The following is a 473,690-nucleotide window of genomic DNA, read 5'->3' on the forward strand; positions in this document are numbered from 1 at the left end:
GGATAGCTTCCTGAAGCCTGGAGAGCGAGAGGGGTCGGTGCGCACGGACCCCTCTCGCTCTCCAGGCTTCAGCAAAAGCCTGCATTCGCACCATAGGACGCACACACATTTCCCCTTCATTTTTGGAGGGGAAAAAGTGCGTCCTATAGTGCGAAAAATACGGTAAAAATACTAAAATATCTAAGCCTAGATCCACTATTACTATTGATATATACGTTAAAAGGAGAACATTCAGAACTATTCAGTCACATGCTAACAGCTGCCTGATTATTCTTTGCAAAGTATTGCAAACGATAAAAAAAAAACAACCAGAGACAGATGAATGGATTAGGAAAATGCCGGAATATGCTGAAATGGCTAAACTGAACTATATAAGGCTAAAAGAATGCATCAGATGAAGCAGTATGGCATTTCTTTACTTTTATTTTTGTAAATGTCATTTATCACTAGATGGTTTTCCTATGTACATTTTTTAACTGTACTCTGTCCACAAATCAACTGCTTATTCAACCAAGCTATGCCTAAATCAGATTCCGGCATTAGAGGGGTTATCTGCCACTTCCAGTAACTTATTACTGTTCTTGTCTTCAGTGTTTATTTGAAGCCTGAATTATGCATTCTGGCTTGTTTCTCGTCTCCTTCCACACTTCCTATTTCTGAGAAGCTACAATTCCCAAACTCGCTTAACACACAACGCCCAGACCACCATCAATGGAAATGAACGAAGGAATTGGCAAATTGTTTATAATGCTTCAAAAAGAGTTGAAGGCCACCCTATCACAGCACTGAGTAATACTGAGGAAAACTATTAACACATTATGAAAAGGCCAAAAGAAAAGTAATCTGCCAGATATAAAGTATGCAAACAACAGAAATTCTAATGACACCACAATAGCTATTTAGATAGGAAAAGGGCTGACTACATTGGACAAAAAACATGCCAATGCTGGAAGTGATAGCGGGATACCAATGAACCCAGTACAAAAGAACAAAGAGGCACAATTTACCATTTGCTTATGACATTTTATACAACTATAAAAATGTAACAGTTCTTAACATTAGTATTTTGCCTTCTTTCTCTTAAAATAATGTAAACTACAAAGAGCCAAAATATCTGTGTGTCCTTTAGAAGAAAAAGTTGGGGTGGCTTTTCTCAGTAATTACTCCGTGTGTCTCTTGGTTATTTCACACACTTGTTAACTCCTCAAATGTAGGCAAAGTTACGTCAGTATCTCAAATATTATTGTAATACGTACAGGACCACCTCTTGCCATTCTCCTTAAGGTATTAGCAAAACATTTTTACATTAATGCAGATGGTTAATACCATGGTTAATACTAATTCCACATGTGCACATATAAAAACCTCCATTTCACCAACCTGCTGAGCCAGAACAGGAAGTTTAAAAAAAGAAAACTTAGTCCACAGACTTACTTGAATGCTTTGCATGTCTAGTGTTGCCACATCTTCATTCTTCATTTGCTTATTGTTGAGCCAAAATATTCTTCTGAATACAGAAAACAACAAATGCTGCCTACAGAGAGCATACGCAGCAGAAGCAATCCACCATGAATAAAGTAGAAATAATCTGTTTAGCATGTAGAAAGCCAAAGTTCAAGAAGTCTGCTCCTTGGACTCTTACATAAAATCAACAGGCCACCTTTGATAAAGTGTTTTAATAACAGTGATACCAAGAGAAGCTTTCAGTGTTCAGTGTCTTAAAGGCGCCACGATCATGTTGTCTGGCTAGCCACAATAAAAGTAATCTGTGGATGTCAGCAATTTGCAATGCACCTCTAGCCTCAATATCATATTTGGCCACTTAAAGCAACTGAAATCAAACAGATTCTGTTTTCATAAGCTCCCAAGGTTTCGCTGTCTGCAACAAAGCATGTATGGGCTACCATATTCTAACCAACAAATAGAGTCTAAAATGGTTAGGGTACCTAGTAAACTATTGTATAAGGGCAAATTGTATAAGGGTAACTATCACACATGGTGAAGTCATACTCCTTTAGCATTACCTCTCACACAGAAGCTAGATAAGCTCCTTGGAAGAAGGTCTGAATAGAAAATGTAACACACATTTAAGTCTGGCATCGGGGGGAACCATGCAATGCACCCCAATATAAGAAAGCCCATCTCAAACCACTCTTTTCTTGAAAAAGCTTTGTAAACCACACTGCTTTTACTCTCTCTCAGGTTAGCTCAACCAGATAAGAAATTACTCAACACTATAAGAAATTACACGCAAAACATTTAGGAAACAGGGATGCCTACATTGATAATATACTTATACTAGGAAAGCAATGCCTCTAATTACACTCACTAACAAGTTCACACAAAAATGGTTTGTGCTTCACTTAACACTTGAGATTTATCTTGGGATACAATCTTTTTTCTTTTCTTTTCTTCCCTTTTTTTAAAATAGCACCATATATATGGGCTGTACTAGATGATCTTCATGGTCCCTTCCAACTCTACTCTACAATTCCAAGATTCTATGATATATACATGTCAAGGCTTGCAATGTGCACCAGCTTGTTTCCATTAAACCATAGTTCACACAGCTGTTCCCAGCAAAAAATTAAAGAAATCCCCTTCCTCATTTCCCACAGCTTAACTTCAGTGAGTTAGTTAACATGTATTAGCTGCTTTCCTAAGCGCATATTTATCCTAGCTTAAAATTTGTGTCACACAACAGAAAACTAAATGAGATTCAAGTCATCTACTAATGAGAATGAATGATAGCCTACAGAAGAATTAAGAGTCTTAGTTCTTTATGCTGCTGTGAGGCAGAGACGGGGCATTTCCAGCCCTGAGGGACTGATTTAGTTCATTTGGCCCATGAAGCTGATTCATCCAAGCCACACCCACATGTCCTACACCTAATGTCATATCTGGTGTAAAGGCAGAGCTTGCACAAAAGGGACTTTGCAAGAACCACTGATCAACGGTGCATGTAAAGCACCTTGCACATCACATCCCAAGTGCCAATTATCAGCTGATGATTGTTGGGCTTTGGGAAGCCCTGCACACACATTTTTGCTGACGCGGTTTGATTTCAAACCATGTGGTCAAAAGCAGGTCATCTGAAAGCACTGTGACATCAGGTGATTGACAGGTGCACAGTCCCACCTACCTGTCCAGCATAAGTGTGTGGAGATAAGGATTTGACCTGCTGACCAGATCCAGTTTCCCCCACTCTTCTTGCAAGGTATCAAATGATGCCATGACTACATCAAATAAATTTTAATCTGCAAATCTAAATGTGTTTCTTAAGAATTTGACTACTAACTAAAACTAATAGATTCAGAAACATACAAGACATATTGGTGGACAGACTTTTATCTAGCCTGAATTCCAGTTGAACCTTCAAAAGCAACCTATGAGTCATTATGCATATAAAACAGTTCTTTCATGTAGAATCAAGTTAACATTTTGTTCATTAAAAAACAATTTTAAGCTAGATTTAGCCAGAGAACTTCACTCCCATTTAGTTTTGGTTGCAACCAAATGGAGTGTCTTCTCTCCATCCCCTCCCCCTCCATCTTGTTTAATTTTATTTTCTTTCCTTTTGTAGAAGAACAAAAATGCCAGATTAATAAAATGGAACAAAGAATAAAGATAGCAACTGAGAATCAAGGATAAGTAATGAGATATGAAATCTCTATGCTTTCAAATCCATCATTCTGATGCATAATATTATTTGTGACAGAAAGGGACTACCATCTGCCACTTGGTACAAGATAAAGGATGGTGCTCAACTCAGTTCCTCAAAGCCATATATTAGCATCAACAGGTTTGAACATAATTAGCAATCTTGTTCACTCATAGCACAAATTTCAAATATAGGAAGGAGTTTATCCAGCAAGTGATATAAGAGCAAAAATATACTGTTTATCATAATAGGTCAATACCCTTTGAGGGCCATTAAGAAAGGTAAAAGGAGATATGATACAGGCTGTGTACGATTATGCAGAGAGAAAGACATTTTTCTCCTCTTACGCTACTAGAACCTGTAGCCATCAAATTAAGCTGAATGTTGGAAGATTGAGGACAGACAAAAGGAAGTATATAAAAAGAACTCTTGAATTTGCTCCTACAAAATGCAGTGATGCCTACCAACCCTGAAGGCTTTCAAAGGTTAGACAAATTCACGAAGGATAGGACTAGGCATGACGCCTGTGTTCTACCATTGCTATGGGAGGCAGTATTCCTCTGTATACTGCTTGCTGGGAAACACAGGTGGCGAGTATGCTAGTGCAGTGTTTCCCAACCTTTTTTGGGCAAAGGCACACTTGTTTGATGAAAAAAATCTCGAGGCACACCACCATTACAGCCCCGTGACGTCAGCGCGCAGCGTCACGCCGGGAGGGACGCACGAAAGTATAAGTTTCAATTTTTTTCCCTCCCCCTTGCCGGGGAACCTCCAAGCTTTGGGGGTGGGGGGGAGGAGGCAGCAAAGCGAGGCAGGAAGGAGAGCGCTGCTTGGCTGGGTGAGCTTTGGCAGGGGCGGGCGCTGCGGACAGAGGCGCTGCCCGCCGAGCTCGCAGGCAGCCAGGCAGGCAGACGGCGAGAGCCCCGCGCTGGGCGGCCTCTCCTCGCCGCCGCCGCCCCGCCTCTCGCCGCCCGACTCGCCTGCCTCCCTCCAGGCAACATCTCGTGGCACACCAGGCAACATCTCGCGGCACACTAGTGTGCCGCGGAACAGTGGTTGGGAAACACTGTGCTAGTGCACTCATTTCCTACTTGTGGGCTGGCTTCTGATGGGATCTCATTGGTCACTGTCAGAAGAGGATGCTGGACTAGATGTGTCTTTATGTTCCTGTAGGGTTCTATCAAAATTAAAAGACGCCTGCTCCTTGGGAGAAAGGCGGTGGCAAACCTAGACAGCATCTTAAAAAGCAGAGACATCACCTTGCCAACAAAGGTCTGTATCGTTAAAGCCATGGTTTTCCCAGTAGTGATGTATGGAAGTGAGAGCTGGACCATAAAGAAGGCTGATCGCTGAAGAATTGATGCTTTTGAATTATGGTGCTGGAGGAGACTCTTGAGAGTCCCATAGACTGCAAGAAGATCAAACGCATCCATTCTTAAGGAAATTAGCCCCGAGTGCTCACTGGAAGGACAGATCGTGAAGCTGAGGCTCCAATACTTTGGCCACCTCATGAGAAGAGAAGACTCCCTGGAAAAGACCCTGATGTTGGGGAAGATTGAGGGCACAAGGAGAAGGGGACGACAGAGGACGAGATGGTTGGACAGTGTTCTCGAAGCTACAAACATGAGTCTGACCAAGCTGCGGGAGGCAGTAGAAGACAGGAGTGCCTGGCGTGCTCTGGTCCATGGGGTCATGAAGAGTCGGACACGACTAAACGACTAAACAACAACAGGGTTCTATCCTGTCCAACCCACCACCACCACCAAAAGCGACATTTAAAATCTGTATGAGGGATGAAAAACCTGAGGCCCTGCAAATGTTGATGCATAACTCTCATCATCCTGGACCTTTGGCCATGCTGGTTGGAGCTGATGGGAGGTGGAGTCCAACAACATCAGGAGGGCCATAAGTTCCCTATTCTTGATTTATATGAAACCACTGGGAGCTGTCATCTGGGGATTTAGAGCACAGTGCTATTAGTATGTAGATGACAATTAGCTCTACCCCCCATCCCATCTGAAGAGGTTGTGCAGGTAGGGGACCAGTGTCCAGAGGGAATGATGGTTTGGTGCAGGCCAATAAACTAAAGCTGAATAAGATGGAGGTCCTGTGAATATGGGGTTCTCTGGTCCAGGAATTAGGGAGCCCTCCCTGTCCCTGAAGCAGCATGTTTGTTGCCCTCACTGGTGGCCTTTAGGGGTCAACTAAAGACACAGTCAACCTGGGCTTTAAGGAGATAAATGCCCTGGGGAGCCAGCTGTTGAAATATGCTAGTGTTGTTTTATGTCAAGTTCTGTTGCATGTAGGGAGGTTTTTAAAGTGTGGTGTTCTTGACTTGATTGTATTTTACTGACGCTGTATACCACCCTTTGCTCCTGATTGGAAGGAAAGATGGCATATAAAGAAAATTCACCACCACCAGAGGCCTGCTTGGGGGTGTGGGATCAGCCATGTTGACAAAAGACACATTTTAAATACACTTAATATGAACTTGAGGGAGACAGTCATTCAAAAGAGATATTTAAATATGTCTTACGGGTGTGTGTTTGCAGTGTTACAGATTTTTGCAAGGTGCATATTTTCAAGGTACACCTGCAGTGGTAGGAGAGAGTCTGTTTGCAAGATCATTACTACACAAGATTCATCAAAGCAAGACACAGCCTAGTGATAATCCCTCTAGTGCTTCAGTTTATGCAATAGTCAATTAGTAAAGAGGATGAAAGACAGAGCAATCTTTGCAAATAGGTCAGTGCCTATATTTGTAATTATTAACCCAACTTGCTACTTATAGCAACTTCTCTTTAAATGATACATTAGATACAAAGTATGGGAAGCATTTAAATCAGACATGAACTTCCTGTACACAACATACGAAGATTACACTGAGCACCTTCACACAGATTTTAAAAGTTAATGAGCATATGTCACCATAACAGTTCTACTCAAAGCAAGCACATGTTTTAAAAGGGAGACTAGAGCATTCCGTGTGCAACAGTGCCCAGAGTTCCCTCTTAAGATCTCTGCACCATCCCTACTGATAAGGACAGGTGGCCACAAATCCAAAAGTCCATCCTCTGGCACGAAGCATGTCCAGAAGCTCATTTCCCCTCATGCACTGCAGGTTGAAGAAAGAATTTCATTGTTACCTATTGTGTTATAATTTTTTATTTATTTCAACAATGTATATACCACTTAATTACGGTTGTCTCTTAGTAATGTACAGGAGACCCAATACAATAAACCTAAAAATGAGTAAAACGGTATAAAATCAGAATTCAATTAAAAAGCTTGCTGGAATAAATTCAGAAGCCCTGTACGTTCAACAGGGAAAGGAGCTTCTTGTGGATATGAGCCATGCATCTGAGCCATGGGAGGCCACTAACAGTGACTCCCACGAAGACCTCATTGATTGGGCAGGGATATAAGGGATCTGGCGGCCAGTCTCCAAGGTATCCTAGACCCAAGCAGATGCAAGGATCTTGAACCTGGCCCAGTAGCATATGGGGAGTCAGTGCATGCTTTTGATCACTGCAGGTATCTGCTGGCAATCATCGGTCCTCATCAACAGTCCAGCTGTTGCACCATTTTGCACCAACTGGAACTGTTGGACCAGGCCCAAAGATAGCCCAACATAGAGCTCATGGCAATAATGGAATCTTGAGGTGGCCAATACATAAATCACTGTGACTACACTACTGATTTCCAAGAATGGCTACATCTGGTTTACTAGCTATAGGCACAAAGAGCACAAAGAGACAAAGAGCACAACCCCAACCCTAGCCAACTGCCTAGACATGGGAACCACCAAACCACAGTGCCTCCATGTTCCCATGGTTCAAGCACAATTTACTGGTCCATTTCTCTACTGCATCCAGACAATGGTTCAGATCATGCACATCCTCTCCTGGCGCTGATGTTGTAGAGAAGGGTCAGCATACTGATGACCCTTTCCGCCCCAAAAAAACTTTGAATGACCACATCCAGAGGCTGCATACAAGTATTAAACAAAACGAGACAAGATTGTACTAAGATACACCATAGCTGAAATACAGTCTCCCAATGCTACTCTCTAGATACAACCCTACAGGGAGGACAGGAACCACTGTCCAACAGCACCCCCAATACCTATTTCACAGAGCTTGCCAAAGAGAATACCATGGTCAATGGTAGCAAAAGCGACAGAGAGATCAAGAAAAAGAAGCAGAGTCCCACACCCCCGTCCCACTCATCATCATCATCATCATCATCATAATAATGATGATGATGATGATGATGATGATGATGTTATTATTTATACCCCACCATCTGGCTGAGTTTCCCCAGCCACACTGGGTGGCTTACAGAATATATAAAACATAATAAAGCATCAAACATTAAAAACTTCTCAATACAAGGCTGCCTTCAGATGTCTTCTAAAAGTTATGTAGTTCTTAATATAGTTCATTCATCAGGGCAGCCAATACTGATTCAGTCCCAAACTGCACCTAAACCCAGACTGATATGGATCTAGATAATCTGCATTCTCCAGGAACTCCTGCAACTGCACAACCACAACTCTCTCTATCCCCTTACCCAAAAATGGGGTATTTGCAACCAGGCAGTAGTTGTTATAAACCATAGGATTCAGGGTGGGCTTCTTCAGGAGTGAACACACTTTCACACCTGTTTAAGAGCAGAATGCACCACTCTGTCGTGTAAAGACACATTCACCACATCCTGGACCTATCTAATCAGCACCCTTCCCCCAACTGGCTTTCACCAAACATGATAGGCGTGAGGCAAGAAGGCAGGAAGCTGACTGCATTATTGTGAGAGTCCTATCCACAACAACAGGCCAGATAAACCAAAATTTGTCCTACAGAGATTTAACATTGGTTATATATACTGTATATTCAAATAAGGAGCTGCCTAACGGTCACCTCACACTCTCTTCCTTCCCCAAATTAAGTACTGCTTGCTTCAATGTACATGTTACATGAATTCATGGTTATGCAAACTAGATTTAGATTATTTAATAATTTGACAATTAACAACAATCAGCAAAATTCTTGCTTTCAAAACAACAGCAAGCATTGGTCACTTTTAATTTCTATATGAAGATAGGGAACTGATGAAGAAAATAATCTTGCCAAAGTTCAGATGAGTCTGTGTGGCAGAAAAGTCTTCAAAATGCATAGTGTTTATTAGGGATCTCCTATGCAGCTGTGGAACTGAGACCAAAGGAAAGCGACTGTGCCCACAATGAGAAAACAAGGCTGTTGCAATTAATCCCACCAGTCACAACAGCAAGTAAGCAAAGGCAGGCCATACACATCCTTCCCACAGAAATACAGATAGCTGCTGACAGCCACAATAAAAGCAGTTCCATTGGAACATAAGGTCACATAACAGAGTGAAATGAGAATACATCCTGTGGTGTTACCATTCACCAAAAGAGGAGAAAGGAAGCATAGTCACTTTTTGAAAACACTGAATCTAGTATCATTTTTTTTATTGAAGCTTGTGTATGCTTGTGCCATTGGGTATTCTACATTTACAGTGAGAATCTAACACAGATCACGCAAAATCGGGGACAGAAGGCATGTATATGCCCTGCTGCACAACCTATTTAATGAAAATTCAATCCCATCCCCCCCCAGTAAAACTGATAGGAGGCTTCTCATAGGTTCAAACAAAGAAAACTGGAATGCATTCCTACAACCCACAATGAGCTGTTGCACAGACTCTCTTGTGTACAACAAACACAAACTTCTTTTATAAAATGCATTTATACAGACTTTAAAATGTGCAAGACACAGACAGCAAACCCTGTTAAAAGTAGGATCCAATGAAGAAAGAACGCTCTTCAGCCTCCACATAAACTGGCATAAAGACAATTGACATCTCACATTCACTGTATAGTGCTAACACTCACTTAGCTTAACACTTGTTTTCAAGGTAACCATACGCAGCCTGGAACTTCATGTTCTGGCAACAAACAGTCATAAGAACAGCTTGCAAAGACCTTAATTTCTACCCAGCTGATTTCTGCCGAACAATGGTCACTATTGAAAGATTTTAAAAAAGCAGGAGGGTAGTTCAGTAAAATCTAGCAGGCATTTAAATCTCTAGATCTGCTTGATCTAGAGGAAACAAGTTTGCTTGTTCTTATTCTGATCTACTAGCCTGAATTTTTCTTTCCATTTTCAGTTCCAACAGACTTTCATTTAATGGTTCTGGTTTTCCTCAGGGATGAGGTTCAGTCCAGTTTTGGTGTAATTTGATTTCCTGAACCTAAACTCTCCCAATCATAATTTTAATGTACTTTGCTGAAGTTACAAACTGAATAATCACATTATTACAATATTTATAGTTTACTACATTCTGCAGGGCAAAGAACCAGGCTATAGGGTGTCTTTCTTGCTTATTAAAATAATGTTGATGTCTAATTGCTATGACAGCTTTTCACCACTCATAGCTATGTTGAAAGTAACATAGCTTGTGGGCATCATACCTAGATAAAATATTACACCCATTTTGTAATGTTACAGTTTCAAATTTCTAAGACTGTTGTCTAAGACTGTGACAGATCTGTTTCTTGCCTAGTGAGAATGAGAGAGAGCATTCTGAGGCTAGACGCTTCCCCACCCCCAAGCAGCATGGATATATAGCTGACACCTGAGTACCCAGTAGTAAAATTAGGTCCAAGAGCCTTATCCAGACTGCAAACTGGCTCTACAAGTGAGTGTTGTTCAAGAAGAACTGCTTGCCATACTTTGTTTGACCTGTTTGAACTTTTCATTTGTTACATACTGTATTGCATATAACAGGTCTTCTTGAATTGCATTGGGTCAGTCCACAGGGAGCTGGTGGTTTTCATCCAGGACATCTGTATAACTCCTGCATTCTGATTATAAGTTTCATCGAATTTGTTCAATACAGTTTCCCTAGTGCTTCTATTTGGAAATACCAACATCAGCCAAAGTCACTAAAAAAATAAAAAATGCTGATAAGAGCAATTGGGGATGTTCCTGGATTCAACACTGTCACTGGATTCTCAGGCTCCTTCAGTGACTAGGAGTGCCTTTTCTCAGCTCCAGCTGGTTCACCAGCTACAACCCCATTTGGATAGAGATAACTTGGTCACTATGTTCCATGCTTTGGTAACTTCCAGAATGGATTGCTTTAATGCACTCTATGTGGGGATTTCCTTGAAGGTGATTCAGAAACTTCAATCTGTCTGAGGTTTCAACGTTTTAAAATAGCTACACTCATTGCCAGTTTGTTTCTGGGCCCAAGTCAACGTGCTCACATTAGTGTTTAAAGCAGGGGTCAGCAAACTACAGCCCAGGGGCTGGATGTGGCCCACCGGGCTCGTAAATCTGGCCCATGGACCCTGCTGCCTGCTTGGTCAGTCCCCGCGCTAAACCAGCACGGTGCGGAGGCCTAGCCCCGCGGGGACTGACTTCCGCAACACTGACACGATTTCGGATTGGCTGCACAAAACTCCTGCAGCCAATCCAAAGCCATGGACGCCTCTGGGCGGGCGGCGACACTAGCTTCGGATTGGCTACAGGAAGCTTCTGCAGCCAATCCATAGCCGCGGATGCCTCTGGGTGACGCCCCTTCCTTCCCACTGAGGCAGCCGCATATGGCCAAGAGCTGGGCGGGGAGGCTGCCTCCACTGCCCAGGCCAGCGGCATGGGCTCTGCACCCCGCAGACCCCTGGCCGAGGCTGAGGACGGCGACGATGCTGCAGAAGACGAGGCAGCGTCAGTGGCTGTTCAGTGAGTGGCGGCAAGGGGGGTCCTTTCGGGAGAGGGTGGGTCTGGCCCCCCACAAGGTCTGAGGAAAAGTGGACCAGCCCCCCTCCTGAAAAAGTTTGCTGACCCCTGATTTAAAGTCTTAAATGACTCAGGCCCCAACTAACCAAAACACAACCTCCTTCTCTACAGACCCCCTGAGATGGGAAGAGGGAGCCTTATTGGTACTTTCTCCACCCTTGGAAGTTCAGGGGGTGGAAGCCTGGGAGACTGCGTTCTCTGTGGCATCCCTAAGCTGTGAAACTGCCGCCCCACAAAGGCACATCTTTCAACTTCATTACACAGATGAAGTTTACACAATGTTGAAGATTAATCTCTTTACCCTGGCTTTTGACACTTGAGGGGTACATTTTGAGAACACCCCTTATTTTTGAGGTTTTAAGTTGTATTAATATTGTGTTTTTAATGTTGTAACCAGCTCTGGGACCCTAGGGTGAAGGGTGAGTAATAAATAAATACTCTTTTAAAAAAATGTGAAAGTGGTGCATGTGGTGGTTGTCAGCTAATTTGGATTAATAACATAAAAGTGCTATGAAGATTATGTTCACTGTTCAGGGCACATCAATTTATCTAAACCCTCGTAGGTAATTATCAACTCAAGGAGTATCAATCATCACTGATGGCTGCTACATCAAAAAATAACAAGGATGACATGAAACAGCTAGCATCCATTGAATGCATCTGTACTACAGTTGTTGTTGTGGTACAGCTCAGGGACTCCTAAAAATAAGCTGATAAGAACTACCACAACCTCTGTGAATAAAAATGGCATGTCTAACCCAGTGTCAAGCACTAATCACCCAGATACGCTACAGAATATGAAAAGCTTTCCACTCTATTGGCCATTTGAATTTTCTATCAATTTAATAAGAACTTCTGCAAGAGGCTACATATGTTGACCATAACAGGCTAAACTGATCCAATCCTTTCCATCATCCTTCTCATGCTTAATGAACCCTTCAAAGAAGGGTTAATTTCTGAAAAATGGCAAATCAATGGATAACTGCACAAAAACAAACCACCAGGTGGGTGTCACCAGAGAAATATTAAGTGTTCTCTCACTATTCTAACACACAGTAGCTGAGTGAGCTTAGTTCTTATACATTTAGTATAAAAAGTTTGTGTACATAAACAAGCTTCTTGCTAAATTGTTACTTCATACCTTTTTTTAAGACACAAAATAGTTCAAATTTGACTGTGATGCATCTCATCTTACCTGTACTTGTTCTGTGGAACTGCTACTGAGTTCATCTCCAGATTCTGAATCCTGGTGGATTTTCTCTGAGCCTTCTCCTGCAGAATCACAGGACTGTTCTTGCGAAAAGCTGGTCTTTTCTATCTCCACACATTCAGAACAAGAAAAATGGGACACAGAGAATGTTCTGTTCTGATTGGAAACTTTAGGGAACTGAAATTCATTCAATTTCCCATTATTCTGGGAAAGGTCCAAGCTCAGGCCAAAATTCTGACCTGGGCTAACGTTTGGTCCCAAATTCTGATTGGCATCCCGAACTGTGCTAGACACTTGGACTGGAGAAGATTTCCCAAAACTAGAAAGCTCCGGAGACTTATTGACATTTTCTGTTGACCTCTGTAACCCATGCATAAGTTTTAAAGAGCTGTTTGGCAGCCCACCCAATTGCTTGATAGGTGGCATTAGTGCTTTGCGAGTTACTTCTTTCACATACTGTGCTGGCACATAGAATGGCTTTGAGTTTTCATCCCTCTTGACTTGCCACCAGTCATCATTCGTCTTTTTCACTAAAATGTATCTCTCCCCTTGTTTAATCACAATCCTTTTGTCTTTTGCTTCATATTCATAGTCATATTCAACTTCGATGTATAATGGACCTGAAAGAATCTTTCCACTCTTGTCGGCCATCTCTTGGAAGAAACTGTATTCACCTTTCTACGTGAAAGGTAAGCCACATTATGGTCTTTCTTTCCCCCTGTTAAAGGAAAAAAAATGTTATTACCACAAAGGAGTTTCAGCTGCATGCTGTTTATTGACTAGTCTCATATTTGGGATGAACTGGCTAATCAAATCTTTCGCAAAGTTTTTTCTCTCAGACCATTACTAGAAATTTCCCCAGAAACCTTTCTGAAATGTTTCCCCTTCCCTAATTGGCATACATTTAGGCATACAAAAGCTGTTGTTTTTTAAGTTTCACATGCAGTATACTGTAAATATCTGAAGAGTTTTTCCAAATTGTCAGAATTAGTTGAAACTGAAATATAGGTTTGAGGGAATTCAATAAAATGCTATTTGTATGCTGTGCTATATCCCAATAAATTCAGTGCTTTAGACACTGAATACCTCCACATATTTTAGTACATTACAACACATTAACCTAGGATTCATTTTAAGAAAAATTAAGGGTACTGAAAACTCTGATCATGGATGAATAGCAGTGTACATAAATATAAGTGCTTTCTAGGCATAACCATATGAAAAATGTTAACTACAACTTTAAGTGGGACCATCCTGATGACTAGGTGTGCTTTGATGTTGTTCACAGGGGGCAACCATTTTGTGCATGTTCAATTGATGCTGGAATAAATTCAGAAGCCCTGTACGTTCAACAGGGAAAGGAGCTTCTTGTGGATATGAGCCATGCATCTGAGCCATGGGAGGCCACTAACAGTGACTCCCACGAAGACCTCATTGATTGGGCAGGGATATAAGGGATCTGGCGGCCAGTCTCCAAGGTATCCTAGACCCAAGCAGATGCAAGGATCTTGAACCTGGCCCAGTAGCATATGGGGAGTCAGTGCATGCTTTTGATCACTGCAGGTATCTGCTGGCAATCATCGGTCCTCATCAACAGTCCAGCTGTTGCACCATTTTGCACCAACTGGAACTGTTGGACCAGGCCCAAAGATAGCCCAACATAGAGCTCACGGCAATAATGGAATCTTGAGGTGGCCAATACATAAATCACTGTGACTACACTACTGATTTCCAAGAATGGCTACATCTGGTTTACTAGCTATAGGCACAAAGAGCACAAAGAGACAAAGAGCACAACCCCAACCCTAGCCAACTGCCTAGACATGGGAACCACCAAACCACAGTGCCTCCATGTTCCCATGGTTCAAGCACAATTTACTGGTCCATTTCTCCACTGCATCCAGACAATGGTTCAGATCATGCACATCCTCTCCTGGCGCTGATGTTGTAGAGAAGGGTCAGCATACTGATGACCCTTTCCGCCCCAAAAAAACTTTGAATGACCACATCCAGAGGCTGCATACAAGTATTAAACAGAACGAGACAAGATTGTACTAAGATACACCATAGCTGAAATACAGTCTCCCAATGCTACTCTCTAGATACAACCCTACAGGGAGGACAGGAACCACTGTCCAACAGCACCCCCAATACCTATTTCACAGAGCTTGCCAAAGAGAATACCATGGTCAATGGTAGCAAAAGCGACAGAGAGATCAAGAAAAAGAAGCAGAGTCCCACACCCCCGTCCCACTCATCATCATCATCATCATCATCATCATAATGATGATGATGATGATGATGATGTTATTATTTATACCCCACCATCTGGCTGAGTTTCCCCTAGATTCAGTGCTTTAGACACTGAATACCTCCACATATTTTAGTACATTACAACACATTAACCTAGGATTCATTTTAAGAAAAATTAAGGGTACTGAAAACTCTGATCATGGATGAATAGCAGTGTACATAAATATAAGTGCTTTCTAGGCATAACCATATGAAAAATGTTAACTACAACTTTAAGTGGGACCATCCTGATGACTAGGTGTGCTTTGATGTTGTTCACAGGGGGCAACCATTTTGTGCATGTTCAATTGATGCACAACCACTGACACACACATCATTTTCAGCCCCAGAAGAGGGTGGAACGGGGCAGGCTTACATGAGACCGCTGATGTGCGCAATGACCCAAAATGCAACCCCGCACAAATGGGAAGTTGCCTGTACTGTAATTCTATTAATGTATTCTGATTGTATTTGCAAGAGGATTTGTATCCTGAAAAGTGGAATAAATAAAATATAACAATTTCCATTTTCAGAAATATCACACCCACTTACCAATTTTTCTTGAGCTACTAGGTCTCCATTACTACATTACTCTTTTGAGAATCACTGCACTCTTATTCCATGAAATTAATACATAAATATTCTACTAAAGTGGTATACAAGAGGGGTTTTTTTGTCCACAAGTTGAATAGATAGTACATTAAACATTAATACAGTAACTTTTTCTGGACCCTCATATCTGTTCGGCTCTTGCTCTTTGCCTGTTACTAAGCCTATTGTTTCAGTTACTTAGCAAAATGGATCAGGTCTTTTTTTAGTTCAAGACAATCCTATGATTACGTAGAGGATTTATTTAGTTCAGGTATTATTAAACCTTGTGGGGAATAAAAGAATGTTTTTGCTTAATTTGGCTCCCATATTCTGCTCAGATATCCCTTTAGTATTACTTCTCCTGAGTTCTGTAGTGCCATCAAATTAATAAATCACAAATCATTACCAAACATCTTGGAAAGTGTTCCCTTCAAGTTCTGTTACCTAATCTTATGAACCATAGAGGTCAGGATACTGTTAATAAGAATGTATACTCTTTAAGCATGCTTCCCACATTTTAATAAAACAGCTTTGCCAAGGTCACATTGCAGATATTTCAGCTGTTACATATATTTATTTTGGTGTAGGGTTTCTTTCCTCTTAAATTTCTTAAATCTTTAAAGAGGGTTAGGAAAAAAAACCCCAGCTTATACATTTAACATCTAAAGGGGGTTGTTTCTGTTCAAACAAAATAACAAAGATTAATCCTTGATTAGGCAACAGACACTGATAATTCACAATGAAGGAAATTATTTCAACTGAATTCCAAAAGATGGTTTGACTATACGCAAATGAGACTGTAAGAACACTTGGGCTCACAGACTCCCTTATCCTTCTCATGCACTGTAATTCATTTCCTCCCCAGTTTAAAATAAACCAGTTAGTACTGTCATCTGAACTGGCAAGATATGGCTTGCACTTGCCCTCCTGAAAATCAAGATTGCAAACCAAAGTGTCATCCTAGCTTCCAGACTTGGTTTGCATGGCAAACACAACCAGTCTGATGGAACAAACAACTATGGTTTGCCACAAACCAGGAAGTAATTCCAACATGCAAGGTGAGGAAAGGGAGCATGCAAGCCAAAGTATCCTTCCTAGGTCATTTATGTACCCATAGTTCTTAGTGAACTGGTTCAGAAATAACACCATTAGAAGTAGACAAAGGTTTTCTGCATGCTTACAGAAGGGAACCGCATCAAGTCAGCGCTAGACACAAAGGATTTGTTGTTCCCAGAATAGAGATGTACATTTGAATGTGGATATCTGCATATCTTATTAAGGACCACTTGGGCCCTTATATCCCAGCTTAATCATCCATGTTAGAGGCCCAACTGGCCTCAACTAGAAGTTTGCTATTTAGTGATCTCAGTCTTGTGCTATGGAACACTCAGCATCAGTATCAGTATCAAACTTTAGTTCGGTCACTGACCAGCATAAGATAAAACATACGGATAAACAGAACACATAAGACTTAAAACAGGTAAGGCGTAAAAACTAGTAATTAAAAGCTGATTATATCACACATACTTAAAAAGGTGGGAAAAGCGACAAACAGCTAAAAGCGACTATAAGGGAGGGAGTGTGAAGGAGCACAGGTCTTGCATTTGGGCCTAGTTTGTGGCACAACCCATCCTTTGATGGAACACTCTTCCAGCAGAGATTTCGCAGGCAGTGTCAGGTGTCTCTTGAAGACCTTTTAATGCTAATAGGCCTATGCAACTGTTTAAAACTTTTTGCAACTATAAGTCGCTTTACGTTTTCTTTAAAATATCTTCATGTTTAAGAAGCCAATTGTAATGTAGAACAAATGAAAGAAAATACATGAGAAGTAAAGGAAATTCTTCAGCTCCAGCGTAGTGCATCTTAAGGATCTTGTTGGACTGAGACCAAAATTTGTAAATGAAGAGGGAATAGAAAAGTCAGCTCTAGGAATAAAACATATGTGCCCTATTAAAACTACAAGAGAAAGACTGTAACTTTATAGAATACTGCCACCAATAATTAGTGTTTTATCCAGTTTTTGCTTCTATAAATTATTTCTTCCTGTCACTTTAATTTCCTATATAAATCATCACAAGAGATAGAAGTACTACAACTGGGGAATAACATCCGTCTACCTAACTAGCTCAAATAATTATTTATGCTGGAATTACCAACCAAAGTGTTTTTTAAATTTGTATTCTGTTCAAATGTTGAGCAGCAGCTCTAATTTCACAAAATCCATCTCTCAAATGCCATTTCTCAAAAGCCTCATCCCCCCCCCCCCTTTTAAGCACTTAAATGAGCATCACCTGCTGTAGCCAATGGTTGATAAAGACAACCAGACTTGTGAGGGGGTAGAATAAAAATGAAGTGGCATCCATCATTAGCATTATGAGAATACTAAGGCTTCAATCCAAACTTAATGGCTGCATTTGTATATCAAGCTAAACCAGGGGTAGTTAATGTGGTGCCCTACAGATATTTTAAACCACAACTCTAAACATCCATACTGTTGGCAAAACCAGCTGAGGCTGCTAAAGTAGTTCAGTTCCCATCAGCCTCAGCTAGTATAGCCAACAGTTAGGGATGATGAGAGTTATACTCTGAAGCATCTGTAGCACACCACATTGGTTCCTCCTTTTGTTAAACCACTGTTTGATGTGTGCTTGAGCAACAACAAACTACAAGCAAGCCTTGAGCTCAAGTCCCCACCACTCCCACTGTCAGGAGTTTGCTTCACTTTTGTTTTGTCCAAATAAAAAAACCCCATAGTTAATGTTAATCATGTTTTGCTTTTTTTTAAAAAAAAAAAAACACAACAACTTGCAACCAGCTCATAAACACTGTGCCAATGCAGCCAAAGGGGATCAGTTCTGAGTAGGTGTGCTGCAAGCATTAGAACAGTGGATACGGTAAACTGTATTATACACTAAATTTGCACTTTTCAAAGAGTGGATGTAATGTAGGAGGCAATAAAAGTGAAGTAGCATGACATTAAAGCCCACACACTTCACTAAACCAATGTGAGTCAACAAAGGGTGAGCAAGATCTGAAATTAGTACTAGAACCCAACCTTACTTTCAAAGCAGCAGTAACTGTACAAAAAAGGAGTACAAAAAACATTTAGAAAGTTAGAAAGCAGTATAACAGAATCATCATAACATATCTGTGTATAATTCCTATCCTGGAAACTATTTAAAACCAATTATAATTTGCTTCACTCGGTGTAATAACTGAAGCTCAGAATCAAAAAATCATAGCACGGTCCAAACAAAAATGGGAAAAAACTATGCTACTATTTATGTAACCAAAAATACAAACAAGCTCTCTCAGTGTCATTTGGTTCTTACCGCAGACTATTGTGCTGGCAAACATTATCCCCTACAGCTGCAAGGAGCACATTAATGATGTTGTGATACAAACAAAGTTAGTCATTGAAGTCGTATTGGAGGACATTTAGATCCCCATGTCATAGGTTCTTACCAACTGAAGACTAGATGAAATAAAACCCAGCCAACTGCCCTCTGCACAATTGATGTTTTCTCCTATGCTGTTACTTGTCAGCATCTCAGCAGCAAGCTTTAATTTAAGCACATTTTCATTAAGCCCACAATTTCTGGATGCCTATCACTTGAGAGAACATAATGCACACCCCCTGGCATAAACAGTTTTGTCTTTTATGCAAATTTTTCTGCAACCTATAAGTTTCACTTCAGGCAAGAATTCTGTCCAGAGGAATGTGAAGGCTTGCATTATTCTTGATGTTTAAGATCAAAATTTCTGACAAGAAGAAAGTACACCACAGTCATCTGGAGAAAGGGTAACAGAAACATTTCTAGTCACCATGGCAGAAAAGCAAACACGCAATGCAAGGCCAAGTCCATGAGTTTCATAACAACATTCTCTTCACATTTGCTGAGGGAAATCAATTTCACACGCTGAAATTTCATCAGAATAATTTTGCTTGACAGCTGGTATGACTCATTTGTACTCAATTTTATATGAAATACTTTCAAAATGAGCCTAAAGATTTAAACACATAGAGAGATTGTAACCATGGACAGTAGTTACCAATTACCAAAAAAAGGTCAGCTCCTTTTTGCGCACCTACACTAGGGAACATTTGAGGACAATGGGCTCTCCAATAATATGGTATTTAAAATAAAAGCCAAACTGTACCTTTCTTGAAACTTGATTACAAACTCAGTTTCTCATAATCTGAATGCATAGTGTACTTACATGCCAAACAGCTTTAAAAAGCCAATTTCCCCAAAGTGTTTTTTTTTATTAAAAGGGGGAGGGAATAACATCATATCAGTTACTTGCCTCTCTTACTCTACTCTTTTGTTATTGTGCTGATTACAATTGCAAACTATAAATAGCTAGAAAAGTCTGTGACTGATACATTGTGGTTAACTCATACTAACTAAGGCTCAAATCATTTTAAGGCCTGTATAGACAGTTGGCAAGGAAGAGAGAATGCAGAACTTCCGCTCAAGCTGGTAACTAAGCTATCCTCCTCCTTCATAATTTGTCCTAACTGGAGAAGTGAAGTTACACAATGTACTCTCCTTTAATGTATCTATGTGTTTGTATTATTTGGTCAACTATACATACATCTGCAAGCTGTATGTTGTATGTATGACTCTGTTGTAAGTCACTTTTGGTTGCCCTGGGCAACCCTGACAAATTTATTATTATATTTTTTATTATTGTTGTTATTGTTATTAATAATAATATCATATAGATTGTGTATGCATAACACAAAATAACTTATAACCAAATTATGCTTTTACTACAGAAGCAAAATATACCACTTTAGGACTCTTCTCCACACAGGCAGCTTGACACAAGGCAAAATACAGAGAGATAGCATCGATCTGTGTATCAGTTGCACAAACATGAATGCTTCCAGGCATGAAACTGCCCTGACTCCCGAGGGTAAACGAAACACTTAAAGTTAGAATTCATATATATTTGCAAAATCAGGCTGTACCAGTCAAGACACAGGGAACTACAAATTAAAACTGGGCCCAAGTGCGGACAGAGGTGGGGTTGCCATTCCTCCCACCTGCCCTTACAAACCCACCCATATATATACACACGAGAGTTACCAAGTGATTACTGTACAGGGAACCAACAAGTCATCCCCCCATCCCATCCTGCTCATGTCGCAGAATGAAAACACCCCAAGGTCAAGCGGGGGGGGGCGGGGGAGTGTAGCGAGGAGGAAACCCGACGCAGTACGTCTATCAGCATTAGGACTTGACACGGTCGTGTGCACATGACGCACCACCGGCTCCCCTTTAAACTCCGGCTGTCACGTTTCCCCACCGGAGTAGCCGAAAGTGTGTCTTAAAGGGCTTGCTCCCCTCCGTCCCTCCTCCTCCTCCCTCCGCACACCTTTCCACGCTCCACCTAGGGGTGGGGCGGAGGCTACAAGGCGCTTTTCTGATAGGGGGCGCAGGCGGGGGAGGGGGGGAGAGGAGGAGGAAGGGGCGGCGGAAGAAGAAGAAGAAGAGTTGCTCCGGCTTAATTAAACAAGAGGCGCAACAGTGGGGGGGGGGAGGCAAAGGACAAACAGGGAAACCGTGTCTCTCCGTTCTTCCTTGCAAACAAAACGGTTGTGGGGGGGGGGGGAAGAATCCCTGTGAAGCCAGCAACGCCCCCTCCCCAAACACGCACCTACTTCAACGCACTTCTGGCAGGCGCAGCACAGCACGCTGCTCCCCCCCCCCCCGAATAACGGCCCACTCACCCAAACCGGAGGTCCAGGTCGCTCCGACTACAAGGCGGTATCCCCGCCGCCGCTGTTGCTGCTTCTTCCTCCTCCTTCCGCTTCGCCTCGCTCGCTCCTTTCTTCCCTCCTGCCCGCCTGCCTGCCTGCCCAGGAGCCCCGCCCCCTCCCGGCCTCAGCTCCGCGCCGAGTGTCAGCTCCAGGGCACCGCGCCGCCCGGCGTCAGAGGCCCCCATCACGTGCCGGGGGAAGGGAGGGGAGGCGGGGCAAAAGGTGGAAAGGAGCGGCGCCGTTGGGAGGGGAGGCTTGGAGTGACAAGAGAAAAAGAGGCGGGAAGAGGGGGCGCGAGGGAGAGAAGGGCGCCTGCAGTTGTTCATTTGAATTCCGCTCTCCCCCCGCCCCACCTCACTCTCGTCCCTTTTCTCTGCCCAGGCTGCTTGTTCCACAGAACAAAAAAAGGAATAAAAATAAAGCTCATGTGAAACACGCCACAAGCATGTGTCTGTTATTATATTATTACATTATATATTATATTATGCATCTCGACCGAGATTAAGCTGTGTCAAAACCTGTTGCAGGGGGAGAGGGAGGGAGAAACTTTTTTTTGAAGGCAGAGGGATGCGTTTATTGAACCTTAATCCTCAAAACGGAAAGATTTCAAGGCGGCGTGTGCGGCCGTGGGGCGCGAATGGAAGCGACCCCCGCAACAGTTGGTTAAAGGAAGCGTGTAAATCCGACAGACGTGCGTTGCAATCAATATACGGATAAAATGCTAAAGGGCAGCAGGAGGAGGACTATAGGAAAAGTGCCCGCGAGCGCAAGTCTTGAGACGTCTTGGAAGCCGGGGAATAGTAAAGGTTTTGGGGGCGGGAGAGAGACCGGTTCTTTTTTGCACACACACACAAAAAGAAAAGCCCTGGGATGCAAGAGTTTAAGCTGTGGGCATGTCCAAGCTAGCCGCAGCCTTCGACGCAGCTGCCTCGCGGGAAGGGCTGGGAAACTGCATGGAAGAAGCTTCTCGACAGACCTTCCTGCAGTGATATTGCAAACCCTGACGCGTCACTAGGAGTGCTTTGACATCAAAGCCTGAGGGTGCAAAGGCAGGATGTCCCAAAATCAATTTATGCTAGGTTTTAAATGCCTGGGTGTTTTTTTTACCTGCCCTCGGATTTACTTCTGAGGATACACGTGTAGTACTGCACCATTAATAGCCTCAAGGTTAAACCACAAGCTCCAAGTCAGTAATACAGACACAAGCCTCATTTGTTTGGGATCTCATGGCTTAATACCTCAAATTTGATGGTTGGAAATGGGATACCTACCGTATTTTTCACTCTATAACACGCACCAGACCATAACACGCACGTAGTTTTTAGAGGAGGAAAACAAGAAAAAAAATATTCTAAACTAAATAGTGGATATATGATTTTTGTGGTTCATGCTGTGGCCACAGACATGTGATCTGACAGTGAGTTTGGAGTAGCCCAATGCAAAAATCCTGAGGATCCATGCTTTGTAACCACGGAGGAGGGAAGGAAGGGGAACCATGGATCCTCTGCTCACGACTGCAGCAGATCCCCCCCATCACCCGCAGGCATTCGCTCCATAACACGCACAGACATTTCCCCTTACTTTCTAGGAGGAAAAAAGTGAGTGTTATGGTGCAAAAAATACGGTAATTAAATGGTGTTTTCGGTAATGTTCACACTTTGCAATCCATTTCCCCCCTCATGCAATGCATTTTGTTGTGTTATTTTCGCTGTTTCAACGCACCTTTTCCCTGCAGAGTTGTGTCTTTCTAGCCATTGTTTCTTGGTGAACTGCATAGCTGGTTGTAAGTTGTTTTGGGTTGCCCTGCCTAGACAAAGCAACTAATAAATTTAATAAATAATAACGATGTAATAACCATCATGAGGGGACACGGGTGGCGCTGTGGGTAAAACCTCAGTGCCTAGGACTTGCCGATCGCATGGTCGGCGGTTTGAATCCCCGCGGTGGGGTGAGCTCCTGTCTTTCGGTCCCAGCTCCTGCCCACCTAGCAGTTCGAAAGCACCTCCAAGTGCAAGTAGATAAATAGGTACCGCTTTATAGCGGGAAGGTAAACGGCGTTTCCGTGTGCTGCGCTGGTGCTGGCTCACCAGAGCAGCTTCGTCACGTTGGCCACGTGACCCAGAGGTGTCTTCGGACAGCGCTGGCTCCCGGCCTCTTAAGTGAGATGAGCGCACAACCCTAGAGTCGGACACGACTGGCCCGTACGGGCAGGGGTACCTTTACCTTTACCTAATAACCATCATATGCATGTTTACTCAAAGGTAAATACAACTGTGCTCATTCCAAATAGGTGTATTTAAGATTGCAGCCTAAAATGATATCTCCAATATTTCAATATAATCGTATACTTGAAGATTATAATCATTGTTAACAATAGCTAAGATAGAAACTTTTGGATTTGCCATTATTACTGATAATTGCTGTGATTTTGTGCATTTTCAATATACATACATAATTTTATTTGTATGCTACCTTCCCACAATTCAAACCATGCTCAAGGCAGCTTGCAACATGAAAAAGTACTTAACTACAACATAACAAAAGTAATCATGAACAATAAATGAAACATGAAAAAATGCACAACCAAACTGAACAATTTCCACAAGGATTATTCTCATGGTATTCAGGAAGCAATTATTTTTCCTCTGTTGTGTTTTACTATAAAGCAAATAGGAGGAAGTGTTTGGAAGATTCTCATATGAATAATTTCTAGTGCTGTTTTTCCTCCAATGCTATATATAGATGGGGCAAATATGTTGCATCTATGTGAGGAGACATTTTTTACATGGTGGAGCATTCCGCCATATGTGTCTTCACCTATAGGCAATAAGCAGCTTTATGACCTCTAAGAAGCAAGCCTGAATGCAGAGAGAGGAAATAGGTCATTCATAATAGATTCTGCATCAACAGAGAGGAGAAAGAATTGTGGTAAGGGAAAGCAGTATTCCCAGATGGAATGCTATGTCACACAGTCGCTGTCTTCCTTTTCTAGTGCAATCATTGCTTGGTGTCAATAGGTACCAATTTTTTACTCCAACTTTGTAATCCAGTTCTCATAGAAAATCCAAAATAGAAGTCTGAAATACACTAGGAACGACCAACATGGTTCTCCAGCATTTTAGCTTCCCACTGTACGTTCAGCTATATGCCATGCATTGCTTCTGGGTGTAGTCTACATTCTGTGGGCCTCAAGGTGCTTAAACTGTTCATGTTTCATTCAAGCTGGTAAGGACCCAGTAATGGCACATTGACAACTTTCCTCTCAAATAACAGTAGTTTACTGCATCAACAATGTCAGCTGTAAACAAAGTCTGTTTTGTATTCTCACCACCAACTCACTGTGTTGTAAATCATTTGTCCCCATTGGCGCGTCTTTCCATCTTCCAAAATTTAGTATTTTACTGCTATTGTTTCTGCTGGATTACAGCTGAGCAAGAGGGTAGATACGAATGCACCCAGAGTTAAATGAGACAAAAGCAGCTTAAATGAAAAGGCGTGGATTTAAACAGCTTTTGAATTGCATTGTCCTTTCAGCACTTATTTATTTACCCAGGCCTTTTAACATTTGACAATATGGTTTTAATGCCAGAAATCCATTGAATATTTTATTCTTTTGTGGTTTTATGGTTGTTTCAGTTTTATCCAGTATTGTTAGCTAGCCTGGAAATGTTTATAATGAAGGATCAGACAGATTTATAAAATAAATGACTAAATAAAATATTATTCCCCAGCTTATTGTGCCAATGCCCCCAGACATTGCCAACACAACCCCCAACATGTATTGTAGCTTATCTTCTTAATGCTCATTCCTGTTACCAAGGCTTACATATGCATGTGCAGCAAAATGTGCCCAGAGTTTCTTTCACTGTGTATGGGTCACTCAGTGATAGATGAACAGGCTGTGCATGCGAAACAACCCAGGTTCCATGCCTTATCCAGGTAGGGTTTGGAAAGACTCTCCAAGTTTGAATCTTGGACAGCTGCTGCCAGTCTGTGTAGACAATACTGAGCTAGATGAACCAGGGGGCAACTCAGTTTGAAGCAACTTTCTCCTCTGTTATTTCACCGCTAGATTGTCCTCCCTTTAGGACCAGGGACCTATCTCATATTGCTTATCTCTCCATAAAGTACTGTGAACAATTATAGCACGCTCATGGTCATCATCACTAACAGGGTGTGTCTGTAAAGTGGGGCCGGACTTATTTCTCTGCCAGCATGGCACTGAATATGTTGTGGTCAAGTAATATTTTCAGGAAACTAGATATTGTGTAACCTTGGTCCGCAGGTTTTATATATGGTCAATTGCATAAGAGTCAGTTCCCTAGTTTGTTCATTCTCCTTTCATTTTTCTTATCTGTAGTCGGGTGTTGCAATCTACATTGCTAAAATATCACCCCCCTACTCTTCACATATGCCTTTCTGCTATTGTTGAGGAACAGAGGCAGGAAGTTGTGAAGGGTATGTGAAGACAGCTCCAGTTTTGAGGAACAGAATATCCCTGACAGCAGAAATGTGAAAAGCAGTCTCCTTCATCCTTGCATGCAAGTCTGCCATGACTCCGATGTCTAAAATGCTAACATTCCCTTCTATTCACCTCCTCCTCTCTCTTTTTCATTAAATTCCCTCCTACTCACATTCCCTGCTCTAACAAATTAACTTAAGACTCAGCTCTTCAGCACCCAGCATCCCACCACAGTTGAAGGCCATTTAAAACCACTCTTTCCACACACACACACATCCATAATGACCTCTTCACAATTCCCAAGGAATGTTACATCAGTGGTTATGACTTGGGAGGACAGCACTACCAATGTAGCCTGACCCTAAGCACATTTTCTGCAAGTCCCACTTAAGTTAGTGGGAGTTCATTCTGTTTTCTATGATAGCAGCTGGTGTGCATCATAGACACAATCTAGATTTGTCCATTTTATATAAATATATATATTTCCTCAAACCTAAACATCACAAACCATGTGAGAATATAATTACTTCCATCATCCTTTATATATATATATATAAAAGGATGTCACATTGTCAAAATGCAGAAAAAAATGAACAAACCTTAATGCAATATATCTGGATGTCACAAAAGGCAAAATACTAAAATCACCTTATTTTAAAATGTTCTCTATGCAATTTAACTTATACTTATGTAATTTTTAAAAAAACCCCGCATTCAGCTGGAAAAAATGGCACATACCCATAACTGGATTTTAAATTATTTAAATTTTCTTCCAGTTTAGCAGGCATTCATAATTATTTCAGCTTTTAGCTTATACAGTATTGCCTTTGATTACATGTCTGAACAAAGGTAACGTATTGCACCTTTTAAGCCAACCCCTGCTTAAGATGCTTCAAAGTATCTTTTCCCTTTGCAAGATAACTTAGGTCTTCTGATTGGGAGCCAATATTCAGACATTTACCGTATTTTTCACTCTATAAGATGCACCAGACCATAAGACGCACCTAGTTTTTGGAGAAGGAAAACAAGGGGGGAAAAAATCTGAATCCCAGAAGCCAGATCAGCAAGAGGGATTGCTGCCCAGTGAAAGCAGTGTTCCCTCTTGCTGTTCTGGCTTCTGGGATAGCTGCGCAGCCTGCATTCGCTCCATAAAACACACACACATTTCCCCTTACTTTTTAGGAGGGAAAAAGTGAGTCTTATAGAGCAAAAAATACGGTAAGTCACAGGAAAAGCAGAAAGTGGAACAAAATATTTAATTACTCGATCCATACAAAAGTTGCTGGATTTACCAGGATTCTTCAGAATGCATTGTTTTTCTTTGGTACGAGTTCTCTTCCCTGCTTACACACGCACACAATCTTCACTCCACCCCAAAGAATCACATAGTGTCCGCCTTCCTGGACTATACCACTGAGAATACAATAAGGCAGGCATAGGCAGGTTCGGCCCTCCAGATGTTTTGGGACTACAATTCCCATCATCCCCCACCACTGGTCCTGTTAGCTAGGGATCATGGGAGTTGTAGGCCTAAAACATCCAGAGGGCTGAGTTTGTCTATGCCTACAAGGATGCAGGTGGCATTGTGGGTTAAACCACAGAGCCTAGGGCTTGCTGATCAAAAGGTCAGCGGTTTGAATCCCCGCGACGGGGTGAGCTCCCGTTGCTCGGTCCCTGCTCCTGCCCACCTAGCAGTTTGAAAGCATGTCAAAGTGCAAGTAGATAAATAGGTACCGCTCCGGCGGGAAGGTAAACGGCATTTCCATGCGCTGCTCTGGTTTGCCAGAAGCGGCTTAGTCATGCTGACCACATGACCCGGAAGCTGTACGCCGGCTCCCTCAGCCAATAAAGCGGGATGAGCGGCGCAACCCCAGAGTCATCTGCAACTGGACCTAATGGTCAGGGGTCCCTTTACCTTTACAATAGGGTATCATGTTTGTATGCATCCTCAGACTAGCAAGCCTGGTATTAGCTTAGGCAATGTTTGTTCATTTAATGTGCTGGGTGGGTTTCTTTTTCTTTTTTAATGTGGGAGAACATTCAAAGATGTGATCTGCCACCAGCATTCTGAAATTCTGCTGCAGTCCAAAGAAGTCTGTAGCCTAGCCCTAAAATAACCCTATATTCTTCCAATATGCTCCTAATCCTACAGTACAGCTGGCCAAGCAGCACACTGATTAATTATAGGCATCCTTTGCTGAACAGCAAAGCGAAAGAGGAATATCATTTTGGAAAATGACTTCAGCTATCATCAGAGATGCACCACTCTAATACTGAATACATATATATATTTATGGTTACGGTATATCCATACATGTACACACACAAGGGCTCTGCTAATAAATTTAATGTTTTCCTAATCAGAATTCAAATTATTTCAGTCTTGATATGCTAACTGCTGCCTACATGAACAAGGGAATCCACAAATTTCAGCACCAGCCCTTTACTGAGTGTCTTGGGTCATTCGCAGGTCTCTGCCTTTATCTGTGAAAACATTGACTCCACCCACCCATCAGAGATAACAGGCCTACTATTGTTTGCATGAACACTTATTCCTCAATGAAATGGCTAAGAACCAAGACTTGTTGCTGACATTCTTCAAAAGTATCCAGATTGCATAAAGAAGCCTTCAGGCATTTCAAGTACAACCTTTATTTCTCTTTGCCTTGAAACACACAGAACAAGTCATACTGTTATGAAGTTAAGAATGCCTTTATATTTTCATTGTTTTGAAACTCTACATCACACAACGCCACTCTCGCCCACTTCTATATTTTTATTGTCATCTATTTTCTCTTGCTTCCCGCATTCCCGCCTGTATTTTAATTAATTGACTGTGTGATTTTATGTACACTGTGCTATTTTTACTTGTTGTTAGCCGCTCTGAGCCCAGCTTTCACCGGGGAGGGCGGGATACAAATAATAATAATAAAATTATTATTATTCATGATCTGAATCAACACTGTTGCTCTGAATGATCCTAGATGCGGTTTCCCACTACAGTGGTACCTCGGGTTAAGTACTTAATTCGTTCCGGAGGTCTGTTCTTAACCTGAAACTGTTCTTAACCTGAAGCACCACTTTAGCTAATGGGGCCTCCTGCTGCCGCCGCACCGCGGAAGCACGATTTCTGTTCTCATCCTGAAGCAAAGTTCTTAACCTGAAGCACTATTTGTGGGTTAGCAGAGTCTGTAACCGGAAGCGTATGTAACCCGAGGTACCACTGTATTGCTGCCCTTACATATTCATTGCACATTTGTATCCATTTTGTATCAGCTTCTTATTGCTTCTCACTACAATAAAAACATTGGAAATTGTAATTTGGTGATGAGTGTTCATGTTGGGAACGTAAGAAGAACCCTACTCGATCATGTCAGAGATTAATCTAGTTCAATACCCTGTTTCTTAAAGTGTCCAGCCAGGATCAGTGATGATATTGTTATAGGAATTCTAAGGTCTCAAATACAGAATAAATGTTGATAATTGCACAAGGTAAACACACATACATAAGTATATAAATCACATGACTGCTGCTGCTGTACTGTGAGTTGGGAAGGCCGCTCCCTCCTCAGGCTGATTCCACCAGGCCCAGGGGGCGGGGCCAGACTGACTCACCACTGCCACAGCTTAAGAGGCCGCACGAGGCACCGGAACACCACTGCTGCTGCTGCACTGTGAGTTGGGAAGGCCGCTCCCTCCTCAGGCTGATTCCACCAGGCCCAGGGGGCGGGGCCAGACTGACTCACCACTGCCACAGCTTAAGAGGCCGCACGAGGCACCGGAACACCACTGCTGCTGCTGCACTGTGAGTTGGGAAGGCCGCTCCCTCCTCAGGCTGATCCCACCAGGCCCAGGGGGCGGGGCCAGACTGACTCACCACTGCCACAGCTTAAGAGGCCGCACGAGGCACCGGAACACCACTGCTGCTGCTGCACTGTGAGTTGGGAAGGCCGCTCCCTCCTCAGGCTGATTCCACCAGGCCCAGGGGGCGGGGCCAGACTGACTCACCACTGCCACAGCTTAAGAGGCCGCACGAGGCACCGGAACACCACTGCTGCTGCTGTACTGTGAGTTGGGAAGGCCGCTCCCTCCTCAGGCTGATCCCACCAGGCCCAGGGGGCGGGGCCAGACTGACTCACCACTGCCACAGCTTAAGAGGCCGCACGAGGCACCGGAACACCACTGCTGCTGCTGCACTGTGAGTTGGGAAGGCCGCTCCCTCCTCAGGCTGATTCCACCAGGCCCAGGGGGCGGGGCCAGACTGACTCACCACTGCCACAGCTTAAGAGGCCGCACGAGGCACCGGAACACCACTGCTGCTGCTGCACTGTGAGTTGGGAAGGCCGCTCCCTCCTCAGGCTGATTCCACCAGGCCCAGGGGGCGGGGCCAGACTGACTCACCACTGCCACAGCTTAAGAGGCCGCACGAGGCACCGGAACACCACTGCTGCTGCTGCACTGTGAGTTGGGAAGGCCGCTCCCTCCTCAGGCTGATTCCACCAGGCCCAGGGGGCGGGGCCAGACTGACTCACCACTGCCACAGCTTAAGAGGCCGCACGAGGCACCGGAACACCACTGCTGCTGCTGTACTGTGAGTTGGGAAGGCCGCTCCCTCCTCAGGCTGATTCCACCAGGCCCAGGGGGCGGGGCCAGACTGACTCACCACTGCCACAGCTTAAGAGGCCGCACGAGGCACTGGGACACCATTGCTGCGGCTCCACCGTGGGGGTTGAGGAAGGCCGCTCCCTCCTGTAGGCACACTCTTCCAGGCCTAGGGGGCGGGGCCCACACTCGCCACCGCTACTGTTTTAAGGACACTGATGTTGCCGCGGCAAATGCTTAATATGTTTTTATATATTTTAAAATGTTTTATAGGGGTTTTTATTTTTTACTTTGTTGTCCCACCATGAACGGTGGTTTTTATTGATGTATTTCTATTTTGTTCTGTTTTAGTTTGGTTTGGGGTTGGCTATTGAGTGGGGTAGGGATTTGTTGTGTTGGTACAATTGCTTTGATTTGACTTGTTTCTATTCTGTAAATGGAGGTTGGTTTGAGGCTTGGGATTGCTACCGTAGTGGGGCGAGGGAGGTATGGCGGTGGGGGCAGATGTCATAGGCGAAGGGATCGAGATATGGATATGCTCGTACCCCTTCCAATCTGCGCCCCATCCCGAGGGACGAAGGTAGGGTGAGCAAGGATTACTCACCTCCGTCACTGGTGTTGTGCAATGCCAGGTCTATAGGCAAAAAAACCGCCACCCTGCGAGACTTCTTCACCTCGCAGGGGGTTGACCTGGCTGGTGTGACGGAGACCTGGGTGCGCGAAGGGGAAACTGTTACCTTACGAGAGATGGCGCCCCCAGGTTTCTCCGTCCTCCACCAGTCGCGGACTGTGGGCCGGGGGGGAGGGGTGGCATTATTAATCCGAGAAGATTGTTCTTTCAGGGCTCTGCCATCGCCATCGATCCCCGGCATTGAATGTGTTGGCCTAGTGTGGGGCTCCGAGGTGAGCTTGGCTGTCTGGCTGGTGTACCGGCCACCTAGCGCACCAGCAGCCACCCTGTCAGGCCTGTTGGAGGCGGTGGCCGGCTGGGCCTTGGAGTTCCCCAACCTATTGGTACTGGGGGACTTCAACATCCATGCTGATGCCACTCCCTCCTCACAGGCTCTGGACCTGGTGTCTTCCATGGCGACACTAGGGCTCTCCCAGTTTGTTTCGGGCCCCACACATCAAGCAGGCCACACGCTGGATTTGATCTTTGGCGCCGGTATAGATGTGATCATGTCTCCCTCGATGAAGGTGCCATGGTCTGATCACTACGCACTGAAAGCCAGGATTGATTTTCCACCCCCACCCCGCTTAGGTGGCGAGCCAATTTGGGCTCGCCCGCGGAGGCTGATGGACCCTGATAGATTCCGTCAGGCCTTGCGGGACCTTGCTCCCCCTGGCGACTCATTGACTGAGCTTGTTGAGGGCTGGAATACCCAGCTCCTGGCAGCCATCGATGAGATCGCACCTAAGCGCCCTCTGCGACCCCGCAGAAACCGGGCCCCCTGGTTTACCGAGGAGCTTCGGAAAATGAAGCGGGACCTCAGACGGCTAGAGCGAGTATGGCGGGGTGCCCGTGACGGAGCCTCAAGAACATCTTATAGGGTTTTTATGAAAACCTATGAGATGGCAGTGAAGGCCGCTAAGAAGTCTTACTTCTCGGCCTCCATTGCATCCGCTAGCTCTCGCCCGGCGCAATTATTTAGCATAATTCGGTCTCTAACGTCCGTTGAAGGACAGCCAAATTTAAATAACAATCTGACACACAGCTGTGAGGCATTTGCGAGCTTTTTTGCGGAGAAGGTCCTGTTGCTCCGCCATGACCTCCCTGCCAATTTGGATACAATAAAGGAACTGGAGGCCCCTCGACTGTCCTCGGGTCCAGTATTGGACCACTTTGACCGGATATCTCCAGCCGATGTGGACAGATTCCTCCAAGCTGGAAAGCCCACCACCTGTCCTCTTGACCCGTGCCCGTCATGGCTGATTAGAGCGTGTCCAGACGAGGTGCGGGCCCCCCTGGGGGATATCATCAATTTGTCCCTTGGCACCGGGATATTCCCAGGGGACCTGAAGGAGGCGGTGGTGCGTCCGCTCTTAAAGAAAACATCGTTAGATCCCTTAGATCTATCCAATTACCGCCCGGTCTCGAATCTTCCATTCCTGGGTAAGGTGATTGAGAGAGCGGTTGCTGAACAGCTTGGTAGGTTTCTGGATGAAACATCTGCTTTGGATCCATTCCAGTCCGGCTTCCGTGCTGGTCATGGGACCGAGACGGCTCTGGTCGCCCTAACAGATGATCTCCGCAGGCAGCTGGATCGAGGCGGGTCGGGGCTGCTGATTCTTCTAGATCTGTCAGCAGCCTTTGACATGGTCGATCACGAACTCCTGGACCACCGCCTTGCCGACGTGGGGATCCAGGGCACAGTCCTTCAATGGCTGCGCTCGTTTCTCTCTGATCGGGGACAGAGGGTGGCGCTTGGGGGGGAATTGTCATCGCGTCACTCCTTGGTGTGTGGAGTGCCTCAGGGTGCGATTCTCTCCCCGATGCTTTTTAACATCTTTATGCGCCCCCTCGCCCAGCTTGTCCGGAGTTTTGGGCTGGGTTGCCATCAGTATGCTGATGACACCCAACTCTATCTCTTGATGGATGGCCATCCTAACTCGGCCCCAGACACACTGACCAGATGTCTGGAAGCTGTGGCTGGATGGTTACGTGGGAGCCGGTTGAAGTTAAATCCTTCGAAGACAGAGGTCCTCTGGCTGGGGCGGGACGATATGGGATCGAGGGGGCAACTCCCATCTCTTGCGGGGGTGCAATTAGTGCCAGCACCGTCTGTTAAGAGTTTGGGTGTAATCTTCGATACCTCCCTCTCTATGGAGGCGCAGATTACAGCTATAACAAAGGCGGCATTTTTCCATCTCCGCCAAGCTAAGCAGTTGGCCCCTTATCTCTCTCGCCCTGACCTAGCCACTGTGATCCATGCGACGGTCACCTCCAGACTGGATTATTGTAACTCGCTCTACGTGGGGCTGCCCTTGAGACTGACCCAGAAACTCCAGCGGGTGCAGAATGCCGCAGCGAGACTCCTTACGGGGTCTTCGCTGCGGGATCACATTCATCCGGTGCTATACCAGCTGCACTGGCTCCTGGTGGAGTACAGGATCAGGTTTAAGGTGCTGGTTTTAACCTTTAAAGCCCTATACGGCCTAGGACCCTCGTACCTACGGGACCGCCTCTCCTGGTATGCCCCACAGAGAAACCTACGGTCTACAAATAATAACACCCTCAAGGTCCCAGGCCTCAGAGAGGTTAGGCTGGCCTCAACTAGAGCCAGGGCCTTCTCGGCTGCAGCTCCAACCTGGTGGAATGCTCTGACACAAGAGACCAGGGCCCTGCGGGACTTGACATCTTTCCGCAGGGCCTGCAAGACAGAGTTGTTCCGCCAGGCCTTTAGTCAGGGCGCAGCCTGACCCCCTCCTCTGGCAACCTGCACAGAATTTTGTTTAATCGGTTGCCACCAATGTGATTTTAACTAATTTTTATAATGAAATTTTTTTAGAATGTGTCATTATTTGATTGTTTATTTGATTGTTGTTAGCCGCCCTGAGCCCGGCTCAGCTGGGGAGGGCGGGATATAAATAAAATTTATTATTATTATTATTATTATGACTACAATAGTACAGGTGAGCAATCCAAAAGCCATCTTGGCTCTTCTAAAGACTATAAATATTTCCTCTGCCTCCTTAATCCCCCTTGCCTGAGAACAGGTAGGCAGATAGCAATTCAGGGGAAGTTTCTGAAGGCATTTCTCTCCTATCTATGAACCTCTTTTGTATTAATTGCCAATGTTTGCCCAAATGCTCTGCATTGAGGGATGACCAGCATTCTGATTGTCTTATCAAATGCTAATGTTTTGTGTAAACTGTGTCTGGAACTATGTGAAACTTGCTAAATCCTCAGGAATATCCCACCTTGGCCTGCCTGAGCCACAGTAACCCCACCTTATGTGTGATGTAATTTCTGACTGTTTGTAGAGGGGATGTCCTTCTCCATGCCAAAATGCAAACCCTTAAGAGAGATGTTTCTTCTTGGTTCAGGGTCTCTCTTGCCTCCTTGGAATTCTGTTGCAACAGAAAAATACAGATCTGCCTAGCTTTCACTGCACCCTGCCTCCATCCGTTCATCTCTGATCGATCATGGACTTAGGGGACTGCAGCCTAATAACACCTGCAGGACCACAGGTTCCCTAACCCTGCAATAAACAATGATTTATCATTATGAGCATTATGTGTGTTTATCATTATGCGCTCCTCCCTCCTCTTCCAGCACACCTATGAGGTGAGTAGAGTAGAGTCGTCAACAGGCTCATCTCAGCTATCTGCCAATCTCCCATTCCCACCACCCTTCTGAGTAATACCCCTCCCCACCTTCTCACTATATAGAAGGATCTGGCAACTTCTTTTTCAGTGTATCTGAAGAAGTGTGCATACACACGAAAGCTCATACCAAGAACTAACTTAGTTGGTCTTTAAGGTGCTACTGGAAGGAATTTTTTTATTTTGACTATGGCAGACCAACACGGCTACCTATCTGTAACTGAAACCTATGAGGAAGTTTCAGTTGTGATTTCAATCAGCCACAGTTTAGCGTTACATCTGAACCCTAAAGAGTGAGTGGCTGATTTCAGCCGTGCTTTATAGAAACAAGTCAGCTTCATAAGCCACAGTTTGAAGTTAGCTTGCTTCTGTAAATCATACTAGAATAACTAGAGTTTGTCTAGGTTCAGACATTAGTTAAAAACAGAAGTGAGAGCTTTTGATCTCCTTGTGGCCACACAAGAGGAGGAGGGGTACACTGAGCACAAAAGCCCTAGGCTCGTCCTCATAACAACAAATAATAATTTTATCATTATGTCTGAAGAAGGCCAATGCCTTCTCAAGCATCTAAGCTTCTGCTTGTATTTCCGTAAGTAAATTGTGTGGTATGAATGTTGTAAATTGTGTGGTATGAATGTTGTATGTGCATTTAGAATATGTAATGTGGTGACACTGCGTAATACCACAGCCCAGTATATTTGACACTGGTGTGTAGTGTCTGCTCCTCTTTTGAGCGGAGAAAAATCAATAATAGTTTTTGACATAGGAAGTGAAAGAGGATAGAACTATGCGTCGTGGTTTTGGGTAGGAACCAAAAGAAACCACTGAGTGGTTTCAGGTTCAACGCTAAACCAAAATTATAGAGCTCCGAAACACCATTATCTTAGTTAAATTTTAATTACTGTCCATATAGATCCACAGAAGCAGAGGTAATCTTGCATTGCATTCACTGCATATTCATGTTGGAGCAGTTAAATATTCATACTGTGCTGCTTTTCAGATAACATGGTACACTAAAAGGAAAAATTATAGTACAATCCAATCTGGGTCTACTAAGTAAGTCCTCTTGAATTCAATGGGGTTTGGGGTAAATAGAGTTAGGATTGCAGCCTTAGGTCATGTTCCTTATGAGATAATAAATTATATTAACTTAAGATTTCTTATCTTCTCTAGAATTAATAAACTTGATTAAGTGTATTAAGAACTGAAACTGTATTTACAGGCCAGCACAGCAGTTAGGTAGCCTGTGGCTGCAATCTTGTTCCAGACCTAAGTGTTTCCATTACACTAAATGTGTGTAGGCAGGATTTCAAAGGTTGTGGAGCACCGGCCACACTTGAACAAGCAGTGGGCAGGATCCAAAGGACATCAGCACATCAACAGAGCATGGGTTGGGAACCTATGGCCCTCTAGATGTTACTGGAACACAATTTCCATTATTCCTGGCCATTGGCTGGCCCTGAGTTGAAGCCCAACAATGTATGGAGGACCACAGAGTCTCCACCCCTGACCTAGAGCTTCTGAGGCCCATTCTCTTATCACAGTAGATCCCTTTGCCAGCAGTTCTTAAACTGTTTCCCCCTGCAGACCATTTGAAAATTGCTGGGGATCTCAGCAGACCATTTAATGAGCTGGGGATCTCAGCAGACCACTTAATGACCACTTAAATCCCCCCCCCCCTTTTCTTGATTCTACAAATCAAGGCACATGCTTTGGGTTTTTTTCTTCACTGCCTGGATCACTGTGAATTCTAGTCTCATTATGAAAACCACAAGCTTTAATGCAGGGCATTATTCTGCTTTGATAATCCAGCCCTGGTAAAGAGAGTCTCATTCTCCATCATATACCCGAAGGAGCGTCTCCACCCCCATAGGTCAGCTGAGGGCCTTCTGGCAGTTCCCTCACTGCGAGAAGTGAAGTTACAGGGAACCAGGCAGAGGGCCTTCTCAGTAGTGGTGCCCGCCCTGTGGAGCGCCCTCCCATCAGATGTCAAGGAAATAAACAACTATCTGACTTTTAGAAAAACACCTGAAGGCAGCCCTGTTTAGGGAAGTTTTTAATGTTTGATGTATTTTTGTAACTTTTATATTTTGTTGGAAGCCACCCAGAGTGGCTGGCGAAACCCAGCCTGATGGGTGGGGTATAAATAATAAATTTATCATCATCATTATCATCAGAATTAATAATAAGTGCAATAATAATTATTACATGTTCCATAACCTTTCCATGGAGTTGAACCTTTCCACAACCTGAGTGGAGCTTATGGATTAACAATGGTCCACGGATTACAATTTGAGTACATCTGCCCTACTCTATCCAGTATAGAAATGAAATGTATAAGAACAAGAAACCATTCCTGGAAACTGAAGGGAGAAGCCTAAGGCAGTATGAGGAGCTGTAGTCAGAAGTTGCAGACGCCCCACTGTATGAGCACAAGTCCTTGGACACACACATTGGGGTATTTGCATACTATAATTAATGTGGGCAGAAAGGAACAGATGTTCTTCTTTATCCCCTATATCTTCCCTTTAGGGAAGAGGAAACTGCTTTGAACTGCAAAACTTGCTGATGAAGATATAAATAAATTGGTTCATCTGTTTTTCAAGTACTTGAGTTGCATAATTTTAAAAAAATAATTCATTAAGCCTGCTCCAAAATACAATCCCTTATTCATTTATAGCCCTTATATTTATAGCCCTATGGTTGCTTTGCCCCACTGTGAGTGGCTGAACTGCTATGATGTCACAGTGATGCATTTCAGGCAAAGGTGTAACTTTCCCTCTGTCTGCCTGTCAGGATCTGGAGTCAGTAGTAGGTCAGCAATGAAAACACCAGTGTCAGTGAAGTTAACTCTTCATTCAAAAAACCCAAAACACCACAGGCCTAGTGAGCACAGCAACTCTTCCCAGTAGGTGTTGCCCCAAGGAGGCAGTTTCGAGGACTGAAGGTCCTTCCCACTGCTCTCTAAGGCTCCTCCCCAGGTCCTTCCCCTCTCTTTGCTCCACCCGCTTCATATCTCTGCATGTTTTGGAAGACCAGGGTGAGGGGAAGACTCCCTAGGCTGCCTCCTTGTTGCCTCTTGGCCCCCCTCCTCTCCAGACTCATCTCCTGCCTCTGAGCCTGAACTGCTCTCTGCCACAGCCCCGTCCTTCTCACTAACCCCTGTTACCTCTTTAGCTTCTGACACTTCTTCCTCCTCCCAGCCTGCTCCCTCTTCTCCCTCTGGCCACGCACCATCGTCCCACCACCAATCCCCCAGCTCTGAGACTTCTTCCCCTGGGGGTTCCCTAGCTGGTTTGTCTCCCACCACTCCTCTGCATCCAACCAGTCTATGACATTGCCTTAGAGCAGGCTTCCTCAACCTCGGCCCTCCAGATGTTTTTGGCCTACAACTCCCATAATTCCTAGCTAGCAGGACCAGTGGTCAGGGATGATGGCAATTGTAGTCTCAAAACATCTGGAGGGTCAAGGTTGAGGAACTTAGTAGCTCTGATGTTACAGAGAGCCTGGCTAGCCTTGGGGTAGACAGCTGAGGGTCAAGAGCAATTTGGATATGAACTTCAAGGTTGAGAAAGTAACTTGCATTAAATTAAACCATGTGACTATGACTTCCGCTGCAACCCTAACCCCACTTACCCATGACTAAACCCTATTCAGTTCAACAGGACTTACAGTGGTACCTCTGGTTACGTACTTAATTCGTTCCGGAGGTCCGTCCTTAACCTGAAACTGTTCTTAACCTGAAGCACCACTTTAGCTAATGGGGCCTCCTGCTGCTGCCACACCACCAAAGCGCGATTTGTGTTCTCATCCTGAAGCAAAGTTCTTAACCCGAGGTACTATTTCTGGGTTAGCGGAGTCTGTAACCTGAAGCGTATGTAACCTGAAGCATATGTAACCCGAGTAGACACCATTAGGATGTCAATTATTTCAGTTCTCATGATCATTCAAATGAAACCTTCTGAATGTGGTCAGCTAAATGTGTTTTTAAATTTTAAATGCTGCCAGACAGAAAGGAATACGCGTGATGATATTTTGCTAGCCTTTTGTCTCAGCTCACATATGTCTAATGCCTGCCTGACAGACCAGACAAATCCTGCAAAATGTATGTTTTTTGAGCCATATCACATATTTTGTTTGCTTAATCTTTTATTGATGTCCTTTTGTAGGCTAGGCCACACAGCTGGGGGAAAAAACCTAATATCTTGCTGAACGTTTAAAATGTGGGAGTTAAGAAAATGGATAGCAAGATAAGTGCAAAAGCTTTCAGATAGTTACAGCAATTAAATTGAAAGGGTTGAACTGTGCGTGCTCCATTAATCTCATCATACCTCAAATAACAGCATTAACATCTTAATTGCTCATGATCACTAATAAAGTAAGGAAGAAAACAGGCAGGGAGTCCAAGGAGGGCGACAGCTGGGTCAGGCAAAACAGCCAAGAGGAGAAAATATATGGAAAGATGGGAAGAACAATCACTCAGTTTGGGGGTTGGGGATCCTAAGCATGAGCAGGTTTTCTCTGCAAATGCGAAATAACAGCTGACCAAGAATTTTTTTAAAAAATTAATTTCTTAATTAACTGTATTTTGCAGCTCATGTTCTTTGTATGCAGTCTTTCCAATATTATCAATGATGTGAACTGAATTCTGCAGTGAGCACAAGTTAAACAAAAATAATTTCATTCCACATACACTTGGCTGGCCTCCTGTTTCTCACAGTAGGGGCCAAACCACACCTTACAGTAATCATCCTTGTTGTTGTTTTTAAGTATGCTTAATGTTGCCACTTTTATTTTGAAAGAGAAGCAAGCATAGGGTTCTTGATGTGGCCTAATCTGGATCAGGGCTTCAAGGTAGTTTCCCACTGAAAACTGCCACCCCTGCTGCTATTTGCTCCCAAAGGGGTTACCATTTATTGCAAACAGCAGTTTACTCAGCTTATTGAATGCTGTCTGGTTTGGTTTCCTGAATGGAGTAAGACAGGACATGTCTGGGAAGATAGACAATAAACGTTGTCATGTCATATGCAGAAGTACAGTATTTGTAAGGCAGGCATATTAATTTATATCAATAATAAGGAACTTGTGTCCCTCCAGCTGCTATGAACTGCCCTGAGCTCTATGGATGAAAGGCAGTATACAAATTTTAATAATAATAATAATAATAATAATAATAATAATAATAATAATAATAATAATACAACTTTCATAATCTCTGGCCATTGGCCATGCTGGCTAGGACTGATGGGAACTGAAGCTGAACATCCCTGGTCTAAATTAGATGCCTTTCCTTGTGCTTAACACTATGAAGTATGGTTAGGTTTTCCCTGGGAAAGTTAAAGAGGAGATGAACAGAATCTTTGGTAAGAAACATTTTATTGCAACAAGCTTCTTGAAACTGGATGCATTTCCAAGTATAAAACTCCTGTTTAGGAGCAACCTTCCTTATTAATTTCTTACAAAAAGTGGTGCCTCTATCATTTTAGATGGTCTCTGCAGTGCCAGGTAGATAAGTGAGTGGTAAGAAGAAAGATCAACTACAAAACCTATTAGAATCATAGAACTGTATAGTTGGAAGGGACCACAAAGGTCATTTAGTCCAACCCCCTACAATGCAGGAATATTTTGCCCAGCATGGGGCTTGAACCCACAACCCTGAAATCAAGAGTCTCATGCTCTACCGACTGAGCTATCCCAGCAAGATATTTTATTTATTGGATCCTCCTTTATACACAAGCTACGAAGGCTGGGACACACACCACAGCTGGGTGCATGCTGAAAGCAACCGTCAGGGTTGATACTCTGCGTGCACAACAGGGTACAAAAAGTTTACTCATCGTACTGAATGGCAATAGGTAAGCGGTGAAGCAGCACAAGAACCAGCTTGCCGCAGGCTTGCCTCTGACACATGCCTGTTGGAACTCTCATGTCAACATGAGCAAAGGTTTGTGGGAACTGGCACATTATAGAGGAACGATTGGCATACTGTTGCTAAATACTGTACACCAAAAGATATGGGGAGGACCTTAGATGCCCATGTAAAGGTTTCAGAGTACTTTCAGAGAACAAGAATTCCCCAGCCTCCTCATATCGTTCTGAGGAGGTTGTTGAGGGTATTATTATTATTATCAAGTACTCTGAAACATTTACCTATGCATCTGAGGCCCTGCCCATATAAGTCAGTGCATTTAGTGAGTTGCGCAGACTTCCAAGAGAGAGACCAAGTATCTGGGCAAATCCTCCTGTGGGGCAATGGCAATGTGGTTTGGCCCATGCATGGCCTATGTGACCCTCATGGTCCCTTCCAACACTACAACTCTATGATTCTATGTTAATTCTATGCCTAGGAGAACTTCTCATCACATTAACGTTTCCTCTAGAAAAGCAGGCTATCTTCTTCCAGTGCTGTTCTGGTGAGAAGTATATTCTCTTAACCCACCGACATGGTATAATACATAAGCTTCTAACTTCCTGGCCTTTCCTGGAAACAGCCCAATAAAATAATTTAGCAAGTGAAGGATGGCTGTCAAGTTAATTCCTCAGTGCTGGCTGTTCCTTAACAAAAGGCAATGATTCAGGTGTCTACACCCAGCCATTTAATGCCCTCAAACCATTTATGCAACTCCCACTGCTGATGCCTAAATTAAATCTAAAGCCCTTTGGGATGAAAAGTGCTGTATAAGAGAAAGGTGGTTTTTTAAGGATATAAATTTTTAAGGCTATAAAGATCCATATGCAAGAGTGCAGTAGCAGGCCCACAGGGATATCTTTAGAGAATTTTTTAATGACTTTCCTTTCAGTTAACTTTCAAATGACCTGCTTTCCTTCTCAAAAACATAGGGTGATATCCAAATATAGTTCTATTCAGAGCAGACCCATATAAAATCAATGGTTTATTTTGAGCATGACTAACTCTGGATATCACCCATAATGTCCAGAAAGGGTAATCTCTATTTTGGTGGTTTGCTTCCCTTCTCTCTTTTTTGTATCTTCATGTTGTTCTAGTGGTACCTCGGAAGTCAAACGGAATCCGTTCCAGAAGTCCATTCGACTTCCAAAACATTCAGAAACCAAGGCGCGGCTTCTGATTGGCTGCAGGAAGCTCAGTCAATCAGAAGCCACGTCGGACGTTAGGGGTTCCAAAGAACGTTCGCAAACTGGAACACTCACTTCCGGGTTTGCGGCATTTGGGAGCCAAAGCATTCGACTCGCAAGGCGAACCAAGGTATGACTGTATTTGTAAGGGATGTCTTAAGATTTCAACCTTGGGCTGAAAGCAAGAACTGAGGTTCATGTAGTGGTCTTCTCAGTACTAGAACCTAAACACAAAGGGCCAGGGTAATCTCAGAGCCGGTAGCCAAGATGCATATTCAGAAGCAGGAGCAGTGCATATTCAAGGAAGACTCAGAGCAGAAGGGCTCAGAGGACCAACAAAGATTTATTGTGACAGAAGCTTTCATGCACTGTAGCCCGGATATTGTTGCAGGCAGGCTTATAGTTCAGAGGGTTTCCTTTCTTACTTTTTCTTTTTCTGGAAGAACTCCCAATTGCCTGTCTCAAAGTAGGTTTCAAGGTACAGCCTTGCAAGTGGAGTTCAATCCATTGAGTCTAATAGCAGGATGAGGAACAGAAGAAAGAAACAGCAGCTTGTGGGTAGGGTTGGCCCTTCGTCATCAAGATGATATCTGCTGCTACATGCATGCAACCATCAGCGGCCAAATGGTATGTTGTCATGAACTAGCAATGAGTTGAGGCAGCAGCAGCAAGTGATAAATCTCTTTTTCTTCCGATAGTTTCCACTTTTTGTGGTGAGCAGAAAGGTGGGTTTTTAATTATTATTATTATTATTATTTACTTCTTCTTTTCTTCCTAGGGATTGCCAAACAAACTGATTTTGCATAGTTTGTGCCTGAACTGGTATTAAGATTTGGGAAAGAAACTGAATCAGTTATGTTAAATAATCTTGGCCTTAAAATGAATTCTATTATCTATCTTTGTAAGCAACATCTGTGAAACTCATTCTGGAGCTGGTGGTCAAATACCTATCAATTAAACGATTCTTAAGTGACCGCACAGTCCTTAAAGAACAGGGGTTTTCCATAGTATGTACTGTACACAATGTACTTCACTGTGTTTTAGACAACAGTTGCATAATTTGTGACAACCATTCCATTCGCGTCCCAGAGAAATAATTGGATTAGTTACTTACTTAAAGCCTGTTTACCACACTCTTCAGCCAAAAAGACTCTCAGAGGAGCTCACAAATCAAGGAAACAAGCAATAAAACCACAAATGTATTTATAGAGCTTTAATTGTATGTCTTTAAACCAATAAATACCACACAAACACACTCAATAAAATGAGTGAACCGGTGATGCATGATGCAATCCTGTAAAATATCAGAAGCAAGTCCCTTTGAGCCAGTGAGCGTTATATGAAACAAGTGATATGAGTTGAACACCTCATTATCCAGAAAGCCAGAAACTGAATCAATGTTCGGTAACTAAGGGTAACATACTGCTTACTAATTCTAGTCACCATTGTTTTCCTTGTGATTTTTTCCTAATAAGAAAGACTCAGGTTGATCCTCATTGCGACCTGGTGCAAGGTCATCCGGTAAACCCACGTCTGAGCAGGGATTTGAGCCCAGGGCTTCCCAGTCCAAGCACACTCACGGGCCACCGAATTCAGAGGAACTTGTTCCCAAAGTAAGTTGCCTAGGATTTCAGCTTTTGTCATTATTTCTTAAAAGCCATCTCGTAAGCCTGACATGCAAGCATCTCCAGGCAAAACGCCTCTCCGCTCTGTTCCTTAGTTCAGTTCCTTGTCAGCTCCTTCCTACTCACCTCTTTTATAGCAATACTTTTGCCACCTCCACACATAAAACAATACAAATGCCGCCTCCTCGGAGCTCAATTGTAACAGCACGAGGAAAACATTTCTGGTTAGATGGGCACACTCCCATGATTTCTAGCAGAAAGTTTTCAACAGCTTCCCATCACCTGCTGCAGTGAACAATCACTTAATGCTGCTTCTTTTTTGCCAAAAAGAAATTGTATGCTTTGTGTATGTTTTTAGGCACCGGTTTGGCCAACGTCACAAGACCCAGAATCAAAATGGAGTGGGCCCTACCGTTCTGTGATGCTTCTTCCTTGTAGCTTCCTTCTGAGACCAGGTTCTGTTACGATGGTGCTATAAGGAAAACAGGAAACACAAATGTCAGGGAATAGGAACATAGGAGGCGGCCTTATACTGAGTCAGACAATTGGTCCGTCTCGCTCAGCCTTATTTACACTATTGGGCAGCAGCTCTCCAGGATTTGAAGCAGGGTTTTCTCCCAGCCCTGCCTGAAGATGCTGAGGGTTGAAACAGGGACCTTTTGCATGCAAAACAGATGTTCCACCTCCGAGACAAGGCTCTTCCCCACGACAGACAGCTCATGCCATCAACTAATGAAGGGACCACCAAGCGGCTGTTTTATTTGCTTTTCTAGCTTTTGTCTGTTTAATATTTGAACATAAAACAGATAGATGGCAAGTAAATAATGGACAAACTCTGCCCTACCAAACAGACCATGAATTTGAGCAGACAGAAATGAACAACAACTAGCACAACTTTACTGCGCACACACACACACACACACACACACACACACACACACACACACACACCATTTGGTGGGTAATCTGTTGTGGGAGATGGTCAAAGCCAGTGTGGTGTAGTGGTTAAGAGCGGTAGTCTCATAATCTGGTAAACCGGGTTCGCTTCCCCGCTCCTCCACATGCAGCTGCTGGGTGACCTTGGGCCAGTCACACTTCTCTGAAGTCTCTCAGCCCCACTCACCTCACAGAGTGTTTGTTGTGGGGGAGGAAGGGAAAGGAGAATGTTAGCCGCTTTGAGACTCCTTCGGGTAGTTATAAAGCGGGATATCAAATCCAAGCTCTTCTTCTTCTTCTTCTTCACTTATTTAAATGGCTCTTTGAAAGAGAGAACAGAGAACAGGCTGCAATGGAGGACTTCGGGCTCTCAAATTTCAGCAGCGCCCTGTGCAACGCTTAAATTCGTCCTCCCTGCCAACACCTCCCATATTCTGTTCTACAGCATTGTTGTGGTGCCCCCTGCAGTGTGGCCACACTGGCTGTGCTACCCTAAAACTGCCTATGCAGCCTGCAATCCCATAACCACTCTCAGTGGGGGAGTCATCTAAGTTGCACTCTGTGGGACTTACTTCTCAATGGACATGTATAGGATTGTGATGCGAATGCACTAAATCTCCCTTAGTTTGACCCTACAGGACAGCTCCAATGCCTCATACTATAATTAAAATTCAGTTTGCTAAGTATGTTGGATAGGTTATGAATGCACATGCTTGTTATGTCTGCATGAAGTTCGATGTGGATATGGCAGCTTCCACCCACTGCAAATAGATGGTTAATAAGTACCTAGGTGTGCCAGTATGCACTAAGCTAGAGTGAAAGCATGTCTGATGATGAAGCACAGGAGGAGAAGCCCTTCAAAACTGTAAATTGTGAAATTCTCTTCTGGTTAAATTAAAATCCGAAAAGCACTTGGTGGGCTTCTAGAGCTTCTTGCTAAGACACTGTTACGTGGATTGCTAATGAACTTTGTTTTATGCGTAAGCCCAACATTCCCTTTATTCACAAAACATTACCTTACAAATCTCCAGCAGCCTCTGTTGTTCTCATCTCTTGGACTAATCAAAGTGATTTTTGTTGCTGACTCTTGTTGAACTGGTTTCCCCCCCCCCTTCTTCATTCGCAGGGCTTGACATTATTTACATAAGTTCTTTGGAATTCTAAAAGGGAAAATGACACAGAAGTGCAGGGTATGATTATTTTGTTTGTACAGTATTAGAGATCCCAACCCTTCTGTGCTGAATCAGCACAGTAAACAGCAAACCTTGCAAACATTATTAGCCTGAACAATGAATGAACAGGAAGCAAGGCCTCTTTCACTTGGGGAACCTAGTTTTCTTCTCTGTGTTATGTTCCAGGGACAGCAGAACACAACATCTGAGACACTTCAGCACTTTCTTAAGAACCAGTGCCACTTTCCTAAGAACCAGTGCCTCTTTCACTTGGGGAACCTAGTTTTCTTCTCTGTGTTATGTTCCGGGAACAGCAGAACACAACATCTGAGACACTTCAGCACTTTCCTAAGAACCAGTGCTCTTAAAAAAAAAAGGGGGGGGGGAGATATCAGTACTAGGGTTGCCATATTTCAAAAAGTAAAAACCAAAATACCCCAAAAGTTGTTAAGCTTTTTATAGAAAGACCCCAAATATATTGAGCTTCTTTTTACAAAAACACCCCAAAACACGATTTTTCGATTGATCCAGGAGAAAGTGCAACCTTTTGGAAATCCCCCACCCCCAGACATCAATTCTGCCTTTGAAAGTGCCATACTTTAATTTTTTTTAAGGTGCTGGTACTGCATACCCTTCAGTACCCCCACAAAAAAGCACTGCTAGGAACTATTTATTTGTTACAATACTGTCATAAGAAATGCCATTGGCAGCACTGTGCCAAGGGCCAACAGAAGTCTGACACTGGCCCTCTCCCTGCTCTCCGTACTGATGGTTGTTTAGCTTAAACCAGAGTTGGGCCAGAGAGCCCTCCTAATAGCATCCTTTACAGGGCATCCTCTGTGAAGTAGGGCATCCTAGTTTGGATCTAAATAACAGTGAGCAGAAGGAATAGAGCCAGCAATGGTGTTTTGCAAATTCTTACACAGCCGCCTGCACAGGAGTTCACAAAGTGCTACAGTAGGTGAGTTCTACAGCAGTCCTCATGCATTTCTGCTTACTCAAGAGATTGCACAACCAAGAGAACATTTTTGGAATTAGTTTTACTCCCCGCCCCACCCTCCAAAGTGATGTAGTGTGAAGAATAAGACAGCCTCTCCATAAGAAGCAGCAGATTCAGGCCAAACTCATTACCACCAGCTGCTTACAACAATAAGAACCATTTAAAACCCAAATAATTAAGGCTGTGGTCATAATATACTCAGTTACACGGGAGCAAATGCTACAGTGTAGGATTGCAATGTAAGGCTACAGTCCTGTGCACATTTATTGGGGGGTAAACCCCACTGGACATGGCAGGATTTACTTCTGAGTAAATATGCTTAGGGTTATGCTGTAAACTGCAGTCTATAAAATGCAAGAAGAAGAAAATGTTTTATCAAATCACAAAAGAAGCAGAATAAGCACCACAAGTTTTGCTTTTGAATTTTGAGGTATTATTTTACCCTGCTTTTCTGTCATGGGCAGACAAAATGATTTACAACCTTTTTTAAAAATAAAAAACAGCAACATTGAAGTATGAATGACAAACAGAGAGTTTAAGACAGCAGCAGGTAGAAAGCAAATTATAGCAAAAAGTCAAGCACCCAAAGCTTCCCAAAACAATAGTAGTTTTCAGTAAATGTCTACATGTCAAATGACAAGGGGTCAGATTTCATTCCAAGGGGAGGGAATTCAACAAGCTCACTGGAAAGACTGCCTTGGACACAGCAGTACGATGTCACTTAAGGCAAGACCGCAAGCAGGTGTGCCTACAACAGTTTTAACTGGCAAGCAGGAATCTACGGACACAGATAGCCCTAGAATTAACCAGGTCCCAAGCTGTTGAGGAGAGGGGAACACATGGACCTCCAGATATTGTTGGACTACAACTCCCATCAACCCCAGTCAGCACAACCAATGATCAAGGATGGTAGTAGTCCAACCACAGAGGACCATAGGTTCCCCATCCCTGTTTTAGGAGTTCAAAAGCAGCATTCAAGTTGAGCCTGCCAGACAGCCAATGCAATATGCAAGAAGAACTGACATTGCACCAAAAGGGTTTGACAGGATGCAAATGTTTTAGCCAAGAAGGAGGTAGCCATATGGGCTTGATAAGAGAGGGCATTCCACAGAGAAGAGGCCACTGCAGGAAGGCCCTGCACCTAGTGCTGGGCCAGCCAACATGGTGCCCTTCAGATGTTGGACTACAATTCCCATCATCCTTGGCCATGATGATCGGTGCTGATGGGACCTGAAGTCCAGCATCATCTGGAGAGCACTATTTTAGCTACTCCTATATATGGATGCTAGATATTATATAGCTATGCGTCTTGGTCTGTTCCTTTACCCCTCTCTCTCTCCTATGTATCGAACAGGGAAAGCTGTTAAACCAGCCAGCCCAGTGCCACTGGTTTAACTTGAGGTCATCAGCCTCAGTTCACTTGTAGCCCTTCTAAGTTCCACTGAAGTTGATGGGAATTGAAAACATGTACAAATGTTGAGCTCTGTAGTCAAAACAAGGCAATGGGAAAGACTTATCCTGGAACAAATCGAGGAGGAGGAGAATTGCCCTTCAAAGGTTGACATCATTATGCTTCCTTCCCCATCCTAGTTTTGTTGGGGTTGAGCTTTTCCTGAACGATCTGAGAAAGACCTTAGTCTATCCAAATAGCCTTTTAAAAAAGAAAAATGTCTAAAGGGAGAGGGGATTTAGGTCACTTGGCGAGCAGATGATAGAGAAACACTATTTTGCTAACATAAAGAAAACAGCTTTTATCATGATCAAACTGCAGAAACAACAGAACACTGAATTACCAAAGACGACTATATAAAAACCTGAGTTGCCTGCTGTGCTTAATTCTAAGGATTACAACGAAACTGAGAATGAACGGAGTCTCTTAGTTATGCTTTTCGCTGTTCTGAGACCAACACCAGGACAGCACATTGCCTTAGCTAAAGAAGCACTGAAGATAAACAGCTTTAATTTGATGAAGCTGACTTCATATTAAATTGAGCTTCAGCCTTAAGGGTTTGCTTCTTCAGACTATTAATGCCATCCATTTGTGAGCTGATCAATGGACAGGCATAGCCCTGTTTCTAGTCCTGCTGTGATCTGGCTTTCCTGGGGCTCCAGGGCAGCAATGTTGTTGGATACTGCTGACTGAATGCAAGGCGGGGGTGCAGACAACTCTCTGACCCCCACATTTCTTTGCTCTGGGGTTGGGAGTCTGGCCCCCAGCCTTAGATTTGCTACAGCTGCGCAGTATAAGTTGTTCACTATGTGATGTTTGTACACGTGGAACAGCACAAATGAGTGGATCCTCTGCAGGAGTCCTATTTATCATTGCTCTGATGCATAATTCATTCTAGTTATCATACCTCTGATGTATAATTTATCGGGCCACTTTTTTCTCTGTTAGGTTTCTTTGTGCTTCTGCTTGGTCACTTGTGCAAATAATCAGGTTCTCTTTCCAATATTTGAAACAAGAAACAGGTGGTCCCTGCTTTTAACACTTGGAGAAAATGCTTATTTAGGAAGTATGGAGGTTAACAGTATTCCTTCAGCAACAGAAATTTTATTCAGAGTGAAATGTTCAGAGGGACGTGTGGGTGTTGTGCCGTGTGGTTCTCTCCAGTCACGCAGCAAGTCCTTATCACTCACGGACAGCAGGATGATAGACACTAGAGATACTGGATTGTGCTCCTTATAGGGGGAAACATTTATCTGGTTCGTGTTATAATGTGCACTTGCCGAATTCGCACAATAAGTGAACCAAAACATAGCATAGCTGTCCTTCAAAATTTGCACTTCTGCACATTTTGTAACACAGTTCTCCAGCTAAAAAAGTGCGTACAAGCATGCAGCTACTCGTGAGAATAATATACAAAAGCTACATTATATTCGGGGAATTTGCTTGCACAAATTTATACATTAGTCAGAATAGCATACAGAAATGCAGATATCAGGAGAAATGCTCATGAAAGCAAATGCAAATTCCATGTGAACTTTTTTAAAAGTGAAAAACACAACTTAATGCAGAAATGTTGCAAAGCGTATTTAAAGCTTGGAAAGATGGGCAAAACTAATATTTACAGATTATTCAATCTGTAGTGCATCTCCTTGTTTCATTATCGCATTTAATTTGTAGGGTGTGCACCGGCAGGTTACTCAAAAGGACTGGACCTCCAACTGTCCAACACAGGTGAAATAAGAGCTTTGAGTATGCTGAAGCAGCCTGGGATCCCGTGGTTTTAAACATATGTTAAAAAAATCAGAATGGTTGGATATCTGAAATGATGATATTAGAGGCAAGGCAGCCAAAGCAAAAGAGAGGATCAACATGTGCAGATTGGGTTGGCTGCTAAACAAAGGCACTTGTTAAAAATGTATCCAGCTGAGCTGGATTTTCATTGTTGTTGCCTTAGCATCCATTCTTAAACTAGAAAATACGAAGCGGCGGTGCCAGACTGGAGCTTTCGTAATATTGCAGAGGCCCCTGCGAATATCCATTCCCACTAGGCCACACAGCTGGCTGAACATTCTGACCAGAATCTTTTTCTGTGATTGCAGGGTGTCGCGTACATTTCTCACATATCAAAACAAAACAAAGGTCTGCTTGCTGGCTTGCGTAGTGTTCCTGTCAGAGGAATATGCAGCTGCGAGTGCCCCACCTGTGTGTACTTTCCTTTAAAAACATAGACGTGGAAGGACTTCTGTCCGTCTGTTCTTTGGCCACAATGCATTTTTCAGCTTAGTGTTCCGTGTTTGCTTATTCTGTTTAGAAGGACATGCCTAATAATCCCATTAGGGAACGAACGAGAGAGTCTGCAGTGAAACGCTTGAGATACTTATGCTTAAAATTGTGTTCTAAAAGGGGTGATACAAAATATAGAATGTCAAACAGGGTGTTGGCTGGACCTGGTGTGAAAAATGCATTGAGGCCAATGAAGTAGCTCTGAAAATGTGAGGGACCACAGTTGTGTGAGCAGGCCAGGTTTCAGGTGTCAGCACGGTCAGGAAACAGGCAAGGCCCATAGCCCCAATCAGGATGCCACTGCTGCACCTTTCTGTCGATACCTATTCACCTGCCTTCTCTCAGTGAGAGAGCCGTGTTGTCTGGCAGCTAACTGTAGTTCCAGCTAACTGGAACTCCTATTTGGAGACTTCCCTGGCTTTTTTCTGGCCCACGTAGGACCAGCCTGGATAGTTGGCCTTGGTGAAGACTTGACGTTTTCATCCCCCCCAAAGTTTTTGATTTGAGTTCCTACTGAAATGAGGCCGCATTTTAATGTTGTCTTTTAATCTTGTTTTTAAGTTGTATCTCAATCAATTGTTTTTATATCTGATGTTAGCCGCCCTGAGCCTGGTCTTGGCTGGGGAGGGCGAGGTATAAATAAAATTTATTATTATTATTTATTATTAGATGGACAACACTGAGTCTCCTCCCCACCTCATGGTGTTTCTTTGACTTTAAACTAGACTTGCACTACGCATCCTTTCAAGCTGAGGACTGTTCTCTGTGAGGTAGGGCACATGGTCGCTATAAGTAAGCCAATGCAGGTGGTAATGTTCTGCCTTCACAGCTGTAAACCACAGGAGGGAAGAGTGCTCTGGTAAATGGGTCCTGCTGCTTGTGGGTTTCCCACAGGTATCTGGGTGGCCCCTGGGAGAACGGGGGGCTGGATTAGATGGGACACAGACCTGATCCAGAAGGCTCTTCTTATGTTCTAGCATGTTTTCCTCAACTCCTACAAAAACTTGCTTGCTGCTCCGAGCAACTGGGTAATTCTTCTCATGCCTTTGTCAGCAACAGGCCACCTTAACACTCCTCCTCTGCCTTTGGCCTGCTCCACCCCACTACCAACTTGATAAGGGCCAGGTCTAACAATAGGTAAGATTCACTGCAAGAATGCTTTCAGATAGAAAAAACCGAAGTATCAACATTTCGGAATGAAAAATTATTCCACTTTGGATCAAGTCAAACAGACAAGCAAAATTCTCAAAATGCAAAATATTGAGAGAGAGAGAGAGAGAGAGAGAGTTTAGCAGCCCAGCTCCAGACAATCTGAGCAATAAACAGGAAGCTCTGTGGGCAACTGGTTCATGGGGTACCATGGACAAGGCATTCATATCCCTGTTCCTGGATCAAGCTTACCGTCACTTCTGTACAGGATCTACCAGAATCCAGCTGTTGTTTTACTTAATGATGTTATCATGCTCTTAATGCGCAAAGGTCCGCTGTCCAGAAATATGGAGAATAGATGGCAGCCTTAATCTTGTGCACCTGGTGTGCCTGGCCTGCAGGTTTGGGTTGTATATAAGACATGAAATGTGTTTCCTGTATGAAAGCCAGTAAACCACATCCTAGCAGAATGGCTTTTGGGGGTATGTTTTAATAAAATCATGCAAAAAGCCAAGTGTGATAAGCCATGGCATGGTTGTGACACACAGAAGAACTTCTAGTTTGCCACCCCATCTTGAACATCTTCTGCTAACACCCCTCTCCCCCCCAAAAAAATAAATTCCAGCTATTCAACCACCATGGGGTTGGGAGCCTGAATTTTGCAGCCTAGAAAGCATCTGTTATTGGGTGGCATATAAACAGTCAAACGATGAGATGCTCTACATGTCTTATTCAAAGTCCAGTTGGAGTTACAGGTAAACTTGTATAGGATTTCAACCTAATTTTTTTTAAAATGTGCAACAAAAAACAAAATGATATATACATTTATATTATGTATATAGCTAACTGTTGCAGCCTAAATAAATGTGAGAGAGTTGGACTACTAAGACCTGGAGACTTAAATTCAAATCCCCATTTGAACAGAACCTGGAAAACAGGACTATCCTGTTGGCTGGAGTGTTGCTGTGGCTGTGATCTGAATCAAGCTCATAACTGTGGTCAGAGTTAGAGGAAAACCTGAAGACCAGTTAATGCAAAATAAAAGAGTTATTCTCTCTCAAACAACAATGCAGATGTTGTTATGTCACAAATGTCTATTGATAAGAGAACAGGCTGCCCTTAACAACAGTATTTCTCTGCTTTAAATGTCCAATGCATTTTGCAATAATTGTCCTACAATCGGGAAGTCCATTAAAAAAAAATATAGCAGTATTGTACAAGTGAAATTTAAGTAAAACATACTCCAGGTCTGCTTTCCTAATTCTCCTGCATTGGCAATTCTCAACCTGACTGTCCCCAAACCCCAAAAGATGGCCTCCAAACCACAACAAGCCTACCCTAACAAGAACATTAGCACAGATCATATTTTTCAGATTCTCTAGATACCCTGCAAATAATTTGGAAAAGCACAATGTTCATCTTACTTCATCTTTAAAAGCCGACAAGATGGTGAGAAACCTGCCTACTCTAAATCCCATCAAGAGGACGATTGATGAATTATGCATTCCTTCCTTCCTTGGTACATGCATGGCTCTAATCGTTTTCACAATCATTTATTTATTGTTTCCGTATCTCGGTTTCTCTTGGATGGTAGCTCCCCCTATTACAACAGTGGCAGCTCCTTTTTTCATTACAATGTCCACACCCTACCCGACTGCACCATGACTAGAACATTCCATTTGTCCTGCTCATCCATTATGACTTATTGCCATCTGCCGGAAAGACAAGGTCAACTACCACATAATAATTTCAAGATTCCTGGAAGTCAAGTCATAGATCTCAAGCAGTAAACAGAATGAATGCATGTCTTCTTTCTTGTCACCCAGGTTTCAAAATACAAATACAGCAGACTGCATAGCCTGTGAGTGCACCTTTCGTTGGATTCCAGTTATGTGAGTCGCTCTTCACAAAGTCACATGACTGGAACCCAACAGAAAAGTGCATGCAGAGACTCATTTTGCAAGGAAGAGGATTGGCGGCCGATTTCTTCTGCTATATAAACAGAAAAATATATGTGTCCTGCGGGACTGTGAGTGACTCACAAAAACACCCATTTTTCCAGAGTGATGGGGTCACTCCTTGCTTTCTCATCATGGCACATTGTAATTTAATAAGGCTGGAAGGCAGAAAATATTTCTCCCCCCCCCCAATGATCTTTTACCCAAATTATGTAAGTGAAGGAAGCATTGTGAAACTGCCCAAAACAAACGTAAGTTTGAGAAATATAGCTGGTTTGTAAAAGCAAAACAAAAACAGCCTGCAAACTCATTTTGCCTAGAGGCACACTGGCATAACCCTCCAGACACAATGCCACTGTTAATTTGCCTCCTTAAAGGGGGGTTATTGCATTCACACACAGCCGCCACCAGAGTTACCACCTTGTAGGGTTGGTAATTATAACTTGCCAGTTGGGAAAAGGAAAGGAGACACAGCTATTTCTGTAGGGACAGAGAACAACGAACAAGACAAAACAAGTTGCTGGATGTATTCAACATCCAGCTGTGAAAAGACATCTCTTGTAAGACCATCAGCTTTTCATGCATCATGGTGGTGGTGGTGGTGTTGAAATAATGCAACCACACTCAATCCTTTCTCCAGTCAAAAGAAGGTAATATCACTTGCCTACCAAAAGCCTCCTCTCTGGTTGGCAATGTCAAGACAGGCACTGTTGCAACCAGATATGCCACTGGGGTTAGATGCTGATTCACTTGGAGAATGACTGTAGCTCTGTGGTAGACGGAAGCTTTACATGAGAGAAGTCACACATCTAGTTCCTGGCATCTTGAGGGACGGCTGGGAAAGTACCCTGCCTGAAACCCCAGAGAGAACTGCTGCCATGCAGAGTAAAACATAGGAAGGCAGTTTCCTCTGCTCCAATCCTATTAGGTGGATTGCCGTAAAATGTTTTCACAGGCTGCTAGCACAACACAATGCCCCTTTGGCAAAGTGTGCTGAAACTCGCGCATGAGCCTTTAACTTTCTCTGGGATTCTGTTTCCTCAGACGTGAAGCCCCAACATTGTTATGTGTGTGATGTTTCTTGAAAACTATCCATTTCTCCCAAATCAGCTTCTTTTCATTTCTGCCCTTTTAATTCTTGTTTTTTTAACGCCTTAATGGTGTTTTTGTTGTGTGTTTAACATTCTATTTCTATCCACCACCTTTAATGCTGGCTAATTGTTTAGTTGCGCTGTCTTTTCTACTTTAGGTGGAGCTGATTTTTATTGGAGATTGTAAACGGCTTTGTGGAGGAAGCTCCTCAAAAACTACGGTGCCATTAAAAATATATATATATATTTTAAAAAAGCCTCGCCACATTCCAAAGTACTATCTCATTGCTTGTTCAAGCATGGCTCTCTCCACCCACTCACCCACCCACTTCACTATCTTTCATGGATGGTACCCAGTTGTAAGTGTGAGGATGAGGCCAAGCTGAGAAGGGAGCATGAGGAGAAAACAGTCCTTGGAGAAGGGTGGACTTCCTGGTTCATCTGCCTTGGCCATGATTGTTCAGTCTAGGAGTGTGACTATGTGAGCTCAAGTGAAGGCAGGGACAGTCATTTTCTCCAGCATCTCTAGGGCTGTCATATACTTGACCATCTGCTTTTTGGATGGATAAACATTAGGAATTCTGAAGAATGAACATTTCTGATCTGAAACAAGAGAGGATTATCAACTGTTTGTTACTAGAACCCCAGGTAATGGAGAACCGAGGTTTGCTTCCACAAATCCTTAAAATATATCAATATTTAGATTATATTTGCAAATCTGCAAATCACTGCAGTGCCAAAGTAAGTACCCTTCTGAGAGTGCTAGAGAACAAACAGATTTTGTAGCAGAGAAATGAGATGTTTGCCTCTCAAGCTGAGAACTTACTCCAGAGGATGAGAAGCAGAAGCAGCTCAGATCCATGTTGCTGTTTTCAGCAAGTGCTCAGCATGCAATCCAGTATCCTGTCAGGCAGGGATGGAGAACCCCTCCAGATCTTGCTGGATGACGAACCCTGTCAATCCCTGACCACTGGCCAGAGAACCCAACACCTGGAGGTTGCTCACCCCCACAAAACTCAGATATTCAATACAGGACTTGGATATGCAACACTGTACCAGCAAAATGTGGGCACAGTTGAACACCCTCGCCCAGGCAACCTTCTCAGGGTTCAGGCATATGAACATCTGACTTGGCAGCAATGTTGCCAAAATACTAAAACTCTGAATTAAATAAATCAATGAGTGCTCAAACTAGTCCTGCCAGGTTCCGTTCCAAGGGAATGTGTTGTTCTCTTATGAAATTTGTAGTGCCTTCCACACATTTTAGAGTCTCGCCCAAGAACATAGTTTCAGGTCCTATCTGTTCTTCACACTCTCCAGTTGCAGGTTCACAGTCCATAAAGCAAAGGAAAAGGACAAACGGCCCTTTCAAAAGCCATGTTCCCAGATTGTTTACCCTGAACATCTGCTCTCATTATCTGGCTCTTATGTGTGAAAGTCCTTGGAACATCACCATTTATTTTTAATCTCCATGAGAAACAGAAAAGGGTGGGGAAAGATATTTATTAAGAGAAATCGGACTTGATGCATCGTAAGAATTTTGTTTCCTTCCAACGCTTCTATTTCTATTCACTGGGGAGAACGGTGTCCGGATGGGAGGACCTGGTTCTCCACTGTGCTACAACAGCACAAGACACACACCCATGTGGCATTCTTAATTGGACACTTGTGGTGGCGTTAACCATTAGGCTATGCCAGCCACAGAGTGGGAGTATAGCTAAAATGGGAGTTTTGATGTAATTATTTGGGAATTTCCCAGTGTGCTTAAAAGGGGGAATTTCCCTAGAACCCTAGAAAATTGTCTGGAGGTGATAGAACTGTGGCTGTGGAAACAGACAGGCTGTATCCTTTTGTTTGGGCTGATGGCAGCAAAATGGCTAGGTTGTACTCTTGGCCAATAGCAAACAGAAGTAGGAGGTGAAGCAGTAGATGGCAACCAGCAAAGCACCACCACATGCATATAATATGGCCCATTCACACAGTGTGGTTCAGTGCATCCACATACGGATGTCCACACATATCCTTACTGGACTAACAGGTGGCAGTTCTTGGGAAGAGGTCTTTCACATCACCTGCTGTTACCTGGCCCCTTTTAACTGGAGATGTCAAGGACTGAACCACAAAACGTCTTGTCTGAGTTACGATCCATTCCCAGGAACAATTAACTCCCCAAACTTAAGCAGATGTGAGAGGAGGAAGCAATGGGGGCTGCGTTTTCCCACAGAGAAAGGATTTCAGCTTGAGAGCAAAGAATTGGATTCCCTGGAACATGGAGGTAATAACTGTGCCTTTACTTCACATGAAGACACTCATCTGGAAAGTCCGCCCACCAGTCATTCCCACAACGCTCAAATGCCTCTTCTGAAGGTTCGTCACGTGTTGTGGTCTCTCCTGCTTCTACTCCAGGTACCAAGCCATCAGAGAGCGTCAGGGAAGCAGTGGGTGGAGTTGCAATTTTATTTCCACAGCAAATAAAATCCATGTCAGTCTTATTAAACAGACCAAAAGCAACCAGTCAACCAACTGCTTTTTCAGAGACAATAAAAAAATTGTCAGCTCCATTTAAAACAATCTAAGTGATCAATCGAATAATGAGAGGGAGACTTTGATTACTGTTGTCCAGCTGGGATAGTACAGCACGAGACTCTTAATCTCAGGGTTGTGGGTTTGAGTCTCACGTTGGGCAAAAAAGATTCCTGCATTGCAGGGGGTTGGTCTAGTTGACCTCCATCAGCCCTTTCAGCTCTACAGCTCTGCGTCTCTATTAATCTATGGCAGCATACCTTCTACTGAGTTTTTTTATTTACAGACCTGAGATGGGGAGGACATTCTTCCTTCCTCACAGCTTTATAGGCCACGAACAGAAAAGGATGCAACCCAGCAATCTCCCTGCCCTAGTTACTGTGTAGGACAATCCCCCGGTCGCTCCTCATGCTATCTATAACACATTCCTTAAGGTACAGAGGCTATATAAAGAAGTGTATCCCTGCGCTACCTCTAAACCTTGGCTTAAAATTATCTCCAGGCAGAATTAATTATAAGTGAGTGATGGGCTTTGTGATACATGCTAAGCAGAATAAATAGGATCTAAAAATGCAGGGCATCTCCAGTGCAGGTTGCAGGAGACATCTTTAGCCATCGGACACAAAAATATTTGGAACCATTAAAGTGTGTTTTTTAAAATATGGAACAATACCCAAAGATGTTATGATGCACATGTGTCCACTCAGATAAACACCAGGGACTATAAAGCAGTACAATGTTACCTCATAAGTCTGTTCGAATTCCAAAACATTTAGAAACCAAGGCGTGCCAGCTCCTGCAGCCAATCGGAAGCTGCGGAAGTCGTGTCGGACATTCGGGTTCCAGAGAATGTTTGCAAACCGGAACACTCACTTCTAGGAGCCAAAACGTTCTGACTTACAAGGCGTTCGGGATCCAAGGTACGACTCTATCTAAAATATTAGATTGCGATTTATAAAAGGTGCAGTAGCAAACCCTTCATTTGCACACATACACCACAAGACACAATACTGAAAATAAATTATGTATTAAAATACTGCAAGGATCAAGGTTCCGAGTGATCAAATTTAGAAGACCCTCTAGAGTTCAGGGCTCAGGCTGCTCAAAAAAGTCCTGTGCTGTAGGTACACTCCAAAGGTCAAAGAATACTGTGGTTAAAAACTCTACATGAAGCCATTCCACTCAAACTGTATGCAATAGTAACCAAACAACTGACAGTATTCAATATACTGTATTCATCTCTTGCAATATCCCTCTGGGTAAAAGAAAAAAGTCTGTTCCAGTTTTGCATTCTGGGAAGCCAGGCCTGAAAGCAAATCCAGGGGGATGATAATGGTGGAAGAAATAATGAGGCCCATGTCTTGGATGCTTCAGTGTATGCCTGTGGGGGATTAATATATCCACACACTTATTGAATAACCCTGGAAATGGATGATGGCAGCTCTCTCAGAGACAACAAAAACTTCTTTTTAATTCCAAGGCCCTGGGCACATGCATAAATGAGATAACTTTCTTCTGATCTCAAGGAAGGAAAACAAGGCAATGAGATAAGTGCTTGCGCATTTTTTGTTCAGAGGCAAAAATAATAAGAAGGAAAAATAAACAAAACCCCTCTGACCCAGTCCACAAAAAAAAAAAAGCACAAGAGAGCAAAAACATAAGTGTTGCTAGGGCTGGTTGCAAAATCCACTAGGAATAAAACATCCATTACATCAGAAAGAATAAGTAATAAGTTTGCACTTTAATAAGGAGCTTATTAAAAAGGGATTTAATGTGCTCCTCACCATGGTCTCAAATCTTGCAGCTGTTAGCACAACTGGTTTGTTAGAGGCTCTGACATCAGGTTTTGAGGACTGAAGCCGCCCTGTAGCCAAGGATTATAAAGGGACACACAAGCATTTATATGACTTGGGGCTGAATGAGAATCACATTGTGAGGAGATGTCATGTTTTGCTTCCTCTACCAAGTGGCTTGTGGTTTTAGCATTTTGCCAGCCTTATCTGCAGATTTGCAAGGTGAGATCCATGTCTTTTCTGTCCTTTAGCCTTTCTTCCTGTTTCTGTATTATACCCATAAGAGAACAAATGTACACCCTTTGGACTGTCATTATTTAAAACAATTCTATCCCACTCTTTCATCTTAAGATCCACACACGAGCTGGCTCTCAATTCATAGTAAAACCAACGCAAATGCAAAGTCCCCCTCCCCTCTAAAAACACTCACAACAATGAAGAACGCAACAAAACATCAACAGCAGGACTGCAATAGTATGCTATCAATTAGCCCCTCCCCCATATTCTCTACAGAAGAGCCCTGTTCTTGCACCAGGGCTGGGCCAAGACTTGTGGCTGCCTGAGGCAACGTTCAAGATGTTCCCCTCCGCAGAGCCACATATAAAAATCAGCCCCATCAGCTGCTGAATCTTACTTCAACACTGGGCAGGGTCCTCCAAAAGCAGTGGCTAGCTTGGGGTGTTTAAAGCAGGCCCTGTGACGCATCCTCGTGTCCTTCCCCAGAGTGGAATACCTGCCCCCATTAAACATGGACCACAAAGACAAGACACATGACTTTCTTGAGCCGATGAACCAGAAATGTGCCAACAGAGCTTCAGTCAAATATGAGAAGAATGACAAGCAGCTGTGCCCAGGAGGTTCTTGTTATCCCATCTAAGAGTTTGGAACGAAACCAGAGCGCAAAGACACCACAGGGCCAGTTCAGACTTCTTCATCAACCACGAGCCTTTCAGAAGCAGGCAAGTCATGATCCCCTGGAATTAGCCAGGCAGTGGAATTATTGAGTGGCATTTACTGCACACCAGTCTAGTGCTAGACTGTAGGTCAATAGCTGCTTGCGGCAATTTCCAAATGGTAGAACACACCCGAGCTGGATTTTTGCCAGCAATTTGTTAAAATTTATTTTACTAATGCTCAGGAATACAGGAAGCAGCCGCTATCAGATGAAATTATGAGGCAGTTATAATACATGTAGCAATACACAGATAACGCGTTGCTATAGTAGACTCTTCTAAATAGTTCGCTCCCTCAATGAACTCAGAAATACCCCGGTGAACAATTCCATGCCGGCATTGTAATTCTAATCACCTAATTCCCTCTTTCAGCAAACCAGCAAGTGTACAGCTGAAGGTGACTTGGGACCATCAAAACTCATCACTTTGAGTAGCTAAGGGGGATTTCTCAGCCCCTAGTTTTGATATGGAGAACGCAAGGATTGTTGGACTAAAGGGCAGCTGCCTTGCCTAAGACAGGAGGGACCTTTTCGGATGGAGGTCCACATTGCATTCTGCACAACCTTCTGAGGACCACATGCCAGTGGGGAGGGTGCAACAAATGTTAATTTTACCTTTGCACAGGAGGCTGCACATATTCACAGCCCTTTCTTGTCTAATATGCAGGCAAGCTAGAGACATCATCAGAGTTCAAGGACACAATCCAGACAGGCAAAAACCCTTAAGCAAGCAAAGCAAGGTCAGTTAGAGAATGGCCCGGAGAGGGGCCCAGAGGGCCACACCTGGCTTCTAGGCCTAAGGTTCCCTACCCTGGCCAGAGGTGGCCAACTTGAATAAAATATGGGCGGCAGGTAAGCCTCACTCCACATGTTCAATCACAAGACATGGTGCATGCACATAATTTTAATGTCAATGCCCATAAACTTGGGGAGCGGCCCCCCCCAAATATTTTAATGGTGGGGTGTGTGCAAAGGGACCTCAAGCCTTGGCTCCTATGCCCCTGGCCAAAGGGAAGGTTAAGAACATTGCTTAGACACAACAGGGAATGGAAAACAGGGACAAGAGCTTAGAAATGAATGAGCTGGATTTCTCACAAACACATATTCACATGCTATTGAAACAACACACACAGAAACATAGGAATCTGCCTTGCCATTGGTCCATCTAGCTCAGTAATGTTGACACTAACGGTCAGTGGCTCTTTCCAAAGGCAAGGATTCTCTCAGTCATACTTGAAGATACAGCCAGGGATTTAAGGCTGAAGCCTCTTGTACTCAAAGCACGCGCAATGCTAGGTGGCTGGGGAAGAGGACTTACCATCATAGCCCTCCAAGGACATTTCCCTTTTGGTGCTGCTGGTCTCCTCTGGGGGAGAGATGTAGGTGCTTGCTGTATGTCACCCAACCTAGTGAGACGACCTTGTGCAGTAAGACCTGCCCCAGCAGGTGGAATTTCCCAGTGGCAGGCGAAGAGGCCTTCCCATCACTGCCGTCCCCAGCATTTCCTTTCTGCTGCTGTCATCATCCCCTGCAGCAGCCTTGTGAGAGTCAGCTGAATGCCATCTAGCCTGCTGAACTGCTGAACTGAGCCAGGTGACTGAGGCTCCTTGGAGGGCAGTCATACCAGAATCTGGTACTTCACTGTTGGTTAACTTTTGCTTTGCTTTGTATTGAAGTCTGGTTCCCTTTACGACACTGAATTTATTCTACATTTGCTAAATTTGTGGGGTTTGGGTGTGTGTTTTTTGTCATTTTGGTTTTACTGATTTGTATATCGACTCTCCTCCATCATCAAGCTCTGTATCTTGAATGTTTATTGTAAGCCGCTTTGGCCACAGTTCACTGTTGAAAAAGGGGCATGTAAATAAATACATGTTTGAAGAGTAACAGCAAAATGCTCATGCTTTGAAGTTAATCATCACTTACCAAACCCCATGAGGAAGTATGGTTTCCCTTCAATGACTGAACCTGTGCCTAAGTAGAGAAGGCACCTGGATGGGAGGCATCAAGGGTGTCTCATTTAAAGCACTTGAGGTAATTACTGAAAGAAGACAGCAATAATGATGACAAAGACAAAGACAATGTATGTGATCAGAGCCCTGTAGACAAAACGGGACATAAATAAAAAGAGGCTTGAAGCTAATTAATAGAATTGGAGATCGAATCAGTTTTTAAAGGACGTGGCACCCCAATACACAAGTCCGTTGCCCACCCCATACATGCCACCTATGCCAATCAGGCTGCAGAGTACCCCCCAAGCAGAAAACAGGCTCATTCCTTGGTGGAAGGCGATGAAGGCACTGGAGTCCCGATGCTGGATCCCAGACCTAGCAAAGTGGTCAAGCCTCCAGAATAGTTGAGAAACAGCCAAGTAGAAAAGAAGTATCAGCACTTTTATATGTCAAGGTACAGTAAAGCAAAGCAAAACAATCCTATAGGCCAGCCCAGCTCTTACAACACAGCCCAGTTTTGCTGTACAAAGGATGACAAGTATGCACATTGTGACAGTGAGCAGATCCAGAGAACAATCCCACTGTCAGGTGCATTTGTTTTGGATGGACATTGCACCAGAGGGCAAGAGAGCATTCCTTATGAATCACAGCCATGCCATCTGTCAAAAGCACATGCACCTCCCTGACTCAAAAAGCTTGTGAAAATAATTGCCCCATTCCCTGGAGTTCCTTGTGATCCCTTGTGCAATTAAAATTACTTCCCTTTTGTCCCTGGGCCTGTACACAGCTTCGTCATGAGTGGGAAGGGATGATGTAGAAAGGCTTGCAAAGGTGCCTGCCCTGGAATATGCACAAGCCTTTGCCATGGGGGAAAAATCTTATAGCATACGAGTGCTCTTGCTGCTCTGGGGGAGACAACAGTGGTTTAGGCTGTGCCCACAGATAACACCTTGGGAACCATCAACATCCTGATTAGATAGCTTACTGCAACTTGTCTTTAGGACTCTCAAGGACTTATAAACCAATGCCTTTTTGTGCCAGAGGAGGAAAATCCAGATGATGAAAATAAATTAAGGAATTGACAGTTTCCTAATTGATGATGGCACCCCACAATCTGCCACCTGAGGCACAATCTGCATCGCCCGGTCACAATGAGAGAGCACTAGCATTCTTGCCTGAAACTATTTTAAACCAAGATGAACTCTCCCCTTCAGTTTTCCTTTCCTTTTGTGTAACCTCTTACTCAACTTTTGTGCAGCTGTGAAATGGTCAAGGGTAACCTCATTTGAGCTACACATTATCTGAGACTGTGTGGAACAAATATGAGGAAGGCAGAGAGAGGGAGAAACGGGACATCTAAATAACTATGGATTTATGCTAAAATAGAAATTGTGTTCTCTAATCTGCATTTATCTCCTTTCCATTTTTTTCTTTTTGGACAATAAAATCACATATAACCTGAATCTGTCCAGCAAAAAGGCTGCATTGAGACTAGGTGTATGTATATCTGAACTGTGCATATTCTCCAGTTACGTAGCAGAACTTGAGGGAACAGCAATGAGAGGTTGACGGATATGAAAAATGGTACCAAGTACATGAGCAGATGCAGAGCGACAACTAAGGCTGCAGTCCTAACCCACTTACACAGGAGTAAATGCCACTGAACTCAGTAGGTATGGTGATGGTTGCACTGCATGGCTGTAAGCCTAAACATGCTTCTTTGAGAGCATTTCCATTCAATGCAATGGGATGTTTTTGAGTAAACATCTTAGGGTCGTGTAGCACCGTGTGAGCTGTCAGCTGTGAAGTCCATGACTCAAATTTAAGCTCAGACATGAATGTACCAGACAAGCCACTCTCTCTCACTCAGCCTCAAAAGAGAGTCTCTCTTTCTGCAAAGTAAAGAAAAATATAGAGGCATGGGTGTGCCATATATTCAAGGATGAACTGTTAGTTAGCACACTGGTCTATCTTAAAAGGTTGTTAGAAGGATTACTGAGATAACATATACTGTATACACACAAAAACCAGTATAAAAACTAAGAATTATGTGTCCCCAAGTGCTACCTAATGAACTTTTTATTTTTGTGGCTAAAGGAACACTAAGCACATATCTTTGACCAGCTATAGCTGTGTCTGTGTAACCTAGTGACCTTATCCTGCAAGTTGTGCTGCAAAAAGGGTAGGATACAGTGATTGCTGAGTCAGCCAAATTTTACAGCAGCATGTTCCTTTGGAAACACTGCAGCCATACTATCATGCATTTGATTTTTATTTATTTATTTATTTATTTTTGCATACTCTCCTTTCTTCCCCCTTCCCCAAACTGCTTTTCCTTGTGTGTTGTATTTACTAAATTCTACGTCTGCAGGTAGGGCAACGTTTCCTAGCTTTTGTATGGCATCTAGTACAGCAACAGGTGGGTGTAAGTGATTGAAAACGACCACTATGGAAGGCATTTAGTGCAGTGCAACAGAGAAGGATGTTGGGCTTTGATGCAGGAAACCTCAAAACCCCACTCAAGCAGAAAGTACCCTAATTGGGCATTCTTAGAACAATGTTTGCATTGTGTTAAAAAACACCCTACCTAGGCAAAAGCCACGTGGCATTTAGCTTGCTGCAACCATCACAACCATCTTTCCCCTTGAGATCGCTATCTGTGAAGGAAAAACAGATCTAAATATGTAAAGAGGGTTGCAATTTTTTTCATGCCCCTGAGCAAACAAATAATAATGAACTTCACAGAAAATATCATTCGTGCTTGTGTAGGCACAGAGGCAGGAGAGGTCCACAAGCATGCAGGATTGAGATGCTCTGGCCTTTAAATCTCTATTTTCATGTTGGCACTCAGAAGGTATTCCCTCAGTGCTCCATTGTCAACAAAGTTTTATCCATTCATCTGTCTTAATTTTCCTAGTATGCATTCCTTCACTTATCTATAGACAGTTGAGAAGACAAAATCACTAGCCTTCCTAAATAAAGTATGTATAGGCTGCCCAAACACTTTCCCAGTGTAGTGGGAGAGGTAGTGTGGTGTAGTGGTTAAGAGCGGTAGACTCGTAATCTGGTGAACCGGGTTTGTGTCTCCGCTCCTCCACATGCAGCTGCTGGGTGACCTTGGGCCAGTCACACTTCTCTGAAGTCTCTCAGCCCCACTCACCTCACAGAGTGTTTGTTGTGGGGGAGGAAGGGAAAGGAGAACGTTAGCCGCTTTTAGGCTCCATTGGGTAATGATAAAGTGGGATATCAAATCCAAAACTACTACTACTACTACTACTACTACTACTCTTCTTCTTCTTCTTCTTCTTCTTCTTCTTCTTCTTCTTCTTCTTCTTCTTCTTCTTCTTCTTCTTCTTCTTCCCCCTTGTCACACACAGGCCTCTTGTCCAGACACTTATTCACAGCCCCCTTAAAGGTAAAGGGACCCCTGACTGTGAGGTCCAGCCGCGGACAAGTCTGGGGTTGCAGCGCTCATCTCGCTTTACTGGCCAAGGGAGTCCTCGTACAGCTTCCGGGTCACATGGCCAGCATGACTAAGCCGCTTCTGGCAAACCAGAGCAGCACACGGAAACACCGTTTACCTTCCCGCCGGAGCGCTACCTATTTATCTACTTGCACTTGATGTGCTTTCGAACTGCTAGGTGGGCAGGAGCTGGGACCGAGCAATGGGAGCTCACCCTGTAGCGAGGATTTGAACCGCCAACCTTCTGATTGGCAAGCCCTAGGCTCTGTGGTTTAGACCACAACACCACCCGCGTCCCTGTCACAAACTCATATTCACAGGCTATTGAATCACCACACACAGGAACATAGGAATCTATTAAATCAAATGTGCACTTTTCAATTTTATGTTTTGAATGCTAGTTTTGCTGGTTTTAAAGACTGATTGCAAGTTGGTCCCTAGTAGTTCAAGATGTGGCTATATAGTCAATGAGCACAAAGTATTCATCATTACATGCAACAGAGAATCAACAGGATATGGCAATCCAGTGCAAAGCTGAAGTAGAATTTCAAGAGTCTGCAGAACTGCAGTCTTGCGCAGCACAGAATAAGCCAATAGCAGGACATTCCACTCCCTGCCAAGCTGGTCAGATCTTGTTACTGATGAACTGCTCCCCCATGTGGTGGGATTTTAAAATACAATATAAATTAAGCGCAAGGCAAAAATTTCAGGGCAAGAGTACGCTTCCAATTTTACTGCGTGTTCATCCTTTGTCTGCTGAAACCAGGTACATCAAAGCACCTATTACAAGCACACTTATTTGTAGTTAAGCAATTTTCATACTATCTATGTCATTTTTAAATTCAGAGCACTTCCAACTCTACAATTCTAAGAGTCCAGCAGAGGGTTAGTCACACAGCAAATGTTTCACAATGACTTCAATGGGACCTCAGTGCAGTGGCGTAGCGTGGGGGGTGCAGGGGGGGCCGGCCGCACCGGGCGCAACATCTGGGGGTTAGGGGGCGCAAATCCATGGGTTAGGGGGCGCAAATCCACGGGTTAGGGGGCGCAAATTACTTGCCTTGCCCCGGGTGCTGACAACCCACGCTACGCCACTGCCTCAGTGCAACTTGGTTTGATCCAGCCCAATGTGGGGGTTTTTTTGGTTTAAGTTTACAAAGAATGTGCTTTACACTCAGAGGGTTTAAGATTACCTAGCCAATTCAATGAAAAATGTCAATCTACCTTGCAGAATCATCACCAAACTCTGAGACCTGCAAGTATATACAAATTTAATAAATAATATTAACAATCTGACCCCACAGGGATATAACACAAACTATGAAAGTTTTTTAAAAAATGGGTAAGACCAGATATTTGGCTGCTATGGTTTGTTTTAGTTTTGCATGGCTGTGCTTACAAATCAAGTCAGGGGGGTCTGCAAACTTTTTCAGCAGTCCACTGTCCCTCAGACCTTGGGGGGGGGGAGGACTATTTTTTTGGGGAGAAATAAACAAATTTCTATGCTCCACAAATAACCCAGAGATGCATTTTAAATAAAAGGACACATTCTACTCATGTAAAAAGACGCTGATTCCCCAACTGTCCGTGGGCTGGATTTAGAAGGCGATTGGGCCGGATCCGGCCCCAGGGCCTTAGTTTGCCTACCCATGAATCAAGAGATGCGTTTTTGTGAAAGCTTCTGGCACAAGGCAACATCCTTTGGCTTAGTTACAACAGGCTATCCGTAAGCTGAAATAATTACATACTTCTGCCCCTTTTACTCCTGCCTCCTTCCACTTCTGTTGGCGTCTCCTTGTGTTGATTTTAAGACAGGAAAGTGTCGTGCATATAGGTGACCATTATATTTTAGTTGCCACAAGTCTATGGTCAGATGTCCTAAGTTTTGCGCAGTTAAAGGCACTTCATCCTTGACCATTATCTATGCTGTCTGGGGGCTGGTGGGAGCTGGAGTTCAGCAACATTAAGAGGACCAGAGATTAGCCAGCCCTACATTAGAATAATTTGTGGACATGTGTTAAGGTTTCCCAACCAAAATATTACTGATTTAACAGCACATGCATAGAAGAAAGCATATTCTGGGCTTTTTGGAACAATGCACACCAACTTTTGTTGTTCTTTTCCTTTTCTAACAATAAACATCACCTCCTTCCAACACCCTACTCACACCTTCCATCATACTTCTTTTGGAAATGTACCTTGAAAATTAGAATACTTTACAATGAAAGTGCAGAAGTTGCATTTTTCACATATTTAAGTCACGTAGGTCACAGTCTTATACACAGTCAACTTATGAGCAGATATACATAGGAGTGTACTATCAATTTCAGCATATTGATGTGGGAGAAAGATCCTGCCTACAAGGTAGCTGAACTAGCAATACTGGGTCAAAGTACTTTCTTTATCTAATCTCTCACAGTAGCAATTAAAGGTTATTCTGACCATCATCTCTATTAGCATTTTTAAAAATGCACACATATGCAGACCCACCCTAGGCTGGTGCCACTGTGTCAGACAGAAAATCAAGGAAGCAAATCATACCCCTTAATACATGGAGCCTCAAGTTCATAATCAATATTGCACTGAATGCTAGTTCACTGAGCTACACACCACATGTTCCAATGTGCCGCAGCCCTAAACTTGCACATGGTGAATTAGTAGTAAAGCAGCAGCCATGCAGTTAATTGTTAACTCCTTAGTAGTGTGAATTAGCGCATAGCTAATTCCTCCAGACAATGCCAAGAGGCATTGATGAGCAGCTGCTCACTTCTGCAAATGGGTACACAGAAAATATCAACAAATGGCTTTTTATGCGCTCCAGTAATACATTCCAGTACTGTAGTGCAAGAGCTGTACAACCCTCAGGATGATTTTTTATATTTAAAAAAACCACACAGAAAAATGCATGCTATTTTCCTTTCTGCCACCTTTCCCAAGTGGGCATGATTTGGTTTTGATCTTTATTCCTTGCATTTCTCTCCAAGCTCCTCTTGTCCCCTAGAGGAACAATGCTTGCCTTGTTTCCATTCAGTGACCTGATGCAAAGATTAACATGCTTGAGTGGCTGTTCCACTATATTCCATTGTGCTCATTCCCTTCAAGGGGTGATGCTGTTGGGGCAGCAGGACTGGCCTTCAGTCACCATGCAGGGCACAGTGGCTCATTTGATTTTGTCATTTAACCACACATAGAGAGAGAGAGATCAATGCGGCGAGATACAGAAAGCCTGAAACTAACAAGCAGCTGAAATGTGTCACGCTAGTTGTGTCTGGAAATGATGTTTGCTATGCATTGACGATGTAGTGTAAACTCCTCAATGCAGAGCAAGAAAAAACATGTGACCTGCCATCTTTGTGCAGAAACTAGCACATCCCAATGTTTCAGCAAACAAAAATGCAATGGCTGACACAAATATATTTATATATGTAAGTTCTCGGCGTGCCAGTACTCATATGGCCAAAACAGTACCATCCACACACAATGGGATGTATCAGCAATCTGGGGTGTGTGTGTATTCCCATGGTTTGAAGTACAATACATTTATTTAGAATGTCCACTTAGTAAGAGTTTTCCAAATAGCAGGAATATTGACTGAACATTTTCCTAAGACATCAATATGCACTGACATATTTGCGGTGGAATTCAATGTTCTAATCATTTCATCTGGCAGCGTCCCAGACCCCTTGCACCACCTTTTCAAAAGCCCAGGGGCGCCTTCCTTACCAGCCTCTAGGAAAGAGGTGCAAGGGCTCTGTGAGTGTCCTAGAAGCCGGCAAGGAAGGCACTGCCTTGCTTACTGGGGGTCTGGGAAGGTTGCAGTTCCCAGAGCCCTCCCACAACCTTCCCAGACTCTGGTAAGCAGCCCTCCACTGGGGTGGGGGGACAGTTCTGGGGTTCCTGACTTTGAACAATTTTGTATTTGCATAGGAACCCCTCCCCCCCAACATAACAGAACCTCTGTATAAGTGGCAGGCCCACTGCATTTTAATTAAGACTGGGATACAAGAATGCTAAATGAATAAAATATTAGACAGCACTGCCCTGCAAGTTGTGTTATGCTTCCTTTTGGTCACAAGTGCCAATTTCCAATATGAAGCAAGCAGAACAGCTGCTACTTAATTGACACACATTTTTGTTCAGTTTTGGCATCCGTCTCTGAACGAGACCCACAGTAGAAGCAAAGTCAGCGGTTGGCAGAATCAGAGGGCGATATCCAACAGAGCCGTCCCATTAGAGCAACATATTCTGCTTGCACAATGGGACTTGCTCTCCTGTCCCCAAGTGTCTGCCTCCCCCCAAATCTGCTCAAGGGTTCCTTCATTCCTCCAGAGCATATGGGAAGTCACATGGAGATGGAGAGGAAGAAGACATCCCATTCTGCAGGCCAAAGTCATTGCACTAATAGGATGATTGCATTAGAAACAACCCAGAGTATTAAGTTTACACACCACAACAGGCGTGGAAGAAAGGCATTGTGTTCATTAGATACAGCATTTCACACCAGCTATAGTTAAAGCAAGGTGTTTGGGCCTGCAATTCCGCCCCCGATGCGGCAGTGGCTTCTGAGAGAGTAGAGGTTGTGGGACGTGGGTGGCGTTGTGGGTTAAACCACAGAGCCTAGGACTTGCAGATCAGAAGGTCAGCGGTTCAAATCCCTGTGACGGGGTGAGCTCCCATTGCTCGGTCCCTGCTCCTGCCAACCTAGCAGTTTGAAAGCACGCCGGTGCGAGTAGATAAATAGGTACCGCTCTGGCGGGAAGGTAAACGGCGTTTCCGTGCGCTGCTCTGGTTCACCAGAAGCGGCTTAGTCATGTTGGCCACACGACCCGGAAGCTGTACGCCGGCTCCCTCGGCCAATAAAGCGAGATGAGTGCTGCAACCCCCGAGTTGGCCATGACTGGACCTAATGGTCAGGGATCCCTCTACCTTACCTATAGTTAAAGAAAGGTGTTTGGGCCTGCAATTCCGCCCCCGATGCGGCAGTGGCTTCTGAGAGAGTAGAGGTTGTAGGGTTCCTTCCAAAGGACAGCAGATTCAACTACAGCAGACTTGACATGATTAGAATTTAAACTGCTGCAGCAACTAATTTTCCCCACAGCCACATTTGACCAGCACAGCAAGAGCACCTCAAACTTATTGATCTAATAAAATCTATAGAATGCTTGTAATAAAAACTCTTTAAGCGGTTGGGGAGAATTGAGCATCTCAAACTTTTCCCTGCCATAGCATTAGCATGCCAGGAAAAGCCTCAGCTGCTTTTTTTTCTTATCTGCCATGCTATTATTACGGGTACTGCAGCCGTATCCCAAAAGGGAAGGGAACTGGACACCTCTGTTCACCTTGACTACAGGCTTCAGCTGTAGCCTAGAGATAGTATTCTAAAGATCTAGCACAACTGAGGGACTTTCAAGGTCTTTTGGAGAAAGTTTAGCAGTTTGCAAGGCTCAGTGTTTTGTTCCCATCCATTATTTACCGTCTCCAATTAGAAGAGAGGCGGCCACGAAAGAAATGCTTTTTAGTTCTTAAATAATTTAATCAGCTTGCTCCTTCTTTGGCTACTTTCCCCAAAGATGCTGCCAGCATTAAAGAAAATTCTGTTTCTATGGTTACAAAGACCTGCTTCCAGATAAGTTATTATAATCAATAAAACATGCCAGATGCCTCTTGAGGCACTTTGGCTAACATGTACAATACGGATCTTAGGGAAATTTCATTAGCTCTGCTAAAAGACTAGCTCTCTTGGGCTCCTACAATCCTTCAACTGTCTCAGTTTGAACTGGTCAATATAAGAAATACATAACTTCAATAATGGCTGCCTGAGTTTGCTCGTTTTTCTTTTCCCTTCTCATCCCAATTTCCTTTTGTGTGGTATGTTCTAATCTAGACCAGTGTTTCCCAAACGTTTTTGGGCAACGGCACACCTGTTTACTGAAAAAAAATCTCGCGGCACACCACCATTAAAGCCCCGCCCCGTGACGTCAGCGCGCAGCGTCACGCCGGGAGGGACGCACAAAAGTGAAAGTTTTTCCCCTCCCCCTTGCCGGGGAACCTCCAAGCTTTGGGCAGGCAGGCAGGCAGAGCTGGGAAGGGGGTTTCCAGGGGACACGGCAGCTCCTCGAAAGGCTTCTCTCAGCTGCGCTCAATCCTCCTCGGAGAGGATTTCCCCTCCGGTCCCATGCCTTCGTTTGGGGCATCGCTCCGGCTGCTCCCTCTCCCGCCGCGCAGGAGCGATGCCTCTCTCTGGCTCTCCCTCCGCGCAGGCTGAGGGAGGGAGGGAGGTGCGCGTGTGACCCGTCTCTGCTGGGAGACCAAACCCAGCGAGGCAGAGTCGCACGGAGGCGCCCAGGCAGCGCTGCCGGCTGCGAGGAGGAGCGCCAGGCAGCAGCAGGAGGCGCGGCCTCTCCTCGCCGCCGCCGCCCCGCCTCTCGCCGCCCGACTCGCCCGCCTCCCTCCAGGCATCTCGCGGCACACCAGCCGATGTCTCACGGCACACTCGTGTGCCGCGGAACACCGGTTGGGAAACACTGATCTAGACTATAAAACTGTGGGTAGGGACTAGCCTTTTGTTATTGATTTTACCTACCGTATTTTTCTGTGTATAAGATGCCCCCATGTATAAGACCCTTATTTTTTTAAACCCAAAATTAAGAAATTGTTTAGCTTGGGGGGGGGGGAGGTCACTTCTGGCAAACACTCGCCCACCTGCCCGCTACTGCCGATCGCTTGCCACAGCCAATTGTCTGCCTGCTAACCGCCAGCAATAGCCCTCCCACCCACTTGCCACAGCCGCCAATCATCTGCCCAACTGCCACAGCCAATCGCCAGGTGGCCTTGCCACAGCTACCAATCGCCTGCTTGCTGCTGCCATTAATCACATGTTCCCCCTCTGCATTCACTATCCATGTATAAGATGACACCCAATTTTTGCCAAATTTTTATAGCAAAAAGCATCGTCTTATACACAGAAAAATATGGTAAATCACTCCAGGTCGACGGAAGATCCTAGCGGGGGTTGTAAACATGACTGGGACACACTGGGCAAAGCAGTTGATGGGGAAGGAAGTACTCACAGGGTGACAGAGGACGGGGGTAAATGCACAGGAACCAGAGCAGCAGACCCCATCAGCAGAGTCAGAGGGGCCCCTCTATCCACAAACACAGCAGGCTCTGAGGCGTAGGGAGCAGCAGAAGTGATGCTCCAGGAGGTATCTCTCTAGCTGGCTAGGTGGAGCTCACTAGCTCTGGGAGGTGGTGTGAGATTCCTCAGCTGGAGGAGGCTTGGAACAGGTGAGGGTCATCTGTCTCGTCAAGCCCAGATGCTGCAATCAGCATGCAAAATACAAAAGGTAGCAGGGCTGGGGTGCTGTGATTGAATAGCCCTGGTGATATAATTCCCTCCAATAGAAACAATTCTCCCTCTCCCCAGCATTTTCTTCTTTTGGCAACCTTGGAAGGGAAATACTTCAGCTTTTTGTGGACCCATTATCTGCATTTTTTTTAAAGTCCAAATTGCTTCGGAAATCCAAACTGTTAGCAAAACTACACTTTTTAATCACAGTGAAACAAAATTTACCGTATTTTTCCATGAACAAGATGACCCCTCCTTTTTTGAACCTAAAATTAAGAAAATGAAACCCTAGAATAGAAGTGACTGCAAAAAATCACCTCGCACCTTACTTTGCAAGGAGCAAAGAACAATTGCAGACCTGTCCTTGTGATGCGCAAATGGCCAGCTCTGAGTGTAAGACACCAAAAGATTCCTGAAGCATCTGATCTCTGACCATTTGCACATTATAAAATGCATGTCTTCAGGCCGGTTTCTCTTCACACTGAAGTAGAAAGCAACATTTATGCTGCCATTCCTCACCTTCCTGCTTTTCAGTAAATTAGGCTCAAAGATTTCCAGACTGTTAATAGAAGTGATTGTTGCACCCCCTAGTGGCGAATATTTTTAGATGAATTCATTTCTGTTCACCCAGCCAGTTGGTTAAGATGTAAGCCATCAGTTCTACCACATTATCTGGAAATGAGGTTTAAACACATTTGGATACACTTGGAAGAAGGGTACACACTAAAATGTACAGGTTGACTAGCAAACAAAGCATAAGTTTTTTCTTGGTGTGGAAGTCAGCTTTCCTAAGTAAAAAAAGTAGGACACCAAAGCCAGCCAAAAGCGCGCTGCTTCTACAGCAATCTACATTACTCCCCTTCAAGCTATTCTGACAAAGCTATCTAGGCTGACTTGTGTAAGGTCTTAATCAGGCCTGAGGCTGACTTTTTAATTATAAAAATGAAGGATATTTAAATGCAACTATTACACTGGCAAGATGAGATTAAGAATGTAGGACTTCACTTCCCCAGCTGGTTCACGCATGATCTGGGCATGCACATGGAAGGGACAAGGACTGAGTTTCAGGTTGACATCCCTGCATACACAACAGAATACATGTATCAATATGAAGTATCCATGCAATACATTATTACCCAGGCAGCTTGCAAGGGTGGGATGTATCCATGTTGAAATGGTATACACAGACATCTAAGGTTGAGTCCTTCTTCCAATGGGGAAAAACCCATAGTTTATAAACTGGCCTTTAATGGGAAAATTGTGAGCTGACTGATGAAGCCCCCTTCCAAAATGCTCATGCTCAGTATAGAACCTCAGTACAATATATGGAGATACATAGGTAGAAAAAACGTCATCATCTGATGGCTACGACCTTAAAAGGTTATATAGGTCTCAATGAAGTTCACTAAAATTCAAAGATTTTCTTTATTTAAACACAAAAACATTTACAGCATGCAGGTAGTTAAAACTATATGGCATCTTCTCCAAACCAGTTATTCTTAAATGCATTCTCATGCACTGAGAATACATAACTGTTTATTCAGTGGCAGATCCTTGCCACAGGCAGACTCTTGTCATTTCAGGTCTAATTTAAAGTAGTTAATCAGTAATGTTATGCAAATAATTTAGTTTATCTCCATGAATAAATAGTCTTCTTTCATGTGTCATTCAATTCCTGTGCTAAGCCATTTTTAAAAAAATAGCCTAGAGGAATAAAAATTCAAGAACTGTAAATTGGAACAGTAACACATTTAAAATTCTATTGCGGATTGCAGATTCTAAATTTACAAAACCAAAAAATTGTCCTGTCCATGCAACCTACCATAGGAGAGCCAAAGAACATAGGAGTCCTTTTGAAAGTTTAAGTTGCAGTTCTTGGTAAACTTCATAAAAGGTTAAAATAAAAAAGCTTAGGTATAAAAAGGATGTACATGTTGAGCTACATGCTAGTTACAGTTTATTTAACTGTTTAATTACACAGCCATGTCAGCACCAAAACCCGTGATACATTACTTACAGGAATGAAACTAACGTAAACAGCCATGAGAAAATATCCTGCTTCATTTGCGTAACTGCCAGGAAACCAGATTGAACTGTGTAAACCGAATCCAGACTGAAATTGTACGGCTATAGTTGAGAAACTGACATAGGCCAATGCAACTGAAAACACAACTTCAAGCACTTAACAGAGATTCCTTCTCCACCATTTTCCCTTTATACAAGTCCCCTCTTATTTCATCTTTTCAGTTTGGAGTGTTTAATTCAAGCACAAAAGAAAGAGGTTTATCTTATGACAATTCCAAACTAACAAGGGTCTGGCTGATTAAAAAAGAAAAGAAAACCCCCGTCTCTAAAATAAATGCATTAAAAAAGACACTAATCAGAACTTAAGGTATTGGGGGGGGGGTCAGTCAATTTTTCTATTACTAGGCTCCGTCTTAATACAAATATTTCAATTTGTACAAAAGGTAGTCATAAAGTTCTACAGAAAACCTACTCCGCCCCCGGCAAGTGCCTGTGAATGTACTTCAGTATAATATAAAACTGGCATCAACTTACTCTGGAAAAGCAGTTATTCAAAATCTCTCAACTGTTGGAAAGCATTTTCTTTCACTTCCTACCAGTCAAGTGACTGTAATGAGAAAACCTTTCAAAGCCTTTGGACAATATTAAACAGTAACTTCCTTGTCAAAGGTGTTCTTTTGAATTTTGTGGCATGTCGTTTCAAGTGCTTTTTGCGGGACAAAACTTTAAACTTGGTCTCAAAACTTTGCAAAAGTAATGATGATGATAATGATGTCCAACAGGATTGTTAGAGAAAAACACATTTACAGAACTCTAGATTTACAAATAAGTTACAGTACAGTTTCAGTGTAGCACAATTTCCATATCCATCCTACATTTCTGGCCATTTTATGCACTTTCTTTCCCCCCTTTATTCACTTGGTTCCACTTATTCAATCAATTCATTCTCTTAAAGTCAAATTTGTGGTTTGAATGAAATATGATGCACTGATAATACAAGGGGTTCTACAGTGCCCCAATTTCTCACTGGAAAAGTTAACCAAATTTATCCAGTTCTGGTGACCAATTAACAGGCTTATCAAGATGAAGCAGAATGTTTTCACCTCATCACACTATTCTGGGTATAATCAGGAACAGGACAGATGAAAAGTCATTGCCAAAGTCTTTCCATGTAAACTTACATTTACTACTTGTTATACAGTATTAACTCATTAACCTGATAACAGATTTAATCAAACAGTTAAGCAGCCTCGTCAAAAAAGGAAAATTTTCAATCCACGTTTTTTTGAGAGACTTCAGTGCCTAAGGGCAGTCGTCATAAGCACACCTCAGTAATTGCAAACTGTACACATAATTTTAGTCTTATGCTCTATACAGCCATCCAGGCAAACTTAATGTACAGTGCTGCTCTAATTCAAGAGTGGGTCAAGTAGTGTTATTAAAAGTGGTAAAATTAAAACTTTACTTCAACATTGTTCCACAATCCCTAAGACCATTAAATATACATAAATTAAGCTAGGAAATTTTAACTAAGATGTTGCTTAACATACATTCAACTTGGCACAGTGCAGACTAAATTTAAGACGTGAAAGACAGATCAGGTAATGAAAAGAGCTACGTTTTAAGTTACACGTCAATTTCCCAAGAAGAAAGTTTTTCCTAGTTTTGTTTGGAGTCAATTAGCCAAATTTGTAGAATGAGGAGAGCTGTACAGACCAGTATAAGTTTATACAATTTTCAAAAAAATAATCCTACAATCCCCAGGGAGAGACAGATAGACGTCACTGTCACGGAATGACTCTCATTGCGCAATATCCAATCCTCTTCATGCTGTGTAGCTTTCAGCATCTAGAAACAGCCAAAGAAACAAATGTTCATAATTTTATTTTACTCTAAAAATTGTGAGATTTACACAATTGTTTTCATCTACATTTACTCACTGAAAACTAGTCACCATTTAAGTTTGTGCCACAATTTCAGTAGAAGATGCTGTACCAGATCTAATACAGAATTAAGGTATCAATGTTTTTCTAAATGCTACTTGTTTAGCAATCATTTTAAATCAACTCCTTATATTTATCACTACCTTTACGTCTTACTCTTTGCAATTTCTTTTGCAATTAATCTTCCAATCTCAACTCTGTCTTCCTTAAAACCCATGAATTCTGGTCTTTCTTTAGCTTGTTCCTCAGTTTATGTACTTTAATTTGGAGGCAGCTGAACTGGATTTACCCCAGTAATACTGAATTAAAGTATTCCTCTCTTATCATTAACTTTCCTTATAACTTACTGAAAGCCATCCTGGTCAGACAGGCAACTGCAAATGCTGTTTAGTTGTGGTACGGCAAACTGGGGGGGGGGGGCAATGTGTGGAACATGGTAAGCTATTCTGGAACCTATCTGTGTCTGAACTAATTACTGTATTTTACGCTCCATAAGACGCACCACACCTGACCATAAGACACATCTACTTGTTAAGAGGAGGAAAACAAGAAAAAAAATATTCTGAACGAAACAGTGGATGTATGATTTTTGTAGTTCATGCTGTGGCCACATACATGATATGTGATTTGACGGTGAGTCTGGGGTGACCCAATGCAAAAATCCAGAGGATCTATGTGGATCCGTGCTTTGTAACCACATTTTTGCGCCATTGCGGTCCCACAAAACAGTGGATGCGTGATTTTTTGGGTGCAGTCTATAGCCATGGACATGCTATGTGATCTGATGGTGAATTTGGGGTGACCCAATGCAAAAATCCTGAGGATCCATGCGCTTTTACCTCCCCACTCCCAGGCAGCCTCCTTTATAGCTAGCGTCCCTTATCTCCCTCCTGATCGCTTGCCAATCAACTACTCAGCGGCTTCGTTTCAACACCCCCCTTCCCTCTTGTTTGCCTTAGTGTCTTTTCCTTAGCTGGAGCAGTTGTTTGCTCCTCCTTTTCTAATTTCTCTTCTCATTGCTTGTTTTAGTATTCCTGTCTCCTCTCCTTGAAAGTTTGCTGTCTTTACCTCCCCCCCCCCCCGCAGCCTCCTTTACCCACAGCCTTATCTTAATCCCGATCGCTTGCCGATCAGCTGCTCAGTGGCTTCGTTTCAACACCCCATTCCCTCTTTCTAAAAAAAAGAAGAAAAAGCACAACCTGCTTTTCACCCCTGGGCAATTCGGCTCCAGGGACCACGAACTGGCTCCATAAAACACACAGACATTTCCCCTTACTTTTAGGAGGAAAAAAGTGTGTCTTATGGAGTGAAAAATACGGTAGTTTCACACAGCGTACTTGTTCAACTGAAGTTGCCCCTAATCACAAATACTCATATGGACCTGCACTCTTATCCAATACAGTGGTGCCTCGCAAGACGAAATTAATTCGTTCCGCAAGTTTTTTCTTCTTGCGAGTTTTTCGTCTTGCGATGCACGGTTTCCCATAGGAATGCATTGAAAATCAATTAATGCGTTCCTAGGGAAACCGCCTTCAGACCAGGTCCGGGGACAGTCTGTCCCCCGACCTCTTCTGAAGGCTGGGGGGGGGGACAAGGGCTTTTCTTCCCACCGCCAGCCTTCAGAAGGCTGTTCTGAAGGCTGGCGGTGGGAAGAAAAGCCGTTCTCCCCACCTCCCGCCCCGCAAGCTCCGGGGACAGGAGGGCTTTGCTGCCGCCCGCCAGCATTTTAAAAGCCCCCGCTGTCCCGGGGCGATTTTAAAATGCTGGTGGGTGGCAGCGAAAGCTTCGCTGCCGCCCGCCAGCATTTTAAGATCGCCCGGGACAGCAGAGAAGTCTCCGCTGCCCCGGGGGCTTTTAAAATGCTGGGGGTCGGCAGCGAAGGGTTCTGGACCTCTTCTGAAGGCGGGCGGGGGGCGAAAGTCTTCCCCCCCCTGCCTTCAAAAGCCGTCCGGGACAGCGGAGAAAGGCGCTGCCTTTCTCCGCTCTCCCGGGAAGGCAGGCAGGGGGGAGCAAAGACTTTCGCCCCCCGCCCGCCTTCAGAAGAGGTCCAGGACCTCTTCTGAAGGCGGGCGGGGGGCGAAAGTCTTTGCTCCCCCACGCCTGCCTTCAAAAGCCGTCTGCGATAGCGGGAAGCACTTCCCTGCTATCCCGGACTGCTTTTAAAATGCTGGCGGTGGGGAGCAAAGCCTTTCGGCCCCCGCCGGCCTTCCTGGACCTCTTCTGAAGGCCGGAGGGGGGGAAAGGCTTTGCTCCCCACCGCCAGCATTTAAAAGAGGTCCCCGGAGATTTCCCTATGGGCTTTCGTCTTGCGAAGCAAGCCCATAGGGAAATTCGTCTTGGGAAGCGCCTCCAAAACAGAAAACCCTTTCTTCTTGTGGGTTTTCCGTCTTGCGAGGCATTCGTCTTGCGGGGTACCACTGTACAGTGGTGCCCCGCAAGACGAAATTAATTCGTTCCGCAAGTTTTGTCGTCTAACGAATTTTTCATCTTGCGAATCACGAAATCCCATAGGAATGCATTGAAAATCAATTAATGCGTTCCTATGGTCAAAAAAAGTCCAAACAAAGCCAAATTTGGTACAACAACAGTTTATTAACTGCTCTTTAAAGTCACACATACTGTAAAGAGCAGTTCAAAAATTGAAGGGAAAATAAATTAACTTTATAAACAAAACATGTCTTTGTTTTTAGACAAAGGAAACAAAGTCGTGAGACGTTTTCGTCTTGCGAAACAAGCCCATAGGGAAATTCGTCTTGCGAGGCAAATCGAAAACGGAAAAACCTTTCGTCTAGCGAGTTTTTTGTCTTGCGAGGCATTCGTCTTGCGAGGTACCACTGTACTGTATTTAAACAATCATATTCCCTATTTTCCTTGAAACTACCAAACATTTTAAACTGAAGACAGGATATTAAATGGAATAGTTAACTGCCAACCTTGATAATGTAAATTCATGCCTTCTCCTGCCGCGCTCCACCTCCACGTAGGGCCACTGGCTGGCTGTTTTGAGTAAAAGCACCTCCCCCACGAATTGCACTTGGATGAGTTGGAGAAGCTGCTGGATGCTGTCCAGGGCGAATAGGTTTAGCTGCATGAAACAAATGCAAATGTTAAAGGTAAAGCCAAGTCAAGTTTTTAAACAATTCAGCTGTGCTGGTTTATTGATACGTCATTGTTATTTTATTTCCAAAGGAATATGCATGTTTGTTGTTTTTGCTGCAAACTTATCGTCTTGTAGTAACTTAATGACCAAAAAAGTTATTATCGTACAAACATTTGTGCATCATGGTTATTTCATACATCTGACCAAGCAGACTTAAATCAGTGTAAGTTTTTGCCAATGAATTCGTTAACACTTTTAAGGAGCCAAAGATTTTGCAACTCTTTATTGTTACTAATATTTACTATACTGCCTTCTAAGCAAGTTTTCTTAAAAAAATGGGTTCTCTGGGCAGGAATCACCTAACGCGCCCTTTCAGGAGAAGCCCTGTGCAAGGATACCTGCTTGCTCAATGGGACTTTCCCACCCCTCTCCTCCCACTGTGTGCCCCTGCAATTGGCTCAGAGGGGTCAGAAGAACCTTTAAAACAATACACTGGGGAAGGAGTGGCGAATTAACCTGGCTGGCAAGCTGCATGTCTGCATGGATAGAACGCTCATAATAATGCTGAATTCCACCCTAGATCTATAAATATTTCTTGCACCTATAACAAACACCCAACCACGATGAAATTCTGAAACTATCATACCCATTCCATAACTGTGCAAGAATACAAGTTACAAATTTTATGTCCTGTAGTAACCATCCTGATTTGTTTTTTTTATAATGCTCCATAGTGATTTGATTAAAGTATTTTGATTTTACCTGTAGAAATATTTCTATTCTGAAAGGTGGAATATGCATATACATAACTATAACAAAACTTATTATAGTATGCAATACTAACAGGATCAACAACCCTCACATATTAAGCTTGTGAAAGTTTCGTTGTAACATGTACTTGCACTCCAGAAGTATCTAAATCCTAAATTGTACTACTTCAAGCAACTAATGTCCTAATTTCTAGACTATACAAGTAACAACTTCAGATAATCTGGTCAATGGACAAATCAATAGAATTTATGGATATGCAAGTGATCTACCTACATTCTAAGATCCAGGTGTAGCACTAAGTGAACCAAGAACAAGGGATCAATAATTGAATTCAGGACCAAACTAGCACTGTTAATGCTCCCATTTTATCTACTAACCAATCTGCGCAGAATGTGCCTTTCTGATCATGTTCTTTGACCTCACAGCTTCCTTAATACGATCTACTTCCTGTTGGTAACGCTTGCGATCACGAGATGCATTCTCTTTGGCTTCCTTTAGCGCTGACTCCAAAGCTTTAACTCGCTCAGCTGTAGCTCTAAGTCGTTTCTCCAGTTTCGGAAGCTCACAGCGAAGATCTGCATTATCACGTACCAGCTGTGCGTAGAAATATATGTTTCATATAGAGCTATGTTAAATCTGGACTGCGGGAATTAAAGCCTTTGCAAATCCTTTTACTCCATAGTTACTTTGAACAGCACTTTAACTAACAAAGAATTCCAGGTAAAGTTAAAGTATCCAGAATAAAAATAAAATATTTTCTCAGAGCTAACCCCTACCTAAATTTTCCATAGTAATAGCCTCCTTGAGAGGCATGGGTGCAACTAATTGCTGCAATGTTTCCTTGGGATTCTCTAGGGACGCAAGTGGCGCTGTGGTCTAAAACCACTGAGCCTAGGGCTTGCCGATCGGAAGGTTGGCGGTTTGAATCCCCGCGACGGGGTGAACTCCCGTTGCTCAGTCCCAGCTCCTGCCAACCTAGCAGTTCGAAAGCATGTCTAAGTGCAAGTAGATAAATAGGTACTGCTCCGGCGGGAAGGTAAAAGACGTTTCAGTGCGCTGCTCTGGTTTTGCTAGAAGCGGCTAAGTCATGCTGCCCACATGACCCGGAAAAACTGTCTGCGAACAAACGTCGGCTCCCTCGGCCAGTAAAGCAACATGAGCGCCGCAACCCCAGAGTCATTTGCGACTGGACTTAACTGTCAAGGGTCCTTTACCTTTTTTAGCCCTCTTCTCTCTTCTACTGCATGATTAGATGTAGTAGGATGTTGGCAAGTCATATGAAAGAAAGCATGGCAATCAAGGTAGTTAAATTTGGCCAAAGAGTTCTTGATTTTTACTCAGTAGCACGTTTACTTGAATAGGGCAACGTGTGGCAACTTTAAGAGATAAAACTTGTGAGCCAAAGAACTTCAGTATGTACAGCATGGATAAGCTTTTATAAAGCCATGGAAATAGATCAGATATAAGAATATATTTCAGTTTACCTGTTTGTGGACTTTTGTGAGCTGTTCAAGATTATTCTCAAGAAAGGAAATTTTCTGTTTCTGGGCAGCACTGCCCCCTGTGTCATCTGAGTCAATCTCTGCACTCTATGGAGATAAGATAGGCAATCTGAGTTTCGATCCCCAAGGAATTAGCACAAAAAATAGCAATAGTTTCTAAAATGAAGAACTGGGCATTACCTTCTTAACTCTGGTAGCCAAATCTTGAACGAAGAGTTTCCTAAGATTGTGCAAGGTCTGAAGTTCTTTTGCCTAGGAACAGAAAGATGGCAAACTGTAGCATTTTTAGGTGATAAATTCAAGAATCTGAAAGATACTTTCTGAATATTTAGCTTACCACAGTCTCTTCTAAGCCTTTCAAGTCTTGCCTTGCTTGTTCTCGCCTATCTTGCATAACCCTAAAGTGAACAAAAATGTATTACCTACTATTCTTCCCGTATCTAGCCCTAAGTAGAATAGTTCAAAGCATCTAAGAAGGATGAAACATCACACATAGACAGCTGCTTCCACTTTTAAAAACAGAACTATAAAATAAAACTTCAATTGGACAAACAATCTCTGCCCACATTCTGAAGCCCAGAAGTGCTGGGTTGAAGTAAGTCTCAATAATTTGGAGGCCACAATCAAAAGAGGAACAGAGTACAGTGGTGCCTCGCAAGACGAAATTAATTCGTTCTGCAAGTCTCTTCGTCTTGCGAGTTTTTTGTCTTGTGATGCACGGTTTCCCATAGGAATGCATTGAAAATCAATTAATGCGTTCCTAGGGAAACCGCCTTCAGACCAGGTCCGGGGACAGTCTGTCCCCGGACCTCTTCTGAAGGCTGGGGGGGGGGGGACAAGGGCTTTTCTTCCCACCCCCAGCATTTTAAAAAACCCCGGGACAGCGGAGGACTTCTCCCCTGTCCGGGCGATCTTAAAATGCTGGCGGGCGGCATTTTAAAATCGCCCCGGGACAGCGGAGGACTTCTCCGCTGTCCGGGGCGATTTAAAAGCCCCTGGGAAGGCAGGCAGGGGGGACAAAGACTTTCGCCCCCCGCCCGCCTTCAGAAGAGGTCCTGGACCTCTTCTGAAGGCGGGCGGGGGCGAAAGTCTTTGCTCCCCCCGCCTGCCTTCAAAAGCCCTCCGGGACAGGCAGGCAGGGGGGAGCAAAGACTTTCGCCCCCCCGCCCGCCTTCAGAAGGTGTTCCCTCCCCGCCGCCCGGCTTTGGAGCACCGTTCCGAAGCCCGGCGGCGGGGGCGGGTGTTCCCTCCCCGCCGCCCGGCTTTGGAGCATCGTTCCGAAGCCCGGCGGCGGCGGGAGGAGGCGTTCCCGCCCCACCGCCCGGCTTCAGAGGAGGTCCGAGGACAGTGGGGAAGACGCGCTGCGCTTCCCCGCTGTCCCGGATATTTCCCTATGGGCTGTCGTCTTGCGAAGCAAGCCCATAGGGAAATTCGTCTTGCGAAGCGCCTCCAAAACAGAAAACCCTTTCGTCTAGCGGGTTTTCCGTCTTGCGAGGCGTTCGTCTTGCGAGGTACCACTGTATACCCACTGTATTTTAACATGTGGTGTTGATAATGCACAATGTAACAGGCAGGCAACTTGCATCTTATGTGAGGGTTCAGTTCTGGGGGTCCACGAATATATGCAAAACCATGTAAAACCCAGAACCCCTGAATCACACACACACACACACACACACACACACACGATGGAGGGCTGCTTGATTGGCTTCAGGAAAGAGGCATGAGGGCCTTGCCAGAGAAATCACCTCCTTCTCAAAGCCTAGGAAGTGCTTGCCCATCTTTGCAAAGAGGTAGGAGGGATCTAGGATGCTGCCAAAGCCCTTGTGCCACTTTCCAAGAGCCAGATAAACCCACAATCACAGCTTTGCACAAGTGTGTGTAAATAAATAAATAAATAAATGGAGAGTGCGTTTCCTCAGCTCCCCATTTATTTATTTCTCCCCCAAACTGTGCAAAGTTGTGATTGTGTAAGTAAGATATACGTGTAAGATGAAAAATATTTGTAATGTGATTAAAAACTGTCTGACCAATTATCCTTCAAACAAAGAGTACATTTGTAAAAGCCAACTAACCTGTTGGCTCAGGAGGAAGAAGGCTTATTGGGGAAATGAACTTTTATTTTAGTTTTGGGAATGCTTCAAATGCTGAGCAAAGCATGTGAAAGTGGCTGAAATGGAATTAACCTTCTTGGTCACTTTATAAACATGGAAGTGGAGAGTAAATATTAGATGTGCCTCTTTCACTTCCTTCCTCTAACTCTTTATATATAATTTATTAATATGCTGAGCTCATCAAACACAATATTACATCTATCTTTACACAGGACAGGGGAAAACTATGAAAAGAAACTTCTAAATACAGAATGTTGCAAATGCATACTATAAACTGTCTATATACTAAGATTAATGGGATTTTGAAAGACAGATATTGCATTATACAACTTATATAGCCTCTATGCTTCAAGCATGTCCGTATTTAAAACTTTAGACCATCCTATCCTTCCAATTTCATTTCAGTAAATATTGATCTAAGATCCAAATCTGCATCTAACAGCTCTTGATTTTTGAGAACAGATGCTATTACAGTCGTTGGGAACTCCTATACAGGGTCGCATCAGACTTCCTAATTAGCTTTTATTTTTTTAAAATACCTTTCTAAAAGTTGCTAATGTTCATTCATAGGTAAATTACATAGGCAAAAATTATGGAACCTTTCTGCTCAAAACAGTATGCCAGAATGAATACACTGTGTCCACACATCAACGTTTGATTTGACCAACCAGATTGTCCACATTATTGTTCTTACTTACGTTAGTTCATGCAGTTTCCTGCTTTTATCTTGATCGGTAGCTTTCAGTTTATCATGTTCAATTCTGAGCCGTTCCTGCTCAAGCATCATCTTCTGATTTTGACTAACACAGAATAAAAAACATGTAATTATGATGTGAGAGATTTCCACAAAACCAGCACTTCAATCTTGTGACATATTATTAGTTGCCAAAACATGCACATTAGACTGGGATGGGATCAGATTAAAAATTCTGTTGGAACCCACAGTGTACCATTAGAATTGACAAACAATTCTATAACTGATAGCCAAATTTAGAAACCCTAAAAATAAAGCCTTTCTAAAAACACTATGTCAATACTGGAATGAATTTTACATTTTTGGCACTAACATTAAGCTCCTATCTCATTAGGAAAGAAAGGTGCAAAATGAGCCATGAACCAAGGCTTACAGTTACATAAAATAAGGATATTTCTATTCTTGCTGAGGTACACTGCATGCCTGAACACAAGCTGGATTTTTATGTAAATAAATGAAAGTGAATAACACATTTATAAGACTTAGGTTGCAATCCTAAACCCATTTATCTGAGAGAAAGTCAATCTGAATTCAATTTACTTCTGAATACACATAGTAAGGACTGCACCTTTAGAAGTTTATTTTTGAAAAAGCTGTTCTCTGCCCTCCCACAAAGACACATGCAGTAGTTGCAAAACTTACTCTTGCAGTTCAGTAATTAGTTTCTCCTTCGCCTCAACCTCATCTCTGAGGCTGCTAATCTGCTTCTGATGAGTCTCACGGTGACTTTGAATCTGCTGCTCAACAGCTTGCTAAAGAACCAAATATTTTGATGTTACATCATCATAAGTGACTGCATTTTTGAAGAAACTACTTTTGAATTATTGATTAAAACATATCCGAAGTTTACTTGCCTTGACTTCATTTGCTGTTTGAACCTTGTTTAGATGTTCCTTCTCCATTTCATGAACTTTTTCTAGTGAAGAAAAGAGCATTTAGTTAGAGGACACAGACAAATTTACTGGATTCACAACCTCAGACTGTTGCAAGACCATAGCATGCCACACCTAAAATATTATGCACCTTACAGAAGAACATAACAACTGTACAGGATCAGACCAGTGACCTATCTTGTCAGGTATCCCAATTCCAATTATGGCCAAGTTGATGCCTCTAGGGAGCTCTCAAGTATAACTTAGCAATGTAACGTTTTTACAGAACCCTTTTCATAAGTGATCAAAACATTTCACAGGTACATTTAATCCTTACATACACAGCATATTTCTTAGTATCTTCCCCATATTACAGAAGTGTGAGACAAACAGCTTGCTGAAGACCAGTTCACAGTTCATGCTCCTTAAACATTAAGCATATAGTAAAGCAATTAATACCTTGTGCTCGAAGTTCGACTAGCTCATCATTAAGCGAATCCACAGACTCTTCAAGCTGTCTTTTCTTCTGTTCCACATTCTGAAGGTACTCTGTAAGTGACTTGATCTTGGCTTCATGCTTTCAGGGTGAAAACAAGAATTGAAATTATAGAAGCTACATGTGAAAATAAACTTAATCAGCTTGTAAACTTCACAGTTACATGGCAAGACTAGGATATATATCTGTAGAAGCATATACTGAAGTACTATATATGGAACTGCATATCACAAGCTGCAGTCATTTAATTCTCCAAAATAATAAAGTTTGATCAATTTCTCTATCTCAACTAACATTTAAGGTACAACTAGCTTGCTTCAATATTAAAAGCTTCAAGAGTAAATGTTCTTTACATGATGTGGGCTGACATGGTGGCAAAATCCTATACATTGCCCAAAATATGAAAGCCAGTTCCTGACACAGTTGACTTCTAGCTGCCTTTTGAAGTTGACCAGTGGTTTTGATGTTGACTGCATGTGTTGTAAGTAGTTTGCATCTGATATAGCTCTTGCCTTTGTATACGAAGCATGAGACCCACTATATCAGCAAACCTTTGCATCCAAGATGGAAAACTAGTACCTATAAGCATCCGGTCACTAGATATAAATTTCAAAATTCATCCTGAAAAGCTGTTGAAATGTTGTAGCCCAAATTAGTCATGCATATTGTAGAAAATATATGAAAGCAAAGTGAACTGCTTATATTAATCAGTTCACTCTAATGCTTATTGGTCAAGCAAAAAACAATTCCTATTATTTCCAGTGTTGAGGCTGTGACAGTCATTGTTTCGGCAACTAAAGTGGGATAACTCACACACAAGAGGGAGGTATCAGGAGATTTGGGGCTTGCAGAAGTACAAAAAAATGTTTAGGAAAACCTCAAAAATAGCTCCATGAGGACTGACTGCTGAAGGGGAAAAGGGAAGGGGGAATGGAACGGAGCAGCTGAACTTCTGAACAACAACACTTCACAACAGTACATTTTGTTATAGGTTCCACTTGTGATGATTATAATTTAAGAAGTGCACTTTTACTTACTTATAAAACACATAGCTAAGATTGGAATAAAGAAGCAAAAATGACATTAACTGTCAGAGCCAAACCATTTCATTTACCTGTGAGATACGGAGCTGACAGGCCGCTAGTTCTTTTTCATTTTCTTCCATTTTCTTATTGCTCTCCGTCTGTGTACTTTCTAACTGCTTACACCGTTTTACCATAGTTTTCACTTCAGATTTCATTTTACTGATGTAGAGCCTTGCAACTGTGAATTCCTCATCTATCATGCCAGTTCCTTCTGGTTGCTGAGAAGGAACAAGTTTTTAGTTCAAAACATTTTTAATATTAGAAAATCATGTGACACATTCACAGTTCAATATATTATTTAGCAACTAGATCTATGTGCATGCCAGATGACTTATTTGTAGAAAGATCTGCTTTAAACTAGGATTGTGACAAAATGACACCCCTCATCACAACAAATGTGCACTATTTTTGCGTATCGTGAAGGTCTGTATAAACAGAAAAGGCAGGAGCAGTTCTTGCCAAACTTCTATAGGCAGTGAGCTCCACAGGGCACGGCCTGCCACACACTAAATGCTTAGTCTCTATGGGGTGTGGAGAACCACCAGAAGTGCCCAATCAGGTTTTTAATGACCCTCAATGTACTTTGGGCCAAATTATTTAAGGGTTCATGAACCCTGAAGCAGACCAAGTAGCAAGTCAGCAACCAGTGCAGCTCCCTCAGCAGTTGAGTTATATGCTTCCAGGAATCTGTTCCTGTGAGGAGTCTGGTTCAAAGAAACTGCTGCTGCCACAACTAAGCAAGCAAGCAAATCTCCCACCCACCCACCCACCCACCCAATCTTTCCCAAATACCCTGCTTCAAATATTTGCTTGCAAATTAATCAAAGTCAGTACAATTTTACAGAAGAGGAGCCCAAGACAGCCATTCTTTATTAATTGTAAGCACCAGCTACACAACAAACACTCACGGACACTGTCACGGTTGTTTTAAATGCTTGAATGGTACAGAAGGGACAAGGAAGCACATGCTTAATTTACCTATATAACATTTTTTTAAAAAAATAATCTCAGGAGAATATAATATAGCTCATCTTACCTTCACATCATTATTTCCCACAGCAATTCCTATTTCTGCAAGATCTTTTAGAAGAGATGCCATCATTTCTGTTGCTCGTTTTTTCTGGTGATTGGTCATTTCTTTAAGTTTCTGAAGTTCTGTATCTATACTAGCTAAAGTTACCTGGAGTGAGAGAAGTGTGGATCAAATAAATAACATATGCCAGTAATAATAAGAATATGTGTATGCTTAACCAGAAAACAATTTAAATAACCAGAGTCAACCAAGATATCTGTCAATCTCAAGAACATCAGTAGAAGTTGAAGAATGCATATCCTTAACCAAAAGGAGTGACCTTTTCTACAAATACATGCTTTCCAAATTGTAGTGTTATAAGTAGTAGTGTCAATAACCTTCTAGGACAGAAATGGGAATCTGTGGTCATCTAAATGTTGCTGAACTACAACTTCCAACATCCCTGACCACTGGCCATGCTGGCTGGGGCTGATAGAAGTTGGAGTCTAACTTACTCCTGATGCTGCCCTAGGTAGATGCAGATACTATGGTGTGTTTCACAGCTAGGGAATGGAAATCAGACAAGACAGAGCAAGTCCACTGTGTTATACACGTTTACATTGAGCCAACCACATGGGGATCTCAAGATAGGATGACAAACCTTGAAATGTACATGTTTGTTTACAGTTGTTAACCTTCAATTTTTTAATCAAATTGTGTTAAAATCATGTCAGAATATAATGGCGTATGAATATAGAATCATACAATTGTACAGTTGGAAGGAATCCAAAAGGTCATATAGTCCAACCCCCTGTAATGCAGGAACCTCAACTAGATCATCCATGGCAGATGGGCATCCAAACCTTTGTTTAAAAAGGCAGGAGAGTCCACTACCTGTCATGGGAGCCATTGTGTAGCAGCTTTTACTGTCAGAAAGTTCTTCCTGATATTTAGTCAGGATATCCTTTATTGTAACTTGAACATTGAGAATATGGCATGTAATTATCTTTTTAAAAGCCCAATGAGAAAAGAGTTTCAGTTCATTAATAGCTGTAAAACCATTTGGACCGGCAACAAAAAAAGGTGGTTTCTTACCGATTTCTGATTCAGCTCCTCACTAAGCATCTCATATTCTTTTGCCTTGTCTTCCACTTCCTGAGACTTTTGATCATAGTTGACAGCCAGCTCCTCAAGGGCTTGGAGAACTTCTTTTACCTCCTCCTTAGAGGCATCGTTTTCAGCTTGAAGCCGATTTAGTTCAGCTTGCATATTGTCTTGGTCCCGCCTGGTAGATGCTAGAAGCTACACACAAAAGGTTATGTTACTTGTGTTTTTTTAAGCAGTTGTTTCCTAGACTGTAAAAATCATCACAATTTGCTCATTTAGAAATCTTTATGTAATTAGCTGCTTCTGATATTTATAATTTTGTTGTTGTTGAGCCCCACCTATGCCTACCTGTAACTTTTGAGGCCCTTCTAAAGGTCCTCAAAAGATCCCCAAATGAGGTGCAGCAGGTGGCTGATAGAGAACGGCATTTTCACCATTAGACCCCCAGCCATCTTTCCTGTGTGGTCTTTCCAGCATCAGGTGATGAGCTTTAGATTTTCCCAGACTTCTCAATCTCTTAATGATTTATAGACCCCTTGGATACTTCTGGAGTTTTAACAGCTGTGAATATTTAGTGCTTTTTATTTTTGCATTTGTGTTCTTAACTGTTATTGCAGGCCACATAGAAAGCTTTGGTGATCAGGCAGCACATAAATATGGTAAGCAAACACCACATTTCCTTTAGGCTGTAACTAAGCAGCGTACACCAAAATTCAATAAGGACACTGACTACTCCTTTAAATCCTGGAAGGCTCTGATATTTTGTGACTGACAGTGATGCCCCTGAAGACACTATACAGAATAACAGAATCCCTTTTAAAATCAGTAGCCTAATCTCAGGATGGCATACCTTTCTGAAGTGTAGCAGTTACTTTTTTGTATTTCAGTAACAGTATTATTCCTAAGAGCAATGAATTATATACACTGCACTTTTTTGCTCTGTATTCTTGCAATATGCACAATTAACTAAAAGATCAAAGCTCACCTCTTCCTGATCCAACATCTGTGTTTTTAGCTTTTCTACCAATTGGCTCTGCTGATTGATTTCTTCATCCTGAATTTTTAAAGAAAGAAAAATGTGCTCACTCTAGAATTCAGTAAAAGTGTCACAGATTGTTATGGGTTGATCCTGCCACAAAATTTAGAGAGAACAGTCAAGATCCAAAACACTTTGTGAATAATTCAGCACAAGAGGTCTTTGGCATTTGGCATCTCCTCGTGCCAAATGGCAATCCCCTTTTCAATCTGAACTGATTGATATGGCATGGAAGTTTTGTTTTGTAACCAACAGAAAACCACAGGAGTCAAGAATGCCACTGTATGTGCCCAAAAGATTGGGTATAGCCAAAATAACCTGGGAGGGTAAAAACTTTTCCATAAGGAGGACAAAATTATTTTCAATTCATTAACTTTTAGCCACTGTATTTTTTTAAGCCAACTTATTGTATCCTTAGCATGATTTTCACAATCCCTCTACATGATCATGCTTAGCAACGAAGTGCTAAAATACAGTTAGGTTACAATCCTAAATACAGTGCCTGGCAGCAAATCCCTCTGAACTCAATAGGGCTTATTGCTAAGTAGACATATACAGGATTGCACTATCAATTTCAGATCTTAGGCTGGCAATTTACTCTTGACAAAGAGAAATAGCTATCTGCTCAATTACATTGAATGAAACAATTTGATTTCTGATAAAGTATGGCAGTTCTTAGTTTAAAGTACATTAAAATTTAAAGACATACCTTGTCATCTAGCTGTTTGTATAATTTAGCTATTTCTTCCTCACACTTTCTCCTTTCAGCATCAGTAAAGTTTCCAATCACTCCAACAGTAGCAGTTGGAGTTTCATTAGTAACAGTAATATCCTTATCCACTGCAAATGCTTCCAAGTTAGCCTTTTCTTTGTCAAACTGCTCATCAACAGGCACAGTCTCTCCTTTAAAACAAAATTACCAAATGCATCATCACTCTTGTCTGAAATATCTTTGCAAACTAAGTCAACATTAGGTCACCTTAGGTAGCATGAGAATTTCATTGAAAATTGTGTACATTTGGACACAAAATACGAGTCCACTGGGTTGAATACTGCAACTCTGATATTATCAATAGATATGATGATTTTATTAAACACTAGTCTACCTAATTGTATCAAAGCAGTGTACAATAAAAACAGCAAAAAGTAGCAGATACAAAGCTAATACGATACAAAATAGATACTCATAGCCACAACCTAGTATGCCTGTTGTAACAAAAATGTCTTTGGCTGTTTTGGGAAAGTACAGATAGTGGACACCTGTTGTACCTTGACAGAATTGCTATTCTATGGAACAGGAGCAGCCATAGAATAGCTCCACACTGTGGAGTGGGCTTCTGGGGAGTTTGGAATGTGCAAGAGACACATGTTAGTACCAGAACCTTAAACTTGTCCTGGTAGCAGAGTCACATGACAGCCAGTGCAAATCAAGCCAAAACAGTCCCCTCGAGCCAAAGTGTTGTATGCTGACAGTATTTTGTCTCCACAAGCAACCAAGTCACCACGTTCTGCCCCAGATGCAGCTTCTGTTCCAATCTCAAGAGTAGCCCAACAAATAATGCAGTTTTTGAAATACAAAGTTATTAGAACTTGGTCCTTAATGTAAAAGATCTTTAAACTGATCAATTGTCACAAGAACATTTAGCCTCAACACTAAGCTGGGGGGAAATCTTGCAGTATTCCAGTTCCCACAGGTCTGGGATTTTTCCAGCTTTGCGATCAAGACTTTAGATTAATTTGCTGTACGGTGACCAAAAGTGGAATTTACTGCCACACATTATAATAATGTATAGCTAACATGGCTGTGAAGATCTGTGACATAACTCACCATTACGCCATCTATTCAGCTCATTCTCAAGCCACTGTATTGTGTTGCGAAGTGTCTTGTTTCTCTCCTTTTCCCTTTCATATTTTTTCTTCCATTGTTCTGCAGTTAGTTCTACATTGACACACACTGTGTTCTTGATAGTTTTGGCTCTATAAAGGTAAAGTACATGTTAGCCATGCTAACTGAATACAGGGTTACTAGTCAGCTCACAAGGTAATTAATTTTTTTCTGTACAGTGGTGCCTCGCAAGACGAAAATAATCCGTTCCGCGAGTCTCTTCGTCTAGCGGTTTTTTCGTCTTGCGAAGCAACCCTATTAGCGGCTTAGCGCTATTAGCGGCTTAGCGGCTATTAAAGGCTTAGCGGCTAAAAGGCTATTAGCAGCTTAGAAAAGGGGGGGGGGAGCGGAAAAAAATCGGAACACTCGCAAGACGAAAACGTCTTGCGAAACAAGCCCATAGGGAAATTCGTCTTGTGAAGCAGCTCAAAAATGGAAAACCCTTTCGTCTAGCGGGTTATCCGTCTTGCGAGGCATTCGTCTTGCGGGGCACCACTGTATAGAATATTTAAACTTTGATCTACAGCCTAAAGACCTTTTCTAAGAAATTAAACTATCATCCATATTCCACCCACCCACAATTTCAGATACAGCTGCTATATTTTCTTTCCTTAGAAAAAACCATTTAGACACCAAGTTCATTTTGCATGTGATTCAAGCAGAGACAGAAGCACAAGGCAGTCATACAGCAGGAAACATTAACCTTAAATGTTATCTGCAACTATAACTTATCTGCAGATAAGAGTAAGATTGCAGCTGTTAATAAGCTTAAGGTTAGGTTTGGGGTAATGTATTGTTTCCCACTAAAAACATTCTGAAGCAATTTACAATCAAGCAAAAGTTGAATAATAATACTATCATTGGTGCTGCCCAAATTCCAGGGGAAGCAAAAACATTTTTGCCTGGTACCATAATGATGACAGGTTTGACACCAAGCAGGCCCCCTGGAATTCCTGCCCCATAAACAAAGAATGCCTATTCCTTCCCCATACTACAGAGAAGACTCACTCTTTCATAGTCACCCTCCGGACCTGCTTTAGAGGTAGCACACAGAGAAGGCATCAAATGATCTCAGGGCCCAGGCAGGTTCATATGCAGAGAGGTGGCTGTATAGGCATAATGGCCTTTAACTATATAAGGCTTAAGTTAAAGGTCAAAGCCAGCATTTTGTTCTGTGCCTGGAAACGAATTGGCAACCAATGCAGTCAGGCCAGAACTAGTGTTATATGTTCCCATCTTCTTGCTTCAGTTACAAATCTAGCAGACATGCCTTTTTGCGCTGGCTGTAGTCTCAAAGCCATCTTTAAGGACAGTTCCACAAACAATGAACTGCAGAAGTCCAACCTGGAGGTTACCAAAGCATAGACAACTGAAGTCATGCTATCACTGTCAATATAAGAGTAAGAGACGATCAGAATTAGAAGGCACTCCATGCCACTGAAGCCACTTGTGCCTGCAAAGACAGTGTTGTATCCAAACTGCACATCTGCTCCTTCTAGAAGATCGTAACCCCATCTTGAACATGATACATTTCACCCATCTGAACAGAGGAACTGTCCACTAAGTGTCCCAATCTGAACAGCAGTTTGTTGACTCATCCAGACCATTAATGAGTCCAGACACCAACTCAGCAAATCAAACAATGTCAACAATGACTCTGCAGGGCAATAATGCATCAATCTCCAATAATATATTCCAGAAAGCACATCATCAGTCCATTTGTAGAGCTCTATAGTGACTTATATTAAGCAAAGCATTGCTTGCTTTCAATAGCATATTGGCTGTGGAAGACCTGCTGGCCTTTTACACTTGGACTGGGAGGGAGGGCCCCTGACTTCAGCTACAAAAGCTGAGGCTGCTGAACAGATTATTGGGCTGGGGTGTTGTATTGGGGGGGGGGGATTGTGGGGGATGGGTTGCTGATGTTTGTTTTTTGTATCTTTATTTTAGATATTTTTATTTATGTGGAAATGGTTCAATTTGGTTGTGCACTTTTTGATGTTTTATTATTTATGGCTACCTTTGTTATGTTTGTAGTTATGTATTTTTTCACACTGTAAGCCACCTTGAGCATATGGAAAGGCAGCATACAAATAAATTGATGTGTGAATGTATATAGCATGCACATGGACAATCATTATGAACAACAGCTTACTAGAACTTTGTGGGAAGTCTACAGTTTGTTTCCATGGGTTCGCACTTTGGACTGTGCTCTAGAAGTTAGTTTTAACCTCATTACTCACCTTTGACCAAACAACAGGGTAGATTTTGTTTCAGATTCATTATAAGATGATGGAGAGCAGCAAATAACAATTGTGGTTCTACAGTTGCCACCTAATGAATCTTGAAGGATTCTGGTCATTTTACTATCACGATATGGAACATAATTCTGCAAATAACAAAAAAGAAAGGAAGATGGCCTTAATGTGATTTATTGAACTATTTTATGAACTAAGTTTCTACATATGCATTTTGCTTTGTAAAGCTAAAGCAGTACCTAATATTTTTATGTTCATTAACCAAGAAAGCCTGAACTTCTATATAACATATTTTTGGTCAATACAGTATACATATGGTTGATTCGCCCGTAATACTAAACCATGGTTTGGCACTATGTGGACAAGCCTACTTGAGTGAAACATTGAACTTACACACTTTTCTTCAAAGCCCTGTGAAAGTGGAACATCAGAGTTTAGCTTCACTTTTAAAGGGTCCTAGTTTAGTTTTAAATTCAGGCCAGAGGTCCGGGTTTAAAACAAACCCTGGTTTCATTTCAAGCCAACTTCAAACCATAGGTTCTAAGGCTGGCTTACTAAACTAACCATAACTTTTGAAACTAGGATCTATGGTTCAAATGCCATAAAAGTGAAACTTAACTTTGCTAAGTCCTCCTTATGGCCTTCTTCAAGGGACAAAGGGGAGGAGGAAGTGTCCAAGTCCGACACTGCTCAGACTCATTCAGGCACTTCTGCTTAGTGCTAAACCATGGCCTAGCATTACATGCAAATGTGGCCCATGTCACATAAATGCTGCTGTGTATTTAACAACTACAACATCACTGAACACTTAATCTGCTAAACTTCTTCAGATATGCACTGTGCTCATCCCGATGAGTAATTTCATCAAATGTTTTCAGAATAGAAATACACTTACACTGTTTTCAGCTAAAGCAGAAATTACATTTCCAAGAGCCGATAAAGACTTGTTGATGTTCTTAGCTTCATCTAGCACAGCACCTTCCGCTCCAGTTTTACTAACCTGCAATAATGTAGGCAGTTGTAAGAAAGTTTAAACAAATAAATTTTACAACCCCCTGCCTTGGTTCAAAGAAGCCTCCACACTATGTAATGGACTTCCTTATACCCCCTTCCCACTGAAACCCCTCAGCCTCCTCCCCCTGCCAAGCTTTTATGCATTCCAAATGATAGAAAAATTAGTAGATTAAATTAAATAAGGTTTCAAATCTTGTGCAATTTGTTCAAGACAATAAATGGATTTTCATGAAATTGTAAAAAAAAAAAAATCCCTGAGTGCCAGCATTCTTGTAAGTGAAAGCAATTGTCAGACTCTTGCAGACATTTTAATTTATACTATTGAACCCATGTAAGAATATAATATGTAGTCTCCACATGAAATAGCTGCAGCTGCTAAGGTCCCTGTTAAATTATTATGACTATAGGACTCAACTACTAAACAATCTGCAGAGGGAAATAGGAACTGCAAGATGACAATCAATTACACTCACTCTCTTGTTCAATATAAATGTGAATAGATCACCAATACTGCTCCTTCTGCATTTTCACTGGTATAGATTCTCTGGATTTATCACTGTATTCCTCAACTTTCATGGTTGATAATGGAAGTTCATTTATTATAGCTACCAAGGCATTACACAATTCTAAATAATCTGTTGTAAAAGGAATAGATGGAAAACACAATACTTCCCAGATGTCAAGCAAAAATGACTTGCCTTCACAAACTGGTAAAGGGATGTAAATATATTTACATTTTACCTGGAAGAATATTAAGTTAGCTGAACTTGAGTCTCGTTGATTTCAAAGGGAACTAATTTAGCCTGAATCCAATTCAATATGACCACCTTACTCCGGAAGCAGTAGAAAACTAGGGCGTGTAGTAAGATCAAATACTGAAACTGGGAACACAATTTATTTCAATTACATACTCAGTTCAATCAGCTTCAAAATATAAATGTATTATTACCTTTTCACTACCTGCCAAGTCTACAAGGTAAAGCTTTCCACTCAATTTCTGTTCTGTTTGAGTATTTTCTTGCTTTACATTAATGAGAAAGATGCTATGGCTTCGAGAGCTATGCTCATTCATGTCTGTAACGAAATTTGAGTTGTGTAAGTATGCATTCTGGCAACAAACCTCACCTGTTTGTGCATTACAAGTGCTTAATAATCAAAGGGGAAGAAGCCAATTGTTAAACCTATAGCAACAAACTACATGTCCACATGGAATTAGTCAGCAGTGATCTGCCTAGTACATGAAATTATGAAGTTGCTTTTATACAGCCACACTGATTAATCCTTATGACAGTAAAAAAAGGAACTGGGCTTCAGAAGAAGTGTGAAACATAGCTGCTATCTCCAAGCTGCTATCCAAAGGTGCTCCAAGCTCTTTCCTGTCTTGGACCATGAATTTTCAACAATTGTTGACAGAATAGTTGCTCTAGACAGAAAATTAAACCAGTGATAATTTACTGTAGAACATGTATGTCCACATCCAGCACACACCAGCATTTTCTCCATCCAGGTGCCACATTTGACTTGCAAGGTCTTTTCATTTTTAGGTCACATGGCTTGCCACCTGAGATGCTGGCCACAGGTCAAAAGGAGTACAATAGAGTCAAAGTCCCCTTCTTTCCCTGCTAAGAGGCACCCCTCCCCTCAAAAGCTTCTTTCCAAGTTCTCTTAATTTATTGATAGAATGGCAATCACCAGCCAGGAAAGAAAGAGCCTATAAGCAAGATGCGGAGACTGGATTTTGAAACTATCATTGCCAGTATACTTTCATCCCCAAGCAACTTGATGAAAACATAAAGCCCTCTCATCAGCTGGGGAATTTTGTCTCAGTCCATGGTCACTTGAGGGCTCTGAGTATTCCATGGAGGCTGATTGTGCTACTAAAAGTGGAGGCAGGGCCAATGCTGACGCAATCGCTGAGTGCTGCTGTACATTACAGACAGTCTGCACAGGTTTTGTCCATTCACTGTTGGCCCATTTAGTTGTTCCCTTCTGTTGGCCATAGCAACTGGGGTTGGGGGGAAGTAGAAAAGAGGTCTAGAGGAAAACAGTGAATAAGCACTAAATGGAGGAGGAAAACTCAAAGTTTGGATTAAAGATTTTTTTAAAAAATGTTAATATCTGAAGAAAGGCACTGAAGAAAATGAAGAAGGGAAAATCATTGAAAAATTAGAATTGGCACATGCCAAAGATATGTGAAAAGGATCCTGAAGACAGGGGTTCAATTAGGCATTCTGAGCAAAGGCAGGAAGTGAACAGAAGCTCCAACAGGAAGAGAAGAGTTACAGCTTCCCCTGAAGTCACAGGATTTCCTGCCTTGCCAAGCAATTGGAAGAACTGAACACACTTCGGAAGGAAGAACACCAAGGGGGAAAGGAACCATTTGAAGCAAACTGAATACCCAGTTCACTGATATTGTATGTACTTACAATTTTATAGTTATATGCCCAGAACAAGAACTGGCAATTTGTTAATAGGATAACATGAGACGCTCTTTAAAAAAAAAAAAAATTCTTACAAAGTAAACAACTTACTTGTAACTGCTACATGTCTATTTGATTTTCCTTCATCTATAGTATCCATAACTTCATCTGGACTACATACAAAACGTTCAGTGCAGCCCTGTGAAAACATAAACATAAGGTAAATAACATATACAAGATTTGTAAAGGAGGCCAACATACTTGTGTAGTCTTTATACTCACCTTCACATAAGGTACTCTGTTTTTGTCCTCATGCACAGAAAGATTGGTCTTAGAGACTGAAAGAAAAAAAAGCATTGAGAGTTACCCTCGTCAGAAGCTACAGAATGAACAAATAAATAAAACTTGCTATTCCGGTGTTCTTTTAACCGCAGAAAGCTCACAAATATAGAATGATCACAACGGCCATCTCCCATTATTCCTCAGCAGTGATACTCAGCAAGCACTTCCTTGCAACCTGGAGGTCTCAATTAGCAATCCTCGTTAACAGCTGTTGATTGACCATGAATTTGCATAGGCCTGTTTTAAACCAGGCTAAGCGGTCATCACTATGTACTGTGGAAATAATGTCATAGGGCAATTGAGTCACGTGAAGTAATAATTCCTTTTATCTGTAACAAACCTATTGCCAGCCAGCTCCACTTGGCAATTCTTAACTTCTACTGTTATGCAGCAACATTTATCCATTTACATTCTCCTTGGATTTTATCACTGTCTAGACTTTGTTGTTCCTTAGCTCCCCCCTCCCCCCCAGCTAACCCAGGAAGTTTTTAGTCTTTCCTTTCAAGGCAGACATTCCATAGAGGTATAGATTCCACACAACGAGCCTTTCTGCAGACGCAGGGGAGTGTGATTGGTTTGTCCGCACTGGGCGCTGAGCTGAGAGTGCGCCACAGGGGGCGCTGCAACAATGACACAAGACAGAAGGCGAGGGATGGTGCCAAATTTTGGTATTGCACAGGACATCGCTCAAAAAAGCCCAAAGTTCACCACTGCTTTTTGACATGAGGTGACCAGAACTGTCCTACTGAAAATATGATTGCATCATGGATTTTTATGATAGCATTGTATCCGTCATTTACACATAGTCTGCTTTCTAATACTTTTCCATTCTGAATTTGCCTTCTGCACTACTGCAACCTTTTAAGCTGTTATTATTGAGCTTTCTATGACAACACCAAGTTCTATTTTCTGGTTAATCATCAAAAATAAAGTTATATATATGTATATATGGTAAAATAATTTCACCCAAGTGTGTGCTTGTACAACATTAATACTCTAACACAGTTTAATAGATAACAAATTTAATTTATATTAAATTACAGATAGTTCCTTGCACTAAACAAAAACTAGTAACCCTGGGTGAGATGTATAATTCTGAACACTTCTGTCTGCTGAACACCTTTTAAACCAGACATAAACCACCTGTAATGTTAGAAAGGTTCTGACCCATTATAAACATTATAAAACTTACAACTGTGTCCTGCATAAGGGTTGCAACAGTAAGCTATAAAAGGCCTTCAAGCAATATTTTCAGAAATTTGAATAATTACTAAACCAATACAGATGCTATATACTTATGTAACATCCAAGAGGCATAAAATAAACTGCTATTTACTAAAATTAATTTTACTATACCATTATCTTCCACAGCCAGTCCTCTATATTTATCACTGTACAATATACATCTAATATCCCAATAATACTTAGCCTCTAGGCAATCTGCCAGAAATCGTGGACAGAATAACTTCCTTCTGGTTTACAGCCTGAAGTATTATTTCCTTAATTTATATCCTCTAATTATTCTACCCTTTTGTCTTCACGTTTCATTTGCTTTGTGGGCCCATCTTAAGAAAGACTCTTAAGTCTTTCTTAATCCTCAAAAACTCCCTCAAATTAGTGCCTTCATTATTCTGGTTCTTATCCTCCGTTGCACACTTAAATCTGTTTTTGTGTACATACAGCTGGAACAGAAATCCAACTGATTATGCTTCCCATTCAAACTTTTGGTTCAGAAGAAGATCCAAGTTTCATTACACCTTGCTTGCAACTCAAACTGCTCCTATTCTCCCTCAAATGAAAAGAAATGTACTCACCATCCAAAAGGTCCCTTATTTTATCCAAATAAATTTCAAAATATGACACCTGAAAAAATATAAGGGGGGGAAGGATAGTAACCACTGCCCAATCCAAAGTCCACAGCAACTTATATTAATGATCTATCATTGGGAGGGCAATGCAATCCATTTAGAGATCTGATGTTATTCTTGTGAACCACTTTGAGAATTGTTGTAACTGAAAACTAGTACACCAATACCATAGAAAGGATCTGTAAATATCTCTATAGTAAACTATCAGGCATTATATCTCTGAATAACATTTGCACACGTCATACAGTTAACATATAAGTCTAGTGATGTGTCTAAAGAGATCACTAACAGCCCCAAATATAACTAAGATACAAAGCTTCATACTTGCAGCTGAAGAAATACCATTCAACACAATGGCACTTTGCAGAATTTTAAGTATTTATATCTAAATGAATACTATGAAAGCCTATAATGTTGATGATCAACCATGCCCAAACATCTGTGAAAATGATCTGTTTTAATCCCACAAGTAATGACTATTTGTGCCCTACCTACCATACCCAAACAATATGCCTTAATCACAGATCCCCAACTATAATCTATTTCATTTTGCACAACCTTTGAAAGAGCTTTTCTAGCAAACTACAATGTTCTATTCCATACTAGATTTTGAAAGAAAATAAATTTTAGAAAGTGCTGACACATAATACTACATAATATAGAAATTATTGTACCATTCAGTCTTATTAAACTAATTCTTTTAAATAGTGAATCAGCGATGGTTTGTGATATTTTAGGATGTTTTTAGTGGTTTATTATACTTTAATAATAATAAATAATAATAATAATAAATTTTATTTATATCCCGCCCTCCCCAGCCGAAGCCGGGCTCAGGGCGGCTAACAACAATAAAATAATACAACATTCTAAAATCATTTCATTAAAATTAATTCAACTCAAAATGATGGCAACCATTAGGCTGAAGTCCTGTGAAGATTGCCAAAGGAGGGAGTCAGGCTGTGCCCTGACCAAAGGCCTGGTGGAACAGCTCTGTCTTTGGTTAATTATAGTCTAAATCATTTGAGAGTCATACTTTCAACCTAAACTGTCTTGGGCTCTCCAGACCAGATGGAAATTGTGTATCTCTTAGAATACTTAGAATTCTGTTGTCTTGAATTTGACATATGTATAATTTAAAAACAAACTTACCTTAATATGAAACTCCAAATTCTCATCCATGGAATAAATATAATTAAAAATATCTTGCACAATCCTTGGAATAATCCCCATTCCATCCACATCATGTAGCTTCCCCTAGATTTAAAAAGAAAGAAAGAAAGAGAAAACAAAGACCACATACGTTACAGATTTTTAGAACACTAACCAGAAAGCCTTTAGGAAATGCCTTTATAACAAATTAATTGTCTAACATATAAGCATGAAACCACTTTGAGGTTTTTCACAATCAAGCAGAGTAGATATTCTTATGAAATAAATAAATAATCCAAACAAATTTAATTAAGTATGTTCCAAAGATTTCAACTGTGAGGAGAAAACAACTGTTAAATCACACACTGCAATAGGACTTACAGCCCAATCCCAAGTATGTTTACTCAGGAGTAAGTTCTATTGAGTTAAGTTATATCCAAAAATACATTAGGTAATATGCTAAACCTTGGGTGAGACAGACCATATATTGGAATAAACTGATTTGCAGTTATCATTCTTTTTGTAAGTTCCTAAAATGAGCAGTCAACTATCCTAAGCTGCTGACTCAGGCCACATTTAATGTGTTGCCTTCTGAACTGTTTTGAGGTACTTACGCTATCCTCCTCTCCTAGGTTGTCTTTTAACAACCAGAAAGTGATTTTTATGATAAAACTAATCAGCAAATGATACTTACTTTACTGCCCTGACACCAGCTCAGTACGCTAAATACTTGTTGGGAGAAAAAAATCCCCATGTGTCATTGTAGCCAATTTGTTATCAATGGCAATAAGCACAAGGCTGATGCCGGAGAGATAATTGTTGGAGTATACTTAGGACTTATGTTATCTTGTATATATGTATATAAGCCAATGACATCTGTGTTATACTCTGCTAGCTCTACACATTTTTTGCATTAATTTAAAAAAAGCTTTTATTGTAGAAAAGTCTTCCATTTTAAAATATATCACATATAGCAGAACTTGTCAGCTAACTTTGATTTTCTCCCCGCACCTGGAGGCTTTACTTCCTGAATATGGAAACAGGGTTTAGATATGTTTAGAGAAATGAGTCCCAAGTACGCATGACCACAATATCTTACCTCCATAGTGTGAGTTTTCCCAGATGATGTTTGCCCATAAGCAAATATTGTACCATTGTATCCCTCAAGTACATCTAGGGTGAAAGAAAATGCATACTAATGATATACCCACAACTCATGTGAACCACCCTGAAACAGATACTATCTTCCAAAAGTATTTGAACAAATTTTGCTAACAAGTACTTAGTATGCAGCATGCCATAAAGTAACCTTGCATCTGGTGAAGCCTTGTAAACAAGTCCCATAGCATGAGGCTGAAAGAGGGACAGAATTCCATCCCTCCTTTGGCAGCCCACTGCATTTTGCAGTTGGGCAAGGGGATGTTCCCCTGAGGCAGCCGCATGGTTTCCATGCTGGGCAGATTTGGACAACTCCACTACATCTCCGCTAGTGCATGCAATTCCCTGTCAACTACAGCTAATAGGCTTGCAGCTATACTGATTCATGAGAAAGGCTTCAGGTGTAAACCCAGAGGAAAATTCTGTACCTGCTGTCTTGTGGGACATCTTTAGGAGAAGAAAAGGCTAAGGAGTAAACCCTACACAACTCCAGAGTGGAGTCCCAAAGACAGTTGGATGGCGTATTGCACACCTCCTTTTGACCACTCCTGCAGCCAAACTGGTGCCAAATGTATTGTTCTGCTTTCCTCTGGACCACATCAGCAAGGCCAAAAAGGGGGTGGGTCTTGCTGTTTATGCAGTTCTGGACCCCCATAAACACTGCCCAGGCTTGTGTCCCAGAGAGGTCACTTCAGTGCTTCTAATACAGCAAAAACAACACAGTAGGCAGCAGTTACGAGATACTGGTCTCTGCAGCCACAGCAGGCGCTGCAATTTTCCAGTGGTTTGACTTCATCCCCGGAAATGCACTCCACTGTCTCTTGAGACAGATGCAATGTCAACAGCTAATAAGCAGTTGTATAAATTCAGGGTATCAAATGCACAGGTAGCAGGAACGAGCAGATGGTGGGAATCAGCTATTGCCCTATCTAAAGCTCCAGAACAAGGTAACTAGTAAAGAGCCTGAACTTATACTTGCTCCTCACAATACAATGTTCACAGCTGGGAAGACTAAAGACATCTTACAATTATATGTGTTGCCAATATCAAAGTCCCATAAGCAGATATATCCAGATGTAGCAAAGTAGCCCTAGACCTTGCATACCTATACTTTCAGCCGATATAGGCACAGAAGGCCAATCTGTCTTACTACCTGTTCAATTCTTCAGCCCACACCACATTCACAAGATTTTCAGTACAATAATCAAAATAGAACAGACGGGGGGCGGGGGGATGAAGCCTGAAGAACGCCAGAGATTTAAGAACCAATGTCATTCTTTAACCTGAACTATATAAATATCTTCCTGTCTGCATTTTAATTAGTACCTCAAACGCATGTTAGGTGGAAATACGAGATGAATTACATTATGCCCAACAACCCCATTGCGATTCATTAATTAAGAAGTCTCGTCTTACCTTTGACAATCTTTTTTGCACAGTCATTATATACTTGCTCCTGTGATGTGTGTGACTGGAACACGCGGTCAAATGCATAAGGCTTGGACTGAAAAATATACAAAAATAGAACTATAAAAATCAAAGTCAGAAATTAAAGAGACCAGATTTTTACATCTCCACTTTTAGCTTTGTGCCCTTTCATAACCCTATAAGAGCCGCAGCAAAAATGAAGCTATATTCTTGAAATACCATCTTGTTCAAATAGTGAATGGTGGTTTTTTTGTTACCAAACAGAGATATTAATGTACCCCGTGCTAAAAGACTGTGAAGTGTGGAAACAGATTCCCTAACTGATGAGGAAGGAATCCATTTTAAGAATAAAAATAAAAGTATTGCCGAGGGGGAGGGGCATTAAGAACAATCCAGCCAAGTCAGGACCCACTGATTTCATTTTTAAAAAAAAGCAATTGTTAACGCTCCTTAGTCATAACAGTAATATTATTAAGTACTGAAATTTGGCTGGATCACACTCAAAACCTTTAGAGGCTGAATTTCAAGCAAATAAATGGCCTGAAAATAAGCCTCAAATGTATATCACACGATCCCTGCTAAAAATGACTACAATACACTGAGATTGGGGAGAGTAATTCCTGCTAAATCTACTCAAAAGTAAATCTCATTGAATTCAATGGGGCTTTGATAACATAAGGGAGAAAGCTGATGGAAGTACAATTTCACAACTTAAGTCTGAAAAAAAGTTTTAACCATGACAGGTTAAAAATGGAATCACATCTTGCATTCTTATATTGTTACAGAAGAGGAATACTTTGACAAACTGAACCACATCAAGGGAAACAGCTATAAACAGCAACGTTGATTCAAAATCCTTTCCATTAATATATGTTTTACTATGCATTACAGTGGTGCCTCGCAAGACGAAAAGAATCCGTTCTGTGATTCTCTTCGTCTAGCGGTTTTTTCATCTTGAGAAGCAAGCCCATTGACGGATTAGTGGATTAGCGCTATTATCGGCTTTTAGCGGCTTATCGGATCAGCTGATAAGCGGCTTAGAAAAAGGGGGGAGGGGGGAAAAACCGCAGGAACTCGCAAGACATTTTCGTCTTGCGAAGCAAGCCCATAGGAAATTCGTTTTGCGAAGCACCTCCAAAACGGAAAACTCTTTCGTCTAGCGAGGCATTCGTCTTGCGGGGTACCACTGTACTACCAAATACAGTCTACTGTTAAGTCAGTTAAAACCCTGTCACCACAAAGTTATGCTATTTACATGTCTGGACACCTGCCACTCTACAATTGCTGGAGAAAGCCAACATCTGTGAATATGGAACATAGTAAGATGTCTTATACCAAATTAGAGCATTGGTCATCCAGCTCAGTAACTGTCTACAAAGACTAGCAGCAGCTCTACCACTGAGTTACGGTCCTTATAGATTTATAAGCAAAAGAGTACATAGGGTTTGGGGGGGGGGTTGGAAGATGCCTGTGTGTGAATTTGTTTTGTGTGTGTAGATCAGTGCATGCTGATCAACACACAGTCTTCGCAGTAGGGCTCTGTTCTGATGGAATGAGTAGTCACGACAAACCGGTAGATCCTATCTGCAGCAGCCTTCATCTACCTTCACAGCCGTTACACTCACTGAACTACACATACAAAACAAGTGTTTAGATCTGGTTTGCTTCTTTTTCTGCAGTCATTCCCAGATTATTGATTGCAGTTGTGGCTATCAAGGCCCCACAAATACAGTTAACAGTATTGCAATGGTTGAGAATGGCAACCAAAACAATGTTGCGATACCAAGGCCAGCCAAATGTGTAGACTCCTGCCAGGTAAGTAAACAAGTGGTACTCAACTTTATCCAAACCTAAGGAAGGGACAAGTTCACACAAAGAGCCATGTGAGCGTAGGTAAACTACAGCCCACTTGGGCCTTTATTTTTTGTATTGAATTCCATGTAACCAAAAATAACTATAATCCTTTTGTCAGCAAATATCTGATCACATGCTAATAAGTTCTGACTTTGTCGCTGCTTGTTTGTGTAAAAGTGCTATTTGGATCCATAGAAGTGTTAATCCTGACTAATTCGAAATAATAGCTGGAGCAGATGCTTTATGCCATTTTGTTTTCTCAGTATGTTTGTTCTTTGCTCTAAAGTAGATGCTGGTATAAGAAGCAATGTAATCTTCTTGTATAGTTCAACATACAGCATTACAACTGCATATGAATATTGAACCAGCACCTATGTTTTCCCATTCCAACACAAGCATGCTTAAAAATAGAAGCCTGCCCTATACCTGTTTCAGGCTCCTCCCTTCCCAAACCAATTAATTATTTTGTTGTTGATGGCTTTTGATCTAATTTCATTCTGACCCATCACTCCATATTTACTTCTTAAAATTGAAAAGGAAGAAGATAACAGTAACAGACTTTTGGTTTTCCTTTCATTTGAGCATCGTGTTGAGTTTTTGCAGCTGTATCCATCTATGTGTGTGTATCACCACAAATCTTTTTCATAATCATGCAAAGCTGTAACACACCAAGTTTTAGAATATAGAGGAATTCCCCAACACCAAGTATACAAATTTACAAATCTTTTCTTCTTTGTGCTGTCCAGGAAGGGACCATTTAAGTCACCTTCTTTTAATATGTCAAGAAGTTGATCTGAATGCAAAACATGGCTAAATGTTTGTAAACAAAGTGCCAGAGAAAGCAGTAAGAATATCTGTCCGAGAGTTTCAACCATTTTTTTGGAATCTGCTACAGTATTCTGCCTTTTTAAACCTACTTAAAATGTACTTTTAATTCATGTTGTCCAGTAAGGTTTACAAATGATGTAAATTTCAAAGTCCATCAAATATACCCTGAATTATTGTTTAAGACCATTAAGGCATTAAATAATCCCTCATTGCTAAGATAAGTACTATAAACATCTGGTAGCTTTCGTTAAAGCAAGTATGAAAGTGCATCATAATTTGATATGCAAAACCCAAGTCAAAATAGATTTGGAAGACTAAGACATGCCTCAAGTTTTGTATTAGACAGTGTAATATTTGAGAGAAACAGATATGCAATTAGAAGATAGACTGCTCACCCATGGCAGGTAGTATATATTTCACGCTAGCCCTGGTTCACTTGCTCATTGAATACTTTGAAGCTCAACAGCAAGTATACTGTTTCTCCCATCTGACTCTGCTCCCATCAGAGCTGAGCTTACTACTTCCATTCTATCTCCCTCCTCTAGTAGCCAGTCACTCCAGCCTACTCACCATTTGGAGAACAAATGCTGTGGAAGCAAGACAGACAATAGGATTAAGCCACTAAGAAAAAGGACAGGTGACAATATGGGGGAAGCAAAAGACAGCCAGCTACGGCTAACCCAAATGTCAAAGATGGGGCAGAAACTCTGCTAGAAGAGATAGAAAAGAAGCGCAGACATTGAGTCAGAAGGAGAGAGAAGGCATTAGCTTGTGGCAGAAGCACATCCTGTGATGTTTTTCTCCATGCGTTTCTGTTGATGGGAGACAATAACAACCCATTTTGCACACACAAACCTGATCTCATTGTGCCTACTAAGGCCTACCATGTACTTGGGCTTCCCTATTTCTAACTATGAGTAGGACTCATTTCAAACTACTATTCTGTTGCTGCATCTGGATGTCAAACTAAACCAAAGTTTCGTGCAACATAAATAAGCCTATTTTACCTTGTCAGATGAACCAAGGTTCAAGGTTTAATTCTCCTGGTCAAACTGTAAGTTTTAAGCCACAAGACAAACCTGGGTTCAGCTCATGATTAGTTTGGGAAGAGCTAGACCCCATGCCTGGGTTCAGACAATATGCGAAACCAAGTTGTGACTAAGCTCAGCACAACAGGATAGCAACTAGTGAAGAGCAAAGTGATAATGATTTCCTATTTGGAAGCCCACACATACCCAAAGTCATAGTTTGGTTTAGTGTGACATGCAAACCAGGTCTGTGTCATAACCCCCATGCCTTGAAGTTGGGTTGTTGAAAATCACCCATGGCTGTTAACCACTGTTTGAAACACTGGATTTGACAATCTGCAGTTAAGTGAAGGCAAACGCTTCAACACACCTTCTCCCAGCTGCAGGGTGGTGGGGAGAAGATTGCACAAGTCCAGGAAGGGACTAGGTACTGTCCTGATAAACTATGGTTTAATATGATAGTCAAATATATTCTCTCCTTGAGAAAAGCTGTGGCCTAAACTGCATAGGTTTTACCTGTGAGGAGCTTGTAATGTCTCAATGATGGAATGAACAATAAAACCATCTAAGTTGCTTAAAAATGTGCATTGTGGCTTTAAAACACTACCAGAAATAATGACACAGACTGTTTTCATACTCAGCCATTTTGATAAAATGTTCCCAATTCAGTCTACAGGATGGGAGGCTAAACTGGTTGCAATTAATTCAGTTTTTCAGTGCAATAACTGGATTCCCTCCTGGATAGACTGGCTTACCACAGTTATGAAAACTCTAGTAACTTTCAGATTAGACTTCTGTAATGTATTATACATGGGGCTGCCTTTGAAGACTACCCATAAACTGTAGTTTGCTCAGATTCTTGAGACCTAACTAAGCTCTGGCATTGGGAGCCTAATTTACCAATCCTAGTACTTTTACAAAAGCAGGGCTCAACACAGGAAAGTTAAAATGTTTAGCAGCAGAATGCTGAATACATTTTACACAAGGAAAAATAGGAGAGCAGACTAATAAGAATGAATTTGCACTACAGTGGTACCTCTGGTTATGTACTTAATTCGTTCCAAATGTCCGTTCTTAACCTGAAACTGTTCTTAACCTGAAGCACCACTTTAGCTAATGGGGCCTCCTGCTGCTGCTGCGCCGCCGCCGCATGATTTCTGTTCTCATCCTGAAGCGTATGTAACCTGAAGCATATGTAACCCAAGGTACCACTGTATAGCAGTATCTTACTAGCTCACAACTCAGAGGCTCTGCACTCCTACCACAATTCCTAGTTGCAGGGCCTCAAACACTAATTGTTCACTAATATCAACAGCATTTTAACTGCTGCTCATCATATCACTCATCATCTTAACGCTATATCATGAATCCCATCCGGGTAAGAACACCCCAGGTGAAATTACTCTTCCATGCCCAAGGATTGGGGAGGACACAATGTATTGTTTAATCTCTTGGAAGCTTGCCATATGCTTTAAAGACTATATTGTTCATCTTCACAGCAGCCAAATTGACGATTACCATAATTCTTGTTTTAGAGATGGGCAACAGAGAGTGAGATTCTGAGTGCCTGAAGTCAATCAATGATCTGGGATTTGACTAGATATTTTGGGGCTGCTGGCAACACTGTTACAATGTCAGAATCACAGTATCGTAGAATTGGAAGGGACCCAGAGGATCATCTAGTCCAACCCCCCCTGCAGTGCAGGAATCTCAAAGTATCCATGACAGATTGCCATTCAATCTCTGCCTTAAAATCTTTTTTTTACAAGTTTTTTCATTTTACAAGAAAAATCTGTTAGATATTATTAAACCCTCTAAATAGGAATGCTAGATTGTAAAAGGAGACACATGACTGGCCAATAATGGCGCACTTTCTGTATATGTGTGTGTGTCTCCACACACAGTTTGTTGACCATTTAGTGACCCAAATATACACACACACGACCCAATTACTAACATGTTAGTCTGCTCTAATGTCAACAGCATGCTGAGCATTTTCTAAGTCCAAGCTTAATTTATCAAGATAAACAAACATTAATGCCCAGCATCTTTTAAAGTTTTGAAAAGTAAATTTAATATTGCAGTTCAAGAACTTGTTTTACCAAGTTAGTTGCTTGAGCTGCATGCTAGTTTTTCAGATGTCTGATGGGTGGGGCTTTGAAACAAAAACAATCTACAGCACTACAAAAAAGCTTTTATCAAGTCAGTTTTAAAATGAGACTCTAGACTTAGTGTGACATCATGCTGAAGATCAGAGGATTTTTAAAGAGGTACCTGTCTGAGCGAAAAAAGGAAGTGCAGTCTTGTAGAATAAATGCTTAACAAACAAAAAAGCTGTGCACATTGTTATGCGTGCTGTCAAACTGATACCATGAGTTTTGCCTATGGAACTCTTTTTCATCAAGTCACTGTTCTCTCTGACAAAAACCCTTTCTGAAAGTGCTGACTTCTATCCAAAGTATTTAAACATCAACAACTATTTCAGTTACGTTAACAAGTTTGTCTTCCCAATATAAACATGTGCAATGTTCTTCCTTCAGTAAAACACCCATTCATGTGATTTTTGAAGTACTGTATTCCGATCTGTGAGTTCCATTCGGAGGTCAAACTTACCTTACAGAGAGTTCTAGTTATTAACTATTAGCTGTCCACCTACACCTATTTTCATAGTGGCACTGAAGTTTTACTATAAATGACATTGCTACAATATCATAGCCACCATTAGTACAGTTCCAGTGTCCTATCTGTAACGTGTTTGAACTCTACTTGCTTAATACCGCTTTATAGTCTGGCAACTATCCCAGTGTATGCAAGGTTCATTATTCAATATTTTACAGCCTGTTAACTGCAAAGGTGGAAAAAAGAACCTTAGTACAAATAACTGTCAGCTGATTTCTTTGGAAAAGGCTCAGTGGCAGAGCACATGCTTTGCATGCAAACAGACTCAAGTTCAACTCCCAGCATCTCCAGGTAGGGCTGGGAGAAACTCCTGTCTGAAGCCCCAGAGGGCCGTTGCCAGTCAGCTGAGGCAGTACTGAGCTAAATGGACCAATGGCCTGACTTGGTATAAAACCATCTTCCTATGCGGCTGGTGTCAAACCCCCTGAGATGGAGGGCGGGGGCTGAGAAACCGCTACACCACTGCTCTCTATTGCAATGTGCATTTTACAGCATCTGTGTTGTTGTTTTTTCATGCAATAGAGCCGGCACGCCGGGTAAACACGAAGCAAAACAACAACATCACTGGAGCGGCTTTTGTGTGGAGCGCTAGGAGCGCCTCAACTCCCTTACCCAGCAGCTGGAATTATGACATTAGGAAGGTTACTGTTTCCCCCCATTTCAAAACCCCACGGCCAACAGATTTCACAGGCGCGGCGCAGGGAGGGAGGCAGAAGAGGAGGGGGCGCTCCTGCAGCCAACGCCCGACCCCTCAAGACGCCCCTCGGTCCTCACTGAGCCCCCACTTCGACGCCCTTCCCTCCTCTGCTCCCTCAGCCCCTGTTCCACCACCGGCTCGCACGCCCCCTCACTCACCCCGGGTGAGCCCACCCTGTCTCTCCCCTCCAACAGCTTTCCCTCCGCCCTCCCCCCACCCAATTCCTCACCCCCCCCCACCAGAGGTGCTTCACACTGCCGCCCCCGCCGCGCTTTCCAGAGTTTGCTGGGTCATGGAGCCCCCACCTCCGGTTCCGACCACCCGGCAGGGGGGCTCCGGCCCCTCCTCGCCGACCCCCCTCGCCCTTACCGCGATGACGACTGTGTCTTCGCCCTGGAACTTGGCGATGTACTTGTCGCCGCGAGTCACCTCAGAGTCGTTGAGAGGCCTGAAGCGGCACATCACTTTGATGTTACACTCCGCCGGGTCCGCCATCTTAGGCCAAAGCCGTCTCCTCCTCCTCCTCCTCCTCTCGGGCGTTCAACGCCTTATCAAGCGGCCGCGTCTCCAGCCGCCCGCCGCCGCCTCCGGCCTGCCCTTCCCCTGCCTCTGGCAGTGGTGCGGGGAGACTCTCGGGTCGCAGCCGTGAGGAGACCCGCCGCGGCCGAGAAGAATGGGGAAGGGCTGCTCCGCCCAGGGCCGCCGCTGCTGCCGCCGCCTCCTGCACTCACTTCCTTTCCAATATGGCAGCCATGGCGGCGCCTGCAGCCGGCGAATCCGGGCCCTCCCCTTCTCCGGGCAGAGGCGGGGCGGGCGGGCAGGGCAAGGGAGAGGGGGTGACGTCACCCACTGCAGAGAACGCCGCCGGCTCACTCCGCCGCGCGACGCCCCGCCTCGGACTTGCTGCGCACGCGTGGAAACGGCCCTTCTTCCCCCCCCCAACCCCGCCCTTTCGATAAAAGAAGCTGCTGTGCTGTATATATAGAACAGACTTTCGAGCCGAAGCGAGCTTCCGTCGCCTTCCGACGAAGAGGCCGAGCGCGCAGGCGCACGTGGTGGAGGCCGGTGGGCGGCAGCGGGATTGCGCCTGCGCGTGAGCCTCGAGGAGGGAAAGGTGGAACGAGGCGCTGAGTAGAGTTCGCAGGAGGTGCAAAGCAAACAGACAAAATTGAATCCTGCGCTGGCCGTGCACCTGTTTGTTATTCTTTCTCGGATTTCTTCCTGCCTGACCGCTTTTGCATTGTGTGTTACTAGATTATAAAACAATGCTCTGAATTACAAACTGACATATGTCCTATAAATGTGTTTGTGGGAGAAGATGTTATGGGTTTGTTATCATGTATTTTTTGCATTTTTATGCTGAGATCTAGCCCTGAGATGAAGGACGGTATACAAATTTAATAAGCAAATAAATAAAAATAGTATTCTGGATTATAAACCTGTTAGAGGAAGTTGTTATATTTATACAGCAAATAGAAGATGATACACCACTTAAAGATGAATGTCACACTGAAGTGTTCTTTCTTATTTAAATTATTGTATTGGCATCAACTTCCGGAGAGTTCGTGGTGGTCTCTCACCACCATTTATTTTGTTATTATAAATTGGATATAATAAGTTGTTTTATATTGTACTGTGCTTGGATTTGGAGATTGTATTTCATGTATATTGTGAGTTGTGTTCTGGAGCATACTTCTCAGAATGTGAATTTTAAATCATGTAAAAAAGTACGCTTCCTTCAACACTCCATTTGACCACTATTCCCATAGTCATGTAAGATATATTTTTGGTGAGATAATTGTTTCTGTTGCATCAAAATTAACTGCCCCACTACTGAAATGTATCCCCTTCCTACCTTCAAGAAAAAATAAATTTTACTTGAAATAAGTCCTGTTTAACAGAGCTGTGAAGCACACCAGCTTTGTTTCATTCCACTCCCCTTGTATTGTGCTTGAAAGAACTGTTTCTCCCCTCCCACCATGCGTTCAAGCATCGATAATCACCTGTGTATGACCAACATTTGAATTCTTTGGCCTGTTTTCATTGTATAATTTTAGCTTGAGGGTGTGTCTGAAAGACAGCTAAAAGCTTTGGGGCGGGGGGATGGAACCAGCTAGTGAAGATCCCTGAAAGTCTACCCCACCTATCACTGAAATGATTTCCAATGTGGTTTACCAACAGAGTTGGACATTAAAAAACCCTATTAAGTGCTTTTTGTTCCTCTTGCCCTTCCCTGTACTTCTGGAGTCTGAGGGCAATTGGTTGGTCGGAGAGCCAAGTGTTGTTTCCAGCCGAGAGTGGGGAAGCAAAGTTCTCAGCAGCTATTCCTTCTCTGGCCAAGCTGTTCTTCCATTTATCATTATGCCCTTTCTTGAAAGGGCTGTAGCTCCGTTCCATATCACATGCTTTGCATGCAAATGGTCCCAGGTCCAATGTCCAGCATCTCCAAGTAAGGCTGTTGGAGAGCTGCTGCCAGTCAGTGTATACCATATTGAGCTAATGAGCTAATGATATGACAGTACAAAGTAGCTTTGTATGTTCCTATGAAAGGCAAAAGGTGCATCTTGCCAGTAGACCTTGGATGGAGACAGAGTTTGCTTCTCTTCTGGTCCTCAAACCAAGGGCAACTGGCAGTTCTTTCTGACATGGAAGGCACAAGCAAGCTCCCTGCAGCTGCTACTTCTCTGATGGCTGGAACCCGGTTGATACTCCTCTTGCTGGTGCCATGGAGTTTTTCCTGGGATGCAATTCGACCTCCCAGTGGCAACTTATTCAGAAAGTGTTGAAAACCAGCTTCATCAACAGCTTTATCCTAAATAAAGCCCCAGATACACAAACAAAGAAATGGGCATTTACCTCTTAGTTCATTTAAGGCCACTCCAAGCTGGCACTCTACTGGAGCATCTTTTAAATGGACTTGAAATCAATCAGGTATAAAAGAGGCTTTGCCTTAGCAGAGCAGAGCTGCTCTGAGTGACGCAAGAAAAAAAACACAGACATTTTCGCAAAGCAGTTGCATTATTTATTAATGCTATATAGAAAGAAGGGGCTGTGATTGTAGGTAGAGCTGCATTCATGATAATTGTGTGAATTAATGAAATTTTGCTCTACTACACACTACATTCCTCAAATGTCCCCAGCAGCTCATCTGAAGTATTTATAAGGGTACTGCTCTTACTATTTTAAAATAGATATGATTTATTACAATAACAATAATAATAAAATTATTGGAACTGAGATTAATAGCTCATGCTTATAAATTTTATGGATTAGAAACTCTTGACAAATATGCTAAACACATTCATTGTAACTGTATAGTGAAATCAATTGGGAATTAGGGTTTATTTAAGATCACAGCTATGTATATTATAAAAACATCTGGCTTTACCAACCAACATGCTTCTGGAGTCAGTCAGATTTTTATTGTTTGTATAGTAGCCAATAGCCGTTATGATATGAATCACTGGGGGAGGGAGACAGACAATTGAAGAGTAAGTTAAACCATATCACATAGAAGTGCAAATTATCAACGCTTGAAAATGTAATGTTCCCTAACCCATTTAGGCTTTGCAAAATCCCCATGGCAATCAACATTGTCTTGGGTTAAAAAGTAGCCCATAAACTTCCTCACTGCTTGCGCATATAAAGGTATTGTATAGGTAACAATCTTATCTATATTTGCAACCATCTTAAGTGTGAAATCATCTGACTGACCTTTGAGAAAATACTGAAATTAAGAAAGGACTCTTCATAGCTGAATTGTATGAATGAGATTACAGGATACAGCACCCATGTATTCTGTCTGATCTGATATTACATTTATTATCTGCCCTTTTAAGTACATTAACATACTGTACATTTTGAAAATGATGAGTAAATAGGAATGCACTTTTATAGTGACTAGCAGCACAGTCCTATGCATGTAACTGAAAAGTAAGGTCCATGCAGCTCAAAATTCAGATTACTCCCTGGTAAATGTGTTTAGCACTGAACCTTTAATTATAGGATTTGATACTTTTTTAAAAAAGCATCTGTCAAAAGACATGAAAGAAAGAATAATGGTATTTATCAGTTTATGTTTATTAGTGCTTTAGGCATTGCTTGTTAAATAAAGGACCTTTTATATAAAATCTCTAAAACCTCAATAGGTTTATGATTCTTAGTTAATAAATATATCCCTTCAAGAATACTGTTGGTCTTCAATGCAGACTTGAAGACAGGAGAACCAAGGTGACATTCTTAGAATGTTGAGAATACTAAGAATTCTCAGATAGGTGAAATATGTTGTTTAAGTGCAAGGGAGGCTTTAAAAGAAATTAAAAGCATAGGCAAATTATTCTTTAGCTTATAGCTGTGGAATGTTCAGGGTGTTCAGTTTGTTTATCCAGAAGTTCTTTTGAGTCTCTTCTTGCAGGGATAGTCAATTACCTTGTCAGGTATGTTGCCTGTTCTACTCTGCACCCTGCTACTCTGGGACTATATCCTGTATGCCTGGTATGGTGGCTGCTGGCTCCTCAGTTTCTGATCTCTTAAGGTCTGCCAAGAGGGATGAAGAGGGTGGAGCAAAGGCAGGCACTGCGTTGAAGTCTCAGATTGCTTGGGAAGGACCTGGAGCAGGTGGAGGAGGAGACTGAGGGAACTGTGGGAAGGCAGGGACCTTCAATCCCCACAACTGCCTCAAAGGGGCAAAATCTACCAGGACAAGTTGCTGTGCTCACTAGGGCTGGCCTCCAGTCAACCATGTTTCCTTGAATAAAGAGTTAACTTCACTGATGCCATGTGATTTTTTGCCGACCTGTTTCTGACTCCTGCTCTACCATGCTGAAGTTAATCTGAGTGCTATGTCAAATTGGCTAGAATACAACGGGGGTTCAGGACCATGCCTTCTTGTTATGTCTTCTAGCAAGACAAAACCCACCCTCTGGCCTGTGTCCACCTGACATCATTTTATTGCATACCAGATTCAAATAAGAATGGGCGTGAGTTGACTTCAACACACAGAGGCCTGTTTCTTGTTATGACCTAAATTTGATGGCTAGCAATTGTGCCGACTGGTGACCAAGACCTTAGTGGATAGTCTCTAAACTGAACTTGAAGTTTTTATTTATTTTTCTTAACATATGAAATAATTATTTTAAAGTAGTTCAGTGTTGCAAGACAAGTTTTCAGGCTTCCCAATGAAAATCATGTTGTAACAAGTCCCTCTGTCTTAGACTAGTGTTTCATCTTAATCAGGACAAAAGCAGCTCTGCTTCTCAGCCACAGACATGCTGTAGGCAACAATTATTCACTAGGCTAAGGATGTCAACACAGCTTTTAAAAGACCACTGTTCTTTGATGGAGTCTGACGTCAGACTCTCAGGAAGAACATAGCGGTGCTGTCAGGGCAGGAATTTAGGGCAGACGTCCAGGGCCCCACTCTGCAGAATCAGCGGAAAGGGCCCCAAATGTAGCATGACTGGCTTACCTTATATTGATGTAAGTGAAAAGTACATAATACACATTACCTTCTAAAGAGTCCACCCACCCAAAACTATTTAAAGTCCAGAGTGCATTACTACACCACTGGAGTACATCATTCTAAAGATGTGCCCATGCCATTATGTTTAAATGCTCAGAAATAATCACCAAAAGCTGCACTGTGGCTGCACATGCACAGATGAGGGTTTCATTGAATAGGGGGAGTTCAGGGGGAGTTGCAGGCATGGGGAATCAAATCAGGTAATACACATTAGATCAGGGGTCAGCAAGGTTTATCTTGCCTGGGCTGGATCAGTCACACACGCGCCTGCGATTTTCGGCATCTGCATCTGCGCAGACGCAGTTTTCGGTGCCACGGAAGCAAGTCTGTGCACTACGCTGCACTGGTTTAGCGCAGTGCACGGGCGGGCGGCTTGGTTCGGGGGCCGGTCAGATGACCTCCACATGCGACTTCTGACCCATGGGCCTTAGGTTGCTGACCCCTGCATTAGATGAAGACATTCCCGCCTCCTCTCTGGTGTGTACATAGAAATAACCTCTGCATTTCAAGCAACAAATATATACATAGCCTAAGTCCTATGTTCAACAGAGCTTGATCCAAATAGATGTGCATAGGACTGCGGCCTCAGACTCTTACAGTTTCTTTCCAGTTAATGCAATAAACTTTGAAAAAAAATCTGTAATTTCTGCTGCTATTATGTATTATAGAAACAGTCACTTTAGCACAGGGGTTGTGCCAACTCCGAAGCTTACTACATCTACATAATGATGTAATTATCCTGTCAAAATTGGTTTGGCATCAGCTAGCTTGATTTTATCTTTTTAGAAAACTCCCAATTTGACTAAATTGTCAGTGCAGGTGCACATGCAGAGTCAAACAGAATTTGTTTTCATCAAATTTAAAAACCAGGATGCTAGTTTAATCACTTGGCAGTGGATGTGGAAATTCAGCATCCTTAAAGCAACCGGTGCTCTTCTCATTAAAGGCAACTGAAAATATGCAGCATGGGTCTTAACAGCATTTCAGGCATGTTGAATTTACTTATAATCTATGAAGCATAATGCAAAGATATATAAGTGAAATGTGGCTGTACTCATGTATTTGGTTAGCCACCATACATTTTGTGTGATTCCACTATTTCTATACAGCATCGAAGGTGAAATTGGACTATTGGTTGTGCCTTTTTATAGAATGTGCAGTGCACTTTGGGGGGGGGGAAGTTGACAAATCAAAGTTTAATTTGGGGATTTTATAGGCTAAAAGGAACATGATTTCATAAGGGGAGATTATTATTCTGAATAATGTTGTTACAATTTTGGGGTCTTCTTGAAAAGAAGTCTCAGAGGAGAACACAGACCAGTAAAATGCCAAAAATGAAATCAATATTGTCTAATTAAGGTTACTATAGTGAAAAAAAAATATTCCAGAAGTAAGGGTCATTAAATAAGAAACACCCACCTTTGAAAGTCTAAACTTTCATTAGGTCCAGATTGAAATGATCTGGAAATTAAATTAATTAGCACATAAACCTTGAATGGAGATCTAGAGTGTTTGTGCCTTGCACTGGGCATTCAGGGTAGATTAGGAATTCTGCTTATTTAACTCCCCCCTGCTCCAAACTCATGTTCCAGCAGTCTCCCTACCTGAGCTGACAAACATGATCTTGGATGTGGTGTTGAGGACCCCCAAGTTGTTGCTCCTGGGGTTCTTCAACATTCATAACAAGTCTGGGCTGGCTCTGGACTTAATGGCCACCACGACAATGGGACTGCTTCAACATGTGGACAACCCAACACATGGGGCAGGACACCCTCTGAGGGTGTGGGATTTTAACATCAAACGCTTCTCACCTCCTACTGAGATTTCGACCTTCAGTAGCATCTCCCCTCCACAGAGGCAGGGAACATCCCCCTTGGAGGTTGATAGATCCAGTTGATTTACAGATGGCTGAGGGAACAATTTTCTGGCTGATATGACTGGCGCTTTTGATGCAGCCCTGGTTGAATGATCTGTGGAACACATAGTAAAGGAGAAGAACTTCACTGTTTTCATCACATCCTTGCTATGCCTTCCAGTGGAGCTTCTCCAGATAGTGTGGAGCCATTTACCGTCTGGCGTAAAGGAAATTACAGTTGGTGCATAATTTAGCAGCCAGATTACTAACTGGGATTGGAAGGTCTCTCTCATTCACCCATTTTAAACTACACAGAATGAACAATGTGCCCTGTTTTCCTTTCTCAGCATAGTTTTATGCAGCAGTGTGTACATAACCCAGCAAAAAACAAAAGACAAAAGAGCACACAATATGGATTTGTTTGCTTTCTGGGCCAGCCTGTTTGTTTCCTTCTTGGATTACATTTGTGAGAAGCAGGTTTTATTAAATGGATTAAGAAAAGGGACACTCTTCTCATATCTCCCTCTCTAAAGATGGCCTTTCTTCAGTCTCCAGGGATTCATCAGTAGTTAATTGGTGGAGCAGGGAGTATGGGAAGAGAGAGTGAGTAGGGCAGAGAGCAGTGGCGTAGCGTGGGGGTGCAGGGGGGGCCCGGCCGCACCGGGCGCAACATCTGGGGAGGCGCGCCCGCACTCGCAGCTCTCTGCCCCTACCTGGCTCACTCACTCTAGGGGGCGCAAATTAATTGCCTTGCCCCGGGTGCTGACAACCCACGCTACGCCTCTGGCAGAGAGACAAGGCAAATCTATGGCCAGAGTTATGAGTTGGGGAGTGGGCAGGCTGTATGGCTTCTAATTCCTGGATTCGATTCCTGGAATAGCCAGGTTAGCTTCCTGTTGAGGTGATGGACCTCTAAGTAGGGGTCATTAAGGTAACAAAAGAAGTGGCTCTGTGCCACATAATCTTAAAAGGGTGGGGGCTCTCCCTCAGCTGGCTGGTAGTTAGAAAGGCAAAGACCAGACTGAGAGTGGATTTATGTGAGCTATACACTAGAAGCAAGGCTGAAGACTGGTCAACTGGGAGAAAAAGCCATGCCTGATTTCTGTTGGAATCCAAGGCTGTGGCTATAGGAGAAGCAAGACCCTTGGCGTGTTAATGCTGTGAACCCTTCCATCATAGGCTCAGGTTGTATATAAAATCTGTTAATAAAATCTGCTTTCCTTGAGTATGTTCCTGGAACCCCTGGAATCTCACAATGCTTGGAGATTAGGGTGGTGTGAACTTGTTTATTCAAGACAAGACTGTAGCCGGATTGTAACCAATGGACTAGAAGCCACCTGCATGCTGTGAGGGGTTTACAAAGTGCTCTCCGGGAATCTGATCCAGGATGAGCAGTTTTGCATCCTGTTGCAGGAATCTATTTGCTTCCTCTATGCTCTGTTTGTATGTTTGCAATTACATCAGGTATCTTTTCATACAAAGGAAATTAAACTTTGTTGTTCTGCTCTTGGATTTTCCTCCACTGGTAAAGTGGAGAGGGCTGTATAATAGTTTGGAATAGTAACCCCCACACCCAACTTGAATAACATATTGAGGGGGGTCCAGGTAAGCCCCGCCCCACATAATCGAACACAATAAGCGGCACACACCCATACACAACATTTGAATGGCAATGCCCATCAGCTCGGGGGAGGGGCTCAGCCTCCTCAAATATTTTATGGGGGAGGGGGCATCAAAGGGACCTCAACCCCTAGGAGCTGGCTCCTATGCCCACACATAAAATGCTTCAACTATTTCTGCAAGGGAGGAATAATACTTAATCAGAAGATCTGTGTCTCATTGGTCCCTTTCTGAAGTAAAGACAAGCAGGCTTCTTCAACAAGGAGCAAGCATGTTTTGCTTTTGCTCTTACCTTAATTATGCAACAGCTTGAGCTGAATAATAAATCAGGAACAAAACAAAACCTTCGAGTACGGATTACATCATTATGACTCCCATGAGATATAAGCCTTTATAAGGTGTATGAAGAATCTCTTGAAAACTGGAACTCTCCAAAGTGCCATCAGTGCTGTTGCCATGTTGTTAGACCACAGATAATGTAAGCATTCAAAAAGGAATGGTGTGACCTTCTGATATTAATAAAGGCAAACTTGCTTGAAAAAATGAGGGATATTTTAATTGGGAAGAAAAACAATAAGCAGTACCTTTAAAGAATATTTAGCTGCGCAGTAAGTCTGCCAATAAGGCACTATTCATTTGTCCGCGAAGTTCCAGAAACATCATTGCTGATTCCAGCCCATTATGAAAAGATGCCAGGGTAAAAATAAAAAGAAACAAATATAAAAAAATAACCTCAAACTGCATGCTAGTGCATTAAAGCAGTCATCCTGCATGGAAATAGTATTATACAATTTAAGTGATGTGCTATATACCTAGCAATTTGGCACTTAACAGTATTCTAATTCAGGTATTCATCTGGAAAAGAACAACAAAAGCAACAACCATAAAGCAATTCTGCTTTGTCTGTGTACTGGCTTGTTTGAGACTTATTTTAATCTATAAAGATGGTGGTAATTATGTTGTTAACAGTGACCATTCGCACACACAAAATTGTATCTGATAACGCAGACATCCGGATTACACAGACCTCAATTGCTAGGGAGCAGCAGCAGGAGAGGGCTAATGGCTGGCAAATCTTTGGTACTCCAGATGTTGCTGAACTGCATCAGCCCCAGCAAGAATGGCGAGTAGCCACAGAAGATGGCTGCTGTAGTTCAGCAACTTCAGGTGGGCCAGAGGTTCCCCACACCTGCTGTAGATGGACATTGGGTTGGCTGCTGTAGGAAACAGGATGCTGGGCTAGGTAGATAGGCCTGGCTCTTACGTTACATGTAGAAATCAGTTGGCAGGGTTTTGTTTTTGTCTTTTCAACCCGTTCGTTCCTCCAGAGAGCCCTCTTCTGAGGCCTTCTGGGAAGCAACCAGCTGTGTTAACTAAGTGAGACCTGCGGATGATATCGTTGGATACGTTTCTAATGAAGCACTTGGAGATATACCACGCCGATTACACAGGCACCAGCTGCAACGACGACTTGACCCTGTTTTAAGCGGACTCTTAAGTATCTCTCATAGAAATTATTTACAAATAAAAAGGTAAAGGGACCCCTGATCATTAGGTCCAGTCGTGGCTGACTCTGGGGTTGCGGCGCTCATCTCGCTTTATTGGCCGAGGGAGCCAGCGTACAGCTTCCAGGTCATGTGGCCAGCATGACTAAGCCGCTTCTGGCGAACCAGAGCAGCGCACGGAAACGCCGTTTACCTTCCCTCCGGAGTGGTACTTATTTATCTACTTGCACTTTGATGTGCTTTCGAACTGCTAAGTTGGCAGGAGCAGGGACCGAACAACGGGAGCTCACCCCTTCGCGGGGATTCGAACCGCCGACCTTCGGATCGGCAAGTCCTAGGCTCTGTGGTTTAACCCACGTGTTCAAAATGGGAGGTAGGACTGCTAAGATATATTGTTTGCATATATTTTTTAAAAAAATAACATTTATTTTAGATGTGCAACCCCCTCCCTCAAGATAACATCCATTAACAAGTAAACTCAGGTTTCCAATGTTTACATTTGGTGAGAGCATAAATTACCTTTTGCATAGCTTACCTACCAGTAGCACTGCTGCCACCATGTACTTATTTTATCTGAATGCACGGAAATATAAACTTAGGGTATTTTAAAGGGGAGAAGAGGCAGTTCTGAGTCCATTCTTCTTCTAACCATTAAGGAGCATTAGGACGGACATGGATTGGATCCTCATTATTGAACTCCAGTTTTCTAATGTAAGATATTTATTAAATTATTCAAGACTAAAGTGAGTGAGAATTGGTCAATGGCATTAAAAATAAAAGACAAGAAACACTGTCTAACTATTGCTACTAGAATCAGTTCCAGTAATTCACAGATACACAAAGTGTCCTTTGGCACAGTGCAAACACGGGTTCCGCTCTGACAGGGAACAGTTTCCTCAGGCCCATTAAAATGAAGGCAAAAGACACATGCCAAATTATCTCTGAGTTCAATTGGATTGTTGGATGGGCAAATGGTCCGCCATCCAGTCAGAGATAATCTTGAGGGTCACTAAGACTACACACACATCATACATCAACAGTACAATATTTCCCCCAAAGAATCCTGGGACTGGTTGTTTAACCACACAGAGCTGCAATTCCCAGAACACTTAGCAAGCTAAAGTTCCCAGGATCCTTTGAGGGAAACAATTGCTTAGTTACTTCAAGAAAGCTAGTACAGGCATAGTCTTAGCATAAATATTTCCATTGTTTATTAGAAGGCAGGTTTACAGACAAGGCAAGTTGAATATAGTTATTCAGAAGTAAGTCTTATTGGTGAGTGTGTTCAGGTGTTAAATATTACTGGAGATAGGACCAGGGCTTTCTTCAGCAGGAACTCACTGGAACTCAGTGCTGGCGCCTCCCAGGTAGGCGCCATTGCCATTATAAGAAAACAAGAGAGGTGTTCATGGTGAGTTCTGGCACTTCTCTTTCTATTACCCAGTGCTATTTTTCAAAACCAACCCCAGAGAGAGGATCCGAACCAGTTTAATTGAGTCAGTTCAGGAGGATAGCATGGTCAGTGGTATCACAAAATGCATAGTTATTATAACTGGTAGATCATAGCTGTTTCACAGTCAAATTGCCATGTAGACAACATGAGCTGAGTGAATCTGCTAATAATTTGGAATACAGGGAAACGGTTGCCTGACTGTACCCAGTTTCCGGTGCACAGGCTGACATGTGAGCTGTTCATCACATGTGCTTGTCACATGCCAAACTCTGAACCGATCCACCCAATCCACGGCTTAAGGCAGTAGACTTCAAACAGTGTGCCATGGAACTAAATTTCTCTTGCTGAAAACAATACAGTGAAAATCAATGGGCAGAGAGTTCCAAAGTGTAGGCACTGCCATGCCAAAATATTGATTTCTTACAAAATTTAAAGGTTAAAAACCCCTATCTCAATGCCTCCATATTTTAACCAATACTCAACCCCTTCTTTCTCTCAGCTTTGCTAACCCCCCCCCCTTCACAAATTGCACATTCTGTGGATGGCCCCTAAGGCATTTCTTTCATCTGACTTCTGCCGGGGTTAACAGATGTCATTGGCGATTTGCTTCGCCAATGGCCTTAGTTTATACTTGGTGGAATGTTATTAAATGTCTCCAAGACCACATCTCATCATTTTAGATGGGATTTGGAAGCGTGTGCTAAGCTAAAACTGACTCTGAATAGCCTACACACTTGCCTCTGTTCCCCCCTTGGGTCCATTACTGCCATTCTTTCCGTGCTGGCATTCCAGAGCTGCTGATTCACGGATTGCGTCTCATTCCAAATTTTGTCTTTCCCACACATAAAACGAAACCTAGTACACTGTTCAGCTCTGGTCATCCAGCTGTTGCCTGCTTTTTAAGAGCTATTCAGTTTGCGGTGTTTGTTTTTAGCACGTCTTGTGTTTTCTTGCTGCTTTGTCATTTTGCAACTATTTTTTCACCCAAACGTCCACAAGGCCCTTTTGCCACTGTGTTTCTTCTGCTGTTTACTGCTGCGTTCAATCTTCAGTGCATTCACTCCTTGGTTTACAACATAGACATTTAGACGTTTAGAAGAGAAACATGGCAATTGGGCGACATGGTCAGTTGTTGTCATAGGAAAATCCCTGCGGTTGCTGAAATGTCAGTCTCTTCGGCTAGTGGCAGCTGGCAGAATATAGCAGGGCTCCACTGACTGTTTGCCAGGCCTATCCATGTTTATTGGGACCATAAGGACCATGAGTTTCAATGGAAATAGTGTGAATACGCAGGATATTGGAAGACTTTATTATCCACCCTTTCAACATTCTGCTGGCCACTGAAAGCACAGAAGGCTTTTGTCTTATTAGTCATGGTTAGAAGCAGAATAGGTCAGGAAATTGGCAAACACAAAAAATATACATTTTCTGCAAAAAGACACAAAACTTTTGATTCCCTCTGTTTCTTCTAGCTGGATTTGATAGTCGGCGATGGAGTCCACTCCCTCCAGCCCTGTTCATCGCTGCTCAACTGTAAAACAGGTTTTGCGATGTAGGGATTACAGTAATCATTTGTCTTAGAAAGGTTCTTGTAGGAATTTGTTCTAAGAGCAACCGTTGCAGAATGTTCCCTGTGATCATTAATAATTTGTAACGTCAAAATAAAAAAAATCCTTCCAGTAGCACCAGTAGAATTCCAGTAGAATTTTTTATTTTGACTATGGCAGACCAACACGGCTACCTATCTGTAATTTGTAACGTGTGATATAATCACCTTCTATAATTATCATATATTTTGCCGCTTTCTGGGAAATGAGATGTCCTGAAGTATAGAAGTCTCTGTAGGCTCTGGATGGAAGAATCCCTAGATGAGTTGTAATTTTTGCCTGAACCTTGAAGCCTTGATATTTTAGGATCATGGATAGTACAATAATAATGATTGATCACGTTCATATTATTTTTTTATTAGATGTTGGCTCCCATGGCAAGTTTTAAAATATTAAAAATGTATCAAAATTACACCATAAGTAGTTTCAATACAACAGCAACAACAAATTGACAACATATTGCTAGAGGCAATTCATCAGTTGGTAGGAGAAAGCTACCAATGAGTAAGACAGCCACATTTTTACAGTGATTCCATATCCCAGGTGCCACAACAGAGAAGGCCCTGTCCTATGTCACTGCATGACATGCCACATTGTCACTTTAGTTTTACAATAGTCCTGTAACATAGATCAATATGATGTTCATGATGATTCTTTCATTGTATTTATATATCATCCCTTCTAGTATAAATACACCAGTCAGGACAGCTTACAATTTATAAAACCAATTACAAAAATGAGACAGGGTCAGCAGTTCAACTAAAATTCTAACAAAAGCCTCTTTCTCATAAAATAAAAGCCTGCTGGAATAAAAAAGGGCCTTCCATAACTGGTGAAAAACAGAAGGGGGAGTATTATCAACCCCAAATTGCAAACAGGGGTTGGGGCTTGGAGGAATAGTGGTTTGTCACATAGCGGGTTTGGGGCTGAAGTGAGATTTGAAGCAGGGGCTGACCAGATCATTTTGAACACAGGCATTACTTGATAAAGTTCATTGTCATCTCAGATATTTTTTGTATGTGGATTATTTAGGGTCAGAATGACATATAAGCTAAAAATAATCCCTCTCCCAGCAGCTGGAGTTGAAGTTGTCAGACACCACATCAAGTGACCATGCCCAGAATAAAAAGTCATCTACTTCAACACCATGACATTAGTGTGCTGTTTGCACGGCTGGCTGTCACCACAGTGACATCTGTGCAAATAGCTATGCAAGTAGCTGCACCACAGGGGACAGCGACCAGCGGTACTCATTCACATTGCCATTCCCCACAAGCTAAGCTAAGCAATCCATTGCATCTTCTCTCATGAGCGCATTAGACAAAATTTAAATAAAAAATAGTAAGGATGACTTGAGAATTGTTTGTGCCATAGCATTAAAAATGTATTTTAAAATTATTGTAAAAATGAATGTGATTTTTCCAAAACAAAATATGTTCTTTTTAAAGCAAAGGTGATATTTCTATCACGTAACAAAAAGATCCATGAAGGAACTATGATGTACCGTACATCAGTGCTCTGTGTTCTAAATCATAAACCATATTTGTTGTCTGGTTCTTCCCTGGGGTTAGTCCTTACCATACATGATTAATGGTTACCAAATAATTACTGAAAAACTGCTAAAGCATCTCACAAGTCCCCATAGTAAGTGTTTTTATTCAAGTGGTTTTTATTCAATTTACTTCCAAGTCCAGTCCAAGGTGCTCATGGTGATGTAGGTTGGGAGGGTGTATGCAGGCAGATGGGCCTTCTCTGCAGTGGCTCCTAACTTTTGGAATGACCTCTCTGAGCCGTGTCAAACACTTTTCCTCAGCTGCTGAAAATGCACCTGTTTACTCGGGTCTTTGGGAAGGGCAGAGGTTTTGAGCTACTCAGGTACTTTTTTTTTAATTGCTTGCTTAATATGTCATTGAAGCTCTGTTTTTTGTTACTACAGTGGTACCTCAGGTTAAGTACTTAATTCGTTCCGGAGGTCCGTTCTTAACCTGAAACTGTTCTTAACCTGAAGCACCACTTTAGCTAATGGGGCCTCCTGCTGCTGCCACGCTGCCGGAGCCCGATTTCTGTTCTCATCCTGAAGCAAAGTTCTTAACCTGAAGCACTATTTCTGGGTTAACGGAGTCTGTAACCTGAAGTGTATGTAACCTGAGGTACCACTGTATGATATTTTATAGAATAGAGTTTATATTTTATGAGGGGTTTTTTTGTGACGTACCTCCATCCAAGGATCAGATGATGGGTGGCTAATAAATCAGATAAAATCTATCATAGGAAAATGATGGCTGTGGAATTGCACCTTACCAAGGGAAATGCATCTTTCCGTGCTTGCTGAGGTCATGCAGATTTGGGGGCAGAGGAGAAATTTGCAGAGGATGATTGACCAGAAGGAGGATGGATGGTTAAAGCCTTGTCCTTGGACCCCTACCAGTTGTCCCTTGCAAATGCTTACTTATGAATCCAGCTGCTGGTGGGAGAGAGTTAAAACAGCTTGGGGACATTTGTGGAAAATAATTGGCTGGTGGGGAAGGGTTAGGCTCCCTCCCCCTTCAATTGTTCCTTTCAAACCATTTCCCACATTTGCCTCACATCAAAAATATGGGATTGGGAATCCTGTATGGTACCAGCCATTGCAAATTAAGGTGCTGAAAATCATGCATTTGTAGCATAACAATGGGATTTCTCTTCCCAAGTGCCATGGCAACCAAAAGGTAGGATCCCTCATAAGCAGGCCGCAGTGATGCCCTCTCTGATAAACAAACCAACTTGTCAAGGACGCCAATTGTTACTGACAAGAAAGGCAATTTCAGAAAGTGTTTTCTGCTCTGATTTTCCTGTGTGACAAGAAAATAAATTGCCTGTGTAAATAAGGGTTTGAAAAAAGGCACAGAGTTGGCCCAAGGCATTTTTGCTGCCTGAGGCAACGGGGAACATGCTACCCCTCTCAATTCCATATACAGAAAGAAGCAGGACTGGCCACTTTTGTGACTCCAAATTTCAGGACAGCTCAACTCCACATCAACAGCTCCCAGGCAAGCCATAGCCTTTCCAACATTTGCAGGTACACTACTAGTTTCATAGTTTTAGTGGAGTCGAATGTTAGCATAGAAATAACGGAGAGCCAAGCTACATGTTACATTCATCATACTGTTTAAAAGGTGTGCTTGATGCCACCACTTTTACTTTGGAGGAAAAGCAGTTGTAGAGCCCCCCCCCCAATTCAGCATGACACACCCAATCTAGATCGGGTCTCCACACTTGGTTTCTCTTGACAATTGACCTCTCCCTGCGCTTGCTACTATTTACCCCTCAAAGTGCAGTTTACGGAATATAGCAGAGTGCCAACAAGTTGGGCAAGCTGCCTCAGCACAGGATTCACTCCTGCAACTGGGAATTGGCCCCCAAGCAAGAGTGGGGGGCTGTGGGGATGAGTAAGGTATACAGGGATTCTCTTCCAAAACCTGGAGCTGGCTGTGGAATTGTTCACATGATATATTCCTCAATTCTTCCTGTAAACTGATTTGAGGTTTTATTGCCGTCAAGTGGTATATAAGCGCTGTGGAAAAAAGCAAGACGAAACAATTTGAGAAAATAAAGCTGATCAAAAGCTTCAGTAGGCCGACTTTGTTGTTCTTCCAGATTCTCCTTTGACAAAGCTTCTTCCAACAGAGGTTATTTTCCACTTGGCGTGTGCTGCCAAAGAGTCCAGAGTCTGCATTAGGCACATAATATGATTGCCAATTTTAATACTTTAATGCACATTTCCTTGATTGTTTTTTTTTAATGCAGCCAACAAAAAGCTCTCGTGTAGACGTAGGCTTTGGCAGCGGAATAGGAATGCTACCCAGAAACTGAGGCTATGCCCATGGGTGGCTTCTGCCCCAAAGAACTGAGGGGGAAAAGAAAGGGGAATGAGAGACATTGCAAGAACCAGCCATCCTCGTGAGCTAGTGAAGAGGTGGAACTGTGCCAGTGTCATACCCAACAGTGTCATACCCAACACCTCTCAGCACATAATTACAAGCTGTTACTTCTCCACAAGGTATCTTCTGAAGAACTGTTTGAGAGGTTGTACATGGAGATGGGGGAGCTGCTGAGGAAGTGGAAGATCTGGCTTCCAAGAAATGCAGACTGTGGCAGCGGGTGATGCATTCCTTGGAGGCCGGATCTGCTGCCCCTGTGGACCTTGCCACCTGAGGCACTTGCCTCAACTTGTCTCATGGGTGGGTGGGTCAGCCCTGATCAGTGCCTTTCGCCCCACGACCCCCAACACCAGGCACGTCTGTCCTACTGGACCTCTGTCTTCCCTTCGCCTGTGTCCAAAATAGATTGCCAAGGGCACCATGTACACTTTCAGCCTCCAGATGGCGCCGTTCCTTCATTTCTCAGCCACTAGGCAAGGATTCTCTAGTGAACAACGCTATGTGGTGAGTTAGCAAATGGGGAAAACCTCCCTTTCATTCTTGGAATTGTGCTGTTTCCCCTTTCCCTAATGGTTTTTGATCCACTCAGTCTCCAATCAGCCCAAGAAGGCAGAGAGCAAACAAAGCATGAGAGAATAACTTGTATGGCCATATAGGCACTTCTCACGGGCTTTTAGTAGCCAACTTAAGCAGCCAGCAGAGAATGGGATAAAATGCACTTCAAGGTGACGGGAATAATTCTGGGTTTCCCCAGCCACTCTGGGCAGCTTCCAACAAAGATTAAAAATACATTAAAATGTCACACATTAAAAACTTCCCTGAACAGGGCTGCCTTCAGATGTCTTCTAAATGTCAGGTAGTTGTTTATCTCTCTGACATTTGGTGGGAGGGCGTCCCACAGGGCGGGCACCACTACTGAGAAGGCCCTCTGCCTGGTTCCCTGTAGCTTTGCTTCTCACAGCGAGGGAACCTAAACATTATGCAGAGAACAAAAATTATCATGGGTGCAATAAAGCCCTGGCATATGATTATCCTATTGACTAAATGGAGTGCTGTGAAAATGGGAGAGGTTCAACAATACAGTTCCTTCCTTTATCCCCCTGCAAAAATGGCTAGAGATCCACATTCCTGTTCCTGATAACCAAAAGGTTTTAAACAAATTCATAATCAAAGAATACAAATTTATTTTTCAAACCTTTTAGAAACCAAGGTAATTATTTCCTCTAAGTAAAAATGAAATACTGTACACTCCCCATGTTATTTAAAATTAAAGGGGTCTCAGCCAAGAGACATCATTGCTGTGTTGAAAAATTGTTCTGTAATTGTTCTGCAGTCACTGGCAAAGTTCCAAAGAACCACCCAACTAATTATCACCCACCTATATTCTGTCCCCAAGTCAATATGAGAACATTGTCTTCAGAGGGAACTCCTCAGAGCCCTCCAAAGAGAGGGTGCTGCTGATATAGAAGTACTGTGCAGTGAGAAAATGTGAGAATGAGACTCACTCATCTTTAAAGATGCAGCAATCCTGTCAGAGCAGGTAACCTAAATCAGTGCCTCCTAAACATCTCATAGCTGAGGTCTGAGGCTCACCTTTCTTTTGGTCTAAACTAAAACTGGGGACAAACTTTATACCTGGGAAAGTTTACTTCTAGAGCAGAGATGGGAAACTGTGGCCCTCCAGATGTTACTGGACTCCAACTCCCATCAGCCTCCGCCCAGCATAGCCAGTGGCCAGAAATGATGGGAGCGGTAGTACTGCAGTATCTGGAGGGTCACAGGTTAGCCTTCCTCCTTCTAGATCAGGCTTCCTCAAACTCGGCCCTCCAGATGTTTTTGGCCTACAACTCCCATGATCCCTAGCTGGCAGGCCCAGTGGTCAGGGATGATGGGAATTGTAGACTCAAAACATCTGGAGGGCCGAGGTTGAGGAAGCCTGTTCTCGAGTGTGAAATAGCAAGTGCTGCTTACCCCTTCCTTCCAGCTTTCTGTGCTGCATGCATTTTTTCATGCTGCAATTCCATCAAAATCTATGAGACAAATTAGTCATGATCTGAGTTGAGTTCAATGGGATCAAAGCATGACTAACTTAATCTGGAGGATGCAGCACAATGCATCTTGCTTGGAAGTGGGCCAATCCAGATCTGTGACTCATTCAGGGATCAGAAGGCAGTGGGAAAATCTGATGTGTTGCTGAATCATGAATGACTAAAATGTTCCCACTACACCTGATGTAGAGATGTGGCAGAATCAGGCCCTACAGTGTAGGCTGATTAGGAAGAGGTAAGGATAAACTGATGAATTAAATCAGAGATGCATCAGGCATCCTCCTCCAAAGCACAATTGTTTCTTTCTTTTTCATAGCACGTGTCATAGTTCTCTTACAGCCTAGGCTTAGCCCACAGTATGGAAATTATTGCCCTAAGCACAAATCTTGGAAACTGTGGGAATCCTAGCTGCACAAAGAATCACACAAGAAAATATTGAGTGAAAGCTACTGGCAATTAACACATGCATTGGCCACAAGCCATTGTAAACTCTTTAATTAGTGGTTGTGCCCAGAGGTCTGATGCCAAGAACAAACTTAAAAGATTATGCAATCTGATAAATGTCTAAGTACACTGATTTATAGCAAATGTAAATACATACTAAAGTAGCTATTTTGATTGTACCATTTCTCTAGAGCGTAACAGTTTATGAAACAAGGAAAACTTGTATTATTGCTAAGATAATGCTAGGCACGGCTGTAATTTCCACCTGCTTGTCTATTGTGACTTATGCTACAATGAAGTAATTTCATGCTACATTAGCAGCGTAAGAAAGTATTTATGGCAAACAAAATCAAATTGTTGTGATTAACGTGACGGAATGCCCAGCACTTGAGTGATAATCGTAATTAGGGAATGCTGACCTTGTTCAAAGAATCTTTCAGCGCCACAAAAAAAACCCCATTTAAACATCTGTTGCAGCTTAATTCATTGACAACACTTACCATATGTGAACAGAACATTTGATTGCGCTAAAAGCAAACAAACTTTTGAGTTGAGAGCAGGAAACTAAATGATTCAGATGTTATTCAATGCATGGGAGTATAGCCTGCTAGATAATGAAGTAAAATCCTCAGAATGATACTGAACTTCAGGTTTTGATAGCGGCATGACAAATGCAAGATTCCAGAACACATAAAATTAAGAAAACTCGCACTATTTCTTATATTTATTGATTCCCCAGGCATCTTCTTTCCATTAATATCAGCACACTAGTTTCTGAGTGGGGCATCAGAAAGAAACCCCCATATCTCTGTGTAGGTTGCTGGGCATGAAAGCAATTACAGCAGATTGGTATTTTACCATTAACCATGCTGGTGGTAGTTGGGAGCCCAACATCTATGAGGCCATTTTCCCCCTCCCTGCATCAAATACATCTAGAGTGACTCCTTCCAGATTGTAAAATGATTCCAGAATTATTGCTCTGCCTTGTGCTTTCTGGTGTGAATTGCGTCTTTCTGCATTGGGAAGGGGAAGATCATGAAGGCTGCGCTGACCAAATTTGCTAACTGGCTCGCTAGCAGCTCCAGGACAGAACGAGTTGCAGTCAACATTGTCCACTTCTAGTTGAAGAGTCTATGCTGCAGATACCAGATGCTGAAACCTATAAATCCCTTGGTTCCCATTTTAGTGAAGTGGTCGGCACATACACTATGAAATAAATGAGTAAATAACAAGCCTACCCAAACGTTTAGAGAGTTGATGCGAGTTTTAATGTTTTTAGTATATTGCTATTTTTAACTTTTCAAAAGTTCTATTTTTTTTAGTGATAAGTTTTATTATCTTTTTTTGTAAACCACTTTGAGTGAGATTTTTTTACAATCAAGTGGTATACTAAATTTTATGAAATAAAATAAAAATCCACTACAAAGACGTTTTAGGATTTATCCAGACTGGAGCACCCATAACCACCTCTTCAGTTAAGTGAAAGTCTGCTTTATTGCCCATCCAATAAAACTAGGTCCATATTATGAAGCATGGGACATCAGGCCAGTTATCTTTTCCAAACAAATGGAAAAAGGGGTGTCTTCTGCTTGAATGGTAGCAATTTCATATATTCTCAGTCTCCCATCATTTTGTGTCACAGCTCCAGTACATGCATGCATGGCTATGCTTTTCCATAATAGAGCCACCATACTTCTGGTGAACCAGGTTCGTGTCTCCGCTCCTCCACATGCAGCTACTGGGTGACCTTGGGCCAGTCACACTTCTTTGAAGTCTCTCAGCCCCACTCACCTCACAGAGTGTTTGTTGTAGGGGAGGAAGGGAAAGGAGAATGTTAGCTGCTTTGAGACTCCTTTGGGTACTGATAAAGCGGGATATCAAATCCAAACTCCTCTTGTTCTTTTCTCACCTGGTTAGGATTTACAGCTTTGCTTTTAGTCACTTACCTAGTTATTGCTTTTACAAATATCCTGGGCAGTTTGTATGCACTTTGACAAAGACTTAGCACCTAGAAATAAGTCTTAGGGCAGAACTGGTCCAACCTCTTGAGACTGCCAGACTCCAACTCCTATCAGCCACAGTAAACCTGACCAATGGCCGAGAGACAATAGTGGTGCAACAAGATCCAACAGTAGTTAGATAGAGTACTCCAACAACATCTGAAGAGCCACATTCTCAGGACCTGTTCCCATGTTCTCTTCAGTTTTGCAGATGCCCTTGCTCTTTTTGTGATTGGAGTAGCTTCAGTGGGGACGATTCTCAACCCACCATAGAGGTGACAAGGCAATGTCTTAGTATGTTTAAAACACTCCAACTCAAACCCCTGTTATTCCCCAGTAACAAATCTATTTTCCTTCAGGATAGGTTTTTTGAGATTATAAGATTCCCACTTTTATGTTGTTTGATTTTCTATTTACAGTGTTTTCAATTTTGAATTGAGTTGTGCCGTACTGTAGTATGTGAAACTGCATTGGGGGCCTTTAGGTCAAAAGGCAAGATATAATAAACTGAATTACCATATAGTATAAAACACACCACACATTTGTCTGTCAACATGTAATGCCCTGGGTTTATTTTGTGAGAGTTCTGTCACAATTTTCCAGGTGGGATTAAAAACCTTAAGGATAATGTACGCCATTGGAGTGGGCATTCAGGCTTCGGTACTGACAAAGCACTAGTAGTAGAGTCTTAAGTACCATTCTCTTCACAGAAGAGAGGGCAAATATTTCCAAAGGAAGGCACCCGACAGTTGTGGTTCTGGCCTTGCAGCCTTCTGGAGAATCTTAAAAGGAAAAAAAGCTGGCTGTTTTCAGAAACTGGAATGATGATACACGTACAGCAATTACTGCATTCTTCTCCCTTATAGCCTTTTTCTTAACAAGTAAAGAATGAAGTCTTTAACAATTATACAATAAAAAAATATAATTTGTGATCAAAAAAAGGGCAAGACAACATAAAAACTCCAGTTGTAAGGACTCCATTTGCATACTTGATTTGACACCTTTTTTTTTTGGTGTGCAAGGAAATGGGACAACAGAGGGGGCTGTATGAAGAGCAGCAACATAACTTTAGTGCTTTAAGTACCAGAAACTGCACACGTGTTTGTGAGCTAGTCAGTTGGTAGAATCCATGAGACTTCATTTTTAGCTTGTTACTTGCCTTATGATATTAAAACAGGAAGATCCCATTGAATAGTACATTCCCCATTTTAAACTGATGCCTTTAAAAAATTCTGTATGTATGTCACCATTTTTCACATGATACACAGAAAACTCAAGGACCCAGAGGGGGAACCAAGTTATGTTAATACCATTTACAAAATACCAAGGAGTCCACAGCTACCTAACACATTTACTACAGCACAGGAACCAATGAAGGTACAGTGTACAAAAAACTGTAAACACGGCACAATAAATAGATAAAACAGCAGGTTCCGCACCATGCACATGATGTGATGACACTTCATCTCTATACAATCTCACTTCTCACACTCTTACTTTGTTGCAATTCTCCCTCCCTCCCCTCCCTCCCCCAGCCCCAAGTGCAAAGCATCACAAATGAACAGTTCTGTATTCAAGTAACATATATACAAGGGTATTACAAATATGCAGTACTGTACAGATAATTGCTGTAGTCTTAATTTACAGTTGCTGATTCTTTCCTATTAACAGTAAGAAAAGAAAAACCAAAGCGTGAGAGATGTGCATTGCTGTCAAGTCCCCACAGCTGCCATGGAAACGCAATAGGCTGCATTCCATCATCCCTTGCATTCAAATTGCTACTGATGCATAGCACCTAAACAAGTTCCCAAAGGCTGAAGTTCCATTACTATGGAAACTACGTCACCTCCATTGCTACTGTATTGTCTGCTATATTGTTCAGTGCTGGCTTTTCTGTTTCATGGTTTTCCCTGTGAAATAAAAAGGGGAGAGGGGGGAAAAACACCCATAAATATCCAGGAAGGGCAGAAGAACCAAAGCCATCTGTCAATTCCACACACACCCCTTAACAACATTGTAAAAGTGACCCCCCCAACACACACTGCATCTTTAATATGGCATTTGTGTGTTAACACATATTGTTTTAGTTTCCTTTGGTTATTGTACACTTTTATCTCAAGGATTCAATTTTCAAAGGAAGTATACTATCCCAGAATACTTTATCATATCAACATAAAAGAGGGGGTAATATTTCAGGAATGGGGGGGGGCGGAGTTTATATAAAAATGGATTCTTGCATTGTAAATCTCACACAAAGAGAAATACATGTAGGAATACTGAACCAACTGGGCTTTGGGCCTGTGTTTCTCTGAATTGCAACCAGCAAGCCCACTTCCCCTTCCAAACAACTTTCAAAACAGAGAATTTAAAAAACACACTTTCAGATATGGAAAGAACCCCAAAGCTCTTGAGAGAATCAAGCAAAGCCCTTGGATGCCAATAATTTAAGAGATAAATCCCATCCAGATCAATGAGGCTTACTTTCACACATTTAGATTTTGGGAGGGGCAGGAGGACGGGGGAAGAGATTTATTAATGACAACATGAAACAAAGCTTTACTGTTCAATACATTTTCTTCTCTCTGTAATCAGACTCTAAACACAGTAAAATCCAAAGCATGCAAGTTTTCATATTACAGAGTCTGGTCCTTTTTAGGTACAAAAAACGATCAGCCTCCACTTGCAACTTCAAATGCATTTCAAGAGCCTCTACAAGATTTTACTATTTAGACTAGAGATGCATAAAGCAGAAGTTAGGGGCAGGTTTCAAATGTATGTCACAGAGATAATCTTGTGAGACAGACTCACAAATGCCACAGTGACAGAATACCAGATGCGAATTATCTCCCTGCCAACCTGAATTCCAACACAAAGGCTTACCTTGGTACTGTGTCCACGGAGGATGAAGCTGGCACCTTGGGCACCTGACAGTTTGCTGCAGCCAGCTTTAAGGCAGATGATGGAACAGCACTTAGAGTCCTAGGTATGTGTCGTGCATTGAGCGTAGTAATAGAGTTTGCAGTGGCAACTGATGAGGGTACAGTTAATCTAATATTGTTCCCAAACAGAACCTGAGTTGTTGCAGAATTGGCAGCAGTTACTTGGTGACTCAGTGCACTGTGGGAACTTGAAGTCTGTGTTATATTTGAAGGCTGTAACAAGGTTGAACCTGCTGTTGATGACGAGCTTGTATGTACAAGTGCTGTAGGCGTAGTACTACTGAGGTGTAAGCCCTTATATACTCCTGTGGAAGAAGAGAAACACAAGAGGTATAATTCCAAAATGCCAGTATCACATCCATTACTGGTTTAAGGTGCACATCCAAAGCAAAATCTGGTCACAGCAATCTTTGCTGCTTCTTACCTGAGGCTTGAATGATGCCATTCACCCCAATTCCAAGCACCACTTCATCCTTCATTTTGAATCCCATGAGCTGTTCTGATGTAACCAACGCTGAAGCAGCAAATTGAGCACTAACAGAATCCAATGTCTTGGAAATAAAACCCTTTGAAAAACAAACAGAAAACAGACCGGGTTTAAAGAAGGAAGGGGACAAAAGGTAATCAAGAAGCCACACAGCAAGTTTTAAAGCATATACTACTACAGTAATCTACTAAACGTCCAGATCACCTTTCCTTCAACAGTTCCCTGGTTAGTTTATATCATATCACATACTTAAAACAGTCATGTTAAAAGCCACAGGAGGACACCTGTCTCCTAAAGACAGAGAGGAATAAACAAAACAAATGACAACAAAACCACTACACTACCAAAACGATCATACTCTCATTTGTACTCTAAAAATGTACATGAACAGATGCATCTTCACTTCCTTAATTTTTATTGTTTAAATAGACCTTGCCTTTCAAAGCTCCAGAGGGAATTAACTCCATGGTGTTGGGAGCCACACTAAAGGCCCTGACATATTGCTTGAAAGTTGCTAGAACTGCGCAAGCATTACTAATACATTTTACAGTCAAGTACTGGTAGTTTTATAAACAATAAAGGAAGACCTTTTTACAAGGTCATGCCCACAGTTTATCTGGAAATACAGAACTGTTTAGACTTCTATAAGCCAAGTGCAACATATCTCACCAAAATCTCTTTGCCAGGGATAAAGAACTTGTAGTCCCTGCAGATGTTGTTTGATTACAAACCCCCTATCCCACCAGACCCAGTCAACATGGCCAGATGATGGAGTTGTATATGGGCAACATCTGGAATGCCACAGATTCCCCATCACTGATCTATTCCTTATATTTATTAGTAGTCTTAATACATTAAGTTTCTAGAGACAATGAAGTGCCTGCACTTGCATTAAGCAAGGTTTAAGTTTGAAACTCAGCTTGCTGGATGGGAATGCACATGTGTGTGTGTGTGCGCGCGCACACACACACACACACACACACACACACACACACACAATTCATGCAGTCTAAATTAGTGGTGTTATCTGGATTTTTTAGTTCAGGTATACCACGTCATTACTGACAGAATCACCTCTTTTCTGTTAGGAGGGAGCAGAGGCAGTGCCTACTATACTCACCTGTAGTGTCCCTTCTAAACATTCTAGAGTATGGCTAAGATGTAGATTCGAGCGAAAGCCACTTTCCTGCTGGTTAGTTGCAAGGTGCTATGGCAACAGTTGGCAATTAGAGATGAACCCTGGTGGGAAAAATGAGGGATAAATCATAATACAGACAACTCCCTCACCTGTGAAGCGTTCGCAGAAGAATTACTATTTGCTTGCTGTTGATGAATTTGTGCAAGCTGCTGTTTCTGCATTAGTGCCAGTTGCTGTTGATGATGCTGGTATTGTTCGGCTGTAAATGCTGAACAAAATATAAAATAAGAGAATACCATATCAAAATACATAAACCTTGTGTGTACAGCCCTTATACTAAAATGGAAATGCAACATGTGCAGCTCCGAATCTCAGTACATATATTCAGTGTTCCTACTTCAGCGGGAGCTGCAATTAGCAGCTCTTACAAAAGGAAGTGTGCTTCTAACACTATAAAGCAATAAAAATGTGGCTTGTCATTCAATAACAGCTGATTGTCATATTACAACCGTCATACTAAGATAGCAAAAGTTATCAAATATCCATTTGAATCCCCCGTTCCTATTTTAGATAATGCCTGCATTCCATCCCATCAAATGAACTTTTAATTTTAAAATGAATTATTCAAAAAAATAAAAAAAGCTTTTTGAGGTTTTCATTCTGTTTCCCTCAATTAACCCACCTGATGTAGATAGAATGTGGGTCAAGATCTGATCTATAAGAACAGCTCGTTATGTTGATTTACAAAGAAAAACTATGTTATGTCACTTATTCATCTATGAAGAGTTCTAAAAGCAGAAACTGAATAGCATTTTGCTGCAGTTTTCATTTCAGTCCATCTTAATGAAAAACTCTCCACAGCCAACTTTTAAAGCGGTTTAGGATACAGAATAAGGTAATATTGTAAATCTAATCTAGACAGCACATTGGCAGGATTTCTTGATTCCATTTTTTGGTAGAAAACTCAAATCTGAGTATTTTGGATGCTTTAGATTTTTGTTTTGAACATCTTAGAATATCAAAATAAACATTCTGCAACAGGAACTGGCTCTACAGAACATGGTCTAGTTTATCAACCCAGACTCCAAACTACAAAGAAATGCTCTGCTACTGTCAAGTTTCCAGAAACAAATTAGTCATGCACAACTTCGCTCAATGCTAGTTAATACACATATTAAATTAAGAGTATTAATCTGTAAAACTCTTAAAGCGTATTACTACATTCACACTATTTTTGACCAGCAAATATAATTCACAGCTATAAACACTGCAAGTCTAAACAAATCTGTTGCCAATATGCAACAATCACCAAGTGTGTTGCTCTTACTACAAATCTGAAGATTGCCTAGGCTTTTGAGTTCCCCCCCCTCCTATCCAAATAGTGACATTTAGACCAGGTTTTTATTTTTTATTATTAATTAAATCTGCATACCATCCTTCATCCAAATATCACAATATAAAGGTTGAAGCACAAGGACAGACATTTAAAACATGAAATACTACAAAGACAAGACTTGCCTAGACACTGATCTGTGGGGTTCAACTTCCACCAGTTTTCATGAACTGAATTTGAATCTCACTTGCAACTACACTTTTAAACAAAGGACATTCTTTGCTATCAAGTTAAGGGGTTTTTAGGTATTGTATCAACATATTGCTATGCATATATATAGCCTGCATAATTGTATGGCAAGAAGGATATACACAAGCTACCGCTACAGCTCCACAAATAACCTTAAAGGGTACACCAGCAAGTTGGTCCACCCAATTAGTCAACAGTTTTATTTGATGTTCAGCTTGCATTCCTGCATTCTTAAACTCTACCCAATGCAGAGATTAAAGAGGAAAGCAGAAATATTTGGTGGCAATTGCAACATTAATGTAGTAACAACAATGCATCAGTTGGAAGCTCTGCCAGATTTTTTAAATGAATTTCTCCAGTAATATATAGGTACACAATGAGTCAGCAAGCAGTGGTGATGATGATGACGGCAGACGTTTTTCACATAAAGCCTGGTTCACAATAATATCTCTTCTTCTCTACCTAGTTGTGTACCTTGAGCTTCACATGACACACTGAAGGAATACAATAGCACAAACTGGCATTTATATGGGTTAGGTTCCAATTAGCTTGTTTAGAGTAGTCCAATCAATTCCTCCCCCATGTGGCATGTGAAGCTGCTGATTGAGAAACACAAGCCTAAAACCACCTGCAGCATGAAGAACTTTGGTACAATTCTTTGGATCCCTGTCCACTAGATATGTGGTTAGAACTTTGACCGCAATTGTGCATCATTTTAACACTTCAAACAAGAACTCTTCAACTGCCTGAAGGTGCATTTGAGCTTGTTAAAATTATACTGAGCTCTACAGGAGGCAATCTGCAGATATTCCTGGCACTCCCTAGAAACTCTCGTCTATTTGCTCTGTTTTAATTAGGCTACAAGTTGCCTCAAGAACTTTTGTTAGTAAGGTTAATAAATGCATTCAGCTTGTTACGACAAACACAGGAGAAAGTTATGTGGCATCTTAAAAACAAAGGGCTATAAAACAATGTAGTTGTCCTGTTAGCGCAAGAACTTCTGCCCCTTAGATACCCTGTGTTCCAAATTTGTTCCAGAGTAGACGGTGTGTGTCTGTGTGTGTAAATGTGGGGAGAAAAGTCCAATTGCACAGCTAGACATCCTTGCACTAATTGTTGAACTCAGTAGATACAGTCCCAGAACATTATTTTCCGTAAGGGTAGCCAAGGGCCACTCCACACATGCTGTAAAAATTCTACTTAAAAGTCACATCTTTGCAGAGAGACTGAACAACTCCCCTAGAGTGTTAGCCACAAGTAACACACAACAGATTTAAGAATCATAACGTTTTCAAAAGTAAAAGTGAATTCTGTACAGAAAACTAAGTCTTAGTTCAGTTAAAAATGCCAGATATATTTAAATTTGCTTGTGAGGATGAATTTTCATTCACTCTTGCAAGCACACTACCAAGTCAAATAGGGCAACTGAATCACCCTCCATGTTTGTATTTGTAACCTTGCAACTTACTGAGATTTAAGTGAAATTTTCTCCCATGAATGAGTAATCTTTTCACTTCTTTTTTTGCCACGGGGTAAGATTTATGACATAATGGACAACTACCAATGTACAGCTTCAAAAATTTCAGAATGTATTCGAGGACTTCAGGGATTTCAAGAGTTACAAAAGGTCAAGCAAGCCTTTCAGAAGTCTCTGTGCTGTGTCCTATATATGGATTATATGGAAGCCATGTAGAGGAACCTAAACTTTTGAAGAACTCAAGTGTGGGTTTCTGAGATCTGCACATTCACAAATTAGTGAGGAAAGATTAACACCCAATTTCTTCTAAAGGTAAAGGGACCCCTGACCATTAGGTCCAGTCGTGGCTGACTCTGGGGTTGCGGCGCTCATCTCGCTTTATTGGCCAAGGGAGCCGGCGTACAGCTTCCGGGTCATGTGGCCAGCATGACTAAGCCGCTTCTGGTGAACCAGAGCAGCGCACGGAAACGCCGTTTACCTTCCCGCCAGAGCGGTACTTATTTATCTACTTGCACTTTGACGTGCTTTCAAACTGCTAGGTTGGCAGGAACAGGGAGCAAGCAACAGGAGCTCACCCCGTCGCGGGGATTCGAACCGCCGACCTTCTGATCAGCAAGTCCTAGGCTCTGTGGTTTAACCCACAGCGCCACCTGCGTCCCCTCAATTTCTTCTAAGTAAATTCTTAATGATAATAACTTACTCTTGTAAAGAGTTGAAAGCCGTGCAAAGCTTGCTTTATATAAGCTGCTGGGGAAATTTCAAGTACAGGACAAAATTCTTGTTTTAACATCATGGGCTGGACTATGAATCTCCTAATAAATGACAACTGACTCCGACCCATTGAACTGTGTGGCAAAAATATGAGACTGCTTTCTAAAGCAGCTACCCACATAGCTCAAGAGCAAACCCAAGGGGCTTCTGATAGCCTTCGATTTTTGAGATGGTTGAATTTCAACAAAGTTAGAAGTCCATGACACCAAAAATATATAATTTCTACATGCTTAATTCCCACACCTGCATACTTGGATGTGATGCTTTCTCAAGGCAGGAAATGGGAAGATTTCAACTCTTCCTCATGCTCCACAGTTCATTAGTGAGTGGTGAAAATAAATCAAAAGCATGAATAGTGTAAACTGCATAAAACAGAGGATGTATTATTTCATTAAAATGCAAAACTTAGGTTTTGATACCCAGGCTTTATGCTTTGATACAGAAAAGAATTATAGTGCAGATTTTATAATCCTTTTGCTGCAGTTCATTTTTAAGAGCCACATAAAAAAGGTAAAATATGTTGTTGTTTTAAAACTGGATGCACAGTGCATTCATTTCCATATTGAATATAGCCAACCTTTTAGATTTCTATTAGTCAGACTCCTGTTACGCTGTTGTCACTCTGCATACTTTTGCTGCAACAGATTGCTCTTTAAACTGCAATTTATCTAATTGGCAATTACTTATTTTATATATGTTTGAGAACTTTTTTTGTTGTTACTTTATTAAAAGACATTTATGAGTATAAAGACCTAATTACCCATATAGTTAAAGTCATTAAATGCAATTAAGCACAATGTTAAATCTATATTGTTTATTCGACTGAGTATTTATTGCGTATTTTATAGTTATATTGTGATTTTGGTGTTACATCTCTTTGCAGGAAATGTATATGCTCAAATTGTTGTTGTTGTTTAATTGTTTTTACTGTATTTTGTCACTGTAATTTTATGAGCCACCTGGAGAACTACATTACTGGGCAGCTAATATATATTCCATAAATAACAGAATTAATTTCTTGCAAGAAACCTTCAATAAATCATTAGTAGCAAGCCACAAAATCTGCCTTAACTGTGGAAGATTGTAATGCTGCAAGAAGGTATGAGAAGCTTACAGAATCACCTGAAAAACACTGCTAGAGAGATGCAATACATCTCAATGCTATGCTTCATGTGTCAATGTGAATCACTATTCCATGCAATATCCACAGTTCATGCCTTAACAACTTTTGAAATGATACAAGGAAGAAAAACTCTACACAGGTTGGTCAATTTAGGTGGCACATGATGTTTAATGAGAAATATTACTAGCAGTATGCCAACTGATACTATCAGTACACAGAGGCCCTTTCATATCAAGCAATCACACTTGTTGACAATGGTTGTTGGAATTGAATCATGAGAAACAGATCACTTATCTACCATTTTCCCTGCTATACTTTAGGTCACATTTATCTTTTGTATAGTAAAAGGAGCATTTAGAATTGGTTCTCCATGGCGATCATGTTTAAGAACAATGTTTAAGAACCTCCCCATGATAGTACAATCTGACTGAAATGTGTAAAATGCTCTTGTATGAAATTCACCTTCAAAAGAAAAGATTCAGTAAAATAAACGAAAGGTTACAAAACCAGGCAAGTCACTGAACCATACAAAATATAATGCTTCTCAAAGCTCTACACAAGTTTTTACTTTCCTAACATTCCTCTGAAAGGCCACTTACTGGCAAAAACACCATGTATTAGGCTACCAGACAAATGGGATGGGGGAAGTCATTTAGCCTATACAAAATAGGTTGTAAGTGCCTGAAAAACCACCCCAAATTCAAAGATTTTCACTTCTTTCTATCAACCCAATGAAATTATAAACTTGTTCATGTGTTTGATTTAAAAGGCATGCCAGCCTTACAATAAAGGTAAAGGTAAAGGTACTCCTGCCTGTACGGGCCAGTCGTGTCCGACTCTAGGGTTGTGCGCCCATCTCACTTAAAGAGGCCGGGGGCCAGCGCTGTCCGGAGACACTTCCGGGTCACGTGGCCAGCGTGACGAAGCTGCTCTGGCGAGCCAGCACCAGCGCAGCACACGGAAACGCCATTTACCTTTACCTTCCCACTATAAAGCGGTACCTATTTATCTACTTGCACTTGGGGGTGCTTTTGAACTGCTAGGTGGGCAGAAGCTGGGACCGAACGACGGGAGCTCACCCCGCCGCGGGGATTCAAACCGCCGACCATGCGATCGGCAAGTCCTAGGCACTGAGGTTTTACCCACAGCGCCACCTGCGTCCCTGTAGCCTTACAATATTATCATGCAAATGCTATGGAACAGTTCTCAACAGACACAAGTGCTCGCCAAATCAGTGAGCCTTTTTCTATGCAAAACTAGCTTTCAGGTATCCAAACTAATGTTATATATTTCTAATTTTTCATCTTTCATTGCTTACAATGTAAGAAAAATAGTTAATTAAATAGTTAGTTGTTCTTTATTTGATGGTCACAAATAAAATATCGTCAAACCTCGAACGTAATCCGTTCTGGAAGCCAGTTCTGAAATGTTCGACAACCAAGGTGTGGCTTCTGTTTGATTGCAAGAACTTCTTGCACTCAAGTAGAAGCTGTGTTGGACGTTCGGAAACTGGAATTTACTTCCGGGTTTTCGGCGTTCAGGAACTGAAACGTTAGAAAATGGAGCCGTCCGACAACCAAGGTTTGACTGTAATCATACCACATACTCAATATGGCTTGAGACTTGTGTTTCTGGAACACTTAACCCAACACCCCAACTTTCTAACTTCTCAAAGCAAGCCACTGTTATAACTGAGTGAATTCTCAGAAGTCTGAAATGCACCATGCTGGTAGACCAAAAAAGAGAAAAAATGGTAGCAGTTGATATCCAATGGACGCAACCTGATATGGCTTCCAAATTTGAGGCCCCCTCATTCACAGCAAATACTGTCAGCATATTACTTTGCACTAATGTGCATGAGGGCGGGGCACTATGAAAATTATTTCTGCTTACACTGAACTAGGCATGCCTCTTACAGTAATTATATATAGAAATGACAGTCAATCCACATCTGAGAGAGGTGTGTGTATAAAATATGTATGAAAAAGAAACACACTTAATGATGTTGTCATCTCTCAGTTGTAAAATACTCTATAAGGCTGCAAACCAGCCCTATGGAGAGGTTTCTAAGATAAAGAGCCTGGTTTTCATTCTGTATTTTATTTGAAGACATATTGGATTTTAGGAAAAACAGGAACACTATTAGTAAGGTATGCGTATTTTTGTCAAATAGCTTTACAAGTATTCCAACACCGAAGTTGCTGACAGTATTAGAATATCACTTAACATAAATGGATTTATGCCAAGGTCACAAGAGGCACTAACTAGTACAAGACCAGAAGTTTTGACGCAAGTGTTTAATGTCTGACATTGCTATTTCCTATAAGAATTCAGCATAACTTCAAGATTTTTAAATGAAAAAACTTAAAATATTCATAGTTTGATGTAAAACACAATAAATGATATAGTAAAAAAGGCACCTGGCCTTCAATGCATAGCTACATAACATGCACATCCTTTTACTTAAAAACTTTCCCTTCATAGTGCTCTGTTGTCACATGATACATTAATAAAAGGACTGTCAGATTATATCCAGAATTTCCATCCAACAGTAGGCTTGCTAAAATGGCCACATCTCAGATTTAAGCTATAATATTATGAAGATTTTATTTTCTTCCTTTCTATATAATTAGTGTACATACAGTCTTTCCATTAGGGATGGACTGAGCAGCCTAATTTTGTTCTGCTTCAGTTTTTCTGGGACTTTAATAATAGGTTTGTCCTATCTCACTTTGTGCAGATATTTTGGAAGAACACTAAAAACTCTGTACAGATTTTTTTAGACTCCCCCCCCCCCTTGCAAAGTAAGTTTGTGGGCATCAGAACTGCATTTCAAAATCTGGATAAGTACATTATCTGTTTGGGAGTTGTCTTCTGATCTGCAAGTGTGTTGCGTTGCTCTGCTGTGAAAAGTTTAATGAATAAATTATTTCTCCATCCTTACTTTCCATATTACAAAAGTTAAGCGGTTATGAAACTTGGGCTGTACTTCTCAACATACAGCCGATGTTTCTCATTTAAACACAAAATTTCCAAGACAGTAGTAGTAGTCTGAACTCTAGTGAGAGATAGCTTCTCCTTTTTAATGATTATAGCTCAACTTCCATTTATTATATGTATTCATAAATTTTCCATTTATTGTACATTAGTAACAATCCATAAAAGTATAACTGACAGATTATTAGGAATTCTGTCTCATTCTGAAGCTAAGCAGATCCACTCTTAAATCCAACATCATCACTGCTACAGAGAACACAGACTCCCACACAATTAGATTAGTAGGAAGTATCCCCAACTCATCATGCTGATTTGTTCTCTACCATGGCAGATTGTCTGGTCAGCAAGTGTGCCACCTTAGGCTGAACTGAAACAAGTCTAGAATGCAACGGTGAAGCTGTCCTGACAAGCTTCTTCCCTTATTCTACAAAATTTCTATAGTGCTATTTTTTTCTAACCAGCACTCTAAACAAAAATACAACCCAAGTAACTCTTTACTTGTCAACAAATGCTCTCTTCTCAATCAAAACCTTCTTAGGAAATGATCAAAGCACAAGCATAGAGTTGCAAGGGCAAAGGAGGTTTACCCATCAACCATCATGGTTTTTACTATTAGTCACCGACTATAGTGTTAGCTAAGCTTCAGTTAAGAAGCTAAACTGCACAGAGCCCAATGCACACCGTATTCCCGAAAGGCTGCTCTGAATCTCTTTGCATATTTGGCTACTTCAGAAGGGTTCATGGCTGTGAAAACTAAAGGTAACATAATACGGAGAATATAAACAGAGTTTTTAGGAAGAAAAATAAATGAATACGGCAGGGGGTGGGGTGGAGCGAAGAGTTAACAAGTCCAAGGCTTAGACTCAATGATCAAACCATGGCTATGGTACTGCATCAAAGCCAGCCAACTGTACCAACCTCAAAAATCCACCTATGAATCATTCTTAGATAACATTTATCTTAAGACTTCAAAGAACCTCAGACCTTACTGTCAACTTTTAGATTTAAAATTTTGCAGCAGTAAATATATGCAACTATTGCTTGGGCAAATCAGAGCCACTTGTTACAACTACAGTCAAAGGTATGGCAAGACTAAATATTTATTCAACTGGGTGCTAACGTTTGGTAAGTAGACAACTATAAAGATTTCCAGCAACTACCCAAGGACACAGTTAATTTCTATGGCTGGAAATCATTTCCTTTTAATACTATATACTTTTGCACCTGGAAACTCTGAAGTTAATGACCACACTTATGATTTGCTCAGTGAACCTTAAAAAGCAAAGGAATGCCACAGCCATAATGCTAAGTATAACAGAGATTGGTATTCCAGGTATGATGAACCTGGTCCTGCACATTGTACAGGCGACAACCATTTTGCACAGGGGTTCCGTTCCTGGCCCTGTGCATGTCAGCAGAGCGTGCATAAGCATGTCCTGCTCCCGTTCTGCCCTCTTCCAGGTCCAAAAGTACCCACACATCATTTGGACACACCTAAAACAGTCACTGCCTGTACATAATTTGGTTCTCTTAAAACAGCCCAGTACAATTTGTGACTGACTCATCAAAACTAACATGCACAGCCCACCAAATCCTGATGTTGCTGCTTATGAATAGTAAGACATGTCTGTTGGGGTACATTTGGTTTGGTAGGTCACAAGGTGCTAGCCCAATACTATACTGCAATGACCACACAAGTACATATTTGCACTACAAACTCTTTTCACTATTAGAATGGATAATAACATGGCCCTAATGGAATAAAGAAACCACTAATAAAACTTTATCTAGGTCTAACACTACTTTGAATGACTACAGAGATAATAAATATTGATGATAAATGCCATGAATGACTAATGTAATTAGATCATCAAATATCTTAATAAAATTGCTAGGGACAACATTGTTGATATTCTTTTATTCCACAATGGTAGAGTGCTGTTTTTTTCCAAAGAGACAAACATGCATTGCTACTGAAGAGTTCAACAGAAGTTAAATACCATGGTTGACTTCTGGGAGTCTTGTATCAGAAAGGGACAAGTATACTATGATCACACCATAAACATTCCACAGCTATTATCTATTTGCAAGTTACACAGTTAATCAGTAAATCTTCAATTCTGGCAACTACTTCCAGAAATCATTCTGTAGGACAGCTATTTGAATAGGATGCAAGCAGTATCTTCAAGCTGTTCACCTGGTACAAGTGTACATTTTGGAAAAACAATTTTCATTTGACTTACTGATAGTACTGATTTACTTAAATTGTATACCTGTTATTCTAAACAGTGGACTTCAAAGTTTAAGCTTAGTATACCACATGTGTTAATTCAGGGGAGTAATTTTCTTTTTGTACAATTCGATGAGTTCCTTAAGATCTGGTACAGCAGGTGTTATGGCATCACTGTCTATTAGGCTAATAGCCACTACCAAATTATTATTTTTTACTGGTAGACTAAAAATATTTGAGAGTGTTGAACTTTTCAGTCAAAGTTAAGAATGTTTGTAGGCAGATCTTTTCATGGTTAGCTGTTTCATGGATAATGCTGGCTCTCTGGTTTTAAACTGCCCCCATCTTTCAGGTTTTGCTGTTTTCTTATGCTACATTTTAATTCTTAATTTTGTATCCCATCTTGAGAAGCCCCACCAAAAAGCAAGCTAAATTGCTGAAATCAATAAAGAATGTCAAATAGTCATAACAAAATTAATTCTGCATGGAAGGAGAGATTTGTCAGACTTTATGCTGCTGAGAATTTCAGCAACTGCACTTAAGTGCACAATGTAAAATATAATTAATAGCTGAGAAAGACATGGAGGAGCTAAAAAGTTGGATCATCTTTGCCAAAGACAATTTTAGTATTAAGTTTGTCAAAATCAACATACCAAAGTGTGCTGAACCACTGCTACTTTTACTTTGTATAGAGGTACTGCATGTCTGGGTCCCGGGTTGTGCTGTGCCAGTTCGATTTACACTCCTGTGTAATTTCCTATAGGAAAGTTCATCATTGTCACTGTCATGTAGGGATGGTGTCCGAGGCCTAAAATGCCGCCATCTACATGATTTGATATTGACTAGTATTTGACTGAGGTCTTTAGAGAAAGATCTGTCCGAGGTATTTGTTTCTGAGGTATTGGCAAATTGATTGATTGACGAGTGTAGTTGTGAAGAAAGCATTTCTGAATCCAGCTGGCAAAATGCACTGTTGTTCTCCGAATAGGCTCGGTCCAGTAGCACCCTAAAAATGGGAAGATTGTTGTTTTTATAGCATACAAGCTGAAGTGACATTTACAACCCCTTTTTATATCAGCCACATTGGGGAAAAAGAAGCAGAAACAAAAATTTGAGAATCTTGCCACAAAACTTTCCAAATCAACTGTTAACTCAGAAGACCTCCAACATTTGAAGCATTAAGAATTGTGTTAAGGGCCATATGTGAAAGAGTAAGTCAGCATAAAGACTTACGTTATTATTAAATAAATAAAGTCAATGTGATAAGATAACTTATTTCAACATTCAACATGTCACTTCTATTTGTAATAAAGTATTTTTAATGTAGTTGCTGGATCACCCTTTTGCTATCAGGTTTTCCACAATGCCTTACAGAAATCTTTAAGAAATTACTGTAAAATTACAATTAAAAGCACTGGCAGATCTACAGAATTCTGAATGGGAAAAGATGAGGATACAGTGTCTTTTAAAGACATATTTACATTTGATTAGGAACTGAACAGGCAAAACAGAAAAGGAAGCAAAAGAACAAATTAAGTTAATAATTTTAGACAGCCTATAGTTGCACTTCAAACCAACAATGAAGAGCTTGTTCCAATACAATGCCAAGCCATGCTTTGGCACTATGTGAACAAGCTGGAGAATCTCACTGCACACAATTTTCTGCTTCCTGATAACAGTTTATGGCAAATGAATCTGACTGTTTAGATGCAACGACAGACCACGGCTTTCCTCAAACCATGATTGGGGGCAGGGAATAGAAGTATGGGGGAAGGAATAGCCTGTAAGCCTAGTGTTACTCAAGTCTTGTTTATGTTAAACCATGGTTTAACATTATGGCTTAGGCCTGTGCAAAAAATAAGAAAAAAACCAAGCATGCTTGAAAATATAGCTGTTTGATCATCATTTTTTATATTAAAGAAAATATGCACATATTTCACCAGTTTTAGACCAAGCTCGACTGCCTGCAGATTAAGTGACTTCACTTCAGGTTTGGCTGATGGTTGAAATATTTTTATCTTCATTGCCTGTGACATGTTGCAAGATTTACAGAGCATGCCAGCCCACCACTGGTAGAGAAGAATATTTGCATTCATTATTTCTATCAAATGAGAGCCCCCACTCCTTAAACACTTGAAGAGAGTAGGCTGGAGTTTTCTGCCTGCCTAGTCAAGAGAGACAAAGTCTATTACCCCCCAATATTTGGGTACATGGGAAAAGACTTGAGGAAGGGCGCATCAGCAAGAGACGTACTCCAAGGCAGCAACAATCTCTCAACTCTTAAGTATTGTACAGTAAAGCACCAGCTGAATTAATTTCCTGAAAAGAGAATCAGACTCTCATCTCATGCTGTGCTTAGGGACAGCTGGAAGTAGCAAGAAAATTTTCTCATAACTTCTGAGTGTATTCCAAGCTTACTTTAATGAGAGTTGTTGATACACCAGCCCCTTCTCCTGAAGTGCTGAAAGAGGAGTCTAGACTGCTGACCACAGGGTTAGCAATCAAGGCCAGACAATAACTTGTGGACTCCTCTTTCCCATCTCAATACTTTCATTGCTCAAATGCTTCCAAACTTTCCTGCAGCAGATGATTTAGAGAATTATCTTAACCAAGGTATATGTAAAGGTAAAAAAAATCCTTTAAGGGCTAGTTCGTTTTTCAAGTAAGTACAAAAATCTAAGCCTTTCAACTTCTCACCGATACCTATTGAAACTTTATGTTAACCACATTAAAGATAAATAAGCCTACCTTCCACCACGTCCAACCCGTCTACGTGAAAACCCAATGCACCGCTGGGGTATAGTAAGGGTTGTTAAGCAATATCTGTAACGCTCATCTCCTAACATTCCCCCTTTAGGAGTACTCCACGGCCAGTCACCAGTTTGGTCTACATGAGGCTTGAAGAGAAAATTTTGAGAACAAATATTTTAGAATGTTACTTTCATTGTTAATATCAGTATTATTTGTTTGTAGAAACTCAAAACTTACAGCATAATACTGACAGCCTGCTTTCCTACGGAAAGCAAATGGACCATCAGGATCATTTTCTTCCTCAGCTTCAGAAGAACCAGATAAGACCTTTGAACATACAGGAAGAGAACACAGGTAAGAATCTGAGGGCACAATTTTCTTTCCTCTCCTAACTATAGCACAATTCTAAATATCTCTATTCAGAATTAAGGCCCACTGAATTCAGTGGGCTTAGTCCCATGTAAGTGATTATAGGATTACAGTTGAAAATATGAAAGTCATACTTGGGAAAGCGGTTCCTCATCAGAGCTGGGAAAGTCATATTGATTCATATCTTTAGCATTGAAGACTGGCAGTGCAGCAGGAGTTGTCTGTTGAGTAGCAGCAGTAGCCGAGGAAGGTACAACTTTGGGCTTCTTCTCATACTTTCTTTTGGGTCGTATAATGTCCGCTTTCTCTTGCTGCAAGGAGAAAACAGATAACCCATTAAGAAAAGGCAAAAAAAAAAATATGTCTGGGCAACCAAAATATAATAAAATTGGAATGATAATTTTTTATTAAATTTACTTTACACTTATCTAGGATTCTTCTAGACTTGGGACTCTAAACATTTTGGCCCCATTTTTAAAAGCTGAATAAGTACATATATCTTCAAAGATTTAATCACCTTGTTGACTTTGAATTCCTTCAGTTCCATACTTTCTTGGTGTTTAAACTGAGTGCTATTAGGAACAGGAACAACGGGAATAGCATAGGTTGGCTTCACGGGCTGCCGCTGGGCCATTACCTCAGACACGATCTCGCCATTATAATCGCCCAAATTATATCTGAAAATTATAAAAAAGCTGCTATAATTCTTTTTAAGCATTTAATACTTTAATATTTATGCCTACACTTTGTTAAATCCTTTATTATCCAGTAAATACAGATATTATTTCATCTTACACACACAAAATAGTCCTATAGCCTTCCTCAACCTGTTGCTCTCAATATGCTTTGGACGACACCTATTGGCCATGCTGGCTGAGGCTCATGGGGAATTGTAGGCCAAAACCTTACAGGGCGCCAGGTTGGGGAAAGCTGTTATAGAAAACTACAACAGCTTCCAAAATTCTTAAGTCACGATTTCAGCAAATAGATTAGAAGTGTGGGAATTAGGTGGCAAGTACTGATTTTGAGTCAGTATTATCTACGCAGCCAAAACCACTGGATTAGTTCAAGAAAAGCAGATTATGACATGGTGGTTTTTCTCAATTGATGCCACAAATTTCTACAACGGATACCATGCAACAAACTGAATCCCTTTAACACTGAGAATAGTCCATTTCAAGTGCTACCATTACAAAATTTAATATATTTTCCTGAAGTTTTCAATAAATCGCCAATATTTAAGACAGTTACAGAAACATGCCAGACTCAAATCCCCCTTGCCCCCCTCTCTTTTTCACAATACAGTGGTAGCTCCAGTTATGAACTTAATTTGTTCCGCCAGCACACGATTTCCATTCTCATCCTGAGGCAAACTTCTCAACTTGAGGTAACTCTTCCAGGTTAGCGGAGTTTGTAACCTGAGGCGTTTGTAACTCGAGGTACCACTGTACTGCCTTCACCTCAGCCTCTCATCCATCAACAAATGAATAGTAGGGAGCAACTTATGCTGTGATTTTTAAAAGAAGTATTTTTCTAGACACCTGCCTTGTGCTTGCCTCAGTGTCAAACTTACAAAAGGTGTGCTTCAAAAAGATAGGAACCTGCCTTATACAAAGTCTGACTATTGGTCCATCTAGTAATGCTTGTTCTGCCTGGCAGAAGCTTGCGACTGTCTCTCGTCAGGAATCTTTCCTAGCCCTAACTGGAGTTGTCAGGATTGAATCGGGGTCAGTGACAATTTGTTAAACTTGCCCCCTCAAAGACTTATCAAAGATATCAAACTAAAAGCATGTGAACTGGAGCAAGCGATCTAAGAAGCAGCTATGTTTTTACACACTGAGAGCCATAACTGGGAAAAATGCCAGGATGCATGATGCCACAAGTTTATGATTTGTAAGCCCACATTATTTCTCAACTTGTAAAAGGAGAGCTCATTAATTTTGACTGGTTCTAGGTAGAAACATCAGCATTCCATCCAAGTGAAATTGTAACCAACTGATGAATACATTTGTCACGCAGTTACTCCAATAAGGCAGATAGGCTCTCATGAAAATACGGCATTGCTTTGTGACTAGAAGTGATGTTCACTACAGTGGTACCTCGCAAGACGAATGCCTCGCAAGACGAAAAAACCGCAAGACGAAGAGACTCGGGGAACGGATTAATTTCGTCTTGCGAGGCACCACTGTACCAGATTCATAATGTTAAATAACTACTGTACTAAGATACAAGTAGTGAACATGCAAAAAAGAGCTGCATTTAAGGAGACCTTCCATACAGAGAAAGCTGCCTACCCTATGACAGAGTCAGACCTTTACAATATTGCAGTGCGGTCCTAACCATGTCTACTTGAAAGTAAGTCCTCTTGTTTTCAATGGAGCTTACTCCCAAGTAAGTAAAGTTAGGACTGCAGTCGGTTAAAAAATCTGAGCAAAATAAATAGAACATTATCTCTATTATTTGTATTTAATAGTAACATTAACAATACTTTTTTAAAAAATGAATATTTCAATAGACATTAATTCTTTACCTCTTTTCCATAATTTCCAGTGTTAAATGCAGTAACTCCCTCTTACTTTTTTCCCGTCTCTTTATCATCTCTAGAATTGTTACTGCACGACTCAAATCCCGACGCAGCTTAAGCATCTTTTCATATGATGCCTCATCATTTTTCCGATTCTGCAAAATAAATAAATAGTCACACAGACCACACAGACACCTGCATTTTTATAAACACAAACTCTTCTGGGCCATAACACAATCCATTATCCTTATTCCTCTTGCAGAGGCAAGCTCTAAATAGTGTACCTGTTCAAAGAATTCATATAAATATAAACACACTCACTTTACGAGTCTGCATCTTTTCTGTTCGCCTTCTAAATGCAACGTAAGGATCATTTGTGCTGGAACCATCACGCTTCTCCTGTTTTACTGCTGGGATAAGAGACGGACCTCGACAGTTTTTCCTCTTTTTAATCCAGTACTCATATACTTCTCTAATCAGTTCATCATCTTCTTTCAAGAGTAGCTTGGCCTCCTGCAGGCTGACTGGCTAAAAGTAAAACACAAGTGTGTCACTTTTGTACATTTATTTATTTTGCAACAGTTGCAACAGTTTCAAACAGTGATGTGGAGCCGGCATTTCCCCACTACTTTACTTTTTATATAGAAAACATTTTCATTTCATAGAGTTGCATGCAATGTTAGCTCTACTCCGAGTAGACTCAATGAGATTAAAATTAACGGGCCTAGATTAGATGAAACCATCTATTGGGTTTCTCTAAAAGAACTTTGTTGGATACAACCCATATGCTCATTAGTAACAATGAATATATGTCAAATGTAAATGCAGTATTAGGCAAGTTTCTCAGATTCAACGTTTTTAGTTATGTTTAATAAATACAAGTAAAACAAACAGGGCAGGGATGGGAAACTTACCCTCCAGAAGCTGTTGGGACTCCAATGCCCAGCAGCCCCAGTCACTAAAGATAATAGTTGGGGATGCTGAGAACTGGTTTAACAACATCTGGAGGGCATCAGGTTTCCCAACCCTGCTCTAGAACATAAGAAAATTTTCTGATGGAAGCTAAACATTTTCAGTTGAAAATTAACATATGCAAATTTGCTTAAGATTTTCTTTTAAATTCAAAATTTTCTAGCAAACCCAGATAAATGCTTTCAAGTATCTGAAACAATGCTGTACCTGCTGACCACTGCCTTTTTCCAGCCGATCTATCATTTCTTCAAATTGCAAAGGAGAAATATCAATCTTTTTCTTCAGCTTATTCACAAAGGCCTCATCTTCTGAATCCAAGTCATAATCTGGCTGCTCTGCATCCAAACTAAAAGCTGGAAGGGGGGAAAGTATGTTTTATGCTTTTGTTCTCAGGTGTTCTGGGGAGAAAGAGGTAAGGCAGGGCAGACAGCTATTTGGACATTGGCCAAATTTGGATGTAATACTCAAGCATAGTTCAGCATCACATGAACAAGCCTTGTTTCCTTCCAGGCCTACACTTCACCCTCACTTCTCCCATATCTAGGTTTAAAATGATTATGATTAGTTTCAAACGCTGGCCCACTGAAGCTAATCAGTTAGTGTTAAGTCACAATTCCAGTTTGAATGAAAATGTTTTATGATATACCTTATACCATGGTCAAACCATTATTCCATTTAGCTCTTTACTGTAATCAATGACAGAGTGAATGGCTGCAACTCACAGAGGATTCAGACAGAAGTCTTTCCCACCTCTGCCTGGAGATGCCACTAACTGACACGGGAACATTTTGAAAGCAAAGCCTGTGGTTTCCCATTAAGCTATGGCCCTTCCATACTCAGCTGTGGCTATGAGAGAGGGGCCTAGGTTTGCTCATGCAGTTGTTAGCCATCATATTGTTATATCTGAACATAATGTTACAGCAGCTTTAAAAAGAGATTAGTTCAGTTTAAGTACTGGTTTTTACAGAGACCAAGTTAAAATAAATATCCTCTTTAAAGGTCAATTTTAATTTAGAAATCTGCATACATGTTCCTGTAACATGGAATACTACCATCATTTTCTTTACCGCGTCCTGACAATGTCGACTTAGGATAACTGGCTTACTTGCTTGTCAGGTTATACTAAGTTTTAATTAAAACCGTATCCCAAAATGACTATAGGCATTGTAATGGTCTTGTAATGTGGACTTCACCCACTGTATCAATTAGGCACAAAGAGCTGATTATCTGCATCATTTTAAGTATGATACTCTGAACTCTAGATACTTTCTCCAAGTCAGAAGCAAAAAAGGAGTTATACTGCATTCTTGAGACTATAAAGTTATGCTGGAAGCCAAATGGAAAATTCCCAGCTCACTGGTTGCCTGCCCCTAAGGTAGTAGAAGCTAAACAACTAACGACACGTCTGTGTGCGGTGGTGGTAAACAATCCCAGAAGACAACTCTACTCTATTAACCATAGTTGAATCACACACACTCACAGAGGTGGTCAATAGTTTGTTTCCAAGATGAAAAAGAAACACCACATTAGGGTTCCTTAGAAACACAGTGGTAGGTTTAGGCAGAACAAACATGTTACTTTTCTGGAAACCACTGTAGTTGTGCTAACAGACAAAACACCCTAATTTCAGATACCTACAGTAAAGTTAAGACAAATATAACAACCATTCACCTGCCCTCAATTAATCCCACCCACCCCACAAACCCAAATCTTTTTCCAGTGAAGCCTGGAAATTTATTATTACAGAAGGCACAGGGTGTATCAATCTACAGGAAAACAAGATTTTATATCATTGGTCTGCCCCACAAAGGATTGAAGCCACAACATTCTGTACTAGCTATGGTTGCTGAACAATCAGAAGAAACTCCACTGAGTAAAGAACAGCAATTAATCCTGCTTTGGGGAAGAGATGCAGTCAGCATGAGAGATATCAATGAAAATGGATTCTCTGGCCAAAAGCACTCCCAGGGAAACAGACTTGCTCTTTCAGAGCAATTCAGTGCATCAATTACAACTATACATATCTCTTCAAGATCACTTACCCCACCCCCAATACAGCTTTAGTTTTGCCTGGATTCAATACCAGATTATTCACTCCAAACCAAGGTAAACTTGAGACACGTGTTACAATGCCAACCACTGCACCCAAAATCAAATGGGAATGTAAAACAGAAGTGGGCATAATCAATGCTGAGAACCCTCACCCTAGCCTAGGTTTCTCAACAGTTCATAGAATCATAGAGTTGGAATAGACCACAAGGGCCATCGAGTCCAACCCCCTGCCAAGCAGGAAACACCATCAGAGCACTCCTGACATATGGTTGCCAAGCCTCTGCTTAAAGACCTCGAAAGAAGGAGACTCCACCACACTCCTTGGCAGCAAATTCCACTGTCGAACAGCTCTTACTGTCAGGAAATTCTTCCTAATGTTTAGGTGGAATCTTCTTTCTTGGAGTTTGGATCCATTGCTCCGTGTCCGCTTCTCTGGAGCAGCAGAAAACAACCTTTCTCCCTCCTCTATGTGACATCCTTTTATATATTTGAACATGGCTATCATAAGGCATCGTTTCCAGGCCTTTGACCATTTTGGTTGCCCTCCTCTGGACACGTTCCAGTTTGTCAAGTGTCCTTCTTGAACTGTGGTGCCCAGAACTGGACACAGTACTCCAGGTGAGGTCTGACCAGAGCAGAATACAGTGGCACTATTACTTCCCTTGATCTATATGCTATTTTCATTTATGCTATATTCTAGTTCATTTATAAGATGCCAGTTATGAAGTAGCTCCACTCCTATATGACATTTCTCATTCTCCTGCACTGTCTTCTGTGACCAGACATGATAATACTTTCTTGCAAGTACAGTGGTACCTCGGTTTTCGAACATCTTTGCTGACAAACATTTTGGTTTTCAAATGCCGTAAAACCAGAAGTAGATGCTTCAGTTTTCAAACATGCCTCGGAAGTCAAATGTGCTACACGGCTTCTGCTGAGCGCAAGATCCTGAGGCCTAGCTGTTGGCTATTGAGTTTTCGGTTTTTGAACGTTTCAGAACTTGAACGGTCTTCCAGAACAGATTAAGTTCAAAAACCGAGGTACCACTGTATGAAATTTTTTTACCTTTACTGCAGTCACTATTTAAATTTTCTAGTTTCTGCCAAATTATTTTAGTATGCAATATTATGTAATAAAAAGGTAAAGTATTAACACTGTTTTGAGAAAGTAAATTTCAAGGTGTCACGGCACCTTTTGTCATCTTGAAACTACCAACTCACAAAGTTACTTTTCCAGAAAACAAGAGTAAGGATGGCACTGCCCAAGAAACCCAAACAAGAGTCACCAGTGGAGTTTAGATGTAAAGATATACTCACGCTGTATGTGAATAAGCTGCTTTGGCATCTTAAATTCTCCAGGGTATATAGATTCATAATAAGCAATATTACTTTCCGCTTCCGGGACTGGTATAACCATATTATCCCTCTTCTCGCCATATACCTGCTGTGCTGAAATGGCCCGCTGGAGATGATGTTCCTAAAATTAAAAGAGGGGAAAGAGAGAAAAAGTTGAAAACCACAATGCACATTATTATTATGGGGGGGGGGGAGTATTTTAAATGTTTTAAAACTGCCTCTTTGGAAAAAGTCCCCTCAATGTAAGAAAATATAAACATTACTTTCATCAAAAATTCTACCATTAAGATTTACAGGTTATGTGAATTTACAGTAGGTTAAGCTCACAATTACAGGATTAGTAAGTAACTAGGAACAGCACAAAGCAAGTCAAAATCTGTCACTAATAGTAGCACAAGACCACCAGCAACAGCAACAACAAAAGAATTAGCTAATAAGTTGGCCAAGTCCATTTTTTTAATATTTTTTATTTTATTTATTGGTTTACTGCACTTGTTGATATCAATAGTCTTTAAAGAGGAAGGTAAAAATTAATTTTCATCTCTCAAGTGAAACTGTCTTAACAGTTACTAAAGTAACCAAATAATCATAGCATCAACAGGGTGGGTTAGTGCAGATGTATTGATGGCTCTCTACTAAACAAAATAAGGAAACTGGTGGCCAGCCTCTCAAAACTTCTCCTCTCCAACCCTTCTCCTTCCTGGAGCAAAACTGCCCTTCTCTCACCCTTAACTATAATTAAGTAAGTAAACCATCTACCTTCATGCCCACTGTAGACAAGGTGGAAATTTGCTCTATAGAGGGAAAGGAGAACACTTTCAAAAGGCTGGTTCCCATTTCCTGTAAGCTATAGTTAGAGATCTATTGTTCAAATGTAGTTCCCAGCTCTTCAGACTATGGCTCAAAGCAGCCTTCCCCAGCCTGACTCTTTCCAATATTTTGGACTACAACTCCAATCAGTCACAACTAGCATGGCCACACTGACTGAGGCTAATGGGAGCTGTAGTCCAAAATATATTGAGTGCACCAAGTTGGGAAAGGCTAGTGTAGAGAATCTAGAATATCCCTTTCCTGGTTTGTTATTTTTTACCACATATGTCGGAATTCAGCAAACTACAATTGTACAGCCCAAAAGTTGCCTCCAAACAAATTGGAGGAGGAGTTTACAATTTGAGGAGGAGGTACAAAGCATGGTTTGGAAGCAATTCTTAGTTAACACTAGACAAACTCTGGCCAACCCACACACCACAGTAATGAAGTCTGATGATCACTGGCTTGTGGTAACATTAGGGCAGGCTTTTTTGGGGGGCAGGGAGGCACCAAAGTTATAGAATGCCCTTCCTGCTGAAATACAGGAGGCTCCATCCATAGAGACATTCCACCTGCTCTTGAAGACATGTTAGGCATACATACCGCCTGATCCAATTGTTTTCATCATTCTTTTAACTATTTTAATTATTATGATTTCTGATTGACTTGTTTTACTATAAATTTTAATTATGGATGTTTGTAATGTTTTGATGTACTTGTTTTATTGTGTATTTACTTGTGAACCACTTAGAAGCCATTTTGGCATGTAAGCAGTACATAAATTAATAAATAATAACAAGAACAACAACTGTTATGGTCAGAAAAACCAAGAAAAGTAGGAGAGAAGGATCTGTGGGAGAGGGAAGCACAAAAGCCTGTGGCCAGTATTATATCCATACTAGCTTCAAGTTTTCATTTCTAACCTTTTTAACATGTTAAAACAGACAGCAAGTCCCTTTGGCAATTTCCCATTCCTTTTTGATGGTATAAATGTTGTTCCCATTTCTCAGGGTCTCTAACCAGACTTGCTCACACTGGTTGCAATAATTAGGTGGCTGCTCATCACTCCAATCTGGCAACCACACACACTGGGCATCAGTATTTGGAATGACATTTCTTCTCTTGTCAGTGGCGTAGCGTGGGGGGTGCAGTCCGCACCGGGCGCAACATCTGGGGGGGCGCGCTCCATGGGTTAGGGGGCGCAAATTACTTCCCTTGCCCCGAGTGCTGACAACCCACGCTACGCCACTGTCTCTTGTTGTATTCAAGATGAATGATCAAGAAACACACATATAAACCTCTGCAGTCAAATGCCACTATACACAACAATTAGAGAGCCGTGGTCAAGGTAAAGGGACCCCTGACCATTAGGTCCAGTCGTGACCGACTCTGGGGTTGCGGTGCTCATCTCGCTTTATTGGCCGAGGGAGCCGGCGTACAGCTTCCGGGTCATGTGGCCAGCATGACTAAGCCGCTTCTGGCGCACGGAAACACCGTTTACCTTCCTGCTGGAGCAGTACCTATCTATCTACTTGCACTTTGATGTGCTTTCGAACTGCTATGTTGGCAGGAGCAGGGACCGAGCAACGGGAGCTCACCCCATCACGGGGATTCGAACCGCCGACCTTCTGATCAGCAAGCCCTAAGCCAGTGTTTCCCAACCACTGTTCCGCGGCACACTAGTGTGCCGCGAGATGTTGCCTGGTGTGCCGCGGGAAAAATTTAAAAAAGTCAAATTTTCGATTGGGGCGCCATCACTAGATGACCCCTGGGGTTCCCTCCCTCCCGCTCTGCGCCTCCCTCCTCCTCCTCCTCCTCCTCCGGGGAGGCCCTTCCTGGCTTGGCGGCTGCCACTCACTCACTCGCTCGCCCACCCGTCCCTCCATCCCTGCACCCGGCCTCTCCCCCTCCGTCCCCGGCGCGGGGGCTGCCGGGATCCGTAGTCCCCTCGCCCTTGGGCTCCGCACCCGCGCGGGGTGCGCGAACTACGTTTCCCAGCGTGGCCTGGCGGGCCGGGCGTTTTGTTTGAAGCGCTCTTCTCCCGGCCATGGAATGAGCGCAGCGGCGGCGGCCGGGCGGGCAGGGGCTCTTCCGCGCAGACCCCGCGCAGCCTGCCTGCGCCCCCGCGGAGATCGGGTGGCAGGATGGAGCCCGGGGATCCCCGCGGAGGCGGAGCGGCGGAGGCTGCCCTCCAGGTAGGGCTGCGTCGGGGTTTTTTTATTTTTGCAATGCTGCATCCGCGCCGGAGGGGACGCATCGGACCGTGGGGGGACCCCTTGGCGGGCGTGCAAGGCAATGCATGCGTGCAGGCGTTGCATAGAGTGCAGTGCAATGCAATGGCAACGCGGCGCCCTGCATGCATGCATGCAACTTCCACCGGCGCTCCGGACTTGGCAGGTGAGGGGGGTCCCCAGTGGGCGGCAGAGAGAGCCGGGAGGGCGAAGGGGAGCCGGGGGGGAGCAGCGCTGCTCCCCGAGCCGAGCCTGGGGGGAAACTTCGGCGTCGTTGCGCCGGGTGTTGGAAGCGGAGGCTGGCGGGGGCCCCTCACCTGCAAAACCTGGTCGCCTCTCATATATTTTGTGCATTGCATTCCTCGCCTGCTTTCTCCCCCAAGGAGCTCCCGGGGGCGCGCGTGGTTCTCCCCGTGTTATCCTCGCAACAACAGCCCTGCGAGGTGGGTCAGGCGAGTGGCCCAAGGGAGCACCCAGGGATTGTCCTGGCCTGGTGGGGTGATTTGAACCCTGCTCTCTGCCCGGTCTTCGTCCTCATTTAGCCCCCACATGTGCATGACTGTGCATGACTGAGGTTTTTCCCCCTCGTCTTGGCTATGGTGTGAGTCTGTGCTGTTAATTAATGGGGTTCTGCCTTCGGAGAAGATGAGCCAGCCCTCAAGGAGGTGATTATGTAATTTGCTAGCAATTCATGTCCCTCCCGGCGTGACGCTGCGCGCTGACGTCACGGGGCTGTAATGGTGGTGTGCCTCGAGATTTTTTTCATGAAACAAGTGTGCCTTTGCCCAAAAAAGGTTGGGAAACACTGCCCTAGGCTCTGTGGTTTAACTCACAGCGCCACCCGTGTCCCTTAGAGAGCCGTGGTTCTTACTCTTAAAGTAATATATTAAGGCATTGTTTGACCTTGAATAGCAGCTGCCCATTTTTAATCTTAGTCAATTCAGAGAATTCATATAATTGCCTTTTATAATAATTATACCTTGGCTAAACAGAGAAAGCTACTAAGTATAGACAGTGGTTAGCAGCTGCAGGAATGTCTGAACTACTGCTACCTTGCCAATCATGAATGTGATTAAGGCTTTGAGAATCAACTCGGCCAACTGGCACTTCTTAAGTATGATCCCACACACACTTGGGAACATTTTTTTATCTATATTTTGTAGTGTGGTGTAGATAACCAGTATGAAATACACCCCTGATAAAGTCTGAAAGATTTAAAGAAATATGTGACCAAATGTACAACATAAAGTACAGTGGTACCTCGGGTTAAGAACTTAATTCGTTCCAGTGGTCCGTTCTTAACCTGAAGCACCACTTTAGCTAATGGGGCCTCCTGCTGCCACGCAATTTCTGTTCTCATCCTGAAGCAAAGTTCTTAACCCGAGGTACAATTTCTGGGTTAGCGGAGTCTGTAACCTGAAGCATCTGTAACCCGAGGTACCACTGTACTCTGAATGGGTGACTAGGAAATAATTGGGTCCTGTTTACAAGTATTCCAAATGGAGGATCAGGAACAAGTCACTGTTTCAGAAGACATTAATATGGTTCAAATACCACTTAAAGGCATTTTGAATTGGTGTATCCAGAAACTGGATGCTGAGACAGTTCAAATGTATTTCAGAGTTAATCTACTGCAGAGATTCTTCTGAGGTTAAAGTTTCTAAACATAAAAACTATTAAACACTAACTTTTCCAATATGCCTTCAAAATTTTGGTTTGGGAGGGGGACAGAGGTGGAGGAAGAATATAATTTTAAGTCCAGATATATGGAAGAAAATGGTGCTTCAGGTAGGCCTGGGCCTAAGCACTCCAAGCACCTGCTGAAGCCTGAAGTATTTACCGGTAAGTCGAGAAGGGAATCCAGAAGTTTCCTGCAAGCCTATTTTTTGAGAAGAGTATAACCTCATCCCTAAAGGGCTAAACTCAAATGCCCTGATCTTTGATTCTATTGACAAGAAGCACTTCTGCCTTGTCTGGATTAAGTTACTTTGTTCACCCTCAACCAGTCCATTACTTATATTGCACACTAATTCAGAATATCAGCCTTGGCTTGTGATGAGGAGGAGATAACAATTTGATGTCGTTCATAAGCTGACAATACTGAACTCCAAAGCAAAGCCCCAGGCAACTTCCCCCTTAGGTTTCAGACAGACTGGTAAAATAGAATGAAAAAATCAATAGAAACCTGTGGAAAACCATACACTAGTGACCAAGCTGTCTAACAGGAGTTACCCTGCACCACCTCTGATATCAAACCATCACTTAACAGTGCCAGCTGGTCCATCACAGCTAGGTGTTTCAGAAGGATATAACAGATAATCATACTGAAAGCTAGGCGATCCAGCAGAACCTTGCATTCTCCAAGGGGTCACATATCAGGACCTTGCCTGTCCTCAAAAAATTCTCAAAGCTTGTAGACAAAGGCTCTGAGATTACAAGCTGCTTTAATATCCTTGGGTGCAGCTCATCAGGCCCAGGAATCTGAATTCATGTAGTTAGGTTTCCCTTACCACATATTTTCCTATATTGGACTGAAGCTCCCTACTCAGAGTAGGCCCACTGAAGTAAATAGATATGGCCAGCTATCATTAATTTCAATAGGTCTAATTAAAAATTAAAAAGAAAACTCAATTTGTAAATATTGTAAATACTGACTGAATAAATTGAATTTCTAATACTAAACATGTTCATTTAATGGCAAATCAAGCTATAGATACTTAAGGATTCTTACAGAATGCAAAATGTATCAAAGTGGCCTTTGTTCTGTAAAGGATGCTAATTTAGAAATACATAATGGTACAAGAATATAGAAAACTTTGACAGACCCTTCCTTGTGTGAAAACTACAGTTCAAAATGTTTCTTACACACCACACTTACACAAGGAGGATTTAGAAAGGGAGCGAAGGGAGGAAGAGCAAAAGCGATATTTAGTAATTCAGAAATAGGTTTCACCTATTTCCACATGCTCATAACCTGCAAGGTGGCGTAATTTTTCAATTGAAGAATTAAATACCAAAGGATTTCAAAACATTCAGGACTCCTGGCTAGTAGAGACTTGTATTTTGGCTAATACCCAAGTACAACAGTTTATTTAAAACAAATAATTTCACATTAAAGTAAAAGGTAAAGGGACCCCTGACAATTAGGTCCAGTCGTGGATGACTCTGGGGTTGCGGCGCTCATCTCGCTTTACTGGCCGAGAAAGCCGGCATACAGCTTCTGGGTCATGTGGCCATCATGACTAAGCCACTTCTGGCGCACGGAAACACCGTTTACCTTCCCGCCGGAGCGGTACCTATTTATCTACTTGCACTTTAATGTGCTTTCAAACTGCTAGGTGGGCAGCAGCAGGGACCAAGCAACGGGAGCTCACCCCGTCACAGGGATTCGAACCGCCGACCTTCTGATCGGCAAGCCCTAGGCTCTGTGGTTTAACCCACAGCGCCACCCGCATTCCTCACCATTAAAGTAAGAACAACCATATAGAGTAAAAATAGTACCAGTCACAATCAAGGCATCTAATCACCTTAAGAGCTAAAAACAATAAGGATTGTTTGTAAAGGGAACACTCAAGTCTTGTTACCCTCCCCATCACAGAATAAATAGCACAGGTGGTTAATACTGCACATGCTCCTAGAGCAGAGGCAGGGAACATTTTTGGCTCTATGGGCCAGGTCCTTATCAGGATCTGTCTTACAGGCCACATTTGACAGGTGAGTGGGGCCACCCACCTGCAAAGCACATGGCTTTGCAAGTGAGAAGGGGGTGGATGCTTCAAACAGCACTTTTGAGAAGCCCTTTACAGAAGTTCCTTCAGCCCAATTTCAGCTACAACAGGAGCATGGGGGCTCTTAAAGTACTTCTCAAAAGTGCTGTTTGAAACAGATCACAAAAATCTCTCCCCATCCTCCCACACATACCCCACCCACATGCAGGAGAAGTGCAGGAGCTGTTTCACACAGCACTACAGAGGTGCTTTGATCTCCTCTCGTCAGGGGAAGAGCAAGGATTAAATCCTGCTGCCTTGACTGTGCAATTCTTTTCCCTACTGGGAACAGGACACATTGCCAATGCAGGATTAGCTGCTGTCCTCCTGCCCATCAGTTAATGTTGCCAGTGATACTGGCTGGTGGGCAGGTGAGCATGGTTTGAGGAAAATAGCCCTGTGGTCCAACTTGCCCCCCTCCCCAACAAGGCAAGGTTAGCCTGCAGGTTGAGGGTTCTCCACTCTTGTTCTAGACCAGGGTGGTTCAACTTTTACCAACGAGTGGGCCGCAAGAGTACTTTGTCATAGAGCCTGTGAGCCACACACTGCCTTGTCACATGGGGGGTGGGAAGCAAGGCCAAAATTGACCCCCCAGCCCTTGTGCTACCTTCTCAAAGCCAACTAAGCAAGGCACCAGGCTTTAGGAAGGAGGCACAAGACTCCCACTTCCTTGCCAAAGCTGGGAAAGCACTTCGAGGAAGAGGCTGAAGGACTCTAGGAGCCTCTCAGAGCCTCCTTCCCAATGCTAAGTGCCTCGCTTAGCTGGCTCTGGGAAAGGCAGCCCAAGGGTTCCAAATGTTGCTGAGGGCTGCCAGAAAAGGCCTTGAGGGCTGCATTGGATCACCCTGTCCTAGACCAACCAAGCAGCCAGCAAGTAATAAAACTACAAGTACTGCCATTATGCCATGGAGGGTTATCTGGCACAGCCAACAATTCTACAGCAGAGCTTTACTCATATCACCGGTCCAGTGAAATTAATAATAATAATAATAATAATAATAATAATAATAATAATAATAATAATATTTATACCCTGCTCATCTGGCTGGGTTTCCCCAGCCACTCTGGGCGGCTTCCAACGAAGTATTAAAATGCAGTGGTCTATTAAAATACACTGATCCACTATAACATTTGTGTAAACATACACCAAGATAGAATTGCTAGTGTCTCCCTTAACATGACACATGATGAACCTGGTATAAGAAACAATCCCATACTGTTTCTACCAGGAATGAAAAATTAAGATTCCCTTTTAAATTCAAATCCCCTCAGGAGCTTAACACTGAGTCTCTGTGATAGCTTCTCAATTCAAAGCAGAACATATTGCAACTGAAGTATTTTCAGAAACAAATCCAAGACTTCTCCCCCCTCCACGCAATACTGTTAAGATAGTGTGTCAGGGTATTATTATTATTTTACTTTCCAGAAGGAAAATTGGTTGGCAATGTTAATGCCTCCAATGCTTACTCCTAGGAATTATCTTGAAAGGCAGTATTTTTATAGTCAGAGGGATAGATCAGTCTATTTCTGGTCCTTGGCAATTTTACATGTGTTTACTCATAAGTCCATTCAGTTTTGTTTCTGCATTAAGTTGATGGGAGAAATGTATTTAAATACAACAGGGTGCGGAACCGTTTTCTGAAGGCCACAGTTCCATCTTAGTAGCCTTCAGAGATGTCACACGTGGAGCAGTGTCAGAGGCAAAAGTGGGTAAAGCAGCAAATGTAACTTTTACCTTTGTACAGTAGGCTACTTTCTTGACACAGACCCTTTATCCAGGCAACCAAGCAGCATTAACAGAGTTCAAGGATACATTTCACCCAGGCTAAACACACAAGGTGGATGTAAAGGAGGGATAGTGAGTAGTTTGGTCTAGGGTGAATACCAAGGGGTCAGACAAAGAGGGCTGGAGGGGCAGATTGGGCCCCTAGGATTACAATTCCCAGTCCCTGAAATATGGTTATATATTTTGTGCTTTTTTCCACAATGTACGTTATCCCAATGTATTAATTTCTAAACAGGTTTTGTCCTAAAATGAGCATTTCTAACACTTTTTGTATTTTTTTGAGCCAAGAAACAATTGCAAAAGAAGTGTAAAATGTATAGGTTAATTAGGTTCCAATCCGTGTATTAGTCTGGGAGGTACAAATGAAGACCAAACAAAACTCTCCTCCATACATATATAGCAGGGGTGGGGAACCTCTGGTCCATGGGCCATCTGACCCACCAGTCCTCCTCATCTGGCCCACAAGGCCATTTTCCTCCAACCACACTCACCTGTGGACAACCGCCTGTCAAAGTTAATCCACAGGGTGGAGCAAATAAAAGATCTAGATTCTAGGCTCCTAGGCCTAAAAGGCTCTCCACTCTGCTATACAGCAGGCACGTCCAACTGGTCGATCGCGATCTACCCGTCAATCGTGGGGTGTCCCTGGTCGATCGCGTGGTTATCAATCTCCCCCCAATAAAATAAAAAGAAAGATCAACAACTTTGGGTCCGTCCCCCCCAAAGCTTTTTAATAGTGGGTGTAGATCACAGTCACTTGTAAGTTGGACATGCCTGCTATACAGGATCTATCCAGTTCCACAAGTAAGCATTAACCTCTGCACCCTGGAGCAAGTGGCCTTTACAACTGTAGGCCTAAGAACCAAACTGCAGAAAGGCTAATGCAAACACATCCCACTAGGCCTTTGAAACTGGAGAAACAGACGTATTTCAAGGGGCATGTTGTCAGTGAATGATGCTTACAAATTTGACCCCTGGGCATTACTAGATAATAGTGTTTCTAATTGTAGCTGTTGGTTTTAGTTAGTATAACTTAGTCTTCATTGTGCAATTTTAGATTTGTAATTGTGAGCCACCACATGAAAACACAGCAAAAATGTATTAAAGAAAAATACGAGGATTAGCTGTTGCTGAGCTCTTGGCACATACACATCTACTGCTTCCACGTATGGAAATTTTAGGTTTGGAGCTCTGTATGGTAGATCTGTCGTCTGAAACAGTATCTCTTCATGACAATATAGATGCACATAGTGGGGTCCAAATGAAGCAGTGATTTTTATTTTATTTTAATAAGGTATAGTAGAGGGGGGATATTTTAGACAGAAATAAGGCTTTGTCAGAATACAGGATGACTGGTGGCTGTGTCCATTAGTTATAGCTCTCACAACCATTACTCTTGAAAATTAATTGTCAGTCTTGAATTATGGCAGTGTTGAATTAAAAGTAGGGAAGGGGGGGGTTTAAAGAAATCCATGAGGGCAACTCTCCCCAATTTTAGCCAAGCCATGCCTTCACAGTCTTTTTAAAACAGTAGTGCAACAGCCATCACAGAAGTTAAACAGGAAGATTTCACTGTAATTCAAATATTGATTAGTACTTTGGTATTAAGGAAGATCCTGAATGCAAAACAAGAAGAAATAAACTGTTCCAATGACACAGCTGCCTAGAGCAATTAAAGTACAGACAGATACAGGGGCAGCGAGAACTGGAAAAGGGCTCACGACAGAAGTTGGCAGTGTTGGTGATATATCCCGCCTTTCCTCCAAGGAGCTCAAGGAGTTCTCCCCCTCCCCAATTTTATGCTCACAACAACGCTGTGAGTTAAGTTAGGCTGAGGATCAGTGGCAGGCTAAAGCTCACCCAGGGAGCTACATGGTTGAGTGTGGGTTCGAACTCTGGTCTCCCATGTCCAGCAGCCCAACCACTATACGACACTGTCCCTTTCAAGCAAATATAGCAAGGACTGAGACTCCACCTCCCTTTTTCTGCACGGCTGGAAGTGGCTCATAGCAGCATAAGACTTGATGCCAAAATACTTAGGAGTCTGTTATACAGCAAGCACTCTTTTCTGCATGGTCAAATAGAATGTTAAGGCAACACCCTTATGCCAATACATTCACAAGAGTCATGAGCCTATCAAGACAGAACAAGATCTCCCAACAAGTTTTCCATTAGAAAAACATATATACTTCTATTCTAAACACTGTATTACCAATGGCAACTGAGAGCACTTAATGTCTTGTGTCACTTATGCAAAATTAGCTTGAGTCATCCACCTCTGGACATTACTTGACTTCCATTCATTGGCACTTTTCTACTTAAGCAGAAATATTTAACTTGGAAACCTTGAATAGTTACTGAAGTCAATTGACTCTCATTTGTTTAAACTTCTAAGGATGATAAGGAGGAGGAGAGAGATCAATGTGTTAACAGTCCCTAGAACATAACCTATTTTAAGTTGAACCCAGCCAGAATCATACTTTCATGGCTCATGGATCTGTGTTAGCCAAGATAAACATTGAAATTATTCTTAGATGCAAGGGAGAAAGATGAATCAACTTCAAGTCAGAACTCAGGCAACAGTTTAAAGACAAAACAGAGCCACTTATATATAAAGTCATGCTTCTACATACTTGGAGCCCCCTAGGAATGCAAAAGTATGTAAATTTCTAAAGTAAAACTGAATTTTTTTGGCATGCCACTGACAGTGGAGCTTAGATGACAAAGAAAAAAGGGCTAAAGAAAACTCAGGCATGCAATGGTTGAGATACAGACTATCAGGATGTCAGTTGGGACTCAGCTACAATGGCAAAGGTAAAATAGCTTTATATGCGTTGTATATGCATTATAACGGGATGCGGGTGGCGCTGTGGGTTAAACCACAGAGCCTAGGACTTGCTGATCAGAAGGTCAGTGGTTCGAATCCCCGTGACAGGGTGAGCTCCCGTTGCTGGGTCCCTGCTCCTGCCAACCTAGCAGTTCGAAAGCACATCAAAGTGCAAGTAGATAAATAGGTACTGCTCCGGCGGGAAGGTAAACGGCGCTTCCGTGCGCTGCTCCGGTTCGCATGCTGGCCACATGACCCGGAAGTTGTACGCCAACTCCCTCAGCCAGTAAAGTGAGATGAGTGCCGCAACCCCAGAGTCCTCTGTGACTGGACCTAATGGTCAGGGGTCCCTTTATAACAGTGTGACACCAGATGGCGCTGTGGAGTTCCTTTTTTTGCCAACCCAATTTCTCATACAAATTTTAACTGAAACTCTTCTTTGATTTGTCTAGATCCAGCCTTGAAAAGAAATCCCCCACCAAATGGAATATGGAAGGCAGGATGATAGAGGAAACCAATTTGCTCAGCACTGCACATCTTTTACCTATTGCCTGGGCAGGGAGGGGGAGGATTAGAATTGGGGAGATGCATGCTGATAGATCCTCTCCAGTCCTATAGTATGATGATTCAGTCTCTAGAGCTGATTGCTGCCCCCATTATATAGCTAGAAAATGCTCAGGTTGCAGGTGGTGGCACCCCGACCTATATGACACAGTAAGTCAGGGCTGGCAAAGGAATAGTATAGTGTTGATTATCATTCCCTGAAACTCCCTCTCCCCACCTGCACTTCTCTTAGGAGTGGGGATGCAATGGAACATTGTTCTGCAGGCCCCACTTGATTCCCCATTTTAGCATCTCGTTCAATTTAGCAGTGTAGCAATTCATATATATTACTCTGGAAACAAATTGTATTATAGCTCATATTTTTAGTTCGTTCAATAAGGTGCAAGAATCCAACTGGACTGCATAATTTGAGACTTGATATAACAGTAGGACTGGCACTATTTCATGCACAAGCATTTTGCAGCTAACAAAAGCATATTTTCTTGTAAGCACTTTTACTTGGAGTATACAGTAGATTCTGCCCTTGAAGCAATTATGCTGCTGTTGCTGTGCACCACTTCCCTTACTCCAGAGCATTTCTAATGATTCAGTGAGCACTTTGGCAGGGTAGCCAATGTGGTGACTTTCAAGTGTTATAGACTCCAACTCCCATTAGCCTTAGCCAGCATGGTCAAGGGTCAAGGTAGTCATACTGCACAAAATCTGGAGGGAACGACACTGGCTACCACTGAGTTATTGGTTACAGGCAAGTGTCCTTAGAAGTCATAATCTGATTCCATGCAGTTAGGTATAAATAAGCCCATCTAAGCTTTTAAGCGTGCCTAATTCTGCATAAAACCAGGCCTTTTGGTGCAAAAGTAGCAATTTTCATGCACCTGCTACAGAATATCACACAAGGTAGTTTGTCACTGTTTATGCCCCACATCTTGGATGTCTTTGAAGCTTTTACCATCAGATTAGCACAAACCTTTCCATAACTGGTCTGAATTAAAAGATTTATGAATGAAAGTATTATGGTCCCTTCCAACTCTACAATTCTATGACTATGTCTTGTTGTCCATTGTAGCACTGCCCTCTCACCTTTGCATTAGTTTTTTCTGTTTTTGTTTAATTTGGACCAATGCACCCACAGACGCATTCACCTCCACTAATTTAATCTGCTGATTTGTCAGCAGGAGCGCAAGCCTCGTGACTTCCTAATCCTCTCTTTTTCAAGTGCAATTACATAAATTCAGCACTAAGAAAGCACAAGCCTAAAATTCAAGGAGGCTGAATTACATAGACTAGTCCCAGGGCATTAAGGCTCAAAAGGGGGAGACAGGACAGAACAGGTCTTGCTGCTTTTTTGTGTCCTATTCATGCTTACTCAGGATTAAGCCCCATTTCTTAGGTTGATTTCACAGGACTGCTATCTTAGCTCTGGTACTTGTTCCATCACCATCACATATACCATACAACAGACAATGCCAACAGTTGCTATTTAAATTGATTTGGCATTTTGTTTACATTCACCACACAGTACCATTGGCTGAAGTAAATGCAATGCAGACAAATGTTGAGAGGTTAAAAAAATACTCATTTCACACGAGCTAGCTACCTTTCTACCTCTGTTTTAAAGGTACCTATACCGTGCACTTGTTATAGCTTGAGTTTCTAAGAAGAATTTCAGGAATTCCTACATACTTAAAAACTATTTCCCCAAGTGTCTTGGTATGCCTTAATTCATAAACTCATGACTCAAGAACTCTGAATTCTGTTATTAGAATATTCTTACAACTCTTCAAAATCTGTCACTTGACTGTATCATTATAAGCAACAGCATCCTTTCAGCTATAAACTTTATTTTGAACAAGCACATACTATTTAGAAACAGCAGGTTTCCTCCCTAATCCTTTTTCTCTATCTAAACTTAAATCTCAGTCTTTATAGATCCTATCTACTAATATAGTTTGCAACATGCCTTACCAGAAAAGCTACTGCCCCACATCTGCTTTACACAGGTCTTGTTTTATAAAGCAACAGGAGAACCATCACCCCTTGCTTAAATTGCTGTTAGCTCTACTAAAACAAACATTTAGAACACGTGCATTCAGAAAAATCAGGTGTTCAGATAAAGGCTGCAATCATAAGGCTCCTTACTAAGGAATAAGGACCACTGAACTTAGTGGGACTTCCTCCTAGTAAGTATGTATGCACAGGATTGCAAGGAAAGAATAATAGTGTTGTGACTCCTAACCACTGATTTATAAATCTACTAATACTAAAACCTTAGCTGTACTGTCAAGCGTCCCAAAACAGACTTCAAAGCATGAATAAATTTATTCGGAGCGAGTAGGGAAGATCGTGCTTCATTCTTAACTGCTATTTTATCAATGAGATGACAGATGGTTATCTTAGTAGTAATAATCAAATCACTTTTATTTGGAAAGGCCGTACAATCAAAATAGATCTTCACTTAGAAGACACCAACTTCTGTATTGCAGAGCTTGCTTTCTGCACCACTTTTCAATTAACAAATCATGTCACTAAACAAGCAAATGTTAAACCCCAGCCTAAAGAAGAATGTGCAGGAGCAAGGGCTTAAGATTCTGCGCTACGCTGCCAGGCCAAGCTAAGGTAAGCTAAGCTAAGCTAAGCAGAATTCCAACTGAAATAAACTCTCTGGCGCGCTTCTAGTGCTTTTACATGCAGCCACGGCCACGCTACTAGCGAAGCCAGAGAAACACGCTGGGAGCACACATGGGCAGCCGCAACTTCCTCGCACCTTTACCCGCCCCCGCTTTTGCTATCCCGGCTTATTGCAAACGCAGAGACGCCACCTAGCGACCGGACGGCGGCACTTCCACCTAGCCTTCTCGCGCCGCCGCCGAGGCTCGCGCTCTCTCGCACAGCTGCCTGCTGCACAAGGCCCAGCCCAGCAAAGTCGAAGCACAACAAAATGGCGGCTGGCCGCCGCGTCACGTGACCCCCTTTGTGCCTTTCGGGGGGCTGAAGGGAGCCGAGCCGAAGGCCTCGGCGCTCCAGCCCAGAGCGAAAACGAACCTCGGCCAGGTGGGGTGGGGGCTCCCGGAGGGAAGGCGACGGGGCTGTTGAGGGACCAACGTCGCCCTCTTCCCTCCCCCCTCCCGCACACCCGGGGGGAGGGAAGCGGGAGGAAGCGGGGAGAAAATGGCGGCCATTTTGTGCTTGCGCAGAGGCGATGGTGGGGGCCCGGGTGTGGGGCGATGGCGGGGCCCGGCCGGAGCAGGGATGGGAGGGGGTCTCTCACGTACCGACTCCTCTTCCTTCTCCATGCCCGTGGGCATCTGCGGCACGGCCCGGTTGATGGAGGCATACTCGGCTAGGTCGGGCAAGTCCTCGCAGCGGAAGACGGGAAGCGGCTTAGACGCGTCCAGCGCCCGGGCCCGAAACGACAGTTTGCTCATGTTAGTCGTCGGCGGCTGCGACTGCTATGGCGGCTGCTGCTCCAGCTGAGGGGGGGGAGGCAGCGAGAGCGCTCCGAGCTGAGAGCCGGACCCCGCCGAGCGCTCTCATGGAGGGACCGGGGCTCCCGCGGCGGGGCGGGGCTCGCTCCGAGGCGGGTCCCAGCGGCGCCGGCTGGCGCGGCTAGGCTAGGGCGCCGATTTCTCTCCTCCGCCGCTCCGGCTCTGCTCAATACGCCACGGCCAACATGGCGGACATTAAACCTCGACTGGCCGCCTCTTTCAGCCAACCCCAGCGCCACAGCCATTCCCACACTGCATCGCGCAAAGGCGCGGGCACGGCGCTGCCGGGGGGGGAGAGAAGGGGCGCGCGGCGCGGGCACGGAGGCAAACGAGCGGGAGCGCTCGGGTTTCCCCCCCACTTTTTTTTTTTTTTACTGCTTCTGCTCGGGGATGATGATGAAGAAGAAGGTGGTCCCGTCTTCGTTCCCCAAAGCTGTCACTGCTCGGGAGTCTCCTTCATTGTGATGCAGCAGCAGCAGCAGCACAGAAGCCGACCCAGCCGCACGCAGTTCCCTCGCACCACGCCGGAGACTGGGGAGAGGGGAGGGACGGCGCCGACGCCTGGAGGAAGGCACGAGGCGGCCGGGGATGCCTCAACCCCAGCGAGGCGTTAAGGAGGCGAAGAGCTTCCCCTCGGCACCGGGCGGGCAGCTCCGCGCTGAGGGCGGCATGGCACACGGCGAGGCACGGGCTCCCGGCCAGGAGCAAAAGGGCACAACACCTAATTTCTCTGTAATTATTTCGGCTACAGGGCCCGAGCTAAAAAAACACCAAACCAAACAGCAGCAGGACTCGCCTCCCCTGTATTGTCGCTAAACCATAATTTATCTACACACACTCCACCGAGTCACTTTGTTCTTTACTCTGGAAGACCGGGGCTCTGTGACATCAAAAAATTCTATAGAATTGACTGGGAATTGGGATGGATGTGCATATTATACACAGTTATTTGGAACGTTTCGTCTGAAATTTTGAACTTAAACCATTTCCCTAAATTTTTTGTTCACCACACACACACACACACGCACATTTTAAAGAATGCACCAGGGATGAATGAGATGCATACAACAGAACATGCACCTTGGAAAAATTTGCCATCACCGTCCGTGTTAACAATACAGTGGTGCCCCGCAAGACGGAAAACCCGCTAGACGAAAGGGTTTTCCGTTTTTGAGCTGCTTCGCAAGACGAATTTCCCTATGGGCTTGCTTCACAAGACGAAAACATCTTGCGAGTGTTCCGATTTTTCCCCGCTCCCCCCCTTTTTCTAAGCCGCTAATAGCCTTTTAGCCGCTAAGCCTTTAATAGCCGCTAAGCCGCTAATAGGGTTGCTTCGCAAGACGAAAAAACTGCTAGACGAAGAGACTCGCGGAACGGATTATTTTCGTCTTGCGAGGCACCACTGTATTGAAGCCCTTGCTTTGTAATGGCTTGACTGTGATTTATAATTTTTTTTTTTGGCTACTAACTGCATCAAATTATACAGCAGCACTTCTTAAGCTTTTTGAATTTGGCTACATTTTAAACTTATCCTTCCTTCGGCCACCCCCAATTGGCTAGCTGTCACAGGTTTTGACAAGTGAGTGCATGGGATTCTCAAACAGCTGTCTAGAAGTACCGGTACCTGCTGCATCCCTCAATAAACAGTAGCTATAGTAGTTTAAGTAGTTATAGGCTCCACACTTCAAAAACGTAATTTCCTGAACGTAGATACAGCATGCAAAGGTGCCAATGAGATTTGCTCCCATCTAGTCTTCTCTTCAACATCCTAACTTTCTATGTGAAGGAATGTTTGTTTATTGGGGACATCTTTCATCATAGTGCACCTGAAACAGTAGCAGTCTAGCAGTTGTGAAAACCAAGGACCACAAGCCTTTTTCCTAAATCAGCCAGCCAGGAAAGGAGGCAAGATGGGGAGAAGCTGCTATGAACAGAACACAGTCTGTGCTTCTTTGCAGCTTTCGTAATTAAAAAGCAGTTTGGATGGCTGTAATAGTAAATATTTGCAGTATCTTCCCTTCCCAACTTTTCCAAAACTTTACATTTCCTGTGTTGGACATTCTGTTGGACATTCTGTTGGGGTTGACTGGAGAAGGGAAATCTACCCCATACTGGCCTGAGGAATTTGGTATTTATTGTAACACTAAAAATGACTTTACAACTTAAGCAATAGTCATTGTAGACCCTTAAATGCTGTGAGGGCAAAGGTCAGATACAGTAAATTAACAGAAAAGTAGGTATAAATACTAAATGTTTTAGAAGAGACTAGGAAGACATGAAGGCCAAGTGATATAAAACACAACCACTCACTATCTATCTGTGCAAGGCTACAAATGTACTAATAGCCATGTGATTTCTTCACATGCAAGCTACCAGCTATCGTTCAAAGTGCAATAAATAAAACCCGTTCAACAGGTTGAACAGATTTGGGGGAATGCTTTAGGTGTCAACAGATGGTCACCTATCAGGACCCACTGGTTTGTTTTCAGACCTTACTTGAATACTCTCTTTTTTCACATTTGATCTGGAGCCTCCAATTACATACTGCAGTCATTTGCACTGAAACACTTTCTGCATGGATTGCAAGACCACAGCAGACAGGAATGAATACAGTCGTACCTTGGTTTTTGAACAGCTTAGTTCTCGAACGTTTTGGTTCCTGAACACTGCAAACCTGGAAGTGACTGTTCCAGTTTGCGAACTATTTTTGGAAGCTGAATGTTTGACAGGAATTTCAGTTGGCTGCAGGAACTTTCTGCAGCCAATCAGAAGCCGTGCTTTGGTTTCCGGACGTTTTGGAAGTTGGACAGAGTTCCAGAATGGGTATTTGGTTGGCATGCATATCTGTGGTATGATAAGGTTAAAGCACACAAAGCGTTTAAAAACCATATTGTTAGAAAAGCACTGTTTAATGTCTGGATAAGATATAAGGACTTGTTAGAAAATAAAACCCCAAGATGGCTGTCACCAATGGAAGCAAAGACTCAGAAAAAACTCAATATGGAGGCCAAATGGCCGAAGTATTGGGAAATTCTGGAACAAGAGGGAGACAGATTAAAACTGCAGAGTTTTGAAAAATTAAAAAACAGAGTGCGAGACTGGCTCCATTATTATCAAATAATGGAGGCATATAATTTGGACAAAAAGCTAGGCTTCCAGGTGGAAAAATCAAAATTGGAAACAGAATTGTTAGACCCCAAAGTTAAGAATTTGTCAAGAATGTATAACCTGCTGTTGAAATGGAATACTCAGGATGAAACGGTGAAATCTGCTATGATTAAATGGGCACAAGATGTTGGACATAACATTATGATGGCTGACTGGGAACAGTTATGGACCACAGGTATGAAGTTTACGGCATGTAATGCCTTAAAAGAGAATTTAATGAAAATGATTTACAGGTGGTACATAACACCAGTCAAGCTTGCAAAAATCTACCATTTGCCCGATAATAAATGCTGGAAATGTAATGAGACTGAAGGTACTTTCTTCCACCTTTGGTGGACATGCCCAAGGATTAAGAATTTCTGGGAGATGATTTATAATGAAATGAAAAAGGTATTTAATTATACCTTCCTGAAGAAACCAGAGGCCTTTCTCCTGGGCATGGTCGGCCAATTGGTGCCAAAGAAGGATAGAACTTTCTTTATGTATGCCACAACAGCAGCAAGAATACTTATCGCAAAGCATTGGAAGACACAAGATCTACCCACCCGGGAAGAATGGCAGATGAAGCTGATGGACTACATGGAATTGGCGGAAATGACTGGCAGAACCCGAGACCAGGGAGAAGAGTCGGTGGAAAAAGATTGGAAAAAATTCAAAGTATATTTACAGAAATATTGCAAAATTAATGAATGTTAGAAGGATGCTGGAATGAAGTTATATGGCTTTAGGAGAAATGTTATAAAGAATTAAGCAGAAATAAGATTGTTAATGGGCCAAAGTGGAAAATTTAAGGTTAGATTGTGTTAAGATAAATTATAGAACAAAAATTGAGAAAGATGGAAAGGATTTGCTGAAATAGATAATTGAACTAGAATACAAAAAAGGGAGGTGTGAGGAGGTCGATGAAACAAGTAAATGAAAGGTAAAGATACGGAAATATTGGATGTGTTTTTAAATGTTTTTGTTTTTCTTGTTGTTTTGTATTGTTTTTTGTTCTTTTTATTTTTGATGTATTGTAAGGTATTGCTTTGTTTTCTTTAACTTTTTATTGTTTCTTCTTTTTTCTGTAACCATTAAACCTCTAATAAATATCATTTAAAAAAACAAAACACAACAGAGTTCCAGAACGGTTTCCATTTGACTTCCAAGGTATGACTGTACTGCAGACTTGGAGCGTTTGGAGAGCCCAGCACCTTTGCTTTAAGGAGCAGCTGCATGTACAGAATACATATTCTTGGGAGGGGAAGTTGTTCTACTATCACTCTGTGGGGGTGAACTGCGCCAAATGATGCATACAAATTTTCCATGAATAACACCAGTGAGGGAAGGGGAGGGGAAATCTTTAACAGGGTTTATCTGGCACATATTTATCATAAATTCAGCAAGTGCTTTATGAAAAAATAAAATGGCATTTCATATGCTTTAATAACATCACAAATATACAAAAGTCATCCCCCCCCTCACTTTTTGCTAAATTACAATCTGGCACTGGATATCTACTTGGGAGTTCAATCAAATAATATATAAAATTTCTGTCTTAGCAAGCAACAGTTTTTTTGAGAAATTCGTATTATTTTGCATATTGCATGACATTTTCTCCAGTGGGAAGCTAAACTCTTTCAGCATGTTTGCTCAAACGAATAAATCTAACAGAGTTCAGTGGGATTTGCTCTCAAATAACTGAGAATAGGACTGCAGCTCAAAGTACAGGTAGCTCTGCGAGTTTGTTTTGTGGATTATAAGGAAATGCTACATGGCATGGCTTCTCTCTCCAGATCTTCCTTAGTGTGTTTGTGCTGCTCTTTCTTGGGCTAGGCGTATGTACAGGCACTACACTTACAGCTGTGCAGAGGAAGTGTGCTATATATCGTAACATAGATTATGATATATTGTTGAGTGACCATAAAGAACTTCTAAAGTGCAGCACATATAGGCACTACACTTACAGCTGTGCAGAGGAAGTGTGCTGAGCGGTTAATGCAGTTATGAGCGAGTGTATAGCTAGGGATAGGACGAGTTTCCGCCATGCTTTATCTGAGCAGCATTCGGAGGCTACAAACAGCCCCATTCTACACAAAGTTCTAATGGTACTGGACCCAACAATCTATCGCAACATAGATTATGATATATTGTTGAGTGACCATAAAGAACTCCTAAAGTGCAGCACATAACATTCGCAGGACATCACTACAACTTAGGAGACGCATGCCTGGAGTCTGGTGTGAAATACCATCACACATATATACAAGACATTGGGGGAGGACCATAATGTCACGGTTTTCCATGAGGATCTAGGGAAGAAGCTGGTTGAATCAGCCATTACAACAAGCTCCCGCTTTGGGCGGGGGGCCCTTTTTAAGAGGAGGTATAGATGTGAGACAACAGAGATTGTTCCAAAGAACATACAACATGGGCCCTCGTTGCTTTCTTTCCCGGCAATACTGCTTTAGGTTGGGCATCCCTATTTCCTTACACTCAAATTCCTTTTGAGCATTACCAGCCCCAGCAGCCTGGCAGGAAATATGGAACGCCCAAATAACACAGGTACAATCATAGATGCTTGCAGTGTAGAAGACCCTGGTTTGGAGAGTCAAACCAGGGAAAGCAAAGCACTTCAGGACTTGGAAGAAGCCGCCACTTTCTGTGAAGCCAAAGAAGACCTCAAAACTTTTCCTGCTTTTGATAATGATGGCAATGAAGGTGCAGCGGTTCCAGCTCCTGCAAGAGGTTATATGACAAGGTGATCACCAAGTACATTCCCATTTGAGAGCCAGGTCAGCTTTCCTCCAATGAAGATGAAGAGCAAGGCGATGGAAGATCTAAGCCATGAATCTACTGCAAGCTTTATTGGGGCAGCTCGTTCACAATCTTCAGAAGTTCCTGGGTACAGCAGCTCCTTGGAGGCTGAAGTGGCCGGTTCAGAAGAATTCCCTCTATATGGTTACCTCCAGGAGGCTATGGTGAATCCAGCCATCTCAAGCACCATTGTTCACCCTAATGCATCTTTGGCCTTTTCCTCCACTATTGAACATTTAGCTTCAATCAGCAGCCCTGTATCTGCATCACACTTTCCAGTACAGCCAGCCTTCATACCATCTTCTACATCAAGTCCAGATGTATTTATTCCTGTGCAATCCCGGTGCCAACCACCTTCTGTTCTGATTGTGTTGCGGGGTACAGAGGGGGAGTTATTATTCCTCCCTACTCCTGGCCCCCAAACACATGTGACTTGCCCAAGGACCTGAGAGTAGTGCAGTTCTTCTATATTAAAGACATTCAACATTATCGCCAGAACTGCTCGATTCCTGTGATGTGCATCACTCCATCCAACAATCAGTTTTCATCCAGTTGGTGCACACACTGAAGCTGCAGTATCCTTTTCAGAACCGTAAGTTCCTGTTCATAGTCAAGTTCCCCCCCCCCCCGAAGAAACCCAGAAGCCTATTTTTGTACCATAGATGGAGCCCACTACCAGTTAGTGCATTTGTACCCTGATCCTTCCCCCTTGGAGTATGCTGTGCCGTTCCATGTGGTCAGATCCAGTGCACTGCATGGTGCAGCTAGCTGTCGGTAAAAGAACAATTTTCTAGTTGCCAAGCATTCCTGTGTTTCTTTTTCCTTTTTTCATGTTTCATTTGACACAATGATTTGTTATATAGAGGAGGGGGAAGTCTGTATATTGGGAAGAGGGGTTACTACACTGCACATAGCATGCTCTCCACATAAAAAATAGATTTATAAATTTAAAAGCTGTTCTCCTTTGCGTATGATGATAGCAAGATGGAAGAATTTCCAAAGCATTATTTTGGTAGTAGTGAATTATGTCAAAATGGTACCGCCTTGCCTTTTGACTTATGTCTTTTTAAGTTGCAGCAAAAAGCTGGAATGTACTTTAATGAAATGACTCCTTTTTGTATACAATTGCATTATGATGTTCCTGGGAAGAAAGACTGGCTGTGAATTGGGTCATACATACAAATACACTGTCTTGCCAACTAAGGCCAATACTTCTTTCTTCAAAAACACTGAAAATCTTGACACATACTTAACACATTTTCCAAATGTAAACGCTGTACAACATACAAGCAGACACATCTTGTTTCAATCCCATTTTATAGTAAAAAGGGCATGAAGCTGCCCAGCAAAACCTCTCATTTAGTACATTTCTATCCCACCCTTCTTCCATCAAGGAACTGAAGGTGATGCATGTAGGATCTTGGGTGGTCTCTCATCCAAATTGAGTAGACTAAGATCTGCTTTGCTTCAGCAAAGTTCCTGTCCCTAAGACCATGTGCCCTGGGATATACTAGTATTTACACTATGCTAGGCAGAATATGATCAAAATAAGGGAAGAAAGATAAATGAGCTCAGAAACACTGAAATGAAAAGGAACAGGATTTGCAAGGCAGGACCAAAAGTCTGCAGATATATGCAGAAATTCTAGGAAAGCAAGTTCTAGGGTTATTCAAATGCTGTTCCTGTTACCAAACAGAAAGCTACACACAAGACATATCATGTCATATAATCAGAGATGTAGGATGTGTGAGGGCTTGTAAAGAATATTACATCTTTTGCAAGATTTGTATTAATTTCACAATTTTACAGAACTAAGTTATTACAACAAGTAGCAATGGCTACTACCTTAGATGGCTTTTTAAAAGGATTAGAGAAAATCAGAGAGGATAGTCTATCAATGTGTATTAACGATAAAAGCTAAATTGACTCCCCATGTTCAAAGGCCATCTCTCTGAATACAAACTGCTGAGACCAAATAGAGGATAGCTATTAACTTCATCCCCTGCTGTTGAGCTTCCTGGCAGTCTCTGATTGGCTGCTATTGAGAAAATGCCAGATTAGCTGGAGTTCTGGTCTGAGCCAATGGCCTATTTTTATACAAGATGGGGATAAGACCACTGGCTATTATATGGTAAGTTTAGGTTGAACTAAAGAAAGGAAAGGCCTTTGTAGAGTTTGCAAAGGCTTTGCAAGGGACTTACAACAACATGCTGCGGCGTCTCCATCAGGGTTCCAGACAGCCTGCTATGCCCTCTCCTAGGACACTCCATTCCTTTGCTTTGCTCACAGAAAAGCAACATTCAGTGGTACTACTGTGTAGGCTCAGTCCTCTTTAGGATGATTTTTTTGAGGAGGGGGGTCACTTCCTTAGGCTACCCCCTTAAAATTATCCCCCGTGGTTCTCCAGAGCCTGCCAATACACCCCTCTTGTTTCTCAGAGGCTCCAATTTGGAGTCACCTCTGATAGCATTTACCCACTGAGTTTACTATTAGAGGGAGTTAAGGAGGCGAGGAAACCAAAAGCGGGTTGGGAGGATAGGAAACAAAAATGTGTGGATGTTTTGCATCCATACTGAACCTTAAAATGAGTTTATGCTATGTCTGAATATCCTTTCTGGACATCTGTTACATAACTGACTCAAACCTTGGTTGAATGAAAATATATTCATCCAACCAGGAATTGAGAATATCAACACCATAATCAATGTGAGAGGTCAACCCTTCTTCCCCTTACCTTGTCATTTCGTTTTTCTTAAGGTTAGCTGAAATGACATGAAAGAATACTCAATCATTATATTTTTGCTGTCATCTAAGAAGATGGCCATAGATGGAATTAAACCGCTTAGGGAAATATTCCTCAGTTTCTAACAAATCAACCAGTTCATTAAGGGATTTTGTAAACAAGTCTTCTGTCTCCTAGCTTTCCCTCATTTACTTCCCAATTAGTTGGCCCAATTTTCACAGGAATTCATTATAATGGATGCTCAGTCAGTTTAAAGAATTAGGCCACTTTCATGTATGGCAGAAGCTTGAAAAATGTATTATGTCTTCAAGTATTAACACTCCTGAAAATACATCACAAAGGGACACTGCAAACAGAGCTCTGTGGAAAAGGACGATATCTAGGGCTTTTTATTTTTCTACATCCCATCCTACTCCCAGTTATTTACCCAGGAAGCCCGGTATTATTAATATCAATTAAAATGATTATTGTGTATAAATATGTTCCTTGCTTTATTCAGAATTTCTACATAACATGGATTTTTAATAGCAAAGAATAGTGTGCTGTCCAGGTGGAATGGTAGGAAGAAGGACAAGAGGGGCTTATGGGCAGGCAACCAATTTCTAAGTCAGAATCAATGGACTAATAGCAGTACAAGTCACAGGCTCCCTGAACCAGCAAGATTTTCTGCAGACTTTGTAAGTCTTGCCGTGGAGATACAAAATTGTCCTTTAAAAAACAATCAGAATGTGCAGTGCATTGATCTACTGTACATTGCTCCACAAGATTCTGTAGTTAATGGAAATATGGAAGAAGAAAATCTAATCAAGCTCCTTACATAGTACTTTATTACCTGCAAGATTACCTGCAATTAAAAATATCAAAGCATTTCACGCTTTTATTTTAACTCGTGTAACCTAAAAACACACACAAGCACTTGAGGCCCTTTGAATGTGAACAGATGGGTTATTTTCTGTCTACATTTGCAGCCATCTTAAAGACTATACAAAATTATTCAAGGTAGTTAAGCAGAAGCTGACTAGAAAGTGTCATAGAATGATCTCACATAACCAAGTGCTTAGAGAATAAAATGTCATATTGCCACACAGTGTTGATAGGTATGAAGTTAAATTTACTGGGGAAACAGTTCCTTACTGCATACGACACTATGGTCACAAAAGCTCCTAGAGTTCAAGAGAGCCCTGTTTCTCTCCTCCATCCACTGCGCTGTGTGTGTGTGTGTGTGTGTGTGTGTGCGCGCGCGCATATGGAGACACCTACCAGGACAGCCTAGAGCAATGGCCTTCAAATGCAAGATCTACCTCTGATTCACAATCTATAACATGGGACTCAATTTCACATTTTCACTTTTGAGTTATAATTAATATGCACATTATTAATCCTAAAGTGGCAATTCACCATAGCAATACTTCCAAATGAAAAGCAGTTATTTCTGCACTTAATCTTAGCTGAGAAGTGAATTGTAGGAGAAGTCTAGAAAGCCATAAAATAGACTAGAAAGTGAACAGAGTGCCCCTGCTGCTCCATAGAGAGGTCCCTCACTAGAGGCATAGATATAGAAAGGTGGGACATGTGGTTGGCCAGAAATATGTATCTTATTTAAAAATGGTTCATGCCTTTCTCCTGCCACATTGCAGCCCTCATGAAAAATTATAAAATAAGTGTCTCAACATGTCCTAGCTCAGACCCCACTTGTACTGCTCCCTTTGGCCTAGTCAGCCTTAGATGGAATCCAATATGGCAGCAACAACTTTGCTACGTCCCACCTATAGGTCCTGACCCACTGGCTGAAGACCTACAGCCTAGAGAATAGAGGTGTGCCTACAGTATGGATACAGAATAGCCTCTGTGCATAGAAAGTCTAAGTCTGCAATCCTATATATGTTTACCGGGAAGTAAATCCCAATGAACACAGTGTGGCTTTGTAGTAAGTAGACAACACGTAGGATTGCACAGCAAGGCTCTTCAGCTTAGAAACATAATAGTACAATGGGCTATAGTAGAGACACATTAATGGGATGAATGCAAACAGACCTGCAATATATCTTATTCTTGTAACTTAACTATGAGCTACTCAGTTAAATTACCCAGTATCATTAGTCAAGATGACCATGGGATGCAAACCAATGCCCTGGGTACCACCTGATCCTCTGGCTGCTAAATCCTGAGAAAGGATATACAAGGGTGAAGCCTCTTGTAATTTACCTTTACTTCATCTCCTGCAAGTAAGTCTGCACTTACTCTGAAATATCTAGGACTAACCACTGTCAAGCTTAGGACGGGATAAGATATTCTTTTCCTTGCCATTTTTTGTTCCACGCCTCAAAACAGATGCAAAATGTGTGTTTTATCAACACAACCATTACTTGAAAGTAACTTGCATAAATTCAGACCTTACATACTCATCATTATCCAGAACTAGTTCATCTTCAGAAACAGTAGCAAGCGTAAGTTTATCTTTGTACCAGTTGAGTGATGTGGAAAAAGCATGGTAGTTTTATATAGGGTTGTATGTTTTTAGATGAGCAAAAACAGACTTAGTATCTTAGACCAGGCATAGGCAAACTCAGCCCTCCAGATGTTCTGAGACTACAACTCCCATCAACCCTAGCTAACAGGACCAGTGGTCAGGGATGATGGGAGTTGTAGTCCCAAAACATCTGGAGGGCCAAGTTTACCTATGCCTGTCTTAGACTAAGCACAACTTCAACTATTCAACTATAAGCTTCAACTATTCATAGATATCACTCATTCATGTCTTGCTGAGGGCTTATTTTCTAAGAGCTAAAGTAGCAGGGTTCAAATTTGTCTCAAAATAGTCGCATCCACTGATCACAAGCTTTACTCCATAATCCTAGATGTGTATAGGCTGTTTTGTGGTTATTCAAATGGAAAGGCAAACCCCTGCCACTAAACAAGCGAAAATGCTGAAATTTCTCCTTCCTGGTCTTACCTCCTGCAATATCTCCACATACGGTAATTCAGAATATCTTCATTAAGCTACTATTCTCCATAACTATACACAAGGTCACCTCTTAGCTCAGACACTTACATCAGCATGGTTTTATTTAGCTGTCAAGTTTCCTCTAGGTTGCCACTTCTCTGTCTTCTGTTATATGGTCTCTATTGTTGCTTTGCGCTGCACAAAGTCATTAACTCAGGGGTCCTTGCATTATCATTTTGAAGGTACCACTCATACTTTCTGTCATGTTTCGTATGCTGAAGAAAGAGTGCCCACCTCATCTATTCAAGAAAGTGTTAAACTCCTTAAACTCTTTTTTTCTGAACTGCCCTAGCATCATATCAGCTCTTGCATTGCCTTAGGAATCTCCCTTACCCCAATCTCACTACTCATTGTCATATTCAAGACTCCCTTCCTTCATTATTGACTTCGCTAGCATTGGCACCATGTCTGTTATATTCTGTAAAGAACCTAGAACATGGCCAGTAGTAGACAAAGTCACTGTAAATTTATTGTCTGGTCTGTGGCAATGAAGAATTGGTAACAGGCAACCAAGTAAAAAATGATTGGTAAACTGTGGCAGTTGGGCTTCCTTCCATCTATACGCCATCAGGGTGCCACAAAACAACCACAAATATTTATTTCTTATATATTCTCTCCTTCCTCCAAGGTCAAGAGCACAATTTTAACTTCACAACAACCCTTTGAAGTTAGGCAGAGGAAAGTGGCTCACCTAAGGGCACTCAGTCAGCTTCATAGTTCCATAGTTCAACAGTGGTTTGAATCCATGCTTCCCATGGGTTCAACAAAATGGTGCAGGGTGGTAACTTCTGTGGGCTTATTTGCAAGGTTGACTTACAGTAATCTAAATAGATACTATAAAAATGCACAAATGTATAAGCTGCATAAATAATAAGATTTCCCTTCCAGCTACAGTGGCAAGAAAATCTAGTTTGGCACACAGCTCATGCCATTTGGCACCAGCAAACTACACCTAAAAGGGGTTGTAGCAATACATCATAGAATCATAGAGTTGGAAGGGACCCCGAGGGTCATCTAGTCCAGCACCCTGAAATGCAAGAATCCTGCCCACAGCTGTCCCTGGGTAGGTTCTAACCACCAAACCTCTGGTTAACAATCAGATGCACTGACCCATTGCCCCAATATCTGCAGAGGGACGACTTATTAGAGGATAGTATTTAAGAGATATACCCATGGATGAACTGGAGAACAACCTGGCAGCATTTGATTTAAATGGCCAGTACCACACTAGAGTGACCCAAATCTGGGGTTAAGGTATTTCCTAGTCCTTTTAACTGGGAATGTTTAAATGGAAGTAGCAAGGAATGAACCTCAGACCTTTACATATGCAAAGAATATGTTCTGCCACAAACATGGACCTTCCCCATATACTGCTCTGAGTTCCTTGGAGGAACAGAAGTATAACAAAGAGCAAAATTCCACCTTATTACATGTAGTGCAACTGTGAGCAAATGGATGTGAATACTTTCCTATCAGAATGCAGAAAGGACTAAGAAGTCGTCTCTACTTATACACAGATAACAGCTGTTGTATGACTACCAGCCATGGCACATTCATATGCCTCTTGTTTCACAACAGCTGTGCATAGAATGCATCCATGTATCAAGGTGTCTGTAGCACTGTATGGTGCAATCATGTGCTGCACTGCCACATCTTATTGAGATGGAGGCTGCATGAGTTGCATTCCTAGATCTGTAAGAGTACATCCATGACTGGCCTTTTCAGGGAACCATTATGGTTACACAGTAGGGCCCATAACTAGTGAAAGCATTTTCTGTTGCTAATCTGCCCATAACTGTTAAAATTTTTACTTATACTGTATGCTCAAATGTGGATTTTTTAAAAAAGCTATTTACCCAAGTAAATTGCCTTCCTCTTCTTTATTAAGCAAATTTACTCAGAAATCTTCAGATACATTCTGCAGCATCAAACTCCTTGTAAAGAGATTTCTTTCAAGGGTAAGAAAGAACACATTCCCTTGAGGTGTATGATATAAATATCTGTGGTACAGCAGAAACACATACAAAAGCAATGTCCTCTATGATAATGTGTGTGCCCAAATAATTCCATACCTAAATTTCTAATACAAAGAAGTTCAGAGTATCAGCTTGAAGAATTCCTAAAGAAAGAAAATTAAAACATTCCTTTACAATACTTTAGTAGATTTCCTAACCTGTTGCGTATTCTAATATATTTTTTAATCATTTCAAAACCATGCATTTATAAGATAATGCCATTTATTTCATGATTTTGGCATGTGGAACTACATCTTCCCAGCCATCTTTGCATCACATTAACCACTTTTTGTTTACATATGAACAATAAATATTTTTGCAGGGGATGCTATATATTTGTGTTCTTAATATGTGATATATACACAAACACTTAAAATAGTTTGAAGACTACTTGGAAATTTATAAGCTTTATGCCACATGTGTCTTGCACTAGTTAATTTCCATGTTGATACAAATAAATCTGAATATTCCTAAAATATTTTGCAGGAGTTGAAAGAAATTGGCCAATCCTAATCTGTAGTTCATCTATCAATGCTTTTTTAACCTTTTAAATCAGGGGAAATGAATTAGGACTTTTAAGGCTGTACCAGCAATTATGAAAAATACTATCGCATAATGAATATATAAACACAATAAAATTATATAGACATATATGAACCCACTACACACACACACACACACACACACACACACACACACAGTTTTCAGCCACTGAGAAATAATCCTGGAGAAGGGATAAAAATTATTAAAGAATGGCATAATTCTTCACATACCTCAAGAGGATTTTTTTTTAAGCAAGGGGAAAAAATCCAAACCCTGGCTCTAGTCTCACAAAACAACAAAGGACTGTGACGACATGTCTGTTATGGTGTACACTGTACTTCACGTATATGAATTTTAATATTTTATCTATCTATATTTTTACACACACACGCACAGTATGGTATAAGGTTGTAGGCTGCATTTCGTTAGAAGAAAAGAGGAAATGATACAATAGATCAAATCTTGCCCCACCTTTTCCCCCACCTTTTCTTGGTGAAACGAACATAAATTGTTTAGGAGCACCACAGCGCCACCAACACAGATCAATACAAAACAAAAAAGATTTCCCACCGTGTGCAAAAAAAAAAATCGCCTAGAAAAATGCCAAAAATTACAAAATGTCTCCCAAATGCACCTTCTCAAAAGAAGAACACGACACCTAGATGAGGTATACTCCTTAGGAACCTTTATATAAAGAATGCTTTGAGATGAGTGACCAAAAAGCAGCTTACTGGCGAATAAAAAAGGCCAATGTTTAGTAACAGGCATAACTTAATAAAAACCCAGTTTTGTCAATACCCTCCTTCAATACACGAAGGGCAGTTTCTCTAGTACTTTACACCAAGCCAAACCACCCCCACCCCCACCCCCTAATTAGTCACAACCACTAATATCTTAAATATCCTATTACAAACAATACATTTTCTTTCTTTCTTTTCTCTCTCTCTCTCTCTTCTCTCTTTCTCTTTGTATTATATTTTGTTCCGCACGTATTTATTATTAACGTTGGAGAGTCCAACTCCACCTTGAAAATATCCGAGTTCTTGATGGCGCCATAAAAAAAAATCAAAGTACAAATATATAGTTAGAATACAGTCACTCCTAGGGAGAAAAGCAACATAGGTTTATAATACTCAGAAATAATGAGACGACGTTTAGTGTGCTTAATTAGGAGAGCTCAGACCTCGGGGTGGGGGTGGCGCGGGGGGGGGAGGGAAACAAGCCTACATTGGATTCATCAACATTAAGGAACATGATTATTATTATTATTATTTTGCGCTAGCCGATTGCCGCGAAAAAGAAAATATAAACATACATATTTGAAAGACTGAGGGAAACTTACCTCGAAAGGCAAGCAGACAGCTGCCTCCTCACAACGACGGGAAGAAAATAGGTTGTGTATAGTTTCTCGCTTGCAGATAGCTGCCTCCACGCAGCCAAAGGATCCCCGAACATCTTGAAAAACCTTTGCAAACGACCACCGAGACCCTCTCCCATGATCGGCGGCGGATCCCGGAGGTTTTTTGCTCGGGATCTGTGGGGGGCGTTTGGGTAAACCGGAGAAATATCCAAAGAAGATTAAAAGCAAGAGGCGGCAGGAGCCAGAAGACTCTGGGGTTAACAACTTTGTAATGGCAAACAGGCGTGTTCTGATTGGTTGGGAGGGCAGTGTCCCTCCACAGTCTGCACTATCCCCCGCTCTCCCCCTTCTGCAGCCTGGAAAAAATGCAGAAATGCAGTGTGCCATTTTATACAGGCTTTAAAAACACACCCCAAACCCAGCCACCGAAAGCATAGGCATCACATTTTTTTGTGTGACACTGCAAAACAAGAGCTCCCCCAAAAGCTTTACAAAAAAAAATATTAAAAGGTCTCCTTCAGTACATATAAACGTGTCCTTGGGGTGCAGAGAAAAGAGGGAAAGAAAAGAGACGCACAAAAATAATCCACACAGGGGGGCTGGGCCATTTCCCCCTCCCACCTCAATTATTTCTTCTAAAATCACGTCCAACTGTGAAACAAGGCAATTGCCCAGCCGCCCCCACCCCGGTCAAGGAACCTAGAACCATTTTTATTATTATTATTTTAATGTAAAGAAATGAGTTTGCCTGAATGATATCACCTAAAAAAGCCAGTCACGCCTGGAACAAAAATCCATGACTCCTTGATACAGAATTTGAGAGGCTGCTGCAACAGTAGGAAAGGTTTCCTTCCCCCCTCACAAATCTGCTTACCTACCGTCATAGGCAGAGAGCCAAGAATATTAATTTCAATAGATACATCCATTGTGGTAGGCATAGTTATTCTACAAAGAATGTTTAAAATCCCCTCCTTATACTGACTGACAGAATTCTACCATGCTGCCCACAAACAAAATGGCTGTGGCACTGAGTTTTTTTGGATCCTCCCACCGTGCTTCTCCCCCCGCGGCCTCCGGGAAGTGGTAGAAATCCAAAATAAATCAGTACTCCAAGTACAATGCCCAATCCAAACTCCCCATGACATCAGGAAAGGCGAGGGGCTCTGAGAAGACGCGGTCCTATCTTTAAGGGGTTTTTAAAAATTGTTTTAAAATGTGCATCAATCATTGGAAATTTACATGGCAGTGTAATCCGAACTTCCTGCTTTACATATGTATGAGGTCTTTCACCTATCTTGGCAGGCTTTCAAATTAAGTGGGCTGGGAAATTTGATGCTGTGTATCTTCAGTTGCGAGCTGAGTCAGGTACTCAGTCGCTGTGTGCTGGTAAAAATGAAGGCGAAACGCCTGGCCTAACAAAGAAAAAAAGAGAGAGAGAAATCAAAATCTGGCAACCCCAACCCTCCACTTCCCCTTTCACTCTTTTGGAGGGTATATTTAATTAAACAAGGCAAGTTATTATGAATGTGGACTCTCTACAAAAGTACAAACATTGAACTTTGTGTCTTAAGTGTTTTGTATAATTATTTGTGTGTATGCTATATGTATTTACTACTTCAACTAATATTATTTCTTTGTGATCAACCATTAATGTTAGTTCTGTTCAGTTCTTTACAATAAAGGGAAATACTGTTTATTCAAATTTAATTTACTGGCAATTTATTTCAAACCTTGAAACATTAGATATGACACCTTTCAAGTGCCAGTTCTCCAGAACCTGCAGTGCTCCCAATTGAGTTCTCATGGGTGTTGTTTACTTCAGTGAAAGGTATTTTATTAGAAAGCCTCAAACCACTTATAAAATAGTCTCCATTGAAGACTACTCTTGATCACAAGAATTGTGACTTTCTAATGCAAGCTATAAACTACTTAAGCCAGAATGTTTTCACTTAAATTAGCTTAACTCCACTGGTGGCAGTAATAAACTTCAATAGGACCAAGCTGGTTTAATAGATTTCAATGGAATATACTTACAAACAAGCATTTTATTCAAATTTCAGTTTTGCAACCTAATCTCAAAAGGCTGTTTTAGCTGAAACAGTAATACCCACATTACCCCCCACATTTATACTACTGTAGCATAAACTACATTGTATCCTCTGAGCCCCCACTCTGCTCATGACATTTCAATACACAGAAAGCCTTTTAATTTCCCTTTGTTTGGAAAATTGCTGGTATTGAACAAAAGATACAGAACCTTTTGATTCTGTGATGGGTCATAAGTGGAACCAAATATTTATTGCAAACTAATCAAAAATAATAATGTTTTAATACTGTTATGAACCACCATGGGATTAGTAACATGAAAGGGCAGGATATAATTTAATAAATATGCAAACTTATTTCACAGCAGTATGGGTGGTGGCTGTGCCAGCTCTCTGGCACTGGTGCTTTCATATGTTAAATCCCATTAGATACTGCTTTAGTATTTCAACACAAAGGACTAGGTCATATGTAACAAAATCAAAAGCTTGAATATACATTTTTGGATTGATTTATGCATGCAGTGCCAGCCCAAGACATTTTGGCACATGAGGTGGACCCCAAAATCGGGCGCGTGCACACACACACCACGCCAGGGAAAAAGGGGTGAGAGAAGATCTACATCATGAACAACCAGAGAAGGAAGATCAACATAGGGATCTGTTGCCATGGGGAATCCTGCCACCTGAGGCACACACCTCACCTTGCCTTATGGGTGAGCCGGCCCTGAATAAAGATCTACATCAAGATCTACTGCCCCTGTGGATCCTGCTGCCCGAAGCAGTCGCATCACCTAACCTCATGGGTGGGCTGGTTCTGAATAAAGAGCCTGGATTGGTTAGAGCTTGGTGCTGATAACACCAAAGTCGCAGGTTCAATCCCCATTTGTGACACCTGCATATTCCTGCATTGCAGGGGGTTGGACTAGATGATCCTGAGGGTCCCTTCCAACTCTACAATTCTATGAATCTATGAATCTACTTTGGGATCTGCTACCCAGTGGCAGAGAAACCCTCTCCAGCAGCCGGGGCAGGACACCAAGGGGCAGGGCGAACTGCCCAGTGACGCACACGCGACGTCCGTATGGACTGCACATGTGCGGCCACCATACATGATGCCGCACAAGCGCAGTCTGTATGGGGTGCCGCTCGCATGCAGCGGCTGTACGGGCTGCCACTTGCACGGTAACCATATGCTCGTCATGTGAGAGGCAGCCCGTATGGACGCCTGTATGGACTGTGCACGCCCTTGGGCTCTCTACAGCTGGGGGGAGGCAGGGGCCAGCTTGTCACCCCCCCAGTGGAACCCAGGGTGCTCCGCCCCCTCTGCCCCCCCACTTCGTACACCCCTGCTGCTACCTCTGTGGATTCTGTTGCCTGAGGCAGTCACCTCACCATGCCTCATGGGTGGGCTGGCCCTGCATTCCTATTTATATATTTACAAATGTCTCTAAACAATGTACAAGAAATAAAATATTTTAAAAAACTTTCTGAAGGAAGGCTGTGATCTGACTGAACAAGGCCTTATACTGTATAAATAAATTATAATGTAGATTGTGTAGTTCTGCCCCAAAGCATTCAACATGCATGACTTCACCGACCAAAATTGTAATACCTTTGAATATAATTCTTATATGTAATATAAGAATGGTTACCAAAAGCATTCAAAATTATTCAGTCGACCTTACCAAATAAATCTCAGAAAGCAATGGGAAGGGGTTCTGTGTATTCTGTGCCACTTTTTCTTCTTCACATTGGATTTTCCTATACAATTTTAATAGCCATTGGTACCTGAAGGCAGACCTGGCCCAAGACATTTTGGCACCTGAGGTAAACCACAAAATGGTACCCTCCTTCCACCGGGGAAGAAGTGAGGGAGTGAAGATCTCCATTGAAAACAGGGGGGGGGGGAGAGAGAAAGATCTACATTGGGAAAGGGAGGGAGGGAAGGAGAACAACAGTGCTTCCTGTTCGCCAAGAGGCTGCTATAGGGTGGCATGGCGGGTCATGCTAAGATGGTGAAAGACCCAGCCTCCAAGGAGTGCACTGCAGCCATCGCTGCCACTTCAGCAGCAGCAGCAGCAGTGGGTGATGCATTCCTTGGAGGCCGGATCTGCTGTCCCTGTGGATCATAGCTGTCAACGTTTCCCTTTTTTTAAAGGGAAATTCCTTTATTCCGAATAGGATTCCTCACAAGAAAAGGGAAAAGTTGACAGCTATGCTTTGGATCCTGCCAAATGGGGTTTTTCACCTCAGCTTGCCTGGATGGATTGGCCAGCTGTTTGACCCAGAAGGTGAGCTGTTTATTTATTAAACCCTATACCTAGGGTTGCCATATTTCAAAAAGTAAAAAGCAGGACACCCCCAAAGTTGCTGCACTTTTATTTTTTTACAAAAATGCCAGAAAAACAACAATTTTTCAATAGACTTGCCTAAGATCCAGGACAAAGTGCCACCTTTTGGAAATTCCCCCTGGATGTCAATTCCGCCTTTGAAATCCCAGTGATGTCTGGGAAAATCCAGACGTATGGCCAGACATACCTATACCTGCAGGTCTCAGGGCAGTTCACAGAATAAGCTGGTCTGGAAGCTCTACTTGCAGCATATCGATGGTCAAGATGACCCCTGCCTAACTGTTAGCAGCTGTAGTGCTGAGCTCATGTGTGTTTCACATGCTTTAAGGTATCCACAGGTCCCAGGCATGGCTAGAGGAGGAGATAATGGTTAATACCAGACACCTGTGTTCCCATGTGACATAGCCTGCCTGGGCTTATAGAGATCTTTACTTGGGTGTGGACAAGCCATCTTCTTGCTGCGTCCATCCCACAGAGTGCTGTGAGCAGGGGCAAGGAGGGAGCCGTCGGACCTTTGCTGTAAGTTTGTACCCTTCTTTAATAAATCATTAGACCTGATCAGTCTGGTGGTTTAGGCATCTTTCTTTGGAATTCCTGCGTATCTGAAATCCTGTAGGCCCTCCCTTGACTCTGAAGGGCATTTCACTAGCCCTGCCTGAAAAATATGTGGTGATTATCTACTTGGACCTGATATCAATAATGGCACATAGGGCTCTACTTGCATTATTGGTTTGTTAACACGTAAGGACTTCATGCTTTCTTAAGGGAGGCGACCCAGTCTTTTGTAATTATTTCACCTCATGAATACCCAGAAAGTTCATGACTGTGTCAGACACGAATAACCCAGTAATTATGTAGCTGATACCATCTTGGAATCCTTAAGATGCCATCACAAAGAACAGTGATAAGCTTACAAGCCCTGTTTAGCACACACACAAAAAGCCTTGATAAACGGGGTAGTAAGTGCTTTAAAAGTATCTGACTGTTTTGTGCTATGGCAGTATAGCTTGTAAAATGTCGTGCTAATAAGTTATTAGTGTGTGTTTGGGTTGGTTTATTCTAAGTAATTTATGTGAAATAAGCCAGCCTGGCTGCTCCCACCTGTCAGTGTTTTAAACCAATGAGTGAACTCAGAGCTGTGACTGATAAGGGGGAAGGCAAAAGAGAAGCAGCCCAGGCACATAACCACCATCTCCTGAAGGGACCAGCAAGGGAACTGTGGGGTAGCCTAGGAGCCAACTCCTAGGGGCACACAAATGGTGTTAATGCACCACTCCTTGTGATTGATTATGCGGCGCAATTCCTGCCCCCACCCATACTTTGTTCAAGTTGGCACCCCTGCAGGATAGCCCTGCCTCCACCTTCCCTGGGACTACTTAGGAATCTGTGTGCCCTACACAAAGGCAGAAGCTAGGAAACCCTTGTGCAGGGAGCTGGTTTTGACCAGCTTCTGAAGTTGCCCTGATAATATTTTGTACTGTACTGTTTGGGGAAGGGATGTGGCTTAGTAGTAGAGCATCTGCTTTGCATGGAGGAGATCTTGGGTAGGACTGAGTTTCCTGTCTGAAACCCTAGCTAGACCAATGATCCTACTGCATATAAGCAGCTTCTTATGTTCCTATTTTTGTGTTAATAATTTAAACTTTAAATTGCCCTGGGTGTCTTGACAGAAACGTGGTATATATTGTTTAGAGTGTTTTTTTTAAAAAATGTAAGCGTTTTATAAAGGTGTAAGTAAGTAGGTAAATAGTTTTTCCAGACCACTGATAATGTTGGTTCTATCTTTTTCCAGCCCTACAAAATCATTTTTTGAGGTGTGATGAGCAGAAGTACACAGCATTCCAAGTGGAATCAAGTTAGGATTTCATGGCCCCACCCCACCCCGGTATGTTTCACTTTACACTTACACTAAACTGCTTTTGGCATTTTAATGCCTATTCACTCAGAACTATCATTTCGTAACTCATTGCAATTTCATGTTCTTTTTTCTTATCTCTTGTTAGTGTATTTTTATATTGGCATTGTGCCCTTTCAGTTCCATGCCTATGAGTTACTCAAGGGTTTCTTCTCACTTCTGAGCTCCTATGGAGCATCTCTTACCTACACAGATAAATCTGCTGCTCTCCATTGTTTGGTTCCTCATTCAAATAACTTATCAAAGTGTCCCCCATGCAATGCCTCAAATCTAGCTAACCCCAGAGGATCTATCACACACTCTGCCATTAAAGTTTCCACTCTTTGCCCTTAGTGCCTTTGATAGCTTCCTGATATGCACCAATTCTGTATGTGAAGCTCTGCATTTTGTACCTTGAAATGCTACCCCAGTTGAAGGGAGCTGTGGCATTCTACCTCCAATGTGAGCACATCTCAATGTGAGCTCTGTCTGTGGTCAGCAGGGTTGTCACTGTTTTTTCCTGACAGAGATCCTGTTCTTTTAATAGCAACATAGTGGAAAATCTGAAGTGTGGGCGCTCTTGATGACATGGCTCTTTGAAACAATGCAAGAAAAATAAACTTTTGGCAGGGATTATATATTCAATACCTAGTCAGATTTTCCCTCACACACGCACTCTCCATTTAACATTCAACCTGATGAAAAGTTCTGGCTTGCTCACTGTTTTGTGACCTTTCGACTGGACATTATAAAGAGATTTTTGTTTTTGTTTTTCATAATAGAAGTTAGGTTAACATGTTAGCTATGCATGTTACCATTTCCTAGGCTTGCCTTGATGGCTTCTGAGAACAAAATTATTTTGAACACAGAGAACTGGCAACTAGTGCCTCTAATTACATAATTATCTTTGCTGTGAAAGAAGCAGTAGCACTTTGACCCTGATCCACTACATCAGTGGCCTTTAACAGCTGCATGAAACAGAGAATTGTCAGAGGAAGTTCTTTCCATCATTGTATCTTCATGTACTTGTTGAACTCCAGCTGTTAAAGGCAGAGAACATTGTGTCAAGAAAAAAGATTGCAACCCAAGCAGTTGCCCAGAGACAGCACATGTATGTATTTGTAAAATGGTATCATTTTATGTTTCTAATATAAACACTAGGATACATGTTTGAAAGGTTTGGTTTTGGGTGGCAGCAGCTCCTAATATAGATCTATATTTTAAATAATTAGATAGGCACAATGTTGATAATTTTATTTGGTATGTATTTTTTGGCGGGGTATGTGTGTGATTCTACTGTGGTGCTGATTTTGTGCTGTTATTCAACTCTATATAACCCATGGGATGGGCAAGCTAAAGCTGCACTTTTAGACTCATTTAGCTGAAAGCCTTGTTAAACTCAGCAATGATTAACTTCTGAATAAGACACCATCCATTATTATTTGTGTGATCCTTGTCTCCCTTTCTTAGACTTGGGGAAGGGAAGAAGTCAGACTTGACTAGTGGGTTTTATTTATTGTTAAGAATCTTTTAGAAGCCTTTTGAGAGCCTGTTGGGGCTATGAAGTGGGATACAAATATTCTAAATACGGTAAATAAAAGAAGTCTCACTGGCTGCAGTGGGAGATGGAGCAAATAGCAAACATATAAACATTTCAGGTAGCCCTGCTGGTCTTTGGGCGGGGGGGGGGAGGAATCCAAAGGTTTTATCGGGGCCAAATAAAAAGCTCGCAAAGAAATGAGCAAGCCTTCCAGTTCAACAACATTCATCAGGTTAGATGGTAAGCAAAGGGAGGAAAAATGTCCAGAGGAGAAAAAGGACGCTGCTGGGAGGTTGTACAGTATAGGAACATCCTTCTCTTCCCCTCTTCACCACTCTTCGATGAAGAGTTGAACTCGGAAGCTTGCGAATTTCCTTGGCGACTTTTGTTTAGTCAGTCTCCTCATGAACATGCTACTCCCCTACTGCGTTTTCTTTTGAATCTTGTGTCTGGGGAGGGTTGCTCAAGAGGAAGAGAACCGTCATCATCAGGGCCAGATTTAGGTTTGATGGTACTGAATGTAATGGGGCCCTTTATATGTCCAACTGTCCTTTGTCAACAACAAATTGCCCCTGTTTTTGTTTGTTGAATAGGTATCTACAGCAATTTACACATAACAAAACAAAACACAACACAAAACACTGTTGCTGTATGTAGGTTTTATTTTATTTGTTTTTTTAATCTTATATTTTGGAATTATACATCCAGTGTTTTTTCCCTTTAATTTTTTGGGGGGCTCCCAAGAGAGTGGGACTCATCCTTAACCGGTGTCTAGGGCGGGTGTGTGACCGGCACGGCGGTAACGGGGCGGGCGGGAGCGAGCCAAGCAAGCGAGAGAACCTCTCACAGCGCGCGCGCCACCAACCGCCCTGTCTCGCGCCCTCCTGAGGAGAACTCGCGGCCCGTTTGAAAAAGAAATGGCAGTTGACGACGCCGGGGAGGGGGGGGGGAACTGGCGCGCGCGCGCCCCCTCCCTCCGACGACGACGACTCATTCCTCGGAAGAGCAGCAGCAAGAAGCCAGGAACGTGGGCGGGAGGGAGGAAAAGAGCGGATGGGGGAGATGATGAGGTGCCTGGGTAGCTGAACGTCTTTAGGAAACCAGTGATTGAGGACGGGCAGCTCGGCCTTCGCCTAGGTGGGTCTCTGAAAGGGAGGCGAAGAACAGTAACAACCGCAAGAGCTCGGTTTCCATATATTGGGGCGTCTCCAGAGAGCAGCTTTGCCTCACGCCTTTCACTGGGGGTGGGAAGTGGGGCGTGACCCAAACAACAACAACCACCCACAGCTACAGTCTCCCCCCTCCCCGGGAAGCTCCTTAAACTCTAATAATAATAATTAATAATATATTTTTATTTATACCCTGCCCTCCCCAGCCAAGACCGGGCTCAGGGCTGCTAACAACCAATAATAAAAATAAGTTGATTAAAATACAATTTAAAAGATTAAGATACAACATTAAAACATTAGGGTGCAATCTCTTATGGACAACTTCATTATTTCACATTAAGGGTATTGCACTTTTATATCACCAAGAAGCTCAGGGATGCGAGTTCCCTGTTCTTCCTGGCCATCATCTCCTCACAGCAACCCTGTGAGGTAGTAGTAGATAGGTAGCCGTGTTGGTCTGCCATAGTCAAAATAAAAAAATTCCTTCCAGTAGCACCTTAAAGACCAACTAAGTTAGTTCTTGGTATGAGCTTTCGTGTGCATGCACACTTCTTCAGCTATCTGAAGAAGTGTGCATGCACACGAAAGCTCATACCAAGAACTAACTTAGTTGGTCTTTAAGGTGCTACTGGAAGGAATTTTTTTATTTTGCCTGTGAGGTAGGTTAGACGGAAGGAGGTTGTGCCTTTCTTTGCCCAACTTTTAGTGGACATCTGGTTCCAAGTTCCAGCATTTCCCTGCCTGCCAGCCAGTTAATTAATGAATGTAAGCTATTTGTATCCTCCTTTTCAATTTAAACTAAACTAAAAGCTGCTAATGATGTAGCAGTATATAGATAGATAGGTAAATTATTTTTAAAAATCATTGTCATTTGGGTTAGGGGAGCCTCTTTTATTGATGTAAGGAGCCAAGGTAAGAACTCAGATCTAAGATTTATTTGTTTCTAGAAATCGGTGCGTAGTAAAAACAAAAACAAAACACAGCTTTCATAGTATCAAAGTAATATAACATCAGTGGAAGTGAACTCAGACACAAACTGAATATACAACACAAACTGAATAACCTCGGTAGGGACATTCTACCCTTTAAACATGTTTTTCTACTTTTAAACAAATATCTAAATAAAATATGAAAACGGAATCATTTTACACAAATACAAATAAAATTATGTAAAAGCTAAGGGTTGGGAATTCAACATGATATTATTATAATGGTTCAGTCAGTGTAAACGTTTCTGCTTCCAGATGGAACAATCTTGTCCTATGTGCTGCTCTGGGGTCCCTCGGTTTTCTATTATTTATTATACCTTATATATCTCACCTTTTTCTGAATCTTCTTAAACAGTTTTTAACTGGGCTTTGAAAAAGGTCACTCTGTCTTTCAATTTCTGCAAATCTTTTAACATAACAAGGTACAGAAGGAACCTAGAATTTATACAGGACATTCTTATACAGTGGTGCTGTTTTATAAATTAATATGCTTACCCCATTCCAAAAGCTGTTCAGCTAGGTCTTGGGACCTAGCAACCCAGCAGAAGGTAGGATGGTGTAAGTCAGACCCGATTTTAAACATTTCTTTTCCCTTAGGTTCAGTCTGGCTCAGCTGGCAGTAGCCCCATTGCTGAACACAGTTTTGTTAACGGAGAAATCTGAGGCCTCCCTTGGACAAAAAAACAAAGACACCAGCCAGGAATACCAGAGCAAAACAGCAGCCAGTAGGCTTGGTCTTTATTGAAGAGTGTCGTGACAGGATTCACAGTTACATCATGAAAGGGGAAGTCTGGTGGCAGTAATCTGAGCATCCTGGACCCTGCCCCATGGTTCACCTTGCCTTCCACCAAACACCCATCAAGTGTAACAAAAAAGATATTTACATTTCCCTGCTAAACCCTGTCTGTGGTGCCTACCCCCCTTTTCTCAAATTATGACACAAGAGACCAGAGTATGGGTTCAAATTGGCCACAACTTTATTGAATTTTAGAAGTGGGAAACTTGGCACAGGCCTTGGCAGGTAACCCTCTCAGCCCACCTGGCTGAGGATATGCAGACAGTTGAGGCCCAGTGAGAGGGGACTGCAAAGCGCAAACTTAACACAGCATGCCCTTCCACTGACCTCGTCCGGGGAGTTTGACCTACATGCCGCCGCTCTAGGGCCAGGGACTCCCGGTTTTTGCCCTTTAACAGGCCCTGCAAGTGCTGCCGCATGGGGAAAATTCCTTCCCGGTTCTGAATACAGCAACCACCTTACGACCGCAGCAGCGCCCGCTGACCTCGAACGCAAAATATTAGCCTGTAAATAAGAAATCGTTAAATTGAAGATCGCTGACCTAAGCTGAAATTAAAAGGCAAGAAATATTAATTGAGGGAGGGTGGGTGGGTGATCCCAGAAGGAAAAGCAGCAAAAGAGGCTTGAGCCCACGAGTCAGCCTCTTTTCCTTTGGCCTTAGGCCCACCCCCAGCCGGCTGTCCATTGTCCTCCCTGGCCAGGGGCGGGTCAAAGGCCAGCTCAGGCAGGTGGGTGGCACCTGCCCAGGTGAGCCTCGCTTGGTGCTGCAAACCCCGCCCACCTGTGGGGAAGGGAGGGCGGATATTCCCTGTTTCCCAGCCAAGTTAATCACACCCTTTTGTCTTCATCTGGGTTTGCTTTTTCTGGAATGGCTACCTGTCTGGCACTCAGGTACCAGGATGCCAGGAATTATCATTCAGGCAGAGGGGCTTCTGAGTAGCTGAGCTCACATGTCTATATGAATTTCTGAAGTTTTCCAGTGAGCCAGTACATAGATACATTTATCAGTGAATTGTTACATTTGGTGTCGTGCAGCAAAGGTCCCTTGAATAGATAGGAAGAAACTGTCATGGGGTATTTTGTGGGGACAAATCACAAATGTCACTAAAGCGATTGTGCTCGTTTTGGTAGTGGGCTGCATGTGCATGATATCTGCTGGAGGGGCAACCCCCCCAACCTATACATAAATTCCTGCAACAGTTTGGAATAGAGGTAAATTACCCTGGGTTAAGTTAGGCCAGTTTCCTGTAGTTTTGGATTGCTTTACAGAGCTAGGAAGAAGGTTGGGATGTGTGTATTTTCTTTGGTGGGTTGAAAATAAATGAGTGCATTCAGTAGAGAATGGTACAAGGAGAAAGGGCTAAAAATACTTTTCTCCTGTGTTATTTTTGCATACTTTATACAGGGTGAGTCTTTTAAAAGAGGCCCCGTGGAACATGTGTGCTCTGTATCCATGGGGCCTCTTTTAAAGGACTCACCCTGTATAATATTTTAGTCTAGGGTAGGGGTAGACAACCTAAGGCTCGTGGGCTGGATGCAGCCCAATTGCCTTCTCAATCCGGCCCGCAGACAGTCCAGAAATCAGCTTGTTTTTACATGAGTAGAATGTGTGCTTTTATTTAAAATGCATCTCTGGGTTATTTGTGGGGCATACGAATTCATTCACCCCCCCCAAATATAGTCCAGCCCACCACATGGTCTGAGGGACGGTGGACCTCCCCATAGCTGAAAAAGGTTGCTGACCCTGGCCTAGGGGGCCAAATCATATCACTGGTCCTGTCACAAGCCCCTTCACTAATTAGAATCTTCTAGCCTGCTTAAATGACTTTCACCATCTTGTCCTTTCTACATGTCACTAACCCTCAACTTGTTCACCAAACCCACATTCCTGACTGAGTTAGGTCAGGAGCACACCATTCATTCTTCACTCATTACTTTGAGGCTGGGTGCATCCAGGAATGTTATATATCCAGGAATGTTATACAGTGGTACCTCGCAAGACAAATGCCTCGCAAGACGAAAAACTCGCAAGACGAAAGAGTTTTTCGTTTTTTGAGTTGCTTTGCAAGACGAATTTCCCTATGGGCTTGCTTCGCAAGATGAAAACGTATTTCAAGTTTGTTTCCTTAGCTTCACGATCTGTCCTTCCAGTGAGCACTCAGGGCTGATTTCCTTCAGAATGGATAGGTTTGATCTTCTTGCAGTCCATGGGACTCTCAAGAGTCTCCTCCAGCACCATAATTCAAAAGCATCAATTCTTCGGCGATCAGCCTTCTTCGATCAGCCTTTCCCCCCCTGAAATGTGCTGCTGCTATGGATTAAGTCATTCTCCACCTATCCCCACCCCCACTCCCCAGTATCCACCAGTCTACTGAATCCATTGCCATGTCCCTGAGGGAGGGAAGCAGTCCATTAGCGAGCACGTGATTCAGAATGCCTCTCTGAGGTTGGAAGTCGATAACCTCAATTTGAGGTGGTCGGTGGCTCAGGAGAACGGCGCGGACCAGCACCAAGTTGAGATCACGTTGGCGGCCGCTATTGGCTGACGTGGCAGAATCCGATCTAGCTGCAATGCCTCTGTGCGGAGCCCCCGCAGCAGACGGGAGTGCATGCGCTCCTGTGCAGCTCTTCCATTGCAGCAGCTCCTTGCCAGAGTGGAGGCGGTGGGCGGTGGGCGGCGGTGGTGTTGAGGCGCAGAGAATTGCACCAGCTCAGCTGTTCTGCAGGTGCATCCCTCTTCATTGGCCAGCCTGGGCCTGCTGCTACTGCTGCGGCGGGAGGGGGAAGGCGCATTTGCTGCACTTTCTGCAGTTTTCCCTGCCCTCGTGAAACCACTAGCCAAGGGAGCAGCTAGAAGGCAGCCGAAGCAGCCGCGGGCCTGACGGTGCCCCCACCGTCGCTCTTTGGCCGGAGAGTGCGGGAATGTCCCACTAACCGTGCTTCGCAAGATGAAAAATTCGCAAGACGAAAAACCTCGCAGAACGAATTAATTTCGTCTTGCGAGGCACCACTGTACTGCAGGAATGTTATACTGTCACTGGCAACAGGAACATTCCACTTTTGACATTGTTGTTCATCTCCCCCCCTGGGGGGGGGGACAGGGAAGACAAGCAGCAACACCTCCCAGAGTGCCCCAGCTCAAACTGAGTTGTGGTGGTGGTGAAAGTGGAGGGGTGGGCGCAGTGGCATGGGAGGCAGGGAGTAGCGTATTCTCAGGTGGCAAAATGGTATGGGCTGCCCTTGGTACTTAGTACCCTTAAGAAAATGGTGGTGTGTGCACTCCTGAAAGAACTCTCCCTACATGCAGAGATTGTGAACTACTGTACAGTTGCTAGTGTTCCCTTTTTGGGAAAGATGCATAAGAGGGTGGTGGTTCAGCTGAAGGTGCTCTTTAGATCCATGTCAATCTGGGTTTAGGACTGGTTTTGGAACTGAATCAGCCTTGATCGTCCTGATGGATCATTTTTATCAGAAGATGGATGCAAAGTGTGACTGTTGCTTTAACTCAGCCTCTCATTGGCTTTTGAGGCCATTAGCCATCATAATTTGCTGGACCAGCTCTGTGGATTTGGAAGGCAGTGTTTTGCAGTGGTTCCACTCCTATCTGTGGAGCTGGTCTTGGAGGGTGGCATCAGGTGACTATACCCTGGCAATTGTGTTGTGGGGTGTCACAGGATGCAGGGGGTGGTCCCTGTCTGCTTGAAGGAGGCTGTGGTGAATCCACTCCTCAAGAAACCCTCCTTAGATTCAGAAAATCTAACTAATTACTGGCCCGTTGCTAATCTCCCCTTCTTGGGCAAGGTTCATGAGCATGGGTTGTAGACCAGATGCAGGCACTCAGTTGGGGCTTAGGTCCAGTTTGGGCACAGAAACTGCTTTGGTTGCCCTGTATGATAACCTCCATTGGGAGAGGGATGGGAAATGTGTCCCTATTAATTCTCCTCACCTCTGCGGCTTTCGATACCATTGACCATGGTATTCTTCTGGAGTGACTGTCCAAGTTAGGTGGATGGCACTGTTTTGCGGTGGTTCCAGTCCTACTTCGATGGACACTTCCTGAGGGTTGTGGTTGGGGAGTGTTCTTCAGCCCTATGGAGCCTTCAATGTGGGGTTCCTCAGGGTTCAATTTTATCCCATATGCTGTTTAACATCTACATTAAATGGCTGAGTGAGGTTATCTGGGCAGGTGGGAGTATGCTGTCAGCAATATGCTGATGATGCACAGCTCTGCTTCTCCTTTACATTTGCAGGTGTGGCAGTGGATGTTCTGGACCACTGTCCTGCCTTGGTAGTGGACTGGATGAGAGCCAACAAACTGAAGCTCAATCCAGATAAAACTGAGAGACTGTTAGGGGGCAGTTCCCTAGACTGGTTGAATGGGAGGTTGTCTGCTCTTATGCTCCCTCTGAAGCAGTGGGTACACAGCTTGAGGGTACTTAGATCTATAGAGGAAGGGTGATATACTAAATGAATGAATGAATGTAAAATAATAATAATAATATAATAATGTCCCACCATTCTTTGTTCTTTCAAACGAAGGAGCAACATATTACTTACCTGGGAAACCCAGCCAGATAAGTGGGGTATGTATGTATGTATGTATGTATGTATGTATGTATATAAATAAATAAATAGCAGGCTGAAAAATTGCTGCTTGCCATGCTACTTTAAAGTGATTAACAGATGCACAAATTTTCCTTCTCTAAAGTGCCCCCCATCACCCCATTTTCGATACCAGATTTTCTTATTAAATTCTTTCTGCTTCTATTCCCTTATCAGTTTAGGAACATTAGATCACCCGAGAAGCCACTGAAACACTGAACAGAACTCTTCTGATGCAGGTACATTGAGTCAAACAGAATATCGGGGAACATACAAACATATATAATTTGAGCAGAAGGGTCACTGAACAGAATTTGAGCAGTAGCCTCCTTTTGTCCATTATGAAAAAAGATAACTAGGACAAGATTTACTCTTGTGCAGCCTCCACCTCCAGCTTGAACAGAATGGAAGAATCATAGAGTTGGAGGTAAACTCAAGGGTCATCTAATTCAATCCCTTCAATATAGGTATCAAAGTTATGTTATCCCCAAGCATTTTATGGCATTTTATGGTGTTTGTGGGAGAGGGGTTATTTGTTTGTTATTTGTTTTTGTTTTATTATGCAGTTTGTGTTCTCATTTTGTATTTTTATGTTGTGAACTGCCCTATATAAAAATTTAATCAATCAATCAATCAATCAATCAAATGACTGGGGCTCCTCTGCTGCCAGCAAGGTAGGGACCCAGCCTGAGAATTTTTCTAAGGCATTCCCTGGAGACAGACCTGCTGAGTTCTCTCCCTGGATACTAGAGTCTCTGTTTCCCTAAGTCTCGGCTCTGGGAGGTTTGGACCATCAGCAGATGATGAGTTATCTGGGTTTGGGTCAGGGGTTAGTGTGACAGTTCCTTCAATTTAGTACCAGTTTAATACGGAGTTGCCATCTTTGTTCATCTGGTTTTTTAATTGAATTCAGGTGATGATTTTACCAAGCTAGTTCTGATGTTTTCTGAGTTGTCCTTCCATTACCCCACCAGATTAGACTTGGGTGTGTGCGTGTGTGTGTTATAAAACACAACTGCAATTTCAGTGTCAGATATGGATGGCTAGCCCACCATTTTCAGGGCTATTGTACCATTAATTTGAAGTTTCCTTTTTATAGCTTCTACTCCCGTAATTAGTTCCTATTTGTTCACTTATGGGACCATGGTATTCATTACATGGCCTTTAATAAATCCTATTCCTGAAGGGTCTTACAATGGCCTTTAATTTGTCCTGTTGATATGGGATTAAAATGCCCTCTAAATAGGTGGAACATTTTTTTTTAAAAAAATATTTTATGAGTGCAATTGTAATGCCTATTTAAAAAACAGCTTTTGGTCTGGCTGCAAAGAGGAAACTAGTAATTTAGCTAGCTCCTACTTTCCAGGACACAGAAACTGACTGCTTAAAAGCCCATTAAATAATGCCATGGATTTTTGAATGGACAGAAGCAAACCTATTACAGGGCAGAAGCTGAAAATAAGTTTATGTGTGCAATAGTTCTGAAAGTCCTTATAGTGCCCACATGAAAAATGAAATATTATTTTTTAAAAAAAGTGTTATTTTGCTATTTTATTTTTTAATGATATGAACCAATATTGTTTTATTTCTTCCTAAAAAAATAACAGAAGAAGAACAATGAAGCCAGCAAAAGTGAGAATTAAGGATCAACCGCTATATTCCTCATTTAATGAAAAGAGGAAAAGTAAACAGGGCTATGAACCTGGGCATATGCTTTTATTGCCTTCAGCTCCAGCAGAATCTGTTGCACAGTACTCTTTAGCCCTTCCATCAACAAATAAAGATAGAGTACTAGATGAAATGGACGTGCTTAAGAATATAACTGTTCATCTAAATGAGGTAGGACAATCACTGAATTTTTGCATGTTCATTCCATCTTGACTGTTGAATTCAGTATGCCAACATAGTTTGCATCCTAAATTCCTCCGTCCAAATGTTTCCTTTAACTAAATAATTAAAATTGCAAGAATTAATAGGAATTCCTATCTGAGTGGACAATATTAACTACCAAGGAGTTCAGAACCCTGAAAAGCTAAGTTGCTCATTAAAACTCAATCTATTCCTGGTAATATACCAAATCATATGCATCCTAAAAACTTGGTGCTAGTATCATGGCTAGGAAGAATAGCTATTATAAAAATTGTAAAACCTAGAATCAGTTTCTTCTTTTGAAATTACCCTATCATGGTTCTTCTCAGTGTGGAAAGAAACAACTGATCCTAACCACTGCTTTTATCTACAGAAAAGAAATAATTGAATTAAAAAACTTAGTTTCTGCTGTGATTTATTTTGTTGAAATAATTTTGGGTATACATTTTTTATTTGTATTAATTATTATATAATTTTTTATTATACATATACAGTTTGCTGATACAGTTGTACCTTGGTTTAAGAACAGTCCTGTTTACGAATGATTTGGTTTACAAACTCTGCAAAACTGGAAATAGTGTCCTGGTTTGAGAACTTTAACTCAGTCTAAGAACGGAATCCGACCGGTGGAAGGGCACCAGTGGCGGGAGGCCTCATTAGGGAAAGCACGCCTCGGTGTAAGAACGGTTTCAGTTTAAGAACGGACTTCCAGAATGGATTAAGTTCGTAAACCAATCATGCTGTTTGCCAAAGTTTTTGATACCAGAATTCTGAATTGTTTTTGGAAAGAGATAAATGTGTGTATCACAATTATTAGTTAATCTGTCAGTTGTTGCTAGAGCTACTGTTGTCATTTGAATTAATTTTTATTAATTTTCATTAATAACAATCTAATGGAGGCCACATTAATACAATACTAAATCATGCCAAATCACAATACAATAAAAAAGTCAATTAATCAGTTCTGAATTCAATATTTTTGGATGACTTCCCGTGTTCTGGTTCTGGAGTTGATGTTAATCCTTGGTCCTGCTGCAGTTCTCTTAATTAGTCCAAATTCCACAATGCCAATCTTAAACCTTTGTTTTAGCAGTCACTAGTGTGATGACTTTCATTCATATTTAATAAATCCATATCCATTAACTTGCAGAGGGATTTTATATCCTGTAGTTTCTGTGTGAAATTATTGTTTACCTTCTTCTTTTCATATTGTAATCAATCAAAAACTCATTTCTAAGCATGCCACAATTCCATTTTCCCTCTCCAAAACTTGAAAGCACTCCAGCTTCACTTATGTAGCGTTCCAGTTACGATAGAGAGAGTCCTCTCCAGATCAAAACCTTGGCACTGATTCATTTAGCGGGTTATCTTTCTCCTTCATACAGAACATGTCTGTTTCTTAAGTCCAAATTCAGATCCATCTTAAAAGAAACAGAAGTACTTCCACTCATGGTGACCGCATTGGAGAGTTTCCAATACGTACAGTGCTACACATTCTGCGTCCCTGCCCTCGCATTCCATCAGAGCGGGAGGCAGTTATTGGATGATCTGCGAGTGAAAGCTCTCCTACCCCAACCTGGGGGGGTGTGTGTGTGTTTCCAAGGATAATTACTGCCAGATTATCCTTAATTAACTGCACGGCTGGCATCCGCTATTGTGGGATCCATTGTTTTCCATGGTGGGAGCGCCGGAACAAGCTACTATTGTCAAACATTGGAAAGATTTTAAAAACAGACATTCCTTGAGTTTCTGCTTTTATGCTATGCTAATATTAGAAATATATAGCATTGTAGGTAGTCTAAGGGAGAAAGATATAGATATAGATTTGGACATTTTGTTGTTTAGCCATTTAGTCGTGTCCGACTCTTCGTGACCCCATGGACCAGAGCATGCCAGGCACTCCTGTCTTCCACTGCCATTTGGACATTACTAAATGATTATTGTCTGCCCTGTAGTTGAAAAAAATATGGAAGTCGCTATCTGTCCTTGCAAAGAAAAATATGCTTAAAATTGACCACAGATGATTCCAAACCCTACTTAACTGTATAGTCAAAGGCATATAATCACAGTGCCACAGAGGCTGTCTGGAACAACTGTCTTACCTCTGTATGGCAGGGAAGTGCTGCATATCTGACAGATATATTATAAAACAGTAGCGGGCAACTTCCAGCCTACATGCCTGTTTAGGCTGGTGAGGCCCTTTAACCTATGAGTCTCTTTTGGCCAAACCACACCCACCTGCCCTATTTCTGAAGTCATCTATGACTTTGTTATCTATGACAGTTAAAGTGGCTGGGGCAAATGGGTTTCCAGGTACTGCCATTCAGCTGACTGGCAGTGCTTGAAAATCCCTGCTCTCGGTACTTGTGCATCTCTTTGCTTGGTTGATTACCTGTGCTTGCAGAGAGCTGTGTACTATCAGCTGTTAACTGAATCATAGAATCACAGAATTGTAGAGTTGGAAGGTGCACCAAGGGTCATCTAGTCCAAACCTCTGCAATACAGGAATCTCAATTTGATCATACATGATAGATAGCCATCTAGAGTCCACCACTTATTGCGGGAATCTGTTCCACTGTCAAACAGCTCTTACTGTCAGAAAGTTCTTCCTGATGTTTAGTCAGAAGCCTTTTTCTTGTGACTTGAATCTATTGGTTTGGGTCCTAGCCTCTGGAGCAGGAGAAAACAAATTTGCTCCATCCTCCATTTGACAGTCCTTTAGCTATTTGAAGATGGCTATCAATTTTTCAAAATATTTCCCCGTGATCCAACTGTTTGTCGGTGTGGACAGAGAATCCTGAGGAGTGCTTTGAAGCTTCCCCCCCCCCATCAGCTGACAGGGCTTCAAAACACTGCATTGGGCTCCCTGGAAGCACTGGCAATCAGCTCCTTGATGATTCTTGCAGGGAGCCCTGCACAGTGCTTTGAAGCCCAGACAATCAAATGCACTTTGTGGGGTGCCTGATGATACTGTGATGTCAGATGATTGAAAGGTGGGCAGTCCTGCCTATCTATCATACTTGGGCTAGGGGAATAGGAAGGTGATAATTGGTTCTGGCTGATGGCTCTAGTTCCCACCACTGTTGTAAATTGTTAGCAAATGATGTTAGATCCCAAGAAGTATAAAACTATTTTTCATGTTCCAAACTAACTTATGACACAATATTATTCAGCAACTATTCCACCTGCCTGAAACATAAACATTTGTACAATATACCACTGTCTTTATCATCAGGTAAAACAATGACTTTTGGCACCAGGCTTCTAGTATAATACAAGTAGGGGGTATGACTAGTGAGAGATGATAAAAATCATTTGGCACTTTCTGCAGCTTGTACAGACAATGGAAGATGTGTATGCAAATGAAGAAATGAAAGAAGAAGAGGCATTGGCGGCGGCGGCAGGGGAACCTACAGTACCTGTATGTTTATTGAATAATTTCACATATTCTTTGAATAGGTTTCGTGTATGCTAGTTGTGTATACTGTATTGATATACAGTCTTACAATAGTATATAAATATAATAGTTCTTACAAATAGTTGCTGAAGGATGGATAACTGTTGACTTCCAATTATGCCGTGGTACTTTTTTGTCCTAAACCAAGGATGGGAAATGAAATATCTGGGAGCAAGATGTGTCCCTCCAAGCCTCTCTTCAGCCTTCACTATTCTTCCCAGGTCATGCCCCCTTCCTTGGTCACACCCCTCACTGGTCCTCTGTGTCATCCTCTTTGGGGGTTGGCTGGAATTTGTCCTTGAACTGTGACAATTCATCTTGCTTATTAGGATGGTGGATAGAAACCTATGACTGCAGGTACAAACTTCAGAGTTCTGTGTGAGTGTAGCTTACTGAACAAAAGCAAGTCAAATTTGTTTGCATCTAGCCCCACCCACTTTAGTCACTTGTTCTGCAAACCACTGGCCTATGAACTCCACTCCCATTCTAAACGATGCAATGGTGTTAAATATTTGAACAGCACTTTGTTCAAAAAGTAGATGTTACACAATTTCCCACAATATTTCTCCCCAAATACTAGATTCAGGAAAGGGCAACCAAAATGTTCACGATGCTAGAACATTTCCCCTATGAGTAAAGATTACAAAATTTAGGGGCTTTCTAATTTAGGAAAAAAGACATGTAAAAGTTTATATGATATTGATCCCTCTCAAGTGCTAGTATCTGATGCTAAAATCCAGTGTCATCTGATGAAGCTTAATATTAGAAGATTCAGGACAGAGAAAAAGAAGTACCGTATTTCTTTTTAATTCAGTACGTGATGGGCATGATGGCCAGACCTGCTGCCAGCACCCACCTCGTACCCTTAATGTTGCAGGTCTGGCCATCATGGCCAGCACTTAATGAATTCTGTAGCTTGATTATCAAATTTGGGAAGAAATACTGTAAGGTTGCAGTGGTGGCAGAGAATAACTATTTATGCTGCCCTATAATAGGCTCAATAATGCATTTTATTAGTTTTTCAGTGAATGCCACTTCATTTTCTTAACTTGCTTTGTTTGTTTATACCAGGGAGCTAAATTAGATTTGCTTAGTATAAGGGATGTGGGTGGCGCTGTGGGTTAAACCAGAGAGCCTAGGACTTGCCGATCAGAAGGTCGGCGGTTCGAATCCCCACGACAGGGTGACCTCCCATTGCTCGGACCCTGCTCCTGCCAACCTAGCAGTTCGAAAGTACGTCAAAGTGCAAGTAGATAAATAGGTACTGCTCTAGCGGGAAGGTAAACGGTGTTTCCGTGCGCTGCTCTGGTTTGCCGGAAGCGGCTTAGTCATGCTGGCCACATAACCCGGAAGCTTTATGCCAGCTCCCTCGGCCAATAAAGCAAGATGAGCGCTGACACCCCAGAGTCGGCCATGACTGGACCTAATGGTCAGGGGTCCTTTTACCTTTACCTAGTAGGAGAATTTACATGAGAGTGATTGTCTCCACAGCTAGAGTAATCTTTGAATTCCACAAAGTGACAAGGGAAATTTATGTTTTATCATACAAATGGCAACAGGACCTGGGGAACAGGAGAATAACTTACTTCCTGGTTTGGGAGCTTGCATTTCACTGATACTTGCTGCTAAGTAGACCATAGGATTGAAATCTAATTGCCTCATTCTTTTCATTTTACAGAAAATGCAAATATTTAATTTGAAGCAAAATAGCTGGTTCAATATGTTAAAAAATTAAGAACTGAAACAAAGCTAGTATGGGTTTTAGAAGTATTTCAACCAAATAAAGATTACATTTTAAAGAAATTAAAGTCAGAAAATGCTGTAGAAATGTTTTTCCCCTTTGCTAGAAGGAAGAACATGAAGATATGACTACTTTCCTGATATGTTGTTCACAACTCAGTAACCAGTTAGATTGTGCACTTCGTGAAGAAAAACAAGTATGTACTATGAAATATGAACAATAAATATAAATTTATTTTGCTGTTGGATTTGCTTTCTCTCTGTACTTGGTAGGTTTTGTCTTATTCTAGCCTGTTCTCTTACCAAGTGCATCTGGAACTCAGCACATTTCCCAATACTATGTGTGTAATTTGACTCTTCCCTGAGCAATGTGAACACAGTGCTATTGTGGTAAACAGAAAGAGAGTCTCTCTCTTAAGGTGAACTCACTGTTGATCCTAGTACATACCATTCACAAGCAGGAATTGGTTACATATGTATGATGAAATCCCTGGTTGATGCCATATCCAGTGCAGATGAGACAACACATAGCCATTAATCAACACACAGCAATTAATCAGCCCTTGAGAGTGAAAGGTTACCACCAGCAAGAATATTCTGTTGTGAATAAGACAAATACCCTCTTTTTCATTTAAGCATGACCCTTATGGCAAGGACAGAATAAGCTTATTAAAACAGAGTAGCCAGCTAATCTTGTAATAGGAACATTAGCTGATGTGACTGAGGATGATTCATTAAAATTCATCATCACTTGTTATTTTGTTATTGTCAGCTCTGTTCCATCCCCTGGTCCCAGCAATTCTCAAAACCCAAGGTGGTCTCAGAGTGCCCCAGATGGGGAACTCACACAAAAGAGTTCAATTGCCCCCTTTCATTATAGTACTGCACTTAAGTTCTCATTTGATCTTGAAGTCATCACAGAATCAGTGGTGTACCTAGGGGTTGGCTAGATTGGTCACTGCCAAGGGCACAGGCCATGAGATGTGTGTGCAAAATGGCGGCTCTCCACTCTGCCTCAAAGTGGCTAGGAGCCCACTGGCCCACTTTTGTGCTCCCTGGACCACTCATCCACTGCTCTGTGTGGTCAACATTTCCTTGCCAAGGACACAACAGACAGGGAGGGAGGCACCGATACAGCTCCTTGTAAAGGGGGCAAGGGAGCCTAGGTACACCTCTACACAGAATGAAATGCATGTATGAAAAGGGTAGTTATTTACTGTGAAAACCTTGTGTTATATGTACAAAGATAATTTTTTGGTGTTAAATTGTAACAGAAACACCTAGTGATTTTAATTTTCTTTCTTAGATATTAGACTCATTGCTTCAGGTAAGAAATTCATTCATTCATTTATTAATATTTCTAAAACCTGTTGTATTTTTTGAAAAAAATGTAATTTGTAAATGCCTAATTTTCTTTTCTTTTCTTCAAGTGGTTTGAAAAGGAGGTCCGTGAGATGGAAGAGGTAAACTAATATTTGGAAAGTTGGTTGATTAGTTTTGATAGGAAATATGTGGAATATATTGTTGCAGTATAAAGCATTGTTACAGTGAAAAGCATTTCTGTATATGCATTGCTGCTGCTTATTTATGACTAACTTTACAACATCCATTTCAGTGGAGTTTGCTCCCATGTAAGTTTAAATAGCTTTGCTAATTTAGTGATTGCTATTTAGGTTGCATGCATCTCTTGAGTGTGCTCAAGTAAAATATTAGCATTGTAAATATGTTTGCTTGTTATACATATGAAAAAAACAACACAGAAATGTTCAGCTTTTACATAAGCACTCCATGCAGTGCTGGGGCTTGGGATGCCTCTCCCCTATCCCATTCCTGCAACCTTTGCTAAGTGGTTTAATAGTCTGCTGTAACAGCAGCTGTGCATCAAGTCAAAGATAAGAACATGCAGAATAGAAGGGGAGCTGTTCAATAAGGTTTCACAGGGAGCAGAGCAAGATTTGTTTGTTGCTTTAGCCTGGGTTAGGCTTCCATTGAGAAGTTTTATAGTTGATCCACCTCTTCCTGACCTGTCATCAGGGCTTTGAGCTGGATCATTTGAGGAATGATGCATCCTCCTCATGAGTACGGCTTAGTGAATGTTGTCCTCATGAGGGCCAGGCAGACCTGAGCTTCTGGTTTTGATTTTCTTATAAAGAAGAGCCTCTGCTCCTGTAGTCCTGGGTTTGAACTTGATGGGTCTGAGCCCAGTCAGGGTGTAACAGTTGCTTTAACCCTGTAGCCACTTTGATTGGGGTATCTTCTAAGATGGTGGTCTCAGGAGAGTTATTGTTCTCAACTGATTCAGAGGTTTTCAACCTTTTTGAGTCCATGGCTCCCTTGACCAACTACATTCTTTCTGTGCCATCCCTGTGAGGCTCAGGAGCCCAGTTATGTCACCCCTTGCCTGCAGAGCTGGCAACCTCTAATCCTTTTTTGAACCCCCTTTTGGCGTGTTCCCTTAGTCTCCTCTCCCCTCTCCTTAGGAGGCCTCTGGGCAGCTGCTGTTGCCACGCCCCCATGCCCCAAAGAGATGCCTCCTCACACTGCCCCACAGGGGCCTTGGACTTGTCTGTCCATTCCCAACAGCAAGGACTGGAAGCCTGGCTGGCTGGGCTCCCTCACCCGCTCGCTGGTCAGGGGGTGCTGGTTGCCTCAGCTCCTGGCAACCAGCATCCCCTGACCAGCCCCAGAGGCACCATTCGCCTGGCAAACTTGTAGTCAGGGCTGCTACAGTAAACAGCACACAACCCTTTGGGAAGCAGAGACATGAGAAGGCATCAAAGGAGGGAGGGAAGGAAAGAGGGACAGAGGCTAGTGTTGCCAGCAGCACTACTGACTATCATTCAAGGCACTCCAGGGTTGAAAACCACTGCTCTAACTTTATCAGTACTGGGGTCAGTACCTCTGAGGACTTGCGTAGCTCAGGTCTGGTCCCCCAGTTAACAAATAACCTAAGTTAATAGGATAATATATTGTGCTAATATGTTTATATCTGTCCCATTAAACTTTAATTAGTTTAATGCTTATCAAATGTCCAGTGCGCTTCCGATACGACAATGTCCCATTACAGCAGAGCTTTTCGCACAGCGGCTCAAGAAGGGCTGGAGAGTCAGCATCTTTTCAATAAAGGAATCTTGGAGCAAGCGGTTTGGAACTCAAATAAAAGGTTTATTTACACAAAAACAAAAAAACCCTGGTGAAGAATCACACATTTCAGCAAACACGCCCCAAAGAAAAGGGAAGGGGGAAGGGGCAGCAAACACACGAGTGAGTTGACTATTTATACAAACTCACATTCCTGGAAGCCTAACTACCTCCAGCTGCTCAGTGATTAGAGCGTCTTGATTAGAGCTTCTTAACCCTTTAATACCAACACCCCCTCTCGCTCGTAACACTGAGCTGTAACAACCTTAATTCAAATTTAAACCTGAACAGAAACATTTATGAGATTGTGGACTCAAAGCTTTTGTAAAACCATCTGCGAGATTTTCTTTGCTTGGACAATACTTTAGTTCAATTAAACCTTGTTTTACACTTTGGCATACATTTTGATAACGGATATCCAAATGTTTTGTGTGTGCCTTGAATTGACCTGATTTAGCTAGTTTAATACAAGGTTGATTGTCTTCCCACACTCTGATAGGTAGGGAACATTCTCCAAACAATTCTTGTACCAGTTGTTTATAAAATTCCAGTTCTCTACATACATCTGATAATGCATTGAACTCAGATTCAGTTGAACTTAAAGCTATAAGTGATTGTTTTCTTGATCTCCAACCAATTAGTGCATTTCCAAATTTTATCGCCATTCCTGACACTGATTTTCTATCTGGTCCAGCATCAGCCCAACTGCTGTCAGCCCAACATTCAAGTTGTGTGCTGCCCTCTGCTGATAGTTTTAAGCGAAACCTTTTGGTAGTTTGGAGATACCTTAAAACTCTTTTTACTCCTTGCCAAGCATGCATTGATGGTTTTTCAGCTTGTCTACACAGCATGTTGACAGCATATGTTATATCGGGCCGAGTCCACTGTGCAATGTGGAGTAGACTGCCTATCGCTGACTGGTAAACCCTGGGATTACAGAACTCTGCCTGTTGCTCAGTTTGAGCATCCTTTGTGTAACTTAACTCCATTGGGGTTTTAACACCAGCACAGTTGTCCATTTTAAACCTTTCCAGCAACTGCTGGATCTTAGCTTCTTGGCTGAGCCAATAGTTCCCATCTTCATCTTGCTGAATTTTAACTCCTAGATAAACAGATACATTGCCTAGTGATTTTATCTGAAACCTTTCTCCAAGCTTTGTGGCAAATTGTTGTGCAAGTTTATCGTCCTTTCCACTGTATAATAAATCGTCAACAAATATCAAGACTGCTTCTTGTTCACATCCCGAGCCTTTTAGATAAAGACACGCATCTGCTGCGCTCTTTCTGAACCCCATGCTCTCTAGAGCATCGTTTAAGCAGGAATTCCAATTACGGGCGGACTGTTTCAACCCATAAATGGATTTGTGTAAGCGCCAGACCTGGTTTGGCTTGTCTCCTTCAAAACCTGGTGGTGGCGTCATATAGACTTCCTCCTGTAAGTCTACATTTAAATAAGCCACATTGACATCAAAATGAAACAGCTTATTTCCCTTCTTAGCTGAAGAGGCTAAAAGCATTCTTAATGACTCCGATCTTGAAGTAGGGGCATAAATTTGAGAATAGTGAACTCCTTTGCGCTGTGAAAACCCTTTTGCAACTAGTCGGGCTTTATATTGCAACTCCTCAGTAGTTGTGGGCTTTAAACGATATACCCATCGACAACCTACAGCTTGTTGGCCTTTTGGAAGCTCTGTACTTGTAAACACACCGAGAGACTTCATTGAAGCCATCTCCTTTTCCATTGCTTCCTGCCACTTTGCGGCTTCTGAGCTTGGAAGCTGTTGTACCTCTACATAGCTATCTGGCTCACACTGTGCCATATTTACGTATACACTTGTCACCTTAAACCGCTCTGGCGGCTTGCCCTTTGTGGCACGTTTTGACCTGCGCAATTGCTCCTCTTGTGCCCCCTCTGACTGTTGGCTGTCAGAATCTGTCTCAGACTTTACGTCTAGATGTGCCTCTAGGGATAAAGACCTCCGTTTAGATACCTCCCTTGGGCTTGGTGTTGCAGGCGACCTGCTTCGCTTTTGCTGTCTGCTAGGCCTAATGACTGGCGATGTTGGAACACTTTTAGATTCTGGCTTTTCTACCTTAGGAGAAGAACCTTGTGCCTGGTCAGAATCTGCATCTGAACCATGTGCACCATCCCCTTCTGGCTCATCACCCTCTGGACTTTCTTTCTCAGCATAAATGCCTAAATCATCTCTCAAAATGTCAGGGTTAGCATGTAAGTGAGTCCATCCGGATTGCTCACAAAATTCAGCGCTCCTACTGAGGACCACTCTTGTAGTATCCCCATCTGGGTTCACGAATCTCCAAGATTTGGCATGTGGTTCGTACCCACAAAAGATGAGTTTCCTAGCCCTTGGACTTCCCTTTTTCCTTAACGCTTTTGGGATAAGTACATAGGCTTGAGATCCAAACACCCGAAAGTAATTAACTTTGGGCTTCTTCCCATATAAAGCAAAATATGGCGTAGTATCAATTACCAAATTATATACTCGGTTCAGAACATGAGTAGCCGTCTGCCAGGCTTCCGCCCAGTAACTTTGAGGAAGTTTAGCATCAAACAACATAGAGTTTGCCAACTCTTGCAGAACCCTGTTTTTACGTTCGGCCACGCCTCCCTCTTGGGGGGAATAAGGTGTAGACAGATGATGCTTAATTCCCTTTTTCTTAAAGAAATTCTGCAACACAGACCTGGTAAATTCTGACCCTCTGTCTGTTTGGAAAGCAAGAACTCTAGTACCGAATTCAAGTTCTACTGCATGAACCCAATTTTTAACTGTTTCTGCAGTATCTGCTTTTGTTTTGAGAGGAAAAAACCATGTGACTTTTGTTTTGTCATCTGAGAGACACAGTGCATATCTCGAACCTCCCATGCTAGCAACATTGGGCCACATAGGTCCATATGCACAAGTTGGAATACTTTGTCAGATTTCCTATTTGAACTGGGATAGCTGCATCTATGAACCTTCGCCCTTTTGCATGCAGTACAATCCAAATACTTAGTACATTTGTTCAATTTGCACCCTTCTGATAATTCAGGTTGTCTTTTAACATACTGAAAATTAATATGTCCCAAACGGCGATGCCATAAATGAACACAAGAATTATGGGTAGGCAAGTTCACACAACCAGCATGAACCTGTTCAACTTCATCTGGACTTGTCTCAAAATAATATAACCCATCTCTGCATTCCACCTGCAAAAGAGATACGTTATTCTTTGAAATAGTGCAAACCCCATTTTCAAACACAGTTTTAAACCCATTTCTATCAAGTTCTGACACAGACAAAATACACCCCTTCATTCCCTTTAGCACGTAGGCATCAATTTCTGTTTGCAAACACTTCAAAAACACTGTGCCTACAGTCTCTAAGGAACGTTTAGTTGAATCTGCCATTGTCACAACTTTAAGGGTTTGCAAATGTCTGCAATTCTGCAAACGGACACTAGATGGCGCCACCAGGTGATGAGATGCACCACTGTCGATCAACCAGCGTAGATTGCTGCCTTGGCCACGCCCTTGCATCAACGCCATTGCTGAAGCCATGTGCTGTGTGCTGTGGGAGTAGCCACGACCTCCTCCTCTTCTTCGACGTCCTCTGGAACTCCTTGTCTGGTAACTAGGGGCAACGGCCTTGGTGCTATCTTGACCAGGTTCACGTGTACAATTCCTGATTAAATGGGAAGAGGAACCACAGCGAAAACAGTGTCTAGCTGCGAAAGCATTTACTGTGTTCTCAAACTCAGCATCCCCACTCTTAGGCACAGCATAACTCCCCTTTGAAGACAAACCTCTTTCTCTTTGCCTTTTATCCTGTTCATCAGCAAGTCGAGAAGAAATGTATTCAAGGGTTGAAGGCATAGCTTCCAAAGTTAAAGCTAGAGTCTCATAGCTTTTATCAAGAGAAGACAACAAAATGTATGACTGCTGCTCCATAGAGAAAGGAATGCCCAGCTGTCTTAGTTGATTAAAGGCAGACACCATTTTGGCAATATGTTCTTTCACACACGCTCCCGGTTGGAGACGTAAATCAAACAAACATCTTGTAGCATGGATCTTGGCCCCCGCAGTATTTCTGGAATTTAACCGCTGCAGAACCGTCCAGACCTCATGCGTGTTCTTTAACTCAGAAACATAAGGCATTTGCTCTGGTCCCACTGCCAAAACTAGTAGACCTTGGGCTTTCCTGTCGCGTTTCTGTGAAGCTGCCGCTGCTGCTTTGTCTTCTGCAGATGCGTCTGCAGCTGCCTGTAAAGGCGGTGCTTCAGTACAACTCCACAACTCTTTTGCTTGCAACCAAACCCTTACTCTAGCCTTCCAATCTTGCCAATTTTTCCCATTGAGTCGCGTAAAGGGGACAGTAAAACTTTCCTGGGACTCTGCCATCCTCCCTGGGGCTTAGGAACGATACTCACAGACCTGTAGACCGTCTCCCAGCTGCTGAGGTGGCTCCTCGAGGAATAAGGCGTCTTCCAGCGAGTACAAACTGCGCAGTGCCTCTTTAAAACTTTTCCTAGGCACGTTGCAGGACTCAAGCTGCTTTGAAGGCTTTCGTTGTCGGCAACCGCTTCTGTCTTCGCTCCATTCCTTGTATAAATCACTCTTAACTGCACTCCTTATCTCCTTCTTGACGTACAAACAGCCATAACCTGTCCCATTAACCTTTAATTAGTTTAATGCTTATCAAATGTCCAGTGCGCTTCCGATACGACAATGTCCCATTACAGCAAAGCTTTTCGCACAGCGGCTCAAGAAGGGCTGGAGAGTCAGCATCTTTTCAATAAAGGAATCTTGGAGCAAGCGGTTTGGAACTCAAATAAAAGGTTTATTTACACAAAAACAAAAAACCCTGGTGAAGAATCACACATTTCAGCAAACACGCCCCAAAGAAAAGGGAAGGGGGAAGGGGCGGCAAACACACGAGTGAGTTGACTATTTATACAAACTCACATTCCTGGAAGCCTAACTACCTCCAGCTGCTCAGTGATTAGAGCGTCTTGATTAGAGCTTCTTAACCCTTTAATACCAACAATATCTATATTTCAGATAGGCGAGGAAGAAATGATTCCAGATTGGCAAATTCCAGTAGCTGATAAAAACATATCAAATAACATTACTAAATTACGGAACCGCATCCAAAAGCTTGAAGATTTGAAAGGCCGTATTCAAGAACTGCCAAAGCTTATCCAGCTTTCTGCTCCTAAACAGTAAGAGTGCTGTGAAATAGTTAGGTTTAATAGCAATAAAATATAGATTTGTTATATGGATTATTGAAAAATATTTTATTAGACCTTTCCATTTCCTGAAGCACAATCAAGGTGTTTGCTTAACAATCATGAAAGACTAGAAACTATCACATTATCACCATCTTTGTACCTCCTTAAAGGTCTAACTTAACAGTATGAGGGGCTGAAGAATTCTGAACCCCCCCCCAAAGTATTTGTTGTTTGGTTGGCTGATTATATCTTGTTATGAGTCTGTTTCCAGAACACTAAAGATTAAGCATGAGCTGTTTCCTATGTAATATTATAGTGGATTTTATTAGTAAATATAAGAATGCATTTTTTTTTACCAAATGTAACCTAATTATATAAAATTAGAAATTTTATTTTTTTTCAAAAACTGACTTTCAGATTATAAAATTAGATTTAATATTTATGATATTTCACATTTTGACAAATACTTCATATTTTGACAGTGAAAAGAAAAAAGCATTAAGCCCTGTGGCTCCTGCTCCAAAAGACCCAAAACGTATTATTGAAGGTAAGGATTGTGATTTAATATGGAGACAAAGGAAGCAAAATATATGTTTTGGGTGGAGTATGAGAAATAAGTCGTGGAGCATGCTGGACAGGTCATAAGGGGGCTGAAGGAAGCTAGGCTAACAAGGTAGGAAATTGGGGACATGGAAAATAATATATAATTTGCCTTTAAAAAATGGAGTGTAATCTTGATTTATTTGAAACTCTCTGCTTTCTTTAAACAATTATTGTATTTATATTAATTTGTTTCCTTATTTTCACAATGATATTTGTAATTTCTTCATATGTTAAGGATGGAAGAATTTGTCAGTTTTGCTTCTCCTGGTTTTTCCACATTTCTTTAATAATTTGCATATTTGTATTTTAAAAATCTTTACAATTCCCCCCCATGATTTTGTTTGATGTTCTCTTAATATAACACATTTTTAGCAGTTTTGAATAATGTACACATTTTCAAGCAATTTCTCATAACATAAAGCACATTGTATTTTATTTTCATTAATATACAGTATTGCATTTTCTGAAAGTGATAAGCACTGCACATGGTGTGTGTGGGGTTATATCACTGTCTTATGTGCAGAGAGAAGGCATGCAACAAGGTCTCAGTCAGTTGGCTACTCTTCCTTAGTCTGTTGGCTTTATATGCAAACTGAATTGAATTTATCCCCCATACCTAGTATATATATGTGTGTATGTATTCTTTGTATTAAAAACAAAATTAAGCAAAGAAAACCACTTTGCTAGACTTGGAACTACAATATTTGGTTGAGGCTTGGAGTCAATGAGATTTACTAGGAGTAAGTTTCATAAATGGCTACTGTCATCTAGAGGAGCACTGTTAGTTGTCCCTCATGCTACAGCGGCCCAGCCGGCCTTCGCTAGATATCAGGCATTTAGTGCTGTCAGGCCCATGCTCTGGAAAACACTTTGGTAGGCACCCATGGTTTTGACTTGAAAGCTTTTTATGCTGACAGACCTTTGCACCTGTTTAAACTGATTAGCCATTCGCTTTAATGATTATTTGTATTGCCTTTAATGCTGTTTTGTTGATGTACACCACCCTGATACTATGATTTGGCGGTATACCCATCTTACAGCACCAATCCCATTTGAAACAAAACTGCAAAAACTGCATGTCGGCTGAGAAAATCAGAGACATTTCTTCCTTTTCTCCTCTTTTGGTAGCAAGAAAGAAAGGCTCCCAGAAAGGTCCTGATGGCCCTTAGTTTCTCAATGTTCACCAGGGTCATTATTTCTGGTACAGTCTCTGTATGCTGAAGGGTTACAAAATGGAGTCCTTTCCTGCTTCCTGTCGCTGGAGCACTGCTGTTGCTGTCCTGGTTGGATAAAGGATGTTTAAGGAGAAGGATGTATGTGTTGCGGGTTAGGGAGTTGTAGAGCTGGGTGGGCGCAAGGGAGGGGGTGAGTGCAAGGGAGTGGGGCTGGGCAACTTCTGAACCTGGAAAATAGGTGGTTATTTATTAGTTTTTTAAACAAACAAACAAACAAACAAACAAATATTGACTTATTTCTAAGTCAGTTTTTCATGAGCTGATGAGAAGTAGCTTGAAATTTAAAAAGGAACATTATAACTACCCATTTCTTTTTTATTTTGTTCCCAAATCATAGCCTATTTGGTAACACTGTTTCAGAGAAAGGTCAGTTGGCACCATCATTTCATTGATTTGTTTTAGGGTTTAAACTTAGCCAGCATGGATAAGAAGAAAAAGCTTTCTATTTTACAAGTTTATTTATTTATTTCACATTTGCTAATGAATTACTGTATATACATTTGAAGAACTGCTACAATAGTTTAAACTGAGTAATAAAATGTTTTGTTTCAGAACTTGCTATGAAACATGCAACTGAGGATGTAATGAATATGGTACAAGTTTTCCAAGATGATACAGGCCAACGTAAGTTCTTTAGAATTTGAAATGGCAGTGGCTGAAATCTCAGGGCATGATCTGGTCAACATTAACCACTTTAATATCCCAGTGGAGGAGTGGAGAATCAGAACCATTGGGGGTGGGAAATTAGAATCAGGAAAAGCCAGTCTGGGGCTGGAACAAATGGTGGGAAGAACCAGAATGAAAAGTGTATGAAACGACCCCTTTTCTTTCATGTTTTGTGGCACCCCTTTTGTGAGTCTCCCTCTTTCTGTTACTTCCTTTCTCTACTCCTTTCTGCTACCTGCTTCTAGATGCCACCACTTCCTCTGCCCAGGGGTGTCAACTTGAATAAAATATTGGGGAAGGGGGCAAGTCCTGCTCTGCATGATCAATCACATGATGCAGGACACCATTTGAATGGCAATGCCCATTAACTGGGGGGGGGGGTCCTCTCAAATATTTTACAGGGGGGCTGAAGACCCCTCAGCCCCTAGGAGTTGGCTCCTATACCTCTGCTGCTGGTGAAGACTGCCATTTCATGCACCCTGCAGAGATCCACTGGCCCTACTCATCCCTACATTTGCATGGTCAATATGTTTATACTCTTACTCACATGACAATGAGCCCGCATATTCTGCCCTGAGTAGATGTTTGATTCATCTATAAGAGATGCCTGTGATCCTCCAGTTAGCAATAATAGTTAAGTGAAGGCTAGGATAGATCCTTGGTGGAGAGAGGCAGTGATGGTGGAAGCTTGACTCTGTTTCCACCAGACCTATTTGTGAGTAATTGAACAGGAGTGGCTGATTTTATAAGCCCCCCTTTTCAATTACTAACAATATCACCAGAGTAGGATGTGAAGAATCCTTGCCTGTATGGGTCATGGCACTGGAAGACCAAAAGTTTCTGTTGAATTCTACATTTATATGTGTATGTTTAGATTGCATTAAATAATAGAACAAATCTATGTCCTGCGTAATAAATATTTAAATTGTATTATTAACTGGTGCTGGTCACTTTGGATACCCATTTCTGGGGCAAACTAAAGGCTATAAACTTAACTAACTAAAATTTTGTTGTTGTTGTTCAGAAACAATGGAATCAATGAATAATCGCATGCTAGAAATAATGAAAGTGTTTGAAAGACAGACAAACAAGTTACACAGGTACATAATCTATTTGATATGTTACATAGAAAAACTGTACAGTATTAATGCATTACAGGAGTACAGGCAAAAACCAGGTTCCCAGAACTTTGAGCTTTTAGCCAAGATGTGCCACAAATTCCAGGTGCATATGCCACTTGTAATCCATGCCCAGGTTGGACAATAATATTATAGCTTGTAGAAACTTATATTTCCAGTTAATTATATTTTGGCACTTTTGTAAGGAAATCATCTTCAGTTCCCAGAGAACTATGGCTATCTGTGGATTGTTAAATAAACCTTAATGTAAACACTGCATATAATGAAATCTCACACTGTGCTAAATTTAGAGGGTGCTTATGTCCCTTATCTATATGGGGTTGTGACATATATGATATGAGCAGGGTCTTTCCTGCCAGATGTTACTGAAGTTTATAAAGTACAAACTAAGAAACATATATTTCATACTTTTCAGAGTTTCAAATGAACAGGATGTGCTGGAAGGTGTGAGTATAATACTTAAAAAACTGTATGAGTGTTCACAGCAGTCACTGGATGCAAAACACTATAATATAGAAAATACACACACAATCTTTATTACGGTCCAGAGACCAACAAAACATTACAAATCAATACAGAGTTCATACAGCCTACCTCCAGATTACTCAAGCACTTTGTTTGGAATATAGGGCTCATTTGTTCTTGCAACCACCGATAAAAACTTTGCCACTGCCAACGTTCTAGCTTTTGTCCGGTCTTCCAGTAGAAACCTGACATAGTGAGACTCTGACTTTCCCGGGAAAGGCACCAGCAAGGGTAGTATCAGTTCAGCCCTGGCCTGCACATACTTCGCACAATGTAACAAAATATGACCTATGGAATCGATGTCTTGGGCACACGAGCAAGTATTTGTATTTTTAAGGTGATAAATGAGATGAATTTTAAATACCTAAAAAGAAAACAGGAGAATTGCACCAAATTTCAGATAAGTATCTTGAATTCACTGAATTTTAATATCTGACAAAATTTTGGAAATATATCCAGAAATATTGAAGTTAGCAGATGGAAAAGAGAAGTAGAAATGAATGTCATCAGCATGCTGATGATGCCTCACCCCAAACCCCAGGATTACTTAGAGCAGCGTCTAATGGGGGATGAGACATTCCCTATCAGAAGACCTCCACCAGAGTAAACTGTTTGCGTGCCATTATGCTGTGTCAATGTTAAAAATGGCTTCACCATTCTTTTTTAATTTTTAAAATTTTCATTCTTTTCATTTCTTAATTTCAATTTTTAAACATTTCTTCAAATATGTTAAAACTATTTCCCCTCAAAATGTTTATTCTACCTAGAAATTACAGAAGATTCAACAAGAATTTCGAAAGCTTGCAGAAGAGAAGGAGATAATGGAGGATGAACTTCAAAAGATGAAAGGTTCAGAGGTAATTATTTTTCCAATACTTCTACTTAGAAATTACAGAGGATTCAACAAAAATTTGAAAGCTTATGGAAGAGATAATGAAGGATGAACTTAAAGATGAATGCTTCACAGGTATGATTATATTTTACAGAAGCTGCATTCCTAAACAAGCTTATTGGAGAGGAAACCCATTGAACACAGACTTAATTCCAAGTGAACCTGCATAGAATACATGCATAGAATACATCACTATCCAAACATTTGCTTATCTGAATATAAATAATTATTCCCAAACTTCACTACATGCACAGCTGATTCAGATATCCAAACAGCTGGAGTTTGTTCACTTATTTTCCGTATTTTTCGCTCCTATAGGACGCACTTTTCCCCCTCCAAAAATGAAGGGGAAATGTGGGTGCGTCCTATGGGGCGAATACAGGCTTTCGCTGAAGCCTGGAGAGCGAGAGGCTCTCGCTCTCCAGGCTTCAGGAAGCTCTGTGCGACCCTCCGGAGCCCGGCGCCAAGCCGCACCAGCCTCCGGAGGGTCGCGCAGAGCTGCCTGCGCTCCCGGGCTCCATGCAGCTCTGCGCGACACTCCGGAGCCCGGCGCCAAGCCGCGCCGGGCTCCGGAGGGTCGCGCAGAAATGCTTGTATTCCGAAGCCTCGGGCACGCTGAAGAGCGCGCCCGGGCTTCGCACAGCTGTCCGCAAGCCTGGGGAGACCGGCATGGCTCCCTAGGCTTGCAGATAGCAGGCTGTTCTGGGGGCTGGGGTTGGGGGAAGCTCGGGCTTCCCCCGCGCCAGCCCCGTGCCTGGGGGGAAAATAATTTTTTTTCTTTATTTCCCCCCCCCCCCCAAAAAAACCTAGGTGTGTCCCATAGGGCGGTGCGTCCTATGGGGCGAAAAATACGGTACTTGTTTGTGATTTGCTGGTCAACGGGAACCATTTTGGGGCAGAAACCAAAATGGGGTTGAAACCATTTTGGGGCAGGAACGGGGAGAGATTGGACATTTCAGAAAACAGGGTTTTTCCTTTGTCTCTCTTTTGCTGATTGGCCACAGCCATTTTAGGAAGAAATGGTAGAAGAGGGAAGAAAGCTCGCAGTTTGGAAATGTTTCTGTAAGCAATAGTGGAAATTCCCCAATGAACAATTTCCTGGGAATGTCCGGAAAGTGGGACTTGCATGTAGATGGGTTCTGCCAGACATTATACAACAGGAAAAAAGGATGAGAAGGGGAAAAGGAAAATAAGCAAATTCAGGAACTGACTTTTATATTGCATTATGTTCTTATTTATTGTAATATTGCTTAATGGATACAAATGACACAGTACAACAGATATTATAGATGAGATTGTTTTTCCATCCCTATATATGATGTTTTGTTGTTTTGTATGCTCATGGTGTCTGTTTTAAGAGTGAAAATGTAACCAAGGGGAAGAGTGGGAATATTCTTCCTCTGTCAAAGGTCTCTGGAAGTTCTGTGCTGTTTCCTGCCCATTGCATCTTCAAATGTACAACTGTACAAGGAACAAGTAATAATTTTCCTATGTAACCTATTTGGTGTTTTCTCACATACGTCTAACAGCAAGAAAAAGGAGTGCAAGATACAAGGAAAAAAATGTTATCAAAACTGGAAAAAGAAAAAGCAAAAGTTGAAGAAAAACCACCTCAAGTAATTGTAGAAAAGTAAGAAAAGTAATTAATAATCTAGATTGCAATCTAAACTCCCTTTCTTGGTTTGTTTGTGGGGTGGAAGTGTCCTCCACCCAGCCCTGACAATCTTCACTGGGTTCCACCCACAGAGTGAGGCTAGCATCATTTTGCTCACACAAAACTCCCCATTTGTTTTGCCAAGTGAACGGGAAACTAGAAGTGCCTCTATTGGTATCCCCACCAGTTGCAGCCTGCCGAAAGCCCCACAAAGAAGTTTGCTTCTGGCTTCAACTAGATTTGCTTCTAAAAAATTGACTTAAATTACCATTAGGAAGTGATATTCACCAAATTCAAGATAACTAACTCTGCAACCCCATGCATTATTAAGAAATAAGTTCTGTTGGGTTTACTTGGGTAGGATGCTTTGTCTTGATGCTGTGTGTATATGATATTGGCAGTTTTTCCTTACTTAATTTCACAGCAGCTTTTTGATACACTTGGCCATGTCTTCCTCCTGAACTGATTTGGTTAGATGGGTATTAGAGACATTTACAGTGGTTCCAACAGAGCATTAGGTGATCATCTCTTGCCCCCCTGGCAGTCATGCAATGGGGTGTTGCATGGTACCGTTTTGTTCACACTGCTGTTTAACAGTAGCATAAAGCCATTGGAAGTGATAATTGGGTCATTTGGGGTGACATGTCATCAGTTGCACTTCTCTGTAACAGCTGAATTCAGAGAGGCTGTTGACTGGGGCCTGGACTTTGCGGTGGGCTTGATGAGCCCTGGACTCTGGACTCTGAATCCTGGTAAGACTGGCAGTTCCCAAGTCTGTATAATTGGTCAATTGCCTGCTTTAAACAGGGTCATGCTCACCCTGAAAGAGCAGTCTGGGATGCTTCCAAATATCTCTCTTTCACTAGGGGCCCAGGTGACATCACTGATTAGGAGTGCCTTTTACTAACTTTGGCTGATAGGACAGTTGCAACAATTTCTGGACTGGGATAGCTTTACTAGTACTGCTGGTCATGCACTGGTAAAATCCAGATTACTTTGCAGCGGTTCTATACAGAGCTGCCCATGAGGTTTAGTCAGAAGCTGCAGCTATTGCAAATTGCAGTGCCTTGACTGTTCATTGGCATAGACTATAGCTACCATGAATACACCATTGCTGAAAGAACTGCAATGGCTGCCATTCATTTATTTCATTTATATCCCACCCCACAACTCTTTGTCCTCTATAATCCCCACAACAACCCTGTCAGGTAGGTTAATCTTAGAGGCAGTGATTGGCCCAATGTTACCCAGTACGCTGCATGGCTGAGTAGAGATTTGAACCCTGGTCTTCCAGGTCCTAGTCCATGGGTAAGCAAACAAAGGCCCAGGGGATGGATCCGGCCCAATCACCTTCTAAATCCGGCCCGTGGACGGTTGGGGAGTCAGCGTGTTTTTACATGAGTAGAATGTGTCCTTTTATTTAAAATGCATCCCTGGGTCATTTGTGGGGCATAGGAATTCATTAATCCCCCCCAATATAGTCTGCCTCCCCACAAGGTCTGAGGGACAGTGGACCGGTCCCCTGCTGAAAAAGTTTGCTGACCCCTGCCTAGTCCAACACTCTAACCAGTATACCACACTGGCTCTCAGTGTGATTAACTACCAAGCTAAGTTAAAGCTGTTGCTATTAGTGTACAAAGCTCATACAAGTTTGGATAAAGATACCTAAAAGATTGGGTATATATAACAAATGAGACAATTCAGTCACTGAACTCTATGGGAGAGGGCCTTCTTCAGATACCATCTCATCAGCAGTCTGTTCAGACAGACACTGTTTCCATTGTCTATTGCTTTTACATATGGATTTATTTTTAATTGTTTTAATCTATGGAGTTGTTTTTATTGTGGATGTTTCTGATATGAAATTGGTTCAAGATACTTTATGTGAAGTGATTCATAAACTGAATCAAATAAATAAATGTTTGTGAACATTCTGCACCATTATTCTACTTTCACCAATTTATGACACTTCTGCAGGAACAATAAAATGTATTTTGAGTGCCTTATTGACTTCACAGTTTGCCTTATATGTTCTTAATTACAGACCAGCAAGACCAACTCCTATTCCTTTAAAGCACAAAGAAGCTGAAAACCAAAAAATGAAAGAAGACTTAGCTAAAGCTCAGGTAATATGTATTCTAGTTCCCTGCAAATGTCTTAAGTTCTAATTTTTTAAAAAATAAACTTTAACCCAAAAAGGGTTGATAAAACCACCAACATATCACAGAACATATCTGTGGACTATGATTTGATAGTGGTTTTCTTTTGACTGTGGATTTATGCAGCAGTGGCTGCTGCCTACAAAACCTGGTAGGGCTGCTAGGAGGTCACAAGGGCGTAGCCAACTTGTTCTGGTTTTCTACATCTCCTCCTCCTTTCAGGGGTATCCGGTATAGGGGGTGCAAGGGACTTCAGCCCCCTAAATATTTTGAGGAAGGGGGTAAGGCCCCCCAGTATTGAGGGGGCTGCCATCCCCCGCCACCCCAGGCAATTGTCAGAGTGCCAGGCAGGGGCGGGTGGCTTGGAGGGTGATTTTCACCCTCCACATCCTCTGCTGTGATTGCCAGAATGGCCTAGCAGGCACCTGCACATCCTACAGGCATGGCCCAATGGGTGTGTGTTTGCGTCAGTGTTACACGTGTGACATCATACACGCACGAGAACTCCCCCAATGTTGGGCCCAGCTTGGCATGCCTGCCTCCTTTGCAAAGATGCCTCAGACATCTAGGCACTGCAGTTTTTCAAACAGTTAGCTCCTAACTCAGAGGTCGTCAAACTAAGACCCGCGGGCTGTATATGGCTCGGTCGTCAAACTCGGTCAGCCCCCGCACTAAACAGGTGCAGCGCAGAGGCCTCGCTGTGCGGAGGCTGACTTCCGCGATGCAGCATGGTTTCTGATTGGCTGCAGGAAGCTCCTGCAGCCAATCAAAAGCCATGAATGACGCTGGGCGGACAGCGACGCTGGCCACCCCTTCCTTCCTGCTGAGGTAGCCGAGCAGGAGGAAGCGGCAGAGGCTGCCCAGGCCAGCAGCATCTGGGTGCCACCCCTTCCTTCCCGAAGAGGCGGCAGAACAGGAGGAAGCGGCGGTGGTGCAGAGGCTGCCTCCGCCGCCCAGGCCAGTGGCATCTGGGTACTACCCCTTCCTTCCCGCTAAGGTGGTCAAGCGGAAGGAAGCGGCTGAGCAGGAAGGAAACGCAGCCACTGAGAGAGAGGATGCCGATGCTTCCAAAGACGAGGCAGCGTCGGTGGCTGCGGCATGAGTGGCATAGGTGGGGGGGGGCCTTTCGGGAGGGGGGTTGCTTTCGGGAGGCAGTGGGTCCTGCCCCCCAAGGTCTGAGGGACAGTGGACTGGCCCCCTCCTGAAAAAGTTTGCTAGCCCCTGTCCTAACTAAACTGAAAAGTGATTTAAAAGGGGTTCCTGCTGTTACCTTTGCTTCTCTACAAAAGTTATGTGCTCCCCCATGCTGGTTCTTTCCCTTATCCTCTTTTTCAAAGAAGCAGTTGACACTCAAAATATTTCAGTTTTATTACTTAGTATCTAAGTGTCTTACCGTGCTTCAGGAGGGTCACTGCAGGGACACGTTCTAATGTCAGTTTATGCTAGAATAATTGTAATTGACTCTGAAGTAAGCCCCACTGAATTCTACGAGGACTGCTCCAAGCTCAAATTCAGCCCAAAAGAAGCACCTTAGTTCTGCTCCAGAACTGGCAGGGAAGCAGTAATGTGATGGGAAGCAGACAAACCAAGAGAAGGCAGCAAACAGAGTGAAAGGCTTATGTGGCTAATGTAATGATACTATAATAGTACTCCAGGATACAAGAGAAAATACACAGGGAATAAAGGATCACATGGGAGGGTTTAAAAAGCAGAGGTACCAAGGAAAGAAGCTACTCAAGGTTCACAAACTTGTTGAAGGAGGAAACAAAATCATGACTACCAGAGTTCAGAGAAGCAGAGGGGAAGGGTATAAACAAGACAACTCACTCACACATGATCCACTCCCAGAAAAGGTAAAAGCTTCTCAGAAAAATAAACTGATCTGATAATCAAAGGCACAATCACCCAAACTGTAAGGGACGGGAATGAAGTGGAAGGGGAAGAGAGGAAAGATGTGTGAGGAGGAAAAGTAAAATCAAAGGCTGACAGGGGAGAAACAAATTCCAAAGACATTCCAAATCACACAAAACTTACCCAGGGCAGCAAGGAACAAATGGGGGTGGGCAGGGGGAGAGAAAATACACAATAGTACAAGAAGTGAGGCTAAATGTGATCAAGGAGAAAAAGAATCCCCTGGATGGGAAGCAGGAAATCGGCAGCACTATATAATATGAAGCAAACTACTTCCTCAACTCTGCAATCCCTGCCTGTGGGGGATAGATGGCAGTATCGACGTATCTGATGAATTTACCAGTATGTCCAGAGAGAAAGTAATCACTGTAACATTAAGGGAATCCAGTCAGAGCCTAAAGCAGTTCCAGGCCAGGTTTTACCAAACAAATAAAAATAAATGTCCAGAAGCTGATGTTACACTTCAGGCAAGGAAGATGTATCCAAATTTGCTTTTATTTTCTTGCAGAACTATCCCTACAGTTTATGAAAGGACTAAAACAGGATTCAGCGGCTATTGTCCTTCTCAGTTGCCCCAGCAGTTCATGCTTCTCTTTTCCCAGAGTTCTACTCTTATTATTTTTTACTTAAAGGAGTAGTAACATACTAATATAAATTTTCATAAGATTAAGGCAGACCCAGGTGATTCACACCTAAGCACCATTTCCACCATCAAGTTGATGGATTCGCCAGATCAAAAAATAATTGCATGTTCCAGCACTCCCACCCTTCCCTCTCATTATAATTAATTGTCCTATTTAGTCCATTAACTTTAGTAAGTTTGGAAAATATGAAACCTCCCCATCCAAAAAACAAATCGATGTAACTAAAAAAAGGAAAAAAGTACCGTAGCTATTGTACAAAAAGAGATGTGTCCCCGGTGGTCACTCGCACAAATAACCAGTTCAGTTGTGTGGGGTGGGGGATTACCAAATAAAATAAATAAATAAGCAAGCACCTAATCAGTGAAGACAAACATAGTCCTAGGGTCTAGTTAATGCTGTGTGGCTTTCAAGGAAACAGCTCTGAGCATTCTGGGACTGCACTTTAAGGCAACCCTTCCTCATCCTATACAGAAGCTTGAGTTGTGCCCCAGTAGTTGCCAACAAAGGTCCGTATAGTTAAAGCCATGGATTTCCCAGTAGTGATGTATGGAAGTGAGAGCTGGACCATAAAGAAGGCTGATTGCCGAAGAATTGATGCTTTTGAATTATGGTGCTGGAGGAGACTCTTGAGAGTCCCATGGACTGCAAGAAGATCAAACCTATCCATTCTTAAGGAAATCAGCCCTGAGTGCTCACTGGAAGGACAGATCGTGAAGTTGAGGCTCCAATACTTTGGCCACCTCATGAGAAGAGAAGACTCCCTGGAAAAGACCCTGATGTTGGGAAAGATTGAGGGCACAAGGAGAAGGGGACGACAGGGGACAAGATGGTTGGACAGTGTTCTTGAAGCTGCGAACATGAGTATGACCCAGCTGCGGGAGGCTGTGGAAGACAGGAATGCCTGGCATGCTCTGGTCCATGGGGTCACGAAGAGTCAGACACGGCTAAACGACTAAACAACAACAAAGTTTGAGTGTACCCGCCTTCACTGGGGACTCGGCTAGACTGGTAAAGGAAAAGCGTATTACATAACACTGTGACACCAGATGGCGCTGTGGAGTCCCATCTTTCCAACCAGATTTCCTTGTATGCAGTTTGCAATGTGTTTACCGGAAAGCTTCTTTGATGTCTCTAGATCCAGCTTAGGTCTATGGACACAGTAGTACCTCGTATTATGTAACCCACTGGTTACGTAAATTTCACAACAACAACAACAACAACATATTTATACCCCGCCCATCTGGGTGGGTTTCCCCAGGCACTCTGGGCGGCTTCCAACAAAACACTAAAATACAATAAAAACACTTTCATGTTACGAAAGTGACAAACCTGGTTTTGGACCAAGTATTGGACCGGGTTTTGCCGCATGCACAGAAGCATTCTACCACCCTGCGTGCATGCGCAGAAGCAGGTCCTCCGGTTGCAAAAACCTTGGGATCCGGCCGGACCTCCAGAACGGATCCCGTCCGCAACCAGAGGTACCACTGTATATATCTTAGTTCCATGTTTTGCAACATAGCCGTGCTTGAAACTACTAGAAACTACTAGTCCCCTTTCCTTCCTTCCTACCTTACCACCCAACCCTTTCCTCCTATCCTTTCTGGTCAGTCCTCTTTTTGTTTTGCTCCTCAGATCCTGATCTGAGCCTTGAAAAGCACATAGAGCTGAAAGAGGAAGTGTCAGAGAGTGCCAAACTTCCTACTTCCTCTTTCATCTTTATCTACAGGACCTTAGGGATAAAATATTTTCTGGACATATTTCAATTTGGCAATGATTAAGCTGTTACTTGATCTTTACTATACAATATCACACAACTGTGACACCATTATCAGTAATGTTGTTTGATTTAGAATTACATGCTTTATTATAGCTTCAAAAGAGAAGGATTCTTTTATTTCACAAAAAACATATTCCCCTCACTTATTACTTAAAATAATCAGGCCTCATTGCCTGTCCTTTCAACTCAATTAATGCATTGGTAATTAGTTTCTTTTGGAACAGATCCTCTGGGACATATTTGGAAAACCAAATATGTTTGCATATCTTTATGTAATAGGTGCAGTGTATGTTTGTGGAATGGTAGAGCATATTCTAGAATGTTGCTGTATGGATATTTTGATAAGAAACCCAAATTGTGAATTTAAATGTCTAAACATATTTTGACATTGTAGGCAAATATTCAGACTCTTGAACAAGAGAAGAAAATGCTTGAAGAGAAACTACAGAAAGCCTTAGAGGTATTGCTTGCACAGTTTGGATGTTGTTAAAAGGTAAAGGTAAAGGACCCCTGACAGTTAATTTCAGTCGTGAATGACTCTGGGGTTGCAGCGCTCATCTCGCTTTACTGGCCGAGGGAGCTGACGTTTGTCTGCAGACAGTTTTTCTGGGTCATATGGCCAGCATGACTAAGCAGCTTCTTGCGAAACCAGAGCAGCGCATGGAAACGCTGTTTACCTTCCTGCCGGAGCGGTACCTATTTATCTACTTTAACGTGCTTTCGAACTGCTAGGTTGGCAGGAGCTGGGACCGAACAATGGGAGTTCACCCCGTCGCAGGGATTCGAACCGCCAACCTTCCGATCAACAAGCCCAAGGGTCAGTGGTTTATACCATAGCGCCACCCCCGTTGATGTTGTTAAGAAACATTAAAAGGAGAAACAGTTACAAGTTGAGGTTTCATAAATTGTTACTAGAACTAGGGGTTGTTTTAAACCACCATGTGTATTCAACCTTCATGCCCACTCAACTGCTGTAGATTTCTCAGATCACAAAGCACAGTAGAAGGAATAAGTGAAATTGGTCTAGATTTAGTCCTACAGCTTCATATTCCATTGTTTCTCATGCCCACAATAACAAGACCTGCAAACTGTCCTTGCTTGTCCACTTCCTTCCTGTCAATAGTGGTTAGCCACACTTCTCCCTAGCTATTTTGTGAGATTTTGCCTCCTCTCTCTTTGACTCTTTTCTTCAAAATGCTTCTACCTTTCCAATGCTCTGGTTTTCATTCCATTGTTTACTTTAGCCTTCAGTTTAGGCAACGTCTCTCATACTCCTGTCTCCAGTCCCTCCTCAGTCACAGCAGTAGGTCCTTTGTTCATAAGCTCTGTATATTTCCCCCCCAAAGATCTCTTCTTTGTTCATGTCTCTGCTTAGTCAACCTTCTTTTTTATTGATCTGCCTTTTCCTCTCTTCTTCTTTCTCTTTCCACTGCTTATGCTGTACCCTTATGCTGCACCATTCTTTCAGTCATTCAGATTCCGGGCTTCCTGCTATTTAGCTTCCTTTTTGGTGAGACATTGAATCATTAAATTAGAAGGACTATCAAAGATAATCCAGCCCAACCTTATGATAGTGTAGAAAATGCACTTCTACAGCATCTTCGAGACATGGATGGCACTGTGGTCTAAACCACTGAGCCCCTTGTGCTTTCTGATCGGAAAGTTGGCGGTTTGAATCTGCACGATGGGGTGAGCTCTCGTTGCTATGTCCCAGCTCCTGCCAATCTAGCAGTTCAAAAGCATACCAGTGCAAGTAGATAAATAGGTATCGCTGCGGCGGGAAGGTAAACTGTTTCTGTGCTCTCTGGCACTCGTCATGGTTCTCTGTGTGCCAGTAACAATTTAGTCATGCTAGCCACATGATCCGGAGAGCTGTCTGTGAACAAACGCCAGCTCTCTCAGTCCAAAAAGCGAAATGAGCAAGATGAGAGCCACATCCCATAGTCACCTTTGGCTGGACTTAAATGTCCAGGGTACCTTTACCTTTACAGCATCTTCAATAGGTAGCAGCTCACCCTCCACTTCAAAGCTAATGAAGAAGAATCCACCACTATCTATCGCAGTTTGTGTCACTGTTGAGCAGCCTGTACTATCAAGAGGTTCTTCCTAATGTTTAGTTTAAACTATTTTTATTTGAATTTGTTTGATTCTTAGCCACTGGAGGAACAGAAAAAATGCTCCATTGTCTATGAGCTTCTTTCCAACCTTCAGACTGCTGTCTTCCCCAGCTGCTGCTATTCTTAATATTCGTGTGAGCTTTGTTACAGCCCCACAGAAACTCAACTGTAAACTATGCTGGCAGTTGGATTCCCTGAGCAGCTGGAATGTTTGTCGGCATTCTATGCTATTATGCCAATTTATCCAATTGGTGTTAGAAACTTTATCTCTAGGCAAGTAGAATATAATACAGATAATATTGTTGCTTCTGAGCTCAAACTGTTTAAATTACTGTATTATGGTTTCATTTTTCTTTTAGTCTTGTCTGGGTTTCTCCAGATATTGTTGACTCTAGGACCCCCTCCTCACAAACTGTACATTTCACATTAAATAAATGTAAATGTTGTATTTATTTTTTAAAAATAGGAAGCTGAGATGGCTAAGGTTCATCTTGCTGAAGTACCTCCAACTATTCCAGATTGGCAGTTCCCTTATACAGAAATTGAAGATGAAAAAGATGTGCAGAAGAAAGGCAAAAAGGGAACAAAACCTAAAGGAACAGATGTCCAAAAATTGGCTGTCAGTCCACCTGAAACAGGAAAAGCAGGAGAAACATTTCCAGCAAAAGATGTGAAACAGAAGAAAAAGGGGTCATTTATAGACATGGATAAAGCACTGAGTGAAGGTCAGGAAAAAGAACCTGAAAAAAGGATGGAAGAATCACGGAAAACAAAAGCAGGGAAATCAGAGGGAGTAAGTAATGCTTTCTATTTTGGTTACTAAAATATAGATAAATGTTGAATGAAGCAGTAGTTACAAGTTTATACTCCTTCCTCTGATAACATTATGGCTATATATTTTGAATATGAATGGCTAGGCATAACATTGGCAATATATGTATGCAGCATGCAGCTTGAGCCTTTTGTTAAGCAGAGGAAATAATAATGGAGGAGATAGGATACTGACTCACTGAAAATAAAATCAACCATTCTGGTTTAGACCAGTGATCCATCTCTAGACCAATATCTTGACAATGGCCAAGTGGCCAGATGTAGGTATCCTACAAAGTTATAACTGCATAGGATTTGAAGAACATCACTGCAAATCCTTTGGATTTACCTTAGGTATTTACATTTAGATAATGTTTTATTTGAACTCTATATCTTTATTTCTTTCAACAATTTATGTGCTGTTTAATTACAAAGTTCAAGAGAACCCATACAGTGAAACTAAAAATGAGTTAAAACTGTAAAATTAAAATTCAGTTACAAAACCTTGGACACAAAATTGGACACAGTACAGAATTCATGACTCCTGGTGGTTATGAGCAGTATGTCTGAGCCATGTCAACTAACAACATCTCTTCCAAATAGTTCAGTGATTGAGGAGAGTTGTATGATATCATGTGGTCCCTAAGCAAACATAGGAGCAGACCCTTTGTGATGCTCCTGTCTATGTGCTTGTACAGAACAGACCTTCCTGCCTTCTCTGTGGAGATTTTAAACAATAAATGCAAGCAGAAGAATTTCTTACTGTAAAACTGGCTCTTGTTTAGAAATAAATTTCTCCAGTCCAGAAAATGGTTAAAAAAGCTTTACTAACAGACCTTAGCTTCAAACATTACAAAAACAAGGAAAACATGTTGTCTCATACACAGACAAGCATATTCTGCTCCCAGTATAAAGTTTGTAGGCTTAATTTAGCAAAAATCCAATATTTGAGCTTTCCAGCCTATCTGCCTCAGGCTGTTTAGAACAAAGGGAATATAGATTTAACATGGAGGAATTTAGTCAATTGACATATATAAACATCTTGTAACCCAATGTCAGTCTCATGACTTCAGAAAGATAGAATAATAGAATTGTGGAGTTGGAAGGGACCTTGACAGTCATCTAGTCCCCTACAATGCAGGAAAGATTACCACACTCTTGTAATGGAAATTTACAGATATCCTCCACTTCAGTCCCCATGGAAAAACACTGGCTTCCCTTCCCAGTTAACTTCAATACTAATACATTCATTCAGCATTTTTATGTAACATTAAATATCTTAACTCTCTGAACTCTCCCACTGTCCCTCCTGTTAAACAGCAGCAACTCAGCTGCTTGGAAGTTAGGTCAGCCCTGCTGCCACTACTGGTAGGCTGAGCCAGGGATAACAATAGGCAGAGCTCTGCAAGACTCTAATCAGATGCAGATGCAAGTAAGCCCTGTTGAATGTAGTAGACATATTTCTGTGTAATATGCATTGGATTGTATTAGTAGTGCAATAGGACTTGGTCCAAAGAATATATATTTGATTGCAGCATTAGGATTCCCTTCTGTTTTTACTCTCCTTCACCTTTAACATCAGCCTGACATACGGAAATTAAACAGGTAAAGCCCTTTGTAGCATGGTAGTGAGGAAAGCAGTCTCCAGCTTCAGATTCTGCTCATATAGTTAGAGGGGAGGACTTAGAAATGCATAGGATTGCAGCTTTCATTAATTTTTTTGTCTGCCTAACAGGCAACTGCAAAACTCAGAGGAGCAGAGCCTTTTTTTAAAAAAAAAGTTGGCAATCCTGCTGATAGTGTATAGTTGAGAAAGATGCTCAGATAATATATTTGCAAATTGCAGGTGTCAAATAGAGTTACCATGTTTTCTTCTCAGAGGTATCATGAGCTGCAAGAGAGACCAATGATCAACAGATGTAGCTTTCCCAGGAAAGCTACTCCAGGCACTGAAATAAATATGCCCTAAATTTTTCAGCTGGCACAAATCAGTTACGCCTCACTCCATGCCATTTCATAGTAGGCAAACCTCAACATTAGATATGGCATGTGAACATCAGGCCCCTCTCTCAAGGTGCAGCCCCCATTTCACAGCAGCCAAAGCTCAACTGTAGTTAAAATATACAAACAGTGCACATCAAGAAAGAAAAAGAAAAAGTAACACATCATTTTATACCTGCCAAAGCTCTCAGACCTCCATCGTGTGCAAGTCAAGCAACATTTAAAAAAAAAAGAAATAGTAACTGGGATTTATTTATTTACAGTACACATGTCTACTCAGACTCCCCCCCGCCCCCATTGAATTAAATAGGATTTACTCCCAAGGAAGTCCATATAGGACTGCAGCCTATATGGGAGTAGGGAGAGAATTGAAGTACGGTATATACAGTGCTATCTTGGTTCACGAACATAATCCGTTCTGGAAGTCCATTCAACTACTGAAATGTTCAAAAACCAAGGCACAGCTTCCGATTGGCGCAGGCACCCTGGAAACAATAGCCAACAGCCGCATTGGACGTATGGCTTCCAAAAAACGCTTGAAAACTGGAACACTTACTTCTGGGTTTTCGGCGCTTGGGAGCCAAAATGTTTGAGTACCAAGGCGTTAGAGAACCAAGGTTCCACTGTACTCCTCGTAGCACTGAGCTGGAAACATATTACATTCATTTTGCTCAACAGATGATCAGCATGCTATTTTTCAGAATTCAGAATTCTTTTCTAAATATATGATGCAATACCAACCTAAATCTTCCTGTTGTATGAATGTTTCTTCATGGTTGTAAATAAGTGAGATTTCAGGCATGATACTTACGATAAAAAGCAGTATGTTTGCCGGGAGCAGGGCCACAGTGAGTAGATCTACCTCTTGGCACCCATGAGTACAGTGTGAAGGCTTCCTCCCTGTAGGTGTTTGTGCTGTGTATGTGGGTGCCAGGAGCTACTTGGTGGGCATAGTGTAGGGGTCTGGCTACTTGACACACTCCTCACTCATGTATTAGATGCTGAATAGGGCTATAATTTCCATTCCATTTGCTCTACAGTTCTGTATAGTCTTACATAATTTTGTCTCCATAGGCTGATTCCAAAAGTGCGAAAACCAAAGAATCTGCAGAAATAAGAAAACGACGTCAAACAACAAAAGGGTAGGCATACTTGAAAGTTTATATCTTATTGGTAAGATAATGCAGTGCAGTGCTGGAACTTTATATACTGCTTGGCTGTAAAAACAAACAAACCTCAAAGCAGTTCACAAAAAGGATACAACAATCTTTACATAGGGCCATTTGTTAACACACATTCATGAGTATGCTTAACATATGACTGTTACAAAAAAGTAGTGGGATTGCATGATTGGGAAGCTTTGATTTCTGTCTTTCCAGAGTAGCATTACAAAAACAGTTATAAACAGTGACTTTGACTACAAGCCACTGTAAAATAAAAATGTGATTCCCCTCCCCAGTCATATTTTTAAAAATTTATAGCTTGCTGCTTTCTAACGTGCTTTTTGTCCCATGCTAAGAAAATGTAATACATCAAGAGATGTGAGATTGTGGTGCATACATACTATTTTGTTTTGCTTTGCTGTTACGGTGCACAATTACACTTTTTAGCTGCTACTGAAATTTTAGATACTCTTGATGGCTAAGATATAGGCATTAGGGATAGATGACTCTGTCAGTTTCAGTTTCTCTTGGTTTCTCACTTTTCCAATCTTAAGTTTAGTTAGTTCAACATTTCTACTTCAGATTATTAATTATTAATTAATTAAAGACCCTCATGAAAATTCACCAGCAATTTAATGTGCATTTCTCATTCACAAATTTGTGGGTTATTTTCACTAGCATATGCATTTGTGTGCACATTCCCCCCTAATACACACATATATTGGTTTTCCTGTGGCACAGTGGTTCAGTGTGTCTGGCAGTTAACCAGAAGGTTGGTGGTTTGAGCCCTACCAGGGACAGCTGTGGGCAGGATTCCTGCATTGCTGGGGATTGAACCAGATGACTTTCAAGGTCCCTTCCAACTCTATAGTTCTAAGATCCTATTAAATATTTTGCATATTTTACTAAATATTTTTAATATAGGAATGTATAAAAATAACCTTTCATTGAATAATTGAATAATCTTGTGGCACCAAATGTATTATGGTATGAGCTTTTGTGGGCTCAAGCCCACTTTGTCAGAAGCATGAAGTGATATATTAGTTGGCAAGTATGTAAAGGAGCTACTCTCACATAGCTATGCTATCATTCACAATGTGATTTGAAAGACCTTTAAATTAATAGAAAAACTTCTATTGAGAAGAACAGACTTTAGCTCACAGCAAGGTTTTCTGGTCATGGGCAGCCCATCCTATTTTGCTGCCTGAGGTGAAAGAGGAAGGTGCTGTCACCCAGCTGAAGCTTCACTTACTGGGGTTGTGCAGTTGTAGCTTCTGTGTTCCAGTGAGATCTTGTGAGGAGTCTGTGAGATCTTGGGGGAACATAAGAGCCACGGTTGCTTCTCCTTACTTCTCCACTAGCAGCAGTGGGGGACGGGCAGCAGGCAGGGCACCCCACTGCCATGGAATAAGTGAGAAGCAGCAGAGATGGCAGCAAGATCTCATGAGAGCTGCACAAGATCTTGTCAGAAGCTGCAGCTTCTCTTGATTTTTGGGCAGGGGTGGGTGGGATTCCTTCCTCCTAAGGCTGTTGCTGCAGTCCGCCTCAAGCGTAGTCTGGCCCTGCTTCTGCTGTTCATCTATGATCCCATTCTTGTTTTGAAGAATATGACAGAAATCAAAGGAACTTTATATTGGAGGGTAGTATGTGTATATATGTAGGTTAAGCATGAATTATCAGGAAAATCATAAAACACAACAGGAATACAATGAATTGCAATTGGGTATAACAGAGACAATCCAGATATAGCGGCAGTTAAAAATATATATTAAATCTTGATCATTATAATATAACCTAAAATTGTCATTTAAAACCTTAGTCATTTGAAATATTTGCTAATGATAATAATATTTTAAATATCTACTTATAAAGTTATAGAATCTCCTTCCTTGACGGTTTTCACATAAATTTTAAACAGGTTTTTGTAATGAATCCTATCCTTCCTTCTCAAACCATTCTGCATGTACTCAGAATGAACCTTCGCTAAGACTGGATCACTTGGTCACTTGAGTTTCTTATTGGCCTAAAATACACATGTATATGGAATCCAGAGTGGTAGAGCAGATGTTTTACATGCAGAAGGTTCCAAGTTCAATCCCATCTTCAGCTGGTGTTTGGGATGTCCCTTGCTTGAAATCCTGAAGAGCCAGTCTTTCCAGTCAGTGTAGACCATACTGAGGTGGATGGATCAATGGCCTGACTCAGTATAAGGCAGCTTCCTATGTTCCCCTTTCACACCTCCCAAGTTTAGTGGTTCACTAACTCTGATTCAGCTATATTTATGACAGCTATACTGGTGAGCAATATAAATGAAATCTCTCTGTAGTAAAGATTTATTCCAACATTACAGCCTCCAGTACAGATTACTAACATTTTTTCTGAAGCATTTTTTTCTGGCAGTGCACCTGCCCTGAGAACTACTATTCTTTTACTTTAACTTCATCATATAGAAAGCCTGACACAGTTATTGCACATCATTGTAGTTGTGTGCTCCGAAGCGTGTTGTATTCCTTTCTGGACTGCTTTTGTTTCTATTTCATGTCATTACTTAAAAGGCAAATTCTATGACAGCTAATATATATAAGGCAAAAACCAAAAGATCTCTTCATATATTTTGCTAGCAGCCTGCTGATTCTTTGTCTTTGCCCTGAACTCTGCTTGTAACTGTTAATTATCATAAATTTATTTTATAAAATTTATACGCTGCTTGATTGTTTAAAAACCCTCAAGCAGTTTTCCTGATTTTTTCTGATTTGTGTACTTTGTGCAGTTCCAAATATGAGAATACACTAACATAGATAACAGGTGAAGCCTTCTATTTGGAAGTAAGGAGGCACCAGCTCTCCTCCCTTGCACCCATGGAATGAATGCCCTGGGAGCTCAGGGAGATGGCATAATTGTACTTATGATACTCATTGGGGTTCTATTTTTCTGCCATGCTGTTTAACACCTATATGAAATTACTGAGGCAGGTAGTCTGAAGATTTGAATTGTGATGCTGACAGTATGTTACCCATAACCAGCTCTCATTCTCAGTTGCATATGAGCCCAGGGTTAGATCAGGGGAAATAAGCTGAAATTCAATGCTGTTAAGATGGAAGCTCAATTTTGGAGGATTCAGGACAGGCAAAGGAAATACTTTCACACAGTGCATAACTGTGGAATTTGTATCTACTGGAGGTAGTGATATCCACCAACTTGCATTGCTTTAAAAGAAAATTAGATAAATCAATGAAAGATAAGACTGTTATTGGCTGCTATCCACAATTGCTATGTTATACCTCTGTGGTTGGAGGCAGCATTCTTCTGAATACTAGTTGCTGGAAACTAAATGAGAGGAGAATGCTTCCCAGAGGCATCAAGCTGGCCATTATGAGACCAGTATGCTGAACTAGATGGGCCATTGGCCTGGTTATGCAGGCTCTTACTATGTTCTTAGTTACTGTTGGTAGATGTTTCAATGCTTCTGGGAAGTGGTGTTGATCATTTCTGTTGCAGTTAGTGAACAGATTTATAGCTTAGGCCCAAGGTATAAATAAACCTGTCCAGCGTTTAAGATTAGATATTCAGAGACCTCTCTCCAGAGAGAGAGAATTTTTTAAGTGATGCTATTCTGTTTTAGGAATACCATCCTGAGAATGTTGGAAACTACTTTGATTATCATTGTTTCAGTACAAAGTTGTTTCCATTATATTTATCAAGCCTTTAACTGAGTTTTAGTAGAGTCCTTGCTGCTTTGTTTTCAGCAATTGATTTTATTGTGATTTTATTATGTGATTTCTTTCTGATTTCAGTCTCCTACTTGTGACTGTTGTTTCTGTATGTGTGTTTTAATGTGCCCACCATTTTTTAAAAAAAGTAGTATTAACTTTTTTGTTCTTTCAATTATCTATTGCTTTGGAAAGTATTAGTGGAAAAGCAACTTATAAACATGTAAAATAAATAGTTATCACAGCTATCACAGTTCAAGGACACATTCCAGCCAGTCAAAAGCAGTTGAGGAGAGCATGGAGTAAGGCCACTGAGAAGTGTGGCCTAGAAGGAGGCATGATCTCAGGAAAGTCCTGAAGATCAGGTAGAAAGGCTTGGAGGGCTGCATTTAGCCCCTGGGCCTAAGGTTCCCAGCCCCTGATGTTCAGCATACTACTTACAAAGGTAAAAAAGGATGAAGTCAATCTGAACTACGAAACAGTGAGATAAAGGATGGAGTAAAATATTCAGTTATCATTTTTACAGGGTTAATTTTCCTTACGCATATGAGGTAAACCTGTGCTGCTACCATGAATATTAAGATTAATGTATGGCACGTATACAATGTTACAATTTCCAGAGAGGTAGCCATGCCGGTTTGTGGAAGTAAAAACCCCACCCTTTAATTTATCATGGTATAAACTGATGAGGACTACAGCTCATCTTATCAGGTGCATGCCTGTTATCCTGAGTTATCAGTATTATTACACATAGGATTCTTTTTGGAAGGTGGAGGGTTTGCAAACAGTGCTTATCCAAATCTACTGTCAGTTTTAACACAATTTTTAGGAATTATAAATACGTAACTGTTAAAGAGCACTGACAGAATTTTTTATTAAAATTAATCCCGGGTTGCTCTTTAGGTCTTAAAAGAATTCCTGAAAATCTTTGAAGAATCCTTCCCCCAATTCCACGAGGAGTGAAATAAAACCAAAACAAGGATGCTGGGTCTTGCTGCTGAATAAATAAGACGGTTTGAGCTTCAATATGTTCTGCAATCTTATTAAACTTCAAGGAAAAAAACCAATAGAAAAGTTTTGATGTCCACCTTAGCCACTTGTCCTTTAGTCTTCGTCTGTTAGTTCATTCATACGTATTGGCCACATTCCTCAAATTTAAGTGCCCCAAATGGCTTATGTAACTCCAATACAGAATAACAAAAGTCAGATGTAAAGCATTTAGCATGATTGTGAAGACAAAAGGTAGTGCTTTTTTCTGGGCGGACACAGGGGGACGCATGCCCCTAAACATTTTATGAATCTAAGTTTTGCCTCATTGAGGGGCAGTATTTCAATATGAGTAGGAAAATGAGAGTACCCCTAAACATTTTTTAGAAAAAAAGCACTGCAAAAGGGTAACAGAAAATGAATTCCAAGGTAACCATGGGTCTGATCTTGAGTGGCGCCCAGGACCTGCTGTGAGATGTAAGTGTCATTGAGCCAATTGGAAGCAGTGACTATAATGCTATTAAATTAAATATACCTATACAGTCAAGAAAATCCAACATGGTCAGGCTGATTTCAAAGGAGGAAACTTCCCCCAGATAAGATTTGTAAAAAGGAAGCTGAGAGGAAAAGTCAAGAGGGTCAAATCACTGCAATGACACTGCAGATCAGTCAAGGTACCACGAGGGCCAATAAGATGCCAGCATGAATATTGAGCAGAGTCAAAGAAGCTATTGTAGACAAGAAGGATTCTTTCCAAAAGTGGAAGTGTTGTCCAAATGAAGACAACAAAAAGGAACACAAACTTTGACAAGTTTGTAAGCGAGAGTAAGGGATGCTAAAAATGAATTTGAGGAACACTTTGCTCAAAACATTAAGACCAACAATAAGTTCTTTAAATATATTGGTAGCAGGAAACCATCTAGGTAGGCGCTTGAGCCTTTGGATGACCAGGGAGTCATAGGTGTGCAAAAGGAGGATAAGTAGATTGTGAACAATTGAATGAATTTGTGTCATCTGTCTTCATGACAGAAGATATAGGCAGATCTCAGTGCCTGAACTAACTTTTGTGGGAGGTGAGCCTGGGGAAATTAAGGCAGATAGTGGTAATGAGAGATGAAGTTTTGGGCATAATAGACAATGTGAGTAATATTTTTTTTTTGTAGAGTCAGCAGCCATCCTCTACCCATCCATCCACTTTTGGTGAATTCTCTCAGATGTTTTACAGTATTGGGCAACTTCTGCTCTGGCAATCACAAGTTACAGTAGTACTTAGTCTAGGCCTCAGATCCAAGACTGGTGAACTGGACTACTTGATCTTAAAGGATGGCATTGATATAGTGGACATAACAGAAACCTGGTGGAATGGAGAGAACAAATGGGACATATTTTTTTTCTGGATATAAACTCTATAGGAGAGAGGGAAACACATACTGAAGGTGGTGTATCTCTGTATGTCAAAGAGCATTGAGTCCAGCAAGATAAAAATCCCCAAAGGGGCAGACTCCTGCACAGAATTTTGTGTGTAGTGGAACTGGGCACATGAAGAATTCAGTGCTAGGAATGTGCTATTGTTCCCCTCATCCAAATGCTCAGGGAGATATTGAGATGAGGAATCAAATCAAGGAAGCATTGTAAAGAGTAAATGTTGTAGTTATGGGGGACTTCAGCTACCCTCACATAGACTGGCTACATATGTGTTTCATTCATGACAAAAAGGTAGAATTTCTAGATACCATAAATGACTGTGTCCTAGAAAAGTCATGGAACCAACAAGAGGGGTTATTGACCCTGGACCCGGGTCAAAGACCCAGTTTGGCACCCCATCCCTGGATGGGTGTTTGCGTACATACACATACAAGCAAACACCTCAACAAATTTATTCATAAAGGTCAAAAAAGTAGACAATATATTATTTGAATGCAAAGGAATCCTAAGAAGTATTATGACTGTATGACCAAAGGGAAGATGAGCATCCCTTCCAGTAAAAGCAAATTGTGCAGCAATTGTTTATTTGAGTTCAGGTTTTGAATTGGATTTATTTGGCCACAGGATCATTAAAAGACTGCATTTCCATAAGATCAGCCAAGACCCTCTGGTTTCCTTTTAAAATGCTTTTCTCTCTCTCTTTGAGGCTTTTTGTCACCCACCCCTCTTCTTGGTTCTGAGCAAACCCTTTCAATGAGTTTTGACGTGTAAATTTACTCCCAAATAAGCTTTAACAGGGATGCAGGTGGCGTTGTGGGTTAAACCACAGAGCCTAGGGCTTGCTGATCAGAAGATCGGCGGTTTGAATCCTTGCGACAGGGTGAGCTCCCATTGCTTGGTCCCAGCTCCTGCCAACCTAGCAGTTCGAAAGCACATCAAAGTGCAAGTAGATAAATAGGTACCACTCCGGTGGGAAGGTAAACGGCATTTCCATGCGCTGCTCTGGTTCTCCAGAAGCGGCTTAGTCATGCTGGCCCCATGACCCGGAAACTGCACGCCAGCTCCCTCGGCCAATAAAGCGAGATGAGCGCCACAACCCCAGAGTTGTCCACAACTGGACCTAATGGTCAGGGGTCCCTTTACCTTTACGCTTTAACAAGATTCCTTTCAATTTTATTTTTATTTGATTACTCATTTTAGGAAATGATAATTTTGTAGTCATTTTAGGTTCCATGTATAGTGAAGAAATGCTTTTTGTGAGTCTAAAGTAGAAAGTGCCCTTCCATTACAATCCTAATGCAGAGCTTGTCAGGGAAATGCCTCAGGCACGAAAAATGCTCACATACTCCTTACTTTCCTATATGTAGATCATGTATAGTCTGTAAAATGACTCATCTTTAGCTATTTAAACTCATTAAAAGTTCTGAAGGAGTCATAGAATCATAGAATTGTAGAGTTGGAAGGGACCTCAAGAGTCATCTAGTCCAACTGTTTCTCTTTCTCAGCTTCCTGCCCCTCCCTCCACCCCTCCAGAATTTCTTTCTCACAGAGTAGCAAACCCACAGAGGATCCTATTTAATCCAAGTTCCTAAGGCTGCTTGAAGTGTAGCAAGACCAGTACAGTGGTGCCTCGCAAGACGAAAAGAATTCGTTCCGCGAGTCTTTTCGTCTTGCGATGTTTTTCGTCTTGCGAAGCACGGTCCGTCGCAACTGCGCCTCTTCAAGTGGCTTTTAAAAAAAAGCGCAAGACGTTTTCGTCTTGCGAAGCAAGCCCATAGGGAAATTCGTCTAGCGAAGCAACGCAAAAACGGAAAACCCTTTCGTCTAGCGAGTTTTTCATCTTGCGAGGCATTCGTCTTGCGGGGCACCACTGTACCTGGAACCCGAATGCTCTGTATTCTGACTTTTGAATATTTGTTGTAAACTGCTTTGGGCATAGCTCACTGTGACAAGGTGGCATCTAAATAAACTCAGTCAATGAGAGGTAGAGTTGATATGAAATGGCAAACTGAAGAAACGGTAGTACCCAAAATGTGTATTAGATGCATATAAACATGAGTTCCTATTGTCCAGTGGTAATTGCCAGAATCCAGCTTTGGCATTTAGAGTGGGGCAGTATTTTGCTCCTGCTACATTTTTAAAAAATGTGCTGTCTAATTGGGAGGGAGAAATGTTCCCATCTAATGTACTTTTAAAGCTGATTTGCCTCCAGACATAACCCAAGTGACACATCTTCCTTCTCTATTAGTACATAAATAATGAACTGCTTTTGAGGGATTTTCTACTTTTTCAATTATTTTTCAAAACTCCAGCCATTTGAATTTTTGCCTAAATATCTGTTAAGGAACTTTGCAAGGGATTCCACTGCTTTATTTGGCTTTATTACTTACATTTTATACCCTGTGTCTACCTTGCATATACTCTCAAAGAAATCAAGCTATTTTGTATCAATGTGCGGACCTTTTGCCTTGCTTACTAGATCCAGTTTAGTCCAGAGCGTGCCACATTTATGGTCCTAGAACTGACTCTGTGTTTTCCTATGGTACCACAAATAGAATGATACCGGCTTCATTTTAGGATATAATCTCCAACTCACAGACATCTCTGTGTGGGATTGTTACCCCATTGTAAGCCTCATTTTTAAATAACCACGCCAGTTTAAAAGATAATAAAAATTTTGCTCAAAGATCACATTTACCTGAGTTCAAGTATCCAATTTGTATTGCACCACAGTTTCACCGTAACATTCTCTTTGACATAGCTGAGAGAGCTGAGTGGAGAGACAAACATCACTGGAATAAATACTGTTGTTGTGAACTGAATCACTTTCATTAAATGAAAGAAATGACCACCAATTATATATATTTTGTGAGTGGGGAGGTGCCTGCACATTTATTTATTATACATCTGTTAAAACTAAGAACATTGTTAGCTTTTTCACAATATACAACTCTGTGCCCTTGTTCTTACATCGCAATAAGCCAAGTCTTGGCTTAGCATGAATGTGAAAATGTGTAGGCTGCAAGAAAGGAATTGGCAGCCACTTTGCTACACCCTGGTCTTTTTTGCTACCACACTGCACTGAGCTGAAGTAAGGTTTGGCTTGGCCTGTCATTCATACCTGAGCTTGTAGTTAAGCTCTTTCTCTCCAGACTAACCACCAGATGTAACCAAGGTTGGTTACAACTAATGGTTGGTCTGGACAGAGCTGAACCATGAGCCTTTGTTTGGATCACTGGTTAAGCGAAATCTTGGCTTAGCTTGGCATGCCAGCAAAAAAGGACTGTGGAGGAGAAGAATGGCAGCAAACTCTTTTCCAGGACACTGCACATTCACTCAAAGGCAAGGTTTGTTTTAGCATGATATGTGGACCAGGCCTGTAGTTGACGAATAAAGACATACAAGTTTACTGGTTCCATTTAACTTTATTTGGGTGGCGGCAGAGGGGAATAAGTAACAGCTGTTTTTAAGCTTTCTTAGCTGACAATCCCTATGTTTTAAATCTTAAAGTGCGGAGAAAAAAACATATGGCAGTCCTGTTTCAGAACCCTCACCATCGCCTCCAATTGAAGAAAAGCAGTTGCCTGCTTTAACAAAAGTTGTGGAAGAAACTGTGTCAGGAACCTTAGATAAGTCTCCTGAGGAAGTGCTTCCACCTGACTTAAAAAAAAGAAAAACCACCTCTCCTGAACTTAATGTCCCAGAAGAGACAAGAAGTTTGCCCACCAGTGAGCAGGAAGCTTCATCGCTTCTTTCAGAAATCGAAATGGAAGATGCAGCTCAACCTAAGACAATTATGAGAGATACTAAAAGGATATCAGCAGCTATCAGTCCAGAACAGGTACAAACAGTTGCTACTACAGCAAATGAGAAGAATACTTGATGTCAAGGAGGACGTGGTGTAGTATTATTATTTACTGAAATAATTTAATATAGTCGGCTATATTCATATATTGGTAAAAATAGCTATATATGAGCAGCAGATACTGTTATTATGTACATAAAATATTAGAATATAAACAATACATTTAATTATAGTTCTGAGAATATTACATGTTATCATTTCAGAATGCCTGTGTACTAATGGAATGTTAATACATTCATGTTTATTATTTGATAATTGAAACAACGGTAAGATCTTAAATCTGTGAAATACCGATGACTGATTAGAAATTATAGAAAAACGTTCATATCACCAGACATTAAAACACATAATGAAAAGTGCACATGAATTGGTGAGTGTTGAGTAAATTAGCAATGAGACACTAACAGTCCAGTCCAAACCCAAGATTCTCCAGGATTAGAGAGTTTGGATCTGGGTCTGCTGGGGCTATGCTGGAGTTAGGTTCCTCACTCCAGCTCAGCCAGAACTCAGCTGATGTACGTTATGTTGGTGTAAGTCCTCCAAAAGTTGTGGGACATGCAAACAAAGACTTACAGCTATTGCAAATGCCTTTCAACTTGCTCATGTGACCTGGTAACCTGTTGAAATGACATTGGCAAAAAGGGGATGTCAAATTCTTCCATAGAGGTCACTGGAGGGGGCCCAATCTTCAAAACTCACCCCAACACTCACCTACTGGTTACACCCAAACTTAGGGCTGCCATATATTGAAGAGCAAAAAAGAGGATAGCCCGAGCCACTGCTAGCCCAAGCTGGGGAAAGAGGCATGTGGGGGCACCCACACACCTTTCCCAGCTCGGGCTGGCAGTGGCCATGACGTGCAGAGCAGTCTGCACCCAAGCCACCCAAGCCAGAGCTAACCTCCCCTCAAAAAACTTGAACATTTCCTTTTAAATGTAAAAATCTGCCCTGATAGGCATGTTGGCCTCCAAAAAGAGTACAGGTTTTTCTGGACATATGGCAACCCTACCCAAACTGAGAGTGCTGTCTGAAATAGATGTAACAACACTCCCTTCTTCTCATAAAATTAACATATCTCAGAGGCATTCCAAGAAAGCAGAAGAATGGGATGTTTTCTCCTTTCTATTTCCCCCCATTGTTTTCCATAGGCTTCCACTTTACAAAAAGAAATCCCACAAACGTACATGGATTCTTCAGGACTTGAAGGTAATTCTTCTCTTCTGTAATTAAAAATAATAATGGTTAAGGCATGCAATAACATTGTATAGGGATTTTTTGGAGAACAGGAGAATTTATCTAGAAAAAAATATTTTGGTGCAGACATTCCTAAATAAGTTTTTATAAAGTTTAATTTCTATAGGACATTTTATACTACCCATCATAGTACATATCCCGGGATGGTACATAGCTGTGCTACAGCTCAAACCTAGGCATGTTTACTCAGAGATAAATTCTACTGTGCTAGTTCCAGTGTAAACAGGATCTTAGTGTTTCATTTGTTATTCCATTTAGAATTTTGTAACTTTATACAAGTGGTGCCTGAATTTATTTTCCTGTCCTCTTCCTTCCTCTGCAGTCATGTCTTGTAGATCATGTGTACATTTACAGACTACTTATACTGCAGCTCCTATATAAAACACTCAGGGAATCTTTTTCGCTGAAGAGTGGGATAAAATAATGCTTATATATATATATATATATATATATATATATATATATATATACACAAACCCTTTTAAATGAGATTCTGCAGGACAATGGAACTTCTCCTGTCCTTCATTTGCACCCTCTTCAAATCTGCTCTGGAGGTTAGGAGAACCCCCAGAATAGTGTGTGAGAGGGGAGATAATACTGCCAGGCAAGCTATGTTGAATACCATCCCTTATGTTTCTGAATGCATGGATAACACTGTTTTATTAGAAACTGTAACTGTTCCTGCCCTGTAGAGACATAATATTGCCAATATTTCTCCTTGCCCCTATATACACAACAACAAAACCCCTTTGTTTTACTTTATAGAGGGTGGAACTAAGAATTTGATTAATAAAAAAATGGATCAGCTTGCAAACAATTTGGCAGAGCTAGAAGGAGTTCCTGAAGCAGAAACTTTAGCCAAACTTTTGCTAGAGCCTAGCAAAGGCATGGGTAAGTACATTCAGATTCCTGAGAATTTAAGGGTACAGTATGTGCTTGTACAGATTCAGGCTGTAGATTCAAGCTTGTAGACATCACTGGAGGTCTGCAACTTTATTAGGCTATATCTAAAGGATTAAGTGGGAGTCAGAAGGCACCAGGTACATTACATTCTTTCATCTGCACATGGCACCCTGAAATTAGACCTGTGGTTCCAAGTTTTGGAGGGCCCAGGAGTGCATTTGGAAATGTAAGAAACTGTTGTAGGCATCTCAATATACAAGTTTCACAGAAGGAAAATTGGCAATGCTCAGGTGTTCTCCGAGCAAACAAAACACAGACAAAGGCAACACCTTGCAAAAAAACGAAAAGGCAAAACCGACCCCCCAACCAAACAATAAACAAGATAATATAGCTTCAGGTTTTTTTAAAAAAAATGCAGGGGTCTTTGGTGGATTGAAAGGAGGATGCACCACATTGTGCGCCCTAGGATTAAAATGTGACCCTGATATAACTGATCATTTTGATAACATTTGGTGTATTTTTTTAAAAAAAAATATTAGTTGTGTACTCCTACATTAAAGGCCAACATCCATAGCTGGGTTATTCTTCCCATCCAGTCTAGTAGGCAAGGCCAAAGTTCACAGTTTAGTGGTGTGGAAGGCAACCCTTTTAGTTCTGGTTTTGCCTAGCTCCAGACATCAGGGATTCAGTTTCTATCTTCTGGTTGTTGTTTTTTTGCAGTTCCCCTCCACTTTCTTAATATCTGTACATTTTCCTGTCTTTCCTTTTGCTCAGTGTTAGGCAGCAGCAGGGGTCAGGAAGAGCTTGTTCCCCATGCTATGGGAAAGTGACAGCCCCAGCCAGGACTGTTGCTGGATTTCTCAGAAGACGTTACATCTAGGGCACACAAAAATGGAGGGTATCCCTTCCAGTGCCCAGTGCCAAATGGCCCCAGCCCACTCATAGCAATGGTAACATCCCTCTCATCGCTGTAGAGCCAACTTCCCTGAATAACCATCCTGAAGAGTAGTAGTCTTCACAATGCTAGGCACCATGGAATCAAACAGGTGTTCATCAAAGAGCTAGGACTAGTGACAATGATGCAGTGTCTGATGCATTTCTGGATGCATTACAATGAATCCAGTACAATGGATCAAGGTCTATGATGCCCATTACTATAATACTCTGTAATATGGTTACCACAGTGGGAGGTAGATCCAGGTTGCCAGGTCAGACCAACAAGTCCTCCTCCACTGTAGAAGAATTTACTTACTCTGAAGGTGGCTGCTTTACAGTGAATGGAGGGCATACTATTCACCCAACTGAGATTATGGCTAGCTACGGAAGGATTAGCACAGTGATAATGCAGTATGCTAGTTAGTTTGCTGACCGAAGGCATATGTTTAGTTAAAGTGCCATTTCATCATAATTTAAGGAGATACAAAAATGGGATGCATCCGTCTGATCTCTTTAAAAGCAAGTTATATGAGTTCTGTCTGCAAAAGCTGGATGTATGTGTGTATTGCACAAGCTATACGATTATTGTAAAGAGAGATTACATTAGAAAAAATTAAGTTGCAAGATTCAGTAATGTGCAAATAGGTAAAGGTAAAGGTACCCCTGCCCATACGGGCCAGTCGTGACCGACTCTGGGGTTGCGCGCCCATCTCGCTTAAGAGGCCGGGGGCCAGCGCTTTCCGGAGACACTTCCGGGTCACATGGCCAGCGTGACGAAGCTGCTCTGGCGAGCCTGCACCAGCGCAGCACACGGAAACGCTGTTTACCTTCCCGCTATAAAGCAGTACCTATTTATCCACTTGCACTTAAGAGTGCTTTCAAACTGGTAGGTGGGCAGGAGCTGGGACCGAACGACGGGAGCTCACCCCGCCGTGGGGATTTGAACCGCCGGCCATACGATCGGCAAGTCCTAGGCACTGAGGTTTTACCCACAGCGCCACCCGCGTCCCTAATGTGCAAATATAATGTAAATAAAGCAAGCTTTTACACATTTCTCCCTACAAAGTGTAGATAGTATAGTCTTCTGTAACTGTCTCTGTCTTATTTGCAACAGATATGGATGTCACTATAGCAACTGGTACAGGAAGGGTTAAGAATGCCTGTTTTCTAAGACTTGTTTTATAATTATATAAATAGCCGATCACAAAAGAAGTTGTACTTCATTCTGTCACATTTCCTAATTATTCTGTAACTTGCTTTTGCCAACAAAATAGAATTATTATCAGATGAACAAAAACTTCAGTTACTAAATCAGCTGATACCTCCAGATGGACTCCAGCAACTTGGTAAGTGGAAACCCAGTAATGTAAGGAGCTAATGATTGATTGACAGTTTTAAAAAAATAATAATTTCATTTATTGATATTATTTATTAGATGTGTATACTGCCCTTCATCTATAGATCTCAGGGCAGTTCACAGCATAAAAATACAATATAAAGAACAAAAAACACATAATAAAAATAAGAATAAAAACTGACCAATAATACCCTCTCCTACAACACATTTAAAAGGGTATCAGATGTTAATCAGCCAAAGGCCTGGTTGTATTTTTATTTGTTATCATTGTGCTGGATTCACACTTATTTTAATCACCTTAAGATTGTCATTATTTTGTGGGAGGGGTGTAATTGTATACTGGATGTTTAGGTTTGCACAATTAAGTAGATTAAAGCTCTCTGTCACAGCAGTGCAACAAATCCACTTTTTATCAAAAATTAAAAAAAAAGTTAATAGCAACAATTAGTATTTTATTATTTATTATTTATTGAATTTATAAATTCATTGAATTTAACAACAACAACAAATTAATTTCTATACTGCTCTTCATCCAAAGGTCCTAGAGCAGGTTATAATAGGAAAAAAACCACAAAAATATATACAATAATATCAAACAGAAACAATAACCGCCACCCCCTGTTTAAAAGGCCATAGATTAATTAGTCAAAGGCCAGTTGATGGAGAAAACTTTTCATTTGGCATCTAAAGTTATATAACAAATGCACCAGGTGAACCTCCCTGGGGAGAGCATTTCACAAGCAGAGAGTCACTCCAGAAAAGGCTCATTCTCAAGTTGCTGTGCTCAGGACCTCTTGTGGAAGAGGAACACATAGAAGGGCCTCAGATGATGATTGCAGAGTCTGGGTCAATTCATTGGGGAGAGGCAGTCTTTGAAGTATAGGTTTTGACCTATAAAGCCTTAAATGGCTTAGGAGCACAATACCTCAAGGCCTGTCTCTTCGCATATGAACTGACCTGGATCCTGCAATCATCATGTGAGAAAATGGTACTTTCGTGAGGGTCGGCTACCTACAGTAGGCACTCCTTGGTTCCCCCACTTGTGGCCAGACTTGCAACTGGCCATACTTATAATTGTGTCTGGAAGGCTTTCAAAGAATACATTGATATATAAACAGCTTTCTCTTTCCATTTTCTTTTAAATAACTGTGTGTAAAATGAATGCTACTCCAGGGGGTAATTTTACCTTCAAAGCAATTTTTCAGTAGGGAGAATAAGCGGCAAAGGGAAAGGTGGAGAACTGGAAAAGACCTGAAAATTCACATAGGATGCCACATGCAGTACTTTGGCTGCTAAGAAATACAAACAATACTAAAATACAAGTCTTACCAACCAGACATCCTAGGCTACATACCACATGTCAGTCATGTTTGCTAAATCCCCCATTTTTGAAAATTACAGTGGTTGCATTTCCCCTTCCTCCAAGGATGTGATAAACCAGAATATATAAATTGCATTCTGCGTGTTGTTTGGGCAGGTTTGGTAAGTAATTGGAAAATACAGTAATTGAAGTGTGGGGAGAACATTTTTCCTATATTACACAAAGCCTTCTACTACATGTAGGTAAACCAGAAGAAGAGCAAACAGAACAGACAAGGCAGCTACTGTCAAATGTAGTATCAACTCTCCAGCTTCTACAGCAAGCACATGTTCCTGAAGATGACTTATCAGGTAGATTCTACAAGCTACATACAGCAAATAAATGTTTAGCTTAGGGCAGACTAATGGCTCAGTTGTGTCAAAGAATATAATGATAGAATGGTGAGTCCAGAATTTGCATGCATAAAATGCTTAGTATTGTTAGAGGATTGGAGGGTTAGATGATGCTTGTGGGTCCCAATCATGCCTTTGGTCTTGTAACTATAAGATTGTAATCTACAGTAGAAGGAACTGCTGAGCTGCCCAGTTTCTTTGTTAAGTTAGTGGCCCTAGCTGGGCCTGTAAGCACATTTTTTACATGTCTAAAGAGTTGGTCAAGAACACATGTATTGCTATAGAGACAAATGACTGGTGGTGCTTTCAGGAGAGGGTAAGGTTCCTCCCCACTCATCTGGCTGGTTGTCATGCTAGGGGTAGGAGAATAATAGGCCAAGAACTATTTTAGCCTCATCTGAAGATGGGAGCTTGAAATGCACAGCGGATTGACTTGTATGCTGGAACCAAATCTATGCCTTTGTGGGTCCCCCCTTCAGAAGCCTAATGGGAAAGCAATATCTGTTATAGTGTTAATGCTATTAGTCCAATCTTATTCTCAGATTGTATATATGTGGAAATAAAACCATATATCCTAGATACCACAGTTTCCAATAGCTTCATTCCAAAGAATTGGAACCCTGGATATTGCTGGCACTTCTAGAGTCTCTCACCACTCAGCAACATGCATGAATATTCTCATTACTGCGGTTAAATAAGCTGTAAAACTTTATTTCTTCCACAGAGGAAGAAATGAATGAGATGACAGAGAAAAGAAGAGCCTTACTTGCAAATCTGGACACTAATCTTAAGGTTCTTCAACCAGCAGAAGCTGTTAGACCAGGGCAACAAGACATTGGTGAGTATCAAAACCTATTACCTTGATTATAAAACATATTCAAAAATCTCCTAAATGAAAATTATTACTATTGATATTAATTAATAACTTTTAAGCCAGTTGGAAAAGCCTGTTGAAGACATAAAACTGCATGTGGGGAACAGTTTTGGTGCAGGACACTGTTAAGCATGTGAACTTAAACTAATAATTGATCCTAAATATATAAATAAATAAAAAGCTAGGGTGTGTGCTCACAAAAAGCTTTATGCCACCTAGGATCATACACCACACCTCCCAAAGAGTGTCCTCTATAAGATGGCTTAAATTTGCAGCCAGACCAATCTTTTTTAAGGAATGCAAACAATGTTGAGCATTTTGGCTGGCCTATTCCTTATTTTGGGGTGCACTGGGTGGACTGGGTGTCCTCAACATAAATTATATTTTATAGCAAACAAGTTAAGATATATCATAGATGGGATAACAGAACAAGGAGCATTAGAATGGTTAGAGAGTGATACGCAGGAAATGAGGGAGAAGCTGGTGAATATATTTTTTATCAAACCAAACAGGCAATGGTGGCAAAATATTGAAAATCTCTTATTGAGAAACATCACTGAGATATGGGTGAAATATAAAGGTTGGATAGTTACAATGCAATGGTCTCGGGAGTGGGGTGCACATTTTTATTATTTATTTATTTATTTATTTTTATTACTTTGTCAATTTTTTTTAAAAAAAGATATAAATGACTATCAAATGTTTGAAAAGCTTACAAAAGGGGGGGGGGAAGTAAAGTGAGATGAGCACCACAACCCCAGAGTCGTTCGCAACTGGACCTAATGGTTAGGGGTCCCTTTAGCTTTACCTTTACCTTTAACCAGGGCTTTATTTTGAGGGCAGCACCTGACTAGCCTCAGCAAAGCCCTGCTGTGCCTCTGCCTGGCAAGAGACCCTCCCTGGAGTTTGAAGTGGACATCCTTTACTGGAGAGGGTAAATCCTCCCTCAACCTCCGGAGAGGGTCCTTGATTTTTTATATTAGGCAACTGTAACAAAATTGGACCCAGTTGCTATCTACTAGTGAAGATGAAATTAGATAAGATTAACATGCTGCAAATGCGGAGAAGAAGAAGAAGAAGAAGAAGAAGAAGAAGAAGAAGAAGAAGAGTAGTTTGGACTTGATATCCCGCCTTTCACTCCCCTTCAGGAGTCTCAAAGCGGCTAACAATCTCCCTTCCCTTCCTCCCCCACGACAAACACTGTGACTTCTTTGGTGACTTCTGTTTCAGTGTATATGAAGAAGTGTGCATGCACGAAAGCTTATACCAAGAACAAACTTACCGGTAGTTGGTCTCTAAGGTGCTACTGGACAATTTTATATATATATATATATATATATATATATATATATATATATATATGACTGTGAGGTGAGTGAGGTTGAGAGACTTCAGAGAAGTGTGACTAGCCTAAGGTCACTCAGCAGCTGCATGTGGAGGAGTGGGGACACGAGCCTGGTTCACCAGATTACGAGTCCACCGCTCTTAACCACCACACCATGCTGGCTCTGTATATACTATAATGTATATAGTAATTTGATACACTTCAGTATAGATGAAATTCAGTGAATAATGGCATTACATGGCTCAAAACATAGTGGCATAGTTTGTAGTAGCGGTTTCTGGGATGGTGAAGGCAGGGCGACACTGCACACCAGTCTTCAAAATGGCTAGTGTCACTGCTGCTTACCAAGAGGGCAAGGGGCAAGGCGCAAGAGCCTCAAATGCTCCTGCTGCCCCTGTGTACCCATGCTGCATTAAGTTCCCTGTGCCTCAGTCCTCTCCCTCCCTTTTGGTAAGCAGCAGCAACATTTGCTGTTTTGAAGCTAGGTGCACAAAGCTGCCATGGCTCACTGATTGCTACTGATAGGGCAGGGAAATACCCCTATTTGAGATCCTGAAGAGTCACTACTAGTCGCAGTTGGCAATACTGGATGGGCCAATGTTCTAATATCAGGGAATTTCATGGTCATGTGTTGCTTTTAGACAATGAAATTAACATGCTGACAGAAAAAGGAAGCCATTTGCGTGCAAACTTGGAATCAAATATGAGAGAGTTGGAAGAAGCTCAAGCTCTCGCAGCTACCCAGCCATCAGAAATGAGTGGTAAGTACTGTCAGGTAATTATGTTTTCTTTACATGTAACACTCTATAATTTTTGCCCCAGTCTTCTTTTGCCTTCTTTTGCCTTGTCCCATTCTGAACTTTGTCAACCTGGACAAATGTGGTGTAATTACCTTGGTGTAATGTGTGTCTGTGGGAACCACTAAAACGACAATTACTCATGGTGGGTGACTTGCTGTTGCTGCTATTGTCCTTAGGGATTAAAGGGCTCTGCCCTTAAGGATACAGTGGTGCCCCGCAAGACGAACGCCTCGCGAGACGAAAAACCCGCAAGATGAAAGGTTTTTTCGTTTTCGAGTTGCTTCGCAAGACGAATTTCCCTATGGGCTTGCTTCGCAAAACGAAGCTTGCCCCCGCACCCCGGACCTCTTTTGAAGCAAGGGGCGGCGGGGAGAAGATCGCTTCTCCCCGTTGCCAGCCCCGCAATCTCCGGGGACAGAGGGGAAGGCGCGCGCGCGCCTTCCCCTCTGTCCCCGGACCCCTTTTGAACCAAGGGGCGGCAACGGGGAGAAGCGATTCTTCCCTTGCTTTAAAACAAGGCGCGCGGCGCTTCCCCTCTGTCCCCGGACGGTCTCCATAGGAACGCATTGATTGATTTTCAATGCATTCCTATGGGAAACCGTGCTTCGCAAGACGAAAAACTCGCAAGAAGAAAAAACTTGCGGAACGAATTAATTTTGTCTTGCGAGGCACCACTGTACTGTATAATCAAAGACAAGACATTAGGAAGGAAAGTAAAAGAGAGGAGGGTCAGTTGGCAGAGGGAAAAGGTATTTAGCGGATCCAAAAACTGGTGGGTGGTCCATCCTTGTTGCTGGGCAGAGACCAGCTAATACCGTATTTTTCGCTCTATAACACACACCCGACCATAACACATACATAGTTTTTAGAGGAGGAAAACAAGAAAAAAAATATTCTAAACGAAACAGTGGATGTATGATTTTTGTGGTTCATGCTGTGGCCACAGACATGTGGTGAGTTTGGGGTAGCCCAATGCAAAAATCCTGAGGATCCATGTGGATCCATGCTTTGTAACCACGTTTTTGCACCACTGCAGCCCCAGGCAACCGTGGGTGCGTGATTTTTTTGGTGCAAGCTGTAGCAATGGACATGCTATGTGATCTGATGGTGAATTTGGGGTGACCCAGTGCAAAAATCCTGAGGATCCATGTGGATCCGTGCTTTGTAACCATGTTTTAAGTGGGGAGGGAAGAAAAAGCACCCAAGGGACAAGGAACACGCGTGGGGTGGGTGGAGAAGGATGCTGTTAATAATGCAGAAGAGGGGTATAAGAGGAGAAGGCTCCTCTCCTCTCCCGCTTTGCTGTGTCAAAGCAAGCCACGGAGGAGGGAAGGAAGGGGAACCATGGATCCTCTGCTCACGACTGAGCAGATCCCCCCGCCATCAGTAGGCATTCGCTCCATAACACGCACAGACATTTCCCCTTACTTTCTAGGAGGAAAAAAGTGAGTGATATGGTGCAAAAAATACGGTAATTAGAACTCATTTTAGCAGTTTGTGAGTGCTTTCCTAAGCAAATAATAATGGCGAGGAAAGTGATGATGGGGGAAGGAAATTCATTGTTTTAGAAACCGGGTGAATTTAAAGAGAGTTATATCAATTAGTCAATGAGAGAAATCATAAACACAACCATATGTATGTGTAACCAAATGATTACATATACAGTGGTACCTCGGGTTACAGACGCTTAAGGTTATAGATGTATCAGGTTACCGACTCCGCTAACCCAGAAATAGTACCTCGGGTTAAGAACTTTGCTTCAGGATGAGAACAGAAATCGCATGGCGGCAGAGCGGCAGCAGCGGGAGGCCCCATTAAAGTGGTACCTCAGGTTAAGAACAGTTTCAGGTTAAGAATGGACCTCCAGAACGAATTAAGTTCTTAACCGGAGGTAACACTGTATAAGCATCATTTAGCAAGAGGTCCAAAGACCAATTAAAAGTGGCAGTTTAGGCCTCAGAACTAAAAAAACTCCCCAAGTTTTTTCACCATAGAACTTGATTGTTTATAGAAAGGTTTCCTTGTATATAATTCAAGTTACCTTTTTGTGTAATACATTGTTACATGCCACTCCAATCTCTGCCAAATAGCTGCATGAGATTCCAGGGGTACTAGGCACTCATCCAGGGTAGCACGTCAGTTGGGAAATCAAGGTACAGCAGAGACTAGTGTATTTAAGAAATATGGTTTAAAGGTTAACCTCTGACCATTAGGCCCAGTCGCGGATGACTCTGGGGTTGCGCGCTCATCTCACTCTATAGGCCGAGGGAGCCGGCATTTGTCTGCAGACAGCTCCTGGGTCATGCGGCCAGCATGACTAAGCTGCTTCTGGTGAACTAGAGCAGCGATGGAGTCCAAGGCAGCCTGCATGCCATCTCTGTCCTGCTGCCCTAGCCTGCCAAGATGGTTCTGTCCCAAATGGCCTCTGCCTGATGTTCTGCCCACTTCCTTTCTTCTTTCCAAGAACCCCTGCTCCTAGCAACTCCTCCCCACCTGTCTGTCGCTCCCCCTCCAGACCTCTGTTTTTTAAAGGACAACTTTTCCTCCCTATGTGATATCACTCTTGTTTCACCCTCCTTCCCTCACTGGCAGAGCCTGGTTGATGGTTTCCATTGATGACTTTCTTCCAGAACCTTTTGTCATTCTTCACAACTTCTGTCTCAGTTGAGGTGCTGACATCTTCCCTTCAGTACTCCAAATATTATCTAAATCAGTGTTTCCCAACCGGTGTTCCGTGGCACACTAGTGTGCCGCGAGAGATTGCCTGGTGTACCGTGGGAGGGAGGCGGGCGAGACGGGCGGCGAGAGGCGGGGCGGCGGCGGAGAGGATCCGCGTCGAGCCGGGGGCGGCTCCGCGGTGGTGGTGCCGAGGTTTCTCTCTCCATTCTCCTCTCACACACACACACAGGAAATAACACAGGATCAGCTGACAGGACCCGGCCAATGGGGCGGCGGCGGGGCAGCGCGCGCAAAAGGGAGGAGCGCGAGACAGCGGACGAGGAGGAGGCCGGCATGTCCGGGCAGCAGCAGCAGCAACAGCAGCAGCAACTCCCGGCGACGGCTCCTCAAGCCCCGGGCAACCCTACTCCCTCACCGGCCTCGGCCGCCCTCCTGCTCCACCCGCCGCCGCCTCCCCCGCCGCCGCCGGCCACCTCGGCCCCGCCGCCGCCCCCCCCTCCGCCCGCTATCGCCGCCACCACCACAACAGCCGCCGCCGCCTCAGCTGGGCCCATGCCTGCCGGGAGCGGCGGCGGCAGCAGCAGCAGCAGCAGCGCCCCGGGTTAGCGGAGTCTGTAACCTGAAGCGTATGTAACCCGAGGTACCACTGTACTTCCAAGTCAGCGTGCAAGGGATTGCAGGACCGGCGGACTTGGCGGTGGGGGTGGTTGCTGGAGCCTTGTCTGTCCTTTCAGCCCCGCACCCACCGCAGACCCCTTCCTATGCCACTGGTAGCTAGGCGAGGCGGGGGGCACTGGGCGCCACACCTCGGCGCCTGCAGCGTGCCTGAGCCATGCGTCTGCGGGCGAACTGCCCGCAAGCTCCGCTCTGGCCTCTGCCCACCGCCTCAGCCTCCCTACAGCTGAGGGGGAGGCTGCAGCGAGGCTCCACGCAGCGCGCCCTGCCATGGCTCGCCCCCATGGCACTCGCCCCTGGTTGCAGGACGCGCGTGCCGCCCCGGGCCCCTGAGCGGCTAGCTGCGCCGCTGCGGTGAGCGCAAGGAATACGTCCTCTCCGAGTTCGGCGTCCTCTTCGTGGGCAGCGCGAACCGCATCTCCAGCTTCGGGTGGAACTTTGGCCAGGTAGGGGGAAGCCTTTGGGCGGGGGGGGGGGGCTGGAGACCGGGGTGGGGAGGGGTTAGGAGAGACGCTACCGGCGCTGTCCAGAAATGCCCAGAGCAACTGGAGCTCAGCTACGCGCACACATGCGCCCTCCAAATCCCGTTTCCCACCCCTTTCTCAAAAGAAGAGAGAAAAAATGGGTCCTGGGTGTGAAACCAAAGGACCTTTCCAGCTCCTCCTCAATTCCAGGTGTGGATGGCAATGCCTCGTGTCTCCTCCCCCGCGACCAGAGCACATTTCCTAGGCTGGTTGGACGGTCCCTGGGGGTCTTCGCAGAGCCATGCGTCTGCGGGCGAACTGCCCGCAAGCTCCGCTCTGGCCTCTGCCCACCGCCTCAGCCTCCCTACAGCTGAGGGGGAGGCTGCAGCGAGGCTCCACGCAGCGCGCCCTGCCATGGCTCGCCCCCATGGCACTCGCCCCTGGTTGCAGGACGCGCGCAAAGAGCAAAAAACAGGACACATTTGTCGACTTCTGCTTTTAGCTATGGATCAGTGGCCTAGCATGGGGGGTGCAGGGGGGGCCGGCCACACCGGGCGCAACATCTGGGGGTTAGTGTTAGGGGGCGCAAATCCACGGGTTAGGGGGCGCAAATTACTTGCATTGCCCCGGGTGCTGACAACCCACGCTACGCCACTGCGGCCCTGAACGAGCAGGAGAAGGAGCTCAAGTGACGCTGCGCGCTGACGTCACGGGGCTGTAATGGTGGTGTGCCTCGAGATTTTTTTTCATCAAACAAGTGTGCCTTTGCCCAAAAAAGGTTGGGAAACACTGATCTAAATTCTACCATTTATTAATTTCTAACATTCACTAACTCTAGCAGTTATAGGTTCCCTTGCACATTCAAACTCTGTTACCCCAGATGTGTAACAACATTAAAAGGTGTTGCAAGCACAAAAATGTCTCTTTTTCTACAGAGAACAAAGTGAAGGAGTTACTACAACAAAGAGAACTGTTGACTGCAGATTTAGAGCAGAATATGCAGGACCTGCAAACTACAAAAGCTCTTGCAGCTGTCTTGGAAGAAAAAGCTAAGCCTGGTAAATGCAGAATAATTGGGATAGGTACAGAAAGATCACATAGGCATGTGACACAGGGCCTGTTATAGGGGTAAAACTTAATTTTTTCAATTTTTTTCAGTGAGGGATCTTAAAAATATGTTTTGGGGTGTGAGGAATCTGCTGTTTTTGTGACTGGATAGCTTTTAGCTTGGTAAGTCTTCATTTGATGAAGACACACATAAACTACTTTTGGAAAACCAAAGAATTTTAATTCTACCTTCTGAAATAATAATATAATGTAATAATAAGTGCAAGTACTTGGCAATCATTTTTAATGATCTCTGTGCAGTTTTACACATATTTTACTTACTAAGCAAAGCTAAATTATATTAATTTAACCAAAATATATTTTGAATTCCCAATTCACATTACAACTTATTAGCACATTTTTGAAACTTGAAAGTTTAAAAATTCAACATCCCCTAATATGACAGAGTGTTTATGAAATGAGGTAAAGAAAAAGCACAGGTCTGGACATTTGTAGACATATAACAGAACCAGGGCTTTAAAGATGTTTCAATGTAGTGATGGTGATTGTTTCAGTAGATACAACTTTTGAAATCTAAGGGGCTCCCCAAAACAAATTGTTAGTAAATAATAGCAGGTGGACATAGGCACGGGGTGAAATGGAGAACTATATGTGGATGTGTATATGCCATACATTTAAAACACGTTCAAAGCATGCTTCTTTCCTACCCACTCGCAATCGTAGAAACTGCCAACACTACTTCCTTTTTAGTTTGTGGGGAGTCGTATCCAATGGAATGGGTGTTCCTTACATTTCAGATACTTAGCAATTAAGAGATTTTATTATAGAAATTTCCAGAGCCAAGGTATGGGGAAGTAGGCAGGTGTTTTTTCTCTTTACTGACTCAGTTAGTACTTTCTGACTGGCGAATCCAGAAAACTGAGGGAGTCTGTCCTACTTCCCACAAATCTTTGCTCCCGTCTAGTTTCTCGCAACAGAGTGAACAGCCATTCCATTGGATACGACAGCCCACTCTCAAAACTACACTTTAGGTCAGACCAATTATTCTTTCTTTGGATTGTAGCTCTGTAAGGGGAAGACTTTAGTTCCTAGGATTCTTAAGGAGTGAGGGAAGGAACGTTTTGACTTTCTTCTTACATTTTTCACTTTGCAGAGAAGGGAATTGATGAACTCTCAAAAGAAAGAAAGGTTTTGCTTGCAAGTTTGAAATCAAATATGAAGGAGTTAGAAGAAGCAGAAACTCTTGCTGCTGCCCAACCAGGAAGTGTGAGTGGTAAGTACAATCTCCACATAAAACCCATTTTGAAGGTTGAAGCACATTCTAATATTTTAAACATTTGATGTGATTTCATCATTTTATTCTATTTTACAAAAATAAATAAATCATTGCTGCTTGCTTTATGAGCTTAGGACAAGCAAGTGGATATGCATATGACTGACTGATAATACATAGCTGTTTGTTGACACATTTACTTAAAGAAGATTATTAGCAAAAATGTACTATTTAGTTTGAAATATATATCTTACACTAAATGTACTAAGTGTTTGTGTATCCACAGATAAAAAGATAAAGGAGCTTAAAGAACAAAGAAAGGTATTAGCTGCACATCTAGAAGCAAATCAACAGGATCTGCAAATGGCGCAAGCTTCTTCTCCAGAACCTGCTGAAGCAAGCAAACCTCAGAGTAAGTGCATTCACTGTATGTATGCTTTGTTGTCATTAGATTGGTAACCGATGGAAATTCATGTTCTCCGCTATTAAACCCTCCCACAAACCCTACTTTCAAAATGCATAATAAGCAATTCAATATTCCTTCAAATTTACTTGAGTCAGTCCAAATGGATTTATTGGCTTGAAGAAATCCTTCCCCATGATGAAGTCCTTGATTTCAAGAGCTCTTTTTTCTTTTTTAAAGGAAATTCCCAAAAGAGGACACATTTTTCAACTTCAGCTTTATTTGTTTGTTTGTGTGTTTGTGTGTTTGTTTGTTTGTTTAATCTTCATCTTTCTGGGGTTGGTTAGGCACCAGGCGGCAGGCATATTTCAGTTCTGCACAGCTGGGCTCTCCCAAAGGGAGAGATTTTAGATTTAGATTTGCAGAGCTGGAATGTATCCTTAGGATCATCTAGTCCAATCCCCTGCAATGCAAGAATCTTTCCCCAACACATGGGACTCAAACCTACAACCCTGAGATTAAGAGTCTCGTGCTGAGCTATCCTGAGAGAGAGAGAGAGAGAGAGCACTCAGAGGTGGTTATGGCTGCCGGCCCCCAGCTGACAGTGCTCTGTCCCATTGCACTGGGAGGCAACAGCCTTGCATTCTTCGCCTCCTTCCCTGGCTGCAGCTGCCCTTGCCCACCATGCATGCCCAGACTGTCAGCTCTGAACCTCCAGACATCTTTTAAAATTCAAAAATTCTCCTCAAATGCCGTTTTAGGCATCCAATTTCCGAATATGTCCAGAATTTTCCGGACGTATGGCAAGCCCAAACTTGCTGAATGAGGGTGGGTGGTGTTGGTATCTTCTCCATACTATTAGTCACCATCTGGAACCTAACTGCTTTTCCTTGGGTTTAGAGTGCCTAGAAGCGCAGCCAGGTGTTGTTTTTGACTTTGCTTAACCTTTTAACTGATCAGAGTTCTTGTTCTGGTTTTGCAGATGTGGCTTTGGAAAGGAGGGTGTTTTTGTGTGTGAAAGAGAGGGAAGGGCAAAACTGAATCAACTTAGCATTATAAATTCCAGACGACTTGCCCCCTCCCCCCAGACTGGTATTTTGCTGCAATTAAGAACATAAGAAGAGGCTACTGGATCAGGCCAATGGCCCATCTAGTCCAGCATCCTTCTCTCACAGTGGCCAACCAGATGACTCTGGGAGACCAGCAAATAGGATTTGAGAACAAGGGCACTTTCCTTTCCTATGGTTTCCTGTTGTATTCTGCTGTTCCAGTTGTACTTAGCAACATGCTCTTGGCATGATACTAGTGTATCAATGGTGTATTTATTTTGCTTTATATAGAAATTTCCAGAGCCAAGGTATGGGGAAGTAGGCAGGTGTTTTTTCTCTTTACTGACTCAGTTAGTACTTTCTGACTGGCGAATCCAGAAAACTGAGGGAGTCTGTCCTACTTCCCACAAATCTTTGCTCCCGTCTAGTTTCTCGCAACAGAGTGAACAGCCATTCCATTGGATACGACAGCCCACTCTCAAAACTACACTTTAGGTCAGACCAATTATTCTTTCTTTGGATTGTAGCTCTGTAAGGGGAAGACTTTAGTTCCTAGGATTCTTAGGGAGTGAGGGAAGGAACGTTTTGACTTTCTTCTTACATTTTTCACTTTGCAGAGAAGGGAATTGATGAACTCTCAAAAGAAAGAAAGGTTTTGCTTGCAAGTTTGAAATCAAATATGAAGGAGTTAGAAGAAGCAGAAACTCTTGCTGCTGCCCAACCAGGAAGTGTGAGTGGTAAGTACAATCTCCACATAAAACCCATTTTGAAGGTTGAAGCACATTCTAATATTTTAAACATTTGATGTGATTTCATCATTTTATTCTATTTTACAAAAATAAATAAATCATTGCTGCTTGCTTTATGAGCTTAGGACAAGCAAGTGGATATGCATATGACTGACTGATAATACATAGCTGTTTGTTGACACATTTACTTAAAGAAGATTATTAGCAAAAATGTACTATTTAGTTTGAAATATATATCTTACACTAAATGTACTAAGTGTTTGTATATCCACAGATAAAAAGATAAAGGAGCTTAAAGAACAAAGAAAGGTATTAGCTGCACATCTAGAAGCAAATCAACAGGATCTGCAAATGGCGCAAGCTTCTTCTCCAGAACCTGCTGAAGCAAGCAAACCTCAGAGTAAGTGCATTCACTGTATGTATGCTTTGTTGTCATTAGATTGGTAACCGATGGAAATTCATGTTCTCCGCTATTAAACCCTCCCACAAACCCTACTTTCAAAATGCATAATAAGCAATTCAATCCAGGTAAATAACATGAGCAACGTATCTTTTTAAAAAATATATACAATATTCCTTCAAATTTACTTGAGTCAGTCCAAATGGATTTATTGGCTTGAAGAAATCCTTCCCCATGATGAAGTCCTTGATTTCAAGAGCTCTTTTTTCTTTTTTAAAGGAAATTCCCAAAAGAGGACACATTTTTCAACTTCAGCTTTATTTGTTTGTTTGTGTGTTTGTGTGTTTGTTTGTTTGTTTGTTTAATCTTCATCTTTCTGGGGTTGGTTAGGCACCAGGCGGCAGGCATATTTCAGTTCTGCACAGCTGGGCTCTCCCAAAGGGAGAGATTTTAGATTTAGATTTGCAGAGCTGGAATGTACCCTTAGGATCATCTAGTCCAATCCCCTGCAATGCAAGAATCTTTCCCCAACACATGGGACTCAAACCTACAACCCTGAGATTAAGAGTCTCGTGCTGAGCTATCCTGAGAGAGAGAGAGAGAGAGAGCGCTCAGAGGTGGTTATGGCTGCCGGCCCCCAGCTGACAGTGCTCTGTCCCATTGCACTGGGAGGCAACAGCCTTGCATTCTTCGCCTCCTTCCCTGGCTGCAGCTGCCCAGGAGCAAGGCACCAACCCACATAGACAAGATATGAAAGAGATAAAAGTTGCATAAAGCACTTTGTAAACAAAAGAGAAAGAAATGATGAACAGCAACGATAGTGATTGTATCATTCCTGTATCCCAAGTGGTGGCCAACCCTTTTTAAGACTCGTAAGCACATTTGCAAACCAGAGCAATGTGTTGTGGGCACCACATGTCAGATGAGCATTGATATAATGCTGGGCAGAATTTTGACATGGCTTCAGCAAGAAGCAAACTGAGCCTGAGCCTTGTATAGTGACAGCAGCTGCCACCTCCTAACTCATCCCCACTAACATCATAAGGTCCTGCTTTGCAGCAGTTCCCCACTGTGACAGAGCAGGGGAGCCTCTAGTTTCTCTGGGTCTCCTGCTCTGGAATTTTGCAAGGATGACAACATACTTCATGCTCCCTTTAATGTGCCATGAGGACAAAACTCTGATTATCATCAATCAGCATTTGCCTGATACAGCTCCTTGCCAAGAGTGCAAGGGACCCTCAATATGCTTCTGTCTGCACACTTATCTGCTTCCTGCATTATTTTTATCTCCATGAGAACATTCTCACTTAGTTCTCACATGTTTCACTTTGCAGAGAAGGAAATAGATGAGCTCTCAAAAGAAAGAAAAGTTTTGCTTGCAAGTTTGAAATCAAATATGAAGGAGTTAGAAGAAGCTGAAACTCTTGCCACTACCCAACCAGGAAGTGTGAGTGGTAAGTACAATCTCAACCCCAAACCATTTGCAAAGTTATGCTATATTCTAATGTCAAACTAAAACATGGAAACCTTAGATTTTTCTTTACTAGGTTCACGTAGGATTGTATCACTTTAAAACAAAAATAAAATGTGGCAAAAATAGATTTCTGTATCTTTTAAAACACACAAAAAGAAAGCATTTAAACTACTTTTGGCACACTTCTTGATTATTTTGTAGGGAAGATCAAGCCACTTTGCACACAAATAGTCTAATGTTAATTCGAGTTCAAATAATATTAGCTAAAATGTGAAGTACTATTTAAGGAAACTTACAAATATTAAGCTGGTTGCTATAGAATTACACTGTAATATAAACTATGGTTAGGAATAAAGCTTCCTTGATCACACTGATGGATCATAATCCGAGGAGGCTGTAGACAGTGGTTTTGAGGGATAACCGATCTACTGTATTCTGTGTGAGCTGTCCTTTACTGGGGTGCTGATGAGTTCTTTCTTACTTCCCATGCAAGTGTTGATGTTAACACTGAACACTGTTAGTGACCTGTGATCAGGATGTCCAAAGGGGCATGTCTTCCAGTGTAATTTCCTTCATGCATTAAAATCTTGGTAAGGCCTTGCTGTGTGTTTGTTCACCCTGGGACATCTAGATTGTGGGGCCAAGGTCTAGAATTTTCTCAGCTGTGACAGCTGCTTTTTGGGATTTTCCTTAATTTAGGATTACTCTTCCAATTTTTAAATATAAACTTTCCACATAACCTTTCTCCAGGGAACACCAGGACACCACCAGCTGTAATATCATTTTGCTCAACTCGCTTGAAGGCAGGAAAAAAAATCACCACTGTCAGATGCTTCTCCACTGTCCCACTCTTGAGTGACAGTTCATTTTTCTGCCCTTACTTAAAGCAGGCAAAGTTTATTGTTGGATGCTCATCTGACCTTTAACTGCTTTTTTTCTGTTGTCACTACTTCTTCCTTACGAGTGATTTGCTCACTTGTTTTGAGAAGTTTTACTGCACCAGGTTGGTTTGGTGCAGTTTCCCCAAACTATTTCCCCCTGTAACGTGCTTAATTACTTCCTCTACAGTGCTTTGAGTGCTTAATTAATTCTTCTGCAGAGAGTACAATTGATTCTTTCCCTAGTGATTTTTCTCCTTTTTTGTCTTTAGTTGATTCACTTCCCCCAAAGCTGTTTTTAACACCACACTAAATTGATTGCCTTCACCAAGAAGTTCTCATTAACTACTTGTTCTAACTTGATTCTAATTGATTCTAACGCTAGTAAATTAATTTCACCCTTTAAAAGTTGGTTTTTCTATAAAAAGCCCAAACATTAACAAACAGAAGAGAATAAACAAATAGAACAGAATTGGCTCTATTAGGGTTGCCATATTTAAGTTGAGCTTTAAAAATTGACGTTTTTGAGCTATTTTTATGGAAAATCTGAGAAAACAGCCTTTTGGGTTTTATTGGACATTTTGATGATTTCCACCCGAACACTGCAGCCAGCAAGTATTCCGGATAGGTCTGAGAAATTCCACTCTACGAATTGCTTACCAGAAGACATGGAAATGCTAGCATAGGGGAGGCCTTGGTGCCCCTTTAAGAGGAGTACCCATGGTACCTTTCAAGAAGCTTCAGCTGTAGTCCATATAAAACCAAGGCTCAGATAACTATCCACATATTGTCAGCAAACCTTCTTTTTGGGAGGTTTGGTTAGGCCTGCTGCTGGTGTCAAACAAGTCTTTTCCAGCAACTCTGTTCAAACAGTAATTCTGGATCACAACTAGGATTGTCTTTAGTATCACTTGGTGCTCTTTCTCTCAATTTGAAAATGTATCTATGCATATTCTGCAAATAAAAAAACCACATTTAGATACTATTCTATGCTATGCTATGCTATGCTACTCTACATTAAGATGTTTAAATGTTCATTTGATTATCCTTGACTCTTTCTGCCACTCTTGTCATCCTCTCCTGCCACACCAGTGTGGCTTGTCGCAACCCATTACCATATGGATATTGTCAACTATGTCCTTTGCTTTAAACATTTATTATGGTTTTTGTGTTTTCATAAGTTTGTTTTGTAATTTTATAGCATTGCAATTTGCTTCATAAACCTGTGATAATCAAGTGGGATATACATATGAATGATTGATATTGCATAGCTGTTCATTGGTACATTTGCTAAAAGCAGATTATTATCTAAAAGCAGAAAGTACTATTTAGTTTCAAATATATATAGTCCAATAAATGTACAATAAATGTACAAAGTGTTTGTGTTTCCACAGATAAAAAGATAAAAGAGCTTAAAGAACAAAGAAAGGTGCTGGCTGCTCATCTAGAAGCAAACCTGCAGGATCTGCAAATGGCGCAACCTTCTGCTTCAAGCATTGTTGGAAAAAGTCAACTTCAGGGTAATTGCATCCACTGTATACTCTTTTGTCATTAGATTGGTAACTAAGGAAAATTAATGTTCTTCATTATTAAGCACTCACACGAACCTAACTTTCAAAATGCATAGTAAGCAAATCCATCCAGTTAAATAACTACACATAAGCAATGGATAATATATTCAACAAGTAGGAAAAAGTGAGTGATGTATTATTGAGTGATAATTAAGGTTGTATTTTTGCTGGCTGGAATTAAGAGTCTGGGTTGTCATATTTCTGTGTGTTTGAAAGTCAACGAGCTGCAATTCTCTGGAGAGGAAGCAAAATCCTTGAGAGGACTTTTCCTGAATCCATGAATAGGTGGCATCATCCCTCTGAATAGGCCTGATTTGGCCCAGGACTCCATCAAATCCATTGCACAACTATTTCCATGTTACACAGAAGTAGAGAGAACTGATTTCAACAGAACTTACTTTGAAAAGTAATCAAAACTGTTTCAAATTTTAAATACAACTTTGGAATAGTCATTTATAATAATTCTGAGGCATTTCCTTGTAGAAATGAAACATTCTGCATTATCTGAGAAGAAAAAACTTTTGCAAGAAAAACTAGATTCAAATCTAAAAGATCTACAAGAAGCAGAAACGCTTGCATCTCTCCAGTCAGACAGTGCGAATGGTAAAAAAGGCACAAAATTTCAAATGTTTTTTTACCTAGAAATAATGAATGACAGATTTATGCCTAATTAAGATTTCATAAACAAATATGTTCATTGAGGAAGGAGGGATAGTGATTTTATTTATTTATATTATTAGTGGTAGCTTGCTAATCAGAAATATTTTTGAATTTTGAATTTGAACAGAGTCATGATTACACTTTTAGGCTTATACTTTACAAGCTTATACCCTAGTGTGTCTCATCTTTTTCACAGCAGCCAATCTGCACCTATTATCTGAGGGAGTGGAGACTTGGGCTAGATCTACACTGAACATTGTTAGAATGATGTTAGATGTGTCATTTTAAAACGTCACAAGGCATACTTATTAATTAAAGTGTTTTTTACCTTGGGTTTTTTTCATCAAAACTGCTGCTGGTTGCTCTGCTGCATCCTCTGGTGTCACATTTTAATAACGCATTATGAATCTTAAAAGTAGGATGTCATGTGTCCATATATGTTATTGAAACCATTCCTTAATCCTTCCTTAATGTTAAAAACCATGAGTGTAGATCTGCGCTTGTTCCTCTTTCTGTGGGTCTTTTAAGCTAGGGTCTTATACTTTAGGAAGTGGGGAAACTGCTAAGAACTGCAGATTCTGCTGGTCAAAATGTATATTTTACCAACAACTTAAATTGGTTTTCCTGTAATGTACTTTTAAAAATGTTTCCTTTTAACTCATGTCCTTGCCCGTGAGTCTTCGGTTTTTAGGGCCATACCCACAGAACAGCAATGGCAGCTTTTCTAGTGTGTATTTTTCTCTGGTTATACTGCACAGCTAGTAGTTCATTTAAGGAACCATTTTGAAATGTGCTCCTTGTAACCATTTTAATCATCATCATCATCTTATTAGTTATTAGTAAAACTAGTCCTAAGTCACTTGCTCTTTCCTGTTGTAGCTTTTCCTACTTTTCACTCAAAATTAGAGAAGTGGAATGTTATTTGCTTTATGAGAATCTCCCCTTTAGTAGAATCTCCCCCTGCCATCAGAAAAATGGGGATGACCATACAGTGATAAACCCTATAGGGTAGTTGAGGTCATATATATAGTTATTTTAGCTTTCAACAAGTGCTTTTACTATTACCGGTAACCATTTCCTATGGATATTGTGTATCCATTGCAAATTTGTACTGAATGTAGTTATTTCAAATATATTGGTTCTTTTATGAAGTGGCCTGAAATAATTTTGTAGAGCAAAGACTTCAGGAACTTTCTGAGCTAAGACAACATTTGACCGAAGAGCTAAAGGATCTAGAGGAAAGTATGCAAGATATGCAAGCTTTACAAAGAGCTTTATTTCTAATACCCAGTGGTGAGTAATGAATAAATAACCTTGAGGTGTTTTAATTTTTATGTTTAATAACACATAATATGCATACAGTGGTACCTCGGGTTACATATGCTTCAGGTTACAGACTCCGCTAACCCAGAAATAGTACCTCAGGTTAAGAACTTTGCTTCAGGATGAGAACAGAAATCGTGCTCCGGTGGCATGACGGCAGCAGGAGGCCCCATTAGCTAAAGTGGTGCTTCAGGTTAAGAACAGTTTCAGGTTAAGAACGGACCTCCGGAACGAATTAAGTACTTAACCCGAGGTACCACTATATTTGTCAGTGTTACAAATGCAATGACAGAGATCTTCTATAGTCTAGTCATAGCCCAGAAATGTGGACCAGGGTGTCTTCGCTCCCTATCTCTGCTGTGCCACCATCTACTACATGTATTGAATCTAGGATTGATACATCTGTGGGGCCTATTGGCTTAAAGAAGGCATCCAGGCACTTGTTCACCCAAACACTGCACCACAGAGTTGAAGAAGTAGGCATGCCTTGGTGCTCCTCAACCCTATTCTATTTCATTTCTTTGTCCTAGCTCTTGCTTGACCCCTTTCATAAGTTTTTTGCACTTTCTTTCTTCTCCCCTTCTCTGCTAAGGTCCTTTCATCTCTGTGTTGCCTTATTCCTCTGTGTAAAAATGAAAGAAAAAAGAAAGGTCCTTTTATTCCTCCAATTCTCCTCCTACCACCCCAGGCCTGTTGCCACCTGTTGCTCCTCCCCTTGTTCATCCTTAGGATTTCCTCTCTTAGGTATATGAGTTCTTCCCTCACAACCACCTGCCCTTGTCTTCTACTGCCTTCAAACCTGTCAGATGATCTGGATCCCTGTGATCCTTTATTGAACCCTAAATTCTTAGATGGGAGGGGGAGTGGTGATTCAGATACAGAGCTCATTGCACCATCTCTTTGAGCCTGTCAACTTCTTGCCTCTGAGGCTTCATAAGACCCTAGATGTCAGGATTTTCTTAGTCTTCAACAGATGTAGCTCTTGCTCCTTCCAAGGATTGCTAAAGATATTCCATCAGTTCCATTCCAGCACCCATTCCCTTCAAAAATACTGTCAAGCCTCTCAGGCTAACAAATGCTACTCACCAGAGCCTTACTTCAAGAACATGCTAAAGGTCCCAGGTGTGGATGCTACTATATATGTGTTCATTGGTCTCTCCTTCCTAAAGAAGGGGATGTCCAGTTCAAAGACCTTTCTGAGCACAGACTTGACTTTACCCTGCTCAAGACTGACAGCACTACTTCCTACTTCCATCCATGGCCTTCTGTGATGCCTTAGTTCTTTCCTGAGTACCTGTGCTCTGGCTAGTTAAACTTTTAGATAACCCTCACCAAGATCCAGAGAGGCTTAGGAAAACCCTGTTGAAATTGCATAGAGCAGTTGCTTTTGTGTCTGATGTCACCTTCAGTGTTACCCAGTTTGCCACTCTTTCAATGGCTGTGGTGGGTGGTAAGCACATAGACATCTGTGGCTCTGACACTGGGGCACTGACAGGGTCTGTTTGGTCATTGCTGCACATGTGGGTACAATGCCTTTCGTCAAGAAGGCATTGAAGGAGATTCTGTAAACCAGTCTAGCCACCATGAAATAGCAGGACAGATCGCCCATATTCCCCTTCTCAGCCTTTCCAACCCTTTTGAGTAGGCCAGCCCTTCAGGAAGGACCACAACTTCAACATTTTCCAGCACTCCTTTACCCAATCATTCTTTCAGAGGCTAAGTCAGCTGCCTCTTCCTCTTTAGTTCAGGCAGCACGCCACCAACAGCAACAACATAAAGAGGAGCATCAATGCTCTGAAAGACCACATGCTCATAGTCAACAAAGAAAAAACCCAGCTTGTAGCTTCTCAGGGCTTGCAGCACTTGGGCACAGTGCTTTGTCTCCTACTCTTCTTTATGTTGCTTGACCTGTCTTGAATCAATCCATGGTCTCATTATGAAATGAATTGAGGCTGAGGAGCACTATGCCATGTCTACTTCCTTCAACCTTGGAGTGCATGGAACAATGAGATGGCCTGTCATCCTGGATAAATGTTCTTCAGGTAAGGACCAGTGTTCTTTACCTCCCAAGAAAAAATGTGTCTGAGCATCTAATCTCAGCTTAGCAGCAAAAGATAAACTCCACACAGGGAGACCACAGATGACAGAGTACAGTGCACAGGGTGATCTCTTTCTGGCTTCATGTTAGGAACACTTAGAGCTCAAAGGAGGAAATTAGAGTTGAAAAACAGAAAAAATGGGATTTTACACAGCAAACGAACTGTTTGCCATGTCTTAAGATCTGCATTGACAGATAACATTATATATTTTAAATGGCATCAGTAAGTTTGTGGGTGACTGAAAACTGAGTTTTTGTGCAATATAAAACATTTCCCCAAAATGTGATTCAAAATATTTTTGCTTGCAGAAAAGGGATTAAATGAATTGTATGAGCTAACTGAAAAGAAGCAACTGTTACTAGAGAAGTTGGCATCTACTAAGAAAGAACTACAAGAAGCTCAGGAACTTGCAGCTACTCAACCAGGGAGTGTTAGTGGTATGTATACTGTGATTTCTCTTGCTTCAACTACAAATATATGTTCACTGAATTAAGGTACTTACCTGCCAAGCAGTTTCACAAAGGCCAGAAGATATGCCTCCAGAATGGGCATTGAGGGCTCTCTAGTAACAGAATTGCTCTACAACAGTCTGTAGGCAGCCAGCAAGACCAGGGGGTGGATTGGGCCTGAAAGCATCACTTTCCTACCTCTGAAATCCTCATTACAGTTGAGTACCAAATAGTCTTTTTTGCTAAAGGGGGTATATTCATGTAATATAAATACAATAAAATGAATGAATAAATAATTACATTGACTCTGCCACTATACCCAGTCAGCATCACCATTCCAATCCAATCCTGCCTTGCTGGCTGCTACTGATTCACATAGTTCCAGAAAGCTGAGGAAAGGGCATTGAGCACCAGCAGCCCTAGCCTACTAGTCCTAGTGGTGGCACTAGAATGATGCAGTGTGCATTTTTAGCAGGTGAAACCACAAGTACAACTGCTTCTCAGACTGAGGAGGTTGGTGTTGCCAGTCTTTGCATCATCATACTCAAATTTGGCAGAACACATTTTACAAGGGGTCTTTGGGTGGACCAAGCTCATAAGAGGGGTTTGGGGAAGGAATCACACATTTAAGCCTAGGAAGCTGTGCACAATATTCCCAAGGAGCTATTTGCTTACCCAATTCTCAGTTGCAAAGACAGCCATTAGTCTCTAGCAACATTTGTCATTTGTACTGCAATTGTATTGCAATTTCTGATAGATATGTCAGCAAAATTCAATTCTGAGCTACAAAGACAGCCACAGCACTTTCCCAGAAAGGATCATGGGAGGTTTTAAACTCTCATTATTTCTGACTGATAGAAATTAACTCATTTAATCCTGAGGCAATGGGTGTGTGCACAGGGGCCAAACTTGAGTTTTTTATATCTCAGTTTGGAGCCCACAAGAGTGCCACAAGTTAAACCTCTGAGTTGGAAAAGTATGGGAGCTTAGTAGAATTCATGTGAGCATTCTCAACAACATCCTTAGTACACAAAGTCCAAATCTGGCTGAGTCTTTGGTTGGCTCCAAAGTATTCAGGTGCAGAGCATGCACCCGCCCATGCCAAAAAATGCCCTCATTGATTAAATATTCCTCCTAACGTGACCATGTATGAATGTGGTAACTGATGGGGGGAGGGGGCATTTCATTCAGCTCAGTGAAGTGGCACAAGAAACACCTGATAAATGCTAAGTATTCATATTAAATATATTCTTTCCATATATTAATATTTTTGTTATTGTCAGAGCTGCTTCAAGATCCTAGCTCACAGAGGATCACGCTAGCCAGCGCTCATTAAGTAAAAGTCTTTATTGAGTTACAGTTTCCATTCTCAAGCTGCTGCGTGCAACTCTACGTCTAATGGCTAGATCGGCGAAGCTCCGTCTGAGTCTCCGCCCCTTGTGCACCAACTTAATATCCTAGCCCTGCTCCACCTTTTCCGCCTGACTGCTCTCCTCTGGGTCCCTCTGCCCCCCGGGGTCTCTTCCTTCCTGGATTCTTCTGACGCCGACCCCCCGGAACTCCCTGTCTCCTTGCGCCGGGCTTTAGGACCTGGCTCCCTTTCCTGGCTGCCTACTGCGTCACTTTCCTGTGCATTTGAACTTGGGCGCGCGCCCAACCTTCCACTTTCCGTCTGACCGTTTCTTCGCTCCCCGATGGAGGTGTGGCCACTCCTGACTCGTGCCCTCCCCCCTGTTGCGAGCTGCCAGCGCTTGATCTCTGGCGCTCTTCCTCTTCCCTGCTCTCTGGCTGTGACGCTGGTCCCGATTTCCAACTGCTCTCCTCTGAGTCCCCACTGGCTCTATCTTCCTGGGGTGTCCCCCTAGGCTCCCCCCTTGCCCTGACCACTGGTGCTCCTTTCTGTGAATCTTCTGATTCACTGGAAAGACTCGGAGATCTCGGGTCGTCGTCATCACTCATCTTTTCTTCTGCCTCCTCCCCCTCGCTCTCTGTTTCCTCCCTTGCCCTTGCCTCTGCTCCTGAACCCCTGACAGTTATGAATTAACCTGAATTTTTTTTTGTAGAGCATAAGCTGCAGGAGTTAGCTGAGCAAAAAAGACATCTGACTGTAGATCTTGAGGCAACTTTGGATGGTATACAAAATGTATATCGTCGTGCTTCAGAAAGAACTGTGTTTGTACGACCTACTGGTAAGTAGAGAATAAGTACTCTTATAATGGGGTGGGGAGACATTCAGTTTGCTTCACATTTTAATGCAAACCTACCTAATTTGCACTTCCTCAAACAATTGGTGAAATGTGGCTATCCTTCAAAATATGTCCTGTTTTGATTTTTCCTATGCAGTTCTCCAGTCAAATAATGTTCACAAAAATGTGTATAATAAGGAGAGTGTGAACAAAATTCATATATTAGAGAAGATGACATTAAAAATGCAATATTAAGAAAAATGCTTGCAGAAATGTGCATGTTAGGGGAAATTCATACCAAAATGTTTGTATTAGAAGTTAGCACTAAAGTGCTGAAGAATTTTCATGAAGTCTTAAAATAAAATACACATACAGATGTAGTAATGTGTGGAACATGGGTGTAGCCAAGGGGGGCAGGGAGGGAAACAGCCCCTCTAAATCAATAAAAATATAAAAATACATAGTGAATTGAGGTTCTGCCTCCCCCCAACAAAAGACCTGCCCCCTCCAAATTGTGGCTATGCCCATGGCGCAGAACTGAATTTAAGACTGGAAAAATGATTGAAACTGAAATTACCACACCAGGATATCACTATGAAGGTTGATCTGAAGCTGCATCTCCTTTGTTTCATTTTGTTACTGCTTTTGGTTCTCTTATAGGGCCCGCTGACGTAGCATAAGACAAAGTTTGAAATTTTAAAAGACAGTTTGAAGCTGTGCCTCCTTTCCCCCTCACTGTAAATTGGCTCCATAGGGTTAACTGAGGAAGGGAAGGTTCTGAGAAACTATGGCCAGTTGAGATATCTTCTTTGCATCTCACAAAGGTGCTGCAAAGAATGCAAGTCTCTCTGATGACAGCAACATGGAGGGCCAGTCTATTGAGAAACTTGAGGCACTTATTAATTTTAGTAGGTATCTTTGTTGGATTTTTAGTACGGGTAGCTTGAGGTAAGTGAAGCTTGTGGCAGCAGTATGCCCTGTGCTATGCTTCTAGGGCACTGCTACTCAAATTTTACCCTGAGATAGTTCACCTGAAAAATCATTTACTTGGACACACTTTCTGCGGCTTCCATCAACAGATACATTGCAAAAAGGAGGGTCACTATATTTATTGCCCCCAATAACTGACAATCAATGTGAGATTATTTATGCATAGCATTTTCATTTTATATACAGTGGTACCTCGGGTTACATACGCTTCAGGTTACATACACTTCAGGTTACGGACTCCACTAACCCAGAAATATTAAGAACTTTGCTTCAGGATGAGAACAGAAATTGTGCAGTGGCGGCGCAGTGGCAGCAGGAGGCCCCATTAGCTAAAGTGGTGCTTCAGGTTAAGAACAGTTTCAGGTTAAGAACAGACCTCTGGAACAAATTAAGTTCTTAACCCAAGGAACCACTGTATTTAAAACTTATTTTAAGACACTTTTTCTGTCTTAATCAAAACATTTATTTAGAGAGGACCTTCATAGAATCATATAGTAGGGACCCCAAGGGTAATCTAGTCCAACCCCCTGCAATGCAGATGGTCATCCAACCTATTCTTAAAAATATCCAATGAATGAGAGTCCATCACCCTTCAAGGAAGTCTGTTTTACTGTCAAATAGTTCTTACCATCAGAAAGTTCTTCCTGATGTTTAGTTGGAATCTCCTTTCATGTAACTTGAAGCCATTTTTTTGGGCCCTCTGGAGCAGATTAAAACATTCTTGCTCCATCGTCCATGTGACAGCCCTTTGGATATTTGAAGATGGCTATCATATCTCCTCTCAGCCTCAGCTTCTCCTGTCTCCAAATAGCTTGAGGGGCCCCAGATTTTCACACTTCAGTGTACATTATCACAACAGATCTCTTGGATTGTCAGGGAATTTCCCTCTTTAAGTTACATTGCTACATTCCCTAAAGCACCCATTTTACATCTTTTTAAGCTTTGCTTTAGCAAAAGAAGATATATTAATGAGTCAATTAAAAAAACAACCATTCTACATGATGTTGAGAACAAGGATGACTTTTGACACTATTTTTCAAGAATTGATTGAAGCACATTTTTTTTCCAGAAAGAAAAGTATATGAACTATCAGAGAAGAAACAAGAGTTATTGGAAAAGTTGGAATCTAATCGGAAGCAGCTAGAAGCAGCTCAGGCTCTTGCCATTGCTCAACCTGGCAGTATCAGTGGTATGTATGATCTGGCTTCCCATGTTATCAGCTTACAGTCTGAAACACCTCTACTTGGAATTAGGATCCTTCTGTTTCAGTTTAACTTTTGGGCACTGCCCAATGACCTTTGCATAGCTATAGACAATGCTTTTTTTGAGGTGGTACCTGCCGGTATGCTGTACCACCACAGCTTTTTCCCCAGCCACCATCTTGCCGCTACTGCTTGCTTGCCTGCTTGCTCACCTGCTCATTTCCTCCCCTCCCCCCACCTTTGCCACTTCCTCCACTGCCATTGCTACTTCCTCCACTGCCACACCACTTCCTGTAACTGCAGGCGCAGCCTCCCAGAGGCGCTTGGGCGCGACCCTTACGATTGCCAAAACACCTTCCAGGAAGGTGCCTGATGATTGTAGAAAGGTCATGCCACCCTTTTGCAATCGTCAGGCACCTTCCTAGAAGGCACTTTGGCAATTGTAAAGGTTGTGGCAAATTGCCTCTGGGAAGCTGTGCCTTTAGCTGCAGGAAGTGACATTAGAAGCAGCAAAGGAAGGAGCGAACAAGCGGGTGGGTGGGCAGTTGAGGCGCGACCTATTTTCTTGAATAAAACCACTAGCTATAGAGTATTGTTTTTGTATTTTCATAAGTACAAACTAATTGACTTGTGTGGGAGATGTTTTCCTCCATTTTTTTTTAAATGTATTTTTATTAAAGATTTTCTTGATTTACAAAAGTATGCGCAATGTCTTTCTCGTATTTTCCCCCATGTAACATTTTTACAAATCAGTTTCATTTGTTGAGACATTAGGAAGAAAAGGGGGAAAGAGGTGGGGGCTGGGGAAAGATGGGTGGGGGTGGGGTCGGGTGACGATGTTTCTTTTTTACTTAATATATGTAGGGTTTACTGTCAGCGTTGCTTGTGCTGTTTTCCTCCATTTTAACAGCAATTTCAATGGAAATGGTTTCCCCACCCCACCCCACCCCATCCCACTGCCCATCAGCTGATGAGTGATGGGAGCACATGGTTTCTTTAAAATAAGTGACTAATTTAAGCACACATAAAAAGACCACATATACCATATTTTGTGCCCCATAGGACGCACCGCCCCATAGGATGCACCTAGGTTTTTTTTGGGGGGGGGAATAAAGAAAAAAAAATTCCCCCAGGCGTGGGGCTGGCGCAGGGGAAGCCCGAGCTTCCCCCGACCCCAGCCCCCAGAACAGGCTGCTGCCTGCAAGCCTTGCAAGCCTGGCGGGACCTCCCACCGGGCGCACGAGGCTTGCGGACACCTGCCCGAAGCACGGGGCGTGCTCCGTGGTGTCCCTAAGATGATTGGATTGTGCCTTGTACTCCTCCTGCAGCCAAGCTGGTGCCAAATGTTTTGCTCTGCTTTCCTTTGGACCACATCAGTGAGGCAGAGTGAGGACTTGTCATCTGGGCAGCCCAGGACCTCCATAAACACTGCCCAGGCTTGCGCCCCAGTGAGTTTACTTTGGTGCTGCTAAAACAGCCAAAACAATGTGGGAGGTAGCAGTTACCAGTCTGGGCAGTCACTGTGGGCCCTGTGATTCTCCAGCGGTTTGACTTCACCCCCAGAGGTGCACTCCATTGTCTCTTGAGACAGACAGATGCTAATAGCTGGTAAGCCAGGTGCCCCCCATCTTATATTTGTGCAGCTGGTTCTTCCTGCCTAAGCATAGAGATAAGTTCCTAGAGGTGAGAGCATACTCAAAGAACCCCAAGACACAGGTTTGCCAAGCCCCTCCTTACACACACCCCTGCTATAAGCAGCTCCCCATGTGTTTTGCACACACAGGGCAAGAGGAAAACCTCCACAACCCCCTTCAAACAGCATATTCCATCCCCATGTGGGAATGGGAGCCAAGGCTCACTTGGACCCTACCCACAGAGCTCATGCCACAAATGACAGGAAGACTTTTTTTGGAACATGTGCAAAATAACCACTACCAGACCTCTGGGATAAAGAGGAAAATTTAGGGAAAATTTAGGGAACTTCCTCTTTTTAGTCGTTTGGCCAAAAGATCTCCCACCTCATATATAGTACATATACTCCCTTAAGGGTTCCTTCACCAGTATTTTAAAACAGGGGCTTTTATTAGCCTCTAAGCCCTCAAATGCTGCATTAACGTGCTGTAGTGAATCGAGCTGGGAAGACACCGGGGTTCAAATCCCCATTCATCCCTGAAGCTCACTGGGTGACCTTGGGGACAGACACCATCTCTCAGCCTAGCCCACTTCGCGAGGTTGTAGTGCGAGGATAAGCCGCGAGCGCGCTCTCTGCTTCCCGCTTTTTGGAGGGAGGGCGAGAGTCAAAACTAGCAACAAGCCTTCACAGGAAGTGGCCAACCTTCGCTCCCCCGCGGTGGACATGTGTCTCCCTCCCCTACCCCTGGCGGGCGCCCGAGTCAGAAAAGCTCTCCGCTTCTCCCACGCCTCGCCACCCCCACCCTCGCCCCTGCCCAGGGAGTGGAGGGCCAGACTGGAGACCCACAGCGCCTCCAACTCTCCAACCCCACTCCTCCTCTGCCGCTGCTGCCTCCCTCTCGGCGCTCCAGCCTGTTACCTGCCGAAGTGTCCCAGGGAGTCAAAGAGGAGCTCGAAGTTGCGAGCCATGGCGCGGGCGCTCGGCGGTGTGCGGGGCCGGCCAGAGTCCCATCTCAGCCTCTCCCCTCCCTGCCCCGCAGAGCCCTTCTGCAGGCTGCCGCCCCAAGCCTTGCGCGCCCGGCGGGACCTCCCGGCGGGCACTCAAGGCTTGCGGACACCTTGCCCGAAGCACGGGGCGTCCTCCGGAGGGCGCCGCGTGCTTCGGGCTGCTGCCCGCAAGCCTTGCAAGCCCGCAGGAACTCCCCTGGGCTCGCAAGGCTTGCGGATAGCTTCCTGAAGCCTGGAGAGCGAGAGGGGTCGGTGCGCACCAATGCCTCTCGCTCTCCAGGCTTCAGCGAAAGCTTGCATTCGCCCCATAGGACGCACACACATTTCCCCTTCATTTTTGGAGGGGAAAAAGTGCGTCCTATAGGGCGAAAAATACAGTAATATGTGTAGTACTCCCTCAACTGATGCTTTGAGCACATAACAGGAATTATTTTTAAAAGCTTGGTGTTATTTTAAATAATGCAATTATTTAACAGTGTATTAATACTTTGTTACAAACTGATGTAACATATCTTTGTAGATCATAAGCTGCAAGAGCTAATTGAACAAAGAAGATGCTTAGCTGCAGAACTAGATTCAACTGTGCATGAGATGCAAAAAGCACAGGATAGTGTCTCAGAAGGATTTATATTTACTGCTGGTGAGTTTAAAATGAAATTACCTTAAGTTGTACAAAAACACATAATGTGCATATTACAAACCTTATTATCACTTTCATTACTGAGACCATCAAAAAGAGATGATATGTTTTATCATTCTTAGATGTAGTTCCAGTTGAGAACTATGGAGGTCATAGGAGGGGATCAGGAATGCTAAGAAATCCAAGCTTAATCCATCAGTTTATACTATAATTTAATGTGCAACAATAGTGGATTTTAAGTGTTGTTAGCTGGCTTGAGAGGTATTGTTGCTGGACAAAACTCAACAAATAAATGTGAGAGAACAAAATGTGTGGCAGAGGTGTCTTAGCACGGTGGGCCAATACTTTGCGAACTTCATCTGAATACCAGTGCTGGTGAGAGAGAGATGGTGGGAAGGTTGATGCAGTGCAAGTGCAGTATCAGAGGCAATGTGCTGCTTCTACTTGCAGTCCTGGCATAGGGAAGCCAGGCAAACAGCACAGCCCCACTCTGCCACACTTACTGCTACTACCTAGCAGTACCAACTCTTCTTTGGGGCTGAAAAGGAAGAAAAATGGTAATTAGACTGACCCTCCAGCCCTGATGATCAGTGCAAGGTGATTTATAGTGTTCAACAACTGGGAGGACAGTGAATTAGCACATTTTTCCCTGTGGTAATTTAGAGCAGTGACAGGGAACATGAGGCCCTGCAAATGTTGTTTGACTACAATTTGCATCATCCTGGCCATAAGTAATGCCACATTGATGTTACTTTGCCACATTCCCAAAGGGTTTCATATGGCTCTTTTGCCCTTTTATAAGATCTGCAATAACAGATAAAGAGTTTGCAATTTCTGTAAAATAATTCCATTTTAAAAATAACCTTATTTTATGTGAGCAATTCTGAGATTAGAATTTGTTTTGAAAACATTCATTCATTCATTCATTCATTCATTTACAGAAAGGGAATTATATGAGCTGTCTGCAAAGAAGCAAGAGTTACAGCAAAAGTTGGAATCCAATCAGAAGGAGCTACTAGAAGCTCAGGCTCTTGCAGTTGCCGAGCCAGGCAGTATCAGTGGTATGTATGATGTGATTTCTCATGCTGTTATGTATAGCCTTAACTGTTTCTTGTTGTTTAGTCGTTTAGTCATGTCTGACTCTTCGTGACCCCATGGACCAGAGCACGCCAGGCACTCCTGTCTTCCACTGCCCCCCACAGTTTGGTCAAACTTTGAGAGCACTGTCCAACCATCTCGTCCTATGTCGTCTCCTTCTCCTTGTGCCTTCAGTTTTCCCAACATCAGTGTCTTTTCCAGGGAGTCTTCTCTTCTCATGAGGTGGCCAAAGTATTGGAGCCTCAGTTTCATGATCTGTCCTTCCAGTGAGCACTCAGGGCTGATTTCCTTAAGAATGGATAGGTTTGATCTTCTTGCAGTCCATGGGACTCCAGCACCACAATTCAAAAGCATCAATTATTCAGTGATCAGCCTTCTTTATGGTACAGCTCTCACTTCCATACATCAGTACTGGGAAAACCAAAGTTTTAACTATACGGACCTTTGTCGGCAAGGTGATGTCTCTGTTTTTTAAGATGCTTTCTAGGTTTGTCATTGCTTTTCTCCCAAGAAGCAGGTGTCTTTTAATTCCGTGACTGCTGTCGCCATCTGCAGTGATCATGGAACCCAAGAAATAAAATCTCTCACTGCCTCCATTTCTTCCCCTTCTATTTGCCAGGAAGTGATGGGACCAGTGGCATGATCTTAGTTTTTTTTATGTTGAGCTTCAGACCATATTTTGCACTCTCCTCTTTCACCCTTATTAAAAGGTTCTTTAATTTCTCCTGACTTTCTGCCATTAAGGTTGTGTCATCTGCATATCTGAGGTAGTTGATATTTCTTCTGGCAATCTTAATTCCAGCTTGGGATTCATCTAGTCCAGCCTTTCACATGATGAATTCTGCATATAAGTTAAATAAGCAGGGAGACAATATACAGCTTTGTCATACTCTTTCCCCAATTTTGAACCAATCAGTTATTCCATATCCAGTTCTAACTGTAGCTTCTTGTCCCACATAGAGATTTCTCAAGAGACAGATGAGGTGATCAGGCACTCTCATTTCTTTAAGAACTTATCATAGTTTGCTGTGGTCGACACAGTCAAATGCTTTTGCATAGTCAGTGAAGCAGAAGTAGATGTTTTTCTGGATTTCTCTAGCTTTCTTCATAATCCAGCGCATGTTTGCAATTTGGTCTCTCTTAGTAGAATATAATTCATCCAATGGATAATTAGGAAAATGGACTTCATGCGGAAAGTTACTTACTGTTTTTGGTCAATTTCTCCCCCTGTAGAGTTTATATTCTGAAGCTAGTGTACAATGGAAACATGAAAAAGTATCAGGGTAGGGAGAAATAGGTTCTAAATGGTGGAAACATCATTTAAAATGCTGTCCAGTATCATTGTCTGGAATCAAAATCCCCTCAATAAATTTCCTGAGGAAGTAACACATTTGTAACTCAAGGTAAAAATACTGTTTATGGCATGCACCACCACAAAAGCTGCCTTGGAAGGTTGGGGCAGACCCCAGTACAGATTTAAGGTGATTGTCTGGGGGAAGTCCAAGTCCTTGCACAAATGGGGGACACCATTGAATATAAAACCAAAGCATTTAAGCATGCATATATACTTGGCATGAAAGACCTTCTGTCTGAATAAAGTTGATAGTCCTTGCCAGGAGCCTTTGCATAGAACAGGAGTGGGAAAACTCTGGCCTGGGGGTCAGTTGTGCTCCTCCAGGCCTCACTGGCTCTTGGGAATCTCCCTGGGCAACAGCTATTATCAGTCCTTTGCGGCTTCCTTGAGGGTTTTGCCTGATTGGAATTTGTCCTTGAACTCTCTGGTAATGCTTCCTGCTTGTCTAGTTGGAGGATAGGGTCAATGTGTGTTAGTAGAAATTAGCCTTCTGTGTTCATATTTGTTGTTTCATCCACTTTTGCCACTGGGCCTGTCCACCAATGGCCTGTGGCTTCTGGAAGGTTGACCAGAAAGGAATCCAGTTCTCTGTCTGGAAAAGCTTTGCTCCCCTTCCTACTGTAGAGGATTGTTCCTTCAGTCGTATAATATGTTGTCATGTTAATAAGGGTCTTAAAAACAAAACAAAAAACAAAGATACTCTATCATTAATCAGCCTGAAAGTCAGGGTGTGTAGGAAGTACAGGTAGCTACTATTATCCGTGCACACACAGTACACATTTAAAGTTTCTAGGTAATAATGGAAATTGCATTATTGTATGTAGCACAGTTATTTCAGCATACATTCATTTTTTATTTACTGGTGTAAAATTGTTTTGCAGAGACTAAATTACAGGAGCTAGCTAAGCAAAATGAACTCTTTACTAAAGAACTAGAGGAAACAGTAAATGATATGGCAAAAGTAAAGCATCATGTTTCAGAAAGAGCAACTCTAGCTGGAAAATCTCCTGGTGAGTAGGGACTGGGGGCCAAAGCAGATGCTTCCAAGAAAAGTGGCATTCAACTAGGTTTTCCTCCCTTACTTGCAATCGGGGGTGGAGATGACAGCGGTTCTTATTGGGAAGGCCTCCTCAGGTATATGAGGAGAGAAGAGATGTCTCTTCCCTCTCCTGCTTGCTTGGGACAACCCCTTTTTCCAGAGTCAACCCACCCATGAGACAGACTAAACAACTGCCTTGGGTAGGTGGTAGAACCCCACTGATAGAGTGCCTGAGTATGTGCTTCCTCTGCTGCTGCTGCTGCTGCTGTTAGTGCTACCAGAGAAGTGAGGAGCTTCAGCTTCAGCAGATGGTTCTGGCAAGCTCTCATGAGCTCTTTTGACAGTATATATAAAAATAGAACTAATAAATATGAAAGAAAAAGGGTGTGCAGAAAAGTTTTAGCATGGTGGATCAGTACTTTCTAAACTTAATCATAATGAGAGGGTTCACCTAGAAACAGTAGCAGTCAGCAGTGCAAAAGTGCTCTACTTACCAGGCTTCCTAATGCCAGTGCTGGTGAGAAGGTTGGTGTGGTCCAAGTGCAGCAGCAGGATCAATCCACTCCCCCATGCCTCTCCATAATCAGCAGCCATTTGGGCATTGGGGAGCCAGGTAAAAGCAGCATAGTCCCATCCTGTCCACTGATAACTACTGCCTAGCTGTGCCATCTCTTCTTTTGGCTTGAACTCTTGTACTGATGTACAAGAGAATTTATACATAGCCTCTTGTTTTCAACAACTGGGAGGACAGGGAATTGGCACATTTTTTACTGTTGTAATTTCGAGCACTGATGGGGAACTTGTAGCCCTCAATATGTTTGTCTACAATTTCCATCATCCTGGCCATAGGTAATGCTGGCTTGGGGTTAATGAGAATTGTGGCTCCAAACAACTGGAAGGTACCATTTTTGGCAAGGCTAACCTAAATCATACTTGATCTGTGCGATACTGTCAGGGACTTATGCCATATTGAGGTTACTTTGCCACATTCCCATAAGGGTTTCATTATGCTCCTTTGCCTTTTTATAAGTTCTGCAATGACAGATAAAGAGTTTGTTATTTCTGTGAAATAATTCCATTTTTAAGTCCTTTTATTTTACGTGAGCAATTATGAGTTTAGAAATTATTCTTCAAATATATGTATAATATTTCTGCAGAAAGGGAATTATATGAGCTGTCTGCAAAGAAGCAAGAGTTACAGCAAAAGTTGGAATCCAACCAGAAGGAGCTACTAGAAGCTCAGGCTCTTGCAATTGCTGAGCCAGGCAGTATCAGTGGTATGTATGATGTGATTTCTCATGCTGTTATCTATAGCATGACTTGAATTTGTCCTTGAGCTCTCTGATAATGCTTCTTGCTTGCCTAGTTGGAGGAGTTTGTTTGTGTGTGTAGAAACTAGTCTGGCCTACTGTATTCTTATTTGTTGTTCTGCCCACTTTTGCCACTGGGCCCATCCACCAATGACCTGTGGTCTCTGGAAGGTTGACCAGAAAGGAATGCAGCTCTCAGTCTGAAAAAAATTCCACACACACCCCTCCAACTTCCCACTGAAGAGGATTGTTCCTTCAATGGTATAATATATTATGTTGTGTTAGTAAGGGCCTTTTAAAAAACAAAAACATTATAGTTAAAAGAAAATTTACTCAGCCTGAAAGTCAGGGTTCGTAGGAAGTAAAGTGCAACTAGTAATATAAATGCATATACAGTACACATTTAAAGTTTCCAGGTAATAAAGGAATTTGCACTAATGCGTGTAGCAAGTTATTTCAGCCTATATTTTGTTATCTCCTGGTGTGAAATTATTTTGCAGAGACTAAACTACAGGAGCTAGCTGAGCAAAAAGAACTCTTGTCTAAAGAACTAGAGGAAACAGTATGTGATATAGAAGAAGCAAAGGATCGTGTTTCAGAAAGAGCTCTAGCTGGAAAACCTCCTGGTGAGTGGAAATGGAGGGCCAAAGCAGAAACTTGACTTGCTAGAAATGTAGCATGCAACAAGTTATTTTCTTACAGTCGGGGAGACAGCAGTTTATATTGGACATGCAGTACAGTATGTGAGGAGGGAAGATATGTATGTTCCCTTTCTGGCTTGTTTGGGATAACCCCGCTATCCCTTGCAGCTAGAAGTATTAGGGGGAAACCCCCATTTGCATCTATGGAAACTTTCTCCCTAAGGCTTTGGCCATGTGTTGGGGTGGGGCTGGAGAGGATTCATTCTGATCTTACTGCATATGTAGCAAACATCTAGGATTGCTGTTAATTATATTGATTTTTTGTTAAGGCATTTGTGCTATTTTATCCAACCCCTTTGGGTTTTATTAAACCTGATAAGAATCACAGACTCATAGAATTGTAAAGTTGCAAGGAACTATGTGTATTATCTAATCCAACCCCCTGCAATGCAAAAATCTTTTGCCCAACATGGGGCTCAAACCCACATCCCTGAGATTAAGGGTATTATTTGTTTTCAAGAGATGATTCCAAGCCATTTCTTTCTGTAGATATGGAATTGCAACAACTATTGATAAAGAAGGAAGGGTTAAAGGAAAAGTTGGAATTGAACCAGAAAGAGTTGGAAGAAGCCCAAGCCCTTGCAGCTGCTGAACCAGGCAGTATCAGTGGTAGGTTTGCTATGATTCTTCATTTTGCCAACTAAAGTTTTGACATGAAGCTAAACTGAAAACCTTATGTTCAACACTAATCATCCATTGAATGGCTATAGATTATTTTTGCATTGAGACCTGCACAGGTTTAAGAGGCTGCATGGTTTGAAAAAAGGACCAATGCTTATTTTTATGTAAGTGCACTACAGCTGAAAAGAACTCGAACCATCTGAAAAAACCTTCTGAGACATATCTGTCCTTAGAATAGTGATGCCTGAGCTCAGTTTTCCACCAAGGCTAGTGCTGTTTTTATGTTTTGTTTTATTTATTACATTTCTATACTATCCTTCATCCAAGGATCACAGGGTTGTTTACAATATAAAAACACAAAAATACCTAACATTGGTGGCATCTGTCTGTCTCAGGAGACATTGGAGTGTGCCTCCAGGGGTGAAGTCAAACTGCTGCATTAGCAGCACCAAAGTGACCTTTCCTGTGCTCAAGCCTGAGCAGTGTGTATGGAAATCCTGGGCTGCCAAGATGACAAGACCCACCTCTTGGCCTCATTGTGGTCCAATGGAAAGAAGAGCAATATGTTTGGCACCAACTTGGCTGCAGGCGTTTCTGGAAGGAAGCATACAAGATGCCATCCAACCATCTTAGGGACTCCACTCTGGATTTGTGTAGGGCTTATTCCTTAGCCTTTTCTTCTTCTGAAGATATCCCACAAGGCAGCTGAGGTTTAGGATCAGAGATTTCCTTCTTGTAGATGGGGTACCTTCCCAGGTTCACAATCCCCACCTACTCCTCACTTCCCTCTACAGCACATGCATTCTGAATTGTTGGACCCACTATTGTTCTTGCCCGCTCAATGACCCATTGGCCACCCTCACCTGGTTTAACCAGCCAGTCAAATCCATTCACAGGGTATGGCCGCTGTTACGTGTTGACAGATTGTAGAAGCCACAAGTGAGAAATGAATGCAGGGTTGGGGACCAAAGGCGGGCAAACTACCTCATAAGGAGAACTACCTCATAAGGAGAACAACGTGTCCACCACCAGAGGTGTTACCCCTTCTCTAACACTCCATACACCCCCACATTACATAATAGCAAAGAAAAACAATAACCCCCTCCACAGTTTAAAAGGCTAGAGATAAACCATCCAAAGACCTGGGAGAAGAGGAATGCTTTTGCCTGGCACATAAATATATTTAACTAAGGTGCCAGGCAAACCTCCCTGGGGAGAGCATTCCACAAGCAGGGAGCCACCACAGAAAAGGCCTGTTATCATGTAGCTGCCCTTCAGACGCCTAGTGGAATAGGACAATGAAGAAGTGCCTCAGATGATTATTGCAGGGTCTGGGTCGGTTCACGGGTGGGTGGGGGGGACAGGTTGTTGAATACTGCAGTCCTGAGTCATTTATGTATTGATTTGTTAAATTTTGATGATGTTTTTAACTTTGATAGTACAGACTGTCCTCTTGTTAGACAAGTGAAATAAATATTTATACAGACTGCAGACTGTTTTATGGCCATGACCCCTAAAGAGGCCTTTTCTGCAATTCTGCCTTTTATTTGGAACATCCTGTTCTTTGCTGTATGGTCAGCTTCATCTCTTGCATGTTCTAGGCATTCTTCAAAACATTCTTTTTTGGACTTTCCTGGATCGTTAACACTAGACACTGTACCTTTCTTTTTTAATGCTGCTTTTATGGTTTAGGTTTTTATATTGCTATTCTATTGGATGTTTTATGTTTATGTTTTTATGCTGTTCACATTGCTTCATGATTACTTTTAATAATAAACAGTTAATAAATATTTTAAAATAAATAACAAATAAATACCCCCATTGGTAATGAAGATCATTAGACTGGGATCTTGCTCCACCCTGTGGCCAAATGTGGGAAAGATGAACTGAGGAAAGCAGACTGATGTCTCTCAGTGTTGTTTTGGGTGGCACTTACATCTACCCACAGGGTGTCTGAATTGAATGCACATTCTGTAGTTAAACCTCTTTGTGCATTTCATACAGAGAATAGTTTGAGGACAGATACATCTTTCATTCCAAAAGTAATGCCATGCTTTCATACACAAGAGGAGTTGATTTTGCTAACCCTTTGTCCTGTGCCATCAAATCAGTCAGAAAGAGCATGGCACACTTTAGTTGTCTGCCAGGCAGTAAAGGTTTATAAAGGTAAAGGTACCCCTGATCGTTAGGTCTAGTCGTGGAGGACTCTGGGGTTGCGCGCTCATCTCGCTTTATAGGCCGAGGGAGCCGGCGTTTGTCCGCAGACAGCACCCGGGTCATGTGGCCAGCATGAGTTTACTATAGATCCCCAAGCCAAATGGAGGACATAGATGATGCCTTCCTGGAACAGATGGCCAAGCATGCAAAAGGAAGGGAGATAGTAGTAATGGGGGACTTCAATTACCCGGATATTTGTTGGATGTCAAACTCAGCCAAGAGCATAAGGTCAAACAGATTCCTCACTGGCCTTGCAGACAACTTCATTGTCCAGAAAGTGGGAGAAGCAACAAGAGGAACAGCCATTTTAGATCTGGTCCTAACCAATGTTGATGAGCTGGTTAGTGAGGTAGAAGTGGAAGGATCATTAGGCGCGAGTGATCATGCTCTTCTGAAGTTTACTATACAGCGGAAAGGAGCAGCCAAGCATACTAGGACTCAATTTCTTGACTTTAAGAAAGCCGACTTCATAAAACTTAGGGAAGTGCTGGGTGAGATCCCATGGACCGTAATACTAAAAGGAAAGGGAGTTCATGATGGCTGGGAGTTTGTTAAGAGGGAGATAGTAAAAGCACAACATCAGGCAATACCAATGAGACGGAAACATGGAAGGTGCCTAAAGAAGCCAGGGTGGCTATCTAAAGAACTTTTAACTGAGTTAAGATTAAAAAAGGATGTGTACAAAAAATGGAAAAGGGGGGAAACCACCAAAGAGGAATTCAAACAAATAGCCAGCACGTGTAGACACAAAGTCAGAAAAGCTAAAGCACAGAATGAACTCAGGCTTGCTAGAGAGGTTAAAAGCAACAAAAAAGGCTTTTATGGGTATGTTCGTAGCAAAAGGAAGAACAAAGAAACAGTGGGGTCACTCAGAGGAGAAGATGGTGAAATGCAAACAGGGGACACAGAAAGGGCTGAACTCCTCAATGCCTTCTTTGCCTCAGTCTTCTCCGATAAAGAAAACAATGCCCGACCTGAAGAATTTGGAGCAAATGATTCAGCAAAGGAAACACAGCCCAGAATAACTAAGGAGATAGTACAAGAATACTTGGCTAGTTTAGATGTATTCAAGTCTCCAGGGCCAGATGAACTGCATCCAAGAGTATTAAAAGAACTGGCAGATGTGATCTCAGAACCACTGGCAGTCATCTTTGAGAATTCCTGGAGAACAGGCGAAGTCCCGGCAGACTGGAGGAGGGCAAATGTTGTCCCTATTTTCAAAAAGGGGAAAAGAGAGGACCCAAATAATTACCGCCCAGTCAGTCTGACATCAATACCAGGGAAGATTCTGGAGCAGATCATTAAGAAAACAGTCTGTGAACACCTAGAAAGGAATGCTGTGATCACCAATAGTCAGCATGGATTTCTGAAAAATAAGTCATGTCAGACTAACCTGATCTCGTTTTTTGACAGAATTACAAGCCTGGTAGATGAAGGGAACTCAGTGGATATAGCCTACCTTGATTTCAGTAAGGCATTTGACAAGGTGCCCCATGATATTCTTGTAAAAAAGCTGGTAAAATGCGGTCTTGACTATGCTACCACTCAGTGGATTTGTAACTGGCTGACTGACCGAACCCAAAGGGTGCTCATCAATGGTTCCTCTTCATCCTGGAGAAGAGTGACTAGTGGGGTGCCACAGGGTTCTGTCTTGGGCCCGGTCTTATTCAACATCTTTATCAACGACTTGGATGATGGACTCAAGGGCATCCTGATCAAATTTGCAGATGACACCAAACTGGGAGGGGTGGCTAACACCCCAGAGGACAGGATCACACTTCAAAACGACCTTGACAGATTAGAGAACTGGGCCAAAACAAACAAGATGAATTTTAACAGGGAGAAATGTAAAGTATTGCACTTGGGCAAAAAAAATGAGAGGCACAAATACAAGATGGGTGACACCTGGCTTGAGAGCAGTACATGTGAAAAGGATCTAGGAGTCTTGGTTGACCACAAACTTGACATGAGCCAACAGTGTGACGCGGCAGCTAAAAAAGCCAATGCAATTCTGGGCCTCATCAATAGGAGTATAGCATCTAGATCAAGGGAAGTAATAGTGCCACTGTATTCTGCTCTGGTCAGACCTCACCTGGAGTACTGTGTCCAGTTCTGGGCACCACAATTCAAGAAGGACACTGACAAACTGGAACGTGTCCAGAGGAGGGCAACCAAAATGGTCAAAGGCCTGGAAACGATGCCTTATGAGGAACGGCTAAGGGAGCTGGACATGTTTAGCCTGGAGAAGAGGAGGTTAAGGGGTGATATGATAGCCATGTTCAAATATATAAAAGGATGTCACATAGAGGAGGGAGAAAGGTTGTTTTCTGCTGCTCCAGAGAAGCGGACACGGAGCAATGGAGCCAAACTACAAGAAAGAAGATTCCACCTAAACATTAGGAAGAACTTCCTGACAGTAAGAGCTGTTCGACAGTGGAATTTGCTGCCAAGGAGTGTGGTGGAGTCTCCTACTTTGGAGGTCTTTAAGCAGAGGCTTGACAACCATATGTCAGGAGTGCTCTGATGGTGTTTCCTGCTTGGCAGGGGGTTGGACTCGATGGCCCTTGTGGTCTCTTCCAACTCTATGATTCTATGATTCTATGACTAAACTACTTCTGGTGAACCAGAGCAGGGCACAGAAACCTGGTTGACCTTCCCGCCGGAGCGGTACCTATTTATCTACTTGCACTTGACGTGCTTTCGAACTGCTAAGTGGGCAGGAGCAGGGACCAAACAATGGGAGCTCACCCCGTCACGGGGATTCAAACTACCGACCTTCCAATCAGCCAGCCCTAGGCTCTGTGGTTTAGACCACAGCACCATCCGTGTCCCACTGTAAAGGTATATAGAGAGAACAAAATAAATTAAGGGAGATTGCCTTTTTGTATCCTTTCACAACTTTAGGGAGGAAGATGATAAATACAAGATTATCATGTTGGATTAGAGCACATACTATTAAGGTTTATAAGTACATTCCACCAGTGACAGTACATTCCACAAGGGTAACAGCTACATCTGCAATATTTGCAATGAGTGCACCATTAGTTGAGGTATGGTAGGCAGCAACCTGGACATCTCCCAGCACATTTGTAAATCATTATAAGTATGCTTCTGCAGAAGCTGCATTTAGAAGTAAAGTACTATGGCAAGTTCTTCTATCTTAAGCAGCCATTTAGATGGCCCACACTGGTTGTTGATAGTTGTAGTACATCCCAGGCTAATGACCTTCATTACCAATGGGAGAAAGAATTATACTTAGCTTAAGGATATTTCTATCATTTTTACATTCATTTCAGTTGTTGTGGGTTTACATTTATTTACATTTGTTCAATGTAGTATTACATGTTTGCATTAGTGTAGAAGTAGAATGTTGTTGTTTTCTTTATATTCTGTGAATGTATGTGTGAATGTAGGTCTTATTTGAGCTTGGTGAGGATGCAAACTAGTGCATTATTTGAGAGCCAACCTATTTCCCTAAGTTCATCTTTCCTGTCTTTGACCAGAAGGAGAAGCAAGATCCCAGCCTAAGATCCATTGTCCATTAGCAATGAAGAAATATCATTTATATAAATGGTTCTCAGTTAGCTAACTACTGTGGACTCCCCCTTTCCCCCAAAAAGTCAAGCCATGGACCCCCTACTTTTGAAAATTCCGATGTCCCTATGGTAGTTCTTGTTATGTTAAGGGTCTGTGGACCCTCTGGGTTCCATGGACCACCAATTGGGAACCATTGCTTTAGATAATTACAATTTTTTGATTAGTGAGATGTATATAATGTATATAAAGTAATTTGAACAACTAGCATTATAAATGCAAATTTTAATTTTTAAAATTTCCAGATAGTGTTAACATATCAATTGCATCGTTGTATTTTGAGAAGTTTTTTCAACATATATTATTACTTTATTATGAATTGGCCTGTAATTATTTTTTAGAACATAAACTGCAGCTGCTCACTGAGCAAAGAAAGCACTTGATTGCAGATCTAAGGGAAACTGTGCATGATGTTAAAAAAGCTGAACGTCGTGCTGCAGAAAGGACTCAGCAGGAACCACCTATTGGTAGGCAAATAATTGTTTTGTTGCAAGACAGTTGTGCCGCTGTCATCAATGTGGAGATACAATGAGACATAAATTTAGCATCTTTCCACTGTTCCCGGAAGAATTTTTGTTAGCCACTTTGAAGCTTAAGGAGAGTTCGGGTGAGGAATACAAGAGAAGAAGAGTTTGGATTTGATATCCCGCTTTATCATTACCCGAAGGAGTCTCAAAGCGCCTAACATTCTCCTTTCCCTTCCTCCCCCACAACAAACACTCTGTGAGGTGAGTGGGGCTGAGAGACTTCAGAGAGACTTCAGCAGCTGCATGTGGAGGAGCGGAGACGCGAACCCGGTTCACCAGATTACGAGTCTACCGCTCTTAACCCCTACACCACACTGGCTCTCAAAGAGGATTTGTGCACAGCCTCCTCTTTCTTATTGAAAGAAATATGACAGATAAACAAAGCATTAGCTGCAGGGGGCAGAGGAGCACATTGTGCTCAACTTGGACTTTGGGGTCCATCTTTTCAGATATATGTCATAGATCATAGTGGATTCTCAGAAAGCTAAAACTTCTTACAGCTACTTTGCTATAGTCCCAGAACACAGGGAATATGAAGACGTTATTTATAATAAAAATATAATTTATGAATACTTTTTGCCTTTTAAACTGTTTTCAAAAATGATTCCAAAAATGATTCCAAATTTCTCTTTGCAGAAATGGTATTGTACAGTTTATCAATTAAGAAGGAAATGTTGCAGGAAATGTTGGAAGCCAACCAGAAAGAGCTAGAAGAAGCCCAGGCTCTTGCAGCTGCTGAACCAGGCAGTGTCAGTGGTAGGTTTGCTATGATTTATCAAACTTGCAAGCAACCATTATACACTTTTAGATACTTAATGCTTCATTAATGTATATCAAAGTTTGGTCTGATATAGTGTGAAATTATTTTTAGAGCATAAACTACAGGAGCTTGCTGAGCAAAGAAAGAAACTGACTGCAGAACTAAAAGCAACAGTATACAATATTAAAAAAACACAACGCCGTGCTTCACAAAGAGCTGCACTTGAAGCACCTGCAGGTATGTATGGTATGAAAGATAAATAGTTTTTGAAATGCACCTGCTTCAGTGTTGCAAGCCCGATCGTCACTGTGGCTGTCAGAGAGAGGAGACACCTTTCCATCCTGCATGGATTGCACTACAGCAGAGAATTAAGAAATCATCAGTGAAATAGTTACAATCTAAAAAACAACTAAAAATTAAGCTAAACTTCACAATTATAGCAAAATACATATTATATGATTAACAAATCTATATGGCATTTATAATCTATAAAACAATGATAACATTATCAAAAGGGCAACTAAAAAAAATAAGCTAAGCACTGTTAAGTTCATACACACACTCCCTACGCCCCCATGACTCACATTCTTTCACTTTGTTCAGTTCATTAAAGTACACATAATTCCCATGGTTAAGCCAGTTCAATCTAATGCTGAACTGGGTAGTAGGCACTGGTGGAGATGGTAGGGCTCTCAGGCCTACTGCCAATGGTAAGGTAGATGTTGACTCCTAATAGCCGGACCAGGTGCTGTTTATGAGGAACTCTTCCACGTCACTCTCAATATTTAGGAAGTCCATTCCCACTCAAAGTCTGAGGTGAGCCTTTCCCTCTGGAGCAATGAGTCATGGCTGCACTCAGTGTAGAGGCTGACCAGGAGGTCTAGCAGTGCTTCCATTCTCAGGCTGCTTTCACTGCACTGCAGCCTGTCCACCAACTGCTGCTTTAGCTTCTTTACTGACATGGTGGAGGAGAAGGCAGGCACATATGTAACTTACAATTTTATGCTGGATTTGAGGGGCTCCCTTGTGGGTGGGGTGAAGAGGATCAATAAATATTCATATGATGAAAAAGTTGATTTATCATTTTTTTGAAATAAGGCAGCTTTTGAGAATCTTTCTTTGTACAGTGGTGCCTCGGGTTACATACACTTCAGGTTACAGACTCCGCTAACCCAGAAATATTACCTCGGGTTAAGAACTTTGCTTCAGGATGAGAACAGCAATCGTGCAGCGGTGTCGCAGCGGCAGCAGGAGGCCCCATTAGCAAAAGTGGTGCTTCAGGTTAAGAACAGTTTCAGGTTAAGAACAGACCTCCAGAACGAATTAAGTTCTTAACCCGAGGTACCACTGTATTACAAGCTTTTGTGACTAAATAAGGATGCTTGAATTTTTCCCCCCAAAGGATAACTAAAATACATTTCTGTTCACAGAAAGAGAAGTATTTGAACTAGCTGTTAAGAAGCAGCGTTTACAGGCCAACTTGGAATCCAATTGGAAAGAGCTCCAGGAAGCTCAGGCTCTTGCAGTTGCTGAACCAGGCAGTATCAGCGGTATGTTTGCTGTGGTTTCTCATGTTATCAGCTACAGTTTTAAAATGTAAATTTAAAATGTGCATTTAAGGTATTTCTTACAGTTAAGATTATGTTCAATTTTAATGGTGCTTTGTGTGAGTGTAGAGGATTGTTTTTTCCTATAAGACTTGCATATTCTAATATGCTACATCATGTCAATAAGGGCCATTGCTTGTTTGTATACAAATGTATTGTGGTTAAAAATAAAAGTTTAATCATCATAAAAGCCAGGTTTTAGAAACCATATTTATCGATACTTATCAGAATAGGTTTCTTGTTAAGAATAATGATGTTACAATTCAGTCTCTCTGAAACAGTTTCTTCATATACATCTTACCATGTAATATTGTTTAATATTGATGAGTCTTTGAAAGCTGCTCTTATTACTGAGATAAGGTGTATGACTTAATTTGAGTAGCTAGCACTATAAATGCAAATGCTGATAGTTAAGATTTCCAGTTAATACTGCATACCAATTGCATAGTAATATTTTGTGTAGTTTTTAAAGCATACGTTATTATTTGTAATGTGTTGTTCTTTAATTATTTTGTAGAACATAAACTACAGCAGCTCATTGAGCATAGAAGACACTTGACTGCAGATCTAAATGAAACTATACATGATATGCAAAATGCTGAACGACGTGTTTCAGAAGGGGCTCAGCTGAAACAAGTCCCTGGTAGTTAATGATTAATATTATATAGTTTATATCACTGTATTCATATTGCCTCAAGTGTTGCAAGACAGTTGCATCCCCTGTCACCAATGTAAACATCAGAGGAAGAGGAGACATAAACCATGTATCCTCCCATTGTTCCTGATTCAGTTTTAAATCTTGTTAATAACTTTGCAGTTTGCAAATGGTAGATAAACAATTATTAATTATTAGTTAATAAATTCACTAAAACAGAGGTGTGACAGAGGTGGTCTAAACCCTCAGGTCTGTTCAAATTTTATCTTCTGGCAGATAATTTACTAGGAAGTGCTCACTTTCTCCCCATCCTCCTTCATTTCAGTGATAAATATGTATGTGAAGTACACTACGTACATTAACCATCCTGATTCCATTCTGCTGCTGCTGCTGTAACAAAACATTAACTTGAAAGAGGGTGGACTTTGTGCTCCCCTCAGACTTCCTAAGGAGCCCATCTTTTCACTTCTCTCACAGATCATCATGGTGGATTCTCAGAGATTTAAAACCTCTTGAAGTTACTTTGCTACATTCCCAAATCAATTTTGTTTAACTCCTTCACTTTGTCTTGCAATAGTCATTGACAAATGAAGAAGTCATTTGTAATTTTTAAAGAAAATTACCATTTATGAATACTTCTGCATGTTATCCTTTTGGATTTTATCAAACCTGATAAGGAATGATCACATTAAACTGTTTTCAATAGATGATTGCAAACCATTTCTTTTTGCAGAGATTGAATTGTATGAACTGTCAGCAAAAAAGGAATTGTTGCAGGAAAAGTTGGAATCCAACCAGAAAGAGCTAGAAGCAGCCCAGGCTCTTGCAGCTGCTGAACCAGGCAGTGTTAATGGTAGGTTTTCTGTGATTTTTCATACTATGAATGGCTTGACTTATACCTCCTTCTTTATAAATTATTTTATTTATTAGATTTTTAAAATATATTATAAAAACATATATTTTTTTTTAAAAAATTAAAATTAGAAGTGACCACACTGTGTTTATGAATATGAAGTAATTCGATCATTCAACTAGCATATAAAATTAAATATTACTATTTAAAATTTGCTTGTAATGTTACATACTAATTGCACTGTTGTTGTTTTTAGTAATTTCAGAATATATTTAAATTGAGTATGAAATTATCTGAAATTATTTTTAGAGCATAAATTACAGGAGCTTGTTGAGCAAAGAAGAAATTTGACTGCAGACCTAAATGCAACAGTTTCAAGTATACAAAAAGCACAGCGTCGTACCTCTGAAGCACTTCGATTTGAACCACCTGTTGGTATGTATGGAATGAAATACATACAGTATTTGAAATGCACCTAGCATGCATATTGCTGCAGTATTGCAAGCCCAATCATGACTGCGTGACTTGAAGTAACACTGGTCACGGCTTTTTCCCAGCCAGAACTCATCAAAACTCAGTTCCAGCACCTCTCAGGTAGACACAGTTGCCATTATAAGAGGACAAGTGAGGTGTTCATGGTGAATTCCGGCACCACTTTTTCTAGAAAAATAGCACTAACTATTTTTCTATTTAACTAAACTTAATTTAACTTTAATTAACTATTTAACTAAAGGAACAGTATTCCACTTTAGAAAGAGCTCAGTTTGAACAATTTGATGGTATGAAGACAATAAAAGATGTATAGTTTTTGAAAAAACACCAGACATTTAATCAAGAGTGGGCAGCACAATGGCAGCTGCTGCAACACTGTATCAGGATAGGCAGGATGATAACCAGACTGTGGCTTTATGGACGCATTGGGAGAGCCAATCTGATGCTCCTACCAGAATATTCATGCAACTTCAACCTTACTATATCCTTGTCCTGTCATCACACTATCAGAGTAAACAGCCACATCACTATACCACCCTGGGTACTCCTGTCCTGATGTATGTTGACAAAAATACAACAACTAAAGCAAGTGAGTGATGTTCCTGCCACAAATGTCCTGGACCTCTATGCCAGTTTATTTATGTACCATATTTCCCACAAAAAATCTGTGCTCCAAGTGATTCACATAAAAACAAACATTTTAAATACAGTAGTATTGTTGAATTGTCTAATAAACAATATAACTTTTTTTAAAAAAAATCAACAATTAACAGTTCACCCCCCTAATGGCAAATATAGCCCCTCTCCCGTCACAGTTCCTCTAGAAGCTGTTCCCCTATGAAGGCTCCTATGGCTGGAGGGTGAGGTATGTGAAACAGTCTTATTCTGGTGGCAAAGTCTCCCTCCCTCCCTTCACTTTTCATTTTCATTTAGAAAATATTTGTTGCTTTCCCAATCCTGCTTCTGCACTACCAAGAACTAAACCATAGTTTGGCTTTACAATTACGTGTGAATCTGGCCTTGGAGTTTGACTCCCCCAAATAAACCTTGAGCAGCAAACCATAAACAGTAAATCACGAGCAGTAAGCCAAGTACAAACCATGGTTACTGTTTATGGTTTATCTAAAGTGAAACAAACTATTAGCCCAGGTTTGCACAGAACATTAAACCAAAACATAGCTTAGCTCCTGGTAGCACAGGAGGAAGAGGACCAGGGGAGCACCAAAGTGGCTGCCATTTTCTGAATGTGCACCAGCACGCTTGCTTGTTCCTACTGAAGTGTAATTTGGCTTAGCATTACCAGTGAACAGATATGAGAGGATCAGAAATCACCTAGTACCATGGCTGGCAAGTTCTCTTGTGTGTTTTAGGAGTGAGGTGATGGTGGCATATGTAGGAATAACGAAGGATGATGGGAGGTGGGATGCAAGTGACCTGTGCAGGAGCAAGCTGAAAAGCAAGCCTTGCAGAGCCTCTTTTTATTAGCAGAAGTCAACAATTGGAAACAGTAGTGAAACCACTCTGAACATGACGTGTTTCCATCTAAGCACATTTCCAGCCTTATCAAATAATAATAATAATAATAATAATAATAATAATAATAATAATAATAATAATAATAATAATAATAATTTATTTGTACCCCACCCATCTGGGCCACTCTGGGCGGCTTCCATAGAAACAAAAAAACACTAAAATATCACACATTAAAAACTTCCCTGAAATACACATGTTAGCAGGTGTTTCCCTAAAATGTTCCGCGATACTTGATTACATCTGCATCCCCGGTCATGCTCCAGCCAAGCGTTATGTCTAGTAACTAAATATGTGAGAGGACAAATGGTCAGGGGAATAACCAGTTTGCTAGCCTAGAGGCCACAAGTTCGTGGAGAGTGGGCATGAGGCTCCTTGGCACGCTGTGGCATCCCGGGTGCGAGGTGTGCCTCAGCACAGGTGGAGCCACACCTCCACAGGCATATTTGCAGATCTATGCCCTAGATTCTAGAGCATACGTCTGCCAATATAGTAGACATTTTAACAGGCTTAAGTTCACATGAAGTTTATTTGCTATATTTCACAATCATTTCCTTTAGCCTTTACCCCTTAAAATGCCTAATCTGCAATTACAGATGGAAAGTTTTTTTTCCATTTCTTTGAAATAGTTAAGTTTTTGAGTATATTTTTCTTGTGTGACTTTGTGACCAATAAGGACACTTGAAATTGTTTTTGAAGACATAACTCAAAAACATTTCTGTTCACAGAAAAAGAATTATTTGAATTAGCTGTTAAGAAGCAGCGTTTACAGGCCAACTTGGAATCCAATTGGAAAGAGCTACAGGAAGCTCAGACACTTGCAGCTACCGAACCAGGCAGTATCAGTGGTATGTTTGCTGTAATATTTCATGTTGTTAGGTATACTTTTAAAACATACCTACTTTGGATTTCAGGTCATTTCAGTACAATTGAGCTTAAATACTAACATGGCTTATTCATACTGATGAGTCTTAGAAGGCTGCTGTTCTGATTACTGAGATAACAAGTATGATGGAATTTGAGCAACTAGCATTATAAATGTAAATATTTATTGTTAAAATACCCAGTTAATACTACATACGTATTGCATAAAAATACTTTGTGTAGTTTTTTCAGCATACATTATTATTTTGTAGAACATAAACTACAGCAGCTCACTGAGGAAAGAAGACTCATGACTCAAGATCTAAAGGAAACTATGCACAATATGCAAAATGCTGAACGCCGTGCTTCAGAAAGGGCTCTGATTGAAACACCCACTGGTAGGTAGATAATGATGTATAATACTATGGTATTCATAGTATTACTTCAGTGTTTCAAGACCCCTGTTATCAATGTGAAGAGCAGGAATAGAAGTTCATCAAGTGAGTCCCTTTTCATTGTTCTTGGATAAGTTTTAGGTCTGTGAGCACTTAAAAAGGGAAGCTGTGATTACTAAGATCCAGCATGGGGTTCTCAAAAACAAGTCATGCCAGATTAATCTCACTTATTCTTTTCCTTAGTTACAAGCTTGATAGATCAGAGGACTACTATGGACGTAGTGTATCTTTATTTCAGTAAGGCTTTTGATGAAGTCCCCCAAGATATTTGTGCAGAGAAGCTGGCAAAATGTGGACTGGACAAGATAACAGTTAGGTGGATTTGTAGCTGGTTGACTGACTGAACTTAACGATTCCTCATCAGCCTGGAAAAAAGTGACAAGTGGGGTACTGCAGGGTCCTATCCTGGGACTGTTGTTGTTCAACATCTTTATAAATGACTTGGATGAAGGAATTGAGGGGATGCTAATCAAATTTGCAGATGAGACCAAACTGAGAGGTCTAGCTAATGCCACAGAAGACAGAATGGGGTTCAAAATGACCTTAACAGATTGGAGATCTGGGTCAAAACTAACTAACAATAGGGACAAATGTAACATTCTGCACAGGCAGGAATAACCAGCTGCACCAATATAAGATGGGGGATACCTGGCTTGCCAGTAGTACATGTGAAAAGGATCTACGGCTCTTAGTAAACCCCAAGGGTAACATGAGTCAAAAGTGTGATGCAGCAGCAAGAAAACCTAATGCTATTCTAGGCTCCATCAACAGAGGTATAGTGTTCCAATCAAGGGAAGTAATAGTCCCGCTCTATTCTGCCTTAGTCAGATCACACCTGAAGTTCCCTGTCCAGTTCTGGGCACCACAATTTAAGAAGGATCTTGACAAGCTGGAACTTGTACAGAGAAGGATGACCAAGATGCTGAATGGTCTGTTAACCAAGCCTTATGAAGAATGGTTGAAGGAATTGCATATGTTTGGCCTGGTAAAGATGAGACTGAGAGAAGATCTGATAGCCATCTTCAAATATCTAAATGACTGTCACATGGAAGATGGAGCTAGCTTGTTTTTTCCTGCTCCAGAAGATAGGGCCCAAACCAATGACTTCTAGCTACAAGAAATGAGATTCTGACTAAACATCAGGAAGAATGTTCTGACAGTAAGATTTGTTTCACAGTGGAACAGACTCCAAGGAGAAGTAATGGACTCTCTTTCCTTGGAGGTTTTAAAGCAGAGGTTTGATGGCCCTCTGTCATGTATGATCAAGTTGAGATTCCTGCATGCAGGTGGTTGGACTAGATGACCCTTGGGGTCCATTCCAACTCTACAATTCTATGATTCCTTTGCAATATAAAAACAGAATAAAATACAACTAATAATGATTGATTGATTAAAACACCACTCATTTTGTAGCAAAAGTGTTCTTCACTCCAGGTCAGTATTTCTCAAATTTTATCACTTTCCACAGCCTTTATGAGGAAATGTTCACTTTTTTGGTCTCAAAAATTAAATTCTGCACACCCTCGCACAAAAAAGAGTTACTGGTAGTTGCACAATTAGGCAATTTTATACCTTGAAATTAATGCTCTTACAGCCATCTTCACTTTTGATAGTTCACTGTGTGCATTGCATTCATATCACATTCAGTAACTTTCATTTCAGTTTCCCATCTGTTTTCCATGCTTTTTCTCTGACACATTGGGAGGCAATCCTTATAGATTAAAAAGAATGAGAAACTCCAGAGTTTCGTGTTTTTAATTTATGAAGCTACAGAAGGTAGATTATTCATTATTTATTTAAAAGAATTTTTAGCTTACTTTTCAGCCAGAAAAGTCTTTACAATCTAAAAGATACAGTTTACAATGAAGAGGGATTGGAAGGAAGGAGGAAAAACTGTGGTAATGAGGATTGGTTTAGTTGTCCAGATGGATTATTTTATCTTGTTTTATTACATTTCTATATTGCCTTTATTCCCTCATCTAAGCAGAGATGGTGTATTTGTGGATGGGAATATAAATATCCAGTGACTTCAGGATTAGTCTGTTTCTTATCCCCTTATATCAGGACAAGATGATTTCTCATAAGCTCCTGTAGTGAATGTTGTGGTGGGGGCCACTTTGGTATACTTCCAGAATGATTTCAGTTAGCTTCTTCATCCTTTCATATATGCAATCTGCAATGTATTTATATGAAATAATCAAGTTTTTAAAATGATTTTTATTTATTTTATGCTAATATGCTAGATATAAGGACATTTGAAATAGTTTTTCAAGGGGCAATTCTGAAATATTTCTGTTCACAGGAAGGAAGTTCTATGATCTCTTGGAGAAGAAGCAACAGTTGCAGGCAGATTTGGAATCCAACTGGGAAAAGCTACAAGAAGCTGAGGCTCTTGTAGCTACCCAGCCAGGAATTATCAGTGGTAAGTGGGCTGTGATCACTAATGCTTTTAATTACAATCTTAAATATATTTTGTTGAAGAGGCAAGCCATTGCCTTAGCTGCCTTGCCAATACGCTTGTCCAGCTCAGCATTGATGGAGAGATTACTGAAGTTATAGTGGAACCCAGTTAAACAAAATAGTCTGACTTGAATCAGGTGAAGAAGAAGAACAGGCCGGGAAAGAATCCGAAGAAGAGGAAGAAGACGAAGAAGGAGAAGAGACAGAAAGACTATAAGGTTAAAATTTAAACTTAAATAGTGATAAGAAGAATGACGTTAAAACTATGGAATTGGAATGTAAATGGGATGAACGATAAGAAAAAACGGAACAGGATCGAACACATTTTAAAAAAGAAGAATTTAGACATCATATGCCTACAAGAAACGCACGTGGCTAAAAAACACAGGAAAATTTTGATTAATAAAAGGTTAGGGAATGAATTTATATCCTTGGATAAAGAGAAAAAAAGAGGTGTTGTATTATATATTAAAAATAAAATCGAATCTTACCAATTATTTAAGGATGAAGAAGGGAGAATCATAATGGTTCAAATTAATTGGCAAGGTGAAAAATTGATAATTGTTGGGATCTACTCACCAAATGGGAATAAGACAGAATTTTTCAGACTATTGGAGGAGAAACTATTTGAATATATGGACCAAAAAATCATAATAATGGGAGACATGAACGGTGTGGTCTCAATAGAAATGGACAGATTAAGAAAAACGAAGAACAAAGAAGGGAAGTTACCTAAAACATTTTTCACGATGACTAAGAATTGCAACTTAATAGACATCTGGAGACTCAGGCACCCATTGGAGAAGCAATTCACATATCACTCAGAACCGAACCAATCAATGTCAAGAATAGACCAAATATGGGTATCGAATGAGCTAACTCCAAGAATCCAAAAAATCGAAATACAGGCCAAAGTGATCTCAGACCACAATCCAATAGAAATGGAGTTAAAAGGTTTTGAAGAGCGAACTTTTAGGTGGAGGTTGAACGATAACTTATGGGATGATCAAAAGTTCGTTGAAAAAACACAAAAAACCTATCTGAATATTTCATGGACAATATGGATAAAGGGACAAAAATAAGTGTGGTGTGGGACGCAAGTAAGGCAGTGATGAGGGGCCTTTTTATCCAGCAGAACGCGTGGAAAAGAAAAAACAAAGAGAAAAAGACAAAAGAGATCTTAAGACAGATTATGAACAATGAACAAAAATTGATTAAAAAACCCAACAATAAGAAGATAATGCAGGAAATTAAGATTCTCCAAACCCAATTTGCAATGCTAATAAATAAAGAGGTTGAATGGAACATTAAAAGGTTAAGACAAAAAAAATTTGAGTTTGCTAATAAAGCAGGAAAATGGCTTGCTTGGCAGGTTAAGAAGAGAAAAGAACAAAACACAATAAGCAAAATTGAGGTAAATGGAGAAGAAACAACAGATCCGAAAGAAATTAGGAAAGGATTCATGGACTTTTATAAGCAATTATATAGGAATAAAGAAAGGAATAAGAAGAAGAAAATAGAAAGATACTTAAAAGAGAAGATGGTGAGGAAGATACCGACAGACCAAAAAGAACAGTTGAATGGCCCAATATGCAAAGAAGAAGTAGAAGAAGCGATAAAAGAACTAAAACGAGGAAAGGCACCGGGCCCGGATGGGTTTACTTCCAGTTATTACAAAGAAATGAAAGATACGTTGATGGCCCCGTTGATCAAAGTAATGAACAACATCTTAAAAGAAAAGGACATTCCAGGAACATGGAAAGAGGCATTTATTACAATAATCCCAAAACAAGACTCGGACCTGACCCAAGTTAAGAACTACAGACCTATTTCGCTACTAAATACAGACTATAAGATCTTTGCAGGAATTCTAGCTAAGAGATTAAAAAAGATATTAATAAAGATCATACATAAAGACCAAGAGGGTTTCCTACCGGGCAGACAAATAAGAAACAATATAAGAAATATAGTTAATGTTATTGAATATTTGTCCGATAGGTGTGATAAACCAGCAAGCTTAATATTCGTGGACGCGGAGAAAGCTTTCGATAATGTAATCTGGGAATTTATGTTGAAAAATTTGGAGGTCATGGAGGTGGGCCAAGAATTCTTTAATGGTATAGAGGCAATTTATACAGAACAGAAAGCAAGATTGATAGTAAATAACATCATTACGGAAGATATAAAAATATCTAAAGGAACAAGGCAGGGATGCCCGCTTTCGCCATTACTATTTATAGTGGTCCTGGAAGTTTTATTAAATGCAATTAGACAAAATAGGCAAATTAAAGGGGTAACATTAGGTGTAAATGAGTATAAAGTTAAGGCTTTCGCAGACGATGTGGTATTGACTGTGGAAGAACCTATAGAAAGTATAAAGGAGATTTTGGATGAGATGGAACAATTTGGAAAGATAGCAGGATTCAGATTGAATAAGAGAAAGACCAAAATGATAGTTAAAAACATGGATCGAGATAAGATTGAATTATTACAACAACGAACGGAGATTGAGGTGGTAAAAAAGGTTAAATATTTGGGAATTTGGCTTTCCAATAAGAATATAGATTTATACCAATACAATTACATCCCCGTGTGGAAAGAAATAAAGAAAGATCTGGAGGTTTGGGCCAGAATGAAATTATTCTGGGGAAGAATATCTATGGTAAAAATGATGGTGCTTCCTAAGTTATTATTTTTATTTCAAACTATACCCATAATAAAAGGTACAAAATTTTTCAAAGAATGGCAAAAGGCGATCTCAAGATACGTCTGGGAAGGGAAGAAGCCTAGAATTAAATTTAAGTTATTAACAGACGCAAAAGAAAGAGGTGGCTTCGCCCTACCAGACATGAGACTGTATTACGAGGCAGCATGTTTGTGCTGGTTAAAAGAATGGGTAAAGTTAGAAAACAAGGAACTATTAGATCTGGAAGGGTTCAATAACAAATTTGGGTGGCACGCGTACCTATGGTGTGACAAAAAAGAGGGTGCACAAGGGATTTGGAAATCACATATTCAGAGGTGCACTAATTGAGGTCTGGGATAGATATAAAAACATATTAGAACCCAAAGTCCCGCATTGGCTATCCCCGTTAGAAATAATGTGCGTCAAGACAATTAATATGAGAGGAAAGTGGGGAAAATATGGAGAAATGGTAACCAACGAAGGAGGGAAGTGGAAAATAAAACCATACGATCAAGTCAAAGTGTTTACATATGATTGGTTGCACTATTTTCAGATAAATGAAATGTTTAAAAAAGAGCTGAAGGAAAGGGGTTATATAGAAAAAGAATCAACTTTCCAAAAAGAGATAATAAATAACGAATATAAAAATCTGTCAAAAATGTATAAAATACTGTTGGAGTGGCACACGAAGGATGAGGAGGTGAAATTGGTGATGGTACAGTGGGCAAGGGATTTTGGAGACAATGTTCAACTTGAGGATTGGGAAAGGTTGTGGAAAGAGAATATAAAATTTACGGCATGCACATTATTGAGGGAAAACATGATGAAAATGCTCTACAGATGGTACCTGTCACCCGTAAAATTGGCAAAGATGTATAAGGTGGATAACAAATGCTGGAAATGTAAACATAAAGAAGGGACATTCTTCCATCAGTGGTGGGAGTGCAAGAAAGTTAAAAGTTTTTGGGAAGAGATTTACAATGAGATGAAAAAGATGTTAAGATATACTTTTGTGAAAAGGCCAGAAGCTTTTTTATTAGGTATTGTAGGAAAGGATATCAGAAGAAAGGACTGCAAACTTTTCCAGTATGCTGCAACAGCTGCCAGAATTGTGTTGGCCCAGAAGTGGAAGCAGGAGGAAATTCCAACGGTAGAAGAGTGGAGAGCAAAACTGACAGAATATGCAGAATTGGATAAATTAACAGGGAAAATCAGATATACCAAAGATCAAAAATTTATTAAAGACTGGGAGAAATTTGTGGGTTATCTGGAAAATAACTGTGGTGTAAATACAACGCTAGTGGGGTTCAGAGAGGCGCTGTAAAGATTTAACAAATATTGTTTAGTAGAAATAATGAGGGAAGGGTGGAACAAATGGCAATATGAAAGAATGAAATGTGTACTAAAGGGATAACTACGAATGATTGTCAGCGACGTTGAAGGAAGTCTAAAACGGATATGATTTGTTGTATTATGGATAAAATGTATAATGAGTTGGAAATTAATAAAATTATTTTGAAATATATATATATATATAAATAGTCTGCCACCTCAAATGTGTGGTCACCAATGCTGATTCATAGAGTGCTGGTGAGGTCCTGACCCAAGATGTTGGTCTTCATCAGGCTGATGGTAAGGCCAAACTTTATGCAGGCTTGGGCAAAATGGTTGATGAGTCACTGTAGAGCTTCTTCGGAGTGTGCTGGCAAGGTTGCAAACAACATCTCTCAGATGTCTGCTGCACTTTTGTTTTGGTGTGGAGATCTTGCCAGGTTGCTTCATATGGATGTACACACCATCTTCAGTTGAGCTGAAGGCATATGAGAGCAATAGGGAGAAGAATATGTCAAAGAGGGCTGGGGTGAGTATTCAGCCCTGTTTCACACTGCTCTTTATAGGGAAGGCATCTGGGGATGAGCCATCATATTGGACGGTGCCACACATGTTGTTGTGGAAGGACACAATCATCTTGAGAAGCTTAGGTTGGCATCCTATCTTGTTGAGCTTTGTGAAGTGTCATTTTCAGCTGACAGGGTCAAAGGCCTTCACCAGGTCTATGATATACAAGGGGCTCTTAGCATTTCTCCTGCAGCTGGTGCAGTGAGAAAACCACACTCTCTCACTGGCTGGGAGAGCAGAGCAGATCAGGCAGGGACTAGGATGGTGCCAGCCAGTCTCTCTGGTCCCTCTGTGCTTAGTTCTCCTAATCCATGCAAAGATGCATTGTTACAGTTCAAGAGCACATTCTGGCCATGCAAAAGTAGATGAGAAGAGCACAAATCAGAGCTGGTGACAGTTGTGGCCCTGGGAGAATCTCAAGAGCTTGAAGAGGATTGGAAGGCAGCATTTAGCTCTAGGGCAGTGGTGGCCAAACTTTACCCTCCAGCTGTTTTTGGACTACAACTCCCATCATCCCTAGCTAACAGGTCAGGGATGATGGGAACTGTAGTCCTAAAACAGCTGGAGGGCCAAGTTTGGCCACCACTGCTCTAGGGCCTGACATTCACCACCTCCAATGTAATGTACATGGAATGATAGAAGAAGTGCTCTATAAATGTTAAGCATTAGTCTCTAAAATTTTGAGATATTAAATACTAATTGCACTACTATATTTAGTGTAGTTATTTTAGCACATATTAAATATTTTATTATGAATTTATGTGAATTTTTAATAGAGCGTAAACTAGAGGAACTGGCTGAAGAAAGGAAGCGTTTGACTAAAGAACTAGCTGCAACTGCAGAAGATATATTGGAAGCCCATCGCCAGGCTTCAGAAAAAGCTCTGTTTAGGAAACCTGCTGGTAAGTAGGGAATAAATGACCTTGAATATTAAAAGGGAATTTAACATGCATACTGTTTCAAAATTCAAAGCCCAGTTATCCCATCACTGTTAAAACTGAAACTGTTGACACTGAGGTATAGAAGACATCAGTCTGACAGCCTTCTTCTGTGCCTGGATTGAGCCCCAGTGGGAATGTCACCTTCCTCCAACTAGAGGAAACAAAGCAGAGTCCATTAGATGCAGCAGCCAGATAGGTTAACATCACTGTAATTTCTTTATTGAATTTATATCCCACCCTTTCTCCTGAAGGAGCCTGGAGTAGCATGCCCATATCAAATTTCAGTGGAGAGCACCGCATCCATCCCAGCCAGCTTGCAGCTCGATAAATTGGATGAGCTTTTAGGCAATGCTAAAAACTAAGAAAGAAAGTGGGGAGGTGTTACTGGATGGTGGTGATTATCAGACTGAGAGGTTTTATGTTTGTATTGATTTGGAAGCATTGAGGATCGACACTGTTTTTGCTAATCAAAGTAATCTCAGGATTTACTTAGAGCAGAGAGGACCTTGTACTGTCTGCAAATGTTCTATATGTTCCTACGGAGCCCATATTTACAGACCTCTGTTCATTATAGTGGATGTGAGTGGTATTACGTATCAGAGCTTTAAGCCCACTTGATATTCTTTGCTATTTTCCTGAATAATTAGTTTTAACTTCTTAAATCTTAAGACAAAGGTAAAGGGACCCCTGACCATTAGGTCCAGTCATGGCTGACTCTGGGGTTGCGGTGCTCATCTCGCTTTATTGGCCGAGGGAGCCAGCGTACAGTTTCTGGGTCATGTGGCCAGCATGACTAAGCCACTTCTGGCAAACCAGAGCAGCGCACGGAAATGCCGTTTAGCTTCCCGCCTGGAGCGGTACCTATTTATCTACTTGCACTTTATGCATTGCCAAATGAAGAAGGCATTTGCCATTTTTATGAAACAATGCATTTAAGTAACTTTATCAGCAGTGAGGACATTGGAAACTGTTTTTCAATATATGACTCAAAAACTTTTTACTTTTTTCCCCAGAAAAAGAGTTATATGCACTGTCAGAGAAGAAACAAATGTTACTGCAAAATTTGAAAGGGCTGCAGGAAGCTCAGGCTCTTGCAGCAACCCAATCTGGCATTGTTGGTGGTATGTATGCTGTCATTTTTCCTTTTTTCAACTATAATATTAAACACATGCATTTGGAATTAAGGTGTTTCAATTGCCAAGTATGTTTTTAATGCCTATAGCTGTTTGTTTCTATATCTGTATACATGTGGGATCTGCAACAAAATGTTACAGTGTGGGCTGTTCCTGTTCATTATGCCAGCCAGACAGCTATGCTTTCTTTCAGGAGACTCTATTCCAGTGTTTCCCAACCGGTGTTCCGCAGCACACTAGTGTGCCGCGAGACGTTGCCTGGTGTGCCGTGGGAGGGAGGCGGGCGAGTTGGGCGGCGAGAGGCGGGGCGGCGGCGGCGAGGAGAGACCGCCCAGCGCGGGGCTCTCGCCGTCTGCCTGCCTGGCTGCCTGCGTGGCGCTGACGTCACGGGGCTGTAACGTGCCCCACATAGGCACACGCGGGGCGGCGAGCGAGCTCCCTCCCACATCCCATCGCCGGCTCTGCACCAGGCGGTAGAGCTCGGCGAAGTCGCCGCGCTGGAAGGCCAGCAGCGCGCGCGCCTTGGCCAGGCTCTCGCCCGCCTGCGCCTCCAGGCACGGTGCCTCGGCGTCGGGCGGCAGCGAGCCCAGGAAGCGGCCCAGCCGGCAGGGGTCGCCCGCCTGCAGCAGCGCCTCGCACACGCACGAGACCTGCTCCGCCGAGAAGCGCGGTGAGCGCGGAGGATCGGGCGCGGCGGAGGCCAGCCCCGCGCTTGGAGAGGACGCAGCAGCCGTTGCCAAACCCGATCCTCCTCCTCCTGCTCTGCCGCCGTCCTCTGGCTCTCGGCCGGGAGGAGCCTGCGGCGACGGGGCGGGCGCCGAAGTTGGCAGAAGTTGGCGTGCCTCCTCGGCAGCGCCTTCGTCCTCCTCCTCCTGCCTCTGCTCTCCTCCGGTGGCGGGGGCGCGCCGCCCTCCCCGGCCGGGGGGCTCGGCGGGGCCCGCGGGGAAGGAGGCCATGTTCGCGGCGCGCGGGATCGCGGCCCCCCCCTCGCCCGCCTCCGGCCCGCTCCCCTCCCCCTGCGCGCTGCCCTAGCCGTGCGGGTCTCCTCCCCCTGCGCCGCCGTCCCCTTTCCACATCCTAGGAGCCGCGGTCCGCCTACCACCCCCGGGCCGCGGCGCGGCTCCCAGCCCGGGCTGGCCTCCGCCTCCTGGGACGTGCGCCCACCCCCGCGGCCCCCCAAACTTCGGAGCAACTCTCCAGACGCTTCTCCCCCGCCTCGGTCTCCCTCCTTTCCACTTCTCTTCCCCCCTTCCTTCCCTCTTTCTTTCTCTTTCTCTCCCACCCGCCTTTCCTTCTATTAACTTTCCTTTCCCCTCCCTTCGTCCTTCCTACTTTTACTCCTGGGCTCCTCCCCCCTTTGTGCAGCCACAAATCAATCTCTCTCTCTCTTTTTCCCCTCTCTCTCTTCTTTGCTCAGACGCAAAAAAGCGCCGCTTTTTGGAAATCCGGACTGCTGTCCCCGCTGAAACGATACTTTAAAAAAGGAAGAACCCACTGGCTCTTATTTCTGTTTAAAGCAGTAGATCCCGAACTCTTTTGGCCCACTGCCCCCTTGGTTCCACATCCCCCAGTGTCCCCTATGCTTACTCTATAGAAAGCATACAGGGGTTAACGCGGCTCGCTAAGGAAGATATTAATAGAATTCTGCATTTGGGGGGAGACCCTAACAGTCATCTGCCATTACCTTCTATGCTGTTACTATTTTTTTATTTTTTTTTACATAAGTAAAAAGTGACCTTTCCCCATCTGGCATGGTGGTGTGCCTCGAGATTTTTTTCATGAAACAAGTGTGCCTTTGCCCAAAAAAGGTTGGGAAACACTGCTCTATTCCCTCCCCTCCCCTCCTTGGGTTTCCATTCTCCTCCAACACACAGTCAGTATTCTGTGGCTAGTGAACATGTTCGGTCCTCATTGGCCAGTTTATGATTCCCCTCCCCATATGATTCTTTACTGCTTCTATGAATTTTGGAGTTTCGCAGAGGATTCTCATTCTTATATTTTGTTTCTTAGTAGTTCTGTTTTCACATAATAGCCATCATAACTCAAATCTTATCTCCCTATTAATACATATGTTTAATATGCTACATCAGTAAGAATCATTGCATGTTTTTATACAATATTATATGTCAAGACAAACCATGGTTTAGTGTTACATCTGAATCAGGCAATTAATATTTGAACATTCAGTGAGCAATATATAATACGCTCATTTATATTAAATATTTTAGATACTGAATGCTAATTGTGCTATTATATATAGTGCAGTAAATTAATTAAGGTACTAAATGAAGGCAAATTAATGTTTTGTCACAAAATTTGGTCTGAAATTATTTTTTAGAGGAGAAACGGAAACAGCTTGCTGAGCAAAAACAACGTTTGGCTGCCGATCTAGAGGCAACTATGCATGATATACAAAAGGCACAGCGTCATGTTTCAGTGGCGCCTATAACTGTGTCACCTAGTGGTAAGTTGAGAATGAATGACCTTCTGTCTACAGTCACTTTTTGTTGTTTCAATAAAAAGTTCTCCGAAAAGAGGTAGAAAGGGCCTTGGGTCTTGCCTGGCACTTCTGTGTCATTCCTGGGGCAGGGCTGCTGTCAAGTTTGGGAGAGCTGTAGACAACCTGTCCTGTCTCCCTACCTGTACCACCTGGGTGCCCCCCCGGGCATAAATTAATATAGTAGTGGCTTCTGTAGAAGCTGCTTAGCTGCTCTTTGGAGAGCACCAGAAAGATTGCCACTGCCTGCCCCTACTTGAAACATGTCCTCATAATTTTACCCAGGAGCAGCAAAGAGAGCTGACAGTGCTCAGCCCAGTGCTCACTATAGAAGGCTGGAAGAAAATGACTGCAGCCACCACCATCATATTTATTGCCTCAGTGTTGGGTTGACTTGTAATTGTTGTAATAAGTCTCTGCCCCACAGATTGAGGTGGATTTTTAGCACGCAAGGCTGCATATATGCAATGGTTTCAGAGCTATCAGGCAGAGAAACAGGCAGCCACTGTATGCTTTTGGAAGAGGCTTGAGGTCCACTTACACCCCAAACTGCAGAGGCAGACTCAAGGGGCCACGTGGGGTCCCAGCAACTACTGGAAATTACAGAAATGTCCACGCCCGTGTCAATCAAGACTTCCAGAACCTTGCCATTTATTTTGTACTTACAAAGAAGCTTCTGTTCACCAATCCGCTGGATTACAGCTAACAGCTGTGGGGGAAAAGGAGAGAGCTCGTGCAAATTACTATCCATAATAGAAGCAGTAGGGTGAGAAGGGAGCACCACCAAATGCGCCCAGGACTCACCCTTCTTTAACTGCATGGGCATATGGCTCCAAAGTTGAACCATTATTGTGCCCACATAGTCAGGATCCAGAACTCCTGGAATAACCTGGATTCCTTTGGCCACAGAAAATTTGGGTAAAATTAAGCCTGCGACTTTAGGCGGTAGAGGGCCTGCCAACTGGGTGGGCATAAGCACAATTTCACCAGGTAAAACAATGTCTTTTGTCTCTTGATTGATCAAATCAATAGCAAATTCAGAGAAAATTTTTCAGCAGCGGAAACTAAAGGCGGAAAGCTCTCTATTTGTCCTGGCCCGAGAGTGGGGCCGCTATGGAGTTTCCCGGACTCCTGCATTGATTAGCCCAATGAGAGCCTTTCCCACATTTCGGGCATTTTTTGGAAGGTTTAGCCTTGTTGGCATCACCATTCCTGTTTGCCCCCCCCCCCCGCCAGGGGCTCTGCAGTGTTTAGCGAAATGGCCTGGGCGTTTGCAATTGAAGCAGTTGCCCGTAGGCTTATTGCTAGCCTGGATTGCGCCGGCAAGCAAAGACATCGCATGGCTCTGGCTACCAACATCTGTACAAGCTTGAATCATATCGGCAAGGTCATATTTAGGGCGATGTATGATTGATTGCAACGCTTTCTTGCAGTCAGTGTTTGCATTTTCAAAAGCCATTTTTTCCATCAGTTCATTTTGAGCTGTAGTGTTATCAATCTGCCTAGTGACTGATTCTTTCAATCTATCTATAAATTGATGGTAGGGCTCTGAATGCTGTTGCTTAATATTAACAAAGGAGCTAAGTGGTTGTCCTGAGACAGGGACTTTGCGAAAGGCGCGTTGTACACAGGTCGCAGTGCGACTGAAATGTAAAGGTGTCAGCGTCGCCTGGGCTGTTATATTATCATACTGACCAGCACCATAAAGTTGATTGGCTGAATGCTGTGGATCAGCCAGGGCTGACGCACTATGTTTAAATTCACTTTCAAAAACTACATACTGAGCTGGGGATAAAAGCATGTGCATCATATCTTTCCAGTCTTGAGGTAGCATTATATAACCATTTGCTATTCCCTCCAGCATTCCTGTCACGTAAGAGGATTTTAGACCAGAGTCAGTAATGGCTTTACTTAATTCTCTCATTACAGAATAAGGAAGCATCTCATATAATACCTGCTGTTGAGCAGTGCCTGGGTTTGTATAGGTGATAGGGAAAGCAGATGGCATTTCACCAGCCCATGCAGACTCTTCCTCTAAGGACAGGAGCCCTTTCTGCTTAGCCAGAGAAAGTGCGTGCGCACAGCTCCTGTGGGGCACACAGGGGCTGTGGCAGGCGAAGGAGGGATGTGGGGGATGTGGGCTGAGACGGTTGAGACGTAGGGAGGGGTTGGCAGGGTTGCGAAGGGGGCAAAAGCTTTGGGTAAGGTGGGGGATTGTCTGCAACGGCTAAAAGGGCAGGGGCCGAAGGAGATGATGCCTGAGGTCCTAATTTAGCAATGGCATCTGCACATTTCTGCCAAGCGAGCAGACAATGAATCGGAGCCCTCGGTTCTGGACGTCGGGGTCACCAGATGTTGGTTTGAAGTAACGACAGACGAGTAGCAAGTGTCATGTGAGAGGCATCTCTCGATCGAATCCTGAGGGGACTCTTTTATTGAATATTACAACATTGCCACAGGTGCGCTCGTTGCTGATTGGTTGACATGAATACAATGTAAGGGCATTAATCATTAAGGTTGGGAAAGGGAACACATGGTTACTAATGATTGGTATTGCATGACTTGAAAGAACATAACAATCGCAGTCCGTAGATGTGGTCAACAATGCATTAAGAACAGGTCAAGGTACACTCTTTCATGAACTCAATGGGAACTGTTCAGAACATTCTCAGACTCATGTGCAGAGGCAAAAACTTCCAGCACCTCAGAAGATGGTAATTGCAGTAGTAAAATGATGGGTGTGGTAGCCATTTCTATAGTGAGTGCTGAGCTTGGTGGGGGGGAACTACTTTTTAAATTGAAGAGGGGGAGGGGACAGCATTGACCCTGGGAAATTACTTTGTTACCTTTCCAGAAGGTTTTCATTTGTCTCACTTACCATGTCTTAAGATCTGTACTGTCGGATTAAGTTTTTATTTTTAATTAAAGATTTCATTTTTGCACAAGTTTCTTCATCTTTTGCACGTATGATATTTTTCAAGTGATTTAACCATGATTTAAATTTTAAAAACATTTCATTTTCCAGAAAATGAATTATATGAACTATCGGAGAAGAAATCTCTGATACTGGAAAGTTTGGCATTCAATCGGAAACAGCTACAGGAAGCTCAGGCGCTTGCTGCTCTGCATCCAGACACTGACAGTGGTATGTTTTAGGAGCATACATACCCAAATTTGGCATTTTGTAAAACAGATTCCCTTGGTCCAAGGTGCTTTGTGGGTTGCTTGATTCAACTTATTTCTCAAAGTCCACTTTTTCCTCTTCTTCATTCACTTTTTGGAGGACAAAAAACTATAACCTTTTCCTTTTGACAGAAGTAAATGAAGTTTATAAGCATATCAGCCCCTCCAAAGTGGATTAAGCCTATCAAACTACAAACAAATGAACCCAGGGACTTTTGTTGTGGATACCTCTGAAATGTGATCTTTTCCATAAAAATGCTGTCTCTAACTTTTAAAATATTTGGGTGGACTGGAAGTAGATGAAATTTACTGGCAGGTTTGCCCCTTCTGAGGTCATGACTCCTGCCAAATGTCTGAAGGGATAGCTGCTGTGGTTCTTTTGCAAGAGCAACCTTATCTTTTGTGTGTGTGTGTGTGTGTGTTTTAAAAAGGATTCACTTGTGTATTGAGCAATGACATAAGAGAGGTGCCTCTGGGTAAGAAACTGGAAACAATTCTAGGAGATTTTTGCTAGACACTTACAAACTTACCCTATCAGTCACAATGTAGTTTTGGAATCATGAAAAATATATAATATAATGTAAAAATTAAAGGAAAATAGAATCTGGGACACAAGATATTAAGGCCTAGAAGCATTAGACTTTATATGTAAGTCCTCAGCAAATCCAGTGTGTGGCTTTCTGCTGGGACAGGCTTGCTTGGGTGGGGTTTGCAAGCAGGGTGCGTTCTATGTTTCTGTTCTGTGTATAGGCTTTGATCGTCATCTGCACCATCCTCCTTTTTTGTAATAGCATTTTAAGTTTGCCAAAATATTTTTAGCCCTTTATCATCATGACAAAGATCATAATGCACTTCTAGCAAAACAACAAAAAGAACGTAGTAGCACCTTAAAGACTAATACATTTATTATGACATAATATTTATTGGGCTGCACTTTACTTCAGCAGATGCATTCTATGAAAGCAGATGTAATAATACATTTGCTAACTTTTAAAGTGCTACTTGATAATTGTTTTGCTTCGGCTGTAAGCCATGCCTGTTGACTAACTGTTTGACTGAAAGTGCACCAGAGTAATATATTGTACTCAATACCACACAATGACCCTGTGTCAAGAGAAGGAATTTTAAATTAGGTCTCCAGATCTTCTGGTGGGCTGACTTTAAAAAATACAAAGAAAAAAGACAATGCTCTTCCTGATTGACTTACTGAGAAGAAAGTGCAGGTCTGGTTATGAATTATGAGCCTCATAAATAAATGGCATGATCATGCACAGAATGCACCTATCTCACCAATGAGGAATTTCTGTTAGCATGATGATTTCACAACACCCACTGCTGTCCAAACAGAAATACATGTCCAAGCATGTATTTGAAGAAGGCCCCCCTCCTCTCGGCGTTAGGCTTTGTTGCCTCAGGATTAGCAAATACATTTTTTAAAAAGCAGTAATTGTAAGTCTTTAAATATCCCTGCTGGTAAAAGAAAATGGTATAAGTAAAGTTAGTTTTACACACAAGAAACTCACAGTGTGGCCAGTGATGCTACTCACACAAGAAGGCAACAAAAGAAAGATACGCAAAATGGTAGAGAACAAACCCAGCCATTTAATGCACTCATTTAGTGCACTTATTTTATTCTGTAGTCATTTAGCACACTTATTGTATTATAAATTGCCCCAAATTTCTTTATAGACCATAAATTAGAAGAATTAGCTCAAGAAAGAAAGCGTTTGACTGAAGATCTAAGAGAAGCTGTGCATAGTCTACACGAAATACAGCGGCGTTCTTCACAAAAAGGACAGATTTATTCTGCTGGTAGGTGGACAATATATGATCTTCAGGGTTCCCCCCCCCCAAGGGTTTCTAGTGTTGTAAGCCCAATTATCAGGCTATTGAGAAAAAGGAGGTAGAAGCAAGTTCCCCTATTAGTATGTGCTCTCAATCACATGTGCACGCATACATGGAGGTGTCACCAATAGCAATGTGTTTCTAGGGTCATAGTGTGCCGTTTTCCTGTACATTTACACCAGGAGAAAATTAATCATAGGCTATGAAATATAGCTTTGAGTAGAAATAATACTATATTATAAACACAAGGCAGTTGATACATATGCATAGGAGACTTTGTCAAAAGCCTTACTGAAATTAAGATACACTACATCCACAGCATTCCCCTTGTAATTCTATCAAACGAAGAAATGAGATTCGTCTGTCATGACTTGAGAAACCCATGCTGGGTCTTAGTAATCACAGCATCCTTTTCTAAGTGCTCACAGATGGACTGTTAAATTATCTGTTCAAGGACCTTTCATAGTATAAATGTCAAGTTCACTGTTGGTAGTTCCCTAGGTAGTTCCCTAGGTCTTCTTTTTTGCCCTTTTTGAAGATGGAGGCAACATTTGCCTGTCTCCAGTCTGCAGGGACCTCACCCATTCTCCAAGAATTCACAAAGATTATAGACAGAGGCTCTGTCTATAACTAACTGGCTGCTAGTGCAGTTTGATGGTGATATTCTACCCTTGTGAGCAGTTCAGCCACCATATTTTGCACTAGCTGCAGCTGCAGATACAGAGGAGGAAGAGGAAGAGTAGTAAAGGTTTAAAAGAAGAGGGCTCCGGGATGCACTTGAAAGTGCTCTCATGGAATGTAAATGGATTTAACAATAAAACCAAAAGAAATCAAATAGCACATGCCCTGTATGAACAAAAAAATGGACATCATATGTTTACAGGAAACTAAAAACAAAAGTTTGGGACAAGATTTAATCTCAGATAAAAAAAAGAAAAGGGGAGTGGTTTTGTATGTTAATCCCAAATCAGATCCTAAACAAATATTCAGGGATGAAGGTAGAAGGTAGAATAATGGGATGGAGGTCAAATGGGCAGGGAAACGATGGATAATTGTGGGAATGTACGCTCCAAACGAACAAAACCTGGAATTTTACAGACCTATAAGAGAAATCATTTGAGGTATATGAGGGGAAAGTTGTGTTAATGGGTGATCTAAATGGGGTTGTTTCTTTAGATTATGATAGGACAATACGAAACAGATTGGTTAAGTTACCATCAGTTGAGTGCAATATTTAAGCTAGATAAAAAAATATGGTGAAAAGGTGCTTTTAGGATCCAGGGTCAAAATATTATCCAAAATGTATAACATTACTTGAGTGGGAAACAATGGAGGAAATGGTAAAGTCTTCAATGGTAAGTTGGGCTAGGGACGTTGGACACAATATTGATTTTGCATTATGGGAACAACTGTGGAAAGTAAATTCAAGGTTTACAGCATGATACATGTTAAGAGAAATTTTTATGAAGATGCAGCATAAATTGTATTTGACACCAAATAAACTAGTGAAAATGTCAAAATCAATAAAGGGTAATTGTTGGAAATGTAGGACAGTAGATGGAACCTTCTATCACCTGTGGTGGTCATGTAACATAATTAAAAATTACTGAGAAATGATCTATAATGAACTAAAAATGTTTTCAAAATCCTTTTCTAAAAATCCAGAAGAATTTTTGCTGCGGTTAATAACAACAGAAGTCACTAAAAAACAGATCAATTTGTTCCTATACACGACAACAGCCACCCATGTGTTACTAACCTCAAAATGGACAAGGTATCAACAAAAGAAGAATGACACATTAAACTGTTAGAATATGCAGAGCTTGCAGGAATGACCACTAGAATAAGAAATCAAAATGATGAAAGATATAAGGACTGGATATTTTTTATTGAATAAAGTATATGAAAAAAATTTATAAGCAAACAATCTACCTAGCAGGATGGTAAGATTTTCAGCAGTGTAAGAAATAACTAAAGTTCATAAAAGTAGCTACAACAGCTGGGGTGAACCAAGGAAACGCGGGAAAAAGAGATAAAAGGAACCATGGAAGGAGAGGAAGTGGGTTATGGATATTTCATTTTTTTTTGGTCTAGGAAATCTTAAATTGCAACCTCTTTTTTATTTTAGAGATTCTTTTCTTACTGTATTTTTGTCCATATTTTGTTGACATGGAATTATATCAGAAACTCAAATAAATAAAATTATTTTAAAAACTCAAAAACAAAACACATATTAGGTATAATATAGTTATAGATATATTGGTGTATATTAGTGCCACTGGTAGCTGATGATACATTCCAGGGTCCAGACTCTTTTCCCAGAGGCACAGGGCATAAGGAACTACAGATGGATGCATAATCTTCCTGATGGAAAAATATGCTAGCCCATGATCTGCAGAGCCCCAGGCAGTTAGTGAAATAGTCCATATTCTAGGCTTTCTTCACCACAGGGGCGGGGGTGGGGGCAGATAAATTCAGATGGGCTGGCTTTTGTTCTGTGATGCTATTAGCTACAAGGACATTTGAAACCATTTTTCAAAAGGTTGTGTGTGTGTGTGTGTGTGTGTGTGTTTGCAGAAGAAGAATTAGAAGAATTGGCTGTGAAGAAGACACAGTTGCTGCAAAAGTTGGAATCCAATCAGAGACTACTAGAAGAAGCTGAAGTTCTTGAAGCTGCTCAGCCAGGCACAATCAATAGTATGTATACAGTGATTTCTCATGATTTCTGTTAGTCTAAAACATATATAAGTCAGGATTACAGCTAACCCAGGCCCTGTAGACATGGAGAAACCCACACCAGTCCAAAGAGGTGCTTGGCCACCCAAATGACCTTATTCCAAGCCCTGCCTTGATCTGTCCCCCATCGCCCCTTCAGGAGCAAAGGTCCCAGTGGGCCAGATGCTCCGAAACGGCTGTCCTCCTTCAGAGCAAGGCATTTTGGTTGAGGTAGGCATAAAGAGTGCCTGTTCTCTTGTGACTTTGCTGTAACAGCAGCAAACAATGTTTAAACTGCCACTCTTTTGGGACTCGTGGACACATTTCCAAATCTGTTAAACTGTTGTGGGCACAACCACAGAATGATTGCTGTGCAAGCCTGCCTAGTCACAAAGTACAATAATAAAGGTGTGTGTTACCAGTAATTATTTGGCCAAAATTATTTTTTAAGCAAGCAAGTTTGATCAGTTAGATCTTGTAATTCTTGCATATTATACATTTCCTGATTCACACTGCAAATCCATATGTTACTCATCTCAACCTAAACAAGACTACCACTTTGTTCCTCCGAATAGCTCTCACACACATACGGAATCCTTCCATTGGTTCCATCCTCTCCATCACTCCTCACAGACGTATTCTCCCAAAAGCAACTACAGTGGTACCTTGGGTTACATATGCTTCAGATTACAGACTCTGCTAAACCAGAAATAGTGCTTCAGGTTAAGAACTTTGCTTCAGGATGAGAACAGAAATTGGGCTCTGGTGGCGCGGCGGCAGCAGGAGGCCCCATTAGCTAAAGTGGTGCTTCAGGTTAAGAACAGTTTCAGGTTAAGTACGGACCTCTGGAATGAATTAAGTACTTAACCCGAGGTACCACTATTGCCTGCTCACCCTCTCACCATCTCTTTTTTCAAACCAATTGAGGTCTTGCAGAGCTGGAGAAGGGAGAGGTGAATGCATATGCTGGATAAAAATTAACAGTTTGGGAAGGGATGTTGGAAGATCAGCTGTGCGCTGCAGGCTTTTGAGTTGTTTTCCTCCTGCCTTGCTGTTTTTTATTGATTGCCTCTCCGTTTAGTGTTTTCACTTTGTGCACCATTATGAAGCTTGACAACAATAGTGCTATTGTTTGCTTTTAAAAAACCCACAACCCTAAACAGGTCTAATAAGTATAGGCACTGCAAAGCAGGGTGGGGAATGGCTGAGACAGGGCTGGCCCTGGATGTTTTGTTGCTGCAGGGAAACTTGAAAATGCCTCCCAACCACTGCCTCTTCCTCTGCAGCCACTGCTGCCTAGAGATAGCCTGGAAAGTAAAGGGAAGCTGGAGAGGAGCAGGTGGCGGCAGCAAGTGCCTGACAATGACCAGCAGTGTGCACCTGGCAGCAGCAAGGGGCACAGCAGTGGCCAGATGTAAGCACCTTGTGGCAATGAGCAGCAAGTGTGCTGTGTGCTTCCCTGAGGTGACTGCCTCACTGTGCCCTGGATCAAGACATTTGCTTTTTTCTCTAGAGTGTGTTCATGTTACAATATCAGTTGCTACAGTTGAATCCAAGGGTGGGGGAAGATCAGGACACAGGGTGGAAATTTTGTGCTTTGATTTCCCACCAGAAACTCAATATTCCAAAGCCTATGCTGGTTAATTACAAATAGCTGCCACTGCCAAGCAGCAAAGTCTGCAGTTCCATGCCTCTGTGGCTTTGCCTTCATGGCTTCCTTCCTCCAGTCCTTTCCTCTCACATGTTCACTAGTCGTCTGAGTGAGAGATACCAGCTACTCACCTCCCACTTGCTCTGTGCAGCCACACCCCGACCATCACAATTGGTTGAGGTCAGCCATAAGCAACACTCCACCAAGTCCCAAATATGTGTCCTGCTGGGTAAAAAATGGAGCATTGGGCCTTGCCTGAAGCAACACCTTGCCTGAAGCACTTTTACACAGGAAAAAAATACCCTTTCCCTGGGAGAAAGATGGGCTTGCTCAGGGATGGAGGCAACTGGCAGAACTGATTGGGGGAAGAAAAGTGTGCATTCTTAGCACAGAGGTCAAACTGACCTCTGGTGGGAAGCAAGTATGCCTTGCACAGGTAGTGACCATTTTAGGCACGTCCAATATGTGTGCAACCACACACGCATGCATCACACTGAGCCTGAAAGTGACCCAAAAAATCACAGAAAGGTGTGGGGCGGGAGTGGAATGAGGTGTTTGCAGGCTTTTTCAATGGTGTTTGAAATTTCAAACACACAGTGCCTTGGAATGTAACCCCCATGTAAACTGGGAGTTGCCCAGGTTGCGACTGGAGGGTGTGGTGGGCTCTGGAAGGATGCTGCCTCTGCCCTCATTGAGGAGCTTCCACTGCTTAAAAAATCAGGACTTAAAGCCTTCTAGACTGCACCAGAACCTAATCACCAAGCTCTAATATGCTACATGATATCAATAAATGCCATTGCTTGTTTTTGTATGTCATTATAAAGAAAAAGAAAAAAGAAAAAGCAAGCTCCCTGTCAGGTTTTGCATGATATCTGCACTTTCCAGGATATGTTCCAGGATATGTTCTATGTAAGACTTAGCTCTCTGTGCAATATGATGGGGAAAAAATGCTGCACTGTGTTATAGAATTTCTGTCTGCATTACTGTGATAGTGCTAAGCATTCCTATTTAAAATGGTTAGATAATTTTGTATACTAATTGCACTTTGTAATGTTTTTATTTCAATTGCATTAATAGTGTGTTATGAATTGGCCTGATTTTTTTTTTGTAGAGCATAAACTAAAGGAGGTAGCCGAGGAAAGAAAACGTTTGACTGCAGAACTAGAAGAAATTCTACACAAGATGGTACTAAAAGATGTACAGCTTCAGGTTTCAAAACCACCTGGTAAATACTGATTAAATTTCACTTGTAGGTGCTTAAGTCTGCATACTATTCCAGGAGTTGCAAGCTTAATTAAAGTGAATAAAGAATGTGTGAGACCACAAACTAAATATATAGCATAATGCGTTTCCAAATTTTCTTAGAAATTTGTTATAATTATATATTTTTTAGATTTTACATTGTATTTTATGTTGATTTAATCCACTGTATTAAGTTTTAAAGACATTTACGTACTTAAGATACTTAGGTGGACAATTGGCATACAAATATTGTAAATAGATAAAAGGTCAACTTTTGTATTTTCACCCTAGGCGCCCTACAATTTTTGACACTTTCAGAAGAATTTCAGTTAGCCTTTACCCCTTGCTTTAAAAGCTGCAAGGATGGATGAAATTTGTCTTGTTACAAAAGAAGCAAGTTTTTACATTTGAATATGTTTCTTCATTTTATGTGAAAATGGGTGATATCCAAGTTCATCATACTCTGAGTAGATCCATTGAAATGAAGGGACTTCGGTGAGTCTACTTTGAGTATACCTTAGTTGGATATCATCCTCACTTAGCAGTTAGGACATATTTTTCAAGAGATAATTCTAAAATATTCCTATTCATAGAGAAGGAATTATATAAACTGTCAGAGTGGAAGCAACATTTATTGGACAATTTGGAATCCAACCTGAAAGAGCTAGAAGAAGCTTGGGCTCTTGCAGCTACCCAACCAGGCCCTAGCAGTGGTATGTATATGATTATTTTTGCTGCTAGTTCTGTTAATATCTTAAAGATACAAACCTGAAATGCAATGTCCTATTTCAGTAGATATTATCTACTGATACAGATATTCAGTACTCTGCTGTTCTGCAACTCAGACAGAACAGCTATGATGAACAGTCAAATATTTTAGAAAGTTCAAGTATCTAGTTGGCTTTGTAAGTCTCTAGGAATAGAACCTATTGTTTTCCATCCTGACAGGGACGTTAGAATGTGGAAATCTGTGTATTCAAAAGGTAATACTGACCATCGTGACCTTTGAGTTCTTTCTTCTTCTGTTGAACATTAGACATTCACATTCCTTTATTATATGGAAAGCACATAACATATTAAGTACAAAAAGACATGACAACAACAGTGAAAATGGTGCTTACTTGAGTGGGTAGGTAATGAGATTAATCTACAGCTGGGCAAAAAGAAGAGCACAGTTTCAGCCAAAATTAAACCATTCTTAGTCCAATTGGCGATTCTACTCCAGTTGTCCTTCCTTATGAATACATAAAATCACTGCTGATTAATGATAGAGGGTTTTTTTTTACTCACTATCTTTCAGCTTGGGTTTGCAACACTGCTTGTGTTATTTCATATTTAACAGAGTTGAATGGTAACTTGAGACATTTTAAACATTCAAATGATTTTTGTTGAGGAAAAATGAGGTAACAGTCAAACACAGAAAAAATACTTAATGCAGCAACTTCAGAAAGACAAATGGTCGTTAGGTTTAAATGTATTGCATTTATGTAATATAATATTAATTGTATTATCTAATATTAAAGTTCATGCCAACATCCTTAGTAATATCCTTAAAGTGTTTCTAAACAAATTGTGGAAAATTGTCATGTAGATAATCTATTAAAGAAGTTAAATGAGGAAAGAAAGACTTTGATTGAAAACCTGGAAAGAGTTGTGGAAGATTCACAGAAAATGAAATCTCGTCTTTCTGAGACAGGTGGAGTAATAAGACCCATTGGTGAGTACATAATAAATGTGTTTGTACATAAGCACAAGTATTATAACTATAGTAATAAAAACAATCTAGAGATTATTATGTATTGAAATATTGCCAAGAACATAATATTATGTACTGTCATTGTACTCTATATATAGTCTCAGAAACTACTTTTCACAATTTATGATCTCCTATGATTCTAGCTGTAAAAATAACATTTAAAACTATGTTTTAATTTTTAAAAACATCTTCATTTCTAGAAAGGGATTTAAGTCATCTTTTACAGAAGAAAAAACTGTTTTTGGAACGCTTGGACTCAAATCTCAAAAACTGGCTAGAAGCACAAACACTTGCAACTACTCAACCAAGCAGTATCAATGGTAGGTATATCATATGTTTAAATATCATCATAATCTTGTGTGTATGTCGTCTTTCCATAGTTAAAACCATGCTCAAGGTTGCTTACACAAATGTTGCAAAAGTACTCAAAACAATAAATAGAACACATCAAAAAGGACATGTCAGGGAACTGACATCGGAGCGAGAGGCGAAGGGGAGGCTCCCAGATGATGCTGGCGAAGGACCCAGCAGCAGGGGGAGAAACAGCTCAGTAGAGGGGGAAGCCAATCAGCGCAACACCAGGGATAAAGGGGGGCAGACGGGGGAATTGGAGAGAGGGCTCCAGGACTCTTTACTGGACATCAGTGAGGAGAGCCCAGGTCCTCCGCTACCCACGCCTTCCCTGAGCAGAAGACTCCCGCGCAGTGAGAGGAGGAGGAGACTGGGTGTCAAACAACTTTTATGCTGGAAGAGGTTCAAGAAACGCCCACTGACAGATTCTGCCAGTGACTGAGGCAGCCACGATGAGAAGGGGCTGTACAGTCAGAAAGGTTTAACAAGGCAAATTAATCGAGAAAGGCACCAGTTTACGCACGAGTAACTCATACCCATTACAGTACACAAACAAATGGAACCATTTTGGTTCAACCTGTGCATGAACCTGCTGTTGGTTCTGGTTACTGTTGTTTCTGATCTAGGAGGCAGAGAGTGGCTTCTCTCCCAGAAGAAAGCTCTAGGGGATCTGGCTCATAGGCAGCTGTTGTAGGAGGTGTAATCCCAGTTGTCTGCAATGCCCTCAGGAATGCCCAGTGAAGAGACATTCACGAAATAATAAACTTCTGTTTTCACCCCCAGCATATGCCTATTGACCAAATGTATTTAAAATATATATTTATAAACATTTTTTTACAATAAAAGTTGTCATTTTATCCGGGACTGTTATTTAAAACTGAGGTTGTAAGTGAATTATTCTACCTTTCTCAGTTTTATATGCAACAGCTAACATGTTCCTTTTTAGATATGGCTGTCTTTATTCTAGAACAAATGAGAATGAAGAGAAAGCATCACTGACAGTACAAGAGAAACAAGCAACACAAAAATCACCCACCCCAACTTCGAATTTGGTTGCTCTCTTCTTTCCCCTTGAGGAATATTTGTGCCTCAGTTGTACTTGCTTGCAACAGTATTGCTATTGCACAGTAGAGAATAATTATTTATTCCAAAAGACAAATGACACCTTGCGGGATAATCATCTTGCAGTTTGAAGGCTATGTTAAGAAATACATTTCTATTGTTGCTAAAACCTTCTCCCCCCCTCCCCGTTTTTTGTAGAGAAAAAATTTCAACACCTCACTGAACAAAGAAGGCTTTTGGCTGCAGGCCTGGAAGCAATTATTCAAGATATACAAAATATACAGGATACTGATTCAGAAAAACAAATGAAAGACAGAGGTGAATATAGAATATGTGACATATTTAATTGCAGAATCCATTCTTTCATTAGTGGAGGTAATTATTGAAGGTTACAGTGTCACTTTGTGATTGAAGGCAGGTGAAGTGGGCAGCTCCCAGAATCCAGTTCAATTTCCTGCTTTTGTTGAAATGGTTGCATTTATATCTAGCTCCCTCTTTACTTAGGCTATTTCTATTTCCTTTTCAAATTTTTCCTTAGCTTGTTCCTCTTGTTCTTCCATTTTCCCACCACACTACTCTTTCTCTGGAACTGCTTGTGGTTTGCCTCAGTGTTTCTTCTCCACCCTTACCCCTCTGGTCTTCCTCTTTTCTCTGAGAAGCCCTCTGATTTCTGTTTTTCCAAGGCTCTCTTGCCCCGTTTCTTTCAAAACTCAGAATCAAGAATAAAGAAATCTCTCTCTCCCTCCCTCCCCCTCTCTCTCTGACCCTCCTTCCCACCTTAGCCATTTTAGCAGAAGGAAGGATAGCATGTGTGATGGTTTTTTCCGCTGTACCTAACCTCTCTCTTATCTGTTAATCCTGAATGTGAGAGTAGGGAGTGGAGTGAAGGTTCATAAGTAGAAGAGCAAATCTCTCATCCATTATTCCTACTTTGTTCCTTTAGTATGCAGAGTTGGGGGGGCAGTTGGTATTAACAACAACCTTGCTGAGCCCCCTTCTGCACCTTCTAAGGGAGCAGCAGTAATAGTTGAACCAAAGCCTTCTGTGAAATCACTTCCAGTTCCCAGTCCTTTCAAAACCATAACCAAGGCCGAATAGTACTCCCCTTTATTAGTCTGTTTCTATGGCTGACAAATTTGGTAATTTAGAGTTCGAATTTATGGACATGCTGAAGCTTCCAGCCATTGACACACTTGTTTCTTAATTCATTGCCTAAAGGAATTTCTCCTGCCTAAATATGAGGATGCCCAACTTTTACTGAGAGGAAGCTGGACTTGCTCTTTGCAGGTTTCATGAGATAGCAGCCCTAACCATGTATACTTCTTGCTTTGCTTCTATGTTAACTTGAGCTTCCCTAATATGGCTGGATGACCTCCTTGGCAATCCTCATCAGGACCAGCCCATCCTCAAGATATACAGAGCAACAGCTTTTATGGATGATGCCACACTTGGCAGCACACAATTTGCAGCTCACCCTCTGGTGTCAGAAGGAGAACCTATGGTTGAAGCACTGGGATGCTTATACCACAGCTAGAGTTGACTTATGGGGCAAATTTTCAGGGAATATGCCCTTAAAGATGGCTTAGTTAAATCTTGCAACAGAAGGAGGTTCTTGTCTTTTCTTGCCTGGAGAGCTATTTCTTTTGTTGTTTTCCTTCATATGACGTTCATGGCTTTTGTCCACAGGGCATGGATTCCATACCCAACCACTCTTGCTGAAACTAATTTTACTGCTCTGCAAGGCCCCAGCAAGATCCTAACACTGGTAGAGGGTAGACCAGAGGGGGTCACAGCAATGATGCTAGTCTGCATCCAGTGGGAGGTAGTCTTCAACTTCAGTACTCAACTTCAGGGCTACAGGATTTATTTTCTAGCCCATCGCCAGCACCTTGCTTTGTACAATCTCTGGTTTCCAAATGACCAAAGAAGGAATGCCACCCAGCACCTTCGGAACATGGCAGAAATTACACCAGTTACTTCAGGGGGAGTCCTTCTTCAACATCTAATGGTGCTGAAGTCTCTAAGGCAGCTACACAAGCATCACCTAGCTCCTTTACTAGAAACTACAGAATTGACCCAGAAATCGTAGATCCTGCCCAACATAGGGAAGCTTAATATCACCCCTAAATCTCATAAATAACTACATAAATAAAAATAAAGATGACCTTCTACAGCAACATGAGAAGGAATTGCTGGTTCCTATCTGAATGGTAATTCTGTGTTGCTTGCAAAGGTCATGAGACCTCACCCTAGTTTCTTGACCGCTTCATTTAAGTTACCTAGTTTTTAAGTTTTCTAAAAAAATATGTAAAATGTTTAGAATTCTAAACATTTTTATTAGGGGGGTAGGTATTTTCTTCCTCTTTTCTGTGTTTTGTCTCGTGCAGCTGATTTGTTTGAGCTTGATAAGGATGCAAATAGGATTCTGGAAGCTGCCTACTTCTATCAAATTCTCTTTCCTGCCTTCAACTACAAGGTGGTGCCTACAGAACTGCCATTCAGATAAGAACTAAGGGTTCTTTATCACAGCTAAATGTCACTCTGCATCTCATATAATTCAAGTAGCAGAGAAGCATGTAAAACTTTTTTTTAGCTATTAATTGCTAAAAATTAATTGCTAAAAACACCATTGAGTTCTATAATTATTAAGCATAAAGGTTCTATATAGTCTTACGTGAGCTAGACATTTGCATATCCTCATGGTACTGAGTGACCATGTGCCTCAATAGTTGTATAAGAAATAAAATAATGTCATATATTCTAAAGAAACCATTCATTTGAGCTCTGTCCTTTAGATACAGTGGTGCCCCGCAAGACGAATGCCTCACAAGACGGAAAACCCGCTAGACGAAAGGGTTTTCCGTTTTGGAGGTGCTTCGCAAAACGAATTTCCTATGGGCTTGCTTTGCAAGACGAAAATGTCTTGTGAGTTCCTGCGGGTTCCCCCCTTTTTTCCCAAGCCGCTAAGCCGCTTATCAGCTGATCCTAAGCCGCTAAGCCGCTTAACAGCTGATCCGCTAAGCCACTTAACAGCTGATCTGCTAAGCCACTAAGACGCTTATCAGCTGATCCGCTAAGCCCGCTAAGCTGCTAATAGCGCTAATCCGCTAAGCCGCTAATGGGCTTGCTTCGCAAGACGAAAAAACCGAAAGACAAAGAGACTCGCGGAACGGATTCTTTTCATCTTGCGAGGCACCACTGTATTTTTAGTTTGTGAGAGATGTTTTCAAGAAAGGCAATTTGCCAAACTTCAGCTAATATTTGTAAAATATTTCTTTGTAGAAATGGCTTTGAAACAACTACATGAAAAAAAGAAAGTGTTTTTGGAAAATTTGAGAACAAATTTTAGAGAACTGCAAAAAGCCAAGGCTCTTGCAGCTGCCGAGCCAGGTGGTATCAGTGGTAAGTATTTTACTGGGCAATCCAAGTCATGGGAATGTGTCAATCAGCTCAGCCACCAGTGATCCACCAACATAATAACCACAGCATCCAAACAGCATTTGGTGGAGTAGTCACGAGCACAACATGCCTATGACTGTATGATATCCACATGCTGCTCTGTGTTGCTTCTGCTCAGCCTCCAGCCGACTCTGCCCCTCCAGTCCACCCTCTCATTACTGCTGTAACTTTCCATTTCTTCTCTGCACACTTCCTTCCTGCCCAGTATACTGCCAAAACGCTCCTCTCTCTACCACTACTATGTCCTGGCAACCACTACTGCACACAGGCACTGTTGTCGGAGTCCATTATCGCCCTTGTCACCTCTTGAACTTTGACTCCTACTTGTTTGCTGTCTGGTTCCCCACCCTTTGGTTACCCCAAGGTTGAGCTACCCTTCCACTGGTGTTGTGCCAGGTAGCCTAACCGCAACTGCTGAGCCAGGGTTTCTCTCCCTCCCTTGCTGCCTGTGAACTTTGCCTCTGTGCTTTGCTGAGGGTCTTCCTTCCCTGTGCTGAGCCTGTCTCTTCCTGTGACCCTTTGCCTGTGTGTTTGTTTCGAGTCCTCCATCTCTGGCTGGAGTGCACTTTTTATCCCACTGGGCTATGTGCTCTTGCAGCAGGGGATGCTGGGAGCCAAGTCTGCCAAGACTGTTGCAGGAGTACTGTAGGGGGAACCCAAGTTGTGCAAAAGTGAACTTGTCAAAGAATAAAATAGGCATAATGTGAACAGTTTTTTAAATTGAATATCGTTTGCAGTATGTCTTGATTTGTGTGTGAAGAGTTGTAGTGGCGGTTGGGGGTCTCCATCCCAGTGGAGCAGTGTTGGGCCACACCAAAACCACTGGATTCTTGGTGGGACAGCACTTGTTGCAAAGCAGCCTGTGAACACGAGTTGAGGGAGGCAACTGCATAGTGGCTAGAATCACAGTGGGGAGGATTGCATGGGGAGCCAGAGCAGTTGTAGCTCATCCGGGGTATTTGCCAGTGCTGCCAGCTCTCCATGTGAGGGGTTATTATCTATTATTTATCTATTAAATTTGTATATGGCTCTTCATCTGAGGATCACAGGGTGGTTTACAACAAAAATGTATACCATAGCAACAAACAATATTCCACCCCCTTGCCCCCCAATATTATTTATCCTGGGTTCTGGGTGGCTCAGCAGACTGATCTTGTGGATCAGCTCTGTGACAGCCTGTGAGTGTACCATCAGAGTGTTTGAAAGGTGCTCTTTGTTGTCCAGAGAGCTGCTGCCAGGTGCTTGCTTGGGATTGAGGCTTGAGAGATTTGTATTAGTGATAGTTGTCTTCCCTCTTGTGTGCTAGTGAGGTGAACTCTGCTCAAAGTGTGACATCTCTTTTGCAAAGTGCCCAATATTTGTGCCCCTGAGAGGGCACAGTGCCATTCCACTGTAGTGATCTCACCCTGAAGCCCCACTCTCATGATGAAAGTCCTCACAAAGTTCTTCTCTGTGTTTACAAGTCATGTGAGTTGTGCTTGATACATGCAAGATTTACGTCCTTCTGGTGCTATGATTGGCTGCAGGGTTCTTCAGCATTTGAAGTGCTCCCATAACATCATAGGCATGGCCAGCAAGTGGGGGTATCCTTTTTCTTCTAAATTAGGGTTTCCCAAACTTGGGTCTCTGGCTGTTTTTATATTTCAGTTCCCATCATCCCTGAACATTGGTCCTGCTAGCTAGGGTTGATGGGAGTTGCAGTCCAAAAACAGCTGGAGGGCCAAGTTTGGGAAATCCTGTTCTACACCATACCCATGTAGGTTCTGAGCATCATGCTTTACATTTTTCACATGTGAAATGGGTATTTTGTGGTGCCTGACAACCAGCTGGTTATTTGGAACCTTTGAAGTAGTAAGCAAAGTACAAACCCAGCACTAAGCATGACTGATCTCTCTTCACCTCACCTGATGCAAAGGGAGAGCAATCCTGTTTGCTTCAGTTGCTCCATAACAATATAACATGTGGAACCAAAAAGTTTCCCCATCCCTGAGTTAAGCCATGAGAACAAGTAATTGATGTTTTCGTATTTTTTCAAATTGAACTGAATAAAGGTTGAAACACAAGTATTGTGCAACAACCACCTCCCATGTTCACTTACTCCACACAGAGAAGCAGATACTAGTGTGCTCCCAATTGTACACTGGCAACGGAAAATAGGTTTCCATTCTACTATCCATCAGCTGGTATGTAGGACCTTGGATCTAAGTAATCCTTTCTGGCAGCAGTCCAAGAATCCTCTGTCTGTGTGTCTTACAGTTCCTTTTACTGCACAGTTACCACTATACTTTTCTCATCTGTTATGCCTAATGCCTAAATTGTTCAATCTATAATCTACATCCTTTTCAAAAAAATTGGTATATCTCATCTTTTATGTTAGTGTAAAATAAATACATTTTGAGTTATGTTATATTCCTTTTTGTAGAGCTAAAGGTACAAGAGCTCATTCAGCAAAGAAGACTTTTGACTGCAGGTTTAGATGCAATTATGCAAAGCATGCAAGAGATAGAAAATCTTATTGCAGGCAATGTGGAAGTAGTAAAACCCAGTGGTGAGTATGAAATTTAAAAAGTCATCAGACATGCAATACTTCAGAATCCTATTTTCACCTAAGTAGTATGTGATAGAATGATGGGCTCAAAAATGTTCATCTCAGCTCCATACTGGGAAACCTCCCTGATATGCCAGTTGCACTCCACAAGGGCTGTTGCTTCTTTCACTGCATTCCTCCATGGAATCCTGTTGCCAGACTTCTGACATAGTTACAGCCCTTGACATCTGCCCACCATCACCAGTGGACACTTCCAACAAAACTGTGCTCAGCTCTGTAGTCTTAACAGCAGTGCTGATTCCAGTAAGTTTGCTACTCTATCCATATGTGTGAATGTACAGAGACCATGAATAAGAACAGGGTGATTGCCTGCATTTGTAGTTCTGCAGTTGTTTGTGCCACTATATTGGTCAAGAATTTGAGCTGTACCCCTGCTGCATCTGCATGGAGGGAAGGGCATCTACCAAAAATCTAGTTTGGCTTTGGAATCTTCCCAAATGCACAGAGTGCGTGTGTGTATACAAATGACAACCTGTTACTATTTATCTTTGTAGAAATTGAATTAGACAAAATATATGAGAGAAGAACATTACTTTTGGAAAACATGGAATTAAATCTGCAAGAGCTGAAAGACCTTGCAAAAGGTGGTGTAAGTGGTAAGTAAAGTGTTAAATTTTAGTATGTTGGGCATTGCTTGGGCACCTGCCCCCAATCAATAAAAATCAATACAAATCTGAAGTTCTGCCTCCCCTAACAAAAGCCTGCCCCCATAACAAAAATCCTGCCTATGCCCATGTTCTGAGAGTTATATCCAGAGCAAATGTGAGACAGAGGTTGTGTACTCCTGCTCCGTAGAACTCTTTGTGTTTGAAGCCATATACATGTGACATTAGCTACAATTCATATCTATCCTGTAGAGTCTTTAGAAATACTGCTGTTTGATGCCTTTTCCTTTAAACCAGTTTTCATAAAATGCACTTCTCAGTTAAACTGAGGTGTGTATATTTAAGACAGTCTGTTGAGTAGGCAGTCTGGTACTGTGGTATTGATGCTATTGAGTACCACTACCTAAGATAATGTTATTTTTTATTAATAATCTTTATTTATTTTCATTTTGTATGTCCAAAGAAATGCTGTAAAGAAAGAAAAATATGACCAATAACAGAAAAAGGACGATCGATCTTACTTGAATAGTAGATTTATTAGGTGGATGATGGGGTATTTGGATTGGACTGTTCCTCTTGCACGAGACTCAGGCAGGAACAAAGAATTGTGGGAGGTAGATCATTTCTCTTCAGTTTTTTGGACTCGCCAAGCAGGAGCATTTTCACAAGAATCTCAAAACCAATTAAACATATGGCATACATAGGTAGATCTTACTGATAACCCTTGAAAACCATGGCTCTTAGAACGGGAGGAATGACTTGAAAGATTGTGACAAGCAATAGAGGACCCTGCTGGGTTTAGATGCTTTGTCTTTTCTTTTACTTTCTTCTGCGTAGAACTACTCAAGCCTTGCAGAAACTCTGAGGAAACCATGAAGATTTTCCCTTTGCCGTGAAAGCAGACTGCGGGAGGGAAATAAGCAGCTGAAGGGAACTGTTGATTTCAATATTACTGTAGGCAAGATGTGCCTCAATAGCCCTTTGTGCCGCTGAAGTGGACAGGACTCACTGACATCTCTCCTTTGTGCCGCTGCCGCGGACAGGAGGAAGATGATTTAACGCTGTGTTTTCTGTTGACTTCCCCCCCCCCAACCAGCAAAACCACAATTGTTGAAGTAAAGCCGGTGCGCTGAGTAAAAGGTCCAAAGGATGCTGAGGCAAACATACAGAGCGGCTGTTAGTTGACAAAGCACGTGGTTGTTGCATCAAGCAGCCCACTTCACAAGAATCATTAATGAAAATGATCCAACCACTGAAACAGCAACTGCCAGCAACAAGAACATAAAAAACAAGAAGGGAGCGAAGTAAAAAATAGAAGTAAAGCAACTGAACACAGAATAGCGAAAGACCTGTAGCAAGGAGAAAGAGTGTTTTGTTTTTTGTTTTTTAAATATTTATTAGAGTTTCCATTTTTTTACAAACAAAAAGAAAAAAGCAAACATAAAGAAAATTAAAAACACATAAATTTCACAACTTATTTTCTCATAACATATTTCCCTGACCTCCTCATACCTCCCCTTCTTGTATATCCAGTTCAAATTATTTATGCAGCAAATCCTTATCTCAAAGCATTACAGCTTAAAAGAAACAAAACACCTTATTTTCTCTCCAACATCTTAGGTTATTATAACTTTAAATTCTTGCCTATAAAAAGAAAACCATTTTATCATATTCCTTTATACCATTTCAGCTAGAAACCACTTAATTTCAATCCAACATCATTCAACATTCCTTAATTTTACAGTATTTTTGTAGATAGTCCTTAAATTTTTTCCAGTCTTCTTCTGCCGACTCTTCTCCCTGGTCACGGATTCTGCCAGTCATTTCTGCCAGTCCCATACAGTCAATCAGCTTCATCTGCCATTCTTCCAAAGTGGGCAAATCTTGCATCTTCCAATACTTTGCAATAAGTATTCTTGCTGCTGTCGTTGCATACAAAAAGAAAGTTCTATCCTTCTTTGACACCAATTGGCCGACAGTGCCCAGGAGAAAGGCTTCTGGTTTCTTCAGAAAGGTATATTTAAATACCTTTTTCAATTCATTATATATCATTTCCCAGAAAGCCTTAATCTTTGGGCACGTCCACCAAAGGTGAAAGAATGTACCTTCAGTTTCTTTACATTTCCAACATTTGTTATCGGGCAAATGATAAATTTTTGCAAGCTTGACTGGGGTCATGTACCACCTATATATCATTTTCATAATATTTTCTCTTAAGGCATTGCATGCCGTAAATTTCATCCCGGTGGTCCACAACTGTTCCCAGTCAGCAAACATAATATTATGTCCAACATCTTGTGCCCATTTAATCATAACAGATTTAACCGTTTCATCCTGAGTGTTCCATTTCAACAGCAAGTTATACATTTTTGACAAAATCTTGGTTAAGAGTGTTTTGTTGTAACCTTGGCGGAGGACACGTAAAAGTTGTGGGACGTCTACCTCCCACAGTTCTTTGCTCCTGTCTGAGTCTTGTGCAAGAGGAACAGCCCAATCTGAATACTTCATCGCCCACTGTCATAAATGGAACAAATCAAGACAATGTTATTTTAAATTGTGTTTTGTTACATTTTTATTGATTTTTCTACATACTCTTCATAAAGTCTCACATTGCACAACCTTTAGAGGTTTAGACAGCACTCTAGCCTGTGTCTTCAAGCAGCTCATATATATTTATTTATATGGCCTTACTGCATCCAATTGCTTTTGATGCATAAAATCTATTAGATACTAAAATGAATTTGTACAATGTGGCTGGTAAAACTGTTCTGCAGCTATCTGGGCACATGGTATTAAAATTTAGTCTCCTTCAGTGCAACGTGCCCTCTGTAACAGCACCATTTTTTTAGTTTACTTTTATAGAGAACAGTTCTGAAAATGTAATTAGTAACTATCTTTTATCCAGAGAAGAAAATACAGGCGATAAGTGAGAAAAGAAACCGTTTGGTTTCTAGTTTTGAGGCAATTCTTCAAAATATGGAAGAAGCACTTAGTTTAGACCAAGGAGCAAGGACAAGACCTGATGGTAAGTCCAAAACAAAATTCCATGGAAATGGTGCTTCAGAGACATTGTCAAAATAACTTCTGATTGCAGTTTGCTTAAAACCTAGAGATTTTGTTCTACAATACCTTTTCTGAGGATAATGTATATTGACAGTAAATGCTGTTGTCTCTTGATTTTACTGTTTTATCTTTTGTAAATCATTTCAAGGTTTTTTTTTACAAGCAAGCAGGGTATAATTCTTTATTAAATATATAAATAAATATCTCTATCCTCACAATGAGAACACAATCCTGTTTTCATGGAAGACCAACTGAAAGGATTACAGGTTGCATTTTCTGCTGTTCTTTTCTATAGCTCTGAAAAATGCCAAATAGGACCTGCCACTTTATTCCATCCTACTATTTCAGAATTCTCTTTGCTACAGAATCTCAATGTTATATGATTCCAGTTTTAAAGGAAATAATAAATATTAATAAATATTGCTTTCTTTTATTGAATATAACCATTTTTACATATCCTAGAGAGAAATATCAGTGATCTCATAGAACTTTCCAATCTAGAATCAAAACTGGATGAGATGCAAAATCTAGGAGTTTTTTCAGGCTTTCAACTGGATACTATAAGTGAGTAAAGAATTAACACCTTGTGTATACAGTAGCATGTATTCCAAACTGGATTTAGGCTGTGGTTTGCCTTTTTTAAAAACAACTGGTCTATAAAGAACACAATATAATTTCCGTAGTAGATAAATGCAAAAACCACTATTATATATAACAAAACATCTTTAAAGACATTTTTTTCTTCATTTAGTTCATTAACATCTATTTTATTTTGTTAGGGAAAAAAATGTGCAAACTAAAAGAACAAAAAAAGAAATTGATTAGTAAATGGGAAAAATATTTTTTAAAAGAGTATCCAGAAGGATATATACCTGAACGTAAGTACAAATATGATTATATTATTGGGTTATTGGCAATTTTAATGTCTTATAATTAATTCCTGTTGAGTATTTTTGTTCACCTGTGAACGTTAGTCAAGAAACAGCATTTTAAATGCATTATACACATGCAACACCAGATGACGCCAAAGGGTATTTTTCTTTTGTTATAACAATTTAATTTTTTGACTTATTTATAGTGTTTTTTCCTGTGTGTAGATCCACCTCTGGTCAATAATATTCTGCTTCTTCAGGTGTATCTGAAGAAGTGTGCATGCACACGAAAGCTCATACCAAATTCTGCTTCTTGTAAGCCAAGGATGGGGAACCTCCAGCCCATCAGGTATTTCTGGACTGCAGATCCCCATCAAACATGACAATTGGCTATGCTGATTAGGGCTGATGGGAGATATAATCCTACCACGTTTGGAGGGCCACAGGTTTTCTGTTGTAATCCTTTTCCATCCTCTTTCCTACCTAGTTTACTGTAACTGTACTAAAAATGTTCAGTGCTGTTTTTCTAGAAAAAGAGGTTCTGGAACTCACCATGAACACATCTCTTGTTCTATTATAATGACAATGGCACCCATCTGAGAGGTGCTGGAACTGAGTTCCAATGAGTTCTAGCTGAAAAAAGCCCTGAGAATGTTCAACACAACTACACGTGTCTTCAACTTTGGGGCATTGCCTTTTTTAATTCCCTGCTACCAGCTTGCAGATATAACATGTAAATGTATTGTGATAGAAGGTGAACTAGCATGATTTACTAATCATTATTACCTGATAGTTTTTCTTCCCTTCCTTACCATGCTTCCAGCTCCCTACTACCTCCTCCCTGCCATGGGGAAGCCCCACCCCATAGCTCCTCATAGTAACTGTATCTTGGAATTCCTTTGAAGCAACTCTCTCCAGCATTCCCTCTCCCACCTCCTTGTGCTGACTTAACTGATGGAATGCACACATTCACCATAATTTCTGTAAGTTAATAGGTGCCAGGTGAAAGCACTCCTCTTCTCCCAGGCCTTTGGGCAAATTAAACTATCTGTGGCTTTTAAACGTGTGTGTATTGTTTGGTTTGCATTTTTGTGGTTTTACACTGTACACCAGGGTGTATGGGATGTTAGGGGAGGGGTAGTACCTTTGGTGGGGGAATCATTGTGCTCCTTCTGGAGTAGTTTGACCACCTTTGTCCCCCACCCTGCACTCAGCTCTCACCTGTGGCTCATAGAAGCTGTCAGCATGCAACAGCAGCCACACCCTGGGAAGGGCTTTGACTGGCTGGCTAAACCAGATGAGAGTAGTAGATGGCCTCAAACCACCGTTGAGTTGGGGACTTCCCATGCATGTGAAGGCAGGCTCTGGTGGATTGAGTAGATGAGACCAATTGTGGATACAACAGTCAAGAAAGCAGTTTCTGCACAAGCTGTAGAGGGAAGTGAGGAGCAGGTGGGGCTCATCAACTTGGGAAAGTAGCCCATCTAGGAGAAGGAAAATTCTGACCCTAAACTTCTACTGCCTTCCAGGATATCTTTGGGAGAAGAAACAGCTAAGGAGTAAACCTTACACAAATCAGGAGTGTAGGCTCTAAGATGGTTGGATGGTGCCTTGTATGCCTTCTTCTGGCAGCTCCTGCTGCCCAGCTGGTGCCAAACACATTGCTCTGCTTTCCTTTAGACCACATCAGTGAGGATGAGAGGGAGGTTTTGTCACCTGGGCAGCCTAGGACCTCCATGCACGCTGCCCAGGTTTGAGCATTGGGGAGGTCACTTCAGAGCTGCTTATGCAGCAATTTGACTTCACCCCTGGAGATGCACTCCACTGTCTCTTGAGACAAATGGGTGCCAGCAATACTGTAAGCCACTGTGTGATCCTTGGACAAATGATTGTATGTAAATTTAATAAATAAAATAATAAATAAAAATACTTACCTTACACAAAAGTACTGTGCCTTCCCCCAAAAGCTATATCCTTCCTGACGTTCAAAACCTCTTCATTCTTTTATCTTTATTTTCAAAGGCCCAGTCTACATATTACATCTATCACAGAGAAATGTCAACAGATGATGGTGATAAGTTGTTATTGTATACAAAACACCATTAATGTTGAAGGTGTTTTACAGAGTACAAAAGGTCACATGCCTACCACAATGGCATCACAATCTAAAATTCAACATGGGATACAAATGAAGAAGGGAGGAGGGAGTGGAGATGGGAGAAACATGGGAAGAATGTGTGATTATAGTAGTTACATGTAATTAGACTTAGTTACAGCATGGTATGTGAACTAGGGCAACCTCATGGATACAGTGGCAGTTGAGGATAGGTTTTAGGTCAAAAGATTGGTTCTGGGAGGCAATTCTAGACATATCTGAAGGAGCGTCTCCACCCCCATCGTTCTACCCAGACACTGAGGTCCAGCACCGAGGGCCTTCTGGCAGTTCCCTCACTGCGAGAAGCCAAGTTACAGGGAACCAGGCAGAGAGCCTTCTCGGTAGTGGCGCCTTCCCTGTGGAACACCCTCCCACCAGATGTCAAAGAGAACAACAACTACCAGGCTTTTAGAAGACATCTGAAGGCAGCCCTGTATTTTAATATTCTTTTGGAAGCCGCCCAGAGTGGCTGGGGAGGCCCAGCCAGATGGGCGGGGTATAAATAATAAATTATTATTATATTATTATTATATGGCACAGCATGTGAGAAAAGTCAAAATTGTTTAAGAGAGCAGGGAACCTTTGGATAATTGAGAGTGGAGAAGCTCTGTAGCACTGGTAAACATGTACTGCTTTCTCATCACATGGAGTGCCTCTGTGGCAGTACCTTATGCTTTTGGATGGGATGGCACTGGCACAAAGTTTTATTTATTTATGATTAGTATTTGTTTAATTTATATCCCACTCTTCCTCCCCAAAGGAGCCCAGGGCTCTTGCCTCATGTGAAGTTAAATTAAATTTTTCACTAAAGGTTTGCTTTTGTTTTTGAAGCCACCAAAAAAGACAAAACACCCAAAGAATTAGCTGGAAAAGGTTTGTTCTCATATTTGCGATCAAGTATCAAAGATCTGCAAGAACAAGGCATTATTCGGCAAGATAGCATGTCTGGTAAGTATTGTAGTCAAACTTTCTGTGTTTCTTTGAGTTTTCTGAACAGATAGACTAGGGCAGGCTAGTGCTAGACTAGGGCAAATAGACTAGGGCAGTCCATGGGTTGCATTAAAGCTCCAAAGAGCTTTTGTGGTCCTTCTATAATGCCGCCGAAATTTGTCATTTTAAATAATAAAAATAGTTGTTGCAGTTGTTAATTAAAAATCTGCTTATTGCGTCTATGGGATCCTAGCTGTGATGCCAGCCTTCAGAGGGCTCTCAGCACCAATAGGCCACTCTACTATCACATGGCCACATGCAAGCCACCTCATTATGGGGGCATTGCTGCTTTCTTCCTCTTTCCTCTGCTGCCTCCATTCTCCTTTCCCTCTGCCCCCTCTTAATTTTTTTTTTTTTTTATGTTCATTACCACCATGTCAGCCCCATTTGCTAGACACTTTGACTTTGAGACAAGGCCAAAGGCAGGGGTGGCACGTTCCATTTCACTGCTCTGAAAATGTATAAAACATTTATTTTCTGCCTCCTTGTTCTCCCTTTCTTTCTGCTGTTCTTCTATAGTTTTATTTTAACCTGCTATTACAACGAAGGTGTGCAAACTAGTTTTTGCTTTTTGTGTGTTTGTGTGTGTGTGGGGGGGGAGGGTTCAGGCTGGTGAGCAGGTATTTGGTGAGGCTAGGTAAGAAAGTTTTTTTTTAATGTGTGTGTTATTTTCTGTACTCCATATGGTCTTAAATTGCTGATTTATTTGTTAACTTACATCCTATTGGGTTTTATGATCTTTTTTGTGTTCGTATTTCAAATATTAATTATTTCTGCTTTAAAGTATTTGTGTGCGTTTGGGGGGGGGGGAGTCCAATGCCCAGACAGTTGGAGCAGGGTGGGACGGGGGAGTTTGTTTTGTGCTAGTTAAGGAAGATGCAGGCACAGAGTTCTGTGCTTAGGCATGTATATGAATGGTAAAAGCAGAGGGGGTGGTATTATAGCTAGGAGGGTCTTAGAAACCCTTCACTTAGGCACCCTTCTTCCTAACAGTTATATTTGGTGTTCTTCAAGACACACAAAAGGTAAAGGAAGTTGAGTTAGTCTGTAAAAACAAAAAACCCCAACAAAATCCATAGTCAGGAAGCCATGACTGAAGTTTCAATCATCCCAATCCCACTTAAAGGATGCAAGGGACTTGGGTTTGATTTATTGGGTCTCTTAAGTTTGTGTGTGTTGGTGCTTTATTGTACACCTGTACATCTTTTCTGTACACCTGAGTGAAATTTGAGCTAGGTACAATTAGTAAGTTAATATTTATTTATTACCCACCCTTACGTCCGTAAAGTAAGTATATTTTTCAATAAAAACTGAAAAGTAGACTGCTCAGAAGTTTTCTAAACTTAAAATCACAGAATCAGAATGGAAGAGTTGGAAGGTACCTGAGGATCATCTAGTCCAACTCCCTGCAATGCATGAAAATGCAGCTGTCCCATATGGGGATCGAACCTGCAACCCTGGTGTTATCAGCAACATGCTCTAACAGGCTATCCAGGAATAAATTCAAATTATTTTTCTTAGAGGTAGAACTGGATCAGCTAGCAAATGAAAAAAGAATTGTGGACAGATATTTTGAAGAAGTTCCAATAGAATTCCTGCCTTCAGAGGTTGCTGCTTTAAGTACACAATATGAGGGTGAGTGGGAAGAATATAATAAAGTAGGATTAACATATCTGATGGTCTTGTTTAACAAAATCCAAGAAGTTATACAGAATTGTTTGACCCAAGGATATAACTGGGGTTTTTTTCTGAATGATGAGCAGTCACAGGAATAAGACTTGTAATATATTGTAATATTACAGTATATTGTGTATACTTTGCAGAACAAAACCCCCAGAAAAGGGTTGTTAATATATTCCACAAAATGTGGTAAAGATCACTGGCTTAGAGCTTAGATAGTTTTAAAGGATAGAGGAAAGAATGAATAAATATATTCACCTACATATTCCTGAGCTCCTGATTATTAATATGTAACAAGTAGCAAACTCTTTCATTAGCCCATGGAATTCATTGGTTGTCAGACTCAGAACCAGATGTATCTTTAGGCAGAATAAGACAACCATTTCAGGTGACAGATACTTTTGGGGGCGGGGTGAGAACACGGATGCAGCAATGCCCTAGCTGTCCTCTTCTGTTGGTGCGTGGCATTTGGAATGACCTGCTGCATCATTGTGTAACCAAAAATCATGGTGAGATAAATTGCTGTTTTATCAAGGAACTAATGCTTGATTCTTATTACATCTGAGCATTTTGAGCTGAACAAATTTATATTCCAAACCAGGTTATGTTGTCATCATGCCTAATTTGGCTTTCAAAGAAAATACAGTCGTACCTTGCAAGTCAAACGGAATCCGTTCCGGAAGTCCGTTCGACTTCTGAAACGTTTGGAAACCAAAGTGTGGCTTCTGATTGGCTGCAGGAAGCTCCTACAGCCAATTGGAAGCCGCAGAGGCCCCGTCGGATGTTCAGCTTCCAAAAGAACGTTAGAAAACTGGAACACTCACTTCCGGTTTTTGATCGTTCGGGAGCCGGAACTTTTGACTCCCAAGGTGTTTGGGAGCTGAGGTACGTCTGTACTGGAGGCTAGCAACCCAATGATTCTTTGCAGTTTTCTACTTTTATGAATAATAGAGCTAGTGAATAGGTTTTACGGTGCAGTTGACTCTCATCTTTTGTGCATGTTATGTTCTAGTGATAGCATGTAAAGCCAAAATAACATATAGTCAAAACAGCCCTTTAAACACCAGAAAATGGCTTGTAAAAAGCACAGTGCAGCATTTACTGGTGCTTGACGACTGCATTACTTAGTCTGTACACTCTCTAATTGCATTGCTAAACACTCTCTCTGCACCTCTGAATACTCCCAAGGTGAGTTCAATGAAGGGTGGGATTATCAATGTTTTCCCTGCAATACCCACCCACCTCCTTTTCCCCAGTCAAGCACGTAAAGCTGAATTCACACAAGTTTAATGTGCATAAGTTGAGAGTCAGCTATGTAAGAAATCTAACATTCTCTATCTGTTGGAACTGCATGCAGAATGTGTTTGACATGTACTGGTTCCAGCTTCAGAAAATTTTCAACACTTGTTGTACACTTTTTTGTTTTGTGTAATTGCAATTTACTCTACTACTTCTGGCTGTGGCTTTCAGAGACTTTGAAATATAGATAAGCCCCTGTGATCCTATATAGTTCCTGTGATTAAGTATATTTTATTTGTTTTATCTTATAGATGAGAAATCATTAAAACGAAGGGCTTTGGCTGCAAAATTGGAGGCAAATATAAGAGATCTTCAGTCTGCTCTTCAAGTAGATAAACTAGAAAAACCTAAATTTGAGAGTGAGTGCAAAGGCAAATTATATAGCAGACACATATTTTGCTCAGAAAATAGTTAATTACACAGTCTTTTGTCCAGGGCTTTTTTTTCAGCTGGAACTCACTGGAACCCTTCTGGCCCCTCCCAGGTGTGTGCCATTGCCTTTATAAGAGAACCAGGAAAGCACCTTTTTCTAGAAAAAATAGCACTGCTTTTGTCAACCAATAGATAAAACTATAAAACATGGTTAAACAATGTCCCACAGTCACCAGAGAGTTGGATCAGTTGCAATAGGAAACCATCTATGTCAGCTCTTAAATGCCTGCTGAAAAATTTGTTCCACCAGTTATAGCTTTCCACAATGGTTAATTGTTGTCTGCTGTTATCTTTGTTATATTATTTTTATTATGCTTTATGTATTATTGCTATAAACCACTTTGATACTTTTTCTTTTTATGATATAGCAGTATATAAATATTTTATAAACAACTAAATAGAAATACTTAACTACAAGAATGAGTTGCAGCAAGCCTTCCCCTTTCACACTCACAAGGTGGAACTGCTCATGGGTGTGAAGCACAGTGATATCAGAACTCAGGGAACTGTAAACGTATCTTTACATATGTTTTCTAAGCATGGTTAAATTCAAGTGTTCTCATCTGTGGATGCTGACTTGAGTAGAAAAATTATGTAGAGTGTTTACATACATTTATGAGGGTCGCTCATTAAAGATTTCCCCTGACCCACTTCCGGTTATTGTAGGAGGATGAAATTGCACTTGTATAATGATACCTCTCTCCACAGGTAACGTGGTAATTTGTAGCTCTGAACTCCTAACAGTTGCTCTGCTACAGGTGCTAACGTGGAGTAATGTCTGATAATGGTACCAGTTGAATGCAGAGCGGTCATCAGCATCCTGTACTTAAAAGGGTGCACACCACAGGAGCTATCTGATGAGATGAAAAGGACTTATGGGGAGGATGCCCCATCGTATGATGTAGTCAAGCACTGGCATCACCTGTTCAAGTGTTGTTGGACTTTGGTGGAAACTGCTCCCATTCCTGGGCGATCACAGTCTCCCATTGATGAAGACACCATCCGGCAAGTGGAGGCCACCATTTTGGAGGATCGCTACATAACCGTTCGACAACTAGCTGCAGATGTCAAGATCAGTGTGGGCTCTGTAGAAAAAACCCCATCCATGACCATTTATACATGGGAAAGGTGTCTGCACGGTGGATTCCCCGGCTGCTGATGCCTTTCCAGAAGCAGGAATGAGTCACATGCTCACAGGCTCTTTTGGCCATGTGTCACAAAACCCATGATGACTTCTTTGCCAGACTAATTACTCAGGACGAAACATGGGTCCATCATTATGACCCAGAGACTAAATCCCAGTCTAAGGAATGGAAGCACTCTGTTTCACCACCTCCAAAGAAGGCACATGTCCAACTGTCAGCGGGCAAGGTCATGCTCATGGTCTTTTGGGACTTTTCCATTCCACCTTTAGTTGCAGACATGGAACTGTTGCATGTCACATGTCTGTTTACGTTCCAGCACAGCTTGCTGGGAACTTCCATTGTGTGTATAGCTTTTGCTTTTCACTGTCTCTCTGAGGAGAATAAAGGGAAGCAACATGTTTTCTTTGTCCTGATTTATGCTTAATAAATCTGCAGCTTGTTAGTACGTTTCCACAAGCCTCACACCTGTTCTGTTTGCGCAGTATGTATCTGCTAATATAGCGTGCTCAGGCTTTTGAAGCCTGAGTCGCTGATTTACGTCACACCAGAGATCGGGGGATCATCACGGCTGGAAAGGCATGATCCAGCTGGGAGCTAGCCAGCTGGCATCTCGACCCCCGAAGGATGCCAACACACGGAGTAGTGGTGATGGATTTCCTGGTAAAGGGTGCCACAATTACCAGGACATACTATGCTTCACTGCTGCAGAAATTGAGGAAGGCCATCAAAATTGAGGGGCATGGTATGCTGACCAAAGTTGTCCACCTCCTGCAGGATAACGCCCCGGTTCACAACTCGCATTTTTCTCAGACGGAAGCACGGTCCTGTGGCTATGAAGTCCTTCCTAACCCCCCTTATTCTCCTGACCTCACACCATCGGACTTCCACCTCTTTCCAACCATGAAGTTATTTTTGAAGGGCAAGCATTTTCCAGACGATGAAATGCTGATTTCTGAGGTCATGTTATGGCTTCTAACACAACCTGCCAACTTCTACAGACGAGGTCTCCACAGCTGCATAAAACAATGGGGGAAGTGTGTGAATCTTGCTGGTAGCTACATAGAGAAGGACTAATAACTGTGCCCAGTTAAGTTTGTCTCAGTCCAAGGGAAGTACATCAGGGGAAATCTTTAATGAGTGCTCCTCGTATATACACACATCTAAAAGGTTATGGAATGTCCTCTGGGAACCAAAGGAGAAAGGAAAGGTTTTTTACCATGAATTCCTGTTACCATTTTATCTTGGAGGGCATTCCACCCACCACTGTGTATTCCAGCAGACTATGGCTATCCTCCTCAGGCTTATACCGTTGTATACATTTTGATGAAGTAGGGAGGGATTCCTGGGAGAGTTTCTTTCTGGCTTGTTTCATCTCCTGTCTCCTGTTTCTTCAGCTGTTCAGTATTGTGCTTCAGTTATGACCTCTCCTTCAGGTGTTTTTTTTAAAAAGATATTATGGCTTCTTTTGTTCTTCTATTCTGGTAGCCCTTCCCAGATTGGGAAGATGATCCACATTTTTGGATCCTGCCTGCTGTCCACAGGGAAATACTATCCTGAAGGTTCTGGAGTGCGCTCCAGGAGTCACAATGAACAGGAATTTACAGGAAAGCCTCCCTTTCTCTACTTCCTCAGCTGCAGGTTTATTTTATACTTTGCATTGATGAAGCAGATGTATGTTCTATTGTAGCAAAAGGAAGAACAAAATAAAAAAGTTGAAATGTAATAGTAGAGAGGTATTAAGTGGCTAGCTGTTTTTAGTCAAGGTTTAATGGGTCTATCTTGATTGAACACCACTAGTGACTTCCTCCTGCCTCTCAACTCTTTCATTTTCAGCGTCTTATTTACTTTGTCTTTTCTTTTGGGAAGGATTCCAGGTCCTGGGGATTGGATGGGGGATCAGTTAATCTCTTCAGTGCTACAATGAAGCAACTGGAGGTCACATGCAGCAGCCCAAACCCAAGATGTGGTGTGGTATCCTGTGGCCACAATGGCTCCCACCATATGAATCTGTATTGCTATGATATCAAGTATTTAAATTCTCCACAGCAGGGTTAATCTACAAGTGGAATATTCAACTGCTGCAAGGGACTGCAAGTTTTGCAACATGGTTGTGTTTTTTAGGGGGACGGGAATTGTATATTGGACCTATTTCATCTTATTCTCTCCATAACATGTAAATAATCTCTCTCAGTACCAAAAAGCGTTTTACGGACAACAGGCAAACGGAGACTTAGTTCACTTGAGCCATCAGATCAGCTTGCATTGAGACCACAACTTTCAGGGCTGCAGATACACATAAGTAAAGTACCTGGTAAGTACAAAACGTGTTATCTAAAGTATCGTGTGTGCTTCCAAGGATGCTCCTTATACTGTGCATTATTTGATATGGTTACTGAGGACCCGAATGGGTTGGGTTATGACCCTCATCACGTGACGGTGGCAGGAGAGCAAAGAACTCTGGGAACTCTAATCTTCTCTGTCAGCTAAGTGTTTTTATCTTCAACAACACTTTATTTCTACTTCTTTACTGTTCCCTCCTATATCCTTTCACTTTCTAGTATTGTGTGTATGTCCATTTTCAAACTTTACTCCTTTGTTTTCTTTCCTCCGCTGAGGTTAAATAAATAAACACACACACACACACACACACACACACACACACACACAAAACCCTCCTGCTTCCCGTTTTGCTTTTGCTTTCCCTTCTCATTTCCTTGTTTCCTCTATTTGACCGCAGGCAAGGCATTTTTTTTGTTTTATTACTGATTATTTTGGATCCTTGAAGTGCCAATGGTTTTTCTATCATGCAACCATTGGCCTTCTCAACTGTCCTCTTCCATCACCGGCTCCTTAGCAACGGTTGCCGCCTCGTTCCAGTTGTGCGATTCCTCAGCAGCGTGTTCTGCTTTGCACACAGTTGCCTGTTTATAACAGCTGGTACTTGGCAAAACATTACATTTCACAAAAGGGTGGGATATAATGCAGTTGCAACAAAAGAATAAGGAGAATGTTGTTTGTGATGATATTATACTCTCAGATTTTTTTCTCTAGAACAAACATTGAAGGCAGGTTGAAAGATTAATAATGAGACAGGGAATGCACCATCAAATTTCTTGCTTCATTTGGTTCTAATTGTCCATTTGAAATATATATATTAGACAGAATGCATTAGTAGGTGTGTTTTTAAGTTTGCTTTATTTGCTATGTATAAATATTATTATGTTGCCTTGAATGTCTATTTTGATATGAGTGGAGGAATATAAATGTGAAAAGTTTATTTACACATTAAAAAATATAACATATTCAGAAAATTAGCATGATCTTACTGAAAGTGGTTAAAAGTGTCTTGTATAAAAATAATATGAAATTGCAAGGCTGCAGTCAAGGATTTTTGTTGTTTTTGTTTTTATCTTTCACTTAGTGATTAGTTTGATTGAAGCTGGACATTTAGGTTCATTTAACAGAGTGCATGTTTGTAATATGCCTGTTCACTCTGAACTCACACTTATGAAATCTATGCTTGGGCACAGCTAGCTTCAGAAATTTCTAGAATGTAGGCAAAGTTATTGATGTTTACCCATCTCACACACAAAGGAGAGGTACTTGTGCCTTAAGAGGTGGGGGTTTTGCCTTCCTTCTTCTCAGGCCTCTTCAAGCCGCTGTGTGGACAGATACCATGGAGTATTGCAGTTATTGAGGTCACTGGCAACTATGTCACAGCCACTAAATGTCAGATAGGAGACCAGATGGATCTAGTCGAGAAAACTATCAAAGGAGGAGGAACCTGGTAGAGAAAATAAGAAGAGACAATGGCTGCAGCAGTGGTTCAGTTCAGAATGACCATTTTGCAGACATGGAGCAATCTATCCCATGTTCTCTCCTCTCTGGATAAATTATCCTGCTATCAGCATTATGAACAGTGTAGACTATCGTCTTGGGACAAACTTGATATGGTGCAGTAGACCAATTCATCCTAGATAGATTATTCAAAGTGCCCATATCATGATAGTAGAAATTATTCAGATGTCTAGGAGAATAAGCCCTCTGGTGGAGATTGTAGTTAATTGAACAGCAAAATTGTTGTTGCTCCTTACGTTTAGTCAGAATTTCCTTTCTTGTAACTTGAATCCATTGATTCGAGACTTATCCTCCAGAGCAGGAGAAAACAAGCTTGCTCCATCTGCGATATGACAGCCCTTTAGATATTTGAGGATGGCTATCATATCTCCTCTCAGTCTCCTCTTTAACTGGCTATATTGTTTTGATATATTCCAATAATCTTGTCACAGTGGATAATCTAGAGAAGAACCTTGCCTATAATTTGTATAATGTAATTCCAACCCCCACCTGTGGAGCCAAAAATGTAAGCCTATACAGGTAGAGAGATAACAGAGACTGAACTGAGGAAGAAGATTTGAAGATGTTTATTTAATATTTGTAGGCTGGTAGATCTTTTGTGAATATAGTTCACTGGAGAGATCCCCTCTGCTATCATGTTGGTTTTTCAAATTACTTGAGCAATTTTCTATTTTTAATGCAGTTCCATTAGCTAAGGTTCTGTTTGGCATCTGCTGCTTTGAAAGTTGTCAGCTGGATGATTGCCTGAGGGAGCAGAACAGTCTTCACTGCTTTTTGTATACACATCTGTAAATTACACTGAGCTATGGGTTACAACTCAGTTGCTTTGGACTGGTACTATAAATAAGTCAAAGGACAGCTTACCTATCAGGATCCAGCTGACTATAGTAGAAAATCATTTTTCATGTATGGAGAAAACTTATTTGTGTCAACAGTTAACTTTATGTATGAATATTTTTCTCCCCATTGTGCAATGGGAACATATAGTGGCTAACAGAATCAAGCGTGATAGCAAAGCAGTAGATGCAGGATATGATACGACAGTCGAGGAGGAGCAAGACCAACTTCTAAGTAAGTCTTATACATGCTTAGCATGCTCCCATGTAAAATGGGACACTGTTGAAAATCAACTTTAAGGAGGTAATGCACATTTAACCATAGCCTTTATTTTGACAAGGTATTAACTCCACCCTTTAAAACATTTATATCATTAGGATAATATTGGGGTGAGGAATTTTTGAATCTGATGGGTGGGGGTTGAACCTTTTAGATAAACCACCATGTGCAGTCCCTTCTACAACATGCGCAAGATCAGTGGGTATAAGAAAATCTACTGCATCCTGCTGCTAAAATTATGTGTGCACATGGTGCTTACTCCAGCCAACAGAATCTCAAGCACATAGAAGGCACATAGCCCTGATATCACCTGGTGGGGATTTGGTACTGACAGCACTGTGGGAAACTTAAATATTTCCAAGGTAAATTATTAACTGTGCTGCTGAAGGACCACATATTTTGACAGAGAACAAATATACAAGAAAATATGAAATAACATATCCATTAGTCATGCAAATATTAAAAGGTAAAGGTATCCCTCCCCGTACGGGCCAGTCATGTCCGACTCCAGGGTTGTGCACCCATCTCACTTAAGAGGCCAAGGGCCAGCGCTGTCCGGAGACACTTCTGGGTCACGTGGCCAGCGTGACGAAGCTGCTCTGGCGAGCCAGCACCAGCGCAGCACACGGAAACGCCGTTTACCTTCCCGCTATAAAGCGGTCCCTATTTATCTACTTGCACTTAAGGGTGCTTTCAAACTGCTAGGTGGGCAGGAACTGGGACCGAACGATGGGAGCTCACCTTGCCACGGGGATTCGAACCGCTGACCATGCGATCGGCAAGTCCTAGGCACTGAGGTTTTACCCACAGCGCCACCTGCGTCCCCATGCAAATATTACTGTGCAGTTTAAACCTTATTTTATAGATTAAAAACAAATTACTTGGTATCTTGTATTCTTTGCAATTTATTGGTTGTGAACTGTCAGTTGTTAGGCTTTATATTAATAAGCCGTTTTCTGTGTCTGTCTTTGCAGAGAGGGACATAGAACTGGCATTAAAAGGACGGCTTCTGGAAGAATTTCCAGAGAGCAAAGTATCTTTGCCACAATTGGATAGTTCTTCTTACCTTCATGCAAATTCACACAGACTTGCTTGTAAGTAATGATTAGTATACGTGTTGGGATATGGGCTTGATGAGTGAATAAAATATGGGGTCCTAATTTAGGTAGAGAACAATAGAGTATTAAGACCAGTCAACACACAACCTGCCAGACAAGTGTAGATTAAAGCATTTTATTATTTAGCAAGAAAAATTTGACAAACATCCTCCTCATACTACCAAAGCTTAAACATTTAAAAGGAGAAGACATTTTTACAACTCTGGTGGAACCTCTCAGTCAGAAGAGCTTAAGACATACATTTCATAGTTTCAAAGCTTCTCTAGACCTTGGCTTGATGATGCCAAACTTTTAGTTTTCAAGTTTGGATCTCACCTCAACCAATCAGATTCTGCTGATGGTGCAGAACTGGCTAACCTCTCCTATGTTTATGTCTTAGTCTGCTTGTTAAGACCCTTGCCTCCATCTGATTACTTAACATACCATATTTCATATCCTGTCCAGAAAAATATAACAAACACTTCTAACTTCACTAGATCGATTTGAAATTCAGCCTTCCCCCTTTCCAGAAGCATTTAATCACCAGACAAGCTGAATCTTTCAATACCATTCACAAATTTGGTAAATGTAAAAGCCTAAAAGCAGTTAGCAAAGATTACCCACCTGCAGTTTTGGATAGTGGATATGCAGAAAAAAAATTTTTTTTTTAGAATGTTTTTTGAATTAAGTAAACAATTTGTTTTGTTTCAGTGGAGACTGCAATGCAAGAAATATTAGAGTTTAACAAGAATTTACTTCCAAGCCATAGAACAAATCTGCAACAAGCATTGCATCTTGCAAGTTATCAGTTACAACAAAAACAGCTACAACAACAACATCAAGCTAATGCGCTTGGTAAGGAATGGGTTAATTGTGTACAAATATGGCATTCAGACTCTTTGTTACATTTCCATTTACCCTGTGAGTATGCTGTTATCATGAATTATTTGATTATTTTAATCAAATTTCTGTGCAAATATTTTAAATTACTCACATCTTTTTTCAAAAAAATCACTTTAAAGTAACTTTTTTTCTGATTATTTGAACTGGTGTCTTCCTGAATACACCCTTGCATCTCCTTGCAATGTGATTTTTAAAATTTCTAAGTTATTTTTTAAAACAGAGATGAAAAAGTCTTGATTTCTCACTGTATTTTATTTATTCCTCCCATCTCCATTTAGATATTGTCCTATGTCTTAGAATGCTTTACTTTAAAAGACCACCCAGTGCATTCATAATCATGATGATACCTCCCTCTAGATCAGTAAGCTTTTCATGGGAAGGGGTGGGGGGTACCCTGTTCTCCAGACTGAATCTGCCTAGTGCGCAGTAGAGTCTTTTCAAGCTCCCAAGAGCTTGATTTTTCTGAGATTCTTATCCCTCACCAGCCCAACACATCCTTAACACGGATGAGAGGCCATTTACATAGGGAAGGGAGGGGGCAACTGTTGATCCACAGCTTGAGTGAAAGCTTTGTATTTTCATGGCTTGGGGGCAGATACATGGATTGGGCTGTGTGTGACAGCATAGTTACAGAAAGACAAACTGTGGCAAGATGCGCAGGCCTGCTGCAGCCTTCTCAAGTACTGCTATCATAATAAAGACAAGACACAGCAACACTGAACAGTGTTTGTCCAATTCACTCCTATCCATATAGGGAAGGCAAGGGCCAGGGCCAGAGAGACACCATCTCCCCAAGGAACAAGTTCTAGGATGGCACACTTTCTAGCATTCATGGAAAGACCAGAAACCTGCAATGAGATGAGCCAGAGGTGCAGATCTTTGGGGCACTAAATTCATGTGAAGTGGGGGACATGAGACACAATTTCATTCTGCCAACACTACTTCCTTTTTAGTTTATGGGGTTTATCCAATGGAATGGGTGTTCACCCTGTCACGAGTAACTAGACAGGAGCAGACTTGTGGCAAGTAGGCTGGACTCCCTCAGTTTTTCCTCCTGTCTAGACACAGACAGTACATTCCTCCTGGCTCTCCTGACTCAGCTAAGTTTTTTACTAGTTTCTGAACCCCCTTTTTTTCTTTAGGTTTTCCTTATCGTCATTTTTGTTTTACAGTTCTTTGTCCGCATGTTGTGGTTTCTTCCACACAAAAAGCTTTCTGTTGCTCTGTACGTTTGGTTGTTCTGCTTATTTGCCACCCTTCTTTTATTCCTTAGTTGTTTACTTACATTACTTATAGATAAATTTTCCAGAACGGTTTCCCTTGCCGTGGCGCCAATGGTCATTCAGGCATGGCAGCCCTCTTTCGGTGCACTCTATTTCTTTCCCTCAGCAGCCTCAATGGCTGCCGCCATTTATCTCGGGTCATAACTGTATTTATTTATTTTGTTGGTGTGTGTGTGTGTGGTTGTGTCCTACTTGTGTGACTGGTAGTGTGGCGTTTGCGTTCTCCTGCCCTGATTTTAAAATGGCTTGGCCACCTCCTCCTGGTTTGCTTTTTTTTACACCGGCAATGGAGTGAGTGTTCCTATTATGTCCCTGCCTGACTGCTTCTATTTGCCTTTGATATTGAGCCCTGACTGCCTCCTGGTTCACTTTGGAGGCAACAGAGTGCCTGCCCCTCATCCTTATCCTCCTGGTTGGCAGCTGTGACAAGGAGAGTGTGTGTAGCTGCTGTTTTCCTCCACTCTCAGTCCACGGTGTGGCAAACAGTGTGTGGTTTGGCATAAGGCTTTTGCCTGCCTCTTTTCTCCTGATCCATGGAGTGCAAACTTTTGGGGCTGAATTTCTATAATCTTCCTCTTAACGATAAGAACAACAAACATTATCTTCCCAAAACAGGAGATGTAGAACACCATTGCTGTTCATTACTGTAGCTGGAAACCTGAAATGCTAACCAGAATATATGGCTAGATGTCACACATATTTTTTTTCATTTAAAAAAGCTATTATTTTTTACTTTCTTAGGCTTGCTTTTCATTAGAATTATTGGATTGTTCTGTCTCTCATACAAACTGTTTTGTGTTTTAATTTTCAGCTGACAAGTTCAGAAATATGCCATTATTTCCCCCACCACCACCTGGGACAGCTAGGTTCCAGGACTATACTATACCTGTTCAAAAATCAGGTAACCTATAAAGTTGGCTGTATAAAAAAAATATTCCTAATTTGGGGGGGGGGGAGTGTATCTCATTCATACTGTAGGTTGCATTTGTTCTAGTAAAAACCATGTTTGATAGTAATGTTCCAAGGGAAGGGCATGTTCAAGATGTTATACAAACAATTACAACAGAACTTAATTCATAAAATCTCTGAACAAAATCCTAGCATTCCTAGCTAAAAATATACTCCTCAAGTGTCAAAAGTCAGGGTAAAGTAGTGGATCATGGCATGCTGTACAATTAAGGTACCAGACACACCTCTGTGGGGACAGAGTCCCGCAATTTGTGGACCACCACAGAGAATGCCTTCTCCTGGGCAAGCACCTCATGAGGGTTTATAGGGAAAGAAGCGGTCTTTCAACTACTATTTGGGGCCTGAGTCATTTAGGGCTTTAAACACTAATGTGAGCACTTTAAATCAACCCAGGAAACAAGCTGGTTCACAATGCAGCTGTTTTAATACATGGGCTATACGAGATCTAAATGAAACCAGTCAGTAATTTTGCTGCAACATTTTAGACCACTTAAAGTTTCCAAGTCATATTCAAGGGCAACCTCATGTAGAATGCTTTGCAATAATCCAATCTGCAAGTTACCCTGTTAGCCAATTGCCCTGTTAAATTTATTGTCCCATGCTGCCTCAGAAACAAATAAGGGAGGGAAATCATTTGACTCGATAAAGAAGATTCTCTTTGCTTTCGATCAGTGGTTCCCAGCTTTTTTTGGCCATGCTCCACCTAAGCATCTCTAAAATCCTGATTCCCACCCCACCCCGTGACACATACCGGTAATTCTTATTATTCCAAAAGTATACTCCTATTCACATGGAGGAAGCCTAAAAGGCCATTAGCTTGGTCTAAACAAGCTTCAAATTTGCCCCCCTTAAAAATCAAATTGCCCCCCTGTGAGGCGTGAGCGCCACTTTGGGAACCACAGCTTTAGATTTATTAGGGAATGGCAGGCTGTATCTCTGTAGTCTACTTTATACATTTATGCATTCATAGTCTCTCTCACCCTGTAGTCACCAAAAAATGTAAAGTATTGTTATATAAACTTTTTCCATAAAAGTGATTATAATTATTTTTGATCAGTTACAAAGACATTCCTGTATTCAAAACAACAATGTATTTTAAGTCAAACACAGTATTATATTATGTTTTTATATATTTCCTATGCAGGATGGGAAACAAACCAGTTACCACAAAAAGACTACTTCCAAAAGCTTGCATTATTAAAACGAAGGATTTTGGGGCCAGAGATGAAAGGTAACGAATCTCAGTGGAAAAAGGGTTCTATATTCACTTTGGATTTAAGAGGGCAGGTTATCTTCTAAAATTCCTACAAAATGTCAGGGGAGGAAAAAATGTCTTTGTGTGGGTTGGCAGAATGGAAACCTCATCCCACTGAAAGGCGAGGAATTTATGGCTGCTGCAATTTCTATACCACACTTTGCAGGACAGTTTACAATATAAAAACACCAAAATACATAACATAGTAAGAAACAGAAACAATACCTCCACCTACTTTAAAAGGCCATAGAGTGCTTAGTTAGCTAAAGGCTGTGCAAAATGCCTGTGCAAAATGAAGGCTCCTCAGATGATGATCCTGTTGGATTTGTAAGTCAGTTGGCCCATAACCTGTTAGACTTAGACCACCTCACACTCCTGCCAAACTGCTGCTGAATCTACTACACATACATATATTCCTTAGAGAAAGGGAGGGTGGATGAGGCATGCTTTAGGCTTGGACTGTCTCTAACCACCCACTTGCAGCTGATGCCATATCTAAATAAAATCCAGACATGGGGGATGGGCTGCTCAATACATGGCCCAAGCACCGTTTTCTCCTAATTACACGAACTGATTGCAGGATCTAGGCCAGTTCATATGGGGAGAGGTGATCCTTGAGGTATTGCAGTCCTGAGCCATTTAATACTTTATAGGTCAAAACCAGCATTTTGAATTTAGAAACTAATTGGTAGCCAGTGCAGTCAGGCCAGGATTGGCGCTATATACTCAACCTGCCTTGCCCTGGTGAGCAACCTGGCCATTGAATTCTGCACCAGCTGAAGTTTCTCCTCTGTCTTCAGAGGCGGCCCCATATATAACACATTGCAATAATCTAACCTAGATGTTACCAGAACATAGATGACAAATGGCGCTGCATTGGCAACATATGAAAATATTAGTTTTCATGTTATGGCAAGTCAATTTAATACTATAAAAACTAACCCTTTCAAGTATACAGATAAAATAAAGTATACAGATAAATTAATAAATATCAGGTAGACTTTCAAATGGTATGATAAAGTAATGTGGATTTTATTTTGTTTTGTTTTACTAGGGGGAGGTCCTTCATCAGTCACTCAGGGAGATGTTCAAGATCAAGTAGAGGTAAGTAACTATAGCTTACCCTACAAAAATTAACATTTGTGAGATTAAGCCGGAGGACATTCCTTGGTAGGGATGACTCTTCCTATTGGGTCCTAAGAGCCTTTTCATCTTCTCTCCAAGAGGAGGAGTCCTTCCCATCAGACTGACCCTGCCTGCGGTCAATGAATCTGAAACTGATGAAACACAGATATTTTAGTGTTATCCTGTTAACAAAGCATTCAATTCACAACTGCAGCAGAGCATTCAGTTCACAACTGCAGCAGGCAACAGATAGCAAAATGAGATTTGCATATAGTAATCTAAAATGTAATCTTAAATATAGGTGGATTAACTCAGTTGTAAGTACCCTGAATAATTGTGTTTCATTTTTTAGGACCCAATTGTTATTTCTGGAAAAGGATGCAACCCCTACAGAAAAGAAACCACCTTCCCAGTCATAAAGCAAAGTTCAAAACATAAATGACCTTAGTATTGTGTTTTTAGAGACTGAGTCAGTGATGCAGCCATCTTATAAAATTCATCTTTGCTGAACTGTGAAAAGGAAACATGAAAACCTATGCTGTTGTATGAATTTGTTCTGAGAACTTAATTGTACTGGAACAGCAGTTAAAATATATGATACCTGAACCACCAATGCTCTAATAGTAGTAATTTTTAAAAATTGTTTAGCAGATCATAACTAGGTTATTTGTGACCAAAGCTACGTACATTTTTATCTGGCTATGGTACAACCAACCCCATAATCAGATGTTTGAAACCAACCAGATCCTTCGCCCTAGAATTGATCACAAAACACAACTAGATGTTAGAAGTCATATGACACCAACAGGGAGTGAGTATTGCTGTAATTCATGTTAGCTAAAGTACAGAAATTTGCTCTATACACATGGTTAGGTAGCCTAGTTATCAATCAGTTTCAAGTATGCTAAGTAGTAGTCTTGGTTCTTTGGATATGGGGGATAGCATCAGCAACATTGGATTTTATGTTCCTGAAAAATAAAGGTAGCTTCTCCTCCACCCCATAACAGTGGTGGGAAACCTCTGGTGCATAGGCCTAATTAGGTCTGCCAGACCATTTTGTGCATACTACACCCAACTTTCCCTGGCTTGACATCAAATATGGTGTCAGATTTGATAAAGTTCAAGGTACAGTTAAAAGGAAAAATCAGGACTACACTCTTACGTATGCTCCCAGTTTTTCCTTTATATCAAATAGCTATGCTTGACTGCCTGGCATTTGAATGCTCAGTTTCAACTCAGTGATTATTTCTACCTTCAACACTCACAAAGATCATCTACAATTCAAATATATCAGGCTACTTGGTCAGCCTTTTCCAGTTGGCGCACCGACAGTCACTTCAGTCACTTACCAGTACATACAGTGATAGTGCCTGACTTGCTCACCTTGCTGCAAAGCGAACTACATAGATGTCTCAAGCCAAACATTTTAAAGAGACAGGCCTCTGGCACATCCTCTGTTTTATCTTCCACGGGCCACCCGCCACTTTGGTCTCACCCCCTTGTGAAATGTTTCTAAAGGGAGTTATTCTTCAATGTCCTTCAGTGGCTAATCATTTCCCCTCCTGCCTGCAGGAGTTTCCCTTCAAACCACTATAACAAGTCTCCCTCAAAGTTATGTATTTTAAAGTTCTTTCTCTTATGGCAGTTAGCTCAGCTCAAAGATTTTCTGACCTGAGAGCCATATCTGTAGCTAAACATATGAGCACATTTCATAAAGATAGGGCAGTTCTGAGGATGGACCCATCACTTTTGTCTAAGGTTTGTCAAAGCTGCATGTTCAGCAGGAGGTGAACTAATGCCCAAATCCTAGGCATCCGTTAGAAAAGGCTTGGCTCTCATTAGATGTTCACAGAACAGTGAATGTATACCGTACATAAACAGAACAAAGGGCATTAAGTCCACTGAATCCCAGTTCACATCCTTTCACCCTTCCACAATGGGTAAAAAGTGTCTGCAGCCACACTCTCTAGAGATGGATCAGGGCATACATTGATATGGCCTATGAGTTGCTTAAGCCTCCCAGATCAACAAATCTGGCAGCGCATTCCACAAGATCAGTGGCAACAGTGGCCGCCTTTTCTTCTAATGTCTCTTAAGTAGAAATCATTTGAGCAGCAACTGGTCTGTTCCTAGCACTATTATGAGGCACTATAAGATGGGCATGTTTGCTTCAGCAGAGACCACCTTTGGTCCTGCATCAGGTCCTGCCTCATTAATTCTGTTGCAGCTGGGACCCACCCTAATTGGGAAAGCCATGGTATGTCCCAACCCAGTGATTGCATGATGACTGACTAGTATGAGTGGTACTCACCTGAAGAGTAGATTTGTGAGGTCATCACTGGGGCCTCTCACTAATATGGGCTGCAACTGAAATTCTTCCTATATAGCACAATGTTATGGTTATTATATTTTGAGTTAAGCTATGGTTGATATTATTGATATTGTTGGGAAGTGTGCTTTTTTGCTTGTTTTTTCCTTTCTTGTAATGTGAGAGTCTGATGACGGTACAAGCTTGGCAAGTCTGCAAACTGGGAGCCCACCCACTTCCCAGAGCTGTTCATTCCTGCCTTCGACACCAGAGGGAGTCATAGCCCAACACAGTGAACACATGTTGACCTCACAAATCTACTCATGTGAGTACCAATCATACATTTTCTTTCACTGTGCTTAGAATGCACTCCTGACTTTTCTTTTAAAATTGTTTTATGCTATTATGATTGGTATTTTTATTATTCTTACTGTTGTTATTAATTTTTTTAACCACCCCTCATCTGAAGAGCACAGGGGAGTTCACTACATAATTATGAACTGCTTTGGGACCCAAGAGCCCACAGATATGCTATTTATTCAGAATAAATAAATACTTGCCCCAAAGCAAGTCCAAGTTCTATAGTGATTACTCCCAGCATTAATTATGCAGCATTAATTCACCAAACAAGTAAATATGGCTTCAATCTTAAGCCCCATCTGGGAGTAGCAGGGGTGAGTAGGGTGTACTCAGAGTAACCAGGATGGAAGGTGGAGGCAGAGACAGATTTTCCTGTAGCAGCTCTAGGCCATCACAGGACAGAGGCCCAGAATGGGTTCACTGCCAGTAGCCAGACTAGTTTAGGAACCAGCAGGTCCCTGAGTGGTCCATTTCCACCCCCACCCCCCAAAACACCCTGCTACAGGGCTTTACTGGCTAATAGAGCAGTAGTGGTAGGTTCCACTTGCCCCGCCTTTGGCAGTTGCAGTGAGGATCTCTGGATTCACATCCCATGTCACACACCCTAGCATGGTGGATCAGGGCGTAGGATTGCACTTCAAATGTCAGTTTCCTGCAGCAGTTGGAAAGAAGTATGGCGTAGCAGTTTCCAGCAGCTCGAGTCTTCTTTGGTAGGAGATAACCACATTCAAACCTTGCTCAGCCATTTAGCTCCCTCTCAGCCAAGAGCTACTTTGTAAGTGAGTGTGAGGTTAACCTCTTTCTGAGCTAATTTTAAGTGTTAGAAGAAAAGGAAACCACATAGAAAATTATTAACAGTTTAAATGCAATATGTTACTCAGAAGTTGTGGGTGATGGGAAGAAGGGGGATGGGGAGGAAACCAGTAGAAAGTCCCTGTAAGAGTATGTTTGAACACAGCTGGCTCAAACTGCAGTTAATTACATTGGACTGAAAACATCAAATCCAGGCTTGTCTTAACCCACATGTGTGTCTACCACTCATGTATTTCCTCAACATACAGCTCCGAGAGGGGTAGGACCCTTTGCATGGTAACACTACATGTGTATGTTAAAAATGTGTGTGGCTTTAATTCTTATGCTAAATAACTTGCACACCAGGAATTAGAAAAAGATTGGTTTTTTACACTGAACTAAAGAGACTGTGTGTTTGGATGCTGCTTCAGAAATCAATATGACTATTCCTTTGGAGTTTAAGTACAGTTTGTCTCCCACTATGTTCTATGTAGGGACGCGGGTGCCGCTGTGGGTTAAACCAGAGCCTAGGACTTGCCAATCAGAAGGTCGGCGGTTTGAATCCCTGTGACGGGGTGAGCTCCCATTGCTTGGTCCCAGCTCCTGCCAACCTAGCAGTTTGAAAGTACGTCAAAGTGCAAGTAGATAAATAGGTACCGCTCCGGCAGGAAGGTAAGCACTGTTTCCGTGCACTGCTCTGGTTCGTCAGAAGCGGCTTAGTCATGCTGGCCACATGACCCGGAAACTGTATGCCAGCTCCCTTGGCCAATAAAGCGAGATGAGTGCTGCACCCTAGAGTCGGTTGTGACTTGACCAAATGGTATGGGGTCCCTTTACCTTTACGTTCTATGAAGAGGACTTCCCGAGTGAGGTAATAATGTAACACTCAAGTGTTTTGTACCATTGTTTACTTATTCCTGCTAGTTTTTCCTTCCCGAGATGAGTTTGATATGACCTTAATTTTTGGGGAAACTCAACTTTATCTCTACAGTTCCTGAAAGCAATCTTCATTGTCTATTTGAAGTCTGCTTCCTGCGAGGAGGAGGTTGTTTACCAATCCTTGTATTGCCAGGTAGATCTAGGTCTCTGATATTTTCTACAACTCATAGGGGTCAGGCTGTTAGCTGCTCACTCAGAGGTCACCTTTGAGATAAGAGCTTGTACCAGGGTCACCTAGACTGGGCCCCATTGTTACACAAGAAACTCTTGCCACAGAAGATATTGCAAGAGTGAAATTTGGTATCACTTTTCCAGGACACAACAATGCACATAGACGCCATGGGGCTATAGTTATGTCAAAAAAGTAACATGGACATCATCACGCACAGGTCTGGGCTGCAAACTCTAATGCTAAACATTGCATTTACTTGGAAGTAATCCCTGTGAAAATTAATGGGAGTCACTTCCAAAGGGTGATGCAGCCTCTAAGCATGTTCATTCAGAAGCTTCTGAGATTAACCTTTTCAATGCATGTACTGCCAGGGTTGTAGGCAGCCATTAATACCCTCCCCTTCTGTAGCCAGTTTTGGCATGTCCAACCTTGAGAGCACCTTCACTCAAAGAACCATTGGGCTTGTAAGTTATTTTTCTTTTGAGTGCAGAGATGCTCTCCAGGCCTCACTATGATTGCTTGACAAGTTTCTGATTTGATCTGATTAGGGCCATTGATAAATTGAGTACTCTGGACATATGAGGCAAAGCTGTGTTTTTTTGTCCCACTTCTTGTCATTCTTATGTTGATTGTGGGTGGCTGCATATTAGTCATGTAAACAGGTGGAGGGTGTGTTCCTGGTTGAGAGCAAAATGCCCTAATCCAGCTGCAATCCTGCCTTCAAGCTTAGAGAAATCTCACCTGAGAACATATTCACTCCAAGTAAAATACCCTTTGCAGGTAAGCCCATTTTTCCCCCCTCTAGTGTTAAATGAAGATTATTGTTACTGTATAACTAAAACCAGAATGTTTCTCCTCAACATTTTGATTGTAGCATTTATTTGCAATACTTTATCTTTTTAGAGATTCTTAGGTCCAGTTAGTATGTTTAGAATTAAATTTCAAAGCTGCTTCTCAACAAAAACTTTTGTATTATGTACATAGTAATAGTTAGGGCTGATCTATTTTGTGTTCAGGTAAGTTATTTGTAGTAGATATCTCAAATTGTTTTTACCTCAATCCGACAGGTTTCTTCAAGGGGTACTAAGTTACAAAGCGCAGAAAGGAAATTCAGGTGTGATGTTTTAAAAGATTTTTTATTTAATAAATAACTTTCATGATAGCACTGTAAAAAGTGAACATTTGTTAAAATAAAAGGCACTTAAAATAAGAATGTGGATAGTATAGAACACATGACAGAATGGGCAGCGGCAAATATACATGGCACATCAAACAATGTTATTTCAGAACTGAAAGTCATGTTACATGACAATTGTGCAGTCTTAGCTACAATATGAAGGTAAATTTACAGCCAAGACTGCAAAAAAGTTGTTTTTACAACAATCATCTTACACAAAATGAAATCAAATACATTAAAGAAAAAGGTGACAAAGCACCAGGCTTTAACCTAAGCAAAAACATTAGAAAAACCACCACCACTGATGAATTAAGGCCCTTATGCATTCAGAAGATGTATTGGCAGACTTTTTTTCTGTACCAAAGTCAGGATTTGAGTTTACAAAGTAAAATTCTTTTTCGGTCACCATGCAGCAATGTTATAAAAAAAGAATGGCACAATATTAAAGCTATTATTCTGAATCTATTTTTTCTTCCTATTTCTTATACATCACCCCTGACAGTTTAAAATGCATCTGTACATATTAAATTGTCTTTTACATCATGATTTCTGTCTCATTAAACTTACTGCATCAAGTAAGGTTAAATCTTGCGAAAAGTCCATTATTCACAAGCTAAAGTTAATTTTGTAATTTACAAAGAATTATTTGGCTTGCATTTTAACTGTGCAAACCAAAGCCCTGATGTGCCTATAAAGAAAAAGAAAAACTGGTCTAATATTAATACTTAATGGCTAGGCAGAACCCTTATACTGGTTACTTTAGCCATTTCACTCCAGATACAGGTCAGAAAGGCACCATGTGACCTTAGTTAAGGAGGCTATGCAGTGTCAAGTTTTCTTATCAATCTCCTGGCACTATTTGCAATAAGGAAAAAAAACTTCAAAAAATAAAACATACTGTACAGTTTCAAAACCTGCATAGAAAACAAACCTATACGTAATGTATTGAATTAGTAAATTCATTGCGATATTGCTCTAAAGCTTTGTTACCGTGACTACAAAACTGCTACATTGCATACAGTGTTGTGGAGTTAGAAAGCAGTTGTAGAATTAGTAAGCAGTTTTCATTTCCCCTCATATTTAGGATTCACCACGGTTGTCACTGCACTCTTGTAGATAGGATTCTCGCCCTAGAAGAAAAAAAATTATTAATATCACAAATGACAAAAGAAATCTTACTGTAAAAGTATTTGAAGCAGCTCATTTACTGGAAGCAATTCCACACACCGTCAAACCAATCCAGAAATCCATGTGCATGTTTGACCCTCAACTCTTGCAAAGGATTACTGGATTGCAACAGGCAAGTACATAAAAAAATAGCTAAAGATCATCTAGCAGCTTTAGCTTTTATGAAGCATCATGCCTTGTATACTTTTTTAAAGAATATGTAAGAGGGTTAACACATATGGATGGCAAATCGATAGAAACCTACACCTGCTACTGTAGTGAAAGCTATGAACGCTTTAGGCACATGCTTTTTAAGGACAGGTGCTTTAAGCATTTCATATCTTTCCTCTACAAAAAAGGTACATGGGATTGTTCGTGGAAAATGGGTTGCATTTGTACCAATGCAAAACAAAATGGTGGTATCAGGATACTCAAACTGATTGCAACCTTATTATTCACAGAGCCTTAAGAGAATGGCCAGAGACTATGACAATTTGACATACAGAAACCTGTAGCTAATAAAGGCCAATGTTTGTCATAATTTTCATTTATAACAATAATTGTTCATACATTTTATTCTATGAGACACACAAAAACATAGCTCAATTGTGACCATAGCCATTCACATCTTTAGTTACTCAAGGACAGTGCTATCGAAGTGAGTGAACTGAGTGGGCTTACCACTGGCAACCCCTGTGCTACGGATAATGTTTCCACACCATTAGAAAGCCTATTATAAGCAGCTTTGAATTGAATTCATAATTTCTGCATGTCTTGGTGTGCCTGCCAAATGGTCCTTTATATAAACATGCAACACATCCATACACATGCATGCTCTGGAATTATTGTTTATGCAGTATTCAGAATGTTTTAAACTTGGTGGAGAGAGAGGGGGCACATGAAAAAAAACAAGAGTAAAACTATTATGTGCTTCCAATGTAGCAGTTTATATGCCACACTTAACTATACCAAAGCTTAGTGCAAAACCATAAGTGTGTGAACTTCCGGAGAGGACATGATGGGCAAAGCAGGCCAACAAGCAACCTAACTAAACATTCCATTTGCAAGGACAAGATAGAGGCAGTTCTGTTGTCTGCCTGCTTTGCTGCCTCAAAAGGGACCTCAAAAAGGCAAAGCAAGAACTCATGGCCATTTTGAGAGCTCTTGTATTAACAATTTATGCCTCTTAACTAGCATTTTTTTCCTGTGAAGTGAAAATATGCAAGAGGAAGGAAAGACTGTCCAAGGAAAACTAGCAGAAATTTGATAGCAGAGCATTCAGAAATATCTTAGCTGGTTTCCTGGGAGCTATTATGCCTCTGGTACCCACTTGTGCAGATATTGGAAGAGTGGCAAACAGCATACGGGTGGAAATACATGACAAAGCCAGCACAGCCTCATGATGGCTTCATATTACAAATGAAAAGAGAGAGAGATCAAAAGCACCACTTCTACAGTCTCATGTGAAGAGGGAACTACAAGGTCCTCTAGTGGAGAGATCCGTGGTGCTACATGACAAGACTGAAGTACTCTACAGTATGAGTTCCCCTTTGCATATACTTGGAAGCCTCTAACTTCTCTTTCACGGCTTTCTAGGCAAAATTCACTTCCTGTAAAAATTGGTCTTCCTTTACTAAGCTGGAAGGATGGCTGAAAGATTTCTACTTCTTGTTAAGTGTGAGATTACCAACAGAAAAAGTAGGGGGAAAGGAAAAGGAAGATGTTGTATAAGTCAAAGCCAACAGCAGGATCACTCAACATGATATTTAACTTAAAAAGCCAGCTAAAACTGGGCAAATTTAGTCTTTATGGAGCTGCATTCAATGAACTTTTACTCCGAGTGGGCCCAAGTTAGTCAGGGCCATTAATTTCAATGGGTATACTCTTGAGCAGAATTTAGCTGAGTACAATCCATGGATTTTAATGAAAATGCATTAAGCAGGGTGGTTAACTAAGTCCTAATACTTCTTGTATTTGACAGTTGGCCCATATGTCAATTTGGCCAGCTCCAGAGGGCACTAATCCTGGTCATTTGGCCCATCCCAAAGCCCTCAATAGTACTGCTATTCTCAATTTTCAAGGGAACAGAGGCCTGCAGGCAGTGCAAGAGAATTCTATTTACCTGCCCCACTTTTTTCAGTGCACCTTGCCTGACAGCCACCAACATCCTGGAGCTGGCACTGCACATAGGCTGAGGCAAGTTGTTCAGATCTAACTAAGAAGGGGACAGGGCCCTAAAGCGCAACCCTAACTATAGTTTGGTCATTATTTCCCCTCATTTAAGCTCCACTGCATAATTCATAAAAAAGCAGCTGGCAAGATTGGTAAGAGTGATTAGTTAATGGCACATACAGCAGACTTTGAAGAAAGTGACATGCACAGAGAAAGAAATGGAAAGGAAAATACGAACGGAAACTTAGAGACCAGCTTTACGTCCATAGTTTGGATTCTTGAAATTATTAATAGGACTCTTGTATATAGGATTTTCTTGCTGAAGGTAGAAAAATGGTCAATGTGGAATGCAGAATTTCAGTGTACCAGTTTCCAAATAAGGTTTTCAACAATTCTTTCAAATATGACATTTCAATAATGTATAGTATTGTGCTGTTTTCTGTACCAACTATATACAGTGGTACCTCCGAGTTCAAATGCCTCAGCTTACAAACTCTGCTAACCCGGAAGAGTTACCTCGAGTTGAGAACTTTGCCCCAGGATGAGAACGGAAATTGTGTGCCGGTGGTGAGGTGGCAGCAAGAGACCCCATTGGCGAAAGCACGCCTCTAATTAAGAACAGTTTCAGGTTAAGAACGGACCTCTGGAACGAATTAAGTTTGTAACTAGAGGTACCACTGTATACACAACGTATTGACTCTTAACAGAAACTGTATAGCTCAATTACATTGTAGCTAAGACCCAGGGAATACTTGTGAATATCAAGAGTAACTTAATGTGACCATTGTTAGTTCAAATGCTTGGTCTCCATCTAAAATTCCTGGGTGGCACAATGAAAGCCTCACAAGCCAGCCAGGAGATGATACATCTATCTGTCAAAGTTATCCAGTCCAAAGACCACTAGTTTTTATTGCAAAGTTTAGGTAGAAGATCCAGAGAAACACTAAGCCAGGCTGTCTGGGCTTTATTCTAGAGCAGTGGTTCCCAATTAGCTAAGTACTGCAGACCTCCCGTTTTTCAAAAGCCAAGCCATGGACCCCGTAATTTTGATTTCTCTATGGTAATTTTTGTTATGTGAATTGTGCTGTTGACCCCTTGGGTGGATTACACGGGCAACTAACTGGGAAGCACTGTCCTAGAGGGATGGATGTCTAAAATATACAAAAGAACATTTGCTGTATTCTCCAGCTGTTGTGTATAGCTATCACTCACCGTATCCCACTTTGCATTCATCTTTTCCTTCTCAAATTTTGCAAATTCTCTCCTGTCATGAATGATCATAAGTAGCTTCCAAATCAGTAATAAAGCAAGACCAATAAGAACAATTCCAGCAACCACACCAGCAACGATGGGAATGATATCGGGACCTGTCGGGCATTCTGGGGAGAAAAGCAATTGAAGCACAGTCAAGCATGATGTAAATCAACAATGTGGAAACAGGAAATAGATGTCTGTCCAAAACAAATTCTGAATTCCTGCTGCCTTTAAGAGTTTAATTTTTACAGATAGAACAGTTTTTAAATTAATTTATCTAGAAACGTAAAGCTTGATACTTTGTATTTTGATAGTAATAAAATAAATAAATGTATGATAATATATTGTTAAGCACTTTCTTATTTTTGCTTTGTTTTACTTTACCTTTTCTCCACCCTTTTCACTTTATTTCTCTGCTGAAAGCCAACAATATCCATGTGAGAAACAAAACATACCTGGGGTCTTTACCACGTGGACAATGGCATTGTTGTTTGAATCAACTGAGTAGGTGAAATAGAACCAGCAGTCATCAATATCCTTCTCTTTGCAATGAGACTGTGCTTTATATTGTCCAGGCTGTGGCAACTTCTCTCTATGGTCTACTGGTATCAAGCTAAAATGTGAACACTCTTCTTCACAGCTGTCCTTCTTTCCTCCTCTGTTAAAAGCTTTGCACTGCACACAGTCCCTAATGCAAGTCAGATACAAGATACATCAGTATAAAATTAGTGTGGCAGTTTTGTGTTCTTCCTGCATGCTAAAGTTAAACAGAGGTTGAGTTCCAGTCCTCTTTAATTTTCAAACACAGCTGAAATGGAACTGCAGACACATTTCCCTACCACTGCATTGGCTGCATCTTCCTTTTTCTTTTCAATACAGCCTCTTTGATCCATTAAGAGAGCATCCAGAAGCCTGCTTAGCAGGGCCTACATCACACTGCACTCAGTGGAATAAGAGAGAAAGGGAGGTGGACAAGGATCATCCCTGAGCCTGCTCCAGCTGGACTTTCCCCACAGAACCATCTTCCATCATGCAGCCTACTGAAATAATTTCAGGAGAGGCAGGCAAACAGGAAAATATCAGTGCCTGCTCCAACTGGACTGTCACCTCCCCCACATCCTGGGTTTTCTGCCACCAAGTAAGTACTATATGGAAAGGATCCTGATGAACTATTATATTTTAATGCTGTTGTGATTTTATTAATATATTTTCATGTTATTTCCAAGCCAACTTGGAAGGAGGACTGCATCCTGAAAGGCAGCATATTAAAAAAGAAAGGAAGAAATTTAGCATATTTAAAATGAGTTGCTAATACATTCTAGTTATAGGTATTCAGCAACTGAACTACAATGCTGTGAAATAACTGGGTGCACTCAAGTGCAGTTTTTGCACAGACATAAAAAGGTAAAGGTACCCCTGCCTGTACGGGCCAGTCGTGTCCGACTCTAGGGTTGTGTGCTCATCTCACTTAAGAGGCCAGGAGCCAGCGCTGTCCGAAGACACTTCCGGGTCACGTGGCCAGCATGACTAAGCCGCTTCTGGCGAACCAGAGCAGCGCACGGAAACGCCGTTTACCTTCCCGCCAGAGCAGTACCTATTTATCTACTTGCACTTTGACGTGCTTTCGAACTGCTAGGTTGGCAAAAGCAGGGACCGAGCAACGGGAGCTCACCTGGTCACGGGGATTCGAACTGCCAACCTTCTGATCCCCAAGGCCTAGGCTCTTTGGTTTAACCCACAGCACCACCCCCATCCCCTTAAGATATACTAGTTGGCTTTAAATGGTATCTGCAAGTGCAGGTACTATTTATTTTTTAAACTGAAAAGTTACACACTTCAGTATACCCAAGAAAAAAAAACCCAAGGCAGTTTAGAATAAGAAAACCAATATAATAAAACACTAATTACCAATAATTTTTGCTCCAGCTTAAGAATTTTTTGTTTGGGGGGGGGGAGGGAGAGAGAGAGAGAGAGAAAGCAAAGCAAAAACATGTGCCACAAGAAACAGCTCCTTGTACAAAGGGGAACACAAAAATTCCCCTGGAGCAATTTGCAAATATCCCAGCAGGAAGTTATTTTATTATTTAAAAATCCAAAAGCCTTACTTGTGCTCTGCACAAACTCCAGGGCAGGTCGGGCACAATTCACATGTTGGCCCCGTAAATTTGGGATCTGTGCAGTTACAGACTCCACACTTGCAGATTCCTCTGCCATTACAGATTTGCCCATTTCCAGCTACACACGGGGTGGTATCCATGTAACAATCACAAGCAGAGCCTGTATAATTTTCTGCACATTCACACTCACGACATTTACATTCACCATGTCCTGCAATAAAAAGATAGGTATTTAGTTTCTATAAAGCACATGAAATTGAACATCAACAATTACCATAACAATTGCCCACAAAAAAGGGCCAAAGGAAGTACACACTGTAGATAGAGGAGCTGCAGCTGAACAACTTGGCCTGGGTAAGATAGGACCAGATCTGGTGGTTGAATTCTAGGCCACATAACCCCTGCCTTTTACTTGATGTTTCTTGTAAATTTATAAATTAAAGTCTTGTGAAGGCATACAATAAGGGCTACAGTGAATGATTCTCTTCAGAAAAAGCCTCTCTCCTTTTACTAATAGTATTACTGTGTACTGTACTGCACAGCACAGTATCGCAATCCAAGAAGATCTCCTCCCAAATGTTAGGCTCTCACGCTTAGAAATAAGTACAGGACTGCACCCAAGCATTCCCCTTCCTCCAGAGGAACTTCTGAATCCTCACAGTTTTAAAAGGGTCAGTTCATTACCTCCACAAATCAAGCCATCAGATCGATCACAGTTGAAGTTATCACATTCGCAAAACCGGCCAGAGTAGATCTCATTTGCATTCTCTCTCTTCCTGCACACACACTGTCCACAAATACATTCTCCATTGTTACTACATATTTCAGAACTGTTTGCTGGTCTACAGGTGCCTGACATATCTTCACTATTTACTTCATCCATGCTGCATTCACAGAGCTTTCCAATACGCCCTGGTTTACACCTAAAAGAGAAAATGGTTCTCATTACTAAACTGTTAACTAAAATCAATGCAAAACTTTCTTTTCCCTTATATACATATTGAGAAGGGGGTGGGATGAGATACTGGTGCATAGCTACAGGAAACAGTCTCTTTCACGAGAGCATGATTCATCTTAGAGGCAGACGTTCTGAAACTCAAGAGCAGCAGTTTGGGGAAGCTGCTGAATGACTCTTCTACTAAGTTCATTAATATAGCAGCTGCTCCTAATTGCTGTAAAAATACAGTGGTGCCTCGCAAGACGAAAAGAATCCGTTCTGTGATTCTCTTCGTCTAGCCGTTTTTTCGTCTTGCGAAGCAAGCCCATTGACGGATTAGCGGATTAGCGCTATTAGCGGCTTATCAGCTTATCGGATCAGCTGATAAGCGGCTTAGCGGCTTAGAAAAAGGGGGGGAAGGAAAAAAACCCCGCAGGAACTCGCAAGACATTTTCGTCTTGTGAAGCAAGCCCATAGGAGATTAGTTTTGCGAAGCGCCTCCAAAACGGAAAACTCTTTCGTCTAGCGAGTTTTCTGTCTTGCGAGGCATTCGTCTTGCGGGGCACCACTGTAATATAAATGCTAATTTATTTCAAAGGTGAAATGAGGCACATGCCTGCTCGACACACCAGACATTCATTTTTCTATGCTAGAAAGGTCTTGAAGAATGGTCTGCTACAATTGCACTTAAGAACAGGTCCAATCAGCCTGCAACAGTATTAATATTCACAACAACAACAACAACAACAACAACAACAACAACAACAATAATAATAATAATAATAATAATAATAATAATATATTTGTTTATTGCCCACTTTATTCCCCACAGGACTCAAACAGATAAAATCAACACCCATAAAGTACCTAGCATTTTCAAAACGCTATTTTCTAAGTTAAAGCAGGAAAGGTAGTCCATGCCCAGCAGGCTCACAATACAGGATACAAGAGGGGAAAAAACTGGGAGCAGAGGAGGAAGTGAGCATTGGAGCACAGTCCTTTCTCGCAGGGAGGAGAAAGGAAGCTCCTCGCAACCATTTCTTCTCTGCCTGATGGGTGGGGGCCATGTTCCTCTTCTCCCTGACATGATCATCCTTGGGGTGTGTTGTAGCCTCCCTTTCACCCTCAGATCTCTACTTAGTGGCAGAGGCCACAGAATGCTCCCCTTCAGTTCTACCAGTAGGTTTTCAGTGCCTCTCTCTCTCTGAATGTTTTTGAGGGCCCAAAGGCAGGAAAGTTCACTTTAAAAAACAAAAACAAAACTACTTTTGCCAAAAATTACTTTTTGAAATACATGGGAATTTAAAGATCCTGGTAGGAATAAGCAGCCGGTGTTCATGGGGGAAAGGAAGGCAGGAGGGGCCAGTATGATATGACTGAAGGTACCTGAAGGCCCAGCATTAAAATACAAATTTCATGCTTGCTTAAGGAGCTGACTTGGGTTCCCTTCCCTTTATTCATTCGTTTTTTCCTATATGAGGAGAAAGGATACACAACTTGTCTTTGTGTAAGGATTATGTGGCACAGGAAGGAAAGAGGTTAAGAAAGAAACAAGGATGGGAAATGGTCCAAGCTAAGCAAACAACGAAGTAGCGGGGGGTAGTGAGAGAAAAATGAAATAATGATTACATTGACCTGCCAAGCAAGGGGAAGTGGGTGAAGACGCAGTGCAGAAATAGCAGGAGATGGGAAAATGAGAAGGAAAATGAGATACGTGGTAGGAATTGGGGGAAAGCTGAGGTTTGGAGAAAGAGAGGCAGGTGGTGGAGAGAATGAAGAATGAAAAAAATGAGTGAAGGGCTATTTAAAATAGGAGGAAAGGGGGAGTGGCAGAGAATAGGGACTCTTGTGAGTTCTCCAAAGCATCTATTTTCAGTGTCGAGACTCAACCCAGAAGCATGTGAGGAAGACATGGAGGTTCTCCTGAGCTGGTGGACAGCACATTCCCTTCAGCGCTGATTCCACCCAAGAAGAATCAGGGAAAGGTCTTCCAACTAAATTTGTGTCTAGTCTGGGATATTTTGGGGGGCCATTTACAGTCAAGGGATATTTTATTTCCTAGCAGATTTATCTGAGGGAGAGAAAAAACATTAGTATTTATCTACCTGCAGGCACCACACTCAAATGTTCCATTTCCAAAGAAGCAAATAGGGCTGTCTGGAATTCCGTCCTTGTGACATTCACATTCACAGATGAACTCCAGATTAATTTCTACCTCTTCAGTGAAACCTAGTGGCTTGATTTTAATGGTTTCACCCTGCCCTTTTTCTGGACACTGGTTGGCTGTTACTTTAATCTCAAAGCTAACCTGTAAGCAAAATAAAGAGTACATAGGTAAATTGTTTGACACTGATTAGAGGGGGTGAAGCAATAGCACACTGATTCCAGAATGCAGAAAGTTACCTCATCTCCAATTGAAATGTTGGAGCACTTTCTTCCTTCATCTCCTGTACCATTCACTCCATTCTTGCAGAAAGATTTATATTCAATTGTGACTTCTTTTGGTAGTTTGTTGTTTTCCAGAATGACTTCTGAAGACAATGACTAACACAAAAGTCAAGTAGTTTAGTGAAGGATAATGGAACATGCAGCCCAACTTCATCTGGAAAGCCACAGGTTTTTCTACTCTGTGGTCTCCCAGATGTCCAAACAGTTCCTTAAAAACACTTGGAAAATACTCTCTTGCAAGAGATACATGTTCAACAGATTCTATCTAGTCCTTTTACAACGGGCATTTCTGAAGGGACTACAGTGGTACCCTGGTTCTCAGACACCTTGGTACTCAAACAACTTGGAACCCAACACTGCAAATCCGGAAGTAAGTGTTCCTGTTCGTGAACTTTTTCCGGAAGCCGAACGTGCTCCGTTTTGAGTGCCACACTTATGTTTTGAGAGTTATGCTGAATTCTGAATTCTGTCTGTTTTTGCTATTTATTTTGCATTTTTGTGGCCCTTTTTTGTTTTGTTTTTGTTACTGTGTGGAACCCAGTTCAGCTACTGATTGACTGTGTGACATTGTTTATTGCTTTCATTTTAAAGTTCAATGTTCTCGTTAGATAGTAAAATTCATGTTAAATTGCTGTTTTAGGGGTTGTTTTTTAAAGTCTGGAACGGATGAATCCATTTTGCATTACTTTCTATGGGAAAGCGCGTCTTGATTTTGGAACCGACTTCCAGAACGGATTCAGTTTGAAAAGCAAGGTACCACTGTATTAGTTTTCTCTGTATCTTGGCACAGCAAGTTTTGAACTAGTGTTACTGTTTTCTTGTGGGTTTTGTGCAGCCAGCGTCATTGTAGCTTACAAAACGGATAAAAGAGATTGATAAAATTGTATTGCTGATAAGATCAGAACTGCTATTTTCCTTTCCCAACTCCTCCCCCGAAAAACCACACACAAACATATTGAAAAGGACTGCAGACTGTTTAAGGCTTTATAGGTTAAAATCAGCACTTTGAACTGGGTCTGGAAACTGACAGCCAGTGCAGTGAAGCCAGGACCAGTGCAATCTGCTCAAACCCGTCTTGCCCTGTGAGCAAGGTCTCTGGGTGGCTAGAATGGGAAGCTACCAACTCTTTTTATACTACATATACATCCCAGAACCTAATCTGATTAAATAAGGGATGGGGATAGGGAACAAGAGTCCAAGCCATGACTACCTGCCCTAAACCTGATGATGTATGTGACAAGTGTGGGGCAAGTAAAGGCAGGGCTTGGCAAAAGGTTTTTTGAAGCCACCACCAAATCAGCTGATCATCAGTGCTGGAGAAGTACTGCACAAAGGGTTTCTTCAGTGCTGACAATCACTGATGGCAATAGAGAAATACTGCACACATTTTTTGCTTATACATTTGATTTCAAACCATGCAAGCGAAGATTGCCATTGCAACATCAGGTGATTGACAAGGGGGTGGCCCTGTCCACCTGTCAAACTTGACTTGTGTGTATATGTATATGTATATGTGGCCAGGTCCGGATCCCCACTGGGGTCTTCAACAAAATACATCCTTTATTGTATACAAAACACATTGTCTTTGGGTGTATGTGGCGATAATGAAAACTGGTGAACTCACATTGTAGGCATCAATTATCAGTTGAATCACGTTACTGGAGTTTGAAGAGAGTGTTCCCACTGCAGATTTTGGAATCAAATTCTTGAGCTCCTTTACATGAGAAGAGTGAGAAAAACATTCAGTTAAAATCATAAGCAGCAGATAGATTAATTCTATACACAAAAAGCCATTTATAGAAAACCATAAAAAGCTAAAGGACCCCTGACAGTTAAGTCCAGTCGTAAACGACTCTGGGTTGCGGTGCTCATTTCGCTTTACTGGCCGAGGGAGCCGACATTTGTCCGCAGACAGTTTTTCCAGGTTATGTGGCCAGCATGACTAAGCCGCTTCTGGTGAAACCAGAGCAGCGCATGGAAATGCTGTTTACCTTCCCGCTGGAGCAGTACCTATTTATTTTAAAAGATAGCTGAAGGTAGCCCTGTTTAGGGAAGTTTTTAATGTCTGATGCTGTATTGTTTTTAATATTTGGTTGGAAGCTGCCCAGAGTGGCTGGGGAAACCAGCCAGATGGGCGGGGTATAAATAATAAATTATTATTATTATCATCTACTTGCACTCTGACGTGCTTTCGAACTGCTAGGTTGGCAGGAGCTGGGACCGAGAAACGGGAGCTAACCCTGTTGTGGGGATTCAAACCACCAACCTTCCGATCGGCAAGCCCCTAGGCTCAGTGATTTAGACCACAGCACTACACGCGTCCCATATAGAAAACCATAGGTATACAGAATTCAATTTCTCAAGTTTCTAATACATACATAGAACAGGGGTGGGACAACTGCAACCCATCAACTCTCTACATTCCCACCTAGGGTGGGTGGGGGTAAATACCATTATTGCCTAGAGAGCACCACTGGTCGTGTGGGTGGAGGCATTTTCAGGCTGGGGAATCTCAGCTGGTGAGGGAAGGGACTCTATAGAAGCTTTTGTCACCTGCTCTTACCTTGTAAACTGGTTGAAATTCTTGTGTAACAGCAAATATTATCTGAATATTATTGTCACTTAGCTTCTGAACAAGGTGTGCAATGGAGGGATAATCCTGAAGAATGAAGTTTACATTTTATATATACTTGAATTTCACACACAATAACATTCTTATATACAATTTTCGATACAAACATAAGCAAGAGCAAACAAAAGAGTCAAAAACATTTTTTTAAAAAGCAATCCATCAACTCTCATTAACAGAAGCCTCTAATTCTCAGATTCTTCATTCTTATCAAAGCATTACTTAGGCTTTTTCTTGTATTTTGCCAGTTAAATAAATGTTCTCCAGTTCTTGGGTTTCTCTCTGGATTCAGAAAAGGAGTTTTAGCAAAGTAGGATAATTTGGTTTTAAAATAGGCAAACCAAACTTGGCATTCTTCCTCCATGAAGAAAAATGTGAGGGCTACTATAACAAAATTAAAAATCTCTACATGTTTTTACATACAAGCTCTGCTAGCACTGGTCCATGAAAGCTTACAGATCTTGCTATTTTAAAAGTTTAAATTATAAGCTAAACTTTTAATGGGTGTTCTTCTTAAAGCATTCTTCTACATTGGGGGGGGGAGTATACTGGGATTGTCTCCCATTTCTACACGTGTGTATATTTGTGTGTATGTGTGTGAGAGAGGGGGGGCACACATACACAATAACATACATGTAAACACAAAATTAAACATTATCTTAAGCATACTTACATAATAATGGCTCATTGTGTACATATTGTTATCTAAATGACATCGCCCGTCGTTTGGCAAGACAATTCCTCCAAGTTTCCCATCTCCAGCAAAATGAAATCCAGCATCCGTAGAAAATACCAACAACCGAGTGACATTTCTCCATCCAAGTTTTGACTTGAAAAGAAATATATATATATGAGAAAGCATAGATCATTGTGAAAGAATATGGTAGCAGAGAATACTGAAAAATAAGTGATCAGTATCCCCATGGAGTTTTAGCAAATGGAATGATAAAAATAAGCTCTCTTCCCGTCACTACTGTACAGTTTTGATAGTAGTTTCAAGAACATGTGCATGACATAAAAACGTAATGAGAGAAGAAGCCACCTGAACAGCTGGGAAGTGACAGCTGGGTTGTGTTGGCACTAGGATACAGGTGCTCCAGTTCAATTCAATGAGGTCAAGAGGCATGGAGAAATGACCATGCAACCTTTGCAACTGGAGATTGACTCAGAAAGCTTCAAAGCAAGAGAGGGGGAGGATTCCACTTGTACACTTGAAGTCACCTTCCCAATTCCCTCTGAAAACTGCTGGCACCAGTCATCATGGTACTTGGGCATCCAGATCAGAGTTCTGGTCCAGGGTTTTACTCTATATCTTTACTAGCAAAGTGTGTCTGGGGCGAGGTGGGGTGGGGGATATGAGCTGGATTCCCTCAAAATAGTTGGCTAACAACTATTAGAACTGAAAATCAGCAGCTAGACTTTATAGGAGCAAGACCAGAAGCAGTAGAAGAGAGGGACTGCGAATCATAGACTGGTGACTGAAACCTTTTGTTGTTGAAGAGAGAGAGAGAGAGAGAGAGTACACAATGACTACGCCTTTTGTTTCCTGTGCAAGAGCTGCAACAAACAAACCCTTATGAGTACACATGTGGTTGAATGCTTTTTAAGGTTCCCCACTGGCTTTCAAGTGCTTATCACTGTACCTTTTCAACATTTGTGTCCAGGAAGTTAAATTAACACTTCTGATCCATTAAATCTGAATAACAGCCAAGGGTCTACAAGTCAATTGCATTTATAGTAATATCCAAAAGAAATGAAAATACACTTACACCACAAACAGCAACCTGCATTATTGCATCAAATCCACCTTCAGGAGAATCCAGATTGCCAGAAATCTGTTGATCACCTACAAGCTTGTTGAACAGATTTCCATCGCTGGTAAAGTTGAGTACATTCCTGTAGCTAAAAGGGCTTGTACAGTTAAGGTCAACGGTGCATGGGTTCTTGAGTTTGGCTGGCGTAGTACTAATATAAGGCATTACAGTTTTTTCAACAAAAGAGCCAAAACCTGAGAGAGAGAGAGAGAGAGAGAGAGAGAGAGAGAGAGGGAGGGGGGGGATGTACAATGGAACTCTATTAGTTCTGAGAGCAATAGAAAGCCCTATAGAGAAGCCACCAAGTTGCAGGGCAGGTTGCACTCTAGCAAAAGACATTCTTTTTCATCAGGAAACAATGGGAAGCTTGGTCTACCAGGTAATGAATTGTCTAGGAGGAAGTGGTTCTGAAGGGTCAGAACTCAGCCTTAGCAAGGGTTATACTGAATGTCTTCTACACAGCAGACATGTTTGGAAACGCGGAGAGGCTATCTGGCTGTCATGTGGGTTTCTTTTGAGCATGTGTTCATCCCAAAGAAGCAGGATATATTGCCTGGAAGGAGTGCTATGAACTGGGACCATGTAGACACTTTACTTTCTCAAGAGGCTGTATATGAAACCCAGTAGGAATTCCAATGTTTACATAGAAACCAATCGACTTTGGGTTGTATTCAACCAAGTCCTACTTAAGAGTAGATCCATTCAAACTACTCATTGGGTATGTCCAGAAACTTTAGTGGGTGTCTTCTGAGGACTAGCTTTGAATACTATGTGTTAAGTTTGTACATGACTTAAGTTATCTTCAGAACAAAAGCATTGACAATAAACTTGATTAACTTAAGTCTACTGATCCCAAATAGTCTACTGTGAGTATGCCTTAGATTTGATGCAACCTATTATAATTCTTGCTTCCGCTAGCTTGCATATAGGCTCTCAGGTTTGCTCTATCCAAATCTGTTTTTATCCAGCAGCAATCTAATACAGAATCTATGTTATAAAAGTATGCATTTTCTTCTCCTAGCACAAACTTACTAAATCATGTTTATATTTCTGAGCACATGCATATTACACATGTATATTTCTCTTTACATTTTGACATGATAAACAGAACTTTGTTTGTAAAGAAAAGCTAGCCCTAATTTATAATGATCTTAAACAAAATTATTACCAATTCGAAAATCTGAAGTTATATTCTTCATTTTACTCATCAGAGAAGTTCCAAGGCTTTTCACATTCTCCAAGTCATCTTTCATAGAGTAGGAGAGATCCATAAGGTAATAAAGATCAATGGGATAATCTTCAGCTCTCTTAAATTTTAATGAAAATGTCTGTGGTTCCCCTAATCCCAGAAAAAGAAATAAAAGTTTTAAAGCAAAAATTCCATAATGACACTAGACAGTAAGTACGCTAAACATATAAGCGCACTGACACTTCCACCCTATGCTTAGTGCCTCTGTCTTGCTAGAATATATCCTTGAGTTGTGAGGCCGCCTCTTCCTTGCCTGGATGGAGGGCAGAGATCTGTGTGTGAGGTGTCAGTTTATTTTAAAACCTCTTTGGCATAGGTGGAAAATAGTCCACTGTACGAAGTCACACCTGTTGCTCCACCCACATTTGCCTTAGGCCCTGCACACCACTGGCACGTGGCCCCCAGAAGATGGCCCTTTATTCCAACATAAGGGGAGGGTTCGTGGCCTTGCCACACAAGTATAGCTGAGAGGGACATTGGGATCTCCTAACAAGGATTCTTTGGGGGAAGCCATGACTGCTTCAAGTGGTATGATCATGAATTCAATGTGCAGTGCAGATGGGGCCCAAATCTACTTAGGAGGATACTTCCAATAGGATAATCCATTTGCTGTTTCCAATGGTAAACACATATTTTGGTACATTTCCAGTTCCTGCTCGCTAAACACTCCAAAATATGTATCGCGGTTGTCAATGCCTGGGACACATTCTGTGTTTCCTCTGAGCAGTTCCAAAGCACTTTCAGGGTGAAGAAAAACATTTTCGACCCCAAATGAATCTTAAACCATTTATGCATGTACCAAAATTGTTTTGAAAGCCACAATATTCTGGAAATTATCCCACACCATGTTTCATGAAGACTGGTCATTTAAGAGCTTCAGATGCGTTTCTTGAATAGGGTAAGTTGAATGTTCATGTGCAAAAGTGTCTGTCGAAAGGCATTTGAGTTGCCATTCTGACCAATGCTGCTCAAGGCAATATACTTAAGGTGGGGAAACTACTAGAACATCAAGGTACAATGTTCCCACCTCAGTTGAAGCTAGATTGATCTATCTATCTATCTATCTTAATGTTTTGACAGTTCTAGTAAATTTCTTGAATAATGCTGGGATTATTCCTTATAATAAGGAATAAAACATCACTGTTAATCTGACATCCTTACCTATTCGCAGCTTTAATTGCACTTGCTGCGGTTGAATCTGAGTAATGTCTTCCGGTTTAAGATTCTCAGCAGCCCCTTTGACACGATTGGTTACTTCCTTGTTTTTCGGCATAGCTTGTGAGCCTCTGGGATTTTCTATTTCATCTGGAGGGCAGCCCTTAGTTTTTAAAACTTCCAAATCATCACATTGTGCTGAAGTAGATTCTCCTTCTTGTAAGAAGGTCTAGTAAACATAAACAAAATCGGGTTCTAAATTGTTCACAGTAGGTTCATCTCCAACTATACTACCACCATGGTTCATTCCGCATACAATTCAAAACACCATTGACATTTTAAAAACCAAATCTGATTTTCATTTTGTATTGCTATATTAGTTGCAAGAGGGGATCACCTTCAGTAAATGTATGTTTTCAGAAATGCAAAGATACACACAACAGGGTACAGCAAAGTCTAATTATTAATTTTTGTGCTAAACTGTAATATTGTTCCAAATGTTATCTTAGTCTTTTTACTATTTTTAATAGCTCCTTGGAAGACGATTGAAAGCAGCATAAAAATGGAATGGAATTCAGCAATGTTATAGTGATGAGCAGTTCAGAATAAACTAACTTGACAGTAGTTTTCAAGAAAGATGCTGTAAGCGGGCTTGGTAGGTTTCAAAGCTATCACCTGTCCCTGCAAGGAAGTCCTGGGGGAAGGGTCGAGATGCAAGGGCCTAGCAGAGCTAGCGAAAACAGGAGACAGCTGCAGGATGGGCAGGGCAGACTGTAAGGGCACAGACTCAGAAAAGGAGTCATGACACCAGTGTGGGCGTGGGTCACGGTTGCAACCACAAGCTACAGGAAGAATGGGAGAGGAGGAGAATGAAAGAGATCTGAGGCAGACTCAGAGAGGAAGAAGTCCTGGTGTCTGAAAGAAAGGCTCTTGCTTCCAGCAGGGTGTGTGATGGAGCAGTAAAGCCAAAACCAGCTGGGTTCTTGCCAGGAGCCAAGTACCAGAGAGGCAGTGGAGACAGGGCAGGAACTGAACTTGAGAGACAACACAGCCAGAAAAACAGCCTGGTTGTGGGACAAAAATAAGTGTTTAGTCCAGGCATGAAAAGAAAGATCCAACAGCAAATCTGATGGGGGGCCTGCACATTGTCATTGTTAGTGTGCCTGCAACCGTGAGGAAGAGACCAAAACCAGGAAGGTTTTATACATAATTTTGGTGAGATCACTTCTGAAGGGAGTGAGGGAGTAATGCATTCGTTTGATGAAGAGCTACCCCATCATAGCTCTCAGTCCTGGAGGACCTGCCCCCTGCCTTGCAAGCCTTTTTTCACCTGGCCTGAGAGCTACAAAAGCTGAACAGAATCTTGGGTTGGGGTGGTTTTGGACGGGGGGAGCAAGGAGTTGTTGCTGTTGATTTATTGTATCTTTATTTTAGATATTGTTGTGATATATGTGGAAACTGTTCTGTTTGGTTGTGTTTTTTTAAAAACGATTTATTTATTGTTTTTGACTCCTTTTGTTATAATGTTGTTATGTATTTTTCCATGCTGTAAGCTGCCTTGAGCATGGTTAGAATTAAGGTAGCATACAAACAAAATTATGTATGTATGTATGTATGTGTACCTTCAAGTGTGGAGGATGCCAAAGTTAGATTCTTTCCTCTTGGAAATAAGTACACAATATACATGTGTAGCATCTTGATAAGAATATACACTAGTGGCCAAAATTGTCTTTTCATTTATATATAATTTTATGGTATTACTCCAAAAAAAAAAAAAAAAAAAAAGTGGTGTTATTAGCCATCATTGCCAAAACAAGATGACACCTGACTGGATCTCTAAAAATTCCTTTTTCTGGTTATTTGGCTATAACGTTTGACAGAATACAGATAATTGAACAATCTTTGATGCATTACATTCTCCATTAAATTATCTTTCCGGTGATATATAATTTTAAGGTATTACAACCAACCCTCGAAAATACACTTTCTCCAAAAGGTTCCCACAATTTTCGTCACTAGTATAGGAAGCTGAATGCCCCCCCCCCCATCAGAATCGTTGTCCATCTAGCCCAGAGTTCTCTGCTTTGGCTGACAGCATTTCTCTGGGGTTTAAGGAAGAGGTGTTTCACATCAGCTACTGCTTGACCTTTTTAAACTAGAGATCCCAGGGGATGGGGCTGGGACCCTCTCCATGCAAAGTGTAGGACTCTGCCACTCAGCTATGGCTCGTTCCCCCTATTTTAAATATATAGGAGCCCCAGAGGAAGATGCCAGACAGGTTCCTGAGGAAGTATACTCAAAGCAGCCCATCCAAGACCCAGAATGGAACAGTGAGTCATTGCTGTCTGCTGGTTTACATGACCACATGACCAAACAGCCAATACCTGACACTTTGCATGTAAAATCCAATGAACAACCATTATTATATGCTACAGCATAAAAGCAATTTGTGTTTTATCACTTTCACACACACGGATGTGGCTGGAAGCAGTTTCTGTAAAAGGATGACCAGGAGGATAGGAACTGCTCTTTGCTGTATCTGTTAGACAGCCCAGTTCATACATTGTATTTATACCCTGAAGTTCAGTGGGAAAACAGCAGTGAACAAAACAGCAAACCAAGTACAAATTGTGCAAACTAGCAATGGCCCTAGAAAGGAACTATTAGAATTAACAAGCAGTGGAAAAACAAAAAGGGATCAAGTTAAGTTTTGCCTTTTCTGGCTTCAACTTACAACATACCATACTACTGTAATTTATTTGACTTCATCACTGTAAGGTTCCAAGGCAGGCTGCAGGAATTTACTATTCAACAGTTTAAAACAATTTATGCTCACAGCAGTAGAGTGGGTCCTGAAAATATACACCTCGGGTGTCAAAGGCCAGGGCAAAGCGGCAAAGCAGAATACAGATATTTTATTTTGGAGGTTAGAAACACAGGAAGCTATTCACTGTTAGTGGAAACTGTAGCTGTCAGAAGCAGGGCTCTAGTCTAGTCTTCTCTTCAACATTTTGCTTTTATCATTAAAAAAATTTATATCCCACTCTTTGTCTGTAGACTTTAGGATAGGGTATGGCAATCAAAAACAAAACTATTAATCACAATTAAAAAAAACAAGTTATGTACATTATGTCTTCCTGGTATCTCATGAATCAAAAGGCCTGTAAAAGATAGGCATTTTCAGTTATCTCTGTGCATGGATTTTTGTTATTTTTGCTGCTGTTGTTTTGGAGAAGTATTCAAGCATGCAAGTCCTGATCTGCAGCCTGAAATAGTACATTCCATACAGAGGTTTAACCACCTCTGTGAAACTAGGCCTAAGGATTGTATCAGAACTTAGGACTCAGGACATTCCAGAAGTCAAACTAGATTTAAAACACACAGAAAATTCTGTTTCCCTGTCCACCTGCTTTGTCAGCAGCTAAAGTTACTGCCCTTCTAATATCACCAGGAGAATATAATTAAATCCAGACAGAGAGACTCCGGAGTGGAATGATTTTAAATAACTATGATGGAGAACTTGGGAGGGGGCAGAGTCCTTGCCACTGGCAAAGGGAAAAGGACAAAGCCTAAGGAGACTGCATTCTTAAAATAAAAAAAGATTTTAGTAACAGAGTGAAGAATTTACCCATTCGCCTGGTTCCAACTGCAGATAGCAATTGCTTCTAGCTAATCAGGACAATCATTTCAGAGAATTCGCCTCTCTACCTTCTTCACCTGGCATTCAAGAGACCTTGGACTATTTCATGCATACAAGTCAACTACTTATGTCCACATGACAAACACCCCTGTCCCTGTGTAGGGAAGGGGGCATGGAAAAACAGCAGTGTGAACTAAGCTATATATGGATACAGCCTATAGTGCCAATCTGATCATTAAAGTTGGAAAGTAGAAGAGCTGGGGCAAGAACAAATAGAGAACAGTCATAGCATGCTATTTGATAGATAACTTGTAAATAAGTCAATATATTTCAACTGATGTGTAAGGGACACACTTATTTCTATGCTCAGTGGAGTATTAAAAGAGAGAAATGGCAAGGAATCTTTCCTTGCAAATCTGCCTGTTTGTGTACAACTCAGCTGCACTTTCTCTCCTGCTGGTCACTGGTGAGGTGGAATCCCTTCACTGCAAATTGAATTTGTGTACACAGCACCAAATGAGGAATCTCTTTACCCTCAAATTGCACCAGGGTCTTTTTATTCTGCTGTGTGAAACAAACAGATCCATTCCATCTCCAAATCCTCTGGCACATGCAGAGGAGTTGGGAAATAAGGCAAAGGTGTTTCACCCAGATACAAACAGGGAAACTCAAATGCACTAAGAGAAGGTCTTGCTCTTGCTATTTCCTATTGTGTATTCCAGCCGAGGTTAACAGATGATTCTTTCAAGCAGGGGAAACACAGGGTCATTTGCTGACGTACTGGTGGGCTGAAGCAAAGATAAATTTTAAGCACCTCCCAGCCCAGTAAATGGCCTTGCCACTCTCCTGGAGAAAGCAGTCTTTCACCTTGCACCTTACAGGAACTTCAAAGCAGCACAGGAGTCCTGCTACCCATTTAATCATCACAACAACCCTGAGAAGTAATTAGGTTGAGAGTGTGTAACATAACCAAGGTCACCCACAGAGCTTTATGGCCTGAGTAGTGATTAGAACCAGAGTCTCTGCATTCTTATTCCAGCACTAACCATTAGACTATACTGGCTCTCAAAAATCTCTCCATGTGCATAAAAGCATCTTCCAAAGGCACCAGGGGCTCATTAAAACAAGGAAGGTTATTTCTGACAAAAAATCTTTACTGGTCTTGATGCTGCTGCCAACACTGTTTCCTACCAGTTCCAGAATAACAGTGACAACAACAACAAAAACTTAACCCCCAAGCTAGGAATTGTTATTCACAAAGCCAATCTTAAACATACGTGACAGCCTCCACATCTCCACCACCAAAATTTTAACTGCAGCAGACTTATTCTTCACATCTGCTCTGCACTTTGTAGAGTCTAACACTGACCAAAGAAACCTGTAGCTTTCATTTGCAGCTTATTTATCAATGCAAAGGATTGTATCATAAAAAGTTATTGAATGTATAAGAATAGCTACAGACAAAATGAAATAGGAAACAAAATATTGCAAATGAAATATATATTTTTTAAAATACGTACTGCATTTTTGCACCATCCACAATTTGGTCCAGCTTGTATACAATCAGCACATGATTTAGCATTAGCTTTTATACAATTGCTCCCACCTATAAGAAAATGCAAAGGCTTTTTTATAAAAGAAATGACAACACATACCTAACTTAATGTATTGTATAAGTAAATTTATTACCAGCCATAAACTGAGGTTCAAACTAATCATTATATCTATAATTAACATATGATTGCAAGTGTTGCTTAACAATCAATTCCACAAGTGCTCAGAGCCTAGAGGGAAAGTTGGAGCACCAATGCACATTTCTTCTGTGCCAATTATAACTCATTAATTAGGAAGGCTTCAAATGCCATGGAACAATCCTCCGCATAAGAAAAACCATGAAAACCACAACAGTCATGCATGACAAATTGCACATGCATTCATTGCACTGCACACACATGATGAAAAGGCGACGCTAATCTAGATTTTCCAATGTATGTACAAACAGTAATATAGATGCAGGTGAATTCCAAACATAAAGGATGAAACGGCGGAACGTAAAGACGTTCTGCAAGAGAAATTGCACCTGCATCTACTTCACTGCATGTTCGGAAAGGCTGTTTGGTTTTTCTTACTTGGAAGAATAAGAGGTGCATAACATTTCAAATGACCTGATGTGGGACAAGAGTACAATTTCAAGCTGTAGATGCAGTTCAGCATCCTTCAGATGTGGCTACACTAGAGAAACAAGAGTGTGGTTCTGAAGATACAGCTCAATCTCTTCTCCAGGGCAAACGCTGCCTCCTCCTACCTCCTGTTCATATGTCCTCTTTGCCAACAGTTTCAGAGACATGAGCAAAGAGGTTAAACCAATATGGATTAATGTTGTATGAAAGTGAAACAGGCAGCATTTGTCCCTGAATCAATTCAAAACAAGCATAGCAAGCTTACACTCGATAGCTCTGGAATTAATAGGTCACCTGCACTGTAGAATAGAAAAACAGTCTATGCTTTCTAAACCTGTACATATTTCCATTTACCTTGTTGGGCAGATCCGCAGACCACAAAGCAGCTTAATAATCCAATCCAGATGAGAAACATGAAATTTGCCTGTAAAATAAAATATAAATAATTGAACTAGTTAACTATTTCTATTCCTTTGTTACAAGCACTTATGTCAAAAGTATATACATAGCACTGTCAACTGCATTATAAAAAGACATATACAGTCACTCTTTAAAATGTTGCAGTAAAAGCAGAATGAATACTGTATTTTGTCCTTCTGGAGGCAAAGCTCTACAGATCATAAATAGGCATGAAAAACACAGCATATAAAAACAGAGACAAACACACAGATCTCATGTAACAGCATTTTTCCTTTAATTGCATTTGCATGTTTGCATATGAATTACTACTTTGAGCTTTATTCATGTTTGTAGTGCACGTTTGCAACCCACAGTGTTTGCAACCCACAACGCTGCGTGTGCGCGGGTCACGATTCAGCGCTTCTGCACATAGCACAATTTAGTGCTTCTGCGCTGAAACCTGGAAGTAACCTGTTCCGGTACTTCCGGGTTCGGACCGGTGCAAAACGCGAAAACGCACAACCTGAAGCATCTGTAACCCGAGGTATGACTGCATTGTATAGTTTAATTGTGGAAAGGTATTCAATATACTTAGAAAAAAACTAGAAAAGAACTCGTGACATCCCCACATCACTACAGTGATTCCAACTATAAACTTAAATACAGTGTACAGTTGTAAAAACTAACTAATACCTCTTTTATCACAAGTACATGAAGCGCAGAGGAAATGTGGGTGTGACCTTTTTTTTAAAAAAAGAACTTGTTCTGGGTCAATATTGGGGGCTCTTGCATGAGAAAACGAATCTCAATTTCTCCCAACTAGGCTTGCTTTTATTAACATCTTAATTCCATGCATTTCTGATTTCTGATCAGAGAACCACGACAAAAGATCAGGGGGATGCTGGAGACATAGTGTATCTTGATTTCAGTAAGGCTTTTGACATAGTCCACCACCATAGTCTTGTGGTAAAAACAGCTGGTAAAATGTGGACTGCAGAAGGTAACTGTTAGGTGGATTTGTAGCTGGTTGACTGACTGTACCCAAAGAGTTCCTCATCATCCTGGAACTAATGGTTCTTCATCATCCTGGGGGGGAAAGGGACAAGTGGGGTGCCGCAGGGTCCCCTCCTGAGCCTGTTGCTGTTCATCTTTAGATGATGGAATTGAGGGGATGCTCAACAAATTTGCAGATGACACCAAACTGCCACAGACGACAGGATCTGGAAACCAAGCCTTATGAGGAATGGTTGAGGAAGTTGGGTATGTTTAGCCTGGAATAGAAGAGACTGAGAAGAGATATGATAACCATCTTCAAATATTGAAAGGGCTGTCACATGGAAAATAGAGAAAGCTTGTTTTCTCCTGCTCGGGGGATGGGGTGGGGTAGGCCTCAAATCAACAGCTTTGAGTTACTAGAAAGGAGATCCCAACTAAATATTAGAAAGAACTTTCTGACAGTAAAAGTTGTTTGACAATGGAACTGTCTCCCTTGGAAGGTGATGGGCTCTCCTTCCTTGGAGGTTTTTAAGCAGAGGTTGGATGGCCATCTGTCATGGATGCTTTAGCTGAGATTCCTGCATTGCAGGCAGTTGGACTAGATGACCCTCAGTGTACCTTCCAACTCTACAATCCTATGATCTTATGGGAACATATATAGTTTTAGCAGACTGCAAAGCACTTTGGACTGAGATGGCCTGTTTTCCAAAGCACCCTAATGCATTTCAAACCAAGTATTGTAGTTGAGGCAGATCTCTAATAAGGATCAGCCTTTACTTTTTCAAATGTCTGGGAACTATTTATTTCCTACAAATAAAGACATCTAGTTAGCAAATGAAGTTTTAGTTATGTAGCAGATGCTGACTAGCATTTTGTTATCACCTTAGTTCATTTTGAACTCACTCCCACTCCCCCCCGCAACCGGAAATCAAAGTAGAGGCAATGACTGTTTTATGCTCGTCCAATAGGCGTGTGGCCATGCATGTGCGCATCACTGCAACCAGGAAGTGGCCAGGAAAGTGGGCAGGGTGTAACAGGGTGAGCAGGCTTATGCATGCTCTGCTGACATGTGCAGGGATCAAGAACGTAACCCCTGTGCAGAACCATTGTTACCTGTACAACAATTCACCAGACCTTTCTTATTGCAGTTTCTGGTGGAAGCAAAGTTAGTGCCTCATTCTTTGAGCAAACTCAGCACCATAGATGCTTCCCACCCACAACTCCTTCAAGAAGAGATTATTCAGCTGGGTGTAACTTAAAAGCCCATATTTAGCTACACAAAATCGATTTTGTTTAGAATATAAATAGTTCTTACACAGCTTACCACAGCCTGTATGTATTACACAGCAGTATTTCCACATCATACCTTACCCTTCATAAAGGCCTGACTTGCTTAAAAAAATCCCAACTATCATTAAGAGGCAGCACCCTATGATGACTACAATCTTACCGAGAGAAAAAAAGATAAGTAGAAAACTAAGCTTCTTTGTTCATCCATATTAAACCTGGAAACACTTATCTCATTATTCATGTAATAGGAAGATCAGTCAAGAGACAGAAAAGAATCATACAGTTTAAGCCCTATAATGACAGGCTATTCTTGGGAGTTTTCTCCAAATCACCAGCACCAACCAGGACAGCTGTTACAGGGTTTGACTTTTTTGCCATGTGGCATCGCTCTCCTAAAAGCAGCATGTTCACTACATATTTAAGGTGAAGTAAAAAGGAAATTTCTGCCTAGTACATGCATAACCCAATGTCTGTCTACCTTCAGTAAAAGGAAGTTCACCATTTCCTTTAGAACTCAGACTTTTAGATGCTCCCACCCAAGAAAGCCAACAGATGCTCAGTGATAGAGCTTTAAGCATCTGTGATGTTCCAAATATTCTCAGTCAACCATAAAGTATTTAACATTTGTACATTTCTTATAGATAGTAAGTAGGTATTCAGCACCTAATCATGCAGCAAAAATGAGGCTTCCCATGCCCTTATTTTTAGACTCCTACCAGTAACAAAAAGAAGAAACAATTCAGACAATTTGTGACTCCCCCCACTTCCCCAACTCAAAAGCAAGGATGGGGGGCCTGTGGACACAGACTCCCATCAGCCACAGCCAGGATGGCCAATGATCTGGGGTTATGGGAGTTATTGTGCAACAACACTTGGAAGGCCAGAAGGTCCCCATCTTGCTTTAATGGCTTCAAAATGTGTAAAAAAAATGAGATCTGAGATTTAGAAATGGGGAGGCTGTGTGTTAATCACAATTCCATGAAATTCCACAACAATTCCACAATTACACAACAAGTAGAAAGTTATTTTACAGGCCTCTTTTCAGCTCTAAAAAGGGTCCTAAAGCAGCTCACATAAAAATGTTAGAATGATAATAATACATGATAGAATACATAAGATTCGTAAGAATCTCGGCTTCTATTGAACAAGTTGACAGATACCGGTATATACAATAGAGTTTCTAGTCCTCAAGGAATGTGTGGAGATGAAGCAGCAGAAGTCAGAGAAATTCCAGAATAGTGTTTTTGGTGCTCAGTGGGCGCTCAGTGCCCTTTATTGCTTCTTGCCCCCCAATAACAGGCAGAAGCATACTCTAAAAGAAGCCATGCAAAGCCCTCCAACAAACATGATGTATACAGCTGTGTGAGTGTTCGCCAGCCGAATTAATCTATCATTATTTCCAGTGTGCATTGTTTACTTAACTATGTTGTAAACTCATGAAATGAAAAGAAAAACTTATATCGTATTACATGAGAATCCCATACAGAATAGTACCATGGGAAATGGCAATTAGATTTTAAAAAGATTTAAAATTGGCAGTATTATCTCCATTAACACCACGCCCAAAGGAAGGGAGTATTTCCTGCTGTGTGTCTAAGTCAACTAATGAAATAGATTAGAAACACTCCTGACTATTCTACTGTAGCCATCAAGTGAATATCAAGGTGCTATTGTGCTATATATGCTCTCACAGACTCTCATATACAGTGGTACCTTGGGTTAAGAACTTAATTCGTTCCACAGGTCTGTTCTTAACCTGAAACTGTTTTTAATCTGAAGCACCACTTTAGCTAATGGGGCCTCCTGCTGCCACTGTGCCGACGGAGCACGATTTCTGTTCTCATCCTGAAGTAAAGTTCTTAACCCGAGGTACTTTTTCTGGGTTAGCAGAGTCTGTAACCTGAAGCGTATTTAAACCGAGGTACCACTGTATATACATATACATGCATGCATACATATCCCAGCACATTATCAAACTGAGGAAGGGCCACATGCTCTGCATGCAATATCTGGCTTCTATAGGTAAGGCTGCAAATGACACCTGTTAGGAACCCTGAAGAGTTGCTGCCAGCCAGTGTAGACAGTATTGTGCTAGGTGGGCTGATGGTCTGGTTTGGCATCAGATTCCAATATTCCCAAAGTCATACCACAAAATAGAACCCTAGGTGGGGATATACAGATAAGAGTTGGCTCAGTTTTCAATGGATTCCAGTGCACATGTTTTGCACAGAGAAATGTCCAGATTCAATCAATGGCACCATCAGTTAATAAAAAAAGGAGAAGGTAGCAGATTTCAGACCTCCCTGCTCAAGATACTGGAAAGCTGCTACAAATCAGAGTAGGCAATACCAGTTTAACTGAATAAATAACCTGATGCAAAAAGGTAGCTTCCTAAGATATCTGCAGTATATAGCACTCTCTCCTCACACACATACCACCTGCCATACTGACTGTTATTAATGGGAAATTTCAATGATTTTTTTTTACTGCCTGTGAAGAAAGAGCCTTCATGTATAGCATCTCTAATAATGGTCCAATTCACATATATAAACCATGATTAACAAATGCAGAGGGAATTCACTCCTCCTCTGGTCCTGTTGTACTACCCAGGGCTAAGCCATGGTTTGGCTTTGCACTGCGTCAGAACCCTAAACCTTGGTATGTTTTCCGTTAGTTGAGGTGATGAATAAGACCCTAAAGGAAAAAGAGATCCCAAGCACCTGGAAGGAGGCATTTATCACAATAATTCCAAAACAAGATACTGACCCAATCCAAGTGAAAAACTATAGACCCATTTCCTTATTAAATACAGATTATAAGATTTTTGCGGGAATTTTGGCAAAAAGGTTCAAGAAAATATTAGTGAAGATAATGCATGAGGACCAAGCGGGTTTTCTACCGGGAAGGCAAATAAAAAACAATACAAGAGGCATAATTAATATAATAGAATATTTATCGGACAGAATTGATAAGCCAGCTAGTCTGATTTTTATTGACGCGGAGAAAGCCTTCGATAACGTCACCTGGGACTTCATGCTGAGAAATTTAGAAATTATGGAAGTGGGTCAAGAATTTTGGAATGGGATAAAAGCAATATACACCGAACAGAAAGCGAAGCTGATAATAAATAATGCCATAACAGAAGATACAAAAATATCTAAAGGGACAAGACAGGGCTGCCCGCTCTCTCCGCTGCTCTTTATAGTGGTGTTGGAGGTTCTGCTAAACGCAATAAGGCAAAACAAACAAATTAAGGGAATATCATTAGGCTCAAACGAATATAAAGTTAAAGCATATGCTGATGACGTGGTATTAACGGTAGAAGATCCTATAAACAGCTTAAAGGGAATTTTGGAGGAGATGGAGGAATTTGGGAAGTTAGCTGGATTCAAACTAAATAAGAATAAGACAAAGATGATCGTTAAAAACTTAGACCAAGACAAGATAGAATCACTACAGGAACAAACAGGAATTGAAGTAGTTAAAAAAGTTAAATATTTAGGACTCTGGCTTACCAATAAAAATATTGACCTATACCAAAATAATTATATCCCAGTGTGGAATGAAATTAAGAAAAAGCTGGAGATTTGGGCAAGGATGAAATTATCACTCTGGGGCAGAGTGTCCATGGTCAAAATGATGGTACTCCCCAAAATGCTTTTTCTATTCCAAACAATCCCGATAATAAAGGGCACAAAAAACTTTAAAGAATGGCAAAGGGTGATTTCTAGATTTGTCTGGGAAGGAAAGAAGCCCAGAATTAAGTTTAAGATATTAACAGATACCACTGAAAGAGGGGGCTTCGCCCTGCCAGACATGAGAACGTACTACGAAGCGGCATGCCTTTGCTGGATTAAAGAGTGGATAAAGTTGGAGGATACAGAGTTATTGGATTTAGAAGGGTATAAGAACAAATTTGGATGGCATGCCTATTTGTGGAGAGATAAGATAAAAGTACATAAGGGATTTTGCAGCCATATCTTTAAGGGACCTTTGATAGAAGTTTGGAATAGATATAAGAACATATTAGAACCAAAAACCCCACACTGGTTATCACCAGTGGAGTTAATAAGTGTAAAGAAAGTCAATATGGGGAAAAAATGGGGTAGGTACGAAGAATTGGTATTGAAGGAAGGAGGGAAGTGGAAAATTAAACCATACGACCAGGTAAAAAGATATACATACGATTGGCTGAGCTACTATCAGATAAATGAGATATTTAAAAAAGAAGTGAAAGAGAGGGGCTACGATGAAAAGACATCGAAATTTCAGAGAGAGATAATAAACAGTGATCGGAAAAATCTGTCAAGTATGTATAAAATACTGTTAGAATGGAACATGAAAGATGAGAAAGTCAAAAAAGTGATGACTCAGTGGGCAAAGGACCTCGGCTATGATATTCAATTGGAGAATTGGGAAAAATTGTGGAGAGTGAATATAAAATTTACAGCATGTGTACTGCTAAGGGAGAATATGTTAAAAATGTTATATAGGTGGTATATGACACCCGTTAAACTAGCCAAGATGTATAAAACAGATAACAAATGTTGGAAATGTAGACAAAAAGAAGGGACGTTCTATCACCAATGGTGGGAATGTGGGAAGGTTAAAAGCTTCTGGGGCGAAGTCTATAATGAAATCAAAAAGATATTAAGCTACACATTTGTAAAGAAACCCGAAGCTTTTCTATTAGGTATGGTCGGAAAAGATATTAAAAGAAAGGATTATAAAATCTTCCAATATGCGGTAACAGCAGCTAGAATCGTGGTGGCGCAGAAGTGGAAGCAGGAAGAAAGCCCAACGTTAACAGAGTGGAGATTAAAATTGACGGAATATGCGGAGTTAGATAAATTAACAGGGAAAATTAGATATATGAAGGATCAAAAATTTATAGATGACTGGGGAAAATTTGCGGATTATCTGGAGAACAAATGTTTAGTAAACACAACGCTAGTAGGATTTAAAGAGGCACTGTAAAACACTAAGAAGTATTGCTTATGGAAAACAATGTCTGAAAAATGGTACTAATGGCAGTACGAAAGATTGGAATGCGTTATAAAGAGATAAATACGAATGAATGTCAAGGACGTTGAAGGAAGTCCAAAAGAATGAGATGTATGAAACACGGATTTAATGTATATATATGGAAAGATTAATAAAATTTTTTAAAATGCAAAAAAAAAAAAAAAAATAAACCTTGGTATGTCTCCCCCAAACTACAACCAGTAAATCAAGAAACTTAAGTTTGTTTTTGCTAAGCCATTGTTTGGATTATTATGTTCATAAGTACTAGAAATTCACATTTTGAGCCATCCCACTATCACACATACATAAAAGCCACACAAGTTGCAGCAGCAATTATGGTTCCTAGAGCCATTGGCAAAGTGACTACCACAATGTGGAAAAATCCATATATCTGTAAAACGCTCTCGCAAATTCCATTCCCGTCCCCCAAAAATCACTACCCTGAGAAAGGGTGGGTTAAATGGGTTGGCTGAAATTTAGGTTTTTTAAAACCCCATTGTTGGTACTGAGCCATTTTTAAAAATCCAGAATAAGCCCTTAATCACATGTTTTGGGTGTTTTGGAAGTTCTGCATTTCAATAAACAAAAATACTTGCTTTGAAATAATTAGTGTTAAAGCTCGGTACAGATTTACATTCTTCTCTGTAAAAGAGAAAGACAAATACAAAATGCAAATAAGAAATCAGGATCTGAAATCTTATTTTGTTACTGCTTTCACAAGAGTTTAAACAAACCAAAGCTCTAAGTTCAGACATTATGAGAAAATGTGGTTTGTTTAAAAAGCAAGCGCTTCTTATCTCTGCGCCTGTTGGTAGTCTGAGAACTCACATACATAGAAGGAGAACATGGTTTGCTATTAGTGAGTTAAAGTCCTTTTCAGATGTATCTTTTAAAGATCTCATTATTGCTGACTGCTTCTATTTAGTACTTTTTGATACATAATCATTTGCTGCCTAGAAAAGGCTGCTTAATCATTTCCTTGGGATACATTTTTTGGTGACACAATAATTAGTCATGTTTTGTCATCGTTTGGGTAGATGCTTACAGCCTATGCCTCACTGCCTTTAAAAATGTTAAAGGTAAGACGCTATCTCTGATTGTACTCGCTAAATTATACTAAAGAACAGCCAATCTATTCATTCTTCTTCCTTGTTATTTTGGCTACAATCCAAACTACATGCACAGAAAGGTTCCACAGCAAGCTGTAAAAGCCATAAAGACTTTTTGGTTTAGTTATTCTGCAACTGATGAGAGGAAAATCTTGGGAGGGGAGGGCTGCAGCATTTCCTTGCTGGGTTGCAACCAATATTATCAGAACTAGTGTGATACTAAATTTTTACTTTCATAAACTTCATTTCATGCAATTCCACCGGCTTCCATGCCATATACCAACGTGACTAAATTGCCATTTGCATATCAGTACAATACAACACGTAGCATCAGAGTATGACCTGCAGTCCCAATTTTAAATCTCACTTCAACAAGGCAGCCTCAGCTCTTCTTACATGGCTACTGTAAGGATTACATATGAAGTTCTTCAAACACTCTAGAGCACTATATAAATAGCAATTAGCACACACTTTTAAACTATCATAATTCCAAACAATCACTAACAGATGAGTACTTAATAGAGCGGCGTAATGCCCAAATACATACAATATTACTTATACCAAGAAATGTTTTGGTATTTTTATAGTTACCAGTAACATTCTTAATCTGAGTTTTGTCAACAATGTTAGGAGCTGTGTAATTTCGTCTTTAAAACTGGGTAATGCCACATCCCAATACAGTCGTACCTTGGTTCTCGAACGGAATCCATTCTGGAAGTCCGTTTGACTTCCGAAAACATTCGAAAACCAAGGCGTGGCTTCCAATTGGCTGCAGGAGCTTCCTGCACTCAATCGGATGCTGTGTTGGACATTCAGCTCCAAAATATGTTCGCACACCAGAAGACTCACTTCTGGGTTTGCGGCATTCGGGAGCCAAAACATTGGAGTTTCAAGGCATTTGAGAACCAAGGTACGACTGTAGAGTCCTTAAAAAATTCCTATTATTATTATAAAACCTGAAAAGTCTTCCATTTATGCATGTTTGGAAGCCTTCTTGGTCGGTGTTGGAAGAGATGTACCATACTATACGTACCCACTGCCATTTTTCAACTTGGGCAGTGAAAAGCTCTTGAAAGCGTAGGTGACAATGACAAATAAACCTCAAACTGTAATACATCTATAGTGCACGGAACAGGGTTAAACACAACATAGTTAATAAGATTAAACAGTGTGTTAGTTTTTCAATAGTTAACTAAAAATAAATAAATCACATGTTAAACTCAAGGGGATAAGAGTCAATGTGCCTTTTCCCTTAGAACAATCCCCACATGTTCTGAATACACAATAACTGTCCTTGCTCATTGCCAGCATCACATCTAAAATAATAAAATGATCTCATAGGGCTTTGACTTTTATATTCTATGCATGGAATTGGTTCTTGTCTATAAAACCAAATGTGTAAGGCACACAAAAAATCTATGCCCTGCGCTACTTACATAATATACGGCTTGATTTCAGGAGCACAAATAGGGTAGCAGTACCCAGAAAAAATAAAAATAAGGAAGTATTATTTATTTCCAATATTCACATACCAGTTTTCACTACTAATGGTGACAATAGTTTATAAAACAATGAATACAACAATTTTTTTTTGTCAGAAGCACAGGAGGCAGATGCACCACTAAACCATGGTTATGAGAACAGACAGACAAGCTTGTGCACACTATTCTCACCTTTCCTTACGCACAGCACTTCAAAGATTCCAATTCTGCTTAAGAAGGAAAACATAGTTTGCTGTTCTATCCAAGCCTGGCATGCTGGTTTGTGCAAATTGTACCTTGCTTGCAAAAGGGGATCATACCCCAGGTTACAATCCTGGGTTGCTGGCAAATTATAGTTTGTTGAAACCATCAATTGCTGCTCTTTTAACTGCCTAGTTTTTTGCTATTGTGATTACTATTTAAAAATAAAAATAAAAAATTAGCTGACTTTGAACTCGAGGCCAAAGGTGTGCTATAAGTATTCAGAATAAATAAATGGTTATCCAAAAGTAAGTCCAGGCTCTGTAATGTTCCTCCAAAGTAAGCATGTCTAGGATTTAAGTAACAATTCATTGAACAATAGAAAACAACTGCAAACTTAACTCCCATCTGGGAGTAGCTGGGGCGAACAGAGCTACTGTATCCAAAGCCTTGCAGCTAAAGCTAAGGGGTGGTGGTGGTAGCAGCAATGAACTTTGCTGCAGTTGCTCTAGTAGTTTATGAACCAGGAGATCCTTAAATGGCCTATTTCTGCCTCTGGCTAACGTACAGGCAGTGGTGGATTTCCATTGCCCATTGTTTTGGCAGGTGTAGTGGAGATCTCTGTAGTGCTACATCCTCTATAACACTCTCCAGCATGGTGGATCAGGGCTTAGGACCGCACTTCAAGTGACACCATCAATTTCCAGAAGCAGTTGAAAAGAAGAACCCTCCAGCCTAGGCCTACTTTGCAGGCCTGTGAGAAGCTAACCTCTTTCTGAGTTAATTTAAGGTGTCAGAATTAACAGAAACCAGATAGGGATTTATTAGCAGTGAAAACATAACATAAAACGGGACTCAGGCATGGTTGACAGAAAGAGGAGAAAGTCCCTACAAGGGCACGTTAACATGCACACATGGACGTAACTGATGCAAACTGCAGTTCATTGCATTGGACTGAAAATCACGCATGCAAGTAAGAACAGTTCCAAAACTGTTACCACAAAATATATTATGAGAGTGAAATCCAGTATCACTTCTCCAGGAAACAACAACACATGAAGGCACCATGAGGCTTGAGCTGCGTGCCAAAAAAGCCACACTTAAGTCATTAAACTTTGAGGTAAGCGTGCACATATCTAGGCTACAAAATCTGCAACTTTTACTTGAAAGCAAACTCTGTGAAAAGTAATGGGAGTAGCTTCAGGATGCTAGACTACAGTCCTAAGGCGATGCAAACATGGAGTCCCTTTCTAAGCATGCTCAATCAGAAAAAGTTCAGCTGCGCTTAATGGAGCAGACTCCCAGGTAAATGTACATAGGAATATGGCCCAGTTCCAATGCAGTTCACAAAATGTACTTGCAAATTTGGTAGACACTGTTCACTTTTAAGCTTTGTAAAGTCTATCAGGAAATGGCATGACAGGCATTTCCTGTCTCTTATGTTGGCATTCTCCTTCAGCTGGGGCATGATTAACACCATCAACTTACAGACACTATTGGGGGAGGTGGGAGAGAGAAAGCAAGGGGCATAAATCTCCTGAGCCCTTCCAGATGTTGGCACTCCAACTCCCATCAGCCCCAACCAGAATAGCCAGTGGCGAGGGACGATGGGAGTTGCAGCCCAACAACATCTGGAGAGCCACTACTTCACCATCCCTGCTCTAAAACCACCGACGTCCAACCAAAACAGCCCATCCAACACCACCACCACACCCACCCACAGGGAACGAGGCTTGTGGCACATTGAAGGCTAACACAACGATTGTGGCAAAGGTTTAGTGAACTAAAGCCCACGTCGTCTGACGTGGCCAACAAATCCGTTAACCTTGTATGGTGCCACAAGATTCTTTTGTTGTGCTGCTGGCTGCAACATCTCTGCCTGCCTGGAACTTGCAATTAAAAAGGACATAAATAAATAATAATAATAATAATATCCTCCGACGCAAGTGCAGTCCCCCCCTGCAGCACCTTCGGTTCTTCTCTCCCCCTCGTTCCCGCCCGGCGAACACGCCCTTATAAAGGCACGCTTTGGCTTTTTCTGAAAAAGGGCACAAGGCGCTCCTTCCTCCCAGCCCCACAGAAAGGACGGGGGGGGGGAGGGCAGCGCTCTCCCTCCTTCTCCCTATAAGTCCCCCCCCCCGCCTTTCTCTTTCTCACTCGGCCACACTTTCATATCCCACAAAACAGGGAGAGGCTGGAAACAAAAACCACAAAAATTAGAGGGATACAGATACACTCGCAACGCCCAGGCTTAGTTTTGCGCCCCCCCCCTCAGCAGACCCCCCCCCTTGCCTGCCCCTCCTTTCCGCCGCTACCTGTGCCATGGCCGCGGCTGAGCTCGGGCGCCTCCCCGACCCTTGTCCGGGGGCTTCGAGAAGTTGGTGGCGGGGCTGAGCCTGCTTCCTCCGCCTCGCCGCTCCTCTCCCTCGTCTCCTCTGCTCCGGGGCCTGGCCCGGCCTCCTCAGGGCGACGCCTCGGGGGTGCTGAGGGTGGCGGCGGCGGCGACGACTGCTATCCCCTCTCGCCTACCAGAGCCGCGCCTTCTTCCCTTCCTTCCTTCCAAACATACGGCAGGGCCGGGAGAAAGGGACGGCCAGGCCTTGCAACCGCCGCCGCCGCCGCTCCTTGTGCGCCTCCGGAAGCGCATTCCTCCCCGCTGCCGTCAGGCTGGGCGGAGCATGAAAGGCGCGGAATTGGGGCCCTCGGGCTTGTCTGCGTCGGAGCAAAGCGGGGTTTTCCCTCCCTGGCCCTCGTCACGGAGCTCACCTTTGCCTTGAAACTCGGCTTTTAGGATCGACAAAGGTTCACAAACACACAGGCGTTGCCTTCATCCCCCTGCTGCAAGTATAGATTGGCCAAAGGTTTGCTCCTCCGTAAGGACACTCCTGGGATATATATATTTTTACTCGGAAGTAAAGCTTGCGTTCAGAGGGTGTAGACTTGCAGCATGAGGCACGCTCTTTCTCTTCACTCCTACAGGTTTCATTTCACATCAGGCTGAAAAACAGGGTACATTGGAATTTCTGGGTGATCTGAAGTAGATCAGGAAAGGTTCCTTCCTGACTCCCAGTTGTTTGCCCTAGGAAAGACTCCCGAGTAAGCAGGTAGTCGTGTAACAAGGGGAGATGCTGCCCTTCTGCGGATTGGTAAAGAGTTCTAGCAATGGAGGAATTTAGAAAGTGGAGTCTCTATTTTAAGGTTGTTTCTTGTCATAGGGAAAAGGAACCGATCCATATCCCTAGATCCACTTTTTAAAGACAAAAGTTGATTCTATTCACATTGAATAGGCACTTTGCACATACTCACAACTCTCTCTCTTTAAAAAAGCCACATTCAAGTCCATGATAATTGAGCAGGCCCTACTATTGTTGAACTACAACTTTCATCATCCCTGGCCATTGACGTACTACTCTTTCAGAACCAAACTTCCCCTTGACCTCTCTCATCCCTGGTTAGCTTAGTCATTTGTCTCATCCTGCCAAGTGACAGTTGATACAGAATTTTAAACACCCTTATACTGAGTCAGATCACTGGTATATCTAGCCTAGTAGTGTGTAATCTGAACTTCCAGTGGCTCTCTAGTCTCACTACAATAACGCACTAATTTGGAAGACAAATTCCCACAAGAACAAAGGAGGAGCACCCCTTAGAAGGCATATGTTCCAACAGCACCACACTATTAACAGCAATGAGCATTTTTGCTAATGTGGTATCTCCAAAGAACCTAAAAAGACGTATCTGAAAGTCTGCTACTACGCACATCTGGATGTCTGCAGGGGGCAAGACATTCAGTTAGGGTTGCCATATTTTACAAAAGTGAAAACCAGGACACCCCAAAAGTTGTGTAATATCTGGTGTGTGTGTGTGTCAGTTTCTAGCACTTGTTGAACCTGATAAATTAATCAAAATTGTACAGGCTCTTGCTTTGTTTACCATCTAGTTTTATGAAGAGTACTGGAGAACTCAAATGTTTGCATGCAGTTTTCTGATATTTTGGTTGGCCTAATAAAGGTATTGCCCTAATCAGTGCTATTTTTCTAGAAAAAGAGGTGCCAGAACTCTCCATGAACACCTCCCTCATTCTCTTAGTTCCAGTACCTCTCAGGTAGGTACCATTGCCATTCTGAGTTCTGGCAAGTTCCAGGTGAAAAAAGCCCTGGCCCTAATATTTAATTTTTTTCTTATGGCTTAAGGCAGGTATTTCTACATATTGTGTAACAACTGATTAATCTTTAATACTTTCATTAGTCTGTAAGACTTTAGCAGCAACAGCAACAACAGCTACAATAATAAATTAGGCAGTGATTCCATGCACAATGCTTTTAGAAAGATACCCTTGTCCAGCTTTCCTCTCTACTTTAAAGTAATAGTTTGCCTTTCCTTGTAACTGCAATAGCAAACATATTCCTCACTTATATATCTTTTCCAGCATTGCCTGCACAGTTATTTGTATAAATTTAGATTATGGTTTCTTAGGACCATTCAGATTCCCCCTGATTTTATAGTCACACATTACAATGTTAGCAAGGGAAATGGTGTGGCTTTAGGAGAACACAAAGGGAAGTTCAAAAGGAGCTGTCATATGTGTAGATGGGGCTCTATAGAAAGCAGAACTGCATAATTGCCAGCTCCCAATTCAAAACCACAAGTTCAGCAACCTGTGAAATTGATTTAAAAGCTGTCAGGAATAATATATAAAATATTGTCAGTTTCTGAGCCTCTGGAATACACTGTAGTCACTGTAAAAGTTTGGTTGTTGTGATCAAATATGTTTTGATTAATAGCTAAATTCAGTAATACCGCACTTTAACATAAATTCAACCTGAATGAAACTCCCCCTTAGTTTTAAAATAACCTGCCAGATGGGCGGAGTATAAATAATAAAATTGTTGTTGCTGCTGCTCATGTTTAAACCTAGATCTATCATTAGTTCATGACCCATTGAACATCCATCAGCCTATCTACACTTGCACTATTCCTTTTGTTACAAAAAGCCCTGTGAGGGCATGTGAAAAGCTCAGTGGAGCAGCAATGAAACTACTATCAAAAGGCCCTCCCATCAGCCTGCAAAAGTCATACACCAGAGATCATTGTGTTCCCCATTATCAGTTTCCTAGCTGTAGCTGGGCCTGGGGACATCCTATTCCATAATAATAATTTTACTATTTATACCCCACCCATCTGACTGGGTTGCCCGAGCCACTCTCAGCGGCTTTCAACATACCATATAAAAACATAATAAAACATTAAATATTTAAAAGCTTCCTTATAAAGGGCTGCCTTCAGATGTCTTCCAAAGGTTGTATACAGTGGTACCTCAGGTTACATACGCTTCAGGTTACAGACTCCGCTAACCCAGAAATAGTGTTTCAGGTTAAGAACTTTGCTTCAGGATGAGAATAGAAATCGTGCTCTGGCGGCGCGGCAGCAGCAGCAGGCCCCATTAGCTAAAGTGGTGCTTCAGGTTAAGAACAGTTTCAGGTTAAGAACGGACCTCCGGAACGAATTAAGTACTTAACCCGAGGTACCACTGTAGTTATTTACTGTATTTATGTGAATCTAATGCACCATCAAATCTAATGTGCACCCTAATTTTTGCAACGTAATCTGTCCAAAAAAGGTGTGCATTACATTTGAGTAAATACGGTATCTCCTTGGCTTGGGCATCGCATATACTGTAGTAACTTTGTTATTAACTGCCATATGCAACTATTTCTGTGATTTTTAAGATCTGTTGATGATGCCAAGAAATCCTCCCAAGCACTTAATATACTGCAGCAGTTTGTGGCCTGGTCTTTTCATTCCTTTCTTGAAAACACACCAGAAAGTTTGGCACTGATACATAGTGAAATGCCAAACATATTTGCCTAGGATGCTAGGCAAAAATAGATGATTTTGGCTGGCAAAACACAATGGAATTTTATGTCATGCTGCCATAAGTTTGGTCAAGAGCTTGCCATCATCAAGATCTATCAGGGTCCATATCTGTTCATCTTTTGAAACTGATGGGTAATCTGTCCTGCACAGCGGCGTAGCGTGGGTTGTCAGCACCCGGGGCAAGGCAAGTAATTTGCGCCCCCAAACCCGGGGCAAGGCAAGTAATTTGCGCCCCCAAACCCCTAACCTGCCGCCGCTGCCAGCTTCTTCTTGCTGCTGCCTGGTCTGGTCTGGTTCTCTCCAGCGCTGCGCTGGGCGGCCGCTGCACTGTCCCTCCCCCAGATAGTCCCTCGCTCTCTCTCCGCACCGCACGCCTGGCACCCCCCCCTCCACAGTGGGTGGCGACCCAGCGGCTCGGATCGGATTCGCACAGCCAGCACTGCAGTGAGAGAGAGTGAGTGAGCCAGGTAGGGGCAGAGAGCTGTGAGTGCGAGCGCCCCCCCAGATGTTGCGCCCGGTGCGGCTGGCCCCCCCTGCACCCCCTACGCTACGCCATGCCACTGGTCCTGCATTTTCTAAGACGAAAGCTGTTCTGAATGACCATTTCCACTAGAATATTTCAAAAATTTGACAACTTGGAAGAATAATTATAAATCAGATTCACGTCAGACATTCACCAAGCTCCTTGGCAATAGTGTTATGAAAAGCAATATTTTGGTTAAGAGGAAAGGTTCATCAGAAAAAGTGCATGAAGAATTTTCTAAAAAATGAGAACTTCTAATGACAGTCCAATGCTGAGTCCAAGCTGTAGTGGTATAATGTTCAGTGGCTGTAATGAGGCCAGTGATTGGCTGTATTCCACCAGTACAGTATTTGAAAAGAGCTGTTTTGGAGATCAAATGTACCCTTAGGTGCGGGATGGGGAACCTCTTTGGCCCATACCTGTTAAGGAAGTGGAATCTGAGCATAAGCTGTCTCTTAACTGAAGCCCAGTCACCAATAAGATATCCTCTTTTTAGAGTAAACAGTTCATTTTAAACTCTATACATCCTGTATCCATTGGAACACTGAGAAACCCATGTTTTGTCCTCTATTTCAGTTCCACAGACACCCATCTGACTGAAGCAGGGTGGAGGACATTGACTTAGTCATTGGTACCACCCATTAGCGTTCAGTTAAAACAGAGGGTGGATTACTGGGGGACTTTGGAAACTCACTATAGACCTTAGCCCAACTCATCTTGCAGAATGCCTCTAAGGAGAAAATGTAGAAAATGTATAGAGGTAAAAAAAAAAAGATCCAGTTTAACCCATTATTAGCCTTAGGGTATTGCGGGGGGGGGGATCAACACATGGTGTAGTGTAGTGGTAAAAAATAATGGATTCTGCCACTCTCAGCACATTTAAGCTTTCCTCATGAAAAAAACAAACCCAAGACCTTCTAGACATAGGATCCCTTTAAAACAATTTCTTAGCCAAATTCACCCTGAATGTTCCTATAATTTTCACTGTGGGTTAGGATTTCCACTTCATCCTTTACACACACTCTTAATGAGAAAAAGTAGGGAGGAAGGGAGGATGAATTATTTTACCCAAATTACCAAAAGCTTATTAAAGGCTCAATAATCCAAGGGGATTTATTTTGTGATTGTCCCATTATAGGTAAAAAGCACGTACTCAAGTCAAGCCGTGGAATTAGCTAAATCTGCCTGTTCTGAAGGCGAGAAACAAGTATTACAGCTTGCAGCTATGGTAAAGACTTTGCCTTTTGATATATTTAGTTTGTGGTTACACAAACTCTTTTCCATTCCAGATCACACAATATATGTGGGGTTATTTTAAACAAAACACTATTTTAAAAAAATCTATTTCTTTTGTCTCGTTTATGATCATATCAGATGTTCCCAGGACAGTTGCTGATACTGAATGGAAAGATGACTGTGTTCGATTTCCAGTGATTCATAAAGCCACCTCCTTCTCTGTTCTCCTTTCAGAAGCCTTGCAAATTTCCCTCTGTCAGTTAAATTAGGGATGGAGAACCTGAGGTCCTCCAGATATTGCTGAACTACAAGTCCCATGGCCTCTAATAATGGGCTGAGCTGTGTGGAACTGATGAGGTTCAGAATCCAACAATATCTGGAAGACCACAGCTTCTGTACCTAAATCCTAAATTGTTGCTCATGAGGAACATGTATTCTGAGCATAATGACAGTTTTGTGGTCATCATAGTGAACTTGCTATATTTATTACAAAGGAAATTGGGCACATGGTTAATGTTTTCACAAATACTCACACCACAGAGCAGTATAAAAGTTGACAAAAATGAGCCTGGTTTTAATCATGCCCATAAAAGTTGATGCAAAGAAGTCCTTGAGACATACTTCCTCCTGATACAACCTCTTCTCCTTGTGGGATATATTCAGGGTGGTACAATACACAGAGTGGGCTTTATTGGGGGAAAAACCTCCCCTTTCAGCCATTTACTGCAACAAGGGTTTTGCAATGAAAGTATTTTGTTATGATTAGGTCCTCCTCGCCTTTTTAAACAGTTGACATATATCTGTAACAGTGTTACTTTCAGTTTATATCTCCATTATTCCAGTTTAACAGCATCACACAAAAGGAAAGTAGCAACTTATCTACCATGTCTTGTTGATTATAAACCATATTGCATAAAATGCAGTAGTAAATAATCTGGGAGAATTGTTTATTACATTTATTCATTGCTTTTTACATAAATGTCTCAAAGTGACTTAAAGAGTATTTAAAAATACCGGACTACCTGCCAAACCTTTAAAAACTGTGATACTCATATGTTGAGAGAATACCTGAAGACAGGTACTTGCCACTTCATATTCTTTATATGCCTTTGAAACACGGTAAATATACTGGGTCAAGCATTTTATGGACAAATTATCCTTAATTCTGCATTAAACCAGCACATGGTGCTTAGCATATGTTTTGTTAAGTACAAATTTAAAAATAGTTCATGACCATCTTAGAATCAGCATAAGCCCAAGGCGTTTTAGGACTTTTTATGTTATCACTTTATCTCCTGAGATGTGAGTAAGCCAAAAGCAGGGTTTTACTCACACAACACTGTTTGCACTTAGTAACACAAATAGTTCGTCAAGCAGGATTAATCAGCAAAGCTGCTATGAGATTGCTTGCTTCTTATCACCAAATCTGTAGTATAAACATGCTGGCTGTGTTGGCCAAAATATGTTGTATGCTGCGGGGTAGACATCAAGGGAATATCTGGAAGCATCCCATTTTCGGTATCAATATGATATGAATTTTGAGCTTGCTGCTTGGAACACTGATTTGGAAATGACTGTGTCATTTTAAAGCATCCTTCCCCAAACTGGTGCCTCCCCCTGATATCTTGGAGTACATCTCCTATCATCCCTGATCATTGGTCATGCTAGGGCTGATAGGAGTTGTAGTTCAACAACATCTGGCAGGAATCAGGTTGAGGAAAGGTGCTTAAAAAAAGTTATTCAACAAGGTTTTCTAAGTGGATTGCCTTGATTGCAGGTTTGGTTTGCGCACAGATTTCCACATCACAATTAGAAACCCTATCTAACAGCTGCTCAAGCTTTGAAAACTAGACAGATGGTGTTACAAAATGTGTTGTGATGCTTCCCATTTCTCTAAGCAGTAGGAAATGCCAGCTGCTACAGAGTTGAGTTCCCTTTTGAGAAGCTTGTGTATTTTTTTGTAAGCATAAAAATATACAAGCTGAGCAGGGGGCATCAGACAAGAACTTTGGCAATCATGCATGCTGGTCTTTAAAGCAGTATTAGTTCTCCCAAAAGCTGAAAGCATAGCCTTAGAAATTCACAGCTGTGGCCAGGAAGAGTCAATTTCCCATGAAAAGACATCTCGGTTGCCTTGTAAAGCTTGATTCCATGTGGATTCCCAAAGATAGAAATATATAGATTTGGTTCCTCAACAGGGATTTTGAAGAATTCTGATGGAAACATGGGTGAAAATTGCTCATGTTTGCTTATTCATCCCACTTATGGAATGGAAATCAATCCTCTGATAACAATTCCATAGTTTCCTCTAATTCCGCCATCTGCAATCCCGTGCATCATATTCCATATCATGCCCAAAGGCCCCCCAACTGCTAGGAGCACATGTTGGTGTGGGGCAGTGAGGTCTGAAAGTCCCATTCTGATCTTTCCTCTGTTCAAAAAAGGAAAGTTAGGATCTTAAAACACAGCAATTAATAATCCATAAATTTAGTTTATACATACAGTTTAATGTGGATTATAAAAGCAAGCTATATAGCAAATCTAACACATAATGTCCTTGTTATTGTGGCTTACATTATTCCGTCTTGCTGGGGGGGGGGGGGACTGGACTTCAATCCCAGTAAGTCCTTCCCTGAATACACCATGGTTTGTGGTGGTGGGAAGTGTAGAATATGAATTGCAGAATAAGATTACAGATTTGATTACATCTATTCATTTGCAACTCTTAATGAAAACAATTTAGTAAACTGGTTTGTTGTTAGTGCATTCCATGCTGCGTATGTTTCTGTTGCAGGACTCAGTGTTGGGTTTGTCCTAATCTATAATCTATAATAGCTCCCTAGCAGTAAACTTAGATGATTCACTATGACTCATTTTGAAGAATAGATTTATACCTCCAGTTCAGCAGCATCCAGATAAAATCACAGGCTGTTTACACAAGAAAGACCATCCCAAGGCTTTAAAATGGCACATATATATTTTCTCCCTTGAACATTTCACTTCTTACTTTCAGTTGCAAATCAGCAACACAATCCTTGCCTGCAGTTTTGAATGGAAGGAAATCAGTAAGTACTGCTATAAATTAAATTTCAAGTGCCAAGTGAATGTCCTCCTTTTGTGGAGGTAATTGGTAAGAAGAGATCCTCTTTGTTACTGTAAGTTCAGTATAGAAACTGATAGAAGTGATGATTACAGCTTTATTGCTGTCAGGAGTAGCTGAGACTTCAAAGTGAAAGCAAGATATGGAATTGTGCTAAGAGAGAAGCCTCTTGTTAATGGGGGTTCAGTCTTATGGAGTGTATTCATGTTGCCTCCTTAGAACACAGTGAAGTTGCTTCCCCATCTCCATGTGCTTCACAGCTCTTCCCTTCCCCTCAGCTGTTCACATCAGCACAGCTTCATTAGTGTCAGATTCCTTTCTGTTTGTATACACACCAGGGGGCATTGATAGGGTGGGGAAATGCCTTTTACCCTATGCAAAGTTATTCATAAGTACTTAATTCACTCCAGAGGTCCGTTCTTAACCTGAAACTGTTCTTAACCTGAAGCACCACTTTAGTTAATGGGGCCTCCTGCTGCTGCCGTGCCGCCGGAGCACGATTTCTGTTCTCATCCTGAAGCAAAGTTCTTAACCCAAGGTACTATTTCTGGGTTAGCGGAGTCTGTAACCTGAAGCGTATGTAACCTGAGTTACCACTGTATTTTGTTAGGATACACATGCATTTTGGATAACATCATTTGATGTATGAAAACGCAGCAAGTGCACAGCAAACAGGAGTGTGAACACAGCTGTGTTGTCCATAGGACAAGTCGGCAGAAAACCTGTAACTAGCACAATCCTGACCATGTCTGCTCAGAAGTAAGCCCTTTCTAGACCACTTTTATATTAGAAGCCAGAAGGCATTCTCCGCTACTTGTTTTGCTTACTAGTTCTGAAAACCCCTTCATTTAGCCAATATGTGCCTGACAGCACAACCTACGCAGAAGTGATCCCCACTCAGTTCAGTGGGGACTTATTCTCAGGTCAATGTATGTAGGCTTAGCTCGAATGTTTATCTTTTGACCCAGTAAAAATGAATAAGTTTTTGGGGGGCTCTTGAGATCAGTTTCCTCAAATGTTGGAGAAAGATTAGCTATGACTTACGAGTTTCAGTCCTTCCAGATGTTTTACTTCCTTAATGTTGGTTAGACATACAAATATAAGGTTCCTGGTTTTCTACTTTACTGTAATGGAAGAGGACGTCCAGGAACTGAAAGGAACAAGGATCAGAAAATGCACCATCGTTCTAAATCTATTTTAGAGGAAACTATTAAATGGATACTGTACTAACTTCAGCTATCATGTCCCTGTTACCGGGTTTTAAACCAGTGAATCCATTGTTTCTGGTTTTCTTTTAAAAATAACGGTGTTTCTGCAATATAGAAGTGTGCAGATAGGAAACAAAAAGAATAGCCCAAGGGCATTCTCTGTCCAATGGGTGTGTCATCGTGACCTTGCAAGCCAGGGCAGCACTATTGAATGTGTTGCCAAAGAATAAAGTAAGCTGCAGCAGGGTCTTTGTTTAAAATCTTAATAAAAAAATGAATCATCGAAAAGAGCATGTTCCTGCATGGCTTCTCTTTTAAATGTCTTTGAGATATTTTTCTACAATCAAGTGACATTTTATTAAACAAACAAACAAACAAACAAACAAACGATAGGAGTTCAAATATCCTGCCCCATGTTTGCCTTCTGCAACCATATCCTACATCTCAGTGGTTTAATAGTGAATTTCAAAGTGCAGGAGACTCAGCATGGCTGCCCCCTAAGCCACATACCAAAAATGCAGGCGGCTGTACAGATCCATTATTATTCACAGACACAGCCATGGGCGTAGCCAGGATTTTTGTTAGTGGGGACAGGCCTTTTGTTAGGGAGGGGGCAGAACCTCAGTTTGCTATGTATTTATTTTTATTTTTTTGATGGGGGCCCATGGACACAGCCAGAATGACTTAGCTCCCTCACCCCCATGAGCTGCATAGCTTAGAGAAGAATTTGACTTGAACTTGTATAAACTGCAAAGAAAGCAAACCAAATCACTTTGGACTCTAGCTCGCAAAACAGTGACACTGACTGCCAGGCAAGAAAGGTTAATTCTAAATCCACATTTCACTTCACAGAGTAAAAGCAAGGCCTGTGAGTTACTGTGCTGCTCCTTCCATTAGCAAAACAAGAGGAGGAATGAATGAGCTAGATATCTCAGATGCTAGGTTGGGAAACATGTAGATGGACAAAAGGAATGTCAAAAGGAGGAAATTGGAGGCTCCAGTGTGAAAGGGTAGTGCAGATAAGGCTCACTGAGCAATTAATTCATTTCTTTCCCACTCAGCTTTTATCTTGCCCTTCATCTGACAATTTCTGGGTGGAGTTCATGGTTCTCCTCCCAATTCTTTGCTTATGACAACCCTGCAAGGTAGCCTAGGCTGAAAGATAGTGACTAGCTGAAGGTTACAGACCCAGCTTTGGGGCTGAGTGGTGATTTGAACCCGGGGATCCCTGGTTCTACTCCAAGTAGGGCCTTTTAGCATACAAAATGGTAATAAAAACTTTCAAGTCACACTGAAATCTTCAGGGATGGATGATTTTAAAAAATCACATGTGGGTGATAATGTACAGTACCAGTAAAATTGAGGGCTCTTTAAATTGAAGTTTAGGCAGGGAACAGATCAGAAATCTATCTGTTATACAGTTTATTTATCTGGGGTAGGGAAATCCAACAAGGATTTCCAGCAGAATTGGTGGTGGTTGTGGGCAGAATTCAGCAAGAAGATACAGTACAATGAAATTAGAGTGCACTGAGTATTTACTCTCCAGTGCTAGTCTATGGGCAGTAGAATCTCTCTGCATGAAGCAGCACTCCAGATTATGTCTGTATATGGAATTTGACACGGGTGGAAAGAGAATCAAACTCCTGACGCAAAGCCTTTAGTGTGCTAGAAACTCAGGGCCAAACTATGTGTTTTGCCAGAAGAGATCTGTGACTGATCTCTTGATGTTTTGTTCTGGTTTTTTGTTTTAGCTAAATATATCCGTGGGGGAGGCCCCTCTGCTCATTGGACTGGGGAAGGAGCAATGAGGATGGAGCATTTTAACGTTCCCTGAAGCTTTTTGCTGCTCAGAATTGATGCTTGCTAGTTTATATTTCTTCCTGTATTTTTTTTTCTCTCCCAGGAAGCACGAGGAAAAGAGAGCAGGGAGGATTAAACACACCCAGCCCTTATGCCACTTCCTTGACCAAATTAGGACCTTTCTCTTCTCCCTGCAGCAGTGTTTAGCTGAAAAAGAAAGTTGGGAGATCATTCAAGGGATTCCCAATATTACACATACCTTGGCACTAATTTTCCTGTTATTTCAGAAGCACAGCCATGCCAGTTTGTTGCAGCTTGGGCACTGCAGGTACAACAGCTGATTGTGGCATGAGCTCCTTTATGCTATAGCCTTCTTCCTCAGCTGCATCTCATGAAGCAGGCTGTTGCCTAGGGAAAATGTGGGCTATCATAAATTTCTTAGCCTTTAAGGCGCCATATTTGCCCCTCTTGAGCTATGCTAAATCCATGGCTAACAAATGTGTGTGGGGATGGTTTAGCCCCACATGTATTCACTAGAAGTTTCATAGCATCCAGCTGTACACATCTACAGCTCTCTGCACATGATCAGGAAACCTGCCTCTCTCTCTATATTCTAATGAGCATCTGTATTCCAATGAGGGAAGGGGAGGTCAGAGCTTCAATGTGTCCCCTGCAAAAGTTTATTATTCACAGATTCTTAGTGCCTGAAAACAACTATTGTTACCATTCTGGCAAGGAAACCTGAATGTGCATTTAAAGTGATTTGCTCCTTATAAGAGCATCTTTATCCCTGTGGCAATTATGTAAGTAGAAAAGGGAAAGTTACACCCTGTCTAACACCTCTAAGTTCCACCATTAGGGTGAAGAAGGGCCTGCTAATTTAAAGAGAATAACTTCCAGGGCTTGGTTTTTTTATTACAATATAAAAAAAAATTCTTCTTTACCCTCAACATTCTTTGATTCTGATAAATGCTGAATCACTTTCTTGCCTCTGTCCATTTCCTGTTGCTTCCTGTCACTGCATGTAGGTAGGGCTGTGAGATCTTTTTGGAGCAAAGACTCATCTCTTTGCTTGGCAGCTGCGAAGCAAAGGGATTGAAATAGGTGAGCGGAATTCACAACATTTGCACCTCCACCCTACTTTTAAGGTGTTTGTTTATCATCTCTTAAGAGCCTTTATCTTAAGAATATTACAGAGCTGGAAAAGGGACAGAAAATGGCAGCCAAAGTGACCTAGGGTTTTAGGGAACAGAGTGACTCCCCTGGGAGGAATGGGCGAGGAAAAGGTGGAGAGGAAAAGGGGAAATAGAAGCTGGTGAAATGATGCATGTTTCTCCCTCCCTCAAATCACTAGAATTCATGGATGCTGAAAGTTGGAAAATTCAGGACAGATAAAAGAAAGCACTTATTTGTGCAATGCATGGTTAAAACTATGGAAATCAGTTCCACAGGAGGCAGTGGTTAGGTTTAAAGGAGGGTCGGACAAATTCATGGAGGATAGGGCTATCAGTGGCTATTAGCTATGATGGCTTCTTCTGACTCCACCATTGGAGCAAGTAATGCTTCTGAATACCAGTACAATAGCTGGGATCCAAAGACAAGGGGGAGAGTGCTCTTGCAGTTTGATCCTGCTTCCATGTTTCCTGCTGGCATCTGGTTGGCCACTCTAAGAACAGGATGCTGGATTTGATGGAAAACTGGCCCAATTCAGGCTCTTCTTATGTTCTCCCTCCAAAGCCTCAGCTGCCAATTCTATTGGCAATAATATCTGCCTATTTATTACTACATGTATAGCCAACCTTTCCTGCAAGGAACTCAACATGACATGCACAGCACCCAGCCATGGATCTTTTGTTTAATCTGTAGTTCAGCCCTAAGAGGGAAGCTTTTAATCATACTGTTGGAACTGGCATTTTTTACATAGGTTTCAGATTATACAGGTTTTAATCTTTTTCTTTAAAAACAAAAGAGGACATGTTACTACTGTCCAGTATCATGGCTATGTCACAAAACTGCCTTTAAAAAGTTGTAAAACAGGCATTCACATTTAGTCTGCCTTCAGATGGCTGCACATTAACTGTTTGCTTTACAATGGTGTGCTTTCTGATGCAGTCTGCTAACATCCCAAAATGTACTTTCGTAATGGCAGTGGGTCAGCAGCGGAAGGACATCTCAGCTTGCAGACATAAACCGTTTTGCATGGCAGATTAGTCAGGCCAGCAAGTCTGTTCTCGTAAAAGGTGAAATTGCCTTGACATGTTGTGCTGATAAGAACAGCTAAAAGTATTACATTGAAATATTTTCTCCCTGAAAGTAAGCAACACACATATTTTGAAGGAAAGAAAAAATATGAGGCAAAGGGGACTTTCGTTGTGACAGCTGGCTTGACAGCTGTGGTGTATAACTGTGCCACAGCTATACCTTCAGTCAGCCAGCATGCTCTGACGCCACACTGTGGCTTTACAAAGACCAAATGGACAGCCTCTGCCCTAATCTATACTTGCCTAAGCTTTAGTTGGATTTTGAACACAGCACGGTGATACAATGGCAGTAAATACAACATACCAACCACCTAAACCATTTTGCTTCAACTGGTGAGTCATGTGACCCACAACAGGGTTTTACCTAAGGTGGGCTGCTCCAGTAGTACCATAATTCATTTTCTTTTTATTTTACGTTTTTGTAATAAGCCTCATGTTGTTGTTGTTTAGTCGTTTAGTCGTGTCCGACTCTTCATGACCCCATGGACCAGAGCACGCCAGGCACTCCTATCTTCCACTGCCTCCCGCAGTTTGGTCAGACTCATGTTTGTAGCTTCAAGAACGCTGTCTAACCATCTTGTCCTCTGTCATCTCCTTCTTCTTGTGCCCTCAATCTTTCCCAACATCAGGGTCTTTTCCAGAGAGTCTTCTCTTCTCATGAGGTGGCCAAAGTATTGGAGCCTCAGCTTCACGATCTGTCCTTCCAGTGAGCACTCAGGGCTGATTTCCTTAAGAATGGATAGGTTTGATCTTCTTGCAGTCCATGGGACCCTCAAGAGTCTCCTCCAGCACCACAGTTCAAAAGCATCAATTCTTCGGCGATCAGCCTTCTTTATGGTCCAGCTCTCACTTCCATACATCACTACTGGGGAAACCATGGCTTTTACTATACGGATCTTTGTTGTCAAGGTGATGTCTCTGCTTTTTAAGATGTTGTCTAGGTTTGCCATCACCTTTCTCCCAAGGAGCAGGCGTCTTTTAATTTCGTGACTGCTGTCACCATCTGCAGTGATCATGGAGCCCAAGAAAAGCCTCGTGTATGTGCTAAAATTAAGACACAAAAAGGTCAAGGGAAATTGCTTTCAACCTGGGGCCCACAATGTGGTGCCTGCAAGCATCACAATACACTCAGATATGCTCCTTGGAAGCCACTAAGGTCCAGTTTTTTATTTTTAAAACTGAGTATTTTTGACATTCTTGTTGTTTGATTGGGGTTGTTGGTGTTTTGTCTGTTAGGAAGCAACTCTGAGCGTCACCAGTTTTTCTTTTGTGAAATGGGCATCTTGGAGTGCCCCCAATAGCTCTTTAAATTTCCCACTGGGCCCAAAAAGATTGGGTACCTCTGCTATAAACCATTACACTGAGGCATTTGCAGCACTCATTCACAAATCAATGGGCAAAAAATTCTCAGTAGTGTCCAGTCATGTAAATTTTTACATTTTCCATTGGACCTGTCTAGGAACATAAGACCGTTAAAATGCTGGTCCAGGTGCACTGGTCCACTGGCCCAATAATATATCTGCAACAGTGCCCAAACTGATGCCTCTGTCAGAGTCAAAGCTTTACTACTCTTGAACATGAAGTTTTTTCCAACTTGTGCTGCATTGCCCAGGATACTGTTTTAGCAGAAGTAGTGCCGTCAGAGTTTGACCAAACTGCGGGAGGCAGTGGAAGACAGGAATGCCTGGCATGCTTTGGTCCACGGGGTCACGAAGAGTCGGACACGACTAAACAACAACAACATTGCCGTCATACTGCTGTCCATAATATCGGGCTGTAACTCCTTCAATTCTGTTGCTCTGCATAATCCTGGCATTGATATGACAGGTTACATAGGGGAAAGACTCTTTCCAGCTCTCTAGAAAAGCCAGGTAGTGAGATTTAGGCTTAAGGGGACAACCTCAAATCACTAACTCAAGAGCAGTTCTACAGAAGGCAGCAGAACAGTTTCAGAGTATGCAGCTTGAGATTGCAGCCTTAAATGGTAAGCATTTATACAGCACATAATTTTTCCATCCCTGGGCAGAATGCAACAGACGTCTTGAGTGCTTTGCAATAATACAGCATAATTCATTTCTCTCTATGGTACTTTGAATCCTGAGCATTAGGTCATCTTTTCCATACATTTGCCAGAGCAGGATTATTGCACAGAGAAGACTCTCTCCAGGGCTTTGTTCTAAATGACCCAACAGATGAGACACATCATTTCTCTTGAATGTGTTCCACAGTCTGATAATTTTAAGGTCTCCTCTGCCTTTGGTAGTTGGCCCAAATTTCCCTGTTAAGTCCCAATGATTTAAAATCCTGCATTTTTGTCCTTGTGGCAAATACATTCTAGAGCCGATTGATCCTATCGCTTTGTACATTTAATGGAATAGCTTCGCTCCAGAGGAAATAGATCAACTTCTGTTTCACCACTGTTATATAAAAACATGGAGGGAATGTGAGCCTGGGCAAACACTGGAGAGGGGAAAACATGTAGCCAGTTTTAACAATTACATTTTTAAAAAGCAAAAGAAAACATAAAGCTTTCCTGTGTTGGGAGTGGGCAACTTTGCTAGTTTTCGACCTTTTAAAAAAAGCCGTAGGAGTGCTCTCATTCATGAGTGATACAATGTGGAAAACTTGCTTTAAAAAAGTTCACATAATAGCACACATTTGTGGAAGGAATTAGCATCACATGATGCATGTTTTAGCACATGGATGAGTGCGGAAGTCATAAAGCCACATTCAATGCAGCATTCACAATAGCCGTGGAGAGAAGGGAAATAGTATTTCCCGAATCACAACTACAAAACAATGTAGTTTGAGTACTGTGAAAACAGCAGCACAACCAGTCCTTTGAGGAAAGTTCTTCGGGGTCTTGGAAACAGACGAGCAACAGCTGTACATTTCATAGAATCAAAGAATTAAAGAGTTGGAGGGAACTCCGAGCATCATCTAGTCCAACCCCTGCAATGCAGGAATCACATGGGTGGTGAAGAACAGTGTGGGAATCATTCTAAACTGCTGGATCCCTAGTCTGGGGATTCCTACCCCCTTATGATTGCATATGCCATTTATAGTCTCCAATACTTGGTACATTCCCTCCTTCATTAGCATATTTATTGGATTTGTACTGCCCAGGTCTAAATGTGCAAACATGGAAGGAAGTCCCACTGAGTTCAATGTGACTTATTTTCAGCCAATTTACTTAGGACTGCATTCTTTTTCCTTGTCTCTGACTCCTTCCGATTAAATTCCAGAACCATATGTGACAAGAGTATTGTTAGCCCAGAAATGGAAAAAAAAAAGAAATTCCGACGAAAGAAGAATGGCAGACGAAATTAATGGACTATGCAGAATTGGACAAAATGACAGGAAGGATTCGAAACCTGCGGGACCAGAGATTTACAGAAAATTGGAAGAAGTATATGAATTATTTGAAGAGCAACTGTAATCAACAAATTACGCTAGTAGGACTACAAGAAGTTTTGTAAGGAGAAATATACGAAGTGTTACAAAGTAGAAAAAGATAGAGATATTGGTTATGAGTTTGAAATGTAATAGGGAAGATAAGAAATGCATACTGACAGATTAAATTGGAAAATTTTCAGATAGGATTGATGGAAGTCAAAAATTTGAATAAGATGTAAAAGAATGTTTAATTACTGTTGAAAATGATATGTTAAAAAAACTAATAAAAATTTATATATGAAAAAAAAATCCAGAACCGTATGCACATAAACTAAAACATAACAAAAACAGTCATAAACAATAAAGCATTAAAAAATACACAACCAAACTGAACAATTTCCACATAAATCACGAGATCTAAAATAAAGATGCAAAAAACTGAACAGCAACCCCTCCCCACCAACAAACCCCCCTAAACAGTACCCTAGCCCCAGAATCTGTTCAGCAGCTTCAGATTTTGTAGCTGGAGTCAGTCAGTGCCCCAACCTCCCAGGCCAGGTGGGAAAAGGCCTGCAAGGCACAGAGCAGGTCTTCCAGGATTTGCAGCCAAGATGGCATAGAAAAGAACTGATCAATTTTCCAGGAATGAATATAAGGGCTGTTTCCCCCGCCCCCCTTTTAATTTTTTTACCTGATTGGTGAAAGGTAGACAATCAGTGCTAATTTGTACATGATACTCCACAGCAAAAACTGCTGACATTGTGACGATCATAATCTGCATAAATTCGTTATCTGCATGTTTTAGTACAGTGCCATTGCTAAATGTAAAATTAATATGATATGCATGGAAATAAAAACGTATGAAGGGAAACATTGTTAATTGTCTTTATGAAACGCTAAGAAATTGGGAGAAATTTCACAGCAATAAAACCGATAAAGGAAAGAAACAATACAATTTTAAAAAGGCATTATTGGCTGCAATCAAGCTAAGTGTAGGGAGCGCCACAGGTACAGGGGGCTTCACAGCTCTCATTGATGTGTAAAGAAAACTCTCCACTTGTAATGTGTGTGTGTGTGTGTGGTGTTATTTATTTATTTATTTATTGCATGTATACCCCCGCTTTTTCTCCAAGGAGTTCAAAATGGTGCACATGGTTCTCTCCCACCTCATTTAATCCCTGCGACAACCATGTGAGGTAGGTTAGGCTGAGAGATAGTGACTGGCCCAAGGTCACCCAGTGATATTCATGGCTGAGTACAGATTTGAACCCTAGTCTCCCAGCACCCTGTCCAACACTTAACGCCACACTGGTACGCGATGCCTTTGCTACATACTTTCAGCTACTTTACTACTAAATGCTGCCTTAGAATTCCTTTCATGGATTCCTTTCTGGCTTTTAAATAGCTACTGATGTTTTTTTTAAAATAAAAAAATGTACATTTATAAGGAACAACAGCACATGAAATCTGATATAAGCATAGGACTGGCCAAATGAAACAAATAGAAAAGATGCAGAGTTAGGAAGTACAAGGCCCAGTTCGAATCCCTGCCTAGCCTGTGGGCCATCAGTCTACTTCTTTCTCCCTTAGGATCAACTTGTTTTCTTCAAGTGACATTGTTTTTAACCAAAAGCAGCTGTGCAGAACTGCAATCTAGATCGGAAGTTGAGGAGTGTGGGGAGAGGAGCTTATCTCTTCCTTTACAGGTCATTTTTCTCTCAGAATAGCCCTTTCTAAGTTTAGCCCTGCCACACTGGGCATTTCTTATCCAGACTTGTTTTGGTTAAAGCAAACTTTGTTTTTTTAGAAATACCTCATAAGAAATTAGGCTATGTATACACATTTCATTTTAAAGTCATTGGGACAGAAAACTTGGTGTGTCCCACCCCCTATATAGTCCATGTTCAATCTAGTTCTATTGAATATCCCCACCCCCTGCGGAAAAGGGCTTCTTGGGAATATAACAACTCATTGCCGACTGATTCTGCATTACCCAGCAGTGTGTCCATTTGAAAACAGAAGAAAACAGCAGCCTGGGCAATGGGTGTGTTTGTATCCACACCTGCCCAGGGACATTGTAAGAAGGCGTAGCATCCTTGTAAATACTCTTAAAGTATTCCTGGTTTTGCACCTGTTGGTTATTGAACAAAGTGAGATTCAGAAATGAGATAAGAACTAGAGGCTCCTATGGAGAAACTGCCACTGTTACAGGGGATAAGCAAGGAACAAAGGACGCTTTGTGTTTGTCCTGCCTTTATTTTTTTAGTGTGAGGTGTCTGATAGGGAGTTTGTGCAGTTGGAGTTTGTGCTTTGAAACTCTCCTGCAAATGAGGCCTTTTTATTTTGGTCTTGCTCAGTGGCGGCAGCAGCACCCGCCCCGTTTATGATTAAGATCCAGCCTCCTGGCGACGGCTGACAAATCTGGAAGCTTGCTCACTTCTTTGTGACCTTTCAGTTGATTCCACCAGCACCACACTACTGTTACTAAGGATTCCCCATTCCCTCAATGGACCAACACAGCTACTTCCAATTTTTCTCCACTTCTTAAAGTGCAACGCAAAATCAACCATGATTTAGTCTGAGAGAGAAATCAATCAGGCAGGCAGGAGGGGCTGGGGAGCAGCTTAAATGTGCAAGCCCATTTAAAGAAAAAAATATCCTTAGAATTCCACTAGATTTGGCCTGATTCCTACTGAGGAGCTGGCTGCTGTCTCCTTTTCTCTTTGATTTAATAACAGAAGTATCCAGGAGGCTTCCAAAGCCAAAGGCCCCATATGTTTGACATTCTTTTTCTTCTGGGAAACTGGAAATGACCTCGGACCTCAATGCTTATAATCAGCCAATTTGTGTGTTTACTGAATTGTTGTTACTATCCCCCCCCCACCCCAAGGGAATCTAAAGGGAATATACTTTTGCCTGAGACGGAATTTTGAAACTCCAAAAATAACTTTTTGGCTCCTTTGTAATACTTTCTGTGAGTGCTGTTGAGCTTCCCCTTTTTATTCTCTGACCTTTTCACTCTTGCAATCTCTCTCTTGACTTTTCTGCTGATTCTGGTGAGGCCATTGGCTCATTTGCTCTGATGTCATGGTGACCCTGTGTGAGAATGAGAGGCGACAGGGTCTCTTGTGGATCTTTTGCTTAGCTGAATGCTAATGGGAAGTGCAGAATCTGAATTCTAAGACTGGTCACATGAAACCTCTGGTACATTCAAGCACATGCATATTGCCTACAAGACTTGGGTTACATATGCTTCAGGTTACAGATGCTTCAGGTTACAGACTCCGCTAACCCAGAAATAGTACCTCGGGTTAAAAACTTTGCTTCAGGATGAGAACAGAAATCCTGCTCCGGCGGCACAGCAGCAGCAGGAGGCCCCATTAGCTAAAGTGGTGCTTCAGGTTAAGAACAGTTTCAGGTTAAGAACGGACCTCCGGAACAAATTAAGTACTTAACCCGAGGTACCACTGTATTTGAATGACTGAATTCCTCATGCAAATGGAATGATTCTAGATAATGCACTTACAAGCCATAGGCAATTGATACTTGCTGTTTATAAGGTCATATCTTGGAATGCATCAGAACTGTGTGCAGTAAAATATGCACAGTATTATGAGAAACTGTGATTCTCTTAATGCGGATGTACCAAAACAACCAGCTGTGTGAGGGAGCATATGTGCCCACATTAATGTGTTAGAATGCAGCCTGTATACCTCTTAATATGGATGTTACAGAACAATGCAGCTCTGAGGTGCTGTCGGCTTTTTGAAATAGACATCAGGATGCGTTTAGATAAGAAGAATTGCTTACTTGGAATTTTGTACCTTTATTACTTCTAAATTAGTATGTTTAGGATTACAAACTAAGGCTGTTATCACGTGCCACTTAAAAAGCACTCTGTGTCTGATACTGGACTAAACTTCCTACATTGGCTAATGTGATTTTTAAAAGTAGACTTCTGCTGCTGCCTGCTGCCTGGTGTATGAACATCACCCACACATATGCACAAAATAGTACATGAAGAGACAATTACGGTATCATGAAAGAACAGCCAACTTTTGTAGGTCTCCAAGAGACAATCCTATATTCTGTTTAATTTATTACAGTGCCATATGTATGGTAATTATTTGCAGTCCTTTATCTGAGACACCACATTTATTGACGTTAAATCTGATTAATGTTGCAAGGTTTAAATTCTGTAGCCTTTATCACAAATGCACTTCCTGAATCAAATTATTCTTCATTGAAGCTTTTGTACTGCTTTCTTCCACTATATTTGTAATATTAATTTTTTCATTCATCTGACATGATTTGATTGCTAAGAAACCATTCTTTTTCTGTGAACCTCATGCTGGCAAATCTCTTATGCACTCATTTGGTCCGCTATAAATCATAATATTCACAAGTTATTTCTTAAACATTTGTCCTTTACTTATTTGCCTTCACCCACAGCATGCAGTTGGCTTGGCTCACTTTCTTAAGCTATCTTTCTATAGCCATTTGTTGTCCAGGTACATTTTTGGGATGCAGCTGCTCTGAGTTTGCAGCATTTTTTCCTGCCAGTGAGACCTTGTCTTAGATAAGGAGTTCAACTCATGTACAAATGATGTGTTTATGGAGCAAGATTTTGAATTTTAACTCAGTAAAGATGTCCTCTTGCCTCATATGTATAATTTACTTAAATATAAACCAGGCCGTTCTGTCTGAGGAAGGAGTTCACTCCTGCTTCTTGGTTTCCGCTTCTTGAGTGCAGATTCGCAAGGAATACAAGCAACTCTTCTGTCACTGTGATTTAAATGAGGTTAGGCTATAGCTCATTATCTGTTTAACAGTTCATTGACACAAGGCACTGGAGGCAGAAAAATCTCAATCTCTTGGGGGGGGGGGATGGTACCTGTTAGGGTTCCAAGGGGTTGCTCGAGAGTAAGCAGGCAAATGCCTCCCTGCTCGGCTGTGAAGCCTTGCTTTCGATGCCAAAATAAACTTTATCTGTCCAGAGCGCCACTCTCCCGTGGCTGGCTCATTCACTGGCAGAATCCGTGAGTGGCTGGTCCTTAAACCTTCCCCAGCAGAGTAGTTTCTTGACACCCAGTCTGCGCCTCCACCCTCAGCGTGGAAGCTTACTGTGCAAGGAGGGCGTGGGTAACGGAGGACCTCTCTCCTCCCCGCTTTGCCCAGGCAAGGTGTCCTGGCACCGCCTCGTCTCCTCCGAGCCCTTAAGCTCCTCTCCACTGGAGGACAAACCCTGGGATGACAACTACACCCTGTCTCCCACCCGTATGACTTCCCCCGGCCTGCAGTGCTTGTTTGCCTGCCTTTTGTAGACTTCTTTAGCCCTTTCCAAGTTTAGCCGGAGTTGTTGGTGCAAGGCCTCCATCTCTTCTGCAAATTGCTCCACCGCTGGCACACTCCATTCCTCCTCTCCACGCCCTGGGAAGGCCCTGGGGTGACACCCATAACTGGCCATGAAGGGGCTCATTCCTGTGGACACGTGTTCAGCGTTGTTGTACGCAAATTCAGCTAGCGCCAATTTCTCTACCCAATCGTTCTGCCTCTCACTGACATAACAGCGTAGGTACTGCTGTAGTATTCCATTCGCCCTTTCAGCCTGGCCGTTGGTTTCTGGGTGCCTTGGTGTCGAGGAGTTCACCTCTACCTGCAGCAAGCTCATGAGTTTCTGCCAGAACCGCGAGGTAAATTGTCTTCCTCGATCGGCTGTCTCCTCTGCTGACACCGCATGAGAGCAGGCCACAAAATGGCACATTTTAGTCAGTAGATTGACCACCACCATCACCGCTGTTTTCCCCCTTGACTTGGGCAGATCTGTCATAAAATCAATGGACACCACCTCCCAGGGCCTCTCCGGTGTGGGTAAGGGTTCCAGTAACCCCGCTGGTGCGGTTCTTTCCCCTTTGGCCCTCAGGCACCTGTCGCACCCCCAGACATATTCTCGTACATCCTCCCTTACCTTGGGCCACCAGAGCTGTCTGGTGACTAAGTAGCATGGTCTTATGCTGCCCAAAATGCCCGGCTGTTGGGTTGTCATGGAGCTGCCTAAGTATCTTGGCCCTCAATGTCTCTCCCGGAGCATACAGTGCCCCTTTGTAGTAGAGGAGCCCTCCTTTTTCCTCAAACCCCCCATTTCCCCCCTTTCCATCTCTGAGCTCCCTGATTTTAGTCTGAACAAACTCATCGTCTCTGGTCAGCCCAACCAGTTCTTGGTCCACAGGAGGTCCCTCCCCTTCCATGTACTCAGGTTTCCTGGAAAGTGCGTCCGCCTTCACATCCCCCCCCCCGGTAAGTATTGTATTTTGAAGTGATACTGTGAGAACAACTGCGACCATCTGACCTGTCTCTGGTTAAGCATGTGTGCTGTCCGCCAGTATTCCAAGTTCTTGTGGTCCGTTCGGACCTGGATCTGGTGCCGCGCCCCAATCAAAAAGTGTCTCCACTGCCGAAAGGCTGCGTAAATGGCCAGCAATTCTTTGTTATAAACAGTGTAATTTTGCTCTGACTTGCTCAGTTTCTAGAAACCCTCATCCTCATTGGTGGTGTCTGGTGTGTCACTCCCCCCCCCAGTAGCTCCCTGCCATCAATGGTGGTCACCTGCAAGGGGAAATCTAGTGGCAACAGGTGTAGCTGGTGCTCCAGAGTAAAGTCTCTACTGAAGAAATTACATGACGAACCCGAATCCAGCAGAGCATTCACTTGTACTGGGTGCCCATTTGGGAATTCTAGCACCACTTCAACTACTATGGCTGCCTTGGGAGGGTCTGGTTGGGGCTCTTCTACTGGTCGCTTGCCTGGCTGCTGCTCCTGTTGGTCTGCAGCCAAGCTTTTTCGTTTCCCTGCACCTGCGCCTTCTCTCCCTCTTCCTCTTGGCTTGCTGCCCCCATCATGCCTTGCCAGGCGTTTCTCTGGGGACAGACCTTCGTGAAATGTACAGGGCGCTGACAGACGAAACACTTCTTGGCTGTTTTCCAGTCCCTTCCCTCCTTCTTCCTGAGCTCACTGGTGTTTGAAACCGCGCGTGCGCGGGCTCCATCAATTTCAATCAATTTAGCATATTTAAAATGAGTTGCTAATACATTCTAGTAATAGGTATTCAGCAACTGAACTACAATGCTGTGAAATAACTGGGTGCACTCAAGTGCAGTTTTTGCACAGATTTAAGATATACTAAAAAGGTAAAGGGACCCCTGACCATTAGGTCCAGTCATGACCGACTCTGGGGTTGCGGCACTCATCTCGCTTTATTGGCCGAGGGAGCTGGTGTACAGCTTCCGGGTCATGTGGCCAGCAGGACTAAGCCGCTTCTGGCGAACCAGAGCAGCGCACGGAAACACCGTTTACCTTCCCGCCGGAGCAGTACCTATTTATCTACTTGCACTTTGACGTGCTTTCGAACTGCTAGGTTGGCAGAAGCAGGAACCGAGCAACGGGAGCTCACCCAGTCATGGGGATTCGAACCACAAACCTTCTGATCAGCAAGTCCTAGGCTCTACCCGTGTCCCCTTAAGATATACTAGTTGGCTTTAAATGGTATCTGCAAGTGCAGGTACTATTTATTTTTTAAACTGAAAAGTTACACACTTCAGTATACCCAAGGAAAAAACCCCAAGGCAATTTACAACAAGAAAACCAATATAATAAAACACTAATTACCAATAATTTTTTCAGAATTTTGTTTGGGGGGGAGGGAGAAAGGGAGAGAGAAAGCAAAGCAAAAACATGGGCCACAAGAAACAGTTCCTTGTACAAAGGGGAACACAAAAATTCCCCTGGAGCAATTTGCAAATATCCCAGCAGGAAGTTATTTTATTATTTAAAAATCCAAAAGCCTTACTTGTTCTCTGCAAAAAATCCAGGGCAGGTCGGGCACAATTCACATGTTGGCCCCGTAAATTTGGGATCTGTGCAGTTACAGACTCCACACTTGCAGATTCCTCTGCCATTACAGATTTGCCCATTTCCAGCTACACACGGGGCAGTGTCCATGTAACAATCACAAGCAGAGCCTGTATAATTTTCTGCGCATTCACACTCACCACATTTACATTCACCATGCCCTGCAATAAAAAGATAGGTATTTAGTTTCTATAAAGCACATGAAATTTAACATCAACAACTGCCATAATCTGATTTAATTTGACAGAATCATTCAAAGTTGATTGTATTTCCCACCACCCAGGTAAAGGAATAGATCATGTGACTTCTATTTCAACCACAAGATCCAGTACTGCAAGTCTCTTCCACAATTCCAAGGAGAGGACATGCTGTACCACTAATCTCCAAAGGCCAACTCTATAGAGACAATGGTGTCCTGTCTGCAGGATATGAGGTCCACATTGTAGCCCTACAAATTTCTATGAAATTGGTGGAGAACTGCTATGAGTGTGCTTTCATAGAATGAGGTTTGGTAAAAGTTGGGTCTTGCATGTTGTGGCCATACATGACTTGACCATCTGACTGTAGTAGAGCATAAGACCTTGGTCTGCCTCAGAGGCCAGCAAACCTGAGAACAATGTGCCTTTAGAAAGCAAGGGCAGAAAATCATTGTTGCTGAACAATTTTGAGGTTCATCTTGCATGCTATTATCTAACCACTCACTCTGCTATGTCCACTGGCAGTTTGCTGAGAGTGCTGATTTTAGATTGCACTGTCACTTGGAGCTCCTAATCAGAATATTCTCCTTTCAAAATGGTGTCAAAAGTTGGCACAAAGGTAAGGGATTAATGGTGTTTGGCAGGTTCCTCCCCATATTATCTTCCTAACCTGTACTGTCCAAAGTGGACAGTTTTGGCTCTCTCTGTAATCTCTCAAGTTGCACTCCCACCGAATGGCTCCCACCACAGTAATGGCCAGCATGTACTGCTTCCAGATCACAAGAACTAGAGACACTGTGAGCACTGGAAGTCCCTGTGGCAGCCAGAGCAGCTGTATAGGGTCTTTTCTTTAGGGTCTTTGACAATACTTAGTTGTAGGCTCGGTGATTACTCATTTCCCAGTTGGTCCCCTGAGTCAGAAAATAAGAGGAAAAGAAAAGTGGAGAATAAAAGGTTTGTTTGTTTTTTTAAGGCAAAAAGGAATGATCCAGAAAAAGGAGTAGGAAATAACAGAAACCAACAAAAAAGCGCCAAAGGAAGTACACACTGTAGATAGAGGAGCTGCAGCTGAACAACTTGGCCTGGGTAAGATAGGACCAGATCTGGTGGCTGAACTCTAGGCCACATAACCCCTGCCTTTTACTTGATGTTTCTTGTAAATTTATAAATTAAAGTCTTGTGAAGGCATACAATAAGGGCTACAGTGTATGATTCTCTTCAGAAAAAGCCCCTCTCCTTTTACTAATAGTATTACTGTGTACTGTACTGCACAGCAGAGTATCGCAAGCCAAGAAGATCTCCTCCCAAATGTTAGGCTCTCACGCTTAGAAATAAGTACAGGACTGCACCCAAGCATTCCCCTTCCTCCAGAGGAACTTCTGAATCCTCACAGTTTAAAAGGGTCAGTTCATTACCTCCACAAATCAAGCCATCAGATCGATCACAGTTGAAGTTATCACATTCGCAAAACCGGCCAGAGTAGATCTCATTTGCATTCTCTCTCTTCCTGCACACACACTGTCCACAAATACATTCTCCATTGTTACTACATATTTCTGAACTGTTTGCTGGTCTACAGGTGCCTGACATATCTTCACTGTTTACTTCATCCATGCTGCATTCACAGAGCTTTCCAATACGTCCTGGTTTACACCTAAAAGAGAAAATGGTTCTCATTACTAAACTGTTAACTAAAATCAATGCAAAACTTTCTTTTCCCTTATATACATATTGAGAAGGGGGTGGGATGAGATACGGGTGCATAGCTACAGGAAACAGTCTCTTTCACAAGAGCATGATTCATCTTAGAGGCAGACGTTCTGAAACTCAAGAGCAGCAGTTTGGGGAAGCTGCTGAATGACTCTTCTACTAAGTTCATTAATATAGCAGCTGCTCCTAATTGCTGTAAAGATAATATAAATGCTAATTTATTCCAAAGGTGAAATGAGGCACATGCCTGCTCGACACACCAGACATTCATTTTTCTATGCATTCTTGAAGAATGGTCTGCTACAATTGCACTTAAGAACAGGTCCAATCAGCCTGCAACAGTATTAGTATTCACCACTTATATAATAATAATAATAGTTATTATCAGGGAACTGCCATTGGAGCCAGAGGGAGAGGGAGGGCTCCAGAGGGATTCCGGAGAGCGTCCTGGGAGGGAGAGAAGCAGCACATCTTCTGGAGAAGGAAATCAGCGTAACACCAGTGGAACCAGTGGGGAGAGCCCGGGTCCTCCGATGCCCACACCCCCCCTGCGCAGAAGGCTTCCGCGCAGGGAAGCTAGGCGGAGACTAAGCGTCAAAGAGCTTCTTTGCTGGAAGAAGTTCAAGAAATGCCCACTAACGGATTCTGCCAGCGATTGAGACAGCCACGGGCGCGTGGCTGTCCAGACAGAAAGGGTTCATTCAGGCAACCAGCCAAGGGTGGCGTTGATTTACACACAAGCAACCCCTAGAACCATTACAGTTATATATTTGTTTATTGCCCACTTTATTCCCCACAGGACTCAAACAGATAAAAACGACACCCATAAAGTACATAGCGCTTTCAAAAACGAAACAAAAAAACAGTGTGGTCCAAATTAGTTTTGGAAATACATGGGAATTTAAAGATCCTGGTAGTCAAGGGATATTTTATTTCCTAGCAGATTTATCTGAGGGAGAGAAAAAACATTAATATTTATCTACCTGCAGGCACCACACTCAAATGTTCCACTTCCATAGGAGCAAATAGGGCTGTCTGGAATTCCGTCCTTGTGACATTCACATTCACAGATGAACTCCAGATTAATTTCTACCTCTTCAGTGAAACCCAGTGGCTTGATTTTAATGGTTTCACCCTGCCCTTTTTCTGGACACTGGTTGGCTGTTACTTTAATCTCAAAGCTAACCTGTAAGCAAAATAAAGAGTACATAGGTAAATTGTTTGACACTGATTAGAGGGTGTGTGTGTGTGAAGCAATAGCACACCGATTCCAGAATGCAGAAAGTTACCTCATCTCCAATTGAAATGTTGGAGCACTTTCTTCCTTCATCTCCTGTACCATTCACTCCATTCTTGCAGAAAGATTTATATTCATTTGTGACTTCTTTTGGTAGTTTGTTGTTTTCCAGAATGACTTCTGAAGACAATGACTAACACAAAAGTCAAGTAGTTTAGTGAAGGATAATGGAACATGCAGCCCAACTTCATCTGGAAAGCCACAGGTTTTTCTACTCTGTGGTCTCCCAGATGTCCAAACAGTTCCTTAAAAACACTTGGAAAATACTCTCTTGCAAGAGATACATGTTCAACAGATTCTATCTAGTCCTTTTACAACGGGCATTTCTGAAGGGACTACAGTGGTACCCTGGTTCTCAGACACCTTGGTACTCAAACAACTTGGAACCCAACACTGCAAACCCGGAAGTAAGTGTTCCTGTTTGTGAACTTTTTCCGGAAGCTGAACGTGCTCCGTTTTGAGTGCCACACTTACGTTTTGAGAGTTATGCTGAGTTCTGTCTGTTTTTGCTATTTATTTTACATTTTTGTTTTTGCAGCTCTTTTTTGTTTTGTTTTTGTTACTGTGTGGAACCCAGTTCAGCTACTGATTGACTGTGACATTGTTTATTGCTTTCATTTTATGGTTCAATGTTCTCGTTAGATAGTAAAATTCATGTTAAATTGCTGTTTTAGGGGTTGTTTTTTAACGTCTGGAACGGATGAATCCATTTTGCATTACTTTCTATGGGAAAGCGCGTCTTGATTTTGGAACCGACTTCCAGAACGGATTAAGTTTGAGAAGCAAGGTACCGCTGTATTAGTTTTCTCTGTATCTTGACACAGCAAGTTTTGAACTAGTGTTACCGTTTTCTCGTGGGTTTTGTGCAGCCAGCGTCATTGTAGCTTACAAAACGGATAAAAGAGATTGATAAAATTGTATTGCTGATAAGATCAGAACTGCTATTTTCCTCTCCCAACTCCTCCCCCGATAAACCACACACAAACATATTGAAAAGGACTGCAGACTGTTTAAGGCTTTATAGGTTAAAATCAGCACTTTGAACTGGGTCTGGAAACTGACAGCCAGTGCAGTGAAGCCAGGACCAGTGCAATCTGCTCAAACCTGTCTTGCCCTGTGAGCAAGGTCTCTGGGTGGCTAGAATGGGAAGCTACCAACTCTTTTTATACTACATATACATCCCAGAACCTAATCTGCTTAAATAAGGGATGGGGAACCTCCAGCCAGGCCTCCCCATTTGGCACAAGAGTCTAAGCCATGGCTACCTGCCCTACCCCTGACATTGTATGTGACAAGTGTGGGGCAAGGCAGGGCTGCGTAAAAGGTGCTTTGAAGCTGATCATCAGTGCTGGAGAAGCACTGCACAAAGGGTTTCTTCAGTGCTGACAATCAGCTGACTGATGGCAACAGAGAAATACTGCACACATTTTTTGCTTATACATTTGATTTCAAACCATGGAAGCGAAGATTGCCATTGCAACATCAGGTGATTGACAAGGGGGTGGCCCTGTCCACCTGTCAAACTTGACTTGTGTGTATATGTATATGTATATGTATATGTATATGTATATGTATATGTGGCCAGGTCCGGATCCCCACTGGGGTCTTCAACAAAATACATCCTTTATTGTATACAAAACACGTTGTCTTTGGGTGTATGTTGCGATAATGAAAACTGGTGAGCTCACATTGTAGGCATCAATTATCAGTTGAATCACGTTACTGGAGTTTGAAGAGCGTGTTCCCACAGCAGATTTTGGAATCAAATTCTTGAGCTCCTTTACATGAGAAGAGTGAGAAAAACATTCAGTTAAAATCATAAGCAGCACATAGATCAATTCTATACACAAAATGCCATTTATAGAAAACCATAAAAAAGGTAAAGGACCCCTGACAGTTAAGTCCACTCGTGAATGACTCTGGGGTTGCGGCGCTCATCTTGTTTTACTGGCCGAGGGAGACGAGATTTGTCCGTAAACAGTTTTTCCAGGTTATGTGGCCAGCATGACTAAGCCACTTCTGGTGAAACCAGAGCAGCGCATGGAAATGCTGTTTACCTTCCCGCTGGAGCAGTAACTATTTATTTTAAAAGACAGCTGAAGGTAGCCCTGTTTAGGGAAGTTTTTAATGTCTGATGCTGTATTGTTTTTAATATTTGGTTGGAAGCTGCCCAGAGTGGCTGGGGAAACCAGCCAGATGGGTGGGGTATAAATAATAAATTATTATTATTATCATCTACTTGCACTCTGACGTGCTTTCGAACTGCTAGGTTGGCAGGAGCTGGGACCGAGAAATGGGAGCTAACCCCGTTGTGGGGATTCAAACCACCAACCTTCTGATCGGCAAGCCCTAGGCTCAGTGATTTAGACCACAGCACTACACGCGTCCCATATAGAAAACCATAGGTATACAGAATTCAATTTCTCAAGTTTCTAACACATACACAGAACAGGGGTGGGACAACTGCAACCCATCAACTCTCTACATTCCCACCTAGGGTGGGTGGGGGTAAATACCATTATTGCCTAGAGAGCACCACTGGTCGTGTGGGTGGAGGCATTTTCAGGCTGGGCAATCTCAGCTGGTGAGGGAAGGGGACTCTATAGAAGCTTTTGTCACTTGCTCTTACCTTGTAAACTGGTTGAAATTCTTGTGTAACAGCAAATATTATCTGAATATTATTGTCATTTAGCTTCTGAACAAGGTGTGCAATGGAGGGATAATCCTGAAGAATGAAGTTTACATTTTATATATACTTGAATTTCACACACAATAACATTCTTATATACCATTTTCTATACAAACATAAGCAAGAGCAAACAAAAGAGTCAAAAACATTTTTTAAAAAAGCAATCCATCAACTCTCATTAACAGAAGCCTCTAATTCTCAGATTCTTCATTCTTATCAAAGCATTACTTAGGCTTTTTCTTGTATTTTGCCAGTTAAATAAATGTTCTCCAGTTCTTGGGTTTCTCTCTGGATTCAGAAAAGGAGTTTTAGCAAAGTAGGATAACTTGGTTTTAAAATAGGCAAACCGAACTTGCATTCTTCCTCTATGAAGAAAAATGTGAAGGCTACTATAACAAAATTAAAAATCTCTACATGTTTTTACATACAAGCTCTGCTAGCACTGGTCCATGAAAGCTTACAGACCTTGCTATTTTAAACGTTTAAACTATAAGCTAAACTTTTAATGGGTGTTCTTCTCAAAGCATTCTTCTACATTGGGGGGGAGGTATACTGGGATTGTCTCCCATTTCTACACGTGTGTATATTTGCGTGAGAGAGAGAGAGAGAGAGGCACACACATACACAATAACATACATGTAAACACAAAATTAAACATTCTCTTAAGCATACTTACATAATAATGGCTCATTGTGTACATATTGTTATCTAAATGACAACGCCCGTCATTTGGCAAGACAATTCCTCCAAGTTTCCCATCTCCAGCAAAATGAAATCCAGCATCCGTAGAAAATACCAACAACCGAGTGACATTTCTCCATCCAAGTTCTGACTTGAGAAGAAATTTTATATATATATATATATATATATATATATATATAAAAGCAAGGATCATTGTGAAAGAATATGGTAGCAGAGAAAACTGAAAAATCAGTGATCAGAATCTCCATGTATTTTTTAGCAAATATAAGCTCTCCGCCCATCACTACTGTACAGTTTTGATAGTAGCTTCAGGAACATGTGCATGACATAAAAACATAATGTGGGAAGAAGCCACCTGAACACACCCGGAAGTGACAGCTGGGATGTGTTGGCACTAGGATACAGTTGCTCCAGCTTATGGTCAAGAGGCATGGAGAAATTACCATGCAACCTTTGCAACTGGAGGTTGACTCAGAAAGCTTCAAAGCAAGAGAGGGGGAGGATTCCACTTGTACACTGAAGTCGCTTTCCCAATTCCCCCTGAAAATTGCTGGCACCAGTCACTTGGGCATCCAGATCAGAGTTCTGGTCCAGGGTTTTACTCTATATCTTTACTAGCTAAGTGTGTATGGGGCGAGGTGGGGTGGGGGATATGAGTTGGGTTCCCTCAAAATACACTGCTGGCTAACAACTACTAGAACTGAAAATCAGCAGCTAGACTTTATAGGAGCAAGACCAGAAGCAGTAGAAGAGAGGGTCTGCAAATCATAGACTGGTGACTGAAACCTTTTGTTGTTGAAGAGAGAGAGAGAGAGAGTACACAATGACTATGCCTTTTGTTTCCTGTGCAAGAGCTGCAACAAACAAACCCTTATGAGTACACATGTGGTTGTATGCCTGTTAAGGATCCCCACTGGCTTTTAACTGCTTATCATTGTACCTTTTCAATATTTGTGTCCAGGAAGTTAAATTAACACTTTTGATCCATTAAATCAATAACAGCCAAGGGTCTACAAGTCAATTGCATTTATAGTAATATGCAAAAGAAATGAAAATACACTTACACCACAAACAGCAACCTGCATTATTGCATCAAATCCACCTTCAGGAGAATCCAGATTGCCAGAAATCTGTTGATCACCTACAAGCTTATTGAACAGATTTCCATCGCTGGTAAAGTTGAGTACATTCCTGTAGCTAAAAGGGCTTGTACAGTTAAGGTCAACGGTGCATGGGTTCTTGAGTTTGGCTGGTGTAGTACTAATATAAGGCATTACAGTTTGTTCAACTAAAGAGCCAAAACCTGAGAGAGAGAGAGAGAGGGGACGTACAATGGAACTCTACTAGTTCTGAGAGCAATAGAAAGCCCTATAGAGTAGCCACCAAGTTGCAGGGCAGGTTGCACTCTAGCAAAAGACATTCTTTTTCATCAGGAAACAATGGGAAGCTTGGTCTACCAGGTAATGAAGAGTCCAGGAGGAAGTGGTTCTGAAGGGTCAGAATTCAGCCTTAGCAAGGGTTATACTGAATGTCTTCTACACAGCAGACATGTATGGAAACCCAGAGAGGCTATCTGGTTGTCATGTGGGTTTCTTTTGTGCATGTGTTCATCCCAAAGAAGCAGGATATATTGCCTGGAAGGAGTGCTATGAACTGGGATCATGTAGACATTTTACTTTCTCAAGAGGCTGTATATGAAACCCAGTAGGAATTCCAATGTTTACATAGAAACCAATCAACTTTGGGTTGTATTCAACCAAGTCCTACTTAAAAGTAGATCCATTCAAACTACTCATTAGCTTTGAATACTATGTGTTAAGTTTGTACATGACTTAAGTTATCTTCAGAACAAAAGCATTGACAATAAACTTGAATAACTTAAGTTTACTGATCCCAAATAGTCTACTGTGAGTATGCCTTAGATTTGATGCAGCCTATTATAATCCTTGCTTCCACTAGCTTGCATATAGGCTCTCAGGTTTGCTCTATCCAAATCTGTTTTTATCCAGCAGCAATCTAATACAGAATCTATGTTATAAAAGTATGCATTTTCTTCTCCTAGCACAAACTTACTAAATCATGTTTATATTTCTGAGCACATGCATATTACACATGTATATTTCTTTATACATTTTGACATGATAAACAGAACTTTGTTTGTAAAGAAAAGCTAGCCCTAATTTATAATGATCTTAAACAAAATTATTACCAATTCGAAAATCTGAAGTTATATTCTTCATTTTACTCATGAGAGAAGTTCCAAGGCTTTTCACATTCTCCAAGTCATCTTTCATAGAGTAGGAGAGATCCATAAGGTAATAAAGATCAATGGGATAATCTTCAGCTCTCTTAAATTTTAATGAAAATGTCTGTGGTTCCCCTAATCCCAGAAAAAGAAATAAAAGTTTTAAAGCAAAAATTCCATAATGACACTAGACAGTAAGTACGCTAAACATATAAGTGCACTGACACTTCCACCCTATGCTTAGTGCCTCTGTCTTGCTAGAATATATCCTTGAGCTGTGAGGCCACCTCTTCCTTGTCTGGATGGAGGGCAGAGATCTGTGTGTGAGGTGTCAGCTTATTTTAAAACCTCTTTGGCATAGGTGGAAAATAGTCCACTGTACGAAGTCACACCTGTTGCTCCACCCACATTTGCCTTAGCCCCTGCACACCACTGGCACATGGACTCCAGAAGATGGCCCTTTATTCCAACATAAGGGGAGGGTTCGTGGCCTTGCCACACAAGTATAGCTGAGAGGGACATTGGGATCTCCTAACAAGGATTCTTTGGGGGAAGCCATGACTGCTTCAAGTGGTATGATCATGAATCTGCACGTACAGTGCAGATGGGGCCCAAATCTACTTAGGAGGATACTTCCAATAGGATAATCCAGTTGCTGTTTCCAATTGTAAACACATTTTTTGTACATTTCCAGTTCCTGCTCGCTAGGCACTCCAAAATATGTATCGCAGTTATCAATGCCTGGGGCACATTCTGTGCTTCCTCTGAGCAGTTCCAAAGCACTTTCAGGGTGAAGAAAAGCATTTTTGACCCCAAATCAATCTTAAACCATTTATGCATGTACCAAAATTGTTTTGAAAGCCACAATATTCTGGAAATTATCCCACACCATGTTTCATGAAGACTGGTCATTTAAGAGCTTCAGATGCATTTCTTGAATAGGGTAAGTTGAATGTTCATGTGCAAAAGTGTCTGTCCAAAGGAATTTGAGTTGCCGTTCTGACCAATGCTGCTCAAGGCAATATACTTAAGGTGCGGAAACTACTAGAAAATCAAGGTACAATGGCTTGATCAAGGTACAACGTTCCCACCTGTTGAAGCTGGATCTATCTATCTGTCATCTATCTATCTATCTATCTATCTATCTATCTATCAATCTATCATCTATCTATCTATCTATCATCTATCTAAATGTTTTGACAGTTCTAGTCAATTTCTTGAATAATGGTGAGAACATAAGGAATAAGACATCACTGTTAATCTGACACCCTTACCTATTCGCAGCTTTAATTGTACTTGCTGTGGTTGAATCTGAGTAATGTCTTCCGGTTTAAGATTCTCAGCAGCCCCTTTGACACGATTGGTTACTTCTTTGTTTTTCGGCATAGCTTGTGAGCCTCTGGGATTTTCTATTTCATCTGGAGGGCAGCCCTTAGTTTTTAAAACTTCCAAATCGTCACATCGTGTTGAAGTAGATTCTCCTTCTTGAAAGAAGGTCTAGCAAACATAAACAAAATCAGGTTCTAAATTATTCACAGTAGGTTCATCTCCAACTATACTACCACCATGGTTCATTCCGCATACAATTCAAAACACCATTGACATTTAAAAAACCAAATCTGATTTTCACTTTGTATTGCTATATTAGTTGCAAGAGGGGATCACCTTCAGTAAAGGTATGTTTTCAGAAATGCAAAGATACACACAGCAGGGTACAGCAAAGTCTAATTGTTAATCTTGTACTAAACTGTAATATTGTTCCAAATGTTATCTTAGCTGTCTTACTATTTTTAATAGCTCCTTGGAAGATGACTGAAAGCAGCATAAAAATGGAATGGAATTCAGCAATGTTCTAGTGATGAGCAGTTCAGAGTAAACTAGCTTGACAGTAGTTTTCAAGAAAGATGCTGTAAGCGGGCTTGGTAGGTTTCAAAGCTATTACCTGTCCCTGCAAGGAAGTCCTAGGGGAATGGTCAAGATGCAAAGGCCTAGCAGAGCTAGCAAAAACAGGAGACAGCTGCAGGATGGGCAGGGCAGACTGTAAAGGCACAACTCAGAAAAGGAGTCATGACACCAGTGTGGGCGTGGCTCACGGTTGCAACCACAAGCTACAAGGAGAGGAGGAGAATGAAAGAGATGTGAGGCAGACTCAGAGAGGAAGAAGTCCTGGCATTCGAAAGAAAGGGTTCTTGCTTCCAGCAGAGGGGTTGTGATGGAGCAGTAAAGCCAAAACCAGCTGGGCTCTTGCCAGGAGCCAAGTGCCAGAGAGGCAGAGGAGACAGGGCAGGAACTGAACTTGAGAGACAACACAGCCAGAAAAACAGCTCTGTTGTGGGACAAAATTAAGTGTTTAGTCCAGGCACAAAAAGAAAGAGCCAACAGCAAATCTGATGGGGGGCCTGCACATTGCCATTGTTAGTGTGCCTGCAACCGTGAGGAAGACACCAAAACCAGGAAGGTTTTATACATAATTTTGGTGAGATCACTTCTGAAGGGAGTGAGGGAGTAATGCATTCGTTTGATGAAGAGTTACCCCATCATAGCTCTCAGTCCTGGAGGACCTGTCCCCTGCCTTGCAAGCCTTTTTTCACCTGGCCTGAGAGCTACAAAAGCTGAACAGAATCTTGGGTTGGGGTGGTTTTGGACGGGGGGAGCAAGGAGTTGTTGCTGTTGATATATTGTATCTTTATTTTAGATATTGTTGTGATATATGTGGAAACTGTTCTGTTTGGTTGTTTTTTTTAAAAAACGATTTATTCATTGTTTTTGACTCCTTTTGTTATAATGTTATGTATTTTTCCATGCTGTAAGCTGCCTTGAGCATGGTTAGAAGAATGAAAGGTAGCATACAAACAAAATTATGTATGTATGTATGTATGTATGTATGTGTACCTTCAAGTGTGGAGGATGCCAAAGTTAGATTCTTTCCTCTTGGAAATAAGTACACAATACACATGTGTAGCATCTTGATAAGAATATACACTAGTGGCCAAAATTGTCTTTCCATTGATATATAATTTTATGGTATTACTCCAAAAAAAGTGATGTTATTAGCCATCATTGCCAAAACAAGATGACACCTGACTGGCTCTCTAAACACTCCTTTTTCTGGTTATTTGCCTATAACTTTTGATAGAATACAGATAATGGAACAATCTTTGATGCATTACATTCTCCATTAAATTATCTTTCCAGTGATATAAAATTTTAAGGTATTACAACCAACCCTTGAAAATACACTTTCTCCAAAAGGTTTCCACAATTTTCGTCACTAGTATAAGAAGCTGAATGCCCCCCCCCCCAATCAGAATCATTGTCCATCTACCCCAGAGTTCTCTACTTGGGCTGACAGCATTTCTCTGGGGTTTAAGGAAGAGGTGTTTCACATCAGCTACTGCTTGACCTTTTTAAACTAGAGATCCCAGGGGCTGGGGCTGGGACCCTCTCCATGCAAAGCGTAGGACTCTGCCACTCAGCTATGGCTCGTTCCCCCTATTTTAAATATATAGGAGCCCCAGAGGAAGATGCCAGACAGGTTCCTGAGGAAGTATACTCAAAGCAGCCCATCCGAGACCCAGAATGGAACAGTGAGTCATTGCTGTCTGCTGGTTTACATGACCACATGACCAAACAGCCAATACCTGACACTTTGCATGTAAAATCCAATGAACAACCATTATTATATGCTACAGCATAAAAGCAATTTGTGTTTTATCACTTTCACACACACGGATGTGTCTGGAAGCAGTTTCTGTAAAAGGACGACCAGGAGGATAGGAACTGCTCTTTGCTGTATCTGTTAGACAGCCCAGTTCATGCACTGTATTTATCCCCTGAAGTTTAGTGGGAAAACACCAGTGAACAAAACAGCAAACCAAGTACAAATTGTGCAAACTAGCAATGGCCCTAGAAAGGAACTATTAGAATTAACAAGCAGTGGAAAAACAAAAAGGGATCAAGTTAAGTTTTGCCTTTTCTGGCTTCAACTTACAACATACCATACTACTGTAATTTATTTGACTTCTTCACTGTAAGGTTCCAAGGCAGGCTGCAGGAATTTACTATTCAACAGTTTAAAACAATTTATGCTCACAGCAGTAGAGTGGGTCCTGAAAATATACACCTCGGATGTCAAAGGCCAGGGCAAAGTTGCAAAGCAGAATACAGATATTTTATTTTGGAGGTTAGAAACACAGGAAGCTATTCACTGTTAGTGGAAACTGTAGCTGTCAGAAGCAGGGCTCTAGTCTAGTCTTCTCTTCAACATTTTGCTTTTATCATTAAAAAAAATTATATCCCACTCTTTGTCTGTTGACTTTAGGATAGGGTATGGCAATCAAAAACAAAACTATTAATCACAATTAAAAAAAAAAGTTATGTACATTATGTCTTCTTGGTATCTCATGAATCAAAAGGCCTGTAAAAGATAGGCATTTTCAGTTATCTCTGTGCATGGATTTTTGTTATTTTTGCTGCTGTTGTTTTGGAGAAGTATTCAAGCATGCAAGTCCCGATCTGCAGTCTGAAATAGTATATTCCATACAGAGGTTTAACCACCTCTGTGAAACTAGGGCTAAGGATTGTATCAGAACTTAGGACTCAGGACATTCCAGAAGTCAAACTAGATTTAAAACACACAGAAAATTCTGTTTCCCTGTCCACCTGCTTTGTCAGCAGCTAAAGTTACTGCCCTTCTAATATCACCAGGAGAATATAATTAAATCCAGACAGAGAGACTCCAGAGTGGAATGATTTTAAATAACTATGAGGGAGAACTTGGGAGGGGGCAGAGTCCTTGCCACTGGCAAATGGAAAAGGACAAAGCCTAAGGAGACTGCATTCTTAAAATAAAAAAAGATTTTAGTAACAGAGTGAAGAATTTACCCATTCGCCTGGTTCCAACTGCAGATAGCAACTGCTTCTAGCTAATCAGGGCAATCATTTCAGAGAATTCGCCTCTCTACCTTCTTCACCTGGCATTCAAGAGACCTCAGACTATTTCACGCATACAAGTCAACTACTTATGTCCACATGACAAACACCCCTGTCCCTGTGTAGGGAAGAGGGCATGGAAAAACAGCAGTGTGAACTAAGCTATATATGGATACAGCCAGTAGTGCCAATCTGATCATTACAGTTGGAAAGTAGAACAGTCACAGCATGCTATTTGATAGATAACTTGTAAATAAGTCAATATATTTCAACTGATGCATAAGGGACGCACTTATTTCTTTTCCCAATGGAGTATTAAAAGAGAGAAATGGCAAGGAATCTTTCCTTGCAAATCTGCCTGTTTCTTTCCTGCTGGTCACGGGTGAGGTGGAATCCCTTCCCTGCAAATTGAATTTGTGGACACAGCACCAAGTGAGGAATCTGTTTACCCTCAAATTGCACCAGGGTCTTTTTATTCTGCCGTGTGAAACAAACCGATCCATTCCATCTCCAAATCCTCTGGCACATGCAGAGGAGTTGGGAAAGCCACTTCCGGGCCTGCCCCAGGAGGTGGGGTTGCGGGCATCACGCCCTTCCCCACGTGAGCGGGGGCTGGTCTCAGCCCCCGCGAGAGCAGGGGAATCCCATCCGGCCACGCCTCCCGGCCAGCCAATCGGCTGGCTGGAGGGGGCGTGGCTTGCCCTATTTAGGGCCGTAGCGGAGGGGGCTCGCCCTCTCTTCTCCGGCTAGCCCCACGTTTCTCCGACGACCAGCTGATCGCCCATCGTTACCACGTGGAAGCGTTGCAGGAGCACTTCGGAGCGCGCCTTTGCAGCAATCGGGAAACCATCTCAGCAGGCACCAGCCTTGGGAAGCGGTTACCGCTGCTTTGCTCTCTAGCGAAATCACTCTCAGGGAATTCCTTACTCCCTATCTGCTTGCGTGCTCCATCGCACAGCAAGCCAAAAAGAGCTGAAATCGTCTGGGGAGGGTTTTTGCTCGCAGATCTCCGGCAGCCGCAGGAAGGATCGCTCGTCGCGTCAGCAGCCCTCCACAAGTTGGGGCAAGTTCAGCGCATCTGTGGTTCCTGCAAGGTCGCCGCTGCGGCGAAGTACGCTTCCGCCTTTTTCCCCACGTGTCCGCTCCGCTTCAGCAGCCGCCGGCCAGCTGATTGATCCCTCGAGCAGCCTCCCTCCTGTGGTTATCCTCGGCAGCCTCCCCCCTGGCAAGTTCCTCCTTCCGCAATTTCTTCCATCTCTCCAGCTCCGTTGCGATTCCCGGGAAAGGGTTTTCACCGGCCGGATCAGGTTGTATCTGCTTCAGTTTGCTAGGGGCTTAGCTGCTGGTATTAGGGGGGTCCGTAGCCGGTTGCAGGGGTATTTCCCCGCTGTCCCGGGTGCTCCTTCTCACTGTGAGTTTCGCCTTGGGAGCGGTTGCTATTGGGGTTGCTGGCTCTCGCTGCTCAGGGCTACATCTGGGGGGAATCTACGCCGTCGCTAGGCAACGGGACACCTTTGCGGCCGCCATTTCGGGTGACCACGTGGCCTTCTGCGGCGGCCATTTTTGGTGAGGCAAGCCACGTGGGAAATAAGCCTCCTTCGGGTAATAACTAATTCAAAGTAGGCAAGGCTTTGGGAGAAAGGGCTGGCCTGCTAGCTCCATTGCTTTAGAGCAACAGTCTTTAAAGTGCTTGAATTGGGAAAACAATTTATTGGAGGTATTTGGTTGTGATATATTATTATCAGTATTAGTAATTTTCTTCAGTTCTGATTGGTTTTTCTAGCATTTCATTTCATTCTCCTTGAATAATATTTTAATAGTTTAATTCAACTTAGACGAGTCACCACTGTTCTTTAATATTCTAATTTGATCCTAAGTTAGCGCAAGGGGATTTCATCTGCAAGTTTAAGAGCTGAATTAATTGCTGGGGATTACAACTGCATAAGGTGCTGAAAAATTAAGGTTCTGCATAAGGTAGGGGCCATTTTGATTTGGGAAATTACTTCATTTAGGTCAGTGCATATTAATTTGGTGATTGCTTAAAATTCATTTGGTGAATCAGGAGCAAGGGCAGTCGCTGCTCCCTGCCTGCAGCGCCCCCCCGCCTTTGAATAAGTAGGAACGCATTAAAATACATATATATATATTCAAAATAAAGTAAAATAAAGTAACAAAACTTGAACTATTTTAATAGCAACTGTAACTGTAAACACATAGCAACTTGCTGCCGGCTTCCGATTCCTGCCTTAAACCAGACTTAATTTGAATCGAAATCGGTAAATAATTAAGGTGAATTCGAGTACTTTATTGCCTTAGGCTATAGACTGCAACTAATTTCCTCTCCTTTATAATTGCACGTTAACTAAGTTGCTTTATTCCGTTTAAGTTAATTTGAAGTTGGTTCATTTGGCCAACTCATCTATTGGTCGTTACATCTCATTGCTTTACCTGCCCTTAACAATTTTAGTTGTGATATAGTTGCAATCATTCAATTCGGCAATCGATAGATAAGCTAATAAATATATAGTTTACAGCAAAAGGAATAGTAATAATACATATACATATATAATAAAGTGCTCTTTGGCGGGTATCCAGGGAGGACAATTCTGGGTTGAGTGCGGACAATACTGAGCTAAAGTGATTGTCTGCTGTTCTACTAGGAGCAGTTGGGTGTGTTAACTATCATTCCATTTAAGTTTGCCACTGCAGACGATACTGAGCTACGCACATTAGCCATACTACGTTGCTGGTGTTGCATTGATCAAGATAAGCAAGAATCTTGATCACATCATGTCCGGTCAAGGTAACCAAGTAAACTCCACCGCAGCTGGGGGGCCTCAGGGAAATCAGGAGGAGTCCCAACCTTTTGTAATCCCAAGTAACCCTCAAGCCTTGGCAGATTTTTTCACAGCGTTTCAAGATTTCTATAGGCATAGATCTTCAGGACAAGGGGCAGCGACACCGGCAGCGCAAGTGACAGCGGCACCAGGACCGGCGCCAGGGGCACCATCGACAGCGGCACCGGTGGCGGCTGTACCTGTGGCTGAGGCACCAAGAGCGTTCACACAGGATTTCATTCCAGACACTCAACTTAACGAGGTGCAACTTCCCGGCACTTCTGCAGCCGCGGTAGCAGCGCTGAAAGCAGCCAAGGAGTCAGCACCACGGCCCAAAAGGAATACCCGGGCACAGTCAACCGGCCCAGGCAAGGCAAAAGGGGCCCCGAGGGGAGGCAGAAAGGGTAAGGCTTGCGTTCATTGTCCTGGGACTACTAATCTTCAAAAGGATCCAGGTGTTCCAAGTCTCTTTCAGAACCCACAACTGCAGTCAGCACCAGCCGAGGGTGCCTCAAGTTCTTCTTCCGACGAGGAAGCCCAGGGGACGCAAGCAGCGCAGGCGGTGGCCGTTCCGGATCAAGCCATTCCTGAGAGCCACTCGGGGAAGAGGAAAGAGAAGAGGAAGCACACCTCAAAGAAGAAGAAGAAGTGCAGGCATTCGGATTCAGAGGATGATTCAGGTACCTCTTCTTCTTCCGATTCAGACAGCGATGCTCCTAGGGTGGAGTACTGGGGCCACGGGGAGGACGCTGTGGGCCTTCCTTTATGGGTGCATGAGAGGAGGGCCAATTCCTACAGGAAATCCTTTAACGGGACCCTCGAGTGGAGGGATGGCGCATTGCTGCAGGATGTTAAAACGTCCACTAATCTCTCTACTGATTTTATCGTAGGCTCTCATTTATCCCCGAGAAAGAGGAATAAGATCCTCAGTGGGGAATTTATAGATATTTTCAGACTGATACCGCCAGCAAAGCTTATGGGTAGAGGGGAGAAGAAACGCAAGTATGGTAATCGCAAGTACAGGACACCCAGACCCGAACGTACTTTTGACAACTGGCTGGACGGGTTCCAAGTGTTTATGGGCGTCGTCAGCGCGGCTTATCCAAAGCGGGCGATGCATTTGGTTGCGTACTTGGCTCATGTCAGGAGGGCGCGGGATTTAGCGGGGGAAGTTGCTGCCCTAAATTATGATGAAGATTTCCGCAGAAATGCATCACTGTTGTCTTCCACGCGCTGGGACCTGAAGGACCAGAATTACTGGTCAGAACACGTGGGTCCCTTCGTTGAAAAGAAGCCCCAGGATTCGTCAAGATCTTGGAAGACCGCTCCAAAGCAGAGGCGGCTGTGCTGGGAGTACAACAAGGGGGTTTGTGCACGGGCTGTCTGTAAGTACAGCCACGAGTGCGAAAAATGCCTCGGTAACCACCCTGCCACTGCCTGCACCAAAGGGAGGCAGCCCTTTCGGGGTGGGAGAGGCGCCTATAACCAAGGACCGAGAGGTGGCCATGGGGCGCCATTTGGACCCCAAGGTGGCAGACAGTAATTTCAGCCTGGGCTTAGCCTGGTCCCCCATCAAGTTGTCCCCGCTAAAAAATCTCTTAGACCTTTACCCTAACAAGACGGCAGCACAATACCTATGGGAGGGCTTTAGTAACGGTTTCAGGATCCCAGTAGCCTATCCCCCCAATTCAAGTGATCCTCCAAACCAAAAATCGGTGAGGGAGATGCCCGAGGTTGCCCAAAAGAAAATTAGTAAGGAAATAAAAGCAGGAAGGGTAGCCGGCCCCTTTTTAGTCCCCCCAATTGAAGGCCTCCATATATCCCCACTAGGCATAGTCCCCAAAAAAACGCCCGGTGAGTATCGCATGATCCACAACCTCTCCTACCCAAAAGGGGGGTCCGTCAACGATGCAATACCACAGGAGCTCTGCACAGTTAGATATGCCACTTTTGACCAAGCGGTACGGCTCATACGCAAGTTCGGTAAGGGTGCACTGCTGGCAAAATGTGACATTGAGTCGGCCTTTAGACTCTTGCCAGTTCATCCGGAAGATTTCCGGTGGCTTGGCTTCAAATTTGAGGGGGCGTATTTTGTAGACAAAGCAATGCCCATGGGCTGCTCTGTGGCCTGCGCAGCCTTTGAGGCATTCAGCACCTTCCTGGACTGGGCGCTTCGCCTTAGAACCGGCGCCGAGGGCGTGTCGCACTACCTGGACGACTTTATCCTCGTGGCTGATAGTCGAGTTAAGTGCTCAGAGCTCCTTGAAGCCTTCATATCACTAGCAGGAGAATTGGGGGTCCCTTTAGCCGCCGACAAAACTGAGGGTCCGGCTACAACCATGGTTTACTTAGGTATCGAGTTGGACACTGTCGCTCAGACCTCAAAACTTCCCAAGGAAAAACTCATCGCGCTTGGCGACCTGATTCGGCAGCTGCTCCCCTTAAGGAAAGTTACACTCAGGCAAATCCAGTCACTGTTAGGCCACTTAAATTTTGCTTGCCGCGTGGTTTCCCCTGGCCGCCCATTTTGTGGCCGCCTTGCGAAGTTGTCAGCAGGGCTGCGTTCCCCTCACCATAGGGTACGGCTATCTAAGGAAGTGAAATCCGACCTGGAAGTCTGGTTGAAGTTCTTGCAGAACTACAACGGCATTTCTCTATGGCAGGACAACCTGTCACTACAGGTTGACTTCCAGGTCCATTCGGATGCGTCGGGCTCTCAGGGGTTTGGCGTTTACTTTAGGGGCCAATGGTGTGCTCAGCGCTGGCCCGCTGACTGGCAAGGGGGCCCCATTACCAGAGATTTAACATTCCTGGAATTCTTTCCGATAGTAGTGGCGGTGCACCTGTGGCCGGAAACCTTTAGTAACCATAGGGTGTGCTTCCACACTGACAATCAGGCCGTGGTGGCAGTACTTTCCAGGCAGGCCGCGCGGTCACCAAGGGTAGGCGTCCTCCTGCGTTCCTTCGTTCTCCGGTGTTTAGAGCTCAACATCCACTTCTCTGCAAAATTTGTGCCTGGTGTAAATAATGACATCGCGGACGCCCTATCTCGCTTTCAGATGGACCGCTTCCGCTCGTTGGCACCGGATGCACAGCTTCTGCCGCAGCCGTTCCCGGAACATCTGTGGAGTCTTGGGGACCTGAGGCATGGGGACCAGAGGCCTGGGAGCCAGAAGTGATTCAGGGAGTAATGGCCTCACTGGCACCTTCCACTTTGAGATCGTATAAGAAGGCTTGGTCAGATTTTTTAAAATTCCGTGACAAAACCCGAACCATCAAGAGCAATGCCCCTCCCGTCAAGCCTGAGGTGCTATCTTACCTAGTTTACCTAAGACGCTTGGGCCGCGCCCCCAGAACCCTCAACCTTCAAGCCGCAGCAATTTCATTCTTTTGCAAGGCGGTATTTTCCACTGACCCTTGTGACGATTTTGTTATACGAAGGACGTTAGAGGGTTGGCGCAGGCTACAGCCCCCAAACTGCGATACAAGAAGGCCGATATCATTCGACATCCTTTCCCAAATCCATAAAAAATTGCGTGCAGTATGCTGGTCAAAGTACGAGGCCCGCCTATTTTCAGCGGCGTATTCCATTGCCTTTTTTGGAGCTCTGCGCGTGGGTGAGGTAGTTTATGAAGCAGGTTTGCACGGTTCCTCCCGGGGCTTGCTTTTAAGTGACGTTACCCTGTCACGGGAGGACCTGGTAATACGAATACGCAGCTCCAAAACAGACCAGCACGGGAGGGGGGCTCTGGTTCAGCTGACGGCCACCGGTAGGCCTGGCCCATGTCCAGTAAAAGACACGAGGCGCTTCTTATCCCTGAGGGTCACCTCGGCAGGGCCTTTATTGATTCACGCAGATGGTTCACCTTTGACGCGGCACCAGTTCACGCGGGTCATGCGCTTAGCGCTAGCAGCATGCGGCATCCCCGCAGCAGATTTTGCAGCACACTCCTTCAGGATTGGAGCAGCCACCACGGCAATGCACCTGGGTCTTACAACAGAAAGGATTAGGGACTTAGGTCGCTGGAAGTCTGATGCGTACAAACGTTATTTGAGAAAGAATCTGTGATAGTGGTTGACCGTGGCCTTTTCTCTCAATTTCCTACAGGTGACATGGGGGTGCGCGTCTGGATTATCGGGCACAGTATTGTGCATTGGGCCAGGGTCCGCGCCATTAATTCCGGTCTCGGGCCATGCCTGGGCTTTCCTCCTAACATCACCATTTCCTGGGTCTCCCGGAGGGGAATGCGCTGGGCCGAGATGCTCCCGGCAGTTATGGCCAGGGCGGCAGTAGAGGGCCCCCCAGACGCTTTACTCATACAATTAGGGGAAAACGACCTAGCCTACAGGAAGGCAGTTGATTTGCAGTGGCACATTTTTAGCGACTTCGAGGAGCTGAAGGCAGCTTACCCGAATATCACAATTATTTGGGCCTCGCTGATGGAGAGGCGGGTTTGGAGAGATTGCAGGTGCCCGATAGCTATAAATAGGGCTAGGAAAGCCTTGGATCGGGCGGTGGTGCGTAGAGTGGCAGCCCTGGGGGGGTTGGTCATTGGCCACCCAGGCATTCGTTTCAACATTGAGGCCCTCTACCGGTATGATGGCGTGCATCTTTCGGATGCTGGTAACGATCTTTGGTTGAGGGATATTGCTAAGGGGATAAGGGAGTGGATTCAGGCATGAGAGTATTGGCGGCGAGCGGCTGCTCGGTGGCGGTAGGCATTGGTAAGAAGGGGTTAAGAGGATGTGTGGGGGGGAGGAACGCCATCACCTCCCCCCAGTGAACGAAGGGTGGTCCGTTAAAGGACTCCGGGGGGCGTGGCCCTGTCCGAAGCCTATGGAGGTGTGGGCCAAAGGCACGCCCCAGAGCGGTGACCCGGGGGAGCTCTTAGCCGACGTGCCTCAGCGGGAGACTCCCCGATCAGTGTTAACCCTTCACCGTGTCTCCAGCAAATGGGCTGGAGCCGGATAGTCGTTAGGACCAATGCCTAAGCCAATGCCTCTCATTCCTGAATTCAATAAAGTTGTGGCCTAATTCGCCCAATTAACCTTAATCATGGTGTCTCGTGTGTTTATTTATCTTGGTGGGGGGCGGGAACTCGCCACGCAAATAAGGCAAAGGTGTTTCACCCAGATACAAACAGGGAAACTCAAATGCACTAAGAGAAGGTCTTGCTCTTGCTATTTCCTATTGTGTATTCCAGCCGAGGTTAACAGATGATTCTTTCAAGCAGGGGAAACACAGGGTCATTTGTTGACCTACTGGTGGGCTGGAGCAAAGATAAATTTTGAGCACCTCCCAGTCCACCACAGGTGAGTAAATGGCCCTGCCACTCTTCTAGAGAAAGCAGTCTTTCACCTTGCACCTTACAGGAACTTCAAAGCAGTCCTGCTACCCATTTAATCATCACAACAACCCTGAGAGGTAATTAGGCTGAGAGTGTGTAACATAACCAAGGTCGCCCACAGAGCTTTATGGTCTGAGTAGAGATTAGAACCAGAGTCTCTGCATTCTTATTCCAGCACTAACTATTAGACCATACTGGCTTTCAAAAACCTCTCCATGTGCATAAAAGCATCTTCCAAAGGCACCAGGGGCTCATTAAAACAAGGAAGGTTATTTCTGACAAAAAATCTTTGCTGGTCTTGATGCTGCTGCCAGCACTGTTTCCTACCAGTTCCAGAATAACAGTGACAACAACAACAATAAAAACTTAACCCCCAAGCTAGGAATTGTTATTTATAAAGCCAATCTTAAACATACGTGACAGCCTCCACATCTCCACCACCAAAATTTTAACTGCAGCAGACTTATTTTTCACATCTGCTCTGCACTTTGTAGAGTCTAACACTGACCAAAGAAACCTGTAGCTTTCATTTGCAGCTTATTTATCAATGCAAAGGAGTGTATCATAAAAAGTTACTAAATGTATAAGAATAGCTACAGATAAAATGAAATAGGAAACAAAATATTGCAAATGAAATATATTTTTTTTAAAATACGTACTGCACTTTTGCACCATCCACAATTTGGTCCAGCTTGTATACAATCAGCACATGATTTAGCATTAGCTTTTATACAATTGCTCCCACCTATAAGAAAATGCAAAGGCTTTTTTTGTAAAGAAATAATAACACATACCTAACTTAATGTATTGTATAAGTAAATTTCTTACCAGCCATAAACTGAGGTTCAAACTAATTATTATATCTATAGTTAACATATGATTGCAAGTGTTGCTTAACAATCAATTCCACAAGTGCTCAAAGTCTAGAGGGAAAGTTGACACACCAATGCACATTTCTTCTGTGCCAGTCATAACTCATTAATTAGGACTGCTTCAAATGCCATGGAACAATCCTCCACATAAGTAAAACCATGAAAACCACAACAGTCATGCATGACAAATTGAACATGCATTCATTGCACTGCACACACATGATGAACAGGTGATGCTAATCTAGATTTTCCAATGTATGTACAAACAGTAAAATAGATGCAGGTGAATTCCAAACATAAAGGATGAAACGGCGGAATGTAAAGACGTTCTGCAAGAGAAATTGCACCTGCATCTATTTCACTACATGTTTGGAAAGGCTGTTTGGTTTTTCTTACTTGGAAGAATAAGAGGTGCATAACATTTCAAATGACCTGATGTGGGACAAGAGTACAATTTCAAGCTGTAGATGCAGTTCAGCATCCTTCAGATGTGGCTACACTAGAGAAACAAGAGTGTGGTTCTGAAGATACAGCTCAATCTCTTCTCCAGGGCAAACGCTGCCTCCTCCTACCTCCTGTTCATATGTCCTCTTTGCCAACAGTTTCAGAGACATGAGCAAAGAGGTTAAACCAATATGGATGTTGTATGAAAGTGAAACCGGCAGCATTTGTCCCTGAATCAATTCAAAACAAGCATAGCAAGCTTACACTGGATAGCTCTGGAATTAATAGGTCACCTGCACTGTAGAACAGAAAAACAGTCTATGCTTTCTAAACCTGTACATATTTCCATTTACCTTGTTGGGCAGATCCGCAGACCACAAAGCAGCTTAATAATCCAATCCAGATGAGAAACTTGAAATCTGCCTGAAAAATAAAATATGGGTCAATATTGGGGGCTCTTGCATGAGAAAACGAATCTCAATTTCTCCCAACTAGGCTTGCTTTTATTAACATCTTAATTCCATGCATTTCTGATTTCTGATCAGGGAACCACAACAAAAGATCAGGGGGATGCTGGAGAAATAGTGTATCTTGATTTCAGTAAGGCTTTTGCCATAGTCCACCACCACAGTCTTGTGGTAAAAACAGCTGGTAAAATGTGGACTGAAGAAGGTAACTGTTAGGTGGATTTGTAGCTGGTTGACTGACTGAACCCAAAGAGTTCCTCATCATCCTGGAACTAATGGTTCCTCGTCATCGTGGGGGGGAAAGGGACAAGTGGGGTTACACTTCAGACAATTTGTGACCCCCCAGTTCCCCAACTCAAAAGCAAGGATGGGGTGCCTGTGGCCCTTCAGCTGCTGTTGGACACCGACTCCCATCAGCCACAGCCAGTATGGCCAATGATCTGGGGTTATGGGCATAGCTGTCAAATGTCCCTTATTTGAAGGGACAGTCCCTTATTCCAGCGCCATGTCCCGCCGCTGTCCCTTATTGATGGATGTCCCTTAAATGTCCCTTAAATGATGTCCCTTAAATTTCAAAGGAAGCAACTCCTCTCCCTCCTTCCCTGCCGGCCAGGAAGGAGGGAGGCTCCAACTGTGTTGCTTGGCTGTGTTGCTCACCCAATAAGAAGTCTAAGAACGAATGGGGTGGGTGTGTGTGGAGCTTGCATGCCTTGTGTGTGGCTAGTTAATGCAAGCTGAGGGGTTTTTTGAATGCTGGACACCATTTTGTTGCACGTGCTGCTGCAAACTTTGCAGTGCAAATCCAGGCCGGGGAGCCATCTTAAGTTGAGGCTGCATAGGCCTTGTGGTGCATGTGATTCAGATTCTATTCAGTTGAACCTCTGGTTACAAAGTTGGTTGGACAGTGTTCTCGAAGCTACCAGCATGAATCATAGAATCATAGAGTTGGAAGAGACCACAAGGGCCATCGAGTCCAACCCATAGAATCATAGAATCATAGAGTTGGAAGAGACCACAAGGGCCATTGTCATAGAAGTTTGACCAGACTGCAGGAGGACAGGAAGACTGGAGTGCCTGGAACAGGTGAGGCTGCAGGTCCCTTATTTTGGTTGCTGGTCCCTTATTTTCAAGGCTGCTGGTCCCTTATTTTCAAATCTGTAAGTTGACAGCTATGGTTATGGGAGTTATTGTGCAACAACACCTGGAAGGCCAGAAGGTCCCCATCTTGCTTTAATAGCTTCAAAATGTGTAAAAAAAGGAGATCTGAGATTTAGAAATGGGGAGGCTCTGTGTGTAAATCACAATTATCACAGTTATTCTACAGGCCTCTTTTCGACAGATATATATAATAGAGTTTCTAGTCCTCAAGGAATGTGTGGAGATGAAGCAGCAGGAGTCAGAGAAATTCCAGAATAGTGTTTTTGGTGCTCAGTGGGCGCTCAGTGCCCTTTATTGCTTCTTGCCCCCCAATAACTGGCAGAAGCATACTCTAAAAGAAGCCATGCAAAGCCCTCCAGCAAACATGATGTATACAGCTGTGTGAGTGTTCACCAGCCGAATTAATCTATCATTATTTCCAGTGTGCATTGTTTACTTAACTCTATGTTGTAAACTCATGAAATGAAATGAAAAACATTTCTCGTATTACATGAGAATCCCATACAAAATAATACCATGGGAAATGGCAATTAGATTTTAAAAAGATTTAAAATTGGCAGTATTATCTTCATTAACACCACCCCAAAGGAAGGGAGTATTTCCTGCTGTGTGTCTAAGTCAACTAATGTAATAGATTAGAAACATTCCTATTCTACTGTAGCCATCAAGTGAATATCAAGGTGCTATTGTGCTATATATGCTCTCACAGACTCTCATATATATACATATACATGCGTGCCTATAAATCTCAGCACATTATCAAACTGAGGAAGGGCCACATGCTCTGCATGCAATATTTGGCTTCTATAGGTAAGGCTGCAAATGACTCCTGTTAGGAACCCTGAAGAGTTGCTGCCAGCCAGTGTAGATAGTATTGTGCTAGGTGGGCTGATGGTCTGGTTTGGCACCAGATTCTTATATTCCCAAAGTCATACCACGAAATAGAACCCTAGGTGGGGATATACAGATAAGAGTTGGCTCGGTTCTCAATGGATCCCAGTGCACATGTTTTGCACAGAGAAATGTTCAGGTTCAATGAATGGCTTAATAAAAAAAGGAGAAGGTAGCAGATTTCAGACCTCTCTGCTCAAGATACTGGAAAGCTGCTACAAATCGGAGTAGGCAACACCAGTTTAACTGGATAAATAATCTGATGCAAAAAGGTAGCTTCCTAAGATATCTGCAGTATATAGCGCTCTCTCCTCACACACATAACCACCTGCCATACTTACTGGTATTTCATTAATGGGAAATCAATGGATTTTTTTTACTGCCTGTGAAGAAAGAGGCGACCATGAAGGATGAGCCTTCATGTATAGCATCTCTAATAATGGTCCAATTCACATATATAAACTATGATTAACAAATGCAGAGGGAATTCACTCCTCCTCTGGTCCTGTTGTACTACCCAGGGCTAAGCCATGGTTTGGCATTCCACTGCGTCAGAACGCTAAACCTTGGGATGTCTCCCCCAAACTACAACCAGTAAATCAAGAAACTTAAGTTTGTTTTTGCTGAGCCATTGTTTGGATTATCATTATGTTCATAAGTAAGGTAAAGGTAAAGGGACCCCTGACCATTAGATCCAGTCGTGACCGACTTTGGGGTTGCGGCCCTCATCTCGCTTTATTGGCGAGGGAGCCAGCGTACAGCTTCCGGGTCATGTGGCCAGCATGACTAAACCACTTTTGGTGAAACAGAGCAGCGCATGGAAATGCCGTTTACCTTTCTGCCGGAGTGGTACCTATTTATCTACTTGCACTTTGATGTGCTTTCGAACTGCTAGGTTGGCAAAAGCAGGGACCGAGCAACGGGAGCTCACCCCGTCGTGAGGATTCAAACCGCTGACTTTCTGGACTTCCGGTTCCGGTCGCAACCAGCGAGGAAGCGCGGAAAACTCGCTCCCGGTTTTCTGGGCTCTGTGGAGGCTTGGGGAAGACGCTAGGGCGCAGCGCACCCCAAAAACCCTAAGGGGGGCACCCTTGGGGGATAGGTACCCAGCAGCGCGGCAGCGGTCGTACCGTTCTCCTGAGCTGGTGCGAGGAGAAAACGAAGGACCGCGAGCGCGAATTGGGGAGGCACCGACTCTGCAGGGCGACGCCTCGAGCTTCAGCCGGGATAGGCGACGGGCTTCCTTAAGAAAAGAATGGAACCCCCAGCGTTTTTAATGTGTTTTTTCTTTTTAATGAGCAAGGCGTAAAGCCAGTAGTGGAGCTGGGCGGCTCCTGGAGAGTTTTGAATTGTGTTTGGGAGTTCACTCGGTGGAGGACATAAGATGGCGCAGCCGGAAAGTCGATGACATAAGGAGGTTTTGGAGAGTCTGTTTGAGTGAGAACAATCTGCTGCGAGGACTTAAGGACTGTTAGAATTGGACATTAAGGACTAACCGGACCCTGGTGAGTGTTACAGTTCGTCTTTTGGGGTTGTTTCTACGTTGTTACGCTGTTACGCAGGGACAAGTGGCTCCTGGCGTTTATAGTTTACAATTTCACAATTAAGACCTGGAGTGCCTATGCTACCTTGGAAGGAGTTTAAGGACAATATTAAGGGAGGGGCGGCAGTAGACATAAGGTGAGAGGACTTTAAAGTTTCCGTGTTTGCCGCCACACTCCGTTCTTTCTGCTTTTTTTCCCTCTCTTCTTGCGTTTGCTCCCTCCTCTCCTCTCTGGGAGGATATTTCCTGGTGGTTGGAGCTGAATAGGAGGACTCAATACAGAAGAGGTGGCGTGACGTCTTAATTAGCTTCACGTGGTTTAGAGAGATTGGTGCATTACATTTGACCTGGATCCCGACTGTGGCTTTTGGAATCTGGACCTTGACTATAACCTGGATTTTGACTATAACCTGGTCTCTGATTATACTCTGGATTATACTCTGGACCTTGACTATAAGGGATAAAAGTGGACTAACCTGGACCAGACACTCTTAAGGCCTGACTGTGGATTACTAACCCTCCTACGTGTTGTAGGGCGAGTGGGCCAAGCGGATTGGCGAGGGGTAAAGAACGAGAACGCCAGAAGTTTGGGGGGAATTACCCCGCACTCCTCCTCAACCTCTCTCACTGGATTGATCATAGGACCTCTGCTCCGGGCCGTCTGAAATTTTTAATTGGACATCGCCAATTCTCCGAGGGGACTGATTAACTCTGCCTGGAAACTGGTCTCTTTCTGGTTTACTATTGTGGGTTATTATTGACAATTCCTGCCTACAATCGTGGTTAACAGGGGGGTGGAAAGGGGAAGGAAGTAAAGGCAGGGGGGAAGCGAACCTGTAGGGGAGTGAGATTTGGAAATGACGGGAAAGGATGGAAAAGACTGGAAGAAAGGGGGAGGGACCCCGGGAGAAAGAAAGCTGTCGCGGCAGGAGGAAATCAAAGATCTAGATAATCTGTGGGCCAAAATAAAGGAGGAATTTAAGCAAAATGTATTATATATGGAAAACAAATTAGGAGAGGTTCAGGAGATGATTGATAAAAAGATAGAAGGAGCAGTGGGTGAACTTTCAACCAAAATCCAAGATCTCTCAGCTAAGTCCAAAATGATTGAGGAATCTAATAAAAAGCTGCAGAAAGAGATGAGGGAACAAAAAAATGAGACAATGAAGGTAAAAGAAGAGCTGGGAGAGCTAAGCATCTCTCAAGACAGGATTTGGGATACTCTAGCCATGGCTGATATGCGGTTAAAACAGCTTCATCTTAAATTCAGGGGAGTAGCAGAGGAAAGAAATGAAGACATTAGAGGGAAAATGATTAAAGAACTCTCTAACTGGCTAGGTTTAAGGGAGGAAGAGATGGCATCTACCGTAGATAATGTATATAGAATGACTAGGCCCAAACATTTGAAAGCGAGTAAATTCTTGGGAGATTGCTTGGTGATCTTCAACTCTCTGGAAATGAAAAATCTAATTTTGAGAAAGAGTTATAATAATAGATTAAGAATTGATGGAAGGCCTATTATTATTTATAAAGAAATACCGGTTAGGCTACTTCGCAAAAGAGAGGGATACAAACAAGTGGCAGCAGCTTTGAAGAGAATCGGGACACCATTTCGTTGGGAGTTCCCGGAGGGGATTGGTTTCTTCTATAAAGAGAAAAAATTTAGATTGTTGGACACACAGGAGGCGGATAAGTTTTTGAGAAGATATGAAAAAGATTTGGGAAAGGCAGAGAATAGAGCAAGGAGTAGGGAGGAAGAAGAGGAAGGAGAGATAAGGAACAGACAGGAGGAAGAGAGGGAAGCAGGGGAGGGGGTAGTGGATTCAGATGAAGATGATGAGGAGGCCGTAGTGGGAGTGGAGACGGCAGAAGAGGGGGAGCTCTCAGGAAACAAAGGCGATAGATTATAGTTTGCGAACACGGTTAAAGGCATAGAAGTAGACAAAGGCAAACAATAACACACACACTAAAATTTTTATCCTGGAATGTAAATGGGTTGAACGAGAAAGTTAAAAGGAATAAAATTGAGAAAGTTTTGAAAAATAAGAAGTATGATGTAATTTGCTTTCAGGAAACGCATATTGCTAAAAAACACAAACATATCCTGGTGAATAAAAAATTAGGAGTAGACTTCATTAATTCTGATGCTAAAAAAAAAAGAGGAGTAGTAATATATGTTAAAGAGAAGTGGGAACCGACTCTGATTTGTAAAGATGAGGAAGGAAGAATCCTAGGGACTCAATTAAATTTCCGGGGGGAAAAAATTAATGTCGTGACGGTATACGCCCCGAATACAAACAGAGCAGAGTTTTTTGAGAAACTTGAAAGTATGCTGTTAGAATTGGAAACTCACAAACTAATCCTGCTTGGGGACATGAATGGTGTTCCTGCGCTGGATTTGGATAGGAGTGTAAAGAAGGGGAAACTGAATAGGGGAAAATTGCCGAAATCATTTAGTGACATGGAGGGAAATTTAGACCTAATTGACATCTGGAGGCACAAAAACCCTACCTCTAAACAGTTTACTCATTATTCCGAACCCCATCAGAGTTGGGGTAGAATCGACCAGATCTGGACGACAAGAATACTCTCGTTGAGAGTTAAGAAATGTGAAATTCATCCCAGGACACTATCTGACCATTGCGCCTTAGACATGGAAATAAAAAATGAAGTGAAGGGACAATATAGGTGGAGGATGCGTGAGAACCTATTTGATAGTGAAGAGGTGAGGGAAAGAATCAAAGGCACCCTAAAAGAATATCTAGATTTAAATTTGAACAAAGAAACCCCCATAGATGTGGTTTGGGACGCCAGTAAGGCGGTTCTGAGGGGCCTTTTAATACAACAAAACAATTATAGGAGAAAGGTAAGGGAACGTAAGAAAGAGGAGATCCTCTCCCAACTGAGAAAATACGAGAGAAAATTGATTATAAACCCAACAGATGACGATGCCATTCGAGCCTCCAAGGTGCTTCAATCTCAATACTCAGCAATATTAAATCAGGAGATAGAATGGAAAATTAAATTTACAAAGCAAAGGTATTTCGAGTCAGCAAACAAAATGGGGAAGTTACTCGCCTGGCAGCTAAGAAAAAGAAAGAGACAAAATGTGATAAATAAAATAATATCGGAGGATAATATCATAGAAGACCCAGAGGAAATAGAAAATAGGTTTACCCAATTCTTTGAAAGGCTGTATGAAAGAGGAAGAGAAAACAGTGCAGAAATTAAGAATTATCTGGATCAAAATGAAGGGAAATATATACCAGAGGAGGATAGAACACAACTGAATAAGGAGATCACAGTAAATGAGATTAAGGAGGCCATTAGCAGGATGAAGATCGGGAAAGCTCCCGGGCCGGACGGCTTGTCCGCAAAATATTACAAAACGTTAGAGGAATATCTAGCCCCGGTCCTTAAAGACGTGATTAACAACATCCTCCAGGGAGGGAAGATCCCGGCCTCGTGGAAAGAGGCTTATATAACCCTGATCCCAAAAACAGAGAAAGAAAAAACAGATATAAAAAATTATAGACCAATTTCTTTGCTTAACAACGATTATAAGATTTTCGCTGATATTATGGCTGGCAGACTTAAGAAGCTTTTAATGAAATACATACATAAAGACCAAGTGGGTTTCCTCCCTAATAGACACCAGAAAGAAAATGTTCGTCATATATTAAACATCATTGAATACCTAGATATGAGAATAGATGTCCCTGCAGCATTAATCTTCATAGATGCCGAAAAGGCCTTTGATAATGTCTCATGGGAATTTTTATTACAATGTTTGGGAAAGGCAGGCATTGAAGGTCCTTATATGAAAGGTATCAGGGCAATATACTCAGAACAACAGGCCAGGCTGATTATAAACGACAATCTGACTAAACCGTTCAAGATCAAGAAAGGCACAAGGCAGGGCTGCCCACTGTCCCCCCTGTTATTTATAATGGTTCTAGAAGTAATTGCAAATAGAATAAGGGAGGCAGTAAATGTGAGGGGGATAAGAATTGGGAAGAAAGAATTTAAGCTTAAGGCCTACGCTGATGACCTGGTTCTGTCCGTGGAGAACCCAGCGGACAGTGCAAGCAGGGTGGTAGAACTTCTGGAGGACTTTGGCAGGCTGTCGGGTTTCAGATTAAACAGGAAGAAAACAAAAATTCTAACAAAGAATATGACTGAACAGGAGAAAACTCAATTGGAAGAAAAGATTGGTATTAAAATTGTGAATAAAGTAAAATATTTGGGAATCTGGCTTTCACCGAAAAATATAAACCTGGTTGAAGACAATTATAATAAGGTATGGCAGGACATTAAAAAGGACATAGATACCTGGCATAGACTGAAACTTTCATGGACAGGGAGGATGTCAGCAATCAAGATGTGCATCCTTCCAAGACTATTATTCTTGTTTCAAAATATTCCAATAATTAAAGGTACCTCCCTCTTTAGGAACTGGCAAAAAACCCTGACCAAGTTCATTTGGCAGGGGAAGAGAGCCAGAATAAAGTTTAAATACCTAACAGACTCAAGAGAAAGGTGCGGATTTGCAGTCCCGAATATCAGGTTATACTACGAAGCAGCCTGCATATGCTGGCTAAAGGAATGGGCCACCCTCAGAAATACAGATCTCTTAGATTTAGAGGGTTTTAATATTAGATTCAGATGGCACGCCTACCTTTGGCAAGAGAAAGGGGAGGTCCATAGAGGTTTTTCTAATCACATAATCAGAGGCCCATTACTAGAAGTGTGGAAGAGGTACAAAAAACTGATTGAAAAGGGCATCCCTTGGTGGCTCTCCCCAACTGACATCATTAAAATAAAAAAAATAAACATGACGGATGAAAGATGTACGTATGAGGATGTTCTAGTAAAGACAGAAGTAGGATGGAAGGTGAAGCCCTATGAGGAGTTGAAAGACAAAATAAAAGAATGGCTTCACTTCCACCAGATTAATGCTTTATGGGGCGAGCATAAGAGATTGGGGATGAAAAAAAAAATCGAGGTTTCAGGTGGAAATTCTGGAGAGTAATGATAAACTCCTCTCCAAAATGTATAGACAATTATTGGAATGGGATACCAAAGAAGATCTGGTGAAGGGAGTGATGGTAAAATGGGAGAAAGATCTCGGTCATAATATAGATTATAACAAATGGCAGATACTTTGGACGAAAGGCGTAAAATTTACAGCTTGTGTAGCCCTTCGTGAAAATTTAGAGAAAATGATGTACCGTTGGTACTTGACCCCAGCAAAGTTAGGAAAGATGTATAAAACTGTTGATAATACCTGCTGGAGATGTAGAGACAAGGTTGGGACTTTCTTCCACATCTGGTGGACCTGTGATGCAGTAAAGGAGTTTTGGAACCAAATTTATGTCGAATTGAAAAAAATTTTGAAGTATAATTTCCCCAAAACCCCCGAGCTGTTTCTCTTAGGTATGATTGGTAAAGAAATAAAGAAAATAGACCAAACCTTTGTCCAATATGCCATGGCTGCGGCGAGGATCCAAATTGCACAAAAATGGAAAACCCCTGACTTACCTACGGTCGGAGAGTGGCAATTGAGGCTATATCAATATATTGAACTAGCGAGACTAACACAAAAAATAAGACAAAACAACACAGTTAAATATAAAGACGAATGGAATAAATTTTTAATTTATTTTGAGACCATCCAGGGAATAAATAATTTATCAGTAGACGATAACTAAAATCATCGATATATAACATTTTACCAATACTGCAGAAGTAATATAAGAATAGGTAATTCCAAGACCGAGTTGGACGGAAGTTCTGTTATTTGTAATTGTATATGCTCTATTTATCTTTTTTCTTTTTCGTTCTTTTTTCTTTTTCTTCTCTATTTTTCTTTTTGACGGAGTCTTTTTTGTATGTACATATTTGTAATACAATGTATTCTGTGTATTTTTCTTAAATAAAACTCAATAAAAAAAAAAGCAAACCGCTGACTTTCTGATCAGCAAGCCCTAGGCTCTGTGGTTTAACCCACAGTGCCACCCGTGTCCCTTTGTTCATAAGTACTGTACTAGAAATTCACATTTTGAGCCATCCTCCTATCATACATTCACAAAAACCACACAAGTTGCAGCAGCAATTATGGTTCCTAGAACCATTGGCAAAGTGACTACCACAATGTTGAGACTACAGCTAAAATAGGAGACACAGGAAAAATCCATATTTCTGTAAAACACTCTCGCAAATTCCATTCCCCTGTCCTCCAAAAATCACTACCCTGAGAAAGGGTGAATTGAATGGGTTGGCTGAAATTTAGTTTTTTAAAAACCCCATTGTTGGTATTGAGCCATTTTTAAATATCCAGAATAAGCCGTTAATCACATGTTTTGGAAGTTCTGCATTTCAATAAACAAAAATACTTGCTTTAAAATAATTAGTGTTAAAGCTTGGTACAGATTTACATTCTTCTCTGTAAAAGAGAAAGACAAATACAAAATGCAAATAAGAAATCAGGATCTTATGTTGTTACTGCTTTCACAAGAGTTTAAATAAACCCAAGCTCTAAGTTCAGACATTATGAAATGTGGTTTGTTTAAAAAGCAAGCGCTTATCTCCGCACCAGTTGGTCAAAAGAGGGTGGGGTAGTCTGAGAACTCACATACATAGCAAGAAAACATGTGTCAGGGGTTCAGGAGCAGAGGCACAGGAAAGGGAGGAAACAGAGAGCGAGGGGGAGGAATCCGAAGGAAATATGAGCGAGGACAGCGGCCCGAGATCTCTGAGTCTTTCCAGTGAATCGGAAGATTCACAGAAAGGGGCGCCAGTGGTCAGAGCAAGGGGGGCGCCTAGGGGGACACCCCAGGAAGAAGGGACCAGAGGGGACTCAGAGAGCAGCAGTTGGAAATCGGGACCAGCTTCCCCACCAGAGCGCAGTAGGGGGGAGGGGTCCCAGGTCTCGGGATCTGGCGGCTCGCCGCAAGCGGGAGGGCATGAGTCAGGAGTGGCCACACCTCCATCGGGGAGCGAGGAAACGGTCAAGAGGAAGGTTGAAGGCTGGGCGCGCGCGCCAAGTTCAAATGCACAGGAAGGCGGCACAGTAAGCAGCCCGGATAGGGAGCCAGGTCCTAAAGCCCGCCGCAAGGAGGGAGAAGAGTCCGGGGGGTCCGCGTCAGAAGAGTCCAGGAAGGAAGAGACCACGGGGGGTAGAGGGACCCAGAGGAGGAAGGAAAGATGGAAGAGGTGGAGTAAGACTAGAGTATTAAGTTGGTGTACAGGAGGCGGAGACTCAGATGGAGCTTCGCCGGTCTAGCTTCTAAGACGTAGAGCTGCGCGCTGTGGCTTGAAAATGGAAACTGTAACTCAATAAAGACTTTTGTACAGTACTGCCGGCTAGCGTGGTCCTCTGTGAGCTGGGACCTGGAAGCGGCTCTGACAACATGGTTTGCTATTAGTGAGTTAAAGTCGTTTTTCAGATGTATCTTTTAAAGATCTCATTATTGCTGACTGCTTCTATTTAGTACTTTTTGATACGTAATCATTTACTGCCTAGAAAAAGCTGCTAATTCATTTCCTTGGGATACATTTTTTGGTGACACAATAATTAGTCATGTTTTGTCATCGTTTGGGTAGATGCTTACAGCCTATGCCTCACTGCCTTTAAAAATGTTAAAGGTAAGACGCTATCTCTGATTGTACTTGCTAAATTATACCAAAGAACAGCCAATCTTTTTATTCTTCTTCCTAGTTACAATCCAAACTACATGCACAGACAGGTTCCACAGCAAGCTGTAAAAGCCATAAAGGCTTTTTGGTTTACGTTATTCTGCAACTGATGAGAGGAAAATCTTGGGAGGGGAGGGCTGCAGCATTTCCTTGCTGGGTTCCAACCAATATTATCAGAACTAGTGTGATACTAAATTTTTACTTTCATAAACTTCATTTCATGCAATTCCACCGGCTTCCATGCCATATACCAACGTGACTAAATTGCCATTTGCATGTCAGTACAACACGTAGCATCAGAGTGTGACCTGCAGTCCCAATTTTAAATCTCACTTCAGCAAGGCAGCCTCAGCTCTTCTTACATGGCTACTGTAAGGATTACATATGAAGTTCTTCAAACACTCTAGAGCACTATATAAATAGCAATTAGCACATACTTTTAAACTATCATAATTCCAAACAATCACTAACAGATGAGTACTTAATAGAGCGGCATAATGGCCAAATACATACAATATTACTTATACCAAGAAATGTTTTGGTATTTTTATAGTTACCAGTAACATCTTAATCTGAGTTTTGTCAACAATGTTAGGAGCTGTGTAAATTCATCTTTAAAACTGGGTAATGCCACATCCCAATACAGTCGTACCTTGGTTCTCGAACGGAATCCATTCTGGAAGTCCGTTTGACTTCTGAAAACATTCGAAAACCAAGGCGTGGCTTTCAATTGGCTGCAGGAGCTTCCTGCACTCAATCGGAAGCTGTGTTGGACGTTCAGCTTCCAAAATATGTTCGCACACCGGAAGACTCACTTCCGGGTTTGCGGCATTTGGGAGCCAAAACATTGGCGTTTCAAGGCATTTGAGAACCAAGGTACGACTGTAGAGTCCTTGAAAAATTCCTATTATTATTATAAAACCTGAAATGTCTTCCATTTATACATGTTTGGAAGCCTTCTTGGCCGGTGTTGGAAGAGATGTACCATACTATACGTACCCACTGCCATTTTTTAACTTGGGCAGTGAAAAACTCTTGAAAGCGTAGGTGACAATGACAAATTAAACCTCAAACTGTAATACATCTATAGTGCACAGAACAGGGTTAAACACAACATAGTTAATAAGATTAAACAGTGTGTTACTTTTTCAATAGTTAACTAAAAATAAATAAATCACATGTTAAACTCAAGGGGATAAGAGTCAATGTGCCTTTTCCCTTAGAACAATCCACACATGTTCTGAATACACAATAACTGTCCTTGCTCATTTCACCTCACTGCCAGCATCACATCTAAAATAATAAGATGATCTCATAGGGCTTTGACTTTTATATTCTACGCATGGAATTGGTTCTTGTCTATAAAACCAAATATCATAACAAATAAATATTTACACTCTCAACTCCCAGGCTTAGTTCCCACCCCCCTGCAGACCCCACCTTGCCTGCCCCTCCTCTCCGCCGCTACCTGCGCCATGGCCACGGCTGAGCTCAGGCTCCTCCCCGACCCTTGTCCGGGGAGCCTGCTTCCTCCGCCTCGCCTTTTCTTATGGCTTAAGACAGGTATTTCTACATATTGTGTAACAACTGATTAATCTTTAATACTTTAGTTAGTCTAGTTTACTTTAGTTAGACAGGTATTTCTACCTATTGTGTAACAACTGATTAATCTTTAATACTTTAGTTAGTCTATAAGACTTTAGCAGCAACAGCAAAAACAGTTACAATAATAAATTAGGCGGTGAGTCCATGCACAATGCTTTTAGAAAATATACCTGTCAGGGGTTCAGGGACAGAGGCACAGGTGAGGGGGGAGACGGAGAGCGATGGGGAAGAATCCCAGGACTGTGAGGAAGAGGAGGACAATGACTTGAGGTCTTCCATGAGTCTCTCAAGTGAATCGGAGGATTCCCAGAAGGGGGCGCCCCTAGTCAGGCCAAGGGGGTTCACAAGGGGGACATGCCAGGGGCAGGGAAGCAGCAGGGAAACCCCGAGTGGGAGTGGGAGATCGGGGCCAGCTTCCCAGCAGGAACGAAGTGAAGAGAGTGGAGTTCCCAGTGTGACACACGGAGCAGAGCAGGAAGGAGACAGGGGAAGGAGATCGGGGCAGAACGTCCTGCCGGAAGAGGCGGAGAGTAGTACAGGGAGTAGTGTAAGTGTCAAGAGGAAGGTCAGGGGTAGCGAACGCGCGCCAAGTTCAAATGTGGAGGCGCGCGGAAATGGAGAGAGCCCGGAGGAGGAGCCTGGCCCCAAAGCACGAAGGAGGGGGGGACAGGCATCTGAGGAATCCGCTTCAGGAGAGAGCAGGAGGGAAGGGACCCAGGGGGGCAGAAAGACCCTGCGGAAAAGGAAAGACAGGAAGAGGTGGACTAGCACAAGCCTCTTAAGCTGGTGTAGGGGCGGGACCGATTCAGAGGGGACTTAAAACGTCTAGGCTAAGAGACGCGGGGCTGCACGCCTCGGTTGTGGAACCAATAATGAACTGCAATAAACATCCTTGTATATAAGAAGAACCTGGCGTTGGTCTTTTGTGAGCTGAGACCTGAGGCAGCCCTGACAGTAAGTCCCCTCCCAAAGATACGCAAAATTTTTTTTTGCAAAGCTCACGAAGTTTGGCAGCCATGAGTATGGAGCAGCAGATAGCTGAGCTACGCAACGCAGTCTCCCAGCTTACCACTGAGGTAGCGATCTCCCAGAAGAGGGGGGAAGAGGCGGAAAAGCGGTGCCAAGATCTGCAAGCCAGGTGGGATCATGCATGCCAGGTGGGGTTCCCGGGGGCCAAAGCTGCTGGAGTAGCACTGGGCAGAAGAGGAGGCAACTTGGTAGCCCACTTCGATGGGAACCTGCAGCAGTACCCCAGTTTTCGAGCAGACGTAGAATATGCGTTGCATTTGCTTCGCGACGACTTTAAAGATGAGGAGGAAAAAGTGGGTTTCATTGTGTCCCACTTGCATGGGGAAGCGAGGGCTTGGCTGCGCAATCTGTGGCGCGAGGATTGCCCTGCTCGAAGGGACTCTGATGAATTTCTCAAATGCATGGACGCTTGCTTCCAGTCTAGCGTGGATGTGGATGTAGCACGCCAGCAGATGCATGGTTTAAGGCAAGGCAAGGCTTCAGTACGTCAGGTGTGAGTGAGGCAGGTGTGGACATGAAGAAGCATTTCTCACCTGCTGCTGCTGCACTGTGAGTTGGGAAGGCCGCTCCCTCCTCAGGCTGATTCCACCAGGCCCAGGGGGCGGGGCCTAGACTGACTCACCACTGCCACAGCTTAAGAGGCCGCACGAGGCACCGGAACACCACTGCTGCTGCTGCACTGTGAGTTGGGAAGGCCGCTCCCTTCTCAGGCTGATTCCACCAGGCCCAGGGGGCGGGGCCTAGACTGACTCACCACTGCCACAGCTTAAGAGGCCGCACGAGGCACCGGAACACCACTGCTGCTGCTGCACTGTGAGTTGGGAAGGCCGCTCCCTTCTCAGGCTGATTCCACCAGGCCCAGGGGGCGGGGCCTAGACTGACTCACCACTGCCACAGCTTAAGAGGCCGCACGAGGCACCGGAACACCACTGCTGCTGCTGCACTGTGAGTTGGGAAGGCCGCTCCCTTCTCAGGCTGATTCCACCAGGCCCAGGGGGCGGGGCCTAGACTGACTCACCACTGCCACAGCTTAAGAGGCCTCATGAGGCACTGGGACACCATTGCTGCGGCCCCACCGTGGGGGTTGAGGAAGGCCGCTCCCTCCTGTAGGCACACTCCTCCAGGCCTAGGGGGCGGGGCCCACACTCGCCACCGCTACTGTTTTAAGGACACTGATGTTGCCGCGGCAAATGCTTAATATGTTTTTATATATTTAAAATGTTTTATACGGGTTTTTATTTTTTACTTTGTTGTCCCACCATGAACGGTGGTTTTTATTGATGTATTTCTATTTTGTTCTGTTTTAGTTTGGTTTGGGGTTGGTTATTGAGTGGGGTAGGGATTTGTTGTGTTGGTACAATTGCTTTGATTTGACTTGTTTCTATTCTGTAAATGGAGGTTGGTTTGAGGCTTGGGATTGCTACCGTAGTGGGGCGAGGGAGGTATGGCGGTGGGGGCAGATGTCATAGGCGAAGGGGATCGAGATATGGATATGCTCGTACCCCTTCCAATCTGCGCCCCATCCCGAGGGACGAAGGTAGGGTGAGCAAGGATTACTCACCTCCGTCACTGGTGTTGTGCAATGCCAGGTCTATAGGCAAAAAAACCGCCACCCTGCGAGACTTCTTCACCTCGCAGGGGGTTGACCTGGCTTGTGTGACGGAGACCTGGGTACGCGAAGGGGAAACTGTTACCTTACGAGAGATGGCGCCCCCAGGTTTCTCCGTCCTCCACCAGTCGCGGACTGTGGGCCGGGGGGGAGGGGTGGCATTATTAATCCGAGAAGACTGTTCTTTCAGGGCTCTGCCATCGCCATCGATCCCCGGCATTGAATGTGTTGGCCTAGTGTGGGGCTCCGAGGTGAGCTTGGCTGTCTGGCTGGTGTACCGGCCACCTAGCGCACCAGCAGCCACCCTGTCAGGCCTGTTGGAGGCGGTGGCCGGCTGGGCCTTGGAGTTCCCCAACCTATTGGTACTGGGGGACTTCAACATCCATGCTGATGCCACTCCCTCCTCACAGGCTCTGGACCTGGTGTCTTCCATGGCGACACTAGGGCTCTCCCAGTTTGTTTCGGGCCCCACACATCAAGCAGGCCACACGCTGGATTTGATCTTTGGCGCCGGTATAGATGTGATCATGTCTCCCTCAATGAAGGTGCCATGGTCTGATCACTACGCACTGAAAGCCAGGATTGATTTTCCACCCCCACCCCGCTTAGGTGGCGAGCCAATTTGGGCTCGCCCGCGGAGGCTGATGGACCCTGATAGATTCCGTCAGGCCTTGCGGGACCTTGCTCCCCCTGGCGACTCATTGACTGAGCTTGTTGAGGGCTGGAATACCCAGCTCCTGGCAGCCATTGATGAGATCGCACCTAAGCGCCCTCTGCGACCCCGCAGAAACCGGGCCCCCTGGTTTACCGAGGAGCTTCGGAAAATGAAGCGGGACCTCAGACGGCTAGAGCGAGTATGGCGGGGTGCCCGTGACGGAGCCTCAAGAACATCTTATAGGGTTTTTATGAAAACCTATGAGACGGCAGTGAAGGCCGCTAAGAAGTCTTACTTCTCGGCCTCCATTGCATTCGCTAGCTCTCGCCCGGCGCAATTATTTAGTATAATTCGGTCTTTAACGTCCCTTGAAGGACAGCCAAATTTAAATAACAATCTGACACACAGCTGTGAGGCATTTGCGAGCTTTTTTGTGGAGAAGGTCCTGTTGCTCCGCCATGACCTCCCTGCCAATTTGGATACAATAAAGGAACTGGAGGCCCCTCGACTGTCCTCGGGTCCAGTATTAGACCACTTTGACCGGATATCTCCAGCCGATGTGGACAGATTCCTCCAAGCTGGAAAGCCCACCACCTGTCCTCTTGACCCGTGCCCGTCATGGCTGATTAGAGCGTGTCCAGACGAGGTGCGGGCCCCCCTGGGGGATATCATCAATTTGTCCCTTGGCACCGGGATATTCCCAGGGGAACTGAAGGAGGCGGTGGTGCGTCCGCTCTTAAAGAAAACATCATTAGATCCCTTAGATCTATCCAATTACCGCCCGGTCTCGAATCTTCCATTCCTGGGTAAGGTGATTGAGAGAGCGGTTGCTGAACAGCTTGGTAGGTTCCTGGATGAAACATCTGCTTTGGATCCATTCCAGTCCGGCTTCCGTGCTGGCCATGGGACCGAGACGGCTCTGGTCGCCCTAACAGATGATCTCCGCAGACAGCTGGATCGAGGCGGGTCGGGGCTGCTGATTCTTCTAGATCTGTCAGCAGCCTTTGACATGGTCGATCACGAACTCCTGGACCACCGCCTTGCCGACGTGGGGATCCAGGGCACAGTCCTTCAATGGCTGCGCTCGTTTCTCTCTGATCGGGGACAGAGGGTGGCGCTTGGGGGGGAATTGTCATCGCGTCACTCCTTGGTGTGTGGAGTGCCTCAGGGTGCGATTCTCTCCCCGATGCTTTTTAACATCTTTATGCGCCCCCTCGCCCAGCTTGTCCGGAGTTTTGGGCTGGGTTGCCATCAGTATGCTGATGACACCCAACTCTATCTGTTGATGGATGGCCATCCTAACTCGGCCCCAGACACACTGACCAGATGTCTGGAAGCTGTGGCTGGATGGTTACGTGGGAGCCGGTTGAAGTTAAATCCTTCGAAGACAGAGGTCCTCTGGCTGGGGCGGGACGATATGGGATCGAGGGGGCAACTCCCATCTCTTGCGAGGGTGCAATTAGTGCCAGCACCGTCCGTTAAGAGTTTGGGTGTAATCTTCGATACCTCCCTCTCTATGGAGGCGCAGATTACAGCTATAACAAAGGCGGCATTTTTCCATCTCCGCCAAGCTAAGCAGTTGGCCCCTTATCTCTCTCGCCCTCACCTAGCCACTGTGATCCATGCGACGGTCACCTCCAGACTGGATTATTGTAACTCGCTCTACGTGGGGCTGCCCTTGAGACTGACCCAGAAACTCCAGCGGGTGCAGAATGCCGCGGCGAGACTCCTTATGGGGTCTTCGCTGCGAGATCACATTCATCCGGTACTATACCAGCTGCACTGGCTCCCGGTGGAGTACAGGATCAGGTTTAAGGTGCTGGTTTTAACCTTTAAAGCCCTATACGGCCTAGGACCCTCGTACCTACGGGACCGCCTCTCCTGGTATGCCCCACAGAGAAACCTACGGTCTGCAAATAATAACACCCTCAAGGTCCCAGGCCTCAGAGAGGTTAGAGAGGTTAGGCTGGCCTCAACTAGAGCCAGGGCCTTCTCGGCTGCGGCTCCAACCTGGTGGAACGCTCTGTCACAAGAGACCAGGGCCCTGCGAGACCTGACATCTTTCCGCAGGGCCTGCAAGACAGAGTTGTTCCGCCAGGCCTTTGGTCAGGGCGCAGCCTGACTCCCTCCTCTGGCAACCTGCACAGAATTTTGTTTAATCGGTTGCCATCAATTTGATTTTAACTAATTTTTATAATGAAAATTTTTAGAATGTGTTATTATTTGATTGTTTATTTGATTGTTGTTAGCCGCCCTGAGCCCGGCTTGGCTGGGGAGGGCGGGATATAAATAAAATTTATTATTATTATTATTATTACCATGCTCGCTTTTTCGCCTTGCTGAATGTGCTGCGATGGGAGAAAGATTCTCTGGCAGTCAGGGACTTGTTTTGGGAGGGGCTCTCTGGCCCTGTGAAAGACGAACTGGCAAGGGGGGACAGACCTAAAACCCTGGCAGACGTGGTGCAGCGGGCGCTTGCCATTGGAGTACGCCATGAAGAACGCCCTTGGCGCAATCAGGGGGGTAGCCAGCTTCACGCACCGTCTAGAGTGCCTCCCTTCTTTCCCAGAGATCCAGGACGTACGCATCCCTCCCCTCAGCTGCAGGCAGGGGAGGAGCCGATGGAACTGGGGTTTGCAAAGGCTCAGTCAGCAGCCGGAGCCCCAGCGTCCGGAGCAGTCAAGACAAAGCCTCCTAGAGGGAACAGGAAGTGTTACATCTGTGACAGTGGGACGCACATGGCCAAAGAGTGTCCCCAGAGGCTCCAAAAGCACACTGCAGCCTTAGCAACAGTAACTGCAGCAGCACAACATGAGGAGCAGTTTCAGGGAAACGGCAATGCCTGGCTGGAAGCTCAAATGCTGGGGCACAGCCAGGCGAGTCAGTAGGGCAGTCCCCAGCGCTTTTGCAGCCTACAGACCCCCTGCCACCTAAGCCAGTGGTGCAGCTCACTGCAACTCTCCAGCTACCTGATGGACGCACCCTAGAAGTCCCCATTACAATTGACAGTGGGAGCAACGCAGACTTCGTAGGGGTGCACTTCGTCAAGCAGCATCGCATAGAGCTCCTACCAGCCACGCTGCCTTTGAACGTCGTCACGGTGGATGGCCGGAAGTTGCTAGGTGGGCAGGTGGTGCAACAGACGCCACCCATGGTGATGCAGATTGGCAATCACTGAGAAATCATCAGTTTCAACGTCACCCGCCTGTCAGACACGCCTATAGTGTTAGGCATGAGTTGGCTGGATAGGCACAGCCCGACCATGGCGTGGTACCAGCGGCAGCTCACCTTCGGCTCGTCCTATTGCGCACAGCATTGCATCCAGACCGGTCAGGAGGAGGAGGGCCAAGAGGAGGGGCAGCAGCTACGTCTCAGCATGGCGCAAGCAGTACCCCTCAAGTACAAGGAGTTTTTGGAGGTTTTCTGCGAAAAGGAGGCAGACCAGTTGCCACCTCACCGGCCCTATGATTGCGCTATTGACCTCTTGCCAGGGACAACGCTGCCGCCTGTGAAGCTGTATTCCATGTCCGAGGAGGAGCTGCGGGAGCTCAGGGAGTTCATAGATCACAACCTGCAGCGGGGATTCATCCGAGAATCAAAGGCTGTAGGGGGCAGTCCTGTGTTTTTTGTGAAGAAGAAGGACACGCCCCAAAAAAGGCTGATCGTAGACTTCAGATTCATAAACTCGAAGACAAAGCCCGCGGCCTTTCCCATGCCCAAGATTGACGACCTGCTCGCCACGGTGCGGAAAGGGAAGATCTTCACCAAGTTGGATCTCTGCGGAGCTTACAATCTCATACGCGTGCGAGAGGGTGATGAGTGGAAGACGGCCATGTTCACACCGTTGGGCACCTACGAATACAGAGTTATGCCGTTTGGTCTCCAAAATGGCTCCCACTTTTTCCAAGCTTTTATGCATCACGTGCTAGCGGGATTCCTCTACAAGAAGTGCGTATGTTTCCTCGACGACATTCTTATCTTCTCGGAATCGCCGGAGGCTCACGAGAGCGACGTTAAGGAAGTCCTGCAGCAGCTACGGGAGCACAGGCTCTGACAATACCCTTGTCCAGTTTTCCTCTCTACTTTAAAATAATTGTTTGCCTTTCCTTGTAACTGCAATAGCAAACATATTCCTCCCTTATATATCTTTTCCAGCATTGCCTGCACAGTTATTTGTATAAATTTAGATTATGGTTTCTTAGGACCATTCAGATTCCCCCTGATTTTATAGTCACACATTACAATGTTAGCAAGGGAAATGGTGTGGCTTTCGGAGAACACAAAGGGAAGTTCAAAAGGAGCTGTCAGATGTGTAGATGGGGCTCTATAGAAAGCAGAACTGCATAATTGCCAGCTCCCAATTCAAAACCACATGTTCAGCAACCTGTGAAATTGATTTAAAAGCTGTCAGGAATAATATATAAAATATTGTCAGTTTCTGAGCCTCTGGAATACACTGTAGTCACTGTGAAAGTTTGGTTGTTGTGATCAATTATGTTTTAACAATTAATAGCTAAATTCAGTAATACCGCACTTTAACATAAATTCAACCTGAATGAAACTCCCCCTTAGTTTTAAAATAACCTGCCAGATGGGCAGAGTATAAATAATAAAATTGTTGTTGCTGCTGCTCATGTTTAAACCTAGATCTATCATTAGTTCATGACCCATTGAACATCCATCAGTCTATCTACACTTGCACTATTCCTTTTGTTACAAAAAGCCCTGTGAGGGCATGTGAAAAGCTCAGTGGAGCAGCAATGAAACTACTATCAAAAGGCCCTACCATCAGCCTGCAAAAGTCATACACCAGAGATCATTGTGTTCCCCATTATCAGTTTCCTAGCTGGTCCTGGGGACATCCTATTCCATAATAATAATTTTACTATTTATACCCCACCCATCTGACTGGGTTGCCCGAGCCACTCTCGGCGGCTTTCAACATACCATATAAAAACACAATAAAACACTAAATATTTAAAAGCTTCCCTATACAGGGCTGCCTTCAGATGTCTTCCAAAGGTTGTATAGTTATTTACTGTATTATGTGAATCTAAATGGGCCTTAGAAACCACTGCTAATAACAAGGCCAGTGGAAGTGATTATATTCCAGCTGAACTATTTAAAATTTTAAAAGATGTTGCTGTTAAGGTGCTGCACTCAATATGCCAGCAAATTTGGAAAACTCAGCAGTGGCCAGAGGATTGGAGAAGATCAGTCTACATCCCAATCCCAAAGAAGGGCAATGCCAAAGAATGCTCCAACTACCGCACAATTGCACTCATTTCACACGCTAGCAAATTTATGCTTAAAATTCTACAAGGCAGGCTTAAGCAGTATGTGGACCGAGAACTCACAGAAGTGCAAGCTGGATTTCGAAGGGGCAGAGGAACCAGAGACCAAATTGCAAACATGCGTTGGATTATGGGGAAAGCTAGAGAGTTCCGGAAAGACATCTACTTCTGCTTCATTGACTATGCAAAAGCCTTTGACTGTGTCGACCACAGCAAACTATGGCAAGTTCTTAAAGAAATGGGAGTGCCTGATCACCTCATCTGTCTCCTGAGAAATCTCTATGTGGGACAAAAAGCTACAGTTAGACGTGGATATGGAACAACTGATTGGTTCAAAATTGGGAAAGGAGTACGACAAGGCTGTATATTGTCTCCCTGCTTATTCAACTTATATGCAGAATTCATCATGCGAAAGGCTGGGCTGGATGAATCCCAAACCGGAATTAAGATTGCCAGAAGAAATATCAACAACCTCAGATATGCAGATGACACAACCTTGATGGCAGAAAGTGAGGAGGAATTAAAGAACCTTTAATGAGGGTGAAAGAGGAGAGTGCAAAATATGGTCTGAAGCTCAACATAAAAAACAACAACGAAGATCATGGCCACTGGGCCCATCACCTCCTGACAAATAGAAGGGGAAGAAATGGAGGCAGTGAGAGATTTTACTTTCTTGGGCTCCATGATCACTGCAGATGGTGACAGCAGTCACGAAATTAAAAGACGCCTGCTTCTTGGGAGGAAGGCGATGGCAAACCTAGACAGCATCTTAAAAAGCAGAGACATCACCTTGCCAAGAAAGGTCCGCATTGTTCAGAGCTATGAGAAATTGAAGACCAAAGTACGAGATTGGCTCCATTATTATCAAATAATGGAGGTGTATAAACAAGACAGAAAAATTGGCTTCCAGGTGGAGAAATCAAAACTAGAAACAGAATTGTTAGAACCCAATGCTAAGAATCTGTCTAGAATGTATAACTTGTTGCTGAAATGGAATACACAAGATGAAACAGTTAAGTCAGCTATGATTAAGTGGGCACAGGACATTGGTTATAATATTATGTTTGCTGATTGGGAACAGTTGTGGACCACCGGTTTGAAATTTACGGCATGTAATGCCTTAAAGGAAAATATTATGAAAATGATTTATAGGTGGTACATGACCCCAGTCAAGCTAGCAAAAATTTACCATTTGCCTGATAATAAGTGTTGGAAATGTAAAGAAACTGAAGGTACTTTTTATCACCTTTGGTGGACGTGCCTGAAGATTAAGGCTTTCTGGGAAATGATATATAATGAAATGAAAAAGGTACTTAAATGTACCTTCCCTAAGAAACCAGAGGCCTTTCTCTTGGGCATTGTCGGGCAACTGGTGTTAAAGAAAGAGAGAACTTTTTTAATATGTATGCCACCACAGCAGCAAGAGTACTCATCGCAGCATTGGAAGACTCAAGATCTACCCACTCTGGAAGAATGGCAGATGAAGGTGATAGACTATATGGGATTGGCTGAAATGACAGGCAGAATCCATGACCAGGGGAAAGAGACGGCGGAAGAAGATTGGAAGAAATTCAAAGTTTATCTTAAGAAACATTGTAAAATTAATGAGTGCTAAAATGTCGAGATTTTTGGGAAAAAAGGGGACTACAGCTGTAAAAGATTAAGTAAAAGAAAAGAATAAGGGGAAAATTTGATAAAACCAAGTGTTAGGATTTGCTGAAATAATTTTGGAAATTGGGATGTAGAAAGGGGAGGTATGGGGAAGTCGGTGAAGTAAGGTTTAAGAAAGAGGGATATGAAATTATACATGTTTGTTTGTGTGTTTGTTTGTTTGTATTTATAAAAGCTGTGAAAAACCAATAAAAATTTTATATAAAAAAAGAAAGAAAGGTCCGCATTGTTAAAGCTATGGTTTTCCCAGTACTGATGTATGGAAGTGAGACCTGGACCATAAAGAAGGCTGATCGCTGAAGAATTGATGCTTTTGAATTATGGTGCTGGAGGAGACTCTTGAGAGTCCCATGGACTCTTTATTTGAATAGAGGAAAGTTCAGAATGAGGCTTTCAGACCTCACTGCCCCACACCAATATGTGCTCCTAGCAGTTGGGGGGTCTTTGGGCATGATATGGGATATGATGCAGGGGATTGCAGATGGCGGAATTAGATGAGATTTTACTTTCTTGGACTCCATGATCACTGCAGATGGTGACAGCAGTCACGAAATTAAAAGACGCCTGCTTCTTGGGAGAAAAGCAATGACAAACCTAGACAGCATCTTAAAAAGTAGAGACATCACCTTGCCAACAAAGCGTATAGTTCAAGCTATGGTTTTCCCAGTAGTGATGTATGGAAGTGAGAGCTGGACCATAAAGAAGGCGGATCGCCGAAGAATTGATGCTTTTGAATTATGGTGTTGGAGGAGACTCTTAAGGAGTTTCCATTCTTAAGGAAATCAGCCCTGATTTCAGTCACTGGAAGGACAGATTATGAAGCTGAGGCTTCAATAGTTTGGCCACCTCATGCGAAGAGAAGACTCCCTGGAAAAGACCCTGATGTTGGGAAAGATGGAGGGCACAAGGAGAAGGGGACGACAGAGGACGAGATGGTTGGACAGTGTTCTCGAAGCTACCAGCATGAGTTTGACCAAACTGCGGGAGGCAGTGGAAGACAGGCGTGCCTGGCGTTCTGTGGTCCATGGGGTCACGAAGAGTCGGACACGACTAAACGACTAAACAACAACAACAATGTGCCATCGAATCTAATGCACACCTCAAATTTTAAAACCTTGGAACCAAAAAAGGTTTTTGCTGGCGAATGTAAATGCACCATCAAATCTAATGTGCACCCTAATTTTCGCAACGTAATTTGGCCAAAAAAGGTGTGCATTACATTTGTGTAAATACAGTATCTCCTTGGCTTGGGTGTCGCATATACTGTAGTAACTTTGTTATTAACTGCCACATGCCACTATTTCTGTGATTTTTAAGATCTGTTGATGATGCCAAGAAATCCTCCCAAGCACTTAATATACTGCAGTAGTTTGTGGCCTGGTCTTTTCATTCCTTTCTTGAAAACACACCAGAACATTTGGCACTGATACATAGTGAAATGCCAAACATATTTGCCTAGGATGCTAAGCAAAAATAGACGGTTTTACCTGGCAAAACACAATGGAATTTTATGTCATGCTGCCATAAGAGTTTGGTCAAGAGCTTGCCATCATCAAGATCTATCAAGGTCCATATCTGTTCATCTTTTGAAAATGATGGGTAATCTGTCATGCATTTTCTAAGAAGAAAGCTGTTCTGAATTACCATTTCCACTAGAATATCTCAAAAATTTGACAACTTGGAAGAATAATTATAAATCAGATTCACGTCAGACATTCACCAAGCTCCTTGGCAATAGTGTTATGAAAAACAATATTTTAGTTAAAAGGAAAGGTTCATCAGAAAAAGTGCATGAAGAATTTTCTAAAAAATGAGCACTTCTAATGACAGTAATAGAAATCTGCTGAGTCCAAGCTGTAGTGGTGTAATGTTCAGTGGTTGTAATGAGGCCAGTGATTGGCTATATTCTATCAGTGTTTGAAAAAAGGTGTTTTGGAGAACAAATGTAGCTTTAGGTGAGGGATGGGGAACCTCTTTGGCCCATATCTTTATCTCTCTCCACCTCACTGGCCAACTATGACAAGTGGGCAGAGCCACCTATCAAAGAAGTGGAATCTGAGCATAAGTTGTCTCTTAACAGAAGCCCAGTCACCAATAAGATATCCTCTTTTTAGAGTAAGAAGTTCATTTTTAACTCTATACATCCATTTAACTCTATACATCCACATACATTGGAACACTGAGAAACCCATGTTTTGTCCTCTATTTCAGTTCCACAGACACCCATCTGACTGAAGCAGGGTGGAGGACATTGACTTAGCCATTGGTACCACCCATTAGCGTTCAGTTAAAACAGAGGGCGGATTACTGGGGGACTTTGGAAACTCACTATAGATCTCAGCCTAACTCATCTTGCAGAATGCCTCTAAGGAGAAAATATATAGAGGTAAAAAAAAGATCCAGTTTAACCCATTATTAGCCTTAGGGTATTGCGGGGAGGGGGGGAATCCACACATGGTGTAGTGTAGTGGTAAAAAATGATGGATTCTGCCACTCTCAGCACATTTAAGCT

General features: G+C 42.1%; 6 protein-coding genes and 4 long non-coding RNA genes across 40 annotated transcripts in view; 4 read left to right on the forward strand and 6 right to left on the reverse strand.

The window, feature by feature from the left end:
- The window catches only part of ARHGAP12 (Rho GTPase activating protein 12), a 72,217-nt gene extending 50,726 nt beyond the window's left edge, over positions 1 to 21,491 (reverse strand). For 3 of the 10 annotated variants that reach the window (XM_081164111.1, XM_081164108.1, XM_081164107.1), the window contains exons 1-2: positions 21,318 to 21,490; positions 12,680 to 13,412 (exon numbers count right to left, since the gene is read on the reverse strand). In XM_081164111.1, the coding sequence (XP_081020237.1) occupies positions 12,680 to 13,345 (666 nt within the window). In that variant the 5' untranslated portion in view covers positions 13,346 to 13,412; positions 21,318 to 21,490. Of the gene's footprint in view, positions 1 to 12,679; positions 13,413 to 21,317 lie in introns of all 10 variants that reach the window. The other 7 variants (XM_081164112.1, XM_081164109.1, XM_081164106.1 and 4 more) reach the window with 4 other exon arrangements.
- Positions 21,492 to 58,588: 37,097 nt separating this feature from the next.
- Positions 58,589 to 61,756, reverse strand: LOC308569479. Of its 2 annotated transcripts, none has more exons than XR_014000743.1 (3): positions 61,691 to 61,756; positions 60,380 to 60,485; positions 58,589 to 59,786 (listed from the first exon to the last, which is right to left on the reverse strand). It is a non-coding gene; the product is annotated as an uncharacterized lncRNA (long non-coding RNA). The 2 variants fall into 2 exon arrangements; XR_014000744.1 differs by lacking the exon at positions 61,691 to 61,756 and adding an exon at positions 61,083 to 61,471.
- Positions 61,757 to 73,938: 12,182 nt separating this feature from the next.
- Positions 73,939 to 111,752, reverse strand: KIF5B (kinesin family member 5B). The gene is made up of 26 exons (XM_081164101.1): positions 111,322 to 111,752; positions 103,855 to 103,942; positions 102,380 to 102,453; positions 101,281 to 101,385; positions 100,078 to 100,126; positions 98,204 to 98,259; positions 98,033 to 98,120; positions 96,451 to 96,575; positions 95,383 to 95,487; positions 94,473 to 94,618; positions 92,173 to 92,321; positions 91,054 to 91,247; positions 90,294 to 90,362; positions 89,297 to 89,503; positions 88,226 to 88,369; positions 87,219 to 87,407; positions 86,068 to 86,185; positions 85,591 to 85,652; positions 85,379 to 85,488; positions 84,681 to 84,782; positions 82,206 to 82,266; positions 82,049 to 82,120; positions 81,851 to 81,955; positions 80,744 to 80,960; positions 79,429 to 79,580; positions 73,939 to 76,400 (listed from the first exon to the last, which is right to left on the reverse strand). The coding sequence occupies exons 1-25, from the start codon at positions 111,445 to 111,447 to the stop codon at positions 79,444 to 79,446; spliced, it is 2,898 nt and encodes a 965-aa protein (XP_081020227.1). The 5' UTR covers positions 111,448 to 111,752; the 3' UTR covers positions 73,939 to 76,400; positions 79,429 to 79,443.
- Positions 111,753 to 133,466: 21,714 nt separating this feature from the next.
- On the reverse strand, positions 133,467 to 189,964 carry EPC1 (enhancer of polycomb homolog 1). Of its 7 annotated transcripts, none has more exons than XM_081163551.1 (16): positions 189,670 to 189,951; positions 188,774 to 188,965; positions 157,654 to 157,813; positions 154,493 to 154,638; positions 153,635 to 153,841; positions 153,320 to 153,468; positions 151,307 to 151,466; positions 150,924 to 151,100; positions 150,658 to 150,747; positions 150,418 to 150,566; positions 148,323 to 148,675; positions 137,639 to 137,757; positions 136,289 to 136,430; positions 135,806 to 136,169; positions 134,772 to 134,835; positions 133,467 to 133,707 (listed from the first exon to the last, which is right to left on the reverse strand). In XM_081163551.1, exons 1-16 carry the CDS (start codon positions 189,727 to 189,729, stop codon positions 133,630 to 133,632), a joined length of 2,610 nt encoding a protein of 869 aa, XP_081019677.1. In that variant the 5' UTR covers positions 189,730 to 189,951; the 3' UTR covers positions 133,467 to 133,629. The 7 variants fall into 7 exon arrangements, 6 of the variants coding, with proteins under 6 accessions (XP_081019677.1, XP_081019679.1, XP_081019675.1 ...); XM_081163553.1 differs by having other exon boundaries at positions 189,666 to 189,951; XM_081163549.1 differs by having other exon boundaries at positions 188,774 to 189,951.
- Positions 177,450 to 179,615, forward strand: LOC308569783. The gene is made up of 2 exons (XR_014000849.1): positions 177,450 to 178,157; positions 178,264 to 179,615. It is a non-coding gene; the product is annotated as an uncharacterized lncRNA (long non-coding RNA).
- A 7,621-nt stretch (positions 189,965 to 197,585) lies between the features above and the next one.
- Positions 197,586 to 358,578, forward strand: CCDC7 (coiled-coil domain containing 7). 8 transcript variants are annotated; one of them, XM_081163420.1, is made up of 81 exons: positions 197,587 to 197,758; positions 204,355 to 204,416; positions 205,785 to 206,016; positions 209,378 to 209,467; positions 211,351 to 211,440; positions 212,550 to 212,570; positions 212,674 to 212,706; positions 219,444 to 219,604; positions 220,096 to 220,160; positions 222,004 to 222,075; positions 223,142 to 223,217; positions 223,672 to 223,702; positions 224,549 to 224,638; positions 226,200 to 226,303; positions 228,372 to 228,453; positions 233,213 to 233,278; positions 235,402 to 235,728; positions 238,821 to 238,888; positions 248,542 to 248,872; positions 250,045 to 250,102; positions 250,916 to 251,041; positions 253,264 to 253,335; positions 254,910 to 255,017; positions 255,784 to 255,897; positions 257,920 to 258,039; positions 262,832 to 262,954; positions 264,118 to 264,237; positions 264,524 to 264,649; positions 266,307 to 266,426; positions 266,713 to 266,838; positions 268,173 to 268,292; positions 270,585 to 270,710; positions 271,245 to 271,364; positions 272,595 to 272,714; positions 275,152 to 275,280; positions 277,356 to 277,481; positions 279,538 to 279,657; positions 282,831 to 282,950; positions 283,892 to 284,011; positions 286,284 to 286,412; positions 287,599 to 287,718; positions 288,252 to 288,377; positions 288,942 to 289,061; positions 295,226 to 295,351; positions 296,048 to 296,167; positions 296,283 to 296,408; positions 297,602 to 297,721; positions 298,296 to 298,421; positions 299,167 to 299,286; positions 299,596 to 299,721; positions 302,040 to 302,159; positions 302,448 to 302,573; positions 304,933 to 305,052; positions 310,452 to 310,577; positions 311,630 to 311,737; positions 314,088 to 314,213; positions 317,272 to 317,391; positions 319,119 to 319,241; positions 321,852 to 321,971; positions 324,752 to 324,865; positions 325,476 to 325,595; positions 326,474 to 326,599; positions 326,839 to 326,958; positions 328,250 to 328,369; positions 331,334 to 331,453; positions 333,933 to 334,058; positions 334,613 to 334,714; positions 337,629 to 337,748; positions 338,249 to 338,350; positions 338,566 to 338,664; positions 341,645 to 341,761; positions 343,325 to 343,438; positions 345,034 to 345,141; positions 348,551 to 348,670; positions 351,205 to 351,288; positions 352,308 to 352,427; positions 353,142 to 353,285; positions 355,428 to 355,517; positions 356,730 to 356,816; positions 357,895 to 357,944; positions 358,318 to 358,578. In XM_081163420.1, exons 3-81 carry the CDS (start codon positions 205,795 to 205,797, stop codon positions 358,405 to 358,407), a joined length of 9,084 nt encoding a protein of 3,027 aa, XP_081019546.1. In that variant the 5' UTR covers positions 197,587 to 197,758; positions 204,355 to 204,416; positions 205,785 to 205,794; the 3' UTR covers positions 358,408 to 358,578. The 8 variants fall into 8 exon arrangements, with proteins under 8 accessions (XP_081019540.1, XP_081019541.1, XP_081019542.1 ...); XM_081163414.1 differs by lacking the exons at positions 355,428 to 355,517; positions 356,730 to 356,816; positions 357,895 to 357,944; positions 358,318 to 358,578 and having other exon boundaries at positions 197,586 to 197,758; positions 211,354 to 211,440; positions 353,142 to 353,470; XM_081163413.1 differs by lacking the exons at positions 355,428 to 355,517; positions 356,730 to 356,816; positions 357,895 to 357,944; positions 358,318 to 358,578 and having other exon boundaries at positions 226,203 to 226,303; positions 353,142 to 353,470.
- Positions 358,579 to 360,604: 2,026 nt separating this feature from the next.
- LOC308569745 lies at positions 360,605 to 438,502 on the forward strand. Of its 5 annotated transcripts, none has more exons than XR_014000789.1 (4): positions 360,605 to 363,650; positions 369,186 to 369,444; positions 428,164 to 428,276; positions 434,923 to 438,502. It is a non-coding gene; the product is annotated as an uncharacterized lncRNA (long non-coding RNA). The 5 variants fall into 5 exon arrangements; XR_014000791.1 differs by lacking the exon at positions 434,923 to 438,502 and having other exon boundaries at positions 360,605 to 363,316; positions 363,604 to 363,650; positions 428,164 to 428,419; XR_014000793.1 differs by lacking the exons at positions 428,164 to 428,276; positions 434,923 to 438,502 and adding exons at positions 374,449 to 374,561; positions 381,186 to 383,785.
- Positions 363,654 to 399,862, reverse strand: ITGB1 (integrin subunit beta 1). 3 transcript variants are annotated; one of them, XM_081163577.1, is made up of 17 exons: positions 399,743 to 399,862; positions 386,830 to 386,899; positions 385,816 to 385,901; positions 380,662 to 380,884; positions 379,420 to 379,590; positions 378,207 to 378,445; positions 377,111 to 377,266; positions 376,372 to 376,467; positions 375,433 to 375,522; positions 373,764 to 373,904; positions 373,466 to 373,668; positions 371,108 to 371,346; positions 370,412 to 370,634; positions 368,762 to 368,994; positions 368,265 to 368,431; positions 367,291 to 367,371; positions 363,654 to 364,843 (listed from the first exon to the last, which is right to left on the reverse strand). In XM_081163577.1, the coding sequence occupies exons 2-16, from the start codon at positions 386,888 to 386,890 to the stop codon at positions 367,297 to 367,299; spliced, it is 2,403 nt and encodes an 800-aa protein (XP_081019703.1). In that variant the 5' UTR covers positions 386,891 to 386,899; positions 399,743 to 399,862; the 3' UTR covers positions 363,654 to 364,843; positions 367,291 to 367,296. The 3 variants fall into 3 exon arrangements, with proteins under 3 accessions (XP_081019703.1, XP_081019701.1, XP_081019702.1); XM_081163575.1 differs by lacking the exon at positions 399,743 to 399,862 and adding an exon at positions 399,292 to 399,632; XM_081163576.1 differs by lacking the exons at positions 367,291 to 367,371; positions 399,743 to 399,862 and adding an exon at positions 399,292 to 399,628.
- On the forward strand, positions 399,947 to 404,671 carry LOC308569796. The gene is made up of 3 exons (XR_014000862.1): positions 399,947 to 400,080; positions 401,018 to 401,081; positions 404,515 to 404,671. It is a non-coding gene; the product is annotated as an uncharacterized lncRNA (long non-coding RNA).
- On the reverse strand, positions 411,680 to 460,829 carry LOC308569553 (integrin beta-1-like). 2 transcript variants are annotated; one of them, XM_081163617.1, is made up of 14 exons: positions 460,784 to 460,829; positions 447,912 to 447,981; positions 446,902 to 446,987; positions 434,400 to 434,622; positions 433,090 to 433,260; positions 431,945 to 432,183; positions 430,855 to 431,010; positions 430,119 to 430,214; positions 429,178 to 429,267; positions 427,482 to 427,622; positions 427,176 to 427,378; positions 425,898 to 426,136; positions 424,224 to 424,446; positions 411,680 to 411,799 (listed from the first exon to the last, which is right to left on the reverse strand). In XM_081163617.1, exons 1-14 carry the CDS (start codon positions 460,790 to 460,792, stop codon positions 411,781 to 411,783), a joined length of 1,965 nt encoding a protein of 654 aa, XP_081019743.1. In that variant the 5' UTR covers positions 460,793 to 460,829; the 3' UTR covers positions 411,680 to 411,780. The 2 variants fall into 2 exon arrangements, with proteins under 2 accessions (XP_081019743.1, XP_081019742.1); XM_081163616.1 differs by lacking the exons at positions 411,680 to 411,799; positions 430,855 to 431,010 and adding exons at positions 415,237 to 417,152; positions 419,389 to 419,473.
- Positions 460,830 to 473,690: the final 12,861 nt, after the last annotated feature.

The sequence above is a fragment of the Podarcis bocagei genome (genome assembly GCF_964188305.1).
Source record: "Podarcis bocagei genome assembly, chromosome: 12".
NCBI classification, from domain to species: Eukaryota; Metazoa; Chordata; class Lepidosauria; order Squamata; family Lacertidae; genus Podarcis; species Podarcis bocagei.

What these genes read in the sequence shown, in the direction of transcription:
- ITGB1 (XM_081163575.1), bottom strand. An exon ending in GGAGTTTGTGCAGAGCACAA is followed by an intron (nt 368,995 to 370,411) that starts GTAAGGCTTTTG and finishes GACTTGCATTAG; the next exon opens with GGACTGTGTGCAGTGCAAAG. An exon ending in TGAATGCAAAGTGGGATACG is followed by an intron (nt 367,372 to 368,264) that starts GTGAGTGATAGC and finishes TTCTACCTTCAG; the next exon opens with CAAGAAAATCCTATATACAA.
- CCDC7 (XM_081163420.1), top strand. Translation starts at nt 205,795, where the DNA reads ATGAAGCCAGCAAAAGTGAGAATTAAGGATCAACCGCTATATTCCTCA. An exon ending in TGGAAAAAGTCAACTTCAGG is followed by an intron (nt 270,711 to 271,244) that starts GTAATTGCATCC and finishes ATTTCCTTGTAG; the next exon opens with AAATGAAACATTCTGCATTA. An exon ending in TATAACTGTGTCACCTAGTG is followed by an intron (nt 314,214 to 317,271) that starts GTAAGTTGAGAA and finishes TTCATTTTCCAG; the next exon opens with AAAATGAATTATATGAACTA.
- KIF5B (XM_081164101.1), bottom strand. Translation starts at nt 111,447, where the DNA reads ATGGCGGACCCGGCGGAGTGTAACATCAAAGTGATGTGCCGCTTCAGG. An exon ending in TAGACATGTAGCAGTTACAA is followed by an intron (nt 96,576 to 98,032) that starts GTAAGTTGTTTA and finishes ATTTCGTTACAG; the next exon opens with ACATGAATGAGCATAGCTCT. An exon ending in GGCACATTCTGCGCAGATTG is followed by an intron (nt 79,581 to 80,743) that starts GTTAGTAGATAA and finishes TGTTTCATGCAG; the next exon opens with CTAAACCTATTCGCCCTGGA.
- LOC308569553 (XM_081163616.1), bottom strand. An exon ending in AATTTCAACCAGTTTACAAG is followed by an intron (nt 429,268 to 430,118) that starts GTAAGAGCAAGT and finishes TCTCATGTAAAG; the next exon opens with GAGCTCAAGAATTTGATTCC. An exon ending in ACATTTCAATTGGAGATGAG is followed by an intron (nt 427,379 to 427,481) that starts GTAACTTTCTGC and finishes TTTTGCTTACAG; the next exon opens with GTTAGCTTTGAGATTAAAGT.
- EPC1 (XM_081163549.1), bottom strand. Translation starts at nt 189,178, where the DNA reads ATGGCACACTGCATTTCTGCATTTTTTCCAGGCTGCAGAAGGGGGAGA. An exon ending in GCAGCTTATTCACATACAGC is followed by an intron (nt 154,639 to 157,653) that starts GTGAGTATATCT and finishes CCCCCCTTCCAG; the next exon opens with CTTTTAGTTTGGATGCAGAG. An exon ending in AAAAGATGCAGACTCGTAAA is followed by an intron (nt 153,469 to 153,634) that starts GTGAGTGTGTTT and finishes TTTATTTTGCAG; the next exon opens with AATCGGAAAAATGATGAGGC.